Source organism: Amblyraja radiata, chromosome 34 (genome assembly GCF_010909765.2).
Source record: "Amblyraja radiata isolate CabotCenter1 chromosome 34, sAmbRad1.1.pri, whole genome shotgun sequence".
Lineage (NCBI taxonomy): Eukaryota > Metazoa > Chordata > Chondrichthyes > Rajiformes > Rajidae > Amblyraja > Amblyraja radiata.
In genome coordinates, this window is record NC_045989.1 from 10,286,991 (window position 1) to 10,863,706 (window position 576,716).

Here is a 576,716-nt window from a genome sequence, read left to right on the forward strand (position 1 = left end):
AGAAAACAGAACATTAAAGAAAACAGGACATAAAAAAAGTACAGGTAGACACAGAATGCTGGAGTAACTCAGAGGGACAGGCAGCATCCCTGGAGAGAAGGAATGGGTGACGTTTCGGGTCGAGACCCTTCTTCTGACACCTTCGTCACCCATCACTCCAGAGATGCTGCCTGTCTCGCTGAGTTACTCCAGCATTTTGTGTCTACCTTTGATTTAAACCAGCATCTGCAGTTATCTCCTACACATAGAAAAGTAAAGCACAGGTATAGGCTTTTTGATCCACAATGTCCCTGCCAAACATGATGCCAAGATAAACTAGTCTCACCTGCCTGTACGTACGTGATCCATATCCCTCCATTTCCTGCATGTCCATGTGTCTATCTCAAACCCTCTTAAAGACCACCATCGTATCTGCCTCCACCCCCACCCCTGGCAGCACGTTCCAGGTACCCACCAACCTCTGTGTAAAACACCTGCCCCACACATCTCCTTTATATTGTACAGGGTCTTGGTGAGACCACACCTGGAGTATTGCGTACAGTTTTGGTCTCCTAATCTGAGGAAAGACATTCTTGCCATAGAGGGAGTACAGAGAAGGTTCACCAGACTGATTCCTGGGATGTCAGGACTTTCATATGAAGAAAGACTGGATAGACTCGGCTTGTACTCGCTAGAATTTAGAAGATTGAGGGGGGATCTTATAGAAACTTACAAAATTCTTAAGGAGTTGGACAGGCTAGATGCAGGAAGATTGTTCCCGATGTTGGGGAAGTCCAGAACAAGGGGTCACAGTTTAAGGATAAGGGGGAAATCTTTTAGGACCGAGATGAGGAAAACATTTTTTACACAGAGAGTGGTGAATCTCTGGAATTCTCTGCCACAGAAGGTAGTCGAGGCCAGTTAATTGGCTATATTTAAGAGGGAGTTAGATGTCGCCCTTGTGGCTAAAGGGATCGGGGGTATGGAGAGAAGGCAGGTACAGGATACTGAGTTGGATGATCAGCCATGATCATATTGAATGGCGGTGCAGGCTCGAAGGGCCGAATGACCTACTCCTGCACCTATTTTCTATGTTTCTATATCTCTATCAGGTCTCCCCTCAACCTCTGATGCTCCAAAGAAAACAATCCAAGTCTGCCCAAGCTCTCATTGTAGCAAATACCCTCTAATTCAAGTGGCATTTTGGTAAGCATTTTCTAAAGTATCTGAAGTGGATATTGCTTTTTCTATAATGAGCAGTCAGCAAATTGGAAAAGAACCTCACTTTTAAAAAATGTTTCTATGGATGTACGGAAACTTAATTATTTCTTCTATGTAAAGCACTTTGGTTTCAACGCAAGTTGATTTAAACGTGCTATATAAATAAATTTACTTACTTACTTACTTACTTACTTTGGCATAGTGTGAAATGAACCATATAATGCAGGTAGATAAAAATGCTGGAGAAACTCAACGGGTGAGGCAGCATCTATGGAGAGAAGGAACGGGTGATGTTTCGGGTCTCGACCCGAAACATCACCTATTCTTTCTCTCCATAGATGCTGCCTCACCCGCTGAGTTTCTCCAGCATTTTTATCTACCTTCGATTTTTCCAGAATCTGCAGTTCCTTCTTAAACATATAACATAGACATAGAAACATAGAAAATAGGTGCAGGAGTAGGCCATTCGGCCCTTCGAGCCTGCACCGCCATTCAATATGATCATGGCTGATCATCCAACTCAGTATCCCATCCCTGCCTTCTCTCCATACCCCCTGATCCCTTTAGCCACAAGGGCCACATCTAACTATAACGCAGGCCTTTCTTTCCGTGCTATCTCGCTGAGAGAGGGAAGAAAAGTCCTTGACCTGGGTCACACTCTTATGCCATGAGTCAGGAAGAGAATGTTTGGATTTGACATGAACAGCCTGGAAAAAGTCTCCTTTCCTGGTGATAAGAATGTTTCCTGAGGAAATGCGGAGAAAAGAACGGAACGACCAGAGGTTCTTGTGCCTTTGCGCTCAGGAGTAACTAGTGCCAGCGACAGAGGAAGAAGCAGAGGAGATAAAAAGGCAAAAAAAAAAAAATCTTCACCGTGTTTCTTGCATCCATGTTAGTTACTACCTCTGCACTTCACAGAAAATAAACTCCAGTGTAGATCCACCATGATAATCTGGCAGTGAAACAGTTAAGTTATCAGGCGTAAACTGCAGATACCAGCATCTGTATTCCCTTGAACTTCGAAGATGAAAGGGTGATCTAATTGAAGTGTTTAGGGCGATATAAATAAGATCTGCTGCTTTGATCAGGGCCCCAGTTTCCCGATGTGCAATGTAATCTGAATTTTCTGGCCAGCCAGATCAAATGGGTTAAAACAACATTGATCAGAAAATTCAAGGGTTTATTTTTGAAAGATTCCCTTCTCAGCCCTTGCGTGGAACCCGTGGATTTTCTGCTTTCCAGATCGTCCCATGTTATTCTCCACAGTGTGGTTGAGTGGGAGGATTTCATGTTGGAGTCTTTGCTGGTTCAAAGTGTTTACTTTGATAGACTGTGCTAAATTAAAGTGGATTTTAAAATGCCCTGGTTCAGCTACGCAACATATTCTGGACACATTCTCATAAAATTCATCAAACATGGAATTACTCATATCATGCTTCCCCTGAGACAGATATACGCGATATCTCACGCTAATATGCACTTACAATCAGGGACTGTATACAAGGTGGAGTTTATAGCAATCTTCATTGCAAGCATTGCTATTTACCATCTGACAATGTCACACTCTGCCAAGCTAAACTGACCAAATTAATGTGTAGTTACCAATTGCAATTCCCTGCATCTCTTGGCTGGAAGAATGATTTCCTTCATTCTTAGTCATTCCCGCATTGTTTAAAGTCTTTATCATGAGGGCACTAGGTTTTTAACTGAACCATGGAGTCAGTGGTGCAGATGAAGACCATTTGGCCCATCGTGCCTATACTAGTTCCTAGAATTCTATTTATTTATTTAATTCTTTATTTCGAACAGAATAAAAGAATAAAAAAGTGTGAAACAGCATACAAAAAACAAAACAAGAATATTTATAAAGTATCATAAACAATATCTATAAATAAATGAAATCGTATGTGTCCAAAAAGGAGCAGGAAGAAGCCAAAGCTTATTAATTCCCACCCCTTATTCAACTGCTTATAATTATCTTATACAAATTTAGCAGCTATATGTACAGCATATGTACACCAAATTATTTACATTTATACACTAATCAAATATTTACAAAGCCATACAAAAAAAAGAGAGAATAAAAGAAAAAAGAAAAGAAAAAACCCTCATATACTATCTCATTAATCCTTTTCAGCGACAGACCTGGTAAAAATTTGCATTGTATGTGCGGCGTTCTTTTTTGTATTGCTGAACCTGTCTGCACCAATCTCTCAAGTGGGACATTTCAGATCATAACAACCAGTGTTTGCTCCAGTTGTCTCTTTGCCAATCATACTGGCTGTTGGCCCCACTGGCCTCAGTAACGTTCCACTATCTTTCACTCTCTCCGATTTCCAATGTTGAGCTTTGCCCGCACTCGCTTATTGCCCAACTGGCCAATTGCATTCTGCATTATTTTAGTTTTAGCATTGGAGATGCAGCATGCAAACTAGCCCTTCCATCCACCAAGTCCACACCGACCGCCAATCACACGTTCGCACTAGTTCAATGTTATTCCACTTTCTCAACTGCTCCTTAAGTTACAGAGGTCAATTAACCATGATGTGGGAGGAAACCAGAGCAGCCGGAGGAAACCCATGAAATCACAAGGAGAACATGCAAACTCCACAAAGACAGCACCCAAGGTCAGAATTGAATCTGGAACTGGTGTCATGAGGCAGCAGCTCTACCACTGTGTAGACCATTAGATGGGACAACAGATGGCACAATGGGCTAAGTGTTCGGCTGGCGACCGGAAGGTAGCCGGTTCGAATCCCGCTTGGAGTGCATACTGTCGTTGTGTCCTTGGGCAAGACACTTCACCCACCTTTGCCTGTGTGTGAATGTGTGTGAATGTGTGTGAATGTGTGTGAGTGATTGGTGGTGGTCGGAGGGGCCGTAGGCGCAGATTGGCAGCCACGCTTCCGTCAGTCTGCCCCAGGGCAGCTGTGGCTACAGAAGTAGCTTACCACCACCGAGTGTGACTGAGGAGTGAATGAATAATGCGATGTAAAGCGCCTTGAGTATTAGAAAGGCGCTATATAAATCCCATCCATTATTATTATTATTATTAGATGCAACTACATCCTTCAGTATAGAGCTACAAAATGGAAACAGGCCCTTCAGCACACCAAGTCCACACAGACATCGACCACGTGTTAACACTAGTTCCATGTTATCCTACAAACTCATCCACTCCCTACACACTAGCAGCAATTATTTTTTTTTTTTTACAGAAGCCATTTAACCGACAACTCCACAGTTCTTTGGGATGTGGGAGAAAACCGGAGCACCTGGAGAAAACCCGTGCGGTCAGAGGGAGGACATGCAAATTCCACCTGGACAGCACCCGAGTCAGGATCAAACCTGGATCTCTGGTGTTTAAGAAGGAACTGCGGATGCTGGAAAATCGAAGGTACACAAAAAAGCTGGAGAAACTCAGTGGGTGCAGCAGCATCTATGGAGCGAAGAAAATAGGCAACGTTTCGGGCTTCGGCCCGAAACGTTGCCTATTTCCTTCGCTCCATAGATGCTGCTGCACCCGCTGAGTTTCTCCAGCTTTTTTGTGTACCATGGATCTCTGGTGTTAGGGTTACCAGCTGCACCACTCTGCCACCTTAAATCAACTTGCTAACATGTTGAATTATCCTTTCGTTAAGCCTTACTTTACTACTGATACAATGAACCAAAAGCTGCTGTCTAAGCAATCAAAATTAATTTTAGTTTGGATTCGACCCAAAATTTTGACATCAAACTTTTTCCCCACCCATAGGCACCTTGACCTTCTAAGTTCCTCCAGCAGATTGTTTATTATTCCAGATTCCTGCATCTGCAGTCTTGTGTCTTAAAACAGTCATTAAAAAGTTCCCGAATTGAACGATGTTGCAGACAGCCTCGAATGCTGTTCCTTCACGAGCCTTCAGTGGGAATCCTAATGGGTCTGTCCCACTTGCCCATTTTTTAGGCAATTGCCGGCCGCTGTCACAGTCGTAGCAGGTCGCTGAAAAACCGGCGACAACCTACGTCACCCTGGCGACAACCTACGACAGCTCCTACGTCAGGAGAGGTCAGGCTATGCTCATTGGCATCGAGCCCACAGTCGCCGAAATAATTTCAACATGATGCATCATGATGAATAGGAATGAGACATTAAATCAAGAAACAGTTTGCTCTCTGAGATAAATGTGGAAGATCCCCTGTAATAATTCTGGAGGAAGGCCAGTGCTCCACAAAAACGTTCATATCCACAGAACTCCATGAAGTGCTTTACTGCCAAAGAGGAGTTTTGTCAGTATTGTCTGTGTACAATGTAAGAAACAACACAGCAAGGAGGTACAGCTGTGAGCAGAGCTATCCTTCTGAGAAATGCCTTGAGTTCTTTTACATCCGTTTGTACTTAAAGCCAATAAATTCTGAATTGATTCAGTTCACTAGCGCATTAAGCTTGCACAAATAAACAAGAGCATGTTGACCAACCCACAGCCTGGGGCCCTCGGTCTAAAAATGACTATTTGCTGTGAAACAAGTAGTGTACCATCGAAATGTCTTAGTCTGAAGAAGGGTCCTGACCCAAAACGTCACCTATGCATGTTCTCCAGTGATGATGCCTGACCGGCTGAGTTACTCCAACACTTGTGCCCTTTTTTAATGACATTTCTCCTTTTGACATTTCGGACTGAGACATTAGCAGCTGAGAGGGGAATGCCTTAGAAAGTGTTGAAATACTAATGCCACCAGGGATGATCTCTTGCCCATGGAGGTCACTCCTCCCTCCAACACCAGATGGAAACGCAGAGCAGAAGAGTTGAAGTTTTCTTCTGAGATAACTTGTTCAGGAGGAACAGCAGCAGTGGCACAGCTGCTGCCTTACAGCACCAGAGACCCAGGTTCCATCCTGACTACGGGAGCTGTCAATACAGAGTTTGTACATTCTCCCCGTGACCGCGTGGGTTTCCTCCAGGGGCTCCGGTTTCCTCCCACACTCCAAAGACGTACAGGTTTGTAGGTTAATTGGCTTCGATAAAAATTGTAAATTGTTCCTAGTGTGTGGGATAGTGCTGGGGTGGAAGATTGCAACCTTCACGTGTTCCGCCCTGTTTCGACTAATGCAATCAACTCGACGTGCACAAACGGAAGGTCAAATAGAACAAGTTGTCCTTCAACTTTAGGCTGTGCACTCCACACGAAAGAAGAAGAAGAAGAAGGATAGTGCTAATGCACGGGGTGGCTGTTGGTGGCGTGGACTCAGTGGGCCAAAGGGCCTGTTTCCACGCTATATCTCTAAACAACCTTTTTTATATGCAGCAATGGATTCCATATACCTCCTGTGCAATGCCAGGGAAAGGACTCTGAAAGTCAATCGGATCAGATGGACCGAGTAGCTCACCATGCCTAGGATCACATGAGGCGGCTCATATTCACAATGCAAGAGGGGTGGGAGATTGCAACCTTCACGTGGTCCACCCTGTTTCGACCAATGCAATCAACCCGGCGTGCACAATCAAATAAGATTAAATAGAACAAGTTGTCCTACAACTCTAGGCTGGGCACGCCATACGCAAGAAGAAGAACAGTGCAAGGTAATTGAATGAAAAGCCTACCCCTGCTTCCATCTTCACTGACACTCCCAATCTGGCCATCCACTTACAACATTGTCGATTTTCTATTTCAGATTTCCAGGGCAGTGGTTTGGTTTCTATTCACCCATGTAGTGACTTCTCAAAACTTGGGAAAATGCAAAAGAGGGAAATATAAAGGCACGGACTGGATTGACCATTGAAATAACTGCTTTAATCCCCTCTGATCAGGCTATTTGGGGCATTTAAGACAGGTGGAGTACTACGAAGCTAACACCAAGGAAAACAATACACAGATAAATGCAAAATCAAAAAAACCATAGACCTGTTTTCCACTCTTCTCTCCTGAAAGTCCCCGTGGTTGATTGAGTGATTATCTGACACTTGCTGTCCATGCTCCCGTACTCTGCCAGTTTTCCACGATCCATCTCTGTGTTATCTTTCGATCTGACGATTTCAATGCACTTGTATCCAGAGAGAGAAACAGAGCTAACATTTCTGACTGATGCGTTTTTAAATCAAACACTCATTCTGTCATCCAAATCTTACTCCTTGCTTCTGTGCTTCCACTGTCCCACATACAATGACATTGACCGGTTCTTCAATAGTACGGGTGACAGGGATTATGGGGAGAAGGCAGGAGAATGGGGGTTGAGAGGGAGAGACAGATGGAGCTGCTTACAGAATGGTGCAGATCTCACAACCTCACTCTCAATGTGGAAAAAACGAAGGAAATGGTGATTGATTTCAGGAGGGTTGGAAAACAACATCATACTCCGCTGCATATCGATGGAGCTGCTGTGGAGAGGGTCAGCAGTGTGAAGTTCCAAGGACTCCACCTAGCGGATGACCTGACCTCTACGACCAACACCACAGCAGTGATCAAAAGAGCTCAGCAGCGGCTCCCCCCCCCTCCGGAGACTAAGGAAAGCAGGTCTCCCCACTGCTCATCTAAGAACCTTCTACAGGGGCGCCATCGAAAGCATACTGACCTACGGCATCACTTCCTGGTTTGGGAGCTGCAAGGCTCATGAACAATATCAACTCAACAGGATAGTGAAGACCGCCAGCAGGATTATTGGTGCCCCACTCCCTTTCCTGTTGGAGATATACAAGAAGCGGAGCATCGGTAGAGCCATCTCCATCATCCAGGACCCCTACCACCCATCACACCACATCTTCTCTATTCTGCCATCTGGGAAGAGGTACAGGAGCATCAGCTGCAAAACCAGCAGGATGCTCCTCAGCTTCTTCCCACAGGCAATAAGACTGATTAACGGACTGTGTCCCCTCCCCAAATATCGTTCACAAACACATGCAACCTCGTCCATACTTTGAAGCCACTGTCGGTCGGAATGTCTGCTTTTATTTTTTATTCTATTGTAAATTTTAGGCCTACTTTTTGTTTTAAACATGGTAATTTTAATTTGTTTTTAAAGCCCTTTGTATTTATCCTTTTTTTATTAACTACACTGAATGGAAACTGATCGAGTAACGTTTTTTCATTTCCTCCGTGTATGCAAGTACTCAGTGAAAATGATATTAAATAAATACTGAAATACTGAGATCAGCTATGATTGAATGGCAGAGTAGACTAGAAATGCCAATTGGCCAAATTCTGCTCCTATAACTTATGAACATGAATTTACTTCTCTCTTTACTAACATCCCTCCTCTCAATCAAACCCTCAGATTTAAAATTCTCTTCCTTGATTTAAAGTAATGCCCCTGTCCCACTTAGGAAACCTGAACGGAAACCTCGGGAGACTTTGCGCCCCACCCAAGGTTTCCGTGCAGTTCCCGGAGGTTGCAGGTGGTTGCCAGAGGTTGCAGGTAGTGGAAGCAGGTAGGGAGACCGACAAAAACCTCCGGGAACCGCACGGAAACCTTGTGTGGGGCGCAAAGTCTCCCGAGGATTCCGTTCAGGTTTCCTAAATGGGACAGGGGCATTACTCTGTGTCCTCCTTCCTAACCATACAACCTTCCAGTTCTCAACGATCCCCAAATCTGGGTTCTTGTTCCCTCTCTCCACCATTAGCAGCCTTCAGCTGTTGTGAAACTCCACTCTCTGCCACTCTTTCTTCCTTTGAGATGCTCGTCAAAACAAAGTCTTTGACCAAATATCTTTGGTTTACTGTTCTAGCATCTCCTTGTATTGTTCAATGTCAAACGTTGCCCGATTACTCTCCTGCGATACACCTCCTAATGTTTCACTTCACTAAAACTACAAGGTAAATAGAAGTAATAGGGAGGTGTGAACAAAAATGCATTTACAAAGGGAGAGGTCATGCTTTGTAAATCACTGCTTATCAAAGGGGAATTGGGTTGGAGCTTAAGAGAAAATATTTACCGGTGTCTAGACTAGTTTGTTCTAAACCGACTGGTTTGTTCTAAACAAACTGATCTCAATGGGCAACAAAAACTCTTCTATAATTCTGTTCTGCTGTTGTTAGATGTGGTTGTCAATTAATGCTTTAAATGCAAACGGTTGAAAATGCTTGAGTCTTATCTTTAGCACTCAGATGCTGGGCTCCACAAAGATGTAGATGTTCATGAAGCTTCCTCCTCCAATTAACTGTTTAATTGTCCACCACCAGCACCATTCACAACTGGATGTGGTTGGACTGCCATTGTAAGTGTTGAATATGGCCTCATTGACTGAAATTAACTACTTACTTCAGGTTGTCCTGGGATTGTGATCTAGATGTTACTTGCAGCTAAAGGGAGGATAAGACTCCAAGAACATCACCAACCTCAACAATGGTGAGTCCACACGCAAGTGCCGCAGGAAAGGCTGGACCATTCACATCCACGTTCAGACCAAAGTGCCAAATAGTTGATGCATCTCGACTTCCAACTGAGATCCCCACCATCACAGAAGTCAGGCTCCAATTCAATTTAGGATGCAAAATGCTGCTGTAACTCAATGGGTCAGGCAGCATCTCTGGAGAACATGTATAGGTGATGTTTCAGGTCAGGACCTGAAGACTCCCACCTGAATTGTCACCTGTCCATGTTCTCCAGTAAAGCTGCCTGACCCGCTGAGGTACTCCAGCACTTTGTGTCCTTTTTTGGTAGACCAGCATCTGCAATTCCTTGTTTCTCCAATTCAAATCACTGCACAAGACATCAGGAAGCAGTTGAGAGCGTTGGAGACAACAAAGATTGTGAGACCCCAACAACATCCTAGCTATAGTATTGAAGACATGCACACCAGGACTAGCTGTGCCTCGAGCTAAGCTGTTCCAGTGCAGTACAACACTGGCATCTACCCAACACCAAGAGTATTCCATTCACTAAGCGCAGAACAAAACCAATCCAGCTAATTACATTCCACCAGTTGACTCTAAACATCAGCAAAACTCTCAGAAGCTTTGTCAACAGTGCTTTCAAATGTGACTTATTCACCATTAACCTATTCATAGAAGCTCAATTGGGTTTCAGCAGATCCACTCAGCTCCTCACCACAGCCTTGGGTCAAACCTGGGGGGGTGGGGGTGGGTTGATGGCAGATGGTTGAACAAAGATCTAAGCCAGATGACTATCGCAGCCCAACTCGCCTGAAAACACTGCGATGGCTGGAATCATACGTTGTACTCAAAGGAGATGGTTGTGGTTGTCAGAAACCACCCATCTCCAGGGTGGCACGGTGGCACAGGGGTAGAGTTGCTGCCTTACAGCGACAGAGACCCGGGTTCGAACCTGACTGCAGGTGCTTGTCTGTACGGAGTTTGTACGTTCTCCTCGTGAACTGCTTGGGTTTGCTATATTTAAGAGGGAGTTAGATGTGGCCCTTGTGGCTAAAGGGATCAGGGGGTATGGAGAGAAGGCAGGTACTGGATACTGAGTGGGATGGTCAGCCATGATCATATTGAATGGCGGTGCAGGTTCGAAGGGCCGAATGGCCTACTCCTGCACCTATTTTCTATGTTTCTATCTCAGCTCCAGTACATTACTGAAGAAGTTCTCTGGATCAGTGTCCAAGACCCAATCATCATCAGCTTTTTCACAACATCTTTCCTTCTTCTGTAGGGTCAGACATAAGGATGTTTGTTGACAATTGAACAATGCTCATATCTATTTGTAATAACTCGGCAAATGAAGCAGCTAATACCTACATGCGATAAAACCTGGACAATGTTCGGACATGGGCAGATAAATGACAAGTGTCATTTGCACCACAGAAGCAGCAGGCAATCACTACATCAACAAGAGTTCAGCTACTTATCCTCAACATTTATTTATTACTACCCATCATCAATCAAATCAGCCATCATCAATATCCTGCCGATCACCATTGACCATAACACAACTGAGGCAGCCACATAATTGAGAGCAAGTTAGAGGCTGTGTACCCCATGGTGAGTGATTCACCTCCTGACACCCCAAGCACTTTCCAGCATCCACAGATAAATGGCTCGCCTCTTTGTCCAGTCTTTTGGATGGACATAAAAGACACCAAACGTTATTTCGAAGAAAATCAAGGGAGTTATTTGTTATTTGTGGGAGCTTGCTGTGCACAAAATGGCTTCTGCTATTCGCGACTGCACTTCTTTGACTTAGGTTTAGATTTAAGTTTATTATTGTCACATGTACTGAGGCACAACGAGTTTTGCATGCTATCCAAACAGATTAGATATACCATGCATTGATACAATCAGTTCAAACTCAAGTACAATACAGTCTACCTTCGTTATTATGGACCACTTTATAATGGATTTTGGTTATGGGAGAGTTGTCCATCTGTGGGGCGACACAGTGGCACAGCTGACAGGTCCAGTTTCCGTGCTGTATCTCTAAACTAAGCCTATGTCCTTGCTGTATCTCTAAACTAAGCTAAATGTGAGAACATGACTTTATTGAATCGAGCTTCTCATCCATTTCTGTACGAGCGCTGGTGTTGAGGATGATCGGCTTTCTTCCAAAAACACCCCTTTGATTACACGGTTATAGCAGACAATCGCCAATAGCGGACTCCATTGCCCCACCTAAGTTCCAAGGTCTGTACCAGCAAGGGTTTACTGTAGATACAATAAAGGGGAAGATACAGAGTGCAGAATATACTTCTCAGCATTGTAGTGCATCAGTTCGCTAGACAAAACCCCATGTCCTCAATGTGTTAGAGGTGTATCGGGTGTAAAGCATTGGTTTATAGTTTATGATCTGGGGCCGTGCAAGGCGCCATTGAAATGCAAGTGGCTCCTTTCAGCCAATTAAATATTTTTTGAAATATTGAGGTCAGGTCTGGGATCTCCTTATTCACCACAGTGCTCTGCCATGTTTAATCATACTCTCTGCAGCTGTGCTATCGTGAACGCCCACTCCCAAACCAGCCGGTTTCTTCGAGCAGGGGCTTCTTAATTGGATATTCTGTTGATTGAAAGCAAGGAAAGAGAGCCGGTACAGAACCCAATAAATCTTCCAGACACTAAACAGTTCCATCTGCTCCCAGCAGCTTTTTGATGTAACCAGGGCCAGCCACTTGAAGCAGCCTCTGGCTACTTCATGACAGCTTTGAGGATAAAATGGAATCAGGTAAACAAACAGAGCAAGGGCCTTTACATCAAATACAAGACCCCAAGGAGACAGTGACCTTCATGAGGGAATCTTTTCAACTGGAGCACTTCTTGAGGATATGCATGTGACACACTATCAGTGTGGCTATTTTTACCATCAGGACAAAATGCAAAGAACATTTGCTTGTCTAGCGTGTTAGGTAAATAACTTTTGAAATAGAAAGTAATCTCCTCATTCTTCCCTGCTGTTATCAGACTCTTACTCTCATAAACTAAGGATGTGTTCCTGATCTGCCAACCTACCTCAATGTGGCCCTTACACTTTTTTTTTTAATCTGCACTTTCTCCGTAGCAGTAATGCTTTATTCTGCCCTTTGTTTCTCGTCCCTTTGTACACTACTTGTTGTACTGCAAGCATAATATGATTTGACTGGATAGCCCGCAAACAACGTTTTTCACTGTTTCTCAGTACAGGTGATAATAATAATCCCTACACTGCGGGTCTTCCCAGTGTTCATATGAAGGACTTTCCTCAGAATTCCCAGTGCATGACGATTAAACAAGATGTCGACCATTCAGTGCATTAGTTCTCATGGATGTGGTTGATTTAGTTCAGTATAGAGATACAGCGTGGAAACAGGCATTTGGTCCACAAAGTCTGCGCTGACCAGCGATCCGCATACACTAGCACTATCCTGCACACTAGGAACAATTTACAGTTTTTACCGATTAATCTACTAATCTGTACGTCTTTGGAGTGTGGGAAGAAACTTGAGATCCCGATGAAAACCCATGCAGTGACAGGGAGAACGTACAAACTCTGTACGGACAGCGCCCGTGGCCAGGATCAAACCTGGGTCTCTGGCTCTGCACCACTGTGTCACCTTAAAGTTAAGGGGAAAGAGCATGTAGCACCTCTCCATCTTTCTAATTCCCTGATAATCATTGAGATAATTCAGAATGGAAGCTTTGTTGTAATTTTGCCAGGTATCGCAGACAAATTATACACAGGAAAATCCTACAGGTAACACAGAACACACAGCCAAATGAGCTGTGGCTTTTGTTTGAATGAGAGATGCCATGATCTTCGTGGGGAAGGATCATGGAATCCACATGAAGATCCTCAGAGACTCACATTTAGACTTTAGAGATTCAGCACAGAACCAGACCCCTCGGCCCACCATGTTCACGCTGACCAGCCATCACCCCGTGCACTAGCACTAACCTATTTACAACTCACTGAAGCTAATTAACTTACAAACCTGCACGTCTTTGGAATGTAGGAGGGAACCCAGAGAACCCGGAGAAAACCCACACAGTCACAGGGAGAACATATAAACTCAATACAGACAGCTGCTGTAGTCAGGATCAAACCCAGGTCTCTGGTGCTGTAAGGCAGCAACTCTATCACTGCGCCACTGATCCAATTACAAGCTCTTCAGAAAGATAGAACCGCTCATCTCTCCAGACCCCTAAATGCCCTTGATTAACACCATTCAGTAGAAACTTTAGAAGTAAGAAACTGCAGAAGCCTGTTTACAAATAAGGACACAAAGTGCTGGAGTAACTCAACGGGTCAGCCAGGATCCCTGGAGAACACGGTTAGGTAACGTTTCGAGTCTGGACTCTTCTTCAGACTAAACCTTCTTCACTCTGAGGAAGGGTCCTGACCCGAAACGTCACCTATCCATGTTCTTCAGCGATCCTGTCTGACCCGTTGAGTTACTCCAGCACTCCTTGTCCTTCATTGCCCTTTTGTCTCAATGGGATTTTTGAGATGAGGGTTCCATATTTCCACGATATTTACATGAGGCATTGGTTCCGAACGTCTGCCTCAGAAAGGCAGCCGGCATCATCAAAGACCCACAACACCCTGGCCACGCTCTCATTTCACTCCTGTCATTGGAAAGAAAGTACAGGAGTCTGAAAACGGTGTTCTCCACGTTCAGGAACAGCTTCTTCCTGACAACAAACCAGGCTCTTGACCACTGCCATCACCAACTAAACTACGAACAACAAACTGTCTTGGTTGCACTAGGGACATCGGTTTGAATATTTGCGTTTTATTTTTCGTGAATATTTGGGTTTTATTTATATTTTTGTTTATTACATTATCTATGAATGATGCGTTTACACACCTGTTATGCTGCTACAAGTAAGAGTTTCACCGTTCTGTTTTGTTACATATGACAACGAAACATTCTTGATCTTGTTCAGTCTGGTGCGTAACTTTAAAGTTCTGCATCTTTCATCTGACAGCACTCTCCCGATCAAATCTTTTAATCATCTTGAACTTTTGATAAAATCACCCATTCCCCTTCTATTCTAAAGGTTTACAAGTCCAATGTATGTAACCTCTCCACACAATTTAACCCTTTCATCTCCATGTACATTGCAGGTTCAGTGCAGGGTGTTGGGGAGTTAACTGAGCTGATGTGAGGGAGGCAGTTGTCAGAAAGGGTTAGAATCCCTTTCAGTGGCATCATTAAAAAGGCAGGGTGTGGGAAATTAAACGGGTTCCTCCCCAAACCTTTAACAGAGGCTTTTGATTTCCGCAGATCAAACCAAGGCAGGCTGACCCGCTGTGACTCGTTCAATCATTGTGGCTATTCAGCATGTCCCTCAATAGCTCAACAAGCCAAGGGTAAGAGGGCAGCAATCCCACTGCAGGAAGCCAGTCAGGGGTCAAATATCTTCACAGCACTGCTTCCGTTTCACAGCAACTTTCAGCTTGGCCTGGAGCCTCACAATAACTGGGGGAGAGTGTTCAATGAGATACCATGGAGTGGGGGGATGGAGGGAGGGAGGGAGGGAGGGGGAGGGTTGAGAGGGGAAGAGGGTACGCACAAACTGTGAGAGAGATGGGGGAGAGAGTGAGAAATCATGGAAGAGAGAGAATGAGAGATGGAGACAAAGGGAGATAAAGAGAGAAAGCATGGGAGAGAAGGAGAGAATCAGATACATTAAAGGAGATGGAGAGGGGGGCGAGAGAGAGAGGGGGAGAGAGAGAGAAAGGGGGTGAGAGGGAGAGAGAGAGAGAGGGGGAGAGGGAGAGAGAGACAGAGAGAGAGAGAAGTGAGAGAAGAGCGAAAGCTTGGGGGTGGAAAGAGGGGGGGGGGGAAGTTGTTTGACTCACTCTCTCTGAAAACCCACCCCCCCGCGAGCGAGGAGAGAGAGAGTGTGTGTATGGGACAGAAGAGAATGCGAGACTGAAAGAGAGAGAGGGCAAGTAAGGAAATGAGCAAAGTTTGCTGTAGAGGGAAAGTATTTGAGCAAATGTGAGTGACGTGAAGACATTGATCAACTGAAAGGACAATAGAAACAAAAACAGAAGAAGCTAGAGTAGGAGAGAGGGGCGGTGCGTGGGGAGTGACAGGGACTCTGGGGTGGTGTGTGGTGGAGGGGGCGGGGGAGGGAGGATTATCTGCCTGGTGTCATCCCTGATGTTGCTGTGAATCTTGGGCTGAGACACGGTGACATGTCTATGCTGGTAAATGCTGGGAGCTGCCAGCACACCTGGCAGCATCAGTGGCAGGCAGGCAGGCAGGCCGGAGGGGCGATGGCTGGGACCTGGAACCTTGGGCAGTGGTGGCTTCAGCAGATCAAGGACAGGATGTCAATCAGGATCGGTTTCCCACGTGGTACTGGCTGACCCGTTGGCCTGTTGGACCGGGTAGAGCCGCCTCTGACTGCTTCAAACCAGTTCCTCCCAGGATTCAGGGACAATGGAAGTTCGGCAACACCCTGTGAATGTGAAAACCGTCAAGGACTCTGGTTAACCCTTCCCCTGCACCAGGTTTGCAAACCCATCAGAGGGGCAGAAACCAGCTGAAGATGCAGCGCTGACGAAATGGATTCGGAGAGATTCTCAAACCAAAACACAAAGTGTTGGATTTACTCAGCGGGTCAGGCAGCACCTGTGGAGGTAATAGGCAGACGACATTTGCTTCAGGACCCTTCACACTCTGAAGAAGGGTCCCAACGTGAAGCATTACTGATCCGTCCCCTCCACAGATGCTGCCTGACCTGCTGAGTTACTCCAGCACGTTGAGCATTGGTCTAATTTCCAGCATTTACAGTCTCTTGTGTCTCAAGATTCAAAAGCTGTCGTTTGGACAATGAGGAGCCAGCCTATAATTGGTGGATGGATGCGAGGGAGGGGGAGGGGGGAGAGAATGGTGGTAGTTTGTGTCAATGGGGGGGGGGGGATACAATGGCCATTGATAAAACCAAATATAGGCAATGGCGAATTGAAGGGCTGTTTTAAGGGCCCGTCCCACTGTACGAGGTAATTCAAGAGTTCTCCCGAGTTTTCCCCTAATTAGAATTCGGAGAATGTCCATAGGGGGTCCGGAGGAGTTTGTGGATGCCTCGTAGCGGCTCGTACGAGTAAAAAGTTACAATTTCTTTCATCACGAGTATTTTTTTCACTCGTGGACATTTTTCACAGTGTTGAAAAAACGTCACGAGTTTACCGGATTTCCCGAGTGCCTACCGTTACTCGTACGGGCCGCTACAAGACATCCACAAGCTCCTACGGACCCGCTACGGACATTCTCCAAGTTTTGAATCAGGGGAAAACTCGGGAGAACTCTTGAATCACCTCATACAGTGGAACAGGCCCTTAACACATCGACATCAATAAGAATGTCTTCCCTTAGGAAAGGGAGGCCATTCAGCCCCTCATATCTATGTTGGCTCCACTGAAGCAATTCCATGAGTCCATTGCCCTTCTACTTAATTCTATCCCCTCCAACTTATCATCTCTGACTCGTTCCCGTAAAGTCCCATTCTTGTCAATAGTTCAATCATTGCATTATTGCCCCATATATCCAGATACAGTGGAATGCATCGTCTTGTGTACAGTCCAGTAAAATCATACTGTACATATGCACACTCGTACATGAGTAAAAGATTGAAAAAATTGCGATGTAAAAAAACTAGTAGATATCTTCTGAGACCGTACACAAAGTGTTGTCATTTTTCAGGCGCCATCCCGCAGCTTTCAAATATCAAAGTTTTTAAAAAGGTTGAGTCTTACCTTGGCCAGTAATCTGCACAAGGTGCAATACTGAAGCTAATTTACCGACCCGAAACATTGAGAATGTGCAAACTCCTCACAGACAGCAGCCGAGATCAGGATCGAACCCGAGTTCCTTTAACAGCAGCATGAGCTGTTGTGCCCACACTCTGTCAGCAGAAGGTGGCAGGGGTCTTAATGCAGTGAAACATCCCAAAGAGGTTCACAGGAGTGTTGGGGAACAGGAGGAAATGAGATTGATGTTTTAAGGAGGAGCCATGAGGAAGATAGAGAGGTGGGGGAATGGCAAGGTGCTGCTCAGCTAATGAAGTACCTGTACCTGCAAAATAAAGAAAGAAAGAACTGCAGATGCTCGTTTACAAAAACAAGCATTTTGTGTCCACCTCTCACACTATCATGGACTTGTACTCTAATTGTGTGTTTGCACTGATGTCTTGTTTTTTTCCAGTCATTTTCTATTCATTGTCTTGTAGAATTTATATCTGATTTATGTTTTTGGGTATTGCCTGCGCCTTTGATGCTGCTGCAAACAAGGTTTTCAATGCATCTGTAGCTCAACTGTATTTGTGCATGTTACAATATACTGGATGGACTGTGAGTCCAGGCCCTGGGGAGGGGCACTGGTTGTGAGCTGAACAACCTTTTGATGATGGATGCTACTGTGGTGTCTTTCTTTACATGAGCGCCACCTGGTGGGATGTCATCAGCTCCTCTGCCTCTGCTCATGACCAGCTGTGGTTATTACAGATCTTGTTAAATCAAAATGTTGTTGGATTTTCCCCAGGCACCGCTCATTATTAGATTTGTTATTGGCTGTCCCCTGAGATATTTCTCTCTCTCTCTCTCTCTCTCTCTCTCTCTCTCTCTCTCTCTCTCTCTCTCTCTCTGTCTCTCTCTGTCTCTCTCTGTCTCTCTCTGTCTCTCTCTGTCTCTCTCTGTCTCTCTCTGTCTCTCTCTGTCTCTCTCTGTCTCTCTCTGTCTCTCTCTGTCTCTCTCTGTCTCTGTCTGTCCGTGAAATGCACAGTTTAAAGATTATTAACTTATCTAATCATTCCCTTGTCTGGCCATCCTATCCCCCCTGGTTAAATCCCTCCCTACCTATGTTCTAGATACCTCACATGTTCTTCGTCTACTCCAGGACTTCCATTTTCTAGGCCCCCATTCCTGCATCTTCACCACGGATGTCCAGTCACTCTACACCTCCATCCCCCACCAGAAGGGTCTCAAAGCCCTCTGTTTCTTCCTCGACCGCAGAACCAACCAATCTTCGTCCTTACCCTTAATAACTTTTCCTCCCATTTCCTCCAAGTACAGGGCGTAGCTATGGGCACACGCATGGGCCCCAGCTACGCCTGCCTCTTTGTAGGATACGTCGAACAATCCTTGTTCGAGGCGTACCGTGGCCCATCCCCGACCTCTACCTCCGCTACATCGACGACTGCATTGGTGCTACCTCCTGCACACCCACACAATTCACTGACTTCATCCATTTCACCACTAACTTCTATCCAGCACTCAAATACACCTGAACCATTTCCGACATTTCCCTATCATTTCTTGACCTCACTATCTCCATCACAGGTGACAGACTACTGACCGACATCCACTATAAATCCACTGACTCCCATGGCTATCTGGACTCCACTTCTTCCCACCCTGCTTCCTGTAATGACTCCATCCCCTACTCCCAACTCCTCTGTCTACGCCGCATCTGCACCCAGGATGAGGTGTTCCACACCAGTGAGATGTCTTCATTCTTCAGGGAACGGGGGTTCCCCTCTTCTACTATAGATGAGGCTCACACTAGGGTCTCCTCTATACCCCGTAACTCTGCTCTCACTCCCCATCCCCCCACTCATAACAAGGGCAGAGCCCCCCTTGTCCTCACCTTCCATCCTACCAGCCGTCACATACAACAAATAATCCTCCGACATTTTCGCCACCTCCAACATGATCCCAGAGATCGCACCCTCCGTAACTCCCTGGTCAATTCCCCCCTTCCCTCCCAAACCACCCCCTCGCCGGGCACTTTCCCTTGCAACCACAGGAAACGCTACACTTGTCGCTTTACCTCCCCCCTTGACTCCATTCAAGGACCCAAGCAGTCTTTCCAGGTGCGGCAGAGGTTCACCTGCACCTCCTCCAACCTCATCTATTGCATCCGCTGCTCTAGATGTCAGCTGCTCTACATCGGTGAGACCAAGCGTAGGCTTGGCGATCGCTTCGCCCAACACCTCCGCTCAGTTCGCACTAACCAACCAGATCTCCCGGTGGCCCAGCACTTCAACTCCCCCTCCCATTCCGAATCCGACCTTTCTGTCCTGGACCTCCTCCATGGCCAGAGTGAGGACCACCGTAACTGGAGGAACAGCACCTCATATTTCGCTTGGGCAGTTTGCACCCCAGCGGTATGAACATTGACTTCTCTAATTTCAGGTAGTCCCTACTTTCTCCTCCCCGTCTCAGCTCTCCCTGAGCCTACTGTCACCACTTCTTCCTTTCTTCTTCCCGCCCGCCCACCCAACACATCAGTCTGAAGAAGGGTCTCGACCCGAAACGTTGCCTATTTCCTTCGCTCCATAGACGCTGCCTCACCCGCTGAGTTTCTCCAGCATTTTTGTCTACCCTTGTCTGGCTTGGTGAGCTTAGAGGCAGTATGTGGTGAGTCACACAGATGCCAGCTCCAATTCCCAGTCTGTGCAGAGTGGGCTGACCACTATAGACCACTATAGACCAAAACTAAACTGCAATCCCCATTAACTAGCGGGAGGGGAAAATAATATAATAGAATGCCAATAAAAACAGCTGGTAATATTCAAGACTATTTGAAATCCAAAAGTCAACATTTTGTAAACAATGACCTACGCCTCTTCTCTTCCCCCCCCCCCCCCCCCCCCCCCCCCCCCCCCCCCCCCCCCAATCAGTCTGAGGGGTCCCAACCCCAAACATCGCCTTTCCATGTTCTCCAGGGATGCTGCCTGACCCGTTGAGTTACTCCAGCACTTTGTGTCTCCTCTTGAAAACTAGCATCTGCAGCTCCTCGCCTCTACATTTTGTAAACGATACATTCTGAAATTTGAAAGAACATTTGGTTTGCAATATGAGTGAAATATGTAACAGGGGAAATTTCCATTCCACATGCAGGTATCTCTGGGTACAGAATGATACATTACCACAGTTGTGGATTAGCAAGCCATTAAAACCCGCGGTTCATGCAACAAAGTCTCATATTTGGAGGGTATTTTACAGCAAGCATAACATCTGAAATTCTCATCAGTTTCCTGACTTTCCAGCATACATTGCTGAAGCTGAGAATCCACAGAGGATCTGAGAGAAACACAGCAACATCTGGATCTCCATGTGTAATTGCACATCTGTGTACTCCAGAGGTTGCTGTCAGTTCCATGGTGTGATGACATTTTCACCACCATTACAACCACAGACTCAAGGCCATTAAACTACCAATAAGCCCACAAAAATGTTGATGAAAGAATCGGGCTTTATCCCCGGAGAGTGAGAATTGAAAAACAACATTCCTTGTAAAGAATTCTGGTTAGACCACACTTTAGGTGCTACGAAGAGTTTGAGAAAAAAGAGCAGAGGACAGTAGAGTCTATGAAAAGGGTCTTCATCCCACAATGTCTGAACATACAATGTAGAACGTGGGACATAGAACAGTACGTCAGAGGAACGGGCCCTTCGGCCTATAATGTTTGTGTCGAACATGATGCCTAGTTGAACTGATCTCATATGCACGTGCGTGATCCATATCCTTCTCTTCCCTGTGTTTAAGAAGAAACTGCAGATGCTGGAAAATCAAAGGTACACAAAAATGCTGGAGAAACTCAGCAGGTGCAGCAGCATCTATGGAGTGAAGGAAATAGGCAATGTTTCGTCCCGAAACTGCTGCACCCGCTGAGTTTCTCCGGCATTTTTGCGTACCTTCCTTCTATTCCCTGCACTGCCCTGTAACTTTCTAAAAGCCTCTAAAACGCCACTATCGTATCTGCCTCCACCACCAACCCTGGCTGTGCGTTCCAGGTCCATGCTACTCTCTGTGTAGAAACACCACACTTCCCCGTTCAACTTTCCCCTTCTCAACTTATAGCTATGCCCTCTAGTGTTAAGCCCCCGTCCCACTTTCACGACCTAATTGGCGACCTCTGCAGAGTTTGCCCTTGACTCGTACTCGCAGCATGGTCGCCACGAGGTCGTAGGAGGTCTTGGTAACTCGTCCTCATGCTCGTGAGTGGTCTCCGCGTACTCGTGGCCTCATGTAGGTCGCGGCGTTTTTTCCAGCCTGATAAAAAATGTCCACGAATAAAGAAAAGGTCGGCATGGAAAAAATTGATACTTTTTATTCGTAGGTAGGTCGTTGGTAGGTCATAGTAGGTCGTGATGGTAGTCATAGGTAGTGGGCGCCGTCTGTGTATGGCTGCCTGCCCGCAGTCCGTCTCTACTCCTTTTTTATTTTATTTTATTTTAAGTCCTGTTAAAAAATGTTAGTGGAGGTCTTCTATGTGGGGGGGTGGGGGTGGGGAAGGGGGAAACTTTATTTCTTAGTCCCCTACCTGGTCGGAGAGGCAGCATTCCTCCAAGCTGCTTCTTCACCCCGTCCTCACGGCCTACCATCGAGAATGGAGCGGCGTTTTCCTGTCGGGACCGGCCGGGACTACAGCTTCGGCGGCGGTGGTGCAGCGCTGGGATACAACAGGGAGCGGGCGATGCCTTACCGGGTCGCCGTGCGGTAAGCTCCGGAACGCTGTGGCTGTTGATCCCAACATCGCGGAGCTGGGGCTGCGGGCGTCCGGCCGCGGGCGGCGCTGGATTTGGAGCGCCGCAGAGCCATGGTTCGAGTTCGCCGGGGTCGGAGCTACAACCGGCGCGGCCTGAGGACTACGAGTGCCCCGGTCCCCAGGGAGGAGGCAGCCGCTCCAGACTTCTCCAAGCCGCTGAGGAATGTTTCACCCGACGCCGAAGTTACATCTTCACGGCAAGAGGGCTCTGAAAATCATCGGACTGGCTGCAAGGCCACAAATGGGCCCCGACCTCGGGTGTCTCACAGAGGAAGAGGACTTAACTTTCTGGTGCCTTTCCCCACAGTGGAAAGTTTTGATTCTGCTGTGGGGGGACGTTTGTGTTGAACTCTAAAATGTGTTGTGTCCATTTTTTTTTTTTTTTAACCTTTTTCTATGGTTTGTAATGGAACTTATTATTTAATTTATGTAAAGCACTTTGCTGTTATGTTGTCTGTTTATGATGTCTTGTTTATTCTTCTGTACAGCACTTTGGTCAACATTGGTTGTTTTAAAGTGCTTAACAAATAAAGTTGGATTGGATTGGATTGGATAGGTAGTCATAGATAGTCGTAAGTTGGTAACTGGCCCGAGAAAAAAATGCAGACATGACATCATTTTATCATGTGATCATTTTCCACTCGTAGCTAGTCGTAGTTGGTCTTAGGTGTGGAAGACTGAGATCGAGGGGGGTCGTAAGAGGTCGCAGACATAGTCCTAGGAGGTCGTAAGAGGTCTTTTACTTCAGCGAGTCAACACGATCTTGACATTTTTTTCAACTGGTCTAGGGTCGTCGAAACTCGTGGATTAGTTCGTCCAAGTGGGACAGGCCCTTTAGACATTTCCACCTGGGGGGGGGGTTCTGACTATTTATCCTATCTATGTCTCTGCTGTTAACTTGGTGGTTAAAGTTGTTGAGTGAATGCTAAAGGGGGAGAAATAAATAACGAAGATTGTAACAGGATGTAGAATTTGGAAGTAACAGGAAAAACTGCACAACTTTGCAGACTTTCCTTCTACCTAGAAAAGAGATGATTAACTGGAGGTCTTAAAAGGGTTTTGATACGGTAAATAACGAGAATCATAATGAGCGATAGTCACTAGCAAATCAAAGGGAACTCAATTACATCTTCTGTACTCTGGTGAAGATGATAATTTAGTTTAGTCTAGAGATACAGGGTGGAAACAGGCCCTTCGGCCCATCAGGTCCACGCCGACCAGTGATCCCCGCACGCTAACACTATCCTATACAAACTAGGGACAATTTACATTTTTACCAAGGCAATTAACCTACAAACCTATGCGTCTGGACTGTGGGAGGAAATCGGAGCACCGGAGAAAACACACACAGGTCACGGGGAGAACGTACAAATTCCGCACCCATAGTCAGGATCGAACCTGGGTCTCTGGCGCTGTAAGGCAGTAGGCCTACCTCTACGCCACCGTACAGCCCTGGCATTCACCATCAGTCATGAGTGGAACTCAGTATCGCAGTGAATATTTCAAGCTATTGGCATTGATACTTTCAATCAACATCACCGACCTTAACCACCAGGCCATCGATGTTGCTGCGATTTTAGGTTCCAGTATTGACGTCAGCAAGTGCAGGAAGGTTGTTTTACACTGGCAAGGCCACCATTCATTGCCAGATAACTGCGTGACGTGCTGGGTCAGCTTCGAGAGTAATTAGGAGTTGACTGCGTCACTCTGGATCTGCCAGGGTGGATGATGACAGTAGATTTTCTTCCCCCTGAGGACAACAGTGAAACAGATGAGTATTTAATCAACGATCGAGCAGCTTCATGGTCACCATTAGTGGGAATGGCTTTTTAAGTTCCTGATTTGAACAACTGAATTTAAATTCACCAGCTGTCGCAAGCGATTTCCAACCCATTACGCCACAACCTCTGTCCAGGCCTGTGCATTGAGGTCCAATAACAGAACTGTGAAATGAGACAAACAGAAAATACTGGGTGTACACAGCATGTCCGGCTGCATCTGCGGGAAGAGAGTCAGAGTCAATGTTTCAGATCGAAGACCCTTCCTCGAGACCTGTTGTGTATTCCAGCATTTCAGAGCATAGAACATGGAAGAGTAGAACACTGGAACAGATCCTTTATCCCACAAGGTCCGTGCAAACATGATGCCAAGTTAAATTCTCCTTTACCTGCAGGTGATCTATATCCCTCCATATCCATGTGCCTTAAAGCCTCTTAAACACCACTCAGCCTCCACACCACCCCTGGCAACGTGTTCCAGGCACCCACCAGTCTCTGTGTAAAGGTATTTTCCCCGCGCACTTCTGTCCGTCAGCCCTCTAGTCTATGACATCTCCAGCTTGGGGAAAAGGACTCTGACTGCATATTCTATCTATGCCTCTTGATTTATTCACTTCTATCAGTTCTCCCCTCAACCACCAACATACCAGAAAAAACAATCAAAGTTTGTTCAACCTCTCCGCATAGCTAATTTCTGATTTTAGGTTAGACTTCCATCATCAGCAGTTTTTATTTTAATCTACACTCTTCATAACCATTATGCTACCATCATTAACCATGGTTAAGTCTGGCAGAATAAATAGTTGGGTCAACAGAATGGTGCAGATAGTAGAGTTGCTGCCTCACAGCTCCAGAGATCCAGGTTCAATGCTGATCTCCAGTGCTGTCTACGTGGAGTTTGCATGTTCACCCAGTGACCACGTGGATTTCCCTGGGCCCTTCGGTTTCCTCCCATGTCCCAATGGAGCACAGGTTAGTAGCTTAATTGGCTGATGTTAATTGGTCCAAGTATGTAGTTGATTGGGAAAATCAGAGAGGCATTGATGGGAATGTAAGGAGAATAAAATGGGAATTATGTAGGAATGGGCGCCTGATATTTAATGTGGACTCTGTGGGCCAAAGCATCCGTTTCCAAGTCTCTTCTCCAGCACCAATAATTAGTTTGTTTACAGTGTACATAATAAGCTACGTCCAAAATGTTCCACAGGGTTTATATCAAACAAAATTTGGCAAGGGTACGCGAGGAAACATTGGCACCGCTGTTGGCAGGGAATGAAACTTACGGGATGCCAATGTAACTGTACCTGGGATCAAACAATGGGTAATACTGATCAGGTACGATGAAGTGGCAGGGAGAGGTTGCTGGTGGGAGGTGTAAACAAAAGCTCAGGCCATTCTGGCTGAAAGCTGTTTCTGAGCTGTAAAGTCCATATAGTTCAACAGGTAACCTTGTAAACAAATCACATGTCATTACTCTTCTTATGAAAGATGAGAGGTTAAGAATGAGAATGAGGAACATGCCTTCTGGCCCTTTGAACCAGCTCTGCCATCCATCTTTGACCTCAGCATCATTTTCCTACACTACCTTCATCTGCAGTCTGAAGAGGGGTCTGAACCCGAAATGTCACCCATTCCTTCTCTCCAGAGATGCTGCCTATAACACTATTAAATGTATGGATGGTGAGAATGTCTGAGGAGTTTTTGCACAATTTTTGTTTTGTGTAAATTTTTTATTCTGAAAAAAGTTTACTTTTGGGAAAAAATGTCTTCAATGAGGCCACCTCTCATTCTTTTCCACTGGAGAAGACTCAAATCGCTGCTCAAAACGCAAGCCTTTCCAAGAAACGGTGGATGGATCTTCATTACATTCCCCGACCATTCTGTAGAGAATACCTCACATGAATTAGGCAAGACAAGATTCCAAAGACACAGATTCTGTCCCAGGCAAACCTGCTCATCATCAACACATTGCTGAAAGAATCGCAGGTTTAGTTCAGTTTAGAGATACAGTGTGGAAACTGACCCTTGGACCCACCGAATCCACACCGACCAGCGGTCACCTTTACACTAGTTCTATCCTACACACTAGGGATAATGTACAGAAGCCAACCACATTGTGTCACCACAAACTAGATATCGTAGTCTTACTCAAGAATGGGTGGCAAACAACAACAGAGGCCAAAACTGTACACAATAGTCTCACCAAAGCCCTATAGAAATCCAGTGAGATGTCTTTACTCCTCTGCTCAAAGCCTCTCATATTCAAGACCAAAATACCACTTGCCTTGCCGATTATCTGCCGCATCTGTATTTTAGTTTGTGAGCAAGGGCACCTGGGGCCTTTGAACATCAACATCATCATTCTGACATCCAGTAAAAATACTCATGTTTCGTACACTCTCTTCTCCTTTAGACTTTAAAAATACAGTGCGGAAACAGGCCCTTCGGCCCACCGAGTCCGTGCTGACCAGTGATCATCCAGTACACTAGCACTATCCTACGCAACTATGGATAATTTACAATTTTACCAAAGCCAATTAACCTACAAACCTGTACGTCTTTGGAGTGTGTGAGGAAACCGGAGCACCCGGAGAAAACCCGCGTGGTCATAGGGAGAACGTACTAACTCCGTGCAGACGGTCAGCATGGAACCGGGGCATCTGGAGCTGTAAGGCTGCAACTACTGCTGTGTTACTGTGCCTTCCCAAAATAAGTTTCTTAAGTTCTTCTGGTGAAGAGTGTTAATACATTTCTTTGTGATTCAGCAGCAATAGTCACTTCACCTACACCCACATTATACACAATAAACCATAATTAATCATTCTTAGCAATAAAGAAATCTTACTATGTTGATCAATCCAAATAAAGTTGTAGTTTGGCAAACCACTGTTTTAAATTAACAACATTGGTTTGTTACAGGTGTCCCCAACATCACCTATTTAAAATAGCCAGACCTCTACCAATGGTGCTCGACATGCTGAGTTCCTCCAGGAGATTGCTTGTTGCTCCAGATTCCAGCATCTACAGTCTATTGTCTATCACCTACTAAAATATCTGTGGAAACAAGGAATTGCAGATGCTGGTTTACAAAAAAAGACACAAAGTGCTGGAGTAACTCAGCGGCTCTGGCAGCATCACTGGAGAACATGGATAAGTGACATTTTGGGTTGAATCCCTTCTTCAGACCCAACCCAAAATGTCCCTTATCCATGTTCTCCAGGGATGCTGCATAACCTGCTGAGTAACTCCAGCACTTTGTGCCCTAATGAAAATATCTGCTCAACTTTGAGCCTGGGTTTGGCACTTCCTTCCCTGTCCACTAGGTGGTGGTATTGCACAGGGAGAGCGCTCTTCCAATTTGATCATATCTGGGCACCAGACCAAAACTTCTCCTCTTAATCACTTCCCCTAACTTAATCACTTAGCCATTAACAAAGGTTCTTACTGTCAATTTTCATCAATGTGCATTCTGTTCAAAGGAATGTAACAATCACTTTCTTTGCATTGGAGATAAACAGGAGTAATTTTCATTTACATAGCACATTTAATGGAGTTTCACAGGGACATTATCAAGCAACTATTGATGCCGAACCACAAAGGAATGAATTAAGGGCCTGTCCCACTTGCCCGTCATTTACACGACAGGCCGGTAGTGACGGACGAACGATAGTCGCGCGACAGTCGCACGCGTCATCATGCGCCCGTACACTCGTCTGGAGCGCGTGACGTCATTTGAAGATAGACACAAAATGCAAGAGTAACTCAGCGGGACCGGCAGCATCTCTGGAGAGAAAGAATGGATGATGTTTCGGGTCGAGACACTTCTTCAGTCTGAAGAAGGGTCTCGACCCGAAACGTCACCCATTGCTTCTCTCCAGAGATGCTGCCGGTCCCGCTGAGTTACTCCTGTATTTTGTGTCTATCTCCAATCATCTTGGCCCCGCTCTGGGAGTAGGAGTGGGGGCGGATCAGGATCCACAACGGCCGTGAGCCCCAGGCCGAGCTCGGCGGTCGTTTGCCTGCTTCTGCTGCTGTTGGAGGTGAGACGTTACGTCTTGGGACTGTCCCACTTTGGCCGTCAGTTACGCGACAGGCGAGTGGCGCGCGAAGATTTAGTGCAGGACGAAGTCCACACTCCTCCACGCCACTCCATGCGCCCGACCCATGCTACCCACGCGCTGCCCACATGCTGCCAGGTCGCACAAATGACAGCCAAGTGGGACAGGCCCTTTAGTGCTGATGTCCAGAAGAACTTCAGTTTGGCACTGGTATTTCGGTAGCTGAAGGCACTGCAGACAATGGTGGGATTGATCTAAATCAGACATAGAGATATACAGCATGGAAACAGGCCCTTTGGCCCACCAAGTCCATGCCGGCCATCGAGCATACACTATTCCCATATTAATCCCATTTTATTCTCCCCACATTTCCATCAAACTGCCCCACCTCCCAAATTCAACCACCTAACTTACACACTTGGGGCAATTTACAGTGGAGCATTTACACAATCGATCTGCACTGTTGTGGGATAAGTGAGAAGCTGCTGGAGCTTCTCAGGATTGATAATCTTGACTTTCACTGGAACAGAAGAATTGGCAGCAGGGTAGGCCATTCGGCCCCCCTTTGTCCTGCTGTACTATTCAACAAGATCATGGCTGATCTCAAAGCCATTTTATCAGCCCTATCCCCACATCCCTTGATTCTTCTGATAAGCAAAGATTAATGCTGTCTGCATTATAAGAAATTAATGACTGATGCTCCATAACCTTCTGGGGTGGAGAATTCCAAGATTCACCAGCAAGCCGCTCACCACCATTTTCTCAAAGGGAATTTTCCAGGACCTCCCATATTGAAGCAACGACCAAGAAAAAGACCGATGCCTCTGTTTAGAAAGTTCAGTATGTCCCCAACAACTCTCACCAACTTCTACAGATGCGCCGTGGAAAGCATTTTATCAAGACGCATCATAGTTTGGTTTGGGAACAGCTTCGTCCAAGGCCGCAAGAAATTGCAGCTAATTGTGGACCCTGCCCAGACCATCACACAAACCAACATCCCTTCCATTGGCTCCATTTACACCACACGCTGCTTGGCAAGGCCAGCAGCATAATCAAGGATGAGTCACACCCTGGCCGCTCCCTCTTCTCCCCTCTCTCATTGGTCGCCCAATTATAGGAAGGATGTCAACAAAATAGAGAGAGTACAGAGGAGATTTACTAGAATGTTGCCTGGGTTTCCACAACTAAGTTACAGAGATAGGTTGAATAAGTTAGGTCTTTATTCTCTGGAGCGCAGAAGGTTAAGGGGGGACTTGATAGAGGTCTTTAAAATGATGAGAGGGATAGACAGAGTTGATGTGATCAAGCATTTCCCTTTGAGAATAGGGAAGATTCAAACAAGAGGACATGACTTCAGAATTAAGAGACAGAAGTTTAGGGGTAACATGAGGGGGAACTTCTTTACTCAGAGAGTGGTAGCGGTGTGGAATGAGCTTCCAGTGGAAGTGGTGGCGGCAGGTTCGTTGGTATCATTTAAAAATAAATTGGATAGGCATATGGATGAGAAGAGAATGGAGGGTTATGGTATGAGTGCAGGCAGGTGGGACTAAGGGAAAAAAGTTGTTCGGCACGGACTTGTAGGGCCGAGATGGCCTGTTTCCGTGCTGTAATTGTTATATGGTTATATGGTTATTGGGCAAACGGTATAGAAGTGTGAAAACACACACCTCCAGATTCAGGGACAGTTTCTTTCCAGCTGTTATCAGTCAGCTGAACCATCCTACCACAACCAGAGAGCAGTGCTCAACTACTATCTGCCTCATTGGTGACCCCCAGATTATCTTTGATCGGACTATACAGGTTTTAGTAAACGTTATTCCGTTATCATGTATCCGTGCACTGTAAATGGCTCGATTGTAATCATCTTTTGTTGCTTTTTCGCTGACTGGATAGCACACAACAAAAGCTTTTCTCTACCTCGGTATACATGACAATAAACTAAATAAAAACTAAACTAAATCAGCTAATATTCCAAACGATTCACAGATTCCCAGAAGCAAATACATTTAAAAAGACACATCTAAAGGTTAGGTAACCTCAGAGACCCATGAAATGCTGGTGGATCACACGGAAGTTTTGCCCAGTCTGATAGCATCCACTGGCAAGATGGCAGGTTGTACCCAAGAAAAGATCCAGAGACCATGACCAAGAATCAATTAATGGCTGGTGACAGTAGCCAGTCCTCCTGCCGCAGCAGCTCCTCTGTCTTATCCTAGCATAGCAGCTTCAGCCATGACATGGTGATGGTGGCTTGAGAAGATCACCAAAGGAAGGCATGCTTGGGGATGGAACGAATATTTGTGTCCAACCTGCCTACTGCACTCTTCCTCTGACTGCGAGGAGCTGGGACATGGTTCAACACAGGGAGTCATGGCAGGTGCACTAGTTGCATGGCAAGGTTAATGGGCAGGGACTGGTCGGATGGAGTAGATTACGGAAAAATGCAAGGTCACCCCACTGTTGTAGAAAAAAATAAAAAGGCAGAGTATTTTCTAAATGGTGAGAATTGAAAGGTGTTGGTGTGCAGATGATCCTGGGAGTCCTTGTACACAAATCATTGACAGTCATTTGGTGTGGAATACACCCATTAGCCCAACATGCCAATTAACAAAGTAATTGTATGTTATTGCAAGAAGACTTGGGTGCTGAAGTAGAGATATCATGTTCCAAATGCAGAGATCCATGGTGAGCCCACACTTGGAATATTGTTTCCCGATCTGACCTCCCTACAGAAGGGGAGTGATGGGGAGTCGGCAGCAAAGATTCACCACGTAAATTCGTGCAATGGGGGGTGGAGAGGGGCGGGCAGTGGGTGGTTGTCAGAGGAGCACAAATTTAGCTAATAGGCCCTGTACTCCCAATCCAATCCAATCCAACTTTATTTGTTAAGCACTTTAAAACAACCAATGTTGACCAAAGTGCTGTACAGAAGAATAAACAAGACATCATAAACAGACAACATAACATAACAGCTCACATAAGGCGCAAAAATTACATATGAAATACAACAATAAATTAAAAGACATAAAACATGAGTAAAAATAATAGCCACGCAATAAAAGCAATCAAAATAAGAAATTAAATCAAGTAAATAAAGTCGACATCTTACTGGGTATCAAAGGCCACGGAGAAGAGATGGGTTTTAAGAAGTGATTTAAAAACAGACAGAGAAGAGGCCTGTTTAATGTGGAGAGGCAGATCGTTCCATAATTTGGGAGCCGACACAGCAAAGGCACGGCCCTCTCTGAGCTTCCGCTTAGTTTTAGGCCCACTCAGGAGCAGCTGATTATCTGACCTGAGAGAGCGGGCGGGTGTATAAGGTAAGGGTGTAGAAGCTCAGATAGGTAGGGCGGGGCAAGACCATTCAGGGATTTAAAAGCAAATAAAAGAATTTTAAAATGGATCCTAAACTGAATAGGCAACCAGTGGAGTGAGGCTAAAATGTGCGAAATGTGTTCATGTTTACGTGTGCCAGTTAAAAGACGTACAGCTGCATTCTGTACCATCTGGAGACGGGCGATGGAGGACCCACTAACCTCCACATACAGTGCATTGCAGTAATCCAGCCAAGTGGGAACAAAGGCGTGGATTACCGTCTCAAAGTGCTGCCTTGACAGAATTGGCTTTATTTTGGCCAGCTGCCTCAAATGGAAAAAGCTTGATTTAACAACAGCCTTGATCTGACTGTCAAATTTAAGCTCAGGGTCCACTTTAACCCCTAGGTTTGTGATGCTTGGTTTGATATACTGGGCCAGGGAGCCCAGATCTACAGGGGGGGCCCCAGTGGTGCCGTCTTTTTATCATTAAATTTAAAAAAGTTCAGAGCCATCCAGGCCTTTATGTCGTTGAGACACTCAAGTAACAGTCCGACAGAGTGTTCATCCTTCTTTTTAAGAGGCACATAAATCTGACTGTCGTCTGCATAAAAGTGGAATGAAATTCCGTGCTTCCTAAGTATGGAACCAAGTGGGAGCAAATAGAGAGAAAAGAGGAGAGGGCCAAGAACTGAGCCCTGTGGGACCCCACACGAGAGAGGAGCAGAGGATGATACAGAGTCCCCAAGGCTGACACAGAAAGTTCGATCAGCCAGGTACGACCTGAACCACTCTAGTGCTATGCCCCTGATACCCACCCACTGCTTCAAACGTGAGATCAATATTTCATGATCCACTGTGTCAAAAGCAGCAGTCAAATCTAAAAGCACAAGGGTAACACAGTCACCACGGTCAGTAGCTAAAAAAATATCATTAAAAACTCTTTAAAAGGCTGATTCGGTGCTGTGCAGGGATTTAAAACCGGATTGGAAAACTTCTAAAATATTATGTTCTTCCAAAAAGGCCATTAATTGACTGTGCACGATCTTCTCCAGGATTTTTGATAGAAAAGGCAGTTTGGAGATAGGCCTGAAGTTTCCAAGAACTGCAGGGTCAAGAGCAGGTTTTTTAATCAGGGGATGTACTACTGCATGTTTAAAATTTTCAGGGACAACACCTGAGGACAGACTGCTATTAATGACTGCAATAACAGATTGTCCTTAACTCCCTGGGGTTAAGAATGAGGGGCGGTCTCATTGAAAATTCTCACAGGAGTTGAGCTTGTGTAATGTACATAGCGGGTACGTAGGGGCTCGTACGAGTATAAAGTAACCATTTTTTTCATCACGAGTATTTTTTTACTCACAGTGTTGAAAAAACGTCACGAGTTTACCGGATTACCCGAGTACCTACCGTTACTCGTAAGAGCCGCTACGTGACATCCACGAGCTCCTACGTACATTACACGAGCTCGAATCAGGGGAGAACTCGGGAGAACTCTTAAAATACCTCATACAGTGGGACAGGCCCTTTAAGATATTACGGTAATCTTAACAGTAATGTTAAGTGATTCTTCAACATCATGGTGTGTGTGTTGAAATCTCATAGAAATGGGCAGCCCACGGCTGAAGCATCCCCCAGTGTGAGATCTGATAAAGGTTAATTTTCTTCTTCTTGTTTTATTGTTTTTATTTATTTCTAATTCTCTGCCCTCATCTCCTGAAGACTTGGAGGGCTCTGGCAGCCCCAGACATTGCTCCCCAAGAACCACTTTCAGTATATCACCCAATTAGCCATTCTTGATCACAATATAAAGAGGACTACAGTTAGTGCCATTAATGACTGGGGCAAAAGGCAGGTTCCATTAGTGAACATGTACCCAAGGAGGGGGGGGGGAATAAGGTGTGGGAGATGATTGGAGGATTTGATGAGGAAGTTAGAGACTTTAACCCATATGGTGGGGAGAATGAGAGAGAGCCCAGACCAAGTGATTCATAACTTGAGAACCTGCAGATGCCAGTTTGCACAAAATGACAAAGTGCTGGAGTAACGCATCGGGTCAGGCAGCATCTCTGGAGAAAAGGGATAGGTGACGTTCTGGGTTAAGGTCCTTCTTCAGACTCAGAGACTGTGGAAAGGGAAACGAGAAATATAAACTGTGATATTTAACAAATGAATGAAAGATATGCAAAACGTAACGATGATCAAGGAAAGGTGGAGCCCACAATGGTCCATTGTTGGCTGTGGGCCAGGTGTTAATGAGTTATACAGACAGAGAAACTCAACAAGATGACAGTGAAACTAGTACGATGACTAGGTGCTGTTCCTCCAATTTGCGTGTGGCCTCACTCTGACAATGGGGGAGGCCCAGGACAGAAAGGTCAGTGTGGGAATGGGAAGGGGAGTTGAAGTGTTTGGCATCCAGCTGTTCACATACGCCAAGGTGGACTGAACGAAGGTGTGCAGCGAAACAGTCACCCAGTCAGCCCTTGGTCTCACCGATATACAAGAGTCCACGTTTCACGACGGGACCAGCTGATTGACACCAGCCACAACAGACACCAGAATCATAACTTCAAAATGCAGTCAATGAGCACTCTGCCAATACACTGCCATGGTCAAATGCCAAACACCAGGGCCAGTCACTTGCTCTGGTGTCTGGTTTTGCAACCCGAGTGTCTCTCTAACTTTGAGAGCAGAATTTCAGGATCAATATTGGGGTTACTGCCCATGCATCCTCTTTGAAATAGTCTCATAGGATACTTAAAAGCAGAACATTTCTTCAATTTGAAATGTGTTTATTTTCTGCTTCCACAGATGCTGCCTGACCTGCTGAGTGTTTCGGAATTCCAGCATCTATAGTATTTTTTTTATTTCCGAGTTTACTTTTGCCCACTTGAGATTGATACAAATACATCGATAGATTCTCCTGAACACATCATCAGTGATGTAACCTGGGGTCATTGGGTGTTTCGGGTCTTTCAACATCAGACACCCTCGCCCAGGCGACCCAGCCGTGGTTGATCAGACCACGACTTGGGTTCAGGTGGCATTCGCTCCTCCCCATGGACCTCCTCTCCTGATCCAGAATAATTATGACATCGGTTCAACCTCTCAACTAAAACATTACAAGACACTGCCACATCGCCTTGATACCTCATTGGTACTAAAGTCTCTGGAGTAGGACTTGCATCCAGTGCAAATATTATTACATCAAATTGCCCACGTCACTAGTGCCATTCATTCTGTTTCAGGTGAGGGCAAACACTAGGGTGGCACAGTGACACAGCAGATAAAGCTACTGTCTCCCAGCACCAGAGACCTGGGTTCAATCCCGACCTCAATGCAAAGTATGCATGTTCTCCCCATGACCGCATGGGTTTCCTCCAGATTCTCTACTTTTCTCCCACATCCCAAAGACGTGCTGCTTTGTGGGATAACTGGCCTCTGGAGAAATTGTTCAAAATATGTCGGGAGTTAGAAATAAAGTGGGATAACACAGAACTAGTGTGAATGGGTGATTCACTAGTGTGATGGTCGGCATGGATTCAGTGGGCCGAAGGGCCAGGTTCCATGTTGAATCTGAAAACCACACTAAACATGCATCAATCACCCTTGAAATGCTAAATACGTTCCAAATGATCTTCCCAAGCGACCTCTTTCAGTGTAAGCAAGAAAAAGCAATGGTTACAATGCTGTGCATTATAAGGAGCTACGTGTACAATCATTAAATAGTAATTGGGCTTATAGCTTACATTTATTTATTGATCTGCTTATTTCATCTAATAGGTGAGGAGCCCAGCAAAGACAGAATGTCTGCACAGACTAACTCATGTAAAATACTGTGAGGCTAAAGGCACATTCACCGAGTTGTACGCACAATTAAATAATTATTACTTTTTATAATTTTGATTTGTGATCACAGAGTTGCTGTAAATCAGGCGCTTTATTTGCTCATCCATTAAGTAAAAATGTTTTGAAATTAATGATGGGATGAATGATGCTGAAAGTGGAGGCAGCAGCTCTGGGATTGTTTCCTTAGCCAGCCTCGACCACTCTATGAGGGCTCAGACAGGGGGAACTTAAAAGCAAGGGTTGATTTTGGATGCAGCGCCATTAGTGTCACAACTGGAAGGTCTAAAGCCCGAGGCGGAAGTGAGCCCTTTATCTCATTACCCGTGGGTAAGATTACAGCTAGATACAGTCATCTGTTGCAACATTCCAAGTGAAATGGCTGATGGGTCCAATGATACTTCCCACCAGGTGCTGTGAGAGCAGAAGGATCAGGAGTAGGACTTTAGAGACACAGGCCCTTCGGCCCAACAGGTCCAAGCTGACCAGTGCATCATCCTGTACACCAGCACTATCCTCCATACTGGGGACAAGTACAGTAAATATCCTACAGACTGTTTGTACGGAGCATGTACGTTGTCCCTGTGACTGCATGGTTTTTCCAGGTGCTCCGGTTTCCCCCCCAAACTCCAAAGATATACAGGTTTGTAGGTTAATTGGCTTCGGTAAAATATATATATTTTTAATTGTAAATTGTCCCTAGTGTGTAGGTTAGTGCTAGTGTAGAGGGTGATCACTGCTTGGCACAGACTGGGTGGGCTGTAAGGCCTGTTTCCACACTGTATCTCTAAAGACCAATCTCATCCGAGATCTGAGTGTGCAGCACTGCCTCAAAACCACATCTGAGTACTCGCCTGGAATTTTCAAGAGTCAAGAGTGTTTAATTGTCATAGGCATTTCTGACTTGCGGCAGCTCTGCCGGCCCATCAATGCAATAACATGCATATAAATATACAATAATTAATAATGCAACAAATTAATAATCAGTAATACTATGCAACCAGACTGTAATATTGCAAAACTAAAGTCTGTAGTGCAACTAAAACAATATCCACACTAGATCATAGTTGCTGAGGTTGTCAGTGCAGAGGCCACAAGGCAGGGATCGTCATAAAATTACACACTGGTTTTCTGTAACAAGTCTGAGAATAACTGCGATTCTCCACCAGAAAATTAAGGGTAGGGGTTAATAAAAACCTTCAGGGCAAGAACTGGTAAGTGAGATTTACAATTTACAGAGGCCAATTAACCTACAAACCTGCATGTTTTTGGGGACGTGGGAGGAAACTGGAGCACCCGGAGAAAATCACTGGGTCACAGGTAGAACAGGCAAACTCCACACAGACAGCACCGGAGGTCAGTATCGAACCTGGATTGGTTTGGTGGGCATGAATGCGGTTGGCCGAGGGGCCTGTTTCTGTGCTGTAACTCTACGATCCTGTGGCTACATAGCTCTATGACACTCCGACTCGAGGAATAAGGGTGGCACAGCTGGTAGAGCTGACGTTTCACAGCACAAGGGTCCCTGGTTCGTTCCTGATCTCAGGTGCTGTCTGCGTGGAAATAAAAACATTCTCCCTGCGACCCTGTGACCACATGGGTTTTCTCCGGGTGCTCCAGTTTCCCCAAAAAGGTGTGAGTTTGTAGGTTAATTGCCTCTGCATATTGCCCCTAGTGTGCAGGAACTGGATGAGAGAGTGGGATAACATAGAACTAGTGTGAACGGGTGATTGATGACTGGCAGGGATGCAGTGGGTTGAAGGGCCTGTTTCTATGCTGTACCTCTAGAACTCGAGATGACTCAGTCTCATATGTTCTAATCAACCTGATAAAATGCTCGAAATGAACTTGGGGCTTTTACAATATAAGCTGGCCATCATCTAATCATGCCCTTGACTTACCTGGTTCTCTCTTCCTTTCATCTATTTTAATTGATAGCCAAAAAATTGCTACTCCCTGCTGAAAGCTTTTCACTGTGACAATAAACTAAACTAAAAATGAAGTGTACAGTCCTAGTCAGTTCTGTGATTAGCCACTAGAGGGAGTGTTTAGTAGGGTTCCTTGCATTGAAGACCTTTCTGTTACATTTTCTTCCCACTCCTTGTCAGGCAATAACAGACTTGTCAAAGGCAAAAAAATTGTCGAATGCTGCACAATATTTATCAGGTAATATTTGCACTGTGCATCGTCCTGTCAAAGCTCAAATCCATTCAGCCAAAGAGAGAAGCTGTTTTTCCGATCAGTAGCCGGAAGAACTTTCTCACCCTGACACTGTGTTGCCTTTTAGGAAATCAATCAGCTGCAGATGCTGAAAATCTGAAATAAAAACAGAAAATGCTGTAAATACTAGGCAGGTCAGGCAGCAACTGTGGAAGGGGGAAAACAAATTAACAGCGTAATTCAATCTATCGGTATATGCAAACTGTGTTTCTCTATCTCCAGATGCTGCCTGTCAGGCAGCATCTGGAGATAGAGAAATGCAGTTTGCAGCATTTCTAGCATGGAAACTAAATGTGTCCAGGAGAGAGGGGGAGAGAGAGGGAGAGAGAGGGAGAGGGAGGGAGAGGAGGAAGGAGGGAGGGGGAGGGGGAGGGAGAGGGAGGGAGAGAGAGGGAGGGGGAGGAGGGGGGAGGGGGCGGGAGGGCGAGGGAGGGGGAGGGAGGGGGAGGGAGAGGGAGGGGGAGGGAGGGGGAGGGAGGGGGAGGGAGGGGGGGAGAGAGGGGGAGAGAGGGGGAGAGAGGGGGAGAGAGGGGGAGAGAGGGGGAGAGAGGGGGAGACAGACAGAAAAACAGACAGGCAGGCAGCTCCAGATAACTGCAGTTAAATAAATTGAGAGAGAGAATGAAACAGGCACAGACAAATTGAATAAGATGGTCAGACAGACAAAGACAAAGTAACCAGAGTGTCTGGCACAGGGAGAGAGAGAGAGAGAGATCAGCAGGAAAAGCACATGGACTGGAGATGAGCGAGTGGCTGAGGTGGAGGCCTTCTTCACCAGTATCCAGTTTGTCTGTGGCCTGTTCTTGCTCAGCATCGATCTGCTTGCTGAACAGGCAGAGGCAGGTTGTCCTTTCACCTTGGGGAGCCAGCATTCAATGCACACAAGATGAAATTCTCACTTGCTGATTGCTTTGAGGGTCTTGGGTGAAATGAGTTTGGGGAAATCTCAATCAAAGTGCAGGAGGCCCCAGGAAAGCAAGACAAAGAGAACTTGCCCTTCCTATTCACGACGTGACCGATGCAAAGAAAAATTGCGAAAGCATTATTATTTAAAATAAAGAAATGTCACCACATTGAACTGCTCCAGTTTCCTATTTGTTTGGGTCAGGACAGTTTCTAAAGCAGGGGAAATGGTTTGTCAGCACTGTGAAATGTCACAATTTGTGCAAATACAATATTAATATTAAATTTCCTGTCACAAGGTGATAAAGGAATGAATATCTGGATATCTGTACTCCTCCCTGTAGCCTTGAATATTCAATGTTATTCACGACAGAAGGAACATTAAACAAATAATTATCCACTACTTATACATCTTACATCAAGTATTACAATACTTGATTGTGGGAGATTGCAACCTTCACGTGGTCCAACGTGTTTCAACTAATGCAATCAACCTGACGTGCACAAACACGATCAAATAGAACAAGTTGACCTAGAACTTTAAGCTGTGCACGCCACATGCAAGAAGATGATACTTGATTGTGATCCTGTAAAGTCTCTTTGACTGGGTAGAACGCAAACAAAAGCTTTTCACTGTACCTCCAGTACACCTGACACTAATAATCAACTAAACTGCTTGCTATGCCAGGCAACACAGGGACCAAATGATATCAATCCCCCTACAATCACCACCATGGCTATGCTGATAGATGTGTGAAGCAATGGATTTGCTGAAATTGACCTCAGTTCCTCTAGGAGGCAGGGAGAGGAGATTAGAAATCATTAAATAATCATTGGCCACTGATAAATCCACCAGGAAATTCAGGAGCAACTTCTTTTGCTGGGGAATGGTGAGAATGTGAAGCTTGTTCACCCAGGGAGAGAGCAGTGTAGCCATAAAATAGTGTGGTGCAGTAAAACACAGTAAGGAGCATTACTAAACTAAATCTAACTGAAATCAAGATTGGAGAACTAGAATTCGGTAAATGCTGCGTCTTTATTCAAGGGCAGCAGGAGAAAGCCAGGTATCCACAGGATGGCGAGTCTTAGATCAGAGGTGGGGAAGTTATTGGGAGGGATTGTGAAAAATAGGATGAATTGGCAAGGACTAATTAGGGAATAGTCATGCGCATGAGAAATCATATCATGCATTTTTTTGACTTGAGTTTTTTGAGGAGGTGATTAAGAGGACTGACAAGAGCAGGATTGTTGGCTACATGGACTTTTACAAGGCATTTAATAATGTTATGAAGTTCAGAAATGCCACCAGCCTCATATATTTACATGGATGAGAAAGATCAGAAAACTAATTTTTCGTAATCATTTTTATTTTGAGATAAATGCAGCTGTATTCATTGTGTGGGAACAGTGTGTAAGATAATGTGTCTCACTTTTACTGTCCTGAAACTAATATTCATGATATTATTCAGTTTACTTAACACTTTTGTCAATTGTAGTGGCTTACAACATTAAACAGACCATTCAGCCCAACCAGTGCGACTGTAATCTAATGGCCCTTCCATTGCAGTGACTGGACCCTCGATGCTGTGTTGTTTTACTCAAATGGTAAGATATAGCCTCTCAGTAAATCCTGGCTGCCATGACTGGCTTCATTGCATTGCTTTTTATCATTTCCCTTGGGCAATTTTGACTTTGTGAATCCAAGGTTTATATATTGGATGCTATTTATTTAGTAGCTGTCTCTTATCTCTTAAGGCTACAAATGTCACAGTCCTTGGGGGTCTTTCCGAATGTTGATTCTGCCACCACCATTCAGCAGTTACCATTACCAGCCCATTGAAGGATCAGAGAGCCGTGACTAGAGAAGATCTGGTCCTGGCTCAGAAAGTTGCAGGTTCCAAGACCTACAATTTGACTAATAATGAGGCTGACATGCCCATACACTATTTAGCTTAGAGATACAACGCCGGAGACAGGCCCTTCAGCCCATCGAGCCCACATGTTAACACTACCCTATACACACTAGGGACAATTTACATTGATATCAAGCCAGTTAACCTACAAACCTGTACGTCTTTGGAGTGTGGGTGGGCTCTGAAAATCTCGGCGAAAACCCTGACCCACGGGGTGAACGCACAAACTCCATACAGACAGCATCCGTAGTCGGGAACGAACCCGGGTCTCTGGCGCTGCAACCAATGCAGAGCAGCAACATTACTGCTGTGCCACCCTTGAGGGAGGGCTGCCCTGACAGAGATGCTACCTTTTGGATGAAGCATCAAACAAAGTCCCTAGCTCTGTTCACCTGCTATGCACTAACAAATCTTTATTTCCCCAATAATAGGTTCCTAAATCAGAATCAAACTGATGGCATTACACTCAACTCCCCTATGTGGTTTGATATTTATGTCAGAATCACACAACATTCATGGCACAGAAAGGGACCATCCAGCTATCTGTGCCGATCAAAGAAAAGCTTCCCAGCCGATCCCCACTTCCAGCCTCGGCTCTCAGATTTCCAGGTTCACATCCAAGCAGAAGTGTAGAAAGTGTAACGAGTCTAGAATGGAACTGCAGATGCTGGTTTATACAAAAATTAGGCACAAAGTGCTGGAGTAATTCAGCAGATCAGGCAGCATCTCTGGAGAAGGATGGGCGACGTTTCAGGTCGAGACCCTTATTTCAGTCTGAAGAAGGTCATAGTTTCATAATTTCATAGAGTCAAATAAATCTCTCCTCAGTCTCCATTGTTTCATAGGAACCAACCTCAGCCACTTTTTCCCCCATAACTGACATTTCCCAGTCCTAGCAACTGTTGTGCATCTCCTCTGTACCATCGCTTACATCCTTCCTGCCGGTCAGTTGTGTATCGTTGATGATACGTTAATCAGTACTTTACATTCCATTTAATCTGTAGCCCAGCTAATGGTGTAGACAGCTCTGTTGTCCGTTGGTGTCCCATATTGAGACCATGATCCCGGTTTCTAGACACCCCAGCCAAGGCAAACACACCTACTGCAGCAAACAGGTCAAACCCTGCAAGAATGTGTAGATTTAAGCGAGATCACCCTCATTCTTCTCAACTCAACTGTATATGAACCATCTGCTTCAGTCTCTGCAGATGACAAACCCACCATCCCTGGAGTCAGTCTCGGGAACCTCACTGCATTCTCTTTACTGGAGCTATATCCTTGTAACAGGACCAAATTTGTACACAATATTTTCCAGTTGTGGTGTCACCAGGACTATGCTGCAAATGAACATTAAAGGGGCTGTCCCACTTGGGCAACCTAATCCGTGAGTTCGCCCTCAACTCATACTCGCAGCATGGTCGACACGAGGTCGTAGGAGGTCTTTGTAACTCTCCTTCATGCTCGAGAGTGGTCCCCGTGTACTCGAGGCCTCAGCTAAGTCGTGGCGTATTTTTCAACATGTTGAAAAATGCCCACGAGTAAAAGGTCGCCAAGGGAAAGAAAAGAAAAAAAACAAAAAAAAAACAATACTTTTTGTACTCGTAGGTTTAGGCGTAGTAGGTCGGCATGTTAGTCATAGGTAATCGAGAGTAGTCGAAGGTAGTTGTAAATAGTCTTCATCATCGTTGAAGGGAGGTCGAAGGAGGTCGTCTTCAATCTCCACTATTCGGTGTCCAATTTTCCCGAAGTTAGTCGTAGCCAGTCTTCAACACAGTCGAAGGAGGTCTTCAACATGACATTTTTCCCTAAACTCACCAAGTGGGACAGCCCCTTAACTTTCAATGACCTGTGTGGAACAATAGCCAGGTCCCACTGAACACCAACATTTTACAAACTCTTACTATTTAAAAGTGAATCTGCATTTTCATTTCTTCGTTATCTCATATTTTCCACCTTCTATCCCACCCATCACATTGATTTGACTTGTCTATATATACCCAAGGCACTATGCATCCTTCATGCAGTCCACACTGCAGCCCATAATCAGCAAACTTGCACATATTGTCCCTGATCCCTCAAAATCATTGCTAAAGATTGGACATCAGGGGACCCATCGATAACCACCGATACACCATTAGCACCAAAGATCCTATAGCGGATCTCTGCTATAAGATCTTTGATTAGCACAGCCTCGCAAACAGACGACGACATTTTTTTGCAACCCTTTGTATTTTTTGTTCATTAACAGATCCTCAATCCACATTAGCACCTTGTATCCAGTGTCATGTACTCTTGTTATTTAATAATCTCTCGTGTGGAACTTTATTGAAGTTTTCTGCAAGTTCAAATACACCACAGCAAGTAGAATCCCTTTGAGGTCGTTGATTACAACTTTAACTCATAATCAAATTATTCTGTTTAAGAATGAGCTGCAGATGCTGGAAAATCGAAGGGTCACAAAAAAAGCTGGAGAAACTCAGCGGGTGCAGCAGCATCTATCAAATTATTCTATTTGTTTTTAATTCACCACCTCACCGACATCTGGCTTTTACGGACCTTACTCCATCAACCCTCGGTTCCTCCACAGTTCGCAATATCCTCATTGTACATGGCCTTGCTGCACATTGCCAAATGCATTCCTTTACACTTCTCTAGACTGCGTACCATTTGCCACTGTTCTACCCAGCGACGAGTTCATCGATATCCTCCTTACACAGTCGAGAATGGGTTTGTTTTTCGCATCATCTGCTGTAGGCTCACGTTTAATGAAGGGTTCTCAGGTCACAGCCAGGAAAGGACCCCATGTAGAAAACATGCGCACCCCTGCTGAAGTTGCAGACAGTTTGGAGAAAGAGAACACCTTCCACCCGTCATCACCCCTCACCACCATTACAAAGTGACGACAGGTCATTGAGCCAAAACATTAGCTCTCTCCACAGATATTGCACAGCCTGCTGAGAGCTTCCTGTGTTTTCTCAGTCAATGCATGGATGGTTTCATTGCTACCAGCTTTATATATCTATATTATTTTTAAAATAAGACAAGTTCTCATACTGCCAGTGAAGGATTGCCTCCTGCTCTGTGGCTTGCCAATCTAGTCACATAATCAACAGCACCCCCCCCCTCCCACTCATAAACCCTCAGCTCAATATATTGCATAGAGCGACTTCCATCTGGGTCCAACTCACTGGTCTGGTCATCTGGTATCCTCACTGTTACATCGCAATTACCAGTTTAAAACCAGAATCTTTGCTATATACAGACCAAGTTCCAGCTGGTACATCTTATTTGATTCATTCATTCACTGGATTTTACCAACATCTACTGTGGATGTTAGCAACAGTTATTGGACATTTATTGTCCATCCCCATTTATCCCTCAGTTAGGAATCAGCCACATTGGTTGGTCTGAAGTGACATGGGCGACTTTCTTCAGGGGCACAAGGGGAGTTTTAAGACGACCCGATGGTTTCATGAACACCACCAGTGAAACAATAATTTTCCTCGAACTCTACGAATAATTTAACTACTTGAATTTAAACTTCCTCACTATCAGAGTGAGATTCAGACTCCTGTATCTATAGCAGTGGATCAGATCTGCGACTGGTAATTCAGTAATTTGGCCACCAATTTACTGGACCCATGGATGTAATCACCCCCCGAGCTCTGGTCGGAAGTGGCGGCACTGCCTTGCAGCTGCGGCTCGCCTGCAGTCCGTTTGTCTTTTCTTTTTTTGTTTTCTTTTGTCCATTTGTTACAGTTTATTTAGGTTTATTTAGTTGTGTATGTGTGGGGGGGTGGGTGTAACATGTTTTTTGACTCTTCCTTCGGGGGGAGGGATGCGATCTTTCTTGCCGTGTCCTCCGCCTCCGTGTCCGTCTGCGCTGAGGCCTATCGCGGAGCTGGCGGCCTCCAACTGCGACTGACCTCGAGGCTGTGGAGGCAGAGCCAGGACTTACCAACGCGAGGCTGGCCGACTTCGGGGCTGTGGTTGCGTTGCAACCCAACTTTGAAGTCTCGGAGGTTCGGCCGCGGGCCAGTGGACGACATCGTCGGGAGCTCACAGGCCACAGGTTGGTGACCTGTTTTTCTGGAGCTCCCGCAACTACAGCTGCGTCCGCTGGACTGGAGGGCGGCAGCTTCGGCAGCTTCGACCGCCCCGGGCCGCGGAGTTTGAACCGGCCCGTTTGCGGAGCACGGATTCAGCCGCGGGACTTGCTTACCATCACCCGGTGGGGTCACAACATCGGATGCCTGGATTGCTTCAGCGCAGAGGGAGAGCGAGGAGGGAAGAGACAATGACTTTGGGACTTTAAACTGTGTTGAGTGTTTATTTTGTTATTTATTCTATGTTATGACTGCAGGCTAAACCATTTTGTTGCACTGAAAAGTGCAATGACAATAAAATTGAATCCAATCCTTCTAATGAAGTTACTAGAAATTCATATCACAAATGTATTTATTCCCATTTAATAATCAAATAGATATGTGATCAAAGCAAGATAGAGGAGATTGTAGTCGGCTTCAGGAAGCAAAGCAGCACACATACTCATGTTTGCATTGATGCCGCCAAAGTAGAGATGGTTGATTGCTTCATGTTCTAGGCAATAAATATCACCAGCAATTTGTCCTGGAGCAGTCACAGTGAAGCAATGGTCAAGAAAGGACACCGATGCCTCTACTTCCTTAGAAGGCCGAGGGAGTTCGGCAAGTCCCCAACAACCCTCACCAACTTCTACAGAAGCACCATAGAAAGTATTCTATCAGGATGGTTTGGGAACAGCTGAATCAAAGACTGTGAGGAACTGCAGAGTCGTGAATGCACCCCAATCCATCACGCAAACCGACTGCCCTTCCATTGACTCCATCTGCACTTCACACTGCCTCAGGAAGGCCACCAGCATTAACAAGGACCAGTCTCATCCTGGTCACTCCCTCCTCTCCCCTCAGGCTAGAGGTACAGAAGTCTGAAGTTGCATACCTTCAGATTCAGGGACAGTTTCTTCCCAGCTGTTATCAGGCACTGAACTGTCCTCTCACCAACTAGAGAGCGGTCAAGACCGGATCTATCACACTGGAGACCACCAATCTTCTATCTTCTATCAGACTTTACCTTGCACTAAATGTTATACCCTTTATCCTGAATCTGTACGTTGTGGACAGCTTGATTCTAATCATGTTTAGTCTATTGGCTGACTGGTTAGCACACAGCAAAAAATCTTCTCACTCCACGCATAACAATAATAAGCTAAACTAATTAAAAAAGTAACGTTTTAGTGGCACTGTTGTCCCCACTAATATCGCCTTCCTACATTAAAGATAAGGCATTAAATGCATCGAATGCTCAGCACCATGTCAGGCAACATCCATGGAGGGATTAATAAGGGGTTAGCATTCAGAACAATTTCTCTTTATCATAATCAGACCCACAAATTCTTATATCAGAACACGCAAATTGGCAAGTCCAGCCCCAGAACCAATAGAACCTACATTGCTGTTTAAGAAGGAAGTGCAGATGCTGGAAAATCGAGGGTAGACAAAAATGTTGGATAAACTCAGCGGGTGCAGCAGCATCTATGGAGCGAAGGAAATAGGCAACGTTTTGGGCAGAAACCCTTCTTCAGACTGATGCGAGGGTGGTGGGGGTGAGGGTGACCATCAAAACCAATGTAAAATAACACCTTCATTTCCAATCAAACAGAAATCCAAATCTGTGATCACCAACCAACCGAGGTTTGAACAGCACAAAAGATCTTAAACAATTGCATCCATTTTCCCCACCCCCAATCCCTTATTAACAATAATGCTAATTTCTGAAAGATTGTGTTTTTTTCTACCATACAGCCAGGAAGTTCATTGCACCCACTGCAGGCCAAAAACACTTGCATTGCTGTGGTACAACTCACTATTGACAATGACCAAATGCAATTGTGTCAATTGAGTATATGTGAAGTTCGATTACTGTTGTAAGCATCAAATATATAGCAGTCAAGGATGCGCATACAATCCCTCAAATAGTAATGTGATTGTGAGCAGGTAATCTGTCTGAAGAAGGGTTCCGATCTAAAACATCATCTATTCTTTCTCTCCAGAGATGCTGCCTAATCCATTGAATTACTCCAGCATTTTGTCTCTATCCTCAGTATAAACCAGCATCTGCAGTCCTTCCAACACATTATGTCTGCTTTAGTGAAGTTGAGAGAAGGGTAGGATTGGCCAGGATGACAGGGATAGATCCTGCGTCTTCCAAATTTTGCTATGAAATCTCATCAAGTGCAGCACTCCCTCAGAACTATGATGGAATTTTAGCACGCTTGTGCTCAAGTCACTCAAATAGAACCAGAATTCAGAATCTACTGACATGAAGATTGAGGTTTGGGTGGGGAGTGCCCACACTGAAGCACCACCTAATATCTGAAAAATCAATCTTCATAAAGGTAATATACTTTGAACAATCCCCTTGCATCAGACTGGGGTAATGCAGCAACCTGCACTGAGAGAAGGAGAGCACAACCACTTCATTCCTTGGGATTCAAACCACTAACCAGTTCATCCACCACATCATATATCTCTGACATATACTTTCTGCTTAGGCCCCCTTTGGTCATGGCTGACCATGGGTGTCTCCAGGGTGCTATTCCCTACATGGAGGACGCCTGTGTGTGACTTTGTTTAACATGGGGAGACTGGTGCACAGACAGCCACCCCACAGTCCTTGACAGATCTGGGTCAGGATCCAGTGGCATGGAGTCCAAGACGACCGGAGACCCTTTTCTGCTGCAGCCTTCATCCACCTTCCCAGCCGTTGTGACGCTCCACTAAGGTCAACCATCGTCTTCCGCCTGTTCCACAGTTGAGGTCACCAACAGGACCCCACCTGCCTTATACTACCTGGAAAGCTCTAAACCACCTCCGCACTGGAGTGGGACATTGCGGACTCAACATGAAGAAGTGGGGCTTCTCAGACTCTGATAAATGCAACTGTGGAGAGGTAATAATAATGGATGGGATTTATATAGCGCCTTTCTAATACTCAAGGCGCTTAATGTACAGGTACAAGGTACAGACAATGGTCCACCTACAGACTTGCGGCAGAGAGGCATGCACTGTGGGCAATCTCCGCAGAGGCACAGATGTGGCACTGGCTATGGCAAAGCGATGGCAGAACGCCATCTGACACATGTGTGAACGAACGAACCGTTGAGGTCTTGGTTGGATTGCTCTTTGTCAGAGACCTTCCTCTCGACCTTATCGCCATGGGTGGCCCTACCAGGAGCATAGCTCCAGCCGGCATCGCTCTCCGGATCTCAGGACCACACAAGCTTCCCCACCACGACAAGGTGACAATCCACGGAGGTGACAATCCCGTGAGTTGACAATCCACAGACCACATATACACCCTCATTAAAATTAGGTTACTCAATTGTCCAACTATCCACTTCTTCATAAAGTGACCAATTTAATTTAAATCCCACTTTATTCTTCTCAGATATCCTATGCTCTCTCCCAGTTTATTACAGTTGTCTTCCAAGGCATTTTACATTCAGCATTGACTATTTCCAAACTACCTCCAGTCTAAGGAACTGGGACCCAAAACATCATCTGCCCATTCCCTCCACTGATGCTGCCTGACCCAGAGTTAACCCAGCATTGTCTTGTCCAATATTCTAGCATTTGCAGTTCCTTGCAACTCCTGCATACTTCACCGCTTTGGCATTGTAAGTGGTTTTGCACAGCTGTGTAGAGTTCTCTGGCTGAACTACAAGGTCATATCATATACAAATGTAACATCTAATTGAAATTAATGTGGTCAGGGATATGAGTCACGGCTTGGATACTCCACCATACACTCACATGCACAGAGACCAATTCCTGCTCCCATAACAGAATGACTCCAAACTAGTCCACAGCCACCACGGGTTATATCGTCTCAGCCACCCAATTAATCATTTTCAAATGGTTCCATTCTCTCATCCTTCATTAAAAGTCAACACAAAACCAAAATAAAACATTAAGAGGAAAGTATTGTCAAAAAAAGGATGCCTTAGGAGGCACAATAACAGAGGCAGGAGAGAAGCAGAACAAGTAGAGTAGACCCAAGCACAGAGAGAGCACAAGAGTCAGGAATAAAGTCCAAAGGGCTTGACTAGAGTAGTGGTCAAGTTAACAGGTAACATAGTCAAAATAAATTAAAAAGCCACAGGATTAAAAAATCCAGGTCAAGATCAGGTCAAAACCACAATTAAAGATAAACAAGAACAACATGAACACACTCAAGGCAAGGACAAGCATCAGAGCTTAAACAGGGAACTCAATAGGTAACCCAAATGATAATGACTCACAGGTGAAAATACTTCAACATTATTGAACACTAAAACCACAATCTATGCTGCCCTCAGTGGCCAACATGGGATCAGCAGGCTCCGTGACACAGAGAATTGGAGAGGAGGCACGGGTGTGGGAATGGGAAATGGGCAAGTTTCTCCCAGGTGTTTGGAATGTCCTCACCTACCAGATCCATCAGCTTGATTCATCTCACTCCCCAAATGCACACCACATGATCCAATCAAGGCTTCTCTCTCTTTAATCCCACAGTAAACCCCTGAACCCTTACATGTCCCATGTCTTTGCAAGCCGTACTTGAGAGAGGCCATTCAATCAATCAATCTACCTCATTCCCACGGAGACAATGACTATCTGCCTCGCCTAAACTAAACTGTTTATCTAAACTAAACTGAGCCCAGCAACCTTCTTTCCAGGTATTAATCACAGTTTTTTAAAATCTTTTCATATACCAATGATAGCTAAATGTATTTTTCTCCCTATTTATTTATCTAAATAATTTGACCACCTCTGGTTCTTGTTGTTATTACACGGCACCCAATCAAATGAATGACATTCCCCATTGGAACAACAATTATTTTGTCTAGAATAACTCGTTGATGCAAATTGCTTAAACGTATTACTATGTTTTCACATCAGATATGAATATTGTTACATTCAGATGGTTATTCCTGTTCTAGAACGGTGAACTTCACCAATCTGTGCTGAGTCAGTTGATCTTAATCGCAACAGTTCATCTGCTACTTCTTCTATGTAGTTTTTTTTGGCGGTTGGCAAACAACTTTTTAGTGCATTACCGCCACCAACTGGTATGGAGTGTGGATCAAATAACATTATAACTTATATACTAATAACCTATATCTTTCCGAAAAAATTGGTTACCCTGAGAAAAAGCAATAGGATTTGATAGCACTTATATGAATTCTTTTGTAAAATATCTATTAAATCAAATTGTACTTTTTCTTTTCTGAATCGTTCACTCATTTGTCTTCTTTCTTCCTCATACCTCTCACAATGTACAATGACATGCTCTATTGTCTCTTCTTGCCCACAGTATTCACATCTACCTGTATTATGCTTGCCTATTATAAAAAGTGTACTGTTCAGACCAGTGTGTCCAAATCTGATTCTTGAAATTACTGTCTCCTCTTTTCTGTTTTTTTCCTGCACATCTCATTTCTCCCACTTTCCTCTGGACTCTGTAGAACCACCGTCCTTTCCGCTCTTCCTCCCATTGCTTTTGCCATCTTTCCTTCAGTCTTTGCTTAATAATGTCTTTGATTTCAGTTTTACCTATGTTAATACTTAAAAATCAATCTTACTTCTTTTTGTTACCTCTTTTGCTACCTTATCTGCCATTTCGTTTCCTCTAATGCCAATGTGTGCTGGTACCCATAAAAATATGACTGTAAGCCCCATCATTTGAATTCTGAATAGTGTTTGTTGTATTTCAATCAAAATGTCTGGTCTACTGTCTGAATGGCTGTGCTGTAAACTCTTTATTACTAAACTTGAATCTGAACAAATAACTGTCCTTAAAGGCCTGGTATCCTCGACCCACTGTACCGCTAACAATATTGCAATCATTTCACCTGTGTATACTGAGACTTCATTATTGATCCTCTTCCCTACTTTGATGTGAAATTCTGGTACAATAAATGCTATTCCTACTTTATCTACTGAATCTTTTGATGCATCTGTATAAATTTGGACAAAGCTGTAGTATCTGTCAATGTATTCCTGTATGATGAATGAATTATACATACGTTGTTTATCCTTGTTTTTCTGTTCTAATATCGCAGCAGTTCAGAACATCACAGCTGCTTTTCAATGCTCTGAGCTTATTGAGTGTAATCATTAATCAGGAATTCAGTCCAATCAGTCATGGTGAAAAATGTGCCTGTGTGTGTGTGTGGAGTGAACGAGTGTCCATGTGATCATTTCCCATTGCCAATAGCCTGACGCTGAAGAGGTGGTGTCGGAGTTTACAGCCATTCGTGAAACTATTCGGCAGGAGTTTAGTTCTTTCAGGAGCGGTGGAAAGAAGTTGGAACAAAAATAAAACGGAAATTTGCTAGTTTGATATTCCCAGCAAGCAACAATTGAACTGAAGCATAGGGTGAGAATCTTTGGCAACCACTGTTAACAACTAACTCCAGCCCAGAAACAGCAATTGCATGCAAGTGCTTAGGATTCTTTCATCAACAGCACTGAAATTCATCTGCTTGTTGGCAGCGAAATGATTCACATCCTTGGCTAGTGCGACAGTTGAACCCAATGTATCAGACTGCCTGGCCACAGCATCACTGTGCAGATGATTATAAATGGGGTGATCTTGAAGACAGTGCATTTTATACCAAATTTTTAAAAGTTCATGAGCTAATCTTTCATAAGATTATTTCATAGACCAAGAGTTTTTGAATTAAATTGAAAGATGCAGCAGATAAACAATCCCCGTGGCCCATTGGATCCACGCCGACCATCAATCACCCCATTCACACTATATTCTCCCACTTTCACATTCACTCCCTACACACTAGGGGCAGTTTATGGAGGCCAATTACCCTACAAATCCGTACAGCTTTGGTTTGTGGGAGGAAACCGGAACACCCCGGGGAAACCAACACGGTAACAGGGAGAACATGCGAACTCCACACAGACATAACCCGAGATTAGGATAATCGAACCCAGCTCTCTGGAACTGCGTGCTAGCAGCTCCACCAGCTGTGTCACAGTGCCATCCTTAAAACTTTCCTGTGGTTTGATTTTCCAGAAACAGATTGAGTTGCATGTAATTTAGAAATTACAATCTCATTGTACTCTCAAAAATGCTTGCCGACCAATGGATTAAATATAACTGTACTCATTGTGTAGTGGGCAGCCAATTCATGGATAGTGCAGTAGCACGTACCCAATGGAATGCGAGCCAGGCTACACCTGTTGGAGAAGGAGGGGGTTCAGAAATAACTTATCCCTATTGCGATTTTGAATGCCACCCGGCCACTTGAAGAGTGGGAAAAGGCTCTCGCTAATTTTGGAAACTCGACGTTCAAGAGATGAACAGACGCACAATTCACCAAGTACCACAGGTAAACTCAACGCATACTCAGTGTGTGAAGGAATTCCAGTCTCACAAGGATTAGTCTCTCGGAAACATTACAAAGAATCACTGTGCTCTGTGCGAAATTGTGTGAAAGGGCACTTTTTTTCCCTACTTTCATATTTCCAAATCGATACAAAAGAGGGAAATTGCCAAAACCAAACATATGGATTATAAATGAACCGCTGCTCCAGCAGTGCGTGCAACCCGGGTGATTTATTTCAGGGGGCGGGGTGGCTGTGAAGAATTTCACAGTGGATTGGGAAACTGCAATTGGTTTTCTTTCAACATCTGACATGCCTGCCAACTATCGCCAGTCCGTGTATACCAGACACACACATTCACTCACACACGCACATATTCACTCACACACACACATTTCGCTCATATAAACACCGATTCACTAACACACACGCACATTCATTCATTAATATACACAACACACACACATTCACTCATTCCCATACGCGCACACACACTCATGCGCACACGTTCGCTCATATTCATTATCACACGTGTACAGATTAACACACTAATATGGTCACACAATCACTCACGCACCCGCACCAGCACCTGCACTTCCTAGCCTCTACTTCTCTTTCTCTCTCTCTCTGTCTCACACGCACACGTCTGAAATAGTTCCCGACTCCACATTTATTTTGAACTCCTGATGAGTTCCCCATTCCACGGCGGCCGAGACTATTGTTTGATGCTACTTTGGGGGCCTTTGTACTTTCCCTTGTTTTATTTCCGCTGGAGTTGATTTCAAGTTTGTTTCCCTGTTGCCCGCAGCAGGGAACATAGTGGTCCTACAAGGGGACAAGATACACACAGAGCATGATTACTGGAAAGTATTTAATTACCCAGTCCTTTATCATAGAATATCTCAATTTCAATCTTAAATTATCCCTGGATATTTAGTCGTGTAAGAAAGTCTATTTGGCAAGTATGTCTGCCAACGTTCAGAAGCAAGTGACACAAGATGATATTCCAAATACCCTCCTTCATTATTTTACACATAAATAAATCGTTGGGTGGATTTCTGGAGGGTTTTATGTGTCGGTAATCTCTTGGAATTTAGGACTTTACTTCAATCAAAAATATGGAATAAGGATCGGATGGACTTTGAGAGATTTATGGCGGCACAAGGAACTGTAGATGCTGAGTTTCTCCAGCACTTTTGTCTACCTTCGATTTTCCAGCATCTGCAGTTCCTTCTTAAACACTGTAGATGTGATGTGTGGAACTCTTTTCAAACTGAACTTTGCCCCTCAAAGAATGGGGTCAGCCCTTTGAGTTGACTCCTCAACTTTGATCGAATATAAATCCAATAGCAGATGTGTATTCTCGCCGAGATTTTCGATACGATGTCTATACTAATTTATGTGTGTTTGATGCTGTTGGTACATTTTCAGTACTTCGAAATTAACTTCAGAGGAACAGGATTTTGTCGCTACAGATCGGAAACGCTACAGCAAGGATTGACTAATGTGGTGATTGTTAACGAAACGACCAACCTCTTTCCTGTACATTTTAGAAAAGGGAAAGACCCGACCGAGGAAACTTTTAGAGGCAATTTACCATGTCATTACACATGGCACAGTGAAATATAATCGTTACCAGAGTCAGTCAACGGCGGCGTTATTCCGTATGAAAGTGTGGGCAGGGGATAGGTCCGTTTTAAACCAGTGTTGATCTTGTAATGCTTAATACGTTAAATCCTATCCTCGGGTGAGAGCGTGTAAAGAACAGGAAATATAGGCACCAGGGAAACGCATATTGTAAACTGTTACTGTGATTGATGACCGGTATCAGAAACCTCGAAACTAATCACCCCCTCCCCCCTTACCTACTCTCTCGGTCCTTGGAACCAGATCAAAACTCCGCTCACCATCTAAACTCTTCCAAACTCTTTGACACCTCTCGGACGAGAACGAAACCTCAACCACGTTCACTCACATCCTCCTGAACGCCCCTCCCTCCCGAGGCTCGGAACTCTGTCTAAACTTTTCTATTCCCAAGGCAACGATTTCTCGGCCACGGAAACCAATACAAAAAATAATACCCGGAGCCAAAGAAACGGTTTAAGGCCGGCTTTATTTTAAGAACAAAATCACTTAACATTTTCCAAACGGAATCTTTGTACACTGAATTACCTCTTAAAGTGCTGTTGTAATAACATCGATAATATACAAAGATAGTTTTGTTTACTCCTCGATCTCGGGTTGAGAAACGCAAATAAATAATAAATAAATCAATAAATTACAACCATTAAATACTTTACGAATGAAATCACATTACATAAAGATAAATTGCACGTAACCACTTATTTGTTTTATGAGCAATATTTTTTTTTTTAAATAAGTGGACATTGAAAGCCAAACAGGTAGGGTGTGTGATATGACTCTGAGGTCATCGATTCATTCTTGATATAGAAAATTTCGTGCCCGGACACCTTGGATAGATATTCACATCGGCCATCGACAAGTACAGATATCCCCCTCACCTCTCCCGGGTGCCGGCGCTGTGCACCCCTTAAGCTTCTCTGTTTGCACCTTTATATTAAAAACTTCTTTATTATATACAGTACTAAGGATATTATTTTTATAACACCGCTTGTGTCGTGGTGTGAAAGGCTGCTTGGTCACTGCGGAAGCAGGGGCGATTTGAAGGAGCAGTTTCCTGTGCAATGTCTTGGGGTCAGCATTTTACAAGAGAAATGGTGAAGAGCGTCGTGCGCTTCTGGTGCAGAGAGGTGGAGAGGGAACAGAAAAAACAAAAGTTAGAAACTGACAAGGTTTGCAGTCTGAAGAAGGGTCTCCACCCGAAACGTCACCCGTTCCATCTATCCAGAGATGCTGCCTGTCCCGCTGAGTTACTCCAGCATTTTGTGGCTGTCTACGTTTTGTAACATCTGTCTTGTGAGCCTTGATCTGAATCACATCCTAAATATGTGCTAAATATTGTCTTTAATACCACGCCTGATTCCACCCGGTAGACGGTTCTGTCCATTCTACCTGTACATGTTACCTCTGGGCGAAGCCTCAATTGCCTAACTCTTCCCCTCTAACTCTGCCTAAAAGAGTGAGTGTTTGGCCAATCGCGTTACCAGAGTTCTGGTTCAATTGCTTCAAGCGCCAACATCGCTACATGAGAAAAAAAAATCATCTCGTTGCCTTTCATTAAATATATAAAAGTACGCTGTTGTCGCGAATACCTTTTCCTCCAAAAGTTATTATTGTTCCCGAGCCAACATTTTAATTCACTCCCTATTACATTCGCGTCCCTCTCACTTTCCAGTCGCGCCTGCCTTGTGTTGTCTATTCTTCGTCTTTAATATATTTTCGTCTCTCCTAGATCCTCATTCTCTCTTCCACCTGGGCCCCTTTCGTTTGGAATAAGCATTGTCTATGCCACCTCGCCCCTCCGTCTCTAACCGGAGATGATTAGGAATGGAGACACCCTTACCTTTCAGTTTCTGTTGAATGGCGTACCGCGCCTTTCTTTCTTGGTCCAGCTCATTACAGAGGGTGTCTGTCAAAACCAAATGATTCCGTCACTGAGAAAAGCAGCAGAACATAAACTAAAGGGAACTCCAGCCAGTCTCAATGTCAATTAAAGAATTAAAAAAAAAACAGCCACAGCTTGTGTTTCTTTTTAATCTCTCCTTGCAAACTCAAATGAGTTCTGGCTGAGCAGTCAAAACTCACGCGCTATTTAGATTTATCCGTGAAGCAGCCAAATGCTCCCAGTCCATTGAGGTGAATTGCGCTGCAAGGCACACCAGTTGAAAATTAAACCAAAGTTAGGCACTACTTCACAGGTAATTTTACGCCTCGGTTTTTAATTTAGACAGCTTGAAATTGCAGTGGAAGAAAAAATTCAATCATTTATTTGTAATGATGCCTTGGAGCCGTTTGAACATGTAGGAGCTGCACAGATTACCGAGAAGGGAAGGACGCTGCCGCGGTAACACAGCAAAAGGTCAGTGCTACTGCAATTGAAATTATTGGAAAATAATTCCACCACAAATGTTCTTAATGCACTGGGTGAGATGCTTACTAGAGACTGCGCAATTCACTGCTATAAACGCCGGCACGTAGTGCCATTTACCTCGAACGATCTGGAGTTGTTGAACCATCTCTTCTCGGTAGGCCAATTCCCTCTTCATTTGATCCTGAAAACTGTCTGTAGAAAAGTAGGGCAGAATTCAAGTTAATATTTGTTGACATACTTTTAGTGCCATCCAGAATAGACCGACTTCCAAAAAAAAAATCCTCTTCGTTTTTGTTCCACTGGGTTCAATCCCAATTAACTATTTTGTTTTCCCCTGCAACTGACACCAACGCCCTTCCTTTACCCAATAACTGTCCTATTTTAGGACTTTACATGAACGCAGTTGAATTTCTGACTGATGAAGACAATATGTTTGTATCATAGCAGCGTTCAGGCAGTTTCCCTTGTATGGAAATGTTTTAAAATGTTGTATGTAGCTCGTTAGCACTTGCACTGATGTAGAGCACTTTCGTCAACGAGATTTGTTTTTAAATGTGCTCTAGAAATAAAATTGACTTGACTTGACTTAAAAGAATAATACAGGTGTTTTAAGAAGTTGGAATCATTGCTGGATGATCCGCAAGGACATGCGAGATAGCTTGAACAAATGGTTTCAAATCATATGATCCCCAGAGATAACTTTCTCCCCCAGAAGAGCTTCACACTAACTTACCTTTCAGACTCTGAAATTCGCGCTCTAATTTCTTCCTAAGATCCATTTGTTCCAAGAGTAGTTTTTGAAGTTCCTCTGAAACAAGAACACGAGGGGGTGATAACTCTTCAAGGATCTCCAAATGTGCGAGGGTTGGATAAAAGTGTTGGAGTAACTCAGCGGGTCAGGCAGCATCTCTGGAGAGAAGGGGTGGGCGACGTTTCGGGTCGAGACCCTCAGACTGAAAGCGCGAGAGTTAGGGTCACTGAACAGCCCGGTATATGTCACTAAGATGCACAGGGCGAGGGGGGAATGGATGTTTTTGGCCGGTTGGCTCGGAAGTCATTCGGGAGGGGTGTTGCCGCTGATTAAAGCCCCGCCACCAACTTTAAAACAGGTCCTGACTTGGCTTATTGAGGGTTAAATGCGCTTTGGTTCACATTGACGCCATGGTCAGCGATTAGCCGAATAGATGGGAGTTGCCACATACACTGACTGGTCAACTATTCACCAAGACCCTGCGCATTTTTCCATCCTCACCCTTTAGGTAAAATAACAGTAACGCGTTTAAAAAAAAATCGAAATCAATTTGTATTATGATTTATTAATGAAAATAATTTAAACAAAACTGCAGCCGCTGCACATCTGAAATAAAAACAGGTCATGCTGTAATTCTGATGAGACGCCTTCAACCTGAACGTTAACTGTTTCTTTAACCACAGATGCTGTCAGACCCGATGGGTTTTACCGGCATTTTCTGTTTAGTTTATTATTATCCAACGTATTTTAATTCGCGGGTCAGTACTCCTTGTGACACTTGAGAAATTTAAACCAAATGGCACTGCTCAAAATTCTCAGCATCAAGCGAACGCTTCGAGTATCGATGTACAGGCGGCCGACTCGGGACAGCTAATATGTTCCAATCTAACTGGTATGTGGAAATGTGTAACTTTGTAAACATCTCATGTACAGAAAATGACAACCCATTCATTTCTGCTTCAGTTTGCATTGCAAATAAAAAGTCCGAGGACAGCTGGACAAAATGTGACCATCCCCCCCCCCCCCCCCCCCCCCCCCCACACACACACACACACACACACACACACACACACACACACACACAAAACTCGAGGCTGTGTGAAACTGGGACAGTACCACAATTAACTACATTTGAATTTTATAAATCCAGTCTGCGTCTGCGAATAAATAAAACCAGCGCTTGGACCTTTCAGTGCAGGCTCTATAAAGCGTCAGGGGATTTGATTGTTATTTTAAAGCGTCATTAAAACTCCTGGCTCAACTTTAAATGATGGGAATTTTTGAATCGTTCAAATTAATATAAAATATGACCAATGATTTCAGGAGAATGAAAGTGATGAAGATCATGGTTGGCTTCCCTGCGCATGTGATTGCGAGGAAGTACGTTTGTAATTTGATGAAAGAATCCTAACCCAGAGTGACCTGGACAACATCTACTCGAAGTTTCTGCCCCCAAGCAGTAGATGTATTAAAAACAAAGAAAGTCACAAACGCACACCTTTGCCCATATTTTCGATGTCTTTTTCCACCAGTTGTGTTGGCGGGCTCTCCAGTGTAATGCCATCTTCACCTGGATAGGGAGGAGCAGACACAGAGATGAACTCAATCACAATGTATCTGTTTATATCTAACCATACTTTATTAGCTACCTGCTCAAAGACAGCCTTGTTTCCCCGAGTCCGTTAATTGAATGGAGTGCAAGCCATTACATCACACGCCATCTGAGCCCGCTTGTGTTTCAGAATGAGAATGCTCTCAATGAATGTCTCAAATTAAATTGACCAAAGAAAATATGGAACACATTGGATTTCCCGCCTAAAAGATACACCTGGGGAATAATCTACTGACAAACTCACGAGAATTGCACCGATACTTGTTATGTATAAGATAATTGGTATAAATATTGGTGCAACTAACACTTAAGTTCATAATAAGTTCATAAAACATTGGCGGCCATTCGGCCCAGCGAGTCTGCTCCGCCATTCGATCATGACTGATCTATATTTCTCTCTCTCTATCCCATTCTCCCGCTTTCTCCCCGTAACCTTCGACGCACTTACTCATCAAAACTGACATTTCTATCTTTACATTTTAATGTTAAATGCCAAATGCGAGCTTTAGTGAAGAGTTGTTGCAACTTGAACCGAGGGCTGTAATTCCTGCTGGTGAACCTGCTGGTCGCAGGCCGACACACTCACCCCGCTCAATACTGCCAGAGGTTTCCTGCGAGACGCTCCCCTGGTCCTGAAACGATTTCCTCGACTCCGAGTCCTCCGCCGAGCACTGATTGTCTTCCTTGACTTGCTCTTGGAATAGAACAAACCGATTTTCAGAGAGAGAGAGAGACAGCAACCCGGGACTCTGATTCTAAATACAAATCTGGCAGCAGTGGGCCGGATCAAGGCACCCCCATTATAGGCTGGCATTATCAAAGGAGCTCGCTTTCACACTCAATGCGCTAAATCGAGCCTCGGCCATATAGGCAAACCTCGTCTTCTCTATCAACACGGTTCCTGTTTACTTGCCATATCCCAGTTTTAATTACAAATTTAAAATATGAATGCGTTTACGTGAAAATGAACACTTGTTGAATGACATAGTATACGGTAGACCACTTCGCCCATCGCTCATGTGGCGACTATTTGACAGAACACTAATCAGTTCCATCCCTGGGCCCTGAGTTTCAAACAAAACATGTTTAGCTCGCATATTTGGGATCCGCTTCCGCCCCTGCCCCAGTGCATTCCAAATGTGTTGCTTCTGCGACCACAGTTAAACCTCCAGCCAATAGTTGTCTTTAAAAACTCAAAGTGCTGGAGGAATCATCAGCCCGCCCCGCGTAAACTTTCCTATCACATTCACAGACGAGGAGTTGAGTCTACAGTTCAGGTGGGTTTCGCTCTTGGGCCTGGAGCTGGAACCAGGCCACGAGTAATGGCAGCGAGTTGGAGGGGGGGGGGGGGGGTATGGATGGGACTTGGGGGAGTGGTTTACCGGCGGCGTCTGCACTGCAGATGTAAACGGGCGCGAGAGCCACCGTGGCAGGAGTCTTCACACTGTGCACATCCTGGTCGTGCGAAAATACCTGAAACAGACAAACATTGAGAAGCAAGCTCCAAGGGGTTAGTTACTGCAACGCGCGAATCACCCAAAGCTCTTGGTTCACATTCTCTCTCTCTGTGTCACCTGGGATCATTTCCACCAATTTGTCGCTCCGAGCCCACCCTCCCCACAAAATCCTCGGGATTAAATAAAAAACTTCGAACCTGCAGTTGGCATTATACTCCATTTGCGTGCATACATGCAATTATTGAATACTTGAAAGAAAATAACACAAATTACAAAGCAACCCAACAAAACATTGACGATTTCGCTCTCTCAATTTCAGCCGAATTAAACAGGCCTCATAATCGAGTTAATTACATTCTATTCAATGTGACTGGATGCTAATTCTAAAGTGTCAGCGGGCAAACCCCATGCGCCGTTGGCTCCATGTTTAGGATACTACAAGACTGCTAATGCATTGTAAATATTTGGGTTATGTGTATCATTTAACCACGGTGCTTAGTTTTATCTCTACAAACTGAATCTTATAACTCGACATGGCTTTTTTGTTTAAATAACGGAACTCGTAATTCAGGTAGAAAAAGCTACCTCGTGGTCTTCCTCTTCTATACTCTGTTCGTCGTGTCTCGATTCTTCAGATCCTTGCTCAGTGTAAGGTGTAGCCAGGGGCTCTGGGTGGGACATTTCGTGAGCGGGTTCTGGGTTGCTGGGGGTTTCTTGGAGTGGGATAGTTGGCGAGGCTTCATCCTCCGGACATCGGTTCGACTCCACGTCCACCTCCGGCTCCTCTCCGTCGCTCTCCATGTCGGGGGAGGCCGACCTGTAGCTCGAGGTCTCGCTCATAAAATCCGGCGACATGTAGCCGTGCCTGGCGCCGTTGTACACTTCCCTGTTGCCGTAGAGCTTGGCGATGCTCTCCGCGTCCTTCACCACCGGCCGGAAGGCTGAGATGTAGCTGAGTTTACGTGGAGTCAGAGACACCGCTTCTATGGTCCTGGCCTCGTCTCCCGACCTCTCCTCCTCATTCCTGGAGTGGGTACTCGAACACCGCTCGCTGTCCGCCAGGCTGTCCTTGGGGGTGTTGCTGCTTCGGTCACTTTGCTCCGACGCGTCCATTTCATTCTGCCGACCGTTCGGGTTGTCGGCGACTTTGGCTTGAGCTTGTGGATAGGGGGGCACTGGGAGAGTGCCGGCCGCCGGCCAAAACATGGGAAAGGAAGGGTAGACAGCGTCCTTGTTGCCCGACCAGAACATGCCAGGGAGGCCGGCCTGCGTCTTGTCTCCGACCACGTTGGCTTCGTCTTTCTTCTGACACAGCCCAAAGGTCGGGAATCCGTAGGGATGCGGGAACATGGGAGGAGGGATCTTCTGCAATATCCCGAACCCCTTGCTGGGCACCGGGATGACGGGGTAACTCCTCACGTTGTTCCCCAGGCTGAGACCTCGCCCTTCGTCCTCGCATCTCATGGCTTTGTGAGGGATGTCCGAGCTTCTGGGCGGCATGGAGTTGGGTCCGTGCGCCTTCAGAGCCGAGGAGCCTCCGGATCCGTGGTTGGGGAGGGTCCGTTTGCGACTGCCTCCATTAAACATGGCCTTGACATCCTCCCATGCATGTGCCAAGTAATCACTCGGTATTTTGTCGGATAGTTTGAGGTGTCTCCGCCAGGAGTTGAAGTTAGCGGCGTCTGGCTGGGTATATTTAGCATCCGGGATTCTGTGAGAATGGAAGATGAATTTATTTGGAGAAAAGTACATATTGCAATAACTGCATTTAATGCACTTGGCGCGAGAGCTGTTATACCTCGCTGGGATGAAGTTACCACGAGAACCCCAGGCGCACGCGTGGGATACATCGAATGCAAAGTTCTCGGGGAGTTTGGGGGGTGAGTGCTCGCCTAGAAAAGACTTGCAGAGCCGTTCCGCCTCCCGTTTGGTGATCATGCCGCATCTTCTGGAGGAGATGGGCATGGCTCCGGCTCGGCGCAAGATCTCCAGCTGGACTGGGGTGCACTGGACACAAGTGATCCCCAGGGCCACCCTCCTGTTGTGGATCTCGTTGTAGCTGTAGTTTTTCAGCAGCGTGTTGGAGATCTGGGCCAGACACAGTCTCTCCTGGCCGTCAATCACCAAAGACACAATGGGCAGCCCGTACAGGACCGCCTCGCCCACAGAGTTGGTCTTCAGGTTGCTGGAACCGGGGTGGTCAGGCTGGGTGTAAGGCTGAAGTTCCTGCTTTGAGGTTGGGGAAGAGGCGGTGTCGTTCACTGCTGACAACTGGCTAGAAATCTTCTCCATTCCGGAGTATCTGCGGAGAGGAGGCAAATGAAATGCGCCAACATTCTATACAAATATATATATTTTTTCTTCAAAAAAAAATGATTTCCCGAAAATTAACCATGCTACGAAAATGCACAAAATTTCGCGACGCGGAGCCTGTATCAGTGCAGACAATTCGTGACCAACAATTAAAATGATTCATCATGCAGCGAGATAATTGAGAGAAATATTTCCCATATAAATAAAGGGGCTTCTCGTTTATAAATATCTAGCACCCTGTCTCTGCTTAAATGGCCATTATGTAAAGACCCACCACAAGCGGATATATATATATATTTAGAAAATGCAATTTATTTCAAATAACTGCAATCATCCCCAAATTTACAACGTTTAAAAAAATGGTGATCGCTCGTTTGTTTTTACTGGGACTCAAATCCTCCTCAAATGGGAGCAAGATGACCCGTAAATGGAAAACATGATCCAATGTTAATCATTTATTTGATAATTAAAAAATATAAATAAGTAGCATCTCCAGGCGCTAAGACAGCGATATAACGTTTATACATCCCAGTAATTGCAAAAATGATTGGTGCCAGACCCTATACATACAAAACTAATATGCTTGCACAAAAAGGACCGCAATTTTCATTTTTGTTTTAATCCGAGTTGCTTTTATTTATTATCGGTTCCATTCCTACCTGCACGGGGGGTAACTTCGGAATTGAAGAAGAGCCGTGTTTTGGAGGACAGGGTTATTCTGTGATGTAGAGAAGAGAAACTGTATTTGCAGCTGAACTGACTCTTTCAATATTTTAAAAGCAAGATGTGTGTTTTTTTTTTTTTTTAAAGATCTCTTAAAATAAACTTAGTTCGCTTCCGATGCGGTGCAATCCGTGAGAGCCATCATCTTGCCAAAAGGTATTTAATCCAGAAACGGCAAGCGAAAGGATGAACGACGAGGTTTAAGTACCCCAGCGATTTTACAATAACGATTGATACGCTCAATTAGTATTTACATCACACCGCTAGCCCGGATCAGATAAGTGAATGGGTTTAAATCGGGGAAGCTTCCTACATTATAGATCACAACTACTGTTTGGGAAAGCTCCTGTTTGGTGGGGAAAATAAAATCAACCCTGAGTACACACAAGGAACGTAACTTTAAACGTGAAGCGTTAGAACCGTATCCTGGGCCAGGCAAGTAAAATAGGCTTATTTAAACAGACCGGAACATTAGGTGTAATTATAACGTAGACACCAGTAATGCACTTTAGGAAGATAGCATCGTGAATAAAGCCGTTCTCATCTCTCTGTCTCTCTCTCTCTCACACACACACACACACACACACACACACACACACACACACACACACACACACACACACACACACACACACACACACACACACACACACACACACACACACACACACACACACACACACACGCGAAATAATCAAAAATTTTAAAAAAGGAATTAACTTTACCCGATATGTGTGTTCAATCCGAACGCAAGGTAGTCTTCCAATATTGCGATGATAAAAGTTGTTGCGGGGAAGACATGAGGCGGCGATGTTTCTATCCACTGCCCGTTCCTTTATCCGTTCCGAAGCGGCCAGGGGACTGTGGAACTCCTGTCCCGCAGTGTGTAATCCCTACACCCCTTGTTCTTCTCTCTCCCTCTCTCCCTCTCTCTCTCTCTCTCTCTAGGAAGGGGGTGGGGTGGGCGGCTTACTTCAAGGAAGGTCTCGCAAATCCATGTCCCAAAATTGTCCCTTCTCCTCAACGCAACAGAACAACCACATGGTAACTCAATGGGTGCGATGCTGATCTTTAGTTGAATAGGTTTACATCGATCAAGTGACAGCTAAAATAATACGAAGACACACCCACTTAGCGCCAGCATATTTACATTAACTGTTTGTCTACGGGACGCTCCTGAACGTCAATCATTATTTTCTGTCAATCAACTGATGTCTCATCCACTTACACCTTGAGCAGGTCAGAGAGCGAGAAAATGAGGCGAAATCTGTAAGCTCTGATACTTAGAGGTAAGCGCATCTTTTTATGAAGCTTGTGGTGGGAAAGGAGGGAGGTGGGATAATGTTAGTGGTATTTTGCGTTCTTCTACCTTGTTTATTTCGGAAGACCCCAAATACATCTCATCAGCGACCATTCACAGCTTTTATTTACAAACGTTTCGACAGGGCGAGAAGGAATACCGTGTAATTGCGCGAGAAATATCCCGCGATCGCTCAACCGCTTAGCTGATTTTTTTCTTAAGTGTTTCAAATTAAAAGGAGAAAGATCCACGCACACACTTGCACCGTGTACTCGGTGTGTTTCAAATGGGTTGAAATTAACACATCGATTGAAGGAAGAGAGGAGAGAGAGAGAGAGAGAGAGAGAGAGAGAGAGAGATATATAGATAGGATACGTCAGAGAGAGCTCAGAGAGAGAGAGCTCTCTCTCTCTCTCTCTCTCTCATCTCTCTCCTCTCTCCTCTCTCTCTCGCTCTCTCTCCGCTCTTCTCTACTCTCTCTCTACCTCTCTCTCTCTCTCTCTCTCTCTATCTCTCTCTCTCTCTCTCTCTGCTCCTCTCCTCTCTTCTCTCTTCTCGTCCTCTCTCTCTCTCTCTCTCTTCCTCTCTCTCTCCCTCGCTACCTCTCTCTCGTCTTCTCTCTCTCATCTCTCTTTCCCTCTCTCTCTTGATCTCTCTCTCCTCTCGCTCTCTCGTCTCCCTCTCTCTCCTCTCCTCTCTCTCTCTTTCTCCTCTCTCTCTCTCTCTCTCTCTCCCCTCTCTCTCTTTCTTCTCCGTCGCTCATTCCCTTTCATCTGGAGCCTCTGGTAAGAGGGCCCTCGTTGGAAAGTGGTGGTAACCAATTAATGTTATACAAAAGGCACCATGAAATTCATCCCATTTGTATCTGTTAATAATGCTACACGAGATAATTACGAACCAGGAAAATCAGAATGTAGTGATTATTTTCCAACACACTGGGCGTTTAGAGGGACCTCGAGGGGCCGGCCGCATGCACAGTTCGTTGAGTTGTGCCTCGAGGCAAACTTTTTAAAGGGAGCCTTCCTTTGTTGGGTCTTGATGAGGCAGCTTTTATTGAGCATCCACGTTTACAGAATCGCCTTTAATTAAATCTAATGTCACCAGAATAAAATTCCGTGCAGCGGCAAGCGAGAGCAACAAAAACTGAGGTGAAGCAGGGGCGATAAAAAAACTTAAAGAGGAAAATCGGCCGCTAAAGTTTGCGCGCAGCCGTGCGGATTGTAAGTCCTGCATTTAAAATTACTGTAACTTAGTTCTTTAGCGGAAAATGATGGTTTGTGTCCGTTTCTTTAATGTGGCTTGAAACGTCAGTCTGTAGACGTGTGGTGCTGCTCTGTGTACATAAACACTGATATATTTGTGCAATATTCTGCGGTAAGCGGTGGAACGGAATGCCGACTCTATTAACTATTTATAACCTGATCAATAACCATCATTTAGCCCTGCTGCGGACATAACTGCGCTATCAATGATTCCCGACTTGCATCATCTTCAATATATTTTTTTCTCAATTATTTTTTTCTAAAATGATTAGCCATTTGAAGATAGTTCCACTTGTGTCCCGTGTACAGAAGTGTACAATAAACGCTGTCCGGTGTAAACGTGGCTTGCTGCATATACTTGTTTATGAAATGTATATACAGTCACTGGCACATAGTTTGTGTGGGAGAGTTGCGTCCAAACAAGACCACACGTCCGATTGTCAAGTTGATCATTCATAAAATTGCAATTTTGGTAAAATAACTGTTACAGGCTTATAGTTCAATAAAAATAGAAATAGTTCAACAATAGCTCATAATATATAGACACACAGTCTGCTTCAGTGTGAATTAACTTCTATCACCTATTTGGTCATTATATCGAAGGGTCTAGGTTTCCAAATTCTTCTTGGTAAGTAAGTATCTCTATATCTCTCTCTCTGTCTCTCTCTGTCTCTCTTTTTCCATCTTTCTCGCTATCTATCTATCTATCTATCTATCTATCTATCTATCTATCTATCTATCTATCTATCTATCTATCTATCTATCTATCTATCTATCTATCTATCTATCTATCTATCTATCTATCTATCTATCGCCTTTGTCTTTGTTTTTGCAACATGACGCCGTTTACTGCTCTTAATGGACACGTTAATTAAACTGTAATTAATCATACTGTCTGGATTCAAATTTGAACAGTTACACTAATCAAACAGAACTTAATAACGCCCAGGAAACTGCCCCGAGCTATTACTTCTGTTAAGCAGACTTGTGTTGAACTAAAGAAAGGTTTGGCAGCGGTTCTTCTCGCCATATGTGTTTTAAACCGCTTCTAAACAGGAGAATTTCGCGAGAAGGGAATTTGCAAATTTCCACTAAAACGCAATCCCACGTTTCATCAGGAACGTTGACAATTGTCGGTTTGTCGAAATGCAAACTAAAAGGCATTTAACTCTCTTTTTTGTAAAGTATTATTTGTTTAACTGACATCGTGCATTTGATACTCTCTCGGGGAACTGCAGCCAATGTAAAATTTATGAAGCAGAGACTCATCGACGTAAACCTGATATTGTATTTCGTTTCAGCTTTCAGGAGCGTCGACGTTAGCTCTTTCTCTCAGCGCTCCTCAATAATTAGAATGTTATTCGGTAATTATTCGCTTCCATTTAATTATTCAGAGGTCAGACCGAGTGTATCATTGCGCCCAACTCATCCGAGCTTCGATCGCCCAGCGAAAAGGCCCTAGTCTCTGAACAACCCTTGTAAACACAGCAACAACACCTGGCTTGTCACTTAGGTTGTGGGTTAGCTTGCGATTTTTATATAGATACACAGACACACACACAATATTCAATCGTTATACAATTCACTACACGACAAGCAATAATGAACGGTTCCATACAGAGTTGAAGGCACGAGGACAGTGAGTAAACCAAAATATTCCCGCAATGAAGATAATTACAACGCGCCCGCCAATGTAAGCGCACACACGCACACATGCTCTCAACTCAAACTCAGTGACGTTCATTGCATTTCATACGAGGTTACACTTTTACAAGTAACAGTCATCTCGTGCTTAGATATCAGTCCCAATAAATGTGCCCAGGCTGCCTGTAAAACTACCTCACCTGTTTAAGACTTAACAATCTAAAGTTCCATCTTTCTCGAAAGTGTTCGATGCAGAATACGGCGGGTGTCAAAATCCTTTCATTTAAATCATGTATTTTTTTTTAAATAATCCTTTCAACGTATACAAAAAAGGTGATACGTTCCGCAATAGACAGGTGTAAATAAATGCATCAATAACTGAGTCTTGTTTAATGTAAGGAACATACGTCGTTACAAACCCCCATTATTCAGTTCTGGAACATTTAAAACATCATTTGAATGGACTTGGTTACGCGGGCCCCATCTGTCACTAACCTCGTCTCATCTCAGTCAATGAGCTTTTCCCTTTTGTGAACCCTTTCCCTTTTATCAATCCATAAGTCAATCGAAATTCGTCCCCAAAGTTGTTTTGTTAAGAAACGTGACACCGCGGCGGGCGGGCGGAAGGGGGGACACAAGGGCCCGTTGCAGAGTTGAAGTGAGTGCAGAACGCGTGGAAACCAGAGCATGCAATTGGCGGGACTAGAGATAAAAACAACTCCACTCCTGCACACAGCTCACACCAGCCTCTGAAAGGAAAGCCTACTTCGCCGGTCCTTGCCCTTAGATCTGTAAAACTGGGTGGAACATTTCCTTAATCATTTGTCCATTAGTCAATGTTAATTGCAATACAGGCTAGTTGTCAGTGCCCCTACACATGACACGTAACAATCGATAAATATCATTGGGTACTTCAGGTAAAATTAAAATGCATTTAGTGCATGTTAAATCTGATTTTTAAAACCATTATATCACTCCTGTGAACTAGGGGGTCATTCAACGGATTTTTCGCACACTGGCTTTTACCGCTCACTTCAATTCACAAACACAGGCAGACCCTCATATACAAGCGCGCATAGATATATATATACATGTGTGTGTGTGTAAGTAAACCAGCGTCTTTAAGTCTCTCGCACTAAATCCCCGTACCAGGACTAGGCGGAAAGTTAGTTAGTTGTGTGTGACAGAGGCATGTGCTGCGTTAAAGACTAGCCCCTGAATGAAACCCCTTTTTGTTTAATGTTTGCCTTTGTGAATTCACCACAACGTTTATTGTTGCAACACTGAAATGGGAATTAGAATATTTTGGGGGGCAGTAATATAGATATTTTAGACGCCGTGCTGTCTGTGGGAATTGCCAATCTTCAAGCGGGAATCCCGGCAAGAGTGAACAAAATGTATATTTGAATAACTGTCAAGGATCTCGTACGTAAACTTGAAAGAAGCGAAAACATTACTGAATGGAGAAATGTGATTTGTGGTTTAACAATTCACAAGCGACAACTGCGTGAGATCTTAATAATTTCCTTTACAATTAGTTAAGCATATGTTCTGAATTGGAAATGAAATACAGGTTTTGTAACCCTACCTGGGGTTTTGTGCGGTATCAGACACAAAGCCTTTCATTTGACTGGCGCCGTCCACTCTGGCAGGGCGTCCCAACGCCATATACAGCCAATGGAGTGCTTTCCAAATGTAATCACTCATTAGGTTAGGGGAACTAAATCTAACGCGGATTTAAATTGGAGCGGGCGCGGGGGAGATGTTGCAAGATCTTGCCAGGGCTGGAAATGGTCACAATTAGGAAAAATCCATAGCAATTGTTTTCTTTGGAATAGGGGAGCTTGCGGAGAGCTTTAATTGAGATATACAAACATGTGAGGCGCCGAGATAGAGCAAATAGGATAGACTCGTTTCTTTTAGCAGAGATTTAATGGAAAAAGGGCAGCATAAATGTAAAGTAGTTTCAGGAAGGATTCAAGAGACGAGAAAAATAGATTCACCCAGAGTGTGGCGGATGTTAGGATCAGATCTCCGGCCTGGCGAGGGTGCCGAGAGAGAAACCCTCACACATTCTGAACATAATTGAATGTTCAGTTGAAGAGCCGGGGCCCGCTTGTGACAGTCCCAGTGCTGGGTGTGGTATTTGACGGGGAAGATATTTTTAAGTAGTGTAAAATGCCAAATGCATCTTCAATTTCCTTGGTATCCCGTGATTTCTAAATTCGGTCCCGATCACATCAAGCCTGGTTTTTGTTTTAAAACAAAAAACAGAAAATGTTCCTTTCAAACTATTTTTTTTTTAAATGAACAAACTCCAAATTTGAAACGCAATGTTTATAAGTTTCCCAAACTACTATTTGATGAGAAGCTACAATGGGGAAATGTCAGGATGATGACACCTTCATCAACAGAGAATACATCATTTCCATCCACCTTGAGTCACCCGTAGCGTTTGTCAGCTTTCAATCCGCCTTCGTGTGTTTGATGTATTTCTGCAGGGAGAGGTGAATGAGGAATCTTGTAGATAAAGGATGAATGAAGTTGAGGGGACTCGAGGACTAGAAACACCAGGGTGGGTCAGGGTGAGTCGTGTGCCCTGTAACTTACAAGTGCGAGTCTGTCAACTTCAAGGGGATTGGGAACGGAATTGTGGCTGAAATCTTAATGGAGTTACTCCTCGCTGCGTTTGTGGAAGGGGTTCCCCATCCCGTTTAATAAACGCCCAGTACGCAGTATTTGCCATCAAGATTTATGCCGCAGCTTCCACGAGCCTCACCGTTAGTTATAAGGATTGACCCCAGGGTAATTATTAAGTATATGTTATTAAGACCTATTTTTACAAAACGGGGCGCTGATAATTTAACTGCGCGAATTGCAAAGTGATCTATTCACCTATACCCGCATGATGGCGTTTCAGATCTCGGCAAAGGCCTAATGTCCAAAGTACCCAGCACAATATCCCCTCAGTAACTCTCCGTGCGAATCATTCGCCTGTAATTCTCCAGACACGAAACATAAGGAGCATTATCCTAAACATGCGTTGTCATATAAATACATCTGCCTTCCAGTGAGAGAGAGTCTGTCCCAATAATAATTCATCTGAAAGGAGTGCGGTCTTTTTGCCTCGACAGTTAAGCAGCATAGAGTGAGTTGCATTTTAATGACTGTCCCAGCAACTTATACCGTTGGCAAATAATTTGTGACATATTAATTCAGAGGGATGGTGAAAAGTAAAGTGTCTGGGCCAGATTTGGATAGAAACAAATGACCCCCCTGTTTTAACCTTTGAAGCATGTGGGGGCATCTTTGTGGAGAGCGGGAGAATCCACATGGGTATTGGGTGGACGTTGGGAGGGGGGGGGGCTATCCTTGTTGTAGGGAGGGTGTGTGAGAAACGGGGGGTGGGGGGGGGGGGGAGAGGTGATGTAATCACATCCCACTCCCCCCCCCCCAACATTATTTATAGTTCAAAGCGTTTTGTGGTCAAGACGTTTTTGAATTGTAATTAAAGCCAGAAGCGTGGCAACCAAATTGCGCACAGGAAGACCTCAGAAACATCAGAACGGTGGTGATTAAGGAAGCTGTTTAAAAAAAATAAATGATGTCGGTAAAATAGATGAATATTGAACTCAAAAGGAGCAATTGGATGGTGCAACGCTCCCTCTGCACTGTATATTCCCATGTCCCTCCATGCCCCTTTCTTGGAGCCTGTCTGAATCACACCGGGCACCTGTCCCGGATTGATGGCATGTGTAAGAAAAGTCAGCCTCTGGCGAGGACCATTCCGAGTCTAATAGTTAGGTTTACTGCGCATTTAGTTATCCGTAATTATAAGAACCTCAAATCCTTTAATGCTTTTGGAGCGTAGTCTCACAGATAACTGTCTATAAATCGAGTCAATTTGTCGAGCGCCAATGTGAATGACTTAATCAAGATAATAACTATGTTTTAATAACGCATGCAATATTTGTTTCCATTCTAGAATGAAGCTGCAAGCCTATTAAATGCACGTTACATTTAGGTAATTTTAGGAACAGCATCAAGACCCGGATTTTCTCCAATTAGACCCGTCTCACTCCCCTTTGGAGTTTGTGATACATATGTGCGTTTATCCAAGTCTGACTGTGACTTTTGTTTTTGCTCTGCGTGTGATGGTGATTTTTAAAATAAGATTGGAGTGCTAATATTCCAAAGATCATTCTCAGGGAGAAGTTCCTGATTGTTCTCAGAGAATGACATGAAATCAGGTTGTCATTTTGTTCTGAAACTTGTGTAAAGTGCGTCACTTTCTTCACCAAACGCGTTTTAAACTAGGAACCCACAAACTACTCAGCGTGGAAGAGCAATTAGGGAATTCAGCGCCGTCTTTACCTGCAGTAAGGGACCGTTCAATCTACAGTCAGGCCGTTTGTAACTAAAGTGACATTGCAAGTTTGTCTTGAAACAAGCCATCGCGCTAATATTGTTCAGGCTCTCTTCAACACCCCGTGAACACTTGAGATTCGGATTGATCAGAATGAAGCGATTCCCAGCGAGGCGTCTTTGCATTTGTGGATATTCCACTAACTCGGTCTCCCCATTGAAGACGTGGTTTGCCAGCAACGAATCATCTGGGAACTCACAATCGCTCCTCGAACTCCCCAGATCACAATTTCTCCGACCACTTTTTCACCCAAAATGATAGGTACACTTGAAATTGCAGAGTTATTTCCATCAAACCTCGGCCGTGAGAGTCTAATCTGTTTGAATGGAAGTCAACATGCCGGTCTGGGGATCTTAGAGTTAAAGGGGATTAGAGAGGATATTTTAAAACTTAGTATTTAAATATGTTCATGAACATCATCAACTCAAACACTTAGAAAGCGCTCAAAAGGGAACTGCAGATGCTGGAATATCGAAGGTACACAAAATTGCTGGGGAAACTCAGCGGGTGCAGCAGCATCTATGGAGCGAAGGAAATAAGGGTTGATAAGGGAAATAAGTCTGAAGAAGGGTTTCGGCCCGAAACGTCGCCTATTTCCTTCGCTCCATAGATGCTGCTGCACCCGCTGAGTTTCCCCAGCAATTTTGTGTAACTTAGAAAGCGCTCCCTGATGCAGATATGGGGCGAGGCTGGAACTTTCTGCTATTCATTTTAATACCCCAGAATCACATTGGAGGTGATTGTCAAAATTATCCACGTATGTTCTCAACGTTATTGAAATGATGCACGACTACTTGTCAGTTGTGAACTTAACTCGTAAAATGTTAGAAGGAGCTGTCTAGTTCGCAGCGAATATTTTTTTAAAGTACATAACCCCGCGTGATTTTATTTTATAATTTGACGTTGAAAGAAAATACCGACATAGTCGTTTTAGCTCGGGTTAAGGTATCAGCGGCTTGTGGCATGGCGTGGAACAGGTGCATGTCCTAGGTTTTTAAGAAGGAACTGCAGATGCTGGAAAATCGAAGGTACACAAAAATGCTGGAGTTGCCTATTTCCTTCGCTCCATAGATGCTGCTGCACCCGCTGAGTTTCTCCAGCATTTTTGTGTACCACGTCCTAGGTTTGTTGTCTATGGATTTGGGAAGGTCGTTTTAGTTGGAGGTGATTTCAGATTGTACACTATCAGTCCGATCAGTTGGCGAGTTTTAAAACTGTACTCGTGAGCTTTCTGTCTCACCTGCACACACGTGCGCTCACACTCGCCGGCCGTGTGGACGGACTCAAGTGTGCCAATAAACCTGGCCGCATCTTACACACCCACTTGACACACTTTACACACTTGCACTCCCGCACCAGCATTCACTGGAATGTATATCTCCACAATATTTTCCATGCCAGTAATGCACGCCTTAATAATGCCCCTGTCCCACTTAGGAAACCTGAACGGAAACCTCTGGAGACTTTGCGCCCCACCCAAGGTTTCCGTGTGGTTCCCGGAGGTTTTCGTCAGTCTCCCTACCTGCTTCCACTACTTGCTACCTCCGGCAACCACCTGCAACTTCCGGGAACCGCACGGAAACCTTGGGTGGGGCGCAAAGTCTCCAGAGGCTTCCGTTCAGGTGTCCTAAGTGGGACAGGGGCTTAACTTTCTGAACGCCCACTCCTCTCTGCTCCACCCACGCACACTCAACCCATTGTCACAAGCTGGGAAGTCACAAGCGGCCACCAGCTCACGCTTCCTTGCACTCTCGGCGCCTCCGTCCCACTTTTCATTCACATGTTCCAGAAGTCAATTAACAGTCGGACAATCAACTCATCAACACCCGGGCCCTGATATTACCATAAAAAAAAACAATTTCTACTAACTTTTTATTTGAATGAGTTGTTAATTGTGCAAGATTAGAAGAATTATAGGCATGGATTTACGATGGGCGGGGGGGGGGGGGGGGGGGGGGGGAGGGGACGGAAACGCGCTCTCCATCAAATATCTTTAAAATCAAGGACTTCCAAGTAGTAAAAACAATATTTGCCAATCAATCACCCTAAGATATTAGCCCGGATAATAAACGTGGCTGCGTTTAAGTATATGCATAAATATGTAGTATTTACAGGGTCGATATTTACGGTCAATATATATTATATATGGAGAGAGGGCAGTGATTATGTTGAAGAATTGTAGTGTGTTTAGGTCGATGTGTATACTTTATTTTCTGAGCAGTTTTTGTGTAGAGACTTCATGCGGACAGCGAGCGGGGTATGTGTGTGGGTCTGACTTGGTAAGTGTGTGTGTGTGTGTGTGTGTGTGTGTGTGTGTGTGTGTGTGTGTGTGTGTGTGTGTGTGTGTGTGTGTGCGTGTGTGTGTAAGTGTAAGTGTGTGTGTGTGTGTGTGTGTTAGTGTCTGTGTGTGTGCGTGTGTGTTAGTGTAAGTGTGTGTGTGTGTGTTAGTGTCTGTGTGTGTGTTAGTGTAAGTGTGTGTGTGCGTGTGTGTTAGTGTAAGTGTGTGTGTTAGTGTCTGTGTGTGTGTGTGAGAGAGAGAGAGAGAGAGAGAGAGAGAGAGATGGAGAGAGAGAGAGAGAGAGAGAGGTGGGGGGGAGAGAGTGTGTGTGTGTGAGAGAGAGTGTGTGTGTATGTGAAAGAGAGAGAGTATGTGTGTGTGTGTGTGTGAGAGAGAGAGAGAGAGAGAGTGTGTGTGTGTGTGTGTGTGCGGGGTCACAGGTTAAATAACACCCCATCCCTCAAGGAGTCTGTGGTCTTTTGTTCCAGTGCCCAGTGTCCATCCCGCCAGCGGGCGCTGGGGCCTCTCCCTTTAAGGGTAGTTGGCTTGTTGGCCGGGGTAAGGAGAGGGCCGTGTGTGCGTGGGGCTGCAGACACTCAGCACTCTCTCCCCACCTCGCTCCCCCCCCCCCTCCCCACTTCCTGCCCGCCAGCTATAGGCGGCACGTTTACTTTTGAAGCAGACTGGCGAATTATATTTCGGTTAAAACTTACAAAGCCGTGTCATATAAAAAAACAACTCTCCTTTCCTGGAGGGCTCTTGGCGAAGATTGCAACATAAATCACCGCGGTTTAATTCAGTGGAAGTTTAATAAACGCTGCTATTCAAAATGAATGTTCTCCATTTAACCGTTGTATCAGCAGCAAATAAAACATGACCCCAATAAATTTAATTTTAGAGGCAAATCAATTCACTGTTGTATCGATTGCGCGATCCCATACATTAGATCACCCCTCTCTCTCCCTCCCTCTCTCTCGACGCCTCTATCTCTCTCTCTCTCTCTCTCTCTCTTCGATTACAGTCTTATTAAGGGGAAAGATTACTCGAAGAGAACGGGAGTCTACTGAAAATTAAACGTTGACATTTTAATTACTGTCTATTGATAAAAGAATCCCTTTAATGGCTGTTTACATGCCTGGTACAGCTTGGATGACCCGATCCGCTAATGAAGTTGGATAGGTTTGCAAAGGTCAGCCGCTGGCAAATAGGCTGGATAGATTGTGAAATGGCAACTAAATGAGGTGTAGGGGAGAGGGTGGGGGTGGGAATGGAGGGGGGGTGGGGGTGGGGGTGGGGGCCGAGAGGGTGGGGGATGTGGTGAAACAGGTGCGATTCACACCCCGGTCAATATTCGCGAGGACTTCCATGTGAGTTGTGTTAAATGGAGTTTGATAAGAAGGAGTTAAATTTTGCATTGCAACTTTGCGATTAGATTTTCTTCACAGACTTAATAGAAGGTTGTGACACATTTGCATTCGTTAGCAAGGGCGGAGGTGCACACCTAACTATCTGAAGGGACTGAGCCATATTCAACTCGAAATACATTGAGACGCTGGTGTGGTGGCCTCTTCACTCGCCGCTCCTGTGACCAGATGCCGGGGTCTGATGGATAGCAGGGACGTGAAGCAAGAAGGGTCAAGGTTCCCCGCCGTCCTTGTAATACAGACACGACAACCTTACCCAGAGAGACTTCCCATACCATTGGTCATCACTGTTTGAAGATAGCTGCCCTTAATAGACTTATTAATAATGTTCCATAAAGCTATTATCTCCTTAGGGTGCGTTCCCCCGATCTTGCAACATGCTCATGGGTCGAAGTTTCCATTACTTCTCGCGAAATGAGTTCATTCATGTTATTCCGCCTTTAAATCTACCTACTATGATTTTCTTTTTTAATCAATTACGCCGCTGTTTAGGGCAACTGGGTTGGCAAAATGAAATTTAACTAATCGATAGACACAAGTTTTATCGACCGCGTTAGACATCAGCTCTTTTCGGCGCTTTAACAATCTGGCCTGAGCAACACGCCGCTGCCAGCAGCATCAATGGACCTGCCGACTGTGTCGAGCAGCGATGGGCGGACAGTGAGCCGGGACCCAATCGCAGTTTAGATAATAAAATTAAATTCCCTCAAATCTTTCTCCGCTCGAAATACACAGATTTCCCATCTTGTTTTCCCTAAACTAAACGCGACTCTGGGATTTGGTTCCCGGTTTACAAAGAATAGAGGGGAACATCAGTAATTGCAAAACTTTTCCAAGTCTGGCCTCTATAGCAGTGGGGTTTTTTTAGAGAGGGGTTTATTGAGCAAGGTCGGCACCTTCCTGTAAAAGGTTTTTTTTTTCTTCAGGAGCTGTTAAAATAATGAGTTTGCATCTTTCACTAAAGTATCATCAGCTCAATTCACTTTGGCAAAGATGCCACATGCTCACCCTCCCTCCGCGCTAACATCCAACTGAAGCATTCCCGGTCAATACTTAATGTTGCTCATTCTCATCTCATCTCATCCTCATCTCAACCCTCCGTTATTAACAAGTTCCTCTTCTTGTATCTTCAGAACACAGAGGACAGACAGAGAGAGACACGCGCAACTATCACAGTCAGGATAAACGGGAAACTCACCCGGACCGCTCACTATCTACTGTTTTGAGATGGGGTTGACACAAATTCTGGGCTGGAGTTTGTCGCGTCGTGGACTCCAGGAGGTAGTCGTGTTGTTTCACGCTCTATCCAGAGCTTCGGTTGGAGATAGGAAGATCCCTTCCCTGTAACTCTGTGAAATAAATCATGAATTGTACAGCGACTGAGTGAGCGAGTGAGTGAGAATTGAAATGAATCACAGCATCTCCTGCTGGGGTTGTAAAGTGATTTCCATTGATCAGATTTGTAAACTTAAACCGGGCAGATCTAAAATTATTAAGCAGAATTGAAACCATTTTCTTGCACGAAATGGGTCTAATTTCTTTTTTTTTTTAAAGCATTTTTGCGTGCATTTATTCATAAATGAAATATCGGACTCTGTACTAAACAGGTGGACAGTTGATATGGTCCTAATGTGTAACATCTAAGAGGGGAAAGTGGCAAAAATATAGGATGAAAATAAAAGGAGCTAAATTCTGGAATGGACAGACTGACTTGCAAAAACGCTGGCAAGATAAAGTTTGCAATTTAAGACAGCATGTAAACTTTTAAGGGTAGCATCACCCTGGCAGGGCAGCTGAGTAGATAAGGAAGGATGAAGTGATCGAATAATGTTTCTGTCCAATCATCTTTACCAGCTTTGGAGTTTAGAATTTGTCCCCATTTAATTCTTGTACATCAATCTGCCAATGAAAACCCCACTTAAACCCCCCATCACATGCCAGGCTTTGTCCTGACCCCACTGCGTTCCCAGCTTCAAACCTCCCCTCCGACCCCATTTACAATCAATCTGAAGAAGGGTCCTGACCTGCGACATCCTCCGCACACTTCCTCCACAGGTGCTGCCTGACCCGCTGAGTAACTCCAGCACCTGTGTGTTTTTATTGTAAACCAGCACCTCAAGTTCCTTGTATCTCCATTTACAGTTATAATTGCTGTATCCTGCAGAGATCATCATGGTTTTGCACAAAGTTCACATGTCCTCCTTGAGTTTGTAGTATTTTATGCTGTGAATGCTCTTTAATGAGACAAACTCTGCAATTGAACAGTGCGTAAGCGATGGAGTTGCCATTTGAATCTTTTGAAGTTTAACAGATGACAAAAAGAGAACACTGGGTATCCAGACGTTTTGTGGGTGAATTGGCCATGATGGCAACATAACACGCAAAACCATGGTGCTTTCTCCTCTAAATCAGGATGTTGGGGGTTCAAATCCTACAATGGAGATTTGATCACAAACGTCTAGGCAGTGCTGTGCTGTTTTTCAGTTCAAACCGTGTCTGGAGGAGTGTGGAAAACAATATTCCCTGAAGTTATATTTCAGAGAAGTGAGATGGCCCAGGGCCCTGGTCAATGCTTGTTCCTCAGCCTAACGTTCCGACGATGGGCCATCTGGCTAAAGCCATCAGACTCATTGTGAAAGCTTGCTGTGTACAAAGAGGCTGCTGCATTTCAACGATGACTGCACATCACAGAATATTAATTGCTGCATGCTTTGTGGTGTCCTCAGGTCATTAAAGCTGTGCAGAAAAGCAACGCTTCTTTTGTCTATTAAACCATGAATGGGTTGGGCTGAAGGGCCTATTTCCGTTCTGTACACTGTATTCTGACAAAGAAGTCTCATGTCCAATCTGCCATATTGTAGGATGTTAGTAACAATTTAACTATAATCCTACCTCCGCTCCCCATTCTCCCGAACAACCCCCTTTATCCTCCTCCCCTCTCTTTCTCCCCACCCCCCCCCCCCCCCCCCCCCCCCCCCCCCCCCCCCCCCCCCCCCCCCCCCCCCCCCCCAATGCCATAGTTGGACACGCCTATCTCTCTCATTCCCCCTCCTTATCCTCATTCCTTCCTCTGGCTTCTCATTTTGTATCTCTTCTTCCACCTGTCTCACACCTCTTGCTTTTATCTCTGGCCTTTGTTCCAGCTCTCTACCCATCAAAATCAAATCCCTTGCCTGTGTCCACCTATCACCTGCCACGTTTTGTTGTGCCTCTCCTCCTCACTGCCACCTTTCTTCACTCCCCCTACAGTTAGTCTGAAGAAGGGTCCCGAGCCGAAAGGAGGGTCCCGGGGTGAAGAAGTGTCCCGGGTCCTGATCTATGTTCCCCAGAGATGCTGCCTGACTCACTGAATTACTCCAGTACTTTTTTGTCCTTTTGTGTAAACCCAGCATCTGCAGTTCCTTGTTTCTAAACAATGTTAGAGTTGTCCTCAATGTCCTGGGCTTGAAAGCACCGGGCTAAGCAACCACTCCGTCAGTGTCTTCTGCTGAGAGGTAAAAAGAACAACTCGGGTTTGGTCCTCATGTTTATCACAATCAAATAGCCTGTTGATGCTCACTTTCTAGACTGCTGCATGAAGACTGGGAGAGATTTGCCAGTGTCCATAAGTCTAGAAGCACAACAAGGGTTTGGGGCCACAGAAGAGGAAGTGGAACAGTCGAAGGATAGTGGGGGTGAAGGTGAAGAATTAAGCGCAGACTCTTCAAACATATAATGGAAATTGCAGGCAGTGATATTTAACCACACTTAAGCATTAACTGAGTGACTAATTGCATCCTACAATTAAAGCTCCCGTAAACCACATGCAGCAGTACCTTGAGAGTGAGGTTGCTTTCAATATTTACAGTTAAATTGTTTTCATGGGACGATTATCAACATGCAGAGAAAGTTTACGTTAATTGCAGTTGATGTTTTCATAATGTAGATCTCAGCAAACCCTAAGCTTTCACCTATTAGCTAAAGGTTGTAAATGTTTAATGACAATAGATGCTGGCCCACAGTATTCATCTATCGTTGCTGTTCATTAATAGCAAGTGTCACAGGCAAAAGAGACTAAAATGCTCGGAAGTGATTTTCCAATTAGTCTTTAATTATTAATAATCTTACATCACTGAAACTCACATTTCTAGCAATTTGGCAAAGGGAGTGCTGTTAATTTAAGATCCATCCCACTAGATATCCCTGTAAGTAGATGGACAGTCGAAGTGCTTCTGTTAAATGTGAAAAGCTTTTATTTCTAATGGTCATTGCTTTACTATTTGGCCAGTTTATTTCCCCTGCTTTGATCTCTCCCCGCCCCCCTTTGCTGGAGTTTTTCAACGTCACTTAACCTTCAGTGTACAATTTCTAAGTGGCCTGTCTTCAGCCACGGAGAAGGCCCAGTTTGTATAGGCAGGCTATTCCACAGCAGAAGCTTCACCATCCACTTCTTGGACCCGCAAGAGAACATCTTCGCAATCTATATTTAAGAGGGAGTTAGATGTGGCCCTTGTGGCTAAAGGGATCAGGGGGTATGGAGAGAAGGCAGGTATGGGATACTGAGTTGGATGAACAGCCATGATCATATTGAATGGTGGTGCAGGCTCGAAGGGCCGAATGGCCTACTCCTGCACCTATTTTCTATGTTTCTATGTTTCTATCTTTAATTCTGGAAGAAGGCAAGAGAATGGGGTTGAGAGGGAAAAATAGGATCAGCTGGAATGAAATGGAGGAGCAGACTTGATGGGCCAAAAGGCCCAATTCTGCCAATTGTCTTATGATAATAAGTACAGTGGAAACAAATATTCATATGCAATGGTTAATTTGAAGTTTATTGGAACGTTGAATCTATATAGATTATTTTCAACTCATTACAAACCTTGCACATGATTTAGAAACTGGTACATGAGTCTGAAGAACGGTCTCAACCCGAAACGTCGCCTGCCCATTCTTCCGCAGATGCTGCCAGACCCATTGAGTTCCTCCAGCACTTTGTGTTATGCTCGTTTCCAGCATCTGCAGTTCCATGTGTCTCTATCATCACCCATCACTTGGCTAAGGCATGGTAAATAGAGATAGAGACAAAATGCTGGAGTAACTCAGCGGGACAGGCAGCATCTATGGAGAGAAGGAATGGGTGATGTTTCGGGCCGAGATTCTTCTGCAGACTGAGAGTCAGGGGAGAGTGAGACCAGAGATATGGAAGGGTATGGTCTGAAAATGACAGATCAAAGCGTATGAGGGAAAACAAGGGTTACTTGAAGTTAGATAAAATCAATATTCATACTGCTAGGTTGTAAGCTGGAGGAAGTCCACGACAGACAGGTCAGTGTGGGAGAAAGGTTTAGCAATCTGGAGATCACATAGACTGCGCGGAGGTGTTCAGCAAAATGATTGCCGAGCCTGCGCTTGGTCTCTCTGATATATTGGAGTTGACGCCAGGAACAGCGGATACAGTACATTAGGTTGGATGAGGTACAAGTGAACCTCTGTCACACCTGAAAGGACTGTCGGGGTGCTTGGTCCCAGTCGAGGGAGGTGGTATAGGAACAGGTGTTGCATCTCCTACAGTAGCAGGGAAGGTACCTGGGGAGGGGATGGTTTGGGTGGGAAGGGATGAGTGAACCTGGGAGTTGCGGAGGGAACTGTCTCTGCGGATAGCGGAAAGGGGTGGAGATGGGATGATGTGGCTAGTGGTGGGATCCCGTTGGCGGTGGCGAAAATGCCGGAGGATTACGTGGGAATATCCCCAGCCTGCCTCTCTCCCGACTTTCTGTCGGAAGAAGGGTCTCGGCCAGAAATGTCTCCCATTCCTCCTCTCCAGAGATGCTGTCTGACCCGCTGAGTTACTCCAGCATTTTGTGTCTATCTTCGGTGTAAATCAGCATCTGCAGTTCCTACCTACACCATAGTAAATAGAAATCAAGCAAGAGATGTCTGTGCTATAGTGGGAGAGGAGCAACAGCGACCTTCTGGACTGGACAACAAATTAAATTGATTTTTAAAAAAAGTATATTTTATAAAATCCAGAGACCTTTGTCCAAGGTCTTTGAAGCCAATAATGAAGTGACTACATTGCAGGAACTTTGATGCTGATATTAATTTGGGAAGTAAAAGTAGTTAACATGCTGCCTTTAAAAGTAGCCAGCCTCTATTGTCACATTGCTACATCATTATACAGCTCTCAGCTCTCACATCATCTCTTGTGACAATAGGTACTGGACCTTAGCTGTCAATGATTTCCAATTGCATTTAATGTTATATCATGGGATGCCCACTGCAGGTTAAGTTTCATTTTAGAACAAGCACGAGGTATCTGTGGCCTAAGGCTGGAGTGAGTATGACAGTGAGTATCTTGAAATGGAAGCGGTCTAATGCTCTCTGGGCATTTCCGTGATGTAAGTAAAACACAGATGACTGCTTTTGAAGGCAGCTGAATATTGCCTAAAGGCTTGCAGAAGTGTCTGTGAGTGTGTTACAGGGCCCGAAGCTAGAGGTAGAGGGGGAACTAATTGTACACTCTTGGCAGCCCGCACTGTAACTCAGTATTCAGTCTGAATAATTAGAATTGGAAATCAAGAGAGTCCACAATCACCACAAATACCATCCACAATAACAGGAGAAGAGGTTGCCTGGGATTGCCACTTAATGAAGCTGTGGAACTGGTCATGTACCATTCTAGAATGTGCATGATCACCCGTGTCTTTTGAAATGGACATGCATCTTGATTCCCAACTTCATTGATCAGAATTGGATTTCAATTATTCAGTTGCAAATGTTCTTGCTGATCATATACTGTATATCATTATTGGTTTGGACTGGTTATCCAATCTTCACTGTAGAGTCCTCCAACTGGAGAATGATGCTGGATGTTAATGGTCATGTTGGGTTTGAGTATCTGACCTATGATCAGCCTGCGATATAGGAGGCAATGACGTCAAACTCAAATTCAAGGCCCACTGGCTCCGATTTTCACGACATAAATGCTACAGCTATTGATTTAGATCACAGCGTGAATTATTATCAGCCTTCCCTTGTTTATCATCTGCCTTCCCATTCGCCAAAATGTTGGTTGTTGCCATAATGACATCATATATCTAGTCTTCACGTGAAGTGGTGGACTGATGATGTACCGTGTCACAGCTAAACCTAATCCACCTCTCCAAATAAACTGCAGATGCTGGTTTATACCAAACATAGGCACACAATGCTGGTATACTCAGCAGGTCAGGCTGAATCTCTGGAGAAACTGGGTGGGTGATGTTTCGCATCGGGAACCTTCTTCCCTTCATGGGCCTACTTTTTGGCAGTGATGAGTAGATGATAGACAATAGACAATAGACAATAGGTGCAGGAGTAGGCCATTCGGCCCTTCGAGCCAGCACCGCCATTCAATGTGATCATGGCTGATCATCCCCAATCAGTACCCCGTTCCTGCCTTCTCCCCATATCCCTTGACTCCGCTATTTTTAAGAGCCCTATCTAGCTCTCTCTTTAAAGCATCCAGAGAACCTGCCTCCACCGCCCTCTGAGGCAGAGAATTCCACAGACTCACCACTCTCTGTGAGAAAAAGTGTTTCCTCGTCTCCGTTCTAAATGGCTTATCCCTTATTCTTAAACTGTGTGGGCCCTGGTTCTGGACTCCCCCAACATCGGGAACATGTTTCATGCCTCTAGCGTGTCCAAGCCCTTAACAATCTGACCAGTAGGTGATTCCTAACCCTTCCCCATCTCACCCTTTCTCCATTTTGACTGACCCATTTCCCAATCTATCTAACTCAGAAATAATGTTCTCGACACATAAAGTTTCCAGAATGACCTTGTTGAAAACGTTAGCGAGTGTTTGAAATGTTTGGCAATTTTCATCTCATTATATTAAACTAATGGGGAATGAAGGGTTTTGTTTGAAATGAAGTAAATATGTAAAGAGGTTTTTCAACTGGAAAAAAGAGAGGTAGAGAGAGATCACAGATTTCAAGTAACTGGCTAAATAACTAGAGGGGACTTTGCAGTGATTTGTTCTGGAGTACTTGAAAGAAAGATCTACATGTCTGTGTGAGAGAGGATTTGTTATAAGAAGAGATTGGACAAACTTGGCTAGTTTTCCCCAGAGCATCTGATGGGGAGACCTGATAGGAATTTATAAAAATGACAAGAGATTTAGACAATCATATTAAAACATAAAATGCTGGAGGAACTCGGTGGGTTGGGCACATTTTGTGGGAGGGACAGGATAGGTAAGATTTTGGGTTGGGACCCTTCTTCAAGCTACAGTTCCTTGTATCCGTGAACAGTCAGTTTGTTTTACCGCAGATGGAAATGTCAAATACTAGAAGGCATATTCTTAATGTGAGAGGGGGAAATGTTTAAAAGGGATGTGTGGGGCAATTTTTTTACATGGTGAGTGGTAGAAGCCTGGAATCTGTAGCCAGGGGTGGTACTGGAGGCAGAGTAGCATTCAAGAGGCTTTTGGAGAAGCACATGGATTTGCAGGATCACCTGCAGGCAGAGGAGATTAGTTTGTATTGGCATCATGTTTAGCACAGACATTGTGGGCCGAAGGGCCTGTTGCTGTGCTGTACTGATCTATGTTCTAGCAAAGAATACAGAGTACAGCACCATGCCAAGCCGACCCCATGAGGAAGAATGACACAGCTAATGGCGGGAAATGTGGTCCAACCACTGATGAAATATGCATTATTTCCCCTTGAGTCGTTCCTCGTGTAGACATCCCATTGGAGCAAAGAATGGCACAATCAGCAAACATGAGAGCATAAAAAACAGAAGCAGAGGGAGGCCACTCAGCCCCACCCTCCTCAACCATCCCCACCCCATGTACTTGCTGGAAGGAAATCTACCCTGTGAGAATTAAGGATGCAACAATGCCGATGTTTCAAAAGAAGACACAAAGTGCTGGAGTAGCTCTGGGTGGCACCATGGCACAGCTACCGGTCGAGTTGCTGCCTTACAGCAAAAATGCAGCGCCGGAGACCCGGGTTCGATCCCGACTACAGGCCCTATCTGTACAGAGTTTGTACGTTCTCCCCGTGACCTGCATGGGTTTTCTCTGAGATCTTCGGTTTCCTCCCACATTCCAAAGATGTACAGGTTTGTAGGTTAATTGGCTTGATAAATGTAAAAATTGCCCAGTATAAATTGTCCAACTTCCAGTATTGTCTCTGGTGGACTCTCCGGAGCTGATGACCACAAGGTACAAGGTACAAGACCCGGGTTTGATCCTGATTATGTTCAGAGTTTGTATGTTCTCCCTGTATACATTCCTTGCATGTAATCGATGGGAGGTCATTGCATTTCACATTCGGATCAGCTCTTGCATGTTCCACCACTCACCTACACATGAGGAGCAGTTTACAGTGCAAGGCAAATTGACATTCTATTGGGATGTGGGACCAAAATACAGCACCTGGAGAAAACCCATGTGGTCACAGGGGAAGAGTGCAAACTCCACGCAGAATTGAACACGAGTTATTCTCGCTATGAGGCGGCAGTCTACTAATTGTGCCACCAATTTAAACAAAGTGTTCACCTGACCTTTGTTGTTTACTGCGGATGTTTACTGCAAGTCCAATCCACACCAATTGTACTGGGGCCACAAGGAACTGCAGATGTTGCAATCTTGAAGATAACACAAGGTGCTGGAGGAACTCAGCGAGTCAGTCAGCATCTGTGGAGGGAATGATAACAATGTTTCACGTTTACTCCCTCTACAGGTATTGCCTGACCCGTTCATTGTGCTGGGGGATAAGTGGAGGCTAATCGGCCAGGTACAATTTCTAACCATATTTCAGCTCCTGCCAGGAACGAAACGCCTCGGCTTCACTCTCTGCACTCAATCTGCTTTCACAAGGTGGTAGAAGGTGGCTAATATTCATGGCATTTCCAAATAAGAAGTGAGAAATGGGGAAACAGGTGCAGCAGTCACTTAGGAATCAGATGTACAGAGGAGTCCTGCAGGAGGCACTGAGGGAGCGAGGCTTTACCTCTGGGACCACATCAAACATAGCAAGAAGCAGCAGAATGGTTGGAGGCAAGGGAGTGCGGTAGGATGTCAGAAACAAAATTAAACAAGGTCAGGATGACAAAGTACCACATTCACAGACATGTGACACAAGTCCTTCACACCGCCAGAGGATAAAGTGATAGAACTTTCTTTCCCACGGACCCTTTCGAGACAAGTCAAGGCTTCAAAATTAATGAGTGCTTCTTTTTCTGGTGAATTATTTTTATGAGCGTTGAATATCAATCCCAGGATGTGGCTGCTACGAAGCATTGCAAAGCACGGAAATGCACAAAGCCCATCGGTCACTGTGTTTGCATTCCACGAACGCTTGTGAGTCGACTGATCGCTCAGTGCCCTACTTAGCCAGCTTTAAGTACATCGATGCGAATGATTAAAGATGAAAGTTCGTGCGTTCATAAATAACACTGCTATATTTAAGTAGGTGATTCAACAAGACTACCTAAAGTGGGACGTGATTGGCTTGACTTTCCAGGGCTGGGAATTAATTTGAAGAGCAAGCTTTTCTGATAACCCAGAAGGGAATTACATTGCTCAGTGAGATGTTGACCCACATATATAGATACATACAAAGTTAATAGACACCAAGATATTAATTGATCTTTCATGACCACCCTGCACTCATGACATTATCGAGACATGCAGCACAAAACCAGGTCGTTCTGCCCATCCTTTCTGTCCAGATCTTCTGGTACCCATCTCTGCTAATCACATTCAGAGGTCTTCTATTCCTTGGCCATTCAAGGACCTCGTCCAGATACTTCTCAAATGTTGTGAGAATGTCTGCCTCCACCACCCTCTCAAGTTGGGTCTCCTCCCTTAACATTTTCGGAGAGTGGCAGATGTAAAAAAAACAAACAGAAAAGGAAATCCCAGGGAAAATTTGGGGAAAAAGGCTCACCCGAGAATTCCTCTTCTCTGCTTCGGCCCAAATGAGAACCAGTTCAGTAGATTGCACTGATAGACACATCACGATGCCTCAGTCAAGAACCATTTTAGATTTTAGTTAAACATAGAAAATCTCAGGTTCAGCTTTTAGCGTGTGCTGAAGTGCGTGCGTTAATAGATGGCTTGGCACAATGATGTAATCCTGTAGAAGGTACATCAGTACCTCACTGAATACTCAAACAAACAATGTTAGATGTACAGTTGTGCTTTATGCAGTATCTATATAGAAAGTAGAAAGTATCCTGACTGGCTGCATCCTAAACAAGGCACACTACTGCCTTTACTCTAACAAAGACTCTAACAAACATCTACAGATGTGCTGCAGGGAGTATCCTGACTGCATCGTTCAGCAATTCCAATACACACAGGAACACAAGATGCTGCAGACAGTGATGAACTCAGCCCTCCCCACAAGCAAAAATATCTCGGTGAGGCGCTACCTCAAGAAAGCAGTATCCATCATCAAGGATCTGGACCATCTGGCCCATGTCAGCTTCTTGTCGCTACTGTTGGGCAGGAGGCATAAAAGCCTGAAATATCACACGACCAGATTCAGGAACAGCTGCAACTTCTTGAACCCCTACCTGCTCAACCTTGACAATGGAACACTATGAACCACCACTTGCACTCCTATGGACTTGTTTAAAATCTAATTGTGTTTTTTGCAGAAATGTCTTGTTATTTTTGCCCAACCTTATTTATTTTTACTGATTTACAGAATTTGTGTGCAATTTATGTATAGTTTATGTTGTTATGTTTCGTCTGAGCTCATGTGCCTGAGATGCTGCTGCAAGCAGGATTTTCATTGTACCTGAACCTTACCATACTTGGACAATAAACTTCACTTGAATTAATGTATCTCAACTGTTGAGGTTCTCAGTTACCTTCAATGTTACAGAAGGATCAGTTGAGTAGGTAACAGACTACTGACCCACATCTACTACAAACCCACTGACTCCCATGGCTATCTGGATTACACTTTTTCCCACCCTGCTTCCTAGTAAGGACTCTATCCTCTACTCCCAATTCCTCCATCTACGCCGCATCTGCACCCAGGATGAGGCATTCCAAACCAGGGCATTGGAGATGTCCTCATTCTTTAGGGAACGGGGGCTCTCCTCTTCGACTCTAGATGAGGCTCTCACCAGGGTCTCCTCTATATCCCGTAGCTTCGCTCTCACTCCCCATCCCCCCACTCATAACAAGGACAGAGTCCCCTTCCACCCTACCAGCCGTCACATACAACATATTATCCTCCGACATTTTCACCACCTCCAACGGGATCCCATCACTGGCCACATCTTCCCATCTCCTCCCCTTTCTGCTTTCCGCAGAGATCGCTCCCTCCGTAACTCCCTGGTTAATTCGTCCCTTCCCACCCATACCACCCCCTCCCCTGGTACTTTCCCTTGCAACCGCAGGAAACGCTACACTTGTCGCTTTACCTCTCCCTTTGACTCCATCCAAGGACCCAAGCAGTCTTTCCAGGTGAGGCAGAGGTTCACCTGCACCTCCTCCAACCTCATCTACTGCATTCGCTGTTCCAGGTGTCAGCTGCTCTACATCGGCGAGACCAAGCATAGGCATGGAGATCGCTTCATCCAACAGCTCTGCTCAGTTCGCAATAACCAACCTGATCTCCCGGTGGCTCAGCACTTCAACTCCCTCTCCTATTCCGAATCCGACCTTTCTGTCCTGGGCCTACTCCATGGCCAGAGTGAGTCCCACCGCAAATTGGAGGTGCAGCGCTTCATATTTCGCTTGGGTAGTTTACATTGATAGTTTACATTGGGTATGAACATTGACTTCTCCAATTTCAGGTAGTCCTTGCTTTCTCCCTCCTTCCCCTCCCCTTCCCAGCTCTCCCACAGCCCACTGTCTCCGCCTCTTCCTTTCTTTCCCCTCCCCCCGACATCAGTCTGAAGAAGGGTCTCGACCCGAAACGTCGCCTATTCCTTCGCTCCATAGATGCTGCCTTACCCGCTGAGTTTCTCCAGCATTTTTGTCTTCCTTCGAAGGATCAGTTGAGATCACAACTCAATGCAAAACACGTGCATACCACCATAGAATTCAGATTTGGCAAGGAGAACATTTGATTTTGATAAGTTATTTAACCGGCTCAGTTCACTTTGGTCTGTGGGTGCCATAGTAGGGGTGTTACATCTAAAGAGCTTTCGGCACCTGGAGTGGGGCAGGGAAAAAATAAAGTCTATCTAGATTGCATGGGTCCATTCAAATCAGCAGGTGCGATGGGCAGCCGATGATAACAGAAGATGTACAACAAACATTATTTTTGACTTTGCACTACCATTGTCTATATATTTGTCTGTTTGTTTTATATGTGTATATATATATATATATATATATATATATATATATATATATATATATATATATATATATATATGTATATATATATATATATATATATGTATAGAATAGAATAGAATAGAATAGTTTCTTTATTGTCATTGTAACATGAACCATGTACAACAAAATTGTAAAATGTCAGCCAGTCAGTGCACCATTCAAACATTTCTAAAAAGCTAATGATACATACAAGGTAAAATATTTAAAAAAAGATAAACTAAAATAAATATCATAAAAATAGCACGCATAAACACCCAGCCCCACATCCTTCTGTCGATTTCACAGTCTCTTAGTATGTATCGCCCCTGCGTTCCTTGGCGGCTACATTTAGTGCCTTTATAGCAGTGGGGTAAAAACTGTTTTTAAGTCTGTTTGTCCTTGTCCTTGTAGATCTGTACCGTCTGCCTGACGGTAACAGTTCAAACAGGGAGTGTCCGGGGTGGGAAATGTCCTTTATAATACTCTGGGATTTTTTGATGCAGCGGGAACTGTGTAAGTCCTCCAAGGTAAGGAGAGGGCAGCCGACAATCCTCTGGGCGTTGTCAATGGCCCTCTGGAGCGCTTTCCTCTGAGCCGCTGTGCAGCTGGTGTACCATACGCATACACAGTATGTTAGGATGCTCTCAATGGAGCACCGATAAAAGGACAGCAGCAGTCTCTGAGTGATGTTATTCTTCCTGAGCACCCTCAGGAAGTGCAGCCTCTGCTGGACCTTTTTCAGCAGCGCAGAGGTGTTCACGCTCCACGTCAGGTCCTCCTCAATATGGATTCCCAGGAAGCGGAAATCCGCCACCCTCTCCACACAGTCCCCTCTGATAATTAATGGTACCATGTCCGTTTTATTCTTTCTGAAGTCTATTATTATTTCCTTTGTCTTTAAGGTGTTGAGGAGCAGGTTATTTTCTCCACACCACACTGTCAGCTGCTCCACCTCATCCCGGTAGGCGTACTCGTCCCCCCCGGAGATGAGTCCCACCACCGTAGTGTCATCCGCAAATTTGACAATGGTGTTGCTGTGGTGGGCGGGGGTGCAGTCATGTGTGTAGATGGTGTAGAGCAGGGGGCTCAGCACGCAGCCCTGTGGAGAGCCGGTACTGAGGCTGAGGGCCGTGGATGTGTGATGGCCCACTCTGACTCTCTGGCTGCGACCCGACAGGAAGCTATTTATCCACATGCAGGTGGAGTGTGGAAGTCCCAAGTCCCCCAGTTTGTCCACCAGTTTGTGGGGAAGGATGGTATTAAAGGCAGAGCTGTAGTCCACAAAGAGCATCCGCACGTAGCTCCCCCGCTGCTCCAGGTGGGACAGTGCAGCATGGAGAGCTGTGGCTACAGCGTCCTCTGTAGATCTATTCGCTCTGTACGCAAACTGGTGGGGGTCAAAGCTTCGGGGCAGGAGTGATGTGATGTGACCCTGGACCAGTTTTCCAAAACACTTCATCACCACTGGTGTGAGTGCGACTGGCCGGCAGTCGTTGAGGCTGGAAATGTGGGGTTTTTTGGGCAAGGGGACTATGGTTGCGGACTTCAGACAGGGTGGAACAGTGGACTGGGCCAGAGACTGGTTGAAAATCCTCGTACAGACTCCAGCCAGCTGGTCAGCGCAGTCCTTCAGCACGCATCCAGAGACGCCGTCGGGTCCAGTAGCCTTCCTTGGATTGATGGCCCGCAGCGTGCGCCTCACCTCATGCTCCTCTATCTTGAGGGTTAGGCTGCTGTGGACCATGTGGTGTGATGTGGCTGTCTCGGGTGGCTCCACTTCAAAGCGAGCAAAGAAGAGGTTCAGCTCCTCTGCCAACGAGGCGTCACCTACCAGCAGCTCCAAGGTTGGTCTTGTAGTTGGTGAGATACTGGATCCCCTGCCACACCTGCCTGCTGTTGTTACTGTCCAGGTGGTCCTCTATCTTCCTCCTGTAGTCTGATTTGGCCTCTCTGATGCCTCTCTTCAGGTTAGCTCGGGCCGTGCTGTATAAAGCCCTATCGCCAGACCTAAAAGCGGTGTTCCTCTCTTTTAACAGAGGACCCTAATATATATACATATATGTATATATGTATATATATATGTATATATGTATATATATATATATATATGTGTGCGTGTGTGTGTGTGTATATATATATATATATATATATTTATTATATATATATATATATATTATAATAAAACACTCTTGACACGAGATAGAAACAGGATCCTTCACACGACAACTTCATAAAAAGCAGCAACCATGTTCTTTAAAACTGGAAAACAGGAAGGAACATTCTATTGTTGCCTCATTCCCCACCATTTTTATTCGGGTAATTGATTCTCTGTGTGGCCAGCCATCATTGATTTGTGTGCACTTCGTGCGACCAGCTTTGACTGGATGTTGTACCTTTTGCACAGTGTATTGAAGCTGGAAGTTGGATGGTACCTTCAGAAATAATCTCTCCACAATTCTCCTCCCACTCATGCTATCCCAAGGACAAACCTGGGACAGCTTTGCAGCTCTATAGTTAATCAAACATTGCCTCCTTCTAATATAGCTACAAGTTTAATGACTTCTTACAAAAATGTGCAGCAATGAACCATTTTCACCAGATAATATAAATATAGAATGGACATCTTTTTAATTAAAGGTTATTAATAGCAAACTATTTTGGTCACCTTTGTGGTTTGCCTTTAAGGGGTGGAAATGGGTTAGTGTAGGATTTGTGATAATCGATTGCATGATGGACTCGATGGGTTGAAGTGCCTGTTACTATGTGATGTGACCATGCGGTGCATTCAGAAAGTATTCAGACCCCTTCACTTTTTCCACATTTTGTTACATTACAGCCTCATTCTAAAATGGATTAAATTCATTTTTTTTAATCATCAATCTACACACAATACCCCATAATAAAAAAGTGAAAACAGGTGTCTAGAAATGTTTGCAAAGTAATTTAAAAAAAACTGAAATATCTCATTTACATAAGTATTCAGACCCTTTACTCAGTACTTTGTTGAGGCACATTTGGCAGCGATTACAGCCTCAAGTCTTCTTGGGTATGACGCTACAAGCTTGGCACATCTGTATTTGGGTAATTTCTCCCATTCTTCTCTGCAGATCCTCTCAAATTCTGTCAAGTTGGATGGGGAGCGTCGATGCACAGCTATTTTCAGGTCCCTCCAGAGATATTCGATCGGGTTCAAGTCCGGGCTCTGGCTGGGCCAATCAAGGACATTCACAGACTTGTCACAAAGCCACTCCTGGCTGTGTGCTTAGGGTAATTGCCCTGTTGGAATGTGAACCTCCGCCCCAGTCTGAGGCCCAGAACGCTCTGGAGCAGGTTTTCATCAAGGATCTCTCTATACTTTACTGCATTCATCTTTCCCACAATACTGACTAGTCTCCCAGTTCCTGCCACTGAAAACATCCCCACAGCATGATGCTGCTGCCACCATGCTTCACCATAGGTATGGTATTGGCCAGGTGATGGTTTCCTCCAGACATGACTCTTGGCATTCAGGCCAAAGAGTTCAATCTTGGTTTCATCATAGAGAATATTGTTTCCCCTGGTCTGTCCTTTAGGTGCCTTTTGGCAAACTCCAAGCAGGCTGTCATGTGCCTTTTACTGAGGAGTGGCTTCTGTCTGGCCACTCTACCATAAAGGCCTGATTGGTGGAGTGCTGCAGATAGAATTGTCCTACTGGAAGGTTCTCCCATCTCCACAGAGGAACTCTGGAGCTCTGTCAGAGTGACCATCGGGTTCTTCGTCACCTCCCTGACCAAGGCCCTTCTCCCCCGATTGCTCAGTTTGGCCGAGTGGCCAGCTCTAGGAAGAGTCCTGGTGGTTCCAAAGTTCTTCCACTTAAGAATGACGGAGGCCACAGTGCTCTTCAGGACCTGCAATGCTGCAGGAATTGTTTTAAACCCTTCCCCAGATCTGTGTCTCGACACAATCCTGTCTCGGAGGCCTAAGGATCATTCCTTCGTCTTCATGGCTTGTTTTTTTGCTCTGACATGCACTGTCAACTGTGGGACCTTATATAGACAGCTGTGTGCCTTTCCAAATAATGTCTAATCAATTTAATTTACCACTGGTGGACTTCAATCAAGTTGTAGAAACATTCAAGGATAATCAATGGAAACAGGATGATCCTAAGCTCAATTTTGAGTGTCATAGCAAAGGGTCTGAATACTTATAAAAATGTGATATTTCAGTTATTTATTTTTAATTGCTTTGCAAAAATCTCGAAACATTTGTTTTCGCTTCTTCATTCTGGGGTAGTGTGTCTTCTTATCGAGTTCACATACAAGATTAGAAATTGTTCAGCCAGAGCTGAACACACTTCTCAACATCTGCACACAATGGTGTCTGTCTTGTCGCATCTTGTGCGTGGTGGTGGAAAGATTGGTGAAAGCAGGGTCGCGACGTGAACGCTCCTTCCTTGACCCCGGGGGTATTGTGTATAGAGTGATGATAAAAAAAATGAAATTAATCCATTTTAAAATAAGGCTGTAACGTAACAAAATGTGGAAAAAGTGAAGGGGTCTGAATACTTTCTGAATGCACTGTAATGCCCCTGTCCCACTTAGGAAACCTGAACGGAAACCTCTGGAGACTTTGCGCCCCACCCAAGGTTTCCGTGAGGTTCCTGGAGGTTTTTGTCAGTCTCCCTACCTGCTTCCACTACCTGCAACCTCCGGCAACCACCTGCAACTTCCGGGAACCGCACGGAAACCTTGGGTGGGGCGCAAAGTCTCCAGAGGTTTACGTTCAGGTTTCCTAAGTGGGACAGGGCAGACACTCTACTAAGTTAGAGCAGTTAAAACAAAAGATTTTTCCAAGTTTTTGGATATTTCAAATCCAGTCAAGGGCACGTTGAATTAACAGAGATAGAGGCCACGGGAATGACTGTGCTTAAAGCGGTCTTGAGATATATAGGTCTTAGTCGCTGCCTAACACTAACAACCACTTAAGAAAGTGTTGCACTGTCCCCGGCTTTAACCAGTACCTGTTATGTGATGCACCATCAGTGATCAGATGACAAAGTTTCACTGTGATTAGCAAACTCTCATACAGAATTGTAGAGTTGCACAGTGAACAAACAGGCTCTTTCTGCTGGCATTGTTCTGTGCCGACCAACCGTGATGCCTGTCTACCCCAATACCATTCACCTACAGTAGACCCACATCCCTCTACATCTGTTTAAATACCTTTAAACATTTCTAATTGTAGCTGCCCCCAACCCATATGACTCCCTTCAGTCTCAATTTTACGATAATTATTGTTCCCGCGACATGATATTTGAAAGAGGCATTTAGGCGAAGCATGGAAAAATATTGTCCGTATGCGGGAAGATGGTATAAGTGTAGATGGACAATAAAAGTCAGCATGGATCTCATGGGCTGAAGGGCCTGTGCTCCATGACTCACTGCCCCCCCTAACCCCCCACCCCACTAGACTTGTAAAATGGCATTGCATCTTTACAACCTCTTCTATAACCCAGCATGTTCCTTATCTAGGCCTCTCCCTTGTGGGGGATACAAAATGTGAAGATAATACAGATAATGAATGTCTGGCCTTTGGTAGTTGTATTGTTTTAACCATAAATGTTTATACTGATGTATACAATGGTTGCATAAAAACGATTATATTAAAAACAATACATTTTTAAAGCTTATCGCTCACAACACCGTACTAACCGCCGCATCAAAAATAATATGGATCAAGGGAAATATTCAGTCCTACAATTGTAACTGAGGAACGTACATTGGGATGATTAAAAATAACTTAGAAAATTGACTCGGGCTGATTCAACCCTTTATCACACTAAATGCGACAGCACTTTATTAGCAGGCTGTGAAACCATACGAAATCATTCAAAGATCCACTAATTTCCACTCAGACCACATTACTGTCTGCACAGCAGTAAATAGCATTATCTTTCTGTTGGAGATTTCCAGTTAGATACACTGTGATCTATTGCATAAAAACACCATTACACCAGAACAGTTATTAGGGAGAATATTAACATTCTTGAAGTTTAATTTAAAATGAATACCCTGTGTGGCCCCTATGGGTTGGTGCAATGACTTACTGTGTTACTGAGTGAACATAAAGTAGGTTGGATTAAAAAAAACTACCATAGCTTTGACTTCATCCTTTCAGAATATTTATCCCGTGTCTTCCTATAATTGTGGCTAGTTGTTCTATTACTCCAACGTACCTGGTGATTCATTTGAGCTGCAGGTCATACATTTATCGGTAAAACTATGTTCTTCATGACCCACCTGTCCAATAGTTCTGATGTTTGGTTTATTATGAAACCAAAGTGCTAATTTGCCTCTCATGGATTTAAGAGATCCTCAAGAGTCAAGAGTCAAGAGTGTTTTATTGTCATATGTCCCAGATATTACAATGAAATCATTACTTGCAGCAGCATAACAGAATATGTAAACATAGTACATTGTAAATAATATAATAAACGAGAAATAAATTCAGTGTGTGTATATATACACATACTCACACACACACACACACACACACACACACACACACACACACACACACACACACACACACACACACACACACACACACACACACACACACACACACACACACACACACACACACACACACACACTTATATCTATATACTAGACCAAGTGCAGACCCGTTGGGTCTGTTTCCCCAACGCGCGTTTGCGGGGGAGTGGGGGGGGGGGGGGGGGGGGCTGGGGCTGCGGCAATATACACGTGTGTGTGTGTATATATGTGTGTAGGAAAGAACTGCAGATGCTGGTTTAAATCGAAGGTAGACACAAATGCTGGAGTAACTCAGTGGGTCAGGCAGCATCTCTGGAGAGAAGAAATGGGTGATGTTTCGGGTCGAGACTGAAGAGGGGTCTCGACCCGAAACTTCACCCATTCCTTCTCACCAGAGATGCTGCCTGACCCGCTGAGTTACTCCAGCATTTTGTGTCTACCTTATATGTATATATATATTGTTTGTTTGTTATTGTTTGTTTTTTATGTGTATATGTGTATATATGTGTGTATATATATTATATATATATATACATATACACACACTCACATACGTACACATAAAAAACAAACAATAGTAGTGCAATAATAACAATAATAGTCTATATAGTACACAGCTTATTGGAGGTTGTAGTGTTTAATAGCCCGATGGCTGTAGGGAAGAAGCTGTTCCTGAACCTTTGCCACCTTTTGAAAACAGAGGAAGGGAATTCCCCCTGCATGCCAAATCCAATACTGTACCACTAAGAAGTGAATTAAACTGTTACTCGACCTCCACAGGTTACGAACATCTGACTTACGAACATAAGTGTAGCAGGAACATACGATTGGGAGAGCGGTGGGTTAGATTCACCGACTGCTAGGGGTCTGCAGGTATCTTGTGTCCTGTGGGAACGTTACAACTTGGAAAGAAATCTGAATGGTTGGGATGAACACTCTGGTTTAACTGCATGTTTCCTTGGCTAGCTTATGTTTTCATTTAAATAAAAAAACACACAAAGTGTCTCAGCGGGTCAGGCAGCATCTCTGGAGAACATGGATAGGTGATGTTTCGGGTTGGGGCCCTTCTTCAGACTGACCCTTCTGCAAAAGTCAGCTAGAATGTGGTCCTGACCTCCCACCTACATTATTGGAAACTTCTGAACTTTTTTTAATGGGACCTTATCGGAACTTCAATGTTACATCTTTGCACTAAATGTTGTATCATTGCACTGTGGATGGCTTTATTTTATTCGTGTTTAGTATTTTTTTGACTGGATAACATGCCAACAAAGGCTTTTCCCTGTACCTCGGTACACGTGACAATAATAAACAAACAAACAAGTGTCCCAATCGAAAACATCACCTATCCCTGTTCTCCAGAGAAGCTGCCTGACCCGCTGAGTTACTCCAGCACTTTGTGTCTTTTTCCATTTAAAATTATTGCTGGCTGATTGCATTTCCGATGCAAACTATTCGGGCTCTGAAAAATCCTGTCATAAACTGGGAAGGACCTGCACCACATTGTTAAAAGGGAAAGCAAAATACTGCAGATGATGGTGATCTGGATCCAATTCAGATGGAACTTTCATTGACCTGCAATGTTAATGTCCATTCTTCCTCTCCTCAGATGCTGCCTGGCCCATTGAACATTTTCAGCATTGTTTCAGCTGGCAGTTTTGTCTTCATGCAGGTAGACAAAAATGCTGGAGAAACTCAGCGGGTGAGGCAGCATCTATGGAGCGAAGGAAATAGGCAGCGTTTCGACCCGAAACTTTGCCTATTTCCTTCACTCCGTAGATGCTGCCTCACCCGCTGAGTTTGTCTTCATGCAGTGTTGTTTTTCACTTGGTATCCCTAATTACCACAGAAGTATTCAATTGACTGTGGTGTGATTATGGATATCCGGAATTCATGAAAGATGGTGTGATATTCCAAGTCCCTTTTCAATTTTGTCATGTTTTATAATGTATTAGAGAAAATATTCCCAGATATTTATTTCTTGGACTGAAAAGTGCTTGATTATAAGCTCTTTGTAAGAACGCATTGACAGTCCGCTAATTAGACCGATCAGTCAGAAAGCGTGTAGACACGTGTGGGGCATCAGACTGAGTTTCTGGCAGGGCAAGCAGTTTCTCCTATAAATTTCCAGCACCACTTCAAAAGCTACTTCACCATAAAGCGCTCTGGGACATTCGGAGGTCATGAAAGATGCTATTTAAACACAAATCTTTTTTTTTTTTTTTCCTGAAGGACACAATGGCCAGTTTTTTAAACAACAATTTAGCAGCTTTTACTGTTCTTCCTAGGAGCAGCAACAATTTAACAGATTTATTGAATTCAATTTCATAACTTGCCATGCTGGATTCGAACTCCTGACCTCCCAATTGCTGGTCCAGTTTCATAACTGCTGCACCATCACGCCCCTACCATCAGCCACTGATAGGCCTTCTCCCTTTCATTGCAGAGCAGGATTATTACTCCCCTCAGTAATCCTGCATCTTGAACTACCCAGAGTCCCAGTACAATGCATGTCGCTACTTCTGAAATCACAGCAATTTACGGATCTTGGGGAAATCCTTGACTAAGTGACTCATTAAGTGAAAGTCAACCTCGTCTCAGTGGGGCAAGGGAGAAACCGGGAAGGGGTTTGCGGAGAGTAGGAGGGGAAGAGGGGAGGAGTGAAATGAACAGAGAGGAAAAAGAGAGAGTGGCAGACAGAGAGACAGAGGGATTATTGGAGAGGGAGAGACAAGAGACGCACTAACATAAACACACAAACACCAACTTAAACAAACATGTAGAGACAGAGAGACAGACACACACACACACACACACACACACACACACACACACACACACACACACACACACACACACACACACACACACACACACACACACACACACACACACACACACACACACACACACACACACACTTCAGGTAACCTGCACGTCTTTGGGATGTGCGAGAGAAACAGATCACATGGAGGAAAGTCATACAAAGCGGTCACATGGGGAACGTACAAATTTCACATGGTTAGCATTGGAGGTAAAACAATAACTATGTTTTGCTCTCCACATAGCTGCCTACCCTACTGAGCATTTCGATATTTTTCTGTTTTATTTCCATCGCTGTGTAACTCCTCCTCCTCCTTTGTTGAATTGGGCGACTGTTCTGAATTTTTTCTTCAATTGCTTTTAAAACTTCCAACACAACCAAAGATGTTTCCCATCCCGCTCCTCATATTTGAACAAGGACAGTTTATGTAACAGCAAAGCACAGTGCCTGCTTAGTCACTCTGTTGATAATTCCAGGATCCTTCCACGGTTAGTTCTTCCGGATTAATGCCCCCTCACTGTGTGCCATTGAGCAAAATTCTAACTGCTTTCCAAACAACTACCCAAGCTTGGCCTGCACCTTATATTATCAGCCACCCAAGGTATCAACTTGCCGAGATCAGCAGGGCAGAATGGCACAGAATCAGGAACACAGTGCTGGAATTTACACGTTCTCCCTGTGACCACATGGTTTCCCCTGGATACTTTCTCAAAGACGTGAGAGTTGCTTTGTTGACTGGCCACTGTAACTTGCCCTTCGTTTTTAGCTGAGCGGTAGAATCACAGGGGGGGAAGTGTTAATGGTCTTTGGTGGTACAACGGGAAGAGGGTTAAAGGGTAGGAACTGCACATCCTCCGACTGAATAGGAAAGGGTGTCGGTATTGGTGAAGAAGGAAGAGTGAACAGGGGCATCCAAGGGGAATGGGGTGGAAAAGGAAAATGTGTCTGGTACTGGCATCCAGTTGGCTGGGTCAGAAAGTGTGGAGAGTCAAAGGATAAAGAACAAATGTCATAGAGTCATACAGTCATAGTTATAGTTATAGTCACAGTATGAAAACAGGCCCTTCGGCCCAACTTGCCCATGCCAACTAAGATGCCCCATCTACACTTGTCCCATCTGTCCTCTTTTGGCCCATATTCCTCTAAACATTTCCGATCCATTTCCCTGTCCAAATGTCTTTAAATGGCGTTGTAATACCTGCCTCAATGACTTCCTCTGGCAGTTTGTTCGTCAAGTCAAGTCAAGTCAAGGGAGTTTATTGTCATGTGTCCCAGATAGGACAATTAAATTATTGCCTGCTGCACCACAACAGAATATTGTAGGCATAAATACAGATCAGATCAGTGTGACCATATACCATGGAATATATATATATATATATATATATACACATACATATATATATACATACATAAATAAACAGATAAAAAGTGCAATAGGCTGTTATAGTTCAGAGTTTGTTTGAAGTTGTGTTCCATATCCCCATCACCCCCTGTGTGAAAAAGTTGCCCCTCAGGTTTCTATAAATCATTCAACTCTCGCCTTATATATACGCTAGCTCCGAATTTCATTACTCTGGGTAAAAGATTGTGCATTCTGCCTAATATTTCCCCCCTTCATGATATTATACACATTTATACAATCACCCCTCAGCCTTCTGCACCTCAAGGAATAAATTCCTGACCTGCCCCACGTCTCTTTATAGGCCCTCAAGTCCTGGTAACATCCCCGTAAATCTTCTTTGCACTCCTTCCAGATTTATAACTTCCTAGAGCAAGGTGACCAAAAATTAGCACATTATACAGCTGTCTTGTACAACTGTAACATGTAACATCCCAACTCTTCTTCAGATCCTTTTATCACAAATTTGGTGTTTTTCAACCCATACCACTATATGGTTAAATTAGTAGGAGCGATTCCTTAGTGATTTATTTCACTCTTTCTATTTTTGCTTTATGATTCATGGTAGTTTCTGGTTTCTTGAAAATATATATATTTGCATCACTGAAGGCTGACAGCTGGAGAACTGATGATGAGATATGACACAGTGAACCTCTCATTCGATCCTATTGACCTGAGGATAACAGCATCATTTTACCATTCACTAACATCAGGAGAGATGTGTAAAAAGACAAGTGAGAGGAAATAATAGTTTGCGAAGGAACTGTAAATGGGGAATATAAAGCAAAACTCTTGTTAAAGGATCAGGCTGCACTCGTTTTGAAGCATGAGCTATAAATTTCATCCCAAAAGAATCCATAAAAGCCAGCGCTTCCTCTTGGGGTGTACCTTCGCAGCTCCACACAACTACATCTGTCACAACTCGCAAGAAATGGTAAAATGATAAATATAAAAGGATAAAAACTCCGCCTAAAGAGATTCCTTCCTTCAAGGAAATAAATTTGTCACACTTTAGTCTGGTTCTGTTTGGCAATAGCTCAGCATTGTCATTCATCGTGCTGTTAGCTGCCAGCAAGCAGGCTCTGACACATGGTGCGATTAAGGCAAAGTTAAGTCTATAACTTCTAGTCTGCAACCTTTGTGCTTCCAGTCATGACTGATAGTATTTGCGATATGATTTCAGCTGTTGTATCCCTCTGGCTGGCACTCGCATGGTCTGCATTCTAAAATGACCAGAAACACTTCAACACACGCCTGCATTAACTAGCGGCAGTCATTCTGTCAAACTGAATTTCCAAAAGATTCAACACTTTTTCTGTCTGTACTACAAGGAGAAGCAAATATTATTTAAAGAAAATGGGTGGCACAGTGGTGTAGCTGATGGAGCTGCTGCCTGCCAGCACCAGAAACTGAGTGGAGTTTGTACATTCTTCCTGTAACACTCTGTGTGCTCTGGTTTCCTCCCACATCTCCAAGACGTGCGGGTGTTTTGGGTTTATTGGCCTCTGTAAATTGCCCCTAATATGTGCTCTAGTGGATGAGAAAGTGGGATAACAGAGGACCAGTGTGAACATGCGATTGATGGTCAGCGTGGATTAGGTGAGCCGAAGGGCCTGTTTCCATGCTGTATTACTGGACTATTTCTAGTCTCTCTCTCTCTGGTGTATGGATCCATATATAATTTCCAACAATAAAATAGTTGGCCAATCGTGTACTTAATGGATTGAGCAAGGAACGTTTGTGACTCGGACATTCTAGACAGACACAGACACTTACACAAACACAGACATGTACACGCACTGTGTCACACACACAACACATACACTGGCACACTTAGACACACACATACTTACACAAAGACAAACATAGACACATACTCAAGCACGCAGCGCACACACACACACATGCTGGCACACTTAGACACACACTTACTCAAACACAAACATGTACACACACTGACACATACAACACATACGCTGGCACACTTAGACACACACACTTACATAAACACAAACATACACACACACTTAGACACACGCATACTCAAGCACGCAGCACACACACACAGGCTGGCACACTTAGACACACACTTACACAAACATACACATACACTAGACACAAGCTTACACGCGCACACAAGCACGCGCACACACACACATTTTGTATCTATATTTCCCTAGAAGCTGTGTTATTCTAATCAATATTCCCTGTGTATGAAACACCAGTAAATCTGGGACCCCACTGTCCAGAGATCGGCTGCTACATTTCTCTGCATGGCAGCACTGTTTACAGTGCAATAGTACTTTATCACATGGGTTGCCACAAAGTCATAAAATGTGCGGTATAAATGCAAATTCTTTCCTTTCTTCGAGAGAGAGTCGCAGCCCTTCAAAAAGGGGAGGGGGGGGGGGGTGAGTAAGTGTTGCTTAATCAAATGTGAATCTGACCTGTCCGCCTCAGTCATTTACAGTTGATGTTCCCGAAAAGCGATTAGATTTGGGAAACTTGAACACTTTCTTTCAGGAACTTTCCTTTCTCTTGCTAAGGCCACATTGTTGTCCTGTCCAAGATCAACAATTTACTCTGGAAATGAATTCCAGGAATTTAGGATACCTATAGGCTACAGATAATGCCTTTAGTCCCAAGACAGGTTAGAGTTCAGCTGCTACATTCTTGGTTTCCTCAACTTTCTGCATGAGCGAGGAACTAGTCTGTGCATTCTATACCTACTTGTGCATGATATGATTCATATAATTTAATGATGACATGTATATAAATGATTTAGATGAAGGCACCAAAGTATGTTTCTTCCTACTCCAGCTTTTTGCGTTTATATTGTTGATAAAAATGTTATGAAGAGAGGAAAAACGTGGTGGACCCCATATCTGAGGAAGGATGTGCTGGCCAAGGAGAGGGTCCAGAGGAGGTTGACGAGAATGATCTCAGGGATGATTGAGTTAATGTCGGAGGAGCTTTTGGCCTGCACTCACGAGTTTAGAAGGATGGGGGAAGATCTCATTGAAACCTATCAAATAATGAAAAGCCTGGATAGAGTGGATGTGGAGAGAATGTTTCCAGTGGTGGCAACGTCAAGGACTAAATGGCACAGCCTCAGAAGAAATGGATGTACCTTTAGAAAGGAGATAAGGCGAAATTTATTTAGCCCTCTGGGGTTAAAGAAAATCATCTCAGTGATGAATCTGTGGAATTCATTGCCACAGACGGGTGTGGAGATCAAGTCATAGGGAATTTCTAAAATGGAGATTGACGGGTTCTTGATTAGTAAGGTGTCAAAGGTTACAGTGGACAACAGGTGCAGGAGTAGGCCCAACGGCCTAGTGCATGGTTGAGAGGGGAAAATAGAATGGCAGAGTATACTGGATGGGCTGAATGGCCTAATTCGGCTCCTATGTCCTATGAATTTATGAAGAGGTCAAACAGAATCTAGAAAGTGATAAAGATTGGTTAACTGAGTAAGCATCGGTCTGTCAAATGGAGTACAATGTGGGAAATATAAATTTGTGTACATTGGCAGGAAAAGCAAAGAAAAAGCATGATATTGAAATGGTAGAAATGATGGGGGTCTGAGGTTAAGGGAGATTTGAGGGTTTTAATGCAATGTTTAATAGTATGCAGAATAAGCAATTAATTGGGAAATTTAAAAGAATATTTTGCAAAGGGAATTGAGTGTTAGAAAAGGGAGGTAATGCCTCAGTTAAACGGAGCATTGCTGAGACAAGCTCCTGGACATGGTATCTGGAACCGGTCTCCTCATTCAAGAAGAATGCTAACACACTGAAAGCAGGTTTAGAGCAGGCTTACACAGATTATGTATTGTGGATTGTTTACAAACAAAGATCGAGCAGGCTTGGCTTGTATCTGTTGGAGATCAGAGGAGCGAGAGGGGATGATCGAAACACACAGATCCTGATGGAGACACAAGAGGCCGCAGATGCTGGAGTCTGGAACTCAATGGGCCAGGCAGCATCTGTAGAGGCCAAGGGAAAGTTGAGATTGCGGGTCAGGACCCTCCATCAGGACTTGACTTGATGTGATGTCGGGAGCACATTCATCATGTATTGTCTTTCCGCTGACTGATTAGCATGAAACAAAAGCTTTTCACTGTACCTCGGTACACGTGACAATAAACGAAACTAAACATTTAGTCTGGTGGGAGAATCTTAAACTAAGAGTCATTGTTTTAAAATAAGGGGTTATCCATTTAAAACAGAGGTGAGATTAAAGTCTCTCTCACACATTGTCCTAAATCAGTGGAATTATTTTCTTCAAAGGGGGGGGTGGAAGCTGAGTATAACATGAGTTGTCTCAGTCAGCTCTTTACCACTATTGGTACACAGTTTCCATGGCTGCCTACAATGTTAGGTAGCCACACTCGATGTTGCCCTGTGCACTTCATTTGTCTTAATCTCACCAGAATGTGCTTTCATTGTGGCAATTATTTATTTTTTATCCACTCAGCTCAAACTTTAAGAAATGACATTACATCAAACATACCTTTTGACCTCAGATAGTTGGCGATCAGTACAGACTCAATAGGCCAAAGGGCCTGTTTCCGTTCTGTATGACTCTATACTCTTCTTCATGTCTTCAAATCGAGCATCTATCAAGTTAGTCAGATCCAGTAAAGAAAAGCTCAGAATCAGAACTGAGGTAGTTATGGAAAAATAAGTGTACTTTGTGGTTCTTAGCCCATTTAGCAAGTCTACACTCACACAAGTGGGAGACAGGAACCATAGGAGTAGTATGTGGAACCAAGAAAGAATTGTCTGTAATTGGTGGCAAATGTTGAAGTGTCCATCAAATAATCTATTCTGGAGATTAATCATGTCTGGATGGTAACCCACATGATCACAAAGCTGCGGGCAAGTTAGATCCAGCACGGACATCAGGAAATGAGGAAGCAAATTGCTTCAAGGCTGTCCCTAAATGTAATCAGATCCAGAACCAAACTGCTCAAACCGTGATTCAACATATAACATTCTTTAGGGATTGGACAGGCTAGATGCAGGAAAAATGTTCCCGATGTTGGAACCAGGGGTCACAGTATGGGGGTAGGCCATTTAGGACAGAGATGAGGAAAAACGTTTTCACCTAGAGAGTTGTGAATCTGTGGAATTCTCTGCCACAGAAGGCAGTGGAGGCCAATTCACTGAATGTTTTCAAGAGTTAGATACAGCTCTTAGGGAAAAGGGATATGGGGAGAAAGCGGGAACGGGGTACTGATTTTGGATGATCAGCCATGATCATATTGAATGGCGGTGCTGGCTCGAAGGACCGAATGGCCTACTCCTGCACCTATTTTCTATGTTTCTATGTTTCTAACACCAAAACCTTTTGATGTAGTCTTTGGAGAACTCGGTTACTGGAATAAATTTATACTTGTTCATTATGTGTATATTTTGATTTAAAGTGCAAATGGGAGTGTAAATACCATAATATCTTTCCCTTTGAAATTAGGAGAGCAATGGAAAGTATTCTTAAGCCTACAAATACCGTTTTCTATGTATAAGATCTATTTTGATTGAACAGAAGGCACTGGGCCTGTTTTGTAACAATATCACAGTCTGTTTACACGAGCAGCTTAAAGTCTCAATATGTGTATTTTTCAAGAATTCCGCCCAATAAATAAACCATTATCCATACGGTTGGGTACTTGCTGCGTTTCAATACATTTGTGAAACATTGCTTGCGGTCAGAAGTTTCACATCTCTGTAAAGCCACACTGATGGAGGGCGGGATGAAGAGGTGAGGTTGGGTTGGGAGAGGGTGGGAATGGGAATGGGGAGGTGAAAGAATAACTAAAAACACACTGTGCTTCTGTGTATGCATGCATGTGTGGCTGTGCATGTGCAAGTGTGTGCATACATGTGTGTATGTGTGCTTGTGAGTGTATATATGCATGTGTATATATGCAGGTACACAAAAATGCTGGAGAAACTCAGCGGGTGCAGCAGCATCTATGGAATGAAGGAAATAGGCAACGTTTCGGGCCGAAACCCTTCCTCAGACTGTATATATGTATGTGTGTGACTACCTGTGTATGTGCCCGCAATGCATTTAACAGTGCTAGTTGGGCGCTCTCTCCACTCAACATGGCCTAAGATTTGTTGCTTTAATAATAACTGCCCTCTCCTAACAAGCCACAAGCTGAGAGTGATGTCATCATAAATTTGACAGCAAGGCATAAAAGAAACATTACAGTTGTGGTCTGTGACCCGCACAACCTTGCCTGTAACATTTGGTTGCTATGTCATCAAACTTGGAAAGGGGGGGGGGGGGGTTGGGGAAGGACTAAAACAAATCTCTCTACACTTTCACAACTGTGATTCTCCATGTGAGGCAATTTAGACTTGTGTTTGAAGGAATTTTGTTGATAGCAAAGTTATAAGATCGCCCAATCATCCCTGATTATAGAACTGTGGTGAGGAATGACGCTGCAATTAAAATATCAGATCAAGGCAGGAAAATAGCATTAAAATTATGCAAGAATAGATTGAAAGAGCTCCACTCTATTGTAACCATGCCCGATCTTGTTCACACATTACAATAGAAATTAATGGCTAGGAAATTATGATTATCAGTTGAAGACTGCAAAATTACTGCATGTAAACAGTGATTGTAGAATGCTTAATTAAATGTGAAATAATGAAACTTTCTCCCAGATAAGCAGATAATGTGACTTAAAACAGGCAACGCTGTAAGTGGATGATACAGCAGCAATATGGTCATTCAGAAGGAAAATATAACGAGTAAAAAGTGCTTCATAAACACTTTCTGTAGAATTCTTAATGATTTACACATGGATTTCTCCATTCGGGGAGGCCAAACCGGGGGTTATTTTGATCTTATCTCACAGCCATAAGCAAGAAATGCATTGAGAATAGGGGTTCACTTGCAAAAAGTTATATGAATAGAATTTTATTCTTCAATGAGACAAATATATGCAACTTGACCTAGAAATAATTTGAAATTAAATGTATAATTCACAACTTAAACAAAGTATTAAAAAAAATACATACCTTTTCAAACTGCTCTAAGTGTTTAAAAAAAATTAGAAGTTTACATATATTTAAATTCAGCTTTCTCTGAAAGCTCTTGGAAATGTTGCTGTGAATTTATAACACAGAAACAAATTATTTACATTTTAGAGATACTGCGCAGAAACAGGCCCTTTGGCCCACCGAATCCACGCCGACCAACGACCACCCATACACTAGCACTATCCGACACACTAGGGACAATATACACAAGCCAATTAACCTACAAACCTGTAAGTCTTTGGAGTGTAGGAGGAAGCCAGAGAACCTGGAGAAAACCCACGTGGTAACAGGAAGAACTACAAACTCCGTACAAACAGCACCCGGAGTCAAGATCGAACCTGGGTCTCTGGCCTGTAAGACAGCAACTCTACTGCTGCACCACTGTGCCATCCTAAACTTGGTGCAACAGATTTCAACTAATGCTGATGTCTGCATTAATCTTCTCACACCGAAGTCATCTTATTAACATACCTTCTATTCATTTATCCCCATGTATTTATGAAGCTTCTATACATCCCAATCTCTCAATATACGTAATAGCACATTCCACATTACCACTATCATAGAGATGTTTCTCCTAAATTCTATACTGAATTAGTTAATGACACATAGTTTTGGCACTTGGTTTCGGATTGCCCCTCTTATCCCCACCACCATGTCACACACTATCACCTTATTGAATGGAGAACCTGCCTGATAAGAGTCTCTATAGCAATCAGGGAGGCAGTAATAAAAAGGAACTGCAGATGCTGGCCTAGACTAGATATTCACCTATCTATTTTCTCCAGAGATGCTGCCTGACCTGCAGGGTTCCACCAGCATTTTGTGTCTATCCTGGGCAGTAAAACAGCATGGTGGTGCAGCACTAGAGTTGCCATGTTCCACCGCCAGAGACCTGGTTCAATCCTGCTTATGGGTGCTGTCTGTACGGAGTTTGTATGTTCTCCCCGTGACCTTCGTGGGTTTTCTCCGGGATCTCCGGATTCCTCCCACACTCCGAAGACGTACATGTTTATAGGGTAATCGACTTGGTATAATTTTAAATTGTCCCTAGTGTTTGTGGGTTAGTGCAAGTGTGCAGGGATCGCAGGTCGGTGTGGACTCGATGGGCCTGTTTCCGCGCTGTATCTAAACTAAACTAAACACTTAAACCTACCCATTTCTTGACTGTGGAGTTTAAATCAGCCTCTGATCAAGTCATTCAAATCAAGAACTTGTCACTTCCTACTGTGGTCTGTGCTCAGTTTACCAGGGGATGGGGAATGCATTTTATATTGCAGTAATGATAATCTAATGATAATCAAAAACTATTAACTGGGAAGGGGCAAAATCTAATTTTAGGACATGGAATAAGTGAATTTAGAAAGACTTGCATTTTCTCACCTGGTATTTTGGACTGATTAATGCTAACACTCTGATATAAGTATTTAAATAGTTAATGCAACAAGAACATTTATAAAGACCTTGGAAAGAAGAAAACATGGTTTCACCAAGATGACACAATGCAAAAAGGGTTAATTAGCAGGCCAGAGAGATGGAATATTGTTGTATTTCTCTGAGTTTCAAAGGTTGAGCAGTAATCTAATTATGATATTTAAAATGATGAATAGATTCAATAAGGTAGTTAACAGATAAACTCTTTCACTGCTTGGGAATAAGGAACATGGTCTTAAAGCTACAACGAAATTATTTCAATATGAAGTTAGGAAGCACTTTAATGATGAAGGTGTGATGATTGTCTCTCCCAGAATAGTCTGTGATTGATTTTGTTGGATAAACAAAGGAACTATGAAACCTGTCGGCTATGGCTTTCAAGACGTGAGATTAACTATTCTCGTTCAAAGGAAATGTACGTCAGGTGAAATGCGCAATTGGTGGCAGATTTGACAATATGCAATTTACAGTATCACGGAAAGTCAAAATTTACTTCATTTCCTTTCATTTTGTCATCTGAATATTTGAACCTTGTGATATGTGAATGGTAAATATTTTATGAGATCTGTTTATAGGTTTCCAGAAGACAGTGGAGGCAAGGGACACACTTGATACCATGATGATACTCTGAAAAACACCTAGTGCAAAGGAATTCAACAATCAGGAGAGGCTGAAGGGCCATGTGCTCAGTTTGGCCATGTACCGGGATGTTTTCAATTGCAAAAAAAAGACACTAAGTGCTGGAGTAATTCAGTGGGTCAGACCGCATCTCTGGAGTACAAAAACAGACACAAAGTGCTGGAGCAACTCAATATTGCATTCAATTAGCAAAAATATCAATTATCCAATTATTTCAGTATTTACTGTCATGTTTTCTTTTGTGTTTAAATATTTACGGTATAATATTGTGCAAATGAGATCCAAAGCAAAATTCTTCTCATACAATAAAATCACATTGTGGTTTTGGTAGAATGTAGAAACAAGGAACTGCAGATGCTGGTTGATAAAATAGGATACAGAGAGCTGGGGTCATTCAGCGGATCAGGCAACATCTCAGGAGAACATGGGTAGGTGATGTTTCAGACATCTGCTGAGCTACTCCAACATTCTGTGTCTTCTTGTGGTTTTGGCATTTGGGCACATTGAGGCATATTAATGAAAGTCATAGAGAGTTATTATGCATGGAAACAGACCATGTCGATCAAGTTGATTATCTGAACTAATCCCCATATACCTATGTTTGGCCCATATCCCTATGAAGCTTTTATACCCATGTACCTGTCCAAATGTATTTTAAATGCTGTAATTGTACCTGCCTCAATAGTGTACTCTGGCATCTTTCCACATATCCATTGCCCTCTGTGTGAAAAAGGTGCCCCTCGGGTCCTCTTTAAATCTCACCCTAAATCTCCAATTTTAGACTTTCCTCCCCTGGAAAACGATAGTGACTATTGATCTTATCCAGGGCCCTCATTATTTTATACACCTCTATAAGATCAGCGCTCAGCGCTCAGCTTAAGGGAAAAAATACCCTATCTATCCAGTCTTTCCATTTAACTCATGTCCGCCAGTCCCGAGTGAATCTTTTCTGCATCCTTTCCAGAATGAAATCCTTCTTATATCTGGGTGACCAGAATATGAACACAATTCTCCAAGTATGGTCTCATGACATCTCAACTCTTGTATTTAATGTTCTGACTGATGAAGGAAAGAGTGCCAAACTTCTCCAACACCAGGTCTACCCGTGTCACTATTTTCAGGGAACTATGTTCTTGTACACCTGGGTCTCTGTTCTACAAAACTCTCCAGGGCCCTGTCATTTTTTGTGTAAGCCCTTCCCTGGTTTTAATGACCAAAAATGCAAAACTGCATTTGTCCAAGTTAAATTCTATTTGTCATTCCTTGACCCACCTGCCCAGTTCATCTAGATCTTATTGGAATCTTCGATAATCTTATTTAGTGTCCACAATAAAGCAAAGCATACCATGGAGATAAATGGGCAGTGAGCAGAATCTCACCCGCTTCTATATTACCAGTTATATACATTTAGAATATTCTTAGAAATTCATCTGCAAGGTGATTATCCTTTGAGATAAATACCAAACCACGGTACATGGTGGCCACTGGTAATGGGCATTTTTGATTTAAAATATAGAAATTTACCTATGGTGGGGGAGTGCAGTTATGATAGTGGCATTTAAGAGAGTTTTGGATAAGGACATGGATATGCAGGGGATGGAAAGATATGGATTATGTGCAGGCAGATAAGAGTTGGTTTAGGCATCGTGTTTGGCATACACATTGTGGGCTGAATGGCCTGTTCTTGGGCTGTACATTTTTATGTTCTTTGAATCTATAATAAGTGAAATTGTCTAAGTAGCTTGTATGGAATCTGCAATTTGGAATTGGCCAAATGGATCAATAATGGTGTTTAATCTTCAGACAAGTCTTTCCCCACTTTTCCTAACTTCCCCCACTACTTTGCTTTCCCTTCACACCTCAGGCTTGCATCAAGATGACCTTTAAATGCACTAATACATTTTAGTTTAACCACTTAGTTCAGTACGTTTGTAAACTGTGATTGAACAAACTCTATCTAAATCTTGTTAATCAGAGAGAGGGAATGCCGGGCCTACCTGAAGTGAGAGAAATCAATATTCATACCACTGGGCTGTTTCTGCCTGCTCCGGTCCGTGGGACAGGAGCAGGAAGAAACAATGGGTCTGGCAGGGCAGTTGTGTTTGTGGATTTTGGGGTGAAGGTAAAAACGGGCTGTGCGGGGGTAGGAAATTATAAGGTTGGAGGTTGTGGAAGGCAGACAGCCAGAAGTGATGAAATCAGTAATGGTGTTTGAGATTAAGGCCTGGTGCTCGTCTGTGGGACCATGGTCCAAGGATAAGTAGGAGGTGTCTGAGATTTGTCGCCTGGTCTCAGACTGATAGAGGTCAGCGAGCCAGACTGCCATGGCATCTCCCTTGTCAGTGGGTTTGATTATAATGTCAGGGATGCTGCAGAGTGAGCGGATGCCTGTACCTTCAGAGGGGGTGAGGTTGGAGTATGTAGGGGAGTTGAAAAGTTGAGACAGTTGATGTCACACAGACAGTAAGAAATAACGGGGTCTAGAGAGGGTAGAAGGCCGTTCTTGGGAGTCCAAGAGGCGGAAGATGGGAGAATGGGTCATCACTGGGTGGTGAGGACTCCTTCCCATAGAAAAAGGCGTGGAGGCGACGGAAGAAAAGCTCTACGTCGTGGCGGACCCGGAACTTGTTGAAGTGGGTCAGAGGGGAACGAAGGTGAGGCCTATGTGAAGGACAGACTGTTCCTTATCAGAAAGGGGGAGGTCAGGGGGGATGGTGAGAGGAGGGGGGCGTGAGGACTATTGTATGGGTGGGGTGTGGTCGGGGAAACCTGGTTAAAAGAGGGGGAAGGGGAAGACCCATCACTACTCAGGTTCCCTGTGGGGGGGGGGGGGAGTAAAGGAAGAGTAAAGGAAGAGGCGGAGACCGTAGGCTTGGGGGAAGAGCTGGGAAAGGGAGGGGAAGGAGGGAGAAAGCAAGGACTACCTGAAATTGGAGAAGGCAATGCTCATACCGCTGGGGTGTAAACTACCCAAGTGAAATATGAGGTGCTGTTCCTCCAATTTGCGCTGGGCCTCACTCTGGCAATGGCAGAGGCCCAGGACAGAAATAAATATTCCTTCTCTCCATAGATGCTGCCTCACCCGCTGAGTTTCTCCAGCATTTTTGTCTACCTTCGATGTTTCCAGCATAGGCAGTTCTTTCTTAAATATTACTGTAATTAATTCTGTTTTCAAGAAAAAAGTGCTCGCTTGCTAAATATTCCCTGATAGCTTCACCACTTGATTGTGGTGCAAATTTGTTTTATCTTTAAATCCTTTTTGCATTGTTACCCATGCTCAAATTCCTTTTATGTGGCGTAGAGGGTTGAATTGTATACAGTACTCTGTGAACTAATATATTATTCACTGCTGAAGAGAAGCAATCAACACCGAAAGCCTGCCATTTGATGACAGGAACAGGAGTACACCACATGGTCACTTGAGCTTACTCTTCCATTTAATAGGATTATGGCTGATCTGGTAGTAGCCATCATCTGATGATGTAAAATCTTAGGGTCCTGCAATCAGTATCACGCTTTTTGTATCATTTTGTGCCTCTACTATTAAAGCAATGAGAAAATGTCAATGTTCAAATGGTCTTCAGAAAAAAATCATATATATATATCAGCAATTTGTCTGTAAATTCTAAATTACTCTCCCTTATCCTCTGGTAGCTTGTTCAAATGGCATTTCTTGTGGGGTGTTAGTTGTTGCATATGGAATGTTAGTAATTTGTTTGATCATCATTGACATCCATTTCTAATACTAGCCAGGGTCAACCTGAAGCCATTCACAGGTGCAGTAAAAGCTTGGTTATCTGCATGTGCCAGGTATGATATGTGCTTTTTGAGTGACACGGTGGTATAGCTGGTAGGGCCTCTACCTTGCCGCACCAGAGACCCTGGTTCAATCCTGGGCATGGACGCTGTCTGCATGTGGTTTGCACGTTTTCCCTGTGATTGCATGGGTTTCCGCTTGGTGCTCCAGTTTCCAACCACATTCCCAAGTCGTGCAGTTTGGTAATTATCAGCCACTGTCAATTGACCTCTATTGTGTAATTGAATGGTAGAATCTGGAAAAGTTGATAATAAAAAGATAGGATTAACGTAGGATTAGTATAGATGGGAGTATTATGGAGTGCGCAAACTTGGTAGGTTGATGGGCCAGTTTCTGTGCTATATCTTTGTATGACTCTCTCTAGGGTTTTGAAAGACCTTAAATGCATTTCCTTTCTTCATAGTCTTGCCATGGCCTCCTCTTCTCAGATATGACCCTGGGTCACGTGCTGCCAAGTTATTTTACGAGGAACAGATCCTGTCCAAACCACACTGATACCTACAATGGGTGGGTTGTCTTATGAGGAAACGTTAGGTTAGGGGTTAGTTTTGTGTAGGCTGGAATTGAGAAGAGCGAGTGGGAGCTGGATTGGCACATGCAGGAACCTGGCGAGTTTAGATGGGTGAAAGAGGGGCTGTTTCTTCTTGTGGGCGGATCTAGAACAAGGCCACATCATGATTTCTAGCCATGTATCTTATTACATCCAATATCCAATGTAGGTTTCCTTCAGCCTTACACAGACTAATAGTAAAACTCCTAGGTGTAAAGCATTAAAGATTTCACATGCCATTCAAGCCTAGTATAGGTTACAGCTCCAGTTCCCACTGCCACTTACACTACGTACACAGCTTCAAAGAATACATGCACCAGGTGCAAAACTTCTCCCAGTGGTTACATTTTAAATGTTTTGACTCTTTAAACTTTTTAATTAATTGCAGGTGAGTCTAAAGTGTTCAAGACGATCAAGGGACCTCCCCAAGGCACTTTTTACGCCCGGTTTCACACTGTATTGGATTTAAACTCTCCGTGCTTTCAGGGTCTGGCTCTCGATTCACATTACGAATTTAGCATTGGTTCAAAAGAGAGACTGTTTTGCATTAGTGCTAAAATTAAAATGTACTTAGTTACAGCTGCAAAGAAATCACATCCCTATAGCACAATGCAATCAAATAAACTGGGATGGTGATTAATTTCTCTTTTTAAACTTAGTTTTCCTGTGCTTGCTCAGACTAATCACACTGTGTAAAAAGAAAAAAAAACTTTTGTGTCTGTGTCTGGCAAAAGCTTTATTTTATGTATGTAGATGTATAAAGTGGTGACATGAACTATCATTCGCCTGGCAAAAATGATAAGGTTCTTCTTCTTATCAAAACAATAGAGTGTGCCTAATTACATTGAATAGTCCTTTCGTAAAGCCAACTTTCGTGTAGAATTAAGAATAGGAAGCGGAATTGAGTTCAATTATTTCATCATGATTGCACGTGTTAGGTTCTTAGCTGCTGAAGACCAGAACAGCTGTATTAACTGTGCAATAAACCGAAAGGGTCACTCAACAGTGGATGTTAACTAATTATTAAGATGTGCATAAGAAACTAAAAAAAAAACACATCGCAAATCGAGAAATGTAGTGGTTCAGTCACATGTACAAAGTGATTGCTCTGCACTCTAGAACTCCCATTGCAATTTAGGATGAGGAGCTCTTAGTTGTTGCAGAACAATGGATAACCTCTTGCCTCACAATGAAGAACAATGCCAAAGTGGAAGAAATCATGGCATCAGAGATACCTCTGAAAAGTAATTGAACTGATAGCACTGCCCTCTTAATCTCCAAAAATGGGATTACCCTGAGGGCAGATCGGTTTCTTTGCAGAATTTAACACTGCTTTAAAGGGAAGTATTTTTTGATACCCAATAATGTAGTGCAGCATGGTGGCACAGTGATGGAGTTTGTACATTCGCCCTTAGACCTCCGGGTGCTTGGTTTCCACCCACATGCCAAAGACCGGCAGGTTTGTCGGTTAATTGGCCTGTGTAAATTGCTTCTTGTGTGAAGGGAATGAATGTGAAAGTGGGATAACATTGAATTAGTGTGAATGGATGATCATTGGTCGGCGTGGACTCAGTCGGACAAAGAGCCTGATCCAAGCTGTATCTCTAAAACTAAACATTCACTCATCTTCAAATGTCTGTAAGACTGAATATGATCTTTCAATCCCAAACAAATTATTTGAAAGTGTCCAGTATGCTAATATATTCAATTTATTCACTGAAATGACCCAATGCCATGCATAATGAAAACACGCATAATAATCACATTAGATTTGACAGTGGGTCACTCACAATCATATGGAGCTGGCATTTTCTGAGATGGGGCAGAGCAGATATCCCCTAGCAATGCACACAAAGACACTAATGGAGGCTGTTTCTGGATCATTTTCACCTGGGATGCAAATTATGCTGTGGGATATAATCATCTAAACATGTAATTCTTGTGGTCATTTCATGAGATTAAAATTAAAGATTTCAGATTAAAATATAGTAACATATCACCTTTGCCAAGATCAAGAGCATGTCAGATAAGTATCTGAATATTCCATTGCAGGAGCATTGCCTATTTGGAGACTGGGGATACTGTGCTGTTTACATATTGTCCAGTATCACCTGTTCAAATTTTATGAATTTGAACATTTGACAAGCCTATCTCTTGTACTTGTGGATACAATCTGAACAGTTTATCAAGATCATAAGGGGTATGCAACTGAAATGTAACTTGACAATAACACATTAAATCTTTATATGTAGCCTTGAAGTTTCTTGCTAAATATATAACATGCTGTCAAGGATTTATTATTGGGCAAATACTATCAATATGTTGCAATGATAATATCACATTACAACTTTGAACTAAAGTGTATCTTAAAATGTAGTGTAAAGACAACCTGTTTCTATACTTGCATTATGCAGTGTGTGAAAGATAGACACAAACTGCTGGAGCCCTTCAATAAGATGCCAGACAGCGGGTCAGGCAGCATCTCAGGAGAAAATGGATGGGTAACGTTTTGGTCTGTAGTGTTGAAGTCTCTACTCCCTTCTGGTTTCCATAAGGGACAAACATCTTTTTACTTGATGTTTAAGAAGGAACTGCAGATGCTGGAAAATTGAAGGTAGACAAAAATGCTGGAGAAACTCAGCGTGTGAGACAGCATCTATGGAGCGAAGGATATAGGCAACGTTTCGGGTCTGAAGAAGGGTTTCAACCCGAAATCTTGCCTATTTCCTTCGCTCCATTGATGCTGCCTCACCCGTTGAGTTTCTCCAGCATTTTTGTCTACCATCTATTTACTTGATTTCACTTGGATCGTAAAGTAGAAAGGGATGCATGCACACAATTGCTGAGGTCATTTTAGACAGTGGTCATCACAAGACTCATGAGCATTGGGGAACCCATTTGGAGTGATGCACAGTGGGACCATCATTCTAGCTCGAGTTGAGCTAGCCAAGAGGCTCTCACTCAAGAAGAAAATCAAGTGTTGAATGGAGAATAATGTTTATCATTATTTGGAAGCAAAGTGATCACCCAATTTCTTGCAGCAGGGGTGCAGGGCCAAATAAAAGGAACCCAGGAAAACACCTTGAATATGTTCCTTTCATAAAAAACGCCTTCCACCTAAACATAGACAGAAACGTGCCAAGAGACTAAATCTCAATCTTGCACATCAGCCATTATTTAGTAGACTGCTATTATAGTAACACTCATAGAGATGCTCCAGTAACTAGTTTGAGTCCGAATATAAGATCTCATTTCCAATGTTCCAATCTTGGTTCACTTAATGATCTTAGATCTTAGTTCCTAGAAATATAGATGATCATGGTAATTACTTAAGATGCTAACCTTGTAAATTTTACTTCCAGTAAGTATGATCAAGCTGTGAGATTTACATTTCATTACCATAAGTTTTATCTAGGTCTGATTGAAACACATACTACATGTTGCCTTTATAGTGGAAACTGGTTTCACTGGAAGTGAGCTTGGTGGTTTGGGAACAAGCCACGAAGGAGGAGATAGCTATGCTTACTCTTTCGTGTAATACTAAATAAATATTGCAAGGATGGAGGTGCTATCTTTTGAATGATTGATTAAATAGACGTATTTGCCAGTGCAGGTGCATATTTAACAAATCTATGAAGAGTTTTTGTAGATTCTAACTAGCAGAATAGACAAGGGTGAACTTGTTGATGTGGTGTGTTTGCGCATTCAGAAGTCCTTCAATAAGATGCCAGACAAGAAATAATTAAACAAAATTTGACTGTACATACCAGAGACAAATATTCTTACCTAGATTGAGAATTGATTAATGGGCATAAAACAATGAGTAGAAATTAATGGATCAGATTTGTTTTGGGAGGCTTTGTTTTGCTTTGGCTGCTTGCAATCTAAGTCAATGACTTGGACCATGGAATCTAGTGAAGGGTATCCAGGTTTGCGCATGTTGCAAATCTGGTTGAGGAGGATGCAGAGAAACATCAGCACTGTAAAGAAAGATGAAGGGAATGGCAGAAGGTGTGGCCATTGGAATATAATGTGGACAAATGTGCAGACATGTATTTTGATAAAGAGAAACTGGATTATTTTCTAATAGGTGAGAGTGATGGTGTTCAGAACGAACTGGACTTCCTTGTACACAGATTGCAAGAAGTTAGGCTTACAAAGATATAAATGTTCAGCAGAGCAGGCAGCTATGTGTAAACAGAAACAAGAGTTAACATTTCTGATTATGAATAGAAATGGTTGCTAAAAAAATCAACCACCTGATGTGCTGCAATAAATGCGAATTTGCTTGTTCAAAGGGGTTGCATTCAAAGCAAGCAAACGCAAAGATGAAAATGTCACAAATGAACATGGAGATAGTTTTCTTTCTTTTTGATTTACCATGGAGCCATTCTGGCCAACGCATCACAAATCCCTTTATGTAAAAGCACATTACTGGGTGTTTAAAATTTTATTTAAACTTTGGAAAATCAACAGAAAATGTTCACTACTGAATAAAATAAGCAACTTCAGAAGAAAAATGTATAATGTGTGACTGCACAGAATAATCTGATGACGAAGTGCAATGCACAGCAAAATGATAGTGATACACCGACTGATTTCATCAATATAAAACTGTACAGTATGTGCATATTTTATCTAAAATCCACATTGTAAAAATCATACATCATAATTGCATACCATAGTTTTGGATGCGTTATAAATTGTATCATATTATTTAAAATAAATGTCAAAAGTAAACACATTTAAGGCCCAATATGTTGGCATTCAAAATGCTTTGAAGCAATTGCAAGAAATATGCGAGCATCCAAATTTCTAACTGTTGCCCAACGTTGGAGAGTGAGAGATGCTTGTCTTGTTTTCCATATCAGCATAACATCAGGTCCAATAAATGGATCACTCGCTCAAACAGCAATATTATCAGTCTAATAAGAGCAGGCAGAATGTGTCTGAATTTACAAAGGACAAACAGGCACACATGAACGGTGCAGTGAATTAGATGTGAAACTCCTGGGCTCTGCTGGTTGAAATGCGAGGACCCCCTGTGATCTAACCCTTCTCACGGACTATCTATAGATCATGTCATGATGGCAGTAATTGAGACCACCTGCCAAGTCAGAGGACAGTTACAGATGTCGTCTGCTCAGACGAGAGATAATGTAAGGCATGCTGTGGTCATGCAACACTCTGCCACATTGATTTGGCAATACTGGAGAAGGGGGGGGGGGGGGGGAAATAAAATGGCTTGCTCTGTTGAGATTTTATTGTCTTGACAATATTCTTTTGTCTAACGCCACTGGTGTTGAGGTTGGTTACTGGATCCCCTGTTGTGAGCGCCTTTCTTCAAGCATCCTGCAGACCCACATGGAAACCACCTCAGCGTTCTTGTCATTGTAGTGCACAACAAATGGATGAACCTGCAAAGAAAGGTTGTGGAAAAAAAATTAAATAGAATATAACAAAGCTGATTTTACTTTGCAAGTGAAGCAAAATACATTGAAGAATAAAACCAATAACTATTGGGATTCAATTATGTTTCTCAGGTTTTTCCGCTTGGACATTCTCTTTCAGAAGTGACCACAGAAGGAAGCATGCACACAGGCATTCCCTGTAGTGTAACATCCTGATTCAGCAATGTGCACCCCTGGCATGAAGCCTTGTTTGACAGGAGTACGGGTCCCAGAACAGCTCTCTAATATTAAGGGACCTATCTGCGACCTAGCTCACATTAAGTGTAGATCCACAGCAGGAACACATCGTTGCTGAAATTACCTGCTATTACACACTACAGAAACTTTTACTTACATTTCCTGACTCAAAGGATTCAAGCTTTTTGCACACTGTTGTGTTGAATGGTCGTACGTGGAGAAGTAAACACTGTTGCACGCAGCTGAACCTAAAGTGGTTGTAACGTGCTGTGTTTAAATAAAGTGGTCAAAGAGGAGTCACCTGGACGGTGGGAAGCTGGAGTTAAGAAGATGCCTATTTGTACTTGTTAAACAAGGAGAGTAGGTTTGAGGAAGCTTTTCAAAGAACACCCAGGATTAGACAGGAGCCTGTCCAAAAGATCTAATCAATCTGCAGCTCCCTATTTCAGGTGTTACTTTATGGCTAGGTTCAGCAAAGAGATAACTCCTTAAATGATGATGAAGCCATGAGAAATTTGGGATGAAAAATTGTTCTATTCACTAAATTTTACTAAATAATCTCAAGCAATCTTTATTTTGTCAGTACTAGAGAAATTCCTTTAACCACTTGGCACACAGGAAACCACTTGGCTGTAAAATAACACCCTGTCTAGAGCGACAAAAATAGAATTGCAGTGTAACTTTTCTCAATTTTATGAATAGGATTGGGCTCAAAAATCACTAACGAGCGAGGGAATGAACCTCTGATGGATTAAAAAATGCACAAAGTTAAATTTCCACTAACAAATCATTTATTTGTGATTTTGCAAAAGTGAACAGTATTCCACTGCTAGAAATTAGGCCCAACTGGCTCTACATGCATGGGAATCATTCCACATGTCAGAACAGATGTCTCCAGATATTGTGGGTCACCAGCTAGCTATCAAACATTCTCGCTGTTTTTCCACTTCTAATACAGCAGGGAGACAGGGCAACCAGTATTACAACAGAGATCAAATAGCGCCATCTTCCCATCTTGTTCTATACTATGAGAAAGAGTTATGCTTGAAAATAACTTAAATGACTTTACCAAATCATGTCTTCCAATTTAGTTAAACATGACCTGCCATTTCTATTAGACGTAGGTACACCCATATTGCTATTCTTGTTTTGCTGGCTATGACTCAAAACAGTAATTAGTCTGCTCCTGATCGCGAGGCGAAGCTTCCATTGTCTACTTTGACTTTCTCTAATGGTCCACCCATGATTACAAGCCGCTGATTGGGAAAGGCCATAAAAAATTACCCCTCTTTTACCTGTAACATTGTCACATTCCTTTTGGTAAATTTTGGTAAATGCTCCCTAAATTATGCATCTCTTTGAACACATTTCCTGCAATATTAATTCTTCATTTTATATTTAGGTGGAATACTTTGAAATGTTCCCGAGATATTAATAGATAATTCCAAGACTTTCCATTTCTTAACAGCTCTAGCTTTAGAAAAACAAAGGTACAGGATTAGTTTTGCTATGAACTATACATCAGATGAAATCAGCAAAACTATTTCAGGTTCATAATGGAACTTGCTCTCTGGACTCAAAGCTTCCAATACTTTGGGAATGGAGTGTCAAGGAAATATCAATCCATTGCATTATTAAAAAGAGGTCCAGGATGAACTGGCATTCTGATGCTTATCATGTACACATTCCAAGCATATTTTACAGAATCCTTATACCCAAAAGAAATAACTTGAAAACATGCATAACCCTCCCCCTCTCACACAATTTACCCACCCCTTCTTTCCCCCACTTTCCCTTCCCTGGGACTCACATGGACTCGCACCCATTTCTCCCCTCCCCCTACATTCCTTCCTCTCGCTTCACAATTTGCAACTTTTCAATCCCTTTGCCTCACACCTTCTAGTCTTTTCATCTCTGGTCTTTGTCCAACTATCTACCTGTCAAAAAACCCTCCTCGCCTGTGTCAATCTAATCCCTGCCTGGCCTTTTCATGCCCTTCCTCTCTTCCTGCTTTCTTCAATCCGCCCCCCCCCCCCCCCACTCCTTCCACCCCTAATAATCAGCCAGCAAACGGTCTCGTCCCGAAAATTTAGTTATCTATGTTCCCCTGAGATGCTGCCTGACCCGCTGAGTTAATCCAGCACTTTGTGTCTTCTGCATGGGATGTTGCTATTTTAGCAAATTTAGATTTCAATTTTTTTTCCACCAAATATGCCAATTTATAAATTTTGATTCATGTTGGGGTAACACAGAACAGCATCTGTTATCTTTTAACAAAATGAATTCACAGTAATGCATGGTGTACGGTGAACTATTTATAATCTTTCATACTGAGCAGCACATTCAGAATCTCACTGAGTGCCAGTTTAATTGAATCATTAAACAACCAGCACGTAAAGTGGTACAAATACTGGATAAGATGGCACAGATTTACCGTATTCTTGATGACCTTTCTCATACAATCTACTGCTACCCGAGTTGGAATCAGTAACTACTACACTAACCAAGGAGACCATTTGTTGCACAGCCAGGCCAGGTAGTGCCACTTTTAGCATACCTATTTTTTGGATTTGATCCATTATTGTTTGGACGAGGACATACTGTGAGGTGGAGTTGAAACAACACATTCCTTAAATTGCAGTTTCTAAAGTAGACAGTGATAGTTTAATTACTGCCGTCACGCACAGTGTGTTGGATTCAAACCTGCATCAATACACTCTTCATATACTCAAAGATCCACTCAAAACACGGATTGAGACAAATGTTGTAAATACAATTAATATAGGTTTTTTTGTGGATGAATAATATTAACAAATTAAGAAGTACTAATGCCAATTAAATGAAAGAAGAAAACAATTAAGAGGTTACCACAGAATAAGGAAACAAAAGACAAACAAAAATATACTTAAAGTGGGCTGCTGGAGGGCTACCAATGAATGACTCCACAGGAAATGAAACTGCTTAGCAATTGAAACCAGGAAACTTCCAGGACTGCTGTGCACACCGGGTGGTACTTAAGTTTCTTGACTTTGAAATTTCTTGATTGGCATTCAGTTTAAAAAGTTGGTGACCATTACTCCCTATGATGCCACTCAGTGACAGGTTTGCTGGTTGAGTTCAACTCAACTGCTTCCCACTGAGTATACAAACCTGTAATGGCCAGTCTCCATAGAGAAGGAAAATTAAAACTTTAAACGTCGCCCAGATAAGTCAGCTTTTTGAAGCGAATGTTTTTAATCTCACCTCAATAGGGGGAGCAGGGCAGACGGTACATAATGAGAGTAATTGTCCCTTAATTTACCTTCAATTTATACGGTAATGCAGACAGCCGCAAGATAAAACAATTAGTTCTTTTCTTGCAATTACAGTAACTGTACTGAGTAACTCTGATATCAAGAGCAGCCGTTTTCTATGCATAATAACCCACAGAGTGAATGCAAATATTTCAACACCTGCACTAAACAAGAATACAAATCTTATCTTGGATTTTCCAATCATGATAGCGCTCTTTAAAACCACGGTCAAAAATGTAGCAATTATGTCCGCTGATGCTTGTGAGAAATTTGACTAGTTTCTTCAAACCCTGGAGGAGTTGGTCTGCAGAAGAAACCTCTAAGAGGTCTCAGCTGAAGACTGTGGGTAAATGCAAATCAGTTAGGTTTGATAGCGTGAGAACCCTGGCACTAGTCGCAAAATTAAATTGCTTTAATTCTCTCCAGTGGTGCAGAGCCTCAGCCGAGGAATGAAAAGCATGAAGTAAATACAACTAAATAGTACAAGCTGACCTTTTCTTCAAATCTTGGTTTAGCGAGCATGCTTACAAGTGAGTAAACTTGACTCTTAATATGGATCATTATACAACAATATTCATAAAAGGTTATGTGGGAAACAAAACGAGCAAGTTAACCCATGCAGCAAAGCTCAGTAATTGTTACTTAGAACAGCAATCCTGAACAAGAAGCTGAACGAGCTGTGACTTAATGTACGACCACCAATTTGCTCTCTCTCACTTCCTCGAGTCTCTCTTTTTTGTGCAACTCCATTTCCAGATACTCATTTCTGCTTCCAAATCTTCTATCCCTCATAACATACTGAAGTACAAACTGTTTTTAAACAAGGCACACAGGGACTCGGGGACGGTCATTGAAATTTACATGCCCCAGTAGCTTCTGTGTCATTTAAACCTTCCATAAATGCTGATAAGCATGCAACAGCTGGTAGAATTTCATACAATGTCATTCATACAATGATGTGATATTAAATATTTCAGGCTCAGCATTTTCTAATTTATGGTATTTGACACAAAACACCATAGTAGATACATCCAAAATGATATACGACATAACATGAATGTGAATCTATTTGAGCTTCAGGAAAACATCTGAAAATCAGGTGAATTTGGTTAAAAAAAAAAAAATGTTCTGATGCTCCATGGACATGCACTCGCTGAATGAGAAGAGGTCATCAGGAAGAGGCAGAGTCAATGGACTGGAAAGCAGGCCACGGCGTGAGTGCCAGCCCGACTAATTTTCTGTGTCAACTTTGAAAATTAGGTAAACAGTGACAAACCAGCCTCTTAAAATCAACTTGTCAGTTCTCATTTTGTTGAGAAAGGGTAATCTTCAGCTACTGGCAGCCCACAGTGTTTTCTAATAGAGGTTAAACTTCAAGGCTAACAGCACCCTATCTGGGCAATTCAGATATTTAAAAAGCTGGGTGGCCGGGGACAAACATGTAATAGATCTTCTGAAAATAATGCTGAGATATTTATACCTGTTTTACGCTGATTTTGACTATTTTCTCGTTTGAACAATTGTGAAATGAAAATATCGCCGTAAACTACACTGTACACACATACTGTATATAACTCAGGTCTGGTAGGAATGGCCCTGAACTGAATGAGCTATATTTTAAAGCCATGTCCCTCAACCACTTCAATTCCTCTGCATGGATTTGTACTCCAGAAAGCATACAAATAAAGTGACATACATTGAAATATCTGGGTCAGGACAAGGTTACACTACACAAATAAGGAAGAGAAGGCAAGCATCGATTGCCATTACATTCTATGCTCTGAGCCAGCCAATGTTTCTCATAAATTTGATGGTGACCTCCAGTTTTCTCATCCTCTATAAATTCCTCAAATTCTTTCCCTTCATAGTAAAAATTATTTTCTTTTGATCATGGTTTTGCTGCATTGAAGGTATTGACTCATGTTCAGTGTAATTCAAATGGCCATTCTCAAATAAAAATGTAGTCCTGCCTGATTGCATGAAACAGCATTGGGACTGCACAGGTAACTCTTTTGACTAAGTCCGTGTGCATGATTCTTTCCCTCCTCAGCTAACGACTAAGGATAATTATAGTGCTTGGTAGAAAAAAGGAATTGCAGAAGCTGGTTTACAAAAAAAAGACACAAAGTGCTGGAGTCACTCAGCAGGTCAAGCAGCATCTGTGGAGAACATGGATAGGTGACGTTTCCTGTCGGGATCCTGGAGCACTCCCCACTTAGCACCAAGTGGGAATCAACACTGGAAGGGCTGCATGGCTCAATACCTCTGGCTCGAAATTTGATTGCGTTGAACTGTTGATTTCAGTGCAATATGATTGAAATGTATGTAAAAAAGATTATTGTCTATTTTTAGGCTATTCTGAATTAACCTGGAAATTCATTGAGGCATTTCTCACAATCCAGATAGATGTCACTCCTCAATCAGCGCTCCCTCTGGAACTTTGCACGGATATTAGACTATGTTGTCCCAGCACAGCAAATGGTCTCATTTGGATATGTTAACCTAGTGAGCTCAGTGCTGCATGAAAAAACTCCCCCATCTCCAAATTATGTAGCTCCTCCCCCAATCTTCCCAAGGGACCAAACCCTCAGCCCCCTTCAGGTTTAGGTTTCTTATTCTCACTTGCACAGTGAAGTGCAGTGAAAAACTTTGTTTTGCATACTATCCAAACAAATCAGATATCCCATTTTTAAAAAATACAATCAAATCAAACTCAAGCGCAGGGAGAGCATTCAGAGTGCAGAACATAATTCTCAGCATTGTAATGTATCAGTATCACAGACAAAGTCCAATGTCGACCAAATTGTCCATACCACCACTTTATTGATCACTTACATCAACCACCAACATCTAACCCCTTCTCCCACAGCAGACTTATTTTCCAACACCCCTCCACTGACCAATCCTCTCAACCTTGATTGGGTCTGATGACTCATAGGGTCTGCACCTCCACCCCTTCCCCAACCTCACCACCAGCTGGAAGAATCGGTCTCCATCCCAGCCGCCATTTTTATGTTCCGGTGAAAGTTCAATGGACATTCAGTGGCAACCTCAGGAGTTGCAGAGGTTTGTAGCAGCAGTAAAGCCACACCATTAAAAGACGTGGATGGAATGATCAATGAATACATCTATTGTTACACCACTAGAATATCAAGGCATACATCTTTATCCTACTTTGCCAAGGCTGGGAAGATGTCAAGGAGCTATCCTTCTTAGGTTAATTCTATATGGTGGAATTAGAAACTGATTTTGATTGATGTGTCTGTAATGTTCACAGACTACAATGAAACAACAACAAAAAAGGCTGCTTTAATAAATGAAAGTAAAAAAGCAAATTTCTGGTTTAGTTTCAATTTAGTATTCAAAATATTGATCATCAGTGAGTGATGGTAAGATACCACCTTTGGTCCTTCGTCACATGATGGCTAGTCTTGACAGTGTAATGAACTCATTGGCTGAAAAGATTGTACTGTACATTACTCTTGAGCGCAATCATTGCTGCATGGCCACTGTTTCATCTGGACAATGCACCATCCAGAGCTCATGAAGAAACTTTAAAGAGATTAACATCTGTATTTTTCCACTTTGAGGGGGTACCAGTATACGATTTTGGAGCATGATCTGTGAAATTGATATTATATTAAATATTATAAAATCCTTTTGTCAATGATTAATGGCATTTTAAATTAGTCAGATCAGAGAACTATTCCACATTTGCTGTGAAGGACTATAAGGAACCGTATGTTGTGGGATTGGCAGGAACATGAAGGAACATGAAGAAAAACATTTGTTTGGCTAACATTCAAATATTAGGGTGGATTCCTTCAAAAAACACAAAGTTCAATTAATTCCACTAAAGATTTAACTCTCAAATCCCAACATATTGCTGACATCAGCTAGAAGATCAATAGAAAATTGCCGTTCAACCCATAATTGGTTTAGCAGAAAACAAATGCTGGAGGATCTCAACGAGTCAGATAGCATCCGTGGATGGAAATGGACAGATGTTGTTTTTGAAGGTTTCCAGCATTTCCTTCCACAGATGCTGCCTGACCCATTGAATTCCTCCAACACTTTATTTTTTGTTCAATATTCCAGCATTTGCAGTCTCTTACGTCTCCATACCTGCTTTACTTAATCAATCTACTTTTTATACCTCAAAATTATGTTAGCATGTTTGCATGAAATAAAGAAGTTAATGTGGGAGAGAATAATATTATGACCCTGTTAAATAGTTGTAGTATACATGTTTGCAGTGTAACTTTAAAACTGTGGAGAAAATGGTAGGATTTTAGAGTAGGTTGTGAATTCTAATTGAGGTATCTACAAAATTCCTTGAGAAATGAACATTCTTTACTGGTTATCTAGTCAGTGTGGGTCTGCCTCTCCAACAGATAGTACACATTGAATATATGGGAATGTAGAAACAAAGAACTGCAGATGCTGGTTAATACATAATAGGACACAAAGTGCTGGAGTAATTCAGCAGGTCAGGCAGCATCTCTGAAGAACATAGATAGGTGATGTTTTGGGTCAGGGCCCTTCTTCAGACTCCTTCTTGAATATTAGTGTGTTTTGTGGTGTTCCTCCATGAGCAGCATCACAGCCAGTCTCGTCCTCTCTCACTAAGCATGAGCAAGTTACAAATGGCCACAGCATATTCACCTTATTCAGGAGTATACTGGAAACAGATAGGCAGGGTCTTCACTGGTAAATGTGACAGATCTTGATCTAACATGTACCCAAGATAGAGAAAGGAAGAAAAGTAATATGAAATTGTATTAGTAATTATATTGCAATGATCAGTTGAAATCTTTTAGGCTGTTCCTTTATTTATAAATTATGTCTCAATGTTTTTTTTTACAGAAATCTTTCACAGAAATGGAGGGTGTAAATATATGAACTGTCAGCCTAACGTATTTCACCAATGAATTCAGAAAAGAGATGTCTATGATATTGTAATTTTGAAAAATATGGCCATCTCCAGTAATTTATCTCTGAGGTAGTAGCTATGCTGTGACAATGCCACAAAGGTATCCATGAAATTTAACGTTGGCACATGAAGTTGCTGCACTTTAGTTGACTTGAAAAATGGAATGCCCTACAAAGGAAAAACCTGTGGTGTACTTGTGGTACATAGAGTCGTGCAGAATGGAAACAGGCCTTTCGGCCCAACTTGCCCCATCTATACTAGTCCCACTGACCCGTGTTTGGCCCATATGCATCTAAACCTTTCCTATCCATGCACCTGCCCATGAATTATAAATGGACGTTTCGGGTCGAGACCCTTCTTCAGATGTCTCACCCGAAACATCACCCATTCCTTCTCTCCACAGATGCTGCCTGTCCCGCTGAGTTACTCCAGCATTTTGTGTCTATCTTCGTGCATTTTGAGCTGAATTAATCTGGGATGAAATACTGATGATATTAGTTGTGCTACCTATTCAGTTAAGTAGCAAAAGTGCTTTGAGAGTGTGCATTATTTGCATCATTGCAACACAATATGTGATTTGTCTAACTATATAAGTCTTGTATGCAACACAGTTTCAAACTATGGAAGAAGGAAACAATTGTAAATTAACTTCAGAAAGAAAATAAAATTCACAAACATTGTGTTGAATTCTTCTGATTGTATCTGGAATTTTACATTGCTCTCTAATTGGAGTTAATATAATTATTTAGATCTGCCTAATTTTACTTTCCTACAATGGTCTTAAAGGGCCAAGCCTGGTTGAATATGGTTCCAGCTCAGTGGATAAACAGAAACAATTTTGCGGCAGACAATATCAAGGGAGACCTTGTAATATTCCATAAAAAGTCCAGTGACCACAATATTAGGTATGCTCATTCTGAAAATTAATTTCAATAATTCTCCCTGTGGATTTAATCCAGATACAACTGCAAGCAATTCATCTTCAGAATTAATGTTAGTTTATTTACTTTATTTCAAAATTATACCATTAAATTGGGAGTAGGATGAAAACAAAGTCTATTTATGTGGTTTCCTTAATCTGGTAAAGCAACCTAAGACGGTGATAATTACCACCAAAAATGAAAGATGGTGCACATATCAAGGTCTTCTCCCCAAACTAATATTTATGCCAAAGCAATTACTGGTAAAGGGAAAACCTGATCATACACGTTAGATTTTTTCTTTTAATCATATTTCATTAACATGTTTAAATGGAAGACTTAATTTAGGTGCTGAGAATTTAATAGCATATTCACACTGTTAGTACTGGTGTGACACCAGCACAGTTTACGATCATGTATTTCTACTCTCCTTTCAATAACATTGCCTTGAGGCATGAAGATTTGTTGTACCACAATTCTACTCAAGTGCGCAGATGTATAAGGTGATTGGGGTCTGATGCTTACTGGCTGTATTCACACTGTGGCCATTGCATGGTGGCAGTCGTGTGAGATATAGGTGCTCTAACTGCAAGAATGAATCCTAAGATTGCTGTTCATTTGCTGTGCAAATTCCATCTTGAAAACTGTGCTCCCATGAGACCTTGCCTTAAAACTAGTTATCTGGGAGAAGAGAAAGGGAATGTAGTTTGCTTACTGAAAAGGTATTGTTACATTTATGAAGTCTATTAAAAAAATCACCTTTGTATTGAGGTATGAATTTTTATGAAGATAGCAAGGATAATTTCTAGACTATCCCTATAGATGTGTACAAATATAGGCTTAAATAAAAGTGATAAATAATACCATTAGACTTAGTTTTAGATCATTATCTCATTTAATTTAATATTTAAATCAATGTTCTCATTTCATTTAATATACCCCACTGCATAGAACAAGCGTTGAAGTACATCAGCGTCATGATACTCTCCGCAAGTATAACAATAAAATTACTTGACTGGGGATATTATAGCAATTCTTAATTGGTCTCAGCCAGTAATAGTTTTTCACTAAAATTAATATAAGCAATTTTAAATAACTCTACTTATGATTATAACTTTGAAAATTAAAAGGAGTCCAAAGCAATTACAGAGTACTTTTGGGCAAGACCTCATTAGGGGAAGTAACACGGATATTGCAGTAGAATTTATAAAAGACAGATTTAGGGTTATTTTGCTGAAAACAAATGTACATCCTCAAAAACTGCATTGACATTTTAACAATAGGTCATTGTTAAAGAGATGCCCACCTACATTTGCATGTTAATTATTTCATCTTGAAGCTGATGTGGGTCAGGAAAAAACTGTACCGATATAAAAGCCATTAGCCTGACACTTTCTCTGGCTTCAATAAAGCACACAGGCAACTTAAACCGTTAAAAAGGTGTTAAACAAGTTTACTGGTTCAACTACATCACCAATTAAGTACCTTGTTAATTAATCCCCTGTTCAATAGTAAGAGAAATTATTTTCCGTCGCATTCATTGACACAGACATGTATTTGAATGAAAGACAGATTTCACAGTTCGTCTAATCTTTTTTTATTATTGATTATATGCTTAGAATTTGTGCAGAAGAGCCTGAATGGCTTGGTTGGCGAGTGAGCACATAAGCACATTTATGAAGTCCACGTTGCAAGGGAAAAATTAATATTAGCGACCAGCGCAATCTGCCTGGGTCTAAGTTGATTGAAATGAATTGAAATTCTTGTCAAACTCATTTGAACACAAGAGTGCTACATGGACTGCCTTAAGATAGTTAACCTACTATGTCGAGCAGGAAAATTACCAAAGGAGTCTCAATGAAATATTTAATCTCTCAGTTGGCACAGGGGTTTGACCAGCTAAACAAGACAACAATCGATTTTTTTGGTTCCTACGAATCAATTCTGAAAATGATTAAAGCATCTGTTTTGGTATGAATTTGTTTACTCGATCAGCTTCCTCCCTAATTGCGGTTGTTTATCTCTGAGCATCCCTGAGGCCATAATCTCCATCTCACTAATACTTAACACTCAATTCACATCTAAAGCGCTTTCTAATTCTCAACAGGTTTTCATTTGAGGGGATGGCCTCTTCAAATTATTGAAGCCAAACATTTTTTTAGTCCATGAGCAGCTAGGCACAATCAGCACTAGCGGACAGTGACAATGAAGGTGCTAAAAGGCTTTCATCGAATGACTGCTGCTCTGTCAAAGATTTAGTGTAGAGACACAGAGAGAAAGTGAAGGTGTCAAATAAAAAGTGAAAGGTAAATTGAGAAAAGGCTTCATTGGAGGAAAATATATGTTTTAGAGCTTGGGCAACAGGGTAAGGAAAATAACTGCAGTCTCCTAAATATGAAGTCCAGAAACAGGGTCTATCCGCTCCTACACATGCTGCCTGACTCACTTTACTCACTTTACTCCAGCACTTTGTATTTTGAATTTAGGGAATAAGGTGGATTTAGTGAGAGCACAATTGAGAGCACATGAAACACAAGGAATCATGGTTTGCCAGTATTTCAGAAACATGGCTTAAAGTGTGGAATTATAGAAGATTTTCAAATGAGAAAAGGGATTATGAAAAATACTGATCACAATAGTTGTTTAAAAAAATACAGAAGATAGACACAAAAAGCCGGAGAAACTCAGTGGGACAGGCAGCATCTCTGGAGAGAAGGAATGGGTGACGTTTTGGGTCCAGACCCTTCCTCAGACAACAGTACAAAAAAACAGTACAGTAGTAGGATAAAGAAAGGTTGATTGCAGCAGAGGTAAATAGTAAGCTGGTTCAGTATACAGGTAAGAAAATAGCTGATGCAATCAGTATAAATGGATTATATTACCAATATTAAAAATACAACTGCGCTTTTATCTCTGATTGAAGCCACACAGTTGAACTGAAGAACAAAGATGGGCAATTACACTGATGGGACATCAGTAGACATCAAAACATTTGCAGACTGAGGGGATAGAAGAATAAATATGCTGCAGTTTTCTAATGTGAGAATTAACAGGGCATTAGCATTAGGGGATTTCAGCCACCTTAATATTAACCATGAGGCATAATCCTATAAAAATACGGAGGGCATTGAATACGTTCCTTCGCCAACATTTAGCAAAACCTGCAAGCCGGGAGATGATTTTGGATATTGTTAGGGATTGATGCTGAGCAGGTGGAAAGCTATTGGTGGGACAGCATTTCGGTGACAGCAATCACAATTCAGATAGGTCTAGAACAGGTATTAAAAAATAAACCAGGATAAACCAGGAGTAAAATGTCCTATTTGAGGGAGTGCCAAATTTACAAGGGTGGAATAGAAATCAGCAAAAGTGGGTTGAAACTGCTGATGGAAACAAAACACAAAGGTGGAAGTATAAACCTTTGTCACCTTTGAAAACTACTTGGAAAAGTACTTGATGTTGCTCAAATCACATTGGGCAGAATCTTTGGCGGTAGCCATCATAATTCAGTTGCAATTATGTAAAGGAAAAGACAAAAGTTCTTAAGTTGGGGGAAAAAATTACTAAGAGGTCTGATTTGGAGAAAAGACAGGGTAAAAACACAAACAGGTCACTGGTCAGAGCGGACTTGGTGGGCTGAAGGGCCTGTTTCAGCGCTGTATCTCTAAAGTCTAAAATACATCTAAGGTAATCTACACTGATGCCTCAAGAAAGAAATCATCATAATCAAGGGCATTGTTCTCTATGGTCTTTCCTTCTTTTCCCCTCTCTTGTTGGGTAGAAGGTACAAAAGTTCAAAAGCACAAACCGCCAGACTCAGAAACAGTTTCTTCCTCTCTGCTATCAGATTACTGACCGGTTAGGGGGTAGCTCCGATCTTCCAACCTACTTTTATTGTGGATGCAACATTTTTCCTCTGTAACGGCAACACTACAATGTAGTGAGAGTATATTCTGCACTGTGGTATCTTTCTCGTTACATTATCTGTAATGGCTTGGGTTGTACTTAGTATGGTATGTTCTGATTTAGCTGGTTAGGACATAAACAAAAGGGTTTCACTGCACCTTGGTATACATGACAATTATAAACCAATGCAATGCCAAAGCCGAATAGCTTTTTCAGTTGGTGAGGGTACGATGGGTTAAATGTTCATTCGCTGCTCTAAATTTCCCAGATTCAATGATTTATTTCAAACATAAAAGACATTTAAAAACCCACAGCACCACCCCAAAGGTAAAGTATGTTTTTACCCTCCTTTCTTGATGGCCTAACCCACCCAAAGGAAAATCAAACCGTACAACAAACAGAGAAAAAACACCTCTTTTGGAAGTATAATTTTGAAAGTGCAAGATGTAATTTGGCACAATATGTTTTTAATAACACTAAAATGTCCCTGGATAAGATTAAAAACATATGGAAGAGAAAGTCTATAATAAAAATGACACCATGCTTGAAAAATGAAGTGTTGCCACATTCCTTCTTAACAAATTCATCCCCAAATGATCACCAAGTCTTAAAAGGTTACAATCTCAAGCTTAAATGCTAGATTTAAGAGCAGGGATTAGTTATTTTGTAACCTCTCTCACAAAAATGATGGCATGCAGATTGCAATTTTCAACTGTTACAGCTTAAGTGGACTTTAATCAAGTAAAGATCTTTTTTTGGTATCTGTTTCCCCCCCTCCCCCCCTTTCAGTATTCATTGTCGCTTGTCGTGCAACAGTTTTAAAGACATTAACAGCCTGCGAGAATCACAACTTTTTAACGTTTATGTTGGAATTGTGTTGGCTGTATCTGTCTAGGGGAGAGAACATAACTAATCCGGATCTCACTTGATATCCTAGGTATACTTCTCCCCGAAGGTCAATGGTTGCAATTAGAAGCAGAGTCACTGCCTGATTTATCCAGTCTAGTCTACAAATAATTGAGGCAAAGTGTTGTTCAATTGGGATCAGTTAACTTGAACACAGACCAGATGTCAAACCAGGGAAATCTTGAACGGTATAGTTCAGATTACATTGGGTTGTCTACCCTAAACTCATTTGAAAGCGTTATCACCATAGTAAACCTATCAAATTGTCAAAACTATCTCAAATCATCTTCTTCAAGTTTAGAAACAGGAAATTATGCTTAATACTAAAAAAATATGGGCCAAAAAACTAAAATGGGCCAAAAAACAGAATCAGCTTAGGCTCAAGCTAGGTATTCTTATATTATAACAATTTTATTGTAATATATGCAAATTACGCCGGACTTGTGCAAATATCAGGGAATGCAAAATGTATTTGGTGGCATGCAATTTGCATTCCAGAATGATTTGAAGAAGTAGAAGGCAATGATTCGATTTGTGCGTAGGCCTTGACAATTACATGCTAAGTGGTTCTTCTGCAGTATAGAATGAAGAATTTGGAGCCAACTTAGTTTTGAAAAATGCTACTAAAATTAGAGAAATTAATCGAACTTCAGTTTGCAACTTTTAAAAAACATCTTTCAAAACTTCAGGATGTTCCCAAAGTGCATCACATTAGATAGTTTTGAAATGTAATCAGTTGTAATGCAATGAACTATCAGCTTTTTATTTAATCACAGCAAGATCTTGCAACAGTCTAGATAAGTGGTCAGGCAGTCAATTTCTCTGCAACATTGGCTGAAGTGATCAATATTGATCAGGAATTGAGAGAACTCTCCTGCTGGTTCATAAATGAAATAAAGGGATTTAAGTGGAGGGGCAGGCAGAGTCCAGTTTTACATCTCATCTACATGGCAGCACCATTAGCATTGATGCACTATCTCAGTTTTGTAAGTAGTCTTTAACTTTGAGGAGCCGAATTAAAATGTTGATGGAATTATTGTTTTTTAATATAATTTTAGTGAAATTGTGAAGAGAGAATATGTGATTTAAAAGTCCAATTTAGGTCATGTGGATTGGTGGAAGGGATCAGAGGGTGGTAGAGTATGGTTGTTATTCAGATTGGAAGCTCCTGCACAATAGGGAATGGTGCAGTATGTCCACTAGGGGCGCCGCATTGAAGGCAGCCTCTGCCTTCAGTTTGTGTGTTTTTTTCTATCTTTAAAAAAAAAATTGTTTGTCTTAAAAGTGTGTTTTGGAGTTTCTTTACTTTTTCTATGTGGGGGAGGGGTGTAGGGTAAGGAGGAAACCACTTCCCAGTCGCTTCCTGGTGAGGACGCGACTATTCTCCGAGTAGCGTCCTCGCCCCCCTCCTCGCGGCCTACCAACTGGATTGGCGCGGCCTTTCCTGCCGGGGACCGGACCAAAGCTTCAGCAGCGGAGTCGCAGCACTGGATTCACCGCGGAGCTCAGCGATGCCTACCTGGATCGCTATTTGAAGCTCCGGAGTGCTGGGCCCGCTGTTCCAACATCATGGAGCTGAGGTTTGAAGAGCTGACCTCGACATCATGGAGTCCCTGGGACCCTTTGCCGAGGGCCCACAGCGTGAATCACCGCCCAGCGCGGCCTGTGGACTCCGGGAGCCGCAGACTCTGGTAGGAAGTGGCCGATTCGGAGGTCCAAGCCGTGGAGGTTGTTCTCCTGTTTCGACGTCGGAGTTCCATCATCCCGGTGAGCGGGCCTGAACATCGGGCCACCCGTAGCGGCGATTGCGGAGGGCTAGGGAGGCCCCGACCATGGGTGAACATTAAGAACAACAGAGGAAGAGGACTGACTTTGGTGCCTTACCTCACAGTGGGAAACTTTGATTCTGCTGTGTGGGGATGTTTCATGTTGCTCTCTATCGTGTGTTGTGTTCTTTATTTTATTGTATGGCTGTATGGTGAACACACATTTGACTGTGCCAACTGGCACATGTGACATATAAATGTATCTTGTATCTTGCTGATCTGTGATAACGATTTGGAAGAAGATGTGCTTGGCATGGTTAGTACGTTTGCGATGACACAGATTTTGTGATGCAGTTATTGGTGAAGAAGGTTTACAACAGGATCTCGATGAACTGGGGAAATGGGCCAAGGAATGGAGATTGAATATAACTCGGACAAGTACGAGGTATTGCTTTTGGTATGTTAAATCAGAGCAGGACTTGCATAGTAAATGGCAGAGCCCTGGAATATTATAGAACAGAGAGACCTAGGATTACAGATACATCGTTCCCTGAAACTGGAAACACAGGTAGATAGGTTGCCTTCATTGGTCATGGCATCGAGTACATGAATTGGGACATCATGTTGCAACTGTATAATTTGTTGGTGAGATCAAATTTGGTGTATTGTGCAAAGTTCCAGTCGCCCATCTGTAGGAAGGATGTCATTAGCTGGAAACGGTGCAAAAGAAATTCACAAGGATGTCATTAGGACTGGAGGACTGAGTTACGAAGAGAGTCTGAATAGGTGGGATGTGTTTTCCCCTAGAGTATAGGAGGCTGAGGGACACCCTTATAGAGGTTTATTAAATGATGAGGGGCTTTGACAAAGTGGATGGTGACTGTGCTTTTCCCAGGGTAGGGGAGTTTAGGACTGGAGGACATGGATTTAAGATGAGCGAAGAAAAAGGGGCCTGACAAACGAGTTTTTCACGTGAAGGGTGGTGGGTATATGCATTGAGATACCCAAGGAGGCAGTGGAGACGGGTATAATTACAATGTTTAAGACATTTTAATGGGTACATGGTTTGTAAGGACATTGGGGGATATGGGTCAAACATAGGGCCGGCTTGGAAAGACACCTCAATCAGCATGGACCGAAGGGCCTCGTTCCATGCTGTGTCTCTCGGAGTGTGCGACTTAAAGAAAATTGACCTTTTACTTATCCAAGAACAATATAATTTATTTGCCCAAAGCTGGAGGGCATAATTATCCTTCTTTAACAAAAATTACATCCTCGCATGCAGATCAGTGAAATAAAGGTCTAATTGCATGAAACAATAAAGTTAATCTTCACATCAACAAAGAAGACATGTAATGTTTCTTTACTAAAGTGTTAAAGCTTGAAACTTAGTCCAAATTATTTCTTAGAAGGAATCTGACACTAAGTCCACAGAGGGACAGATTCCACTGTCTTGTTTTGCTAGTACAAGATCATAGATTTCATTACTGACTAGTGTTGCATCAGGTAAAGTCAATATTGCTACAATGACAGATGTAACTCTCATGTGTTTTGGATTAATTTGGATATGAAAGAAGTGAGAAAAAAACATGTCAGTCTGGTTTACGTGACTGATCTCTGTCCAGGCACAAACTATGGTCAGTATAGCTTCAAACTCAGCTATGATTTCTTGGTTTGACTGCCAGCATCAGTGGCCAGATTGATCTTTAAATGGATACCCAAGAATGAACTATTATTTTCAGGGCGGTAAGGGGAGAAAGCTGCTGGAAAACAGATGGCTAAATATGAAGCAGGACCCCTAAAACCATAGTTCTGTACAAGAGTATGAATGCACAGTGTTCAGCTGAATGTCCTCAGCAGAAAAATCAATTATAAAATGGATTATATTTCTGATAACACAGAACAAATATAGAACATAGAACAGTACAGCACAAGAACAGGTCCTTTGGCCAAGAATATCTGTGCTGAACATGATGCCAAAACCATCACTTATCAACCTGCACATAACCCATATTCCTCCATTCCCTGCACATCCATATGCCTATCCAGATGTTTTTTTAAATGCCACAAACATATCTGCTTCAACCATCACCCACTGGCACTGCCAAGTGAGTTCCAGGCACTCACCATCCTGTGTGCAACAAAACATGCCCCATGCATATCCTTTAAACTTTGCTCCTCTCACCTTAAAGCTATGCCCTCCAGTATTTGATTTTTACATTCGGGGAAAATTCAGATTCAGATTCAGATTCAGATTCAGATTCTGACTGTCTACCTTATCTATACCTCCCATAATTTTACATACTTCTATCAGGTCTGCCTGCAACCTCACGTGTTCCAGAGAAAACAATCCAAGTCTGTATATAATAGCAGAAAGAAAATGTGGTTAACTCTTAAGCACTCTTTAGCAAATAATCACTGAGCTTCACTGTGGAATTTATGAGTCTCTAGCATAGTTACTACGACTCATCATGGACCGTCAGACAATTGGTCGAGCAGCACCTTATTGGCGGGAAAGGAAATGTCGGCGATTCAGGTCTGCGACGCAGGGTTTTGACTAGAAATGTCAACAATTCTTATCCCCCCCCCCCCCCCCCCACAGGTTCTGCGTGACATGCTGTGTTCCTCCAATAGATTGTATATCCCAAAATCCAGCCTCTGTGGTTTCTTTATGTTTTCATCGTGGACTGTTCAATATTTGCAGGAAAAAATTCTTAGATTCTAAAAATGTTGCGTCTGATCAAATGGGATGTTCCTATTCATAGATAACAGCAGAATCGGCATATTTATTTCATGTCTCTGCCAGGAAGTCATTTTGAGATGTAGAATCTCCTGCCATTTCAATCCACAAGTTTATAACTTGAAATAACGATCCAACCTCAGCCCTATTATTTTCAAGAAACAATCCATGTTTCATCTGACAGGGATTGAGAATAAACAGAATGCTATGGAGCCTTGATTTATTGTAATCTTGAAATACAGCCTAGTAGGTTAAACACAAGGGATACTGTCCTTTAAAAAAAGACAAAGTCCAGAATTGTAGCTTAAGCCTCAAGGCAAAAATGAACGTCAATTATTGGAACCAAGGACCGAGACTGGGATTACAGTTCTGGTAAAGATTAGGTTTAGGTTTAAATCGGCCAAAAGGGAAATAGGTGGTGCAAAGGTACCTGACCAAAATGAAGTACTCCAACTCAGAGAAAATGATAAGTTGCTCTAAACATATAGGAGCAAGTGCCAATGTTGAAAATGTACTGGAGTTTGTGGCCTGGTACATGGAACTGAACGGATCACTTTTCTAATGATTTTTATTGACATATAAAATAGTTGGGAAATTATAAAATCTATTTACATTGAATAAGAAATGTTGTGTTCATTCCTTCAGAAAGACCAGGAGCCACAATTTAATACAAAACATTTATAAATCTACTCCATTTCAAATAATTGATTCTATTGCCCAACCTTTGCATTCTAACTTCACGATGATGATGATCTAAATATTTGTAAGGAGGTGACCAACAATGACATTTGGCTGGATATAAGGCTGGTTTACAACAAAAAAAAAATGCTACGGATGAGATATTTATTTTACAAGAATCAGGTATAGGAACCCTGCATGATTCTTTCCCTCCCCAGCTTGGGACTAAGGATAATTATCATGCTTGGTAGAAACAAGGAACTGGAAATGCTTGTTTACAAAATAAAAATACACAAAGTGCTGGAGTAACTCAGTGGGTCAGGCAACATCTCTGGAGAACATGTATTTGTGATGTTTTGGGTCTGGACCCTTCTTCAGAATAAATTCCCCTTTTTTGGCACATCTGAGACCGGAATAAATGTTTAAATTGGAATCCTTTGTCTATTAAAGAACTCACAGAACAAAAATTGCTAGCACACTAGGCCTGAGAAGCAAAATAGGTACAAACTTTACCAAATATTACTAGGGCTTGATGATCTATATAATGGCAGCTGTTTATTTTTTCATCTTAAGGGGCTAGTAGTTTTCATCTTTCATATTTGAAAGAGCAATCATGGGATATTTTCCCTGTCCTTTTCCCGTGCCCTTCTAATTTTTTCTCTACAAGTTTTCACCATCACCTCATTGGCTGTGATCTCTATTCCTCCTCAGCCCGATAGCACTGACATGAAACCCACCACATGCTCATTTCAATCCCCCTCTTCCTGGGTTCTAAACAAATAGTTTCACTTTCTAACCCTTCGGAGGAAAGGTGACAACACCTCCTCCAGAATAATTCCCAACATCAGAGCCCCGCAAGGATGTGTTCTCAGTCGCCAACTATACTCCTTATACACTCTTGACTGCATGGCCAAATTCACCCTAACTCCATGAACAAATTTGCAGATGACACCCCTGTGGTGGGCCAGATCACAAACAATAGAGGGATGGAGTACAGCAAGGAGGTAGATAACTCAATAGCATGGTGTCAGTACAATAATCTCTCCCTCAATGTCAGCAAGACGAAGGAGCTCAGATTCAGATTCAATTTTAATTGTCATTGTCAGTGTACAGTACAGAGACAACGAAATGCATTTAGCATCTCCCTGGAAGAGCGACATAGCTAGTTATCGACTTCAAGAAACATGATGGAGCACATGCTCCAATCAGCATCAATGTTGATGAAGTGAAAATGGCTGAGAGCTTCATGTTCCTTGACGTAATTATTACCAACAATCTGTCATGGACCCACTCTATTGATGTATCAGCCAAGAAGGTACACTAGGCTCTACTTCCTGAGGAGACTGAGGAAATTCGGCATGTCTCCAATGACTCTTATTAGTTCAACAGACGCAGCACAGGATGGATACCATCACAGCTTGTTTTGAGAATCACTCGGCCCAATTACACAGAATTGTAGTTGTGGCCGAGTCCATCACACAGACTGGACTTCCCACCATTGACACCATCTACACTTCACACTGCTCAGAATAGCAGCCAACATAATTAAAGTATTTTCCCACCCCACATTCTTTTTTCTCCCTGCTCCCTGAATGGCTTCTGAATGGTCCTTCCTTATGACCGGGTACTGTCTGATTCACCTCTATCCCATTGTGGACATTGGACTTCGTCTGTAGAACTGATGAGCTACGATGCTGAGAACTATATATTTATATCGTCCCTTTCGTCTATGTATTGTATTTGAGATTGACTTGATTTATGTAAGGTATATCTAATCTCTTTGTTCAGCATGCAAATCGGTACACGTGACAATAATCAACCAAAATCTAAACCTAATTCACAATGTGGCGACACAAATGGTCTTTCCTATCCAATATTCCTGCTAACAGACACTGAAAATACTAAAGATATGCACAAAAAGCTGGAGTAACTCAGCGGGACAGGCATCATCTCTGGAGAGAAGGAATGGGTGACGTTTCGGAGGGAGACCCTTCTTCAAAGGTCTCGACCCGAAACGTCACCCATTCCTTCTCTCCAGAGATGCTGTCTGTCCCACTGAGTTACTGCAGCTTTTTGTGTCTATCTTCGGTTTAAACCAGCATCTGCAGTTGCTTCTTACACACTGAAAATACTAAAAGCAGATACTTTAAAAGTAGTTTGTGGATGCAACACTGCAATGGTATTGTGACTATAGGTGGTGTTAAGAAACACATTACGTGACCCATTGAATACAGTGTTATGCTTCCATGCAGTCACCAGGCGCATTCACTTTATTGCACGTCAAAGCTGTTTACTCAAGCAAACTAAAGCAATGACCTCTTAATTGATGATTTTTACAGCTGCCCTGTAGCCATTCTGATAATCCATGTAGTGAATTGGACTTTATAAATCTTTATGTTCTGGCCCTGTCCTTGATTCTAGTGCAAAGTGTGATACTAGCACCACTACTGTTATCCATCCTGCCCTCAGGGTAAGTAAATCTATCCTGCTGAATCTTTCTCACCCCAAACCTGTGATCCTTGGCCAACAAATGCTTTTCCTGTACAGTCTGACCAACATTGAATGGGACCATACACATAAAAGCAATAAATTGGCCCTGTTTCATTAACCCTCCAAAGGGCAAGAAAGTCACTTGTTTATTTCCCTATAAAAGCATACCGGCAACATTCATTCCACCAGTGTAGGCCTCATTAGTGAAATGAAATTGTAACTTTATACTATCTGCTACTTTTTTGTTTTTGCCACTAGCTTTGGAAATTAATTACTTCAGAATTCGCTTTATGAAAGTTGAAACACAATTTACCATTTTTTTCAAATGAATATTTCAATGTGTTTACATAGCTATGTTTGCAGATGGGTTCCCACCTCACTGTTAGTATGATTGAAGCCAACCATTAGTTCTTCCAACACACTATGGATCGAGTCATTGCTGGTGGATAAGAAGCAAGATCATAAATAGATAGAAGCATCGAATATCTAAACGTGACCAAAGGGAGATACGTGGTGACAAGGATTTACTTCTCCCCCCCCAAACTGAACTCAATTACCTGAAAATTGCTAATTCTCAATTTTGCAATCAACAGTATTAACCCTGACAGTTTTCACTTAAAGCCTGCATATTATGGTGGTAAATATAATTAGATAGTCATTTCAATTCTGGTGCCTAGATACAAATACAGTTCTGACACAGATCGCAAACTCTGTTTGAACTTACAAATGCATTTGAGCAAATTTAATCTCAGGACACGTCTCCACAGTTTTCCTGCCCTCAACACTGTTCAGTGATGCATCCATTTTTGCACGTGATTCATAAAGTAAACCAAATTGAAATATCAAATCTTTTATCTTTAAAGGATGTTGACTGATGCTTTATAATCTTTGCATTTTCTGTTTTGGGTAGACTCAATCAAGCTCCGAGAGATAAACTGGTAAACGTACTCATATCAAGCCAGAGCCTGTCAGAAAGGGAAAAGACCAATGCACAGAGCGCTCTTCCGAGACTGAGGCTGAAACACGTTGGATGGGGTCTCATACCAACATAGACCACGTCATGCATTCATCCTATGTGATATTCTTGGAAACAGCTTTTCCAATCATCCATTTTCCCTGGTTCCCATAGCACTGTAATTGATTCCCTTTTAACGTGCTACTTAATACTTCTCTCACCATCCATTCAGGAAGTGGACCCTAGGTCACAACAATAATAAATGTTTCTTTGTGTCATATCAATGCCTAACACCTTAAATCTGTTTCCCTAAGATGTCAACACATTCTCACTGGGAAACAGTTCATAACTTATTCGATAAAAACTTTGCAAAACATCAAACGCTCTTTAATGAGTGATCCCAGATTTTAGAGAAATCCATAGAAATCCTTTTATTCCTCATGCCATTGTAATGGAGGAGCATGCTTTACATTATTGTTTTGCTATAGTTGGTCAGTGATTGGATGTGAACCATTCCCCAATATAACCATCTCACACATAAAGTGTGACAAATTTCCTTGAAGATCCTAAATTAAAGTTGCAATTACAAGTTAGTATAGGTACTAACAAGTGCTGTGCATTGATATTCACTAAGGAGAAGCTCATAAAGGATAATGAGATCAGTATGGGGTAGGCTTGGACATTTTGAGACCAAGAAGGTAGTGGTGTTAGGTATCTTGACGGACATAAGGAGAGTAAGTCTCCAAGCCCTGATGGATCTAGGCCAGGCTATTGAGAGGGGCAAGAGGGGAAATTTCTGAAGCATTGACAAAGACCTTTGCATTCCCTCCAGTCACAGTAAAGGTCCCGGAGGTCTGGAGAGTAGCTAAGTTAATTCTTCGTTTAAGAAGGGCAACAGGGATAATGCAGGAAATTATAGGCTGGTGAGCATCACATCAGTGGTAGTGAAGCTATTGGAAAGGATTCTTGAGAAGGAACTGCAGATGCTGGTTTAAACCGAAGATAACACACAAGAAGCTGGAGTAACTCAGCGGGGCAGGCAGTATCTCGGGAGAGAAGGAATAGGTGACATTTTGGGTCAAGACCCTTCTTCAGACTGGTTAGGGATAAGGGAAACAAGAGGTACAGACGATGATGTAGAGAGATAAAGAATAATGAATGAAAGATATGCAAAAAAGTAACAATGATAAAGGAAACAGACCATTGTTAGCTGTTCGTTGGATGAAAACGAGAAGCCAGGGGTAGAGAGAGAGGGAATGCCGGGGCTACCTGAAGTTAGAGAAATCAATCTTCATACCACTGGGCTGTAAGCTGCCCAAGCAAATCATGAGATGCTGTTGCTCCAATTTACATTTAGCCTCACTCTGACAATGGAGGAGACCTACAACAGAAAGGTCTGTGTGGGAATGGAAAGGAGAATTAAACTGCTTAGCAACTGGGAGATCAGGTTGATGTACATAGGGGTCTTGGCATCCAGGTCATTAGCCCCCCTAGTAGCAACATTGGAAATTCAGCATGTCTGTCATGAGTCTTGCCAATTTGTATACATTCACCATAGAAAGCATCCTATTCTGATGCATCATAGCTTTAGGATGGCAGCAGCTCTGCCCAACCACAAGAAATTACAGAGAGTTGTGAACACAGCCCAGTCCATCAAACAAACCAGCATTCTCCACCCAATAACTCCATCTCTACTTCACGATGCCTTGGGAAAACAACCAACATAATCAAGGACCACTCACACCCCGACAATTCTCTCAGTTCTCCACTCCTGTTGGGCAGAAGATATAAAAGTTTGAAACCTTCTTCTCTGCTATTATCAGACTCTTGATTGAGCCTCTCATATGCTGGGGATACATTCCTGACCTTCTAATCTACCTTATCTACCTTGTACTTTTTTTATCTGCATTTCTCTGGAGCAGTAACACTATATTCTGCACTTCGTGTATTTTCGCTTTTGTATTACCTGTTGTACTCACGTATGGTAGTTTTGCCTGAGCGCACAAAACTAAAGGATTTTCACTGTATGTCGCATGACGATAATAAACAAATACCAATACACGTTGAATAGTAAAGAAAGGTATGTTTGCATTAATTGCCCAAGGCATTGAGTTTAACAGTCAGGAAGTCTTGTGCCAGCTTCTAAAATTTTAGTTAGGCTGCATTTGGAGTAGTGTGTAGTTCTTGTTGTTCCATTATAAGAAGGACGTGGAAGATTTGGAGAGGGTGCAGAAGAGATTTACCAGGCTGCTACCTGGATTAGAGGAATTTAGCTATAAGGAGAGCTTAGACAAATGGGTAGTTTTCTCTGGAGGGTGAGGGGAGAATATAATTATGAGAGACATAGATATGGTAGAGAGTCAGAATCTTTTTACAAATCATGAAAATGTCAAATAGGCAGCATAGCTTTAAGGTGAGAGGGCTACATTTTTAAGATGTATGGATACGTTTTTTTTTAAACACAGAAAGTGGTAGGTGCTTAGAAAGGTCTGTGTTTATGGATGCAGGGACAATAGTGGCTTTTAAGAGGCTTTTAAATAAGCATGTGAACATGCAGAGAATGGAGGGATATGGATCATGTGCAGGAATTAGTTTATTTTGGCATCATGTTTCATTTTGCACATATATCAGGGAAAAGATAGTTTCATCAAATGCATGTAATTCATACTAATTCTTCAGCCAATAAAGATCGGAATAGTTCAGATGATGCATTAAATGTGCCAATTCTCATAAAACATATTCACATGTTTTTTAAGGAGCATAGTTTACTTTTGGGCCATTATTTAGGATAAGCAAATTAATATATTAATAGTAAACCAACCCTCAATCCACAAACCAACCTCATCCAGCTGTGGTTTCTTACATTTACATACAGATAGACTGGTCTATGTTTTTAATATGAATGCAGTGAGTATTCTGCTGCAGCACAACTGCACCCAGCAGAATAGGAATTGAATCAGCGTGAGATAATCAAATGTCTGTGATAAAGTATTAGCCGACACATTGATCCAAACATAAGATGTAGGCTTTCCCTGTGACCTAATTCTGTTTTGTGCACAGATTCATTAAATAGCAGTCAGTTTCTGAGAGCTTTTAGAAAATACAATAAAAATACCTGAGTGTCTGATGTATTGAGTTCAGAATGAATATTTATGTGCAAGTCACCAAGTACACGATAGTTTAGCTGATGAAGATCTGCGATTTGGTGGAATTCAAGACAGGATGGGATGTGGAGATGGTGCCAATTGAAAAACGATATTAAAGGCTAGTGAGCAGTCAAATGTATATATTAGGGAGACACAAGGAACTGCAGATGCTGGAATCTCGAGCAAAACACAAATGTGCTGGAGGAAGGCAGTGGGTCCGGCAGCTTTTGTGGAAGGAATAGACAGACAACATTTCAGGTCAGACCCATATGCGGATGTGGCCTGAAACACCATCTGTTCATTTCCACCACAGATGCTGTCTGACCCGCTGAGTTTCTCCTGCACATTGTATTCTACCTGTATATCTTACCATGATTTTCCGCTGTGTGTGAAGAACGGCAACAATTAAAATGCTGTGAAATTACTTGTATACTTTGAAGTGACATCACCAGCCTGTTGAAGCCATATTTACATGAAGTGAAAAATATGTATATCTGTACAAAAATAACTCTTTTGCAGGTTATAGATCCTTGGGTACAAGCAGTCTTCCATGTCCTTTACTGAGTGATCATATTAGAGCCCAGATAACAAGTGTGGTGTGGATATTTAATTGCAGAGAGCATCACATCGCTCTGTATTAACTGGCAGAGATGACTCGGGTGCAATTAGGAGTGAGAATCCCTTTCACTGCCCCGACATATTGAAAGGCACAGAGGCCAAACATAGTATTCTTACAACCAGCCAAGCTGACAGCAGGGTAATTCAAAGCAAGCCATTTGAAACCTCCTGGTCTGTTTGGGTCAGTGAACTTATTACTGGACCTTTGGGAGAGGCGTTTTGCATTATTTGTATCCAGTCTACATCTTCATTCAACTATATGAAGAATGTTAAACTTCAAAATCACACAATTCTAATAATAACACTTCTAATCTTTAGCAAATGCTTTCCTGAAATGTTGTAGTGAGTAGCCATGGCGCTAAACTAACAAACTAAAATGTTTGCAATCCTTTCCGAGGGAGTTGTGAACTCAATTCAGTAAATTTGTTCAAACAAAGAAAATTATGTCTCTCAAAACCCAACTGATTAACTAATACCTTAGGAAGAGACCCATCATGCTAGCTAATCTATTCCAGATGTGATGCTTGTTTCTCGATGGAACTAATTCTCAATACCCTCTGAAGAGGCCTATGAAATCCTCAACAGTTCACGCAATTGATGGATGAGATGATAACCCGTCACTTTTCTGCATCAATAAGGCAAAATTTGTCCACATCCCAAGAAAAAAAAAACGAAGTTTATAAATTGAAGTTATTGGCTCAGATCAGACCTCAACAAAGTCAGAAACTACCTGTAAACTGCACCCATTGAAATCGGTTTTAAAGTTCTCCACCACAATGTGGCTTCCATTTGTTGTTAAATATGGTGTTTTTTATAGCCTATTTAAGCCTATGCCGCTTCCAAAATTTCAAGCTCTAATGGTAACCTTCTCCCCTGAAGGCAAAGTACCAAATTCAGATTAATTATCAGCTCCCACTGAAGAACAAACGTGCTTGAATTGTATGACAATAGTGGGTTTTCGGGGATTGGTTTAATCTATTTCAGAGGTGTAAAAAATGCTTCCAAGTTTCATTTCACCAAATGAACAAAATTGCTTAGCACTTATGAGGTCTGATTTATATTTATGCTCCATCTCCCGTTGTAAAGACTGCATCTATGCTGAAAAAGGGGGCTTTACTGCAGAAATGTAATTAACAAACTCACAGAATGTTGCCACTTAAGATGGTCAGAACTAGTTGTTTTTGAATTATAATGGCTGCCTGCCGCTTGATTACAAAGAATGACTTTAAAACAAAAGTGCTTAATACAATAGCAGCTTCAGCTGCCCCAGTGAAGAAACAGTATAAATGAGTCTAACAAAATAACAACAGGAGATAAAGTGAGGAGAGGCACAGTATAATTATTATTTACTAGTTCTGTTGGATGCCACAGATATTCTTAACAGCTTGTTCATTGTCAAATCAACAAACAGTGCTGAATAAATGACCTATTGGGAATTATTCTCTGGCTGCTTTCCTCCCCCTTGCTAGATGTCATTTACAATCAGTGAACGCTGTTTCAAAGCTGACAGCAGCTCCCTGAAAGCCCTCCAGACTCCAAATCTTTAACAGCTACTCTTGAATCTATCTTCAAAATGAACAGCTTATAAAAACGTGGAGTTCTTTGCTTTGTAAAATTTTCTTTTCGATTTAGAAATCTCATAGGATCCTAATAGAAAGATGCTTGTCAAATCCTGTGAAATATTTAGATTTTACATGGTGTTAGAAGACAGCACCATGGCACAGCTACTGGCTCAAAGTGCCGGAAAACCAGGTTCAATCCTGAGCTCAGTGTTGTTTGTGTGGAGTTTGCATGTTCTCCCTGTAAATGTGTGGGTTTTGTCTGGGTGCTCTAGTTTCCATCTACATCCCAAAAATGTGAGAATTGAGAAGTTAATTAGTGACTGTAAATTGTCTTAGGGTGTTGATAAGATCATAAGGAGAATTTAAAAAAAGGATGAATGTAGGAATAGTGACCAATGTCAGCATGGACTGAATGTAGGAATAGTGACCAATGTCAGCATGGACTCAGTGGAATGAGTCAGGAAGAGTCTGCTTCCATGCTGCATCTCTCTAAGACCATATGAATACTCATGGAAAAAGTGCACTCGTTATGTTGTAGTTATTAAAAGGCTCTACGAAAAGCTTATTTTTTGAATAGATTTCACAAGCAGATGACACTAATTCCTCAAAACACTCAAAAAAATATTGTATTCATTCACACACTTGTGAATTTTGTGTTCAAATTCCTGAGAGAATGAAGGACAGCATTCTGGTTATTTGTGGGCAGAGTTATTGTATTTGAATGACTATGCATTCAGTGGTATTTGATAGAGTGTAAATCTGTGACCCTGTAGTTTAATCAAAAATCAAGACCAATGAGTAAACTCCAAAAACTAGGATGAATGGCCAATTCCCGAAGAAATGTCAACTTTGTCACCCTGCAGTCCTGGTGTGCTGCATGCAGCTCCTTTACCCATGTCAACCTGGAAGACCCTCAACAGATTACGAGTGGAGCAGGGGAGGTGCAAAGCACTTATGAAAGCATGGAACTACCAGGCAGAAGACACATGCAGCTGTGGAACAGTACAGACAATGTCCCACCTACTGGAGTGTGACGACGCCCCCCAGTGCAGCCCCCAGGACCTGGCTGAACCGACCCGACCAGCTGTGACCTGCGCCAGATACTGGCAGAACGACATCTGAGATTGCAACGGACTCGAAGAAGAAGAAGAAGACCCATGTCACAGGGAACATTTCATATACTTGCCACAAAAATGAACAGTGCAGAGTGCAACTTTGGTTGCCTGTGTTATATATAACCTTTTGAATCAAATTGTAGAAAAGGCACTGAAAATGCTGTTAATGTTATTTTTAAGGCAACGTTCTGTGCTTTTTATTTTTTTAAGTTTTTAAAAATGATTTTCAAACATTTCAGTGAAGATTGCTATATATTTTTAAACAACTGAATGTACTAGATGGATTGGATTGAATTTATGATTATAAATGCTTTGATTTGTTTTTGACTTGAGGCAGAACAGATTTGCATGCAGCTGCAATTCAAAAAATAAAACATTATTCTTGCTCTAGCTAACATTTTACTATTAACAAAGATTATGGATCCTGGATAGAGGCCAGGTAAACAAAAAGTGAAGAAACCAAAAAGTAATCAAAAAGCATAGGCACAACATGCAAAGGCATAATGGCAACAAACTTTTCAAGATGTGCTGTGCAATATATTCTAGATTGGAAAATGGCCAGACATCTTTCTGAATGAACAGAATGAATAATGGACGAAGGCTCAGAAATGTATCAGGTACACCAGACTAGACTTTACCAGCACCTTCCAACTATTGTTATAAAGACAGCCACAGTAGTGACCAAAAGAATTAGCTCCACAAATCTTGGGGCAGCAATTACCTACATGCAGAAGTTTTTGGTGTTGAATTACTGTCATGCTTACTGCTGCAGTTAAAATTACTCCTTCCATGCACCATAGTAAAGCAGTAGCAAACATTGCCATGGTGGTGAGGGAAATGACAGAGGAAGAGGAACTCAGCATTCGCCAGTGTGTTTGGCATTCCCCATGCCCCATGATTTACTGGCCCAATCATCTCCTATTCTACGAGAAGCTGCAACCCACTGTGGACAGTGGGTTGATAAGGGGCTAGCGATCAGTGCCTGCACATCAGTTATTAAAAACAAAGTTGCAATTATTGAAGAGAGCACTAGGAAATACTGAAGGCCAGGATTAAACCAGTTACTGGAGCAGCAAGGCAGCAGTGTTAACAGGTGCAACACTGTGCCATCCGGTGTTTTGCTCAACTGCTGGTACTAGTCAGAAACATTAAAGTCCTTTGTGCTGCAGTGGCCATAATTAGTCCTCGATGTGGAAGCTATGTTAGAGAGATACAGAACTAAATAATCAAAAGCCAGTTAGAAGACAAACTTAATCAGATGTCACAGCATGTCACTGTTTAAGTACTTCTTGGGCAAATGATAATCAAATCGCTAAATTCAAATATTTACTTTACTTGAAGGTGAAATAAATGAATTCAAGCACAATAGGATATGGCAATAATAATTTTGAACCAGGAAAATAAAGGCTGGAATAGGATCTTACCTGTATCATACCATAGAGCTTCCTTTCATTTTACTCTTTTATCCTACGACAAAACAACCCTTTTGTTCTCTCCTCCATTTTACAAGCTTTCTCTGCATCGTAACACTGGCTAGATTGCTACCCTTTGCACTTATAGATGGAAGTCACAGTACCCTCCATAATGTTTGGGACAAAGACCCATCATTTATTTATTTGCTTCTGTATTCCACAATTTGAGATTTGCAATAGAATAAATCACATGTGGTTAAAGCGTACATTGTCAGATTTTATTAAAGGCTATTTTGATACATTTTGGTTTCACCGTGTAGAAATTACGAATAAATAAATGATGGGTCTTTGTCCCAAACATTATGAAGGGCACTGTATTTGAAAAGGGAGAGACTTGTTGGATCTAATGCTCACAAACAAGAAGTCTGAGCTTTCTTTAAAGACTTCCGCACACTCTCATTGTGTTGAGATGAAACTGAGCTCTTTTCTGGCTTGTGGAAACATAATTCAACATTTCGGATCAAACTGTCAACAGTACAACTGTAAAAACTCCAAAGTAATGCCTAATTTTGTTCACATGTCCCAAGTGAAAAGTAACATTCCATCAAATGTTTGAATACCTTAATATCTTTCTCCACCTGAACTTAGGTATACTTTTGCACTACTCAGATTTACACTACAATCTTGCACTATTTGGCTATTTTGCACTCATTGCTGTACTTACCATCACTGTTTGTACACATTTATTCTGTAAGATTCATATGAACAAGGAGTTTCTTTGCACCCCGGTGTATATGACAATAATCTAAACTTGGGTGTTGGCCTTTGGTGAAATCTTCCATTACACATTTAGCTGAAAAGCACCACCTATTCCTTCTTTCCTGAGAGTTGGCTCACAGGTAGTAACGCATCTCCCCATTCCGGCATTTAGTGTGGCAGCCATATTAATTGGAACTCACCTTTCCTTTGGGGTGGGGGAGGGAAAATAGAGTAGTGTGTGGAACAAAAAAAAATACCAGCCAGTAGGTAGCGTTTGGTAGGAGATCATGAAGTACATGTTTGACAAGGGATCAGACAGAAATGCCTGGTAGGTGAATGCGTGGGAAAAAGTGAGTACATCCATCAGGATTGAGAATGGGAGACTGCCAAATGGAAGGGATTGATTACAGCAAGGCTTGGGCATACGGCAGAGTAGATACCTCGTGCCTGCAAATTTAAGTAAGTGCAATCAATTGTACCCTACAAAGAAGCAAAGTCATATACTCTTTGTGCCTGCTGGTTTCTAGCAAGAGAAAATTACTCAATAACTTCAGTATCTTTCCTTGAGATTCATGTATCTTCAGCGTCTGCTTGGAGAGAACTAGATGTACATAAGTGCATTGCCAATCACTTCAACAGTCATTGGCATGTCTTTCCTTGCCCAGAGGTAACATATAATGCTTCAAATCAGTAAAAATGTACTCAAAGGAGGACATTTGTCTTACATTTTGCATCATGTTTCAGGTAGGAAAATGTATGTAAAGTATGAATACATGGAGTTAGATTATTTAATGAGTTTTCAAATAAAATTTTGAATCCTGAGAGGATTTGATAGTAAGCTAATATTAATCTAAGCTTCTCTTAGGTCAATGAAATGTGACAATGTTACATGTACATAAAATTAAATGATGCAAGTGTGACTTACCATGAGTTCTTCCGGGGCAGGCCTTTCAGTCGGTAACTTCCTCATGCTATGGTAAATAAATACAACCATTATTTTACAATCCACGTGAGTTATCAATGACATTCACAATTTTAAAGAAAAATAAAGTTTATCAACATGGTTTTTGGATATATGTAAAATGTAACTCAAATCTCTTCTGTAAATATCTTGTTGAGATGCACCTTTGGTATCCAGGGATACCATTTAATTATCTCAACTCAAAACCAGAATTAAAGTTGCTGCTTCTTCACCCATTAATTTACAAAATGTAATTGTCACAGTTATCACTAGTGACGTTTTTCACTTTCATACCAACCAACCAATGATCTTTGGCATTTTGTTCCAAAACAAACAGACACCACTTGATCAAAACACAAATTTGGTTGTCATCTGTGGTGGGAATGGAAAGATGACACTTCAGATGAAGAAAGGTCCCAACCCGAAACATCATGTGTCCATTTTTCCGCAGATGCTGCCTGACCCACTGAGTTCCTCAACGTTTTGCTAAGAACTCCAGCATATGCAGTTCCATGCATCTCCTCTGAAAATGCTAGATGCTGTCTACAATGGAAAAGTAGCTCCTTTGTACTGCATCACCTTCAGGAGTACTGAAGCATCTCTTAACAAATTATGAAGAGATTAAACACATAACATGCATTTAAAATTCTACCTATTTAGCTCCCTCATGCAGTGCATAAATTCGTATCAAAGCATCTTTATAAATAGCTGCAGGATGGATAGGCAACCGTCAGTGTATCTTCATAACCAGCTCCAGGAGGTACACAAGAAGGCCAACATAATTTTGTCTTTTATTTTTATATTCTTTCTTGAAATCAATTGGTTATGATGGGGAACTGAAATGCTTGGCAAACTTCTATGATCTTGAACTTTATTATTTTTGCTACACTACGATTTTGTTTAATTATTTTCTGGAACAAGTAAGGAGAGCATGTGTCGAATCAGTTAATGGAATGTCTCAATGATGGATGGCTTAAAAAAAAGACCATTTCCAAGTTTTCTTCTACAAAGGCGCGTTTTGTTTTAAAGTCTCTGAATTATTATAAACATGAGTATTCTCAATGGCTTGGGTGGTCTTACAGAATGGCTCTACTTTGATCGTAGGATTGTGCTGTTAGCTGACTAATGATAAGGGTGGGCATGTGTTTCTGTGCTCCATGTTAGAACACAAATGAGAGCAGAACAATTTGTCAAGACTCAGTTTCCAGACTCATATGGAGGATTCACAGAAAGCTTTTGGCCACCCACAGCAAGATTGAAACTTCCAGAGAAAATTGTAAGGGAGGGAAAAGCATACAGTTAAAAAAAAATTAGGGTGGTGACCGCAGAAACCAGGACAGTCAATTCCCAATCTTCCACTCGACCCTGTTGCGGCCCTTGCTTCTTTTTTATCTGCAATTTAGTTATAGCTGTAACATTATGCTCGGCACTCTTTTTATTTTCTTCTTTGCATTACCTGATGTACTCATTTATGTATGATTTGCCTGCATGGCGCACAAAAGAACATTTTTCACTGTATCTCGGTAGCTATGACAATAATAAAAAAGTAACCGCTGAATTGGTACAAAATTTAGAGATTTTTTTAAGACGTGAATAGGTTGCTCAATTGTAAGCTTGATGAAAATCCAACATATTTCCCCTCAGTCGTCAATTTGTTTATATGAAAAACTAATTTGGGATAAAGAGACATATATTGGCCAGAAGCAACACTTACTTATAAAAAACCTCTTCAATGCACAATTCTGATAATTTGACAGATCCCTGCACTCTTTCAGTGTGGCATTTGGCTAGCCACCAGGTTTGAAATAATAATCTTCCATATTGTAATCTCAGATTCCCCTCCGCATCCAACCCCCTACCCATTCACTTATACCCCTCCAGCCTCATGGCCAAGATCATTAATTCATCAACAGGCAAGACAAAAAATAATTTAATACAATCTTTCTCCTTATTGATTAAGAAGGGAGATGAGAAGCACCACATTTTTATTACTAAAGAAGGGTCCTGACCTGAAATGTCACCTATTCATGTTCTGCAGAGATTCAGGTGACCCACTGAGTTACTTTGTGTTCTTCAGTGTTTATGAGAAACATTTTCCTATCTGTAGAGTATAGAGTCATACATCATGGAAACAGGCCCTTCGGCCCAACTTGCCCACACTCACCATTTGGTCCCAGCTATACTAGTCCCACTGCCTGCTTTTGGCCCATATCCCTCCAAACCCATGCTATCTATGTATCTATCTAACTGTTTCTTAAATGTTGCAATAGTCCCTGCCTCTTATTTACCCCTCAGATTCCTATGAAATATTTTCCCCTTCAACAAACCTATGTCCTCTGGTCCTCGATTCCCCTACTCTGGACAAGAGACTTTGTGAATCTACCCGATCTATTCCTCTCATGATTTTTTACACCTCTATAAGATCACCCATCTTCCTGCATTCCAAGGAATAGTCCCAGTACTCAACCTCTCCCTATAGCTCAGTTCCTCAAGTCCTGGCAACATCCTCATAAACCTTCTCTGGACCCTTACCAGCTTGAAAACATCTTTCCTATAACATGGTGTCCAGAACTGAACACAATACTCTAAATGTGGCCTCATCAACATCTTACATTATTGCAACATGTCCTCCCAACTTGTACACTCAAAACTCTGACTTATGAAGGCCAATGTGCCACCCTATCTAACTGTGACTCCACCTTCAAGGAACTATGTACATGCACTCCTAGGTCCCTCCGCTCTATAACACTCCCAAAAGCCCTACCACTGTGTAGCTCCTGCCCATGTTAGACTTCCCAAAATGCAACACCTCACATTTCTCTGTATTAAATTCCATCAACCATTCCTCAGCCCACCTGGCCAACCGATCAAGATCCTGCTGCAATTCGTCACTACCATCTTCACTATCTGCATTATCACCCACTTTTGTATCATCTGCAATCTTGCCATGTACATTCTCATCCAAATAATTAATATAGATGACAAACAGTAACGGGCCCAGCACCGAACCTTGAGGCACACCACACAGGCCTCCAGTCTGAGAAGCAACCTTCCACATCACCATCTGGTTCCTTCCATGAAGCCAATTTTCTATGTTGCAGTTCTAGTCTGATGGTATATTGCAAATAGAACCCATTTTCTTCCCCCAAACACCCCTGTTGAAGATTGATATTGCTGTAAGTTTATTATATGTGAACCGAGATACAATGAAAAAGCTGGTTTTGCGTGCCATTCAGGCAAATTATACCAGTCATCAGTACATCAGGTAGCGCAAAAGAGAAAATAAAGAGTGCAAAGATGATTCAACAGATGCCAGCTGGACTCTAGAACATATCTTAATGGTCAATTCTTCACACACAAACACATGCTGGTGGGCTAATTGACCATGGGGACAAGGCAGAGGAGGCCATCTTCATCTTATGTTTACACAACCACATTTAGAGAGAGGTCAGTGTAAGGCAATTAGAACTAGGAATCCAAGCACCATTTTGTTTCCCTCTTCCTTAGCCTGGGGACACAGGAACCAACTGTCATGCTCTCACTGCTGCCCCTGTCAAGATCACCACATTATGATCAATCCTGAAAGTTGAGTCTATATGGCACAGTCAACACTGGATGGGGTATATATCCATGTAGACTTGGAGAGGGAAGTTATCTCTTTAAAAAAAAGTGAATTATGTCCTTTGAAAACAGAACAGTGAAATAATAGATCTGGATGGGAATTAAATAACTTTGTATTTGCTAGCACAACTAAATCAATAATTCCAGTATTACATTGCATAATTTCTGAAAGAATGGCAAAATACCGCAGCCATCCCAAGAGGTTTAAGGAAAACACAGTTCTATTTCTACAATTCCTGAATACTCTCGTTGCCCATCCAAACGCTTCAAAAATTAGATATGCAATATATTGGAATGTTTTCTGTGCATTGCTAAACAATTCCAAAATTTTCTTTTAATGTTATAAAAAATAACATTTACTTAAATTATAACATTTTAGTTTGGAGACACAGGCAAAAAGATGACAGCTGTGATATCACTATTACTACCATCTGCTTTAATTACATTTATTTCATGTACTTGCTCTTTACGAGAGGGCTGGGAGGTGTAAAAGAACAGACTATCTGGGCTTGTTTCTCAATACTGTATTTGTTTATTTTTTAAATCTGATGGGAAATGGATAATATCTGTAGTCACTTAGCAGAAAATAACTGAACGATTAAAAATCTAAATTACGCACAAAAATCCCTTCAGCCAAACTGTACACTATTTGGTAAAAAAATCAATCAAAAGTTTATTTTTTCAACATAACATGTTTTAATGCACTTATGATACACGGGCTATTTTCTATAAAGTGCAACTGTCATTTGAGGCAGTGTATTCCCACAACATCTTATGCTAATAAAGGATGACACTCGAAAAATTAACAGACTCGAGTACTAAACAAGAAGCATAGTTATAAACCATTAACTATCGCAGAGGACAATTTGCTGTCTCCATAAACAAACATATGCACCTCTGGAATAATGCACCCATTAGCAAGCAATTCAAGCTGTCTAAAGACTTGCTTGGTAACAGTCCTAATCTATGATTCCAAAGTAGCTGCTTCTCCAGGGAAAACAAAGCTATTACCCACCATCATTTAGATTTCAGCATGACATCTGTGAACATTTCACACCAGTTACCCCTTCTTCCTCTTTGTAAAACTTTTATGTGACATCTGATAATTTCAGAAGCTGCTCCATGTTACAATGTTATATGACCTTCCATGTAATAATATTCACGGAATTTAAGCAACAGCATTCATTTTCTTTTCTACTATCCATCTGCTCACGGCCCATAGTCCCTCCCAGTCTATGGAAAGGAGCAGGAATACCATAAGGTCTCCTGGAGTCTGAGAGCTAATGGAATGTATCATTTACACTGAGGGGATGGCATGTTTGCAAACTGAGCTTACCACTGAGTGATGAAATGTACAAATGACTCAGAAAACTCTCCAACCGGAAGGACTGGTGGATCCTGGGAAGTAGCAAGACAAAGAATATATATATATGAAAGAGCAAAGGAGGGCGATAAAGAATTATTAAACGTAAAAATTGTTATTTGACATGCAATTTTTCTGATTAATTAAATTATCCATCTTTTATCCCAACCTCAATATCTTAAATGTTGGTCAATTTTTCTTTTAAACGTCTCTAGCTTTGTTCCTCTAAGTAATTATTGTTAGAAAATAATCAGTTCTTATTTCATATAATCGTCAAAATTTAATTATTTTGTTATTTAAATTTAGAAGCATTTGCTTTAAATTTCTTCAAGTGGAATTAAAAAAATTAAATTAAAATACACATCAATCATAGGAATTGAAATGATCTGTCCAAAAGAGCGAGGATATTTAAAAAAAACTTTACACATAACTTCAGAGTTTTAATACTTAATTGGGACTAGTACCAATCATTAATGTGCATCATGTTTTTCAGAATATTGGAAATACCTCGCAAATAATCAATTTTTGGCACACAAATGGTTTACTGCATAAACTCAGGAAACAATAAAAAAGATTACCATTACAATTATCAGTAAACAGTTATTGCAGCAGCAATTGGAAGGCAGCAAGCTGATTGCAGTTCCCAGTACATATCAAAACCCCTCAGATGCAATTCCTTTGCAATTTCAAAAAGAGTCAAATCTTACAGAATTATGCGCAGAAATTTCTTAAAATTAAGATCTGCGGGAGTTTAATGGCTGCCTTATCAAATCTGCAATTGCTAAAGAAGAGGCGAATATAAAAGGCAGCTGGAAGTGACTGCATTTTCATCTGTTCTCATTTTTCCATTAAAAATACCTTTTGGCTGCATTCTCCGTGACATCCCTGTTAAAACTACCTTGCAAAGTATGATACATGCACCTATTTAAATTAACAAAGAGATGACTTATTTTAATCTCACAGTGCTTTGGACTGCTTCAGCCATTTGGATGAGCAATATATCATTACATACAACCTTTCAATGCTTCAGGCAAAACTCAATGTGTGTAGCATTTGGTTGGAGCCAAACAATTTCTCTACTATATAACTGTGTCAAATGCATGCATGTATTCATTACGGCAAAAAATGAAAAAGAAAAGTATGCAGGATGGTGGGGGGGGGGGGGGGGGGGGGGGGGGTGGAAGGGTTCAGGAAGCTTTTAAGTGATGAGAAAAAGAGAAAGAACACCTCTGCAATTTGCCTGCTTTATTATCAATGGCAGCAAATAGATACAATCAGAGCTTCAAATGTGATTAGTAAATATACATGTAATTGCCGTAGCCAATTACAACTTCAAATTATCAGAAAAATGAGATCAGTAATTACAAGGGAGAAAATTAAGTAGATCTCTCATCTGAGCTTTCTCCCATTTATACAAGAGGCTGCTGGAAATACTATCCAATCAGATAAGTAAATTAAGGGGAGACAGAGGTATGGCAAGTTAGTGAATAAGAGTTCATTTGGCTATGAGGATCATAGTGGCAATTTTTAAAGCATGTTATAATCTTATACTAGGAATCACATTTGGAACAGGGAACACCGCCAACAGTTTGACTGAGGTCACAATGCCAATGCCTTCTACTTCTCGGACTGTATTTGTAGCCCCTGAAATTATGATTATTTTTTTAATGATTAGGTTATTTAATTGTTTCCATTACTAGAGGCGAACAATCATGGACTCGGGTCGAACAAGTAATAGCAGCTGCCAGAATTAATCAAAAGAGTATAAAAATGGCCAATTAATATTTTTATTGATAATTTTTGATGCATGTGTAGTTTCAGTAGGTACGGATTTTTAGAAACTTTTAAGCAGGTAGGTCAGGATTATTACTATTATCTATTATTTCATATGTGCACTTATTATACCGGGGGGGGGGGGGGTGTGAAGCAAATTGTTAATTTTTAACTCATTTGTTCTTCAAAATAAACAGAAATAATTTGAGACACAAGAATCTGCATATTCTGGAGTCTGCAGCTAAAAAACTAATCAGCACATAGAAGTAAGGGAAAAAAGATTTGGACTGCTTATATTTAAAGGTAAAAGAAAAATAATAGGATATTTACAGAATTTAGCAGTACTTTGCAATTTAATATCATTCAGAAAAATATCTAGCATAATACACAGAACACTGTAATTGTAAGCTTGGGTTAAGTGAAAGCCTGCCAGTGAATCAAAGGACTGTATCTTGACCAAATGTTTCCCTGAACATAAATTTAAGCACAACTTTAAACATGTCTTGTTTAACTTAAGATTTTAGGACAGTGGTTATTGCGAGTCAGCTCCCAATGTTTAAACTACAAAAAATATAGTGATTTTATCCTTTCAACAGACTGCTCTGTAACCTATTACTTGTATAGAGGAACGATTCAGTAGTGTAAACACCAGGAAGAAGCTCATGAACAATGATCCTCTTAAATCCCAATTAAATCAAGGGCAATATAAAAGCAGTTAGTACGAGTGAAGCTTGAGGAGTTAATGACTGGCATGGACCCCATTACTGAGGCATTAATTAAAATTCATCATTTGTTATTTTATTTACATACAAAGATTATTTTAAAAGGCATTTCTAAAAATCAGCATTCCTTACTGATAAACCAGTAGGTATGAAAGGAATCGCTGAACGCAAAAAATGAATACTGTAGCTATAAAAGAATCCTTCATTTATTTAGTGCCTTATTATTGCACAGAGAATGTCCCAAAGTGCGTAAAATACAATGAATTGCTTTGAAATTAACTATGTAGATGCATCCAATAACCATTTAAACACAACACATTGTAAATAATAATAAGATTGAAACTGAAAGAAATGTTTAACATCAACACAAGTAATGGATTTGGATTCAACAGACACACAACCTATCCATTCAATCCAACAAGGCTTTTTATCACTAGCATCATAGAACAAAATTACTGCTGCTATCCAATGATCAGTCAAGCAATAGTTTGACAAGTCAAATTCAGAAAATCATATTTTTCAATGTCCTGGATTCATCCATCCTCTGAGTATGACCTGTTTCACTGGTAAGATAAACCTTTCAGTGGTGTGACACAGTGTTATGGTCAAAGGGGAGTGGTATTGGGAGCCCTCTACATTAAATCACAAGGCATAAGGCCTTAGGTCAGGACACTTTCTTTTGTTTGCACCTACATCTGATGAATCACCATAGTCCACGCTGACCTTGATATGGAAGAACCACCGAGGGCACAACATTTTGAGTGACGACTTATATGTCTAGCACCAAGAGTGATTTGATGAACAACTTCTAAATTATGTGAATCACTGTCAGAGTGGGCTTAAGGCAGGTGGGAGAGAACCAACACCAGAGAAAAATATTCTATTGATCTGGTTATTAATCTATTTATGTTTGTGCTATGAAGAACCATTGCTTAGTTCATTTGGAGACCAAGTATTGTCTTCAAGCTATGATCACCTTTTATTGTGCTATGTGACACTTCCACCATTATAACTAAGAATCAGAACAATTCCAACTGTTCAATATTGGGTTTCCATGAAGTGCTTAGACCTTCAAATGCAGTAGACTTGTATCCAAGCACAAATTATATATTTATGGTGCAGCATACCCTTCCCCTGTTTCACCTGCATTAATCCTTCAAGTCAATTATCTTTCAATGAGAAATATAGAACGTGTAAGGAGCAGCCACATGTCACATCTGTCTGAAAATGAGTGGCGATCCGTGGAGAGTGCGAAAATGGAATACATATACATAATATAGCAAAAGCAGATAAACCCAAGTGATCATACAAGCAATAGGTTAGTGCCCTCAAGCGGTGATAATCCACCAACAGGCAGGACACATATCGCTCAAGTTAAATCCTGCCAGTACTTCAATATAGCCTTTGCCCAAATCAGGGCAATGATAGTAATCTTGAGGGTAGTCACAAAATGCTGGAGTAACTCAGCGGGACAGGCAGCATCTCTGGAGAGAAGGAATGAATGACGTTTCGGGTCAAGACCCTTCTTCAGACTGATAGTGATCTTGACATTGGGCAGTGTATGACCAAAATTGGCATCAAAGATCCCTGTTACAACTGAAGCAGTTGCAGATCGTAGAACAACTCTCTACTGGCTGAATCTGCACCTAGCATATGGGGAACGGTTGCGGAGGTCAATTCAGTTGTAAGCATTTCTGCACAGGTTCCTCAGGGCAAAATACCAATTTTGACGGTTCTCAGTTGCTTAATCAATGGCCTTTCATTCATTGTCACCAGAAGTGGACTTTCACTGATGAATCAACAAGCTTCAATACTATCTGTAACTATTCAGATAACCAAACAGTACCTACCCACATACAATAAGGATGGAGAACATTCAGGGATGGAATAAGCGGAAATTAAATTTCACTCCACTGTAATGCCAGAATGGATGAAATTCCAGGCAATGATCAACTCCATTATGTAGTTGCCTAACCATCCTTCATTGACTTTCAACAATATTCTCATTGCCAAATTCATCAACATAAGTGGAAACATGACTGCACCAGTCACGTAAATGTGGCTCAACAAGAGATCATTCTTCAATGAGTGACTTACCTCATGAATCTACAAAGTCCTGCTACCCATTACAAAGCGTAAATCAGGAGTATGATGGAATATTATCGATATGCTTAGATGAGTGCTGCTGCATTAACACTCCCAAAGCTAGGCTGCATCTAGTACAAGAAAGACTACTCCAATACTAACCATCCACCAACCTATATAATAATTTTCTCCATCATCGGTGTGCTGTGGCTGCAGTAATTTGCAAACTACACTGCAGCAACACCTCCTTAGCCTGCAACCTCTATTACTTACAAGGGCAAGGGAATCGAGCATGCGGGAATACCATCACTTCCATGTTGCCTAATCAGTCATGTCTGATTTGGAAATCTTTTGCCCTTCATCAATGCTGGGTCGAAGTCCAAGAATGTCTGATGCAGAAACACTGAGGAGTACGTTCAACACAGACTACATCATTTTAAGAAGTTACTATCATTTTGGATTGAACAATGTATGTAGACCTTTTCAGTGACACCAATATCTTCCGTGTGTGAATAAAGCAAACAACAAGAAAATATTTATTTCTCATTTGAGAAAAGAATGTTGATCTGGACTAAGCTCTTATTTTTCTTCTGGGTCAGAAGAACAGACATTGATGGCCATGTTTAATGGCACAGCCCAAGGAACAACACAACTGACAATGCAGTTACTCTCAGTACTTTACAGAAGTGTGGGGCACAGCTTAATCTACTCATGTCTTGCAGTGGAGTTTGAACCCATAACCTTTCAATCCTGAGATGTCAATGTGGCCAATCTGATAAAGTCTTCATTCGCACAATTGAAGGAATCAATAAATTTACTGATGTCCAAGACAATAATGTTATGAGTAGAACTTTTGTACATAACAATTTATTTATCTGAAATGTCTTTCTTTGCTGCTTATTTTACACAGATTAAAGCATAGAGAGAAGGCACTGAGAATTATATTCCCAGGCATCAATTCAATACCAATATATTTTATTAAGAGTTCATGTATTATTAGTTTGCTTTATTTTTGATCTACAATAGACGAGGGGTACAAATTATTTCCCACAATTTGATGACAATATGACAGGCACATCCTAAACAAATAATTGGTTTATCAAGCAATAAATTATATTATTTATTGAAGATAATTCTGAGTATGAACCTGGGAAAAACGGGATTCAGGAGATTTAAAAATAGTATGTTGGAGAATTGTTAGGCTATAAGAGGAAATATATTTCTTCACACATGGTTAAGCCCACGTGAGCATGGTGCCAAAAAGTCACACTTGAATAAGGCCACTGATGTTGAATTGTCACACGATTAATAGCCTCCATGTATTTTTTTTATTTTGAACAAAATGCACACAGAGGATGCAAACATTGTTCCCTTTCTCAGAGCACAAACCCCACATTACCGAAAGCTTCAATTTGCAGTGGCTTAAGCAAGTACTTGGTCAGCTTAAATTTAGGTGGCCTACTGAATTCTACATATGCAGCTAGGGTACAGGGAAGGGCAATGAAAAAAAATACTTTGAGTGATGCCTTTGCCATGTGAGTAATGAACAGTTCATGGAGGTCAACCCATTACAACTGAAACAGTTTAATTATTAATTACCTGCAATCTATGAGCTAAAGGACAAGTTCAGTATGTTTAGTGTGTGGTAACACCAACTGGACTCTCTCTTGGCATTTGGTTATTAGCACATGTCAGCAAAGTGCTCAGGCATAAAGAAAAAGGCACAGAAGCAACAAACACACTTAATGTGTATACCGAGAGAGACCACAGGAAAAGGCTGGGGGGAGGAGGTGGTAAAAAAAAAATCTCCCTGATGATCTCTTATAGCCTGTGTGCAAATTTTGTTATTTTACAGTGTAATCAATATTCTATTGCCTCAGGGTGAGCACAGTTGCAGTTTGTGAAAAATCTGGATAAAAATAATCAAACAATCAAGAATCTAGGGCCTCAGTGGTCATAAAGAGGCAAAGGGAGGAGGGAGATGGGGCTAAGCAAAAAAAAATCTCATCACGTTTGTGTCGGAACCCCTCCCCCCCTCAAAAAAAGATAGAAATTCATTAATATAAGCTATTTATTAACACAAAATGTCAGTTTGAGAACAGTGGAGCTCCGTCACCGTTTAGGGGCTATCTCTGGTCTCTTGTCAATTATAAGCTGAGGGAGCACAGCAGTACTCATTCATACTGCTGAAATAACTAAGGCAAGGCAGCATGAAACTGTCACAATACCTGTCACACCAAAGGGACCCGATTCAGAGGGAAAAAAAACCCTTGAAATTAGTCAACGTTTCTCTGTCCTCTTCCCCCCCCCCCCCCCCCCCCCCGCCCCCTCAGTCTCAAGCTTTTTTATTGCTTTCATAAAATACCACGGCAAATAATCAAGCATGACCACTGACATCCTCTAGATTGAGTTTTAGAGCCATTAAATGAGCTGTGCCTCTTGGGAAGTCTCCTGCTCAGGTTAGTCTAAAGGTAATTATTCAGCAATTCGAGCCATGGCTCTACCTAGTTCCTGTACAGTGCCTGAATGGTGTACAAGGATAAGGTCAAGCTTGAGCTCTGCACAAGACTGGCCTGGCTAGGTCTGTTGACTAAGGGGTTGTGCTGGGTGGCAGGGCTTAAGAGACTATTCTGAGCAAAGAGCTTCATTAAGGAAAAATGTGTATATTATATAAATAAAATTTTCCAGGCCATTAAGAATGACTTTAGACGAGAAAGCACATAAGACGGTGACTCACCTCATCAACGATGCACTGCAATAACTGTAGTGGCTGCAAAGGCAAGGTAGGGGGAGGGGGTTAAATAGAGAGAAGTATTAGGCTACATGCAGTCTTTTACAGTACACTGAGAAAATCATTAATGCAGTAAAATGTTGCAAGATTAATCAACAGCATGAAAGTCTTATAAAAACATTGACACCCTAGATGTTCTATTATTTCTAATGATACCTAATCTACTACAGGCACTTTAGTGCTTGTTGTAACAAAAATGCAATTTACTAAGTTTAAAGTAAAGCACTCAAGCATGCAAAAAGGCAGCCAGCAGGAAAAAAAAGTGAATTTTTTTTCTCTGCAAACTCATAAAACCTTACCATTAAAGATCCCTGGTTTTTCTGAATCTGAAAGGCAATATGTAATTAGCATGTCATAATCAAAATGACTCACTTGGACACATTACGATCACTGAGAGAAAATTATTGCATAGCTGGTGGCAATTTGTGGGCATGTGTTAACACCATTTACATAATGAAAATACACAAATGTTAATAGCTATTCTTCTCATTTATAGGGGAAAGTCAGCAGAATGTTAATTTTGCAAAACACTTTTTAGTACCCTCCAGGTTATACAAGTGAGAGAGAAAGAATGCATAATACAGTTACAGTGCTGTTTACACCCCATCCGATATAAATAACATTCTCTGGTTCTGGTACAAATCCAAGATTAAATGCTGCATTTGCTTCCCTGGAATTCAAATCTAATTTGTCTCAGATTAAAAGATGTCTCAAAACACAAAATGTACCAGTTATTTGATACCCACTGAACACAAGCACAAATTGCAAATAAATTGACCAATCTTCTCCCTCCCAACATGGACAGAATTTTCAAAGCAGAATTTAAAAAAAAAAATGTATAATTAGAATCTTCACATACATTCTTCCCCAATGAATTGGTTGAATTCCAAACTATGTCAGTTCCTACTGAATACTAGGGAAATTATTATTATTTTTTTGTGGATGACATTTTCTGCTTACCAAGGCAAGGGATGTCTGCACTGGGGAGTGGATTTTCCTATTTCAGGTATGCAGTGTATGCATCAAATATCCTCTGGCCCAGCATGGAAAAGCCTGCTTTGTGCTACCCAACAACATATCCAATACTGAATCCAGTAAAGCTCTTGTGTTTAAGAAGGAACTGCAGATGCTGGAAAATCGAAGGTAGACAAAAGTGCTGGAGAAACTCAGCGGGTGAGGCAGCATCTATGGAGCGAAGGAAATAGGCAACGTTGCCTATTTCCTTCGCTCCATAGATGCTGCTGCACCCGCTGAGTTTCTCCAGCATTTTTGTCTACTAGTAAAGCTCTTGCTATTACAGGAGTGTAATGCATCTGGTTTTTGGAATCCTGACTGGACTACTATGATAGACCTGACAACATTTGGTTCTGACCTCTGTGATTTGAATCCAGAGTTATATTTAGTGGAGGAAATGTGGTCCCCAATGGCAGAGATGCCAAGGCAAGATGTCTTCTTGGTCTCAGTCTGTCATAAACCTACAATTGTGTGGCAGCTGCTTCACCTAACAGAAAAAAGGTACTGAGCAGAACCATCTAGGAACCAAAGGTCCCTTCAAGGCGAAGCACCAATCTATTTTTAAGTTTTCCAGTTTAATGCACTGCATTGGATGCTCTCAATATGCCTCCTTCTGCACTGGATATACCCAGTAGGTGGCTGCTTTGCAGAGCACCAGTCAGTCCACAAGGACGATTCTGAGCTTGAATTGCCTATCACCTTAACAGTCCATTTAGACTTCACTGCTGTTGGTCTTTAATATGAAGTTCCAATTAAGTGCAGTGCAAGCCTTGGAATAGCACCTCGGCTTCTGACTAATCAGACCATAGCCTTCACAACTCAACAATGAATTCAACCATTTCAATTTAAATAACCAGCCTTTTCAGTTTGTGTTAGTTCTGAGCCCAAGGTTTAGAAGTTGAAACAAGGGACTGCAGATGTTGGAATAACTCAGTGCTGAGTTACTGGAGTGCTGGAGCAACTCGGCAAGTCAGGTGGCATCTCTGGAGAACATGGGTTGGTGACGTTTTGAATTGGGACCCTTCTTCAGACTAGATCAGACTGATAAAACGCTATCAACTCAATTTATCTATCTTCATTCATTATGCTGCTGAGTATATTTGCAGCATTTTATTTTATTTCAGATTTCCAGGAACTGCAGTGTTTTGTACCACAGTGCCGGTAAACCCATCCAACTTTCTCATTCATCTCCTTCTATTTATCTAGCTTCCAGTAATATCAGTTACAAGTCTTCATCGCACTCCCTCACCTGGCACCACTACCACTTCCTGGTCTAACTCAATATCACAGACATTCCTTTGTTCCCTTTACCACTTCCACTTGTCTGCATTAAAACACATTTGATTACTAACTTTTCTAGGTCTGCTTATTGGCTTTTCTTGCTCGGGTACAAGAGTAATTAAATCTTACTGAAAACATGCAAGGCCTACAAGTGATGGCACCTGGAATATTTTATACAGTCTGTTTTCCCTAATTAAAGAATTATGTATTTACAATAAGATCATAAGACATAGGAGCAGAAGTAGGCTATTCGGTCCATTGAGTCAGTTCTGTCATTCGATCATGACCTATTTTTCCCTCCCAACCCTATCCTTCTGCCTTCTCCCTGTAACCTTTGACTCCCTTACTAATCACCAACCTATCAATCTCTGCTTTAACAATATCCAACGTCTCAGCCTCCACAGCTATCTGTGGCAATGCGTTCCACAGATTCACCACCGTCTGACTAAATAAATTCTTTCTCAGCTCCATTCTGAAGGTATGTCATTGTAATAGTATTTTACTAGATAAGTAGAGTGCAACAAAAAATACTATAATGTCTCTAGGGTTAGGGGTGTGAGGGGAAGAGAAGAAAAGAGATTAAAAAGTACACTAGACCCAAACTCTCTCTGCTCAGCAAAGAATATTCTGGTGGTAGAGGGAGTGCAGCAAATGTTCACTAGATTGACTCCTGAAATGGCGAGTTTGTTACATGAATAGAGATTAAGCGCATTGTGCCTAAACTCTTGAGTTCAGAAGAATAAGAGGTGATCTTGAATCATACAAAATAATTATGCAGTGTTGAAGCAGGGAAGATGCTTCCACTGGCTGGACGTCTTCAACCATGGATCACACTCAAAGCAAAGTGGTAGTTGTTCAAGACAGCAAAGAAAAGCAACTTCACTCAGAGGGCAGTGAGACTTTTCGAATTGTCTATCCGAATGGGAAGTAGAACTTAGTTTTTTTTTTTTAAAGGCAGAGATTAATAGATTTTTGGATTTTAACAGAATCAAGTAATATGCAGTTAGCACACTTAAGTGGTGCTGAGGCAAAGATCAGCCATGATCTAACTCTATGATGGTGCAGGCATGAGATGGCTGAATGCCTACTCCTGTTTCTTATGGTTTATTCTGTCCTCATGGTCTTTAATATGTAATAGGATCCATATTGAAGTTTGTCTGATTGATTTCATATTGCACTTTTCCAACCAACAGGTGATTTCTCTGTCTCCATCACAGAGGACAGATCATTGACTGACATCTACTATAATCCAACTGAATCCCTGTTATCGGAACTACACTTCCTTCCACCCTACCTCTTGCAAAGATGCTATTCTCTACTCTCAATTCCTGTTTCCACTCCATCTGCATTTCAGATGAGGAGTTCCCTTCTAGGACATCTGAGATGTCCTCTTTCTTTAGTAAATGTGTTTTCCCCCTTGCTGTCGTACATGGATCACTCACCCGGGTCTCCACTATTTCCCATATTTCTGTTCTCGGTCCCCCTCCCCTCAGACAGAACAAGGAGAGTTCCCCTGGTCCTCACATTTCACCCCTTCAGCCTCCATTTGCAAGACATCATCCTTTGATATTTCCATCACCTCCAACGTGATCTTACCATCAGTCATATCTTCCCATCTCCACACGTTTCTGCCCTCTGCAGCTTGCGCTCCCTCTGCAACTCCTTGATTCACTCCCCGGCTAAACTACCCCACCCAGGTACTTTCCCCCTGCAACTCATCTCTATACCTCCTCTTTTCCTCCACCCAGGAACCCCAGCAGTCCTTCCAGGTGAGACATTTAACTCTTCTAATCTCAATCACTGTATCCAGCGTTCTCGATGTGGCCTCCTGTACATTGGTGAGACCAAGCTCAGTCTGCCAAGGCCTACTCCACCTGCCGGTTGCTAACCATTTTTCCTCCCTTTCTCATACCAATCCAGACCTTTCTGCCCTGCGATTCCTCCACTGCCAGCGTGAGGCCACATACAAATCGGAGAAACAGCACTTCAGGTTTGGCTTAGGTTGTTTATAATCCAACAGTATGAACATTGAATTATCCAAATTTAGGTAGCCTCTAACAACCTCCCACACTCTCTCACCCCTTTCTCCCCACACCCCCTTTATATCCCCCTCCCCTGTGCCATACCTGGACTCTCATCTACTTCTCCCTTCCTTCTCCCCCACCTACATTCCTTCTACTGGCTTCACAATTCGTAACTCTTCAATCGTTTTGTCTCACACCTTCTGTTTAGTTTAAAGATATAGTGTGGAAATAGGCCCTTCAGCTCACCGAGTCTGCGCCGACCAACAATCACCCATACACTAGTTCTATCCTACACACTGCTTACAGAAGTAAGGGGCAACTTACAGAAACCAATTAACATACAAACCTGCTTCTCTTTGTAAAGTGGGAGGAAACTGAAGCACCCAGAGAAAACCCACACGTTTACAGGGAAAACAAACGCTGTACAGACAGCACCCGCAGTCATCTGCCTTTCAAAAAACCTCCTCTCATGTGTTCAGCTATTACCTTCCACACATTGTCCTGCCCCCCATCTCTTCCTGTTCTCTTCTCCCCCCCCCCCCCCCCCCCCACCCCCACAATCAGTCTGAAGAATCCATACCCAAAACGTCATCGATCCATGTTCTCCAGAGATGCTGTCTGTCCAGCATTTTTGGTTTGTAAACCAGCACCTTGTTCCTTGTTTCTACAGGTGGAAATTTTTATCATAGTAGGTTCACTAGATTTAAATTTATGTCCATAGGATAATAATAATAATAATGGATGGGATTTATATAGCGCCTTTCTAATACTCAAGGCGCTTTACATCGCATTATTCATTCACTCCTCAGTCACACTCGGTGGTGGTAAGCTACTTCTGTAGCCACAGCTGCCCTGGGGCAGACTGACGGAAGCGTGGCTGCCATTCTGCGCCTACGGCCCCTCCGACCACCACCAATCACTCACACACATTCACACACAGGCAAAGGTGGGTGAAGTGTCTTGCCCAAGGACACAACGACAGTATGCACTCCAAGCGGGATTCGAACCGGCTACCTTCCGGTCGCCAGCCGAACACTTAGCCCATTGTGCCATCTGTCGTCCCAAAAAGATGAAAGGACATTGATTAAACAAAATCTTCATCACCTAATGGTTTTTCATAAAAAGGTTATATTGCTGCCAACCAATACACAAATCAAATATATATCAATATGTCTGTAATGTCATCTTTCTGTATGAAAATACTTAAATAAATGCCATGATAGGGGATTTACTCAGCACCTATTTCTCCAATCCCAAAGCACAGTGATAATTAAAAATTGTCAAATTACAACTGTAATGTGGTATAATTATTTTTCATGACATTATGTAATAACACAATGCATAATGCCAATCTCTTCAATCTGACAACGTTGAAAGACTATAATTGATTCCTTCTAATAATTAAGTACAGCTGTAGAGTTTTACTTTTCGCTCCCCCTCTTCCTTTTCAAGTTCAGAAGAGAGTTGCTAGTCGGAAATATTAGATATCAGCTCTCTTTTACATAACCTTCCTTTAAAATTGAATTCCCTTTGAATTTTCACTAATATTTCAGAAAAGCTGTATTAACCAGGTCAGGAGAAGTTGTGTCCCAGCCTGACCTATGCAAACTGCAACTTATCACAACTCCAATTTATTATAACTGTACATGTTCTATTTAAACATTGCTGGATGTTTAAATTGATCCAGACTAATATTTTATGTACAGGGTGTAACCAGCATGCTGTGGTCCAAGTTTCTTTACACATAACTCCTTCATTCTGACATGCTGATTGTACCCCCTCCTCCCCCAGCATAACTGATGTGCCCTTCAATAAAAATAGGGTACTATTGAGTATATGACCAATATGACCAATGTCCAGAGATGCTGTCTGACCCACTGAGTTACTCCCGCACTTTATGTTTTCTTATGGACCTGTCTGTTAATTATCATGCTGTTAATAATGTCTGTTAATAATCTCCACAGTTGTTTTATAGAACAGAACTATAAATGTGTGCAGGAATCATGGGGAGCATACTATCCCTCTCATTGCACAAAAAAGGTGTTAATTGAAGGATGTGCAGTTTAAAAGAGGCCCACTATCATCATATTCACACTTTCAAATTGAACCAGTAAATCTTTGGTACACACAGCATGATTACTTTACCTTTTGAAATTGCGATTAATTTTAATTGTAGATTTGAAGTAACTACCAATTTCACATTTATACTGGTGCAAGAATTCGCTATAGCAATTTATCCGATTGTAATTGCAACCCATTGGAAGGATGCGTGGCTGTTTCGTTAGCTGTGACTTGAGAACTTCCACCAGTGTCTCACCTGCAACATGTATGCAAATAGGTCGTGCTGCAAAGATGTTATGACATCATCCTTCAACACTTCAACCAAAATGCGGGAAATAACTTTTCTCCGCAACTTAGCTTATTTCAAAATTCAGTAACAGACTATAATGGTAGGTGAAACAATTCATGTTAATTCACTATCCAGTAATATCATTAATAGGAATACAGGTGGGAATTTAAGCTTATTACTAATATAATTAAGATATAAAATGTCCAAAAAGAGGGCAAAAAACAGATTATCACTATAAATATAAAAAACAAATCACTAAAAGAGAAAACCCAAGTCTAGTGAGAAAGAAGTCCAATCCTTTAAGAAGTTCTTTGCAAGACAGCTATCCAATAATTCAGCAAGGTTTAGCAGTTATTTGATGAAAATGAACCTTGGCAAACATGGCTTAAGAAGCCTAACTGATTGTGGAACATTTGATTTTTGTGGGTCTGTAAACGTCTGGGGGTACAGATCAGTGAATCACACTCTACCTAGTTGCTGGATTTACTCCCAGTTACGGTGAGAACTGCTGAGTGGATTTTTTTAAATCATTATTAGCTTGATTTTAAGAAGTCCTTAAATAATCGGCTCTGGAGGAATATTAACGTCAGCCTAAGTCTCATTTATTAGCCACGTGTCTGACCCATCAGCCACAGATACTGTCTGGCTTAAGAAAGGGAAATAACAAGGCAATAGACAATAGGTGCAGGAGTAGGCCATTCGGCTCTTCGAGCCAGCACCGCCATTCAATGTGATCATGGCTGATCATCCCCAATCAGCACCCCATTCCTGCCTTCTCCCCATATCCCCTGATTCCGCTATCTTTAAGAGCCCTATCTAGCCCTCTCTTGAAAGTATCCAGAGAACCGGCCTCCACCGCCCTCTGAGGCAGAGAATTCCACAGACTCACAACTCTTTGTGAGAAAAAGTGTTTCCTCGTCTCTGTTCTAAATGGCTTGCCCCTTATTCTTAAACTGTGGCCCCTGGTTCTGGACTCCCCCAACATCGGGAACATGTTTCCTGCCTCTAGCGTGTCCAAACCCTTAACAATCTTATGTTTCAATCCTTCTAAACTCCAGAGTGTACAAGCCCAGCCGCTCCATTCCCTCAGCATATGACAGTCCCGCCATCCCGGGAATTAACCTTGTAAACCTACGCTGTACTCTCTCAATAGCAAAAATGTCCTTCCTCAAATTAGGGGACCAAAACTGCACACAATACTCCAAGTGTGGTCTCACTAGGGCCCTGTACAACTGCAGGAGGACCTCTTTGCTCCTATACTCGACTCCTCTTGTTATAAAGGCCAACATGCCATTCGCTTTCTTCATTGCATGCTTACTTTCATAGACTGATGAACAAGGACCCCCAGATCCCGTTGTACTTCCCTTTTTCCCCAACTTGACGCCATTTAGATAGTAATCTGCCTTCCTGTTTTTGATACCAAAGTGGATAACCTCACATTTATCTACATTAAACTTCATCTGCATGCATCTGCCCATTCCCCCAACCTGTCCAAGTCACTCTGCATTCTCATAGCACCCTCATCACAGTTCACACTGCCACCCAGCTTTGTGTCATCTGCAAATTTGCTAATGTTACTTTGAATCCCTTCATCCAAATCATTGATGTATATTGTTAATAGCTGCGGTCCCAGCACCGAGCCTTGCGGTACCCCACTAGTCACTGCCTGCCATTCTGAAAGGGACCCGTTAATCCCTACTCTTTGTTTCCTGTCTGTCAACCAATTTTCTATCCATGTCAGCACTCTACCCCCAATACCATGTGCCCTAATTTTGCCCACTAATCTCCTATGTGGGACCTTATCAAATGCCCTCTGAAAGTCCAGGTACACTACATCCACTGGCTCTCCCTTGTCCATTTTCCTAGTTACATCCTCAAAAAAATTCCAGAAGATTAGTCAAGCATGATTTCCCCTTCGTAAATCCATGCTGACTCGGACCGATCCTGTTACTGCTATCTAAATGTGCGGCTATTTCATCTTTTATAATTGACTCCAGCATCTTCCCCACCACCGATGTCAGGCTAACTGGTCTATAATTCCCTGTTTTCTCTCTCCCGCCTTTCTTAAAAAGTGGGATAACATTAGCTACCCTCCAATCCACAGGAACTGATCCTGAGACTATAGAACATTGGAAAATTATCACCAATGCATCCACAATTTCTAAAGCCACCTCCTTAAGTACCCTGGGATGCAGACCATCAGGCCCTGGGGATTTATCAGCCTTCAGTCCCATCAGTCTACCCAACACCATTTCCTGCCTAATGTGGATTTCCTTCAGTTCCTCCGTCACCCCAGATCCTCTGGCCACTACTATATCAGGAAGATTGTTTGTGTCCTCCTTAGTGAAGACGGATCCAAAGTAGCTGTTCAACCCATTTCCTTGTTCCCCATAATAAATTCACCTTTTTCGGTCTTCAAGGGTCCAACTTTGGTCTTAACTAATTTTTTCCTCTTCACATACCTAAAGAAGCTTTTCCTATCCTCCTTTATATTCTTGGCCAGCTTACCTTCGTACCTCATCTTTTCTCCCCGTATTGTCTTTTTAGTTATCTTCTGTTGCTCTTTAAACATTACCCAATCCTCTTGCTTCCCGCTCATCTTTGCTACGTTGTAGTTCTTCTCTTTTATTTTTATACTGTCCCTGACGTCCCTTGTCAGCCACGGTCGCCCCTTACTCCCCTTGGAATCTTTCTTCCTCCTAGGAATGAACTAATCGTGCACCTTCTGTATTATTCCTAGAAATACCTGCCATTGTTGTTCCACTGTCATCCCTGCTAGGGTTTCTTTCCAGTCAACCTTGGCCAGCTCCTCCCTCATGGCCCCATAGTCCCCTTTATTCAACTGTAACACTGACACCTCCGATCTACCCTTCTTCCTCTCCAATTGTAGATTAAACCTGATCATATTATGGTCACTACCTCCTAATGGCTCATTAACCTCAAGTTCCTTTATCAAATCCGGTTCATTATATAACACTAAATCCAGAATTGCCTTCTCCCTGGTAGGTTCCAATACAAGCTGCTCTAAGAATCCATCACGTAGCACTCTTCAGAGTCCCTTTCTTGGGGTCCAGTACCAACCTGATTTTCCCAGTCTACCTGCATGTTGAAATCTCCCATAACAACAAGGCAGGATACACATGAAACATGAATGTGTTAAATTTCTTGGAAATTACATACAATAGTTTTATTTTATAAAAGTATTGTTTCAGCTAACCATCATCACTTTAGCACTCTGATTAAGAACTGATTAAGCTATTGAGGTAGAACTTCATTTATTGCATGCGTGAATGCAGGGCAAGTGATGCAGTTGTTCAGATCCTAACAAGGCACAACCTCTGATAAAGTGATGGCAATTACAATGCTAATTTTGTTCTAAACTTTTGGGCTCATATTAAATTAAAATACAGAATTAGCAAATGTATGGATTGGCAAACAATCATAACCCTTTTATGATTTCTTCCTCAAAACAATCTCATTTCCAGGAAATAAAACAATTTGATACACACTCCTGCTTCAGAATTTTGTAAGCCTTTCTGCAGTGGGACAAAAGAGTTGAAATTAAACAGGATTGTTTCAGTTTATAACATTCTTAAACATGAAAATAATTAGTTATGTTTAGAAAGACAGTTTAATTTGCACCTGTTAGTACATGCAAAATTGAGTGTCACAGAAATCACATCTCCAAGCCCTTAAGAATGATCACACTTTATATACTGACTTGGATGGAGTTAATGGAGCAGTTCAAGTTATTTTTAAACCTGTGTGTGATGGATGTGCCAATATTGCACTTGAGTTTTAATTTATCCTTGTTGAGTAAGTATTTAAGTAACCTGTTCATTTTACAGATATAGTGGGTGAATTAGGTTCAAATTCGAATTTCCAATTTGGTTAAAGTATTTTTCTATTTGTGTTGGTGACTAAACCTATACCCAGAAAATAAAGAGCACAATGAGTGCACCACGTTTAACTTTGCCAAAATATCACTTTTTTATTAAAGTGATATTTTCATGTTTTCTCTAAAGTTAGTAAAATTATTTAATCTCTCATTACCAAAATCTGTATTCCTGAGTATTCCCATAATAATTTGACCCATTTTGTTATTCATTCTTTCCAACTGAATCTCTTGATATCATTAATTCCCCCACTAATTTCAATGTCTTCTGTCAAATGAGCAACCCAAAACAACAGGCAGATAAGGAGCAAATATTCAGAAGTGCCCAGAGCATCACACTTGGTCACTGAAAACAAAGATGGCAGCAGAGGGACAATACAGGAAGCTTGTTGATAGCATTAAAAAAGCAAAGCCGCATTTGGATAAACCTACCACATCATTCAGAACTTCGCCAGGTCTTAGTACCTGTCAGTTTAAGTGCAAAAATGATAATCAGAACTAAAAATACTATTCTGTGTATGGAATACACAGTATAGTATTAAAATATCACAGAACTTAATATCTATAAATATAAATTCATATACATGTCTTTAAGGTCGCTTTAAAACCACAAAATGTAAATTAATTATTATTTTTCTTTTATTTACCATGTACATAATAGAGTATTAAAAGAAAATGTAGTTATATAGCACCAAGCTCTTTCAGCATCTCAAAGTGTGTCATGACCACTGTGGGCATAAATTTCTCCAAAGCCATCTGATTTCAACTGGAAAGAAGTTGAAATCACCTGTGTATTTTTTGATTATTTATTGTAAGCAACAGTAAGGAAATATGAACAATGATTCTGTGGTAATAGACTAGACATGTGAATATAAAAAACTAATGATCAATTATGAACTATCATCCTCTGCAAGGAGTCAGTCAGCATCATGTGAGAAGATGGGCTGATGTTTTTATGGAGTCATTTTATCAGAAAGCCAACAGACATGATAAAAACATTTTTCGCTCTAAAATGATAACACATCATTTCTCCCTGCAATTGCTGATGGGTCAACTGTATATTTCCAACATTTTCACACAATTCCAGTGTTTGCAGTTTTGATTTTTTAATCATTCATCTTGTTTTCAATGAATAGTGTCTGCGGATTGAGCACCTTGCCAGTTTTCCCGTGGCGTTTCACCATTTAATCAAAGCCTCTGGTTAAGGAGAAGGAAGAAAAAAAGATGACATTCACTATCAGATATTTTCTATTTCAGTTGCCATGGCAATGCTTTTTGATGGAAAGTGGCGATGCAGACTTTCCACCGTTTCCTTTTACATGATTATCAAGAGCACAATCAGAGTAGTAAAATAGATTCACCTACGTGAAACGTAACTTACAGAAGAAGCCAGCTATAGCCTTCATCTCTCACTTCCACACTGGAATTATGACTTGCCCTAAAGCTCTTCTCAAAGAGATTTACTAGTGACCCAGGTCAGGCCTTCCCATATCAGTTGACAAATTTTTATCTCTAATATTTTTATCACCTAGTGAAAATTCAGTGCTTTTCAAACTGTTATCTGGCTGTTTGCTGAAAGAGCAGATATTAAAGTGCACTTTAATTATTGGTTATATGTAAGATTTTAACATATTAGCAGCTAAATATCACAGCACATCCGAAGGAGGTTTTGTAGAAAAATAAACAAAATAATTTTAAATATGATTAAGATGGTGCTTTGCAAATCTGTACCATTCTTGAGCTAGACTAGCACTCAGGAAATATGACATGGAACATAGTCATATAGTCATACAGGCTCTTTGTATGTGTAACATACAATGCCAAGACCATTCCATATCTACCTACACATAACCCATAGCCCTCCATTCTCTGCATATCCATATGCCTATCCAAATGTCTTTTAAATCCCACTAATGTATCTGCTTCACCACCAGCAGTGCATTGTAGGCATTCACCACCCTGTCTAAAATAATTGCTCCACATATCTCCCTTAAACTTTGCCCTGCTCACTTTAAAGCTATGAAATAGATTCAATTTTACAAATTAATCCGGTCGATCTTACTTGGTTTCCATCTCATTATGCAAAGGAGAATCAGATGAAAAAGACCAATTCAGGTTGTTTGATCATGGAGCAGCAAGGGTAAAATATGTGCTCCAGATTGATGGGAAGCAGAGGTCTAACACAAGATGCAGGGATTAATGCCAAATAAAAAACATCATGGTTGCTTTATTTTTGATCCCTGCCTTATTTTGATTGATTAATTGAAAGATACAGCATGGAAACACGTCTTTCGGCTCATTGACTCCACGCTGATCATTGATCACCCATTTATACTAGTTCTGTGTTATCCTAGACTTATCCACTCTTTACACACTAGGGACAATTTACAGAAGCCAATTAACTTATAAACACGTACATCTTTGGGATGTTAGGGGGGGGAGGGACCAGAGCACCCGGAGGAAACTCCGGTCACAGGGAAAACATGCAAACTCCACACATATAGCACACAAGATCAGGATTGAACCCGGGTCTCTGGTATTGTGAGACAGCATCTCTACCAGCTGCGCCAATGTTGTGCACTATAGTGAGCTTTATTTTCTATTAGGGAAATTTAGTTGAAAACCTGTTTCTGGTAACTTATTTTCTCCCAATCATTGATTAGATAGATTAGATTAGATATAATTAGATTAGATTAGATTAGATATAATTTATTGCCACACAGCCAGGCTGGTGGAAATTTGGGTTGTCTGCAGCGATACAATAAGATTGATAACTTATTTCAATTATTTGCCTTATTTACAGTGCTATGTTATTTTGTTGTGACCTGCACTTCCTGGATCCAATCCGAAATCAAGGCCATGGCCCAAGAGGAAATATGTGGTTTCAGAGGGTGAGCAAAAAAAATTGACATATGTTTGCAGTGTGCTGTCCAAAAACCTTAAGAAATCCATGTGAAGTGAAAGGACGAAAGTGGTGAATAAAACATAATAAATACAATGGACAATTAACTTGGTTGGGTCAATGCAAATTAGCTTCTCTAAATGAATGCTATTATTATCATTGGCAGACCAGAATTAATTCAATCAAAGTTTTTCAAATTTCACCCACAATTATTGTTGAACACAACAATCTTCTTTATGATTTAGTTTAGTTTAGAGATATAGCACAGAAACAGGCCCTTTGTCCCACCGAGTCCATGCTGACCATTATTCACTCATTCACACTAATTCTATATTATCCAATTTATGCATCCAGTCCCTACACACTGAGCAATTTTGCAGTGGCCAATTAACTTACAAACCCGCACATGAATGTGGGAGGAAACTGGAGTATCCAGAGGAAATCCACATGGTCACAGGGAAAAGATGCAAAACTCCACACAGACAGCACCCGAGGTTAGGATGGAACCCGGGTCTGTGGCAACAGCTCTACAGGTGCACAACCTTTTATCCGAAAGCCTTGGGACCAGACACTTTTCGTAATTCGGAAATTTTCGGCTTTCGGAATGGAAGGTTTTTTGCGTAGATTTTAACGTCTGGCTCAGTGGTAGAGTGCTCGGCTCATATCCGCAAGGTCGCGAGTTTGCGCCTCGATCCCGGCAGTTACTCGATCGCGAGTTTGAGTCTTCAATGTAGTTTTTTCTTGCAGAATAGGAGAGAATAGGGAGGGTTAGGCTGGAATAATTCTCTGCGAGATGATCTTAGTGCGGGAGACAAGTGTAGGAGAGGTGTACTGACTGTGTGGGCAGAACTTTGGAAGTGATTGCCCACCATTCTCAAAAGCCGCTGTCCCTGGGATAGCAGGGGGCGATCAAACAGCACAATACCCCCCTCGCCCTCCAACTCCAGAGGAATCCGCTCCCCGATGGGCCGCTACGGCGACAAGTGGCAGTTCGCCCACAGCCCGAGCTGCGCCACCCCAAGAACAAGACGTACCTTGCACACCATCAGCTTCTGCCCCTACGGGGAGCATGTTCCTCTGGAGTTGGAGCGGGGCTGGGCTGGAGTTGCTGATCTGGGATCTCCGTGCTTGCAGTGGGCCTGGGGGTCGCTGTCCCGATGAGGGGGCGCAGCTCGGGCTGTGGGCGAACTGCCACTTGTCGCCGTAGCGGCCCATTGGGGAGCGGCTTCTGGTGGTCCTGACGTCTCCGGCCAGTTTGCAGTTTTCCTCTGGAGTTGGAACGGGGCTGGGCTGCTGTTGGCTGTGGGTCTCTGGGATCTCCGTGCTTGCAGTGGGCCTGGGGGTCGGTGTCCCGTTGGTCCTGACGTCTCCGGTGACTGGCACTGACCTGCTGGCATCACCGACGTGAAGACAGTGCAAAGCCCCCGCGCCGGTGCAATGGGCGGGGAGCTGGAGAGGGGAGGGAAGGGGTCACACACATGGCCGGGAAGCAGAGGGGTGTAGGTGGGGTGAAACTGAAGGGAGCGACAATCTGCTGCTGCCTGCCCGCTGAGTTAAAAAGTTCCCACGCAAGACTCACGATACACTGTGTATCGTGAGTCTACCGTGGGAACTTTTTAACTCAGCGGGCAGGCAGCAGCAGATTGTCAATTATTAACCCTCCCGCGCAATATACCCTCACCTTCTCTTTTATGAATGGGGATTTAGTTCCCCTTTCTTCGAGGACCGACCGGAGGTTCCGCTGTCACCTCTGCGGGCCGCCCTCGGTGAACGTCTTCAAGGACCTTTCTTCAAGGACTGAAAAAATGTCCGCTATTCGGAGCTTTTCGTTATTTGGAATTTCGGATAAAAGGTTGTGCACCTGTACCAGCTGCCACTGATAAATTGCAGCTCCGATAGAAATTGTAAATAATTAAAAAACATAGGAAAGATGACAAAGAAGTGGAATCTGAATTGGAAATAAAGATTTTAGAATCGGTTGTCGTGAATATTTATATATTTCAGGAATAGGACCACTTGTTAAGCATGACTCAGATATTTTAAATGTTTCCTGTCCCTTAAGAGCATCCGAACTAAAATTAAAAAATGGTTTGCCCCAGGTACAAAATACTGTAGTTATGCTGACATACTCACAATTCATGGGTTAAAATCCTATTGCAAAGGTGGCCCAAAGCTTTAAAGAATTGCAGGCTGGAGGATGGGCTTCACAGTTCACTTTACAACATACACCCATCTGGGTCAGCAAGTTAAAAGGGTGGGACGTGAAGGGGCATGAAGGGTACAGGAGAAAATGCAGGAAGAGTAATGGTTTTATCTAAAGGGAAAATATAAATTAAAAAGGGAGTCTGAACAACATCCCGAGTGCCGGTAACTTATGCTGTTTTCTCTGTTGTGGAATGCAGAATGTGGAAGCACTCGATGGATTGAAAGATAGCTAAAGAATAAGCCATAGAAAATACAAATCATCCTTAGAAAATGATTTGTATTCATAATTACTATGAACTTATTTCACTAGATAAAACCAACTGTTTTATTTACTGCTAGTTCAGGAGAAAAAGCCAAATCAGTTCAAAATGGTTGTCCATTAAAACTATGCAAAGGAGGTTTGGAGTATCTGCCAGTACTTCTGTAGAAATGCTCTCAAGTGTCCTTTAATCATGTCAAATAAGTGCATCCAGACACTGATTAGTTAACTATAGACTTGTATGGACTGAAAACATCAATATGCTGCAGAGCTCTCTTGGGATGAAACATATATGACACAAAATAACTCAATGGTAAATAAAACCCTTTTTAAAAGAAATCTGTGGAAAAATTAAATGCAAAGCAAACCTAAATAAATTAATTTGGAATTTACAGTTCTAAACCTCATCTGTTTCTTCATTCAGAATATTAAATCAAATGAAGCAACAAAGTGGGCATTTCCATTCAGAAATCACCCAAGGGTGTAGTCAAATATTGGTTGAACTACACTTTCTCCTCCATAGTGTCAAACAAAAATCATTAACACAAGGTCCATATTTTGTTTCAGATGCAATATTAGCACTAGGTTAGTGTGTTTACTTAGCTACTCCTCTAACAATGGATCTAATGCTCTGCTTTCATACAAGCAAACAAGAGAAAGGGATATCCTTCTGAACTTTCTCCCGTCTCTGTGTCATTGTAAATGCTTCTCTTCCTCTGTGCATCTAAACTCCATTGCGATCAAAGGCTTTTTGAACTGTTTTGATTTCTCTGGCTCATTCTACTTTAGCATCTCATTAGCCCCGACAGAGAAACCCGAACAACTTTACAGACTGGGATACCTCAAAAAATACATATCTATGTAGGAAGAGGGGTATGAAGTCTGGAGAAGGGTTCTGACCCAAAACATCACCTATCCACGTTCTCCAGAGAAACTACCTGACCCGCTGAGTTACTCCTGCACTCTGTGTCCTCTTCATTAAACATTTCAGTTAATGTGGAAAAGAGTTTATATGTTGAATGCATTATTTTATCAAACGCTAGAGCAAGGTAAGTTCTGTTACTAATAGGTCCTATTATCAGCTGTAGCCCAATTTCAAAGCCACTAAAAACAATGAAATGAAATGACTGGTGATCCGGTTCAAAAGCCAATCACTTGCATCCTCCCTGGAATCTAGACTTTTTTTTTTAAAGGTGAGGGAAGCAGCAAATGTCACAGCCCATTCCAAGTCATGCTAGAGCAATTAGCATCGTGGCTGAAAACAGTGTGAACATTTGGCCCTACATAACTATGTGTTACTGTGGTTGATGAGGAAGATGACCCAAACTTCATATACTAGTACAGAACATCTCAACATTGTATAGAGCAAGGCAAAGTAATTAATAGAGCTAATTATTTCATCTGTTTATATTATAGAAATTCAATCAGTGCCTATTAATTCTGCAGTTGCAGGTGCCTCACAAATTAAAACCATTTATGTCAGGAGTACTGATTATTGGACAAAATGCACTCTTGGTACAATAATTAAAAAACAGTTCTTTCACTTCAAGTAGATAATACGAACCAAAACAAAATTCTTGTTTTGTTGGGTGACTAACATCAGTATCACAGTTCCCAAGAAAGCCCAAGATTAATTCAAACTAAGATTTGAGTTTCTGTTTTACATCCTGTCTGATGTGCACAATTATTTGATCTGTAAATAAAATGTTATGCACCTCTGTTATCTCAAGTGTTTGCCTCTCAAAGAAAGTAAATACAATTTTCAGCTCCACATGAATTTTACAGTGGGAAATGGATTAAATTTGTTGGTGTCACACTTCATTTTCATTTGTCACCTGACTCCAAAGAGTTTATGAATGGAGTTCAATGTTGGACGATGCTTCAAGGACTTAAATAAGGCAAATCGGGATATCTAGAAATCTGCTGCTATTTACATGGCAATTAATCGAGTGATTCTGGGCCCATAGATAAGCAATTATATAGCCTAGAAATTATGATCCTCGAGAAACAAAATTAGACTTTAATTCTTGATTCATCTTCTTTTATTTCAACTGATAATTTTAAGTATAAAAGGACATAATGCATTTTTGATGTGCAGTGAAACTCACAAAAGTTTCCTGATTTGAAAAGCAGTGAATTAGTGAGGTTTTCTAGAATTTATTGGAATGGCATTAAATTGTTAATCCTTTGTGCCTCAGTTCCCAGCCTTTATATTAGTACTATAAAATTTCAACGATATATTTCTCAGAAATTATTTTCGAAACTTTGTGGTTCCTTTGTGTAATATTAACCATTTTGGTAGGATATAATATGTTTACAGACAAGCTGCAATTGGCTGGGATTGTACATTTTAAATAAACTGTAGGGTCTGTAACATTCTAATGCTCTATAATTGCACCTGGATTAACCAGCTTCCCTTGTGAAATGCATCTGCATTTAAATATTCATGCTATTTGTCAATATTGTGATACAATAAATTAGTTAAGCAAAAATTATAATTAAATATGCAATTCATTCATCCTGAAGTAAATACTTAAATAAAGATTCATTTTAAATTCTTGAAGGTATCAATTTAAAGTGTGTTTTAGCATTTGTAAGTGCAGCTTCTAAGTCAGCCAAGCATTTTAATTCTTGATGATAGGTTGTCCAAGGCAAATGGTGTCAATAATATGGATTTTGCACAAAAGAAAAGAAAGAAATGGTACTTGCTGCTTCAGGAATTGTCCTGCATTGACTCCAATTAGTACTTGACATCTATTCAGCAAACTTCTACTTTTCATTAAATTAAGATCACATAAAGACCAAAAACATTGTTAAGTAGTAACAGAGGGGAAAAACCTCCCAGAGGCTGATGTCAGTTTTTAAACACAAATTCCAGTTATTTTATTCCTATTGACATGAAAACAGGAAAACACAAGTTATATATTGTATTCAAAACAGAGCAGTTGCTTAAAATAACTTGGAGAATGAAAGTGTGCTATCAATCAAAACAGCATCTGCCGGCGGTTGTATAAACAGAAGATCAAATAAGATGTCTTCAAGGATTTTCAGTGTGAACCGTAAAAAACTTCATTAACTTCTGACAAAGAATGCAAATTAATCACAACATGGGGTGAAATGAAATTAAAGACTCTTTTCTAATCAATGACAAAGCAGGATGAAATATTCCAAGCCTCTTAATGTGAGGGATGTTTACAGTGTATCCGGGGAAGCCAAACTGTAAGGTTTGAGTACAGTTCCACCTATGGCGGCTATTTAGACCCCCCAGAGCTATCTGCTTACAAGGAGTACATACATAGCACTGATACACAAACACACTAATCATCCAAATCTCAGGTGCATCCAATTTGTTATTCACACTCTCAGTGCCAACAAAAAAAAATGCCTGGTGCAGACAGATGCACCAGGAACCTTAACTGACAGTTTGGCCTCCGGAAGTGCGATCACTACAGCAAAATCTAGTACAGCCTCCAGGTGAAATGTCTGGAGCTCCATATGGAGCAGGGAAAATTAACAACAAGATGAAAATCACTATTGCAGCAGGGAGTCTGAATTTAAAAAAAATGAAATTTAAAGATGAAGAAAGAGAAGTAATAAATTAATGGGGTGTGAAAACATTCAAAGCTTTACAATACCAGGGGCACTATTTGCACAGAAGTTATTTTTACTTCGGGTCATTCCAATGTAATTTATTAACCCGCGTGCTTTCACAGTCTAAGCGAAGTCAGTCATTTTTTGCCGCTTTCCTTTTTTTGGGGGAAAAGGGAGCAAGATTTCTTATACTTGCACCAGTAGATCTAGTACATCATACATGAAATATATAATCAATCAAACACTTGGTTAGTATGCACACTTGCTACAATCAGTTGAGAAGCTGTATAATGTGCATCCTTCGCAATCCTCGGCAATCCTTCGCGACGGGCACAAGAATTGGTATTAATGTCATTATTTTTTAACTTTGGGGAAGGGGTGACAAAAAGAAAATATTAGTAAAAGCTGCAAATTGGATTTGATTATTCAATAACCATGTTTGTAACACATAGACATAATCTAACCATGCATATATTTGTATAATGTAATATAATTCATATTAGCATAATAATAACAGCTAATGGATGCTCAAAGCATGTAGGCCGACAACACTTTAAATCAGACAAGCCAGAGGCTGTTAATTCTACACAGATAACGGCCTGGGGAAAGCGAAAAGGGGGCTGGGAGGAGAAAAAGGGGCAAAATGGTTCCCAAAACACTGGAAAGACAGCACATTTCAATTTAACATTGTAGCTTTATTTTTATGTGGCACAAACTTTCAAGATTGCTCTCTTGCACCTTCATACATAGGGATGAATGTCACGGTGGCAAAAGCCAGTAATGAACAATCTTACCTGAGGATATGGAAACCTCCCAAGAGCAAGCTGCAAAAGGAAATAATATTTGTCTAGTTATGGATCTGCATGTGGGGCAGAGCCTCAATGTAAAACAAGAGCTTGAGTTTGAGCATTAAAAAACAAATCAAATTAGCAATTCACAATTGTAATTTTAAAAAAAGCTTCCAAAATGTTAATGTTTTAAAAAGTCATTTATGCACAGGTCTAATATTGGATTTAATTTTAATCATGGATAAATTCTTATACTGATCTATTTTAAAAGAGAACACAGAGGATAGTGTGTAATCTTCTAAGAAATAGCCTGCAGATATTTCACTGTACTAAATGTGCTTCAGATTTAATGAAGCTCTAATGTCCTTCTTAATTTTCCCTGTTTCAGTATCACCAGGGGTTGAAAGAGACTGTATCTCCAGAAGGATGCGGCCCTGATGAAAATTATCAACCACCGTTCCGCTTCTGAGTCCAAATCACAGCTTTCACAGACACATGAATACATTTTGTTTCCAGTGCTTCATCGGAACAATGCTTCTTTTATCCGTTTCTGGGTAAAGAAAAGGCATCCTATAATATTATTAAAGTATAGGATGCTACATACCATTTTCTGGAATGTGAATAGCTAACTGGAGTGCATTATAGGAAATGGGAAGAATTGCTTCAGGAAAAAAAATACCTTATTGCTGAATATACTGTACAAGTAATAAGAAATGAGTGACGTTTTTTTAAATGTTGTGGATGAAAACACTCCATGTTAAATTTAAACAAATTAGTCGACTAAAGTGTGGTCATTAATGTTTGGCAATTCTGGAAATTCAAACCCGTACATTGTCACTGGATTATCAAGGCAGAAAAATGTTTATACATTTTTTGTAGCTTTTACATCTCTCAGGACAGACTTGCACTGCATGGGTCACTCTGAAATCACAACATAGTGCCCTCCATAATGTTTGGGACAAAGAACCATCGTTTATTTATTGGCCTCTGTACTCCACAATTTGAGATTTGTAATAGAAAAAAATCACATGTGGTTAAAGTGCACATTGTCAGATTTTAATAAAGGCCATTTTTATATATTTCTGTTTCACCATGTAGAAATTACAGCAGTGTTTCTACATAATCCCCCCCATTTCAGGGCACCATAATGTTTGGGAAACAGTAATGTCATGTAAATGAAAGTAGTCATGTTTAGTGTTTTGTTGCATACCCATTGCATTCAATGATTGCTTGACGTCTGCGATTCATGGACATCACCAGTTGCTGGGTGTCTTCTCTGGTAATGCTCTGCCAGGCCAGTGTTGCAGCTATCTTTAGCTAATGCTTGTTTTGGGGGTTCATCCCCTTCAGTTTTCTCTTCAGCATATAAAAGGCATTCTCAATTGGGTTCAGATCGGGTGATTGAAGGCCACTCAAGAATTTTTAGCTTTGAAAAACTTCTTTGCTGCTTTAGCAGTATGTTTGGGATCACTGTCTTGCTGTAAAATGAAACGCCGGCCAATGAGTTTTGAGGCATTTGTTTGAACTAGAATAGATAGGATGTGTCGATACACTCAGAATTCATTATGATACTATCATCAGCAGTTGTATCATCAATGACGATAAGTGAGCCAGTACCTTCAGCAGCCATACATGCCCAGGCCATAACACCCCCACCACCGTGTTTCACAAATGAGGTGGCATGCTTTGGATCATGGGCAGTTCCTTCTCTCCTCCATACTTTGCTCTTGCCACCACTCTGACATGTTTATCTTCATCTCATCTGTCCACAAGACCTTTTTCCAGAACTGTGGTTGATCTTTAAAGTACTTCTTGGCAAACAGTAACCTGGCTATCCTATTTTTGCGGATAACCAGTGGTTTGCATCTTGCAGTGTAGCCTCTGTATTTCTGTTCATTAAGTCTTCTGCGGACAGTGGTCATTGACAAATCCACACCTAACTCCTGAAGAGTGTTTCTGATCTGTCGGACAGGTGTTTGGGGATTTTTCTTTATTATAGAGAGAATTCCTCTGTCATCAGCTGTGGAGGTATTCCTTGGCATGCCAGTCCCTTTGCGATTAGTAAGCTCACCAGTGCTCTCGTTCTTCTTAATTCTGTTCCAAACAGTTGATTTTGGTAAGCCTCAGATTTGGCTGATGTCTCTAACAGTTTTATTCTTGTTTCTTAGTCTCATAATGGCTTTTTTGACTTTCCTTGGCATAACTTTGGTTCTCATGTAGATAAACAGCAATAAATGTTTCCAAAGGTGATGGAAAGACTGGAGGAAAGACTAGGTGCTGAGAGCTCTCTTATACCTGCATTAAGGAGGCATTTAAACACCTGAGCAATTACAAAAACCTGCGAAACCATGTGTCCCAAACATTATGGTGCCCTGAAATGAGAGTACTATGTATAAACACAGCTGTAATTTCTACATGGTGAAACCAAAATGTATAAAAATACCCTATAATAAAATCTGACAATGTGCACTTTAACCTCATGTGATTTTTTCTATTACAAATCTCAAATTGTGGAGTACAGAAGCAAATAAATAAATGATGGGTCTTTGTCCCAAACATTATGGAGGGCACTGTAAGACTATAAGACATAGGAACAGAATTAGGCCATTCAGCCCATTGATTTATTCCATCAATCTATCATTGCTGATCTAGTTTTCCCTCTCAACCCCATTCTTCGTTCTACCCGTAACTTTTGACACCCTTAGTAATCAAGAACCTAGTAATCAGCTTTAAAAATACCCAATGTATTGGCCTCCATAGCCATCTGTGGCAATGCATTCCACAGATTCATCACCCTCTTGCTAAAGAAATTCCATCCATCTCCATTCTAAAGGTACATCCTTTTATCCTGAGGCTGTGCCTTCTGGTCCTAGACTCTCCCATTACTGGAAGTATCCTTTCCATGTTTACTCCATCTAGGCCTTTCATGTGCATTCTTATGATTTTGAAAGCTTACATTTGATCTGAAATAGAATCATTAGGTGCACAGTCATCAACATGCAATGGAGGTAAATGGAGAATTATGGTTGTGACGCATATCTTACAATTCTTTGCATTCACTTATTTACTTCTTGAAGATATCCCTCGCACATGGATATACACTGGATCTACTGTTTCTCAGCTATTTTATCCATATCTGAGCACATCGGGTGATGCAAAGGTTTTGGGATAAGAAACAAGCCAAATAACAATCGGGATTCCTTCCCCACTCAACCCAAAATGTTTTTGTTTTAGAGATACAACATGGATACAGGCCCTTTGGCTTACCGAGTCCATGTTGGTCACACTAGTTCTACGTTCTCCAACTTTCACATCCAATCACTACACATTAGGGGCAATGTACAGAGGCCAATTAACCTACAAACCCACACGCCTTTGGGATGTTGGAAGAAACCAGAGTATCCAGAGGAAACCCATGCGGCCACATGGAGAACGAATAAACTACACACAAACAGCTCCCAAGGTCAGGATCAAACCTGTGTCTGTGGCGCAGTGAAGCGGCAGGTCTACCAGCTGCGCCATTGTTTCCCCCCAAGGCATATTCTCAAGATATTGTACAAGGTGCTCTAGAAAAGTTCTAAAAGCCTGATAAAATGTTTCACCAATCTTCATTTCCTTCTCGTTATGTGCATCAGCCATCCAAAATCAAACATTTTTGTCTGAGATTACTGAATTTATTACAAAGATACTTAAATTAATCCCAGGGTTTTGTTAATGTTTCTGTTTTTCCAGCTACGACAAATATATAAGAGGTGTATTTGATTTATTCTCCTGATAACACCTCTTTCAGGAGGAAAGGTCTTTTGAGCTCCATTTCGTCAATTTTTCATGTCCAAAGCTAAAAGAGTGTTGCAGGCTATTCAGCTGGCTTGCAAACTGGGTACATTGTACACCATTGAATACCCACAATGCTGTATACATGCAATCTTGTATTAATGTGTACTACTGATCAACTCTTCACATCATTAGTTATTGCATCTAGTTTTATAATGGAAATTGCCATGTTAAACTATCACAATGTAATTATACATGCATTTAAGTAGAGGCAATGCAACCCAACACATTCAGGTGCATGCAAGTACAGTACAATAAGTTAAAAAGAGCAATTTTCATTGTATCTGTAGATTAATGAAATTATGCTGTAAGTATATTAAATATATACGTATAACATTAAAGTTAATTTCAAGTGTCTTCATCTAGGTATCTACTACTTCCCAACACTGATACACTGAGACCGCAAAGATAGTCTTGATTCTCCATATACAATGCCATAGGAAACCAATTTGTAAAAATGAAAATGAAATGCCCAACATTCATTTACAATCAATTTCATTCATATTTTTGAGCCACAGATATGGAGCAGATGGACTTGTAATTGCTCTGAGCTTCTAACTACTATGAGGAAGGCCACTGAAAGATTTTTCCAAATGACGTCAGGAATTACGGTGTCAACCTGAGCTCATTTTCACTCCTACATTACAACCCTTCAAGAAACAAGGGTGTGTCAAGAGTGTTTATTTGTCAAATGCACTGGACACGAACCAGAACAATAAAAATGTACTTGCTACAGCTTTATGGGCACAGTAAATGAACCAACAGAAAAATAAACATACAATACATTATCAGTTATTCTAAGTAAACTAGACCAATGATAATTTAAAAAAATTCAATCTTATTCCAGGATTTGAATAAATCATTAAACAGCCAGGAAAATAGCATTTTGGATGAAATAATAAAACTTAATTTTATCCGCTGTTTCTCAGGCATCACTATCTGAAGGAGATCCTCCAATGTCCTGACTATCTTTTAACCCTCAACAAAAAAAAAATAATCAATTACTCTCAATTATTTGTGGGACCTTGATTTGCATTGTGCATTTGCTGACAAACATGAATGATAACATTTAATAAAAATATATTGGTTGTGATGGCAAATAAAAGTTGAGCATCTAGTGTACATCTGTCACACTCGAGCCATCACACTTTGTTACAGATGTAAAACAATCTATAAAAAGAAAAGCAGTTATTAACCTGAGGCCTGCAATTTACAACTGCTCTTTAATTGACCTCACCAATTCACAGAGCTGTGGCCTTAAAGGCACAGCACAGGTTAACAGATCAGCAACACACATGTATTCCAGCAGATGAACATTGACATAGGAGTTTTGCAAGTATTACATAAAATTAAACTTGGTTCTGATGTCTGGCTCCACAATGTAACTTGATAATTAGTGTGTTATTGTGGAATAGTAATATTTTTAAATTGGCAACATAACAGAAGATATACAATTATCTGAAGAACAAAATTTGCAAATGACTTCAATATTGAAAACTTTTATGAAATAGCCACAAGCTATTTCAAAAAAATAATAATAGTAAAAATAACCTAGATGTTAATTTTTTTAAATTGTAATTTATTGTGTTCGTACAAACAATGTTGTTAGTACTGGGACATTGAATACTTTCATTACAAACTTTCTAAGTAATAATTAAGTTCAGGTACAGCTATGTGAAGGTAATCTATAAAGACACCGTTTCAAAAATGTCTCGGCTCCAGTAGGAAAAGTGCACTGATAACTAGACCAGATAATATTATTCCATCATCAAAGTCAACAATCTAAGCTTGAGTAAAATTTCCAATTTAATATTTATGTCAAATATAACCCACCTCAATAACTATTGTAGATTTTAATATAGTAATTTATACGTTCCATGTATATATATCAGTCCAATGAAAATAAGTATTTAAATAATTTGTTCAACTCTCAGTCAAGCAAACATATCATATTTAATAGTTCAGAAGAGAGATGTGTTAATTAATCCTGAATAAATTCCCTTATCTTCTGAAAGATTGGCAAAATTCAAATAGATTTAAATGCTTCAATTTCTCTAAAGTGAAAACAAGATGCTTTTGATGTTATGCTGAGAATAAAAGGTCATGGCATAGCCTAGAAAATGCAGAGCCAACTTGAAGTGTTGCTTCAATTATAAGGATTTACAAGGGAAGGACAAGAATTCATAAGAATTTAATTTAACATTTAGCAGCTAGTTCACTGCTGCATAGCACTTAAGAGCAGAGCCTTTAAAAGGTTGTGACAGTGGCATCAATTTTTAATGTACATCAGTTATTGGATGATAACCTGTGGAATCTTCACACTATCAATCAGTACAAGTGCAAGTAAAAAAACAAAGTGACTTATCTACTTTCTGTCTGCAATCACAGAAGGAACTGTTTCACTACTGCCTTAACATAGCTGGGAAGAAATGTGTCTAAGAGATACCTTTCTTAGAGATACCTTTTGTGCTATTAAAATGACTTTGTGATTGAATTAACTATGCAGCTACTCTAAAAAGCAAATGCTTTTGCACTGTAATTAAAAGTATATCTACCATCTCTTCCTTCACCAGATGCCGTTCAGTATTTTATTCGGAATAAGGAAAGAAAAATGCTTCTCATGTAGCATAACTGTATAAACTGAGATTGCAGCTGAGCCTAATAGAACAGAGGTCTCAACCTCTAAATTGTATGTATCTAAACTAACACTTATTATTGTTCGCATGAAGCTGAGCTCTAAGCTGCAACTAGTATAGGGTTCCATCCCAGTGCAGCATGCAGATAAATCATTCTGGAATATTACTTCAGCAAAGTTTAGCCACAACTGGAGCATATGTGCTTCCGAGCCACTGAAGCAAGTGACCATAAAATACACTAATTACTGGAAGTTATGGTCAGTGAGTGATTGATAGCCCTCTGCGAGGCAACTTCCTCATTTCTGGTCCTATGACAGGGCTCATCCGGCACATGGCAATTATTAATTCATGACCCTCCCCTAAGGCACAAGTACCTTTACTCTTCTCATTCCCCTACATCCAATGTTACTGCAAACTGCAATTAACGGCAGATCACAATTTCATCTGTGTTTTGGCACCTCTGGAAGATGGTGCACCATTGAACTATTTTGAATGTTTGGCATATATCCCTGGCTTTATTGTAATGTATCATTTTGAGGCTTATTGCTGCCAACTTAATTTTTACACAGGTTTTATTTTGCGATTTTTAACCTTTTGATCTACATAAGGTTGGCACTTGTAAAAGAGGCTTGACAGTTATTTTGTTTATTGCTGCCCCTAAATGTTAATGTGGATGGCCTCTAGTCGAACAGCTGCTGTTAATACCATGGCCATAGCTATGTATTACAGGCATCTGCTACACTGTGAGATTGAGCTGCCAGGAGAATTTTAACCCTTTCTGGAGCAATGATTAGTTACACTTTTGTCAAAACCACAAGGATCATATTTTAACTAAAAATCTGATAATTTTTGTTTCTGTTTGCTTGGAAAAAAAGGCAAGCTGTTATTATTAAATTATCAAAAATGTGTGATTTCAGACAGAGTAGCAGTACAATTATAAATGGCATCAGTATCCTTATGGGCAAGGTACCAGAGAATGTAAATACCCACAGCATCTCATCTACTAAAATGTGAACATATTTTAAAGGCAATTACTCTTCTATTTTCAGCTGTAATTAGGAGGTAACTTATCATAATGTGATCAGCTTAAATGGGAGATGGCATAAATCCCTGACACAGTTATGTGTTTGAAGAACTTAATTTAGCATTGTGAAAGCAATGCTGTACCTTTCCTGAAAGGGACCAAGTGCTTGTACTAACTATAATGATGGAACATGTAAGCTTCATTCTGGAATGGGGGCAAACTTTTGAGTTCATTAAATGTACTGTATTGGTTATTGCCTTGAGGTTTAATTAACTCTCTGTCCCCTATTTCTCACAGAACGTTTGCATTTGTGCACTATATATAGCCAGAACCAACTTAGAAGATGATTAAAAATCCATGGTATTAAAAGGACCAATCCTTTACAAAATATTCTACTTGATTTATTAATTTTTTTTGTTAAAAAACAGATACTTAATGTCCCTGCTCCCCAGAGTAATTAAATTTTTTTCTGAAAAAGCAATTTTGAAAAAGCTTTAGATCATGATTCTACCTCAGTCTAATTGGACCTGTGGGCAGGTAGGTGAAAACATGCAGTTGTGCAGAAGATGAATAGGCCACTTGGTCCAACACTTTATAGATCTGTTTCATTATTGAAATAACAATATTCTCTAAAAGACAGAATCCCTGCCCCTTCCATAGATAATCTCAGTAATGACATGACTGTCCATATTCCCAAGTTACATTCTGGACAAATATCATGCATAGTAATATGGACCCTGGCATTTTATGGTTGGAATTGTGGTCTGCAACCATTTCCATCTTACCTGGTTGGTGATTCATGCTGCAATTAGCTCTAAGTAATTCTAGTTCGTTTTTAGCCTAGTTTAGAGATAGATCATGGAAACAGACCATTCGCTCCACTGAGTCAGAACATCGATCACCTATTCATACACTTGTTCTACACACTTCCTACACCCTAGGGGCAATTTACAGGGGCCAATTAACCTACAACCCTGCACATCTTTGACACATGGATGGAAACCAGAGCAGTTGGATGAAACCCATACAGTCACAGTGAGAATGTGCAAACTCCACAAAGACAGCACTCGAGGTCAGGATCGAACCCGGGTCTCTGGGGCTGTGAGGCAGCAGCTCTACAAGCTGTACCACTGTGCCACCCAATCCTAGTTATGAGCAACATAGGAACACCTGTTCCAAAAAGATAAAGCTGCACACTTCTTACCCAATATTTATATCCAAAAATGTGACTGACTATACAAGAGAACCAATTTGTTACATTTGAAGTGCTTTGTAAAATTAAGTGGTTGTTAAAAGTCCAAACTGAATAATGTTTAGTTTAAAGGTGAAGAATTTCTACAAGGTATAATTTTTCAAACATTCTTTGCACTATGTTGGAAAGGATCAATTGCAAGCTGGTGGCGGACTGTGTTGGGGATGCAAATCAGCATGCAATAAAGATAAGTTATATTACAGGGAAGTATCTGTTCTACATGCAAATACTGCATTAAAATATGGCTTCTGTTTATAATGATTACGACAGAGATCCCGCGAGAAACACAGCTGGCATGTTAAAGCTGTTTCCTCATATCTCCGCTGTTTGATATTTTTTAATTCCCTTTCTAAAAAGTAAAACTTAATTTTGGTTAAAACATTAAAAAAACAATAAAACTATCGACAAACCGCAAGTGTGGCTTCAGCCACATACTCTAATATTAATTTAAATGTTGTGGCATATGCACTGCACGGAATATTTGCCATCTTACAATAATAAAGCAATCCAATTGGTGAAAAGACACAAACAAGGACTGCTATTTGTTTAAATATTTTACTAATCAATGTACAAAAGGTTTCATTTATGCAATTATGACTATTACTGATCTTAAATCACTGATCAGATTTAAATTTGCCACATCTGGATTCACAATTTACCATATTGGCTACCATATTGATCAGCACTGGCCTAAAGTTCATTTGGGCACACTTGCACTCACAACCATGTGGGCTAATAATGAAGTGTTTCATTTTACATTGTATTCAAATGCAATCTAGGTTTAAGAAAATTATGTTATAAATACGTAATAATTTCTGTAAGTTTATCTTGGCATCATTTGCAAATTAGTGACGAATTATCAATTATAGCCAGATGGTACGTGCGAGGAGCTTCATGAAATCTTCAGAGTTTTTACTGAAGTATAACTAAAAATATTCATGGGAAAAGCAGCTGGGAATGCGACACAATTGATGGATTTACTGTAATTGTAGGAATAAAGTTCAGCACAAATCTCTGTGTAGACAACAGATTTAGCATTACTTGGAGAATTTCACGTGGTCTACAGCTTTCAATATACCGCCTGGTGAACCTCAGAATTAACAGATTTAGAGGTCTGTGTCAGTAAGTGAATACTGGAAAAGGGACTGAATTATGCATGTTGTATTTGAATTTGATATACTGAACAAATGATTTACTATGCTGTTATATTGCAGGTACATATTTGGGATACTCGTGCACGTTTCTTCGTTTCCTCTGTGTATGCGAGTACCTGTACTCAGTGAAAACGATATTAAAGAAATACTGAATACTCTTGATCTTCGCATTAGTCTATGGTCAAGCAAGGGTCCAAATCTCTGTTTTGACACAAATGCATAAGCATGCAGAGTTTTAAACTTTTGCATTTTAACATAAATCAAATTTCACATTAGCAAAATGTTGAAAGTGAACTTTTATACATTATAACATTTTAAGCATTTTTAAGTAGCTAACAAATAACTGACATGTCTATGCAGATACTGCAGCTCCTTGAAATCTAAAACATTGTGAATCCATCTCCTTGAGGTTCTTGTGCTTTGCTAGAATTCAATCTAGCTGATTTAATTTCCTCGTTACTTTATTTATTCATGTTGATACAAAGATGATTAATTTAATTTTGTTGCAAACTCTTTCTCAAAATCCCATGTAAAGTCATTGTGGCATACAGAGTGGAATCAGGCCCTTCGGCCATGCTGACTAAAACTACCCTTCTAACCTAGTCCCATTTGCCTGCATTTGGCCCTTATCCCTTCAAACCTAGCCTAAGTCTGAAGAAGGGTTCCGACGTGAAACAACATCTATCCATGTTCTCCAGGGATGCAGCCTGATCTGCTGAGTTACTCCATGCACATGTCCAAATATCTTTGAAATGTTGTTATTATATCTGCCTCAACTACTTCCTCTGGCATCTCATGCCATGTACCCACCACTCACTGTGTGAAAAAGTAGCACCTTAGCTTCCTGTTAAATCCCATCTCACCTTAAACCTATGCCCTCTACTTCCTGATTTCCTTACCCTGGGAGAAAGACTCTGTGCATTCACCCTGTTTATGTCTGTTATGATTTTATACATTTCTATAAGATCACTACTCAGCCTCTTGCACTCCAGGAATAAAGTTCTAGCCTGCCCAGCGGCTCCCTGTAACCCAGGCCCTCAAGTCCCGGCAACATCCTCGTAAATCTTCTCTGCATCCTTTGCATCTTAACAACATAACTCACCCAATGATACAAGTATTTGTGACTGAAGTGAGGCCCAGTATCATATTACAAATACTGGTACCAATAAATGTACTGAATGTTCAGTGCAGATGTCTTGGGTATATTGTTTCATTAAATCTCTATTTTGCATGTTATTGTTACCGTAATCATTTGCCCCTTCTTTGGCTCAAAAGGAACAAGTTCTTTGTTTTGAATTGGTTTTCAAAAATATATTTTGTTAATATGGTGGTTAGAATTTAAGCATGCTATAGAAATATTTTTTGATTCAGCCAACAGGATTTCAGCTTTTCTTTTTTGCTGTGCTTTGTTATTGACCAGAGGTTTTATCTTTAAACAAAAAGGACATTTTATTTGCTTTAAGTTAACAATTTCTTTAAAGACATATACATTAAATTGATTAGAATAATTTATGACTTTTGCCAGCAAGAGGCAGAAAAGGTTTCAAACCCAGTTCACAGAAATGAATTAAAAAAACGATTAATGTACTCATTGAGGACAGTAGGATTGGTCAACGTTATTGTAAGTGCAATACATTAGGAGTACGAAGGAATGCTTCGTCATTTTGGTACCTGTAAAGTGATTGAAATGCTTTTCACAAGTAATTTGAAAATACCATTTGCAATGTAGAAAGTTTAGCGATATCCTAGCCCAGAGTAACACAAAACATGCTATTCGTTTTTTTCCAGCAATATCGCCACAACTGAATGACTGAGAACCTCTCGAAGAGTCATAGAGTCATACAGCGTGGAAACAGGCCCTTCGGCCCAACTTGTCCACATCAACCAACATGTGCTATCTACACTGGTCTCACCTGCCTGCATTTGGTCCATATCCCTTGAAACCTGTCCTATTCATGTACCTGTCTACATGATTCTTAAACATTGCGAAAGTACCTGCCTCAACAACTTCCTCCGGCAGCGTGTTTCATACACCCACCACGCTGTGTGAAAATGTTACCCCTCAGGTTCTTTTTAAACCTTTCCTCCTTCACCCTAAACTTATGTCCTTTGGTCCTTTTCTTATAATCCTTTAATATTAATTTATTAAATAACAATGAAGGGCCACATACCCATTAAAAAGCAGAAAATAACGTCCTTTGTTTTAAATTAGTTTTAGCAGTAAGACTAACCTTTCAACAGAGAGCATACTTCCTCATAAGGCATAAAGCAGTATAGCCACAGATTTAGTTCATCTCAAAACCCCTGGAATGATGCAAGAAAAAAAAAATCCAGTTCCAAATGCTATTTAGTGAATCTTACTGGAAAGTGTGTCTATATGTATATATATTAATATCAAACATAGAAACATAGAAACATAGAAATTAGGTGCAGGAGTAGGCCATTCGGCCCTTCGAGCCTGCACCGCCATTCAATATGATCATGGTTGATCATCCAACTCAGTATCCCGTACCTGCCTTCTCTCCATACCCTCTGATCCCCTTAGCCACAAGGGCCACATCTAACTCCCTCTTAAATATAGCCAATGAACTGGCCTCGACTACCCTCTGTGGCAGGGAGTTCCAGAGATTCACCACTCTCTGTGTGAAAAAAGTTCTTCTCATCTCGGTTTTAAAGGATTTCCCCCTTATCCTTAAGCTGTGACCCCTTGTCCTGGACTTCCCCAACATCGGGAGCAATCTTCCTGCATCTAGCCTGTCCAACCCCTTAAGAATTTTGTAAGTTTCTATAAGATCCCCTCTCAATCTCCTAAATTCTAGAGAGTATAAACCAAGTCTATCCAGTCTTTCTTCATAAGACAGTCCTGACATCCCAGGAATCAGTCTGGTGAACCTTCTCTGCACTCCCTCTATGGCAATAATGTCCTTCATCAGATTTGGAGACCAAAACTGTACGTAATACTCCAGGTGTGGTCTCACCAAGACCCTGTACAACTGCAGTAGAACCTCCCTGCTCCTATACTCAAATCCTTTTGCTATGAAAGCTAACATACCATTCGCTTTCTTCACTGCCTGCTGCACCTGCATGCCCACTTTCAATGACTGGTGTACCATGACACCCAGGTCTCGCTGCATCTCCCCTTTTCCTAGTCGGCCACCATTTAGATAATAGTCTGCTTTCCTGTTTTTGCCACCAAAATGGATAACCTCACATTTATCCACATTATACTGCATCTGCCAAACATTTGCCCACTCACCCAGCCTATCCAAGTCACCTTGCAGTCTCCTAGCATCCTCCTCACAGCTAACACTGCCCCCCAGCTTAGTGTCATCCGCAAACTTGGAGATATTGCCTTCAATTCCCTCATCCAGATCATTAATATATATTGTAAATAGCTGGGGTCCCAGCACTGAGCCTTGCGGTACCCCACTAGTCACTGCCTGCCATTGTGAAAAGGACCCGTTTACTCCTACTCTTTGCTTCCTGTTTGCCAGCCAGTTCTCTATCCACATCAATACTGAACCCCCAATGCCGTGTGCTTTAAGTTTGTAAACTAATCTCTTATGTGGGACCTTGTCGAAAGCCTTCTGGAAGTCCAGATACACCACATCCACTGGTTCTCCCCTATCCACGCTACTAGTTACATCCTCGAAAAATTCTATAAGATTCGTCAGACATGATTTACCTTTTGTAAATCCATGCTGACTTTGTCCAATGATTTCACCACTTTCCAAATGTGCTGCTATCCCATCTTTAATAACTGACTCTAGCAGTTTCCCCACTACCGATGTTAGACTAACTGGTCTGTAATTCCCCGTTTTCTCTCTCCCTCCCTTCTTAAAAAGTGGGGTTACGTTTGCTACCCGCCAATCCTCAGGAACTACTCCAGAATCTAAAGAGTTTTGAAAGATTATTACTAATGCATCCACTATTTCTGGAGCTACTTCCTTAAGTACTCTGGGATGCAGCCTATCTGGCCCTGGGGATTTATCAGCCTTTAATCCATTTAATTTACCCAACACCACTTCCCGGCTAACCTGGATTTCACTCAATTCCTCCAACTCCTTTGACCCGCGGTCCCCTGCTATTTCCGGCAGATTATTTATGTCTTCCTTAGTGAAGACGGAACCAAAGTAGTTATTCAATTGGTCCGCCATATCCTTGTTCCCCATGATCAACTCACCCGTTTCTGACTGCAAGGGACCTACATTTGTTTTAACTAATCTCTTTCTTTTCACATATCTTCTTTCTTTTCACATACAATACTGTACTGCAGATGCACTAAAGCCGAAACAAAATAGAATATCCTGGAAATATTCAGCAAGTTAGGCAGTAGGGAGAGAAAAAGTTACTGTTAAATGTAGATGACCTTTTATTCTGATAACAGTTGGATCAGGCTATGTTGTGATGGAATTAGCAGTCAAATAGTATGTCAGCATACATCATGTATGCTATAGGAAGTATGTCATTAAGCTAGAAAGCGTGCAGAGATTTTTGAGGATGTAGTCAGGAGGGTCAGAGCTATAGGGAGAGGTTCGGCAGGCTAGGATTCCTTGGAGCGCAGGAAGCTGAGGGGTGATCTTATAGAGGTGTATAAAATCATGAGGAGAATAGATAGGGTGAATGTACAGAGTCTTTTACCCAGAGTAGGGGGGCATTTTGGTCTGCATGGGCAAGTTGGCCCGAAGGGCCTGTTTCCATTGCTGTATGACTCTGTGTGTCTATGTCAGCTCAGAAGTAAAGAATGGGTATTTGGTGAAGCCTTCCGAGTTGCGGGTGCACAACAAGTATCATTGCCTACTGCGAAGGGCAAATGAAAAGGTCAAAAACAGAAAAAGGACCTTTTTAAAACATTAGTGGTAACATGTTTTCTTTAGACAAGTTGTGAAACTGTATACACAGATACTCATGTTATGCATATTCTGCAAATTAATATTATTAATTAGAGAGGAACAAACAATCTGATTTTGGAATTTGCCTTATTCTTGGAAACATTTTCTAAAATGAATCATTTGTGCACTCTGCTTTCAATTGTCACACTTCAACTGGTAGCAGCTGACATAAATGAATTGACACTAACACGGTGTGTCTATTATCTCTCTACTTCAATTGTTGGAGCTACTTTGATGGCAGTGACCTTGTCAGTCTTTTTTGCCTGTTACTCACCTATCTCAAGACAATTTTTCCTGCTGAAACCTTTGTCCTTGCCTACTCTACTCACTGTATCACTCAAACTGCTTCAATAAAAAAAAACATCATGTTGAAGGGGCCCTCTGAGGAACAACTGACATGCCAATTAACAAAATACAACAAAGCCAAATTGTTCTGTGCACCTTACTCCGGAGACAATGACTTGTGACAAAAATTAAGGGGCACAGAATGAAAAAGGACTGTAAAGATAGAAGAGGCACAGGAGAGATTTACTGTCATATCTGATACTTTCAGTTAAATCAACTACATTATTTGAATTTCTTTAGAAAAAAAAAATTAAACCAATCTTTGCATTACAGACTGGGAATAGATGGGAGAAATAAAAGCAGGAAAAAAAACAATGGACAAGAGAAACTATTAAGTAAGTAGCATCCTCCGTTGTCACAAGAACTGAAATTACTGCTTGTAATAGGGAGGAACATACACTTAGGAGCCAACACCCAGAGCTGCTGACAGGAAAATGGTCTTTACCTTGTGGTTACATATCTCGGGAAATCATAGATTGTGCGCAGGCAATTCAATGAAGTTAGGCATTCTATTAAGCAGTGTAAACTTTTACTGCATGGGCACCACATTTCTCAGTCCACTACTATAATAATCACCATATTTCAAATAAAATGTTAATGCCAGCAATAAATGGTATGAACATTTTTGTACCAGTTTCATCTAAACAACGTCATTATTATTTTGGAGTAATTCTGCGGGACAGGCAACACCTCTGGAGAGATGGGCAAAGTTGCGGGTCGAGACTTCTTCAGACTCAAAACGAAATGTCGCCCATTCCTTCTCTCCAGAGATGCTGCCTGTCCCGCTGAGTTAATCCAGTATTTTGTGTCTACCTTCGATTTAAACCAGCATCTGCAGTTCTTTCCTACACATCATCATTATTTTATCCTTTCTTAAGCTAATTGCATACTGTACAGTAGATTTCCAGTTATTATATACATATTTAAGCTTCTTAATTTTCTCCTAAAGCTGGTTGTGTCCAGTGAAATTATGCACTGGATGTGGCTACATAGGTTTGACACACTAAGGATTAGTTATTGGTACTTAGATGTCGGACACTGGCAAAAGGAACAATTTGATGTAATTGAGGGAATCAAACTAAAATGGTTTTAGGACAACATTAAAACGGATTGATTGAAGTAATTTTTTTCTAGATTGGTTTACTGGCTCCAATAAATCAAATAAATCTGCTGGCAAAAGTAACTTAAACATATTATGGATCCCAGTGGATTATGTTTACACTTCCTCTCTGGGACATCTTTAAGCATGTACCTGTGAGGATGAGAGATAAGGATGGCAAGATTTGGGATGAGATGGTAAATTCAGTGAAAAACAAAAAGGAAGCACATGTAAAAATTAGGAAGCTGAAATCAGACAATTTCTTGGAAGCAGGAAAAAAACTTAAATAATAAATTAGGGGAGCTACAAAGAGGCCAGAAATTGTCCTTGAAAGATAAGATTAAGGAGAATCTTAAAGTATTAAATATGTACAGTGCCTTCCATAATGTTTGGGACAAAGACTCATCATTTATTTTTTTGCCTCTGTACTCTACAATTTGATATTTATAATTTTTTTTAAAAATCACATGTGGTTAACGTGCACATTGTCAGATTTTATTAAAGGGTATTTGTATACATTTTGGTTTCACCATGTAGAAATTACAGCAGTGTTTATACATAATCCCGCCATTTCAGGGCACCATAATGTTTGGGACACATGGCTTCACAGGCGTTTGTAATTGCTCAGGAGTGTTTAATTGCCTCCTTAATGCAGGTATAAGAGAGCTCTCAGCACCTAGTCTTTCCTCCTGTCTTTCCATCGTCTTTGGAAACTTTAATTGCTGTTTATCAACATGAGGACCAAAGTTGAGCCAATGAAAGTCAAAGAGCCATTATGAGACTGAGAAACAAGAATAAAACTGTTGGAGACATCAGCCAAACTTTAGGCTTACCTAAATCAACTGTTTGAAACATCATTAACAAGCAAGAGAGCACTGGTGAGCTTACTAATCGCAAAGGGACTGGCAGGCCAAGGAAGACCTCCACAGCTGATGACAGAAGAATTATCTCTATAATAAGAAAAAACCCCAAACACCTGTCCGACAGATCAGAAACACTCTTCAGGAGTCAGGTGTGGATTTGTCAATGACCATTGTCCACAGAAGACTTAATGGAAAGAAATACAGAGGCTACACTGCAAGATGCAAACCACTGGTTAGCCGCAAAAATAGGATGGCCGAGTTTGCCAAGAAGTACTTAAAAGAGCAACCACTGTTCTGGAAAAAGGTCTTGTGGACAGATGAGATGAAGATTAACTTATATCGGAGTGATGGCAAGAGCAATGTATAGAGGAGAGAAGGAACTGCCCAAGATCCAAAGCATACCACCTCATCTGTGAAACACAGTGGTGGGGGTGTTATGGCCTCCACACTCAGCAAAATCAATAACCCCACTCTCACCATCGACGGCACCACTGTCTCCCCATCTCCCCAGGCCCGCAACCTTGGCGTGATCTTTGATTCCACCCTCTCCCTTGAGCCTCACATCCGCCATGTCATTAAAACCTCCTTCTTTCATCTCCGCAACATCGCCAAACTCAGACCCTCTCTCACACCGCCTGCTGCTGAAAGACTCATCCATGCCTTCATCTCCTCCCGACTGGACTATTGCAACTCACTTCTCTTGGGAATCAGCTCCACCTACATAAACCGACTCCAACTGGTCCAGAACGCAGCCGCCCGACTCATCACCCACACCAAATCCTGGCATCACGTCACTCCAGTCCTCAAAAAACTTCACTGGCTTCCCATCTCCCACCGGATCACCTACAAAATCCTGGTCCTCACCTACAAAGCCCTCCACCATCTGCCCCCCCCATATCTCACTGACCTCCTCTCCCCCTACCAACCCTCACGGTCCCTCAGATCCACATCAGCCGGTCTCCTCTCCATCCACAAGTCCAACCTCCGCAGTTTTGGGGACAGAGCCTTCTCCAGGGCAGCTCCCAGGCTCTGGAACTCCCTCCCCCAACTGATCCGCAATTCCGTGTCCCTCACAATCTTCCAGTCCCGCCTCAAGACCCATCTCTTCACCTCTGCCTATCCTTAGCCCCACGTCCCCGTCCCTTTTCATCTGTGCATTAATTGCCTCATACTGTGTTTTGTATTGAATTCTGTCTTTACTTTGTGTACTAGTCATGTCTCTACTATTTATTTCATTCCCCTTACATGTTTTTCCTCTACATGCTCAATTTTTGTAAGGTGTCCTTGAGACTCTTGAAAGGCGCCCATAAATAAAATGTATTATTATTATTATTATGTATGGCTGCTGAAGGTACTGGCTCACTTATCTTCATCGATGATACAACTGCTAATGGTAGTAGCATAATGAATTATGAAGTGTATAGACACATCCTATCTGCACAAGTTCAAACAAATGCCTCAAAACGCAATGGCTGGCGGTTCATTCTACAGCAAGACAATGATCCCAAACATACTGCTGAAGCAACAAAGGAGTTTTTCAAAGCTAAAATTGGTCAATTCTTGAGTGGCCAAGTCAATCACCCGATCTGAACCCCATTGAGCATGCCTTTTGTATGCTGAAGAGAAAACTGAAGGGAACAAGCCCCCAAAACAAGCATAAGCTAAAGATGGCTGCAATACTGGCCTGGCAGAGCATCACCAGAGAAGACACCCAGCAACTGGTGATGTCCATGAATCGCAGACTTCAAGCATTCATTGCACGCAAAGGATATGCAAGAAAATACTAAACATGACTACTTTCATTTACATGACATGGCTGTGTCCCAAACATTACTGTGCTCTGAAATGGGTGGAATATGTATAAACACTGCTGTAATTTCTACATGGTGAAACCAAAATGCATGAAAATACCCTTTAATAAAATCTGACAATGTGCACTTTAACCACATGCAATTCTTTCTATTACAAATCTCAAATTGTGGAGTACAGAGGCAAATAAATAAATTATGGGTCTTTGTCCCAAGCATTATGGAGGGACTGTATATTAGGAGCAAGAAGGTAGATAAGAATAAGAAAAATCTCCCTAAGGTTGTGGATGACAGAAATAGTGGTAGAATTGTGGATAGTGAGGAAGGTTCTCAAAGGATACAACAGTATATAGATCATTTGGAAAAAAAGATGGAGAAATGGGAGATGGAGGTTAATTCCGACAAGGATGAGGTGATTCATTTTGGGAGGTCAAATGTAAGGGGAAAGAATAGTAAACGACAGGACCCTTGGGAGCATTGATGTACAGAGGATTATTGGATACCAGTCCACAACTCTATGAAACACAAGTAGATAGAGTGGCAAAAAGGGCATTCAGTTTGTTTGTCTTTGTTGGTTCAAGCATTGGGTATAAATGCGGCAATACGTGTTGCAAATGTAAAAAACTGATTTGGCCACGTGTGTAGCACTGTGTACAGTTCTGGTGCCACACTACAGGAAGAATGTGGAGACTCTGGACAGGGAGCAGAAGGGGTTTATCAGGTTGTTGCCTCGGATTGGAGTGTATTAGGTTAAAGGCTGGACAAATTGTGATAGTTTTTTCTAGAGTGTCAATGGCTGAGGGGCAAACTGATAAAGGTTTATAAAATTATGAGAGGGATCTTTCTCCAAGGGTGGAAATGTAAAATTCTCAAGGGCATAGGTTTAAGGCGAGCGGGGGAAAGTTATAAAGAGATGTGTGAGAAAAGGTTACACAAAGAGTGGTAAGTTTCTGGAACACACCGTCAGGGGAGGTGGTAGAAGATATGATAGCAACAATTAAGAGGCATTTCGGCAGATATGGGAATATGAGGCAAGTTGATACAATAGTATCTGCATTGTCAAATTATCTGCATTTGTCAATTTATTCTGAAAACATTGTAAAATTTGAAAAATAACAGAAGAATAATAATTTGAGTTGTCTTTAATGAGTAATCTGATAGCTAATATGCACACACTGTGATTTTTAAGTATCCACTTTTTGCTGAAGTATTTCCAGATAATTTTTGTCCATCCTAGGAGATACTGAGGGGAGGGTATATGAAAAGGTTGTCAGGTGTAGTGTGATTGACCCCGTGGATATGGACTTTCATAACATTTAAATAAAATTACAGAGAACAATATTGCCGATCTAATTAACTGGATAGTAGCTGCATGCAAATGAAAGTTGCAGATGGAGAGAAATCAGGATTTCCATTTGGAATGATGGGGAGTATTAAATCAAGTCAAGAGAGTTTATTGTCATGTGTCCCAGATAGGACAATGAAATTCTTGCTTGCCGCAGCACAACAGAATATTGTAGGCATAAATACAGATCAGATCGGTGTGTCCATATGCCATAGAATATATATATACACACACACATAAATAAACAGATAAAGTGCAACAGGCTGTTATAGTTCAGAGTTTGTTTGAAGTTGTGTTTAATTGTCTGATGGCTGTGGGGAAGAAGCTGTTCCTGAACCTGGATGTTGCAGATTTCAGGCTCCTGTACCTTCTACCTGATGGCAGCGGAGAGATGAGTGTGTGGCCAGGATGTTGGGGGTCCTTGATGATGCTGGCAGACTTTTTGAGGCAGCTACTGCGATAGATCCCCTCGATGGTAGGGAGGTCAGAGCTGATGATGAACTGGGCAATGTTTCCAACTTTTTGCAGCCTTTTCCGCTCCTGGACGCTCAGGTGTGCTGTACCAAACCACGATGCAACCGGTCAGCATGCTCTTTACTGTGCACCTGTAGAAGTTCGAGAGAGTCCTCCTTGACGTACCGACTCTCCGTAATCTTCTCAGGAAATAGAGGCGCTGATGTGTTTTCTTTATGATTGCATCAGTGTTCTGGGACCAGGAGATCGCCCCCTATCTCTTTGTGTTGCCACTTTCAGAGACTGTGGACTTGCAACCCAAGATCCCTCTGTGCATCAAAACTCTAAATGGTCTTGCTATTTATTGTACCATTATCTTACATTTGTCCTCCTAGAATGCATTACCTCACGCTTGTCTGTCTCAAACTCCATCTACACCCAATTTCCAAATTATGTATATCCTGCTGTTTCTTTTGACAACCTTCCTCACTCTTCACAATTCTACCAATGGGGATTTACCTTTTCCCTAACTATCCTCTTGCTCTTAATTTAAGTATGACATTTCTCAAGATTCTCTATGAAATGATATTGGCATTAAAACTATTTCAGCCTTAGATATATATTAACAACCATGGCCTTGAGAAGGATTCCAAAGATTACAAGCAACATTTTCAAAAAAGTAGCCAACAGCAAGGAAGATACTAGCAGCTTTCAGGAGGATATGGACAAGAATGGTAAAACATGACTGATAAAAATTAATTAAGGGAAGTGAGAATTAGTAAGGGAAAATAAACTATATGATGCCTTTCTAAAGAGATGCAGAAACAAAGAACTAGAAGTGCATGTCCGCAAAGCTCTGAGGGTGATGTTTAATGGAAAAGTAGTATTTTGATCACGTAATTAAGGAAAAATAAATTCCAGTGATTAGATTGATATCCACAACACTATCGAGTAAAACCATTTTCATATGAATTGCCATGATCTGGAATAGTGATACTGTGAATGAGACAAATACAATGGCAACTTTAAAAAAAATATATAATTTTGGAATGAGGATTTTCTGGCAACCATCACTTATTTATCATCCCCAAACTGAGTGACTTATTGCGCATTTCAGAAAGAAGTCAAAGTCAGCTTTGCAGCAAGTTAGCAAGTGGACTAGACTGAGTCAGGACGATAGATTTCCTTCATTAAAGATCCAGAAAATATATATTTTTAATCCAATTGTCATATGTCTTTATTTTCAGATTTACTAAACCGAATTTAAATTTGTTGCAGGATTTGAATTATTAATTCAGGCCAATGGATTATAAAGAGCACAATGCTTCTGACCGCTTAGAAAGGAGTTCACCGGCTAACAAAACAATATAAATATGGCCTCATAAAAGCCGTACTACATTTTATCACCTCCTTATTTAAGAGCGGCATTGTTTCCATAAATCCCAATGTTTTATTTACTTTTAAATACTGCAACACAAGTTCTAATGGCCTATTTATTGATCAAAATCTTACAGTATCTCTCTTGCTTTTTTCAAAGGTCAAGTACATTACCATTTCATCAACAATCACAGTACCTCTGCTGAATATCAGAACTTTCCTGCTCCCCACACTGAACTCCATCTGTCATTACCCCCTTCTTCTAGCACCCACCCCATGTATCTCGCCCCTCCTTTTCCTTGTGCCCCATCGGGTCACACCTATTTCTCCCCTCCCCTTTTCCATCCACATTCCTTCCTCTGACTTCATAATTTGCAACTCTTCAATCCTTTTGTTTCACACCTGTTTTTTAATTTGACAGTCTATTTTGTAAACCAGCATCTACAGTTCCTTGTTTCTCCATCTGCCATCACTGTCCAAAACCTTTCCAATATAAATATAAGTCTGCTTGGATTATTGCAAACAAATTTTTGGCCACATCACTCAACTTGTTAATGGTGCATAAAGCTATATGTGTTTTAAGGTATTTCCAGATTTGCACATGTAACTGTCTATGATTTTGTGCCCCAATTTCATTACACATTTGGGATGTCTTGGAATATCCAAAGAACACAGACTCATTGAAGATTAGGTTAGTTTATTGCAAAATAATTGCAGATTTCTATAAAAATTTCAAGATGGATAGACTTCTGGTCAATATTAATTCAAGAGGTATAAACTGAAACTTAAGTGATATAGAGGAAATCAAAACTGCATTGTTTTTATTCATTTCTAATCATTGTTGTTGACTGAAGAGTGCTATATTATTTCAGTTGAATTACAGTATTGCAGAACTCAAGGGACAACATTATGGGGTTTTGTTCTAAAATCTAAGGCAGGCATTCCTCATAATATAGAAAAGATACCAAATGGTATACCTGCTAATACCTCAAAATTTAAACTGTAGACATGCAGTAGTGAATGGCTAGGCTGAATTATTTCAATATAATAAAAACAATAGGCCATTTAATATAACACTAAAATTACAATATATCCAAAACATAAACCAAAATTTACATCAGAAAGCATATTCAGCCTCTATAATACAGCATTGTTTCAAGTTTGAGCACATATGTGGAAATTATAATTTGTTAATAAGGGCTTGCCTTAGGTTCATAAACAGGCACTTACCATTAATTAGTATTTTAAATAAATGCTTCCTTTAATGTGATTTATGAAGGCACGAAACGTGCTAAAAACAGCCACGGAAGGTGAACTTCTGGCTATTATTTGCCTCAGAACTGTAATCAATCTATTAGCCTGACGTACTGTAATTGCCTGATTTAATTTCAGAAGAATATGAATTTCAGTACCAGTGGACATAAATGTACAAAACAAAATTAAATGGTGTAACTCAATAGAATAAATAACACTGAATTGCAGTTACTTAGCTCTTTATCGAATCCTATTCGGGCATCTAAACTACTATGTTTTGTTAGTTGAATGGAACAGTATCACAGAATTACCATGTGCATTGATACAAATACATCGATAGATGCTCCTGAACACATCATCAGTGATGTAACCTAGGGTCATTGGGTGTTTCGGGTCTTTCAACATCAGACACCCTCACCCAGGCGACCCAGCCGTGGTTGATCAGACCATGACTTGTGTTCAGGTGGCATTCGCTCCTCCCCATGGACCTCCTCTCCTGATCCAGAGCCATCTTGATGCCTTCTCCGCTGCCTCTGTGGTGTTCTTGATGGCCCTTCTCCTTGCCACTCCGTTGATGCCCAGTGCATTCAAGGCTTTGTAGAGCGATTGCCCTGCAAAACCTCTGCTGCCAACCTCGATGGGCATACACCTTGCCTTCCAGCCCAGCTTACGGCAGTCTATGACCAGCTCTTCATACTTGGCCATCTTCCTCTCGTGGGCCTCCTCCAGACGGTCCTCCCACGGCACTGTCAGTTCCAACAAGACGATGTTTTTGGTCACCTCTGAGACCAGGAGGATATCTGGCCTCAGGGTGGTCGTGGCAATGTGCTGTGGAAACTTCAGCTGTTTCACCAGGTCTACGGAAAGCTGCCACTCCTGCGCAGTCGCCAGGATTCCTGACTGATTCCTGGCTGCTGTGGTTCTTGGCAGCTGCACTCCGGCCTTCACGAAGGTGATCATCTGGGTGGTGGGGCGTTCTCGTTTGCAGCTGCTGATTCCCATGCTGATGGCTTCTGCAATGGGTTTGAGAACCTGGTCGTGACGCCATCTAAACTACTATGTTTTGTCAGTTGAATGGAACAGTATCACAGAATTACCATGTGCAATATACAGCGTAAGTATGCACTAGAAATCAGTGAAGTGAAGTAGTATTCTTTTAACTGAAAGGTTTAATGCCTTACAATAAATTAAAACCTTAGAAACAAGTAAACTCGAGATACTCCTGAGATACCTGACATTTAAGCCGATCAGTTCCTGTAAAGGCTTTAAAAGATTGGCGAACATTACTAATAATGCAAAATCCATGGGAAATTTTCATGCAATTTGTTTATTTCCCCTTAAGATTAACACTATACACTGGCTGTAACCTGCATTGCAAATGCAAGCAAATATTTTTTCAAGTCTGAATGCTTAATTCAGACCAAATTAAGAAAATAATCCTCTCTGCTTCGAAACTAAACAATACCGTTTGCAAACATGTTTGACGCGAAAGTTCAGATCCAGTTTTTATATCTGGGCTGTCACCAAGATTATTTATTTCCATTTCCATGCAAACTGTCTTAGTTCATTTGCTGCTGACACCACAATCATCCATGCCTTTGTTACCTTTAGTCATCCAATTCCAAAATACTAATTTCCACAATTATATGATCATTCAAAACTCTGTTGCCTGACTTGACTCTGTTGCCAAATCTTGATGCCATGCTTGTTGCTGACTTCTCATACATCGATTCCAAAATGTTGATTTTCAAATGCTTTTATGGTCTTACACCTCCATTACTCAAATGATCTCCAACAAAATATTTGCATTCGTCCTATTCTGGCCTCTTGTTCTTATGTGATTATAATTGTTCTATTATTGGTACCTGAGATTCAGTTACCAGTAATAGCTACCAAATCAAACTCCTTTACACCTACAAACCTCTTTTTCCATCATGAAGATATACCTTTGACCAAGGTTTTGGTAATCTTCCTCATTATTCAGTTTTCCTCGAGCTTTAATTTATTGTTCAATATTGATTCTGCAGAGCTCTTTGGGACTTAGTTAAGCCAAAAGGTATGCAAAAATAAAAGAACAACAGATCTGTATTTATATAGCATCTCACCACATTTCACAAGGAATCCCAAAATAACAAATCTTCTGAATCCTACACTGCAAGAATTCTGAATGTTTAGTGTGTCCAGATTCCCATTCTTGGATTGGAATCAGAAATCAAAAGATTCTGGAATAATAATCAATCTACTGAAGGAACTCAGTGGATTGAGCAGCATCTGTGGGTAAAAAGGAATGGTCCATCAGGACCTGATGTTTGATATCAACACAAAACATTGAGCATTCCTTTCTAATCACAGATGCTGCTCAAACTGTTGAGTTCCTGCAACATATTCTTTGTTCTAGATTCCCGCATCCACAGTATCCTATGTCTCCAAAAGATTGTGGTCTTGTCCACAGCTTAAGTGCAGAGAAAAATTAACAATTTTCTATATTATTCACTCTACCTACTGGAGGTGGATCAAAATCAGAGAACTAACCTGGGCTGAGATCAGACACTTACTGGTAGGCTGGGAACCTTCGCATTCTCCCTAGAAGACTTTGTCATGTAAGAGGGAACAGTTCTACAATACACTCTAGCTCCCTGTGATTTACCCAAGTAAATCATGTCTATTTACAGCCTCCTTTCCATGCTGTCCTCAAGCCAAGATTCTAATTGTGCAATTTAAAGACAGAATGGAAAAAGGAGCCAATAAAGAGAGTAGAACATTCTTGTTCTTAGATGTACCAGATAAACAGATGTTTCACTAACCTCCATAAAAGATATTCCAAAACTCCACACATCTGAATGTATTCCGTACTGTTCTCCCGCTATCCTTTCTGGCTGTAAACAAATATAAGAGCTGTTTAAGGGCTACATGTCTGAACCATGATCAAAAAACCCAACTGCATTGATTTCATTTTAAGTATTTTCATTTCACTTAAATATATAAATCCTCCTATTTAGTAAATTAAACATTACCACCCATATTGTGTTTGCTTCATGAGAAGAAGCGAAGGGACTGCACACTTGCAGCCTTCACCAAAGTTGTTCTAATGCCAAGCTCTCAGAGGCAGACGAAATAATCCATTTGATTTTTACTCTGACTCTCAGGAGGAACCACAAATCTGTGTCCCATTATGGTGCAGATGCAGCAACGTTAAAGCTTTAATGAGGAATTTACACATCATTTACATCATTCAGTTAATACCGCCACTTTAAATTCTTAAATGTAGTTTATCTATGAAAGTAAATATGGAACAAAATATAATATAAATTTTGCTAGTAGAGATCTTAAAACTAGTGAATTACAACAGGTTCCAATCACTACTTTTTCAAAATTGCTGTAATAATTAGCATGTTACTAGAGGTGGACTGATGACAGTATGAATCATCGGATTGTGATATGATCAGTGGTTCATTAATGGTTCGTCTGGTCTGCTGGAATCTGACTTGCTGAAAAGGAAAAATCTTTAAAACAGCCACAGAAGACTCTCAGGTTTCTAGGTGATGAGCCAAAATCAAACATCAGTTTCAAGCATTGGCAAAGAATAGGTTGAAATACAAAGTTTTAATTTTTCTTTCTATATAAAGCAGATCGTTTTTAATTGCATCAAGGAAATAAAAGCATTCCTATGCCTTTTCAAGCACTAATCTGGCCACTGAATGTTTATTGTTTGCTAAGTAATACATCAGAAACATCCAAGTAATAGAATAGAATGCCTGGGCAATGATAAAAAAAAATCAAATTAAATCTGCTGTTTTACAAGAAGGATGAGAAAATATGCAACCAGTTGTAATTATAGATTCTCCCACTACAGAGTACCTTCAAAACCTAATTTACATTAACCTTCAGGTTATATGATTAAATAAAGCAGTTTTTCCCATTCAATTACACAGCGATAATTGGCTATAATCAACAGTAATGAAGGGCAAAAGGCTAACCCAATAAATGCAAAACTACATTTTAAGTTCTTTGGAAGTATTAAAAAAAAACTCGGCAATCAATTGTTAAATGGAAGAGTTAGGGGTTCTAACATCTTCAATTATCCTTCAATTTTCTTGTGCATAACATATGTATGAGGAAAGGCTGCAATTCTATCGTTAGTCAGTGCTGTGATAAGGGATTTTCCACTTCAAACCCAGCGTGAATTTGGCTGATTCTATTCTCCCTCAATCCCTTAATTTTGAATCCAGATCAGATCACAGTTCACCTGCTTGATTTTACGATTTAGATTAGGAAGTGCTTATATACACAATATTATTAGCTTTGGAGTTGTTACAGATAGAAATAAGAAAAAAATTAAATGTGAATGAGCTTAAAAGTCGGAGACTCATTCAGCATGGAAACAGGTTCTTCGGCCCAACGGGTCTGTGCTGGCCATCAAGCCAATAACACGGGTAGACAAAAATACTGGAGAAACTAAGCAGGTGAGGCAGCATCTATGGAGCGAAGGAAATAGGCAACGTTTCGGATCGAGACCCTTCTTCAAACTGATGTGAGCGTGGGGGGGGGGGGGGGGGGGGGGGAAGAAGAAAGGATGATGCGGAGGCAGTGGGCTGAGGGAGTGCTGGGAAGGAGAGCAGAAAGCCGGGACTACCTGAAATTAGAGAAGTCAATGTTCATACCGCTGGGGTGTAAACTGCCCAAGCAAAATATGAGGTACTGCTCCTCCAATTTACGGTGGGCCTCACTCTGGCCATGGAGGCGGCCCAGGATAGAAAGGTCAGATTCAGAATGGGAGGGGGAGTTGAAGTCATATATAACACTGATCCTATAGTTCTCCCATTGTTATTCTCCCCGCATTTCTATTAACCTACCAAAGCTCACATCTTTGGGATGTGGGAAGTTACCACAGCACCTAGGGGAAACCCACGTGGTCAAAGGGAGAATGTACAAAGAAAACCAGAGGTCAGCATTGGAATTAACATTCTACTAACTAAATAGAAAAAGGTTTATGATAAATCTCATGTTTATTATATAGCAGGACACCAATAAAAATACAGAGAGTTCAGGGGAGAATTGAAAATTAAATTACAGTCATAGAGAATAGATCATAGAGCCAATCTTTTCTAAACATATGAATATAAAAAGGATAGTCCAATACAGAATTGTATTTGCAGTCACCTGTATCTATCCACCCCATGTTCCTTTGCCTTACCCGCCAGGCCTCTCGCGTTAATAAGTGCAATTTAAATCAAGTCCTTCCTCACTCCTGCCATGCTCATGCCTATTTTGTCCACTGAACTTTCTTTCATCACCATCAATACTGATTTCCTGTGTCTCACCCACCTCTGTCCTGCATAGGTTCCTGTCCCCTGCCAATCTGAAACCATTTGAAACCACCCGTTTAGCACTAGCGAAGTTGCCTGCTAGGGCACTGGTTCACCTCCAGTTCAGATGCAATCCATACCATTTATACAGGTCACCTCTGCCCCAGAAGAGATCCCAATTTTCCAGAAATTTGAATCCCTGCCCCCTGCACCAACTCCTCAGCCACACATTAATTTTTCCTATCTTCCAGTTCGGACCCTCACTAGCACGTGGCACTGGAAGTAATCCAGAGATCACTACTCTGGAGATCCTGCTTGTTAACCTTTTACCTAACTCACTATACTCATTTTGCAGTACCTCATTCCTTTTCCTTCGCAGCCTCGCCTTTGAAAATGCAAATGCAGTTGCTCCGAGACATCCTGGACCTTGGGATGCAACACGCCATCCTGGAGTTTCGACTACTGCCGCCTATACTCTCCTGTCTGTGCCCCTAACTAAAGAGTCAACCAATCACTATGGCTCTGTTGGCATTACCCTTCCCTGCTGTGTCTCAGAGCGAGGCTCAGTGCCACAGCCATGCTGCTCAACCCTGATGTGTCATTCACCTCCCCCACAGCATGCAACTTCCTTATTTAAATAAGGGTCATATATGTTTCGGAGTAATTTCACAAAGGTTCACTGGGCTGATTCCTGGCATGAAGACGTTCCCTTCTGAGGAAAGCTTGAACAGGCAAGACGAATGAAGTCTTATAAGAATAAATCTTGTTCAAACATTTTTAGAAGGCCTGAGAGGAGAGGTACTAAGGCAATGCATTAGCCTCCAATGCATATATGGAATGCCTCCAATGTACATTTAAATAAGAGACGTGGGTGCTGGGGGGGGGGGGGGGGGGGGGGGGGGTGGTGACACATTACGGTTGAACAATTGTACCAGTAAGGTAATGCTTACCCTTGAGGCAGAATGCAGATCCAGTTTCAGAAGAGAATGCCCATTAATGACTGAGATGAGAGAATTGTTCTCTCAGAGAGTCATAGAGCTAAGGAATCCTCCACATCAGAGAGCCATGGAGGCTGAAATACTGAAGAATCAGACAAGACAGATTTTTGGTTTGCAGAGGAATCAAGGGTAATGGCAAGCAGATAAGAAATTTAAGGCAAGGTTGAGATCAGATCAATTCTGATCTTAATGGATAGCAGAGCTGGCGCTTTTTTAATTCTCACATTTTGTACAATAATTCAAGATGTCTTACCATCATTTTCAATTGGGAATGGGCGATAACTGTCAAACATTCCACTTACGCCCACACTCTGAGATTATGAATACAATTCATTGAATTACATTATCCGTTACAGGTTACATTGGGATACACATCAGTACCATTCATTTATATGAAAGCAGTATCAGCTATCAAGGTCCTGTTCTAGAATTTAAAAAAAATCATTTTCAAAATGATTTGAGAATTAAGGGACAGAAGTTTAGGGGTAACATGAGGGGGAACTTCTTTACTCAGAGAGTGGTAGCTGTGTGGAATGAGCTTCCAGTGGAGGTGGTGGAGGCAGGTTTGATTTTATCATTTAAAAATAAATTGGATAGTTATATGGACGGGAAAGGAATGGAGGGTTATGGTCTGAGTGCAGGTAGATGGGACTAGGGGAGAATAAGTGTTCGGCACGGACTAGAAGGGCCGAGATGGCCTGTTACCGTGCTGTAATTGTTATATGGTTAAAATCTGAATGCTAGAACCACTTGCAGCCCTGTCACCAGCCATCTCTTGACCTGCCCAAGTAGTGCACAAGATTACCCCGTGTCCACCTGCAGTCTTTCTGTTCTTTCTGGGGATACATTTGTATTAGTGGCCTCCTTCCCAAATAATAAGTGAGGTTGGAAATATGTCCTTCAGGGATTTCAAGTACACGATTCATATCTCCTCTAATGAAGGGTACAGCATAACGCCTAAAACATGGTGACTCTCCAGTACTGGCTCAGTGTGCTCAACTATCTTACACTCTTATATTTAATACGATTGTGCCTATTGTCTACAAGGCAGAGTCCTACCGACTGCGAAGGGCGGTGAAGGACGCAAAGAGAAGATACAGAGACAAGATGGAGTTACAGATGGAGCAGCAGGACACCAGAAGCCTGTGGCAGGGGCTACGGATTGTAACCAACTACCGGAGCACCCCTCCCTCATCCGCAAGTACCGGCACCTCCCTAGCTGATGACCTGAACCCCTTTTACGCTCGTTTCGAGAGGGGCAACACCACCCCAGGTCTGACGACTATCGACAATACCGCCAGCGGGCTGGCTACCGAAGCTGAAGGGATTAATGTGCACACATTCTCGCTGTCCGAGCACGACGTGAGGAGGGCTCTGACTCGGGTGAACACGAGAAAAGCTGCAGGCCCCGATGGCATCTCGGGGCGAGTACTCGTCCTGTGCTACGCAGCTAGCTCCAGTGCTCACTACATTATTCAATCTCTCCCTGGACAAGTCCATGGTCCCTGCCTGCTTAAAAAAATCCATCATTGTACCGGTACCAAAAAATACCTCCCCAGCCTGTCTGAATGACTACCGTCCGGTGGCCCTTACCTCGGTAGTCATGAAATGCTTTGAGAGGCTGGTGAAGAAACACATCTGCGCCTTCCTCCCTCGGAACATGGACCCGTTGCAGTTTGCATACCGTCCGAACAGATCCACGGACGATGCGGTTTCCCAGGTCTTGCACACCGCTCTCTCCCATCTGGACAGCCAGAAGGGGGGCTACGTGAGGATGCTGTTCATAGACTACAGTTCAGCCTTCAACACGATAGTCCCCACCAGGCTGGCCGGGAAGCTAATGGAATTGGGGCTCAACACCTCCCTGTGTGCCTGGGTCCTGGACTTTCTCACCGCCAGGCCCCAGGTAGTCAAGATGGGAGGGAATACATCGAAGTCCCTCATCCTGAGCACAGAATCGCCCCAGGGTTGCGTCCTCAGCCCCCTATTGTACTCCCTGTACACACATGACTGTGTGGCTAGGTTCAGCTCCAACTCAATAATTAAGTTTGCTGATGACACTGTGGTGGTGGGCCTGATCTCAGACAATGACGAGAGGCCTACCGGGAGGAGGTGGCTGGTCTAGCACTCTGGTGCCAGGATAACAGCCTCCTCTTGAACATCAAAAAAACGAAGGAGCTGATCATGGACTTTAGGAGGGCACATCATCCGAGGACGTACACTCCATTGAGGATAAATGGGGATCCTGTGGATAGGGTGAACTGTTTTAAATATCTGGGAGTCCACATCTCCGAGGATATGACATGGGCATCACACGCCTCAGCACTCGTGAGAAAGGCAAGGCAGCGCCTTTACCACCTCAGGCAATTGAGGAAATTCAGAGTGTCTCCGAGGATCCTCCAGTGCTTCTACGCAGCGGCGGTGGAAAGCATCTTGTCCGGGAACATTACCATCTGGTTTGGGAATTGCTCTGCCAAGGACAAGAAGGCTCTGCAGAGAGTAGTGCGTTCGGCCGAACGCACTATGGGAACTTTACTTGCCCCCCTGCAGGAACTATACATCAGGAGGTGCAACTCCAGAGCCAACACTATCATGAGAGACCCCTTCCATCCCTGCAACGGACTGTTCCAGCTGCTACGGTCAGGCAAACGCCTCCGTTGCCATGCGGTGAGAACGGAGAGGTTGAGAAGGAGTTTCTTCCCAGAGGCTATTCGGACTGTAAACGCCTATCTCACCAGGGACTAACTCTACTGAACGTTTTTCCTTCCATTATTTATTATGTAAAAGAATATGTGTGTTATGATTGTGTTTATAGTTTGTTTGGTTGTTTGTCTTTTTGAACAAATGTCCGCGAGCATTGCCACTTTCATTTCACTGCACATCTCATATGTGTATGTGACAAATAAACTTGACTTGACTTGACTTGACTTGATTATATAGTGGGATTGAAATTGCATGCAAAAAAATAATTTCACTGCAAATAGGTACACATGACAATAAATTACCATTGAACCACTTTTGCAGACATTTAACAGTATTTATTCTCAAACTTAATTTTGCCCATATTTATAATGTAAATATGTTTGTATCAGTAAAATCTTTGGGATAATATACATTTTAAATAAAGTGCACTTTTGCATGATGTAAATGCTTCGATGTCAGTTCAAAATCAAGCAAGCACCACTCTTGGGGTCTATGATGACTATAAATAAGACTGTATATAAGCCTTATGTACAGGTCAACTACGTACACAGATTTACAGATTTCAATGTAAGTAAATGTTGTCTCTAATTAAAATATAATTGATGTGTTTTTGGGTGTGATAATATAAAAATAAACATTGGTTGAACTTGTTTGATACAACACGGTCTGACAAATTTCAAAGAAAAGCAGGGTAATTTGATTAATGGGCAAAGGCATCTTTAAGCTGGATTTTCATGAGCTATTCTTCACTCAAAGCAGAAAATAAATTCCATCCAATTAAGACACTGTTGCAAAAGCCATTGTACAAAAAGAGACTTATGTGTTTGAAGTAAGCTTTACAGACTTGCCCAGCTGTGCTTTTTTCCTTTAATAAACAATATTAGGATTAGATTGTTAGAAAGACTATATTAGTACTTGCAGAAATAGGCAGGACAGAAAAATATCACTTGATAAACATGCCATTGCGTAACACCTCCTTCTTGTCTAATTAAACTTACTAAAAGATTAAGTCCCCATCTAAGTGATAAATTAATATTTGGTGTTGGTTGCTCCATCATTTCAATGCTGTAACATGATTCTCTATATTGAGCTGAAAAATAGCTTTGTTTTTTTATAGAGAGAGAGTTTTTTCTTGAACACCATCCTTTTTCAGATTGCTAGCTGAATACAATTTGTTTTTCATTTTAAATGTCCTCTCCACCCATGAAGTTAACCCACTCCCAAATATCCAATATTTATCTCTGTGCCCACAGCTAGTTAATTGTGGGGAGATGTGACAATTGTGGTCCAAAATATACCCTCCAAATAGACAGTGGTTGCTGGCTAGCCATCAGGATTAGAGAGATATAACTGATTTTTCATTCTGTATATAAGGGTCAATTGTTGTACCCCTGCTGAGAGGTCAATACAGCCTGGAGACCGAATATTGAAATCTTCCTGTAAATAAAGATCTTTGGCACCAGATAAACGCGCTGAGCCATGGGAAAGAGCCTGAGATGCTCAGAAAAATGAAACTGTTAAATCACATGGTTCTTAATATGCTCTAAGCAGTCTGTCTGTAGTTTCCCCACAATAAACTGCACACTGCATGTTTTGCCATCTTGGATGCAGAACATTGTGGGTAATATAACCATATAATAACCATATAACAATTACAGCACAGAAACAGGCCATCTCGGCCCTACAAGTCCGTGCCGAACAACTTTTTTCCCTTAGTCCCACCTGCCTGCACTCATACCATAACCCTCCATTCCCTTCTCATAAGCCTATCCAATTTATTTAAAAATGATACCAACGAACCTGCCTCCACCACTTCCACTGGAAGCTCATTCCACACCGCTACCACTCTCTGAGTAAAGAAGTTCCCCCTCATGTTACCCCTAAACTTCTGTCCCTTAATTCTGAAGTCATGTCCTCTTGTTTGAATCTTCCCTTTTCTCAAAGGGAAAAGCTGATCCACATCAACTCTGTCTATCCCTCTCATCATTTTAAAGACCTCTATCATGTCCCTCCTTAACCTTCTGCGCTCCAGAGAATAAAGACCTAACTTATTCAACCTTTCTCTGTAACTTAGTTGTTGAAACCCAGGCAACATTCTAATGGAAGAGACTGAAAATTAATTAATTGAAAACGCACGTTAAAGCACAGATCGTCAAAGTCTCATAAGCTTTGAAAAACAAAGTTTATTTCAAGATATGCCAGCCCTTCCTTGTTCAAAGACTCCTGCAGCCTTCATGAATATATATTGGTATATTATTTTTCACTTTGATTTATGGAGTTATACTATTCAGATTTACTTAGAAATTTAACATTCCAAAAATTAACTCATAATATATGCATATATGTCATCAAAAGTTGATACAATTATTTTCTAGTATATAAAAAGGCAACAAAGTAATTTACAAGACTTCAGAAATTTGACTCGTCTGGTCATTTTGTGGCCAGATGCTGCAATTACACTACAACAGCTGGAAAAGGAAAATTAAGAGGTAAGTGTTGACGCAAAAACTTAGATTCAGAAAGGTTATATAGAATGGAAACAGGCCCTTCTTTCCAACTCATCCATGCCGACCAAGTTGCCTACCTGAGCTAGAATTAGTGGGCATTTGCGAATTTTTGAGAATTATTGTACCTGTCTCAATGCCTTTTAAATGTAGCCTCACCCATTCCGTTTTCCACCCACAAAACAAAATTATAATTAAAGATTAGAGAAGAACATTTTTAAAGGGATCTGAGCGGCAACTTTCTGGCGCCTCATTCCGCATACCCACTATCCTCTGAAAAAGTTGCCCCTCAGGTTCCCTTTAAAATGTTCCCCTCTCAAATATAATTATGATTTAGTTTTGAGGGTGTAAAACATAATAACTTTGGAAAAATAAGCAAACTTACATTACATTGGTAAATGATATGTACGTACACAAAATTATGATAACAGATAGAATTTGTGGATGTGTATATACACACTATACAAAACATTTAATAAGAGAAAGAGAAGTGGTAATAACAGTATGGTTTTGATTTGAATATATGGGAATAAGACACATTTCAAAACAGCACGGTTGTCTCTTTCCTAACACCATAAATAAGAATGAAACATCTGGGTGCCCAATCTGTAGGTTGAAGCAAGACAGACATCTGCGAGAGCAAACACGATTCCTACTCAGTCTGAACAAGGATGGAGGCTGAGGATGTATAATTCTTGTAAAATAATGATTTATTTGTTATTAATCTCTCTATTGTATTCCTTTCCTGGGTCACTGGTTAGCAAATTTAAAAGTGTTACAAGTGCACAAGGAAGCTGACAAATTTGCAGATAAAAAAACAGATTTCATCAGCAACTGCATTATCTTCAATGTTCCCATCTCGAGCAATGAAAGCTATAGAAGCACAGTAGAATCAGGAAAAATACACAACCTGTATTTTCAAAATGTGGATGCCCACACAGCATGTCTCTGCAAATTAGTTATGTATTTAGCACAGGCTGATTGCATTCTTTCCCGCACTTATATATGACTATTAAATTTCACTTGTAAAAGTAGCATACAGAGTTAGAAAATAAATTGAAACAATGTATTCTGTGATTGCCTTAAGAAATACAATACTGTCCAATTTATACGGGCATTATTGGGAAAGACTTTGTTCTGTAACACTTGTAACATCAGTGGATTTACTCACCGCCATATATGCATTTGTTCCCACGTATGTTTTTGCTATCGAATTCACCAGCTGCAAGAGAAAAGTGAAATGTAGTTATGGTCTAGATAGGAATTATCAATGATGAATATTTGCATCCTTATGTCAAGTCTGAAATAGGGATATGATGAATAAAAGGTGACAGGCGCAGTCACATATACAGGATACAAACTCCTTGCTCATGCTTGATCTGATCCCACAGAATCCTCATGGGGTCCAGAGTTAACGTGAGGACATTCCACGCCCATTCTCTCCTGATCAGATCTCATTAGGCTCCCACCCCTAACAAACCTGCTCATACCCACGATTGTGACGGAAGAGCTGCATCATTGAAAAGGTGTGGTATAATGAATAGGACAATAGTCAAGGCTGTTGTTCTATGTCCTTGTGAGATTGCTCTCCCAATTTTGGCACAAATCTGGGTGAATCAACCAGTTAGATGTCCTCTTGTCTGCTTTCGTTTTCTATTTTTTGTGTTCTGATACAATTGAGTGTCTCGCAGCCATTTCAGAGAAAAGTCAAGAACCGAAATTGATGTTGAGTCACTGGCAGGATAGACTGGGCAAGGTCAACACATTTCATTCCCTAAAGGACATCTGAAAACCACATGAGTTTTTATGGCAATCTATCTAATCCTTCTATGGTCACCATCACCAATACAAGCCTTTTATTTAAGATTTAGTTAATTAAATGAACTTAAGATTGTCAGCAGCCATGCTGAGATGTGAACTCAAATTTCTAGGTCATTACTCCATACTTATGGATCACAACTACAGTAACATCATAAGCATACACTGTAACCTTACTCTTGTAACCCACTGCGCTTTAAACTTGTCTTAAGCAGAAAATGATATTGGGGCAGAGATGAGGAGAGGTATCCAGGAACATGATGATATTTGAGCCAACTGTAATAACTGCTTAACCATTGAGGTTTGTGGATTGGGAACTAGACAAGATGAAACTAACATAAGCATACTAGAAACAACACGAAATGCTGGAGTGATTCAGCGGGTCAGGCAACATCTCTGGAAATGCTGTCAGTTACTGAGTTACTCCAGCAATTTGTGTCATTTTTTAGTTCCTATAGTATGCCTATAGAAACGAGTTCTAAGAGTTTACAAGTTCCTTGTTTCTATAGGCATACTAGAGTTAAGCGAGTATTGAAAGAAGTGCAAAAAAGTAATTAAGGAGGAAGGATTAGATTTGTAGAGAGAGTAAGAGAGAACAAAGACACAGGAACACAAAAGAGAAAAGTAAAAACATTAAAAATTGAAAAATCTCTAAGGAAGATTTACTCCATCCATGATACTACCTTCTCTGATAAGTTATTAATTAGGATTACTTTAAACAAGTATTGCTCAGTGGAAACCAAAATATTCTATGGCAAGCATAGTGCATCCTTAAAATGTAAATACTTTGAGTACTTACAATAAAATAAGTGTTTTGAGTGGGTGAGCTGCCAATATCATGGGGCTAATAGCAGAGTGACATAAATCACCCAAAGCTAGCTGTAGACCTGCTCAATTTCTGCACAATTTACATCTCTTAGTTATTTTGTCAGCAAATTCAGGACAAAGGTGCTGGAAGCATGCAAGTTCAAGGAAAAGTTTGTGATGGAAATCATACAGTTACCAAAATGAAACCTGGATTAGAGGATATTCACTACAGGTAGAGGTTGGACAGACTTGAATTGTTTTCTCTGGAATGGCAGATGTTGCAGGGAGACTCGATAGAAGTCTATAAAAATGTGAGAGGAATAAAGTCAGAACCTTTCTCCCCAAAATGGAAAAATCAAATACTAGAGGGCATATTTTTAAGGTGAGAGGGGAAAGGTTTAAAGGAGATGTGCAGGGCAAGTTTCTTTTTACACGGTGGTTGGCGTGTGCCTGGATCACGCTGCCCAGGGTGGTGGTTGATGCAAATGCAAGAGTGGCATTTAGACACTTTTGGATAGGCATATAGATACACAGGGAAAGGAAGGGTATGGATTATGTGCAGGCAGATAAGAGATGGTCGGCATCATGTCCAGCACAGACAATGTGGGCCAAGGGGCTTCCTCTGCTATACTGTTGAGATTTGCATTAGTTGAAATTTGTGCAAAATGGTGTTTGAAAAGTTGGCCCCTCCTGGTCATGTTCCTAATACAGGACTGGTGAAGGTGAGCCTAGCCGTTTGCTGAGTGTGAACAGTTAAAGCTGAGGCCTCCCATCCGGGGGGCGCTACAGGTCTCTGCTTTGCCGGACCAGCAGGTCCAGGAACAGCTTCTTCCCTGCGGCTGTTACACTACTCAACACTCTATCCCGGTGATTGCCAATCACCCCCCCCCCCCCCCGGACACTCCTCCCACCAGGAAAAAAATACTATGACTGTTTGCACGTAAATAGATTTATTTATTGCTCATATTTATGTCGCTCTTCTAGGGAGATGCTAACTGCATTTCGTTGTCTTTGTACTGTACACTGCACAATGACAATAAAGTTGAATCGGAATCGGAATCACAGGAGCAAGGCATACAGCAGTGCACATCATAGAAGTCCCTTCACACACTCCGTTTCATGTATTTGTCCACGACAACACTGGTAGACTTCTGAACATCCCATCTTCACAAAGAGGATGTACTCTATCATGTTACGTGGTATTACACATGTGCTACTTGGGATAGTTTCAGAACAGATCCGACAGCTCGCTTGAGGTGCCTTGATCCATCAGCTTTAGCAGTTGACCATCACAATCAGTTGCCTCATGGCTCAGTGCGTTCCTCACTCCACCATTACCATTAAGCCAGGAGCTTGTTAGGAGCAGTAAATAGAAAAACTGAAGGTGATGGAAAACCAGAATAAAAACAGAACATATTCAATCTAAATATTAATTCTGTTTGTCTTTCTGCAGACACTGGTTGATCAGTCGGACGTTGTCACAACATATAAAAATTATGAGTTGTCAACCTTGTGAAGCTGCAATGCAGGTCTACCAATGATAACGGCGATTTCACAATAAACAGTGGATTAGACCCGTACAATCCTTTCACATCTTGATACTAATGGTAGTGGACAATGAAACCGTTGGAGGAGGACCCTCCAACAATATCCTCATTCTCAAAGAAGGCAGAGGTCAGCATTTGAGCGGTAACGAAGAGGCTGAAGTATTACAACCAAATTAAGCCAGACGCTTCAAAGAAATGATCCATCTCAGTTTTCTCTTAAGGTCCCCACCATCACAATTCGATTCAATGAAAGCCACGTGATATCAAACAAATGACTGAGTGCATTGGATACAACCAAGGCTATGGGATCAGAAAACATCTCTGTAGTACTGAAGAACCACACTCCAGAACTAGTTGCACCTCTACCCTAGCTGCTCAATAATGGCTACAACAGGAAACGTTGTCTATCCGTAGGCCATAAACAAGACTAATCGAAAATGTCGAATTAGGATTTCCAGATCAGCATCTTTACAGGTTTTTAACTTTCATCTGGGTCTCAGGGAACTAAAGGGAAATGTAAACAACCTTCCTCTACATCTGCCTTCAAAATCAATACCTAATGAAACAGATAACTGCAATCAATCAACAGCTGGAGGCTTGGTGTTACATGTTTCACACAGTGGCATGGAAATCACCAGAGCACCAAAGTATTTTGCCAGTCATCGTTGACAAGTAAAAGCCATGAATCTCTACCAAACTGATAGAAAATCTTCCCATAAATTAGATGACACAGCCTGTAGCTGTAGCACAATGTTTAAACACTAAAATTATGTTATATATTTTCCTGAAATATTTGAAAATTGGTGGAATACGTGAAAGCAGAAATAACTCCATGACCTTCAATTCAGCGTGGCTATAAAAAAAACTTCTTTCACCCCGTTACAAAAGCAGGAACCGCTTATAACAAAGTCAGTTTTCTGAATATCTCAGTCTGAACAAATGTTTCCGTCACAGGGGACCAGCATACTAGCATGACACGAGATGTCTGCTTATACATTGACAAAATGGAGAACATAAAATGCACTGGGGAGAATAGACTTTGACAACTTTTAATATACCACTGACCTTCTATTTCTTCAAAATCTTTGACTGAGTAAAAAGGGCGACTGCAATTCAAATCAACACCAAAGCAAGCTCACAGGTCACCACCACAACTGTCTCAAGGGCCAAAAATGGAAATTAATTAAATTTTGTGCATCGCCTTGTAAATGCCCGCCACTATTGTTGATTTCCACATTAATTTTTATTGCAGGCCTCCACAGTTCCCCAGACACGGCATGCGCTCTGCCCTTCCTATTGTCTGGCTAAACATTTCATATCAAATACGCATTTCAATGAACTGTTCTATTTTTAAATAGTAATTACAATATCAGCAATTTTTTCTGTCATTAAACAATGAACAATCATACACTGATGAAGGAAAGTCACTCAGAGATTAAATGTGAATAAATCTCTCCCCGAGCTGGGTGCCTCTGTTGTGGATCTCTTTGACTTGTGGCCAGGTGATTTGAATAAAGATGTCCCCCTGAGCGTACCTGGGTGCTCACTCCAAAATCGCACAGCTTGACCTGTCCTCGTGTGTTCACCAGCATATTAGAGGGTTTGACATCTGCAAAGGGACAAAAATAGGAGGCAGAAACAATCCCTTATAAAAGCACCTCAGAATTTAATGATTCTGTAATTACAGCTATGACTCAGTAATGCAGAGGATGAAAGCAACACAAAGGCTATATAGATTGAAGCGACAAGCTTTGCACCTGCTGCACACATGTACAATGCCCCTGAATAACAAGTATCAGAAAAGGTTTTTCAAATCAGCGAATATTTTCATTACAGCATTTAGTCACAAAATAAAACTGTATCATTTAATTAATATCATAAGATTGTTGATGTCACAAAAAAGATCTATCCTGCATCATTTAAAAAAACGTACATTACATTACTGTTAATGATTTATCAAAGAGCTCTGCTGGAGGTCCTTACCTCTATTTTGGCAGCATCTCTCTCCTGCAAGGCATCGGTTCAACCACAGTATAATGCAGGAGGGAGCTGTCAATTCTGAGCTAGGAACTTTCAACAGAGCTCTAGAAGCAAAAGTAACCAATAAGCCTTTAAAACATTTCAGCTTCATTAATATCAATTGTGAACTTTGCTCTGAAGTTTATTTGAAGAGTTGCAGCTAATATAATCAGCAGGAAGTGGCTTGAACTCTTGTTACTAAATTCAATACTATGAGGCAACTGGAATAAACAGACAAAGTCATTAATCCCAGGTGCTTCAATTTCAACTCTGCATGTTAATTTATCTCTTTCATATAAGGGTAACTTTAAGCTGATTCTTCTGATGTAGTAACCATTGCTAAGAGTTCAACAAAAATATCGAACAACAGAAACAAACAAAAGGATGCTCAAGCTAATGGTAACTCTTTGTAGCCTGTTATTTTTAGCAAGGATTCTGCAACAGGCAGCTAATGAGTGACAGGCGGGTTGGGTTCCCTTTTCACAGACATCCATCGGTGGATTTTGCCCATAGGTTCGAAAATTCACAAAAATCACTTGACATGGTCATCATACCTGCATATTATTGTAACGAATAACACCCAGACTGGTAGGAAAGAACAATTATTAAAAATGGAGAGAGGGGAAGCTAGTAAGATGTATGTATGTACATACTGCCGTATAGAGGTATGTACCTACATTGTACTTGTTAGTTTAATATTATGGAAGCTCGCTTACATTAGGTGTTCGTAACCCAGGGACGGCCTGCATAGTGAAACTCATGCTTTAGAATTATCTCTGCTAACTTTAAAAAGCAAACAAGTTAATTTCACCACCTCATGATTTACAGAGATATAATTTTTAATTCTGAAATCTGAAATCCAAGTTACTCAAATGCATGAGAAACCAACGGCAAAGGGAAATTCAATTAGAACAAAATCACTGAAAATACGACTTCTGAAACAAGAGTTTGAGGTGCCTTCCACCTAGAGCTGTAAGCACCTGTGGAGTTCTCCTCCCTCCTTTCCCATAATATTCCAGTAAATAGATGTCCTGGGCAATGCAGTATTTTGATATGCCAAAGTGTGACTGATCTTACAATGAGAGCGCATGTCCACCAACTGATCTTTTGGTTGGGTGAAAAAGAATAAAGCAGGAGTGGGATGTATAATGTGTATGTAAGTCTAGGGAGCAAGATAAGATTCTGGTTACCATAAATGTCAAGAGCAGTCCTCAGACCACACTAAAACTGTTCACGGATGTACACCTATCAATTATGCAAGATGATTTCATTCATCGGCTATTTTATCCAGATTTTCACCCACTGGTTTTTCTGGAGTTACTGACACAGAGAATTATGGCAGAGAATTAATTATATGATGGGATCTGGTGGGTCTTTTGACTGATGTAATCTCACCATGCAAAAGCACTGGTAATTTACTGGAATAAAAGGCATGAACTTCCTGGAGCCAACAGCATTGGGTGATTTTCCAAGGCCTTTGTCGAAATTATCTCATCACCAATAAGATGTACTGGTTTTGTTTGGGCTTAGGTCAGCATTTCTTGACGTTAGTGCGGCTAAGACCTAATATGGATATAATGCCTAATCGCCACAGCTGAGGTGCAGTTGCTCTGTTGATGTAACAGGATATTTGAGAAACAGCGCCATCACTGTCCATTTTTAGAATAAAAGTTGCAATCGTCTATTTGTTTATCCCCGTCTTTGCAGAGAATCTGCTAGAACTGATGAACCTATCAAGATTATTTTATAGGATGCTATATTTCCTGCTAAATAGTTTGATAATTAATTTGATATTTTACCTACTACTTCACTGCATTAAATTATAGGAACACAGTAGCTTACTCAGCAAAAATCTGAAATCCAAGTTACTCAAATGCATGAGAAACCAACGGCAAAGGGAAATTCAATTAGAACAAAATCATTGAAAATACGACTTCTGAAACAAGAGTTTGAGGTGCCTTCCACCTAGAGCTGTAAGCACCTGTGGAGTAATATATCCTCTATATGTCAGACAGGAGAAAGACCTGAAAAGTGAATTTAACAGAAGCAACAGTACTTCTGTTAAATTCTGTTATTTGCACTTTATCAGTTTATTTATCCATGTGTGTATATATTTATATTATGGTATATGGACACACTTATCTGTTTTATAGTAAATGCCTACTATGTTCTGTGTGCTGAAGCAAAGCAAGAATTTCATTGTCCTATACAGGGACACATGACAATAAACTCACTTGAACTTGAACTTGCCCTTTGACTTTAAGGTATTTGAAACTTAGAAAACAAAGAAATATCTCATCATCCCTGGCATGTGAATACAAGAATGCATAGCCTCACATGCAATGGGATTACATTTGAATTTGATGCTAACCATATTCAGTTTTAAGTTAAGAGAGTGGAAGTAAATCAAGTATAGCACTTTGCGTCCTTTTGTGTAATAACCAGCATCTACAGTTCCTTGTTTTTTACAAATATTAATACATAGTAAAAGGAAATAAAGAATCTTACACACAAATATTTTTATAGAGATTCAGCACCCAAGTATGAATCAGCTGTGGTTTTAAAAGCTTGTAAATATAGCTGGCGCCAGTTGATGGAGAAATGGCTAATGTGGCGGATTAGATCAATACTGATGGGCTTGGATTAATGGGAATGATCTGATAAATGAGGTAAGTTCCTTTCCACCAAAGTGTCTCAATTAATAGGCTTCAAATCAAAATGATGTTTTGAAATAAAGCCTGTATATACAGTTATAGTCATACAACAAGAAGTGGCCCATCAGCCACCTTATTGCCCTCTGCACTAGTCCCATTTATCCATATTAGGCAAAGCAGAGACAATATTACTGGAACTGACATTTCTCTGAACAGCCAAAAAGGAGTTTGAAATGGGTAAATATTCCTGGTTATTCCTGACTGATGTGTGACAGATAATTGTAGGATTAGGATCATTTGTGATATCTGTTAGTTAGTCCGCTGCCATTCGCTATCAAGGTTTGCATCTAAAATATATTATTGGCTTATTCAACGCTTCATGAACTGAGCGAGTCATTGGCCTCGAAGGATGAGTGTATAGCAACAAAGAATCAGGTCTTTGGCCAACTACATGTCTGACTATGAAACACAGTTTTATTCTCCTCATACTCCCATCAATTTCACTCAGATTCTGCCACTCACCTACACACTAGGAGATATTACAATTGCCAATCAACTTACCGAGCTTCAGTTCTTTTGGATGTGGAAAGACAACTGGCACAGCTAAGGAAACTTGTCTGGCCACAGGTAGACCGTGCAAAGTCCACACAGTCAGCACCAGAAGTCAGGATTGAACCTGGCTCACAGGAGCTGTGAGGCACCACCACTAACATTTTTATTAAAACATTATCTTTTCATGCCACAGTCCAATTCCATTATTATAACTGCTGAATACAAATGAGCTACTGCGACAAAAACTGATTTAGCTATGCATTTAGTTATTTACAATAGCTCCAAGCAAAGGTATTTAAGATTGTTCACATCAGTGAGTTGAAAACCCAATTTTGTATTTATCCGCCATCCGAATTATTTTGAGCTACCAGATTAATTGATAATCAGAGGGAAATAAATAATATTTTTCTTTTAAAAGGCTTAACAAAAAGTATTACCCACCACGGTGCAAAATCTTTAGGCTCCACAGATAGGTAAGGCCTTTCACAACCTGGCAAATGAAGAAAAGAAAAAACATTACAATTTACCCAGCCACCCTTCACAATCTAGAATTAAAGGAACACAAATTCTACAGTATCTGCAGAAAAAGCTGTAGAGATTCAGTTAGATTCAGAAGAGTCGGGTAAAGCTAATAATTCAGGTTCATATTATAACAATAAATGCCAACACTTGCAGTAATTATCAAAATATAGTAATTATACACCTGTTTGTTCAGGATTTATCTTTTCTACCTTGTATTATTACTGAAATTTTGGAAACGAATAAATATTTGGGTTTTTTCATAATTCTAGATCCAAAATTATAACAAAACTTCTCTCAATTCACAGAAGGTGAACCGAGAAGTGAGCAAATTAAATCTATCTCGTCCGTAAAGCAGGATCTTCTTAATTCATTTTTTCTGATGTTAAACTAACATATAAAATAACACATCAACTCTTGAAAGGCTGGCATTTGATATACTGAGTCTTTGACTTATTCAGACTACATCAGTAGCAGTTTTTTTGCATAGCATCAAAAACAAAGTAAGCTGCCATGAATGCATAATGCTATTCATCTTTGCCAAAATTTGTTACATTGCTTTTCTAGACACATAAGGTTGATGGGTTTTGAGAAAAGCTGATGCCCACTCAGAGTTGATGAGGTCTGTTGCTGTGTCACTCTATTTACGTTCCAATGCCATTCAAGATAATCACACCCATGTCTGTGCTCTGAAACGCTGGGGATTTGTTTTAACAAAATGGTCTAAATGGCTGGGTGTATTTTGATTAAGCCAGACCCTACTGAATAAACAGCAACTGTATACAGCCAACACAGCAAATGTTATGACACATTCTGGAAGGGTTAAGCAACGTCCAATTCATGTAGGTTAAAACAAGCTTGACCTGACAAGACTCTAGTGATGCAGTACACAATACTGCTTGGCCTTTAATGTTATACCTGAAGCTGAAGCATGCAGATTGTGCTTGTGTTTTTATACATTTTGTCTCAGGTGTTTAGAAACAGCATTTTCTCTAAATTGAATTTTCTAATATAAATTATAAGTAGTAACAACCATTTATTACCTTTTTTACTTTGAAGGGAACATGCCAAAAATAGCTGAGCAATATGTGTGCTCAGCTAACTTCAAACTTTAATTTCATAACATTATTCAAATCTGTTTTCAATTCTTTCCCTGCTTTATGACAGATATATTGTATCAATGTGAAAATCCTTCAAATTCAAGATTACTTGTATAAAGTGTGGTGTGCACGAACTCCTAAAAACGTCCAATGAAAGAATAATCAGTGATTGCATGCTCTTACCCCAAGTATTTGTCCTTGGATTTTTTGTTTGCATTGTAAGGAAGTCTAAGGAGCATTAGAAGATGAACAAGCTCAGAGAAGAAAGCAGGTAGGAAAGGCAGAGATGAGGAGCTTATGAGAGGGAGCACTTTGTATATATTAAATGTAACTGAACATAAATTAAAATGTTATATAAAGGGGTCATGGCCTCAGAAAAGCATAGAATATAGAACAGTACGGTGCAGGAGCAGGCCCTTCAGCCCACAATGTCTGTACTGAACAAGTTAAACTGATCTCATCTTCCTGCAGGTGATTCATATCTCTCCATTCCTCAATATCCATGTGCCTATCTCGAAGCCTCTTAAACACCACTATCGTATCTACCTCCAACATCACTCTCAACAGCATGTTTCAGACACCCACCACTCTCTGTGTAAAAAATGTGCTCCTCACATCTCCTTTAGTTTACTTTAATTTAATTCATTGTCACGTGTACTGAGGTACTCTGAAAAGCCTTTGTTGCATGCTAACCAGTCCGTGGAAAGACTACACATGATTACAATCGAGCCATCCACAATGAACAGATACATGATAAAGGGAATAACATTTTGTGCACGATAAAGTCCAGTAAAGTCTGATTAAAGATAGTTCGAGGGTCTCTAATAAGATAGTAGCTCAGGACTGCTCTTTAGTTGTTGATAGGATGATTCAGTTGCCTGATAACAGCTGGGAAGAAACAGGCCCTGAATCTGGAGGTGCATGGTTTATGTACCTCTTACGTGATGGTGAGGGGAGAAGAGGGGTGAGACTGGTTCTTGATTATTCCGGTGGCCTTGCCGAAGCAGCATGAAGTGTAAATGGAGTGAATGGAAGGGAGGTTGGTTTGTGTGATGGTCTGGGCTGTATCCACGATTTTCTGTGATTTCTTGCAGTCTTGGATGGAGCTGTTCCCAAACCATCTGTGATGCTTCCTGATCAAATGCTTTCTATGATGCATCAGTAGAAGTTAGTGAGAGTTTTTGGGGACATGCCGAACATTCTAAGTCATCTAAGGAAGCAAGCCTTTAATCTTTATCCCTCTGATCTTAAAGCTCGGCCCTCTTGTCTTTAACATTTCCACCCTAGGAAAAAGGTTCTGACTGTCTACCCTATCAATGCCTCCCACAAATCTATATACTTCTATCAGGTTTCCCCTCATTCTCTTACACTCAAGAGAAAGCAATCCAAGTTTGTCCAACCTCTCCTTACAGCTAATAGCCTCTATTCCAGGCAACTTTCTGGAAAACCTCTTCAGCACAGAAAGGACGTATATGCCTGATGAAAGATTATCTTGAGAGATAACTATTTAATTTGAGTGAGATAACACACATGGAGTCAAACCAAATGTGGCATGGAAATCTGCCATGATCTAAGCGAACAACAGAATAGACTCAAGGGGCAGGCGTAGCCCATCCCTAGGGTTGGAGAACAAGGGAATGCACAAGTCATCCATTTGCCTTTTTAAAGTCACACGTTATTGTCAAACATTATCTATTTTCATATTTTTTATGTGAATTGCAAAATGTACAATTTTGGAGATAGTTTTGCGGCGATCATAATGAGGCCGTGACTAGTTCCCAGAATGTGGGAACTCCTCACGACCATGAAGGCGACTCCCCGGCAACCACCCGCGAACATGTGCATAGTCTCCTGCAGTCGCCTAAAATGTCGTCTAAGTCGGAATGTTGAATATTAGCGGCGACCAGAATGAAGCCGCCATGGAGAGTAGCGAGAATTCTCATGCCGTAGGTGGGTCGCCAGGAGGTCCTAGTGGGTTGCCAGGAGGTAGAAGGTTCTCGTAGGTTGTAGCCGGTGCTGACCGTTGAATTTCATTGGGGAAAAAAAATGTAAGCAGTAGTTTTCAGAACCAAGGATAATCGACCGGTAATGTTAAATGTCCGCCGAGCTTCACAGCCATGTATCTCTGGCTGCACTCTGACAGTCGCCGTTCCAACTGCCGGTTTTTCAGGTTTTTCTCCTGAAAAATCGCCTAAGTGGGACAGGCCCATTAATGTTCTGTGCAACATGGGTTGTGGTAATGAAAGATTTAAAAAAAACTGAAGCTCTACAGTGTCACTGCTGGTGGAGTATGTAATTGCAAGGGCAATTTTCATTAAAACCTGAACACATAATGTGCTGTGGGTAAAATGTTCACTTAGTGGCTATAGTGTAGGCAAACATCATCTTCACTTTCTCAATAACTCAACTGGATTTCAAAAATAAAATTTGCAACCAATTTCTAAATGCAGCAGAGCTAAGGAGGTCAATGTATTTCAATATTTATTCAAAATATTGAATGCAAAGCTTTAAAAAAAAATAACAAATATCAATTTTCCGCAGTTACCTTTGATCCTTAATAAAGTTGCTTAAAATAGTAGTGGGTATTTTTATGTATTTGAAAAAAAGCAATGTAAACTATTAAAGAGCAATATCAACAGTGGACTGTTACAAACAGCGTTCATTGATACATACAATATAACTTGATTCATGTTGGACATTTGGACAGGTACATGGATAGGAAAGGTTTATAGGGATATGGGCCAAATGTGGGCAGGTGGGACAAGTGTAGATGGGCCATCTTGGTTGGCATGGGCAAGTTGGGCTGAAGGGCTTGTTTCCATGCTGTTATAACTGTTTGGAGAGACAAGTGACTGACCTATGGGAAAAGGCCTTGTTTACATAATAACCTTTTCTTGAACAAAACTTCAACTGTTCTGTTTAAAAAATAAAATTCCATGATGCAATCTCGGGATAATTTAACATTATAAATTAGAATATATAATTATAATTTGTTTAGATCTATTAGGCAAAAGGAACCCACCAGAAGCTGTCTGATGTTCACACCATAATGGCCAAATACTAGTTTAGAAGGTGTTTCATAAACCACCATGCTTTTGAACACTGTTTTTGAAATTCTACTGAATGGTGTAAAATAAGAAAATATTTTAGAGCTGAACTAAATGGATAGTTTAGTTGTCTCTACCAGACAGTAGCAAAGTCTACAAAAGTATCAGTTAAAAAGTGTTATATTGGATGATATGTTTCATGGACACTGGGGAATTTATGAACTTACTTTGTTTGCCTCGGTGGTCAGAGGAGAATTTGCCAAGTTCCTTGCTCTCCTGAACTGATATTATAAAAATTTGTTTCTCTACTTCTCTCGAGAGATTATATGCCTGCTGGTATTGGGAGTTAAAGGGATAATGATGTCTAATTGCAAAATGACTGCATAAGACAAGCACGGTGGACCAGCTACTTTGCTCTTGTCCGTCATATTTACATTCAATTGCACATCACATTGGTGTTACGTTCTTGCATAAAGTATATTTCTGCAGTCCTTTGTGACGTGCTGTGAAAAATGGAGCTGGAACTGCAGAACAGACTGTGTATACCATGATAAATGTAATTCTGCAATGCAAAGCAGATGGAAATTTACTGACATTTATTAATAAATTCCCCAAACAGAACACTTGAAATAGAATGCAATGGGAAAAGATTGGAACATTTCTTGGTATGTTCTAAAATAGCTGCCTAGCTATTGTCTGTGGTGTTTATCTATATCTAGCTATGTCTGAGGTAGCTGTCTAAAATAAACAAAATAGGCAACTAAATGGAAATCGTACAATTCAGATCAAAAATGAAAAAAACTTGGTGTATGTTGCATCTTTCATAACCCCCTATTCCCCAAAGCATTATAGTCAATGAAGCAGTTTGAAAAAGTAGGCATCAAAGTATTCACGTGTTAAAAACCTTGCCAAAAACACGTGGTTTAAAAGTAAAATTTTTCTCCGTATTAAAGTACATTGAATTTATAGGGTTAAAGGAGAATTAATTGTAATATTTAATCATGGGAAAGTTTATAAAAGTCAAGTGACCATGACTAAGACTTTATTTTATTCCCCTAACACTGTAACTAAATTTAAGCAATAGTTATCTCCAATCCCTCCTCCTTTCTCAGTATTAAATACTTCCAATGCATTAGTGGAATAATGTATGATAGGTTTAATTGATCAAATATTTTCAAAACTAGTATATCCATCTTTCCAAACAATTCCTATGCCAAATTATTTTGTAGAGGCACACAAAAATGTGTACTCTTCACATGGAACAACAAAAGATTTTTCAGCATGGAAACATTCCTTTGAGCCAAATAGTAAGTGTGGGTGTTAATACTCCACAAGTTAAGTTGACTCCTGTCTACGTATTCTTTGCTTTACAGCACATTTTTCTATTTCACAATCTCTCATGCATTTGTTAGTTTTTCTTTTGTAAGTGAGTGCCAAACCCATTTACCTCAACCATTTCCTGTAGTAGGAAATTAGTTTACAACCCCTCTGACAAGACATATTTATCCTTATTTCCCTAATGGATTTATTAGTATTTACCAATGTATTTATCTCCCTGATAATGTATTTCTCTCCAGAATTTAGATTCTCCCAGAACTGAAAATCTATATTACTAAAACTCTGTTCTTGACCGGTTTTGGCTTTCTGTGCTGCGGTTTCCGAGAGAACGCCGCCACCTACGGCCGTCATTTTTGGCCACCTCGCTCAGAGCCCCCCTCCGCCGCATGTGTGCCGAGGATTTTTCCCTGTCGATGAAAATTGACAGAGATATTAATGTTTTCACAACATTCCCCATTCTCTCTGCTGCCCCTGCTGGAGGGAGGGGGAAGGACTATAAAACCAGGAAGTGGTGTGCCTCAATCAGTCTCTGCAAGTGGTGTGCCTCAATCAGTCTCTGCAAGTGGTGTGCCTCAATCAGAGCTTTGAATGACACTGACAAATGTCTACAGCACTGTGAGTACCCTTAATTTGGTTTGAAAATGAAAATATGGGTAGAGGTAAAAAAGCACTGCCTGCAAATGGTTGTTTGGGTTTGGGTTTGGGTTGAAGTAAAAAGGCACTCTCTCTCCCCCCCCCCCCCTCCCTCTCCCCTCCCCCCCCCCCCTCCTCTCTCTCCCCCCCTCCCTCTCCTCTCCCCCCCCTCCCTCTCCTCTCTCCCCCCCTCCTCTCCTCTCTCCCCCCCCCTCCCTCTCCTCTCTCCCCCCCTCCTCTCTCCTCCCCCTCCCTCTCCTCACCCCCTCCCTCTCCCTCTCCCCCCCTCCCTCTCCTCTCTCCCCCCCTCCCTCTCCTCTCTCCCCCCCCCTCTCCTCTCTCCTCTCTCCCCCCCTCCTCCTCTCTCCTCCCTCTCCTCTCTCCCCCCCCCTCCCTCTCCTCTCTCCCCCCCCTCCCTCTCCTCTCTCCCCCCCCTCCCTCTCCTCTCTCCCCCCTCCCTCTCCTCTCCTCGCCCCCTCCCTCTCCCTCCCCCCCCCCCCTCTCCTCTCTCCCCCCCCTCCCTCTCCTCTCTCCCCCCCTCCCTCTCCTCTCTCCCCCCCTCCCTCTCCTCTCTCCCCCCCTCCCTCTCCTCCCCCTCCCCCCCCTCTCCTCTCCCCTCCTCCCTCTCCTCTCCCCCCTCCCTCTCCTCTCCCCCTCCCTCTCCTCTCCCCCCCTCCCTCTCCTCTCCCCCCTCCCTCTCCTCCCCCCCCTCCCTCCCCTCTCCTCCCCCCCCTCTCCCCCCCCCTCTCTCTCTCCCCCCTCCTCCCCTCTATTAGCGTGAGTGCGGGGGGGGGGTAGTTAGTGTGTGATGCTGCATGCCGCCTCCCCCCCCCACAACCGCACGTTGGGGGAACAGACCCAACGGGTCTGCACTTGGTCTAGTATTCTCTACATTTCCCCAATCAAAATTTTATAAGACAAGCTTTTTTCCCCCTTTTTCTATCCCAAATGTATTAATAACCTTTCGGACGCCAGTCTCTTATTGTACCGATTTTGCAATCTTTCTTTTGTTAAAAAAAATGAGGTAGAATAGTTATTTTATACTTCAGGCATTACACTGCGAGTTTATGCTGCTCATCCTATTCCTTCCCCTCATTTTCCTTTGTTATGTATGTGTCTATAGAACAGTTTATGTACAAAATTCCATGATAAATGAATTTTGCAATTCCTGTTTACCCATGCAATGATATTTTTTAAATGTATTTTCTAAGTTTCTTGTGTCTATTATGTCTTTTCCCTCAAATTTAACATTTTCCAATGTTTAGTTCTTTGACGTATCACTGTAGATCTGATCTTACTGTATTGGGATCAATGATACAAAGATGTTCTCCTACTCTTCTTACAGGATAAGTGATTCTTCATAGACTTCCTAAATCTTTGAGCAACAAATCATGGTCCAAGTATGCAAATTAGCAGAAAATTAGATATGTTTTTAGCCCAAAAAAACGATGAAAGGTTTGAATAGGTAGCCAGAGAATTAAAGATAACTCCTCTTCTGGTGTCACAGATTTTTTAAATACATGAATATTTAAAGTTTATAGATTTGTGTGAGAAAATAAAATCCACCATTCTAACATTTTCTAATTACATAAAGGGGAATAGTATTGTTAAAACACTCCTATTACTATAATTAATACAACAAAAAGTGATCAGTGAAAATGCTCCTGCTTGTTTAGGAAATATTGTATCTGCACTAAATGTTATTTACTAAATATGTAACTTGAACAAACATTGTTTTATTTGATTACTTCAAATTATCAGTTTTTGTTGTAATAATAGTGAGGTTACTAAGTAAAATACAAAATGCAGGAGAAACTTGGCAGGACAGGCAGCATTTGTGGAGGGTTTAGATAGGTGACGTTTCAGATCGGGATGGTTCAGACTGAAGAAGGGTCTTGACCTGAAACATTCCCTATTCATTCCCTGCCTGAGCTGCTGAGTTAAGGGCCTGTCCCACTTTCACGACCAAATTCACGACCTTTTTTACTCGTGGACATTTTTCATCATGCTCGAAAAATGCCCCGACCTACTTGATGTCACGAGTACCTACGACTAGCATCACGGCCTGCTATGACCTACCTACGACCTCCTACGACCATGCTGCGAGTACGAGTCAAGGGCAAACTCGGCAGAGGTCGTGAAAGTGGGACAGGCCCTTTACGGAGTTTGTGTTTTGCTCAAGATTCTTGCATCTGCAGTTCCTTGTATTTCCAATGGTTATTACTGCATTGAAATAACAATTCGAAGAATAGGGTGTAAAGTGAAGCACATAAAATTAAATAGAATAAATATACCATTCTGTCCCATTTTGAGCACAGTCTTCTAATGTCTTGAGTTCTTTAGGGCTTACAGCTCACATAGATGAACAGTGAGTCTATAAAACTGTCCAAAGATGTCAATAAAGAACAAACATGTCAAAACAAGTAACACCTTAAAAAAACATTTACCCGAAAATATTTCATGTGTGTGCTGAGTTGGTAATTGTTAGTCACTAAGAGAGAACAAGTAAGATGCACTGATGCTCGAACTTTTGTTTGTCGACTCAATAATCAATATGTATATTTAAATACTTCCATTTTGGCTTTGCAAATATATGATCTCATAAAATTATACATTAAATTACTGCAGTAACAAGCAAATCATGACCAATTTACTGACAAAAGCCAATTTTCAAAGGGAAGCTCCGTTGCCTTGGGCAGTTTCCAAAGATAATTACAGGACTTTGTGAAAATGAAGGTCTGTGAATTAGAATGAACTGAGACTAATAGCTGTCGATGTTTGATCACTTGGATTTAAATTAATTGTCACTACAAGGGATAATGAATGTCAGAATAAGACTGCCAATGTGGAAAAAATGCAACCTATAATTAAGTGCTCTAAATTGCAGAGCTTTTCCCCGATCCTTAAAATGATCACATCTATTCTTATTAAAAAAATAAAACAATAAAATGCTAGATGAAAGAAAAACCACCACCAGAATACCAAATCTTTTAGATTTTAGTTTTCAGCCAACTGGCTGTTAGAAATTGATTTCACTTTCCAAATTGTAAATAAAAAGCACTCTCAAAATAATAGTTTTAAATATTTTACAAACGCTCTTTATTTCAAACAATTTTATGAAAGTTGTACTCTAGTGATGCAAAAATAATCTGAAAGAAGCATAGTAAATGATTTAGGAAAAGGCAGGTCATTGTTTTGCTATTTTAAGTTCTCTTTCCCTGAGTAAGACTTTGGTAGTCTTGATTAGGGGTCATTGATGATGCGATGATGCAATGATACAATTTATTTGTTGTCATTTGAACCTCATTGTGGTTCAAACGAAATTTGGTTTCTGCAGTCCTACAAACAAGAAAAAGAACCAATACACAACATAATTTACACAAACATCCATCACAGTGAATCTCCTCCTCACTGTGATGGAAGGGAAAGTCTTATCTCTCCCCTGCTCTCCCCATTCTCCTCCCGATGTCAAAGTCAAATCCCCCGGCGGGCGCTAGCAAGTCTCGCGGCCATTAAAGCCACGCCGGGCGATGTAAGGCCCCACTCCAGGTCATTTTCAACCCCGCAACTCAGGCAGGAGAAGTTGCCGTTGCGGAAGCTCCGAAAAGCGGTCTCCCACCAGGGACCCGCAAGCTCCCGATGTCACCGTCCACCGGGCCAACGGCTGGAGCCTCCGAATCTCCGGGGTTGGGCCGTAGAAGAAGTAATAGTTAGAGATGCTCATAAATATTAGTTTTCTAAAACAGTATCCCTTTTCAATGATCATCTGGGTGCTAATGCAACCAACCAGCAAACATTGGTGTGATCAGACAGACTGAAAAGCAAGATGAAGAGTAAGAAGAGACTGTGATAAGGCTTCAATAATGCCGGAAACTAAAGCTGAATCCAGAATTATTTCAAGTGGCTTTGTTTTCAAAAATGAAAATTATTTTAGGCCAAGAACTAAAGATAGCATGAAGCCTATCATGGCATTGTCTGCTTCAACCTGCAGTAAGAATAGCAAAGTAATTCCCCAATATAAATGCTGCAGAACTACGGTTAGTTTGCACTCCACTATGAGGGGTCTAGTGACAGGATGCAGTTGAGAAATCACCAGCAAAGAGTAGCCACAAATATTGCATACTGGCACTTCGGAAGCGGAAGCCAGCTGTATACCTTGAAACTACCATCACCCATTTGAAATGGTTTAGAAGTTGAACACCACTATTAAACCACATTCCAGGACCCAACTTGTACACCTCTTGTGCATTCTTCAAAGGCCTTGAGACCCTTCTTAAGTGTGTCTTTTGAGAAATGCATCATCGCTTTAACAGAAAATCATGTACGACTTATCTATCTATACTATTAAAAGTCTCGACTTGTTTGTCTGTCTGGCTGTGATCTCAGGAGCTACGCCAAAACGGTACACAATAGCGCAAAATGTTTTGTAGAATCTTACTCAGTTTTTATCGTGGTCGTTCGTATCAAGTTTCTTCACATTTGATGTTATTTTTCACATTTAAATTATTGATATTTTTAGGTTTAAAAAAGCCACCGTTAACAAAATTTTTACTGTTAAAATCCTTGCTGCACCAGCTTCCAACAGACTTCGATACAAAGTTGCAATAGAGGAACACTCTGTGCTTCCACCAAATTTTCACCTGAATGGGATATCACAGTCCTCCACCTGACATTTGCACCAATGTTGCCATCATACAACATTTACTCCAGCTCCTGACAGGACAGGAGGGGGAGGGTGAATTGGTATTGCAATTGGGGAAGTACAATTGGAATTTTTTTTAAAGTCCAGTGCTAGGGGATGCAGGGGAGTGCTGGAATCTTACGTTCGGTAACAGGTTGAGTTGGAGGACCACCCTCCCGTGGGGGCTACGGGTTAGTGGTGCAATATTGCGTTGGGGAACGGGTTGTATTGGGGGACCAGGCCTCCCGTGTGACAGGGACCCAACAGGGTCCCAGTTGGTCTAGTATATTATTAAAAGTCTTGACTTGTTTGTCTGTCTGTGATCTCAAGGAGCTACGCCAAAACAGTACACAAGAGCCAAATATTTTGCAGAATCTTACTCAGCTTTTTCCCGTCGTCGGTCTAATCAAGTTTCCTTCAGATTTGATGTTATATTTCACAAGTTATTGATATTTCAAGGTTTAAAAAAAAGCCAACTTTAACAAGATTTTTACTGTTAAAATCCTTGCTGCACCAGCTTCCAACAGACTTCGATACAAAGTTGCAATACAGGAAAACTCTGTGCTTCCACCAAGTTTTCACCTGAATGGGATATCAGTCATTCATTCGACTTTTGCAACAATGTTGTCATCATACAACACTTACTCCAGCTCCTGGCAGCAGGTGCTTCAACATATGTGGATTATTAAAAACATGCTTGCAGTTAAAGTTAATATGCCTCTTTTAATGGTACATTAAAGGCCAAATACAGTAGAAATTAATCTTAACCAGTACATAGGAAAAGGTGTTTGGATCCCATGACTTTTTAATGCTGAAGTCGTTTTTTAAAACATAGGAACAGAAAGTCTGCAACGTGACATTCATTTGGTGAAGCAGACTGAAAAGATTGACTTGCATTTGCATAGCATCTTTCATGGAAGTCCCAAAGCTTTAATTACTAATGAAATAATTTTAACCTGACTTTTAATTTAAGCAACATAACCTCCATAGGAAGCGAGTCTGAGACTTATAGTAGGCGACAGGATCTTCAACCAGCTAAGCACTATCACATAGTAGACAACTGGGAGTGGGAATTTGCAGAATGGCAAATCACAAGCACAAAAATAAATGTCCTAACTCCCTGAAATGCAGAATCCCTTGAGTGCATTTCACCTTGTAAAGCCAACCAATGAAAGATTATACTACTATGTGGTGTTTAGGCTCTAATAATAAGTCACACTTACAGCTGCTCTTATGGCTTCCTTTGCAAATGAAGAGTTCAGGTACGGGCAGAAAAGGTTTTTAAAAACAAACTCTATTAGGATGTCCCCAACCAGCCCAGAATTATAGAAGTGTTACATCTAATTACTTTTACAAGACTTACCTGTAATCTTTAGCCAGTTAACCGTGTCTACAATTCCAAACATCCCCCAGGCTATGATAATATGCAAATTGCAATTTGTGTCTGTCACCCAAGATTCTTCTGGGTGTGTATAAAGATAACATATATACGAAATAAATAACTTAATCATTTCTGGTATCATGATCATATTCCTGAATTCAGTTTATTCAAAGTAAAATCTGCGTATTTTTCAAGGTATGTCGACATAAAATTAAAAAAATATTTAAACTTACTGCAACAGAGATTCTGCCCAGTACGTGCTCAGGGATCTTTCTATATACATCCAAAGAGCCTCCTAAAGAAAATAATAACAAAGGGGAAAATATGTTAAATGAAGATTATTCCAATCAACTGTAAATTTCTTCATTAAATTGCTTTTGTATTCGTGACTAAGTGAAATACTGGAGAACTCTATCTGGTTCAAGGTCAAGTACAACAGCCAATTACTTAAGGCTAAGGGATATTTTAAAAAACGACTATTTCCAATTTTAGATAATCAGTAATTAGGTCTTATGCTTCTAATCAAATACCAGCTAACTGACATTTAAACAACAGAACTGACATTTTTGAAATATTTGTTTAAATGTAGTCATACTATTAAGAAATCACTGCTATACCATCATTTTTCTTGAATAAAGGCACACCGAACACATAGGCTTGTTGCCAATCAACTTAGTCGTAATGGGCTACTGCAAAAGCACTCTTGTGTTTGATGAGATAGAACATTTCCACCAATAGAGGAATAAGTATGATAAAAGTGATCCATTAGGAAAGCAATTCCAAAGACAGTGTGGGAAAAAAAATTATACTCCAGAACATACACCAAAGGGATTAAAAAAAACCCAGCTAGATGGACTCTTCTCCTTCTTCTTGCGTATGGCGTGCACAGCCTAACGTTGTAGGACAACTTGTTCTATTTGATCTTATTTGATTGTGCACGCCGGGTTGATTGCATTTGTCGAAACAGGGCGGACCACGTGAAGATTGCAATCTTCCACCCCTAGCTTGGTGGACAACCAACCTATTATCCGAGGAGGAAATTAATACATTATCATTAAAGAGGATACTGGTAGGGCAGTATCTTTTGAAGATGAAACCATGCTCAAATAAGCATCAATATCTGTGGAAAATCTAGTTTGATTACAACTCCAGTTTGGGAGGTAGCCCTAAGGAGCTATACCTGAAGATTGTGGCATCATCTGACAAATCATATGTCCAGCATTGGCCACTGCCTATGGAGTCATGCTCTAGGACTCCATAGAATTCTACTCTGGACCCCAGTATGCCCATGGTACCTTAAATCACAAAAGAAGTCAATGCCTCTGAAACAATATTCCCAGCGTAGGCTGTGCTTCTAAAATCATAACCCCAGTATGGATCCTGCGCCTGAAACTGCACTCCCAGTGTGGGAGTGGAGCCATATCCCCAGCATCATTGGTGCTACTGAAACCATAACCATTCACAGTGCCACTGGGTCCACACTCGCACTTACATTAAATCAATGCCTCACTGCAGGACAAAATGACCTAAATGACGCGTAAGAAAAAAGTACCATTTATCTTTCTAGATGCCCAAAAATATAAACAACCAATGGATAAGTCCCAATTATTTAACTGTTTTGCATGTTATTTAGCTGTCTATCCTGAGCATAACACCTACAGGTATTCAATGAATATTGTTTAGATTTTGTACACCCAATGCAGAAATCCCACAACCCTAACTAACCTATCAGCTTTGAATCCATTACAATCATGAAACCTTTTCTCAAGGCTCACACGAATCCTTTAAGCTATATTCCAAATTGAAATGTTGCCTATTTGCCATCCAAGTAGGTTTCAGCTAATAGTTCAAGTGGCATCAAATCTAGCTATATTCACTGATAAGCTGCAGGGCTGCTGCGGATTTAAGTGTGGCAGATTATTGTTGAAAAAGTGAAAAAGCATTTTTAGTAGCACATTGCAATACACGAATCTGTGGTTAGATTATTTTTCTCCGTAGCATTCCAATCCATTTGTGTCCTCGTTTTTTCTAGTTTTCATTTACATACCCTGACAGAAAGGAACATATGAATGCTGCTAGATTTTCACATGCCCAAGAGCTTACAACATAAGCATGAAACACCCATGTTCATTCGAGGCTATATAAATATTCTGACGTTTAAAATAATCCTCAAACTCACCATCCATGAATTCTGTACATATTGATATTCTGTTTTCCACGAAAAATGCGCCATAAAATCCTATTATATATGACGAGTCACACTGCAATCATTTAAGTGAAAAAAAGGACATTTTACTGAATAATCGTACAATTTGAACAATTCAAAAACAAAGTTAAAATTAGCAGTCTGGTGCTGCAAAATTACCTTATAAAGAATTTCTAATTCAGACATAATTTGTTTTTGAAGCTCCAGTGTAATGTCTAAGGGAATAACCTGGAAGAAAATTACATGTTAGTCATAAGGTAACTTTCTAAAAATTGTGACTTTAAAATATTAACTTAGAAATCTGGTTTAAATGTAGTCATACTATTATGAAATGGTGGACTCGGTGACTGTTGCAGCTTCATTCTTTCACCCCTTTCATTCATGGGCCTTCCAGCTCAAGCTTCAGTCGACCTTTGGTACTATTGAGAGTATTTCCATATTTAAACATGTCTTTCCTGGAACTGAGACTGGGTCTGGAAGTTCAGTAAGAGAGAGGATTGGGATCTGTTGACTGAGCATTCTGCCCTGGAGTCAAAATTGTGAGTAAGATAAATAATTGAGGGATTAGTTAGAGAATCGGGTACCTGACTGATAGACTGGGAATAGGAAATTGGGCGAGTGGATTGCGAGTGGATTGCGGGTGGTGGGCGACAGCCTGACTGAAAGACCGGGACAGGATGAGGTGTATCACTGAAAGATTGGGTTCATCCTGTGATGAAGGGAACAATAAGCAGATATTGGATTCAAGGGTCTGGAATCTTGGTGTATTGATGAAATTGGGAGCCAAGTAAAATATCAAGAGGCACATGGGGTCGGTGATTGGGCCTGAAGAGCCAAGGGCAAGATTGTGACCAAAGATCTATAGCATCTTTGATTGTGACCTTGTATTGCCTTGGTGTGATCCCAATTTGGCATTGTATTTGTGCTAATTTCAAGAATGGTTAACAATAATCAGTCTCAAGTCAAGGGTCTAATTTGTCCACTCAATGGGGAACACCGTCACCTTGTATGATAATTAGAGCACAAGGATGAATCACTCTGAAAATGCTCTATTATACAACCCATTTAAAAACATAATTATTCGATTGAAATTCCCGGCCAATATACCATACTGTAGATAAATGTAGATTTGTATTACTTTATTGTTGTCATGTGTACCAAGATACATTGAAAGCTTTGTTTATGTTATCCAGTCAAATCAGATTATGCATGGGTACAATGAAGCTAAACACAAATGCAACAGGAAGTGCAACGAGAAAAGTGCTAGAGTGCAGAATACCGTATTACAATATTATACTGTGACAGACAAAGTGCAGATCAAAAGATGTACAGGGTTCACAATGAGATAATTGGAAAATCAGTACTACACCCTTAACTTATGGGAAAACTATTCAGTAGTCTGATAACAGGGCAGAAGCTGTTCATGAATCTGTCAGTTCATGCTTTTAAGCTTTTGAATATTCTGCCTGACAGGAGACAGGAGAAGAGGATATGACCAGTGAAAATGTCCCTGATATGCTTCTATTATTTATGCACATACTGGTATCAATTACATGTTTTAAAATTTAGCAATCATAGCAATTGTGTAGGAGGCCAAAGCTGTAGAGAGAATTGATCTACTGAAGTAACCCACGAGTCAATGGTTTAAGAGACATTTAAGAGTGAGATAAGGATAGAATGGCATGAATTGTGAAGCAAGAGGAAGGAATATAGGTGGAAGAGGATGAGGGGCAGAAATGAGTGTGCAGCCTTATCTCCTTATGGCACACCTTTGTCCTGCAAATCAACCCCTCCCACCTCACCTCTATCCACCTGTCACTTGCCAGGCTTTGTCTCGTCCCCCCCCTCGATTCTCGCTTTCTCCCATTGGTATAATTAGTCTAAAAAAGAGTGCCAACACTAAACATCACCCATCCATGTGCTCCAGAGATGCTGCCTGACCTGCTGAATTACTCCAGCACGTTGTGAGTTTTTTGTCAACCCGCATCTGCAGTTCCTTGTGTCTACAAGTTTCAGACAGATCAAAGTACATCTTTTACTGAGTTGATGATCTTTCAGCAGCAGTCAATATTTGTTTTGGTTCGTGTCCCTAGAAATAGCCCATGGATCATTAAATCCTGTTTCACTGCTGCTCAGAGATCAAGGATCATGATATCCTCTTCCAGATTTCTTGGAAAATGCAAAGTCCACGAGGAGGTGGATGATCGGCCCACATGCACTGCAGCACTCTCAAAGGCAGTGCGCAGTGGAAGTGCGACATCAGCAGGCATTGATGTGGAGAGCCACTCTCGAAAATGGGCAGGTGAAGTCTTTGAGCTTCTTTCTGAATTCTGGGTGATGAGACATTCTGCAGTGATTTTGACCGTCAGCTCAAGAAGCTATCCAACAGAATTCACTGCTTTTGTTTATTATGTAACAAAGGGAAATAAGATTTGGATGAGGTGGTAGCGCAATAGAAAAGTCTGTAAGAATCACAGATTATGCCACAGCAAGGAACTATTTTGTCCTTTAAGTTCATGTTGACTTTTCGCACAGCAAATCTGTCTCATTCTTCTGCTTTTTCCTCATACCCCTGAAATTGATTTTCCTTTAAGTGTCTAGGCTTGATGAATCTTCAGCAATAACATAGGAAGAGGGTTCCAGATCATTACCACTCTCTGCATAGCAAAATATTCATCACACGTCCCATGTACATTTTGCCCATCAATTTAAATCTGTTTCCCTCAATATTTGAGCCTTCCACTAATGGGACAGCTTAGATTTACTTTATTGAACTCAATCATAATCTTATTCAGCCCTATCAAGTCTCCTCTCAGTCTTCTCTGCACCAAGGAAAATACCAACCGCTTTTCCAGTGTCTGAGACCAGGTTTGATCCTGGCCTCGGGTCTTGGCTGTGTGGAGTCTGTGCATTCTCCCTGTGACTACTTGGGTTTCCTCCCACTTGCCAAAGATGCATGAGTTGGTAGGTAAATTAAGTCTGTAAATTTCCTTTAGTATGTAGGTGAGTGATAGAATCTTGAGGATATCGAGACTATGGGGAAAAGGGGATTAATGAAGGATTAGTGGAAATGGTTGGTTGATGGTGCACATGGACTAGATGGGCTGAAGGGCTTGTTTATGTTCTATGTCTCACTAACTAATTTACGGGAAAAAGAGATGATTAAAATGCAAGTTTGTCTGGTTCAAGTGAAATGTTGCTCATCAGAAAATAATTTGTAATTAAAACAGAAATTAACAGAGGCCAATTCACTGGATGTTTTCAAGAGAGTTAGATAAAGCTCTTAGGGCTAACGGAATCAAGGGATATGGGGAGAGAGCAGTAATAGGGTACTGATTTTGAATGATCAGCCATGATCATGTTAAATGGTTCGAATGGCTGAATGGCCTACTCCTGCACCTATTTTCTATGTGTCTAAAGCTTAAAACATAAAAATTCATTGGAGCTAAAGAAATTCTGAGGCAAACAGCATATAACTGGTTAACTTGACACACAAAAGCCTTCATTTTTTATTTTTTTTTAAATGGTGGGGGACATATTTGAGATCATGTGACAACCCATTTTTTACCTCGCTGTAGGGGGATTTATAAAAAGCAGCTCCAAATTGACTAGTAACTGCAATATCCTGCTGCCAAGGAAAATTTAAAACCACATACTTGTGAATCAATAGTCATTCGCCAACAAAATTCAACTCAGGGTCTCCCGGTGAAAAAAAACATGGAATCATTCACCTCCACACATCCCAATGTCCCTCAATTAATCGGAATAGCGTTTAAGGCTGAGAGTGGAGTACCTGAGTAAATTTTCTCAGATTACCAATACACCTCCAGGACAAACAAGGATGAGTTGTCAAGTTAAATACAAGCAGTCAACTGACTGAATTATAATTTACTCTTTGAGCTCAACTTAAATTAGTGCAAGGCTATTAAAATATACAGTATAAATAAGGCAATTCATCACTGGCTGACATGGATGACTTCGCCTATTTGTAGGAGCAGCACACATTCCACTTAAGGGAAGGAGAGTGCAGAATCACAGGTCAAATTAAGCTACTATTCCAGTTTAATTTACTTATATAATCCCTAGATGATACTATTGTCTTCATATGCACTTTTGCAGCATCTGAAATGCATGATTATGATACAAATGATTAATCAAATTACATATTAAAAGCTGCCCTGTGCCCAATAGTGGTCAAAGCAAGTTACTAGAGGATAGTAAATACAGCATACTATTCATGTGTAAAATAAAATTATTCAAGGAATTTTGAGAAGATTTCATTTTACCCGCTTTCCTTTAAAGATCATCATAGATTTTAAATTAATTCTTTTGGATGAGGCATCATAACAGTCTTATGCATAGTTTCTACTCACCACCATAAACACCCACTTTTACACAATACCAAAGTTTTAAAATGAATGCTGAAATTTATATATGAAATAAATAATGAATCAAATATGCCTATTTAAGTGAAGGTGAAATGATTGGTTATATAGTTTAGTTATCTGAAGAAGGGTCTCGATCCGAAACCTAACCCATTCCTTCTCTCCAGAGATGCTGCCTGAGTTACTCCAGCATTTTGTGTTTTGTATTTTGAGCAGGATTAACAGTTATAAAAATATGTATGAGAAATTTACTGAAGTTAGGCATTTTACAGAAGTAAAAGTTCACTCTAATGATAAAATGGAAGGCAATTTGTTCTTAACCTCCCCCATTCTTGCTATGTACATAATGTTGATTACCCCTTTCCTTCAGGTTAGTTTAATTATACAGCGCGAAAACAGGCCCTTTGGCCCACCGAGTCCCCACCGACCAGCAATCCCTGCACATTAACGCTATCCTGCACACACTAGGGACAATTTACTCTTATACCAAGCCAATGAACCTGGAGTGTGGGAGGAAACTGAAGATCTCTGAAAAAACCCACACGGTCACGGTGAGAACATACAAAATTCGTACAGACAGCACCTGTAGTCGGGATCAAACTCGGGTCTCCGGCGCTGCGAGGCAGCAACTCTACTGCTGTGCTGCCTTACCGCCCATTAGTGTACAAATGTTTACTTAACTGAAAAGATATTTTTTTAGTCTTGGTTCGTGCTTAGTCCTATTTCATATTGATTTTTGCTTTATTAATAAGAGCTAGATTATGATTTTAATAGACTTTACAATTAATTCATTATCGTCTCAACTTTAAGTTTTCATTTACAAAGGCAATTGCAGATTTTTCATTAAAAAAACAAGTTAATCAACAATAAATTTGAGCCTATATTTTTTAAACAGTGGATAACAATTTTACCAGAATGCTGTCTGGTTTAGTGGGTTTCAGCTACAGAGAAGTTGGATAGACTTGAATTGTTTTCTCTGGAACATCGGGGGATGAGGGGAGACATGATAGAAGTAAATAAAGTTATGAGGCGTAGATAGGATACAGTCAGAACCTTATTCCCAGGGGGGAAATGTCCAACATTAGAAGGCTTAGCTATAAAGTGACATGGGGAACATTTAATAAAAATGTGTGGGGCAGGTTTTTTTCACACAGAAAGTAGCGGGGGCCTGGAACGCATTGCAAGGATTGGTGGTGGAGGCAGATAGTGACGTTTAAGAGGCTTTAAGATAGTAACACGGATGTGCAGGGAATAGAGTGATATGAATCATGTATAGGCAGATGAGGTCAGTTTAACTTGGCATCATGTTCGGCACAAACATTGTGGGTCAAAGGGCCCGTGTCTGCGCCATACTGTTCTATGTTCTATTTTGTGTTCTAAGTCTAAAGTAATTTTTGGGGGATTGTATAGAAACTGCAAACAAAATATATATCCCATAGAAGGCAGATTTTTTTTAAATGGCATTTATATAATGGCTTTTTGATAATGTCTTTTCACTATCTCATAACTTTGCAAACCATTTCAAAGTCTAGAATTTAATCTTGAATTGAACATAAGAAGAACTACAAATTAGAAGTAGAAGGATATACATCCCCATGAGTTTGCACCATCTTTCAACAGCAACCTGTCCCTCATATCCCTGGATCTCCTTAGTGAATGAAACTATCAATTATATCTTTCAATATATGGAACAACAGATTGACACTGCACTCATCGGGAAAAACTATAGATCTAAAATTGTAAAGAAAATTGACATCATCTCAACACAGAATAGCCAACTTCTTGCCCTGAGACAATATATCCTGGTTCGAGAGTCTCAAACACAAGAAAACACTCCATCGGCATCCAGCTATCTCCAGACCTTGCAGAACCACTGATATTAAAGATAAAATCCTCATCACTTTTCCACTTAGCTTCAACAGCCCCATGAAGTCAGTTCCAAGATACTATAACAACATTTAAAATACATTTGGACACAGGTACATGGATAGAAAAGGTTTAGAGGGGTATGGACCAAATGTGGGCAGGTGGGACTAGTGTAGATGGGGCATCTTGGCAGACATGGGCAAATTGTGCCTATTTTCATTCTGTATGACTATGACTCTGCCAAGACGTACTCAAAATAAATTTTGGTTCCTGAACTAGAGAATCTCTTAGTCGCATCTTCATGCAATAATAAAAGCAAAATACACAGATGATGGAAACATGAAATAAAACTTGTAACTCCTCAAAGTGGCCAGCAGGTTAGGTAGCAAGAAAAGTAAAATCTTGCATATCAAAGACCAATTGAACTCCTTGTGTTTTAGACATATCACGCACAATTTCTCGCTGCCTGCAGTTGTGATTACATTGTTTTATACTTTTTGTAGCAAATGAGCAGACATTCAAATAAGTCCTGACCAATAAATAGCCATTTACTTCTGATTCATACGTATCTTCTGAGATCTGTTTTAGCAACTGTCTATTTAAATCAGTATTCATCAGAGAACTTTTAAAGTAAGGACATTGAGAAAAGCACTCAATTTCAACATCCTTGTATACAAAGACCTATTAAGATACTTATCTGAACTTTAAATATGTATCTGTATTTTCTATGTCAATGCGTTGCATTCAAAATTTTGTTTGCTGCAGTGTGCATATGTAATCAGCTGTTTTCTTTCAACAATCTAATTAATGTCAGGGACAGAGACAGCTGTTATTAACCCATCCATACAATATGGGGACCAGGGAGACCCGTTCTTTGTATCAACTTGGATCTATTCCTATCTTGAATTTGTAAACAAGAAATTATTGCACTGTTTCATAATATTTTGTTATTAATCTCCGGTGCATCCTTTCTTAAATAAAAAAAAATATATATAGGCTGTACAATAAAATTAAGGAAAAATAACAATTAAAACTTTTTATTGGAAAAAAATGTGACAAAATTATTTTTAAGATCCCCTGCTGTTGGGAGTTTCAATGGAGAAGAAACAGTGCCCACATATTTGTTCATGTAACCAGCTTGAGTGATTTAATCACATATACAGGATACTTCTCCTACAATGGTATTTCTTACTATAGGTTTGCAACCTTGCTCTTATATTTTAAAATATTTTTGGTGCCAATGTTTTACTTTGAAAACAAATTCTAATAACTTGTTTAGCCCTCACAATGCGCTGAGAAGAGAAGACAGAATAAAGATATTGCATCCGTACATCCACAAACCAGTTGGATTTTGCATCGATATGGTATATCTCATGACCACTTTTTACGGTGCAGCCTATAAATTTCCTGATTTATTTCATTCAATTGGTTATGGTGGAAATCCCACGTATAATCTTTGAATTACTAAAACCAATGCCATAATATATTACTTAAAGCCACACCAATCACAAAATTCCAATCAATCAATCAATCAATCAATCAATCAATCAATCAATGCCAATTTAGTTGATCTCATTTGGGATAGTGATTGGCTTCAACATTCCTCTCACATTTCAAAGTAAATAGAAACTGCTTAATATGTGTACTTAAAAAACCTCGTACTTCTTAAAAGTAATGAATAGTTTTCACCTTACCTTAACGGCTAATATTTTTCCACTTGGAACATGGTAAGCTCTGTGTGAAATTCAAATAAATTCACTGATTAATCCAAAAATCAAACACGCAAGAAAAATTACATAAAATAAATAAATAGTACCTTATTTAAGTATGCACATTTACAACAAAAATATATTTTTATATACATCCAAAGGAGGTTTACAGGAATGATCCAATGAATGAGTAGGTTAACATATGATGAGTGCTTGACAGCACTGGGCCTCTACTTGCTGGAGTTTAGAAGGATGATGGGGAAACCTCACTGAAACTTACCAAAAAACGAAATGCCTGGATAGTGGATGGGGAGAGGATGTTTCCACTAATGGGAGAATTTAGGACCAGAGGTCATAGCCTCAGAATTAAAGGACGTTCCATTAGGAAGATGAGGAGGAATTTCTTTAGTCAGAGGGTGGTGAATCTGTAGAATTCATTGCCATAGGAGGCTGTGGAGGGCGTCGAGGGATATTTTTAATGCAGAGATAGATTCTTGATTAGTACGGGTGTCAGGGGTTACGGGGAGAAGGCAGGGGAATGGGATTGAGGAAAAGATGAATCAGCCATGATTGAATGGCGGAATAGACCTGATGGGCCGAATGGCCTAAATCTGCTCCTATCGCGCATGAACCTATGAACTTATGAGATATCTCAATGGTGGTCAAACCAATGAACAAAAATGGAAATGAATGAACATCAAAGATTCCAGAATGTGGAAATCTGAAAGAAAACAACAAAAAAAGAATGCTGGGGAAAGAGAAACATTTAGGATTTCAGGTCCAGACTCCTCATTGGAACTGAGACCCTTCTTGTTTTCTTCTCCGTTTTCTTCATTTACTGGTTCTGATGAAGAGTTTCAGACCTGAATTATTAACAGTTTCTCCTTCCATACATGTTACCCGAGCTGCTGAGTAATTCCAGCATTTTCTGATTTTGGCTATGGCGACTGGAAATAATTGTTCGCAGAACCTGGGACTGGGTTTTATGATCTGGAAGGCTTCTGAATAGCATGAGCTTATTTGTCCCGATAAATGTTAATCCTGATGAATCTTCCAGACTTTTATAAGTAAGCTAATGTTTTTCCCTTCCACTAATGGGTCAACTGTTACAGCAGGGAGTCGGAGAAAAAAAACATACATTTGCTGCAATATTGTTTGTTCCAGCTGAAGACAGCTTACCCAATTATTCCTATCAATAACGGGAGAATAGAAACTAGGGACCGAATGTGTGGGATGGAAGAACAGGAACCGTGGCCCCAGTGTGCAGGATGGAAGAACAAGAACTGGGGTCCCAGTGTGTGGGATGGAAGAACAAAAACTGGGCTCCCAGTGTGTGGGATGGGAGAACAGGAACAGGGGCACCAGAGTGTGGGATGGGAGAACAGGATCCAGTTCCCCGGAGAAACATGGTAAACATCACCTGGTGTGCCAAATGGCAAACCACTGGGATTTCCAATGGTTACAGAGTGGATTATTGGAGTTCTTCTGTCCTCACCATTAAAAGTCTATGGGCCTGTGTTGCTGATGCACAGCTTTAAAAGACCTTAACAATGGGAAATCTTACCATTTAATTAGGATATATTCGCTTAAATATGGGCGTACATAAATATCATCTGCTATTACTTTAAGGAATATATTGCTCTCTTCCTCCCATAACAAAATACATTCTCAGCTCTGATTGTTTCAATATTTCATCCTTAACTGCACAATTGCATATTAGATATAATTAAAGGGTAACAAGTCCTTATGCAGCCACTTTCAAGTAATAGTATTCAAGGATTGGACACGCTAGATGCAGGAAACATGTCCCCAATGTTGGGGGAGTCCAGAACCAAGGGCCACAGTTAAAGAATAAGGGGTAGGCCATTTAAAACTGAGATGAGGAAAAACTTTTTCATACAGAATTGTGAATTTGTGGAATTCTCTGCCACAGAAGACAATGGAGGCCGATTCACTGGATGCATTTAAAAGAGAGTTTATCTAACTCTTAGGGCTAGCGGAAACAAGGGATATGGGGAGAAGGCAGGAACGGGGTACTGATTGTGGATGATCAGCCGTGATCACATTGAATGGCGGTGCTGGCTCGAAATGCCGAATGGCCTACTCTTGCATCTATTGTCCATGTATCTATGTAATTACAACCATCACAAGATAAATGTTGATCGAGTTAAATAACTACCCTCTGCTATTTAACTTGGTTTTAGGGCGGCACGGCCGCGCAGCAGGAGAGCTGCTGCCTTACAACGCCAGAGACCCAGGTTCGATCCTGTCTGCATGGAGTTTGTACGATCTCCCCGTGACCGTGTGGGTTTTTCCCCAGGTGCTCCGGTTTCCTCCCACACGCCAAGGACGTACAGGTTCATAGGTTAATTGGTTTGGTAAAGATTGTGAATTGTCCCTTGTGTGAATGATTGTGTAAGGGTGCAGACTCAGTGGGATGAAGGGCCTGTTTCCGTGGTGTATCTCTAAACTAAACTAACCACATTATAATGGATATCCATGTAACATAAAAGTCCCATTGGACAAAATCAGTGTCCTTGTCTGACATTGTCGCTAGCACTTTCTGGAGAAACACAACTGCTGTTTTAAAAACTTCATGCGAGTATGTAATTATATGAAGTTATAGAAATACAAGAAAACATAATGCATGTGGATATGGATGATGGCAGCAGGGTTGATCCTTTATAATGAATTACAAAAATAAGGCATGGCAATAAATCATAAAGCTTACACACATATATATGTACTGTGCATTCAGAAAGTATTCATACCCCTTCACTTTTTCCACATTTTGTTACGTTACAGCCTTATTTTAAAATGGATTAAACTCATTTTTTTATCATCAATCTACACACAATACCCCAGAATGAAGAAGCAAAAACAGGTGTTCAGAGAGGTTTGCAAAGTAATTAAAAATAAATAACTGAAATATCACATTTACATAAGTATTCAGATCCTTTGCTATGACACTCAAAATTGAGCTTAGGATCATCCTATTTCTATTGATTATCCTTGAGATGTTTCCACAACTTGATTGGAGCCCACCAGTGGTAAATTAAATTGATTGGACATGATTTGGAAAGGCACACACCTGTCTATATAAGGTCCCACAGTTGACAGTGCATGTCAGAGCAAAAACCAAGCCATGAAGACGAAGTAATTGTCCGTAGACCTCCGAGACAGGATTGTGTCGAGACACAGATTGGGGGAAGGGTATAAAACAATTCCTGCAGCATTGCAGGTCCTGAAGAGCACTGTGGCCTCCGTCATTATTAAATGGAAGAACTTTGGAACCACCAGGACTCTTCATAGAGCTGGCCACCCGGCCAAACTGAGCAATCGGGGGAGAAAGGCTTTGGTCAGGGAGGTGACCAAGAACCCGATGGTCACTCTGACAGAGCTCCAGAGTTCCTCTGTGGAGATGGGAGAACCTTCCAGAAGGACAACCATATCTGCAGCACTCCACCAATCAATCCTTTATGGTAGTGGCCAGACGGAAGCCACTCCTCAGTAAAAGGCACATGATAGCCCGCTTGGAGTTTGCCAAAGGGCACCTAAAGGACTCAAGACCATTAGAAACAAGATTCTCTGGTCTGATAAAACCAAGATTGAACACTTTAGCCTGAATGCTATGCGTCACGTCTGGAGGAAACCAAGCATTGCTCATCACGGTGAAGCATGGCGGTGGCAGCATCTTGCTGTGGGGATGTTTTTCAGCGGGAGGAACTGGGAGACTAGTCAGGATCTAGCGAAAGATGAACAGAGCAAAGTACAGAAATCCTTGATGAAACCCTGCTCCAGAGCGTTCTGGACCTCTGGTTCAATTTCCAACAGGACAACGGAGGTTCAACTTCCAACAGGACAACGACCCTAAGCACACAGCCAAGACAACGCAGGAGTAGCTTCGTGACAAGTTTGTGAATGTCCTTGAGTGGTCCAGCCAGAGCCCGGACTTGAAACTGATCGAACATCTCTGGAGGGACCTGAAAACAGCTGTGCATCGATGCTCCCCATCCAACCTGACAGAGCTTGAGAGGATCTGCAGAATGGGAGAAATTACCCAAATACAGGTGTGCCAAGCTTGTAGCGTCATACCCAAGAAGACTTGAGGTTGTAATTGCTGCCAAAGGTGCCTCAACAAAGTACTGAGTAAAGGGTCTGAATACTTATGTAAATGTGATATTTCAGTTATTTCTTTTAGAACATAGAAATTAGGTGCAGGAGTAGGCCATTCGGCCCTTCGAGCCTGCACCGCCATTCAATATGATCATGGCTGATCATCCAACTCAGTATCCCGTACCTGCCTTCTCTCCATACCCTCTGATCCCCTTAGCCACAAGGGCCACATCTAACTCCCTCTTAAATATAGCCAATGAACTGGCCTCGACTACCCTCTGTGGCAGGGAGTTCCAGAGATTCACCACTCTCTGTGTGAAAAAAGTTCTTCTCATCTCGGTTTTAAAGGATTTCCCCCTTATCCTTAAGCTGTGACCCCTTGTCCTGGACTTCCCCAATTCTTTGCAAAAATTTCTAAACACCGGTTTTCGCTTTTTTATTATGGGGTATTGTGTGAAGATTGATGATAAAAAATGAATTTATTCCAATTTAGAATAAGGCTGTAATGTAACAAAATGTGGAAAAAGTGAAGAGGTTTGAATACTTTCTGAATGCACTGTAGTTACACCATCAACTGAAAAAACAGCCAGAACAGAAGCAAATTATGTTTATAATTTTTTCAACAGATAACACCAAGTGGGTGGGAGACCCAGGCTATGTATTTGATTACCTTGTATATCACAGAACCATTAGTCCTTACTCCTAAACAAATTAAACCCACTAAAGACTAATGATGAACTTTAAAACTTAATGCATAATCATAAAAAGTTTTCCAATGGTGTGACACTTAAACCACCACATAGAAATTGCAAAAATAAAAATTTTAATAATGCCTCAAGTCTCCCTTGACCTATAAAAAAATAACCTGTGACATTTCTAGATTCCATATAGCATTCTTCTGGGCAAAAGCCACTTCGGGACAAATCCCAAATTAAAGCCATGTTGCCAGAGTTTTCGAACCATGGCCCTATAATATCCTTCTGAAACACAACTTTCTCTCCCCACAGCCAATTTATTATTTTATAAGCATGTAAGGCGACTTGTAGCGCACCATGTTATTCAAAGTCTCTACAAAGTATTCTGGTTGAACTATATTCATTGTGACCCCAGATGGCACAGGTAAATGGGCAGTTTCACTGCTCCTTGCAGGCACTGCAATTTCAGAAGTAATCTCCTGGAGAAATTAAGGACCTTAAAAGGTATTTTTCCCGTTCTGGAATATTTTCAATCCTGAAACATAAGTGTGAATGAACAGTTTCCTTACCCATGATGCCAGCTTCTCAGAAATCAGACAATTTTAAAGAATGGTCAAATTGGTATAAATCCTTACTCAATTAAAGAACAGAATCCCTGTGTACCATATCTATTCACTTCTATTATAGCGAACTGATCAGGCTGTTTTATGTCATAACCCACTTACTGAATTCCCCAAACACCAAACCACTTCCTATTCCCCTAATAAAGCCCATTTGAGGTCATAAATGTTTCTAGAGCCTATTTATACTAGTGCCTGCAGCTGTTCTGCTTCAAATTGCTCCAGGTCCTGGCCAGATTAACTTTAAAGGGTCATAATGTAAAACATGCTGATGACAAAGCATTCTGCAGTATTCATACTATTTCTACTTCAGGTCCACTTGTCGGTTTACACTGGGGATACTAATCTTAAAACAGCTTTGCCTTAGATGAGAAGGGTGAATTTTAATACCAGATTTATATCCATGCAGTTTAATTCTGATTAAATTTAGGACAGATTTATACCAATACAAAGTCTCCAGTGTAAATGGAGACTCTAGGTTAAATCACCTCAATTTGCTCGTTTAACATATAAAAGCATCTAAAAGCTTTTAACACCTAGTATAGGTGTGAAATTCCCCATCTATCTTTTAGCATATTAGCTTTGAACAGATATGACCAGTGAACTAAATCATTTAATTCCACCAAATGTCTTCAGCAATATTTCCATAACCTTATCTATACCTTTCCATCATTAAGTTTCTTACATTTATATTTTCTGGTTTATTCTTTCCTGATGCTGAAAAAAATAATGACTTAAACATGAAGGTAGACATAAAATGCTGGAGTAACTTAGCGGGACAGGCAGCATCGACTTAAACCTTTTCCCTCCACAGATGCTGCTCGACCAGCCGAGTTCTTCCAGCATTCTCCTTATTATTACAGATTCCGGAATCTGCCATCTCTTTTGTTATCATATTGTTTCCGTTTCATTTTCAATTAAACATGCAAAATAGACCTTTCTGACTTTAAAAAATCTGAATCTAACCAGACTCAGCAAGCGACTGCAACATTCTTCTACAACTTTAATGTTCATGTTTTACTTTGTCACCTCTAACTTTTAATTATTCAATTGCTTGTCCATTTATCTTATACACAAATTTATCAAATTTGCACAATGTCCAAAATAAAATTCCACTCATTTCCCACAGTCAGTATTTATCCCCCAATCCTGCCAGGTATCTCACTCTACTTCTGTCCTCTCATCATCTTCTCTTATGAGACAATTCCTCAGCGTTAAGAATGACTGATCTTCACCGTGCTCTTGTTGGGTCCCATGTTGCTAATGAGGCCATTGTGGGAATCATAGTGAGAATCCACAGGAAAAGTCAGTCAGTTAGACATTGATATAGGGGAGTCCAGTCGGCGGTTTATCAGTGACTTGCTACGACTATGACAAACGCCGGGAAAAAAAAAAAATCGCCTGAGTGGAACAGGCCCATTAATCACAACAATTGCATCTGATTCCACCATCTCTGGCAGCATTTTCCAGATATCAAACGCTCTTTAAAAAAAATTTCCCCTTAGATTCCCTTTAAATCTCCTTCTTCTCCACCTTAATCCATGCTCTCTTGTTTTTGATATCCCTACAAAAGATTGACTATTCACCCTATGCCACACCTGGTGCCTATGGGCGACACGTTGGAGTAGTGGTAGAGTTGCTGCCTTACAGCACCAGGAAGCAGGGTTTGATCCTAACTATGGGTGCTCTCTGTATGGAGTTTTGTACATTTTTCCCGGGATCCCGTAGGTTTGTTCCGGAAGCAGACACAAAATGCTGGAGTAACTCAGCGGGAATTCCAGGAGCTTGGCTTCTCTGAATTGTCAATGAGTGTGTAAGATGATGCTAGTGTACGGGGTGTTTGCTGGTCGGCACGGACTTGGTGGGTCGAAGGGCCTGTTTCCACGCTGCATTTCTAAAGCCGATGTCTAGTGTTCATTATGGCCAGTAAGGAAACCTTCCTGACCTCTGATTAACACAATTTTCTCAATCACCACCAGCAAAAAAAAGTCAATGCTTATTTTTCACACTGTTATTTGTGGATGCTGTCATTGTACAACATGAATATTATACATATTCTCCCCAATAATATTGGTGAATAGTTATTGCAATTTATTGTACTCCTCTGAATATTTGAGATATGATGTTGCAAAATTAGTTTTCTTAATAATAAATATTGTGTATTGGTAGAACTTGTTGGATCAACAGAGGTCACAATGAGATTATCTGGGCTCACATTAAAATCTCATTCACATTGTCATTCTTAGGACAGTCTGTATTCCATACCTCTTTTGTTGTAGAAAAAGTAATGGAAACATACAGAAAGCAAAATATGTATCTACATTTTTAACAACATATGTTAAATGAGTGTTTCATACTATATTTTATTTTCATAGGTGCCGCAGTTCCATTTATCCATGATTATCCTTTTAAATAAATTGGCAAGGGATAATATACATATACAGTTTTTTTCATGCTTAAAAGTTTTGAACATCAATAACATAAATAAGAAATTGCATCCTATTCTGTAAGTAAAGATAAACCTACAGTAAGTAAGAAGTCATTACCAGCAGATCACTAGTAGATAAGTAAATGCTCTGAACTTGTATACTTCATTCTGGCAGTTTTAAATGCTCTTCCAATGTATGATCTCAACAGGTTAATTAGTATGTCAGTTACTTGACAAGAAAGATGATCTTCCTGAAATAACAATGGGTTACTGTTACTAACTGAACAATATCAGAATACTTGATGATTTAATTATGATGCACATTAATTCATCCATGAAGACTTGGTTTGAGTTTCCAATGAAGGTACTGGCTTGCTCTGCATTTATAAAACATTGTCTTCCAGTTTACCATGTCAAATTAGCAATTAATTCTCATTTGCAGAGATACATCACAAACTTGTCTAAGGATGAGCGCGCTCACACTTTCTTCAGCCATATGTGAGACTTACTGAAATACAAGTAATTCTCCTCCTCCATATTGATCTCGGGTGCTCAATTGTCTGCACTATCAACACATTTCAGCACTTTGGTTACAAAGTGATTAATGTATTTTTGTACAAAGATACGATTCCACTGGAATATAATCTTACACTGGTGGTGGGTTAATTAATAAGTTGGAATTAGTGAGCAGCTATTCTAACATTTTCTCTTAATGATGAACTCCATACTTACCCACCCAATAATAGTATCTGGAGATGGCTAGGAACTTACTTACCTTCTAGCCGCAAATACGGAAAACTTGAGAATCTGAAAGGCACAGCATTCAACTTGTTTTCTTTCACACCAAGTCACTAGCTAATAATATATTCATGTGCATAAGGTCAAAAGATTTCCAAAGTAATTTGTTCCAGACCTATTCAACACTTGATTATTTTTTTGGAGTTCGTATTGCCTCAGTACATATCTCCTTACAAGATAATATGTATACAAGAGCACTCACATCTCCAAAGGATGCATGTCAGACTTAATGATGATTAAATTAGTTTATCGTAATTCGCATGTTACCATTTATAATTTCAATTTCTGGGGTATTATACGAAATATAGTTATCTCAAGGTAAAGCTCTACTTTGCAAATTTAAATTTCTTCTTTAAATATCTCCATGCTCTTTACTGGTCTATCTTGTCATCTGCCCAAAAGTGTTTACAACACTGTTATCTGAGGAGAGAGACATGTAGCGAGTCAACCGGCATCTTACAACTGGTATAATAGAATTGACATAGTAGTGATCCTTCGACTCAACTCCAACCGCAACAGGAAAATTAACCACTGCAACGAAGGTCCGAAGAAGGGTTCCAACCCGAAACATCATCTTTCCATTTCCTTTCCACATGCTGCCTGACCGACCGAGTCATTCCTGCACTTTGTATGTTTCGCTCAAGATTACAGCATCTGCAGTTTCTTGCGTCCTTACGAATAAAACACTTAATTCGTACTAAGTTATACTTATTTTGTATTTCAGCATTCATTAAGTAAATTGAGTTAATTTCAAATAAAAATCTGAATGACAAAAGAAAAACAGCAAAAGCTGATTTAAGAGTAGAGATAAAAAGAATGTGTATTTACTTCTGGTGCTTTTGTCACTCATACAAATTATATTTATTATTATGCTTTGAATGTGTCTTTTTTATGCTTCTACATTTAATTATTTGCAACAGGCAGATTTAGCCTGCCCTCTTATCTTTGTTTACTTTGAATTCAGCAGATCAGTCTTTCATCTCACATTATTAAAATTACACCAATCCCTTTCAAATGTAAACCCAATGAAACCAGTTGATAACAACCATCAATGGCATTCACTTTCACCTGTCTCCCTACGTAAATCTGAATTTGGTTCAGTTATGAACCAGGCTTTACGCTATTCCTCAACATTATCTTTAAATAATTGAGCTAAACTTATACCTTCTAATTTCAAGTTTACAGAAGTATCACATCCTTTCCCATCTGCACTTTCTCAATTTATTATGATATTCTATTTGCAATTTTGTACCATAATTATTTGCAACAAGAGAAGCTTTTACTTGATCTTTTGATCCTGCATCTGTGAAAACCACCAACTCGGCTTCCTTCCAGTAAATACTCTCCTATGAATTATTTTTTTAATTTCAAAATTAGTGACTTTCGCTCGGTGCCTTCTAAAGAAAGCGATGAAAGGAAATGACTTGAATTTATATTTCACCTGATTATGACGTAACAAAACACTTTGCAATGGGCGACCTTTGATGTGACACTACAGTTGCTCTGATTATCGTTTAACCCATTGGCACATCACAGGATTACACAAGTAACAAATAGAATGAGGAAATGGTGAATTCATTATAGGTGATGTTGGTTGAGGGCACAAGGGGTTATCAGGCCACTGATTCCTGTCTGCACCTCCTAAATCGTGCAGCAGATCACTCAGCTTCTCCCAATCAGGCAGACAAAATTCATATGGAAAATGGCACTCAACATCCATGCCATACTTGACTCTGACCTCAACTGTTGAGACTAAATCATGGTAAAAATGCAATAAATTAGACCAACTGACCTATGCTGGTATTACTTTATGAAACAAGGATAGGGCCAACAATCATCCACTCAACAGCAAAAATGGTTGTTGTGCCTGGGGTTATGATGGATATGGAGCAAGTATCCTCAAGAAATTCCACATTAATGATTCAACAACTGTAAAAATGTAAAATAATTTACAAATGATCAAAAAGAAATTGAAGGCATCATCCAAGACATAATCGATATGTATCGTGAACTGCTACCATTATAAGCTTCTGAACCACTGCTGTCAAGGAGCTTGATGGGAAATGTATACCAGATGGATAATTAAAATGTAGAAATGACTGCATATAATTACTACTGATGAATAATTAATTACATTGTTTTACTTCATTAGTTATGCATATAACCCTTTACCTGTGATCAGCATTAAATATAGAATGAGATAGCAGGGAGTGATTACCAGGCTGTAACCTAATCAAGGTTGCTCATCTAACGGGATAAATCGCAAGAGTGAAACTTGAGCAGTTTATGAACATTCACCTGAATCTACAGATTAGATTACAGCTATGAAATCACTCCCTTGTATCTAATATTGTACATCAAGAAGCCTTTAACTCCAGTGCCTTCCAGTGACTGTGAGGAGTTGCAGAAAAATTATCATGTATTACAGAGTCAATAGCTACTACTTACGTGATCCATTCTTGTTCATGGAGTGTCAGTGCAATAGTATTTAGAAATACATTAAGGATTTAGATATAACCAAAGTAGTAATTTCGTAATCTCCAGAAAAACATCTAAAATCTCTAAAAATAAGAAAAATTCTCCCTGTGCTTGGCATGTCGTGTCATATTTGCACAGAGTGTAACCTCTGGAGTAGGTAACAAGATAATTGAGCAGAAGGTAACTAAACTGAGGCTAAAGGTAAAGAGAGAACATAGCAAAAAAAAAGAAAGTATTGCCACAAAACTATTATCTTCAGGATATTTTGTGAATCAAAGAACAATGAGACAGAACAAAATAAACAGTACCACAGAGTTACCAAACAAAACTGTAATGGTTTCAAGCTGCATGAAAAATCACATAACCTAATTAAATGTCACTCCTGCATTTCTTCACATATTAAAGCTGATGTGCTTTAAAAGTCTGGCATTACCTTAACACCAAAATTTAAATGTATTTTTTATAGAAATATGTCTATCTAGGAGCTACATAAGCTACATTATGCGCAACGTGGAAGAAGCATACTGAAAACAACCAACTTATTTTTTGAATTAGAGCGAAGATTTTTGAATTCTTGGTTTTAATGACATGCCAGAGCTCTCCCAGTAGCTTGACAAAATGTTAAATTGAGGAGCTGAGACATGTTAAATATTCTCTTAATTGCTTATGTTGGTTAATCTCTTTGGCAACATTAATTCCAAACTCACAACGGATGCATTTAGTTATTCACTTCCGAGGCAAAGGCCTAGCTTCTGCTGGGAGAAGCTGTCAGTTTAGCACTGAATGTCCTGCATTTCTCACCTAAATAGTGGTAAATTTTGGATCTTCCTGTTCAAATGCAGAAGCCCTGAGCTTACTGGCCTAGATCAGCCAGCCTTTTCGCACTGTGCTTTGTTGCCAGACTCCAGGTAGAGTCCAGAGTCCATAGGTGAAGCAGGAACTCACTGAGATTTCCTTGTGTTTACACTGGGGAATCTGCTCTTGGATCCTGTGCCAAGTAGGACAAATGTGTAGTATCACAACTGTTAGTTCAAAATAAATGAACATAATGATTTTTTTTGGGGGGGGGGGGGGAATTCTTAAGACTGATCAATCTGAATAAAGGTCCTGATCTGAAATGGCGCCTATCCATGTTCTCCCTGTTCTGACCTGCTGAGTTACTCCAACATTTTTGTCTTTCCCTGGTAAACTGGCATCTGTTTTTCCTTGTTTCTACTTCTGGCATGAAAAGGTGATGAAGAAAGTTATTGAATTTAAAAAGGTATCTGGATGAGCATCTGAAAAGGTGAACATTACAATGAACCAACAGGTAGAAAAAAAGAGCGACTTAAACAGGTCAGTTATTGGCAGGCATGGACAGAATGGATTTATTCCCTAAACTTCCACTACATGGTTCCAAGTTTGGGAGAATTGATGGTTAGACTATGTCTGTAACATCTGGGCCACTAAGTTCAGCTGTTATAGAAATCTGCTGGTGTCAACCCCTACAGGGCTACAAAGCCATTGTGATATTTAAAATGTTTTGCCTTTTACATGAAGCTGCAGTATCATTTAAAATAAAGAACGGTGCTTGTTGTTTGCCTTACTATTGACTTGACAGGTAACTTGGGCCAATATTCCTTTGAAAGGACACCATCATTTAAATATAACTATGCTTTGCCTGTTTAAACATTAAATTGTCATTCACCTCTGAGACCTATTTTAATCTACATTGGACTTCTGAAGTGGACTGTATAGATCCTCCTGCACATAAGAAAATCTCTTTCCTAAAATTTTGATTGCATGTATAAAAGCATTTCCATCTATTTCTTAACAAGCATGGTTAAACAACAAAATAAAAAATATACAAAAATAAATCAGCACATGTCTATTTGAAAGGGAAATAGAAAATTATCAAGCTAAGCTTCATTATTGGGGCAGCAATACAATGACTTTACTATATTAGATCAGACTGCAGGGTGCTTGATTTTGACAATGTGCTTGAAACCCCAGATACTGTTTATTAGCAAAAATATCACTCAATAATCTGAAGGAAGTATAAAAAATGCAACAGAAGTAAAAGAATAACTCTTCAGCAAAACATCACATATTAGGTTCATTAATAGAACTGAGACCATGCATATATTACACATAGGGTTCTAACAGCCAGAAGGAAAAACTTCAGTCAATTGGCTTGGCCTAGATTCAAAGCTAGAAATGAGAGCACAGTGCTAACTCAGTACATTCATCAGTACCCATTAAAGAATATATCAATTTAATGCCTTCTATCTAAACTGTTTATGGTTTATGGTGCTTCATTGCACATTATTAGAATGTGGGCACAAGATATTTAAATCCCTTTATTGTTACTGAAAAATATATTTTTTTCAATCCCAAAATTAACATTTAAAAATACATATTTGTAAATAGGGAATTGGATACATACACAACCAAGAACGTTAACATTTCAATGTCAAACCGTGCAAAAAGACCCTGGCTATAAAATACTGTCCATGTTATCTTTTCACTCACGAACAATTGATGCTTGAATTTTATATGGACAAATAAATTATAAAACAGGGTGAAATGTATCACTTCTATAAACGCAGGGCCTTAATCAAGCTATAACTGAATATTTGTACATTTGACAAAACTGAACACAAAAACAATCTTGTTCCAGAAAAAAATATCTTTATATCTATTTCCTATTTTTTTTTAAGCCTTCATTTTCTTTCTCATTAATACGAGTCGTTAATGCTGCAACAAGTTAAGAGGATGGTGTGCAAAACAGAAAAACAACAGCATGTGTTAGGCCCTCTGCCGGAAAGTAACCAGCTTTGACTTCAAGTGCCGACTGGTGGATTAAAATTGGTTTCATCAACTCAGTAACTATAAAACAACAAAATCTGAAACAAAATAGAAAAGGCTGAAAATGTTCAGTAGGTAGTATGATGAAACTTTGTTTCTCTATCCACAAATACTGTCTGAATATTTTCAACATTTGTTTTTACTTTAATAACCCAGACTAGTGGATATTTCCAGTAATACTTTATTTTCATTGTGTTAGACTTTATTTCAATTGTTAAACCTTCCATAACCTAATGGGCTGTCAGGACTCTCAGTCTAAGCTCCAATACAAAAAAAAACAGGTGCTATTGTGCTAACAAAGAGCCTAGTCTCCTTGGAATAGCACATCTGTGGTGCAAATCCCTCCAGCAAAGGGAAAGATTAATGAAGGGGCGGCACAGTGGAGTTGCCAAAGACCCGGGTTCAATCTTGATTATGGGTGCTGCCTGTATGAAGTTTGTACGTTCTCCCTGTGACCACGTGTGTCTTCTCCAGGTGTTCCAGTTTCCTCCCACACTCCAAAACCATACAGGTTTGTAGGTTAATTGGCTTCTGTAAATTGTTCCTAGTGTGTAGGATAGAACTTGTGTACTAGTCGGCGAGGACTCGGTGGGCCAAAGGGCTTGTTTCCACCCTGTATTTCGAAACTGAACTAAAAATGAAACAGAGGTTTGCATGTATCTCCTCCAATCTTGCTTATTGTATTTGATGCTCTCGTTGTGGCCTCCTCCACATCGGCGAGACCAAGCGTAAACCAAGCAACCGTTTTGCTGAACACTTGCGCTCTGCCCACTAGGGCCAGCAAGACCTCTTGGTTGCTAGCTATTCCAGTTCCCCTTCCCATACCGACCCGTCTGTCCTCAGCTTCCTCCACTGCCAGAGTGGTATTAGATTTGGTTATTTGGTCATGTGGAACTGCATCTCATGCGTAGCCTATAACCCAATGGTTGGAAAATGGAATTCTCCAAAATCAGGTAAACTTTCCCCATCTTTTACATCCACTCAACTCTCCTCACCCCTGTATACCTTTCTTTCCACTCCTCCAACACTGTCACCTACTTCCTATCCCCTCTTCCATCTGCTTATCACTCACCGCTCCCTACTCTGGGGGCCGTTTTCTTCCCTCCAGTTTCCTTCTATCCACCATCCCTCTGGTTATGCATTTCACTAGCCCCCCCCCCCCTTCCTTCTTTTATTCTCAGGTTCCATTGATCACCTCCAGTCCTGGATACCATCTCTACCCTTCTCTTCCCTTCCCGACTCATCTGTCAATCAACACCTACTTACCTGGATTGACCTATCACTTGCCAGCAGTTGACCCACCTCTTCCCTGCACCGGTTTCTATCAGTTTCCTCCCCTCTACTCCATCAGTCTGAAGAAGGGTCCCCACCAGAAATGTAGTCTGTTCATTTCCCTCCACAGAAGCTACCTGACCCACTGCGTTCCTCCACCAGTTTGATTTTCATACACAAGTTATAATTTAAATTCTTTATGAGCATACAATAGAGAATGCTGCAACCAAAATGCAAAGATAAAGGTTTCAATTTTTTAAAGTTTACACAAAGTGTACGTTTAGAAAGCAAACATTAAATTGAATTGCAAAATTAAACTTGAATACTATTAGATAAGTTATCATCTGGTGACTTAATTAACAGTTACTAAATCATACAATTATAATCCTGAAATAAGAAATTGTAATTATGTTGGAAGAATGGACACAATTATATAAGTAAACAACTTGTAAGTTAATTAAACCTGGGATTTTCAGAAATCAGTTTTGGTTTAAGATTGTTTTGTACTCATCGAGGAGATTGAAGAGTCATCAATTTTTACTTTCAATCATTTCAGATTAAAGTAAAACTCCCTTTAGACTTTCTCATCAATAATGCTGTAAATTCAATAACCAGGAGATTTTTTATTTGTCACAACGATCTTTCTTGCGGTCTCCCTGAGCAATAAATGCCATCAATTCAGGGGTAATTGGTAACAAATGAAAGCAAGTTTACGTTACTAAAGATAAAACTTAACTAGATCCCATTAGAGCTACTGACTTTAGCAGAAGTGGCTGAGAGGGATGCGGTAGAGAAACCATGGAAGAGGGGCAAGACAAGGGTGCGGAGGGGGAATGGTGCATTTAGGCCAAGTAGGGAGCGACCATGGTTAAGGGAGAGAAGAGAGTGAGGGAGAGAAGAGAGTGAGGGAGAGAAGAGAGGGGGTAGAGAAGAGGGGGTAGAGAAGTGGGGGTAGAGAAGTGGGGGGAGAGAAGTGGAGGGAGAGAATGGGGGGAGAGAGAAGGGGGGGAGAGAAGAAGGGGGAGCAGGGGGAGAGAAAGAGAGGGGGGGAGAAGAGAGGGGGGGGAGAAGAGAGGGGGGGAGAAGAGAGGGGGGGGAGAAGAGAGAGGGGGGGGAGAAGAAGAAGGGGGGGAGAAGAGGGGGGGGAGAAGAGAGGGGGGAGAGAGAGGGGGGGGAGAAGAGGAGGGGGGGGAGAGAGAGGGGGGGAGAAGAGAGGGGGGGAGAAGAGAGGGGGGGAGGAGAGCAGGGGGGGAAGAAGAGGGGGGGAGAAAGAGAGGGGGGGGTGAGAAGAGAGGGGGGGGGAGAAGAGAGGGGGGGGAGAGAAGAGAGGGGGGGGAAGAGAGGGGGGGAGAAAGAGAGGGGGGGAGAAGAGAGGGGGGGGAGAAGAAGAGAGGGGGGGAAGAAGAGAGGGGGGGAGGAGACAAGAGAGGGGGGGAGAAGAGAGGGGGGGGAGAAGAGAGGGGGAGGAAGAAGAGAGGGGGGGGAGAAGAGAGGGGGGGAGAGAGAGGGGGGGGGAGAAGAGAGGGGGGGGAGAAGAGAGGGGGGGGAGAGAGAGGGGGGGAGAAGAGAGGGGGGGGAGAGAGAGGGGGGGAGAAGAGAGGGGGGGAGAAGAGAGGGGGGGGAGAGAGGGGGGGGAGAAAGAGGGGGGGGAGAAGAGAGGGGGGGAGAAGAGAGGGGGGGAGAGAGAAGGGGGGGGGAGAAGAGAGGGGGGGGAGAAGAGAGGGGGGGGAGAGAGGGGGGGGGAGAAGAGAGGGGGGGGAGAAGAGAGGGGGGGAGAGGAGGGGAAGAGAGGGGGGGAGAAGAGGGGGGGAGAAGAGGGGGGGGGAGAAGAGGGGGGGGGGAGAAGAGGGGGGGGGGAGAAGAGGGGGGGGGGAGAAGAAGAGGGGGGGGGAGAAGAGGGGGGGGGGAGAAGAGGGGGGGGGGGAGAAGAGAGGGGGGGGAGAAGAGGGGGGGGAGAAGAGAGGGGGGGAGAAGAGAGGGGGGGAGAAGAGAGGGGGGGAGAAGAGAGGGGGGGGAGAGGAGAGGGGGGGCGAGAAGAGAGGGGGGGGAGAAGAGAGGGGGGGGAGAAGAGAGGGGCGGAGAAGGAGGGGGGGGAGAAGAGAGGGGGGGGAGAAGGGAGGGGGGGGAGAACAGGGGGGAGAAGACGAGGGGGGGGGAGAAGAGAGGGGGGGGAGAGAGAGGGGGGGGAGAAGAGAGGGGGGGGAGAAGAGAGGGGGAGAAGAGAGGGGGGGGAGAAGAGAGGGGGGGAGAAGAGGGGGGGAGAAGAGAGGGGGGGGGGGGAGAAGAGGGGGGGGAGGAGAGAGGGGGGGGAGAAGAGGGGGGGGAGAAGAGAGGGGGGGGAGAAGACGAGGGGGGGAGAAGAGAGGGGGGGAGCAAGAGAGGGGGGGGAGAAGAGAGGAGGGGGGAGAAGAGAGGGGGGGAGAAGAGAGGGGGGGAGAAGAGAGGGGGGGGGAGAGAAGAGAGGGGGAGAGATGGGGAGAGAAGAGAGGGAGAGAATGCGGGGGGGGGGGGGGGAGCGAGGAGGGATTGAATCGGGTTTGAATGTCCATGGTAAGAATGAGGCAGTAAATTGGAAGTTGTTTAAAAACACGCAATGTTTTAATGTTGAGGCTGGAAGCATGCGAAGAACCAGACAGATGATGTGGAATGGAAAGTATAAACCTTCCGAGGTATATAATGGACAAACCACATGGGCCATAGATACTAACAGAAATAGCAATTTTGAAAATCTCTTAATAATCTTCTCAAATTCCTTCAGTATTTTGAACAGAAAAACCCTGATTGCTTCAATATGTTCACATGAGTTCTTAATCCTTTATTTCATTCTGCTAAAACTCCTCTTACTCCCTCTAAAATGTTTACATTTATCCAAAAGAGTGTGGCTAAGACCGGTATTTAAGAAACATTCTCCAAAAATTTGTATATTTTGTCCTTTCTTTCCCCTCATAATTCAGTCAAGCATCCCATTTATTTTTTTCCAAAATGGTCTCATCACATTTATCAAACCACTTCGAAACATTCGGTAACTTTGAGATCAGCATCTCAGTAAATTAATTATCATCCCTATCTTCCAGATTCAGGATTTCAGTTAATTAATTATGTTTCCTATCCTCCAGATTTATGTGATATAAAAATTATATAGAACAACCAAGAGTAGGGTATAACTTCAAATCTGTTTCCAGTAGTCATATATGTGTCATTTGTAGATACCATGGACTTAATATGACATAATGCTGACTTGCCATCACTGGCACAGAGACAGCTGGAAAACTGAATTAAAAGCTACAAAGAAATAAACCATGTAATTAAAAAGATAACAGATATTGCACTATGAAGGGAGTTCAAGGCTGATATCTATTCTCAGGGCTCAGATGGTTATGAAATGCTGCAGTTTTGTGCTTCTGATTTAGGATATCTGAACCCTTTCATTAGATTACAACCTTATATCTCACTATGAAGTATCCATTGTCTATATATCTCACTAGGGGAAAAAAAGGTCACCACTCTTGACAGGTCCTCTTCTAATATATTAGATAGTGAGAGCAACACAATCTCAGCAGACAAGAAAATGGAAGGCAAAACTAAATGCTGGAGATCTGAAAAATGTCTGAAAAAGCAAAGCTAGACAGCCAACATCTCAAAGAGAACGATTCCACTGGAAAGAAATAAGAGCAGCAAATGGTAGAGAAAGCAGTAGGTCATCTAAATACTGCAAAAGGTGATCGCTACAGTGCTAAGAACTCCATTCTGCTTTAATGTTGCTGTATTACTTTTATTCCTGATGCAATTTTGAGCTTTAAAGTGATGAGCTTTCAATGAAGTATTATCAATTTACTTAACAGTGAAAATATCACAGCATTCATGAAATTAAATAAAACATTGTGCGTGAATCTGTACTATTTTTCTTGGACAATTGTTATAGATTACGTAGAATCACAAATCACTTGCAGCGCGTTCTTGTTTAGCAACAAACTTTCAAGAAGCCAGTTTCAAGTGACTGGAGTTCAGAGTTATGCAATCCTTAAAAGGGTCATTTATTTGCTTTTCATAACCTAAAAGCAAATGATCAAAAAACAAACCACAAAAACTGAGATGAAGTAATATTCCTCAAATGTTGACACTTCAGGACATTCTTGTTTATAGACAATAGACAATAGGTGCAGGAGTAGGCCATTCGGCCCTTCGAGCCAGCACTACCGTTCAATGTGATCATAGCTTATCATCCCTAATCAGGACCCCGTTCCTGCCTTCTCCCCATATCCCCTGACTCCGCTATCTTTAAGAGCCCTATTTTGCGCTATCTTGAAAGTATCCAGAGAACCGGCCTCCACCGCCCTCTGAGGCAGAGAATTACACAGACTCACAACTCTCAGTGTGAAGAACTGTTTCCTCGTCTCTGTTCTAAATGGCTTACCCCTTAAGTGCCTGTCCCACTTGGGTGACCTAATCCGTGAGTTCTGGCGAGTTTGCCCTCGATTCATACTCGCAGCATGGTTGACACGAGGTCATAGGAGGTCTTCGTAACTCTCCTTCATGCTCGAGAGTGGGCTCCGCGTACTCGAGGCCTCAGCTAGGTCGCGGCGTCTAGGTCAGACAACCATCTGAGGTACTCTCCCTGGCTTTATCAGTTATCAAAGCTGTAAAACCTTAAGCAATGTTAGAATTAAATTGTGCAAGAGATTTAAATAAATATATTAAGTTAAAACAGCTATTCTTTGTTCCACACAGTATCTATCTATCTATCAGTCTGAAGAAGGGTTTTGGCCCAAAACATTGCCTATTTCCTTCGCTCCATAGATGCTGCTGCACCCGCTGAGTTTCTCCAGCACATCCATCCATCCATCTATCTAAGCGGTACCCGTTGGATCCGTGTCACACGGGAGGCCTGGTCCCCCAACGCAATCCGTTCCCCCAACGCAATATTCCACCACTCACCCATAGCCCCCAACTGCGCAGGCGGGAGAATTCCCGCAGCCCCCAGCACGCCACCCCGTCCTCGGCAACGGAGGCGGCTGGACCGCGCCGCCGCCCGCCCCCAATCCCGCCCGAACCGGCCCCCAGCCAGCCCGACCCCAGCGGCACATCCCGCCGGAAACGACGCGCACCGCCAAACCCACCTCCGAGCACTCGATCCCCAGCCGCACGACAACTAGCCGCCACATCCTCCCAACGCCACACGGCCCGCCGCTCTTCTAGGCCCCCACGCGCCGAATCAGCCTACCGGTCTGCCCATCCTCCACTCACCCATTCCCCCTCCTTCACCCATCCTTTCCCCTACCCTCAGTCACTCCCACCATAACTCCTCTCCCCTCCATACCCCTCTCCTCTCCCTTTATCCCACTTCCTCCACCGCACTCCCTCCTCACCTCCTCAGGATCTAGAGGTTGCTGTTCCTCTACCTTGCGTGCCCCGGAGGAGCATCAGCCATCAGGCTCCGGCTTCAGGATCCCCGGCAGGCGGGCCGCGCCGGCAGGAAGGTGGGCCGCGCCGGCAGGAAGGTGGGCCGCGCCGGCAGGAAGGTGGGCCGCGCCGGCAGGGAGGCGGGTTGCGGCCGGTGACTGACAGCAGAGCAGTCAGAGCAGACTGACTGCAGCGATGGTGTAGGAAGTGGCGTTGCTGTCCCGGCCGTGACTGACATGAGAGGAGACCAATCTACGCATGCGCAGTTTTAAAGATTTTTAAACCCCAATAACAAATATACCACCGATAGGAACAAAACTTGGTGCATTTGCAGCACAGGACAACGGTGAGTAAGGTGGCGAAAAATCGTAGTGCTATCGCGTACCGTTTTTGCGCAAATGTAAAAACAACGCAAACCGGAAGATAACAAGATGAGAGTTTTAGTTATGTATAGATAAGACTGAATGCTATTTGGTTTAAATGTAATTCAAAGAAAGCATTTTCAACAAAGACCCTCCTAGTCTTGCACTTTGGTGTGACATTACATAATGCAATCATATTAAATAAAAACAGATGATGCAAGCTATATTTTTGAATCCTTATTTCTGGGCCTCGAAGCTATTTCCCTTAACCAGAAGAATTAATTTCTCTGTCTATTTATTTACATAGGGAGTTTATCTTTAGTGCAAATGGGAAAATTGGATAATTTGTTGTTTAAATATTTAAAGAAGAAAAATTTTAAGCTTCAATAGCCTGGCAAACTGCCCAAACATCTAAACAAACAGTAAAAACCCACTGTAAATAACATTTCTTTTAAACATCAGCTAAATGCACACTTCAATACTGCTTTACAAAGTCTTCTGCAAAATTACTGTAACTAACAAGCAGAAATTTATCAGCTTCAGCTAAAATCAATTGCTTAAATCAATTCTAACACTGCTAGTGTGTAAGAGGCCCACTGGCAATTTAGGTAAATTACACCATGTAAATGCTTTTGCCTTAATTGAACAGTTTTATCAAGCAGGCTCTGAATGCTGTCCACACAGTGAACGCTGAATCTGTCTAAGTCTAAACATAAACACATTCTATATCTGGATGGAAAGGTTTTGTTTAAACTAGTCACTTGAAAGCTTCACAACTGATTAAAATGCTGCTAAAATAGTTCCATTAATGGTCAGATATATAAACAGATGGAATAAGTCCCATGAAAATTGAAAATAAATATAAATCAGCCCCAACTAACATAGTCATCTCATCATCTTCTTTTAAATTAAAATGTCTTGAAACTTGTCATTTAAATTTAATGTACTCTTAACGGATATTGTACTTTTGTTCTGGACTTATACAACATTTCATCAGTGGCATTTTAATAAAATTGCAGATGGCAAAATTTGAAGCAAAAACAGAAATTCTGGAAGAACACATCCAGTTCAAGCAGTTTCTTTGGAAATTTCCACCAGCTCCAATGTGTTTCCACCATCAGTCACCCATCCCCTTCCCTTTCTGTATTTTACAGGGGCCTGGCGCCTTGCTTCATGCTTCTGTTCCCACTCACCACTCCCCTTCCCATGACACTCCCCCATGTAACCGGAGGTGATCCAACATCTGTCAGTTCACCTCTTCCCTTCCCGTCATCGAGGGACCCAAACAATCATTCCAGCTGAAGCAGAGATTCACTTGTACGAATTCTAATCAAGTCTATTGCATTCATTGTATGCAATGTGGCCTCTGCTGCAAAGGAGAAAACTACTGTTATTTGGGTGCTTGCTTCAAAGAGCATTTGTATTCAGTCTAAAGGGGTGATCCTGAGCTTTCTGATGCATATCGCTTTATACTATTCAATTCCATTCCCTTTCTAACCTGTCTGAGTCCTCTACCAATGTCATGCTTTTGTCCCTTTCCTGCCCCCTGCAAAAAAAGGTGTTAACATTACTGGGCATAACATTAGCAATATTGAATACTCACAATATATTAAGAGTTCTGTATCGTTTTCGTTTTATTACGAATAAAGTTTATTTTAGGTACTGGTATTTTTTTTAAATGTTTCTATTTCCACAGATGCTGTTTGGCTGACTGAGTTATTCCTTCTGTTCTTGTTTCATCAGTGGTCTGGACAGTACCGACATCTCAGTGAGTAAACACACTACCATAACTAGCAGCTCTAAGCCAAAAACACATATTCTTAAGGCATAAAACCCTAATGAGAATCAAAACACTAGAACCTAGAACAGTACAGTAACCTGTGACTGGACCATGAATAGTGGAGAAAAAATGGTGAATTAAATATAATCTTAGCCGTCAACTCTTAGGGATCAATTATGGGAAAATTGTCTGGATGTGTGTCTTGTGATAAATATTGCACAAAAGGACCACAATTCTTGTATACCAGTAGCTGCCTTTAGTGGCAAGTACTCAGAAAACTTCTTTGTTGTATCTCAGTGATTCTTGCCTGATGATTAGCACTTTAACCCCAGTGTCTAAATTTATAAAACTGTTTCAGAGTCAGAAATATTCTTGACATCTACTCAGTCAATCGTGACAAAATGATAGAAGAGAATAGAAACAATGAACTGCAGATGCTGGTTTACAAAAAAAGCACACAAATTGATGGAGTAACTCCAGGTAGCATCATAAGATCAGGTGATAGGAACAGAATTAGGCCATTCAGCCCATCTAGTCCACTCCGCTATTCAATCATGGCTGATCTATCTCTCCCTCTCAACCTCACTCTCTTGCCTTCTCCCCATAACCTCTGACACCCATACTAATGGGCGTGGGTGGGCGGCGCGACTCTTGTCAGCAGCGGCCTCTGCAGTCCGTCTGTCTTTTTATTGTTTTCTGTCTTGTTTCTATGTAGTTTTTATTGTTTTTTTTGTCGGGGTATGTGTGGGGGGGTGGGGTGGGGTGGGGGAACTTTAAGGTCTTTCCCCTGCACGGGAGACACGACCTTTTCTTTGTCGGGTCTCCGTTGTCGTTGGGGCTGCAACGTGGAGCGGCCTCCAACAGGAATGACCTGGGGCTCCAGTCGCGGAGCTGCGGATTTACTCACCATCACGGAGCTGGCCGAGTCCGGAGCGGGTGTAGCTGTGGTGGAGCGCTGCTGTGACCCGACACCCGGAGATTCGGAAGCTCCTACCGCAGGTCTGTGGACAGTAATACCGGGAGCCCGCGGGTCCCTGGTGGGAGACCGCTCTTCGGGGCTTCCGCAACGGCGACTTCTCCCGCCCGAGTTGCGGGGTTGAAGATTACCTGGAGCGGGGCCTATATCACCGCCCCGCGCGGCTTGGAATGGCCGCGGGACTTTGTGAGCGCCCGCCGGGGCTCCAACACAAGACCCGGTGCGTGGCCTTGCATCACCCGGCGTGGCTTTAATGGCTGCGGGACATTTAACATCGCCCGCCGGGGGCTTTGACTCTGTCTTTGACTCTGACATGGGGGGGAGAGGGGAGTGCAGGGGAGAGATATGTTTAAGTTTTGCCTTCCATCACATTGAGGAGGACTCACTGTGATGGATGTTTATGTGAATTGAATTGTGTTGGTGTGTGTCTTGGTTCTTTTTTTGTATGGCTGCAGAAACCAAATTTCGTTTGAACCTCATGTGAGGTTCAAATGACAAATAAAAGGTATTGTATTATTGTATTGTATTGTATTGTATTGTAATCAAGAATCTATCTATCTCTGCCTTAAATATTTCCACTGACTTTGCCTAGACTGTGTGCCTGGGGGGCTGGTGGAGGAAGCAAGGATTTAGATTTATAGACTACTGGGATCTCTTCTGGGGTAGGGATGACCTGTACAAAAGGGAAGGATTACACCTTAACTGGAGGGGGACCAACATTCTGGCAGGCAGATTTTGCTAGTGCTACACGTGTGGGTTTAAACTAAATAGTGGGGGGGAGGGGTTGACAAATTGGGAGTATAAAGATGGAGTTAAAGGGGAAGTGAGTACAGGTAAAGTTATAAAAGGCTCCCGAATTAATGGGAAGGAAAGTTCGAGAAGGGATAAGAGGGTAAGGTCAGAGCCAATAATGACCGGTGTGAGAGGGGAGGTGAATACCGAAGTTAAAGTGTTGTATATGAATGCACGAAGTATATGAAATAAAGTGGATGAGCTTGAGGCTCAGTTAGAAATTGGCAAGTATGATGTTGTGGGAATTACTGAGACATGGCTATAAGGGGACCAGGGCTGGGAACTGAATATTCAAGTATGTCCTATCAAAAAGACAAACAGGTGGGCAGAGGGCGAGAGGTAGCTCTGTTGGTGAGGAATGAAATTCAGGCCCTTGAGAGGGGTGACATAGAATCAGGAGATGTCGACTCAGTATAGATAGAACTGAGGGTAAAAAGACCATAGTGAGAGTTATCTACAGGCCCCCAAACAGTAGCCTGGAAATAGGGTGCAAGTTGAATCAAGAGTTAAAATTGGCATGTCGTAGAGGTAATGCTACAGATGTTATGGGAGATTTCAACATGCAAGTGGACTGGGAAAATCAGGTTGGTATTGGACCCCAAGAAAGGGAGTTTGTGGAGTGCCTCCGTGATGGATTCTTAGAGCAGCTTGTACTGGAGCCTACTAGGGAGAAGGCAATTCTGGATTTAATGTTGTGTAATGAACCTGAATTGATAAGGGAACTCGAGGTAAATGAGCCATTAGGAGATAGGTTTGATATGATAAGTTTTAATCTACAATTTGAGAGGGAGAAGGGAAAATCGGTAGTGTCAGTATTACAATTGAACAAAGGGGGCTATGGAGCCATGAGGGAGGAGCTTGCCAAAGTTGACTGGAAAGATACCCTAGCAGGGATGACAGTGGAACAACAATAGCAGGTACTTCTGGGAATAATTCAGTTCATTCCAAAGAGGAAGAAAGATTCCAAGGGGAGTAAGGAGTGACCGTGGCTGACAAGGGAAGTCAAGGACAGTATAAAAATACATAGCAAAGATGAGCGGGAAGCCAGAGGATTGGGAAACTTTTAAAGAGCAACAGGAGATAATCAAAAAGGCAATACTGGGAGAAAAGATGAGATATGAAGGTAAGCTAGCCAAGAATATAAAGGAGGATAGTAAAAGCTTCATTTAGGTTTGTGAAGAGGAAAAAATTAGTTAAGACCAAAGTTGGACCCTTGAAGACTGAAACAGGAGAATTTATTATGGGGAACAAGAAAATGGCAGACGGGTTGAACAGGTACTGTGGATCCGTCTTCTTTAAGGAATAAACAAACAATCTTCCTGATGCACTAGTGGCCAGAGGATCTCGGGTGACGGAGGAACTGAAGGAAATTCACATTCGACAGGAAATGGTGTTGGGTAGACTGATGGGACTGAAGGCTGACAAATCCCCAGGGCCTGATGATCTGTATCCCAGGGTACTTAAGGAAGTGGCTCTAGAAATTGTGGATGCATTGGTGATCATTTTCCAATGTTCTATAGATTCAGGATCATCAGTTCCTGCGGATTGGAAGGTGTCAAATGTTATCCCACTTTTTAAGAAAGGCAGGAGAGAGAAAACAGGAAATTATAGACCAGTTTGCCTGACATCGGTGGTGGGGAAGATGCTGGAGTCAATTATAAAAGATGAAATAGCGGCACATTTGGATAGCAGTAATAGGATAGGTCCGAGTCAGCATGGATATACGAAGGGGAAATCATGCTTGATTAATCTTCTGGAATTTTTTGAGGATGTAACTAGGAAAATGGACAAGGGAGAGCCAGTGGATGTAGTGTAGAGGAGATTAGTGGGCAGAATTAGAGCACACGGTATTGGGGGTAGGGTACTGACATGGATGGAAAATTGGTTGGCAGACAGGAAACAAAAAGTAGGGACTAATGGGTCACATTCAGAATGTCAGGCAGTGACTAGTGGGGTACAGCAAAGCTCAGTGCTGGGACCGCAGTTGCATACAATATACATTCATGATTTAGAATAAGGGATTAAAAGTAACATTAGCAATCTGCATGTTCTCCTTGTGACCGCGTGGGTTTCCTCAAGATGCCAGGCGTTATGGGGAAAAGGCTGGATCAGCCATGATAGTTCAGCCATGATTGAATGGCAGAGTCATTCGGTCATTTGATGGGCCGAATGACCTAATTCTGCTCCTATCCCGCCACTTGTGAACTTATGCTCCAGTTTTTCCCCACATCCCAACGATATGTTGGTTGTAGGTGAATTGACCTCATAAAAAAAATTACTCCCCGTGTATAGGGAGTGGATGAGAAAGTGGGATAACATAGAACTAGTGAGGATGGGTGATCGATGGTCGGCATGGTCCAGGTGACCCAATGAGACAACTGGCTTTGGGGCGGACAATTATTTAGCATATGGAAATTATATAATATTTTTGCAATCCAATAACTCAAGGTCAGGATGCTATTTTGAAAATTTTCTGATTTGGATTATGAATTATCTATTTGAATGATGGAATCTAATTTCTAGACATATTATAATAATTCTTAATTATTTCTTGTAACTCTTCAAACCTTTGGTCTCACACCTTGTCTTTTCAAATATTTCCTTTGTCCACCATATGCCTAACAACCTCACCCCCCTTACCCATACACAATTAGCGTGAAGGGTCCTGACCTGAAACATGACTGAACCGTGTTCTCCAGAGATGCTGTCTGACCCACTGAGTTACTCTAGCACTGTGCCTTTTTTTTTTTTTTATATATATACCAGCATCTGCAATCTGAAATCTGCAATTCCTTGTTTCTGTAGAAAGATTAACATTAGTGCTCCAAATGTTCTTTGGTTTTGAGATTATCCTTCACATTCCATGAAAATTAATTCCTGATGGCATTTAATGATGTGCTTTAAAATTATTTGACCACCTCGCATTAAAATTCCAATATTTTACCATAACTACACCAGGGGCATTGAATATAAGAGCCAATAAGTCATGTTGTAGCTTTATAAAACTTTGGTTGGGCCAAATGTGGAGCATTTGGAGTGTGTAGTTTGGTTGTCCCAATGAAGCTTGTGGACGTTTTGTAGAGGGTGCAGAAGAGGTTTAAAAGAATACCGTCTGTATTATAAAGCATTAGCTTTGAGGACAACTTAGATAAACTTGGATAGTTTTTTTCGGCGGCATCGGAGATTGAGGGGATTTGGAAAGGCAAGGACTGATTAAAGATAGTCAGTGAGGCTTTGTGCATGGGAAATAGAATTTATCAAGACCTCTGACAAGGTATTACATTGTAATATGTGATGCCTATGCGATCTGGTCTGGAAGATTAGATGATAGAGAATCCTGATCAAGCTAGGCAGTTGGATACAAAATTGGTTTGAAGGTAGAGAATTGGTTTGAGACAGGTGGTGGAGCGGAGGATTGGTTTTCAGACTGTTGGTCCTTATTTATATTAACTATTTTGGATATGAATGTAGATGGGAAGATTGGTAACTTGCCAAATTGCACTAAAATTAATGGTATAGTGGACAGTAAAGAAGGTTATCTACAATTATAATAGGATCTTAATAAACTGGGTCAATGACAGACAGAATTTAATTCAGGTAATGCGAGGTCTTGCATGTAGGCAGGACAGGACTTGTACAATGAATGGTAATGACCAAGGGAGAATTGTAGAACAATGGGACCTAGCGTTGGAAGTAAATTCCATGGAAGTAGCAAGACAGGTTAGACAGGGTGGCTAAGAAGGCTTTTGGCACACTCGCTCTTCATCACACAGGGTACTGAGCACAGGAGTTGAAACATCAAGTTATAACTATATGATATTGTACTGTGTAAAGTGCACAGTTCTAGAAGCCCCTCTGTTGGAAGGATGGTATTCAACTGAAAAGGATGTAAAAAAAGATTTACTGGGATATTCCTGGGTCTGGAGGATTTGAGTTAGAGAGAGGGGTGATCGAGATTTATAAAATCATAAGGGGATTAGATAAGGTGAATAGTTGCAGTCTCGCCAACAGGATAGAGGAGTCTAAAACCAGAGGGCATAGATTTAAGATGAGCAGAGAAAGATTTAAAAAAGATCTCAAAGGCAACCTTTTCACATAGAGGGTCCTGCATACATCGACCCATCGACCAAAGTGCCAGAGGAAGTGGGAGAGTTGGGTACAATTATGACATTTAAAAGACACCTGAACAGGTACATGGATAGGAAAGATTGGGAGGATGCAGGCCATGTGCAGGCAAGTAGGACTAGTTTGTTTCGGCAATTTATTTTGGCGTGGCCTACTTGGGCCAAATAGCCTGTTGCCATGCTGCAAAACTTTATAATTCAAATAAAATAATTTCACAATGGAAATCTTTGCCTTACACCATATCCTTTTGTCTAAACAGTGATTGAAGGAAATAGTAACTAAAAATCTTTGTAATAACATGGTCTAATTTTGGAAATATATTAGTTAGGCATAAAAATAAAAAATTTTGCTGAAAATAATTACATAGTGGTACAATTTTATATATATATATTAATAATTTTTCAGAAATCTAGTGTTTAAAATAATAGCTATGAACGCAAAACTCCATTCATATTATATGCTAACAGTTATTAACTAGAGTTACATTTTGCAATGTCCAGACTTTTGGGCTCCTCTACGGATATAAATCCTTCTGAGTATTTCAACATACCATCTAGATAATGTAACGGGTCATGCTTGATAAACCTAAACATTTGAAGACAGTTGAAATAAATATAGTTCTATAAATCAAAAAATATTAAATATACATCTATTTAAAAATCAGATTTCAGAGATACAAAACTAATCAACATTTATACAATAAAAATAAATAAAAATAAACCTTCACTATATTTAGTTTATCCAGGGCCTCAGCTCTGCATAACTGAGCTCTGCCCCTGTACTCAATGCTTAGTGCAATGGACAAGTGTGGAAGGAAGCAATGCACTGGGCAAAAAGAGGACCTGACCCACTGACAATGGGCAAGTGCATGCATTGATATATCGTTGGGGGGCCTTTCTAAAATGGTACCACGACCTTTATTGAATAAAATTGAAGTTTCAAAGAAAGGAAATCTTGTTGAATTTCTACTGGCTTTTGATAAGACCTCATTTACAGTAGTGTGGGTCTGAGGAAGGGTCCCGATTTGTAATGTCACCTATCCATGTTTTTCAGAGATGCTGCCTGACCCACTGAGTTATTCCAGCATACTGTGTCATTTTGTGTAAACCAGCATCTTCAGTTCCTTGTTTCTAATGTGTGTATTTTAGTTTAGAGAGGAAGTAATGTATAGAAATGTTAGTCCCCTTGAAGGTTGAAGGCACTGCTTGATCCTGGACCTGCTACGAATTTCATTGGTGCTTGGATCCCAATGTCTTGAACCCTACGGAAAGAGAATTGAGATTTTCTATATTTGAAAATATGCCATGTGTGACTAAAGAAGGGTCTCGACCCGAAACGTCACCCATTCCATCTCTCCAGAGATGCTGCCTGTCCTGCTGAGTAACTCCAGCATTTTGTGTCTACCATGTGTGACTTAGGTGGATCTGGAAGCTGTGGAAGAGGTGGGAACAATTAAGGTACTGGAGGAATGAAAGCTGGTAGTCTCAGGTTAAGAACAGGGACTAGAATAAGGGCAGAGATCAAGTAACTGACCAGGTATGAGTGAGGATGGGTTGTGTAGTATTGGTTAAAGGAGGCACTCAGTTAAATGGCTCTGGCTCTGCCACCATCAGGGGTCAGGTCTCCGTCACGCTGGTTTTGCATCCATTTTATTTAATGGAGAAACTGGTGGAACATCTTACAATAAAATACGTTTGTAGATACAGGTCCTAGCACACTGAGGAAAGGTAAGAAAGCTTGGAGTGATGCGAGTGGACAGAGGATTAAAATTTGCAAATTATATTTATTGGTGCATTGAAGCTTGTGTTTTGTGTCTCCTGGTCTTTAACTGTGGCGTAAATTTCCTAGACATTCAATACACCATTGCCATTACTACATCATTTGTATCTCGTTAAAATATATCCAATATCAAAAAAAAAATAAGTAATTGGATATTTAAAAGTTTTCGAGATTATATTTCAAAGTCCTTTCATTTTCATTGGGACCATACTTGAAGGCTGCTTCTGGGATTTTTTCAGTGTTTCTCTACTTAATCACAAGCCATGATACAAGTGATTTGTTCCCCCTTTCGATGCAAAGTGCCTCGCTTTTGCTCTCTACTGCTGCTCCACTACAAAGTGCTATGATAAAGGGCATAAACAGCAAGCCTGCTGAGTTTTAAGAGTATTACTGCACCAGCTCATTGTGCGTCACCCGCTTCCCTTGTTTATTTTTCACAAGAAAAGGTATTGATGGATATTAGAGAAAATATAGTCATTAAAAAAACTGTATTATGCAGCCGTTTACATATATAAGCCTTTCAACTGCAACATGAATACATTTGCACAACTGCTAATGTCTGGCAAGAACATATCATATTCAAGTGCGCAATTTACATCCAAAACAAGAAAGTGATTAAAACTACCTGCAAACTGGTTGTACTCAAATGCAGAAGATATTTGCAGGACAAGGTTTTAAGGAAGACAGTAAGTAGAAATTTTGAGAAACCCGATTGTTCTTTATTTCCCCACCACATCCTTTGTTATTTGCTCTAATAAGCTAAAACAAGCAAGGAAAAACCTGAAAATATTACACACCTACACTATTACCTACAGAAAACAAAAGCATATCTAGTTGATGCAATAAGATTTTACTCACTACCATATACAAGATGAATTGCTGTTGTGGACCGATTGTAACTGTACTCAATTGAGTGAAAAGCTATTTGCGCAACATAATGGGCATCTGGGAGGACGATTACATGAAGTGTTGAGACAAGAATCTCAGTTTTCGGTTAGTCTGGAAATCGTATTCACTAACAGTATGAAAGCTTGCCGGCTTGGTAAGCCACAGCTCATTCCTGCCATCTCCATCCCCAACATTTATTTTAAAATGCTTTGTCAATTAGCAGTTGGAGTTTGTGAACTGCCATCCGGGTATGTGAGGAGTGTGATCGCTTTCAAATTAAAGAGAAACAACAAAGTAATTCAACCCACTGCAATAAAATTTAAGTGGTTGTAAAAATAAATGGGTTGTTTTTTTTATGTACAAGTGCAAACCAGAGTAGACAGTCTCCCTTTAAGCCAAGGTTAGTGCAAGCAGTGATCAATACCTCAATCTCAATAAACTATTTCAATAATAGTTGATTCAGGTGGAAACAGGAGTTGAAATTTCTGTTCATCGACCTATGTCACCTTGTCATGTTTGCTGAACACTGATAATACATCATAGCTGTAATGGAAATGACTAAGTGTAAAGTGTACACAGAAAGGCACCCACAGAATCGCTTTCATTCTTCAACATCAAATCAATATGATATGCATGCCTTCAGCCAAAACCATATGATGGATGCTAGGAGGACATTAAAAAACCCTTTACCAACATTTCTCAATGCATTCCGTGGTAATAGGTAGAGGCAGATACTCACTTGTACACTGTCCCTCCATTGCCATGACCGAGGATATCTCGATACTGAATGTCCTGTTCATTCATCTAAAAGAAGGGAAGGTGGAAAAAAAACTAGTAATGTCAGGCAAGCGTATAGAAATGTCAAGGAAAAGTAACTCAAGGCCATAAACAACAAGCATCCAGGTCATTTCAAGTTCAGCAGCAAGTGGGAAAAGATCAATACAACATTTGCTGTTCAATTTATAAAAGACAATACCAAGGGACGAAGTGATGGAAAGTTTAATGACAATTTGTTTGCCTGGGTCATTTCATTAATGTTTGATAAAAGATGTCAAAACTGAATGATATAACATGGTTTAGGTGGGTCAGCGTGAGGAACCTAAATGGCGGACCGGGGTTTGGGGGAGAAGAGAAAGGAAGCTGACTGGCATCGCTTAAACCCCAAGGGCAAAACAAAGGCAAAAATGAGAATTCGGTATAAAATCATGCCATTCTGCCTCAAAACTGAAACAATTTAATTTAGCTGAGAGTGGCTTTGGTCTTCATTACAAACAAGTAGGAATGCAGCCATCCTTCAAAGTGTATGTCAGTGCTGTCAAAGTCTGTAGCGTTCAATGCCAGTCACATAGAAACAAGAGACAGGTGCTGCAGAAGTGTTAATGTCAAAGACTTCAATTGTCAACTTGGTTAGAGAGTTAAGAAATAACCTCTATAGCATTTTGTCATTCTGTTTAAAGAATATAGAAATTAAGTTTATTTATCCCCCTCTATTTTCCCCACATCTTTGTTCCCCTTCATAACATCAATTAAAGTATTTCTGGTAAAGAAGGCAGCAGAACTTGCCTCTCTCTGATTTTCAACGTTTAGTGCTAATGCATCCTTAACTAATAAATGGGCAATTTAATCAAATTCAAGGAAAACTACTCACGAATGTCAAACTCCTCCCATTTATCAGTGGAAATGTCAAGAGCTTTGGGACACCAGTGCAAAGGCTGAATTCCCAAACTTACTGGCATCCTCGCCCCTGTTTTCCTGACTACACTTTGACTTGGACCCACTCAGTAGATCCAGCAGCAGAATTACAAGCTTGCTGGAACTGCCCAGGAGTTACAGTGGGGATTCTGCTTTCTAGGCTTATTGCAGAAACAAGCCTCTTCATCTCAATTGAGAAGAAGAACTGTTGGGGGGGGAGGGTAAATATTAGTGAATTCGCATTTTTTGCATAAATTGACAGACACAAAATGCTGTAGTAATTCAATAGGTCAGGCAGCAGCTCTGGAGGATATGGACAGGTGACATTTTGGGGCACGACCATTCTTCACTCTGATTGGGGTGGGGGGAAGAGAAGAAAGCTGCAAGAGGGAAGTTTTTTAAAATAAATTGTTTAGTTAATATTTTAACTGCTTCTGTGTTTATTTTATTTAAACATATTATTTATTTTTGATTCATTATTAATAGTTTAAAAAATCTATTACAATGTCTGGGAAATTTAGAAGCAATTGACTGATCTTACACAAAGCCCGGGTTAGCTGACAGGATTATGCAGTCATTACTTGGGCGAAGTTTGTTCTGGTCCACCCTTGTGATGGCATACTTCACACTCAGCTCCACCACTCCTTGCCATTTAACACTAGGCAGCAAAGATGACATTGGCAGATCCAAAAGAGCAAGTTCATACTTCTTCCTACATCAGCAGAGAGTGTAAACCAACCACTTCTGGCTTAACACTTGCAATTATGGCTAAATAGTTGATCAGTGGTCATAGCAACGTGAAAGGTAAGCCACTACACAAATAATCCCGATCAACAAAATAATAATATATTATTTTTTAAAAGGTTTTACAGTCATCTACATCTATAAACTTCAATCCGTTCAAATATCTGCTGTCCTTAGCCTTCAATGCTCCAACCTATCCATATTCTCCAGGGATTCTACCTGACCTGTTGAGTTACTCCAGCACTTCGTGTCCTTTTGTGTAAACCAGCATCTGCACTTTCTTGTTTGTACTTAAAACTCAAGCTTCCACCAACATATCCCCACACTCCACAAACAAATTTTCTTCCTTAAACATCCAAAGTGCATTGGGATTTATGTTCCTATATTAGAGGCTTTGAATAATGCAAACTGAATTTTGTGTATTGTGTTATACATACAACACTTTCTATATTTATTTCCAATTTCTACCATTCATATTTTTGTTATTATCTGTAACATTTTTTTTAATTTGCCATTGTGTTTGGCGGTGAGCTTGTATGGTAGCTAATCAGCTCAGCCCAACTTACACTCACCATCTAGTACTCCCAACAGGTTTTCACTGATTATTATTATTATTTCTGCAAGAGTTTGCAGTACTTTAAACCATTCAATTGATTTGTCACTGGGATGTTCAAATAGCCTGGCACTTTGATGCAAGCATAGACCACTTGAACAATCTAAGCAGTGAAATTCCAACTTTCCTAATATTCAGTGAAACCTTTCAATCTATCTATATAATTAAAAGTCTCATCTTGACCACTTCCTGTCTGCGCTGTATGTTGATTTTAGAAAAAATGCTACCCTGTATCGTTGCACTTTTTGGCCATCTTACTCACAGTCCTCCTCCGCTGAGCCAGCCCCGAGGATTTTTCCCATCGATGAAAAATAAAAAAAGTTATGAGTGATTAAAAAACCTTGAGATCAGCTGATTGGACCTCTCGCCTGTCAATCACCGTGATGAAGGCAACGCCCCTTCCGTGTGTGTGTGTGTGTGTGTGTGTGTGTGTGTGTGTGTGTGTGTGTGTGTGAGAGTCTGTGTGTGTGTGTGTGTGTGTGAGACTGAGTGAGTGTGAGTGTGAGACTGTGTGAGTGTGTTATGTGCGAGTGTGAGTGCATGTGTGTTAGTGTATGTGTGGGTATGTGCGTGTATGTGTGGGTATGTGCGTGTGTGTGTGTGTGTGAGTGCGTGTGTGTGAGTGCGTGTGTGTGAGTGCGTGCGTGTGAGTGCGTGCGTGTGAGTGCGTGCGTGCGAGTGCGTGCGAGTGCGTGCGTGTGAGCGTGCGTGTATTGGAATTGGTGGAGAGGTGGAATATTGCGTTGGGGACCAGCCCTCCCGTGTGAAGCTGGGCCCACAGTCTAATTTCCTTTAAACTTGCTTGCACAATAACAACTTTTCACATGTGTGTTTGTTAAATTAATTTGCTAGTTCTTTTTTCAATGGTAGCCCAGCATCTCAGGCAGGTACAGAATATTGTTCACTGTAAGAGTTTGGTAAAACAATATTTAATATTTTCATACGGTAGTCATTTCAAAAGCGAAAAGCTCTCAGCATTACAAGATTGCAACTTCCCACAATTTAGACTTTTCATAGAGTATTTTGAACTACAGGACAGGACAGTAGGTATAAGTCATGACCTCCTAATTTGTCATTTATCGCAGAAGGAATATGAGGTGATTAATGAATAATTGCACAAAAAGAATATTGGGAGAATAAAAGCCCTACTTGGGTTAAATGTAATTTTTCCATAAATTACTAGTAATACATTTAGTGAATTTGGTGGCCACACACTCAGTAAAAGTCATATTAATTAAGTACAAATAAATCTACAGCTATGGTGTCAAACAACAGAGTGGATGAGGTCAACAACAAAAAATAACAAACAAGTAAACAATACATGTTGTGAAAACCATGTATTTATAACAATGTAATACCATGTATTTATAACAATACTATTTTAACCTAAGACTGAATCTCAAGACAATTCTCGCAAATTATTCAAGCTCGGGAGACATTTTCAAAGCATTATTTGAACTCCCAATTAAATCCCCGCCTACTAATTACCCACCCTGGTATTGGTTTTCTCCAATGACCTTAAAGGAAAATAGATTTTACAATTTTGGGAGGGAAATTAGTAAATTATAACATTAAAGATAGAAAATCTGTGCATAAAATTGCCAAAGCAAAACAACATTTTTACAGGCCAATTTAATATATTCTTTACATAGCAGGTTTATCACAATTAGTTTATTAAACAACCAATTAAATATTACAACATTTACCAATATTTGCTTCCAAGTCAATCTAATTTATGCTGTAGTAAATGGAACTCCATTTTCAACTTCAGAATCAAATTCTTTTGTTTTTAGTGTCAATATATCATTCAAAAACATACAAAAGTTCTTATAAAACAATCCCAACAATTTTAGTAATTATAGTAACTATTTCTAAAATATCACAGGCAATGGAGGATGTGTAGAAATAATATTTTATATTATACCAAGTAATTTAAAAAAACATATGGGCAAATGCTTCCTATGAACTAGTGACACTTTATCAATACTGGAATCAATGGTTGGCATTACCAGTGAGTGACAGATATGAAATAAATATTTATATCACATAACCCGTGTCAATGAAACACAGCAAAAAGCTATTTTCAACCTGTCAATAGCTGATTTTCCCAATGACAAGCAGGAGAATCATAATTTTAACTTTTTTTAACATCTAATATGAAGTCAATATTGAACTGTCACTGGTAATTTTGTTAAACTACCAGACAGCACATTTTTAATGCTTGGTTATATTATGTCCTGAATTGTACTGAATTGATTCTGTGGCAAACAAACAAGATTGGAGCACTGCCACTACTATCAAATGTCAAGGGGACATCCCTCCATTAGGCTACTCTGTTACAGGTGATATCAAGGGACAAGCGTAAAGAGCAAGCTGGTAATTGTCTGCTTGACACACTCAACTTGAACAACTTGATTCATGAAATGCCAAAAAGGCTTAGTCTGTTCCCTTCACAGAGAATGAATACGCATCCAAGATGATTAACTTTTTATCCTAAAAAGTGTGAAAGGAATGTGAACAGCAGTTAGGAAATCAATAAGCATCTTTCATTTGCAGTGACACAGATGTCTCAGTCAATATAACTTAATAAGCAAGCGTGATCACATTGGACAGATGCCCTCCCTCCTCAAAGGTCTCTTAAAAAGCTTCATCTTTCCACACTACCTTAAAAGCACCATTAAAATCTATTTACTGGGACCAATTTAAATGCGCAAATCAACAGTAAGTTACATGTAAGCAATTATTAAAATCGTAACAGAGATTTCCAAAGCTCCTGTTAAAAACTTTAAAATAATTGAATGGTCCATTAGATCATGGACGCAGTGCTAGAGCTTTACTGACCACTTCGGGTAGCCACCGGCATTGGGCATTGTCACTTCAGAATATGGACGAGTAGTAATTTATTCAATGCAAAATCAAAGAAAATTTCTAGTTTTATACTTCAGTGCTTATATTCTATGATGATATGCTTATATACTTTTATGATGTGCAATTTCCCCTAGCCCTGTGACTGACCTGATATTATATTGTCAGAAAATTGGCAGCTCAATGTCTACTTTCAGATTAAGGTAAAGCATTTGATCGGCAGCAACATACTGCCATCCAAACCACAGAATACTGAACAATTGCAATATTATACACATTGTTCACATAAAGATTTGTTGCTTTTTTGCATTTCTTTCATTCATTTGTTCCATATCCCTCTACATCACCATCTTTATCTCTCGTTTCCCTTTCCCCTGACTCTCAGTCATAAGAAGGGTCTCGACCCGAATCGTCACCCATTCCTTCTCTCCAGAGATGCTGCCTGTCCCGCTGAGTTACTCCAGCTTTTTGTGTCTATTTTCTTTAATTTTACTCCACCTACTAATGGGGTTAGATGAAAAAGATTGGATAGAATAGAAACTGAAAGTCTATGAGTTCTTGAAAATAGATTATTCTTGGTCAAATCCTATGTAATTTGGTCCATTTTTAAATGTTTAATTACATAACCAAAGAAAATAAGCACAATATAAATGACATGATATGCTGCAGTTAGTGCCATTGCCTCACAAATTCAGGAATCTGGGTTCAATCCTGACTTTAAGTCCTGTCTGTGCAGAGTCTGATGTTCACCCTGTGACCACATAGGTTTCCCCTGGGTGGTTTGTCCCGCATCCCAAAGCTAGCATGTTAATCAGCTATTATAAATTACCACTTGGTACAGGTAAGTGGCAGAAGAATAAAGAAGAATTGATGGGCATACGTGAGAGTGAATAAGTTGCAGGATGATAGGAAAATAAGGGTAGGAGGAATGGGACTATGGGATTTTGCAGCTGGCAGCTGGCACAGACCAGCACATAAGTTAGATGTCAAGCATCAAATACTTTTGGAAATCAAAACCTGAGGGTTACTGGCAAATGCCTCGCACAGGCTAGTGTGCATGTACCTCTGTACGCGTAGATATACACAGAGATGCACACACAACCTAAAAGATAAAAATGAATATCACCATAATAAAGAATAACCATCTTTTTTTTGCTGCCAGAAGATGCATGTTTGTGTGTGTGTGTGTGTGTGTTTAGAACATAAGGAGCAAGAGTAGGCTCTTTCATTCAGCCAGCTTTCATTCAGTAAAGCCATTGCAATCTTGGCCGCAGCACCAATTCCCCATTTCCCTTTGTAGTTCAATGTCTGTTAGTCTCTACATTGAATATATTCAATGACTCCTCCTGAACCAAAGATTCATAATCATCTATGACAAGAACTTCTCCATGTGCAAGCCCTAATTCTGAATCCATGCCCCATATATAAGATCACCTCTTATAGAATAGAATAAAATAGAATGCCTCTTATTGTCATTCAAACAGCTTGGTTTGAACAAAATTACATTTCTACCGTCTTAACATTACAAAAAAAACCAAGACCCACACTTAACACAATTTACACAATCATCCATCACAGTGAATCTCCAACACCTACTCACTGTGATGGATGGCAAAAGTCTTATCTCTTCCATTTGTTCTTCTCCCGCGATCCAGCAGTCCAACTGCAATGTCGAGGCGACTGGGGCTCCCGATGTTAAAGCCTACGGCGGGCGATGGCAATTCCCGCGGCCGTTTAAGCTGCACCAGGCGATGTTAGGCCCCAGCTCCGAGCCCTTTAAACCCCGCGATTCCGCCGGAGAAGTTGCCGTTGCAGGAGCTCTAAAAAGCGGTCTCCCACCAGGGACCTGTGAGCTCCCGATGTTCCTGTCCACCAGGCCTGCGGCCGGAGCCTCCAAAGCTCCGATGTTGGGTCGCAGCCGCCCGCTACCACAACTCTTCCCGTTCCGAAGTCGGCCAGCTCCGCGATGGCGAGTCCGCAGGCTCCGCGACTGGAGCCCTCAGGTTGGTTCCGGCTGGAGGCCGCCGCCGGCTCCACGATGTTAAGCCCAACGACATCGGAGACCCGACAGGGAAAAAGTTAGGGTCCCCGTACAGGGAAGAGATTAAACGGTTTCCCCATCCCCCCCACCCATACACAGCTAGAAAATAATAAAAACTAGAATAAAAAACATACATTTAACGAGACAAAAATTTAAAAAAGACAGACGGACTGCAGTCGCGCCGCTGCCATTAGGCGCCGCCACACTCTCACCTATATATTGTTTCAATAAGATCACTTATTGTTTCACACTCCAATGACCATGGGATCAATCCCTTCATCGCAGGAATCAATCCAGTGAACCTTCTCACCAATGACTCCCATTAAAGGATATTCTGCCTTAAAAAAAATGTACATAGGACTCCAGGTGCAATCTCACCAGCACTCAATAAAACTGAATCAATACTCCCTACTTTTACCTCGCAACATTCCAAACCATGTCAATATTTTATAGTCTTGTTGATTACAACCAATATATTTACTATTTTGTGCAGCCACTTCCTGAAATCAGGGGTTTTGGGGCCAAGGATGTGTTGCCCTTTAGTCCAAATAGTTTGCCACATACTTTTTTTTTCTCGTGTCTAAATTTCTTCCCTCCATTAAGCCTCTTGATTGGGATATTTTTACAGTGACAAATAATTTAATCTAGAGTCATAGAGTCTTACAGCATGGAAACAGGCTCTTCTGCCCAGCTTTCCCATCGTGACCATATAGATGGTTCATCTGTACTAGTCCCACCTACATGAGTTTGGTCCATACTCTAAACCTTTCCTATCCGTGGATCTGTCCAAATGTGTTTTAAATGTTGGTGGAGTATAACTGTGCATAAAAGAAAGGGGAGTTATAGCATAATGGTGAAACCACTGGATTATTGATACAGGATTATTGATACAGGCACACAAATTGGAATCTCACCTCAACTGAGGAATTTACATTTGAGTAGTAAAATAGGGATATACGGAAAAGGATAGTCTTGGGAACAGGAACCATGGAAGTACCAGACTACTGTAAAACTCATCTGGTTTACTAATGTCCTTCAGGGAATTAAATTTTCCTTTCATATACAAACATCCCGTATACAATTTTCCTTTCGTATACAAACATTTGACTAGAGACTCTTCGAAATGCATAACTCATAATTGCCTCTTCAGTTCCGGGTCAATTAGGGAAGATGATGAAGGCTGGCATTGCTAGCATAGCGCACGTCCCATGAACACACAAGTAGGGAACAATAGTATGGTGGCTATAAAAATGGAACAATGCTAATTAATCTATCATCTGATGTGAGAAATAATTTGGTTTATTAATTTCCATCTGAAAAGAAAATCTGCCATCCTTTCTTGATCTAACCTATATGTGATTCCAAACTCTACAGTGCAGTCAATGCTTAATTGCTTCTTGACTTTAAGGGAAATTAGAAGGGAACATTAAATGCAGGCATTAGCATCAATGTTCATAACACGTGGACAAAAATATATTTTAACAATTATTAATAATTTGCACAACAGAATAAGCCAAAAACCAGCATGGAACGTTTAAGGGCTGAGAGAAAAAGTTGAAAGTGAAAGAAAACAGAATATTAACAGCTGAATGGATAAAGGGATTGGCAGATAGAAAGTAGAATGTATACTAAATCTCGTTGCACTGACGTGCAATGACAATAAAAGATATTATTATTATTATTATTATTAGAAACAAAACTGATGGAATGGAGAACAATCTGATGCTTACAAGTAACCCAGATCTACAATAGAGTGACCATAAACTAAACTCAACTCAATCCAAGATATTCTGTAAAAGATATCACCACCATAAGGGGGATCTATGTATTTATTCCACATAAAGAAATAGAACATAAAGCAAACAAATACTGTTCTATGGGGGTTAGCTTAGAATGGAGGCTGAAATATCAAAATATGTAACTTCTGCCTCTGTGTACGCAGATATGATGGTGAAGAGTTAAAAGGTGAGAACATTGGGTTCTGGTGGTGGTTCATATACATTTCTGGTGGTGCCACTGAAGTGCAAGGTTAGAAGCAAGAAATGGGAGTTGCATTTACTACAGCATAAAATTATCATTGGCTAGGAATAAAGGAGGATGTTTCATAAATTCACTAGTGCTCCGGTTTAACAGAATTACATTGAGGGAGATTATTTGTAGTGGAGCAAGCTCAAAGTGCTAATGTCCTACTTCTATTTGTTAGAAGCATTCATCAAAGTAATTTCAATCAACTAATGATTCCATTAAAATAGTAATTTTATACATATTTGTTGACATATTCCTAAACACTCATTTGGATGATAAAAATGCAGAAAAGTTTGAGATATTTTCAGTTTGAGAAGATTATTCAACTTTTAATGTTGTAACAATACTAATACTAGCTTGATCGGCATCTTATCATTCACACTCCTCATAAATTCCATCTAAAACTTTGCCAAGTGTATTCTGAACTATCACCCATCATCTAAATGCACACCGACCTAAAATGAAACCTAATCAAGCAATATCATATTGCTCTTCTCATCAGAACTGCCCCCTCCATCGACTCTTTTAAGTCTAGACTTAAAACGTATTTCTACTCACAAGCGTTTCTTGAGACCTCTGAGGGAGCGCTGTATGTATTTATGTATGTATTGTTAGATCTATGTGCCACTGTATGTAGCACCTTAGTACCTACTTTGGTCAACGAGAGTTATTTTTAAATGTGCTATAGAAATAAAATTGACTTGACGACATTCCATTTTGTAATCATTCCATTATTGTTTATACCTTATCAAAAATTTACATTGTAAACTAAAGAATGTAAGTCATCAAGAACAGAGAGGAGAGATACTTGGTTTTGGTTCATGAAAGCAGTGCTGGAGTTGAAATTTATGGAAGGTGGCGGGTGGGAATTTAGCCAAGACATGAATTGACTTTGGATAATGGTTTTGGTGGTTCATGGGCTAAACACAAATCTGTAGGTTTCAACATGCTTCACAAGCACACTATTATTTACAGTATATTAGTGGGAAATTACACATCTATTAAACATAATGTGATTTTATTTACGTGCAGCTTCCAACACTCACCTGCCCATTTGCCAGTATTTTCTTAAGTTCAGCAGATGACTTCTTCAAGCTAAAGCAATGCAGTTATGAAAAGGTCATATTGATTGTACTTCACATGTAAATTATACAACTTTGTGTAATGAAAAATGAACCATCTCTCAAAATGTATTGTTAACATTAGTGCTCCCTCCACAATAGTCTAAATAGAAATAAATAAATGGACTGTAATTACAATGGAGCTATTACCTTTTGCTATTATAACACAATGAACCGAAAGGAACCCTTGAAATATGAAGCTTTGTTTCACAAGGTAAAAGACTTCCACAGGTAATAAGCTATAATTACTGCTTTGCAAATGTTCTGGATGTATAAATTAATCATACATTATTAGGCAGACTGCAATTCCTTCAAATATTTCAAAATATATACTGGATTTAAAAATATTAAGTTTATGTATGAAATTTTAGCCTCCAGCTACCAATCCCTATTTAGCACTTAATATGCTTAGAAATTCAATTAAAAAATTGCAGTGATATTTTTTTCATGTGGGCTGCTCAGCTAGTTTGATGACACCACAGTTACTAGGCATCAGTGATATCATTGAATAGATATCTAACAGTAACCAAGTCAGAAAAGGGGGAAATGTATGTCACATAGATTGCTATATTTTCGTGGGGGGCTCCAAGATTAGTGGTGGGTGCAGTTGCTTCAACTGACTGTGAAGTTGTGCCAATTATTATACCAGACATGACCATGAGTTGATCCGCAGAAATATATCCTGACAATGATTATCACTGAGGCTTAATTCCCCTAATGTGGGCAAGATGCCAATCGAGCGAAACATATGCATGGATTTACATTCCAATGTAAAGAGGGAAGAAGAGAAAAATCAAATAGAAAGAAAAACACAATTATCAATCTTGATGCAAATTTATTAAATAATTTGCACTTTAGTAATTTGAGTTTGAAACTAATCTAAATATTAATGTCAATACCATCAACATATCTTGAAATTGAGAAAATAGAATAGCAAATTTTAGATATTTTTATGAGTAATAGTTAAGAGATGACAGTAGCAATGATAAATATTAATTCCAATATAATTTTCTTTTTATAATTGTATTTCCCTCATTTTTGTCAAGAATTCCCAGCAGAGACACTTCTCAAATTATACAGTGTAACAATTTTGAATCTAGTTTCACTTGTTATCATGCAGCGATCATATCTCATAAGCCATTTTTGATTCTGCTCTTGACTCTTACCTATTGTTCGAAAGGCCTTCTGTGACTGCTGGGCAGCTATTATTAGAGGACCCTGCCCGTGTATTTACCTGCAGGCAGATAAGGAGTTTTTATCAGTCATTCATGGGCTGAGGACAGCAGTCTAATTAACCTGTAATTTACCATAGATTTCTCATTTCCATCCGGAGGTTAATTGGCTTGTTGCTAGGTAGGCGGATGGTTGCGTGATCTCTATTCGCACATGACGTTAGCATACTAAATCACTAAGTCTTTACAGAAAAAAGAAAAATCAATACTTAATGCTACTATGTAATGATGAATATCACTATACAAAACGTGCTTAAAAATGCATCTGCTTTTCATTATAAGGGCATTTTTATTCTGAGGTTTTGCAGAACACTCCAGTTGTATTTATAGATTTCTTCTTATTCTAATGTAGATCATAAGCTTTACCCAGTCCGCCAAAGCCTACGGGATCTCTCAGTTGATAATGACTAGAGCCAGGATGTTTAGGCGCTAAAAATCTCTGAAGTAGGCAGGCAAAAAGGCAAAATAAAATTACGAAAAAGGCACGAAAAAGGCATTTATTGACAAAAAAAGGCATTAAAAGGCACGTATTTCCACCACCAAAATATGGTTAAAAATGATAATTATAAAGGTATACTACATTATTGCCTGGTTGCACATAACTACTAGTATTTTTTTCAAATTATTTGGTGTTAAACTATGCTGTCTGTCAGACAGAATATGCTTCAGTTGTGAAAAACTTATTTCTACCCCAGCTGAGGTCACTGGTGCATTCCTGAAACAAGCTATAAACTCTACATTCATGTTGATATCTTGTGCATTACAACTACCTATGTGAAATTTAGCTATGTTTTGTACTTCATGATCTTTGTTAGCTAAAATCGCCCTCATATTTTCCTTGTATGTCTTTACCAACATCGCCTGGAACTTTAAGTACAAAGTACAGCAAGTGAAGACGTAAACAACTGAGCAATAGTTGAGCTGTTAGTTCTCCAATACTTCCGATGTCAACAAATACTCCTTTGATGGTTGACCTGCCTCCAGTGTACCAATGACCACATTGGCAACATTTCTCCCCACAGCATCGATTGTCTCGTCTATTGAGATCCATATTTTGTTGCATGCAACTTCATCTCTAATTTTCTGCACAACAATGTTGAAGTTGCTATCAACATAATTTTTCTGTAATGATGACTCGCTCGGTATATGTTCCTCTGTGTATTTCTCTAAAAAACCTCTGAGAGATTTGTTTTCCAATTTCCACCGTGGAATTCCAGCATCAATAAATGCTTTGCACAGGTCACATGAAAACTCAGATTTGGGACTGGAGCCAGTAGTAAATGTTGTGAGGAGACAAGCTTCTCAGTAGTAAATGTTGTGAGGAGACAAGCTCCCGCTTTCAGTTTCTCTGCCGCCCGACTTGTGTTTAGCTGTCTGTACATGCTGGGAGACAAAATATTTCTTCTCATGATTCACTGCTTTCTCACATGCTTTGCAAAACAGCACACAGTTGTCTGTAGAGAATATATCACTCCCGTACACTCTCACCAAATTGTTCAGTTTTATTACAAGGTTTTCACTTGACTTTAGGCATTTTGACGTTTGCAGGGGTAGATCCCACAGGAATGGGGATGCAGACCTCTACAGGCAGGCCAAGTACAAGCTGAGAAGAGGAATCAGAGCTGCCAAGGAAAGATACTCTGAGAAGTTGAGGAACAAGTTCTCAGCAAATGACTTCTTCAGTGCAGAAGGGCTTGCAAGTAATCACAAGCTACAAGGGGAAAAAACCTCGCTCCTTGGACAATCGTCAGCTGACCAACGACCTGAACGAGTTCTACTGCAGTTTTGATAAGCAGAAACTTGGGGAGGGGGTGTGTGGTACCCCCACACCCCCTCCCCAACCAACACTTCACACCTACTCACAGCCTGACTCCAGTTTGAAAAGGCTAGATCCTTCCCCACCTACACCTCCCCAATCACCACTTCACACCTACTTAAAGCATGACTCCAGTCTGCAAAGACTGGACCCTTTCCCACGCACCCTTTTCCAATCACCACTTAACACCTACTTCCAGCCGAGTTTCGCCCCGGTAGTCTAAATTTTCTTGTAAGTTATGTTAAAATGGCAAAAAAGGCTGATTTAGGCACTCAACCGCAAAAAAGGCATTATCTATCTGAAATCATCAAAAAAGGCATGAAAAGGCACTTATGGCATTTATGGCAAAATCCTGGCTCTAATAATGACTTTAACTCTTCTTCCCATTCCCACACCTTACATTTTTGTCCTGGGCTTCATTCATTGCCAGAGTCGGGCCACATGCAAACTGGAGGAACAAAACCTCATATTCCCCTTGGGTAGCTTACAACCCATTGGTATGAATATTTAATTCTCCAATTTTAGGTAACTACTGAACCTTCCCAAGACAGACACAACATGCTAGAGTAACTGAGGGAGACAGGCAGCATCTCTGGAGAGAAGGAATGGGTGAAGTTTTGGGTTGAGACCCTTCTTCAGACTCATCACCCATTCCTTCTCTTCAGAGATGCTGCCTGTCCCGCTAAGTTACTCCAGCATTTTGTGTCTATCTTTGGTTTAAACCAACATCTGCAGTTCCTTCCCACTCTCCCGTCATCCCGCCTAACACCCCACTCCCCTCCTCCCATGTGCCCAACCTGGACTCTCACATATTTATTCCCTACCCCTCCCCTTTCATCTACATTCCTTCCTCTAGATTCACAATGCGCAAATCTTCAATCCTTTCATCTCTTCTGTCTTATCTCTGGCCTTTGTCCACCATCTGTCTATCAAAAACCCTCCTCACCTATATCCACCTAATACCTGGTAGGCTTTGTCCTGCCCATGCTCTCTTCCAGCTTTCTAACTTCCCCCCCCCGGGAAAAAGGTTCTGACTGTCCACTCCATCTATGCTTCTCATAATTTTATATGCCACTATTAAGTGTCCCTTCAACCTCCGTCGTTCCAGAGAACAATCCAAGTCAATTCAACCTGTCTAGCCGAAACCCTCTGATCCAGGCAGCATTTTGGTAAACCTACTCTGCAACCTCTCCAAAGTCTCCACACATCTTTCCTGTAATCGGGCGACCAGAACACCGCGTAATACTCCAAATGCGGTCTAACCAAAGTCCTATAGAGGTGCATCAAGACGTCCTGATTCGTAGTCAATGCCCCAAGCAATGAAGGCAAGCATATCATATGCCTCTTTACCACGCTAACTACTTGTGCTGCCACCTTTAGTGAGCTATGAACTTGGACTCCAATATGTTTCTGCACATAAATGCTGTTAAGGGTCTTGCCATTAACTGTATACTCTCTCCTTACATTCCACCTCCCAAGTGCAACATCTCGCACTTGTTCGGGTTAAACTCCATCTGCCATTTTATGCCCATTTCTACAGCTAATTTATATCCTGCTGTATCATCCGACAGCATTCCTCATTGTCTGCCACTCCTCCAATTTTAATGTCATCAAACAACTTACTCACCAGCCCATCTACATTAAGTCTAGGTTCCTTGTTTCTACATTTCTACATGGATTTATTGGTGAGATGACCCTGCAAGCAATTGCAAATTTTGAGGAATTATGAAGAACTGTGACCACCATGATGTCATTTCCAGCTTCATCCTCCTGTACCTTGAAGAAATGGCATTTATTTTTAAGGCTAAATTATGAATTCTCCACATCTCCAATACATAAGAAATAGCAGGATAAAGCCGTTAAGCTCCTAGTGCCTGTTCTGTAATTCAATAAGAACATGGGTAATCTTTGAGTTTAGCACTACTTTCCTACACTAGTAAACTATTGATGATTGATCAAACAGTGCATTTGCTATTTCCATCAACACTGACTTCAAGACCTTGGGTGATGTACAGCACCAGGTCCTGGGGATTTACACCCAGTTGGCTCTGATAGGCAAACCACATAATATATATATTATATTATTATTTATATATTACAAAAACTCTCATCTTGTTCGTTTGTATGTATGCGTGCGTGTGCACGATATTCCTGGAACTGGAATAAGATAGCGCTACAATTTTTGGCCCATCTTACTCACCATTGTCCTGGTATGTAAAATAAATGTTTTGTTTGAATTTATGATATATTTTACAAGTTATTGACATTTTAAACTTTACAATAATCACTTTTCAAACCACTTTTCCACTTGCCCTGCCCGTCAGCAGCGTTCAACGTCACAATGACATCACAATGGGATCCTGAACCTCATTTACATTAAAAATCGCGATTTTCAAAAAAAATCCGTTTGAATCAAATTCTTCCGTTTTCATTCATAATTATGTCACCGTGGGATCCCGAATCTTATTCACATTTTTTTTTTCAAATCTTGTTTTAAAACTCAGTTTTAATCAAATTCTTCCGTTTTCATTAACAGCTAATATTGTGTTTAGGTTATTTTAAAGAAAATCATGATTTTCAATTTGGGGGGAGGGGGGAATTGAGATAGGGAGGGAAGGTTTCAATTTAAAAAAGCATCGCAATTTTCATTGTGGGGGTGGGATAGGGGGAAGTTTCATTATTAAAAAAACATTGTGATTTTCATTGTGGGGGGTGGGATAGGGGGAGGTGAGGCGTGGGGGAGCAGGGGGATATAGGGTGAGGAGGGGGTAGGATGCAGGGAGATGAGGGGGGTAGGGAGGGCAGAGGGAGAGGAAAGTGGGGAGGTGAAGAAGGAGGGTGGGGGAGGAGTGGGGGGGATGTAGAGGGAGAGGAGGGCAGTGGGGGAGGTGAGGAGGGAGAGTGGAGGAGTGGGATGGGGGGAGGTAAGGAGTGTGGGAGCATGGAGATAGAGGGAGAGGAGGGAGTGATTGAGGGTAGCGGAAAGGAGAGGGAGGGAGGTGAGGAGATGGGAAAGAATTAGGAAAGAAGAGGGGTGGGAGTGCTGGGGATAAGGGAGAATGGAAGAGAATGGGGTTAGGAAGAGGGATGGCGAGACACAGTTGGGGGAGGATTGCCGTGACTCGCGTCACAACGGGGATCTCTGGCGTCACAAAGGGAACCCCTCAGCCGCCCCTGCGCAGTTGGGGGCCATGAGTCAGTGGTGGAATATTTTGTTGGGGGACGGAGCCCAACAGGCCCGCACTTGGTCTAGTACGCGCTAAAGTCTTTAATTCCCATTACAGATCTCAACACCCATCCATTGTGAATATTGGGGAATAGGGAATCTGTGTAGAACTCACAATAATGGTACACCAGTGTTTAGTTTCATTTTAGAGATACAGCATGGATACATGCCCTCCCAACCATCCATCACTCGTTCACAGTAGGTCTATGTTATCCTACTTTTGCATGCCCTCCCTACATACTCGAGTAATTTACAGAGGTCAATTAACCTACAAACCTGCATGTCTTTGGGATGCGAGAGGAAACTGGAGGGAACCCACGTGGTCATATTGAGGATATGCAAAGACAGCACCCGAGGTCAAGATTGAACCCTGGTCTCTGGCTAAGTGAGGCAGCACCACAATGCTACTCATGTTTGCCTTTCCATATGGTATGTACAGCATTCTATTTTTATTTGTAAATGAGTGCACAGAATTCACAGAAACGCAATACAGAAATGATGAATACGATCAGGAAAACAGATCTGAAGAAGGGTCTCGACCAGAAAGGTCAACCATTCCTTCTCTCCAGTGATTCTGCCTGTCCCGTTGAGTTAGTCCAGCATTTTGTGTGTAACTCGGGAAAACAGAAACACAGACATACAATATCTAAACATATTTTAAAAGTACAAATAATTAAACTTATAATCAATTAACTTAGTCAGATTTAAACTTTTCCCTCAAGGTCATTCATATTTATACGGCACAGATGCTGCTGTTTCTTCTTAAGCAGTCTCTTGGGTGCTTCCACTCAGTCTGTGGGTTCAGATGTGGCTAATGAGGCCAACATGGGTCCCGCAGAGTTTGCATAGGTGGGGTGGATGGTTAATTTGGGAGGTGCTGCATTCCTTAGATCATTTACACTTTGCTTCTGTGTGCCCTTGATGAATGGTTCTCCATGTCATCCCAAACGCTCCTCGCCATTCTTAGTGGTCATGGCCCATGGTCTATTGAATCAGAAGAAATATTATCCTTTCCCCAAGGAGGCTTTAAGAATATCTCTAAATCAATTCCTTCGTCTACTTGGCATGAGACTCCCTTGCCATGATTGGGCCTAGAAAATGTACTGTTGAGAATTTGAATGACAGTCATTCAGCCCAAAAACAGGACCTTGGGCCCAACTGGTCCATTTCAACTAAGATGCCCTATCTACACTAATCGCACATGCCCGCATTTTGGCCCATATCCCTCTGAACCTTTCCTATCTATAATTTGGAAATACGAATTATGTGGTCTGGTCTTGGAGCCATCTTGGTGTAATTCCAGCTTCAATTCAGCGATATCATTCAACTTTAAAGCAACAAAGATTATTTTATTTTATTTTATTCAAATTAGTTACAACATGGGCACCACAGAGCCATAAATATTAGTGTTTTCTACAAAGTGAAAGGCAGAGGGCAAGGACAGGATAATAACTTTTTAAAAATTCTGCAAAGGCAAACTAATTTAAATGTGTGGCCTCATAAGAGACTTATTTACTTTTGTAATAATTGCAGAGAATGTTGGAAATACTCAGACTAACCAGCATCTGAAAAGAGAACATGTTGGTTATATCACTTCAGGTGTCCATGCTCAACCAGATGAAAATGTTGAACATTTGCAATCTTTTATTGCAATTTCCATTTATTTCAATAATGTTCCTCCCCTTGCTGCTGGTGATGAATTTTACTGGAAAGCTCTGGAGATTTTCCATTTGCAGAAGCAGTTAAAATAAGTCCAATTCTGATATGAATATCAGTTGGAAAAATCTGGATAAATGAATGAAAAAAATCCCAGGAAACAGACTGTACAATGTACAGTTTGATCAAAGCAACAACACAAAACTAGATAAAGGAATGACAGATGACAATTCAAATAATTTATTAGAATTATCTGAAAATAGAAAAAATATCTGGCTTTTAAAGTAAAATCCTTTTAAATACTTTTTTTGTTATTGACATCTGTCAAACTGTTGTTTATGTTAATCTGCATTGTGTAATTGTTTATGTACAGATTAAACTACAATACAACAATGGAGATGGGCCCAGAAATCCTTGTGATGTTGCCAATGCAAAAGAGGCAAAACAGTTTGTGGATTTTATGTTTTTGTCTTAAAAATACATTAGTCTAGTTATAACTGTATGGTAACTTCTATCATATTGTATAGTTTTGTTTAGTAAAGCCTAAACAGATTTTCCCCAACCAATTCAGCAACCGTTTTGCCCAGCCACAGCCGCGTTAATTTTGGTGAAACAATACAAATTTGATGCTGAGGTATTTGTTAAATCCAGCAAATTATTTGATTGACCAGCGTCATCCTTCAGTGAGCTCTTCGACAGAAGAGGCCCCAAAAGCTCCTGTAGATCATAACCTCCAATCACCATGAAGACATCTTAAATGTATATTTGGAATTCCCTGGTGTAACTCTGTGTCTGCATTTTTAAAACTTAGTTAAAAGGTCATCAACCTGAAAAATAACTGTTTCTCCATGTTCTTCCGGTGCTGCACATGTTATTTGTTTGAATTAGTCCATGGTTTTTTGTTTTTATTTCAAGACTTCCAATTAATGCAAACTTGTCATCCCTCTTAGTATCTTTCTTCCTAATTTGGTATCTTTTGTCAAAAGCAGTTCAAGCTGTAAGGTATATAAATACAGGAACTGGAGATACCGGTTTCGAAAAGAAGACACAAGTGCTGGAGTAACAGTGGGTCAGGCGGCATCTCAGAAAACATGGATAGGTGATATTTCGGGTAGGACACCTACCTCAGACTGACTGAATCCAAAACATCACATATCTATGTTCTCCATAAATGCTGCCTGACCCGTTGAATTACTCCAGCACGTTGTGTCCTCTAGTGAGGTGTATAACATTTGATGCAAAAAATTATATTGTTCAATATTGTATATTGAAAACAAGGCCACATTGTCTCATAGTGAATAGATGGGGGGGGAAATAAGACATCATGTCAATTCAATCTAATTAATTCACATACATTTACTATCCAATCATGCTGAATTGTCCACTCAACATTTGACCCAGTTGTATACATTAACTAAAGAATGAGGAACAAAACAAAATATTCAGATATCTGTTCTCACCTAAATACACCAGACTGGCTTAAATGTGGCTCTAGGTACTCTTTCTTCAACACAGGGAAGGTATAAGAGCAGAGAGCAATCTATTTAATACAGATCACATTACAGCTGTAACAAGGTGTCTACACCAATTGTCCACATACACTAAGAATAATCACTGAATAGTTACTAGGAGTGGGAATAATATTACCATTACATGTGGAAGGACAATTAGGACAATTTAACATTGTTAAAAATTAATGTTTTAAATTGACTAGGAAAAGAAAATATTCTATTTTATCATAATTTTGATATTGCTTTTTTTTTTTCATAAGTATAAATAGTAACACAACCACGGGGTTATCTTCCTCCCTATTGTTCCCTCAACATTCCAGTATTCCAAGTACATCACAAAAGCAACAGGTAATGAAGAATTCAGTAAAAAAAATGCTTGAAAGCTGAGAAATAATTTTATTTCCTTTGGAGCTCTGGAAGTTTGTATAATGAGTATAATTTCTTAATCATATCACTTTCTGTCCCTCATTAAAATGTACATTACAAAAATTTAACCACCTTTTAATATAAAAAATTAAAAGCGATAACCTATTTTGTAACACTAATTGCTTCAATGGAAATAAGACAAGAATTCACAGCTGTGTGATTAAATCATGGGAAATATTCCCTACTTTGTATAACAAGAGACCCCCTGCTTGTCAGAGTTTGAAGAGCCAAGGTTTTCAGATGACATTTCAATAACTGGAACACAGCATTACAAATCCATTCCCAACTTTACTGAAACAATTATTGAAATTATTACCTTCAGGCCATGTATGTTCCGTTTCCCAGGTGGCTTGCAGGCTGAAACAGTAATTGACTAAATTGCAGAACAAATCAGGGCCATTTACAAATTTGTTAAAAATGAATCATTTGAAAGAAATGAGCCTGACACCAAAATTAGCAGCTGAAAATGATGGAAAAGGAGCTTAAAAGCCAGAGTAGGGAATTTTATTTTAAAGAAAATGATCCCATTTTGCACTTCAATATTAAAATATTGATAGTGTGTGTGTGTGTGTGTGTGTATATACACACATACACACACACACACATATATACACACACACACACACATATATATATATATACAAATATATATATATAAATATATTATATACAAATATATATATATAAATATATATATAATATGGAATAACATGCACAAATCAAAACTACAAATATAAGTATAGGCACAATGATTCTGTCCATTTCAATGTTCATTTGTTAATCATTTGAATTATCCACAAAATAGATTAACCCTATCACATACACTTATCACAAAAAAACTATTGCGAGAATAAACTATAAATTACAAAGGTGATATTAAAAATACTGTTAAAAGAAAAATAATTTGTTATATAGTTAATCTATCAAATAGAAGAATACACAACATGCAGTAAAGAGTTCAACAAAATGCCATTGAGAATTTTGATCGGAACGGGTGCTGAATGTCATGTTAGTGCTGAGTTTTATTTTAAAAGTTACTTTAAATGAAGTTCTAATGGTCTAGCATATGAGAGTACAATGGGAGGTGATGTGATGGGTAGTACGAGAAGGAAAGGCTTGATATAACTGAATACAATGTTAAACCAACTGAAGTATCAGTGGAATGTACTCATTAACTGAAGGAACAATTGCAAACAAAATTGCAACAAACATTTATTTCAGCTGCCATTAATTTTTCCCTAATTCTGCTCAATTCAATGTCTTTTCTGAGGCAATTACATTTAAACGACCATTAGGAAACATAAATAAAAGCACAAACATCAGTAAAGTTCATTATTCTCAATATAAAACCTAAGCAACAATGTTTGAAAATAATTCAAACAATATTTATTTAGCCAAAAATATTGATCGGAATGTATTTGTCCCCACTGAATTTTTTTGATAAAAGATAGATACATCTATAGTTTGATCTCGTTTCAGAAATACAGTGTCACAAATAACATGTTAAAGGCCTTGTCAATCTTGATTGATCATCTCACCAAGACAAATCCCCCCCCCCCCCCCAATTTCTCTCAAATGAATATGTGCCTCACCCTAGTGGCAGAGCAAGTGACATGCCCAATAAAAATGCAGTGATTTTCAGATTATAGTTATTTTGTTAGACCGTTGTCCTTTTTTGATTTGTTTTCAGATAATCCTCCACTTAACCTACAGTCTATGCTGTTTTCTCATCTCAGCCAAATCAAGAAGCAAGGGTTGATTACTTGCTTCAGTAAGCCTCAGTACCTAACTAAAAGGAAAATAAATCGTAAATTATTTTCTTAAATTCTTAAACTATGGCTTAAATTACTTTAAAATATCATTACTTAGGTTTCTGTCTACTAAGATTCATTTCCATCCCTTGTCATTATCCAAATGCTCCGGTTGGAAACCTACAAGTGAGATAAGGATACTGTTTTGATGAGCGAATTGATATTTCCAGCTCGGCAAGGTGCACACAAAAATATATTTGAATGAGCAATAAAGAAGCTTGGAATGGTGTAGTATAATTGAGAGATTGTTTACACACTCTATTGGTAGAAATATTCCAAAATCAATTTGTTGCAAAAATAGGTATTTTAGAAATATTTCTGTAAAGGTTTTCATGCATTTGCATCTCATATACTACAAGGTAAGCACACAACTTGGTCAGTATTTCAAATGTAGCTCTGGCAACTGAAAGCACATAAAAGGGCTTTGAATTTAGAAAAAAAAGTTAATTTGCATGATCAATTCTCAGAAGTTTTATTTAATCATTACATTATATAGATATATTGAGGAGAGAATAAAAAATTGCAAAAGTTTAAAACACAAAGTATGAGAACTTGCATGAATGTATATTTCTGAGTTTTGAAAAGTGATTCCATTCAAGATATTTATATGCTTCAGGAATTTGATTAGAAAGATAACAATTAACTTTTTTTCTTTTGCAAGGATGTCTAGGACTACGAGGCATGATCATAAAGTCAGAGTTGGATCATGCAGAATTACTTTATAATAGAGCTATGGCTGGAATTCTCTTCTGAAAAAGGGTGTGTTTGCCAAACCAACTGGAGCTTTAAAGATCTTTTACTAAGATATTTAACAGTCTCTTACTTCTTTCTTCGTAAGAGCAAAAAGATTCAGACATTCTTTCAGCAGGTCAGTTAGTAGTATTGGCTTGCTTTCAATTTAAGTCATTTAGGTACTTGAATGAACCATAAATCTCACATGTACATTAGCAAACACAAATTGGCACGGAATCACTTTAGGATATATTAGGGCAGGTGCACATGCAGCAAGTTTTAAAGCATATGTTAAAGCAGGGAAAATAATAGAGATGGAGTTGCAGAGATTTTAAATGACTTCTTGCATACAGAGAATACAATGAGGAAGAATAGTTAGATATGTGCAGGGATAATCACATCTGGAGACTAGAGAAGGTATGTATGTGGGTTCAGCAGCAGAGAGGCTGAGTTGGGAGGTGGAGTTTGAGGCAGTTGGTTGATGGCACTGGTGTTAGGCAATTAAAATAATTAAATCATTTGACTTTAGTTCTGGTTGAGTCAAAAATGACACCATGAACAATCTAGACCAGTTTCAGACAATGCTAGGGAAATGCCTGGAATCAGTCAAGTTTGTGCTGGGAACTGTAGAGAATGGTTTTGGATTTTCCTAATGTTTAGTTGTACGGCATTACAAGACTCTGACCCCTTATGAATGGGATATTAATGTATGTACTGTATACACTGGGAATATCCAGACTGTTGCAGGAAAATATGATTAGGAGGCACAAGAGACTGCAGATGCTGGAATCAGGAATGAAAAATTAAAATGCAGCAGGTCAAGTGCTTGCATAAACATTAATTACATGGTTAAATATCAAAATATGTGGACCCAGAGAACTCAGTGGGTCAAGCAGCATCTGTGGAGGCAGAGGGATGGTTGATGTTACATATTAAGATCATGGTTTTAAGTAGTCAGGTGACCTTGAAAAATTAACTTTTCCTGTCAAGACACAAATAAACAAAGCAGATGTAGGCACATCCACAACGTCCTCCTATGCAACTAAGTCTGACTGCATTAGCTAATCTACCTAATCAAATATCATAAATGAGAGATGTTGCAGAATACCTCTACACCTCAGGGTGGGGTATTTCAGAAAATAAATTTAAAGTATTTATAATTTAATCTAAGCACATCTTTTCGTTGTAATGATAGATAATGTTAATTACCATAGTTAATCAAAATATTCAGGTGTACATATTTATAGACCTTAATTGCCAGGAAATCATTGTAATCTTATTGGTGTCACTATGAATTGTTGATTTATTCCAAAATGGCAATGTCTTTTGTATTATAATGGACAACTGTGAGTGGCTACAATAGCTTCTGTCACATCAAAGAGTTCAGATGACGTGGAAGCGAAGAAAGCAATTTAGATGAGTCAGAAAGACAAAAATTAAAGCATTTCTCATTCCTACATATCTGTATGTAGGATCATATATCTACATATCAGAAACAAAATTGTAAAATTTGCTGTCTTATTCCTTTGCTGTCAATGATCAATTTTGTGCAAATAACAAAATATTCAAATATGGACAAGTGCTTGCATAAAAATTAAGGATTGATAACATGGGTTAATTATACTCAGCCAATGACATCTCCTTTTACTCATTCTAAAGATTCAGATACAAAGTCTGCCGTCTTACCTCGTGGATATATCTGCAATGGTTCAATCATCTGCCCATTAACTTCTTGTTCTCTCACAGTAGCATAATACTAGGAAAGAAAACACAAATATATAGAACCACACAAAAAGTTTAAAGAGATAATTTAGCCTTTCTCACATAATACAAGTAAACGTTTTCAGGTATACACCATTCATTTCCACGTATACGCCATTTGTAAATAGTGTAGAAAACATATATGGTTCTTAATCACAGTGGCTGTTGTCACTCGTACTAACTGAAAATTTGGTCTTTTTTTTGAAGTAATGAGGAAATGAAGAGAAGTAAGTTTAGTTTAGAGACACATGGGGCATCGAAACATGCCCTTCGGCCCACTGACCATCAATTACCCGTTCACACTAGTTCTATGTAACATTGAATCCTCACATTTTGAGTAGCTAACTTACAACAAATCCCCCTTCCCCCCTCCACCACTTTTGCCCTCTTTCTTCCCTGTGCCCCACCTGGAGATGCACCAATTTCTCCCTTCCTCTTCTACCTATATTCCTTCTCCTGGTTTCAGATTTCTACCTTTATCTACCTTTTTTGTCTTTTCCTCTCTGGCCTTTGTCCAGCCATCAGCCAATCAAGCCAACCATCAGCCAATCTTGACTTTTTACGTGGCTGGTTCAGTTACACTCTCCCACATTTCCGCATAATCCTGAAATGTTCTTCTCATTTAAGTATTTATGCAGTTCAATTTTGAGTTACATCCTTGAAAGGCAAAAGCATTCCAAATCCTAATCACTTGTCCCATGTGTGTAAATATGCATGCGCTAGAGGTAATATATTATGTAATGATATATGATAACTTTGTTACGGTTTATTTCTTCAATGTGATGTCTTTTTTTTTACTGTTTACTTATCTACTCGTGGTACTGACACTTTCTTAGGGAACAATTCCAAGAGCATAAGTTGTCTTTTGGAGATCAGGCAAAATTGGTAATCCAAATATTGATAGGTTGTTGGACTGTTAATCACCATTGTTGAGCCTAATTCTATTTTTACACTACAGAAGCATTGGTAACACTTTTCATGAATATCAATCAATATCAGTTTACAATGTCAACTATTTTACAAAATTGCTGCCATCAGCTATATAGGACGGAACAGCAAACTTTAATCTAATGATTCACACTGATTATAGTGCTTTAGTATCAAAATAAATTTAAAAAAAGGAAAATATAAAGGCAATATGCTTTAATGTTTCAATACAATTTTTGTATGAACTTAAATTGCTCCCATTATAGTCACCATATATACTTCTCTTACTATACACTATCTCAACGTAGTCTCTCAGACCTAATAGGTTTAAGAAGGACAATGTTTGTATTGCATTATGCCTATTTTTCCTTTGTCCAACTAGCACTACAAAAATGATTTTTAGCCCTTCTAAAAACATTGAATATTTGATGACAACCATATAACAAAATAGATACATGACATTTTATTCCTTGTCTGACTGCTTAAAAGATCGGTATGAAGATAAACCACTTCAATTAGAGGGACAACAGTCAACAAACTATAATCATTATTTCAAGTCAAATCAAGAGAGTTATTGTCATATGTCCTGAAACGGAACAATGAAATGTTTACTTGCCCAGCACAACAGATATGCAAACATATTACTCGGTAAATGTGTCTGGTAAAATTATGTTTTTGTACTAATGCATTGATTTTTAGAGTCTTCTTTCTTTGTTAATATAATATATAATTTACTGACAGTTAATGTATATTTTTGTATACTATGAGAGTCTACGTGTCTGTGATGCTGCTGCAAGCATGATTTGTATCGGTACCCCACCCTCCTGATTCATGACAATTCAACCTGAATGTATCAGTTACCAATAATCTAATAACTAGACATATTTCATAGGAATTGACATTTAGGTAAGTGGACTTGGCCCAGACTAAATGCACCAGCCAAGCCAAGAGGTCAAATAGAAGATGCCCCTGGCCTCTCCCCTCAGGTTATTGTGGAACTACCCCCAGGAGTCAAGAGAATCAAGATTGTTTAATTGTTGTATTTATTGGGAACCAAACAATAAAAATCTTGCTTTCTGCAGGCACATCAATGCAACAATACACCAAATCAATACAATAATCAATATTTCAATAAACTATTAGTTATACGAGTTACCAGACTGTAACAGTGCAAGCGAAAGTACAAGGTGCAACCTAAAATAAAATCCATGTAGTTCATTGTTGAGGTAAGGTGGAGGTTAGGGTTGTACAGTGTGATTCAAGAGCCAAGATGGTTGAAGCTATTCTTGAGCCTGGAGGTAACGGTTCTCAGGCTTCAATATCTTCTTCCCAATGGTAGCAGTAAGATGCAAGTGTGACCATGGAGGTGTGTGTTTTTGATGATTTGAGCTGCCTTCTTAAGAGGCAGCACTTCCTATGATAGGGAGGTTAGTGGCCATGATGAACCAGGCAATGTGCACCATTTTCTGTAATCTCCTTCACTCTTGGGTAATTCACTTTATACCGCCAATCAGTATGGTCAATAGCAAATCCAGGGAGAGTGGAGGTCAGATGCTGGTGCAGAAGTCTCGTATTCACCAACCCATGCCTTCCTATCGGCCGTGTTTTTTTTTTTGTTTTTTTTTAAAGAGACACACAGTGGAAACAGGCTCTTTCATCCACCGAGTCCGCATCAACCAACAATCACCCATACACTAATTCTATCCTACGTACGAGGGACAATTTACAGGAACCAACTAACCTACAAACCTGCACGTCTTTGGAATGTAGAAGGAAACCTGAGCATCCAGAGAAAATCCACACGGTCACAGGGAGAAAGTACAAACTCCGTAGACAGAAAAAAAAATCCTTCAAAGAATACAGTGATGATTTTTATTTACTATTTAATTTGAGATGTGAAGAAACCACTTTGGTGCCAATTTGGAAGCACATACAAGCCATACAATTTTAAAACAGCAGATGTCCTCATCAGTTGGGTTGGAATGATAATCAACAAACTAGATTTGCAAATGCAAGTTATGAAAGGACAGAGATTCCAAGCTGTAGAAACACCACAAGATTAAAACACAGTTGAGGAGATAATGAGCTAAATGATCTCATGCTGTCACCAAATTTGAATTCTTAAAGCTTTCAGATTACAAATGTGAGGAGACTCTTGGGAGTTCCATATTTGCAAAGTCCTAGAAAGTAATACATTTTAAATAGGAGCCAAATCCTGATTTCAGAGTCAGAAGGCAGGGAATCCAGATGAAAAGCTTTATAAAACCATGATGGTTATTCATGAAAATATTAGAATCATACTTTAATATCCAATGAACCTAAATCATAAAGTAACCAGAATAATGAACAGTGAATAGAATTACGTTATTTAATAGAACATTTACTTAATTTGATTTTCCTAACTTGCCTCTCATTTAGCAACTACCTTTGATTGCTCAAATAGCTAATAATAATTTCCTTTTCTTTCTCTTGCATGTCTGGGTATCAACAGAATTTGGGAACGTAAAGCCAACTTTAAAATAATACACTAAGGAAAACAATTTCAAAAGCTTTTATTACCCTTGCAAAAAATAATTGGTGCTGTCTGTTACTCAAATGGTCAAGACAAGTAGGTTTTAAGGGTAACAGTTTTATGGATCGACCTTTGCGAGCAGTAATAAATGTTAACAAGTAGTCTCGAAAAACAGTTCAAAATAAAGTCTTGCCAAAATACAATGACATTTCTAAACATAGTAATTTTCACAGAAAATATGATGCCAGTGGCTATTTTGAGCTTCGTTCATGTATTTTTAATAGGAAATTTGCCGGTTATCGATCTGCGGCTTGTACTGTCTGCCTAAGGCAGCTATACTACTTGCAAGCAACTTTCCAATCAGCAGCTGTCAAAAATCACACGATTTACAGGCATGTTGCCCCTCTCTTTATTTGCTTAATGTCACTGAAGAACATTTATGCAAGTCACTAAACAGCAGGCATACTTTTTAACACTGTAACCCCTCACTTGATACCAACCATCTTGTCCGTACGTAAAGCGAGAGAAGGATGTATTGTCATTTAACCATTGCTGCCATGCAGATATCACTTCACAAACTGCTCAGCAGCTACCGAGTTGTACCACATATAAACAAGGAATGAAAATTTTAAGTCCGCTCTTATAACATTGAATTCAAGGTGGTTCGGCCTCTAAGGACAGAACATCCCAAGTTTAATGAGTGCTCAAATTGCTGGTTGAAATTAGGGTACCAATGGTTCTCGCCGACCAAAGAGTACCTGAAGATCCCAATTTTCTACACAGTCCTTAATCGGGAGTGCATATCCACTTATCCAACTTGCTGAAAGCAAGTTTCCAAAAATAAAAATCCAGAGTTCAATCAGCAAAAATTGTTGGATTCACTAGCTATGAAACAAAAGCAGCTGCTTGCCTTTCTGAAGCTTAATCATGCAAAGCCTAAATTATATAGACATATTTGCATACATGGATACTTGAACCTAGGATATTGTACTTGACACACAAGCAGCTTTTTACAATGGCTGTCACCCAAGTCTGAGACAGCTGCATGGTGGACATCTACCTTCAGCAAGATGGATTAATCTAGGCAGGCAACTTGAAATATGCCAGCCATTTTGACATTTGAGATATCCATGGCCAACAGTGCATACCAGACTTTCTCATCAACAACTGCTACGTCCATATGCTCATGTGAGCTTTGGCAAAGAGGCATGCTGTTATGGGGGTGAATTCAACTCCAGGGTATCCAGCAACAGGTTGGAACCCTTCCTTGTTTCTTATACCAATGACTTAAGATTCCCATTGTAACTGGAGAGTACAGAGGGATTCTAGTTTAATTCACACAAATTAACTAATAAGGAAAGGTTTTAAGTCATATGAATGCCATTGTACTTGGAAGAAAGGCATTATAATGACAAATAATGTGTAAGAAGTAAGAGAATTTTGCATTACAATCATCCTTTGTCAGGATGTAGGACTTTTTGTGCTATGTATTGCACAGGTTAGATATGCAAGACGGTAAACATATTCGGTCAATAATACATCTTTAATGTACCAGTGTGAATTTTACATTCCCCACATTGATTACACGTGGAGTCTCAAAATGATTTTGTTAATTAGAATGAAATCAATGATATTTTTAGCTTAGTCACTTACTACTGAAATCTGAATTGCAGTTGTCCAAATTCATTTCACCTCGAACCCTACAAAAAGCAGAGGAGTTATTTTCATTCAAACCATATTGAGGAGGTGATTTACTGCACAAATCACATTCCCCTCAAACTTCTATTTCCAACAAACTATTTCCAAAGGTTCCACGTAAAGTTCCATTTAAATCAAAACAAGATTTGAATCAAAGAAAAATCTATTTGGATGCAAAGATTTTTTTAGGCATGTTACTTGCCTGGGAAGAATAATTTTAAGCATGCTATTTGGATGGGAAGAATTATTTCAGGAATAGTGATGAGTTTATAACAGTGAAATCTAAGTGGCTGTATTCTTCTTTGAATTATTTCATGGATTTGAGAGAATTTCAAGTTTCTTAATTCATAGCAAGTGCTATATTCAGCATGCTCGTACTGTATGTTTTAATAATGCTGCTTTTTCTTACCCATCCACTAGATTGTCTTGAATAGCATTAGCATCACATTATAATATAAGATCATTCACTAATGCAAATTGCTGGCATCCTGCTGTTAAAAACAACTTTCGCAAATCTTGCAGCACTTTTACTGCTTTTCAATTATGGAACTTAATTCCAAACCACATAAAATTATCTCCAAATCTGCAAAATGTTTAAGGAAAACTCTTTACAACCACAACATAATACACTCAAGAGTGCACAACACTGAATGCTCATTTATGAGCTATATTTGATCTACGTCTGCATTTTCAACAATCCTTTCATCAGTTCAAATTTGGTTTGCTATTGCCAACAGTACTGATTTTGCATTACATAGCCAATGTAGCACCACATATAAATAAATTAAAATTTATAAAACATTGGAATGAATACTGACTTCTGACAACCAATTTATTTCCCAGACAGTTAGACACAGAAAAATTAAGCAGCACTGAACAGCAACGCAGGACCAGATGTCTAATCTGCAAGGCATTATTTTCCATTACATAGCATTGCTGAATCTCAATGTCATTCAATGTTTGAGCTGCAGTGATCCATTATCTGCAACTAAATTTATATCCTTCCAAAAAAAGCACCCTAAAAAGACATCCGTATAGTGAAGCTTTTTGGAAGTACTTTGGTCTGCTTATTTCCCTTGAGAGTGCAGTCTCTCGCGGGAGTTTAGTTCCATTGTCACAGACTCCCACCATCCATGACCATTGTTCATGTGTGGTTATTTTACTGCATGTGATATTATATTCAAGACTGACTCTCCCATACTACACTTTTCCTTCGGGACTGATGAGTAGCAATTACAAAGTAGGCGCCCTACTTATTGACATTTACCTTAGCTAGGTTGCCGATGCAAACTCCAGTATTATGATTGCTATCATTGGCAGAAATCAGCTAATGCAGCAGAAAGACATATCAAAAATGACTTTCAATATAGTGCTACTCTGGCCAATGCTTCATCCAAATCTCAAAGCCACATCACTTATGATGTTACGACCAAATGTTATGAGGTTATGACCGAACCCTTATGCTTGGTCGACCAGGGCATGCTGGATCTTCCAGTTGCTAACCATTTTTAACTCCCCTTCCCATTCCTACACTGACCTTCCTGTCCTGGAACTTCCCCATTGCCAGAGTGAGGACATACGCAAACTGGAGGAACAGCACCCCATATTCTGCTTAGGTAGCTTACTGCCCAATGGTATGAACACTGAATTATCCAATTTTAGGTAACAACCCATTCCCCTCCTCCCTTTTGCCCCCCTCTTCCCGGTGCCCCACCCAGGTGCGCACCCATTTCTCCCACTATCCCGCCCATCTTTCTTCTTCCCCGTCCCTTTCCACCTATATCCTTCCTCTGGCTTCATAAATGAATTGAATCGAATACTTCATTTTCACGTGACAAGTTACAGTGAAATTCGTTGCCTGCAAACCCAAGGTAGGCAAATAGTCGCCACGTAAAGGGCATTTACAAAATTACAAAGTATCCTGTGCCAGATCCTCCTTTGTCCCCCCATCTCCTCTCCCCCCCCCCCCCCCCCAGGGGCCACAGTTTAGTAATAAGGGGTAGGCCATTTAGACCGAAGATGAGGAAAAACGTTTTCACCCATAGAGTTGTGAATCTGTGGAATTCTCTGAGAAGGCAGTGGAGGCAAATTCTCTGGATGCTTTCAAGGGGGAGTTAGATAGAGCTCTTAAAGATAGGGGAGTCAAGGGATATGTAGAGAAGGCAGGAATGGGGTACTGATTGTGGATGATCAGCCATGATTACAGTGAATGGCAGTGCTGGCTCAAAGGGCCGAATGGCCTGCTCCTGCACCTATTGTCTATTCTGTCTGCAGATCATTATTCTCATAAGACTAGCTTCAGGCCCCATCTTCAATTTTTCCCAGCAAATATAGCGAAGTGACCATCTGCTCTGTGTTGCTTGTACAGAGCAATGCCATTTTAAACTGATCACTTTTTGAAAGATGAATCTGTTAGCCACTATCATTTACTTTACAGTATTTAAACATCTTCATTCTTTATTAATGTGTGTTAATGTTTATAGAATATTATTGGGAACACATATTTATTTCTGGAATGGATCGGGTACAAAAGAAAGACTCTTTGTGATATCTCTGTTTCTTTGTTATCTGTTGGAAGTCCATTCCCTTATCTCTTGCAGATAATGAGAATGTGGTGTGTAGAAAAATCAATGGAGGCAATTTCCTTGGCAAATTCATGTTCCTGAAAATCAATTATCTTTTTAGTTTTCACTGATATACGAGTCAGAATTGGGCAACTCTTCTGGCCACTCTACAATGAATTTCAATCAAACTAAGTACCTTGTGGTAAATATTTTTACTTATTCATTCGCAGATATGGATATCCTTGACAACACCAATATCTGATGTCCATCCCAATCTGCTTCTGAATTAAGGAGGCTGTTGAACGTTAATCGCACTAGTGCACCTGGACTCACATAGAGGCTGGGCAAGGATGGCCAAATTCCATCCCAAAATATTAATGGTAAACCAAATGGGATTTTACGATAATCCAGATGTTTTGCAATTAGAGACTAAACTTTTAAAAAAAACTATTGGAGAAACAGCGTCTGTGGAGAGAGATGGAGAGATGCCATTTTGGATCAGGATACTTCTCTAGACGTTGAAAATGCTGAAGAAGGATTTTAACCCAAAACGTGATCCTTTTCCCTTCACAGGTAGAGTCATAGAATCTTACAACGTGGAAACAGCCCCTTCGGCAGCCAACAGGCCCCACGCCAGCCAACATGTCCCATCTACACTAGTCCCGCCTGGCCACATTTGGCCCATATCCCTCTAAACCTGTCCTATCCATGTACCTGCCTAAATGTTTCTTAAATGTTGCGATAGTACCTGCCTCACCTACCTCCTCCGGTAGCTCGTCCCATACACCTACCTCCCTTTGTGTGAAAAGGTTACTCCTCAGGTTCCTACCAAATCTTTCCCCCCTCACCTTAAACCTACATCCTCTGGTTCTTGATTCCTCCTCTCTGGGCAAGAGACTCTGTGCATCTACCCAATCTATTCCTCTCATGATTTTGTACACCTCTATAAGATACTGCCGGACCTACTGAGTTCCTCTCTTACTGATTTTTGCTCAGATTCCAGCATCTACAGTTTCTTCTGCCTATTTTCTTTGTAATTCTAGATTTATTTAATGACTTGTATTTAACCATTCAAGTGCCTTGGTAGGATTCCCTCATGCCTCTGGATCATAGGTCTAGAACTCTGACAACATCAAGCAATTTAACCACTGCTTTAGCTTACCCATGTAATGTAATTAAAGCACAATATTGACAATTTTCTTTTACAGGACCAGTTAGATGTAGAAATCAACAATGTGCAATTCAGTCTCGCCTTCCAAAAGCTGGGAAGTAAAATATTTCATTAACTTGAAACTAATGAAAGGGAGTTAAGTATTAGTACTTCGATGATAGTTACCTGTTCAACCTGCCAGAACAAAAAACTCATGGCAGTAATTTTTAATGGCATTAAGACTTAATTAAAGTAAAAACTCTAATTTGCTGCAATCTTTTCACTACCTCAATGCTTCCGATTTTAATTAATTAGAGATTTATTTTAAAAGGTAGAAAATACTCTGTTTTATTTTCATTGTTTTGTTATAACATCTTTAGGTTTTTTTTAAATTTTGCTTCTTTACATGATGTGCAATTGAATTAACTATTTACCCTCCCACAAAATGTGTAAGTCTTGAGTTTTCAAGCTGATTGGTTATACAGATGCAGTTTTTTTATCTTTTCAAGCAGATCTCAGATATCCTGCACACAATCACAAGAGCCTACAGAAATGACAAGAGCCTACAGAAGTAAAACACAAAGTGTTGGAGGAACTCGACAGGTCAGGCAGCATGTGTGCAGGGAATGGACAGGTGGTGTTTCAGATCGGGACCCTTCTTCAGTCTGAATTGTTCATTATTTTTGCCTAAAAAATCCAGTGTGATCTTTTTTTAAATACTGAAGGAAACAAATGAGAATTTAACAAATCCACTGTTACATTTACACCTGTGAAATATGTATAGAGTTATGGTGCTTTCTTATTGTCCAAGTGGAGTAAGTCACAACTTCAGAATCTGATTTAATCATTCTCTCCTCACTATCAATACTCAGCCTGCATTATGCAGGGTCCCTGATGCAGACACCACAGGGGAGCTCCAACACGGAGACCACAGGGGAGCTCTGATGCGGAAACCGGGAACGTCAGTGAAATTGAAGAATTGGTTACGTAAGTGTGAGTTTACATAAGTCGCCTATTACGTACGTTAGGGAGTGCCTATACTATGTTTAGGGCTCCTCTACATTGGAAAAACTAAACACAGATTGGGTGGCTGCTTTGCAGAGCATCTGCTTTACCTCCTCAGGGACAACCCAGAGTTTTCTGTTTAGTATATTTAGTTTCAAAATACAGCATGGAAACAGGGTCTTCGGCCCACCAAGTCCATGTCGACAATCAATCACCTGTTCACACCAGTTCTATGTTATCTCACTTTCTCATCCACTCATTACACACAAGGGGCAATTTATAGAGGCCAATCCGTTGCTTGCCTCTATAATTCTTCATCCCACTCTGACATATACATCGGCAATGTTAAAACGATGCCTAATGTGAAACAACATCCTAACTTCCAACTGGGAACATTATGAACCTTCCGATCCCAAAATGTACTTTCTCTGTTTCAGAACTGGACAGCTCAGCTGAAGGTCACGCATGTGTAATAGTGGCTCAGTTTCTTTCTCTGCCTTAGCACACCCTGAGCTGTTGGGCACTTCCTTCAGCTCTACAGTTCACAGCTTTTACATACTCATGATTATGTTTTCTTTCTCCAACTGCCCAAGTTAAGCCATCAACTGAATAACTGCACTGTATTAGAGAAATTCACATTTTTCTATACATCTCCCAATCTCTCTGTAACTTAAAACTTGTGTGTTTCCTCGCTTTCCCATCTCTAATGAAGGACCAATGACCTGAAACCTTTTTATTTACACAAAAATTGTCTGACCTATCATTTTTTGTTTTGCAACAGCAGAATTTCCCTCCCATTTTCACCTACCATCAACATTGCTAATTGGGAACACATCTTGTTTTAGGTGTAACTCTATCTGTTATTTCATTACCTGTAGTGATCCTGATCTATGTATGTATATCAAGTATGGCCAACCACGCAAGATAAGATAAAAGAGTAATCCTACACAGAATTGCACCCAAGTTCCAAAATGAAATATTTTCTTTTTTGGCTTTCATTTTCTTGAAGGGATCATCGAAACTCCTACGTCGGGATGGATCGGAACACACACTTGGAGTTCCCGAATCGGCCACTTTCTTACCGGAGACCGCAGCTTCACGATGTTATAGGCTGCACTCCGGCAGTCGGAGCTCTTCTTCAGCAATCCCCGGCAAGGGATCAACTCGCTCTGCGATGTAAAGTCCACGTCGCACCCGCAGCTAGAAGCTCCGCAGACCGAGGCTTCGGGATGTTATAGTCCGCAGGCCGGCGGTCGGAGCACTTCTTCTGGCGATCCACGGCACGGGATCTCCCCGCTCCGTGATGTTAAAGTCTCGCTGCACCCGCTGCTGAAGCTCTGGGCCGGTCTCCGAAAAAGACCGCACCAAACAAAGTTGTTAGGCCGCGAGGGGGGCAAAGATGCAACTAAGAGAAAAGTCGCATCTCCGTCGAGGTAAGTGACTGAAAACGGTTTTGCCCTATTCCCCCCGCCCCCCACCACAACCCCCCACACTAAAACATACATTTCGACATACTAAAAAACAAAAGTCAAAAGGACGGACACGCTGCTGGCGAGGCTGCCGCTCGCGGTGCCACCCGATGTCCGCACCGACCAGTGATCCCCGCACACTCAAAGCAATTTTTGAACTTTCCAATAAGTTGTTCAATAATATAGGTGAACAGAACAGTGACCCGAAAAGATCACTATAATGTGCAAAAATCTTGAATAGTGGAAACTGGTTTGTGGTAGCAAAATATTCATTTTATTCACTAATTTCCACCACATAACAACAGAAAAAGAACCAGGACTACATAGGGAATGAATCAACGCCTGGGGAAATGTTCCCCTTTAAATGAGTGTTCCCATTAACAGGGTGTGCCATTAACTGTCGCGTACTGGATATTAATCAAAAGACAATGCAGCAGAAAAATGTGACTGATGGACTGTAAAGACATTAAGGATGCTGAATTCAAGGCCTGAAATACTATAATATTTTGATACTCATTATCAAACAATAGTGCCAGCTGCCGTTAATTTCATTATTTCCCTTTTAAGTGCTTGAATAAAACACTTGTTTAACGTTAAATAGTCTTGCCCTGCTAAAACTTAAACAAACAAAGACCCCAAGATGATTAAAGTGATACTACACCTTTATGTGATTGCATTACATTTCTGTGATCATTTTCAGTCTGTATGAAATGAACGGACAAAGGACATTTAAGTTTACAACTTTCATCTTCACTAAATCAAAATAAACATCTGGCACATAGCTACCAGGAATTCTTCTGAAAATGTAATGATGCTTTTGGTCTTTACTTTTCCAATTATTGTGAGGCCGAACGCAAGATCCAGCAGACCACGGCTTGGGAAACCTCCGAGCCGACTCGTGCCTGTCCCCCGAAGACCAGAAATAGGAAGATTGGAGCTGGCAACATTGACGGACACAACCACCGAGGAACGAGGACAGTAAGAGAAGAGAGAAGGAACTGTGATCTGACCTACCACACCCTCGAGTTTGGCTGCGAGAAGCACCCCAAGGCACAAAGTTGGATGGGCGAGGAGAAAGATGTTCGCAGGTCAACCCGTACGTCCAAGGGAAGCTGACGGCTGGAGGCCTGCAACAGCCTGGGGCTTGCCTGGAATGGGCACTGCTCATAACACCAAGAGCAGGTACTGGACTTTGAAAATGGTGCTTAAACATGGTGCCTCTTGCATACCAGATTTGTACACTATTTCTGCACAATTTGCAAATTGGAGATGTGCTTAGGTGGCTTAGGTGGCAATACTCTACTGGTCTGTTTGTAAGAAAATAATTTCACTGTGTATTTGCACTTCGCACATGTGATAATAAAAGCCCCATTGAGCCATTGAACCAGATCACTGATTTATGGTGGACAAATGTCTTTTACAAATGTCTCGCAATTCAATAACTCTCGCCCGTCATTTACTGTAAATGTCCTGACCTGATTTAACTTCCCAAACTGTATCATTTTGCACTTATCTCAGTTAAAGTCCATCTGCCATTCCATTGCCACTTTCCCAGTTGATATAGATCCTGTTTTAACCTGAGACAACTTTCCTCACGGACCACTAAACAATTTTTGTGTAATCTTCACATTTACTATCATGCCACATGTTTCTCTTCAAAATCATTTACATTGATAACAAACAATAATGGACCCAGCACCTATCCCTGCAGCACACCAGGTCTCCAATCTGAAAAATAACCGTCCACTATCACAGTCTTCCTACTACTATCACTTCACAACAATACTGAATATTACGCTGCCAGTATTGTCCATCCCTCAATAATGTTTCCACAGTAATTATAATATCACATAATTCAATCCAAGATTCAATAAACTTGAACATTATATCTTCGGCATACAGAACATTTAGAAATACAAGTAGAAAGAAGAGTCAAACTCACACTCATGAAGTTGAGACACAAATTTACCAAATTTACAGTATGGTCATTGATCGTGAAGTGAAGATCTGGAGTTAATACTTGTAGCATTATGTTTTTACAATGTCCTGAACCTCTGCAAGATCACCAATTTTTGAAAGAAACTAAAAGAACAGGAAAAGACAGCCACATACCCATGCTGCCCAAATCATCATGATCAAACACCTCCTACCAACCTTTAGCTTTGTTGTAAGAGATATTGTCCCATTTGTGTAGTTTCTTTCATACCATGGTGTAATACCTCAGAATATGTTAAGAGACCAGTTAGGTAATTCCAAACTGCAGCAATGGAAAACATAGGCTCGCTCATTTCAATTGGTTGAAAAGGTAGTACTTATTCCACAATAACATTCTTCTATCTTTTAAAATGAATTAAAAAGTGAGGAAGATACAGAAAACTCAAAGTTGATGATGTACCTTCAAGTCTGGAGAGATGACAGATTTAAGAACGAGCAGAGGTCCTTGATGTGAAAAGTGTGAAAAATATACATCTTCTAGATGCGCTGGGATGCATCCTCAGGGATGTGACCTGGGGTCATCAGGTGTTTCAGGTCTCACATCAGACACCCTCGCCCAGACGACCCAGCCGGGGTTGATCAGGCCCCGACTTGCGTTGCAGCAGCATCCGCCCACGGATCAGCCATCTTAATAACTACTCTGCAGGGGTTGGGAGATTCTAGAGGGTGGAGGGACTGGGCTCTGTGGGGCGAGTCCTGGCCGGGCTCCTCCTGTGTCTCACCAGGTTCAAGGCCTGTGCGCTGCACCTCTTTATCCTTCTCCGAGCATTTCATTCTCGCCTGATGGATTTTTAGGCCACGGTGGTTCATTAGGCCTTTCCGTAGCTTTATTCGGTGTCTTTCTCACAAAAGACACAGACTGGGGTGCTAACCCAGCCTGTCCCAGGTGCTGTCTTTCCGTGCCGTCAACTGTCTCTCCAGTAGTTTCCCCTGATTAGTCTACTTCTGAACACAATTTCAGATTTAAGCAGAATAAATAAATGAATGAACAATACTTTGTCACATGTGACAAGTCAGTGATATTCTTTGTTTTGCATATCCGAGTCTCCACATAAAGGGCACCAACAAAGTTACAAAGTATCCTACGCCACCCCCTTTATCACTCGCCAGCCTTTGTCCCACCCCCAATTTTCTCCATCCTCCCCCACTACAATCAGTCTGAAGAAGGCGCCCGAGCCAAAACTTCACCCATCCATGTTCTCTAGAGATACTGCCTCATCCACCGAGTTATTTCTGCACTTATTTTATTAATGGAGTTTGATTATATTTTGTTTACTTGACCTTTTTGGCATTTTACTTGGGATTTTAATCGCCATTTATATGGAGGCCCAAAATATGGGCTTCTTTGCACTTCCACTTTCTCAATTTTTTCCATTTAGAAGATACTCTGTTCTGTCCTTATTGCAGTCTAAAGTGGGTAATCTTGTATTTGCTGACATTAAATGCAATTTGCCAGTTTTTTCCCTTTCACTTTCCCTATGGCTATCCCTGTCATTTACTTTACTGGGCAGCAATAAAGCTCACACCAAGTCTGCGACATCATTATTTTTTCCACAGATGGGAACTGAGTGCAGTTATGACAGTAGTGGGAGAGTCTAAGAACAGAGGGCACAGCCTCAGAATAAAAGGAAATATGTTTAGAATGGAGATGAGGAGGAATTTTATTATCCAGATGGTGGTGAATCTGTGGAGTTCATTAGCATAGACGGTGGTGGAGACCAAGTCATTGGGTATTGTGGAGATTGATAGATTCTTGATTAGTAAGGATGTCAGAGTGTACGGGGAGAAGGCAGGAGAATGGGGTTGAGAGGGATAAAGATTAGCTGTGATCAAATGGCAGAGCATACTCAATGGGCCAAATGGCTTAATTCTGCTTCTATGACTTATGAAGTGGGGCGAAGAGGAATTTTAAGCTAGAGTACTTTAGATCTTCACTGATATAACATTCAGGGAAAGTTCGTTACTTCTGTAGCATGGCTTACTGAATGAGACTTCAGAACAACATACAAATATCTTGCAAGAAAATATATTGCAAGAAAGACAATTTATAATAAACGTTTAGTAGATTTTCTAAATTACAACAGTGACTACACATTTAAAGTTTTTCATTGGTCATGAAGTGCTTTTGCCATTCCAAACCTGCTGAGGGCACTTTAGAAATGTAAGTTCATTATTATGAGTCAGTATAATCGTGAGATTTGATTACAGAGTTGAAGTAACTCCTTGGGATTGATTCTAATTCAAATTGTTTTATGTGTGTGTTTTGATTCTGATTTGGTCAATTAACATGCCAGTGAGCACCATATTTTGGCTCTGTGATGATCTTCCCACAGAGGATGTATGATTACACTGTCATTACTGCAAGCTTAAAAACAAAATAACTTGCAACCGATTTTCAGCACAATCCTGATCCAACATGTATGAAATGACCACAGTAGAACAGTAACCAGAGTATTTGCAGAGTAATCAAATATACTGCAATATTACTTTAATCTGCTATTTGATTAGAATAAGTACACTTGCATGAAAAGAAACAAATAGATCTCAGCTCAACACAGTGAAATCTATCCATCAACTCCGAGACCCATATTTCTTCTTTACCGCCTGCACAAAATGATTGCCGACTATCAGCATGTCCCCATCAGAGAAATAATGGGCTCGAGTATCCTATAAGGAATACAAGCTATTAAAATAATTCATAATGCGTTTATCACAAGACTGGAGTACTCACTGTCCATTGCTCTGGGAATACCAGAGCACTGCTCAATGATGTAGATGAAGAACAAAGCCCTACAATAAGCAAGATGAGAATCAGCTGATCCATAAAAAAGGAATAGGCCAGAGAAATCAAGAAAACATTATTCATCTAAAAGCTGCATCCAATTTATTAAGTAGTCTTTAGCAAAGATGCCTGTGATTTACGGTGACAGGACAGGTTAGGTGTAGGTCTAAGGAGGTTACCAGCAGCTTGACACAAGCGTAAGCTAGTGATTGATACATTATAGACAGTATAAAGAAGATTTTTCTTTCCAATTATGAGAGCCCGATGAAGGGCCAAGGCCTAAAGTGGGATGCAGCATTTGGCTTGAAAATACTCTCACAGTGAAAAATTCTTATCAACAAGTTTGACCTTTAAAAAAAAAAAAAATTAGATAGGCATATGGATATGCAGGAATGGAGGGATAAGAATTATGTGCAGGTAGATGAGAGATGGTTTTGGCATCATGTTCGGTATGGACATTGTGGACTGAAGGTAGACACAAAATGCTGGAGTAACTCAGCAGATCAGGCAGCATCTCTGGAGAGAAAGAATGGGTGACGTTTTGGGTCGAGATCCTTCTTCAGACTTAAGGGCCTGTTCAAGTTCAAGTTCAAGTTAGTTTATTGTCATGTGTCCCTGTATAGGACAATGAAATTCTTGCTTTGCTTAAGCACACAGAAAATAGTAGGCATTTACTACAAAACAGATAAATGTGTCCATATACCATGATATAAATATATACACACATGAATAAATAAACTGATAGTGCAAATAACAGAAAGTGGTTGGTAATAATCAGAGTTTTGTCCGAGCCAGGTTTAATAGCCTGATGGCTGAGGGGAAGTAACTATTCCTGAACCTGGTTGTTGCAGTCTTCAGGCTCCTGTACCTTCTACCTGAAGGTAGCAGGGAGATGAGTGTGTGGCCCGGATGGTGTGGGTCTTTCATGATACTGCCAGCCTTTTTGAGGCAGCGACTGCGATAGATCCCCTCGATGGAAGGAAGGTCAGAGCCGATGATGGACTGGGCAGTGTTTACTACTTTTTGTAGTCTTTTCCTTTCCAGGGCGCTCAAATTGCCGAACCAAGCCACGATGCAACCGGTCAGCATGCTCTCGACTGTGCACCTGTAGAAATGAGAGAGAGTCTTCCTTGACAATCCGACTCTCCGTAATCTTCTCAGGAAGTAGAGGCGCTGATGTGCTTTTTTGATGATTGCATTAGTGTTCTCAGACCAGGAAAGATCTTCAGAGATGTGCACGCCCAGGAATTTGAAGCTCTTGACCCTTTCAACCATCGACCCGTTGATATAAATGGGGCTGTGGGTCCCCCTCCTACTCCTTCCAAAGTCCACAATCAGTTCCTTGGTTTTGCTGGTGTTGAGGGCCAGGTTATTGCGCTGGCACCATATGGACAGTTGCTCGATCTCTCTTCTGTACTCTGACTCATCCCCATCAGTGATACGCCCCACAATAGTGGTGTCGTCAGCGAACTTGATGATGGAGTTCGCACTGTGGTTCGCTACGCAGTCATGGGTATAGAGTGAGTACAGCAGGGGGCTGAGCACGCAGCCTTGAGGTGCTCCCGTGCTGATTGTTATTGAGGCTGACACATTTCCACCAATACGAACAGACTGTGGTCTGTGGACGAGGAAGTCGAGGATCCAGTTGCAGAGGGATGCGCAGAGACCCAGTTCTGCGAGTTTGGTAACCAGTTTGGAGGGGATGATTGTGTTAAATGCCGAGCTGTAATCAATGAATAACAGCCTGACATATGAGTTTTTGTTGTCCAAGTGGTCCAGTGCGGAGTGGAGGGCCAGCGAGATCGCATCCACCGTTGATCTGTTGTGGCGGTACGCGAACTGCAGTGGGTCCAGGTTTTTGTCGATGTAGGAGTTGATTTGCTCCATGATCAACCTCTCAAAGCACTTCATCACCACCGCCGTTAGTGCCACTGGTCGATAGTCATTGAGGCATGTCACCTTACTCTTCTTGGGCACCGGTATAATTGATGCCCTTTTAAAGCAGGTGGGGACCTCAGACCTCAGAAGTGAGAGATTGAAAATGTCCGTAAAAACTCCCGCCAGTTGGTCCGCACAGGTTTTTAGAACACGGCCGGGTATACCATCAGGACCAGGTGCTTTTCGGGGGTGCTGTACAGTTCTATATTCTATGTTCTTTCACAGAGGTCTTAATGGTAGCAGGTTAGCCAACAGCATTATACTTACTCTTGCACATAGAACTCTTATATTTTATACATGACAAGTTACGAAGAATGCAAACTGATATTGTTGCAAAAAGGGAAAAGAACCATGTCATATTTGGATGAAGAGTGAAAGTAATTCTAAATCTCCTTTCTCATCAGCAAACAAGGTGAAATAAAGCGTCTGGACTGTGAAGGAAATGTGAATTAGAGCGAGATAACCTCAATGACATGTTGAGCTCTGAAAGACAAACAGATTGAGAGGCACCCTGGAGAGAGTGTAAGAAAAAAGGAGGAAGGCAACAGAGAAAGAGCAACACCAAGGAAGCAGAGAGCGTGAACGATAAGAGAGTGAGTGTTCTGGAATGCAGATAAAATGCAAGTGGCACACTGGGAAGAGTGTCCCAAAGCAGGTGGGAGAGCAAACAAACATGCTCCCACTATTGCCTTGAGATAATGAGCAAAAGAGAAAGGGAAGACAACAGTCAGAGTAACAACAGTAATGGCAAAGTGGGATAGTGAAATGTCAGAAAGTACGGGACTTAGTAACAGTCAGAGGAGAGGAAGACGAGGTTAGGCAGTGGGCATGAAAATTAAGATGAAATAGTGGTGGGGAAAATGAAAATATTCAACGTAGTATTTTAACATTAGGCTTTGAAGCAGAATTTGCATATGGTGAGAGTAGACTAGTAAAAACATTTAAAGGATATTTTTAGGATATACTTGGAACTGCATGTACTAGAATGTGGAAAAGTGCTGGAGTGTGGAGGGAATGGATAGGTGATGTTTAGGGCTGCGACCCTTCTTCAGGCTGATTGTAGTAGGGAGGTAGAACAAGACAAAAAAAGCCTGCAAGATTGATACAGGTGAGGGAGTTTTGATTTGCAAACAGATGGAGGAAGGCTAGAGATGAGAAGGGAAATGGATGGAGAGAGAGGTTATGGGATGGGTGACGGGGTGGAGAAATGTGTTTTTTAAGTTTGTCTCATTGTATAACTTGGGCACATCTCAACAAATAAATTTTGGGAATGATAAACTTGCCTTTCAGCACCTAATATCATTATAATTTTCGGCCAAATATAAAAGTACAGCAAAATCAAGGTTCCATTTATTCTGCTACAGGAATGAAGACAAACCCTCAACTATGCAACAGAATCGATGCTCTTTGTAACATCCTACACCAATGATCTTCATGCCCGTGTCAGAACTTAATGAACTGTTCTGGTAGTCATTATCAGTTTGAATGAGTTAGCTCTAACTTTATTTAATTGGTTGGCTCACAAGAGAGAAAGGCTTGCAACTCTTCTCTTGGTATTCCAACACGACAAATGGAAATGAAAAAACAATATGCTTACCCGCTACACCATCCATTTAAAATAGTACCATTGTTTAAATAACTGTAAAATGAGAAGGGAAATTACTATTCCATTATCACTGAAGCAATCTCCTACCCTCCCTTGCCGCAAAGTTACATCAGTCAATGTTGCCTTTAACAGTTTCGGCAAGCAGGAAATTATAGCAAGTCTCTAAACAATACTGCTATCGAAATTAAATCCAATTTTATATTGTGCTAGTGCTGCTAGCTCCTAATTAACAGGTTTTTCAGTTGTAATAAAGTAAACTTGCTACATTAGTTGAAGCAAATGGCTGAGGAGATCCAGTTTTGTCTGAGTTTTAGTGCTTTTTATGCCAATTGTAGTTTGCAGAACTCCTAACTGCACAAAACCCCAGATTAATCATGACACGATCACTAAGCACAATATAAAGGTGTCTTAAATAACACTGCCAGAACTGCTGCAGTTAGATTGGAATTGATGACTAGAATTCAAAAATATTCATTCATCATATCCTCTATGACTCTATACCCAATTTTCTCTTTGCATTTTCTAACCTTGGGACAGATCTGATTTTAAATCTATTATTTATATTAGCTCAACATTTTATGCAAAATCGGTTGCTTGACTTTAAGGATTCAGAATTGAAGATGGCAAAGAGTTAAATTGTGAAGTGGGGAGAAAAGTTATGAACAAAAATTGTGAAATCATAACTCTCAGCTGGGGGTTCAAACAAAATATTCAATTTGTCAGTAATTTCCAATCTGTGCGCTATATTTTAAGTCATTTATGAATGCATTCATCAATGGCAAATCCCGCTTTCATTGTCGTTTCTTAATTGCCCTAAAGAAATATTTCAATGCACAATTTTGACCAAATGCCATTAATTTTTGCCAGGAGTTTAATCTAATTTTAAAATACCACACTGTCAAGTTATTACCTTTTATTCCACAGTGCAACATAGACTAATTTTATAATAGTCTTTTAGGGGTTAAAGCCATCTCTTGTGGAAAGTGTTATTTAAAAAAGCCCAGGGGCTCATTTTTAATGAGCTGTAACTATTAAGTAATGCATAAAGGATACTAAAATTTATGGTGCATATAGCTATTATATAATGGAAAAAATCATTAAAAACTATTTTTCTTAATGTTCATGATGATCTGATCAGTAACTATGGAACTACTTCTAGAAATGTTAACAAAGCACTTTGTCCATTTTATCTTGAGAATTATCTTAGACCTCCTCTTGCATCTGGCCACTGCAATGGACACACAAATATTTCACCTGTCTACAGAATTGTCATCACCGTTATGTGTTCATTGGATATAGGATTGATGACAAGATTTATCATTTATTGCTCATCCCTTATGTCCTTAAGGTGGTGGTGAGTCATCTTTGTGAATTCCCATGTGATGAAGCTACTACACTGCACAAAGAGTTCCAGGATTTGGTTCAGTGATCAAGAAAAAACAATCAATATTACAAGCCACAATCATGAAAATTATTTTTAGAGATGGCCCTCCTTGCGTTACAATTGAGAACATATATGCAGCTTCTGAAAATTCTAGCATTTACTGGCTTATCTGCATAAGAATAGTGACCACAGCTTTAAGATGACCTCACAACATCGATGACAATTATTTGGATTTTAACAAAATGTAATATTTGCCATGTTAAGGTAAGAATGTTAAAACTAATACTTTTCTATATCTGTACAAATTTTTTTGAATAAACTGTTTTAGTTTAGATTTATCAGTTTACAAAAATGGCAAAATTGCAGTAAATATTTCTTTTTTTCATTGATCAAAGGTTGTTTTGACATAAAGCCCACTAATACTTACGGATTAGGTGCTATTAGTCTTAAGAACATTAAGCTATCACAGATATGCCAGGATAGTGATTTCAAATGGCATGACAGTGGTAGAAAGCATATCCATTATCGCAATTCCTGACAAAACGATTTACCAATTTAAAAGAAGCCAGAGGTAAACAATTGGCAGCAGAAAGAAAGGATACAAACTGCTGAAGTAACTCAGCGGGTCAGGTAGCAGCCCTGGAAAACACTTTTTTGTAAACATGCAAAGAAACATGCCTGGTTTCTAAATAATTGGCAGAATATTTTAAATACACGTTCATGAAAAGTACAAGCATAATCATTGGTACGTTATATTATTGTTTTCTTTGTTTCACAGGCAGTTCCTGGGATCAAATATGACTTGGAGTCATAGAGCCATACAGCATGGAGATAGTCTCTTTGGCCCAACTTTCCCATGCGACCAAGATACCTCATCTACATTAGTCCTGCCAGGCTGCGTTGGCCCATATCTCTCTAAACTTGCTGTCACTTCATTTCTTTAGGTTCGGATATAGCTGAGGAAGACCCGCAAACAAAGCCATAGAGTAGATGGTGCCTGAGGGGATTAGCAGAAGAGTAAACGGTTTATTTCCTCCAGTTTTGACAGTGGGCTTCTGTAAGTTCCTGATGAATGGACTCGGCCTTCTCAAATGCTTATGCTATTCTATTTTGTGCAGTGATAAGACAGGGATTGCAACAAATTAGTGGGAATATTATACGTTTGCAAGAAAGCTTTATGTTTTATGCTTACAAAATGCGTAACCAACCCATGGAGCTCACCTAATGGAAATACGGCCTCTGTTGTGTCTATTGACTGTCGAGGATGCTGACTGGTTTATTTATCCTGCCAACAGATTCTGAGGACTTTATCAAGAGGGTGTTGATGTTTGACATTCATATTCAGCTTTAGTATTCATATAGTGGCTCATAATCATATGACATTGACCAACATTGGAAACATTATTTTATTATTTTCCCTCCACTTGCACTGAATGTGGTGTGTGGGTTATTTGGGTGGCAGAAAGAATAAAATAACAGTACTACACACAGGAAAAAAGTAGACACATAGCAAACTATTCATGGAAAACTAAAAAAAAAAATGGTTGATGAATTAAACAGATATTTTAGCTTGCCTTTGATTCAGAAGACATGCAATGACAGTAAGGAATGCAACGACAGTAAGGAATGCAATGACAGTAAGGAATGCAATGACAGTAAGGAATTTTAAGTAACTGATTGACATTAGAAATGGAGAAAGAAAAAGGACTGTAACTAGGGAAAACTTTTGGAACTAACAGTCAATATCCAAGGGTTCTAAAACAAGGTACAATGGTGGGATGTTGGCGCAGTGGTAGAGTTGCTATCTTACAGCACCAGTGACCTGGGCTTAATCCGGACTATAGTAATAATTTTGGCTCAAGTTAGCCATGCCTCATGCCAAAGATGACAAATGGAAAACTGCACAGGTAAATTCTATTTGCATTAAAAAAGGATTAATGAAATGGGCGCCAACCCGAGGCATGGTGCCCGCCCACCTCATTGTGACATCATAAGTCGAAGCTGGTTGAAGGATCCGTGTGTGAAAGGCAGTTAAAAAGGCCAATTTACTTTTTTATTAAATTTTATTCACCAATAATGTGAAATATAGGATCAAATCTTAAGTGAACCTGATCACTGCGTGGAGGGGAAAAATGTGAGTCAGAATATGTAAAAATGTAAGGGCTATCGCGCAGCATTTTGGCAAAAATACAAAAACACATACAAGATGAGACTTTTATAGGTATAGAGATATCCTGATCACTAACGTTCAGTTTGGATTCTGCCAGGAACTCATCTTCAGATCAGGCTTTGTTTCAAAGTCCAGAGACGAAATAAATGAGACTGCTCAACTTCAAGGCACCATTTGATCCTATTGACCAGAAATATTAACAATTTCTTCTGCATAGATGATGCCTGACCCCTTGAGTATTTGCAGATTTTTTTTGTTTTATTTCATTGATCTCAAGGTGGAGAATAACGATCAAGAGGCAAGTTCAAATCCTATTGCACCCACTGGGAAACGCAAATCCAGTTCATTAAATAATGTGATGTAAAAGCTAGTACTGAAAGTGTGAACTAATCAAGATTTGAAACTGCTTTATTGAAACTTATCTACTTTTCAGTTGTGGTGTTTTAGAAATAAATCCTAGTTATTTACCTTGCATGGTTTTATAATGCCACGCTCGTCTTCATGGTGATTTGGCAATTTGTACTTCCAGATCCCTTTGCTATCCAATCCTTACTTTTTAAGTAAAATGTTAATTTGCAAACCCTTATCATTATCACTAAAGTATAATAGCTAGTGCAGAAACTTATTGGCTAATTACATGTCCTAAGTTCATTGACAATGGGTAAACCAAAGAATCATTTTTATTTTTACGTTTTTTTAAATATTTAAATGATTTCATTCTAACTTTTGTTGTGACTGTTAAATAACTAACAATGGTGCTGTGTTAAATGTTTAAGTTTAAAAAAAAAAATCAAGAATGCTGTGCTGAAGTGGATAACTCACACCAAGATTAAATTATTTTCTCCTTCTAAATGGTCAGGAACGTTCTGTCTTTGCTTTATTACAGAAAGAAACACAAATATATATTTTGTACAAATAGATTTATTTTGGCTATTGCCCTGTGTAGTATTTTGGTGGCAAAAGACACCAATAGTCTTGACATCAATTTCATGCAGAATATCTTAAAGTTAATCTTTTGATCTGGTAGCATCCAACAAAGCTAGGGTTCAACAAATACAATTTTAAAAGCTAGATAAAATATCGTTATTGTCAAGCCATGGCAGCAGAACATCTCCATGGCTGAGATCTTCAAATTTTAAATGGGCATCTCTTCTTCCATTACAACAGTGAAACAAGAATTATTTCAGTAAATCTCCATGCCTACAATCCTGATTCTAGGAAATCCTAGCATTCTCCAGGTGAGAGCAATCTGTCAACAAAGCCAATTTGTGTGTATTGAAAGCTATTATCAATATGCAAGAAATTAGAGAATTAAAAGAGAAAGATGGCTTCAGGCAGTATTTTGTGATCCAGAGGCTGATAATTTTTTCTGTCTGCCAAAGAAGATACTTAAATCTAACATATAGTAAATTTGAGAAATTATGATGAAGAAATAAATTAGCTTTGGTAATTTCAAAAAAAAGGACAAGATTTGTTAGGACTAATAAATCTACGTTTCCAAAATTTAGATTTTCAGATATTATGTGTAGTGTGTTGAATTATTGTATATTACAGATAATAAAAACTTTGATAAAACAAGGCATCACTGCCTTCAAGGCCCATGCCACGCTGGTTTGTTTGCAACATTACTAATGACTAGGTATGACACAGCTCACTCTTTTGACATTCCATATTACGAATGTTAATGCGAAACCCATTCCCTATTGTCATTTCTTTTGGTAACTATTACATTGAATAACATCGCACATCTATAATTATGTCACATTGTAAATCTAGTAATGTATCTGAATTTGTGTTACTGAACAATCCATAAAAACTATTACATCTATCCAATCTAAGGTCTAGTGATATTTTAAATGCATGAGAAGTACAAAGCTATTGCTGGACTTTGCTAACAGTGTAAAACTATAATGACGAGTAATCTAAGATACTGAGACTATTCCATTGTACCAGCAAAGGTAAACAGATTAATAAAAATGTTATAAATTATGTATGACTTTCACAGTGCATACAAGTAGATTGATTCCCAAACTAAAGGAAACAATGCTAAATAGCACCCATGTAAAACAGTAAGATTGAAAGTTAATGCACCCAGGAAGGTATTGAGGTAAAGAATACTTCTTCATTAACAGTGTAAAAAGAGTCTAATACATTATTCTAAAAAATAGGTCAATATTTGAAATGAAAATGCAGAGCTGTGGGAAATGCTTTTTTTCCTGCTGTGCAGTGGCTTAAGAGATTGTGTACCATGAACTGAAATTAAACATTGATACCTTTTATACTACAAACCACTTGAATCTTGTTCAGAAATTATCATTGGCTCTTGATAAAGACATAGTACATAATAATCTAATGATATTCCAGCTTTTGTTCTTATAGTAAACCGGAATGTCTTGGCAGCACTGGAGTAGCTAAAAGAGTTTCAATCCTGACAGCTATCCCAGTCTTTTCTGTTGGAAAATGTAACTGGAAACAAGGTTGTGGGCAATTGTCATACATTCCACAGTGTAATAGTCCAGTTGCATTCACAGCCTGAATTCTTGCAAATATGGGAAATTGCTTCATGGTTCATTTACGAGTACTCTTTTCAAACGTTGTACAGGAACAAGAAAACAATTAGTGCTTTTGCTTCACAGCTCCAGTGACCCAGGTTTGGTCCTAACTTCAGGTGTTGGCTGTGTTGAGTTTGAATTTTCTCCATGCAATCATACAGGTTTTTCCTCATGTCCCACAGAAACTGGTAGGTTAAATAGTTATTAGTAGGTAAAATACCACGTGTGCAGATGAGTGACAAGAAAATCAAAGGGAGCTGATGAACATGAGAGACAATAGGTTACAGGGAAATAAGGGGGGGGATGGATTTCTCTGCTAAGAGATAGAAGAGACTCAATGGGCTGAATGGATTCCATCTGCGTTATAATCTATATATATCTTCTATATTACTAAAAGTCTGTTCTTGACCGGTTTTGGCCATCTGTGCTGCGATTTCCGAGAGAACGCCGCCACCTACAGCCGTCATTTTTGGCCACCTTGCTCAGAGCACCCCTCCGCCGTATGTGTGCCGAGGATTTTTCCCGTCGATGAAAAATGACAGAGATATTAATGATTTTACAAAATTCCCCATTCTCTCTGCTGCCCCTGCTGGCGGCAGGGGGGAGGGACTATAAAACCAGGAATTGGTGTGCCTCAATCAGTGTCTGCAAGCTGGAGGGTCACGTTTCTCTGAGCTGTGAATAACACTGAACATATGTCTACTCAAATGTAAGTGTCCTTAGTGGTTCTAAAACGCTTGCAGAATGTGTCTATTGGTTTTAAAATGTTTGCAAAAAGTGTTTATTGGTTCTAAAATGTTTGCAAAAAGTGTCTCTTTGATTCTACAATGCTTGCAGAATGTGTCTTTTTTGGTTCTAAAATGTTTTTTTTAGGTTCTCCCCCTCTCCTCTCTCCACCCCCCCCCCCTCTCCTCTCTCCACCCCCCCCCCCTCTCCTCTCTCCACCCCCCCCCTCTCCTCTCTCCACCCCCCCCTCTCCTCTCCCACCCCCCCCCTCTCCCTCTCTCCCCCCCCCCTCTCCTCTCTCTCCCCCCTCTCCTCTCTCTCCCCCCTCTCCTCTCTCCCCCCCTCGTCCTCTCATCCCCCCCCTCTCCTCTCTCCCCCCCTCTCCTCTCCCCCCCCCCCTCCTCTCCCCCCCCCTCCTCTCCCCCCCCCCTCTCCTCTCCCCCCCCCCCCTCTCCTCTCCCCCCCCCTCTCCTCTCCTCTCCCCCCCCCTCTCCTCTCCCCCCCTTCTCCTCTCTCTCCCCCCCTTCTCCTCTCTCCCCCCCCTTCTCCTCTCTCCCCCCCCTTCTCCTCTCTCCCCCCCCTTCTCCTCTCTCCCCCCCCTTCTCCTCTCTCCCCCCCCTTCTCCTCTCCCCCCCCCTCTCCTCTCTCCCCCCCTCTCCTCTCTCCCCCCCTCTCCTCTCTCCCCGCCCTCTCCTCTCCCCCCCCCTCTCCTCTCTCCCCGCCCTCTCCTCTCTCCCCCCGCTCCTCTCTCCCCCCTCCTCTCTCCCCCCCCCTCTCTCCTCTCTCCCCCCCCTCCCTCTCCTCTCTCCACCCCCCCTCTCCTCTCTCCACCCCCCCTCTCCTCTCTCCACCCCCCTCTCCTCTCTCCACCCCCCCTCTCCTCTCTCCCCCCCCCCTCTCCTCTCCCCCCCCCTCTCCTCTTTCCACACCCCCCCTCCCTCTCCTCTCCTCCCCCCCTCCCTCTCCTCTGCACCCCTTCCCTCTCCTCGCCTCTCCTCCTCTGCTCTCCCCCCCCTTTCCTCTCCCCCCCTCTCCTCTCTCCCCTCTCCTCTCTCCTCGCGCTCTCTCCCCCCCTCTCCCTCTCTCCCCCCCCCTCTCCTCCCCCCTCTCCTCTCCTCCCCCCCCTCATCCTCTCCCCCCCTCTCCTCTTCCCCCCCCTCTCCTCTTTCCCCCCCTCTCCTCTTTCCCCCCCCCCTCTTCCTCTTCCCCCCCCCCTCTCCTCTCCCCCCCCCCCTCTCCTCTCCCCCCCCCCTCTCTCTGTCTCTGCCCCTTCTCTCTCTGCCCTCACTCTCTGCTCTCACCTCTCTGCCATCACTCTCTGCTCTCTACCCCCACCCCCCCCCCCCTCTCGAGGTGTGACTGCAAGTTGGGGGCTATGCGTCAGTAGATAGGGTGTTTATGGGGTAAAAGGAGCAAATTAATAATATTAATATAATATCAAGGGGGGTAATTAGCGTGAGTGCTGGGGGGGGGGGGAGTTAGTGTGTGTGACGCTGCATGCCGCCTCCCCCCCCACAACCGCACGTTGGGGGAACAGACCCAACGGGTCTGCACTTGGTCTAGTAGGTACTATGCATATAATGTCTTAGAATATAGATATATAATTTGAATTAGCCTATTAATTAACGATAATAATTTTCCTTGCTTGCGGAAACAAAATCAAAAACACCTATTCAGACTGTACTTCAACCAAAGCAATTGTTTTAAGCCTAATATTTGGAGGAAAACAATTAATGAACGAAGACTGAAACAAATATTCTAAATTAGACCACATGTTTAGCAGGGTAACAATAACATTGAGCAAAACACAAAATGCTGGAGGAACACAGCAGGTCTGGCAGCATCTGTGGAGGGAATGGACAGTCGGGACCATTCTTTAGACATTGTACAGGGAAGTGAAAGATGGAAAAGAGAGGTTAGTGATAGGCGGATACACTTAACCTTTATATCTATGAAGATTAAAGCAAAAAAATCACTTTTGCCCTCGATAAAGTTTGGGACAAAGATCCATCATTCATTTATTTGCCTCTGTACTCCACAATTTGAGATTTGTCATACAAAAAAAAATAATAATATGTGGTTAAAGTGCACATTGTCAGATTTTAATAAGGCCATTTGTATACATTTTGGTTTCAACATGTAGAAAATTACAGCAGTGTTTATACATAGTCCCCTGATTTCAGGGCACTATAATGTTTGGGACACAGCAATGTCATGTAAGTCTCAATCCAGCGCTAAATGCAGCTCAACTCTGCCTGTCTCGCCAGGTTAACCTACAGCCCTGCCTGGACTGACGGGACACCAGCGCAGCTTCTCTGCGCTGGCTGTACACCTGGGCCATATTTCCCGCAAGTCCAGGCAGGGCTGTAGGTTAACCTGGCGGGGCAGGCAGAGTTGAGCTGGGTTTAGCACTGCTTCTCTGCGCTGGGGGCACAGCTCCCGTCTGTCTCCCGACTTCTCTGGCCAACCCCGGGCGGGGGGGGAGGGGGGGGGGGGGGGCACTCGGGTGGGGGCGGGACAATGCCGGAGAGCTGGGATCGATCCTGGCTGCGGATGAGGCGCAGGTCTGTGCCGAGAGTGTTTTGGCACGTCTCCTTCCTCCAATCACCGCGCTGAATTATCATGTCCCGCCCCCATTGCCTGCTGACCGACGTCTCTCGTCCAAACGGCGCCCTCGATCAGCAGTCTCACCCCCACTGTCTCGCGGAAAGCGGAGATTTCACCGAGTTTTAAAATCCGGATTACAAAAAAATGGGGGGCGGGGAGACTGCTCCCACCTCTCAAAACAGGGGGGGCGTGTCCCACCTGTCCCCCCCCCCCCAGGATTTCCGCCCCTGCTTTGCATGCAATGACAGCTTGAAGGCTGCGATTCATGGACATCACCAGTTGCTGGATGTCTTCTCTGGTACTGCTCTGCCAAGCCTATATTGCAGCCATCTTTAGCTTATGCTTGTTTTGGCGGCTAGTCCCCTTCAGCTTTCTCCTCATGCTCAATTGGGTCCAGATCAGGTGATTGATGGCCACTCAAGAATTGCCAATTTTTTGGCTTTGAAACACTCTTTTGTTGCTTGAGCAGTATGTTTGGGATCATTGGCTTGTTGTAGAAAGAACTGCCAGCCAATGAGTTTTGAGGCATTTGTTTGAACTTGAGCAGATAGGATGTGTCTATACACTTCAGAATTCATTATGCTACTACCATCAGCAGTTGTATCATCAATGAAGATAAGTGGGCCAGTACCTTCAGCAGCCATACATGCCCAGGCCATAACACCCCAACCACCGTGTTTCACAGATAAGGTGGTAAGCTTTGGATCTTGGGTAGTTCCTTCTCTCTTCCATACTTTGCTCTTGCCATCACTCTGATATAAATTAATCTTAGTCTCATCTGTACACAAGACCTTTTACCAGAACTGTGGTTGCTCTTTTAATTACTTCTTGCAAACTGTAACCCGACCATCCTATTTTTGCGGCTAACCAGTGGTTTGCATCTTGCAGTGTGGCCTCTGTATTTCTGTTCAAGAAGTCTTCTGCGGACATTGGTCATTGACAAATCCACACCTCCTGAAGAGTGTTTCTGATCTGTCGGACAGGTGTTTGAGTTTTTTACTTTATTATAGAGAGAATTCTTCTGTTATCAGCAGTGGAGGTCTTCCTTGGCCTGTCAGTCTCTTTGCGATTAGTAAGCTTACCAGTGCTCTCTTTCTTCTTAATTATGTTGCAAACAGTTGATTTTGTTAAGCCTAAGGATTGGCTGATGTCTCTAACAGTTTTATTCTTGTTTCTCAGTCTCATAATGGCTTCTTTGACTTTCATTGGCATAACTTTGGTCCTCATGTTGATAAACAGCAATAAAAGTTTCCAAAGGTGATGGAGAGACTGGATGAGAAACCAGGTGCTGAGAGCTCTCTTATTCCTGCATTGAGGAGACAATTAAACACACCTGAGCAATTACAAACGCCTGTGAAGCCATGTGTCTGAAACATTATGGTGCCCTGAATTGGGGGGGGGGGGGGGAACTATGTATAAGCTGTAATTTCCACATGGCGAAAGCATAATGTATAAAAATACGCTTATATATAATCTGACAATATGCACTTTAACCACACACAATTTTTTTCTATTACAAATCTCAAATTGTGGAGTACAGAGGCAAATGAATAAATGATGGGTCTTTGTCCCAAACATTATGGAGGGCACTGCACTTCATAAAAGTTCATTGAATCATTGTACTTATAAATAACAAATCTAAAATTTGACAGATTCTCAAGATGGAAATACCACTTAGTTTGGAGGCAGTACAAAATTCATAAATGTACCTACATATGATAACATGGCTTTCATTTCTTCATCACTGCGCACTGTGATTCGATCCCCATCTTCATCTTCATCTTAAAAAAAAAACAAAATACAATTATGATTTAGTTGGACAATGCAACATATTAAATAGAGCAATGGAGTGCAAAACAGATAACAATACAATACAATAAAATAAAGAACACAACACACAATAGAGTTCAACATAAAACATCCCACACAGCAGAATCAAAAGTTTCCCACTGTGAGGGAAGGCACCAAAGTCAGTCTCTCCCTCGATGTTCACCCGTGGTCGGGGCCTCCGGAGCCCTCCGCAGTCGCCGCTACGGGCAGCCCGCCGCTCAGGCCCGCTCGCCGGGATGTTGGAACTCCGACGTTGGGACTGGAGGCCAACCTCAGCGGGCTTGAACCTCCGAATCAGCCGCTTCCCACCGGAGTCCGCGGCTCACGACGTCCCCAGGCTCCGCCGGGCGGAGATTCACACTGGCGGCCTTCGGCAAAGGGCCCCAGGGACTCTGCGATGCTGTAGTCAGCGCCGCCTGCTCTGGGTCCTTCGGTGCAGCGCCCCTAGTGGAACCGATGACTAAAGAAATTCCTCCTCATCTCCTTCCTAAAGGAACATCCTTTAATTCTGAGGCTATGACGTCTGATCCTAGACTCTCCTACTCAGCAGGTTAGGCAGCATCTCTGGAGAACATGTACAAGTCATGTTTTGGGTTAAGACCCTTCTTCAGACTGATTATTATAGGAAGAAAGCAGGAAAAGATGTATGGTTGGGACATAGCAATTGATATCAGTGAGAGGGTTTTTTTTTGTTTGGCAAATGGGTGGACAAAAGCCAGAGATGAAAAGACAAAAAAGCTGTGAGATAAGGCGTGCAATGTGAAGCCAGATAAATGGATGGAGGTAGCGGTGAAAAGGGATGGGGAAAAGAGGAAAAGGGGAATAGGACAGTGGAAGATAAGAAATGAGGGGGGTGTAGGGTGGGGGGGGGGGGGGGGAATTGTTTGTTGGTTAGTTACCTAAAAATTAGAGGTCAATATTACAAGTCATATATTGTTGAGCTGTGAGCTACCCAAAGGGAATACGAGTGTTATTCTTCCAGCTTGCACGTGGCCATGCTCTGCAAAGGAGGAGGCCCAGGAGAGGTTGGAATGGGAGGGGAATGAAATAGATTAGCAACCAGGAGATCCAGCAAGCTCTGGCAAACCAGGCGCATGTGTTCGGTAAAAACAGTCACCTAAACGAAGGAAGAAGTTGCTGTTCCAAGAAAATAGGCCTGAAAATTCTGTACGAACCACAGCAATTTTTATGCAGCTTGCAGCATTTTATTTGTAACCATGAGGAAGTTCGGACTTTACTATTAATCTAAGCACACTCTGATGTGGTGCCAAACAGTAGAGAGTGGACTTCCTGCAGTTACTCAGCTGTTCTAATAGGGAATGTGGCACCATTGAGCCGAGTTTGATATAGGTATGTCAACTTAATCAAAGCAGAATGGTGATTACATAATTTACAATTTAATTTATTTAAATGCTTTTAATTGTTTTTCAGTATTTTCCAGGATTTATGTATTTTAACTTCATTTTAAAAATATTTAATTCTTTTTTAAAAAGTTGTTAAATTTCATTGAAGAAGTTGTCCTCAGGAGATTAGTTTAAGCGAGCATTTAGTAGATAGCTAAGCAGCAAGCATGAGTAAAAATCACAAATCTGTGACAAAAAAAACATGTTACAGGATAAATAGGGTGTTACAATCGACTTTGCTGTGAAGATAATATTTGAATAAAGATAGGTTTGCATTTATTTAAATATTCAAGCTTCTCCTTTCATGCCTGCCTCGCACCCGATGCAATAATTCAAACGTCCGAATCTAGACTTAAAGTTTCCTCCAAATAGTGAATTTGATAGTCACCAGGTGCCGAAAAATGCAGAAACTCTAATCCTCAAACTTTCAAACTTGCATTGAAATAATTTACTGCACCAATCAACAATTGACTACAGGCCAAGCCAAATATTATAACTCTAGATAATAAAACTTTCATCCATGTACATTTCTCCAAATTAATATTCATTTTAAGCACACAAAATGCATGGTTAATAAAATGTAGATACTAACAAATAGGTCTCTGTTAATTGGACATTGTATTTAATATAGAACAAATCAATGAAAAAAAACTTACACTCAAATGCTGTTGTCGTCGTGTCTGGTAACACTTGACCAATAACATCCTAAAAACAAGGAATAAAAGTAATCAATCTACAAGAAACCCGAGGGATACATTGACATAATTGTACGTAGGTTTCTGCATTGCTTTCTGGAACTTAACATTCTTCATTAGCATTTTTTTGATTGAAAGGTACAGCATAGAAACAGGCTCTTTGGCCCACCGAAACCATACCAACCATCAAAATTTGGTAATGACACTTTTCAAAAACAGAAAGCAATAAACAGAGTTCATGACAGTCAGCTTCTGAACTTCTGAAAGCTTCAAGTGCACACTTTCAGCAAGTAAACCTATGTTCCAATATTTAGTCAGTTTTCCCATATTAAAAATATTTCTTTGGTCTCTCTCCCTCTCTCTCTCAAAGACAACGCTTTTGAGCAAATTATGGCTGCAAATTGTGACACATAATTTAAAACAAATTGAAGAACTTTTTAGTTCTTCTGAACAACATCAACACTGTTTAACCGATACAATATGATCAACAACTAAAACAAAGCCATGCTGTTTTTATTTCCTCCTCCCTTTTACCATTGATTTAAATCTCAACAAAGATAAATAATACAAGAAAATTATTAAAAATTTGACAGTGACTGCTGCATAATGGTTTATCATTACAGTTCTGGGACTTCTCCCAATTGGGGCTCAGCTGCCCTAAGATGTCATATCACATTCAGGGTTAATTCCATTTGCTAACATATTGGACAACAGCTGAGCACCCTGCAGAATCATGCCTCAGGACTTCAATACAACCGAAAACTAGAATATCAACATACTGCTAACTTGGTGGAGCATACAATTTACCAGGGTGACACACAAAAAGATAGCAATGGATCCCAAAGTTATAATCTTTATGCAAAACATTATGCAAAACATGATATCTTAAAAGCCAATAGACATAACATACTATTCAATTATGCTGCAGTAATTCCCTCCCAAAATATTTTTCTCAATATCCTCATTTGAAGAAAGTGCTGATTAACAAACCAATCTTCTAACTAGACTCTGCCTTCACCAGCAATGAGAAGGTTCTGCTTTGTACTGTATTTACACAAGTAATCAAAAATATAATAGCATCAAAACAAAGTGTGCATATGCGTGTGCATGCAGTGCTTGCTCTTTCTCACACACGCACAAAATAACAATGTTTTTATACCAAAAATAAACTTCATTCAGAATTTAAAATGCATACAGAATTAAAAGTGTAAAAAAAAAGTTTCAAACATTCTCATTGTCAATACATTTAGTTGCGTCATATTCAGTAGTGTTAACAGCCATCTTTAGACAAATACCCTTGCCACTCAAGTGGCCCCCTGGGGTGATATCCCTTCCCTTCTTTGTGGGGAGTCCCCACCAGACTCGGGCCCTCAATGTTCAGCAGTGCAACGACCCTAGACAGTGGTCCTCCTTCACAGAGCCTTGGCATTGACTGCACCAAGCTTCAGTGCATACCTCCTCATCTCCTCCTGCAGTTTGGAATGGGCCGGTCTACAACATTCCCTGATGGACATCCCATGCTGGGAGACCAACAGGTTTTGGGCAGATCAAAGAGCGTCTTTTAACAAGTTGATGATCCAGCAGCACTTGATGATTGTCTCCAAAATGTCTTTGCGAACAGCTCGTAAATCAGTGTTACGGGGCTGTTCGGGATGAAACGCAACATGAACATTTGCATCATTTTTCAGACCCTCTTCACAAATCCACACTCTGCAAAGAGGCAGGCAATCATCTCTCTGTGGCATGCTACTCTAGGGGCGGCTGCGTCAGTGGTAAGATTCCGACGGTAAAGGAAGGATCTGACTGGGAGGGCCCATCTTATCACTAGCCAAGCGAGATTTTATTTTATTGCTTGCTGGTGAGTTCAGGCGATGGGGCATTTTCCCAGACAAACTGGGCATTCTGCTGAGGGAACCACACCACAGGATCTACTGAGCTTGTCCGGGAGATTTTCTGTGCTGAACCCTGCCTAATAGACTTGTGATCGAACGTATTGGTCTGGAAGAACTTTTCCAGCGTACAGGCGGTGCTGCAGTGTTCAGCTGACTGGCACATTGCATGGCAGAGTTGCCAGCAATCCACTGTAAAACTGGGGACAGGTAATGACACTTGGTATCCACGTTCTTGGCTCAACACACAGCCTGATGCAGCCACACACAAAGGTAGCCATCAGGATGAGGGCAACATTTGGCACGTTTTTGCATCCATTGTCCATGAATGTGCATCGTGACCAGGAAGAAGGCTCAGGTGATCGGCAAGACAGAGGAGCAGGGGACAGGCCAAGCACAGCTGCCCCAAGAGCATCCCACGTGGGCCAATTAACCTGCAAACTTGCAGGTCTTCGGGATGTGGGAGGAAACTGGAGCACCCAGAGGAAACCCACGCGATCACGGGGAGAATGTGTAAACATCACACAGACAGTACCCGAGGTCAGGATTGAGCCTAAGTCTCTGGCACTGAGACAGCTGGTCTACCAGCTGCATCTCACCGGAAGAGATTTATGGTTAATACACCGAGATTATGAGAAAAGTCATATTTTGATTCATTGCAAATCAACAAGAAGAAAGGGAAAACAGACTGGACACAATGGGAAGGAGTTTGGGATGGACTGATGTGTTCTCTGAATCTTCATTTTTTTTAAATAATACCTTTGATGAAGCCTCTGTTGATCATATTTTCTCATTTCCATTTGACAATGTAAAGAGAAACGGTTGCTAATGCAAATAAGAGCAGGAGGTTTTACAAATAACCATTTTTTCCCATTCATTAAATATACGGCAATCAATTCAATATGCTCGACCATGTGTTTATCCATCTTGAACCCAGGAAAGATAAAACACATCTTAATGATGAGAAACTTAGAACTGCAAGAGAGCAGAGAAATTTTGGAAACCAAATACACAAATCGTTAAAAGCCAGCAGACCAGGTACAAAAAGCAATTAAAAAGCTAATGGAATATTGGCTTTTATCACAATACAAATGTGAGGAAATTACGCTTCATTGCAGGGATCTGTACAGTGTATGGCACAGTGGTAGAGCCCATTTCCTGCTGTATCTCTAAAATTAAAATCTTAGTCGAGTACTGTGTTTAGTCTTGGGGATCACATTCCAGGTGAGCTATACTAGCCTTAAAGTACATACATTGCAGACACATTCATTAGAATGACACTGGAGTTCAGAGGCTTGTGTTGGTGTTGGGTTTAATTCTTAGGTATAGTTAAGTAGGAAGGTAGACTTTGGAAACATACTAAACCTAACTGCCAAATTCTAATTTTGTTATTCAATGTTCGTTGAGTCTGCCTAGTCTTATCTGAGAGTGTAAGATCACCAACTGTATAACCTGCAGGCTAAAATGTATACTATTAAATCACTTTGAATGTACGCTACCCAAAAGTATGACGACATACTTGACAAAAACAAGAAATTCAACAGTTCATCAGTCTTGGCATGTCCACTCCATTAGAACATTAAGAACCAGAGCTAGAGATGACGTAAGGATAAATTGAGTATTATCTTAAGAAATCATAGATACGATAGTAGGAAAACTGATAGGGAACCATCAGTTAGAAGAACTTAAGTTTGGATTATCACCAAACACGTGGGATAGATGAGGTGGACATCCATCCACAAGTAATACTTGTGTGGAAACACCACCATCAGTTTATTGTCGATAATTCTTTGCATATGTATATTATGTGTAAAAAATATCATTGTTTCCTAAGAATCCAAATGACTCCAATTGAAGATTTTTCCTTGCATGTTCACATTGATCAAATAAATACTTGTTAAGTGTGATTCTCAAGGTTCTAAATGGAACTTATTTAAACTCTTAAAAGGATCTGAAAGATCCTTCATATTCACCCCATTTCTCCAGCTGTAGAATTATCAAAGAGATAATAAAATTATAGCTCAGTCACTCCGCAACAAAATTAAAAGTCGCCTATTCACAAATAAGATAGTGGATATGTAGAAGTAATGAAGGCTAAAAGTACTTCAGCCTATGGCATAATGCCTATCTATACTACTCCCCCCATGTGTTTGTCCAAATATCTCTTAAATGTTGTAACTGTTCCTGAGAGACTGCAGAAGAGTCACAAGAATCACAAACTTAAACCCACATTCCACAAAGGCGATAAATTCCAATCCATAGCTACAATGCAATGCAAACAATTTCCTTCTAACAGTGCCACAGCTGGCAGAGATGCTGTCTCACAGCAATAGAGAGCTGAGATTGATCCTGACTTCAGGTGCTGTTTGTGTGGAGTTTGCATGTTCTCCTTGCGACCATGTGAGTTTCCTCCCAAATCCCCAAAATGTGTGGGCTTGATTAATTAACTTATGCAAAATTGCCCCCAAGGAGTGGATGAGAAAGTGGAATAACATAGAATCAGTGTGAACAGATGACCAATGTTGGTGTGGACAGTCTCCATGTCCCTCTGATCATATGTCTATTGGGAGCGGTCACATACTCAACTACAGTGCATTTTAATAAATAAATAAAATTTGCTTAGAAAATGGAAGAGAGATTGGATCAGGGAGAATTCAAGGAAGATGTGTAGCAAACTCAAAGATGTAGGATAGAAATTATCACAGAGATACAATGAGATCTATATAAATAAAGTGCAAGATGTTTATTCTATTAAAAAGGATTTTATTTAATAAACTGAGGATAAATAAAAAAGGCCTCATGATTAAAATTGAACCATATGATAAGCTAGAATGCTGAAGATTAAAGAACATTGTTAAACGAGAAATTAAAACAGGTGAGAAAGAATAGGCCACATTTACAAAAAAAGTAAAAAGAAGCAAAATATTTCCACAAATACCAATAAAAACAAAAATAACTTAAAGAAAGATGGGGCTTTTGAGAATAAAAGATTATCAATATGTTAATGATGATCAAAAATATCAGCAAACGATAGATACATCACTCTTTAATTAAGAGGTGCGTAGTTGAGCAAGACAATGCAATTACAAAGCTTATAATACATTGATAGTGCTTCTGACATTTGTAGAATCATGAGTATATTGGAATAAAAAACAAACAAACTGCTGGAGTAACTCAGCTGGTCACGTAACATCTTCCCCCTAGTCGTAACAGGGACAGATTCCCCCGCGTCCTTACCTTTCACCCCATCAGCCATCGCATACAACACATAATCCAACATTTTCGCCATCTCCAACGGGTCACATCTTCTCATCTCCACCCTTTTAGCCTTCCGCAGAGACCTTTCCCTCCACAACTCCCTACTTAACTCAACCCTTCCCACCCAAACCATCCCCTCCCCGACCGCGAGGTGCAACACCTGTCCCTATACCTCCTCTCGACTCTGTCCAGGGACCCCAACAGTCCTTTCAGGTTAGACAGAGGCTCACTTACATCTCCTCCAACCTCATCTACTGTATCCGTTGTTCAAGATGTGGACTCTTATACATCGGCGGGACAAAACGTAGACTAGGCGATCGTTTAGTTGAACTCTTTCAATGAGTCAGCCTAGACTTAGCTGATGTCACAATTTCCTGACTAGTCTGAAGAAGGCTCTTGATCCGAAACGTCACCCATTCATTCTCTCCAAAGATGCTGCCTGTCTCCTGCTGAGTTACTCCAGCATTTTATGTCTATCTATGGCGAACATGGATGTGACATTTCAGGAAGGGACCCTTCTTCAGAAAATTGTGGTTGGGAGAGCAGAAATGGGTGCTGGTCCGAATGGGGCACAAGGAAGGAAAGTGGGTGAGGAAGGTCTTTAGGGTAGATAAATTGGTGAATTAAATTTTCATACCATTGGGTTGTAAGCTACACAAGCAGAATACGAGGTGCTGTTTCTCCAGTTTGCATGTGGCCTCACTCTGGCAATGGACAAGGCCCAGAACAGAAAGATTAATATGGGAAGGAGTGTTAAAATGGTTAGCAACCGGGAGATCCAGTAGACCTTTGCGGACCGAGTGCAAGTGTTCAGTCGCCAAGTCTACACTTGACTTTGCTGATATAAAGGCCACTTTGGGAACACTGGATGCAGTAGATGAGGTTAGAGGATGTTAGTGTAGATGTTAGTGTAGATGAGGTTAGTGTATGTCTAGAAGGACTGATGGGGTTCCTGGATGAATACGAGGGAGGAGGGGTAGGGTGGTGCGCAAAAATGGGTGAATCAAGTATATGCAGAGGGAACGGTCTCTGCGGAAGGTGGAAAGGGGTGGAGATTGGAAGATCTGGTCGGTGGTGAGATCACGTTGAAGGTGACAGAAATGCCAAAGAATTATGTCGTGTATGCGGAGGTTGGTGGGTAAACGGTAAGGACCACGGAAACTCTATCTTTGTTCTGGCGGGGGTGGGGGGGGGGGATAGCGTTAACATAACTGGGAGGAGATATAGTACTTATAACTGTAGGAATTAGTGGGATTGTAGTAGGTCAGTCAATAGCCTGTCCCCTGTCTGACAGAGAAATCAAGAAAAGGGTGAGGTGTCAGGGATAGCCTAAGCGAATTTGAGGGCAAGGTGGAAGGTCGCAGTGCAATGGCATAGCAGTTGAGCTACTGCTGAGCAGCGACAGACACTTGGGTTCGATCCTGACTATGTGTACTTGTCTGTACGGTGATTGTGCGTTCTCTCCGTGACCTGCGTGGGTTTTCACCGAAATCTTTGGTTTCCTCCCACACTCCAAAGACGTACAACTTTGTTAGTTAATTGGCTTAGTATAAATGTAAAATTGTCCCCAGTGTGTGTAGGGTAGTGTTAATGTGCGGAGATTGCTGGTCAGTGCGGTCTCGGTGGGCCGAAGGGCCCGTTTCCACACTGTAACTCTAAATTAAACTAATCCTGCATGGGTGCAGGAGTCAGCCACGATGCTGTCATCGATGTAGTGGAGAAAGATGGTGCCAGTGTACTTTTGGAACAGTCAGCTATTCTGATGTACGACTAGATCCAAGGCAATCATAAATTAGTCTCATTGAGCTTTTGCTATCAGGTTTTAACCCCACATCAGTAAAAGGATTTCTCTCGCCAGGATGTGCTACCAAACCTGAATGAGATTTTCACCTGAGATTTTTAATAAAAGCAGCTTTGCTGGAGCCAATATTATTCTTGAAACTATTTAAAGAGCCAATACTTTCAGAGCATTTTATTTTAAATAAAATATTCATATTTTAATAGCTATTCTGAGAATTGGTTTCTTGTGGTAATACATTATTTCTGGATTTATGCATTTAGAAAAACAAATTAGTTTTGAACCCAAAAAAGGAAATTATTTTTTATTGGTATTGTCCAAATTTGATTTTTTAATCGCACGAGTTAAACTGCATGTACTGTTGTATCACAACATGAGGGTCCCGTTTCAATCGAGAGATTGAGTACTGTCGGTGTGGAATTTGCATGCTCACAGTATCTGCTTGAGTGTCCCCCAGATGCTCCACTTCTTCTCACATGACAAAGATATGCTGGTTTGTAGACTAATTAGTTGTTGTAGATTGTCCCTTGTCCAGGTGATATCTAGGAGGATCAGGTGTTGGTAGGCATGTGAGATACAAAAGGTTAGTGGGAAATAAATGTAGGAATGAGATTGGTGGGATTGCTTTGAAATTTAGCATTGACTTAATTGGCTGAATGGCCCAATTCATGAGACATTTGAAATATTACATACTGTAAAACGTAAATCAAAATAATTTTGATAAAAAGCATAATAAAGTCAGCTGTTATTATTACTCAAGAGGTCAGGCTAGTGGATAAAATGATAGTGCTAATGCTTAAGATTTATGATCAATATATTGGTAAATTAAAAAAATCTTCCAGCAAAGGTCACTGGGGAGACTTTAAACTAGAATGGTTGGGGCGAGGGACCCAAATAGAGAAAGCTAGTAGACAGAATGGGAGGCAGGAAGCAGAAAAGGGAAGCACTCGGACACAAGAGGAGAAAGAAAAAAAAGGAAATAAACAGAGAAGAAGAGACAGGGGGTTTCTTAAATGTGCATATTTTAATGCTAGGAGCATTGTAAGAAAGGTGGATGAGCTTAGAGTCTGGATAGACACCTGGAAGTATGATGTTGTGGCGATCAGTGAAACATGGTTGCAGGAGGGCTGTGATTGGAAACTAAATATTCCAGGATTTCGTTGCTTCAGGTGTGATAGAATTGGAGGGGCAAGAGGTGGAGGTGTTGCATTGCTAGTCAGGGAAGATATTACAGCAGTGCTTTGGCGGGATAGATTGGAGGGCTCATCTAGGGAGGCTATTTGGGTGGAACTGAGAAGTGGGAAAGGTGTAGCAACACTTATAGGGGTGTATTATAGACTGCCAAATGGGGAACGAGAATTGGAAGAGCAAATATGTAAGGAGATAGCAGATATTAGTAGTAAGCACAAGGTAGTGATTGTGGGAGATTTCAACTTTCCACACATAGACTGGGAAACACATTCTGTAAATGGGCTGGATGGTTTGGAGTTTGTAAAATGTGTGCAGGATAATTTTTTGCAGCAATACATAGAGGTACCTACTAGAGGAGGGGCAGTGCTGGACCTCCTGTTAGGAAATGAGACGGGACAGGTGGCGGAGGTATGCGTTGGGGAGCACTTTGGGTCCAGTGATCACAATACCATTAGTTTCAATATAATTATGGAGAAGGTCGGAACTGGACCTAGGGTTGAGATTTTTGATTGGAGAAAGGCTAACTTTGATGAGATGCGAGATGATTTAAAAGGAGTGGACTGGGACATTTTGTTTTATGGGAAAGATGTAGAAGAGAAATGGTGGACATTTAAAGGGGAAATTTTAAGAGTACAGAATCTTTATGTTCCTGTTCGGTTGAAAGGAAACAGTAAAAATTGGAAAGAGCCCTGGTTTTCAAGGGAAATTGGACATCTTGTTCGGAAAAAGAGGGAGATCTACAATAATTATAGGCAGCATGAAGTAAATGAGGTGCTTGTGGAGTATAAGGAATGTAAAAAGAATCTTAAGAAAGAAATTAGAAAAGCTAAAAGAAGATATGAGGTTGCTTTGGCAAGTAAGGTGAAAGTAAATCCAAAGGGTTTCTACAGCTATATTAATAGCAAAAGGATAACGAGGGATAAAATTGGTCCATTGGAGAAACAGAGTGGGCAGCTATCTGCAGAGCCAAAAGAGATGGGGGAGATATTGAACAATTTCTTTTCTTCGGTATTCACCAAGGAGAAGGATATTGAATTATGTGAGGTAAGGGAAACGAGTAGAGTAGTTATAGATACTATGAGTTTCAAAGTAAAAGAAGTACTGACACTTTTGAAAAATATAAAAGTGAATAAGTCTCCAGGTCCTGACAGGATATTCCCTAGGACATTGAGGGAAGTTAGTGTAGAAATAGCCGGGGCTATGACAGAAATATTTCAAATGTCATTAGAAACGGGAATAGTCCCCGAGGATTGGCGTACTGCGCATGTTGTTCCATTGTTTAAAAATGGTTCTAAGAGTAAACCTAGCAATTATAGACCTGTTAGTTTGACTTCAGTGGTGGGCAAATTAATGGAAAAGATAATTAGAGATACTATATATAAGCATCTGGATAAACAGGGTCTGATTAGGAACAGTCAACATGGATTTGTGCCTGGAAGGTCATGTTTGACTAATCTTCTTGAATTTTTTGAAGAGGTTACTAGGGAAATTGACGAGGGTAAAGCAGTGGATGTTGTCTATATGGACTTTAGTAAGGCCTTTGACAAGGTTCCTCATGGAAGGTTGGTTAAGAAGGTTAAACTGTTGGGTATAAATGCAGGAATAGCAAGATGGATTCAGCAGTGGCTGAATGGGAGAAGCCAGAGGGTAATGGTGGATGGCTGTTTGTCGGGTTGGAGGCAGGTGACTAGTGGGGTGCCTCAGGGATCTGTGTTGGGTCCTTTGTTGTTTGTCATGTACATCAATGATCTGGATGAAGGGGTGGTAAATTGGATTAGTAAGTATGCAGATACCAAGATAGGGGGTGTTGTGGATAATGAAGAGGATTTCCAAAGTCTACAGAGTGATTTAGGCCATTTGGAAAAATGGGCTGAAAGATGGCAGATGGAGTTTAATGCTGATAAATGTGAGGTGTTACACCTTGGCAGGACAAATCAAAATAGGACGTACATGATAAATGGTAGGGAATTGAAGAATACAGTTGAACAGAGGGATCTGGGAATAACTGTGCATAGTTCCTTGAAGGTGGAATCTCATATAGATAGGGTGGTAAAGAAAGCTTTTGGTATGCTAGCCTTTATAAATCAGAGCATTGAGTATAGAAGCTGGGACGTAATGTTAAAATTGTACAAGGCATTGGTGAGACCAAATCTGAAGTATGGTGTACAATTTTGGTCGCCCAATTATAGGAAGGATGTCAACAAAATAGAGAGAGTACAGAGGAGATTTACTAGAATGTTGCCTGGGTTTCAACAACTAAGTTACAGAGATAGGTTGAATAAGTTAGGTCTTTATTCTCTGGAGCGCAGAAGGTTAAGGGGGGGACTTGATAGAGGTCTTTAAAATGATGAGAGGGATAGACAGAGTTGATGTGATCAAGCTTTTCCCTTTGAGAATAGGGAAGATTCAAACAAGAGGACATGACTTCAGAATTAAGGGACAGAGGTTTAGGGGTAACATGAGGGGGAACTTCTTTACTCAGAGAGTGGTAGCGGTGTGGAATGAGCTTCCAGTGGAAGTGGTGGCGACAGGTTCGTTGGTATCATTTAAAAATAAATTGGATAGGCATATGGATGAGAAGGGAATGGAGGGTTATGGTATGAGTGCAGGCAGGTGGGACTAAGGGAAAAAAGTTGTTCGGCACGGACTTGTAGGGCCGAGATGGCCTGTTTCCGTGCTGTAATTGTTATATGGTTTATATGGTTATAGGCAGAGCAAAAAGCTGCTGTACCCATGGGGAGCAATGGAAATAAATCTCAATATAGAAATTAGAGCATATTAATAATAAATCATAGACCAGCAGTCCTCCACTCCCCATCAAAGTGCAGCGGTCCTCCACTCCACATCAGGGGCCAATGGTCCTCCGCTCCCTGGGGTGGAGGGTACGACACCAAGGAGTCCCATGCAACCTGTTTCTCTCCCGGTTCACAAACTCGCTACCAGCCTGCAACCTTTGCAGACTGGACGAGTCTGTGTTCCACGTCTACATGGAGTGTGTGAGGTTGCAGCCCCTGTTCCAACATCTAAAGGGGTTGCTCCTGGCCTTCTGGCTGCACTTCACACCGACCATCCTCATCTTTGGACACCCTGTGCGTAGGGGAGAGGGTAGAGCTGAAGATGTCTTGGTTGGTACACAAAAATGCTGGAGAAACTCAGCGGGTGCAGCAGCATCTATGGAGCGAAGGAGATAGGCAACGTTTCGGGCCGAAACCCTTCTTCAGGTTGGGTTGCTCCTAGACCTGGCCAAGCTGGTCATCCACGAGTCGTGGCGCCATGCGGAAGAGGGTTCCGCCCGAGGCCCTTTTCCGGGGTTACGTCCGTGCCTGGATGGTAATAGAGAGGGACTAAGCGCTGACCACGGGCACCTTGGGGGATTTCCGGGACCGTTTGGTGCCGTGGGGTGGGGGAGGAATGAATCCTCAATAAGAATTGTATTATAGTATTTGAAAATGTAGAGTCTTAGATAAACTGGTGATTTGGTATTATGGTGGTGGGCGTGTTACAACGGCCTTGGTTTGTAAATATTATTTTGTATCAATTATTTATGATATATTAATAAAAAGGGCCAGTGGTCCATCGCACAGTATCAAGCGTCAGCGGTCCTCCACTCCCTATCAGGGGTCAGTGGTACACTGCTCCCCATCAAGGACCAGCGGTCCATCACTCCCCCCCCAGCAGGAGCCAACAGCAGCTCCCATCATCAAGGGGCCTGCAATTCACTACCCACCATCAGGGGCCAGCAGTTCACTGCTCCTCCCACCAAGGACCAGTGATCCTCCACTCCCCGTCAAGGACCAGCAGTTCACTGCTCCCCCCACCATCAGGGGCCAACAGTTCACCGCTCCCCAACAAGGGCCAGCGGTCCCCCACTCCCCCAACAGGGATCAACAATTAACCATTCCTCAACAGGGGTCAGAAGCTCACCGCCTACCATCAGGAACCAGCGGTCCACCACCCACAATCATGGGCGAGACGTTCAACGCTGCCCAACAGGGGACAGCAGGAGCCAGAAGGTCCAACGCTGCCCAACAGGGGACAGCAGGAGCCAGAAGGTCCAACGCTCCCCGCATCAGGAGGCAGTGTCCTCCACTCCCCATCAGAGAGACCAGCAGTTCACTGCACCCCCTGTCAGGGACCAGTGGTCCTCCACCCACAATCATGGGTCAGCAGTCCAGCTCCCACCATCAGAGACCAGTGGTCCTCCACTTCCCAGTAGGGGCCAATGGTCCACCACTCCACCCCAGCAGGAGCCGGTGGTCACTCCCTCTCCTACCCCCACCTACCAGCACGTCTCTGAAGAGGAGCTGGGAGCCGGGCGGGATGCTCCAGTCCAGGTCGCCGCTCGCCACCTTGATGCGGATGACGAGCTGCAGCTGCGTCTTGGGCTCCATCTCACGGGGCACGAGCATCGCTAGCGCGCGGCCTCATCCTCCGCGACCAACGGCCGGGCCCTCAGCGACCAACGGCCGGGCCCTCGCGCTGCCTCCTCTCCCTCTCGCGCCGCTGTCCCGTCCCGTCCCGTCCCGTCCCGCGGCTGTCGTCAGCGCTTCCAACAACGCAATGTCTGATTCTGATCAGCTGCGGCCGGTTTAATTTGTGCTTCTGCCGCTCTTATTCCCACCGATACCGTCCCTCCAGCTTGTAAATAAAAGGGAATGTCAGTCTATAACCACACCGGAACCAAAAATGAGGGCAAGCGGAGATCACTCGGATACGTAATAGGAAACACGGCCTCCAGCTCGGCGGCCATCTTTGTTGTTCTGACTGAAGGTAGAGGTTGCCAACTCTGCAGGAGGATTCAGGTATTATGATGGACACTGTCTGTTTCATTTACTAGGAAGTTAACCCCAAGGTTGATACATAAACATATTTGAAACTTCTCGTAAGTGGAGTTCATAAATTGTTCACTAAGTGATGGCAGAAAACTTCAGACATCTGACTAAAGTTGGCAACCATCGTGAAGGATGGATGTCCTTACTTAAGAGTTTGCATGGGATCTTGAAATGGTTTTTATTAAATGTAATAATAATTTATTTTAACACCTCATGGGGCAGAGGAAACATGAATTTTATCTCCCCCCATTTACCAGTGTGGACCAGGGTGAAGGTATCTAAAGCAGGCGTCCTGGAGAAAGAAGGTATGATGGATGGATACTTTTTCCTGTAGTTTATGTGTGACTGGGTATAAAGTAAATTTAAAAAAGACTTATTTTCTCTGAGTGACTTTAATATTATACATTTTAAGGGCTTATTTCTAAATAACTGATGGCGAGTAGGAAGCTTGCAAATTAATAAGAGTGCAGGGGCAATGTGTTCCTGTTAGGGTGAATTTAGGAAACCCTGGTTAATGAGAGATATTGAGACTGGTCAGAGAAAAGAAGGAGACGTACATCAGATTTAGAGAGACAGGATCAAGTGAATCTGTATATGAGTGTGTAGGAATACACTTAAGAAGGCAATCAGGAGGGCTAAAAGGACGTGAAATAGAGCTGACAGGCAAGGTTATGGGAGGAAGCTTTAGAGATGGGAGCTGCCAGGATTTGGATAAGCATGGAGTGATGAAAAATATTCGGCATGGGTTTGTACATGGAAAATCATGTTTCGCAAATATGATAGATTTTTTTGAAACGGTTACCAAGAGAAGCAGTACCAATATGGACTTTAGCACGGCCTTTAACAGGTCTGGCATGGTAGGCTAGTTAGGAAGGTCAGAATGCATTGAATGCAAGGTGAACTAGACAATTGGATTCAAAATTAGCTTGGAGGAAGGAGTTAGAGGGCCGTTCTGGAGGGTTGTTTTTCTGATTGGAGGCCTGCGACTAGTGTGCTTCAGGGGTTTGTGCCGAGGCCACTGCTGTTTGTTATATGCATTAAAAACTTGGATGACAACATAGTTAACATTGGTAGTAAATGTACAGATGACACGAAAATTGGTGGCATAATAGACAGTGAGAAAGGATTTCCAAGTTTACAACAGTGTCTAGATTAGTTGGGAAGTTCAGCCGAGAAATGGAAAATAAAATCGGACTCTGACAAGTATGAGGTGTTGCACTTTGGTATGTCAAACCAGGGGGGGGGGGGGGGGGGTTGTGGGTGGTTACATAAAATTGGAAAATTCCATGTTCATACTATTAGTAGCAATGTCACAAAATTTTGAGATTTTAAAAATCAAGTCTGTAATTTATCCCATCAGATAAAGCATAAAAATAAGTTTAATTTGACATCTAATTCACTTTCATATCTCAAGTATTTAAAAAGTTATGGCCATTTTCATACTCGGAAATGAGCATCTTGTTCCCTATTGATTTTCTATGGACATAACAAAAAGTTGTGATCGTGAACAGTCAAAAGCCCATAACTTTCTTAAAAATTAAGAGAACTGAATGAAATTTTCAGTTATCATAGATTGAAGCATTCTGAAACAAATATAAAATAATCTTACTTGGATGACCTGAAATTATAGCATATAATTAGTTAGTTACCTAATTGTAGCTAATTTCAGACTTCAATTACTAGATCTAAACATCTATCCATTTCTTAATAAATGATTAACATTTTTAAATAGCCTAAATGTCCAAATAATATTCACAAATAATTCACAATAAAACATGATTTTTAAATCTCATTTACATTAATTTATAGGCCAAATGGAAGGAATTCAGTGTTCAATTGCTGTAAATAAATGCCCATTTAAATCAGCTTTCCAGTGGGTCCCTGTGGAACGCGCTGGTTTAGAACGTTCACATTGCGGTAGATTTGTGCCTCAAATGCCGAGAAAAATACTGCACGATATAATGGGCCCAAATTGAGCTACTCGCAATATTAAATTTTGTATAAAAGGATCTTTAGAAGCCCTTTTGAATGTAAAAATATACAACCTACCTTCTGCTATTTTCTTTATGAGACCCTGCGGTTGCTGACGGTCGCGGGTTTAAAGATTGATTTTTAAACTACTATAACTATTATTCAAGGCCTTTAAACCTAATAATAGCTTTTGCGACGGGGTCTATCAGCGATTTTTCGTTAATAATTAACTAGGCTGAACATTTTCGATTGGAACAGCTTAGAGAAAATCGCGTTTTAAACCCGCCCCCTCTAAACGGCGCCAAAATCGCGCACAACCTCAGCGGCAGATATTCAGCGACGCTTCAGGTAGGCTTTGCAACATACCTACTATTAGGTTGTAAGAGACACAAGCGGAATATGAGATGTTGTACTTGTGCAGTTTGTGTGTGGCCTCACCCTGGCAGTGGAGGAAGCCCAGGACGGAAAGCTCAGTTAGGGAAGGGGAGTTAAAATAGGTGCAGGGAGCGCAAGTCTTCTGACTGCAGAATTTGCATTCTTCCATCCTGTCACACCTTTTGTCTTTTCATCTCATCTTTCATCTTCCATGCTGTAAAATTCTATGATTATGTATATTTGTTGCCCAAAATTCTTGATTTCTTATATACTCAGCAGTTGAGTATTCATACCATGTCAACGTAGAGAATTCTAAATGTTTATAACTCTGTCTACAAGTAAATTTCGCCAATCAGTCCAAAAGTGCTGAAACCCCAGCACCTGGTTCCTGACCATCCATTTCGAGAACATATCTCTGCATCTCCGTTTCAGTTTGTTTAGTTTATTGTCACGTGTACAAGGTACAGTGAAAAACTTTTGTTGCGTGCTATCCAGTCAGCAGTAAGCATGATTACAATCAAAGCTTTACAATGTATTACAGTACAAGGGAATAACTGTTCTTGTTGGCCCTTGTCCGAATCATGTATATCTCAATGAGATTACCTCTTCCAAATGCCAGTGACGAGAGACCCAATCTTAATCAGTCTGTCCCCATAGGACAGCCCCACCACCTCAGGAACCAATCTCATGAATCAAAGCAGCAACCAATTTTGTGACCAAGGTTCAGTGCCACTGGGCAAGTGTATCCTTTTGATACTGCAAAAAAGATTTCACCAAAGAACATAGTCTCAGCATGACTTCGTACTTTTGTACTCGAGCCCTTTTGCAATAAAACCCAATGCACCATTTGCTTTCTTAATTGCTTGCTGTAGTTCAACATTTACCTGCAGCATCTCATCAACATGTACTCGGTACACCAATGTTTATTAGTTTCTTGCTGTTTTTCAGTTCTTCCTGATCTCACATTTCCCTACATCTGTGCCAACCATGCCCATCTACTTAATCTGTGTTTCTTTGCAAATTCATTGTATCCTCTTCAGTTTATTCCCAACTAGCTTCATATAATTTGCAAAAGTACTTGGTCTTCTCATTTATGCATGCACACATTGTTGTTATTTTAAAACCCAGATTGTTGTTTTTGCCAGGATGCCAGTCCTGGTCTGATTTAAATGGTATATAAAATACTTATCCCAATAGAACAATTTTTATGTTAATGTTTATACTAATCTGCTGAACCCTTAGAATTTTAAACATTTGATATTTTATGTTTTCTAACAATTAAAGTCAATCATCCAGCTTCATTTCTCAGTACCTTCCAATGGCCCTTTAAATGTTCTATTTTTTCATTTAAAAAAAAGGATTTTAGGCCATTTTCTGATGGGTGGGAAGGAATCCAAATTACAATATTCCTTTTGCTTAAAAATAAAGTCATAATCACTTTGTTTTTAGCGATTATCCTCAATCTGTTTACTCATTGCTGACTCTTAAACCTATAGTGTAGGAAGGAAATGCAGATGGTGATTTAAATCAAAGATAGACACAAAATACTGGAGTATCTCAGCGGGACAAGCAGAATGGGTGATGTTTCAGGTTGAGACCCTTCTTCATACTGATGTTAGGGGAGTGGGAGGTACATAGATAAGGAAGTGGATAGATCAGGAAGTGTAAGGTGTGAAAACGGGTCAAAGGGATTGGAGATCAAGGAAAATGTAGAAAATATTATTATTAGTTGGGAGAAGGTAACAACAAAGCAAACAGATAAAATGTAGTCGGGGACAGTATGACTGGTTGGAGAACTGGGAAGAGGGAGGGGATGGAGAAAGGGAAAGCAAGGATTACTTGAAGTTAGAGAAATCATTGGTCATACTGCTGGTGTGAAAGCTGCCCAAGCAAAATATGAGGTGCTGTTCCTCCAATGTGTGCTGGGCCTCACTCTGACTATGTAGGAGATCCAGGACAGAAAGGTCAGTGTGGGAATGGGAGGGGGAGTAAAATGTTTAGCGACTGGGAGATCAGGTAGGTTTAGGCGGACTAAGCGGAGTGGTTAAGCGAAACGATCGATGAGCCTGCACTTGACCTCACCGATATACAGGAATAAACACCTGGATCAGCAGATACAATAGATGAGGTTGGAGGAGGTGCAAGTGAACTTCTGCTTCGCCCGAAAAGACTGTCTGGGTCCTCGAACGGAGTTGAGAGGGGATATATAGGGACAGGTGTTGCATCTCCTGTGATTGCAGGGGAAAGTACCTGGGGATATGTGGTTTGGGTGGGAAGGGACAAGTTGACCAGGGAGTTGCGGAGGGAACGGTCTCTGCGGAAAGCAGAAAGGGCTGGAGATGGGAAGATGTGGCTAGTGGTGGGATCCCGTTGGAGGTGGCGAAAATGTTGTAGGATTATGTGCTGTTTGCAACGGCTGATGGGGTAGAAGTTGAGGACAAGGGGGCCCTGTTATGAATGGGAGGGAGGGGGAGCTAGAGCGGAACTGTGGGAAATCGAGGAGACCCTAGTTAGGGCCTCATCTATACTGGAAGAGGGGAGCCCACGCTCCCTAATAAATGAGGACATCTCCGATGACCTGGTATGGAACACCTCATCTTGGGCACAGATGCGGCGTAGACGGTGGAATTAGGAGTAGGGGATAGAGTATTTACAGGAAGCAGGGTGGGAAGAGTAGTCGAGATAGCTGTGGGAGTTAGTGGGTTTATAGTAGATGTCAGTTGATAATTTGTCTCCGGTGATGGAGACAGTGAGATCAAGGAGACCTATAGATTGACCTTTGATTGACTGATAGAAACTTTTCAAAGTAATTCATATCAAATCATTTATTCAACTGCAGCAGGAGTGTTGTTCCTCAGATTCAAACTGATTTGTCAGTGGCGTGAATAAACTTTCAACACTTGATATATGGACATTGATAAAAAATAGCTTTGGATGATCCAGACACTGTAACTCAAATCGCGTTGAAACGTGTATTAGTATGGAATTTGGTTTATTTATTATGCTCTATTTGTACACCAGTATAAAAGATCCAAAGTTTAAAACTTCAAAAGGGTGGGAAATGGCTTTTTGCTTCTTAACCGCTGCGGGTAAAATGTACTGATTAATTCTGGTGGAATACTGATCTAGTGGCGCTATGGTTGCCAATGACTGCCATATGTGCAATGTTCTTCAATCTCGGTACAGTAATGAACTCTTTTGTTTATAGCATCAACACTTTTTTTAAAACATGTGAGGGCAATTGATAAAGCATTTTGGACTAAAACATGTCACTCTACAAGTGTGGATGTTGCCAGTGGGTATAATACTGTAGCTAGTGCAGCGGTTGATTTAAATTGTACGCGACTTCATCAATATTCACTAAGATATTTGTGTTATTACAGAGGTGACAAGTTAAAGAATGTATTTGACAGTGTTATTTGCTGTGACAAAAATGCAATTCAAATCATTATAACGGTTTCTCATAACTTTTTTCTTATTTCTTGCAATTGGATTTAGAAACATAGAAATTAGGTGCAGGAGTAGGCCATTCGGCCCTTCGAGCCTGCACCGCCATTCAATATGATCATGGCTGATCATCCAACTCAGTATCCTGTACCTGCCTTCTCTCCATACCCTCTGATCCCCTTAGCCACAAGGGCCACATCTAACTCCCTCTTAAATATAGCCAATGAACTGGCCTCGACTACCCTCTGTGGCAGAGAGTTCCAGAGATTCACCACTCTCTGTGTGAAAAAAGTTCTTCTCATCTCGGTTTTAAAGGATTTCCCCCTTATCCTTAAGCTGTGACCCCTTGTCCTGGACTTCCCCAACATCGGGAGCAATCTTCCTGCATCTAGCCTGTCCAACCCCTTAAGAATTTTGTAAGTTTCTATAAGATCCCCTCTCAATCTCCTAAATTCTAGAGAGTGTAAACCAAGTCTATCCAGTCTTTCTTCATAAGACAGTCCTGACATCCCAGGAATCAGTCTGGTGAACCTTCTCTGCACTCCCTCCATGGCAATAATGTCCTTCCTCAGATTTGGAGACCAAAACTGTACGCAATACTCCAGGTGTGGTCTCACCAAGACCCTGTACAACTGCAGTAGAACCTCCCTGCTCCTATACTCAAATCCTTTTGCTATGAAAGCTAACATACCATTCGCTTTCTTCACTGCCTGCTGCACCTGCATGCCTACTTTCAATGACTGGTGTACCATGACACCCAGGTCTCGCTGCATCTCCCCTTTTCCTAGTTGGCCACCATTTAGATAATAGTCTGCTTTCCTGTTTTTGCCACCAAAATGGATAACCTCACATTTATCCACATTATACTGCATCAGCCAAACATTTGCCCACTCACCCAGCCTATCCAAGTCACCTTGCAGTCTCCTAGCATCCTCCTCACAGCTAACCCTGCCCCCCAGCTTAGTGTCATCCGCAAACTTGGAGATATTGCCTTCAATTCCCTCATCCAGATCATTAATATATATTGTAAATAGCTGGGGTCCCAGCACTGAGCCTTGCGGTACCCCACTAGTCACTGCCTGCCATTGTGAAAAGGACCCGTTTACTCGTACTCTTTGCTTCCTGTTTGCCAGGCAGTTCTCTATCCACATCAATACTGAACCCCCAATGCCGTGTGCTTTAAGTTTGTATACTAATCTCTTATGTGGGACCTTGTCGAAAGCCTTCTGGAAGTCCAGATACACCACATCCACTGGTTCTCCCCTATCCATGCCACTAGTTACATCCTTGAAGAATTCTATAAGATTCGTCAGACATGATTTACCTTTTGTAAATCCATGCTGACTTTGTACAATGATTTCACCACTTTCCAAATGTGCTGTTATCCCATCTTTAATAACTGACTCTAGCAGTTTCCCCACTACCGATGTTAGACTAACTGGTCTGTGATTCCCCGTTTTCTCTCTCCCTCCCTTCTTAAAACGTGGGGTTACGTTTGCTACCCGCCAATCCTCAGGAACTACTCCAGAATCTAAAGAGTTTTGAAAGATTATTACTAATGCATCCACTATTTCTGGAGCTACTTCCTTAAGTACTCTGGGATGCAGCCTATCTGGCCCTGGGGATTTATCGGCCTTTAATCCATTCAATTTACCCAACACCACTTCCCGGCTAACCTGGATTTCACTCAATTCCTCCAACTCCTTTGACCCACGGTCCCCTGCTATTTCCGGCAGATTATTTATGTCTTCCTTAGTGAAGACGGAACCAAAGTAGTTATTCAATTGGTCCGCCATATCCTTGTTCCCCATGATCAACTCACCTGTTTCTGACTGCAAGGGACCTACATTTGTTTTAACTAATCTCTTTCTTTTTACATATCTATATAAACGTTTGCAGTCAGTTTTTATGTTCCCTGCCAGTTTTCTTTCATAATCTATTTTTCCTTTCCTAATTAAGCCCTTTGTCCTCCTCTGCTGGTCTCTGAATTTCTCCCATGCTTTTTCTGGCTAATTTGTACGCATCATCCTTCGCTTTGATACTATCCCTGATTTCCCTTGTTATCCACGGATGCACTACCTTCCCTGATTTATTCTTTTGCCAAACTGGGATGAACAATTTTTGTAGGTCATCCATGCAGTCTTTAAATGTCTTCCATTGCATATCCACCGTCAACCCTTTTAGAATTAATTGCCAGTCAATCTTGGCCAATTCAAGTCTCATACCGTCAAAGTTACCTTTCTTTAAGTTCAGAACCATTGTTTCTGAATTAACAATGTCACTCTCCATCCTAATGAAGAACTCAACCATATTATGGTCACTCTTGCCCAAGGGGGCACGTACAACAAGACTGCTAACTAACCCTTCCTCATTACTCAATACCCAGTCTAAAATAGCCTGCTCTCTCGTTGGTTCCTCTACATGTTGATTTAGATAACTATCCCACATACATTCCAAGAAATCCTCTTCCTCAGCACCCCTGCCAATTTGATTCACCCAATCTATATGTAGATTGAAGTCACCCATTATAACTGTTTTGCCTTTGTCGCACGCATTTCTAATTTCCTGTTTGATACCATCTCCAACTTCACTACTACTGTTAGGTGGCCTGTACACAACGCCCACCAGCGTTTTCTGCCCCTTAGTGTTTCGCAGCTCTACCCATACCGATTCCACATCCTCCAAACTAATGTCCTTCCTTTCCATTGCGTTAATCTCCTCTCTAATCAGCAACGCTACCCCACCTCCTTTTCCTTTCTCTCTATCCATCCTGAATATTGAATATCCCTGGATGTTCAGCTCCCAGCCTTGGTCACCCTGGAGCCATGTCTCCGTGATCCCAACTATATCATAGTCATTAATAGCTATCTGCACATTCAACTCATCCACCTTATTACGAATGCTCCTTGCATTGAGACACAAAGCCTTCAGGCTTGTTTTTACAACATTCTTACCCCTTATATAATTATGTTGAAAAGTGGCCCTTTCTGATTTTTGCCCTGGATTTGTCTGCCTGCCACATTTCACTTTGCTACCTATTGCTTCTACCCTCATTTTACACCCCTCTGTCTCTACGCTCACACATTTAAGAAACCCTTTCCCTTTAACTCCATCCTCCACTATCCCATTCGACACCCCACCCCCCTTATTCAGTTTAAAACCACCCGTGTAGCAGTGGCAAACCTGCCTGCCAGAATGCTGGTCCCCCACCTGTTAAGATGCAATCCGTCCCTTTTGTACAGTTCCCCCTTACCCCAAAACAGATCCCAGTGATCTAAGAATCTAAATCCCTGCCCCGTGCACCAGTTCCTCAGCCACACGTTCAGGTCCCGTATCTCCCTGTTCCTGCTCTCGCCAGCACGAGGAACTGGAAGCAAACCGGAGATAACAACCCTGGAGGTCCTGCTCTTCAGCATTTTTCCGAGCTCTCTAAAGTCACGCTGCAGAATATTCATCCCCTTCTTTCCGACATCGTTTGTGCCGACATGCACTACCACTTCCGGATGTTCACCTTCGCCCTTGAGGATTTTCTGCACTCTGTCCATGACATCCTGGATCCTGGCATCAGGAAGGCAGTACACCATCCTCGCATCCCGTCTGTTGCCGCAGAAACCCCTGTCCGTACCTCTCACAATGGAGTCTCCCACTACAATGGCGTTGCCTGCCTTGGGCCTTTTTGGTTTTGGCTCAACAGCCCTATTCGCATCACAAGCCAGTCCGTCGCCCAGTGTAAACACCTCTTCTGTCCCGACAGCTTCTAAGTGGGTGAACTTCCGGTGGCGCTATGGAGTAGGAGAGACTCGCGCCAACTAGCTCCGTGAAAAATCCGAAAAAACGGGAGGAAAAGACAGATCCTACCTGCAGAAACCGGGACCGATTGTTTTGAACTAAGCCCGTGACGTCATCAGGCGCGCGACACCGGCAGTATGTCGACTCAACATACTCCCCCCCACAAGGCAAAAAACGGCAAGACTAAAGAGGTAGGCCCAACTGAAGCCTCGGCCTCAGGTTTAACAGCATCCCGAGAAGACATCTCAAAGAAGAAGAAAAAGACTGAGATGGAAGAATTAAAAACGTTCCTTAAGGAGGAACTTAAAAATCTTAGACAGGACTTTAAAGAGGATCTAGCATCTTTTAAAAAAGAAATGAAAGACCAAATTAAAGAAGATGTTACAGAGATTGTACACGAAGTCCTTGAAGACTGGAAATTAGATATGGAAAGAAATATGACTCAAAATGTTGAAGAAGTAAATGAAAAACTGAATAAGATGGAATCCAGATTTGATTCTAAACTTGAACCTATTCTCCTGACATTAGACCAACACTACAAGATTGTAAAAGAACTTGAGGAACTTGCTGAGACAAGCACCGCAACTACAAAACAACTCATCACTGAGAACCAACGCCTATCAAAGTTATTGTATCAAATAACTGAAAAATGTACAGACTTGGAGGGACGACAGAGGCGTCAGAATTTAAGAATCGTGGGCATCCAGGAAGGCAGAGAGGGGACTCGTGACCCCCGTGAATTTGCTGCAGAAGTACTGAAAACAATTTTGAACCTGGATCAGGCGCCATTACTTGCCCGAGCGCACAGAGTGGGTCGCCCAAAGGTGGGCGACCGACCAAGAATAATGATAGTAAAGGTCCAATATGACCATGTATTGGATGACATGATGAGGAAAATTGGTAAAAGCAGAAATCTTGTATATGAGGGAGACATGATTAGCGTATTCAGAGATTACCCCGTGGAAGTTGCTAAGAAAAGAGCGCTGTTCACAGAAACAAGAAGAATACTGAAGAACATAAAGAATCTGAGATATGGACTGTTATACCCCGCAACACTGAGAGTCAGTTACGAGAAGAAGGAATACTTCTTCATCAAGCACACGGAAGCATTTGAATTTGCCAAGAAAGTCGAAGACAAGATCAAAGATTGAAAAATATTCAACTCTTAACACCTACTCGGACACTGCTATCTCGCAGAGAAGATATGGAACTCTAAACTTTAAACTATTATATTTAAGAGTTGCCTAATTTTCGCAATAAGAATTGGGTATATTTCCTACAACGGATATATATAAAACTAACATCCTAGTACTAACCTCTAACAACTATTAATAATCAAGAATATTAACTAACACTAACTAATGATAACAAGATTATTTAGATTATTTAAGAATTAATTAAAAGTATGAAATACAAGTAAAGTATGATTCAGGTATTTTATAATGAGAAATGTCTGATGGCCCTTGCCCTGATGTTTTCGTTTTTGATTACTCTTTGATAGATGTTTAGATTATACAAAACTAATATCTCAATTTGAGACTACTAATTATACCATTAATGGAATATAATCAATATTTCTTTCCCCCCCACAAATTGTATGCATCGAATTGGAAACTTTCCTTTCAAGGAAAGCACGGAGCTAGTATTTTTATAAACCAAAAGCTACGGAAGTCCATAGATGCTTAGCCACATTAGGGTGGCTATCACTAACTGCACTAATTGTAGTTGTAGTTGCTTTTCTTTTTTACTTTCCACACTTTACTAACCCTATTAGCTATCACCTTTTTTTATCTTATATCACATTATATTTTGTATTTGGAATGGAATTGCATATTTTATTTAAGGAGATACGTTCGGATGGAAAACAGACGTGACCTAAAATTCATCTACCTGAAGTTCAAGTATAAGGTAGGGTTGAGTGTGCTGAATCATCTGCTCTACCACTTAATCACAAGATGCAAGACATGAATATAAAAATTGGGGGTGAGGGAATTAAATTCTGTAGTTGGAATGTTAAGGGAATTAATGAACCTATCAAGAGAGGCAAAGTGTTAGCACATTTAAAATCATTGAAAACAGATATAATATTTCTCCAGGAGACACATCTTAAAAAGGAAGCACAACATAGACTGAAAGCAAAATGGATTGCTAAAGCGTACCATTCTTCATTCTCACATAAATCAAGAGGTGTTGCAATATTAATTCGTAAAGGTATACCCTTTAAACATATATCAACGATAGAAGACATTGAAGGCAGATATATTATAATATAGGGGAGTTATACTTAAAAAAGGTGACTCTCCTCAATGTGTATGGACCAAATTTTGATAGCCCTCTGTTTTTTAAGAGAATTCTTAACAATATCCCGGAAGGCACACAACAAAACTTAATAATTGGTGGAGATTTAAATTGTACATTGGATGCTTGTTTGGACAGATCATCAACTCAAAGAAAACTAAAATCTCGATCAAGTGAATTTTTAAATTCATACATTAATACCACTAATATTAAGGACGTTTGGAGAATTGAAAATCCATCGGGCCGAGAATATTCATTTTACTCACCAGTACATAAAACTTACTCAAGGATAGATTATTTTTTGGTAGATTCAAAACTTATCCCATTCACCTATAACTCACAATATCACAACATCATAATCTCAGACCATGCCCCATTAACATTTATGATCAAAGTAAACGGAATGGCAGAGACACAGTCACAATGGAGATTTAATCCCCAAATCTTAAAAGATAAGTCATGTAATGAATATCTAGTAAAACAGATTAAAATGTTTTTTGAGGCTAACGATAGCCCTGAAATCTCTGCCTCGCTTCTTTGGGAAACATTTAAAGCATTTGTACGAGGAGCATTAATTTCTTCCCAATCATTTTTTAATAAAGAGAATAGGGCCAAACAAAAGAAACTGGAAATGGAAATAAAGCAATTAGACACAGAAAATGCAGCAGCACCATCCACGATAAAACACAATAAAATTGCAGTATTGAAATATAAATTAAACAAGATTTATTCAGACCAAGTTATAAAACTTTATCAACATACAAAACAATTAAATTTTGAATTTGGTGACAAACCACAAAAACTATTAGCGCGTCAACTTCGCAAATTGGACGGGGAAAAAACAATATACAAAATTAGAACAGATAAGGGAGAAACATTAACATTGCCTAAAGATATTAATGATAGATTTCTACAATACTATCAAAAATTGTATTCATCTAAAATAACAGAACAATCAACGGGAATGGAAACATTTTTACAGAATTGTAAGTATGCGGGTCTAGATCAGAAAGAGAGAGAATTGCTAGGGGCTGAAATTACGATAAAAGACATTGAAGAATCAATAAAGTCCTTAAAAAACGGAAAGTCGGCAGGACCCGATGGTCTAAATTCGGAATTTTATAAAAAAATTTATGACTTGCTTTCCCCACGCCTACAGACAATGTACGAATATGCTTATACTCAACAGAAACTCCCAGAAACTCTAAATGAATCAACAATCATACTTGTACCAAAAACGGACAAGGATCTTGAAGACCCAGGTTCATACAGAGCTATAGCCCTCTTAAATACTGATCAGAAAAGATTAACTAAGATTCTATCTAATAGATTGAGCTTAGTGATCAGTAAATTAATACATCCTGACCAAACAGGGTTTATCCCCAAACGGTATTCATTTTTTAATCTGAGAAGATTATTTAATATTATATACTCCAATAGAATCCCCAACGCAGAGCTAGCAATTATCTCGTTAGATGCTGAAAAAGCATTTGACCAGGTAGAATGGCCATATTTATTTTCGGTGATGGAAAAATTTCAACTAGGAGAGAAGTACTGTACATGGGTTAAATTGTTATATTCTAACCCAACAGCTAGAATATTAACAAACAAAATGTTATCAACTAAATTTAATCTCTCTAGAGGCTGTAGACAAGGATGCTCACTATCACCACTATTATTTGCTCTTGCAATCGAACCCCTAGCAGAAAGCGTTAGAAACCATCCAGGAATATTTGGATACAATACTAGAGACACAAGGAATAAAATCTCCTTATATGCAGATGATATATTAATATATATTACAAAATTAGAAACTAGTATTCCAAACCTATTAAATCTAATAACTCAATTTGGTCAGTTTTCGGGATATAGAATCAATTGGAATAAAAGCGAAATCATGCCAATAACAAAATTCAATTTACATACAATACAACAATCCCCTTTTAAAATAGTTAAAGATAAATTTAAATACTTAGGAATCTGGGTAACTAAGACATATACCTCTTTATTTAAACTAAATTTCCCACCCTTACTGAATAAACTACATAAGAATATTCAATACTGGAAAACACTCCCCATTTCAATGCTTGGGAGAATTAATGCTATAAAAATGATTTTTTACCGCAACTACTGTACCTACTTCAATTAATTCCGATATATATCCCAAAAACTTTTTGCAAAAAAGTCGACTCCATTGTTACAAGTTTTGTCTGGGATTATAAGAATCATAGAATAAGTAAAAAACATTTATGTAAATCAAAGATAAATGGAGGTCTGGCTTTGCCAAATTTCTTATTTTATTTTTGGGCAGTCCATATTAAAAACATGAATTTTTGGCTGGAAGAAATGGACCAACAACCAGATTGGCTAATGATGGAAAAGGAAGACTGTATACCTTTTGAAATTGGACCGATCATATTTGCCCCCACAAAACAGCACAAAAAAACCTATAAAGAAAACCCCATAATACATAGTGGAATACGAATTTGGAAACAAATAAAAAAAGATTTAAAATTGAATAATATACCACTCTGCCTTCCCATTGTAAATAATCCTTTGTTCAAATCATCCTTTATGGACAAAGGTTTCACACAATGGAAAAATCATGGAATCAAAAATATAGGACATCTTTATGGGAAAGGTACTTTTCTTTCATTTCAAGAGTTACAACTGAATTATGGATTGCACTCAAATAATTTTTTCAGATATCTACAAATTAGAGATTATGTTAAATCTAATACACAAGTTTACAGGAATAGGAAATCAGAAATTCTTGATGAATGTCTGAACAAGCATCCTAATACTGAAAAACTAATAGCTTATATTTATAACACCCTACTAAATAACGAGGTACCACCGACCGAACTACATAGATACAAATGGGAAATTGAAATAGGTCATCCTATCACAAAAGATATGTGGGACGAAAGTTTACAACAAATACATCAATGTTCATTAAATGCCAGACATATTTTAATACAATTCAAGGTCTTACATAGACTACACTTCTCTAAAATAAAACTAAATAGAATCTTCCCACAAATCTCTCCTATTTGTGATAAATGTCTACATTTAGAGGCTAATTTAACACATACTTTTGCAAACTGTATAAAACTTAAACATTTCTGGACAGATATTTTTGAAATAACTTCAAAAGTTATTAATACAAAACTGGACCCAGACACAAAATTAATAATACTTGGAATATCAGAACAAAGCTTAACACTCACAACAAACCAAAGAAACTTCCTCAATTACAGTATAATAACCGGAAAAAAATTAATATTAAAATTTTGGAAAGGCCCTACAACCCCCACAATCAAAATGTGGATTACGGAAATGTCGGAGACCCTATACTTAGAAAGAATTAGACTTGTCTTAATGGACAAACAAGATCTTTTCCATAAAATTTGGGCTCCATTCATTAACTATCTGAAGGGATAGACTGGCACAGCACGAGGACCCAGCTGAAACTTGAACTCAGGAACAGATGAAAAACTATACTCTATACTTTATAACCTACGAACCTATCTCCATTGATGTATCACAGGTAACCCATTCCACCTCCCTTGTTTTTCTGTTGTGTTTTTTTTTTGCTTTCTTTTTTATTTGTAACTTTCTACCCTCTCTTTTTCTCGCTTTCTATAAAAAATAAAAATACTAGAAGCAGAAGTAATTGATAATGGAAAATTTTAATAATGTATGACTGATGTATATGAAAAGTTTTTTTTTTCTACTATAATATGTAACTACATTGTATAATATGTCTACTTCTAATAAATAAATAAATAAATAATAAATAAAAAAAGATGCAATCCGTCCCTTTTGTACAGTTCCCCCTTACCCCAAAACAGATCCCAGTGATCTAAGAATCTAAATCCCTGCCCCGTGCACCAGTTCCTCAGCCACACGTTCAGGTCCCGTATCTCCCTGTTCCTGCTCTCGCCAGCACGAGGAACTGGAAGCAAACCGGAGATAACAACCCTGGAGGTCCTGCTCTTCAGCATTTTTCCGAGCTCTCTAAAGTCACGCTGCAGAATATTCATCCCCTTCTTTCCGACATCGTTTGTGCCGACATGCACTACCACTTCCGGATGTTCACCTTCGCCCTTGAGGATTTTCTGCACTCTGTCCATGACATCCTGGATCCTGGCATCAGGAAGGCAGTACACCATCCTCGCATCCCGTCTGTTGCCGCAGAAACCCCTGTCCGTACCTCTCACAATGGAGTCTCCCACTACAATGGCATTGCCTGCCTTAGGCCTTTTTGGTTTTGGCTCAACAGCCCTATTCGCATCACAAGCCAGTCCGTCGCCCAGTGTAAACACCTCTTCTGTCCCGACAGCTTCTAAGTGGGTGAACCTGTTCACAAGAGGTACAACACCCGGGGACGTTGGCATTCCATGCTTCCCTCCCGTTCTCACTGTCTCCCACCTTCTCTCTTCCAGTACCTTAGGTGTAACAATCGTACTGTAGGACTTGTCGAGGAACGATTCCGTTTCTCGGACGAACCGGAGGTCATCCACTTGCTTCTCCAGTTCCCCAACACGGCCCTTCAGGAGCTCTACCTGGATGCACTTCTCGCATTTGTAGCAGCCAGAGGCACTAGTGGTGTCCTTGACCTCCCACATACTGCAAGCATCGCACTGAATCAGCTTGCCTGACATTTCCTTCTTTCGTCTCCTCTCCTCAGCCGAAGACTCTTGAGCCAAAGACTCACACTTTTCTCACAAGGCCGCTCACTCACTGCCACTCGCTTAGAGCAGTCTTGCTTAAATTGACTGATAAATTGCCTGATTTACCTATTTACAAACCAAATTCCTCAGTTTTCAACTGTTTTCCCAGCACCGACTCACTTCTCTCCTCCCACTTGGGCTAGAGCCAATCAGTCGTATCTCTTGCTGCTGTTGCTCCCAAAACTACAGCAGTTCTGAGTCAAGTCTGCCTGTCCTTGGCCTCTACTTTAACTGTTTTCACTTCTCTCCTCCCACTTGGGCTAGAGCCAATCAGTCGTATCTCTAACTAATCTCCTGCTGCTGTTGCTCCCAAAGCTACAGCAGTTCTAAGTCAAGTCTGCCTGTCCTTGGCCTCTACTTTAACTGTTTTCACTTCTCTCCTCCCACTTGGGCTAGAGCCAATCAGTCGTATCTCTTGCTAAGCTCCTGCTGCTGTTGCTCCCAAACCTACAGCAGTTGGGAGCAGTAAAATTCATTTACTGATTATTATTAGTTGTCCTTATTGGGGAAACTTTGAAATATTTGTACAATCACTCATTGTATTAGATTTTCTATTCAAATAATAAAAAAAGAAGCACTGTATTCATTCACAATAATTTATATGCTATATTGAAAAGTAGGATTTCTAAACTTAGGACACTGGTTTATATTGTATGTTACCCTTAATTGTAAGGTGCTAATAGCCTTCTTCAAAATATTTTTGCTTTGCCTTGATTTTTTTCAAAAAGTGGGTTCTTTATTCAGGTTCTTTGCTATTTGTCATTTCTTTGCTTAAACATACTAATCCCTTTGGCTTCCTTCCTGACGACTTTTTTTCTAGTTACACCTATTTCATCTTGGGCTAAATTATTTCTTGTGATTAGTCCCAAGCCTTGTTAATTGTATCCTAGTCCTAGATTTCTGAAGCATTTTAAACCTGCCATATGAAATTTGGCAATTAATCATGTGTATAATATCTTGTGTAATCTTCAGTCTCCAGTTAATAGTTTCTGATCTTTGGCATTGCATTTTCACTGCTTTTCCACCTTATCTTCAGAGAAGGGGAAAAAGAATGCACACATGTCAATTTGTGTGTTGGTGGTGTGTATCTTTCATGTCTTCTCGTGTGTGTTTGGTGTGGAGGAGTGAGTCATGCGTATAAATGCTGCCACCTTGGTTGTCCCTGTCTGTGATTTCAAATGTTTCCAAGTGATGGGTGGCACAGTGGTGCAGCTGGTAGAGCCATTGTTTCACAGTTCCAATTACCTGGTTTTGATCCCGACCTCTCACAGTGTCCGTGGGCAGAATTCGCACATTCTCCCTGTGACCATATTTCCCTTGAGCGCTCCAGTTTCCTCCCACATTTTACACATGCAGGGTGGTAGGTTAATTACCCGCTGTAAATTGTGCCTAATTTGCAGTCAATATGGGGTGAAATGAATATGGGAATTAAAACTAGATCAGTTGACATTCAGCAGAGACTGCTCCTAAACTCGTTTTATATGGTCCTGCATACTGTATATCCTCTGAGTTCTGCATTATGCCTCTAAAATGTAGAATTTTGCATTGGATACATTAGCTGAGACCTAACCAATGATTTTTACATGTTTACCAAGATTGGTATCTGGGAGAAATTTGGATTTTCAGCTCTTATCTGCAGCTATCAATCTGTCATCCAAGCATTTACTTTACATCTTGGAACACATTTCTGAGCCCATTATTTATTGCCTATTTAATTATTCTTGAGCAGATGGTGATGGACCACCACCAGCCTTGTGTTGAAGGTACCTGCAATATGCTTCTGGGTAGGAATTCTGGAACTTGGGTCCAACAGTGAAGAAAGAATGGCTCAGTATTTCCAAGTTAGGATGGTGTTTGATATGAATGTGATTTTCCCAGTTTCTGCCACACTTGTCCTTGGGTAGTAGAGATCTTTGGACTTGGGAGGTGCTGTTAAATAAATCTTGGTGGGTTACACAATGGCCACAGTGCACGGATACATATTAGTTACAGTGCTGTAGTGATGAGTGAGTGAAAATTTAGAGTGCCGAATAGGACTGCCAGTCAAGGTGACAGCTTTGTCCTAGATGGTGTTGGAACTACAATCAAATAGGCACGTGAAGAACATTCTATCATTCTTGACTTTTTAATTTGTAGATGGTAGAAGCATTCTGGCCAGTTGAGTGGTGAATTACATGCTGTAAGATCCATATATTTGGTTGTAGGCATTTTGAAGGGTCTTCCTTCATATTAACTAGGAAACTAATAAAACAAATTTTCATTTAGTGCTTTGTCGAACCATATTTTGAATGAAATCCTTGAGGCTAGCACAGAAAAGAGTCTAGAATTAAATGCATCTGAGTTGAGTTTTAATCCCAGGTTCCACAAAAGAAAGAAATGTGCCAGAGAATATTCAGCTGTCATTAATAAAGCCTGATAAAGACATTGCAATATTGTTGTTTTCTCTCCCCTTTGCTCCCAGGAAGAAATAAAAGTGAAAAACTCTCACAAGGAGCAATTTACATAACAATTACAACCAAAGACTAATCACTAGGAATCTTAGTGTTTCTTTTTAAATTACTTCACTATTGGAACTATTCTGTGCAATTTGCATTTTAGTTGGAGCTGGTAATATTAATGATTGTTTTAAACAGGCACTGCTTATCTAAGCTGTTCCCTTGCTCTTTTTTGAAGTATTGAGAAACTTAATTCTTTCCTGAATGTATTTGCATTTACACTATTGCCTTAATGCCACTGTGTAGCAAAAGCCACTTTATACATAAATTGGTTGAGAATGAATTCGCTGCAAGGTATGAATTCTCAGTATAATTCTCTGTAACTCTGTTGGAATTGCTTCAGAATCCTTGAAGAAACGCTGAACATTTTTTTTTTTTTTTTTTTCTGTGCTTCAGTCACACTTTAACAAATGTTTGGTAGACACCCAGGAGGATCTTGCAGAGATTCACCACTATATTGTCAATGCATCCTTATGCAATTTAGTCAATTCGCCAAATTTTGTTTTTGAGGGTGATAGGAAGCTAGTACCCATATTTCCTTTGTGAATGTTATTCATTTTGAAAGCTCTGTGAATACATATTTTCAAGGTTTCAAGATCAGTTTATTGTCACATGTACCAATTAAGGTACAGTGAAATTTGAGTACTTTTGAAGTACTAAGATCAGATTGGATCCCTGTTTTATTTTGCACTGATCTCTCGGGCTGCATTTGGAATGAAATGCTGCATTTGCTTTGTGTAGGACAAAACTCAGTACAAGTAATCCCTATTCTGGATAGTTGTACTTAGGGCACAAATAACTGCATAGATTGGTATAAATCCTTGAATATTTAGAATGTTGTTTTGGGCCTGATACAACAAACTTAAAAACTCTGCTTGGAACCATCCATAGTTTCCAATTAAAAAGTATTTTCTTTACAACATGCAACACCTTCCTGAGATCGTTTTTAGGGCCTTTCTGTCAACCCAACCAGTTTGATTTGTACTCTGTTCATCTACCTAATTAATAGGTCTACTAACGAAGCTAACAGGATGTACTATCTTGGCACAGGAATAGGCCATAACGATCTCAGATAAATATGCGCTCTTGTATTTGACATTTCCACCTTGGAGGGGAGGAGGGGTGGGAGTGGAGAGACCGTGACTAAATACTTATCCATGCCTCTCTTAATTTTATAAACTTCTAGTTTGTCCAACATGTTCTATAAGCTAGCTGTATCTTTGCCATCCTCACAGTAATTTGGTAACCAGAACTGCACACAACACTCCAAATGTGACCTAACTGAAATTTTAAACAGCTGCACCATGACTTGCCAATGTTAATATACTCATTGCCCTGACTGATAATGGCAGGTAATCAGCATGCTTTCTTCACCATCCTGTCTACTTGTATAGCAGCTTTCAGGGAGCAGTGGTCTCACTGGACCAGATAGGCTTCTGCAACAAGCTGATTGTTTAATGAAGACCATTACTGATACTAGCTTTTAATTCCACCTTAATTACTTGAATTTAATTTCTCCAGTCCTTGGTGCGATTCCAACTCTTGTCAATGCTCAATACAGCAGAATGTTAATCAGTGACTAAACCACTTTGCTACAATTCCCCTAACTTTAAAATGATACCCTCTTATGCTGGATTGCACTTTGGCTGAAATAACTATTTGAATTTTGGAATGATTTTAAATATCTCAATCAGATCACCCTTTAATCTTCCTTCATGCATCTGCATTTCTTGGGTCTCTATATTCCTTATTTTTAGTTTCGTGGGGAAAAAGTATTATGTTTGGTCTATTTAATAGTTTTTAATGATCTATGCATACAAAATAAAATCCTTTATCCTATTGCTATTCATTTACCATTAATAAACTACTTTGAAAAGCAGAAGAAACTGCAGATACTTGAAACCTGAAATAAATATGAATGCCAGAAATACTTGGGTCGGGTCATAATTTCAGACATCCAGCGTTTCCATTTTCTATCAGAACTGGCCAGTTTTTCCTTCCTCTGCAGATGCTACTTGATCTCCTGAGCATTTCCAGTGTTTGCTGTGTTTTATATTCAGCATTGTTTAATTTCTCCCCTCAGTTCTCATTCATCTCCATTTTATTCCATTACCACGCATACTAGCTCTGATTAAAAAGTCCTCATCAACTTCTTGTAGCCAGCGCCTTTACCACTTGCCATTGTCTTGATCCCCACCCTTTAAGATGCATTCCTTTGCTCTCTGAACCACACACCCTTCTCCACAACTTAAAATGTTTGAGTTTTAACTTAACCTGGTTCTGATGAAAAATAATAAATCTAAAATGGGAACTTATAAAATGTCTGATTTATTTAGCATCTATCCAAAGTGAATGACTTAATTCTCCACCACCCTCCCATTTACCAGTGAATACTATCCGGCATAGAATGTAGAACAGTACAGCTCACAAACAGGTCTTACGTTGCTCATCGTGCCAAATTAAATGAATCCCTCTTGCCTGCACATGTTACATATCCCTCCATTCCCTGCACTTTCATGTGCCTTTCTAAAAGTCTTTTAAATACCACTATCATATTTGCTTTCAACACCACCCCTGGCAGCATGTTCCTGGCACTTTCTATTCTGTGTAACAAAAACATGCATGTCTACTTTAATCTGTCCTGCTCTTATTTTACAGCTATACCCTCTAATACTTGACATTTCCACCCTGGGCAAAATGATTCTGACTGTCAACCCTAACTATGCCTCTCATAATTTTATAAACTTCCATCAGGTCCCCCCTCAACCTTCGCTTCGCATAAAACAATCCAAGTTTATCCAATCTCGCTTTATATTTAATGGCCTCTAATCCAGGCAGCATCCTGATTAATTTCTACCAAGAGGGTGCAGAGAGTGATGGACCAGGCCTTGTTCCATTATGGATACAAGCTTACCCACAGATGAAAGAATCTACATGTGGCATTGGCTCAAGAAGGCAGCATCAAGCATCAAGGATCCACACCACTGCTGCTTTCAGAGAGAGTACAGAGGCCTGGTGTCCTACAACAGCTGGTTCAGGAAAAGTTTTTTTTTTTTCTACAATTATAGGGTTATTGAACTGACTCGTACAACCCTTATCCTATCTCAGCAACAGAACTCTACCAATATTACCGAGTAGTATCGTACTACAATGCTCTTATCTTATCTAATTATGTTTTGGACGGATGTCTTGTACTTGTTTTCTGCATAGTTTTTCTTTCTTGTTCCTGTCTTGCAGAATTTAAGTAATTTGTAAATTATGTATAATTTATCTTTGTGTGTCATGTGAGTTTGTATGCCTATGATACTGCTGCAAGCAAGATTTTCATTGTAACTGAACTTGTGCCTATGACAATAAACTCAACTCCATGTGAAAGAACGGAAGAGTGTGGCTAATTGGTTGTCTCTACCAAAGAACCAGCGCCATCGTGATGGGCATTGTCCTTCTAGGATGCATCATTCCATGACTTTAATAAATGCAACGTCGTTTCTGCATCTTTATTGCGGAATTAACTAGTGATAACTAAAATGCATTACGTATAGCTAGTATGCTGCAAGGAACTACATAACATTTGATACAAACAATGAGATTCAGTTATCTTCAATGAAACATTCAGAATATGTAATTTGTAATACCTTATTTACCATACATTCACTGAAATGCTAAGAACACAATTCCCAGCCTTCATTTCAAATGCTTTAGGAAAATGCCTCAAATATGAATTATGTTGCTCTGCTTTTAACAGTGCTGCTTTGACAGCATACTATTTGTTTTTATTCAGTTTGGGACTTTAACTGTGCTCCCTTTTATCCTTCTCTGTCTTGCAAACACATTTTTAAAGATGCAAAAGTTACATGGCATAATGCTGTCGGTTCACAGTTACGGGATAAACTTCGCTGGTTTCGGGCAACAGCAGCTTTGATTTACACTCAGTTTAAAGTTTTGCAAAGTGCACTTGTCACCTATGCAGAACTTGTAAGTATGGATGTACTTTTAAACCCAGAGCTGACATCATCTTGATGTTAGTTCGTGATTTATATTGTCTTTTTTTCCCCCTTTTTAAATACGTTGCTGTTCTGTTACAAGGAGCCTTGACCTTGCAACCAAATTCCTCAAGAATAAAACATTTTGATTGATGAGTCTGTGTAGTGGATACTGAAACCTGCTTGAGTTTGGGGAAGGTTATTTCCTTTGAGGTTTGGAATTACTTTGCAACATAATGCTGTTTTCAATATTTTGTGATATTTGTAGTTCTTTCAGCCCCGGACTATTTGAACACTGTCGCCAGACTGTATTACCACAACCAAACTAAGACACAATTAATGTATGTTCTATAATTGCCCCATTCTCTGTATACATGTGTCTGACTTTTAACTCATTTAGCCAATTAGTCCAGTAATTTGATCTACCAAAAAAAGTGTGTGGTCTAACTGGATTAGCTAATTTACTGAGGTAATTTTCTCAAGGTTAAGTATATTGAATATATAACACAGATTTGTTTCAGTTAACGAAGCTTTAGGACTAGCAATATAGTTTTGTTTGGTACACCTGTCAAAACTGAATGTTATTGTCTATTGTTATCTGGAGACATAAAAAGACATTTAAAAAAAAAAAAAAAAAAAAAAAAATTCGTCCTGTCTTAAATGGCAAGTTCTCCATTCTTTTGGACCATTTCTCAAATTATTTTTCCGGAGGACACTTGTCAAGTGTAGAGTTCGAATTGTTCCAACCCCAATCTCTGACCTCATGCAAGATAACTCTTCATTATAACTCTCCCTTGAAAATTTAAGTTCACTATTGTACAACAAGAGACACCATAATAGTGAAAGGCCTGGATAGAATGAATGTGGCGAGGATGTTTTTACTAGTGGGAGTCTAAGACGTACCTTTAGAATGGCGATAAGAAGGAATTTCTTTCATCATGTGAATCTGTAGAATTCATTGCCACTGATGGCTGTAAGGACCAAGTCAATGGATATTTTTAAGGCAGAGATTGACAATTCTTGATTGCTAAGGGTGTAAGGGTTGTGGGGCAAAGGCAAGAAAATGATTTTGAGAGGCGAGTAGACTTGATGGGCCGAATGGCCTTATTCTGCCCCAAGAATTGGTAATCAAACCTAGTTCTGATATTATTTGTGAAACTTCATGTCAATCAACTGTGAATGGGAATACTACTGGATCTATACGGGGTAATGTTACTGTGTCCAGACTGCTTACCAATGGAAAAGCTTCATTATAAGCATAACAAGAGCACGAAGGAAGTAGATTTCTTCTGTTCCATCTCATCTGTCCCACATATTCAGATACCTACAACACTACAACATATACATTCCATATTGCATGCAAAACAACAATGTATTGGGGGGAAACAAAATCAGATTTTAAAAGAAAATGGTAAGGAGTTCTCATTAAATTCACAGACCACAAGCTTCTCTTTGGGAGGGGAAAAAACAGCTTCTGACATTTAACGTATAGTTGATAGAAACATAAAATTGTAATTACCAATCCTTGTCAACCAATAGTTTTGTGTTCTACATAACATCCATTCAAGAAGGAAATTGCCATTGGATTTAATGAAGATGCATTGATGTTGCTTTGAAAACATTGTCATTTAAAATATTTTAAAATATGTGCATCCCTGCAAATATTAGAAAAATAATAGAAAGAAAATCTGATCATTCAACACGAAAGGTTTTAAGAAATTATTTAAATGATAAGACTATTGCTTTTGTTTTAATCATTTACTGAAAAACTACATAATTAAAATTACAAATGTTCTATTTAAAAATGACAGAAATAAAATGCATCCCACGATAAGTATTAATTCTGTGATTAGTGATTCATGAGGTACTTATGCATTGTAAAGCATAAATTATTTAGGAAGAAAAATCACATTAATTTTTATTGTTACTCAGATATTTATAGGGGTGGCAGAAACAATTATATAACCCCTGAAGCATTTAAATTCAAGTCCAATCATTAGCAGAGGCCAAACCAATTTTGTTTGGTGCACTGGCCTAACCTGCTGTGTCTTGGTGTTTCACATTTTTCTCAGATTTTTCTGTATGAAAGATATCTTGTAGGACATTGTCATGGACGCATCTTTTTCACAGATTTATGCTTCTAAGTAAGACAAAATACTTTGGGCACCAAAGATGAAAATATCAGCAAAGAAAACCATTGCATATTTCAACAACTTTAATTATCTGTTTCAACACGTAATGAACATTGTTTATTAATGTAATTGAACAGGACACTAAGCTCTATGAATATTAATGCTGGGCCTGATTTTTCAGTATATTGACGGAATGGGTTGAGTATAGTCCAAGTGTCATGTTAATCCATTCTATTTTAAAACATTCCATTAGTGAGCAAATGCAGAATTGTATTTGACTCTACGGCCAGGTGGACCATGAAAGTCATAGGCTTGATCCGTGAACTGTTCTGTTGGCTGATCACCACAAGGGCAGACAGGAACATAAACTGTTTCCTTGTCCCCTGGACTTGGGTGATAAATGCTGATGCATTGTACACTGGATTCCCACTGCCCTCACCCAAGTGACTCTTTTCATGTATAAGCTCTTGTCAGCATTGGAGAGCTATGGAGGCGTCACATTTAACCCACTATTCTCGACTGACATTTGCATGTGTTTTCTGTTTAAAGAATAATTACAGCCTAAAATGGATTATTTGGCAAAGTAGTTATTTCATGTTCTTCACCAACTTTCTCTACTCTCCATCATCTAAGCCAAAAACATATTCTTCCAAACCCTTCCATCTCGAGGATCTATCCTGCTTACTCGTAAGCATGTCAGTGCTATTCACCTTATACACTCCATTCACTGTGGCAGAGTTTGGAATTCCATGGACTTTGCAGATAAAAACGTTTCTGCTAAATTTATTTTTGAGATAGAAATCGGAATTAGGAACTCTACAGACAAGTTTAACCTAACCAGTGGGGGAAAATACTGGAATCAGCAGCAAAGTACTCTGAAATCAGTGGAGAGTAATATTTGATAAAATGTAGCTCTCACAATCCTAGTTGTTTCCTGCCCAGCATGTTAAGTTAAAAATTTCCCCTGTTATATCTTACTTACCCACTCACTCACTCACTTTTTATTACAGACTCAAGGTCCAGATAAAAGACAAGACATTACATAGAATGAATGACATAGAAAAGCACAATAAATTTCATACAAAAGCACAATTCATGGTTTTAAGATCAAGAATTAAAATAAATCAGTGACCTACAACAAGACAACTATACCAATTCCCCCTTGTCTGACACCATTGCTAACCCCAAATGGGGCTGAGACCCTATTGCCTCATTTTATTTGCATAGTCTAGTGGGCATACCAGTAAGCCAGAATTCTCACAATGTATATAGGCACCCCTCTTTGACTCAATTTAACAAACAACTTTCTATGATTAACATGTTCAAAGGCTTTGGAAGCATCAATAAAGCACATAAGAATTTATGAGTTTTTACCTCTATATTTGTTTACAATTTTCTTTAAGGCATATATACATCAGTGTCATGTTTAGCTTTAAAACCAAACTGGTTATCTGTAGAGTTAACAAACTCATTTAATCTATCCAGCAGAATTCTTTCTAGGACTTTTGATAGTATGCTGGCTAAAGCTATGGGCCTGTAATTATTTAGACTGCCTACATTACCAGCTTTGTCCTTAATGACTGGCACTAACAGAACAGACAACATTGAGTCTGGTAACAAGCCATGAATCATAAAGCCAGTAAAACAAATAGCAAGGAGAGGAGCTAACCTCATACTGGCATATTTAAGATGTTGAGCAGAAATATGATCTAAAGGGCCTGTCCCACTTGGGTGTTATTTGCGCATCATTTACGCGACATCATTTACGCGTCACAATGCACATGTGATGCGCGTATGGTGCCTGGTGACGTGGGCAGTTGCGCGCGGCGCCCCAGGATTTTGGGATGTACAAATCTTTGTGCGCCATCTGTGTGACGCGCAAATGATGCCCAAGTGGGACAGGCCCTTAAACCACTTGCTTTGTTGTCGGACAGCTTGTTCATAGCTTGATACACCTCATGTGACATAATCACCATTGAATCATTACTCTCAATATTGTCCACCCTATACAAATCACTTTGGACACAGTTGAATATAGTACTATAATGCTGTCGCCATAACTCCGCGATATTAGCTGTTCTGGGGATTCCATCTACAGTGCATGGTAGAGATGTTTAGCAGTCATTAAGAACTCTTGCTTCTTTCCAAAAATCAGTAGCATTGTTACTAAGCAGCGTCTTAGCCATGGAATCGGCCCTCGTGGCTTAAATAAATCCATTGATTTAATGGTTTTATATTCTTGACTCTGAATCAAAAGCTCCCAGGTACAAGCCCGTTAGTGGACCTAAAGTAATGGGCACATCATCTGCTAATGTGTTGCATTTACAGGATACCCAGCTGTATCAGAACAAGAGTTTAGAGAGACAGTATGGAAACAGGCCCTTCAACCCACTGAGTCCACACCGACTATCAATTATCCATTCACACTTATTCCATGTTATCCCACTTTTTCATCCAGTCCCTATACACTTGGGATAATTTACAGAGGCCAATTAACCCACAAGCCCACACATCTTTGCGATGTGGAAGGAGACTGGAGGAAGCCCACATGGTCACTGGGAGAACGTGAAAACCACAGACAGCACCTGAGGTCAGGATCTACCAGCTGTGCTACTGCGCTGTCCCTAACGGCACAATTGAGAGAAAAGCAGGAAACCTCAACCAATACACTGGACAACATTGGTTGTCAGCATTACAGTAATGTATCAAATTATCATTTGAGATGAAAACAAAGATTATTATGGATAATCAGCAAGCCATGCATTATCTATGTATTTAAAACTGATTTGAAATTGACAACCCTTTTTCACTTTACTTTTCCACTGTATGTTTTTTCTCTCTACTGCCCTCATTTAACTTCCTCAGTTTACAGACCTTCAGATAGATCAACCACAATTAACATTTCATTTTCCTCAACAATACTTTAGTGATACTTGGATAACCTCGGTCTCTACCTTAGCACAGGCATTTCCTTTGTTCTATTCAATTCTTCCCCTCTCTGCAACTTAAACATTACTTATTTAATCATAGCTCCAGTTCTGATGAAAGATCATCAACCATAAATGTTTCTTCCTTCCATGGATGCTGCCTGGCCTGTTGAGTATCTACAGCACTCACTGTTTTTTGTTACAGATTTCTAGCATGAGCAATATTTTAGTTATCAAAAGATTATTTAATTGAATCACTTAATGCAAATTGACTGCCAGGTTTGTCTACACACTTTGAAACTGGCTATGAAAAGCTAATTCTATACCCTTTCTCCATGTAAGCATTGTGTAGGAGGCAGATCATTTGGTGTTCTTATTTAAAGCAGATTTTATAACTGAGTTTTGGCAAATGCAGGATAGTCTGCAATTTTCTTTGTCATTTGGGAATTGTTAACCTCTTTTTATTTCCTTCTTTATTGTTCACTGTGCACAGTCTCAATTTTATTATGTACACAAATCTATAATAAATTTTGCAGAAAATTATCTCAGGCTAACAATAAATAATATTGGTTCTTGGCTAGTTATTACAACATTCATCTATTGCCTGATTCCGTTCTGAAATGTTAAAAGTATTGCCCATGTCTCGATGAGCCAGAAAAATAAATAAGCTCAAATGACTCCATTTAATTATTAACCTTATTATTGTGACTGGGACTTGGGGAAGTCTCTCATGCAACAAGATCAGAAAATATAAAGCAGAAATATAGTGATTAAGGTCCCTGTTCTATCGATTGTCTAGCTTAAGTAATTTTTCATTACTTACATAAGATTTAATCAGGAATAGTATTTAAAGATCTCTGCTTGGCACAAGTCATTAGCATGTAATTGAACTCAGAAGAAAGACTGTTAAACCTATGTTGATTACCACCTTATCTTTGAAAGGCAATTTAGACTTTCAATCAGAGCGACAGGTTTGATTGTGTAGCCCTTATTGGACATTGATCTCTTGGCAAACCGCAGTTACATTTTCCGTTAATTTACAGTTACATGATTTCAACTCCGATACCCAATACAGTTGACCCAGGCAATGTGTAATACTAAGCAGCTGTTTAGTTTAAGGTTCTGTAGCAATCATGACTATTAAACTAGAGAGCACAGAAGGCCGGCTGTAACCTGATCATCCGGGACAGTTTAGGATTAAACGCCTTGAGATAATTTTTCCACATTAAATATGTTGTTTAAATACAAATTCTAATTAAAGTTTAGACCCCTTCAACACCATAGGATCACATGGATTCTGAGTGCATAGTAACATCATTCAAGACGTTCTTGTGATTTTAAAAGACATTATTATTAATAAAACTTGGAAACTGGCAACTATTTCTGATATTAAAAAATATACCTTTTCAAAATGGTCGTCTTGAAGCAAATGAAACTCAAGGACTTAACAGGGTAAATAAAGAGAGGATATTTCTCGTGGTTGAAATGTCTATAATCTTGCAAAATAAGAGGTTGGTGATTCAGGACAGAGAGGGGATGACATTTCTCAGTTCTGAAGGTAGTAAATCTTTAGAACTTGCTGCTCAGTATGACCTTGGAGATTCAGTTGTTGGGTATATTCAAGAATAGAATTTAGATATAAGAGATTCAAGGAATGTGGGAATAATACTAGAATGTGTGCTGAGCTGAAATATCAACCATGATCTTATTGAATGCTAGAGTAGATATGAAGGGCTGATTGGCCTTCTTGTTTGCTTTTTAAATATATGTGCATCACAGCAAGGAATTGCGTAAGTTTTGAGTCCTCGCTTTTACTTCACACTGAGATTTGAGCCCATAATTTAGGCTAACAATACAATGCAAAGTCAGAGGTGTTGTATTTTGGATAATACATTGATGTACACGGACCCAGCAATCCATGAGCTTTTGCCCATGACTATCAAGTTGCTGTCACGTCTGGTCCTGTCATCACCCTGTGTTTGCCTTAATACTGTGGAACTAGTATAAGTTATTCAGAGGCCAAGCCTTTTGCAAAATTACATTTTGGCTGATTTTTGTCTCAACAATTACCAGCTTTAATTCCATAACTTTTCATTTCCATGTCTAATAAGAATGTTTAATACATTCAGTTGACCCTAATTCACAGCTTGTTCAAGAAAACATTCAATATTTGCTCTGTTCTTCATTCACCAAATCAATTCCTCGACTAATGGCATGGCTAGAATTAGCTGACCACATAGGAATAGTCAAATCTGAGACTCCTTGGATCCATATAAAGGAGCCATACTGGACATGGCTTTAACTACATCCATTGAAGGAACAGCAATCAAGCTTATCCTGAAACAACCCAAATCATAAATTGCATGAAAATGTATTAAGCCATTCTGACACTTCATTCAAAGGATATTTAACGCTGACAACCAAAGACTTATTATCAGTGTCTTGGAAATGCAATCCAGCACAAACTTACTTCCATCATCTCGTATAGCTCACTCCAGTTTCAGTGTTGTGAAATTAGTTGTGACTGAATACTAGAGAGTAAAGAAGCAATGAATATAGGATATCTCACCAATGATACTGTGTTCCCAGTATTCCTTCGTGAATATAATGATCCTATAATTCAGGTTCACTGGGACTAGAACAAAAAAAAGTCTCAAGTTGCCGTGCTTTATATCCATCGATTTACTGTGGCTGAATCCCCATCCTTCAATATTTTACTAATTTTCTTCAAAATAGGACATGCACATTTGAGATTGGCTAACTGACCACAGAAATGTGGTCAAACCTGAAGCCTTTGTGGTCTATGCCATTATCACCACTGAGGAAGTAAACCAGTGAATTCTTGCATTGTAGTTTCTATAGAAAGAGTAGTTAATGGAGATATTTATGGAAATATACCATATAATATTATTTTTAATGAAAAAAATATACATTAAAAGTACAAGAAAAATGACCCAATGCCAAAATGGAATATCATACCTGTAAGCTTACAGATATCAAGGAAAATATTCTGTCACTGTAGGAAGGAACTGCAAATGCTGGTTTAAATCGAAGATAGTCACAAAATGCTGGAGAAACTCAGCGGGAAAGGCAGCATCTCTGGGGAGAAGAAATGGGTGACGTTTCGGGTCGAGACCCTTCTTCTGACTTTAGACAGAGTCTGAAGAAGGGTCTCGGCCTGAAACAGCATCCATTCCTTCTCTCCGAAGATGCTGCCTGTCCCGCTGAGTTTCTCCAGCATTTTGTGTCTATCCTCGATTTAAAATATTCTGTCATTTGACTTGAGAAAACTCCACATTTTTCTGATGTGTAAGTACTTCATTATTGGTTTGTAAATTAAAAGGGAATATATTTCCTGAACAGAGCACAGGTCCATGCTATGGGAAGTCTTATGTTTTGCAAGAAAGCTGACCCTTCCCAAGAATTCGGGATGGGAAATGGGCAGTCAAATATCTTGTTGCAACTTAGGTAACATCGGTCGTTCTCCATAGCATTGCTCAAGGTGAGACACTTTTGAAGCATGGTTTTAAACAGAAAGACTCAGTAACACTGATTTCTCCTCTCAGAAGTAGCTGAAATGGTGAGTGGTGCAAAGCACCTCAGTGGCTAAAGGGACAATGATTTGGTTCTACAAATCTGGTTATACAAAAAACTGCTGGTGAACACAAGGATTCAAAGTAATACATTCTCTTCCAGTTATGATCAAGTTTCCTCAAACTAGCTGTCTCTTAATGCTGATGACAAAAATACATTTGTCAATCTAGAAGCATTTTGTGTTGAAGAGAACCACCAATCTTAACGGGTGAACCTGTTGCTATTTTTAGAAACAGTAAAAAAAAAATTCATGGAGAGAAAATAGTCCATGTTAGTTCAATTAAAGTGTCAGCCTGATGGGATGCGGTCATAGTTTATATGTAAGAAATACTGTGGAGACTTGAGTTGTGCTCTCAATTACATCAGACAGGTGGTGAGCAGGTTAGTTTTCAGACACTTACGTTATGTTGTTGGAACAGACACGAGGCTCCCATGATGACAAGCTTTACGTCTTTCCAACAGGTGACTGTTGGAAACTACAATTATGTTTTGTTAAACTGCTTAGCAGGATGGTTTACACATCACTCAATGACTTTGAGTTGGGGTAAAAATGGTGCTGATTCCTCCATCACAAATGTACTGTTCCACAGAAGTAAATAAAATGGGATTGAAGCAGACACAGATCCCATTTTCAGCCTATTGCTCCATTTGCAAGATCAAAAAGGTTTTTAGTGCAATCTGCTGAGAGGTGGCGGTTGGGAGAAGTCCTTAAAATGCATTCCCCAGCGTTTCTGATAGTCCACTCCAAATCCCATTAAAGTTACAAAGAATATCACAAAATTGCATTCTCCTTCTACTGCAAAAAATTATTTGACTCTTCATAATCTGGAGTTTAAAAAAAATCATATTCTTGCTCGTGTGGAACTTTGATACAATCTCAGAACATTCTGACTAGTTAAAATGCCACATGGAACCTGAAGCATTTCTGTTGCATGTATAGGGTCCAGACTTTCCAGTTAAGAGTTATAGCATGTCCATATAGTCATTCATCCTGTGAAGCTGCTTGGGGAGCCCCCTGTAAATAGTAGCAGGTACTGTCAATACTCCTCAAACATCAGTAAAAGATGGACATAAAATCTTATCTTATTTAATAAAATCAAAGAAAATTTACAATACAGAAGGACACTCAAGATGCAACTTTTCTTCATGTACTGCTCCCAATTTATCCTGTCTTCCTGTTTATTTAAGCCCTCTTAGTTTAATGCATAATTTATTCAAAATTTATATCCACATAACCTCTTGTTTTGGAAAAAAAACAGTTGCTCCAATTTACTTGGTTGTAATTTTGCAATCTTCGTAACATCCTTAAGTTTCAGCACCCTTTCCATTGTAATTGCAATCTTTTCTATAATTTGGCTACAAAACCGTGTGTAATATTCAAGTGGTGGTCAATTAGTACCGTCTGCAGTTCTATCGTAACTTTCCTGCCTTTATATTCTGGGGACACAGGAAATTGCTGAAGTTGGAACCTTAAGCAAGAAAACAAAGTACTGGAGGAACTCAGCAGATCAGGTAGCATCTGTGAAGGGAATAAACAGGTGACGTTTTAGTTGGGGAGTCTGGTTTTACATTCTATATTCTATTCTATCGCCTCAAGACAAAGTACAACATTCTGTATGGCTTTTAAGCGCCATTTGACCTGTTATCTTTAAGGACCTTTGTCCATACACCCCCAAGATTCCTTTGTTCATCTACATAACTGTATTCTTCCATTTATTCGCCTACCTTTAGTACATTCAAAAAAAATCCTGAAATAATTAAAATTCTCATCTTTTAAGGCAAAGACCTTCAGTTTAAAGGCTTGGATAGAGTGGATGTTGAGAGAATATTTCCACTAGTGAGATAGTCTAGGAGCGGAGGTCATAGCCTCAGAATTAAAGGACGGTCTGTTAGGAAGGAGATGAGGAGGAATGTCTTTAGTCAGAGGGTGGCGAATCTGTGGAATTCTTTGCCACAGATGGCTTTGGGGGCCGTCAATGGATATTTTTAAGGCAGAGATAGATAGATTCTTGATTAGTACGGGTGTCAGGGGTTATGGGGAGAAGGCAGGAGAATGGGATTAGGAGGAAGAGATAGACCAGCCATGGTTGAATGGTGGAGTAGACTTGATGGGCTGAATGGCCTAATTCCGCTCCTATTTCTTATGACCTTAAAGAAAATTTCCTGACAGATTTTTTAAATTCCCATATTTTTATCTCCTTTATTGCAACACCACCAAATGCTGGAACTGATGCTTTTGCTTTTCAGTACTGTCTTTACTATTATGGAAGTCAGGGAATCAGTCATACAGTGTGAAAATGGGCCTTTGGTCAATCAAGTCCATACTGGCAAAATCTTATTAAAATGTTCCACTCTTTAAGCTGCTTCTTTGCTAGAAAGCCCTTTCGGCATCACAGTCTACATTAGGTTTGTGATTAATCATACTTGCAAAAAAACGGAAAATGTATTCCTACTGCTGAATATAGTGGCGATTTCAGATTTAATTCACTCTAATCTCAACCTTGAATGCATCAGTGAGCACAAAGTACAATTAATATTTCCGCTTGATGTAACTTTATCAGAACTGAATAAGAGAGAAAGGTAGTTTTGAATTGCACAGAGGGTGTGAGAGGCAGGCAAAGGGAGTATCTCCAAGTGGGTTTGGCCATTGTTGCGATGTGCATAAGGTAGAGATCTCCTTATTGACAGATTACTGTGGACCGTTGGAGAATGCTGACAATATGATATTGAACCTATGAAATAGTCATTTGGAGAGAGGGAGAGGCAGAACACAAATAAAGGAGTTGGAAAATAAGATCTACCCAGCAGATCAGGCAGTGCTAATGGTGAAAGAAAAACTCAGTTAATCTTGCAGGTTAAAGAAGAATGGTCATTTATAATAGAGAGAGCAAGTTATCTTAAGTTTATGATTCCACATTGAGTCTAGAAGATTGCACCATGCCTGAGATAATGTGCTGTTCCTTATTGGGCCTCATTGTGTCAGTACAAGAGATCACAGATAGATCTGAGTGGGAATGGAATGCAGAAGTAGACTGGCAGGCAACAAGAAGCATGTTCAACTCCCCTGAATTGTAACTCAGAATATGATGGTGCCTCCATCAGCATTTAGTCTCCATGCTCTCCAATTAGGTCCTTCCTTGATATTACTCCGAGTTCTAATCTTCATAAATCTGTTCCGCATAGCAATATTTATAATGGATTGACTGAACATTATTAGAAAAAGTTGTGATTATGGGAATAATTTATGATTCATTGTATGTATTCATTATAATTCATCAGGTAGCTCTTTCATAAGCTTTCATTTTATGCATGTTTTATCAAAAGTTAAATTAAAGGACAGCCTGGATCTCATAATTTTCACATTATAGAAAGCACTGTTAGGTGGGAACACTTTGCTTTCCCAATGGCGATTCTAATATATTTTTTTAATTAACTCTACATTTACTTCTGTATTAGTAGAGGAGTGATATGTGTTCAGGCATAAATTCCCAGAAATAACTGACACAACTTTCTAGAAACAATAACTGTTCAATTATTTTTCTTTAATTTTGCACTTTTTCTTTTTATTAATTTTTGTGATGAATTCCTTCCCTTGACCTCTACGTAAATCATGTTGTGTTGTATAAGATTCTCTGATCATTAGTATTTTGTTATTTTGCCATTGCAGTGAGTGGTCTTGTACAGGTAGATATTTTGAATGACTCCATCTGCCATTATCCACTTTTGATGCCTGCATCACTTTCCAGCAGTCATGTACCAGGCAAGCACGTTATCTGCTCTAACTTGTGGTGAGTTCTCAGCATTTGGATAGTTACACAGATGGAAAAGATTTAGAGGGATATGGGCCAAACGCAAAAAAATGGGATTAGTTCAAGTAGAAATCTTCGTTGGCAAGAATGAGATATGGTCAATGGGCATGTTTCCATGTAGTATAACTGTATGACATTTTACTATTGTAAAATTGCTGAGGAGATGATATGTTTTCTTCTCTTAAAAAAATTAAAATTGAATAATTTTGATCAGAATTGATTTTGGGCCACTATTCTTCAATACGCCATTGGCTAAATGTGACACCATGTGGATTTCCTGCAACTGTGTTCCCACCCTTGTCTTGAAATTCATATTGGTTTATTATCATCACATGCACAGAGATACAGTGGAAAAGCTTTGTTTCATGTGCTATTGAGACATATCATGTCATACGCAAGTACCTCTGGTAGTGCAAAAGAGAAAATAAACGGAGTGCAGGATAGTGTTATAGCTACAGAGAAAGCGCAGATTTTTTTTTTAAATGTGCAAGAACTGCCACAAGGTAGATTGAAAGATAAGGAATGTATTCCTAGCATATGAGAAGACCATTCAAGAGTCTGATAATTGCTGGAAAAGAAGCTGTTGTTGAAGCCGGATGTACGTGTTTTCATGTTTTTGTATCTCCTGCCTGACAGGAGAAAAGAGTGAATTACCACGGTGTGTGTGTGGTGTCTGATTATGTTGGCTGCTTTCCCAAGTCAGTGGGAAGTACATAGAAAATAGGTGCAGGAGGAGGCCATTTGGCCCTTCGAACCTGCACCACCATTCATTTTGATCATCGCTGATCTTCCACAATCAGTAACCCGTGCCTGCCTTCTCCCCATATCCTTTGATTCCGCTAGCCCCTAGAACTCTATCTAACTCTTTTAAATTCATCCAGTGAATTGGCTCTACTGCCTTCTGTGGCAGAGAATTACACTAATTCACAACTGCGTGAAAGTTTTTTCTCATCTCAGTTTTAAATGGCCTCCCCTTTATTCTTAGACTGTGACCCCTGGTTCTGGACGCTCCCATTATTGGGAACATTTTTCCTGCATCCAGCTTGTCCAGTCCTTTTATAATTTTATACGTTTCTATAAGTTCTCCTCTCATCCTTCTAAATTCCAGTGAATATAAGCCCACTCTTTCCAATCTTTCCTCATATGACAGTCCTGCCATCCTGGGGATTAACCTCATGAACCTACGCTGCACTGCCTCAATAGCAAGGATGTCTTTCCTCAAATTAGAAGACCAAAACAGCACACAATACTACAGATGTCTCACCAGGGCCCTGTACAACTGCAGAAGGACCTCTTTACTCCTATACAGATGGATTTGAATGGGGATGCGGCTGATTTGCAAGATTGACTGGGCTGTGTTAGCCACTTCCTGAAATTTCTTGTAGTCTTGGGCAGAGCAGTTATCATACCAAGCGGTGATGCATTCTGATAGGATGTTTTCTATGGTGTATCTGTAGAAATTGGTAAAAGTTATAGAAACATGCCAAATTTCCATAATCTTGTGGAGCTGTGTGTGGGAAATTATAGACTTAAGTTGTCTGACAAGGGGCCCTGGTTATGCTCTCATTCACACTACATGCTTACAACATAGTACTGGTTTGGAGCTAATCTTTGTGATTTTCTCTTTGTTATGCTCTCTGCCCCCAGAATCTTTCTTGCCCTCAAATCACCAGGATCCACGCTAAGGAATTACCAAGCCACATAATATGAACATAGGAAAATATTGTGTAGAAATGTGATCACCCTGCTTCACTTCCAGCATGTTATGATTTACCTTACCTGATTGAAACTTGTTGACAATCATCTCCAGGTCATATTGTTACCTCCTAAATATTCTAATGGGCATAATTCTCTTGAGTCCCACACCAAAACTACAATACCCAGCCCTGATTCCAGCCTCAGCCTCAACCTAGGCCCCAACCTTGCCCGACATCTGCCAGCCCTCTTTACCACAATTCATCCTTCCCATCAACTACCTCTTTCAAAACACTTGCATCTGGGCACATTTTCAAAATCAAAAATGTGTGATAATATCAGGTTTGCAGCTGCAGACCATGACCAAAACAGTCATTAGGCTACAGCCTTCCATGCAATTGGGTGCAGTGGTATCCCTTGGCCCCTGAGCCTTCGAATAGATACCAGAAATACAATCCGCCCCTTGACATTATACGTATACTTACTCTATCATGGGTTTATTTAATCTCCCAAGTGTTCCAGATCAACAATGATAAACCTAAAGAGGATTATGACCCCACGCCCCACTCCACCCAAAGGCATTTGAGCATAAATGTCAGGATACCTGTTGCATTAGGGCAAATAAATTGAATAATAATATTCAAAACAAGGCCAGAGCCACAGGGATCTTCGCTAATGACTGAAGTGAGTTATTATCATGAAAAGTGATTATAGAAGCATTTATTTATAAAATAATTAAAAGTATTGTATCAAGTGCACTTGTGTAGATTATGAGGAAATGTACATTCCTTTCATATAGTCATCCTTCCTCAATGAAATACTGCAAAATATCTAACATATTTCAAAAGCCCTGATTGGCTGTTGTTTATGACCATAATCAATCATTTTAAGTTCAATGACACTGTCTCAAATATAAATGAACAAGAAGAAAGCTTCAATGAACAATCCACAAAGCTATTACGGTTGGAAAGGTACTAATCGAACACAGACCAGCAGCGTACACGACAGGAGCCAAGCACTATGAGTGAGCTTTCGCACTTCTTTTTAAATTAGAAAAGCTTATAACATTTATAAGATGATTGAGGACATACCCGTTATGCCTTTAGAAGCTCGTTAGCAATTTGCAAAGGTCTATCATCTCTTCTGAAGTCCAAAGGCTGAATTTTATATATTTTTTAGGATCGGATACTGTCTTTTTTAAACAATAGTAGAATTGAAGAACTGAAATTTTATTTTGGTAATACTGTTGTTGTCAGAGCAAAAGCAGGAAAGAATTCCTGCTTCACAATGTAACATTAGATCTTTCATGTTCTCCTGAGACGTTTATTTAACGTTGAACAAGATAGCATCTCCAACAATGCAGCACTCTCTATAGTACCACAGATGGTATTGGCTTATTATTAACACGTGCACCCCAATACAGTGGCCTAGATTTTATGCTGTTGAAAGTTAAACCCATAGACCTCTGACATAGTCCTTGGTGTTACTATCTGAGCCACAGCTGGTACTGCTCAATAATGGGTCGTAACGGATCGCATTTCACAAGCCAACCAACATTTTCCAATGGAAAATGACTACCCGTACAAGGTAGAGATTGAAGAGGATTTACATCAAGCACGTGCAATAGATGTATGAATCACAGCAAACAAAAATCAGAACCCTCTGCAGACAAAATGATAAATCTGAGAGTAGAATTACAGCACAAATGAGCAAAGCCTTAAATATATAACGTGCTTCATTATGTCAAACTTATAATCAGAATGCACTCGCAGATTTAGGAAATCAACCATATCACAGAGCACAGTATAGATCTGTATTTCTTAGCTGTCAGGTTCTGGTTAGTGATGCTGTTCTGTCTTCTTCCAATTTTGCATTGTCTTGCCGGCAATTAACTTCCAGGGCCACCTGAGACTGCACTGCTCACATTAAAGCAATCCTCTTTATCATTGCCACTCTTTCTTTTAAACATCCAACAATAGATGGGAAGTGAACCTTAATGAAGGGGGCTCTCAATACTAATCCCCTGAATGATATGATTATATTCCAACCCCTGACCTCTGCCAGCCTCTAGTCCATCCTTCACAGTGATCAACGCTAGGGGTGTGCAAGGTCTATTGACTTTCATGTAATACAAGAAATTATTTTGGTTGCTTAATTGTTACACAGTGGAAGTGTTAGGCAAGAAATCAAGCTTGGTTTTTAGTGCTGCAAGCAGCAGAGAATTGTTTAAATCAATACAGTAGTTTGTCAGACCCATTCTCAAAGGAGACTGCCCATCACAGCGTGGTCAGGAGGCCCCATTGTCTGTCTTTATTGAATAACAGATAAGCAAAGTCAGCAGTGCACATTATCAGAAATCAAACGAGTGCGCTGACAAGAGATTCAGCCTTTCAGTGAAAGGCTATATTCACTGTCTGGTAATTAAAAAACATTTTATCAGTTTGTACTCAAGATGGGAACTCCCTGAAAGAGTCTCTGACAAGGCTAAATACCAATGAATGAACATTATGGTACTCGGAAATGAGCATTTACACTTCTAAAAGTAGTGAATTCAATTGTGTACTGTGTTTAAAATCTGCCATTTAAAAAAAAAAACATTGAATTTTGTTCACCTATGATTTCAGGTTCGTAAAAGTGATAAAACTCTCAACATCTTAAATCACATCATTTTCAAAGAATTATTTTAAGTACTGAAGATTATACCATTGTCATATGTATTACCTAATGCCAAGAGCAGGTATAACCTGAGTTCTGATATCAGTTGCTAGCTTGGTCAGCTGACAGAGGAATTTTCAGGACAGTATGACTCTTTATTTTTTTCAAATAATGTCATCCTCAATAAGAACCACTGATGTGTAATCAGTAATAGCCAGATTTTGACTTGTGCTTTAAATTCATAATAACTTGTAAATATGTAGCCCTATTGACATATCAAAATATTTTATATTTCACAGCATTATCAAATGAATCACAGAGAGTGATTAGGTACATAGGAAGCTTGGTCAAAGTGGTAGGTTTTAAAGAAGCATCTGAGAGATGGAAAAGAGATTGGGAAGAACAGTGGGCTTTGGTTGTTGAAGGCATGGCTGGCACTGGTAAGACAATTTAAAATAGTGATAATTGAAACGCATTGCTCAACTGGGAGCCAATGAAGGTTATCAAGCACAGGATGATGGAAAAGTGGAGCTGTAACTTATGTCACAGAGAGCAGTTTTGGATGAGTCTGTTTTTGAACTATATAAAGGAAATTAAGAAGGATCTTATCCCGAACCATCCTTTTCTCCGGAGATGTTGTCTGACCCGCTGAGTTACTCCAGCTTTTTGTGTTTATCTTCAGCCGAGAATGTGGTGCAGTAGTTCAAACTGTAGGTAAAGGAGGCTTGGATGAGGGGATCAACTGACCAGGAGGTGGAATCAAATAATGTTGCAGAGAATGTGACAACACCACTATGATGACACCTTCCTGGGAGATTGTATAATAGTTGTGAACAGTCTAGTTCGGGTCCAGCTGGATGCTCAACAGAGGCATTGGAGGATGATGGTGTGGTCCAGTGTTGGCTACTATAGATGTGCTCAGACTGATGAGGTAGATTATGTGTTTTTATAACTTGATGTCATTTGTTTTACTATGGGGGATATTCCGGTTATGTGGCGAGGGCTTGATTAAGGAATTCAGATGAGCTATTTTAGGAGAGATGACATGTGTACAATAATGGCTCAATAATGGCCAAAGACTCAAGAGTGTCTTCAGTCAAGAGTGTTTTATTATCATGTCCCAGATAGAACAATTAAATTCTTACTTGGAGCAGCATAACTGAATATGTAAACATAGTAAACATAGTGTGTATATATACACACACACGCGCGCACACAGACAAACAATTCTGGTGTTTTTTAATTCAATGTATTATATTTATTATTTGCTCTTTGAGCTTCATATGAACTAGAAATTTCATTGTACCCTGGTGTATGTGACAGTAAGGTAATCTGAATCTGAAAATCTTTTGTAAAAGGTTAAATTGAAGGGACAGGAAAGAAAGGCTTAAAATATGGAACAGTATAGTTGTTTGCAAACTTGCAACATAAAGTTGTCGATACACATGAAATAGTAATCTCACTGACGCCACAGGGTGCCTCGTGAGAAATGAATTTAGTTTTGCATCTGAGCAGATTGTTATCACTACAGTTTATAGGTGTGATGGAGTTAATTTCAGATTACCCAAAACATTCAAAAGAAGAAAGATTCATCCTTCCAAACATCCAGCACTTTAGAATGTATATTTATATTAAAGACCAGGCTGTACACCATTAGCACTGACAAAAATAAGCGTCCAACAAAGGGCATTTATGCCTTTATTCTGAAAAATAGTTTATTTTTTTCAATTATTGCACGAACTCTGAAGTCAAGACCAGTTGCATGCAGGATGATATTCAGTGTTTGGCTCTTATATCTTCCTGGTAGAGAAAATAGATGTTCACAGGGCCAGAACTGGTGTGAATAATCTCAGTGACACTGACAAAAAACCATGCACCGATCCCATAGGCCAAACACGGGATACCTGTAGAGTTTCCAGTAGAAGAGTGGAGGGAAAATAGAATAGGTTACATGGCATACTGAACAGACTGAGGCTTGTATCATTCTTATTAAGTAAAATGCTATTATAGTTCTCTTCTGAAACTGGTTAATTATTAGCTGGTCCTCCAGATTTGAGGCTCTACATCCAAACCTTTCCTTGACAGCCTTTTATTATTTAAGAAAGGTAACAAGAACAAGCCAGGGAACTACAAGTCAGTGGTGGGAAAGTTGCTGGAGGGGATTCTTGAAGAAAGTATCTACCAGCATTTGGCTGTGCAGTGAATGGTTAGAGAAAGTCCACATGGCTTGGAAAATCATGACTCCGATGATTTTTCTTTGAAAAGGTCACCAAGAAGATTGATCCTCTTCAAAAGGACAGTGGGCATGGTCTATATAGACTTTAGTGAGGCCTTTGACTAAGTCCTACATGGAAGGTTCAATCAAATGAAATTTAGGTGAGCTAGCCAATTTGATTCAAAATTGGTTTGGAGCAAGCAGTCGAAAGGTGGTTGTGGAATGTTTCTTTTCTGATTTGGACTGTGACCAGTGGTGTGCCACGGGTCAGTGCTGAGTCCACTGTTTGTTTTCGATGTTGACGACTTGAATGACGATGTAGATAACGGAGGGATTCGTGTGAGGGTCAGATATTAGCAAAAAATAAGTATGGGATCTGCTGTTGGTAAATGAGGGGCAATGGTGGATGTGCAATCAGGGACACAAACATCACTACCAAGGGTTTTGATAATTAAGGTTGGTGTGTCCAGAATTCGAAAGAGATCAGTTTGAGTGATAGAGTGTGATTGAGAGAACAGGGTGGTAAATGGTTGGTCAAGGTTGGGAGTGGCAAGGCTTGAAGTGGAGCAGGTATACTTAAACTAGGTTCTCAGCTCCATGCTCAGACCTGCTCGGGGAGGTTCACTTTAAATTATACTTTAGTGAAGCAAGCAATATTGTTAAAATTTGGTTTGGTTTTCTAGCTTCCCTGTTCTCTACTTTCTGAATGCTCTCCTAAAAATAAAAACCTCAACTTTGCCATTTCTTTTCAAAACTTTCAATAGACAATAGGTGCAGGAGTAGGCCCTTCGAGCCAGCACCGCCATTCAATGTGATCATGGCTGATCATCCACAATCAGTACCCCGTTCCTGCCTTCTCCCCATATTCCCTGACTCCGCTATCTTTAAGAGCCCTAACAAGCTTTCTCTTGAAAGTATCCAGAGAACCGGCCTCCACCGCCCTCTGTGGCAGAAAATTCCACAGGCTCACAACTCTCTGTGTGAAAAAGTGTTTCCTCATCTCCATTCTAAATGCCTTGCCCCTTATTCTTAAACTGTGGCCCCTGGTTCTGGACTCCCCCAACATCGGGTACATGTTTCCTGCCTCTAGTGTGTCCAAACCCTTAATAATCTTGTATGTTTCAATAAGATCTCGCCTCATCCTTCTAAATTCCAGAGTATACAAGCCCAGCCACTCCATTCTCTCAGCATTTGACAGTCCCGCCAACCCGGGAATTAACCTTGTGAATCTACGATGCACTCCCTCAATAGCAAGAATGTCCTTCCTCAAATTAGGGGACCAAAACTGCACACAATACTCCAGGTGTGGTCTCACTAGGGCCCTGTACAACTGCAGAAGGACCTCTTTGCTCCTATACTCAACTCCTCTTGTTATGAAGGCCAACATGCCAATCGCTTTCTTCATTGCCTGCTGTACCTGCATTGACTGATGAACAAGGACCCCAGATCCCTTTGTACTTCCCTTTTTCCCAACTTGACACCATTTAGATAATAATCTGCCTTCCTGTTTTTGCTACCAAAGTGGATAACCTCACATTTATCCACATTAAACTGCATCTGCCCACTCACCCAACCTTCCAAAGTCACCCTGCATTCTCACAGCATCCTCCTCACAGTTCACACTGCCACCCAGCTTTGTGTCATCTACAAATTTGCTTATGTTCAAAGCTCAAACTTCTTAATTTTCTCTTCTAAGGTAGAATAATCTTTCACCAACAAATGCAGTTTGTATCACTGTCATAATAAATGTTTCATCTAAGTGCCACAGAGCATTCAGTCCTTGGATAACTCACCTAGATTAATAACTTTCAATGCAGTGAAAAACGTATTCTGTGGTTCCAGGTTGTATGTGGGTGCCTTGGAGCAGTGGTACTTGATATACGGGAAGCATCCTGTCCTCAGCACATGATAATTGGTTCCTTTAACATTCCAGTTAAAATGTGAGAGTCCAAACTGATCATTTTCCACAGAACTGTATTTAACAAAGTACGATGTCCAATGTGGGAAATTTCTCTGAAGTAAATGTTGTGTTAGAACATCAGATGCTTTGGGTTTTGTAATATTGGAACCAAATGGGTGAAGAATTATCTTAAGTAGGCCTCCATGAATCTTCTTCATTACCACAGCCATTGCTGTGAAAAAAAGGTTTCAGTTAGTGTGCCATCAAGAGAGCATAAGAGTCTTACAGTGTGGAAACGGGCCCTTCGGCCCAACTTGCCCACACCGGCCAACATGTCCCATCTACACGAGTCCCACGTGCCTGCATATGGCTCGTATCCCTCTAAACCTGTTCTATCCATGTACCTGTCTCAATATTTCTTAAACATCGCGATAGTACCTGCCTCAACTAACTCGTCCGGCAGCTCGTTTCACACACCTACCACCCTTTGCATAAAAAAAGTCACCCCTCATGTTCCTATTAGATCTTTCCCCCCTCACCTTAAACCTATGTCCTCTGGTTCTCGATTCCCTTACTCTGGGCGTCTACCCGATCCATTATCCATTGTTATTTGGAAAAATGGATCGTAGGTTTGAAAGAGATTGTGCACTGGAAAATATTAGAAACTAATGGGCACTTAGATTGTTAAACTGGAGAATTATAGAGGAATATGAAATATGTGGTTCCTCCAGCGCTTTGTGTTTTGCACAAGATTCCAGCATCTGCAATCTTTTGTATCTACATATTGGACACTCTGCTTGCAAAGAATCAGCAGCCACACACTTCAAATACTGGCAGTTCTTTGGATATAGTTAAAGGTGCCATAAGAGACTAGGCAGAAGACCACTCGGCCAATCACGCCTATGACAGCTCTTATGATTATGTAACTTTTACAAATGCTTTCCCCTTTAATGGTCGGCGTATTGCAAACTTCTCTAATTTTATGATTTTCAATATTTAGAAAAGAGGGTAATTTTAACGTTTTAAAATTATTTATAGTAACAATAATCGTTTACACTTGAACTAACACTAGGGTGTTCCTGGCGCTGCCCCAGCCCCGCAGCCCCTTTACCTGCTGCCTCCTCCTTCACCGCAGGACTTCGGCTCACAGCAACTCGCAGTGTTTGAAAGACAATCCCTCTTGACAGTCCCGACTCCGGCCGGTCGCCCGGCATCTGCCTCCTGTGGGGGGAATCCCCGCCGCGGGCAGGCCCGTTACCATGGCATTCCCGTCCCCTCCATCCTCGTCTCCCTACAACCGCAGCTCCCCGTACGTTAGTTCCGCTGTCTGTTGGTTCCTACTGCAGCCCTTCCTCATTGTGGACAAACATCAATACCATTTAAAGTCACTGGAGCAAATATGCTCCTGGGTTGAATTAATATTTCATTTTGAAAAAATATATAGATTTTTTTGGGGAGGAAGAAAACCGAAATCAAAATGCGGAAAATTAACAGTTCTTGGTGAAAATTACTCAGCTTTTCAAAAGCTGTTGATTTTTGCCATTAAACTGTTTCAAACTCTAGCAGTTTTATGATTTTATATTAGCAAATGCTTTATGGTTTTAATATTTGGCCAAGGAGTGAAGAATGATGGTCATCATAGCCAGAAAAATAGAAACATAAGCACTGGAGGAACTCAGCCGATCAGGAGCCACTGGAGAACATGGATAGGTGATGTTTCAGATTAGGACCCTTTTTCAGACTGATTGTGGGTCGAGAGGATGAGAGCTAATGGACAGGAGGGGCAGGACGAAGCCTGGCAAGTAATATGTGGATTCAGGTGAGGGAAGAATACCTGTGGAGGGGATGGTGGGATGAATTAACCAAGGGGTAGCAGAGGATGCGGTCTCTAACAGAAAAAAGGGGTCGGGATGGAAAGATGTGACTGGTGATAGGATCACATTGGGGATGACAGAAATGTTTCGGGGTGACGTGCTGGATGTGAAGGTTGGTGGGGTGTAAGGTAAGGACCAGGCGACCTTGTTTCATCTGGAGGGAGGATGAGCAAGACCAGAACTAAGGGATACAGGCAATGTGGGTGAGGGATCCACCAATGACAGCAGATGGAAACCACGTTTACTTAAAAATAAAAGGACATCTCGGATGTCATAGAATGGAAAACCTCATTTTGGGAGCATACGTGGCACGAATGGATAAATTGAGAGTAGGGGATAGCGTCTGCAAGAGGTAGGGTGGAAGCAAGTGCAATCCAGATAACTGGGAGTCGGTAGGTTTGTAGTAAACGTCATTCAATGGTCTTTCCCCTGTGATGGAGTCAGAGAGATTAAGAAAGGGGGGAAAGGTGTCCAAGATAGTCCAGGGCAAGTTGAGGGCAATGTTAATAAAATATCAATGCGTTCTGCACTGATGCAATCATTGACGTAAGGGAGAAAGAGTTAGGGGATTATGCCCGTGTACATTTGGAACAAGGACCGTTTGACTTATCCAACAAAAAGGCTGGCATACCTGAGGCCGACACAAGTGTCCATGGCTACATCTTTAACTTAGAGAAAGTGAGAGGAATCAAAAGAGAAGTTGTTGAAGTATTTTTCATTAACATCAGCATCTGCAGTTCCTTGTTTCGTCATCTTAGGCATTTTGGATCAAAGGGCCTGTTTCTTTGCTCTATGACTCCCAAGGTCATAGAGCAAGTGTCAAACTAAGATGCACTCTGTTCAGAGAGAACAGGTAAACGTTTCAGTTTATTTATTTTTGTAAATAATTGTGTTTTACACCCACAAAATTAAGTCAGAATTAAAAGTGAGAGGGGAAAAATCTAAAGTAATTCCGAGGGGCAATCTTTTCGCAAAGAGGATAGTGGGGATGTTTAATGACCTACCAGATGTGGTGTCAGAGGCAACATTTAAAACGCATTTAGACAGGTACAGGGATAGGAAATGGGTATGGGCCAAATGCAGACAACTGCACCTGGCTCAGGTAGGCAACTCGGGTGGCACGGCTGAGTTAGGCCCTAGAGCTTGTTTGCTTCTGCAGAATTTTATGAACCCAAGTCTCAAATTTGGATTCCAGAGAGGGGGGGAGAGCAAATCTTTACAACACCATTGGACATTGACACACTAATCCTTTGGATTTCCTCAGCATAATGAACTGTCTAGATAAAGATGAACAAACTGCTGGAGGAACTCAGTGGCTCAGGCAGCATTTGTGGAGAAAATTTAATAGGCGACATTTTGGATTGGGACTCTTCCTGGGACTGATGCAGTAAATGGGAGTCAACTGGTAAAATGATGCGAGTAGAAGGGGTGGAGCAAGAGCTATCAAATGATAGGTGGATCCAGTCAAGGGGGGTCAATAGGCAGATGAGTCGTGTGGGGAAGAAAAGGGTGGGGATAATTACCAAAAGTGGAAAAGAGAAGTTGGACCTTTCTCATAGTAACTATTTTAAGTCGAGTACCAGTAAAATATTGTTTTCAAGATTTGCAGTTGAGGTTGAAACTAGATGTACATTCTAGATTAAGTTGGCAGTACTAATGATGATTAGGAGTATTCTCATATGTAAAAGATAAATTATAACTGAATACTTGAACTCGGTGATCCTTTTCCACTTTATGACATCTTTGTGTGTCTTGCAATCTAGTATTAAGCTGACACAATCTGCTAGCACCCGCAAATAAATTGTTGATCCCTTGCATTTTGAGGCAAATATCTCTTTGGATTTCAATAAATATAAAATCAGTCATAACCTTCCATGTATATAGCACTTTTCACAATCTTAGATCATGACATTTGGTGAAACAATGATGATGAAAAAGTATCATTGCCTTGTGTAGAAACATGGAGACAATCAAATTGTGCACAGCAAGGTTCCACAAACAACAAATACATGAATGAATGAATGAATACTTTATTGTTACAGTGATATTCGTTGCTAAGGTATGCAAATCGTCGACACATAAAAGGCGCTGACAAAAGTTAAAGTATCCCCCTCCAGGTCCACCTTTGTTCCTCTCCTCTTCTCCCCCCCCCACCCCCCCGCGGTCCCCCCCACACCGGGTCCTCCTTTGTTTTTCCCCCTCATTAGTTTTAATGATGTTGTTCGAAGGAAAACATAACAGCCATAACATTTGGGAGCTCCCCTCTGCTACGATTCAAGTACAGACACTGGATATTTTAATTTACTTTATAGGGCTTTGGTTTAACTGGCACCTAAAACGAAGACATTGGAAGATTAATTTACTTTAAACTTTTTTGTTCATTAATTTTATATATTTTATGAAGTGTCTGTTCTCTCCCAGTAGATTGTAGGAATCCAGTGCGATGTCAGGATAGGCTTTTAGGGAGAATGGAGACAGGATTACTGGAGATCATGTGATAAAACTTCCAATGAACACCTTTTACTCAATCTGGAAACACAAGACCTAAGCAAACCTGGTAGTGCTGGTGATTGTAAGCTACAGAAATCATTGCAGAGGATAATTTCATTTTGTAAATGTGCTATTAAAGCAATATGACTGAAGTCACTGAATTCTTAAGTACATTTAGTTCTTTTGCAAAATTGATGTAATCTCAAACCATGATTGAAATTGAAATAATATTTCTAATTGAGAAAAATACAAAAAGGTCAGTTTGCTAAAAAAATAATACTAACTTTGATTTTTTTTTAACATAAATCACATTTTTATTATTAGTCTTTGCAGCGTGGTTACCTATGCTCAAGACCATGGCTACTAATTGAAAGTCCTAGGAGCTCAAGACAGAATTGCCATGGAGGAACATACAATAAAGTTCAGGTAATTATAATGGTTCGTTTAGGGAAAAGGGTTCATTTGCTGACTGAACCACTCAGTAATTTGTTGTATCAGGGAACTCTGTTCATCTGAATTGCTGCATAATGCTGAACATTATAACAATCTCTGCAAGCTTTCCCCCCGGCTCTCAGTCAGTACTGAGTTGGACATCCGAACTTTGAAACTACTTGTCAGATGCAGCAATTCATGGTGACTTTGCAGAAAATATTTGCTCTGTACTTTCGTCCAATGCAAAGTAAATAGCACAAATAGAGACAAGTGTTAAACATAGTGTAAGATGATGCGTTTGCACGCGTTCAGTAGTATCTCACTGTACTTTTTATTGGGCTAGTATAAATTCTGTACAACGCTGAACAGTTCTGAGAGTGAAAATATACTTTTTCAAATGTCAAGATTTTTTTAACATTAGGAACCTGAGTGGAACCAGTTATTGCCATTGTCGATCATTTGGATATGTCTGCCATTTGTTAACAAAAGCTTCTGGTGTAACATGATAATACTATTAGGGCACTAGTCAGGACAATGTCATCAACCCTTGTGATTTTTTTTAAAGTATGCCTCTTTTAATGCAGATCAACTAATGAATACATTTGGTGGTAATAAGACATAAAACTAAATGATAATATTGCTCATGGTCTCCACAGAATGTTCCAGTTCTTTTCGTGCCCTTGAGGAGTGGCTCTTGTGGGACTTAGAGGAAAGTCTAATAATTACTACAATAATAAAAAGGTGGGGGGTAGCCTGCCAGGAAGAAGAAATTAGTCCCCCCAAAAAAAGGTGAAATTGGACATTAGTGTTCTGTATAAGATACATAAGCATTTTATATTGTTGTCATGGTCCTTTAGACTTGAAATATTGGTGGCCATGGCAGGGTTGTGGATTCCACAATCAACAATAACACCAAGGTCACGTTGTCAAACTGAACAATTGGAGATACTACACAACGGTCCAAACAGGATCAGCTGTGCTTCTCTCCTGTTATAATTACATGAATAATACCATGATACAGAGGAAGGGAGTTATTGTGTAATATGGTAATTGGCTGACTAGTTCTAAGGTTTGGAAAAGGTTGTGATCATGGATATTGTAATCAGGTGAATAATTAATATGGTGAAAGACGTCTATTGTAAAATATGTTAATGAGATAGATGGAATATATTCAGGCCAAGTGATTGTCTTGTATTTGGTGAAATGAGTATTGTATCTTCTCTCAAGTTATGTTAATTCTCTAATATGGTTTTCCTAAGAACAGAATCTCAGCGAGATCAGCAGAGGTGCGGTCAATTAACCCCTGCAGAAAAGGAGTGGCGATTCATACACCAAGATCAATTAATTGGCAGGGAACTGTGACTCCTCTCCACTAAGCTATGTTGCCTTTCCAAAACAGTCGATTTCAATAGTTGATATTCAACAATAGATGAGTGTATTTAAGGAGGAAACTGGATGGGTCGTGATATGGGAAGATTTTGCTGAAATTGTGTGATTTATAGCACAAAGGCTCTTTCTGGTTGTTTAACTTTTGCCAACAATTATCTCAGGTGTGGTATTAAAGCCCTACAATTAATTTTAGTGCCTGAAATGTTAACTATTTCCAAGCCATGACTATTGACTGAAGACCAGATTTGGACTGATCTGTGATATTGAATAAATTTGACAGCACAAATTACTCTGAACAGGCTGGTTTGGTCCTGACTGCAGGCACAGGAGAAGTCATAGCGTGGAATATTTTTGCCTGTCTTTATATCGCACTAAAGCAGCACAGAAACAATAGTGGTAATGCTCATTAAAATTTGTCAATGAACTTTGGACAGAATGCTACAGGACAGAAAACCACTTTAATAATGTTCCAGATATTCAATGATTTTTGACTGGATTTAAGCATCTGTTACTGGATGGTATTATCCTGGGATGTGGGGAGGAATGGGAAAACAAAGAAAGAAGAATCTGAGTTTACAATAGTTCCTATTTACAGCAGAACACATTATGTTTATCTCATCTATAACATTTTAGTTGCCATTTTTGAATAAGTTTTAATCAGTTCCAACAATATCCTGATTGGAAAACAGATTCCACAGGACATTTCTTTTGCTTGCATGGACAAAGCTGAAACATTGAAACACATGCAGACTCTTTTTTAGATCGCTTACAATAACACAGGATTCCAGCGAGATAGAATTGGAGCTCAAGTAGTTCACTGTTAAATATCTGTAGTTGCTCAGAATTAGGTTCTTCATATCATAAGCTCTGATGGAAGGATGGAATTGCCTTCTTGGGACTTGTTCGCTATTGTAACTCCAAGGATTGTTTCAATATCTTGAATCGCTGCCTGTAAAATAAGCATGTTAAGTTAGACACATAAATGCTGGAGTAACTTGGTTAGGCAGCATGCCTGGATTACATGGATAAGTGACCCTTTTGGGTCAGGATCCTTCTTCAGACTGATTGCAGGGTCGTGACCCTTTTGGGTCAGGATCCTTCTTCAGACTGATTGCAGGGTGGGCAGGGAAGAAAGCTGGAAGAGAGGAGGGTAAGACTGAGCATGACCAGTAATAGGTGAACACAAGGAGCGGTGCAGCGGTAGAGTTGCTGCCTTATAGTCCTTACAGTGCGGAGACTCAGGTTCAATCCCGACTACGGGTGCTGTCTGTACAGAGTTTATACGTTCTCCCCGTGACCTCGTGAGTTTTCTCCGAGATCTTCGGTTTCCTCCCACACTCCAGGTATGTAGGTTAATTGGATTGGTCTAATTGTAAATTGTCCTACTAGGGTGTGTAGGATAGTGTTAATGTGCGAGGATCGCTCGGTGGGCCGAAGGGCCTGTTTCCGCGCTGTATCTCTAAACTAAACTAGCATTTTATTTTGATAGGCAGATTGTTGAACAAAGACAAGAAAGACATGAAAAAAAGACAGGTGTGAGCCCAAAAGGATAAAGAGTTGTGGATTGTCAAACTTGAGGATAGAAAAGTTGTGAATTGTGATGCCAGTGGAGGGGAAGGGGACAAACTTGTGCGAGGTCAACAAGGGTTCAAATTGGGGGAGTGGTGGGGAAAAAGGAAAGGGGAGGGGGAGTCTTGGGGGTGAGGGAAGGGAGCTGTTTGTGGGTTAGTTACATAAAATTGGACAATTCAATGTTCGTACCGTTGGATTGTATGCTATGCAAGCAGAATATGAGATGTTCCTCCAGTTTGCGTATGGTCTCACTCTGGCAATGGAGAATGCCTAGGAGAGAAAGGTCAGTATGGGGATGGGAAGGGGTTAAAATGGTCAGCAACATGGAGATCTTGTTGGATTGGCGGACCAAGAGCAAGTGTTTGACAAAGCAGTCGCAGAATCCAGTCGTGGTCTCACTGATGTACAGGAGGTCACTTCTGCAACACTGGATGCAGATGAGGTTACTGGAGGTGCACATGAACTTCTGTCTCACCTGGGAGGACAGCTGGGGTCCCTGGATGGAGATGAGGTATAGGGACAAATGTTACATCTCCTGCAGTTGCAGGGGGAAGTACCTGGGGAGAGGGAATGGATGAGTCAACCAAGGAGTTGCGGAGGGAGCAGTCTCTGTGGAAGTCGAAAAGGGATCAGGATGGAAAGATGTGACTGGTGGTGGGATCACGTTGGAGGTGACAACAAATGTCGGAAGATGATGTGGAGGCTGGTTGGGTGAAAGGTGAGGACCAGGGGAACAATCTTTTTCTGTCTGGGGAGGGGGGGGTGAGCAAGAGCAAAACTATGGGACAAAGAGTAGACGCAGAGCTGCATTCTGTTCATGAGACAAGGAACTGTAGATTCTTGCAAATGTTTGTCACCTACTCACTTACTGTAACATTTTGTTACAGGTGTATTATTTGCTGCAATCAAGCAGAGAAAGCACAAGGAGGATAGAAACAAAGAATGGCAGTTTACAAGAAGGCGCTTTCCTGTGCAAACAGTAATCACTTGGATATCCATTTGCCCTAAAGAATCTGCAGCACCAGATACCAAAAGCTATCATTTCTTATGCTTCAACATCTGAAGATCAACACCCTGAGAAATGGTCATGGAGAACAACAAATTGTATTTGTAAAACAAACATCAATCATAAATAAAGTTTTCCATGTAGTTGCAAATACTAATTAAGTGTGGTTCTTCTGTAAAATAGCAATCTTGGATGGTGTATCCTATGTATGGATATCGGGTGACAATACCTGATAGTGTAATGGGCCTGTCCCACTTAGGCGACTGCAGGAGATTATGCAGTCGCTACATCTGTCTGGGGGGGGGGGTGTGGGGGTGGGGGGGGGGGGTGTGTGGGGGGGGTGTGTGTGTGGGGTGGGGGGAGGGGGGTGTGCGTGCGCGTGTTTCTCTCTGACAGTCACCGTTCCGGGGTCAGGCGAATGCCGGCAACTTGACAGTCGTGGCAGTTGCCTGAAAAATCGCCTAAGTGGGACAGGCCCATAAGGGTGCTGTCTATATTGCTATAACCCCCATGTTTGTGCCTTGTTAAATGGATAGGGATTTTAAAGGAATTGGGATTAATTGACAATGAAAGTATTATACAGATACCTAATACATTCTTATAAAACATATATGAATAGGAACAGGGAAAGAAATTTTAATAATAGTGTACGAAAAAATAAAAAAACTCTTATTGCTGATCTGGTAAATTGGATTGCAGGAACTAAGTGGCGAATTATTATTCTTCCTAGACAGTCCTTCAGATTAGAGGATGACTTACTGTAACTCCACACCATGTTCATGCTTTATGAGATGGCTGATGAAGTTAATGTGAAAGCCATTAATTTTGCCGTGGGTGGGGCAGGGGTGTCTGGCAGGCTAGGTGGTGGTTTGGTGGGCGGTGCATGTTCTCTGCTATACCATATGCTTGTGATAAATGGACTCAAGTTCTCTGTGCCTTCCCAATTCGCGATTTTGGTAGGCATGTTACACATTTCAGTGGGGCTTTGAGAATGTCTGTCAGATAGCCTCTTGCTTATCATCCTGGGCAATAAACATAACATAGAGAAGATATGATGCTTTACATCAATTATTAGCTTGGCCATAGCTGGAGTACCTTGTGTAGTTCTGGTTGCCATTTTGTAGGAAGGATGTAATTGGAGAGGGTACAGAGGAGATTCACCAGGATGGTGCCTGGGATACTGCATTTCAACCATGATAAAAGATTAAATTTGTTGAGAAAAAAAGTGAACTGTAGATGCTGATTTATACCAAAGATAGACACAAAATGCTGGTGTAACTCAGCAGGTCAGTTAGAATCTCTGGAGAAAATTGATTAGTGATGTTTAGGGTCAGGACGCTTCTTCAGACTGGTCTGAAGTAGGGTCGCAGCACGAAACGTCACCTTTCCATTTTCTCCAGATACAGTGGCTTGCAAAAGTATTCATACCCCTTGAACTTTTCCACATTTTGTCACGTTACAACCACAAACGTAAATGTATTTTATTGGGATTTTATGTAATAGACTAACACAAAGTGGTGCATAATTGTGAAGTGGAAGGAAAATGATACATGGTTTTCAATTTTTTTTACAAATAAAAAACTGAAAAGTGTGGCGTGCAAAAGTATTCAGCCCCCCTGAGTCAATACTTTGTAGAAACACCTTTCGCTGCAATTACAGCTGCAAGTCTTTTGGGTATGTCTCTACCAGCTTTGCACATCTAGAGACTGAAATTTTTGCCCATTCTTCTTTGCAAAATAGCTCAAACTCAGTCAGATTGGATGGAGAGCGTCTGTGAACAGCAATTTTCAAGTCTTGCCAGAGATTCTCAATTGGATTTAGGTCTGGACTTTGACTGGGCCATTCTAACACATGAATATGCTTTGATCTGTAGCTCTGGCTGTATGTTTAGGGTCGTTGTCCTGCTGGAAGGTGAACCTCCGCCCCAGTCTCAAGTCTTTTACAGACTCTAACAGGTTTTCTTCCAAGATTGCCCTGTATTTGGCTCCATCCATCTTCCCATCAACTATGACCAGCTTCCCTGTCCGTGCTGAAGAAAAGCATCCCCACAGCATGATGCTGCCACCACCATGTTTCACAGTGGGGATGGTGTGTTCAGGGTGATGTGCAGTGTTAGTTTTCTGCCACACATAGCGTTTTGCATTTAGGCCAAAAACTTCAATTTTGGTCTCATCTGACCAGAGCACCTTCCTCCACATGTTTGCTGTGTCCCGCACATGGCTTGTGGCAAACTGCAAACGGGACTTCTTATGGCTTTTTTTCAACAATGGCTTTCTTCTTGCCACTCTTCCATAAAGGCCCGATTTGTGGAGTGCACGACTAATAGTTGTCCTGTGGACAGATTCTCCCACCAGAGCTGTGGATCTCTGCAGCTCCTCCAGAGTTACCATAGGCCGCTTACTTGGCTGCTTCTCTGATCAATGCTCTCCTTGCCCGAACTGTCAGTTTAGGTGGACGACCATGTCTTGGTAGGTTTGCAGTTGTGCCATACTCTTTCCATTTTTGGATGATGGATTGAACAGTGCTCCGTGAGATGTTCAAAGCTTGGGATATTTTTTTATAACCTAACCCTGCTTTAAACTTCCCCACAACTTTATCCCTGACCTGTCTGGTGTGTTCCTTGGGTTTCATGATGCTGTTTGTTCACTAATGTTCTCTAACAAACCTCTGAGGCCTTCACAGAACAGCTGTATTTATACTGAGATTAGATTACACACAAGTGGACTCTATTTACTAATTAGGTGATTTCTGAAGGCAATTGGTTGCACTGGATTTTATTTAGGGGTATCAGAGTAAAGGGGGCTGAATACTTTTGCACGCCACACTTTTCAGTTTTTTATTTGTAAAAATATTTGAAAACCATGTATCATTTTCCTTCCACTTCACAATTATGCGCCACTTTGTGTTGGTCTAGCACATAAAATCCCAATAAAATACATTTACGTTTGTGGTTGTAACGTGACAAAATGTGGAAAAGTTTAAGGGGTATGAATACTTTTGCAAGCCACTGTATGCTGCCTGACCCACTGAGTTACTCCAGCATTTTTTGTCTATCTTTTTAAATAGGTTGGATTTGGTTCCTTTGTAATGGAAGAAGCCGAAGGAGAATCTGATTGAGATGCATAAAATTATGAGCAGCTGGATAGGATAATTAATGGCATTTTTCTCCTTAATGGGGGTGTCAATAACCAGAGAGCACAGGTTAAGGCAAGGGCAAGAAGATTTGGAGAACATCGAGGAAGACATTTTTTCCTCTAATATGGTGGACACCTAAAATGCACCGCTGAGGGGGTGGTAGAAAGATAGACTCTCACAACATTTAAGTATTTAAATGGTTACCTGCATATAGCTGCTCCCAGTCCACATTTGCCTAGTCGCCTTGTTGTACTGAAATCAGACTTTGCCCTAATCTTTAAGGACTTCTTCACAACCTTAAAACCATATGATTATGACAGCTGGAATGTTCTCCCACTAACACTTCCTTAAGTTTAGTTTTAATTTAGTTTAGAAATACAGCGAGGGAACACCTTTCTGCACCGACCAATGATCCGCATACACTAGCACTGGCCTAAACACACTAGGGATAATTTATAATTATACCAAGCCAATTAGCCTACTAACCTGTACCTCTTTGGAGAGTGAGAGGAAACCGGAGCTCCCAGAGAAAACCCATGTCACGGGGAGAATGTACAAACTCCATACAGACAGCACCCTTAATCAGGATCGAACTCTGGTCTCTGGTGCTGTAAAGCAGCAACTCCACCACTATGCTGCCCTAGGTTGCTCAGCTACATACCTGAGGGTTATCACTATTTCACTCTATCCCAAGTAGCACCATCTTTGTTTTGGCCCTCAAGAATTCTGCTGTATCCTAGCTTTTCACTAAGGCAAACCAAGTGTTCGGGACGACAGATGGCACAATGGGCTAAGTGTTCGGCTGGCAACCGGAAGGTAGCCGGTTCGAATCCCGCTTGGAGTGCATACTGTCGTTGTGTCCTTGGGCAAGACACTTCACCCACCTTTGCCTGTGTGTGAATGTGTGTGAGTGACTGGTGGTGGTCGGAGGGGCCGTAGGCGCAGATTGGCAGCCACGCTTCCGTCAGTCTGCCCCAGGGCAGCTGTGGCTACAGAAGTAGCTTACCACCACCGAGTGTGACTGAGGAGTGAATGAATAATGCGATGTAAAGAGCCTTGAGTATTAGAAAGACGCTATATAAATCCCATCCATTATTATTATTATTATTAAAGGGAAAATTAAGGAGTCAAAACTCCCCTACTATGATTACCTGGTTAATTTACAGTTCTGCCATTTGCCTACTCTAACTCGTGCACATTGCCTGTGCAATCAAATTAATCAACCCCACTGTTTTTATATATAAGCTCCACCCATATGTCCTCGTTTGGAGAACTGCCTCAGACACCCCTCCTTAACACAGTAATTGACTCCTTAATTAATATTGTAATGTCACCTCTTTTTATTTGCAACCATCATGTACTGCCTGAAGTATTTATATGCTAGAATGTTAATTTGCCAGACCTGCCCTGCATTCAACTACCTCTCCATTAAAGCATCAACATTATATGCCCAAACATTAAATACTGCTACCAGTTCATCAGCTTTACCTGTAAGATGCCTTGCATTAAAATATATAAAATGTAGCCTTGCATTCCTCCTCTGTGTCCGGAGACTGGATTTTCCTTCTTCATTTGCCTAATATTTGTTATGATCATCTTTAAGAATAGATACAAATTCAACTGGGGTAACTGGAGAGGTCTCACTGACATCTGTCACAGGATCCTCCTCTCCTGCCTCCTCCAAGGGTAGAAGACCTGATCACTATATCTTGTCCAGAGGTACAATGGACATGATCTTCACTACATGATCACTCCAAGAGTTCTGCACGGAGCAGCATCAACCATTATGCACTGCCTTTCTTGACCTTGCCAATCAAGAAGGACCATTGACTATCCTTCTGAAATCTAATGCTGCTGAAATTTATCTCCATTTTACATTCGGTTCATAATAGCATGTAATCTGCAATTTTAACTAAGGTGTAGAGTTATGATTGTCGACTAAATCTTGAGTGACAACGTGTTTCCAATCACTGTGCAATCTTAAAACATTTCTATGTTAATAAACTGTATAAAAATTAAGAGGAAAACATGTTAATTAATGCCTCACCTGAAAATTGTTCTCCCACTGCACATTAGGTGCTGTTATTTCCTGATGAATGACAGAGAGATTACGAGCAAAGGTCAGTAGAGCCCCCTGGAGATCTTCCCCGATTGTTCTGTTAATGATATACAAACAAATGAGTTTACTAATGATTCCCTTTACATGCTTAAAAACAATCACAGTCTCATTTCGGGGAAATGCTGATGGAATTTAATGAGCATTTTCATTCTCGCGGGGCACAAATCTTCTGGGAAATATGAAAGATGAGGTACTATTTTTACATGTCAACTGAAGGATTTGTGCAATAAATATACTTTATTAATCATACACCATTGAAAAGCAATAGGTTAAATCAACTAGATACCAAAATGGAACCAAAACTCCCACGCAGTTAGGAAAAGTCTCTAATGTTCTTCCAAAACAAGCACTGAATCCCCAACATGCAAACGACTTAAGTGAATTGAATTATTGCTGAGTAAAGCTTGATACTTGAATGGAAATGTGTATGGATATGGGGTGAGGGGGTGTTCAAATGGTAAACTTACACCATCCCTAGGCGATCCCTCTTGTTTCCTTCATGTAGTATAAAAACTGTTCCTTGTCTTTCCTATTAAAACAGAGTAAGTACCACATATTAGATCTCATTGGGATGATGCATGCTATGAAAATCCCTTGAGGTTATTCCCTCCTCCTGAGAATATTCTTTCAATGTTTTTACTTGATAACTATTAAAAAGCAGAGATTTGCTGCAAAGTAATTCCCTTCGCAGCAAAGTAGCTTTGAAAATAAGTTTCTGCATGCTATTCCACCATGGAGGGCAGCACAACTGAGCCTTACCATCTCCCAACAGCTTGTGTAGGGACATTCTCTGCCAGCTTTAGCCATTGTAGAAAATGTCCCCAACCTTCGGGTACTGGTTGAACAAGGACTAATGAAGGTTAATGACTAAACTCTGGACTGAAGGACATGATGTATTGAGTTATACTCTTTATTTATGTATGGACAAGTGTTGGAGAAGTCCAAGGAAGGCTTTTTCTCATTGCCTCAGGGAGCTCCTAGTAGCAATAATGTTAACTTTGGAAGGTAACCCTTCAGTGTAGGTAGTTTAGCACATCAATGGTGCAGAATGTAAACAGGTATAGTAAAAACCGACCATTACATTTAAAAATATATTATCTAGAAAAACTGAGATTCTTCTCATAAAGCAGAACACATTAAAACATTTCAAACAAAAATTGGCAACCTTAGATGCAAGTATATGATAAGCTTAGATACAAAAAGCTGGACTAATTCAGCGGGACAGGCAGCATCTCTGGAAAGATGCAATGGGTGACCTTTCGGGTCGAGACTCTTCTTCAGACTAGTTAGGGATAAGGGAAACAAGAGGCAGGCGATGATGTAGAGAGTTAAAGAACAATGAATGAAAGATATGCAAATAAATAATGATGATAAAGGAAACAGGCCATTGCTAGCAGTTTGTTGGGTGACAACGAGAAGTTGGTGAAACTTGGGTGGGGAGGGATAGAGAGAGGGAATGCCGGGGTTATTTGAAGTTAGAGAAATCAATATTTATACCACTGGGCTGTAAGCTGCCCAAGCAAAATATGAGATGCTGTTCCTCCAATTTGCATTTAGCCTTGCTCTGACAATGGAGGAGACCTAGGACAGAAAGGTCTGTGTGGGAATGGGAAGGAGAATTAAAGTGTCCGGCAACCGGAAGATCAGGTAGGTTCAGGCAAGCTGAGCGAAGGTGTTCAACGAAACAATCGCCCAGTCTACATTTGGTCTCGCCGATGTTTAAGAGTCCACATTTTGAATAACAGATACAGTAGATGAGGTTGGAGAAGGTGCAAGTGAATCTCTGCCTAACCTGAAAGGATTTTCGGGGTCCCTGGACAGAATCGAGGGAGGATGCAACAACCCTCCCTATACCTTTAGGGACAGGTGTTGCATCTTCTGCGGTTGCAGGGGAAGGTACCTGTGGAGGGGGTGGTTTGATGGGAAAGGATAAGTTAACCAGGGAGTTGCAGAGGGAACGGTCTCTGTCAAAGTCAAAGTCGATTTTGTTCGTAACATGCACCCGAAGGTGCAGTGAAATGAATTTGCCAGCAGCGATACACTTAAAAAGAACACACAATACACAATAGAATTTAACACAAACATCCACCAGAGCATTCTTCACTGTGGTGGAAGGCAACAAAGTTCAGTCAGTCCTCCTCCTTTGTTCATCCGTGGTCGGGGCCATAAACCCTCCGTAGTCGCCGCTACGGACGGCCCGATGTACAGGCCTTCTCTCGGGACTGTCAAACACACTCCGCGGCTTGGAGTGCCCGAATCAGCACTTGCCTACTGGAGACCGCGGCTTCAGGATGTTATAGGCCGCAGGCCGGCGGTCGGAGCTCTTCTCCGGCGATCTCCAGCAAGGGATCCCAGGCTCCAGATGGTAAGTCCACGCCACGGCCGGGGCTAGAAGCTCCGCAGACCACAGCCCCATGATGCCAAAGTCACCAGGCCAGCGATCGGAGCACTCCTCTCTGGTGACCCCCGGCAAGGATTCACCCGCTCTGTGATGGAAAAGTCCACGCAGCGCCCGCTGCTGAAACTACGGGCGCGACTTCAGGAAAGGCCGCTCCAATCCATGCTGTTAGGCCACGAGGGAGGCGACATGGAAAAAGTTGCCTCTCCTGCCTTCCCCCCCACCACCCCTCACACAAGACACACCAAGAGACACCTAAACTAACATTTAGACGCACAAAAACCCCCCAAAAAAGTAGAAATAACGAACACGCTGCTGGCAGGGCAGCCGACTCTCAGCGCCCCAACCGACCGGAAGGCGAAAAGGGGTGGAGTTGGGAAGATGTGACTAATGTTGGGATCCCGTTGAAGGTGGCGAACATTTCAGAGGATTATGTGTTGTATGTGGCAGCTGATGAGGCTGAAAGATAAGGACTAGGGGGAACTCTGTCTATGCGATGGCTGATGGGGTGCGAGGTTAGGTAAATGGTACCTGGTAAAAGGTAAATGGGGTGAAGAAGCTTGGTTTCTTCACTCCCATCCATCTCTTGGTAAGTTACACTTGTTGAACTCAGCAACCCCAATGGAGATTAGAATTACAGTGTCATACGGAAAGTTAATAGATCATTCAGCCCAAGTCAAGATGCCCCATCTGCTAGTCCCATTTCCCCCATGCTGAGCCCATAAATCCCTCCAAACCTTTCCTGTTCATATACCTGTATAAATATTTTTTACTGTACCTGCCTCAACTATTTGCTCTAGTGATTGAAATGGGAAACCTCTGTACAGATAAATAATGACGGTTGTGACAAAGTTAATATAATAATCATAGGGAACTTAATCACCTTGGCAATAAAATGAATAGTCTTGAGGTTAAGTTCATGTGAAGTAGACAAGAAAGAGAGGTAACTTAACAAAAAGCATTGTGTACCCCAACAGGGAACATACATTTCTAGATCTGGTGAGGCAGGATTAATTAATAATTTCTTCATAATGGATCATCGGAGGAAAGGTGATGGCAATAAAATAGTATTTCATAATCAGTCCGAGAGTGACACATTTAAAGAAAATAAATTAGAGTCCTAAGGTTAAATAAAGACAATCACATAGGTACAGAGGGCTAATGTCAAGAGCTGGGTAAAGTAATTGAGAAATAAGACAGAAGCAATGGCATATATTTTAAATAAATATTTCCTAATTCTCCATGAATATATACTTCATCCAGAAACACTGAGAATCGTAATCCATTTAAATTTAACTAAAGTAATTAGCAGGCTTATGGTTTGTGAGGATTTGGAAAACCTATAAAAGATACAGCATGTTAATTGCTTTAAAATAAGACTGAGAAAGAGGGAATGTATGTAAAGTAGCACAAAAATAGAAAACAAAAAGGTAAGAACCGCCATGTGAATGTAAAGAGGAAATGAATATTAAGAGTTAAACAAATATATTGCAAATTATCTTTATTATTCGAAAACAAAAAATATAACAAAAATTGTAGATATCCTGGACTGAAACAAATTTGATGGTACCAAAAGTTGTTGTTGCCGCTGTATGAATTAAGTAGTTGTCAACGTTCAAATTTTTGATATTCTGCAGGGGTTTCATTGGATCGGAAAACAATAAATGGAACAATATTATTTAAGAAAAAAAGAGAGGAAGAGGGACTTGCAAGCCAGTTAACATAACTTCAGTTATTGGGAAAATGCTGTAATCCATTATTAATGAATTTTAAACAAGGCATAAGAGGACCAGGCATGGTTTTATTACAGGGATATTGTTTTATAAATCTGAGAAAATAACTATCGGGATAGATAAAAAGAAGCAAACGGATGTGGTGTATTAAGATTTCCAAAAGGCCTGTTACTGCAGTCAAAGTTAGTGTTCGGAAACTCTACCCTGTAAGATATTGTTTTATCGAAACTGTAAATAAATCAAGTTGACTAAAACGGGTATTAGTGATAATTTAAAAAAAGCTGTATTTGTGAGATCTCCTCCAACAGTTTATTCAATGAATAAATCATTCATATGGGAAAGTACAGTATAATCTCTGCTTCAATATGCGAGCTTCGCCTGGTCTGAGCCAGGGCAATGGCAGCAGAGTTGTTGCCTCCAGAGCCCCAGGTTATAGAGGTGTCTCATAGCTATAATCTGGCCCTTGTTATTGGCAATGCACGTGATATGAACTGTGGCTTAGATTAAGACTGAGTTTGGTGGGTACTAATTACACTTCACCTCTCCAGTAAGAAACAATGCCCACAAACTCAGGCAAGAATGACTGTGTTTTAGTGAGGAACTGGAAGATGTCCAGGCACCTGGAATCTAAGGCTGTTGTGTACAAGAGGGAGGGAAATTCCTTCAACAAAAGCATATACATTGGTGTTTTAAGATAATTTCATTTTGAATTTGGGGAGAAAGAAGTCAAAGACTAGAAGGAATAGTTTTAAGGTCTGAAGGGAAAAGTTTTAAGGAGATGTGCCGGGCAAGTTTTATTTTTACACAGAGAGTAGTGAGTGTCAAATAAAATGCTGCCGTTGGTGGTAGTGGAACAGATAAAATAGTGAAATTTAAGAAGCTTTTAGATAGGTGCATGGATATGCAGAGAATGGAGACATATAAATCATGTAAAGGCCGATTAGTTTAACTTGGCATCATGTTTGGCAGAGATTGTGGGCCGAAGGGCCTGTTCCTGTACTATACTGTTCAATGTTGTAAGCTATTTGCTGCTTTTAGAAATTGGCATGACTAAATAGGATTTCCAAATGTATATAATAACACATATTCTCTGAGTCTATATAAACCTGTTTATATAATTTAGAAAAAAACCTTGCGACGAACTGATTTGTTTAATAGAATAAAACCATGGTTATAATGATGTCAGAGAAGACCACCTATAGTGCTTACTAGCGTGGCAAACCTTGTGAGACAAGAAAAACTTCAATACCTTAATATCAAAACCAATCCCGTGAGCTTTAAAAATCTTGAAGAGTACACCGTAGTGGACCATGGATAAATTGCCATGTTTCAACTGTGTGCTTAACACTCCGTAACGTTTCACGAAAGGAAGTTGCTGAAAGGCAAATAATATCTAGTACAGATATGTATATATTATCTTGAAACCCTACTGTGGCCTATTAAGCTTAAATGAGGAACTCAGATAAGTGCATCTGTCGATCAAATATTTTGGTTGATATGATTTCATTAAAGTATGACACAAGCCTTTTTAATACATTTATTAAAAACAAAGCTCAGTAAAACTCATGGAAGACTAGGGCGACAACCCATTTGCTGGAGGAACTCAGCGTGTCAAGCAGGGATGGAAATGGACAGTCAACGTTTTGGGCCGGGACACCTCATCAGCATTGAAAGGGTAGAGGGGAAATACTGTAGCCAGAATATAAAGAGGGGGAGGCATGCTGGCAAGTGATAGATGGATCTAGGTGAGGAAGGGCTGATTGGTACATGGAGTCAGGTCAAGTGGGAGAGGAAACGTTGGAGATGGTGACAGAGGCACGGAGAAGATAGGTGGAGATAACAAAAGGGCTGCAGATGGCGGAATCTGACAGGAAAGAAACGTGAAACATGCAACCAAATAAGGGCAGGTGAAGTATTTAGATGATGAACAAGTGCGCGGGGGAAGAAAAATAAACTGCCTAATAGGGGTTGGCAGGTGGGGTTGATAATCAGTTTATATGAGAGAACTTGGGTAGGCTAGAAGGCCAGAGAAAGGGGCAAAGGAGAAGTGGATTACTTGAAACTGGAGAATTCAATGTTCACGCCATCAGGTTATAAACTGCTCGTTCTCTAATCTGTGTTTGGCAACACCCTGGCAAAGGAGGAGGCTAAGGATGGATTGTTTGATGCAGGATTGGGAAGAAGATTTATAATGTGTTGCAACCACAAACTCGTAATGTCCATTGTGGACAGAGCGCAAGTGCTTGGCACAGCGCACATGGAGTCTGCATTTGGTCTCACTGATGTCCAGGGTCAGGGCAAGGAGCGTGAATTACCATGATTGGTTCTTTAAAGCGGAGCTGTGAGGACAGACCTACTGGTACCCATCTTCTGGAAACTGATCCCAGGATACTGTCCCCCATGGCAAGTCAGTCGGGAGAGGGAACCTCAAAGGCATAAGGCTGTTCTAGTTAAATAAACTAACCTAACTTCTGAATCATACTTGGGTAAAGGATTTGTATTGTTTGTCCAATTCCATTGTAGAAATATGTGCTGGAAGATCCCATCATACAAGTGGCAGGTGAACCAAATGACAGTATCTGCTCTTTCCCTTGCTTCCTGTGCCTAAGTACTGTTAATCTATTTTGTAGCCTCACATGAGTTCAATCTCCCCAGAATTTCTGGCTCATTGGTGAATATTTAAATTTTCTTTCAGTTATGCTGCATCAGAATTGCTCTTTTTTGAAGAACCAACTTATAATTCATATCTACAAAAATTTAATAATAATAAAAATTAATAATTGAACATCAAGGGAAATGACAGGAAATGTATGACACACCTGTGGGATGTTCCTCCTGGCTGATGTCATGGGGAGAAAATGGATACACCATTATTTTCACATTCAAAATTTGATATTAAATTTCTTTTTAAAGTTAATTATGGATTGTGCTGGTATGATATGCAGAAGTAATTCAAGGGGAAGTGTAATAAAAGTTATTTAAAACAAATGATAATGAGAAAAAAAACATAAAATCATGATATTTTCAAAATTGTGGCAACATAATACATATAAAGAGAGTTGGGGGTGAATTATTTAGGACCAGGCTGTACATAGAGGAGATTTGGTGTAAGAAATACCAAATTGCTAATGGCATTTCAGGATCTTTTGTTAAATTTGATGGAATTATAAATCACGTCTACTTATGAAGAGTAACCGGGGAATATCTGGTATGGTTAAACCGTGAACCTTCTCCATCCCATCGTGAATTAGTTTGTCCTTAGCCAGGGCCACAGAGTGGGCAGTAGGATTGGCCTTAATATTCTTGGGCAGGGACGGGTAAAGCCAGCCAGAGTGTTAGCCAGTGAATTCTTACCCGGGGAGGTTCTGTATACTAAGCACAGATATGGGCTGCGCAATAACATGTCCACAGACATACTGTATTTCTGTGCTTGTATAAACAGAATGGCCACTAAAGCATACTGTAGCCAGCTCGGGTTATTGCCAATCCAGCCACACGCCCGAGACTGAGAGAAGTCAACCAGTTTCAGAAAGTGAGAGAGAAAAATAGAGGGTAAAGAAAGGAAATGGAACTTGATGTCATTCTGTTACTGACCCACCTCACTGAGACGATCAAGAAGTGAAGAACCAAAGCAGTTAATGTCAAAACATCTTTTGTAATTAAAGGTTGCTTTACTGTTTGAATATACTTGCTCGGAGTGGCCAGCAGTCTAATATCGAGATGGCAGTGTGGAAGCTAGGAAAACGTGCTTCTCCTACTTGGTGTTAAACATCTCATTGAAAATTAATCATGTTTATAATATTCATAGATTTAATAACACTCATTGATCATATCATTAACTGTAAAAGGAGAAACTTACAAAATCTGTTGTGTGTACTATGGGACTGCAACTAAATTAATGTTTGACAGAATAATACAAGCAGCAGTTTAACAACCGTAAACTTGAATATCATTGCAATAATGGAGTACTATTGTTTAACATTTGGCAGTTGATGAGGTGCTCATTATAACAATGATGTATGCATACGCATGCATAATGAATTGCATCATGAATTATTTATGTGTTGATTATTTAGCTGCATTTATGTGGATGGTAATGTATTGCAAATATAATGAATGTTTAGCTTTATAGATATTGCATGTTTAGCTTTATAGATATTGCATGTTTTTTTTCCACAGTTAGGGTGCGTGGCTTTTTCAGTATTAATTCTGAATGCTTTCAGGCAATTTTGTTCCTGATAAGGTATCCAATGCAGTGGTTTCTCACGCAAGCATTAATTAATTACTATATTCTGTTTTTAACCCCGCTGACATCCAAAAGTATGTAAGTGCTCTGTAATGACTTCTAATTAATTTCTGATTGTAATGAGAGGAACAGTTATGAAATTATTTTATGGTTGAGGTGCTTCAAATTTCTAATTTGATTGCTTGGTGTAAAATGTGCACACTTACAGTTTGCGTTTGCACCTCTTTTGCCACTTCGTGCCTGCGAAGTCTCCTTTTTTGCTCTATTAGCTTTGGAGGCACTTCAAAGGTGTTGGCTTCACAGGCCAGATTCCCATGAGAAATGAAGAGCATCAGTTGTGTCATGGCCAGCTGGTTACTGTAGGCCAGGTCTAAGTCTGTAGCCCAGACCTGGAAGAAAAATATGAAAGATCGACATTTATCAAGTACCTTCCACAACCTAATGCCACACAGCACTACACAACTAATGAAATATCTTTGAAGAGCATTCACTGTTTTTATTCAGGAAACATGTCTACTCATCTGCATTCATTGAGCTGTGAAGAAACACCTCTATCCATGTGAAAGCATCTCTGACAGTTATATTTCCTCTGCATGTCAATGGAGCATTGAATGATTGATTGAATTGATTGAAAGATACAGCAATAAAACAGGCCTTTCAGTTGACCCAGTCCACACTGACCACCAAACATCCGTTCACACTTGTACGATGTTATCCCACTTTTGATGCATTCACTAAACACCAAGTCCAATTTACAGAAGCCTTTTAACCAAGAAACCTGCACGTCTTTGTGATGAGGGAGGAAACCAGAGCACCCGAAGGAAACCCATGGAGACACGGGCAGAATGTACAAATTCCACACAGACAGCACCCGAGGTCTGGTACTGTGAGGCAGTGGGTCTATCAGCTGCCCCAAAGATTATGTTAAAGAAAACATCTGAATTTGGTGCTCTAATATCACAAGATGAATATGAACTCACAACAGTCTGATTCAGAGGAATGAACCAGAGCTGATGCCAAGCGAACAATCACACTCCATCAGTTGTAAGTGTAATAAGTATAAATGGTTTTGAGTTAAAATATGATACTGTGCTTCAGAGCATAGAACATTGAACATAAGCACAAGCCCTTTGCCCCACCAGGTATAACCAACATGATGCCAGTCTAACTACCATCTACCTGCACATGGTCGATAGCCCATCTATTTCCTGCCTGTTCTTATGACTATATAAATGGCTCTTAAATGTGCTATCCAATGTCTTCTGCCACCAAATCTGGCAGTATGTTCCAGGCACTTACACTCTCTGTGTAAAAAAATGAGCCTTGCACTTCTCCCTTAAACTGTAGACAGTCTCAAAATAGTGAAGTATAGGCCAGATGATCCCAATATTGAATTAACTGGTCTCTTCCAAAGCAGCAACTAGATCCAACAAAGCCAGCCCAAATGAGTGATCCACCTATCAGATTACTACCAGAACTACCTACTGGAAAGTACAAGGTGTACCCAACACCCTCATCCTGACGGCCACCTTCATGTGTGGCTGCATCAGGCTGTGTGTAAAGCCAAAGTACTTGGGTCGCGACCTTCTACAGTTTTACCTGTCCCTGGCATTGTGACCTGTATAACCTGGTCCATCTTTGAACCCCAGATGAACGGGAAGACAACCTGGATGATCACCGAGGCACAGGAGTGAGGGACGGGCCACACCTGCGCCAAGTACAGCAGCGCCAAGATCACCAATCACCCGATGACCACATTTCCCCCCATTATTAAGAGGGAATGCTGCTTCCACAGACTTAATTTTTTTTCCAACCGTTGCTAATCACTCCAGCCTATTCTTGTCACGGGCCTCATCAATTATCAATTATCGATTATGAATTGATTGAATATTCTGTTCCTGCCAACCCCCTGTGCCCACCTCTCCCCTCTCTCTTCAGTTTCCTCGGTTTCATTGTGGAATGTGATGCTGAAGACTTTCTGTGGCTGGATAATCTTGGGTGCAAATAATGACAGCTCTCAGAATGATGCACTAAAGAAAGCACGTATCTATAGAATAGTTCCAAAATACTAGCCATCAACCTCTTGAAAGGTAGAAGGGCACATGTCATTATGATCATGCAGTATAGGTACCAGTGAGATAACTTGTACTAAGAATCCTTACATCATCTGTGCTACAAATGCTACAATTAGTCACAATGTCCCTGTCTTGTGTGAGGGAAAACCGCACTGATTTCTATTAATCGACCAATGCATGTGTGGACATGTAACATTGGGCAAGGACATGAGGTGATTTTCAACATGACGGACTTGCCTCGAGACATTCATTGTCAGGAAAGGAGCAATGAGAAAGGAAATAAATAGATGGTATTTGGCAAGGGTGAGAAGTCCGGTCACTTTGTCCATTCTGAATGATCGTTCTCCCTGTGCTGTGTTCTCTAGAATTCACAGACAGTTTGACCAGCTGATTTGAAGTTAACTCACATGCAGGACAATGGATCTCTCTAATTTGTAACATTCCTATCACTGCCCAATCCACAAGAGGGCCATTTCCTGTCGTACTTTCGACTGAGCAGAAACTGTACATGCACTAGAGTAATTCCTGCTGGGCATATTTACAAAAACGTAACCAGTAAACATGCTGCTTTGAGCAATCACATTCTCCCAGCCCGGCCTTCCATAACAGACCCAGTGGTGGCTGACTTCGGTGAGCATAGAATGGTAAATGACATCATTATAAGGATATTAAGAGGTCAAAGAAACAAGACCATCTGTTAAAACGGGACTAATTTCCAAGTAATATTTTAGTAGCAGTTCCTCCTTTCCTACGGAGAAATAAATTATAATTGATAACATCCTGAATAAATACTGCATGCTACCACTGTTGGCCGCAGTGATGCCATTTTTCAACTTAAGTGCTTGGTGCCAGAAACAAAACACAAATTCATTACTAAATAGCTGCTTTTGGTTCATATTCGCAATACTTTATCTCCTGATCTTCGCTCGCCATTGAATGCTGTGCATGTAATAAATATAAGTCCTGTGTTCATTGGAAAATACATTCACCGAGATCTAAATGCAAAAATACTACTTTCCAGAATTCACAATTAAAATATGCGCCAAGATAATAAAACAATAACTTTTGCCTATAATCACATGGATCTTTCTTATTTCCAAAGATGCTTCTATTGGGTTTTAAGGATCAAAGTCTTTGGAATGTGGCTCTGCTGGTTATGAGTTGAGTGACCAAAAAAAGATTTTCCAGATCAGTTGGCTGATCTGGCCGGTAATCTCAAAGGTGCATGCAGCTTTTCTTAACCTTTCTGTGACAAAGAGGAAAACCGGACGAGTTCTGCACATTTGCCCGTCAAATAATCAATCCTGAAAGTATGGATAGTGAATGAATTCGCTGCGATGCTTCCCATGGTTCAACAGTCCAAGATCATTTGTGGTCACAAAACCTTGGGCAAAGTAGTTGATAGCATCCAGTCCCTGTGGAACAGCAATGAGCGAATGAGTGCCTTCAGGAAAAGAGGAGGGGCTATGAAGCATACTGGCTTTGGAATACATCGCAAGATTGAACTGCAGAAACACTTTAATCCTCATTATACTAATGGCATTTTCAGGATATTTACAAATAGTTTAATTTACTATTTTCTGTAAGAAGGCGAGAGCCAATGAACCATATTTGGTTCATTTTGTCCTTATGTAGAAAAGAAAGAAACTTATTTCATAAAAATACTGTGGAATTTTAGTTGAAGGAAAAGTACTAGCAATTAGTTAGGTATAGGACTAGTCCTGAAATAGTTAGGTATAGGACTAGTTGGGTATAGGATTAGTTAGGTATAGGACTAGCCCCTGAGGTTGTGGACCTTTCACTCCGAATCCAGGTTCAAATTCAGTCCTATTTAGCAGATGAAATCACTGTCTTAAATTCAGTTTGATTCATGTTTTCTCAGTAAAACAAGTGTGTTTCAATTTTATGCACAAACTCCGTACAGACAGCACCCGTAGTCAGGATCGAACCAGGGTTCTCTGGCGCTATAAGGGAGTGACTCTATTGCTGCGCCACCATGCCGCCCTAGTCTAGAACAAAGTTATAATATGCTATACTGAAGCAATTTTGAGGCAGAATAAGGAGAGTTTTATGCTGCTCGAGACCAGGTGCAAAAAATGAAAATAACTTCTCTGGCAGAAAAACATCACAGTAGATGTGTTAACAGATCCTTAGTTTTTTTTAAATTCTGTATAATGGAAGAAATAGAAACTAACATTTACAATTAAAACCTCAAATCCACCTTTTCATATAATTTCCAGATGCTTAAACCCCTTTATTTTTAAGAATCTACCAACCTCCATCCTGAGTTGACTTGCCTTTCACACTTTTGTCACCCTTTGAGTTCAAGGATATTACCGCATCCTATTTCTTTTTTCTACAAATAACTGCAAATTTTTGGCATTTTAGGTAGAGGGAATATCCTCCAGGCATCTACCTTGTGAAGCATTTTAATTTTATATGTTGCGAGAAATCACCTCTCATTCTTCTACATCTAAAGAACATGGACCCAATCTACTCACGCTCAATACAGTAAAATTCCTTCCACCCACTCCCCCTTCGCCCACCCTACCATCCTCCACTGTGACAAACACCAAATGAACCTTTGTTGTACCATTTAGAAAACAAATATATCCTTTTTAGGATGGGAACACAAAAGTCCACACAAGATTCCAGTGTGATATATTAATATCCTATCCACAAGCTTGCAGTTACTATTCCAGATAAAAAATTGAGTGGAGAGATCAAACTCATCATATCAGTCATGGGTTTTGTTTGCAGGGAAGCTCACATGGGCCTGAGGTGGTTTTGATCATTGGCCGGCCGGTGTGTTTATCCCCTACAACCACTCACCTCCTCTCCCTTCCATGCGAGTCATTTCTGAGATTTGTGTACATATCCCTCAATACTCACATCTATTTCTATCTTTCCTAGCAAGTTAGAAAACCACATTTCTCCACATTCTACTCCATCTGCTACGTTCCTGCGTCTTTATAAAATCTGTCTGTCTCTCTACCACATTTTTATACCTTCCTCACAGCTGACCTTCCCACCAATCTGAGTGACTTAGCAAACAGATACTTTTCATTTGAGCCCCTCAAGTTATTGATATAACTGTAATCAGTGGAGGCCCATGAAATGCAATTTACAGTTTTTCTCTAGTTATGTCAGTTACTCAATTATTACTACTCTATTTTCTGTTGTTTAACTTGATCTCAATCAATGCTAATCTATTACCCTGAAGCACAAGGCTTAATATTAAATATTGACCTCAAGCAGCAATTTTCAAAAATATTGCTCAAGATTGAAAAAATACTATGTCCATTTCCTCCCCCCACCCCCAGCCCATCTCTAGTCTGTTTCCCACACGCAACACAAACGGCCATTCCCCTTTCATAAATCCACACAAACTCTTCACGCCTCGTGATTATGTCTATTAAAACATAATTCCATCATTTCTCCAACCAAGATCTGTGTCGCAGTCATTCCATTCTGGAATATTCGTGTTACAATATTTGCTGCCCTTTTATTCAGAGGGACCATTCCAAAATATGGGGAATTCCATTGGATGGAAATCAACCAGAGACATCCACCATTTCTGTAACCATCTCTTTGAAAACATAAGACATAGAATAGTACGCCCCCCCCCCCCCCCCCCCCCCCCCCCCCCACCCTCCGTTCAATCCATGGGCATTGTCAGCTTTATAGTCCCATTACTTTCTTCAGTGGTATTAATTAATTTTTCCGATGAGCTGATTCTCTCCAGGTTCTCCGTTCCACACTATTTTCCAAATGGGATCTATATCCTCCATTGTTAAGGCTCATGCAAAATAATTTATTTAATATCTATGTCAATTCCCAATTCCCCGTTCTAATTCCTGCAAAGGGGCATTTGATGATCATCTTTCGATACTATAATAATAATAATAATAATACATTTTATTTATGGGCGCCTTTCAAGAGTCTCAAGGACACTAGGTCCTTTGTCTCTTATTCTCTCAAGTTCTGTTTTCCCTTTTTGTCAATTTCTGGTTCATTGTTTGATGTATTCTACAATTTGTACAATTCTCTGGTCCATTCTCTTTGGCAGCTGGTTCATCTTACCTCCTCTCCTCAAGGTGCAGCCTCTATTGCCAATTGTCCTCCTTTGCTATCATATCCGAGTGTCCGTTCTTTCTGTCATGATTGAAACAGTGAGCAGCCACAAGAGTGTCGTTACAGGCAAATCCTGAGGCTATAACTCAGCTATATCCTTATACATACACAGGATGCAATTTACTGTGGAGACCAAAGCTGATTTTCCTCTTCATCTTGATCCTATTGTTAATTACATCTTGTTCAAATGTAAGATTGGCACCCCATCAACCACCCTAAACATTAATTCCCTCCATCACAGAGGTTGCAGTCTGTAACAGTATGTAACACCAGCACGTCTACTCTGACAGCCCTTCCCAAACCTGCAACCTGTACCACCAAGAAATACAAAGGATGCAAGAGCATGGGAGCACATCTGCCTGCCGTTCTCCTCCAATTCATATACTACTCTAATATAGAAATATATCGCTGGTCTTCATCCTCGTTTGATCCACGTCCCAGAACATCCATCAGCAATGCGGGACTACCTTCATCGCAAAAGCAGTTTGTCTGCCTTCTCAAGGGCAATTATGGATGGGCAATAAACACTGGCCTCAGATCCTTAAAAATGAACAATTAAAGAAGGAGTACTGTAAAAGCAGTGAGCCTAATTGGGAATATTTTCTGCATGTGAGATACCTCTGTAAACATTATTATCCTGTTTCTATTGTCAAACTAATAATGGACGTTGTATATTGGCCATATTTTGGGTTAAATTAAGAAACTTATTTATCCTCGTGATGGTACGGTTTGAGTTTATTGGATAATCTGATAGTTCCCTTGGCATTCTAGCATATTCCAAATGATAAGAAGCCTGTCATTTTTTTAAAGTTCCTCTAATATTGTCGCTATAAAAATAAATCCAGTAAGTGCTCTTACAAAACTGGTTCTGAACACACTTTTATAACTGAATTTTTGTCCACAGAGTTCTTAGAAGCATGTCATTCTGCTCCTTACACCCCCAGCATCACTAACCACCCCCCAACCCCTCCCCACCCATCTCCTCGTGTTGTGCTGGGTGCAAATCCACCTGCAACTTCGCAGTACAATAAATTTTAGCTATCAGGAAAGATAAAGCAAGGCATTTCTCTGGAAAGTAAAAGGCTGATTTACACACCGACTCTGCTACATACAATAGTTTTTTTTTTTTTTTTTTTTTTTTTTTTTTTTTTTTAAATGTCCACAGCATTACTAATAAAGATTTAATGGAAAAAAAACAGAATTCTTCAAACTACCCACGGGCAATGTATGCAACTCAATTCATCCCCCAAGTAAATACTAGAAAGTACCCTGCCTGAATTGACTTCCTCCTTCTCAGCTGAATGTTCATCTGAGACCCTGCTGAACTTTTCATGACATAGGAGAAGAGAGCACCACAAGGAATAGTAAAGGTGAATAGCACTGATGCCTTTAAGGAGAAGTTGGTAAACCCAAAAGGATGAAAGAAATAGGTTGTATGAAGCACAGAAGGCGTGCATGCAGCAGAAGCACCGACTTCAATCAATTGGGTGAAATGATGTGTTCTCTGTGTCAAATAATAATGTAATTAAAATTCAACAGATTTTTCATACGAGGTTCTTTATTGTCTGCACCAGTGAAAGAAATGATCATTTCTACCCAGCCTTCCACTTACCCTTTACTCATCCCCAACCTCAACATTTCTATAACTCTCAGGATCCACAGAGCAATTTGCCCACTCCAGCACGCAGCCTGGGCATCATTGTCAGAAGCAACAAAGGCCACTGATATATGATCCAGAATCATACCTGTTGGTATTGTCTGTGCTTTCACTGGAGCCGCAGTCTAGCAGCTGGGACTCACTATTAATTTGCCCTGTCCAACAGTATTGTGAGGGGAAGCATATGTGACACATCTCCCTCCTTTAAAAGGATACATTTAGCAACAAGTAAGAACATATAAATAGCTCTGAAGTGACAAATGTACTCGTTCAAAGAAATAAGCGCCTTCTGTTAGATTTATATATTATACAGTATATATGGATTAATTTTAGTTTCCATTAATTGTTCAATCATTCTGCCTCTCTTCCGTGGCATATTTAAAAATAACGGCTTAGTTATATTGTCAGCTTAGTTGATTGGCAAGATAGAGCAGACCGTAGAAAGTTAGATACATACAGTATTCTACATTCTTGTTCAATTAGCTTTAAGCAAATGGATGCATGACACCTTGTATTAATTGCATGCTTCTCAATTAATATTGCAAAAGTCTCTGATAAGCACAAACAATAAATTAATAGAAAGGACATCAACCAGAAGATGGCTAATACAGTGGTACAGCTGCTGCCTCTCACCACAGAGACCCAGGTTTGATCCTGACCTCGAGTGTTGTCTGTGTAGAGTCTGCCATTCTCCTCGTGACCACGTGGGTTTCCCTTGGGTCCTCTGCTTTTCTCCCTCATCAAACTTTGTAGGTTAAAGGGCGTCTATAAATTGCCCTGCATGTGTGTAAGGTGTAGATGAGAAAAATGGGATCATGTGATCAATGGTTGATGTGGACCGAAGGGTCTGTTTCCATGCTGCATTTCTAAATTTAATGAATTAAACTGCTTCCTATTTCAAGGTAGACTTTTCTAACACCTTTCTGCAGGTGATGCGACCCACTGGCCTCTGAAGCAAACCTGGGACTTGCAATGTAATTGAAATGGAGTAGAAATTACAAATAAAAAATGTAGGCTCCTACTTGACATACAGAGCACATTTAACAAATACACAATGTCCCTAATAATTCATAGGACAAATAGAGGCAAAGCAACAGTAGGAGCAGTGGTGACTGCTGGAAGCATGTTTAGGAAGGTTAGGAACGTTTTTATTAATCTTTTGAAGGTGAAAAAGAAATAATACCATCAAAGATTTTGGGCAGAGCTGTAGTGAAGAGTAATGAATGGCTCTCAGCCCTCCCTCCATTGACTCCATTTATACTTCACGATGCCGGACATTCCTACTTTTAGTGTAGTTTTCATATAGAGATACAGCGCGGAAATAGGCCCTTCGGCCTACACCGACCAAGGATCCCCGCACATTAACACTATCCGCCACACATTAGGGACAATTTACACTTATACCAAATCTACATACCTGTATGTCTTTGGAGCGTGGGAGGGAACCGAAGATCTCGGAGAAAACCCACGCGGTCATGAGGAGAACGTACAAACTCCGTACCGACAGCACCCGTAGTCCGGATCGAACCTGGGTCTCCGGCGCTGCAAGCCCTGTAAGGCAGCAACTCTACCACTGTGCTACCATGGCTGCCAGAGGCGTTCTTCTCCCCTCTCACATCATAGCAAGCAATAAAAAAGCTTTTCACTGTATCTCTGTACACGTGACAATAAACTAAACTAAAACATAATCAGTATTCAAGAGAATACAATGTTAGCCAGAGTCAATGGCTAAGAATATAGGAAGAAACGTAGTCTGCGGAAATCACAGACAGAATGAGGCAAGAAAAGACATTACAAATTGAAGATGGATTCCTAATCTATCGCCTTGGGCGGTTGATGAGCAGGGCAGAGATCCCATGAAAATGAGTCAGAAAAGGACTCAAAAGGAAAATGAGTCAGAAAAGTCTGAAGAAGGGTTTCGGCCCGAAACGGTGCCTATTTCCTTCGCTCCATAGATGCTGCTGCTGCTGCACCTGCTGTGTTTCTCCAGCACTTTTGTCTACATCAGAAAAGGACTGCTGTCTTTATATGGCATTTTATACATGAAAATTATGTAAGATGGAATTTGAGCTGAAAGAGGCATTGGAAGAATAGAATCTGGATCACAATTCCATTGGGGGTGAACGAGGTAAAACAGAAGCGGACAATGACAGAGAATTGGAAGTAAGTAGTATTGGTGTGGATAAAGTATAAAACATGCTCAACTACAGGCTAAACAAATCTGTGTTATGCAACATCCAGTTGATCTTAGAGAGGACAATGAAGTGAGCATTTGCAGAGGCAGGGTCATTAGTAAATTCAATAATCAAATGCATGTTCATTCAAAAGTCTTGTTATGAATAAAAACAAATATTCTAATTATCAAATAGCTACATCAATCTGAACAAACTCATTCCATGAGATTACTGGGTAAAGCCCCACTCTTCCATTATTAGGAAAATAAGCTTAAAGAAAATTAATTATAGTAATTACCCCCAAGCACAAATTTGATAATGTCACAGGTCATGTGGATGACTATTGCAGGGTAATTATCAGTAGATTAGTCGGCAACAGAAAGCCTAAAATGGTTTTCAAAATATGATACATTTTCACTGATATGGGAATTGGTATCAAGTAGGCCAGAGACTCTCAAACAACATTTAAAGAATGAATGGGCAACAGGCTACCTCTGGCAAACATGGGTTGCGTTAATAGTTGAGGTAAAGATTGCATCCCAACTTAAGTAACAGAGCAGGCTGGAGAGATCTGAGCCTGGGTCTGCTATTTTTTTTCCCAATCAGTTATTAAAACAACACCCTGTACAAATGCGCATTTGTACAGCGTCTTTAATATAGCCAAACATGCACAGTGAAAAATGTGATCACTCACAAACTGAAATAAAACTCCCCATCAAATCCTTCCACCATCCACCTCTACATCTGCTGCTGCCTCCAGCCCAACAAGCTTTCATAACTCTACACCCTCTCAGTTCCAACTTCTTGTGCATTCCTGTCTTTAAACAGTGCACCATCAAAGGTGATGCCTTCAAATATCAGTGTTCCAAGATCTAGAATAAAAGGTTAGAAATCAAACATTTTGAGTAGCAGAAAAGAGGGAGAGATGTGCGGTGGAGCAAATTAGGAAATGTCTGTAGTAGAATGGAGACCAAGAGAAATGGTATTGATGCCACTAAGAGAGAGAGTTATGAAAGCTTGTAATCACAGCTGATCTGACTGGAGAAGACATAGCTAGGAGATGGATGAGGACAGATGGGAAAAAAAACCCTCAGGAATCTTAGGATATGAAACACTACAGCTGCTGGAAATCAGGAATAAAAGGAAGTGCTGGAAGCGTTCAGCAGGTCAAGTAATGTCTATGCAGAGATGCTGCTGATAGATCATCAACATTTCAGGTAGTGGTGTTCCACAATTTTGATCCCTTGGGAAAGAATGAGTTGGAGAGGGAAGTGGTCAGATCAGACACGCTCTCGAAAACCCACTTAGCTGAAATTGTTAGATTCTGTATTGAGTCCTGAGATCATGTGCTTAGTTAGAAGGTAAATCTTGGTTTTGAACTTACATTGAGTGTTTTTGGGACAGTACAAGATACTAGAGTAGAAGTAGAGAGATCAGAGTTGGAGTAGCATGGACATGCTACTCAGGTGCCAGGCAACTGGAAAGTCCAGGACCTTGCAGAGTAAACACATGTGTTCTGCAAAGCAGTCTAATTGTCACCCAAACTGTATTTGGTTTCTCCAATGTCGACAAGACCATATCTTGAGCACTGAGTGAAGTACACTAGATTAAATTTGTCTCTCTGCAGACGTTACCTGATTACCAGAGAATTTCCAGCACTTTATCTTTTATTTCAGATTCCCTACATCTGCAGCCTTTAGCTTTCCTAAGTAGTGGGATGCCCTCTCTATATCTCTCTGCTTCTTTACCTCACATTTCCCTTCAAGGCAATCCTTAAAACCACCCGATTGCCAAACTATTAGTTATCTGTCTCTGATTTCTATGTCTTATTGTCTAATACGATAACAATTCTGGTGAATCACTGTGCATGTTTGGCTATATTAAAGATGCTGTACAAATGCACATTTGTACAGGGTGTTGTTTTAATAACTGATTGGAAAAAAAAATAGCAGACCCAGGCTCAGATTGCTTCAACTAATTTATTTTTGAAACCTTGAATCGTCAGTCAGCTGAAACAGGACTGATTACATCATTTCCTGCTCCAACTCATTCTTTCCCAGGGGATTAACACTGTGGAATTCTGTTTCTCTGTTGGTTGGCTCTTCCTCCTTGAAGTAGCATATTTTTATAACTAACCTAACTATTTCAAATTTGGTGATGTCCCTATACTGAAGATGTTGACCTTTCACTGCAATTTCTCTTAAAATGCTTTTCATATATCTAGACTACCAGGGATTCCAAAGAGTTAGAACTGTGGAGTAGTGCAGATAATCTTCGTGACTATCCCAAGAAAACATTTCAAAATTGCAACCTCAGAGGATATAAAACTAAATCTGGAAACTGCTGGGTTTTTTATCAGTATTAGTGCCTATGCAAGAATGAACAGATATGAAGTAAAGGGTAAATGGGATTTATGCTCCCATTATCTGGAACAAATTTGAACATGTTCAATTAAGCTATAGTTTGGGTTATGGCTTTCACATTGAACCTCACATAAACTAAGCCCAATCCACAATTACACATCGATGATAGACACAAAGTGCTGGAGTAACTCAGCAGGTCAGGCAGCATCTCTGGAGAAAAAGGATGAGTGACGTTTTGGGTCGGGACCTTTCTTCAGACTGAAAGCAGAGGGGAGGGAACTGGAGGTAAGAAAAGCCCAGAACAAATACTGAGTTACTCCAGCACTTTGCGTCTATCTTCGGTAAAAACCAGCATCTGCGGTTCCTTTCACTACAATTACAAATCATTGGCTGATCAAAATGTTATGCCATTTTATCTGTATTTTGTTCATAATCCATGCATGGCCCACTCAATCTGCTATAAGTGTGGTCATTGCCAGCAGTAATTTTGCTGACATACTTGGTCTTTCCTACCTCAGAGCAGTCACAACATTTAGGTGAGACTTAAGTCCTTCTGTGCTAGAATATTTGACCTAGGTTGTTTAAGTTCTATCCAGCACACGGTTTGTCCACCACCTCGCTGGAATGGATTAGCACCGACTGCAAATCTCTGATCGACTAGGATATGAGAAATTGTTTTGGGAGAATCCCGAGGCAGTACATTCACATTAAACAAAAGAGAAGAAATTTGGTGTGCATTAACTTTTGATCTGGTAAATCAATCAGTGTAATCTTAAAGCTACATGATAGTCAAAGGAGAGAGGTATTTTGAGGTTGGGCACAATGCTAGATTGTTTTATTCAGGATCACCTGCAATGTTTTCATGGGAAATGAAGAAGAGTCCATGTCTCCAGTGCAGGGCATCACTGAAACTGAACACATCAAAAGCAGAGAGCATGGATTTTTCCTCATCTTTTACAGTATGTCACTGATCAGTTGTGATTTCACTGATTGACGTACAGGCTCAAGGGCTATGACAGTTCCTGTGCTGTATATCCTAATGTCTCCTAAATGCAATTAAAGAATAAAACATTTATGATTTCATGAGGGATATTAATTAGGGTAAACCTTCTAATGTGTTCTTATGATGTTAGAGCATCAGCTTCACAGACAAGGTAAGTAAGAATGTGAGGTTTTAAATGATAGCAAGGATAATCTGAGGAGCTCTACATTTCTTACTGTCTCCGCAGTAACAGGATAGGGTGAGCATTCGTTCAATTAGCTCCAACTTCAGCAATATGAAAGCATGGGTAAATAACGGTGGACATAGTGCGAGGGGGAGTCAAGAGAGGAGAAATAATCAGAATACTTCAAATAAAGCAGATGAAAAACAAGGAACAAATTAGTTGGATATGTAATGCACAGTTTGCTTTATTTTGGAGGTTATTTCAGAAAGTTTAGTATAGCATTTATGAAAAATGGGGAGAAGGATTTTATTTTAAAGATTTGTGTAGAAGTGTGAAAAAGTCTAATTTTCTAGACCAATGTTGCAAAGACTGTCTTGTTGCAAGACCCATGGAGACTGCCACCTACTGGCAAATCAGCTGACCACACAAGAACAGAAACTTCACCGCTGAATTAAACAAACACAATCCAGAACTACTTTTGCATGAATGCATTTCGGCTATCTTGTCTCAGAATCGTTAAGACATTACTTCAGTAAAGACTATGCAAAACCACTTATGTTTTCAATTACAAATTATAGTTACAGCATAATGATATTTAATTATGTTATTAAGCTCTATGAATTCTCTCTGTTGTTACTTACCGCTGTACTGTATCCAATGTAGATATCCAAGAGCAGGTTACACATATGACAACGTATTAATGCATTCAAAGATCAAATACTAATTCCAAATTCTTCGTGAACTATATGTCAAAGATATCTCTTTCTGGGTCATGACTTTCCTTACATTGTGGGAAACACTCAGTTACCTTCACACCCAAGAAAAATAAATCTTAAAAATACTTCAGTCGTCTGTTCAACAGCTGAGCGCATTCAGCTATGATTATTTATTGAAGGGTTGTTTTCATGAATGGATGGGGAGGGGGATCCAAGCTGATTAAGGCACAATTATCACCAGTATTCCTGCTTCCTTATTCTGTGCAGAATCTGTACATTTAGACACTAGTCCCACCTAGGAAGAGCATTCTGCACATTTTAGCAAGTCCCTCGGTTATTAGTTATTTCACTTGGACCATCTCTGACACTACCCTCCCCTTTCTTGATCTCCCCATCTCCATCACGGGAGATAGACTTCCAACTGGTGTCTATTAAAAACCCACTGACTCCCACAACTATCTCGACTACACTTCTTCTCACCCTGCTCCCTGCAAAGACTTTATCCCCTACTCCCAATTCCTCAGTCTACGCCGCATCTGCGCCCAAGATGAGGCGTTTCATTCCAGGACATCCGAGATGTCCTCACTCCTATGGGAACGAGGGTTCCCCAATTCCATCATAGATGAGGCCCTCACACGTGTCTCCTCGGAACCCCGCAGCTCCGCCCTTGCTCCCCCTCCCCTTAGTCGCACCAGGGACAGAGTCCCCCGAGCCCTTACCTTTCACCCCATCATCCGTCACACATTTTCGCCACCTCCAACGGGATATCTCCACCCTTTTCCGCCTTCTGTAGAGAGATGCAACACCTGTCCCCCCTATACCTCCTCCCTCGACTCTGTCCAGGGACCCCGATAGTCCTTTCAGGTTAGGCAGAGGTTCATTTGCGCCTCCTCCAACCTCATCTACTGTATCCGTTGTTCAAGATGTGGACTCTTATACATCGGCGAGACCAAACATAGACTGGGCAATTGTTTCGCTGAACACCTTCACTCAGTCCGCCTGGATCTACCTGATCTCCCGGTTGCCAATAACTTTAATTCCCCTTCCCATTCCTACACTGACCTAGCAAACAGCTAACAATGGCCTGTTTCCTTTATCATCATTACTTTTTGGCATATCTTTCATTCATTTGTTCTACTGTATATCTCTCTACATCACTGTCTATATCTCTTGTTTCCCTTGCCCCTGACTAGTCTGAAGAAGGGTCTCGACCCAAAACGTCACCCATTCCTTCTCTCCACAGATGCTGCCTGTCCTGCTGAGTTACTCCAGCATTTTGTGTCCATCCTCGGTTATTGGAAGTAGAATTACCCATTGCGTGGTTTAAAATATTCCATGCAAACCGTATGAATTTTAAACTATTTTTAAGCATCTGAATGTTTGGTCATTGTGTAAGTTCGATGTAACAGTTTAAATTGTGTTTCCTTATGTTATGTGAAGAAACCGAATTGAAGAACCAAGTCTCAGAGTGTAGGACAATTTTCAACGGTTACATAAATTGGAGAGAGATGGGAAATATCAACTGGTAATGATCTGGAGATGTCAAACATGACTTAAAGATACTGGTTGTGAGGGGAAGGAAAGATTTCAGGGAGGGCACAAGCTATCTATAGCACAGAACAAATTTATAACCATTTTGTGTTCTTCCTTGATTCTATCAGGTCTGCTGGTGTTCATGCTCTATATGAATCCCCTCTCATTTCCCTTCTGCTCACTCTATCAACAAATCCTTCTATACTTTATTCCCTTGTACACACATTCATTTTTCCTTGCACCCCTCCCCTTCCAGCTACATTCTTTCCTCCACCTTCACCATTTGGAATTGTTCAATTATTTTGTCTCAAACCTACTGTGCTTTCATCTCTGGCTTATTCCATCATCTTCCTATCAAAACTCCCCTGCCCCTGTCTTTATCAACCTGGTACCTGTCGTGTTTTGTTCTGCCTCTCCTCTCTTCCAGCTTTCTTCCCCACCCCACCCGTACACTATATTCAGTCTGAAGGGCCCCAACCCAAAACATCACCTATCCATATTCTCCAGAGATGCTGCCTGGCCTGCTGAGTTACTCCAGCACTTTGTGTCTGCTGTTGTAAACCAGCATCTGCAGCTCCTTGTATCTCCCTTCTGTACTTCATCGACCTCCTTTTGAATATATCCATGCCATTTGCCTCAATTATTCCAAATGCAAGAGTGATTTCATAATCATAACCATAACCATACTTTATTAGCCAAGTATGTTTTGCAACAAACGAGGAATTTGTTTTGCCACAGTCATACTAATAAAAAGCAACAGACCACACAAAATACATTTTAACACAAACATCCACCACAGTGACTCCTCCACATTCCTCAAGGTGATGGAAGGCAAAAAAAAAATGTAATCTCTTCCCTTCATTGTTCTCCCGTGGTCGGGGGCTTCGAGCCTTCCATTGACGGTACGATCTTGACTCCCGTAGCCAGTGGCAGGCCCTCCGCGTCGGGGCGATCAGCTGCTGCATCGGGGGTGGATGTCAGCTCCCCGCGTCGCCGATCAGACCCCGGGTCGGGGCTAGTCTAAAGCTGCGACTTTGGAGCTCCCGACTTGGTCTCTCCCCAAGACTGCAAGCTCATTGATGTTAAAGTCCGCAGGCCGCGGTTGGAGTGTCGATCCCAGGCAAGGAATCGGCTCCGGTGGTAAATCCATGCCCCGTGGTGGGGCTCAAAGTCAGTCACGAGCGAGGCCTCCAGTTCCACGATGTTAGGCTGCAGAGCGACCGGAGATACGACCCGGAAAACAATCGCATCTCCGGCAAAGTAAGAAATTGAAAATGTGCAGAGGCCAAAATTGAAGGAGGCAATTATAGTCCCCTAGTTGCTACCTCAACCAACACCATCTTACCTACTCACTTTTACCTCAAAACTATGTTTCAACCAAATCCCACTCGCCTGTGGTCACCTATTACCCTCCAAGCTTTGCACTGCCCCTCCATGCTTTCCTCCCCCATCCCCTACAGTCTGCAGAATGCTCCCAACGCAAAAGGTCACCTATCCATGTTTTCCAAGGAACTATCTGACCTGTAGTTACTTCAGCACTTTGTGTCTTTTGTTTCAACTAAAGACCCTTTTCTCCTTCCTTTCAGACATCTAAAATCACAGACCAACAGATCTTGAATTCTCGCACTGCTCTGGTTTTTTCCCCCAATTTATTCTGTTGCAATATTTCCTCTCAGCCTTACTACTTGACTCATGTTCACCAAAGTTTTCTGCTCTTCCCCTCTCTGATTCGGAAGGTTGCCCTCAACTTGCGAGATGAAGAAGTGTGTACAGAATTCCCTCGTAGATTTATTGCTGCCTGGTTTGATGTTGAATTGTTTGGTTAAGCTTTTATTTCCAAAGTTAGCTTTCAACATGTTCAAGGTATCTGCTAAACACCCAGCTGGTGGCCCATTAAGTAAAACTATCTTGGGAATTGCTGATGTTAAACCAAACAAACCAGCAAGGTTGGAGACTGAATCATGTCCTGCTCCTTTGGGATAATTCTCAACATTGCTACCAGGTTGATGGCCACTACAGTTAATTGATCGCTTTTTATAGAGCTCGGGCAATTAATGATTCCATTTACTGGAGTTGTATGGTTAGATTACACTCCAGTTATTGAAATTGAAATTCCTCCCCCCTTATAAACCCAATTCACTTTCCCTGCACCTTGACTTAATATTGGACCCTTTATCATGGTGAAACATCCCAGTGGGCTTCTACAGGATGATTAACCCGATAGCAAATGACATAAGACATCAGAGGAAATGTTCAAATATTTTAAGCAAACATTTTGAGGAACATCTTAAAAAGAGAGTGAGGTAGAGGTGTTTAGAGCGGAATTTCCAGAGACTATGGTTAAAGCAATGGCTACCAGCATGAAGTGAATTATAGAGTGCAGGCAGCCACATCTGATGAAGTTAATCATGACACCATAATTGCTATCTTGGCAATCTGCATCTTACTCAGCATTGGAATCAGCACCTGGCTCATGCTCATATATTTTTGGATCTTCATCATTGGGGATGCTTGTAATAAGTTTCAGAATAGATATCTTTGGATAAGTGAAATTGAAGTCCAACAAATTAAGTCTTGTTCATTAATGGTCTGCTGTGCTGCTGCAAGTAAGAATTTCATTGTTCCATTTTGGGACATATGCCAATCAAACACTCTTGATTTGTCTCTTGGAATGTATTACATTCAATATATACCAAGACCATTTAAACAATCAGTCTGAAGAAGGGTTTCGGTCCGAAACGTTGACTATTTCCTTCGCTCCATAGATGCTGCTGCACCAGCTGAGTTCCTCCAGCGCTTTTGTCTACCTTCGATTTTCCAGCATCTGCAGTTCCTTCTTAAACAATAAGACCACCCCTTCAGATATTTTAAAATAAATGGTAATAAGGACACTATAGAGAGTGGTATGATTCATACATTTGTGTCTCAGATTGGAGTGGAGCTGCTGTATGGAATGCAATAGCTCAACACCAACAGCTGACAAGTCTGTTCTCAGCAAGAACCAACATCAAACCTTGGAAAAACTGTGTAATCATTCTCACTTATCCATTACTTTATATTTAATTAGAACAAGTTTTTTTGAGGGGAGCGGATGGAGGAAAATAAGTTTGATTGCATTCAGTTAAATTGTTCTTCTGGATCAAGAGACACCATAATAATTATATGCCTATTACAATGAATCTTTCAATGAGTATTGAGCTACTTTATCGAAGTCAAATATAAATTTAGGTAGAGGTACAATTTAATTAATTAAAATAATACTTAGGACATGATATGAGTGTGCATCCCCACATGGCAAAAGCTAACCTTTTCAGTTTGTAATTAGTCCACTGACCTGAGAAGATGGATTAGCTCATTTAGCGAATTTTATAGCTGATATGCTCGCAAAGCTTCATGTTATTTTTTTTTGTAATTTTTTTTAAATTGTCACCTAGGGAACCAGATCTTTATTAGTCAGTCTGATATATGAACCTCAATTTGTGTCCACCTCACCTGCTGCTCCATTGTGTGTGGATGTATGAAGGTCACCAGGTCAATCGAGAAGAAACCTATCATTCCTCGGCATTTGCAGGCCTCAGCGATCTTTACACACATCGAGTGCAGGTTGCTCGGATCCACAGAGCACTGTGGTACGGTGGTGCCCCAGCATTCCAAGGGACTCGTGGAATGGATCTGGTCCCCGCAAGATACCATTGATATTTCCCCTGTTGGCTCTATCAGCATGTCCACGGTGAGGTTAGTAACACTGTCTGACGGTGGATATGCCTCCACCACGCCACCTTAGAAAAAGGATAGAACAATAATTGTTCAAACTACTTCTATGGTCTATACTGTTTCTAATTGTCAACTCAAAGTTACAAACGAATGAAATATGCAAGGTTACTAATGCATTAATTAAGATATATATGATTTTACAAATATACACTAGATCCTACAAAACATCCCAGTTTGTAATCAGAAATTATTTAAGACATTTCTCTTTTATAAAGCCAACTACTACAAATATTAGTGTACAGTATGTTAATCATCCACTTTGAAATTGTTTGGTCGTATAATATTACCATTCTGCTTAATCAATTAAAAGAGACCAGAAACTTTTCCCTGGTCAATTCGTCCATTCCCACCCAAACCACCCCCTCCCCTGGTACTTTCCCTTGCAACCGCAGGAAATGCTACACTTGTCGCTTTACCTCCCTCCTCGACTCCATCCAAGGACCCAAGCAGTCTTTCCAGGCGAGGCAGAGGTTCACCTGCACCTCCTCCAACCTCATCTTTTGCATCCGCTGTTCCAGGTGTCAACTGTTCGACATCGGTGAGACCAAGCGCAGGCTTGGCGATTGCTTCGCCCAACCCCTCCGCTCAGTTCACAATGGCCAACCTGATCTCCTGGTGGCTCAGCACTTCAACTCCCCCTCCCATTCCAAATCCGACCTTTCTGTCCTGGGCCTCCCACATGGCCAGAGTGAGTCTCACCACAAATTGGAGGAGCAGCACTTCATATTTAAGCTTGGGTAGTTTACACCCCAGTGTTATGAACATTGACTTCTCCAATTTCAAGTGGTCCTTGCTTTCTCCTTCCTTCCCCTCTCCTTCCCAGCTCTCCCACAGCCTACTGTCCCCGCCTCTTCCTTTCTTTTTCCCGCTCCCCCTCCCACTTCAGTCTGAAGAACGGTCTCGACCCGAAACGTCGCCTATTCCTTTGCTCCAGAGATGCTGCCTCACCCGTTGAGTTGCTCCAGCATTTTCGTCTACCAGAAATGTAATATAGATCAGGTAACTGTAACTGTTAATAGATTTCTTCAAATGAAGCACATCAGATCCAATGATTTCAGAATACTACTCTAACATTTAGCTGAACGGCTGCTATTTAATCCAATGCCCTGTCAACTACCTATCAACCAAGAATTTAAAAAAACAGGTAATTATCATTATCAAAACTAATAATTATGAGAGATTTTCCTATTTTAGTTTACTAATCCAACTTGTAGCTTCTTTTCTACTGCAAGCACAAATTCTTGTTGGTGTGGGCATTAATGGATCACCCAGTTACCAGGCACCCAGTTACCAGACCATTCCTAGAATGCAAACATTTCCATAGCCATGTCTCACCCAGTTACCAGGCATTATGTGCACATTTTCTAGCACCGGTTACATGATTGTGATCAGGGTTGGCATTTCGGGGTGAATTTCTTTCACTTTGCTTTGGCACCGATTTTAATGGACACCCCTGCTAGTATGAGGTGTCGCAGGGTAGACCGAACAAACCTACAACCTCCAGAAAGGCTTCATACCAGAGCAAGCACACAAAGCTCATCCCTATCTATGCTGAATGCTATTCCTTATCCAAGTGATAGAACTCATTTTACTCAAATCACAAGAGCAGAATTTTGCTTGATTACTAAGAGAATCTGAATGATATTGTGTACTTAACTTTATATAACACTGGAGAAAACATTTAAATATTGCTGTTATTAATACAACGTATTTTCTTAAATTTTAAGCTGCAATATTGCCATTTTAATAATTATTAACAGGCTCTCAGGAGCATTATTCCGAATAGAAATTGCATGACATTAGAATTGAGTTGCTAACCGAGATCAAATTCTGATGAAATTCAATATCCATCATAGAAAAGATGCAACAAATCTGCACTGGAGAATAGATTACCAGTTTTTAATGTGGTTTTCATCTCTGCGTGTTATCATTTACAAATAAAATGAAAAGCAGCCAAGCAAACACACCCACAATTCACGTTCCGGTATACTTGCTCCAAGCTGAATTAAAGAGTTTCTAAACATGAAAAATATTGCAGCAGCGAGAACACAACGCAACAGACAGAAAACATTTCTAATAATGATGAGCAAACACTTTAGATTTGAATTTTTATGGTCTCTCTTCAGATCTCTTCCTCCAATTTTTCAAAATTGGACAAGGAGCCGTTTTATGCTAAAATGGAGTTGTCAAGTTACTTTCCATCATTTAAACAGAGAATAATGGATACCTGGCAATGAGATAAAGGCTGTAATCGAATTAAGGGACTCCAGATGGTCCACGTATGGAATAGTGGATACCTGGGAGCGATTACGAGGTTGTAATGTAATTGAGGGGTTCAAATGGTTTATTTATGTGGCCTTTTCCTTGGCGGTGTTCCATCAGAAGCACCTGTGTGCTACTCCTGCCACTAATGTTACTCTGTAGTGCAAGCAGCACAAATCCTGTTGCTCAGGTGCTTTTGGCCCAAACGTTTACGAGATAGTTCGTCTTTACAGCATCTTAATCTTTTAAACGAGCAGCACATTTAAGAACAAAGCAGTGTTTCCAGATTGTTATATCTGTTCATGCAGACGTTTACAGCTTGCCTGAACATTTTAGATTTCATGAATATTTTGGCCATTCCTTTTAGGCCTTTGTTGTTGGGCTTGAAGGGCTGTGTCAGTAAAAACATCTGACTCCTTGTTTCCTTTCAAAAGGAGAAGTAAATCAAAAAAAAAAAATTGCAGCTGCTGCAAATCTGAAACAACATCAGAAAATGCTGGAAACACTCAGCAGGTCAGGCAATATTGTGGAAAGAGAAACAAGGGTAACATTTCATTCAAACTGTTCCTTGACCCAAAACATTAACTCTTTCTCTTTCCAGCAATTTCACCCCAACACACAGTGTTTGCAGCACTTTTTGCTTTTATTCTTTACACCAGGAACTGATTCGACACAAATGATTTCAAGTGCAATCTGAGCTGATCAAATCATCCAAATACAAAATGGAACTTTCATTGTTTCTTTCTGATTAGATGCTGCCTGATTTCCAGCATTTTCCATTTTCATTCCAGATGGAATATACATGGGACATGACCCATTCTCTACTTGGGCAGCAAGGATGTAGAGTAGGGAGTACAGCCATCTGAGCAATGAACATTGTAGACATAAAGATGCTGGATGATTTGATTATTTTTAGGGATCAAGCAGTATTTTTACAAAGGTACACAAAAATGCTGGAGAAACTCAGCGGGTGCAGCAGCATCTATGGAGCGAAGGAAATAGGTAACGATTCGGGCCGAAACCCTTCTTCAGGATTTTTCACAATACTTTTCCCCAGGAGGTTAAAGGTTAGTATTAGCTGCAATTCAAACATTGTGTTCATATGTTATAATGATAGGTAATAATTTCTAGACTTTAATGCAATAACTAGAATGTACAAGTAAAGAAGATTGTAGTCAGTCAATATTAACTGTGGACAAAATGCAATTTTTCTTTTTATATGCTTTACTATGTTTTATAACTCTGTAGTGAGTTTAATTCAAGGATTTGATTGCTCGATAAATCAATCTTCTAAAAATATTAGGAAAAATAAATACAGTGACCTTTCCTTCCTATATCTTACAAATGCTGCAAGAGAGACAAATCAAGTTGAAATGCAACAGCTCCTTATGATTTAACAGAATTATCCTGCTTATAGCTGAACCTAGCAGACCAGACAACAAAAGGTTTGGTCCACAGCCTGTTCCAAGCTTGCTCTCAGACTAGACAGATGTAGAAAGTTTAAGAAAGAACTGCAGATGCTGGGATAAAAAATCGAAGGTAGACAAAAATGTTGGAGAAACTCAGCGGTTGAGGTAGCATCTGTGGAGTGAAGGAATAGGTGGCTTTTCGGGTCGAGACCCTTCTTCAGACTGATGTGGATGTGGAGGTGGGGCGGGAGGAGGAAAGGAAGAGGTGGAGACAGTAGGCTGTGGGAGAGCTGGGAAGGGGAGGGGAAGGAGGGAGAAAGCAAGGACTACCTGAAGTTGGAGAAGTCAATGTTCATACCGCTGGGGTGTAAACTGCCCAAGCGAAATATGAGGTGCTGCTCCTCCAATTTACGCTGGGCCTCACTCTGCCCATGGAGGAGGCCCAGGACAGAAAGGTCGGATTCGGAATGGGAGAGGAGTTGAAGTACTGAGCCACCGGGAGAACAGGTTGGTTAGTTGCGAACCGAGTGGAGGTGTTGGGCAAAGCGATCGCCAAGCCTACGCTTGGTCTCACCGATGTAGAACAGCTGACACCTAGAGCAGTGGATGCAATAGATGAGGTTGGAGGAGGTGCAGGTGAACCACTGCCTCACCTGGAAAGACTGCTTGGGTCCTTGGATGGAGTCAAGGGGGGAGGTTAAGCGACAAGTGTAGCATTTACTGCGGTTGCAGGGGAAAGTACCAGGGGAGGGGGTGGTTTGGGTGGGAAGGGACGAATTGACCAGGGAGTTACAGAGGGAGCGGTCTCTGCAGAAAGCCGAAAGGGGAGGAGATGGGAAGATGTGGCCAGTGGTGGGATAATGTGGCCAGATATAGAAATCAGTTTGGCTTCCCCCTACTGCCAGGAATCTTTCCAGGAGAAACAGGTGCTTGGGTCTAATGTCAAGACAGAATTGGATTAGAACCAGCGAGTATGGGCACAGGCCCTTCGGCACAATTCGTCCATGCCAACCAAGATGCCAATCTATGCTAGCTCCACTTGCCCTCATTGACCATATCCCCTACACGCGTTCTTATTGATGTACAGTATCTGCCCAAGGATTCAGTTGTGAAACTACTATGCATGGGAAGCGGTTAACAATTATTCTGTGGACACATCAGTGATTTTTCATTGTGCCTGTACCTCACCATACTTGTGCATAACGCATGCATTGAAGATCCTCAGACTACCACTAATCGGGCTTTACTGGACTTTTTCTTGCACTTTATCCTGTATCTGTACATGGCTCAATTGTAATCATGTATACTCTTTCCACTGACTGGATAGCACGCAACAAAAAGCTTTTTCACTGTACACATGACAATAAACAAAACTAAACAAACTAAATTAAACTCAACTCGAATTAACCTGATCCACAGGAACCAGTCTTCAGCAGTGTTTATGTATTCTGAAGAGGGAAGGTAGAGAAGGATTGGGGAAAGAAAACGATTCTACTTTTGTTGAATACTGTATGATCAAATTAATGCTAACAGCCGACCAGTAATATCAGGTACTTGTAGAAATCTGTGTTTCTGATTTCTAAAGTTCCTAATCATAACATTGATCAGACATGTTCTTGAAATGCTTCAATCCTTCTGGTAACCATACTCCCACAAATGTTGTGGGGATTTAGACCCGGTTACAATTGTAAGAAGGATAATATATTTGTAGAGGGTGGCGTTTGCATGTACTTGAAGTCCTTATTCCTTCTTGGTGGCAGGAATTACGGCTTCAAAATCCCGTCGTCAGTGCAACATCAAAGCAACATTGATGGGGTGCTATAAAATTAGAGATAATGCCTTTTGGATGAGACATTAAACTAGACTCTGCCTATTCAGGTAGGATATCGCAGGGCATAAATGAACAATTGCCTAACCTGCAGCACCAAAACTGATTAGCTGGGTTCACTTTAATTTGTGCAGCTCGCTGTGTGCGAACTCGCTGACCTATTTGTGTTACCGCTGCAACCAATCTTGGAATCAAATTGATTGAAAAATAAAAAACAGGATTTCCAATGTTATAATAGTGCATCGTCGAAATAAGAAAATATACCTTGACAGAGGAACATTTTTAAGAACTTTTCCCACGTCGGGAATATTTCCTGATTAACTGGTTGTGCATGCTCTGCCAAAACTCCAGGCAATTCCTTGGCCATCTTTATCTCAGCAGGTTCCTGCATAACAAATCAAACATAAACATTAGCAGAGATTACATTCTGTTTTAAAATGGAAACTGGAAAATCAACAGTCACATGGGTCACACAAGTAAAGATGGCAGCTGTTTGTTTACCCGTGCTAATATAACTTGTGTTTCTAAAAAACAAAAGGAACTGCAGATGTTGGTTTATATTTGAAAAAAACACAAAATGCTGGAGTGACTCAGCAGGTCAGGCAGCTTTTCTGACGGACAGGGTTCGGCGATGTCTCAGGTCAGGACCCTTCTTCGGATCTAGATCTTATTCAATCAATGGAGCTGTCCCTATCCCCTGCACCAATATCTTTAGCTCTCAAGAGCTATGTGATCTCAAGTGGTCAACCTTCATAGGTGTGCTAGTTAACCAAAAAGGCATGAGAGCCAAGCTGTTATTGACCATATATAATGATTCCCTGTCTGTGCCTCAAGCAGAAATGCTGGACATTGTTGGGACAGGAGTCATAGTCAATGTTCCAGCTGGAGCCAAAGGTTGCACAGCCATATCTAATCCTGTCTAGTCGTTAACTAAAGTACAGATCTGGTCAGTTCCACACCGCGTGGTAGATTTAGCCACCGAGTCCTCAGGAAAATTACTGCTGGCTTTTAATTGTGTCTTGTGGTTTCAAGTTTTTTTCTCATTTATTATTACAGTCATGGCATGCTGTTTTCTATTGATTGCACCTGCTGAGTGTGTGATGACAGCAAAGGAAGTCATTTAACATTCATTCATACAAAGAGTTTAAGTTCATCATGTAGCTGATGCTCCATTTCAGTGGTGACAGTTCATGGACTGTTGAATATGACACCATTTGGAGTTGATATTAAATCATCTGACACTCTAGAACAATCTGAAGAATGGGTTTATCCCAGGAACTTGGCGAAGATGCTCCCCTTATCCTTCATCATGAGAGAGTGTGAGAGAGTGTGAGTGAGAGAGTGTGTGAGTGAGGGAGTGTGAGTGAGGGAGTGGGGGTGAGGGAGTGTGAGTGAGGCCGTGTGAGTGAGGGAGTGTGAGTGAGGGAGTGTGAGTGAGGGAGTGTGAGTGAGGGAGTGGGGGTGAGTGAGGGAGTGGGGGTGAGTGAGGGAGTGGGGGTGAGTGAGGGAGTGGGGGTGAGTGAGGGAGTGGGGGTGAGTGAGGGAGTGGGGGTGAGGGAGTGTGTGAGTGAGGGAGTGGGGGTGAGGGAGTGAGAGAGTGTGTGAGTGAGAGAGTGTGTGAGTGAGGGAGTGGGGGAGTGGGGGTGAGGGAGTGTGTGAGTGAGAGAGTGTGTGAGTGAGGGAGTGGGAGTGAGAGAGTGTGTGAGTGAGGGAGTGGGAGTGAGAGAGTGTGTGAGTGAGGGAGTGGGGGTGAGGGAGTGGGAGTGAGAGAGTGTGTGAGTGAGGGAGTGAGGGAGTGAGGGAGTGGGAGTGAGAGTGAGAGTGAGAGTGAGAGTGGGAGTGGGAGTGGGAGTGGGAGTGAGTGGGAGTGTGAATGGGAGTGTGAATGGGAGTGTGAGTGGGAGTGCCATACACGAGTACATCAAGTCATGCAAAGGAGACAAATTGTTAATAATTTTTATGCTGAGGAACATGAAGCTCTTGACCAATCTCACTTTGGCACCATTGATGTCGATTGGGGCATGTACATCACCCTCTATCTCCTTCCTACACTCCATCTCATCATTATTCATGATCTGGCCCACTATGAATATAACAATACTACAGATATTACAATAAAATACTACATCTATGGGAAGAGTTTGCAGTTTCCACAATGGCCTCATGAGATATCTCAAAACAAGAGTGGTAATCACCTTTAATCCTGACAGAACTCCTTAGAAAATATGAGAGTTTTTCCTCTGCCACCCTTTCAAGCACTAAGAGCCAGACCACTGCAATTCACTGATTGAAATATGCTCCCCTATCTGCCTTTTACAGCCCTTGGAAGAAGTATTGTCGAGCAGAGGGACCTAAGAGTCCAAGGACATAGTTCCCTGAAAATTGCATCAAAACGTAGATAGGATGGTACAGATTTTTTTTTGACACACTGGCCTTCGGCAGTTCTATGTTTAGAGGTTGGGATGTTATTTTACAGTTGCACAGGATGTTGGCGAGGTCGCATTTGGAGTATTGGGTTCTATTTTCGTTACCCTGCTCGAGGAAGCTGGAAAGACTGCAGAGAAGATCTACGAGAATGGTGCCTGGACTGGAGGGCCTGAGCAGTTGATCAGGCTAGGACCATGTGCCTTGGAGCACCAGAGCTGAGGGGTGATCTTATAGTGGTGTATAAAATCATGAGGGGAATACAAAGGATGAATGCACAGAATCTTTATTCCCCGGGGTAGATGTAAGAACTAATGGGCATAGGCATAAGGTGAGCGAGGAAAGAGGGACTACCTTTATGATCCCTCTCCTAAGAGGTCCTACCTATATACACTATCTAGGCCCTGCCTAACATTATATATCACAATTAAATCTCCCCTCAGCCGCCTCCACTCCAAAGAAAACAACCCAAACTTATCCAATCTTTGGTCATGGCTACAATTTTCATGTCCAAACAATACCTTCATAAAGCTCAACTCCATCCTCTTCAGTGGAATTACATCTTTGTTGGTCTGGTCACCTTTTTACTATGTTTTGTACAACATTGTACTATTTCTTTATGAATGTCCATACAGGCATAGAATCACATAGGACCGAAACAGGCCATTCAGACTAGCATGTCCATGATGGCCATTGCACTTATTTAGACTGATCCCATTTACCCCTTTCTGGTCCATTGCCTCTGGAGTCATAAAGGCCACGTTACCTTTTCTGCATCAAAGGTATTAAATAAACTTAAATTGTTAGTGTGCCTGCATTCAATATTATAAATAAATACTGGTTATTCTTCTGCACAGCAGTGCTGATCAAGTAATATATCAGTTCAAATTAATACTGCAATGCTGTCATAACTCGATGGGCAAAGGTGGGTATTGAAATAAGACCTCAAAATCTACCATTAATGCCCAGTTTCAGTTTAGTTTAAATTCAGAGATACAGAGTGGAAATATGCCCTTCGGCCACAGTCTGCACTGACCAGCGATCCCTGTATTCTACAGACTTAGGGACAAATTACAATTTGCATAAACCAAATTAACCTACAAACCTGGAGTCTTCAGAGTGTGGGAGAAAACCGGAATACCCGGGGGAAACCCACGTGGTCACAGGGAGAACGTACAAATTCCATACAGACAGCTCCAGTGGTCAGCATCAAACCCGGGTCTCTGGAGTTAAGGCAGCCACTCTACCGCTGTTTGGACCAGACCTCACCACAGCCTCGGACCAAACATGAACTGAATTCAAGACGGAGATGAGAGTGATTGCCCTGAATATTTAGTATTGACCAAGTGTGGCATTAAGGTCTGGTAAAACTGAAGTTAACAGGCTACAAGGTAAAAACACTCCAGTGGTTGTAATCATACAAAGAAAGATGGTTTAGGTCAGTTTAGAGATATGGCACTGAAACAGGCCCTTCAGCCCACTGAGTCTGCACTGACCAACAATCACCTATACACTAGTTCTATCCTACACACTAGTGACAACTGAGAGAAGCCAATTAATGTACAAACCTGCACGTCTTTGGAATGTGGAGGAAACCGGAGCAAACCCACGTGATCACAGGGAGAACATACCAACTCCATACTGACAGCACCCATACTCAGGATTAAACCCAGCTGCTTCATTAATCATTGTCTTTCTATCATAAGGTCAGAAATGATAATGTCTGTTGATAGTTACAAAGTTCAATTCCATTCATAATTCCTCACCAAATAGAACAACCATACCTGAATGCAGAAAGACCTGGACAACAAAGGTTGGTAGGACTTGAGTAACAACAAGATATGACAATAGATATCGGCAACAAGAGAAAATTGAACCACCTGCCCTTGATATTCAATGGCATTACCATTTCTGAGAAACACCCCACCTCAATATTCTGGGTATCACCATTGACCAAAAACTTAACTGGATTAGCTATGTAAATATCAGGTTAATGAGAGTGTTTCTGAGGCTGGTTATACTCTGGTGACTAACTCACTTCTGAACTCCTTTCCACAAACTACAAGATACAAGTCAAGAGCATGAGGACTCTCCACATGAGGACTGTTCCAACAACACTCAAGAAGCTCATGCCATCCAGGACCCAGCAGATGATTTGATTGCCACCCCATCTACCATCTTAAACATGTATTACCACCGAGCCTAAAATCTCTCGCTCTCTATGCAGCCGCACTGAAAGAGCACCTTCACCACAAACGGTTCAAGAGCTCGCCACCATTTTTTTCAAGCTCATTCTTTCTTTGGAAATTAATACAGATGCAAATAATCCAAGGCACTTTAAAGATTATTAATTGTCTTATTATATTTTAAGGTTATTCTGGAATAGTTAGGCAGCAAACCCGAGGACTCTGCAGACTTATCTTCAGGCTTTTTGTAGCTCAGCCATGAAGCCACCTGGACTCCCATTGAACCAAATTGTTCATTCTCAAGTAGGACCACGACTTAGACTGAGGGGCTTGAAAGTTCCTTCCATAGGTGTGTCAGGAAGCTGTAGCATTCAATGGTTCTGCATTTCTGAATTTCTCTTTTCCTGTTAAGATTCCTCCATTCAAGCTTCCTCATGTGAGCAAGCACCACCTTTTGGTCTGCCAAATAGTTTGATACAATGCTTATTATTCCAAGTAGTGTGTGTCACTATTGAAGCTCTTCAGGGAGGTTCTTGGGGTGGGAGATTGCAATCTTCACGTGGTCTGCCCTGTTTCGACGAATGCAATCAATCTGGTGTGCACAATGAAATAAGATCAAATAGAACAAGTTGTCCTACAACTGTGCATGCCATTTGCAAGGAGAAGAAGGGAGGTTCTTAGAGAGTCTTTGAATCTCTTTTTCTGTCCAACACATGACCAATTGTCCTCAGTCAGCTCACCATTAAGTAGCTGCTTTGGTGACCTGTCATAAGATATTCTTCTGATATGTCTCGCCCACCTGATCTGTGATTCTTCCTGTAATGTGTAGATGTTGAGGTTTGTCTGATACAGAATCACCTATCTGAAATCTTGTCTTGCCACTTGATCACAGCATGGATTGGGAACAGTTCCATCCAAGAATGCAAGAAATTGTGGACGTAGCCCGGATCACATAAACCAACCTCTCTTCCATTGGCTCCAACTACACTTCATACTGCTTCGGCAAGGCCACCAGCATAATCAAGGACGAGTCGCATCCCAGCCACTCACTCATCGCCCCATTCCCATCAGGCAAAAGGTACAGAAATGTGAATACGCAAACCTCCAGATTCACGGACAGTTTCTTCCCAGCTGTTATCAGGCGACTGAACCATCCTATCACTAACTGGAGAGCGGTACTGAACTGCCATCTACTTCATTGGAGACCATCGGACTATCTTTAATCGGACTTTACCTTGCAATAAAAGTAACTGTACACTCTGGACAGCTTGATAGTAATCATGTATAGTCTTTTCACTGGCTGGCTAGCAGGCAACAAAAAGCTTTTCACTGTACCTCGGTACACGTGACAATAATAAACTAAATTAAACAAAACGGTCATGTGGAAACGGTTAAGGTTTTTGGCATGTCTGCTGTACACTGCCCTATCTCGTTAGCAAAGAGTGACGTGGGTATGACAATAGCACAATACACCTTCAGTTTGATCTTTAGGCTGAGTCCTTATTGTTCCCCCAAAATACAGACTAGTATAAAGACCACACTTGTAACTGGACAGGAAGGTCCAAGCTGCAGTTGTCCATCTGCTTAATAATGGTGTAGAAGATGCCGCAACAATTGTAGAGTTTTGTTTCCCTCTTGCACAATCTTGTCACCCAATTGTTTATGTTGGAAGTTGAAGTAATTTAGTATGCACATTTTAAGCATTTGTGCGAGAACAGTGGTGATCATAAATTTCTACCCTGTAGTTTTAAATTACCATTTTAAGTTACCAGCAACTGGAATTATAGCATGCTGCACCAATATTGCTTGGGTTTAATACAATTTAAATGAGATCTTTAATGCTTTATTTCTTTTAAATTCTCTGAATTAAAAAAGCAGCACACTGCATAAATGACATACATTTACCTATTTGGATCTCTGCCCAGACTGAAATCCTTTACTCTCCGTTTTATTCTCTAATTTCCTGAAGTGCTGACTGTCTTTTATGTTCTACAGCGCCAACTGACAGAAGTGTGCTGGTCGGAGTGAATTCACATTATCTGGTCTGTTAGAACAGGACCCCAGATTATTTGCAAGTGGTGTAATCACAACACCATAATGCCTTCTGCATAAAATCAGCTATCATCTGTCTTGGTATAGAAGTGGGCCATTCAGCCCTTTCAACCTGTTCCACCATTTAATTCAAACACGATTGATCTGTACCTTAACATCATCTATCTATCATGGTTATCTAACCCTTAATACCTTTTCTATCAAAAAGCTATCAATCTCAGTTTTGAAATTTCAAGTTGACTCTCAGGCACAAGGAGCATGTTTCGAATATCTATCATTCTATAATTGAAGATGTACTTCCCGTCATCTGCATAACCAGCCAAGCTGAAAATATAATGTTATATTGCCAGGTTCAGAAATGCCCTATCACAGGAAATACTTCATTTATCGATTATCCTACAGAAAATTAACTGGATCAGCCACATAATTACTAGGGCTACAAAAGCAGGTCGCAGAATAAATCCTGCAATGTTATAACCTATTGTTCACTGCTTTTCACCATTGGTAAGACATGTCAGGTATATGATGAAATATCCTCTTCTTGCCCGAACGAATGCAGGGTCAACATCACTCATGAAGCTCAACACCATCCGGGACAAAACAGCTTGTTGGATTAACATCCCATTCACCATCTTAAACATCCACTCACTTCACTAGAGATGCATTGCAGTTACCCTTCCACATCTAGAATTTCCATCACCAAGCAGGAGATTGTCACCAACTCCAGCTTTCCTTCTAAATCACCTAAAATCCTAATCAGGAAATTCATCTTAGTCCTTCATACTCATCAGGTCTAAATCCTGGTATTCTCTAAGGAACAGCATTGACAAATTACCAAACCTAAGAACTGCAACAGTTCCAGGTGGTGTTTCTTCATCACCTCCTCAAAGATAGTTAGGGACAGGCAAGAAATGTTGGCCGTGCCAAGGTTAATGAACAATAGTTAATTCCTACCAACGTAAGCACCTCAATAAAATTACTCATTTGTCAGAAGAAGGGTTCTGACCAGAAACGTCACCTATCCATGTTGGCCCGCTGAGCTACTCCAGCACTGGGTGTCTTCTACTCATTGGTCATCTGTACTCAAGGGAATGGAAGCCTCGTCTGTGAAACTCATCCTCAATTTTATCCATCTCCAGATGTTGATCTTAAATGGTTACAGTTGGCAAACAGTTGTATTACTCTGTTCTCCACTGTTGAGAGGCTAATACATATTACAGTTTTAATGTTCTAAATAATGTTAAACCTTGCTCACGGTGTGGATCACGTTCATTTAAAGCAAAATTAAATTCCATTGCAAACACTCAGGGATCCCTTTCCCCATGTTGGTGTTTGAGATCCCGCTAGCTCAAAAGCAGGGACTTTCCTGATGTTAGAACCCAGGATCAAGGCCACATGGCTATGCAGCCCATGCTGAGAGTTTTGTGGCTGGATAATATGCCATATTTCTTCACAATTCATTGTTTAATCTTCTTGATGAAAAAGTGCAATGAATTTAGAATTAATCTGATGGAAGCATTGGTTCTGTGATTAAATATATTACTCTGTTCTCTCATCTCCCCAATTCATCTGTTGCCTATTATTCGGGTTCTATGAAAATGAGATTCAGCATCCAAAATATAAATTGTATATTTTAAAAATTGAGAAAAGTTCAATTATCACTGTTTGATCTCACAGAACAGAAGTACATATGGCACAATCTCCTTGTAAAAGGAATCACTATGTTAGCATATTACTATACAAATGCCTCATTTTTTGTCTTCCACTGTTAATGGAAAATGTTTTGTAAAATATTTGTTGCGTCTATTGAACCCATCTGAGACAATTTCCTCTTATATCTAATGACCCATCACGCTTATGTGAAATGCAATTCGATGTGGCTTCAGCATGCATTAAGTGGAATTGAGAGCAGCATACAGACTCTGTGTCCACATGGTATTATCTGCTCACTCTTCCTTGAGAGGCTGCATCGCTCATTATCCAGACTTCAACTCAGTTCCACAGAAAGGCTTAGGCCTGTTTAAAACTGAAGAGCCTTTTTCTTTTATAACATAATAGGGACACATATGTTATGCTGGAACAAATAAGCAGAAACTAGCTGCTTTAAATGCCTGGCACAGGACTCAGAAGCTCTTCTTCCACTCTTCTGTTCAGCTACATTTTCTTTTTCTTAAATACCACATGGGGTCCACTTTCTTCTTTTCTTTGGGATTAATTACCCTTCAAGCTGAGACCAATTACTCCCAATAATTAAACTATACACATGTAGTTTTGCAAGAGGGTAACCAAAAAAAGCACATGACAACATTATTTTAAAATTATTTCTGTGACCCTTTCCCCCCCCCCCCCCCCCATGTTCTGCGAGGCAAGGTTCCATGGTCACTCGCTGCCCTCTTGAATATGTCCCGTGGCCGTTCTCCATGGCTGATGTTGGTGAATGTCAGTCGGCAGCTGACCATGAAGGGCGTCACAATTGGGCTGGATTCTTTTCTTCAACTAACATCCGCGCATCTAAACTTGTCAGCAGAGGTTAGTGCCGAGTGGCGTACATTGACCACATTTTCTCCCTTTCTCACCCAAAGGTGCTTAATACAATTGTCATCGTGGCCAAACTCACCTAACTCAGTGCAGACTAGTAATCATATCCGAGACTTCCTGGCATGAATGCTTTAGTCATTATCAAGGAGTTTTTTTTTGTATATAAAACCCAAGCGCATTTCAAACAGCACAGAATGTCATCTAAATTTGCCATATTAACAGGTTTACGAGGTGCAATTAATTAGGCATTATCATAGTCAAAAATCTTGAATATTTCGTACATAGCACTCTAATAAAGCTGTCATTGTGATACAAGACAAAATTAAATAAAAAAATCATGTCACTTCATTTTCGAGCGTACGTTACGAAACAACTGATTTCGTTTTCTGGTCACATATTCCAATTAGTTTGTACTGTAAACTTCTACCAGCTTAAGACTGAATAAAGATTTTCCCCAGCCCATCTTTCTTGATCTACAATGTTTTGTTCCCATACTGAGAGGCTGCAAGTTACATTATATTGCTGCAACTTTAACACTTCAAGATGTTCCTGCAAACTTATTTTACTTGCTATCAGAGCATTAACTTCCAAGTGTACCTAGCCAACAATGTATTTGGTTTTTCCCATTGTCTTCATTTTAGCCACTGTTCAGATCTTCCCAATTGATTTGAAATACCTTGAGAATAAATTAAGAGTTCGAGCGGTCCTTACAAATGTGACAATTACATCCTGAAGTTTAACTAAATAGTCCTACAAGTTTCAAATTTAACTGCTGAAAAATAGACCAATGCTTTTTGGTTCTGGTATATTCAGAATTGCATATAGGCAAAAATTGCACAAGGACAGCAATACATAAAAGAGCTGGTTTATAAAGTAATTCGCCAAGGCAGATGTTTTGTTTTGTTACTGCATTACATGGAAAGGAAAGGGCAGAGGGAAAGTTATACTAAATTTCCAGAGCTTCAGCTAATGGTCGATGAGATGAAGAATTATTTTGTGCTACGCAGTTCTTTGCATCACAGAAAGCAGTGAAATTTGTCTCATATTACAAAGAATAGCCAGATGAAAATTATTGTTACAGAAGGCTGCATGATAACTGTGACAGGAAAATAAAGGTGAATTCTCAAACTATGTATAAACAAGAAATACACCACAAATCTTTTTCCCCCAACAAGCTGGACTATTAATTTTATTCTCCCTAACATGCACACCAATTTCAATCAAAACAGCTATCGAGTGACCAGAACAGAGGCTTTTGCACCGATACTTTAGCAGTTGATAGGAAATGCCTCGGAACAGCCGAGGGATACATTTTCCATCTGTTTATTTTTCTTAACCATTGCAGCAAAGAACTCAGTGGATTACAGTGAATGATAAGGAACTCGTCCAAGGAGAATGGTATGCAGATCTTTTAAACTAACTAAAGTTAAGTCAAATTAAATATATGTAATTGTTTTTTTGCATGTGTTTGATTATTTTTAAATATATACATTTTAAAAAAAAACTTCTTATGTGATTTTGACAAGGGTGGGGCCTTGCCAGCTGTTGAAGCCTTTCTGGGATCACAGCTGGCCAAGTGTTCAGAGAGGCCGTACACCAGAGGAAGCAGCGTGATTCCAGATCTAACTAATAAGATGCATTATAAACACATGCCGATATAATTACCATGAGGAAGTTACAGTAAGGAGATGCAACAATTACTACATTGTGAAGAGCTACACTTATTGTAAATACATGCATTAAACGTGACAACATGCAGAAATATGCTATCATATGAAAAAGGAAAAATAAATGGTCATCTTTGGGCATGACCCTTCAATGGAACTGGCATACAGAGTTGACATAAACCAAAGGGTGAAAATACTGTCTGGCCAGGTTCTAAAAGGTTACCTTGCAAGCATCTCTTGTGCAATCAGACCTTCTTACTGGTTCAAGGCAGTCTGCAGTAACAGTGTTGTTCTTGCACAACATGGATATTTATGGGAATTGTTCCATACGGTTTTACGATATGCTTCTTTACTATGGTATTCACATTGTGCTATGAAAAAAACAGCATTTCACCAGCAAATGTTATCAGCCACCATTTTCAGCGTAGGCGTTCGAACATTTCGATATAGATGTGGAATACGAGCCATTTTTTTTTTTTTACTGTTCTTTTCTTAATACGGCATATTTTAGAACATTCCACCCTGCAGGGAAGGACCCCTATTGCTCCACCATATTGAAGTGTGTGCCTGATGAAATTTTATAGGATAGGCTTACAAGATCAGACCTGATTACACATCTAAAGATGCAGATGCCTTTTAAAAAAAAAAAAAAATCAAAGCACAAAATATCTCTCTGAAATAACAACAGATAATGCAAACCTTCACCGTTGTTGAAAATAAAATGAAATCCCAGTGCTATAATGTATAGCAAAATTGAGAAGATACAGTCATGTCATTGTGGTAATTGGTCGAATCGTGGCACCAATGTTAACATGCCGAAATTCTCAACGTGATAGTCACAGGAAACCGACGATGTACCCGCATGGTTTACAGGTGTGGCAAAATTTAGGAAGGAAAATGCGAGTGTTTTTTTTTAATCTGATGGTGCAGCAGTTAAGATGCTCATTTCACATTATTGTAGGTTGGTGCCTGAGGGGCTTGTCTGATAATTGAATTCACCAGGGAAACAGATGATCAATTTTATCAGCTCTCAGCTTGGCTGCTTGGTGGGGCACCCCGTGGAGTCACAGAGACCTGGGGGGATAAGTTGTGGGGATGGGGGGTGGAGTGGTGAGGGGGTTATATCTCAAAGAATACTAATACGGGATTTCTTACAGTGCAGCAGACATGCCTCCTTCTGGCTTAATTTGGTATATACAGTGCAAAGGTCTGTGCATCCATTTGGTGCTGCATTTCTGTTAGACCTGTACCTGTAGGCAGACCCGACTAATGGGGGTTCTAGTGCTTATCACTATCAATTCCCCATCATATGAAAACGTAGTCCCTTCTGCACCGAGAGGTGTGAATGCCTGGGCTGCCATTCTCTCTCTGCCCTTCTGTAGGAACAATCCACAGTGTGCTGGGCAATATCTTCCTGTACATTTTATACCTGCTGAATTCTTAGAATGGTTTCCTTTCTGCAGTACCATTGCAAATCCTAACCATATACTGAAAGAACAAGTGTTTGTGCTTTTGCTTAGACGATGTATTTTATTCTTGAAGTGACAAAAATGCAAATATGACTTAAAAGCAGCTTTGCAAGAGTGCGGGAGCAGCGTTTCAGTCGTGCCACTGGTGATTAGAGATGTGTACCTGCAGTGAGTTCCATGATACCAGTACTTTTTGTATGCTGGTATAATATCTATTCACTATAAAAGAGACTTAGAGAGAACAAGACAAGTTTCATATATTGCGATACCACTCTCATAAACAGGCGAAAAAAAAGTGTTCCATAGACAGATCAGGGAGTGTATGCATTCCAGCTTAACTCAGCCATCTTGAAATTGTGCTTATTACCAGCATCAGATATAGTGCTACAAGGTCAATCCTCAATTTCAGACCAAAACACCTGAGTTTTCTTCTCCCCGCAGTCTTTGCACATATCTCAATTTTTTAATTATACACAAAGATCAACTACTCTCCAATAAATCCTTGATCTCAAGGTTTCCCTTCTTTATGCAAACATGCCAATACAAATATGTTACATATGAGGTAATTATCATGGTTTCCAAATGTTCCCTGCCAGTTATTGTGTTTCAGGTATATTGCAAGACAATAATGAAAATAGCAAACAAACATTAACATGAGATTCAGCAACTAAATCCAAAATATAGGATTGGTGTGTAAAGGCCTATTTTGTCTTGGTCTAAAATTAGTCTCATCTGAAACAGACACATTTCTCCCTCAAAAACAAAAACAGAAAATGCTGGAAACACACAGCAGGTCAGGCAGCATCTGTGGAAGAAGAAACGGCTAATGTTTCAGATCTGGGAGCTAGGGGGTCCCTATCCCACGTCTATTTGTATCAGCTCTCCGGCATCTGCAGGTTTTGATTCGCATTCCCCCCTCAATTACCCCTCACAGCAGGGGTAATTCTGCAATTATGCATTTGTCAGAAGAGGTCAAAGTCATAGATAAAGCCGCGGTATTAGCCTGAAAAATGGATCAAACGTCCAGTTTTTATACTCTATTTAGCAACAATGTATTCACTGATAAAATCACTAAGATATAGTTGCTCTCTCAGGTTTATCTTTAGTTAAGTTAAGCTATCATTCTAAAACCTATTATTTCATTCAAATTATTGATTAGAAATCAGACTTCATGTGTTGCTTTTTAGATAAGCATTAAGAGAACAGTATAAATTGCTTGGGGAGTCTCAAATTACAGAACTATGCGGTCTTAAAAATTCAAGCTCAAATGGATTTTCCCCAATTTATCTTTTACACTTTTTTTTTATTAATACCTCCATCCATATTAATCTAGCCTTTTCAATTCTTTACATGAAAAAAAACCTTCTTTGGTTATTTTCATAGACTATGGTTGGTTGCCTGGAATTGTCTACTTATTCTTGTCTATTTGTCTTTGTTTGTAGAATTATATTGTGTGGAGTTTAATAGAGTATATAAAGTATTTTTCATGTTGTCAATAAATGTAGTCAAGAGTTGTGATTTGAATTGGCAGAATTTTAATTGCAATGAAATGGCATCATAAAATTAAGTGCGAAAACCAAGCAAGTGTGGGCTTTTTGTTCAATCTCTATTGTTCATCAAACAGACTCTGCGTTGTTCTATATTGCTAGGTGTTTAACCAATAAAGAATGATAGTTTTACACGAATTACATCATAAGCATGCAGGAAGCCTGCTTTACACAAAATGATTTTTATATTACAGAGATTCTTCCATTTTGCTGTTCCTGGAGTTTCATATTTTTGCTCATTGTCAGGCACATTAATCCTGGAGATTCTAATTTAAATGAGGTGAAATTGAATATCAAAACAAAATCTTGCGTTTTGTGAGCTGTTAGATTTGGAATTAGTGTTGCAAACATTTGGAAAATGGTTGTGTCAACGGTTCACTGTGAGAGTTAGACACTAAATAAAGCGAAGGTAGAGCAGTGGCTCGTGTAGGACACAGAGATACTAAGGAATAGGAAGAGTGGAACATGCTCTGTCTTTCAGTAAGATCTGATCTGTAGGTCTCAACACTCTCCACTCTCAGAATTCACAATTTCCCTGCAGTTCAAAAACATACCCCAAATTTGTACTCAGCATCTGTAGCTTTCAGAGACAACTCTCAGAGGAGTCAATTCCCCATCAGTATGATATATGACTTGTTAACTTGAGATCATGTTCCCTGATCAAAATATCTCATCAAGGTAAATAATCTGATAGCACCCACTCAGGAAGCTCCAAGCATCTTAAGGATTTCCATGAGTTGACTGAGCTATTTCAAACGTAGGAAGAGGTGCAGTGAAAGGAGAAAGAGAGTAAAGGGCATTATTGACAGATGAAAGCAAAACTAATGCAGAAGAGAGAAAAATGAAGCATGCAAGTGGGGATGGAAGGGAGGGAGCCATGATGCGATGCATTTCTCTTTCCCTAACATTCTTTACCTGTAAAAGACACCTGTACATATATGGGACTTCCATTCACAACATACCACCCATCAAACGAAAAAGACAGAATTAAATAATACATAAAAGAGATAAGTTAATAAGAAACAAAAAGCAGGATGGACAAAGAAAAATGTGTTCAGAGCAAGTATGATGGAAGAAGGAGTGCACTCCCCAATTTACCAGATCATATACATTTTATAGGAACGCAACCAGTTATTTATTGAAACCTTATAATACACTATTCATTGTCTATATTTCTTGTAACATGTTAATGTCATCCTTAGTGCCCTTAGTTCTACATCCTACCATCTCTACCTTCAACTTGCCTGCTCTTCACTCTGTTAATTTTTGGCCTTCACCCCCGACCCTGTGTTATGTTCCTCGACACACATCCTATGGTAAAGTCAGCTTAAAAGGAATTTTAGCCGAGTTAATAGAAATATGTAGGAATATATCCCTGTCTAGAGCCATGAGCTACCAGTTGGACGATGACACGTTGGCCTGGCTCGCCTCAACGGAGCGGCAGGTCCAAAAGACATACGACAGAAGAAGAAGAAGCTACCAGTTTCTTGCAACTATAACTACCAATATTTGGAAAATTAAATAAATTACTAACACTGGGATCCTAGCCTGTTGCAAATCTTGCAAAGCCTGGATAGAGTGGATGTGGGGAGTATGGTTCCACTAGTGGAATAGTCTTTGACTGTAGTTTTTGAGGGCTGTTGTTGTACACAAATAGGCTGACAATAGACAATATACAATTGTCTATTGTCTATTGTCAGCAAATTTGCTGTGTTTACTAGTTTATAAAAGTGAATAGTCTAAGAATAAAAGGACGTACCTTTAGAAAAGAGATATGGAGGAATTTCTTTCGTCAGACGGTGGTGAATCTATGGAATTCATTGACACAGACAGCTGTGAAGGCCAAGTCAATGGATATTTTTAAGGCAGAGATTGACAGATTCCTGAATAGTATGGATGGTAGTGATTATTGGGAGAAGGCAGGAGAATGGGGTTGAGAGTGAAATATTGATCAGCCATGATTGAATAGACTTGATGGACCAAATGCTCCTATAACTTATGAACTTATGGATATGGGAGGGTTCAGAGAGTGGTCATAAAAGTTTTACAAATTTTATTCTGATCTCCCACCAAAAGTTTTTCTAGACCCCAATTACTGCATCTTACCCGGCATTTAAGATTCTATGGCTGAATATCAAACTTTGACCCCAACTGTAAACCACATTATACAAGGACCCAAATGCATTTTTGCAAATGTTCCAGAAGATGAAAATAAAGTAAAAATGGCACAGGGTTTATTACTTAGAAGGGAGAAACTACAAAGTGCTCTAGTTTTGGGGGAATTTCACCGTCGTCAGTAATTGACAAAACAGTTTAAATGTTAGATGATATTTTAAAGCAAGTGAGCTCCAATCATCAAAGCATATTTCCTCCCCCTATTTCTATCACATTTTTTGGTTGCCATATACCCAGTGGGTGAGGATCAGGTTTTTGTGTCAGAAGGATGTGGGTTAAAGTTACTGGACTTTAAAGCACTGCAATGACTGAAGAAGGGTCTCGACCCAAAACATTGCCCATTTCCTTCGCTCCATAGATGCTGCCTCGCCCGCTGAGTTTCTCCAGCATGTTTGTCTACCTTCGATTTTCCAGCATCTGCAGTTCCTTCTTAAGCACTGACAAAGATGCTGTCTTTTAGATGAGATGATACACTGTGATGTTGGCTGCCAACTCAGTAGTATGTGAATGATCTTTCAGGACTATGCAGGAGGGAGGCAGGGTAGGGGCATCCTTGGCATCTGAGCCAATATATAGCCATCCACATTATTAAAGCAGATTAGCTCATCACTACCATGGTGCCGTTTTTGAGGGTTGTTGCTGTACACAAATTGGCTGCTGTGTTTCCTAGTTTATAAAAGTGACTGCACTTCAAATTGCATTGATAGAGTTTTAGAACATCTTGGAGATTTTGTGAAGCGTTGTTGATTATTTTGTAAAGAAACATCTGATCATCCAAACTCCCAATTTGCTTTAAACGTTCAATTAAAAATCTTGAAAAACAGGGAGCCAAAGTTCTTGGAGGAGATAACGAGCCTAGTTGCATGGTGTCAAAAGTGCAAATGAAAGAAGGGCTAATTGTCTTCAGGAAGCATGGTGGAGTACACGTCTCAGTCTGTATCAATGATGCTGAAATGGAGTTAGCTGAGAACTTCAGGTTTCTAGATGTAATATCACAATCTGTTCTGGTCCAACTACATTGGCTCGAAGTCCAAGAAAGCACTCCAATGTCTCCAGTTCATAAGAAGGCTATTTATAATGTTTGCAATGACTCTTATAGGCAATAGGTGCAGGAGTAGGCCATTCGGCCCTTCGAGCCAGCCATCATAATCATGGACTACTCATGCCCTGGTCATTCTCTCTTTACCCTTCTCCAGACAGGCAAAAGATACAAGAACATGAAAATACATTCAACGTGATCATGGCTGATCATCCCCAATCAGTACCCCGTTCCTGCCTTCTCCCCATATCCCCTGACTCTGCTATCTTTAAGAGCCCTATCTAGCTCTCTCTTGAAAGTATCCAGAGAACCGGCCTCCACCGTCCTCTGAGGCAGAGAATTCCACAGACTCACAACTCTCTGTGTGAAAAAGTGTTTCCTCATCTCCGTTCTAAATGGCTCACCCCTTTTTCCTCAAACTTTGGCCCCAGGTTCTGGACTCCCCCAACATCGGTAACATGTTTCCTGCCTCTAGCATGTCAAAACCCTTAATAATCTTATATATTTCAATAATCCTTCTAAATTCCAGAGTATACAAGCCCAGCCGTTCCATTCTCTCTGCATATGACAGTCCCGCCATCCCAGGAATTAACCTTGTAAACCTACCGTGTACTCCCTCAATAGCAAGAATGTCCTTCCTCAAATTAGGGGACCAAAACTGCACACAATACTCCAGAACTTGCTAAGTTCTACAGATGCACCATTGAAAGCATTCTATCTGGATGAATCATAACATGCAGTAGCAACTGCACTGCCCCAAAAAATTCAGAGTTGGGAATGCAGCTCAGTCAATTGCACAATCCAGCCTCCTCCCCATCAATTCCATCTTTACTTCGTGCTGCCTCAGGAAAACAGCCATCATAATCATGGACTACTCACGCCCTGGTCATTCTCTCTTTACCCTTCTCCAGACAGGCAAAAGATACAAGAACATGAAAATACATTCCATCAGATTCAATCACAGCTTCTTCTCTGCTGTTATCAGACTCTTGAACAGACCTCTCGTATGCAGGGGATGAATTTCCCCATCTTCCAATCTACCTCGTTACAGCCCTTGCACTTTTTAAAAGTTGCATGTCTCTGTTCCTGTAACACTATATTCTGTGTTTATTTTCTGTTTTGCACCATCTGATGTTTACATGTATGGTATGATTTGCCTGGATAGCACGCAAAACAATGTTTTCATTGTATCTCGGTACATTTAAGCAAGTTTATTGGCTGAGTATTCACATACAAGGAATTTGCCTTGGTGCTCCGCCCACAAGTAACAACATGACATACAGTGACAGTTATGAATGACTCAGTAAACACTAAACATTAATAATAAAACATTAATGATAAAACACCATTGGTGAAGCATGTGAACCAACAAAATACCAGATCAAAGGGAGGCTACAGATTTTTGGCTGTTGAGTATGGCAACTACTCGTGGATAAAAACTGTTTTTATGTCTGGCTGTGGCAGCTTTCACAGTCCAGAGTCGCCATCCAGAGGGAAGTGATTCAAATAGTTTGTGGCCAGGGTAAGAGGGGTCAGAGATGATCTTGCCCGCTCGCTTCCTGGCCCTTGCAGTGTACAGTTCATCAATGGAGGGAAGGTTGCAGCCAATAACCTTCTCTGCTGATTGGACGATTCGCTGCAGCCTCCAGGTATCGTGCTTGGTGGCTGAGCCAAACCAGACCATGATGGAGAAGGTGAGAATAGACTCTACGATGGCCGTGTAGAATTGGACCATCATTGCCTGTGGCAGATTGTGCTTTCTCAGCTGCTGTAGGAAGTACATCCTCTGTTGGGCCTTTTTGATTGTGGAGTCGATGGTAGCCCCCCACTTAAGGTCCTTGGAGATGATGGTTCCCAGGAACTTAAAAAAACTCCACAGATGTGACTGTGGTGTTGTTGATGGTGAGTGGGGTGAGCTCTCCTAAAGTCTACAATCAATTCCACTGCCTTAAGAGCATTGAGCTCTAGGTTGAGGTAGGGATCACAGCATAATTGGAAGTAAAAATAGATGAATATTTCAAACAGGAAGGATTTGGGGGAAAAGGGTTTATGCAAGTTCTAGATCGTTTTGAGGAAAGATTCAATAAACCTCTTCCTTACATTTAGGTACACAATTCAATTATAACATCAAGATAATCACAAACTTACCAATTGGTTACAGACTGCTGATGCAATAATTTGGTGAAATATTTAGGTGAAAGGGCAGCAAAGGGTAATGTCTCATGAAAACAGTTTTCTGTTGGGTTTTAGGTTGAGGTGCAAATTTAAAATCAGCAACACACATGTATTTTTGTTGCAGTAATCTTTGAAAAATAAATAGATATTGTCACAAGGTAAATATTTTATTCCCAACTGCCGTGCATAAATACCCAGGCCCCGCCACATTAGATATTGAAACCATAGTGCATGTACCTGCATCCATTTACTCTTCAGCCATATAGTAGGACCAACTTTCTTAAATTCCATTAGAGTTTGATGATAACATGCGAGGTGAGTAACATCAAAGTATGCAGTACCTCGTCCACCAAACTCAGTGTCCACTTTGAAGAGCCAACGTTTAATTTCCAGGTTTTCAATAATAAGCTGAATAAGGACTTCACGCATCTGAAAAAAAATAGAATTTTCTCAAGATAAGGTGCAGTGTAAGTTATTAAATTCCTATTTATGACCAATATTTTAATCAACTGATTTTAATAGGTCAGAAACAACATTTTATATCAGGTTGTGGTTATTCACCAAATTAAATAAAATTCCTAATTTCCTTGTATTTGAAGAGAACCTGTAGGTGGCAAATATATTCACTGTGTACCTGCCATCTTCCATTGTCTTTAGCAAGCTCATTCATAATTCTGCTGTCCATTTTCTAACTTGTGCCTAGTCTAGCTGCTCGTGATCTATCATGATTCCATAGACTTCTTAAGCCACCTCTTACTAGCCATTTAGCTGAGATAAGAGATAGAGAGCACAGTGAGAGAGAGAGCGGGAGAGGTGGAGAGAGCGAGAGAGAAATATGCGGGCAGAGCGAGCGAGAGAGCGCGAGAGAGCGCGAGAGAGAGAGAGAGAGAGAGAGAGAGAGCGCGAGAGAGAGAGCGAGAGAGAGGCATAGATAGACATTGCCACTGTTCAGCATCAAAGCAGTGCGGCTTGGGTGAGGGCCAGAAAGCCACGGAGAACATGTAATGTAAACAAAATGAATCAACATTTTAAGACGTCTGAACTTGTCCATGTTGAAAGCTATTGGTTCCCACAATTTGGAAATTTCAGTGCACCCAAAAATATTATCAGAAAGAACTACATAGAGAAATTATGCCAGGAAATGACAAGAAGAACATTTATTACAGGAAAAGCAAGAATGTTGGTGGCAAATAAATGAATTAAATATAAAAAATAACAGTAAGAAATTTAAAATTGAGATGTTGACAGACTGAGAACTAATATAGGAATTAAAATGGGTGACAAATATGAGTTTAACTAAAAGAACAAACAGCGAGTGGAAGAGACAGACTGTTTTTTGGCCTGAACACTCAAAAATGATATTTCAAAGTAATGACTATAAAGAAATGTTTGGACATATTATAAATAATTTGCCATTACAAATATACTCAGATTGGTTGCAATGTAAAATCGACAAAAGATGCTTTATTCAAAAGTACAGCATGAGGAAATTCTTCATTCTCTAACTCCAGACTGTAACAATAAATATTACTCCAATATGTTTTTCTTGTACAACCAACATATTTTTGAATTAATCCCAGAGGAAGAGTACATATGTGAATATTCAGAAATTTCCAGTAAACTCATTCGGTGATATAATTTTGGGGAAGATGCTTGCCACATTTAAACATAAATGTAGTGAGGCCTGGGGGGCAAAAAGACTAGTCACCTTATTTGTTTTACAAAAAAAGTAACATGGAAAATATAGAATAGTTGTTCATCTTCATTTTTCTCTGTTCAAGAATGCGTAGCTGCAGGGATATATTGACCAACTCTGCAATCAAAATGTGCTTAAACACACAAAACAAAGATTTACTCTGCAGGATGTCTGTCTAAATATTGGCCTGTATGCTGAAACTGGACAAGCAAGTCTATTGCTGTGATTTTTCGTCATGAAAATGATCCTCTTTCTTGGTAAACTAATTTATACTAGATCCTCTGGAGATTAAAAGGAAGCTTCGATGATGGAGAATGCATTTGAAAAAATTGATAATATGGGGAAAAAAACATAGCACTTCAGTCAGGTCCAAATGAAAGAATCCAATCAAAACATTTAACCTTTCCTTCACTTCCAGATATTGATTTGACTAGTGATTCCAACTCCTGTATTTTCTGCTCTTATTTCCCAGGAAGGTCTTTCTCCACAGGTACACTTATACCAGAGGTACCAGTTATAGCTGCAAAGCAAAATGTAATGTTGTGGCCCTTATCTATTGAGTTTCACTCATCTATGAATCTCAATCCCAGTGTTGACAGAAAAATACACTATAATCACATCTAAATTGCAAATTCCTGCAAGGAAACGTGCTGAGTCACAAAGAAAATGTTCCTCAGAATGCTGAAATGGAAGGGGTGGGGAAAATGTGTCAGGTGGAAGAATCATATTGGAGATAGGGAAAGCTATGGATGATACCACTCTCAAATGTTGAGGATAGTGGATACTTACCAAGGTCAAAGGGAACCTTCTCATGGCTCTCAGTGTGAAGAGAAAAACTGTAGGAGATCAAGGAGTTATGGTTGAAAGCCTTCTTAATCATGGTAGAGGGAATACTAGGGGGAAAGAAGGAAAACATCTCAAAGGGGCATTAGCATGGAAAATCATTGGAGCAGAGACTGTGGATGAATGGAATGGAGTTCTAACAGGAAACAGAATGGAAATGTAGTCAAGAATGCTGGGAGTTGGTGGGCTGAAAATGGATATTGGCAGCTAAACTATGTTTGGATGGAGATGAACATGTCAAGAAACAGAAGAAAAGTCAGATATTGACCATGTGAATGTAAAAGCAGAAATATGCAGCAAAAGTAATGAGATGTTTAAGTTGTACACTAATGCAGAAAACTGTGTTAATATAGTCATCAACAGAAGTAGAAAAATGTGGAGGACACCTGAATACGACTGAAATAAGGATTAGTCCATGTCTTCTACGAACAGCTAGGCGTTCCTTGGGCCTATGAGATTTCCCATAGCTACACCTTGTAAAAATAAATTCAGCAAAGCGCTGAAGACTGGTTCAGCATCTCTTCAATGAAGATATGAGCGGCCCTCAGACCATCCTGGGGGTGGTGGTGGTGGTGGGGGGGGGGGGGGGGGGGGGTGGAGGTAATGGATGGGGAAAATGAGGGTAGGTGAAACTGAACATCCAGGAGCAGTTGACAATGTAGTTTGGTCGCTGTTGAACTGTTGGATCCACGTAGCACTGTAATACAATAGAACTTTATAATAGCAACATGCCCTCTTAAAAAACAGGTGCCAGTGACCATTGACTTTCATCCAGGGATTGGCAGTGTGCAACCTCTAGACTTTTACTCCAGGTGAGGGCTGTCCTCTACATTGAAACAGAAAACCCTCTTTATAATTCCCACACTCTGACACAAGAATGTGTGGATTACTAAAATTGTTTGTTTTTTTCATAATGAGTAATGGGGCAACACAAAAAAGAGTATTGAGGATCTAACACATTGGCAATTGAAATAGTATGGCCTGACAAATACAATTCAAGGCCCTTGGGGAGCAGAATAATGTGTTCAAAGTAAATTGCTTGCTGAGGCAGGATGAGGTGAAATTCTCCATATCAGCACAGACATTGTGGACTGAAGGTCCTGTTCCTCTGTTACATTGTTCTATACTATTTGGTAACTTTGACCTACTGCTGATGGTGAGGCAGTGAGCCAACAATATTCCCAAAATTGCCAAAGGTTAGCATGTAAAAATGACATGAACTATGCATTCAAAATATGCTCATATATGAAAACAAAGTAACATAAAAACATGTGGGATATGATGGAATGCATTGAATGTAATGCAAGAATATAATGGTAACATACCTGCTGACGTCTGTATATATCATATTCTCCAGGTGGCATTGGCACAGATGCACTTGTAAAAATTCTTTTACTTCCAGACTTGGTACTGTACAAATGGGCCACTTCCGGCTCTGGGCCCAGGATTGGTACATTTAGCATATCTGCAACAGCTAAGTCATCCTGGTGAAGCAATCCACCAACGATGTATGCAGGCTTGCCTTCAATAAGATTTTTTATTCGCTTTATTGCCTGGGGACTGTATTTCAGATGAGTGGCCAGGCACAAGTGGTGGGTCTGTGAATAGTGACATTACTCTTGTTAGATTGTATCCTTTTCTACTCCCAAGGCCTAATTTATTATGCTGTACACAACAAATACATTATTAATAGTAGACTAGGTTGTGACCAGAGCTATAGTTTAGCAGTTTAAATTGATAAAAGCCACCAGTGTGGAGACTCACAACGGTTCCATAATCCTTCACATTTTTAGTGCATCGTAAATGGGTTCCTTGGGAATTCAACTAATTACTACACATCTGTATTTATTTGATCCACGTGGAATTACCCTTCTGTCGCATGAAAAGATGCTGGCAGCCTTCAATAACAGTGATTTATCTAAAAGACAGTTGTGGCACAGTTTAAGACTAAAGCTTGGAAAAAATCAATACAAATAACTAACAAAAAATGCATCAGCCGGATTGCAGTGACATTAAAAAAAAACACACACACACACACACACACACACACACATACATATACCCACTTACTGGTTACCTGTCTGTAACATATTTCTGTTCACAATAAGTGCTGTGCCATGCACCATTAATTAATTTTTTCAATAAATTCTCCCAAATATTTTGTGAGGAGATTGTGCATAATATTTGTTAAAGAGAAAATGGCTGCTTGTTCGAAGGTTGCAGGTAAGGGTGCCTGATCTGATGCTACAGGGAGCATTTAATTTCAGTTTAAATTCTGAAATTCATGTTGTGTTAGCCAAGCAACATTTGATGAATTACAAATTACTCAGCATTCCAGCATCAGTGAGAAGAGAAGGCTTCATAAAAACCTCAGGTAGAGTTTCCAGCTCTTAATTTGTAACGCGTATCACTGTTTGGCAAAGAGTTTGTGTGAGCACAAGCTGGGGCCTAAACGTGATTCCCTCTCCAGCTCAACAGCTTATTAACATTCATTGTCTCAGACCACACATGAAGAACCATCATTTAGGGCAAGACACTGATTGTTCATCAACTGTTACAAAACAGTGAGAATGAACAAAGCAAATGGGTCAAACCAAGGTCCTGCTGGTCTGCATGGTTTAATACTAGAGCCAGCAGTGCCTTTGCCTACCTAATCTACAAGGGAAATAAACATAAAATACATGCAACAAACTCATTTGTGCTAATTTCGCTGTAATTACATAGTGCAGGAGACATACATTGTGAATTTAAAATGAAGGGGCAGACTCTGTGAACATACCAGGGCAAAATCATATTATCAAAGGAAAGGGAGTACCGCAGCAAGCCACCAAGAAAGTGGGAGACTCTGGTGCTGACTGTCAAATTATAGGCCATTGACCTCTGGAGATTGCTGACTGGGGAGGCAGAGATTGCAGGTGGGAGTCAGAGGAGGGACAGGGGAAAACAAAACACTGCTCAATACAAGCGCCACAAATAATTTTCAGCTGTTCTGACTTTGCACCTAAAACAATAAGTTTTATTTTTCCTTTATCTTCTAGAGTTTCTATAACTTTGTGTTTTTCCCATGAGGGGCACCACACTATTGGCAGCCTCGCCAACAGTCTGTGTTTTTTCGTCTTTTTTGTCATTTTTAGTGTATTTTAAAAGTTTGTGTAAATGTTCTCTGGTTTGTTTTATGTGGGGGGAGGGGGTCGGAGGAAACTTTTTTTCAATCTCTTACCCTGCCGGAGATGCGATTGTTTTCCGGGTCGTATCTCCGGTCGCTCTGCGGCCTAACAGCATGGAGCTGGAGGCCTTGCTCGGGACTGACTTTGAGCCCCCCCTCCCCCGCGGGATGCAGACTTACCACCGGAGCCTGGGATCGCTCCAACAGCGGTCTGCTGACTTTACCATCGAGAGCTCGCAGTCTCGGGTAGAGACTGTCGGGTTGGGAGCTCCAATGACGCAGAAGATTCGACAAGCCCCACCCCGGGGTCCGATCACCGGCGCGGGGGAGCTGAGATCCCCCCTGGTGCAAGAGCTTGATCGCCCCGGCACGGAGGGCCTGACCACCGGCTACCAGAGTAAGATCATCCTGGCAACGGAAGGCTCGAGGCCCCGCAACGTGGGAGAACAAAGAAGGGAAGAGATTGAACTTTTTTTCGCCTTCCATCACATTGAGGAATGTGGAGGAGTCACTGTGGTGGATGTTTATGTTAAAATGTATTTTGTGTGTTCTGTTTATTTGTATGACTGACTTGGTAAATGAAATTCCTCATATGTTGCAAAACATACTTGGCTAATAAAGTATAATTGTATTGTATTATATTGTATTGTAAAGGATATCTAAAGTGATAATTTAAATGATTTTGTACCCTTTCTGAGTACTTTTAATTTGCACTTTGTAATGTCATGTTCAGCAAGGGGAGGGCAAGTCTTAGGGCAGGACCTGGTTTTAATCAACCTGGAGTCCTGCGAGTTGCAAATGGTCACATGTCCCAGTCTCAAGCAACCCCTACATCAATTTGTAAGTCACAAAATGAATAAGTCTACACATATATAAACTCTTATCTTCCTGCGGGGAGATCACCACCTGCAGGTTCATCTCCAAGTCATACACTATCCTGACTTGGAAATTTATTGATGGTCCTTCAAGGTTCCCATCTCTAAATTGTTTAACTCCCTATCTAACTTCAATTTGGAAGCAGTCTCAAAATGGTTCAAGCAATTAGTGATAGGCAATAAATGCTGGCCTTGTCAATAAACATGGAGAAAGCAGATAATTAATAAATAAATGGAAAAGACAATTCTAAGATGCAATGTTGAACATAATAAACCTGTTCCTCCATTCAATAGATCATGGTTGATGTGATTAATTTCACTTCATGATCTTTGTTTCTTTTCTCATTTTTCTTCCACATACCTTGATATTCACCTCCCCCACACCCTGCCATAAAATAGTTTACAGTTACTGGAGAAACATACAGTAAAATGTACTGGAGAAACATACAGTAAAATGTATTGTTGCCTCTGGTGTGATGACCTTGAGACGATTTGTCATGTCCACCATCGCCTCAGGTTTTCCTGATTTGACACTTTCTTGTAGCCCAAGCAGTTTCATGTAGTACTGGGTCACATCCTCACCAATCCACAGGGGGCAAATATAGATAACATCTACATTGTCATCTAGAAAGAAAGAAAAAATATATACCACAGACTGTTTTCATGTGGAACAAATTGATTATCAATCATTCTTCACCACAAAAAAGAAAAAAACCTACTTTATAAATCACAATGAAGTTCCCTACAGTTTTAAGGCAGGTTCCAATGGGTTAAAATAGTTTCTTGACTGAGCTTCCAATGCTACCTAGGAACAGTTGCTCGCTGTGAGATAAGAAAAAGTTTCACTCTCATAGGCTGCAGAAGAGTTGGGTTGTATTTAGTATTTTGGGTGGTAAATAACTTCTAATACTGTGCACAGTTAACATGAGGAGGTATCTTCTATGGTTACCTTTAGCCTGCCTTAGGTTGACTTACACCAACACTATCCCACACACTAGGGGACACGTTTTCTATCTCCTTCTTCTACTCCATCCCTTCATTGTTTGTGTCTGGGCCCACCATAGTGGTGTCATCTCCAAACTTGCAGATGATGTTAGAGCCAAATTTGACTGTACAGTCATGAGTGTATGGGGAGTATAGTAGATGACTGAGAACACATACTTGCAGGGCACTGGTGTTGGGAATTGCAGTCAAATTTGATTTGTTGTAAGATGGTCACAATTAAGGAGTTTGAGATATTCTGCCACGACCACTTTTCCTAGATGCCAACGTTGAATTTATGAATTTGCCGCTGAGATTCCTCCCTGCTGAGTTTTGAAACTTCAGCAGGGATACCGCCTCAGTGTTATAGTTGTATGTTTAACAGGTTGGCTGTCCAGAGTGGCAGCAAAATTGTTGTGAAATGCAGTCAGAAGTGCTGAAATAGAGTACAAAGTTGTGACCAAAGATACCCTCAATGTCTTCCTTCGAGCTGCCGCACCTTTGTCCTTGAAAAGCTCACCTCAGTTTTTGTCTCTTAATGGAGTCAGGTCATAGTCTCATCATTGTCTTCTCAAGAGCAATAAGTGATGATCTCGTCAGCAACAGCCAGATAATGAATTTGAGAATGAAATAATGAATAACTGGAAAATAGGGCATACCCCTATATTGTCGCAACCCTACCATGCCACAAATAGGGGCACTGTAGCATCAGGAGGGGTAGTTACACTCTTACATCTTTGCATAAACGAGTTCAATTACAAAAATGGACATAAGAATTCATAATAAAATTGTTCCCATTGGTGGAAAGGTTGAGAATCAAAGGATACATATATTATCAAGACGCTATGGAAAACTGTTCTTTGCACTGCAAGTATTTATGATCGATGATTTACTGCCTTAAAGGGTAGTAGCAGTCAATTATATTGTGGTTTTCAAAAAGGAATTGAATAACTACTTGGAGAAAAAGAGAATGTCCAGGGCTATGGGAAAAGAGGTTGTGAATGATATTAACTGGGTAGCTCTTACAAACACACAGCATAGATTCCATTCATCTCCTTTAGTGCTATAGTGATTTCATGGTTTTATGAAATTGTGCAGAATAAAAGAGATTAAAGTTGCCTACACACCTCCAGTTTTTGTCAACCCTCTAATCTTGCTTCAGCTGATTCCGTATTTGGTTTCAACTTCCTTCATACACTACCATGCAAACTTATTAATGTGTACGTATCAAGACCTGGTTTATGCTCAAAGAAAAATACGTAGTAAACTTCCGAGTTTAGAAGTGCTAGATCTGTGGGGCCCCTTGCTTCATTTTATGGAAGCCAGGCTTATTTTAACCAAAATACTATGATAACAGTTATTTATTATTTATCTCTTTATTAGAACAGGATACACTACCTCTACTTATATCAAATAAATTACACATTATTATACCCTAATGAAAACGACTTAATTTAAAAATTAGACAACACATTTAGACATTAGATTAATCATTAGACTAGAAGCCGAAACTGTCAGAAAGGTGTTTGAAATAATTACTTTTCCTTTGGAACTGCTTTCCTTGGGAAATCTTGCTATCAAGAGGTTAATTCTTAACTTCCCCTTTCAAGCTTCATCCTCTGCTTCTGCAGTCTCCTCAATTCAAGTGACAGGTTAATCTGTTGCAGGAACTTTATTTCCAATCCATCACTCCGTTGCGATTCTCTCCTCGCATTTGTTATTGTTATCAGCAGCACTAATCTCATTCCTATTCATACGAGTGTGTATTTTTCTGAAAATGAAAATCCTCACATGGAAAGTGTATTTTTTTCAAAAAAAAAGTAATTTAATTCCGAGGGACAACATCCCAAGTCCAACTATACTTTTTTTTTAAATCTCTTTTGGTGCTTTTGCACGGTTAATGCAGGTCACTGCAATCGGCACATAATGAAAAGGACCGAGTTTTGAACCAGGGAATCAATTTGTGCATTGTGGTTGTTTGAAGACAAATTCATTTTCTACTAACAGCTCTGGAATGAGATTTTTTTTTCTCTTTAAAACCTGAACAATTTTACATTCTGAATTGTTAGTGCATAAGGTATTTTTGGAAGAAATTAAAAATCACAGGCCTCTGTTGCTTTGCCATCTTTAACTTATAATGTCATTTCATGCCACTTAATATTAGCTGGATGGCTTTTGGTATGTTTCAAGTCAAATTTGCCAGTTTTGCAGAAATAGAAGTGCTATCAGCTTCACGTGATGAAGGGCATACTTTTAATTCTTCAAGGAAATCAATGGACTGCCATCCAAACATTAATCATTGCATGCAGGCCCGATCAGACTGTGCTCCTGCCCAAATGCAACACATGTACATACTTTACAGCAGCAATCACTGGTAAATAATCAAAGTAAGGATCGTATATTGGCTTTTCTCATTCCTGAAGCCAATCCTGCTGCCTGGTGGAGATCTTCGCAGAGATTAGACCAACTTTATTCTGGCTATGGTTCTCTCATCTTAGGGCAGGGGAAGTCGTCAGTGAAAATTGTATAGCTGCGTCACCCAAAGTTATTTCCAAACACCACCTAGTGGGCGGTTAAATCAGAGTTTTAAGAATAGGGCTGCCTGCCTCTATTCTGTATTGAGTATACAGGAGTCAAAAGAAGATGGAGAAGAAAAAGAACAGACGACAAGTGGGAGGTAAATGTAAAAAATCATTGAAAGAGGCATATAACCATATAACCATATGCTCTGTGTATGCAGCATGAAACACTCTGCTGATGTTTATTAATAAAAATTACATGTTAAATAGTAAAACCCAAATATCTCAGATTTGATTAGATTATTTCCATATACACCAGGGTGTAATGAAATTCCTTGTTCATGTGAAGATTAGAATAAACAGTATACACACAGTGTTATGATAATACAATTAATATTACAGTATAAAGAGCACTTGGCCTGTGACACTTGCTACACCCATTTCTGGTAGGAAGACTATCCAGAGAAAAGAAAGGAAAGCTAAAGGAAAGAGAAAAAAATAAAATAATAAATTAAAATGAATAACTTCAATTTACATCCTCTGGATATCTTAAAGCAATTTACAGCTCATCAAATATTTTCGTCATTAATGCAATGCAGGATATGAGGTGACATCTTCTATTTGTATAGACAAAAATGCTGGAGAAACTCAGCGGGTGAGGCAGCATCTATGGAGCGAAGGAAATAGGCGACGTTTCGGGTTGAGACCCTTCTTCAGACAGATGTGAGGGCGGGGCGGGGGGGGGGTAGGAAAAAAGGAAGAGGCGGAGACAATGGGCTGAGGGAGAGCTGGGAAGGGGAGGAGAAAGCAGGGACGACCTGAAATTGGAGAAGTAAATGTTCATACCGCTGGGTATGCTCATCACTAGGACGCCCAAGCGAAACATGAGGTGCTGCTCCTCCAATTTACGGTAGGCCTCACTCTGGCCATGGAGGAGGCCCAGGACAGCACCTCATATTTCACTTGGGCAGTTTACACCCCAGCGGTATGAACATACCTTCAATTTTCCAGCATCTGCAGTTCCTTCTTAAACATCTTCCATTTATATAGTGCCTTTGAGGTGGCAAAAATTGTTCCAGGGCTCTTCATAGCAGATTTACCCAACCAAACAAGAAAATAATTGAACCACATAGCAAATGTTCAGTCAAAGATTGACCAAATAATTGGTCAAACAGGTGGATGTTAAGTAATATTTTAAAGGGGGAAGAAAAGGTGGTGAGGCAGAGAAGTTCTAGGATAGAAACCAGATCTTATGCCAGTACATTTAAAATTCAGGGTTTAACAGAATACTAGGATCAAAGGCATACAGTAACGTCTAGGAATTTAGGGTAGTTGATTAAGAGAGAGGAACAGGCAAGACCAGGAATGAGATTTGAGACGGTAAGAAAGAGAAAGTGAAGGAGAGAAAGCATGGCAGTGATGGTAAAGTCGGTTTTTGCATGAGTTAGGATTCAGCAGCTGTTTAGATAGCCTAAATTACAGAAAGGTGACTGGTCAAAGAGTTTTAGAATAAGCATGGTTGAGGGTTTCCCCAGCACAGTTGTGCTAAGATGGAATCTGGTGGTGTTATGGCGACAGAGGAGTTGGATAATGATAAAAAGAATGAAAAATAGCCAGTCCTAGTGATGAGCATGGAAACTGTAGAGACAAAGTTTGTGATGTTGGCCACAGGCAATGGCTTTGATCTTTCCATTATTTAATTGAAGGAAGTTTGTGATCACTGGATATAAAAGAAGCATTCTCAAAATTTAGACAGTGGACAAGTGATGTGGTCATGAAATAACACTGAATATTGTCATGTCTGAAGAAGGGTTTTGGCCCGAAATGTTGCCTTTTTCCTTCGCTCCATAGATGCTGCTGCACCCGCTGAGTTTCTCCAGCTTTTTTGTGTACCTTCTGAATATTATCAGTCTGCATGTTAAAATGTATCCTACATTTTCAGATATTGCTGCCAGTTACCAGCAATTGTGCATGGGAAATGAGAGGAGCCCCCAAGCATATATTCTTGGAAGTTACCAGAGTTTAACAATACGAGTGTGAGAACAGAATTCGATATTGGTGACTACCTGTCTACAAGTAGATTCATGTAAGAAATGCTTGTCCTTCTTACAGTTGGGAGTTCTGGCAATGAACAGAGTATGACACTTGGTCTCATGTTAAATGTTTTTATCAAATTTAAAATTCTAATTTATCAATGTTCTATAGATTCTGGATCAGTTCCTTTGGATTGGAGGGTAGCTAATGTTATCCCACTTTTCAAGAAAGGAGTTGGAGAGGAAGCAGGGAATTATAGACCAATTAGCCTAACATTGGTGGTGGGGAAAATGCTGGAGTCGATTATCAAAGATGTAATAGGGGCCTATTTGGATAGCAGCATGGATTTACGAAGGGTTCAAGTTCAAGTTACATTTATTGTCACATGCACCAATTGGTACAGTGAGATTCGAGGTACTATACAGCCGTATGAATGAAAATAAAGAACACAATACACGACAGAGTTTAACATAAACATCCCCACACAGCGGAATCAATGTTCCCACTGTGAGGGAAGGCAATAAAGTTCAGTCATCTTCCTCATTGTTCACCCATGGTCGATGCTTGACAAATCATGCTTGACAAACCTTCTGGAATTCTTTGAGGATGTAACAAGTAAAATGGACAAGTGAGAGCCAGTGGATGTAGTGTACCTGGACTTCAAGAAAGCCTTTGATAAGGTCCCACACAGGAGATTAGTGGGCAAAATTAAAGTACATGGTATTGGGGGTAGGTTATTGACATGGATAGAAAATTGGTTGGCAGACAGGAAACAAAGAGTAGGGATTAACGGGTCACTTTCAGAATGGCAGGCAGTGACTAGTGGGGTACCGCAATGCTCGGTGCTGGGACCGCAGCTATTTACAATATACATTAATGATTTAATTGAAGGAATTAAAAGTAACATTAGCAAATTTGCAGATGACACAAAGCTGGTTGGCAGTGTGAACTGTGAAGAGGATGCAATGAGGATGCAGAGTAACTTGGACAGGTTGGGTAAGTGGGCAGATGCATAGCAGGTGCAGTATAATGTGGATAAATGTGAGGTTATTCACTTTGGAGGCAAAAACAGGAAGGCAGATTATTACCTGAATAGTGTCAGGTTAGGAAAATGGGAAGTACCACGAGACCTGGGTGTCCTTGTTATCAGTCACTGAAAGTAGGCATGCAGGTACAGCAGGCAGTGAAGAAAGCTAATGGCATGTTGGCCTTCATAACGAGAGGAGATGAGTATAGGAGCAAAGTGGTCCTTCTGCAGTTGTACAGGGCCCATGTGAGACCACACCTGGAGTATTGTGTGCAGTTTTGGTCTTCTAATTTGAGGAAGGACATTCTTGCTATTGAGGGAGTGCAGCATAGGTTCACGAGGTTAATTCCCGGGATGGCGGGACTGTCATGATGAAAGAATGGAGCAACTGGGCTTGTATTCACTAGAATTCAGAAGAATGAGAGGGGATCTTATAGAAACATAAAATTATTAAGGGATTGGACAGGGTAGTTTCAGGATTTTCACCCCCGATGTTGGAGGAGTCCTGAACCAGGGACCACAATTTAAGAATAAGGGGGAGGCCATTTAGAACTGAGACTAGACTAAGAGGGACCTGTTGGGTCCCTGTCACAGGGGAGGCCTGATACCCCCATGTAACCCGTTCCCCCAACGCAATATTGTACCACTCACACATAGCCTCCAACTGCGCAGGTGCGGCTCATTTCCCCTCATCCCCAGCACTCTCGCCACCCTCCTCTTCACCCTCCTTCTTTCCCCATTCCTCACTCCCTCTCCCCAACCCTCACTCCCTCTCCTCTACCCTCACTCCCTCCCTCCATAACTCATCTCCCCTCCCCATCCCTTCCTATCCCTCTATCCCCCACCCCTCACCTCCCCATCCCCCCCACTATCCCTCCTCACATCCCCCACTCCCCCCTCCTCTCCCTCTATTCCCCCTCCTCCCCCACTCTCCCTCCTCCCTCTTCTTTCTCCCTCCTTCTACCCTCCCCAATCCCTCCCTCACCTCTCCCCTACCCTCAGTCACTCCCTCCCTCCTATCCCCCCCCTCCTCTCCCTCTATCCCCCCCCCTCCTCTCCCTCTATCCCCCTCCTCCCCCATTCTCCCTCCTCACCTCCCCCACTCGCCTCCCCGGGATCTTGAGGTAGCCACTCCTCTGACCGGAGGTTGCCTTGACCAGAGGCCGCGCTGGGCAGAGGTGGGCGCCGACAGTGACTGACAGTGGATGCAGCCAATCAGTGCGGTGATAGTGCAGGAAGGGGCCTCGCCGTCCCGGCGGTGACTGACAGGAGATGAGACCAATCTGCGCTTGTGCAGTTTTTTATGATTTTTAAACCTTAATAACTTAAAATATACTACTGATCGGAACAAAACTTGTTGCACTTGCAGCACAGTTGAATGGTGAGTAAGGTGGCGAAATATCGTAGTGTTATCGTGTGCTGTTTTTGTGCAAATGTAAAAACAATGCAAACCGGAAAATAACAAGATGAGAGTTTTAGTTATATAATAGATAGATAGATGAGGAAAAACTTTTTCACACAGAGAGTGATGAAATTGTGGAATTCTCTGCCTCGGGAGGCAGTGGAGGCCGATTCACTGGATGCATTCAAAAGAGAGTTAGATAGAGCTCTTAGCGCTAGCGGAATCAAGGGGTATGGGGAGAAGGCTACTGATTGTGGATGATCAGCCATGATCACATTGAATGGCGGTGCTAGGTCGAAGGGCCTAATGGCCTACTCCTGCATCTATTGTCTATGTATCTATGTATATTAACTAAATTAATTTCATATTAGAAAGATTATCATGGATATATCTGCAGCTGTGCGGAATGGTGTGCCACATACCAATTCAGAAACACACAAACAAAGTGAAAGAGTCCATTAAGAACATTTCTCTATAGTCTCTGCCTTTTGCCAATTTTCCACATTAACTACATTATTATAGTTTACAACAATATTTAACAATCATAATCACATGACGATACAACCACTTGCACGTGCGTGAAGCATCAACTGAACTGGGACATCAAATTTTTTTTTAAACTGCTCTGAACACAAAATTTACAGGATCTGCACCCAAAATATTAACCTGTTTTTAGTCTCAGATGTTGATGGATTTTCTGTCCGTTTCTTATCGTTATGCTGTATCTATTTCCAGATTTCAGCAATTTTTCATCCCTTGGGAAAGTTGAAGTTTACAGATCTCTTTGCTGTGACATTAACAAAGCATATCAAAGTGCAGACAACAACACTGCTTAGTCGGAGGAAGGCCCAGGGAGTGGGGGAGTCACAGCAGTAATGTTACCTTGTCCTTGAGCGTACCAGTAATTAGTCAAAACTACCTTTATGAACACTGGGCAATGACTGCACTCACCCTTGATCTCACATAACCTTCCCATCTGTAGATTCTGCTGAGTATCTATATCAGGCACTGTAGATCGCAGCCATCGAGCATACCCTCGGAAATAAAAAAAACTGGCATAAAAATAGGCAATGATGTTTGTTCAATCTAAACACTCTTTATTCCCCAAATTAATAAAATGTAATTAATTTGCTGGGCTTCTGCTAATTTACTCCAAGCAGCAGATTATTTAAACACAGAGCCCACTATTCAGCTTCTTAATTATTTAGCACGGCACAGCATTCCTTTTGTCAGCATTAGAACCCCCTTGCCTTAAGTGCAAATAAAGATTCCCATCTGACAGTAATTAGAACTAAATAATTCCAGACAATGTAGCTTATCATTTTGACTGCACATTTGATTAAGCCCAACATATAGCAAGATTCCCCATTTATTGATTTAACACGACAACAAGCGTGAGCCCAGACTCTCGTATCATTAAAGACAGATAGAAAGCATTATCTGCTATTTCAGCATAGCCCTTCAGCTTCCATTTCATACAAATGAAAGTGAATTACAGCAAATCACCTCTCATCCGAACAGGGCTGGCGTAATGACTTTATTTGCTTAATCCTGAAATTAAATGCTGTTTTGAGCAAGGCCGTGTGTTATTACTCTCATCATCTGAAGAACATCTTCCTACCGAGACCAATTTGAAACAAAACAAGGGGGCTTCCTGAACTCAATCAAGGACCTGTAATGTGGTGGGTAATAGAGGTTGTGGATGAATCTGCAGGCAAAAAAAAGTGCAATACCTAATGATGGGATGTGGATAATAGTTCTCCTGGAGGCCTTGATGCAATTCCAGTTGGCTGCCAGATGCTAGGAATCAAGAAGAGCATTGATCAGTGACAGAAGCTGTAATAGATTCATCAAGTTAAACTTCAGCTGCTCCACTTTAGTCAGTCAGACCAAGCCAGGCATAAATTATATTAATTGATTTAATTACATACTTAAAACATCTTCCCCAATTAATTTAATTAGCACTACATGATGCACTAGTAGTATTCCAAGCAGAGAGATTGTAGAGTGTGCTTTGCTTAATTAATGGAATATGAATTAAAAAGAAACTAAACATAAGTGAAGTAAGCATTAATTAACACACTTGTCTGCAAAAAGTAAATACAGTACTATAAAGTACTGAGTGTGCTGTAGTTGGAGAATGAGCATTTTAAACAAATTCAGAATGCTCTTTGTTGACTGCAGGTGGGAAACTTTTAAGATTGATTTTCCCGACAATGTAAACGTACAGAGCAAAAGTGGTGAAAAGACAGAGTCATTCATTTTTTCAGGCAGAAAAAAAAAAAATATCAGTGACAGACTTTGCAGCCTCAACGGCTGCATCTCTGATGATGGATGAAATATGATTCACAGACAAGAGCATAGAAAGGCAATGTGGGAACAGCTTTACAGGAGCACTCAGGCAGAGATATTTGGAGAGTGAGGGCTGGCAGAACAGCTGGCAGCTCCACACACCTTGGCCCTGCTGCGAAAATTCTCCAGGTGTCTCTGACGTGACTGCTTTAGGGTCTTCTTCACCCGGGACATTTGAGCATGCATGAGCCAGGAGATGGCAATAACACCTGCTGCCCACTTCTGGCGAAGGGATGCGAGGTACTTGGTCCTGCCTAGGTACTGCCTCCAGATAGCTTGGATTTTTGTGGCTGCTATTACCATGCCATCTGGCCCCTTGTACTGCTGGCCTGGACGCATGACAATGTCTTCTACCAAGTCTTTATTTTTCAATGCAGGAAGCAGTTGCTCCCAGGTGGGCTGTGAATCAAGATCAAAGATAACTGAAATCTTTGCCAACTTCTCGCCTTCTACTATGGCAACTGGCACATCATATTTTCTTAGCTTCATCGCAAGATATTCCAGGAAGGTAAAGATGTGTCTCCAGTATAACTGGTACCGTTGTTTGAAAGCCTGGAAATCTGGAGCCGTGTAATCTATTGTGCCGCTGAAAATGGTAACGTAGTAAGCTCGTGGAAATTTATGAGGTTGGTGAAGCGGCACCACTTGAAACTCCTGTAAGAAGAAATGTTGCAATCACTTCCAGATATGAACTCTGTGGTGGAATTATCACCAAAGTAAACTATTACATTATCATATACCATAAACCCGTCAAATTTTCCATTGATTAATCGAATCTGTTCACCATCACACAGATAGTTTGTAACCAAATCAGCTTAAAAAAAACTAAACAATTTAAAATAAAGTTGGTTGGAGATGAATGGTGTTAATTTGTGCAGTGAACATAAAACAGGGCAACAAAAGAACAGGCCCTTCTGCCCACAATGTCTATGCCGTACAGGATGCCCAGACCATCATTTATCTACCTGCACATAACCCATATCACTCCATTCCCTACATATCCATGTGCATATCCATATGTCTTTTAATGTATCAACTTAAACCCACCACCCACCAGCACAAACAAGACACCCACCACCCACTCTGTAAAACACTTGTCCCAGATATCTCCTTTCAACCTTTCCCCTCTCACAATCCACAAAAAGACGTGAATGGCAGATCCATGTCCCCACATCAATTATCTGCTTTTCTGGTCATGTGTCAGGATTTCGAGTTGGACAAAATTGCACTTGAATTATTGTATTACTGCAGATTCCCTTTATGTTTTAATTTGTGTTTATTCCCTTTTCTCAGTGAACACAGGTAGGTAATGCCCCTTCTGAAATAAGTACTATTTGTGTCCATCTTGTTCAGGGTGTTGGTGTAGGTTACAAAAGAATAAACATTATTTTACTTGATGGACTTGGGAAAGATTAAGTGATTGCGCGAAAAAAGAGAGACAAGAAGATGACAGATTGAAATGCATGACAAACAATGTCCTCTAAGTCTCTGGTTTCAAATCTGGTTCAAGCTCACTGGCTGTAAGTTATCTCCCTGTTGTGTGCAAAGAGAAAGCTAGGTATGGTGCTACGACGAGATCTAGACTCCAGAGGCTGAGATAAAAATAAAGAACTCTGGAAATGCTTAGAAGATCAGTTAGCATGTATGGAGAGAAAGAAAGAATAAATATTCTAGACTGATGGCCTCTATTTATTTCTCTACACACAATGCCTGACCTGCTGAGTATTTAGAACATTCTGCTTTTATTCCAGATATCCAGCATCTGCAGGTTTTTGAATCCAGAGGTTAAATGATTTACTCTTTTAATGCAATGCTTTAAAGAAGCATTAAGCTGCCCACCATTGGGAGATCACAATGGCTGAGGTGAGAAATTGACACTGATGCAATAAGATTATTTTACAATGGACTGGATTGGAGTGAGCTTTGTTCTATGATCCATGAAGTTGCTGTATCAAAATGATTTTTTTAAAGACTGGTGACAAATTGGATGAAATTCACTATTTACTGATGAACAAAAATTTCCCTTTCTTCCCTGCTGTTAATGACTTGCTAGCAAAATTGCAATTTCAAACTTACACGTTTCAAAGTCAAACATTGGCATTCATGAGTCATCGGTTAAAAAAAGATAACAGACCTTTTCTCATTAATGGATTCTACCAAAGCAAACAACTGTTCCAATTCCTCATCACTGCAATCTTTCACGTTGATAAGCACAATGATTATCAGCAGTATACCTGCATTTATAAATATATTTGGGAATCGCAAAATTATGGTGGAAAAGATAAACCATATCCATCATTTGCCACTTTGAATGTGATCTTGATATCAAGATGATTTTTTAGCATTAAAAATTAATATCCAGTGGTTTATCAGAAAGGTATTGAAATGATACAAAATGACAAATTATACAAAAGATGGTTGGCGGCGCGACCAACGTCGCAGCGGCCTCTGCAGTCCGTCTGTCTTTTTTTTATTTTATTGTCCTGTTGAGGGTATAGTTTGTGGTGGGTTTTTGACTGTGTATGTGTGGGGGGCGGGGGGTGGGTGGGGGAAACTTTTAGATCTCTTCCCTGGATGGGGACCCGACCTTTTCCCTGTCGGGTCTCCGTTGCCGTTGGGGCCTAGCACCGTGAAGCGGCCTCCAACCGGAACGACAGCTCAAGTCACGGAGCCTGCGGGGCTGCAGACCTACCATCGTGGATCTGGCCAGCTTCGGAGCGTGGAGAGCTGCGGTGGCGCGCTGCTGCGATCCGACTCCAGTGGATGGTGACACCGGGAGCTCGCGGGTCCCCGGTGGGTGACCGCTTTGCGGGGCACCGGCAACGGCGACTTCTCCTGCTCGAATTGCGGGGTTGAGAGTGACCTGGAGCGGGGCCTTACATCGCCCAGCGCGGCTTTAAATGGCCGCGGACTTGCTAGCGCCCGCCGGGGGCTCCAACATCAAGACCCGGGGCAGGGCCTTACATTGCCCGGCGCGGCTTTAAGCGGCTGTGGGACTTGCTAGCGCCCGCCGGGGGCTTTGACTTTGACTTCGGGAGAGGAATGGAGAGCAGAGGAGAGACAAGACTTTGCCTTCCATCACAGTGAGGAGGAGATTCACTGTGATGGATGTTTGTGTGAATTGTGTTGGTGTGTGTCTTGGTTCTTTTCTTGTATGACTGCAGAAACCAAATTTCGTTTGAACTTCATGTGAGGTTCAAATGACAAATAAACGGTATTGTATATTGTATTGTATCATAGAAAATGCAACTTTACCCAAATATACTGGTGGAATAAACCCCCAATAATTGGTAGCCAAGCAATTGGGCTTCTCCCAGATCTCCTCGTTTTAACCCGAGTGCGTGCTATATTGATTACGTACATCAAACCTCTGCCAATTGTACTCCCTTCCACTCTAATATCCATCACTCTTCCCGCAATACACTTTACAGTGTATAATTCATATTATATAGCAGTCTAGAGAAGGGTCTTGACCCGAAACATCACCTATTCCTTTTCTCCAGAGATGCTGTCTGACCTGCTGAATTACTCCAGCTTTTTGTGTCTATCTTTGATTTAAACCAGCATTTACAGTTCTTTCCTGCAAAAAATTCTGCAAACATTGATTGCCTTTTTTTTACCCGTTTACTTTCGATAAGTGGGATTGTAAAATGTCGATCAGGCATGAACAATGAATAGAATAATAGGAAACTGCAGATTTATTCCAAAGATAGACACAAATACCTGGACTAACCTGGAGTAACTCACCGGGTCAGGCAGCATCTCTGGAAAAAAAGTAATGGCGAAGTTTTGGGATTTGGGTCGGGAGCTTTGTTCAGTCCCGAGTCAAAACCCAAAATGTTATCTATCCATTTTCCTCAGAGATGCTGCCTGACTTGCTGAGTTACTCCAGCATTTTGTGTCTTTCTATGAACAAGAATGGTTCCCAACCAAGTCACCATGAAGTACAAAGAAACCCTGCTTTCTACATGGCCGCTGAGCTGTTTGCAAATGCAACTCTGGATCCATGCCTTTCTTTTCTATTCATATGAGGAAACCAATGCACATCCTCACTTAGTGTTTGATGTAAAATTAAGAAATCACTGTCTGGAAGATAGGAAGAGGATCAGGCCATTTAGCATCTTTAGTGTGTTCCATTAGTATCATAGTCAGACAGCACAGAAACAGGTCCTTCACTCATAATGTTTACCAGCATTTGGTCCATAGCCTGCTCTTCGACAAAGCTGCAGTGTTTGCAAATGCTATCTACACAGCATCAGTAACGATGTGAATTTCAACTTTTTAAGCAGTATTTAGTTAGAATTTATTCCAAAATTAATTGCATTGTGAAGGCCATGTCAGCATATTCTGCAGAAGAACAAGTCTTTTTGACAGTACTAATCCTATTTTTAAAAAATGCTGAAGATGCTAAGCCTTGTTAAATGATGTGTAACTGTATTTTTGATGCCATACTGTGCTAATTACTGTTGTGCAACCTCTCTGTTCCTGAAAAAAATTAATTATGCAAATCATTGTATCACAATAATGGTTTAAAAATTCTATGATTTTAAATTGTTTTACGGTAAATGATAGTTCACCTTCTTAATTCCATGACCCAATCTTTATTTTAACTTCAGAAAACTACTAAAAAGTAAATTATAATCTGAGCTTTTTACTTCATGGTTTGCCGTTTCAAATTCTTCAACTGGGCTTGCCAACTTTATGACTAAGGATACCAAAGATTCAAAGTCACTTATGAAATATAAATGCTGTGCATCTCACTAAATTCTTGTGGTATGATTTTCTTGAGATAATGAGTGCTGTTCCTTTGCTACAAAATATGAGGCAACAAGAAGAATATTAAAAAAATATTTATATGAGAAGAATAATTGATTGATTTGTGCGTATAGTGACATTGAGAAAGTGTTTGCCCTTCTTTCAGGATATTTAATTTGCAGTGGCAAAATCCCAATAAGCACCTTGGTTTAATAAAAACGGAAGATGCAGGGATACTCAGCAAGTCGGGCAACAATTGTTGATAGAAACAGAGTTAACATTTCAGGTCGATAACCATTCCGCATCCTGTTAAATATCCGCAGCACTTTCAGATTTTTAGCATTTGCAGCATTTGATTTTTTTTACCTTTTCAGTAACTTGATTTTATGACTCATGAAGAATTATTTGGGAAAGTTTTGTATTATATTGTTTCTGAATGAATTGGAAATTGTCTACTGATTTTGGAGACAAGTTTAATGTTGGTGAATGACACAAGCCTTGTTAGGTTAGTTTCTCCATGTTCTGCAATTAATATGGTTGAATGACAATGTCACAACCAATGCTAATATTACTCTGAGAGTTGCCTTGAGGAAGATGGGGCAGTGACTACCTATGGCAAATCAAGCTCCTGTGTGATATTTCATCTAACGTCTGGTGAATACACTATCTGAAAAGGCAGGAGAAGCAGATTCACTAAAACTTGAAAACAATTGGATAAATACTTGAAAGGAAGCAATTACAAAATATGGGTAAACCAAGAAGTGGGATTCACTTAATAAATTCAGCAAAAGGGGTGAATAACTTACTTTTGCTGAAAAGTTCACCGTCCTCAGATTTTGTGGTGCAAAAATGGATTACACAGTCCATGCACTATACCATGACAAAATGTAACCACAAATAAATTATGGTAGTAAAGTCATAATTGATAACATGACAGCTATTGGCTTTCCAACTTCCCGTAATTTTGAATTGTGATATTCCAGGAATCACCATTCAATTGTAGAATTTGCATTAAGTAATTTGAAAGTGCTCTCTAAACATACAACATTCTGAAATCATGCTTCCTTAATGTGCTTTCAATCACCCATGCCATCAACCCCCCACTTGTATCTTTCTTGTAAACGTTTCTAAAAACCTTCCTACTTATTGATTTACAGTAAACTTTCTCCACAGTGCAAAGTATATAGTAAATTTAAAAAAAAAGTTTCAAATGCAATGATTAAATCTAGCTTATAGGTCTAAGGTTTGTTTGACTATGTTTTTTTAGCCTTAGAGCAAAGTTTTATAAGGGCAGAAATAATGATGTTGGTATAATTACATATCTTTTCCTTTAAATAATAATAACCATTTTACTGTTTTACTTATGGTTACTATGTGCTAGAGAGCAGGAAACTGAAACATCAACTCCTTCAATTAGTAATTAATTTTTAAACATCACTCACAGTATGCTTTATAAAGTACAAGGAAAACCCATTAAACCCATTAGTCAGCAATTCACTAGTTAATATGATGATATATTTCACATGAGAAAGCCTTCTATGTCGATGGAAGACACTTCTCCCTTGCACTACTCCAGTTAAGGATCACTTTGACAATAAGAACACCTATGTCAGGATGACCACAGTTTAGCCTTTAACGCTATAATACCGAATAAACTAATCTCTCCAAGCCTGGATCATGGCCCTAGGGGCTTCTGGATTTCCTGACTGGCAGACATCAGTCAATTAATATTGGTCAGAACATTTCCTCCACCCTGACCTCAATACTGGTGCTCCTCAGAGTTGTGTACTCTGCTCCCTGCTCTACTCCCTGTGCACCCATGATTGTACATCAATCTTTAAGTTCACTGATGATACTGCAGTTTTTGGTGGGATCAATGACAATGATGAGACAATGTACAGGAAAGAGATTGGCAACTGTGTCATAGTTGTAGAACAATTACCTGGCCCTTAACTCCAGCAAATGAACGAGTTGGCTATCGACCTGGGAAAGCGGGGGTGGGGGGTTGGATGAGGCAGGGTGGTGAACACAACCATGCCCTCACCAATTGAGTTGCTGTAGAGATGATCAACAGCTTCAAGTTCCATGGCATCTGTATCACCAGCAACCTAACCTAGTTCCCTTCACATTGATGTGATGATCAATAATACACATCAGCGTATTTACTGTCTTAGATGTCTGAGATTCGGACATGCCTATGAGCAGGCACGGAAATCACTCTCAAAACATGGGAAGGACACACGCGAGGCTTCTGCCGTGGGCCCTGTGGACGGTAACATCGGGAGCTGACCTGGTTGGTCACCAACTCCGAACTCCAGCAACAGCAGCTTCGTCCGCCCCGAATCGTTGGGCTTCAATCGACCCGTTCGCGGGGGCTTCAACATCGGGAGCCTCGATCGCCTCGACGAAGCAATTTGACCGTGACCTGCCACGCCAGGCGATGATAAGCCCTGCGAACGGGCCGATTCAAGATCCTCCAGGATGTCTCCCTCGTCCAATCACTCGCTCTATCCTCAGTCCCACCCCCCTACGTCCGCCTCTGACTGACACCTCCTTCCTCCAATGATCGCGCTGAATCATCATGGATCCCCCCCCCACACTGCCTGCTGACTGACGTCCCTCTCTTCCAATCGGCGCCTGTCCCCCCCTGTCCCCCCCCCCCCCCCCCTGTCCCCCCCTGTCCCCCCCCCCCCCCCCCCGGGATTTCCAACCCGGCCTATGAGGAGTTTCTTGAACTTCCTCAAATGCATTTGCAGTGTTCTGACAGGATGCATCTAAGCTTTGAAAGGTAATTTCTGTGCTCCTGGTCTCAACCTGCAGAGAGTGGTGCACATAGCCCAGTCCATCGCAGGCTTGCCACTTCCTCCCATCCAGTCTATCTTAATAATGCATTGCATCAGGAAGATTGGAAGTATTGTCAAGGATGACTGCCACCTTGGCCATTCCCTTTTCTCTCTTCTACCTTCTGGGAGAATATATAGGAGCTTGAAAACCCAGCTGTCTATACTTCTTTACACCTCCCTCCACCCCCCCACCCCCACCTGCTGTCAGACTCCTGAACCAATCACATCTTTCACACTTCATTCCTGGAGGTGCTGCCACACACTCTTCCCCAAAACTCTAGGTCATGTGATTATTCTGTTGTTGCACTTTATTATTTTTTCACACTATTTCAGTTTCATCTATGGACAAGGAACTTTGTTGCACCCTTCTCTATATGATAATAAACTAATCTAACTAGTCTCATCTCATCCACATGAATAAGAGGCAATTTATTAAATGACTCAAATGTGTTCTCCACACACAAAAAAGGTGTTCTTTCACATCACTATCAACGTAGCATGCCATATATCAACTATAACTAATACTTTATACCAAATTGCATTCACAGCTTTTGGAGGCATAAGAGCTTTTTCTAGAAACACACAACATAAAATAGTTTTGTCTTCCTCTGATTCTTACATCAGTTCACACTTTATTCATCCTCTCAAGACCTTGGCAAAATAGACCAGCAACAGAGCACTAGAAATAGTAAATTTGGAGGCAATAATATTAATGAATCAAGTGAACATTTAAATGTTGTGATCCATACATTGATCTGTGTAGCATTATGCATTGTTCTCAGCACTAACCATCATATGATAAACTTTTTTCTTTGAAGTGTAGAAAATGTTTATGACCATTACTGTATGGAATTGTGCCAGACATTTAACAGTCACAAACAACCCATGCATATGAATCAACCTTCACATCAGATGCATATCAAATCATTGGCAGGGAATTAATCTATGTTGATCTAGTAATAGTTGTCACAGGGCACTGCTGGAGGAACCAGCTTTTAGTAATGTGATATTGATACTTTGGACTGGATTCAACTTGGGTAATCTGAAATGCCTACCTTCTCATCTTTCGCTGCACTTTCTTCACTACTCACTGAGGTATCAACTGATCTCATCCCCTGATCCCCTCCATTCTCTGACCCCCAGATTCAATATGGTTTGATCAGTCTCCAACTACTCACCCAACTAAATCCTGGATCCAGCATTGATCCATGGCATGCAAAAGAAAATGAGCATTGACTATATTTGCAGCAACAAACCAATGATCCTGAAGAGCATCTTTTGTGGTATACATCCATTTCTAGGCTGATCTGTCTTATAGTCAATGATTTGATCTAAATGCTACAGAAAACTGTAATAATATTGGTAAGAAACATTCACGTGCATGACTATAATTCAATCTCAGGGTTCTCATGATTGCATGTACTGAAATACATCAGTTGCTTATGCCAGATGTTGTCATCACAATATTACTGAGTCTGAAGAAGGCTTTCGACCTGAAACGTTGCCTATTTCCTTCGCTCCATAGATGCTGCCTCACCTGCTGAGTTTCTCCAGCATTTTTGTCTACCCACAGTATTACTCTACATGGATTGACCACACAATGCTTTCCTCCAATCCCATTTCATCTCCCTGACCATTATTACTGAAACGTCTCCTAAATAAGGTAATTCACTCAAGGTCAACTGATTATTTTAAAGAAAACCTTGGAGCTTTATATGATGGGAAGAGAAATTGTAGTTTACATGGTGCTGCAACATTTTCATGATAGTGGAGCGTGATAGCAAGCAAAGAAGTCCATAAGAAGTGGTCAAAGATTATAGATAATCTCTATAATTGGAATGGTTTACATAGGCTGAAAGGCTTTTCCTTGTTCACATTCCTGTATTCGAATGATCTAATTGAGGACTATGGCATGTAAACAGAATCCCAGGGGAAATTACAAAACTATGTGTTATATGTTTGCATGAACTGACAATCTTTTTGTCACAGTCACCCACTTCTGCTCAGTAATGCAATTTTATTCACAAAGGCGAACAATTTCTTTCACCTGATTAATCAAAACCATTTTCTTAAGTTTCAATCAATGTTAACCCAATATCCTGCAAAGCGCCCTTTACAGTCGACAGGAAGGCTCATGGTAAGGATCCCTACCCTAGGATATTGAAGTACAATGTGGTGTCTTGATTGTGATCAACACTGCAAAGACACTTTTAAACTATCTTATTATTCTACCTTTTCATACCTTTGGCTCATGAAAGTCGTATGGCACTATTTCTTTATCAAGCAGACGTTGAGCTGCATTGTAGTCCTTCATTGACGATGTGGTCATGACGGAAGGTGCAGGAGTAACAGTGCCCCTGTTGAGTGGTGGTTTGGAAGCCAACCTGTCTAGAGGTTTCGGTTCTTCAGGACCGGACTCACTAATCACTATGTAGTATGATTTTTGAGGGTAAGAACCTGGAAACCAGTAACAGCAATTTCATTTTAGAAGATTTTATATTATTTATACTGATTACAAACAATAATTTAAAAGTAAAAAACATTTTGGCAAATTTTCTGATCATAAGCGGGACCTTGTTTCAGCCAGACATGTGATTCTGTAACATTTCACTAAGGTTAGGATTTTAATAAGGGGGGGTGTGTGTGTGTGTGTGTGTGTGTGTGTGTGTGTGTGTGTGTGTGTGTGTTAAAATGTTAACATATTCCAGTAGAGATTTATCCTGTGAAATCAAACATTGCATTATTTCTCAAGTTATTTATGAAAATGTTCAAAAATCTCTAAAAACTGTGAAAAAAACAACTGTCTTTCGCCTATTCCCTGTGCTTAGCCCTGCTCGCAACATTGTTGCTATCCAAGTACACTGAGATCTGCTAGCTAGCAAGTGCAAATGCATTTATTTTTGAAGATGCTATTGGGAATTTTTTTTCAACTCTAGTGCTGGGGAAGGCTCATGAGCTATGATCTTTGCTGAGGAGTGCTCGAATCTTACCTTCGGCAATGGGTTGAGTTGGAGGACCACGCCTCCCGTGGAGCAGGGGGAGCAGACTTGGTCTAGTGTTAGTATAATTTTGAAGTTTGCAAATTTTATTTATATTATAAAACTTCAGACACATATATCGAGCTGAAGTAAGGCCCTTGAATTTTAAATCTTGAAAAACTTACGCTAATGATGGTATCGCGTGCATTGTTAATTTTAATTGCTCCACCATTTAGAGGTCATACTTAGCTGCGTTGGCACTAAACTATAATTCCTTCCCTAAATCTTTCTAGATTTCTATGTCTATCTCCTCCTCATCTCTCTTGGTCCACCCACAATGTATGTGGCTCAAGGTCAAACCTTGATTGATAACATCCATGTCATGCCTTGCAACATTTTATTCTCTCATGGCATCCCTGATAGCCTTATGGATTATACTTGGCCTTCTTGTACAAAAAGGGGCATCCCTCTTGTCCAAGCATCGGATCAGGATTTTAGCAGAGAGTCAATCTCCCTGTTTATCTGGTTTCTGGTTAGGATTGACCCTAATTATCTTTCACAGAACGCAGTCGTCAATCTTCTTGATTAGTCGGGTGACAACTGCATTTAATTTAGTACCACTGGCAGTCTGCTCCATGCAGGTTGCCAATGGTATTTACCTGTAAAACAGTGTCTACATTTGCAAAAAAAGTAATTGTTCACGAAGCTGTTTGCCAGAAATCCTGTAACTACAGGAAAAAGTACTTTTAATAGTTCATGAAATTACATGATTTCAGATTCTAATTATTGAGACTCTATTTTCCTCTGAGAGTTGTTTAAGGGGAAGGTTGAAAGAGTAAACATTCTCAATCCTTATCCTGTGGTACAATGACTCAGGTTAGCATTGCCACCAGCCACACTGAAACCAAAGCCCAAAGGAATACAGTGCACCAGTAAACTAGTTTTTTTTTTAACATCACTACCCAATTAATTTTTAATGTATAGCCTAAACAGAATAGTTACAAAGACCTATTGGATGATGATTTATACCTTACTTGTGACACTGACCTTAACTCATCCATGACTTTCCCTCTCATGAGCCAGGTTACTTATAGGACATGCATCATATTTTGCAGTTCCTCATAATGTAGCCACTGTTTACTGCTGCAAAATGCTATATCATACCAATGAATTGTGCACTACATATCATCTATATTCCTGCATTTCTTTACATTCTTTCTTTGCCTAACAACTAATGTCAATAAAATTATGTTCTTTTTAATAAGAAGAATGATTTCAACAAAGGCAGCTTCCTTTCAATACTTTGCTTGTGGTTTCTATGTGCGTGAACCCAGACAGTGAATCTTGACAGTTCAACACAGCTGGATATTACAAATCAGGCAAACAGTTTTCTTCCATCGTACATGTATACATACATACACACTTACACATATGTATATAAAATCACTTAGGGGAGGGAATTTAGAAACAGTCAGGAGTAATCCAGAGGCCCCAAAGTTAACATTATGGTCTCAAATGTTTTTGTGAACAAGAGCAATTAACTCTGCATCAACTCAAATGGCACCTCGGACTTTAAAAACCGTGCAATGGTTCTAGTTGTACACCATACATATTTTAGTTTAACTTTAGATGAAAAAACGAAGATTATTATTTATTTTTTTACCATATATTTCTGGAGGTGGCTTTTTGTATTTCTCTTGGCAGTCATGCATAATAGCCAGTTTGTGTTGGATAGGAGATGGGGCAAGGGTCAACTCAGATCCTTGAGGAATGAGACCACGTTCTGTCAAACTGAGAATACCTAGAAGGGAAGAAAATATTATTGAAGATAAGTGCGAATATTGCAGGATGACTCTATTAGAAAACAGTATGTTGTAGATGTAGTGAATTGGATAGTGCTGTGAAGTAGATTCTGGGCCTCACCTCCTTAATATAGGTACAGGTCAATCCAGATTAATTGGCCTGAATTTGAACATGGCCTGTTCAAGATGCTAAGGTGTAATTAAAATGATTCCACCAGTAGCTGGTAAAAGGCCACACGTCCAATTAATGAGGAATGGGGGCCAGGCTTTTCTGGCAGGGTGAAGAGGGTCAAAACATAAACGACAACATTCTTCAATGCTTAACAGTTCATCACAAAATAATGGTTCTTCAAAAGCGCAATAAAAAAGCTTATAAAATCACATTACGTAGCTATCCTAAGTTTCCTCATTGTATTTAGGCCAACTTTTCAGAAGATCGTAAATCACTCAATCTTGGTTTGGAAAGAACAAGCTCAGAAACTGATGCCAAGTACACATTATAAGGATGGGTTTTTGAGCCATAATGTGAGGGAACTGGGACAGGATTAGGACAGCAAATGTGCCAGCTTGGAAGAGGGCATAATTATGTTTGAGCCCTGCTCTAGGGGACTCAATTGTTGCTATTGCATATCATACTACTAAAGAAGGCTGAATGAACCACACTAAGAATTGCTAGGTCCACTGAACTGTCTGCTGGTGGATGTGCACCAATGACAGAGTCCTCCAGCTCCACCTCAGACCTGGCCATAACATCCTGCAACATTACTCACCTTTTCTTGCATCTTTTTCAGACACAAATGGAGGAAGGAGAGATGGATCTTGACGATGGGCTGGAGGCAAAACAGCGATTGGGGAAATTGTCGTGCCTTTAGCAAGTTTTTGTGAAGGTATCTGTGGGAAAGAAAGTATGAATTATTAATTTTTCCATTTTATGAGATAGTAACTAAACTTTTTAAATAAAATTTCATGTGAATATTACCCACAAATCAGCCAAAAATCATTAGCTCATTTGGAAGGCTTTCTATTTGTAATTGCTAATAATGTGAAAATACACATAATATTTTTAGTTTCTTCAGTTCAACTCTGGCCACTCCAATAATGAGATATGCACCCCATCAGAATGATAACTATGTACATGATAGCTTTATATTAATGAAGCTCAGACATATCCAAGAATCACCCATGTACACTATTGCTCTTTCGCACCTTTCTGTTTATGGTCTGCCTGTTTAGAAGATAATGAAAGAGCCATAATGTATTTTACTCTTGCTTTCTTCTTGGTACACAATACAAATAAGGTAAGGAAGGGTGTGTTATTATGAGGTGCAGTTATATTAGTACGCACATGGAAAATGTAATGGAATGAAATTAGAATGATCGGTCTTATCGGTTCAGCTTTCTTTTAATTTACTTGAACATGGCAACTGCTGATTTAAAATATTTCATTTAACAGGTACAGAAAAATGAACCACTCTCTGCAATAATCCTTTGCAGTACAGGAGGATATAGTTGTCCAGTTCTGTGGGTATGACGTTGGAGATGACAATGCATATTATAAAAAGATTACCAGTAAACATCAAGACACATGTACCTAATTAAACTTTTTGAGTAGAGACTGTACCCCATCCTCTATTTCAAGCACTTTTAACACCATACAGATCTTAGAAATGTTGCTCAGGATTTTGAATGAAAAGTATTATTTTGAAATATAGTGACTCATAATATGCAAGAAAAATGAGCAATCACAGCAAATCTGTAAAATAAATGATTGCTGCATATGTCTGCCACCTTTTTCTCTGGAGACTGGAAAAAAATTAAACACCGAGTAAGAAATAACAATGCTTCAAAATAGAGGACAATACCATAGGGGACAAATATGGACACTAGAATTCAAATCAGCAAACAGTTACCATTTCATTACTCATTTGCAGGAATTGTGACTGGCTTGATGATGTGGCATAAATTGTCGACAGAATATTCTTGATGCAGAACTTTATTGAAATTTCAGGTGCTGTTGTGTGAAAAAATTTTTTAAAGCAGAGATAGCATAAAGCGAATGAGAGTGAAAAAAAAAAGAAGATATGTGCTGGCTGTTATTGTTGAAAATGTCAGTTCCAGGCAGAAGTCCAGCTTGCACCAGTCAGAAAGTATGGACCTATCTTATTGTAATTCATAGCTGGACCTCTGTCGTGCCCACAGACAGCTGTAAACCAACAGCCCATAGCATCCCAATCAGGCACCATGATACCTAAGAATGCTGAAACATACTAGAACACTATTACTGCATCCATGCAGCACGTTTCTTTTGCACCCTGCGTGGCTGAATGACAGACTTGTCTTATATTCCAGATGACAAGCGCTGGATAAAAACTTAAACAAATGGTGACCTTTAGAAAGATTAATTTGTTTACCAACAAATGTTCTTCTGTCATAAAAGATGGGGTGACCTTCACTTCCCAATGCCTGGTTGAGAGTATACTGATTGTAGTCATCTGTTCCTTAGCTCTGTCTTGGCAACTATCTCCAATTTTTGTTATGACACTGTATTAATTTGTGTATTTCTTGTAAAGATTTTCTGAATGCAATTGTTGAATTACTGTAGTGCAACCAAAATCTAATGGATTAGACATATGCCAAGTCTCGTACAAGATAAAGAATCTATAAATATTGACTGTAATTTTTATTATGAAATACCAAAAATTAAAATGTATAGAGCTAAGATATATTTATGTACAATGGCTACTGGTAAATAATAATACAAGCATTTGTATTTGGGCATATATTAATAGTTCTCTTCAGATGGCGATTTTACTATTCAATACCATTTTTCATCGCTTCATTTTAAATGCATACTAAGACTTTTAGTACAAGCATCTCAAAAAAAACTAAATATATTCTGGACAGTTAGAGTGAAATTGCTGAATAATGTCTGCTTATAGACCAGTCAAATGTTTTTAATGGAGTTTAAATAGTCATAGAACAAGGGAAATTGCAGCTCTACAAATCACAACTTTTAAATGTGATAAAAAGGAACTGCAGACACCAGTTTATAACCAAAGGTAGACACAAAATCTTTCCCAACCTTTAAAGTTGCTCTTTAAGATAAGGGTGTGTGTGAAAAATAAATAATTCTTAAGTGAAAAGACTTCAATCATCCTGTTGTAAAATTTTACCAATTTGGCCACTTCAAACAATTTATCAATTCCGATTGAACCACTAGCATTACAATAACTACTGAATAGGATATAAACAGTGCAGAAGTCAAACAAGAGGCAACAATATCAGGATAAAAACTCTCACTGTTCCAGTTTTGTTAAGCTTCCCTAATAAAGTATTATTTTACTGCACATTATTGCTTGCATCAGTCTCTGAGGCTGCTTAACAATCGTCTGCCTACTAATGTCATGGTTTGTTTTTTGCAGAGCACCACTAGCCAAGCTTCAGGTAATATTGTACATTGGGGAACATTTTCCTTTCTTTCCTCAAAGAGTGCATAATTATATTTTTGGTGGTGTTTAATAATCAAAATTGTGCATGTCCTGATTTTACTGTGACTGAATTTGCGCAACATGAATTTGCTAATGGGAACAACAAGAAAAAAGTATCAATTACGATATACCTGTAATAATCTCATTTCACATTTCTCAAGCAGCTGATGAGCTACTTATCTAGTATAAAAGTTAAAAACCCAGTTAGTCAGGCTGTGCATTAATAATATTCATTCACAAAAAATATTTACAAATGATTACACAAAATATTTCCTAAATTGGGTTTAATAATTTAGACATACACTGAGGTCATGTTGTTTTGCTTACATGACAACTGAAATCTGAATCAGCCTTTTAAATATTGTCAGGCTGAAACAAAGTGAGATCATGTTTCAGATTAGCACAATTGTGCCTTAACATTGAGATAAAAGACCAAAGTAGTAACAAATGTCTTTGAAGGTTTTCATAGTTTTAGTTAGACATTAACATTTTTTAATGAAAAAAAAGAAATGAATCACGGTTTCAAATTCAGGCTGTACAAATTCAGGCTGGTTTACATTGGAAGTGAAGCATATGCTGTGGAATATTTAATTGTTGGTACTTACAGCCAAAACTTTACAGCTATGTATCCACAGTGAACAGTTTTTCAAAGGATGTAGAGAAAAGGAAGAATTAATAAAATTGCTAGGATGCAAAGAAAACATTCCTAAAACTGAAATATTCAGTGGTATCACCGGCTGCTGTTATTTTAAGCTACAAGGCACAGCAGGAGGCAGCACGGATTGTACGGATACAGGTACCTACAAATAGTAAGCCTTTCAATGGTATAGTGACCATAATAGGAAAAGATTTTCCCTGAAGTCACAGCATCAAAGTACTCACCAGGTCTTTTCTTCTAACCACAGAAAAAAAAACAAGCGTTGAGAAATTCTATTGCACTGTAATTGACACCCTTGGTGGCGTATCATTAACTGTTTCAATTTTGGATGAGATGTTGAAAATTTTAGTAATCACAAAAAGTGAATTTTGAAGCATGCTCAATTGAAAGGGGGATAGATGGGCTGGTAGCAGGCGATACGCTGGTAGCAGGCGATACACTGGCACCTGGAGCCAGTTATGTGACCTCAGTAGATCTGTGGGGGGGCGTTCCATTTGTGGCCTTTGTTTCTAGGAAGGAAGGGATCAGAAGGAAGATCTTCTGGGTGTTGAGCTGGGTTCAGAACAAAAGAAGACGGTGGAGTGGGGTGGGGAGGGGATGATGGTACTTTTTGGTAGGGCTGTCTCCCTTAAGCGGCCTTTTCACGGGGCGACTTGACGCAAGAGTTAACCGGAGTTTAACATCGTGGGGACCTCGTGCGATAACAGTACGGCATTCGTGGACCACCGTGGACCACCGTAGCGCTAACGGCAGGTAGTCGTGTAACTTGGTCACTCGGGAGAAAATTCAAGAAAGTTTGAATTTCTCCAAGAGTGACTTGTACACTTGTGGTTGAGTATTGCAACATTATATGAACGTAGTGGCCAGTGCGATATCCGTAATAACTCTTGCGGGTACCGTGGGAACTCCTGCGAACGGTGAACCCGGAAGCTGGACAGAGGGGACAGAAGGTGAGTAAAAATTATCTTCTGTGGGATTGAATTTAAAAAATAAATAAAAATAAAGATTTGCATCCGCATATGGTCATCAACTTATTCATGAATTATGTTAATGAGATTCAAGAAAATAACTATAATCTTTAAAAGGGACTTTAAAAGGGACTTTACTGAAAGGTTACGCATTTTTATGGTCCGTGAGAAATTTTTCACATGTACTTCTTTGAGAGATACAGGTCGGAGTCCTCGGGTCCAGGGGTCCGGAACGCTACCAATCAATGTTGTACAGAGACCCGTGTAAGGAATGAACTGCACATGCTGGTTTAAACCGAAGACAGACACAAAAAGCTGGAGTAACTCAGCGAGTCAAGCAGCATCTCTGGAGAAAAAAAGCTGATGTTTCGGGACGAGACACATCTTCAGACTCAATTCCGATTAGGCTGTCTGAAGAAGGGCTCCGATTCGAATCGTCACCTATTCTTTTTCTCCAGAGATGCTGCCTGACCCGCTGACTTACTCCAGCTTTTTATGTTTTTCTTCCCAGATCTGACTTACCTGCTGAGTTACACCAACATTTTGTGTCCTTCTGTGCGTATTAACCAGCATTAACCAGCGTCTGCAGTTCCTTTAGACATTACCTAACTTCAGATTTTAGAGATATAGCGCGTGGGAACTCCTGCGAACAGTAAACCCGGAAGCTGGACAGAGGGGACAGAAGGTGAGTAAAAATATCGACAAGGGAACATGTGTCCTTCGAGGACGTCCCACCTAATTGTCATTGTTGGATAATCTTTTTAACAGGGACACTTGCAGAGATGGCTCCCAGAAAATCTCAAAGAAAGGGGGTAAAGCGTGTCAGAGATGTTTTTGCCATGTTGCGCTATTCAGTTTCTATATTGTTTCAGTTTCTATATCTATATTGTTGCTCTATTCAGTTTCCCAGGGGGTCGGGACGGGACTGGAGTTGGGTGGGAAAGGTGGGGGAGTCGAGGGAGAGGAGGGGGAGACAGATGGGGGTGTCTTCATTTACTGGCGGCGGGTGTCTGTCACTGAAACAGGCAGGTGAGATTTCACATCCACCTTGTGTGTGCCTCTCTCTCTCTCTCCCTCCCTCTTACACAGGCTGAGAGACTCTGCCTCTGTGAGTGTACGTCTCTTTCTCCCCCTCTCCCACACACAGTAAGACCGAGGTACTGTGCTCAGTCCATCTGTGTCTCCCACATACACAGTAAAATATGTCTCCAAATGAGCCAATTCAACCAAGGGAGGATATATATAGTGTGTGAAAAAAAAAGTTACATCATTTGTGTCACGTGTAGTTCACGATGTTCATTCAAGATTTAACGCGAAAGCTCGGGAAACGGACAAGTCACTCGCACAAATAACAGAAATGCCGAGTACCGTGGGAACTCTTTATCTACCCCCGTTATATCGTGCGAGACTCGTGCTGGACCACGACCTCTTCACTCTGGTGACATCTTGCGTCAACTCGCCCCGTGAAAAGGCCCCATTAAGTTAGAAGGTGTTTTCAACATAAAATGTGTGGGATCCTAAACCCAATTCTATTAATATGCAGTGAGGAATAATGATGGCCACGACCCACAAATTTGCTTAATCTGCCCCTCAATATTCCACTGTATGAGAAATTTCTGTATCAGGTATATGAAGAATGCTTTCAACCAACATGCAACTGATGCAGATATCAGATTAGTACAAGGATGAAGAGGAACCAGTTGGATTTCCAGGGTGCCGTGATTCAAAACAGAAATGGCCCCAAATGCAAGGTAAAAAAAAATATTTTTAAACATGTGGCATTGATAAAAAAAGAGACTTGTTTTATACAACTGAACTTCTAGGCCAAGTTGTCCGCAGTGTGTGCAGCGCACAAAAGATTAAAACAGCTGTAACCATTAACATCTGTTTTCCATCAGTAGTGTAGGTACTGAAACCTGACAATATACAAAAAGTGACATGAATGTGGAGACACTGGAGACAGCAGCAATCACTGCTGATGGAAATGTTTGTTGAAGACAAATGATGGGTGGAAGATTTTTGTTATAGCTGCCCCTTCTCAATCATCAGAAGATGTTGTGGTTTGAGCATTCTTCATCAAAGAATACTAATATTCTTGGAACTTCATGTGTGTCCCCTTTGCTTCATATTCACGAATTAGGGATAGATTTGCAATTTTCTAACGATCAGGAAATACCAGCAGAGAGTACTTCACAGATAGTCCCATACATATTAGCTTCCTCATCAAAAATGTAATACTCAGTTACGAACATCTTTAAAATCAGAATCCATCATCAAAGATTCCGAGACTTTATGAAGCTCACTGTTTCACATTAGGTGGGTTTATATCACTCGATCTTGCCACAGTCACTAAAAGCAATGCCTCAGAAAGTTCCAGGACCTTAACAGCAGAAGGGAAGAGCATTTCTGGAACTGATCAATGCCAGTGATAGTTTAAATGCGACTGGTGGTAAATACTGAACCATATTTACAAATGGTTTGGCAAAACAAGAAATCGATTATATTTCAATTGTAACAAGATTCACATCATAACCTACATATTGGCAACTAAATGGACTCTGGAAGCAGAGACTTATTTGAACAAAGGTGTTGAATGCCCAATGTCAAATTAGCCAGCCAAGTTAGTTAAAAGATAAACTGGATGGTAGATAATGGGTATCTAATATGTTATATGTTTTAATAACCCCATTTCAGAACTATTCATATTGCAAACCTGACAAACTTTGGCAGGTTAGTGGACATAGCTCAGTTATAGTAAAGCCAACAGAACAAACACTGTCACATATTTGGGGTGTTCGTCTATTAATGTTTGTTGTGACAATCTCTGCCTCAATGATAGTTCACTTATACAGTATTGTTAGTCTTTTATCTTATGTGCAAGCACTCCCTTCCTTTATACGGTATTATATATCAGGCAGTGATGCTCTGGGACTTAAAACTCTTTACATTAATCACCTTTGTTAGTATTCTGGTGATGCCCCCTTTCTTTCTGTTGACTAGCACCAATCAAAGCAGCAGTTTAGGATTTATGTTCTATATACATCTTTTTGTAATATACTGTATTTGCTTGCAATCGCTTCCACTGACCTTTAATAAGTCATTTGTAATCCTCAACACATCCTTAACAAGGCCAATCGCTCATGCCTCCTTGATAAGTGATAAATCGATCAGTTAATATGTTAGGGTATTTTACTTCTTTTGACCATAGCACAGACATATTTAAACTATGCCAGCACTTATTTGCTGAAAACAGCTGGTTGTTGTAGTTGAGAGGAAAGAAATGCCCTTTTTAATGAGGACATTTTAAAAAAGGGTAGATGGGGCAATTTCTTCAGTCACTCCAGGGCATTTTTCCTATTGGCACAATCCAATACATTTGGACGAAGTTCCTCTGGGCGTATTTTAACATCCACATCAACCCATTTGTATTAAAATGTCAGAGCCCAAGATTCACAAATTAAATATCTCATAGGAGTAGCCCCTATCTGATAATATTCTCATCCGAATTACATGGAAATACAGTGCAAGAATTTCTGCTCATAATATATTTCTTTTTCAAAGTTCCAACCTAAAGCAGCCTTAAGAATGCGTATAAAAATAATGCTCATGAAATAAACGCCATATTTCTTCCGCCCTCACCTTAATGTACACCTTTTCAGTGGTTGTGCTTTACACGCTGAGTTATGTAACCTTCAAAACTAAGTTTCAGCTCAATATGACTTTTTGGTGCAGTCGGCCAAATAGAGAAATGTGAAGGTGTAAAGGTATTGTAGATTTTCTAATTACTAAAACTCACATAATCTTATTTTACAGTCCAATTTTTCATTTATTGAGCTGCATGCATTCAGTTGCCAAAGTTTCATTCAGTTGCCAAGAATCTGTCAAGTAACAGCCTGAAAACCGAGTGACTTTCATCTGTGTTGCAGATGCCGTCATTAAACTAAAATTTCTCCATGGTTTTGTTGAAATCCAGCCCAAAATAATTGGCATATTTTTCTACAATAGAACAGTCAGTGCTTTTATTCCAAAAAAACACTTTCCCCGTATATTACAGAATAGAAAAATATATTTATCCCCACCCACTAATTCTGTTCAAAGATTCACGTACAATTTTAATGCTGTACACCCCATGTCAGGGTTTTCTCTATAGTTACGCAGGGCACAGCACACAGAAAAATGTGGCTGCATAGTTCTGGAGAGGTTAGGAACAGTAGTAGAGAAAAAAACAAGTTCTATTTTTTGCTATTAGAAAACGTGTCATACAATCTACAGACAAAAATGAAAGATTTTTGCGCTTTCTCAATTTCCCTACTAAACATGCAATAGTACTGTGAACAATAATAATGAACCTATAACCAGTCCATTCAGTGCTTGACTTGTTTCAAGAACAATATCCTATTTTCCTGCTCTCCTACTTCCCAAAGGCACAAGGTTTTGCAGGCCCTAGTGTGTAGGGAGTGGATGTGAATGTGGAATAACATTGAACGAGTGTGGATGTGTGATTGATGGTCAGCATGGTCTAGGAGGGCAAAAAGGTCTGTGTCTCTAAACCAAATATATCCCATGAAACTGTCTTCTCCTTCAAGCACATCCTAATAAGTTTTGTCCAATTGAATCTGTACACACTACCCAATCAGACAGTGATTTCCAATCACAACTGTGCATTTTGCAAAACTACTTTGTCTTATTCTGCCCTTTGGTCCATGGCAAATCATTTTAAATAGCAATCTTCTAGTTATGAATCATTCAGCTATTGCAGGCGGTAATTACTTTGTTTTGTGTGATCCCTAATTCTTCTTTGGTCTAATGAATATGTAGGAATGGCATTTAGCCCTTGGATATGTTTCATCATTCACTGACATGATTGCTGATCTATGTAGGTATGTTACAAAACTTACCTTCAGCGGCGCTGCAGTTCTGTCACTGGCCGTGTGCGCGACTTTGGCGCCTTTGAGGGGGGGGGGGGGGGCGGGGTTAAAATACAGTTTTTCTCCTGCCTGTCCTGGATATATTTTCTCGGGGTGCTAGCTAATGCTGAAGAATTGTTCCGACGGCCATTCTGTGAATTTTTTTTTTTTTTTTTTTCAGAGCTGGAGTAAAATAAAAATCCACTTCTAATGCCGTCAACACCGATAACCGGGACGGATTTCAGGTACGGGACAGCTAAAGGAAAGCCGTTTATTTTACATATAAACGTGCTTTTTAGGATTAGCTTAATCCAAATTTTACGTTGCGAAAAGGTGATTTAGGCCCCATACGAACCGGCAGTATTTTTCCTGCCGATATGGGGTTTAAATTCACCGCAACTGCAACGTTCCAATCGATCGCGTTCCACAAAATCTCACTCGCAAGATGATTTAAATGGCCATTAATTTACAGGAATTAAACACTAAATTCCTTCCATTTGGCCTATAAATTCATGACGAGATTTAAAAATATTGTTATATTGTGAATTCTTGTGTGAATGTTATTTGGACTCTTAGGCTATTTAAAAATGTTAACCTTTTCTTAAGAAATGGATAGGTGTTTAGATCTAGTAATTGAGTTTTGTAATGTGCTACAATTAGGTAACTAACTAATTATATGCTTTAATTTCAGGTCATCCAAGTAAGTTTCATATTTGTTTCAGAATGCTTCAATCCATAATAACTGAAAATTTCTTTCAGTTCTCTTAATTTTTAAGAAAGTTATGGGCTTTTGACTGTTCTCGATCACTTTTGTGTTAAGTCAATGGAAAAGCAATAGGGAACAAGATGCTAATTTCCGAGTATGAACATTTTTTTAATGCTGAAGATATGATAGTGAATTAGGTGTCAAATTAAACTTCTGTTTATGCTTTATCTGATGGGATAAATTGCAAACTTGATTTTCAAAATCTCAAAAATTTGTAACATTGCTAATCTATGGCCTAAACTTAAAAAACAAATCTTTACCTCCTTTCCCTCGTCCAACCAGCTTCCCCAGCTAATTTAATTGTGACTCCTCATCACTGGATTCATCACCATTTTAGTAAATCACCTCTGCATCATCTCCAAAGCTTACACATTCTTCCTCAAAGCAGATTCACATACTGTACACTAGACTGTGGCTATGTTTCCTATAGGTTGGCATATCTTCCTCTTTTGAACTTTAAAGCCTGGTGGCAGGAGGACAGTAATCTGAACTGCCTATTCCTGCATTATATTACTTATATTTGTAAAAAGGAATCAAACAAGATACAGGTATGCACACGGAGCTGTAATGCTGAGCAAATTGATCTAGCAAGATAGTTATTTCCTTAAAACAATGCACCTTCCATAAATACATCTTCATTCGCCTGCTGTTAATGCAGGTCTTCATATTTATGATTAACTCTAATCATAAAAAAGTGAATGCATTGACAAAATTTAAAAGGTACATTTATACTGTGTGAGAGTGTCAGGTAAGATACAGACTAAAATAAAATACAGATTTATACTGCATCTTATCCTGTTCTCAAAAAATCCTCATAGTACTTCACATATAATAAATTACATTCAAACTCAATAGCTGTCACTCACACTGTGCAGAACAATAATTTACAAGTTTGACTGAAATGATCAATTATTTCATTTTTTGTGGCATAGACTAAATAAATCTTCAATCATAATTCTTTTGTGGAGACAGCATTGAAGTGTTGGACTAAATAGACTCTTCCTAGATTCAACATATTTCTATGGTCTGAATGGAATTGGTCTATAGGACATTAGGAGAGCTTACTGCTCAGCTTCAACAACAATGCAGGACCTTTATCACCCTCAATAGCACACTGATTATGATTTATTTTCCAAGCGCATTGATTTCTAGTGTCCAGACAGAAGCTGGAAAACTGAACACTAACGCTCAATATAGTATCCGAGCTAGAACTACCCAACTCCGCAAAAGTTTAGCAACTTTCACTGCAATGTGAAATCATTCAAAGGTTTCTGAATCGAACATATGCAGAACATAAATTTCACGCACTAGCTGGTGCTTGTGCTCATTTAGATTGAACATACATTCCTCTGTTACAGAGTTGGTCGTTTTAACAGTTTGTTCAGTTTTTTAGGAATTCAAGAGAGAAAAAAAAAAACAGCCTCAGAAATAAACTAATTATAATTCAATAATTGGTATCATCCCATCACAGTCAAATATAAAAATCTTACAATAAATGGAATTCTGTACTTACTTCAGGCAATGCGTTTCTAATAATAGGAAACTGAAGCCCATAGTTTTCATTGATAAGACTCCTATTCTTTGGGTGGGTTGGATCACGCAAAATTTTCACATCCATGGCCATTTTATGCTATTAAAAATACATGGAATTAGTTTATTGAAATGTACTTATGCATGCTGTTGCTTTAAATGATCTAATAATAGTATGAAAAGGCAAGTTACAGCAGACTGAGGTTTCTTCATGAGGTTTTCAATCCTTTTCTACTCTGCAATATGCTAATCTTCTCTTTATGTTCACTCAATAATGTATAAACCCGTAAATCTAATGTCCCAGATTCAGGTCCCAATGTCCTAGGCCAAGTACATTACCATCTGCCATCACACAGCCAAGTCACCACCCCATTCTACTCCAACCCACAACCTCTTCCCCGCACACCATCCATTATCACCAGGGAGAGGCAAAGATGTGGTAAAATAACCACGGGAAACTTCCTCAGTGACTCTTCCTTCCAGGAAAGCAGGAAAGCATAGCAAGTGAAGGACACAGTCTTAAATATCTATTGAAATTTTAAAAGCAGTAACGTATAATTTGCATTCCACATGATTTGCATTATTTTGACTTCCCTAGCCTATCTGACTGATGGGTATTTAGGATCAGGAATTACCTATTTTGATAGGCACAAAATGCTGGAGTAACTCAGCGGGTCAGGCAGCATCTCTGGAGAAAATGGATGTGATGTTTTAGGGCAGGACCCTTCTTCAGACTCATTGTGGTAAGAAGGTCGGGAAAAAAAGTGGAAGCGATAACGCAAAAGACAACAGATTACCTCAGGCAAGGAGGTTCGTTGATAGGCCTATTGTTGAATAGAGGCAGGTGTGAGCTCAAGGAGGTTACATAGTTGCAAACTGTGGAGCTGGTTTACAGACCTTTAGTGGAGGAAGGGGGATAAAAGGGAGGGGAGGTGGCAGGGAGGTGTTTGTATAAGTTACCTAAAATTAGAGAATTCAACGTTCATATCGTTGGGTTGTAAGCTACCCAAGCAACGTATCAGGTGCAGTTCCTCCAATTTGCATGTGGCCTCCCTGTGGCAATGGAAGAGGCCCGGATTGAAAGATTAGCATGGGAATGGGAAGGGGAGTTAAAGTGGTTATCAAGCAGGAGATCTAGTTGGCCTTGGAGGATCGACCATAAGTGTTCAGCAAAACAGTCGCCAAATCTACACTTGGTCTTGACAATGTACAGAAGCCCACATCGGGAATACCGGATGTAGAAGATGAGGTCAGAGGAAGTGCATATGAACCTCTGTCGCAGCTGGAAGGACTGCTGTGGTCCTTGGATGGAGTCGAGAGAACAGGTATACGGACAGGTGTTACATCTCACTTTTCCCCCTCAGTCTCTACATCGAACACATCATCTTCCAACATTGCCGTCACCTCCAACGCGATTCCACTCACTAATCACATCTTCCCATCTCCACCCCTTTCCGTCTTCCGCAGAGATCCGAGTTACTTTAGCGTTTTGTGTCCATCTTTGGTACAAACCAGCATTTACAGTTGCTCTTTATTACCTATTTTGATCCTCAATTGGGTTACAGTTGATAAGTATTGCAACTCTAGCCACCCACTATGGTTCTATAACCCCTAATAACAAAAAAAACGATCAATTTCAGTTTTTAGATTTTCAAATGATAGTCGAGAGTCTATGGACATGGACCAAATCTTAATCTTTCATTGTCTTAAAAAAATTCCTGATTAGCTACAGAGAATAATCGCAACATTCTTAATGCTCTTTCCTGACTTCAAATAGATCTACTTGCCCTGTTATATACGGCCACATTTGAAGTTGCTTAAACTTTACTCAATGAGGCCTAATAAAGGTTTACACAAGAATGCCATGGTATTCCTTATATTGCACTCAGCTACCCAAGCAATACAATCCAATATTCTATTTGCTTTGGCAATAGTTTCACATTGCTGGTCCTGATCCTTCAGGTATTATTGTACTCTAATTCCCTGTTTATTCACCTCACTCAACAACCTTCATGATATAAATATGCATGGCATTTACACTACACATGTGCACAATGTATTTCAATGCATTGACATTGAAGGCATCCGTTGATGGTGACCCATTCACCAGCCTATGTAGCTTTGTTTGAAATATTTTTTCGATCTGCCAATGGCAGCCACATGTGGTAACTAAAACATACTTGTTCATTGTCTCCCTCCAGAACATTGCTAAGTGTAACAACTTCAATGCCAACCCTTCTGGGATCACACTGCTTACTGATCCTGAGGATAGTATTGATTGCAACCTCCGATCTGCCTATTAATTCCTAATCCAACCCAAAAATGGTCTGCAAATCTTCTGACCTGCTCGATGTTATATTACACCTTGTTAAAATCAAATTTGTCCTCTTCATTAAATAAAATCTTTGAGGCGCTAAGTTCATTTTCCATACGTTACATTAAAAATCTTAAGTAACCCCTTCACTGTAAATGTAGAAATACAGTGTATCGAAGGACAACTTTGAAGAGATGTTGTACTATCCTTGTGGGAGGAGGTATGGAACCTGAAGGTTAACAAAGGCATGGAACTGGGGAAGAGGAAGTATTAGCAAAAAGAAAAAGAAATGAGGCCTATCAGTACACACATATACCTAAACATCTCCACCACAATGAGCAGCGAATTACAGTACACTAATCTATCACATCCAACCTTCCTTCGATGAATGTATAAGGAATCAAATTGTGCCATACATGACTGCACAGACCTGTATTTACAGTACAATAAGGTAGCATGATTACATTTTCACTCCAACCTTGTTTCAGATGTGTCTTATGAAATAAACTAATAGCTTGAAGGCAAAAATATGACTCGTTTTCTATTCCTGCCAAATGATGTAATTTCGTGCTGGTAAAACAACCTAAAGCCTTTTAGAGTCTGTGAACACTAACATATGCTAATAAGCTATAAATGACTGGTTCAGATGGGAAATTCAATTTTTCTTATTGCATTTTCAAGTACGTAAGTAGCTAAAACTGTGCAGTAATATGTAGATGCGTAGGTTTGATGTTTAATACAATTGGGCAAAATCAGTCACTTTAATATAGATTCTGCTCATCCGAGGTTTCAGAAATATCTTTTAACAGCTTTTTCCATGTAGAAATGAGCAATTAATGTTATTGTTGGTCTTCATAGTGCATAGATATAAATATAATGGTGCTACAGCTAAAATTAATGTAAATTGGTTCAGCCTGCATAGAAGGAGTGACTTTGCCTCTTCTGCAAAGCAACATGGTATGTTTAGTTTATTTTCTTCTCATAAAAATGCCACGGCGCATCAGCAATTCTTCGGTATCTGACCCAATTTACATGGTGGCATTGCTGGGATAATCTATCATGGAAAATCCCACCCAAACTTAATTCTGCACTCATCCAATGTTAACTGCATTGTATCCTACTACCATATGGATTTAGATCAACACAAACAAAGAATTAATTGAGAATAGTTCTGATTTGATAGAATAATGTATGTTTTATTGACAGCATAGGTGAGACAAAAGGAAAGCAAAATTATCCATGATTTCTTTTCATTTAGCCTGCTTGGACAATGCAGGTGTGCTGACCCTTGAATAAAGTAGCTACCTTGGCTAACACAAACATGATAATGAGTTGGAAGAGTATTTCAAAATTTCATAAATGGTAAGTGCCTGCAAAAAATTAATGCAGGTATTTAATTTTTACTTATGATATGACCAGAATTGTCAAGTCCTTTGTAATTTGTGGGAACACAAGGGACTGCAGATGTTGGAATTCTGAGCACAAAACAGATTGCTGGAATAAATCAGCAGATCAGGCAGCATACGTGGAGGGGAAATGGACAGATGTGTTTCGGTTCTTGACCCCTCTCCAAACTGATAGAGTGGATGCGAGATAGCTGGTTGAAAGAGGTGTGGGGAAGGGGTGGGAATGAGCTTGGAGTGAAATTTTTAAAAGGAAAGTGGAATCAGAAGGAGGGATGGTGGATAGACAGGGAAAGGGGAGTGTACGGAAAATAATCAATAAAGAGGAGTCTGACATACTGTAGGTGTCCTTGTTACCTAGATGGTCCAGCAATCAGTGTAGGACCAGGGAGATGACCCTGTTCCTACTGGACCTGGTGATCATGGCAGACTGTCTGGGAGGTTGGAGTTGATGTGCACTGTGATCAGCATCAATGCACCTCATGATGGTGGATTGCAGAGCCACTAATAGGTAGTCATTAAGGCATGCTACCTTGGCACTGGGGTCATCATGGTCTTCTTAAAGCATTGAGAAGCTCAGATTCGAGTAGGGAGAAGTAGATGATGTCCACAAATACTCCACCAGGGTTCGAAGGACATGGCCAAGGATTCCATGTAGGCCAGTAGCTTTCACTCTCAGGAAAGCTGATCTGACATCTGCAACGTTGACCCTAGGTACAGGTTTTACGAAGCAGCTGCGTGAGTAGTCTGACCTTCTGTTTAAAACATGTATAGAATGTGTTGTGCCAACAATTCTGCACAACTTCACTTTGTAGCCCTTTACAGCATACAAGCCTTGCTGGGTAGATGACAAGGAAAGTTTGGAGTAGTTTATCTGAAATTGGAGAATTCAATCTTTAGGTTGTAGGCTATACAAGCAGAATATGAGCTGTTGTTCTTCCTTTTGTATGTTGCCTTTCTCTGGCAATGGAAGATGCAGAGAACAGTCAGATTGATATGGGAATAGGAAAGGGTACTGAAGTGGCTTGCAATATAGAAAATAGGTGCAGGAGGAGGCCATTCGGCCCTTCGAGCCAGCACCACCATTCATTGTGATCGTGGCTGATCGTCCCCAATCAATAACCGGGAGCTCCAGCTGGCCCTGCGCAAATAGCGATTTTAGAGTCCACTTCATTTGAATATCCTGATAAACTGTAGCTGGGTTTTTATATTCTGACTAATCAGAGAGTGGTTCAGCTCTTGGTTTATGGAATCTAGTGGAGCACTGTTTTCAAGACCACATCCATATCTTAACATTTAATCTAAGTTATTTACATCTGTGAATCCTGTTCCTCTTATTTGGTTGAAATAAATGGCCTATATAAATAATCTGGGGAGAATGTAAAAATGGGATTAATGGGGCTGTCCCACTTAGGCGACCTAATTGGCAGGTTTAGAATAGTTTTAAAAAATGACATGTTGAAGACCTCCTTCGACTATGTAGAAGACCTCCTTCGACTATGTTGAAGACCAGCTTCGACTAGCTATGACTAGCTACGGCTAACTTCGGGAAAATTGGACACCGAATAGTGGAGATTGAAGACGACCTCCTTCGATCTCCTTTGACCTCCCTTCAACTATGATGAAGATTATCTACGACTACCTTCGACTACCTTTGACTACCCTCGATTACCTACGACTAACGTGGCGACCTACTATGACCTACTACGACTAAACCTACGAGTAAAAAAAGTATCGATTTTTTCCCATGGCAACCTTCGATTACTCGCAAGCATTTTTTAACATTTTGAAAAAAAGGCCACGATCTAGCTGAGGCCTTGAGTACGCGGAGACCACTCTTGAGCATGAAGGAGAGTTACGATGACCTCCTACGACCTTGTGTCGACCATGCTGCGAGTATGAGTCAAGGGCAAACTCGACAGAACTTGGGGTTTAGGTCGCCCAAGTGGGACAGGCCCTTAATGTAGGGTTAGTGTAAATGGGTGGCGATGGTCAGCGGGGACTTTAGAGCCTGTTTCCGAGCTATAACTCTATTCTTTGCAAATCTTATAAATCCTGAACAAGTGAGCTCCAGATTTATGCTCCTCTGAAGAATAAATTATCAGCACACTGAGCCATTCTGGTTTATTAAAATTCGGCAGACTGGGCATTATTGCTCAGACATCTCCACTCCATTCTTTCCCAAGCCTCATTTTCATTCCATGTTGCAACATTGGGCATAATATTCTCCTGGAAATCTAAACAAGTTATTGTTCAAAGACATAATAGTTTCACCTGTTCTGTATTACTGTGCCCCAGAAATATTCCTCACCAATCTACCCGCTCTTATTATTGTCTTGTAGCATTATTCTTGAAGCTTTAGAGATTTTTGCATTCGAATATAGTCATCTCCATCTTTCTCCATCAAATTATGTATACCTTTTCAGCATTTAAACACAAAAACTGCTATGGCTCTTAAAATGACTCCATCCTGAAAAAAAATATGTAACTCTATGGGTATTTTTAATACATTTTTATTAAAATTAAACAAAGCATCTGATACCTGAATTCCGGGTGAGGTATGTTGAGGTGCATTTCCCAACCGAGGTCCTTGATACTTTTTACGCAAAGATGGATAAGACTCGTGTTTCTTTATTATTTTGCTATTGGCTGGAATCGTACTAAATCAAACAAATTAATAAAAACATTAACTCCTTGGAGGTTTTGGAGACAAAAAAAAGTTTTTATATAAACAAGCACATTATGTTCAATGGAATTTTTCAAACTAAGAGTTTAATTAGCACAATGAATGATTATATTCTTTGGGTGACACAATGCTTCCTTACAGTCCCAGAGACTCAGATGCGATCCTAACTATGGACGCTGTCTATACGGAGTCTGTATGTTCTCCCTGTCGCCGCTGGGCGTTCCGGCTTCCTCCCACACTCCAAAGATGTGCAGGTTTCTAAGTTAATTGGCTTCTGTAAATCCCTAGTGTATAGGATGGAACTATTGTACTATCGATAGAGAAAGATAATCTGTCATCAGAATTGGAAAAGTAAGAAAACAATCATGTTTTATTTGCAGCAAAAGGAGGATGTTGGAAGAGAAAGAAGAGTCTGGGGGAGTAGCGAGTTTTTCATTTAAGGTACTGTACATCTTACAATAGTAACAAAATATCAGTAATTCAGTTCACAAGGTGGTCCTCTGCTCTGGCACTTGTTCCATTACTGTCTCTCCTGCACACATGGGAATGGTTGATTTTCATTGTGTGTCAGATAGGGAAACCTACATTTCGATGTCTCTCCGCAGGGAATTTCAAATATGAGTTTTACTTCTTGATATTTTTCCACAATAAAATGTAGGAATTACTTTCAATATGTCCTGGTTCCATAAGACTTAACATTCCATCCTAGTGATCAAATAATAACAAATTGAGTTGGCACTTACAATATGCACTATATTACTCACTCGGCTAAACTGTGACCAGCTGGCAAATCTTTGTATTCTACAGCAGGAAGGGTCAACACTTGTCTATTGATCGAATTCAAATATTCTGCTGCTTGTCTCTGTAATAAAATTCATTCTCATCAGGATATGGTGATTGAACAACCCTGCACGTGCTTGCATTAGGACAAACACTATTTTGGCTTGAAATGACCACTGAGAGATTTGAATAATTCATGTTGTCAAAAATACCATATGCATATTTCCTTTAATATAAATGCAGAGCTGGAAAAACAGTAAGGTGAAGATCCACTTTTCCTTCCAACTTCATAAGTCATCAGTGGACTGAAACAGGGAAGGGATTGCTTATGGATTTGTCGGTTTTGAGTGTTGCCATATTGGATCCTTCAAAAGCTTTGGGGAATAAAAAAATAGGACAACAATTATGAAAATCTTGCCAAGAACGTCAATCAAACTTTGTGGGTGCATATATAAGAGTGCACTGGAATTTCTGGGCACATATATGCATTAAAGGCATAGGTTTAGTTTAGGAGGTAGTGCATTTCTTTGACAGTTTATATTGGGCTTTGGTGTGCTTCCGATAAAAGGTTCTGGATTCTCCATGGCATCCTGAATGTCCTTCCCAGTTTTCATAGTATCAAGGATTAAAGGGTCAAATAATTTGGGGAGAATATTACATTTATTTCCCAAGGTGGCCTTGAGGACATCCTTAAATTGCCTCTTCTGTTCACCATGAAGACAATGAAGCAATAATCACATTCCTCACTGAAAATGTTTTTAAAGTACAAGTAAAAGTAGCATTGAAGTTGCTGATATTAAAACTCTTAAGAGTTCTCAATGTAAAATAATAAGGTATCATGCTTCACAAAAACAATAATAACAGTAACAACTTAATGTGCAATGGGGATCCAAATGATATGACAATTGACACAATTTCTATGATTATGTTTTCGAGAAAAACATATTTAAACCATAGCATTACTGTATAAATTATAAATTAATTATTATTGTGCATGCATGGCAAGCAATGAGCAAAACATATTTATTGTTTGATATTTTTGAAATCTCTCTCTTCTATCCTGCAGGTGCTGACCAAAGCTGACGGATGTTTCCCCAAGAAAACAGCGTTTTTTCAATGGGGTGCTTATTCTACCAATAGAGCGACCTCTCAGGATTAAACCTGTGATGCAATGTAAAAAACACTTGTTTTTCAATCTGTTCAAATACATTTACACAATCACTAGCCATGACATTTGGAACTTTCCTCTGGTTAGAGTGGTTTAATCCCACAGTCTGGCACAATAATTATAATATACACTTCATTTTCCTACCTTGCACTAAATATTCATTTAAAAAATGTTTAAACTAATTTAGTTGATAAAGTGGTAACAAATCAACCATTTGAAGAAGATTGATCTTTGGGAAAATAAATAAATGTTATTTTTATGGACCAACAACGAACAAAACCATTTTAACAGGATAACATCAGTTTTCAGGTCTGAAATTATCAGACAAATCTCCAGGAAAATTCATCTTTATCCTGTGTATATCAAACATCTTTAGGGACCTCTCAACTCTCTACACCAGATCAGTTTTCTTACCTGGTTTGTTCATGTCCATTAATGACAAGACTAATTTCTTGCCACACCAGCAGGGGGAGGTGGTTGTCCCATCTGCTTGTCCCTGGACAAGTTTCCCAAACTGAAGGCATCGTGTGGAACTAATACTTGGCTTCTTGCCGCTTTTGAAAGGATGCATTGCACTTTTTAAAAAAACTAATAAAATCATTTTAATACAGTAGGTGCCAAGTCCTGTCTGGAAGTACCTCATTCAAAAGAAAAATTAAATTGACAAAAAGGAATGGTTCCACTTATTTATTCTATTTTTCCATTTATTTTCACTTCCCTTTTTCTTTTCCAGCCAACTAATTCTACATATTCATAAATGAATACACTACAGAGGGAGGCTGTCAATCCTTAAAGAGTTTGTTAAAAGCGCAATCCAGTTAGTCCTTTCCTTGGTTATTTCCCCAATTCCTGCAATTTTCCTTTCCTACAAGTATTCATCAAAATCCCTTATGAAAGCTAATATTCAGCCAGTTTCCACCACCGTATCACACAGCACATTCCAAACCCCAACCACTCACCATATAAAAAAGTTTTCCTCATGTTGCCTCTGGTTTTTTGCCAATCACCTTAAATTTGTGCACGCTGGTTATCGACCCACCCGCAACTGAAAGCTCTTTACTTATTTTGTGAAAACCTTAGTAACCCTGAATGTCTGGATTAAATCTCATTAACATTCATGCTTTAAGAAGAACAACTTATATTAATTTAGTGGGACAGGTAACATCTATGGGAAGAGAAACATAGGTTAATGACCTTTCACTAGAAATGTAAAATCAGTTTCTCTCTCCACATATGCTGTCTGATTTACTTAATAGTTCTGGCATTTTGTACTTTTAATCCATCATGTATAGTGATTTGCTTTTGTGTTTTTATTTAATATTCTAGTTGATTTACATTGATCAATTATTGTTTTACTATTACTATTATTTAAGGTGGGAGGGGCAAGACTTAATATGAGCCTGAGGGGTAACTTTTTTCCACTCAGAGAGTGATGTGTGTATGGAACGAGCTACCGGAGAAGGCAGTCGAGGCAGGGACTATAACATCTTGGTCGGCATGGACAAGTTGGGCCAAAGGGTCTGTTTCTGTGCTGTACGGCTCTACGCCTTTGTTATTTATTAATCAGTAGATACACATTGAATTCCACTGACCTTCAGCCCAATTTCAGTTCTGTGTATGGCTGTTTCAAGTGACTGAATATCCAATGTCTTTCCATCAGTTTGTATTGTTATTTGTGAGAGATTCTCCTTCAGTTCCTTAAGATCTTCTTGAACCTAAAGAGAAAAAAGAACAAGCAATCATCAAAATAAATATTATTATCTCTTTCCTTATCTGATGCCCATTTATCTCCTTTTCATCCAGACCCATATGACAGTCCCGCCATCCCGGTAATTAACCTTGTAAACCTACGCTGCACTCCCTCAATAGCAAAAATGTCCTTCCTCAAACTAGGGGACCAAAACTGCACACAATACTCCAGGTGTGGTCTCACTAGGGCCCTACACAACTGCAGAAGGACCTCTTTGCTCCTATACTCAACTCCTTTTGTTATGAAGGCCAACATGCCATTCGCTTTCTTCACTGCCTGCTGTACCTGTATGCTTACTTTCATTGACTGATGAACAAGGACCCCCCAGATCCTGTTGTACTCCCCCTTTTCCCAACTTGATACCATTTAGATAATAATCTGCCTTCCAGTTTTTGCTACCAAAGTGGATAACCTCACATTTATCCACATTAAACTGCATCTGCCATGCATCTGCCCACTCACCCAACCCGTTCAAGTCACCTGCATTCTCATAGCAAATAGGCTCTGAACAATAACAGTCTATTATTATTATTGCAGTATATCTGTTCATTTATTGTGTATCTATGGTCTATGATCTATAGACACACTGAACTTTTATCTTCCTTTTTGTATTATGTTTTCATATTCTGTTGTGCTGCAGCATGTAAGAATTTCATTGTCCTATCTGGGACACAAGACAATAAAGCTCTCTTGACTCTTGACTCATAATTCCTTTAGAGCTTTTCAATGGCTAGCCAACCGCAATGTTTAAAGATATATATACAATTTGTTCCAATCACCATATCACCATTGGTCTTTTCCAATGGATCATTACCCTCCCACACCACCTATTAAATATTTGTCAAATGTCCTTTTAAAAAGGCATTATTCTAGTTGACAAAATAAACAAATTTATGAAGCATCTTTAATGTTGTGACAATTCCAAAGGCACCAACTAGAACCGTTATCGAGGAAAACATGAGAATGAATCACATAAATACTAGTCTAGAGTTTTGAATGGGGAGGGGAGGGGAGTGGGGGGGGGGGATAAAAGAGAAAGATTCATAAGGGCATTATACCTACATTTTAGTCTTGGCACAGTTGCCAGTGCTGGAGCAACTATATTAAGGACTGATCAGTGGGACACCTTACATCCAAGCCTTGTGTAGAATATAGAGAAATAAAAGGACTACTGAAGGGTTTGAAATGGGATGATGTGTTTAAGTCAAGGCGTTGCTTAAATAGAAGCCAGAGAATAGGGCGAGTGCAAGGCTGAATGGCAGTCAGTGGGAGCTGGGATACAGGTGGGGAGGGCTTGGGAAAGTTCAGCCAAGAAAGACCAAAGCCAGGTTGTACTGGGACATAGACAGTGGTGGGGGGGGGGGGGGGCGAGGAGTTGGGAAAGTTCAGCCGAGAGAGACTGGCCAGGTTACACTGGGATATAGATTCACGGAATTGCAGATAATGGTTTACAAAAAAAAGGCACAAAGTGCTGGAGTAACTAAGCGTGTCATGCGACAAAGTGCTGGAGAAACACAGCTGATCACTCCAGCACCTTTTGCGTTGTTTTCAGGTTGTGCCAGGACATGGGCAGTGGGGGTTTGGGAAGACACGGCCGAGAGAGACCAACCAGGTTGTGCAGCGTCTGGTGCAGAGAGAAGCTGGACGGACTGGCGACCACAGGAACCACCCCCAGAGTGCTGAAGATGTACAAGTACCTGGACCAGGATTTGCCCCACGTCGGTGCGGGCTTTAGTAGCGTGTTTAGCCATGTTTGGGGGGCGCAGCCTCCCGCTGCTCTCACCACCTATCCATCTTTACCCTCAGTCCAGCTGCGTCCCCATAGCAACCGAACACAACCTCAGCCACCGGGCAAAATAGGGTGGGGGGGGACGATCTCTCACGCTCTCGGTTATCAGCACACATTTCACACCTGGACCCCACATCCCACGCATGTATTTTATTAACGTGAAATATTTAAGCAGAAAACCTCTGCGATTCATTCAAACGTCTCTTGCGTAACGTACAAAGTGCCTGAAATATTTGTCCACCCCCCAGCAGCAGAGTGGTGCATTCCTCCCTCAGAGTTCGCCAAGAAGGAAATAATGAATGGTGGCGCAAGGACCTACAAATGCTGGAAATAAAGACATCGGTTAAAGAGTGTGTTTTAAAAGATTGCGGTCATGTTTATTTAAGGTGATGGTTTTGGCTGCGAAACACATAAAGACTGCGTTTGGGGCCGTTGCTAAGCCGGAGCCCGGGCTGACCCGGCGTTGCCAGGGTGAGAGGGCAAAGATGGAGGCTCCGAGCGTCCTGCTGGTGAGCTGCTGCCCGGCTTTCGTGGAGGAGACGCTGGTGAGAGGTAAGCGAGCGACGGGTCGGCGACTGGATCTTGAGTATGTTCCTCGCCTGGTCCGGGTAATTACATTTAGCGACTACAGCATGCCTCCCCGCGAGTTCCAGGGAACTGGAGGCCTGAAAACATCGGAGGAGGCCATTAGGCCCTTCGTGTCTGTCTATGCTTTCTCATAGTAGAGCCATCCTATTTTCTCCGGAGGGCTGCAAATTGTTTAGTAATTGTAACATTATTCATAAATGTTATAGTATCCAGCTTCTATCTGGAAACTCCCAGCTAATGGCGTATTTTTAAAATATGAGCCAGCGCCAATCGGGAAATTATTGTAGGTACACAAAATTGCTGGGGAAACTCAGCGGGTGCAGCAGCATCTATGGAGCGAAGGAAATAGGCGACGTTTCGGGCCGAAACCCTTCTTCAGATTATTGTAATCGGTTTTTTTTCATTTATGAGACGTCTACGTTGCTGGCCAAGCCAGCATTTATTGTCCATCCTTAATTGCCCCCTTTTCTGGCTCTACCACTTTAAAAGCCAGGTAAGAGGTTTCTCCTCTGTCCCACGAGTTATTTTCCCTCCATTCCCTTTTGAAGTTTCTGACTCGTATGGTTTCCATCACCCTTACGCACAAAAAGTCTGTACCACTGTCCAAAAAACAGTGCTGTCATCTGCTCTGTGGCTTTCATACTTCGCTTTAATTCTGAGTCATTGGCCCTTTAAGCAAGCCCTGGAAAGTGTTGCAGAACAGAGAGATCTTGGAGTATAGGTGCATTGTTCCTCCAAAGTAGTGAGTCAGGTGAAAACTGCTGAAGAAAGTATTTGGCTCCCTTGCTTTCATTGAGAAGGGAGGGCCACAGGGCCTGTTTCCATGCTGAGTAGCTCCATAACTCTAAGCACTGATGGGAATGGTTTCCTCCTATTCATCCATTGTAGACCAGTCATTGTTATGTACATCTAAATTAAATCTCACAATATTTGCCCTCAGAAGAACAACTTTATTTTCAGTTTAGCATTTTGGATGATAGTGTTACAATATTCTGGTTATTTTGTTTTTGCTCCTTCTTGGTGACCAGGTTGATGAAGCATTCTAGTTGTGGCCTAACCAGTGCTTTGGAAAGATTCAATATCAACTCCATACTTTTATAGTCTATATGATTCTTTGTGCTTTACTAACCACTTTGTTAATGTACCATGCCACTTTCATGGATTTATGCACATTTGCGCTGACGTCCTCTGCTCTTGCACCTATTTAAAACTATTATTTAGTCTATACTGACATTACTCATTCTTTCTAGAAAACATTCTGATACAATGCTAAATTGTGGATCAATCTGCCCTCCTGGGAACATATGCAACTTGTTTTGTGAAGAAGACCAGTGTTACACCAGGGTTGCCCTGGCTACTATATATCCCTCATCATCATTGAAACAGATGATGACACAGTGATGACTAACTACAAGTTACTGATCCAGTAACTATAAGTAGGTTGTTTATTAATGTTTAGAGACCTGGACTATTGATCCAGGGATGGGAATTCAAATACAAATAGGATCTTTTTCTAGATCTTTAGATCTTCAACTAAATTAAAAAGCTAATATCAGTAAAAGTGGTCACAAACCATTGGATTGCTGCAACAATAATAATTAGTTTGCTAATTAAGTGGGGAAGATGCTGGAGTCGATTATTAAAGATGTTATAGCAGCGCATGTGGAAAGCAGTGACAGTATCGGTCAAAGTCAGCATAGATTTATGAAGGGGATAGCATCTGGGAAAAAATGGCGGCGGCGGGAGATTCAAATTAACAACGGTCCCTTACCGCGAATCGGCTTCAACTGCTTCAATTGCCGACTGCGGTTTATTTCCATCCCGGACGAGGTCTTGACCTACCACCTGACGTGGGACCACTGGAGGATCGCTCCGGTTGCGGTGGTCTGTGGTGTTTTTTTTGGCCGTTTTCGGCCGTTGAACGATCGTCCCCCTGCGGCCTATATTGCTAGCTGCTAGTCGCCAGAACCGCTAGAATCACTGCACGCTGCCCGGAGAGGACGCTGGCGTTGACTGTTCGCCGCTTCTCCGCCCGCTGTTCCCCCCCCCCCCCTTGTCTGTTACCTACCTGTTACCTACCTGCCTGTCTGTTCCCTGCCTGTCTGTTCCCTCCTGTGCCTGTGCACCATCGATGCTGGATGCTGGGCACCTCCTGTGCCTGTGCATCATTGACGCTGGACACCTCCCTGCACCAGTGAGGGAGCTGGAACCTCTCTGCAACCGCACCGCTGGACAACATCTCTACACCTGCACTGCTGGACAACCTCTCTGCACCTGCACTGCTGGATACTCTCTGCACCCTCATCGCTGGACAACCTCTCTACACCTGCACTGCTGGACAACCTCTCTGCACCTGCACTGCTGGATACTCTCTGCACCCTCATCGCTGGACTACCTCTACACCTGCTCTGCTGGACAACCTATCTGCTCCCTCAATGCTGGACACCTCGCTGCATCTGCACTGCTGGTCAACCTCTTTGCTCCCTCACTGCTCGACACCTCGCTGCACCCGCTCTGCTGGACAACCTCTCTGCTCCCTCACCGCTGGATACTCTCTCCATCTGCACCTGCACCGCTGGACACCTCTCTGCACCCTCACCATCATGCTCAAATATTCAACTCTACAAATGACTGGTTTCTTCAACAACCACATCCCATCCTGCATCCAAGTCATTAAACAGCTTAGACTTCTACGTCGACCCCATTTCATCCACAGAGGCTCTCGGCGCAAGCTTGTTTACTTCAACCACGGACATTCCATTCCATCCATCTGCTCACTACCACGCTCTACCCCCCCCCCCCCCTCAACTGCGTCACCCCACACCCCAGCTGACCGCACGCACTGTCAACCGGGACAACCTCAGATCTCTCCAGCCTGCCCCCATCCCTCCACCCTCTCATAATGCCAACTTTGCCCTCCTCAACACCAGGTCGCTCAACAACAAAGCCCTTGCCCTCCATGAACTAATCCTTGACAACACTCTGGACTTCCTTCTGCTCACTGAGACCTGGCAACAACCCAATGTCTTCTTCTCCCTCAATCAAGCATCTCCACCTGGATTTAATTACATTTCCAAACCCCGCCCCTCCCGCCATGGAGGTGGCCTCGCTGTTATTTTCAACCAGAATTTTCGGATCACTGAACTCGCCTTCACCCCCAGTAGCATCATTTGAATTCCTCGCCTTCAAAACCCTTTCCTCCATGACAGTCATCCTCATTTACCGGCCACCTAAACCAAACCCCTCCTTCCTATCTGACTTCACTGAACTCCTCACACTTGCCTCATCCCTCTCCCCACATCTGCTGCTACTTGGTGACTTAAATATTCACATGGACTCCCCCACCTGCAAGCTCGCATCTGAATTAGCCTTTTTACTTGACAACTTCTCTCTCACTCAGCACGTCACCTTTCCCACCCATGACAAAGGTCACATCCTTGACCTGGTCTGCTCCACAAATCAACCGGTACTCGACCTCCATCCATGCCTCTTCCCCTTCTCTGATCATAAGCTTATACGGTTCACCATCCCTTCTCGCCCCCGCTTCCTCCGGGAAATCACCTTCCGTAATCTAAAATCCATTGATCCCCTCCATCTCTCTGACCTCCTCTCCACCACTCTCCCCCTGGACTCAGCCCCCATCTCACCTGATGATCTCACAAACCATCTCAACTCCACCTTGTCTACCTCCCTTAACACTATGGCCCCCCTCAAAACAAGAACCGTAACTTTCAACACATCTTCACCCTGGTACACACCTGCACTTCGTAAACTGAAACAGACTGGTCGCCGACTTGAACGACTCGCAAAGAAATCATCTCTCACAGTCCACCTTGAAGCTTACAAACTCCACCTCACTGATTACAAAGATGCCCTCATTGCTGCAAAATCTGCCTACCTCTCCTCCATATTCACTGATCCCTGCCTAAACCACAGAACCCTCTTCTCCACAGTGGGCAACCTCCTCAAGCCTCGAGCAAACACTCGCCATACCTCTACTCCGGATCTCTGCAACTCATTCCTCCACTTTTTCGCTGATAAAATCAGCACCATCTATCAATCTTTATCCCCTGTACCCGACTCCCCAGCATCTACTCCACCACCTACCAAGGCCCCTCCTTTCAACATCTCCACTGACCTCATTACCCCTCCTCCACACTGCTTCCTCTCCCAGTTTGACCTGGTCACCCCTATTGAAATCTCCAAACTCATCAGCTCTTCCAAACCCACTACCTGCTCCCTCGACCCTCTCCCCACTCCCCTGCTGAAGTCCTGCCTCCCCGTTCTCTGCCCCTACCTCACTAATCTCTTCAACTCCTCATTGTCCCCTGCGCTTTCAAAACTGCTGCTGTCACACCAATCCTAAAGAAACCTGGTCTTGATCCCTCCTCTCTCATTAACTATCGCCCAATCTCAAACCTCCCCTTTCTTTCAAAAACCCTGGAGCTTATCGTTGCGTCGCAACTTCATTCCCACCTCCTTGCGTATAACCTACTTGAACCCCTCCAATCTGGCTTTCGCCCCCTCCATAGCACAGAAACTGCTCTCCTCAAAGTCCTCAACGACCTCCTCACCTCTGCTGACACTGGTTCCCTCAATATCCTCATCCTCCTCGACCTGAGCGCAGCCTTCGATACATTGAACCACACCATCCTGCTCACCAGACTCAAAGACCTCGGCATTGAAGGCTCTGCACTCAGCTGGCTCCGTTCCTACCTTTCCAACAGATCCCACTTCATCTCTCTCCACAACCACACCTCTGCTACAGCCACAGTCACTCAAGGCGTTCCCCAAGGCTCCGTACTCGGCCCCCTCCTCTTCATCATCTACATCCTCCCCCTTGGTCAGATACTCCGCCACTTCAATCTGGACTTCAACTGTTACGCCGATGACACCCAGATCTACCTCGGCACCAAATCCCCCCACAACCCCCCCCCCCCCTCTCCCATATCAACTCCTGTTTGTCAGCTATAAAAACCTGGATGCAACATAACTTCCTCAAACTCAACAGCGATAAGACAGAATTCCTCCTCATAGGCTCCAAAGCTACACTCAGCAAAATCAATAACCCCACTCTCACCATCGACGGCACCACTGTCTCCCCATCTCCCAAGGCCCACAACCTTGGCGTGATCTTTGATTCCACCCTCTCCCTTGAGCCTCACATCCGCCATGTCATTAAAACCTCCTTCTTTCATCTCCACAACATCGCCAAACTCAGACTCTCTCTCACACCTCCCGCTGCTGAAAGACTCATCCATGCCTTCATCTCCTCCCGACTGGACTATTGCAACTCACTTCTCCTTGGCATCAGCTCCACCTACATCAACCGACTCCAACTGGTCCAGAACGCAGCCACCCGACTCATCACCCACACCAAATCCTGGCATCACATCATTCCAGTCCTCAAACAACTTCACTGGCATCCCATCTCCCACCTACAAAATCCTGATCCTCACCTACAAAGCCCTCCACCATCTGGCCCCCCCATATCTCACTGACCTCCTCTCCCCCTACCAACCCTCACGGTCCCTCAGATCCACATCAGCCGGTCTCCTCTCCATCCACAAGTCCAACCTCCCGCAGTTTTGGGGACAGAGCCTTCTCCAGGGCAGCTCCCAGGCTCTGGAACTCCCTCCCCCAACTGATCCGCAATTCCGTGTCCCTCACCATCTTCCAGTCCCGCCTCAAGACCCATCTCTTCACTTCTGACTATCCTTAGCCCCACGTCCCCCTCCCTTTTCATCTGTGCATTAATTGCCTCATATTGTGTTTTGAATTGTATTCTGTCTTTACTTTGTGTACTAGTCATGTCTCTACTATTTATTTCATTCCCCTTACATGTTTTTCCTCTACCTGCTAAATTTTTGTAAGGTGTCCTTGAGACTCTTGAAAGGTGCCCATAAATAAAATGTGTTATTATTATCATGCTAATCTTTTGGAATTTTTTGAGGTAGAAGTAGAATTGATAAGGGAGAGCCAGTGGATGTGGTATATCTGGACTTTAAAAAGCCTTTGACAAGGTTCCACACAACAAATCAGTGTGCAAAATTAGAGCATGTGGTATTGGGGGTAGGGTATTGACATGGATAGAGAACTGGTTGGCAGACAGGAGGAAAAGAGTGGGAATTAACGTGTCCTTTTCAGAATGGCAGGCAGTGACTAGTGGGGTGCCGCAAGGCTCGGTGCTGGGACCCCAGTTGTTTACAATATATATAACAATTTAGATGAGAGAATTAAACGTAACATCTCTAAGTTTGCGGATGACACAACACTGGGTGGCAGTGTGAGCTGCAAGGAGGATGCTATGAGGCTGCAGGGTGACTTGGATAGGTTGAGTCAATGGGAAGAAGCATGGCAGATGCAGTATAATGTGGATAAATGTGAGGTTATCCACTTTGGTGGCAAGAACAGGAAGGCAGATTATTTTCAGAATGGTGTGAGATTAGGAGAAGGGGAGGTGCAACGAGACCTGGGTGTGCTTGTGCATCAGTCACTGAAAGTAAGCATGCAGGTACAGTAGGCATTGCGAGAGGCCTTCATTGCGAGAGGATTTGAGTTTAGGAGCAAGGAGGTCCTACTGCAGTTGTACAGGTCCCTGGTGAGACTGCACCTGGAGTATTGTGTGCAATTTTGGTCTCCTAACTAATTTGAGGAAAGAGCTTATTGCTATTGAGGGAGTGCAGCGTAGGCTCACCAGGTTAATTCCTGGGATGGCGGGACTGACATGAGGAAACAGGGCTCTCACTTAACTTTTTTTCTCTGTTTCCAGCCGGGCAACCAAGGCAGCTTTTTAGGTTGCCAAATGACAGTTTAGGTGGTCATTTAAGACGGCTTGTATGACGCGTGCGATAATGTGCTCGGACGAAGTGCATAATTACCATTCGGGATTATGCTCAATGAAGCATTCACATATTATTTCTGCTTCAAATAAAGTCACAAACTAAACATATTCACCAATCAAGACATGATATATACCACAATGACATGCAGCAAAATTATAATACAGTATCTCAACTCTTTTTACACATTGTAACGAATGCAATTTCTATTATTTCTTTCCACTTCCAAACAAAAATGTGGCTGGATTATTCAGCGTATGATCAACCTCGGTGAGACCAAGCGCAGGCTTGGCGATCGCTTCGCACAACACCTCCATTCAGTTCGCAATAACCAACCTGATCTCCCGGTGGCTCAGCACTTCAACTCCCCCTCCCATTCCGAATCCGACCTTTCTGTCCTGGGCCTCCTCCATGGCTAGACTGAGGCCCACCTCAAATTGGAGGAACAGCACCTCATATTTCGCTTGGGTAGTTTACATCCCAGCGGCATGAACATTGGCTTCTCCAATTTCAGGTAGTCCTTGCTTTCTCCTTCCTCCCCCTCCCCATTCCCAGCTCTCCCGCAGCCTACTGTCTCCACCTCTTCCTTTCTTTTTCCCCCCCCCCCCCCCCCCCGACATCAGTCTGAAGAAGGGTCTCGACCCGAAACGTTGCCTATTCCTTTGCTCCAGGAAACCAAGAAACAAGTTACTCCAGGGAGTTACTCCAGCTCCAGGGAATGATTCTGTGTTGGTTTTCAGCGGTCGCGGCGAGGTGGCGACCGGACAGCAATGGCAGCCAGATCTCCCACAATACAAAGGGAGGGAGAAAGTGCCCATCGGCGACCAGTTGCAGTGGCAGTGCACCTGTGCAGGGCAGCCGATGATGTGCTGGACGTGGTTATGCGCATGTGCAGAGGGAAGGATGTACAGGCTGATAGTGCGCATGTACAAGGCGGCAGGCCATGCCAGCGGATGAGGAGCGGCCGGACACGGATGGCGGGCGGAGACGGAGAGTGACAGAGAAAGAGAGATAGAGAGGGAGGCTCAGTCAGAGTTGAACGGCAGGTGCTTGCGTAGCTGGGCAAAATGGCACGGCTTTTAGGTTGCCCGGCGGGACTTTAGGTGGCCATTGGTACCCGGGCAACCGTTAATTTCGAACACCGCTGAAAGAATGGGTCGGCTGTGCTTGTATTTGCTAGAATTTAGAAGGATCAGAGGGGATTTTATAGAAACATAAATTATTAAGGGATTGGACAGGGTAGATGCAGGAAAAATGTTCCCGATGTTGGGGGTCCAGAATCAGGGGTCACAGTTTAAGAATAAGGGGTAGGACAATTAGGACTGAGATGAGGAAATACTTTTTCACCCAGAGAGTTGAGAATTTGTGAAATTTTCTGCCATATTAGGCAGTGGAGGCCAATTCACTGGATGTTTTCAAGAGAGAGTTAGATTTAGCTCTTGGGGCTAAGGGAATCAAGGGATATGGGGAATATAAGGGAATCTCCTTTAAATCTCGTTCCTCTCACCTTTAACCTATGCCCTCTTGTTTTTGATGCCCCCTATCATGAGGAAAACATATTCTATCTACCCTGTCTGTGCCTCCATTTAATTTAACTGTAACAGGTTACCCCCTCAACCTATTTCAGTCCACGGGAAAGAAACCGGCCTTTCCATTCTCTCCCTTTGACTAAAGTTCTTCAATGATGATTGAAATGCAATCTCACATGTCCCATTATTATTGTCATCGACTGTATTGAAACTTGTGTATTCTTGTAAGATTTACTGCTGATTCTTTAACTTTTTCTTATTAAAATCAGTGGTTTACAGTAAATCAGTAATCTTATTACAAAACCTGCACAGGGTAAAATCGGTTATCTTTAATTCCCAATAGCATGGTTTATACATGCGAGCTGTTTTCTTGAGAGCTCTACTAAAGTCTTGTGTCATCAAATAAAGGTCAGCCTTGGTAAAATTAATGGCAAGTTGGTGTTGGTTTAGTGCTGACATTGGTCTTGACACATGCTGCTATAAATTGGAGACAGTCACTTTTTTCCATCTATGTGATTGAGGTTCTGTTTATTTCCCTACCTTGAAGTCCTCCACAGCCTTGCTTGATGTTATTAAAATGATTGTTTCCTACTATTTGCCCATGGTTTATTTGCCATCTTTTGTGCCTGGCTTTGAAATGTTGACATGTGATAATCAGCATTCTTTAGGCTTACTGACAGCAAAGGAATCTATTTATGAAAGTGGAATAAACCAGTATCCATTTCATCAATACTTGTTTCTTTTCTCGCTCAATGCTTCTGGCCGAAATATATCCATTTTGTTTTGCCCTGCAGATACCAGGCATCATCTGATATTTCTTTTATCCATGAATCGTATGTAATTTTATGCCTCAATAGAAAGCATCTATTTGTTGTTTGAACAATATTCACCAAAGTGTAAAACAAGCAGCAATTATGCTTGATTTCACAGTTCTTGCATTGAATCATACAGATAGATTATTTTCACTCCATCTACTGTTGAAAGCACTTGGATTCAAGGCCATCCTCCACCATGGTTCTGGTATCATAGTTATGCAACACAGAAACAGGCCCTTCACTGCAACTCATCCATGCTGACCATGATGCCTCATCTAGGCTAGTCCCATTTGGCCCATATCCTTCTAAGCCTTTCCTAGCCATGTCGCTATCCAAGTGTTTTTAAATGTTATAAACTTGCCTCAACTGCTTTTGTTTTACTAGTTATAAAATATATACATGAGGGGGGGTGTGAATGAATGAAAAGCATGCAATCATTCAACTGAAGATAGACAAGCAGGCTGGAGAAACTCAGCGGGTGAGGCAGCATTCACGGAGCGAAGGAAATAGGCGACGTTTCGGGTCGAGACCCTTCTTCATTCAACTGGTGAATTCCCCCCCCCCCCCCCATGAAATTAATTAATTAATTAATTTGTTCCATGGGATAAATTGCCAGTTGGGTGATTGCATGCTTTTTTATTGCAGTCATGTTAGAGTCAGCATGCTTCGTTGATTATTGGTAAGTATGCGATGGCTGGGTGATTGGAGGCAGTGATCATGTCAGAGATCCAGGAACATTTCAGGACAGACTTGGAGTACCATTTGAAACCAGGATGTAAAAGTTGGAATAGAATGGAATACTTTAAAGTTGCGTTCTCACTACTGATTGTAGGCAAATGTTTGCAATAGATAATTGTGAATAGTTAGAAATAAGATAGGCTAGGCTTTGTTCTCCTTCATGAATATCCAAAGAATGGTTACTTGAATTAGTTCTTTGCATCCAGCTTGATGCCTTTTACAAAACCTGCCTACTTCAATAATTGAGAAAAAAAATGCCTGACAAATTTGGATGCAGTTATCAGGTTTGAACTTGATTTTGCCTTATGTAAATCTCTAAGCAAATTCGTATAATTATGTGAACCATTCTGAATGCAATAAAATTATTATTGTAGTAAAACAAGCCAGTGCTGCTGTGAAAATGTTTAGAGTGATAAATTACAATCGTGAAGTAAAACTAAATTGGACTAAAAATGAAATGCCTGAGTGCTTTTGTAAATTAGGCCCAGCCAAGTGAAACATGATAGGCATTATTTTGTTTTTATTTAAAATCTGTTACACGGTTTGGCTTGGGTTGCAAAGGTATGTCAAGCCAAAGTTAGCCTTAGTCAATGTTTCACCTAATTTGATGCAACTTCAGTTGGCTTTAAGTATGAAAACTGGTTGTCAAGTTGCTATTGCAGAGTACTGTGAATAAAGTATAACCTAAACTTAAGGGAATTGGTCCTCATAATGAAATACATTTACTAGCTTAGGAGAAAAAAATCAATAAAATGTGCCCTTGCGCAACGTGTTGTTGGGTGCCAAAGTACTATTTAGATGAATTCATAAAACGTTTGCGAGCTCTATGTCAATCTTCAATTTATTTGTATACACGTGTAAGACATTCTGCATGCAGTAAATCTCATCAACCAGATTTAAGCGGAAATGCTAGTTAATCTTTGTTTTTGACAATGCCTATTGTTAGTCCTGTTCCCACAAAGGTTCCTGCTCTTTTCCTGATATCTTTCTGGAAGCTACATAATAGAGACATGGTTTATATTCTTCTCCAGAAGAGCAAATTCCCTGGGACTGATGTTTTATATAAATAATGTTATACCCTAGTGAGATTTGGACTCAGAGATTAGAGTTAATCTAATCAGGAGCCCAGTATTACATTTTCAGTGTTCTTGTTGGGCACATTCAGTAAACAAATGTTGTTGATTTTTTTTTTCCCCCACTAAGTGATAGTGTTATACTGGCTGAATACTAGAGGCAGCTCTGCAGAAGGATTCCCAGGGATGACAAGAGTGTACTGCTGGAATTGGACAGTTAAGTAGCTTTTTAGGCTGCACCTTAGCTTAGATTGGCACAGTTTGTTTGAACTGATTTGGTGAAGGAATAATTTGAAATGGGGTTAAAAGACGTTGTGAGGTAAATTTCCATACTGGGAAATTAATATATTCAGCAATGCATCTAGCACAAAAACGTGACACTATCTTTTCTGATTTTGTATTTGAAACATTTTTCTGACATTAAGTAATTTCCACTTTAAGGGATTCCTTGCCAAAAACTATATGTGTAAGCAAGAACTGCAGATGCTGGTATAAATCGAAGGTAGACACAAAATGCCGGAGTAGCTCAGCGGGTTCTATGGAGAGAAGTTTCGGGTCTCGACCCGAAACGTCGCCCATTCCTTCTCTCCAGAGATGCTGCCTCACCCGCTGAGTTACTCCAGCATTTTGTGTCTACCTTGCCAAAAACTGCACTGTGCAACTGCTGACTGTTTATTTAAATACAGTTAGACTTAATGACCTTGAGAGAACAAAAGTATTTTAGCAGAATTGTCATGTGGTATGATACCTTTGATTTTTGCATTCCATAATTTGCCCAGGGCATCACCATGGGAATACTGGTTTTCATTTAAAATTTATTGCTGAAAACAAAACGGAAAGGAAGATCATCTTAAAGAGTTCTGTTGGAAAATTGATTTTGGTTCTTTGATGTCCTCGCATTGTAATAGGTTCCTACTTATGAAGATTATATGCTGCACATTATTGGTTCATGAATGAAATTATAAACACAGGGAGGGAGAAACTGTTAATATTTTGAATTGATAGTCTTTCATTAGTATTAGGAAAAATAAAAAATAATGAGTTATGCTGCAGAGGATTGGGGAGAGGAAAAGTGGTAGAAACAAAAGGAATATCTGACAGGAGGTAGAGACCAAGGAGACTGAGCTTTGCAAGTCATGGTGATGGCTGAGAGTAGATAAAAAATGTTAATTGCAGGTGATCTGCCTAATACTAAATGAGAATAACGAAAAATTAATTAAGACAGTGAAAAACAAATAAAATGCTGAAACTAAATTGTTGAATACAATGGTTGCTAGAAATCTGAAATGATAAAATATGCTGAAGATACCCAGGACGGGGAAAGATTGAGTTAATGTTCCTGGTTATTAACCTTTCCTTTGAATCATTGGGAGGTGTCAGAATGAGAACTGATGGAGAACTAAATGACAAGCAACTGGATTCTCAGTCACCTGAATGAGTGAGTAAGTGATGATGCTCAGTTGATTTAAAGTGCAAAGCAACTAGCATTTTTTTTTTTTTAACAAATAAATGCATTTATTCCTTGAGAAATGTGAATGATAGTAACTAGAACATTTTCCAGCCAGTGTAAGCGCTGACTGTGCCAAAGTAAAACTTCTATAAAGCTCACCTACATACTTTAAAAACAAAATACATTAGGCTCTTTCTGCTGCCACTTGAGATTGAGGATGAGGTGTTTCCACTACAGGCAAAATGCTTGTACGTGATTTATTTGAATGTGGGGTGACTAATGCAGACAACAGCCACATTGTTGTGACAGTGCTAGATTGTGGTCCAATGGCAAGGAATGGAGACCAGATACAGCTGTATATTTCAAGTCCAGTTCACCTGAATAACCAGACTGGCGCTGTATGTTATCTGTATTGTTCTGTTTAAGTTCCACAAGGTGGCTATGGAGTCTCATGGATTTCCATTGCATTTGATATACAGCATCTTGCCATGCTTTGAAGTAAAATTTAGGTAGTTTAACAAATTATGTGCCTAAATGAGATTACTCATTTAGAAAAAGTGCATTGATGGAATTTCTCAATTTTTAATTAATTTTGAAAAGTGTTGGTTAGTTCTTGATGGCCAAAACTATTTTTGCTGTCAACAAAAATCTATTACGTTTGGCAAAAACATGTGGCAAAGGCATTGCTAAGCTGTGTGGTGGAAATGTGTCAAAAATATTGAATAGTCGCTTCAACACCATCTTAATATGAAAATATATATTAAAATGTTTGTGTTGAGGTGAACTTGAAAAACCAATGATACCATTCAAATAGAGTTATGCAATCATCCCTCAAGCAACCCCATTAAATTGGATCAACCCCTCACTCATGCCCTTGTTGACATCTAGCCACAATTTATTAACTCAACTGGAGGGAATCTGTTCAATTATAAATATGTGCCTTTCTATGCAAAAGTGTGGATGGCATTGTTTACCTCCACCTTAATGCCTTCAGTTGTGGTTTGCTACGTGAAATTAAATAACATATTTTGTGGAATAGGGATGGGCAGGTAGTGGAAGTGTCAGTGGAGAAATCCATTGCGAGCAATGATCACAATTCAGTAAGCTTTCAGGTAGTCATGGAAAAGGATAAAGTTGAACCTAGAGTTAAGGTTGAACCTAGATTGAAGAAGGTTTTACTTCAACTGTATAAGGTAGAACTGGTGACACTACATTGAGAGCAGCTGCTGGAAGGAAATATAATATCTGATGTGTGTTTAAAAGCAAAATAGTAAGAGTTCAGGAGAAATGAGAGACTGGAGATGCTGGAAGCAGAAGACTAGGAGATGGCAAATGTCATATTCAAGAAAAGTGGCAATAATAAACTGGGAAACAAGCTAATATGCCTTGTGTCAGCAGCAGTGAAACTTAGAAAACATTCTTAGGGATATGATTTATGATTATTTTGAAAAGAGGGGATTAATCAGGGGTTTGTGCATGGAAAATATTGCCTTGCAAATCTGGGTTTATTGAGGTGGTGTCTATGAAAGTTATTAAAGGCAAGGCGACATGGTATACATACATTTGCAAGGATTTGACCAAGTTCGTGCATTGTAGGCTGATCCAGAAAATTAAGACAATGGGATCAAAGACGTTTTGGCACACTGGATCCAAAATTGTTTTGTTGATAGAAGGAAGAGGTAAGTGGAGGAGGGTTGTTTCACTGACCAGACGTTTGATAGCAGTGGTGTACTGCGGGGATCGGTGTGGTACCTTTGCTTTTTCGTTAAACATAACATGTTTTGGATGAGAATATCTGTAGTCAGATAAGCAAGCGTTCTGATGACATGAAGATTGGTGATATTGTGGCAGTGAGGATGGTTACCTGAGGACCCTGAGGAATTCAGCTGGAAAGTTGAATGGAATGGTAGCAGATGGACTTTAATCCATGCAAGTTATAGGTAATGCATTTTTTGTCGTCTAAGGAAGGATGTGTATAGTAACCTTGATGTACAGAGCTTCTCGGGATCCTTGGCAGCGTTGACGTACAGAGGAATCTTGGGGTGACAATTCATGGCTCCTTAAATGGTGATACAGGTGGATAGAGTAGTGAGGAAGACATTCAGCTTGCTTATTTTCATAGGCAAGTTTAAGAATTGAGTATAAAAGTTGGGACATCATGTTGCAGTTGTATAAGAAAATGTTTCACAATCAGTTGTAACGCTGGGTGCAGTTCTGGTCAGCATACTTTAGAAAAGATCTGGTATCTTTAGAAGAAGCACATAACATGTTGCTCTGGGCTTTAGTTTCATGGGGAGATTGGATAAACTGGGATTGTTCCCATTGGAGTGCAGGGGGGCTGTAGGGTGCCCTTACTGAGATTTATAACATTGAGGGCGTAGATAGAATAGATAGTCAGTCTTTTGCCAAGGGTGAGGACTTGTAAAACTAGAGGACATGGGTTTAAGTTTCACGGGAAATATTTAAAGTTGCGAGTTGAGCAGCAATATTAACCCAGATTTTTTTTATGGCACCATTCAATCAGATTATCAACCACCATCCTCTGACTCATCAATACGTGTAATTCATCCAACAATGGTGGTGTAATCGGCGAAATCCAAGAAGGCATTGGAACTGTCTGGCTACACAGTCATAGATATAGAGTGTGTAGAGTAGGGGAATGAGCACACAGCACACAGCCCTGAGGTGCTCCTGTGCTGATGATTATTGAGGAAGTAGTGCTGTTGCCAATTCGTCTTGTTTGTGGTGTGTCATTGAGAAAGTTGAAGATCCAGTTGCATATGGATGAGCAGAAACCCTGTTCTCCAAGTTCGGGTAATAAGTTTGTAGGGGATGATAGTATTGAACACTGAGCTGTAGTTGATTAACAACAGCCTGATGTACGTCTTATTGTCCAAGTGATGTAGTGCAGACTGCAGAGCCAGCAAAATCACATCCCCTGTGGACCTATTGTAGCAGTAGGCAAATTGTAGTGGGTCCAGGTTCTTGCTAAGTAGGAGTTGAAATGCGCATTAACTAACCACTCGAAGCATTTCATCACCATGTACATTAGTGCCACAGGTTGGTTGTTGTTATTGGAGCATGTCATCCTGCTCTTCTTGGATATGAACCAAATGTGATTAAATGGGATTAGCGTAGATGGGCAAAAAGGTCATTGTGGGCAAAGCAGGCCATAAACTTGAAATATGAGTATTCTGTTGGATGCAAAGGTGCTGTTCTTCTAGTTTGATCCTTGAAATTGGAGAATTCAATATTCATGTGGTCGTGAAATTTATATCTGCAAGACTGAGCATGGACTAGCTGACCATTTTGCTCATCAACCTTGTCTATTGCATTTGGTGCTCCCAATGTGGCTTCCTGTACATTGGCGAAACCAAATGTAGACTAGACAACCATTTCACTGAACACTTGTGCTCTGTCTGCTATGACCTGTTGATGCTCCCAGTTGCTAGCCATTTTAACTCCCCTTCCCATTTCCAAACCAACCTTTCTGTCTTTGCCCTCCTCCACTGGCGGAGTAAGGCCACAAGAAAACTGGAAGGACAGCACCTTGCGTAGTCTATAACCGATTGGCACGAACATTGATTTCTCGACTTTCAAGTGATGCTCCCCAACCCCCTTCTCCTCTTCCATGCCCCCTCCACCCCTGGTAGTCACCAGCTCACCAAACTTTCCCTCACCCTACCCTTCTTTTCTAGCTCTCCCACTACTATCAGTCTGAAAAAGGGTCCTAACACGTAATGTCATCTGTCCATCTCCCTCCACAGATGCTGCCCGACATGCTGACTTCCTCCAGCACCTTGTTTTTTGCTCAATTTGAGTGTACTTGTCCAAAATAACCTATAGGTATATAGTACAACAAATGTGATGTGGTTGGGATAGTTGTAAAATTCCATTCTTTTTTTAATTTGCAGCCACTGTTTTCTTTTCATTTTGGGGCTGAATTGTAATTGCTTTGGTAATATTTTTTTTACTGCCTCATTAACAAACCACAGAGGAAACATTAACTTTCAGTTTTAGTTTTAAATTAGCAAACATAATTGGGTATCTAGTATGTGTTGGACTGGGTAATACTGCTTACTCAGTAGAATCCAGATGGCTACCTAAAGCGGTGATTTTCAAACTTTCTGCATAACCAACCTTTTCCAAATATTGACATTGTCGAACTTCCAAAAGATCATTTAGGCTTCACAAAGGAAGAGAAATCTTTGCCCACAGCTGTTCAAATTTCACTTCAGTGCTTAGTGATCACTTTGATGCCTTTGGTTGAGACCCTTGTAATGCAGTCTGACCTTTGAAGATAGCTTTGTCAGGAAATAGTGATTTATTTTGCATTATTTCAAATTTGTTTGCAATGGGTTTTATTGTGCGGTGTGGAGGGTGGGTGGTGAGTTGGCATGTTAAGAAGGTCAGGAGGTAAAGAGGAAACTCTGCCACTAACATACTCGGGCTGTCCCCTTTTTCCACTGCTTTTCTCTATCACATTATCTGCCTCTCTCACCATCTGTCACCATCTGCCACTTTTGTATTTTGCTGCTGGAAATGGCCTTTTACTGACTGTACAAGAGTGAATGTAGTTTCTTGTATTTACATGCTGCTAATGATTGCATTAAAACACCCCTCAAGCAAAATTAAAACCCATACTGCTATACATTTTTCTTACAACTCTACCACGTGAGAATTCCCAGATGCAGAGCAATTTTATCCTCCTGTACTGCTGTGTCCAGTAATAATTGTTGCAGTTTTTTTTGTTTTTTTTAAATTCTCTATTTTTGTAAGATTTTCTCTTTTTGGTTTTGGCATTTGTAAAATAAATTATGTTTTTCTGGACTGACCTTTGCTTCATGTTATGGAGTTTCACAGGTGTATATAATGTTGAAATCAACTTTCCCACTATTTTACCTGTATCATTAGGCGCGCATATTATGCCATCCAGGAATTCTGGTAGCCTTCTCAGTGTGTGTTACACCAGGACTGGCCTAGGCACATAATTTAAAAAAAAAAACATAGGTCTGAATAGAATCCCTAGTCATTGGATGTTGCATTATTAGTGTTCACTAGCCTTGGTTTAGCTATTCCAGTTGAGTTCCCTAGACAACTTGTGTGTTGCATTATCAGGGTTTTAAAATGCTCACTGGTCACGATTTAGCTATTCCAACTGCACAGTTTATTCAAAAGCATCAATGCTCCGTCAAACGATTATGGCTATGGGGGGGGGAGAGATTACAACCTTCATGTGGTCGACCCTGTTTCGACTAATGCAATCAACCTGACGTGCACAAACAAAAGATCAAATAGAACAAGTTGACCCACATCTTTAGGCTGTGCACGCCATATGCAAGAAGAAGAAGAAGTTGGCTATGGGAAGAAAGCAAGAGAATGGGGTTAGGTGGAAAAGATAGATCAGCCATGGTTGAATGGCAGAGTAAACTTGATCGGCCAAATGGCCTAATTCTGCTCCTGTCACTTATGATAACACTGATGCAGAATATTAGCTGCAAATGCTTCCAAAAGATTTCCAATTTTTATACCCACCTAAGAAAGGGCTGAGCGCTCTACTCATTATTCAGGTCACAGGTGCAGGGCTCTAGAATCTATCCTCTGGCATCTAAGGTATCCTAGCCAAACTGCCGAACATGGTTTTGCACACGTGTAGTCATCCATTATTACCAGAGAGACCAAAAGTAGATTTGACTTGTGAAGGGTTATTTTACAAAATGGATCCCTATGGTAGCAGTCTAGAAATACTTTAAAAAAAAAAAAAATAGAATGGCTTCAAGGTACAGCAGAATTTTGTTTTATTTCATTCTCTACTGTTGACGTAGTATTAACAATGGAGCTGATCTTGGAATCAATGAAATTGTATTACGATGGGTGAAACGTATGCTGCCTTTATTAAGTATTATTTTTTAAACCTTATTTACATTTACAAGGCTGTTCTGTAAATTGGTGTACTTTCTAATTTCCAAAAGCCTGTATCACCTGCAAAAAAAAAGTATCGCTAATTTATTTGCTCAAAAATTTGAATTGCCCAATACAGTAAACTCTCATTATAACAGACCATATTGCCGATTGTCCGTTTTAATTGAGTACGGTATTATTGCACATAGTTGAAACAAAGAACTGCAGATGATGGTTAATAAACAAAAGAGACACAAAATACTGAATGAATGAATGAATACATTTATTGTCATTGCACAATACTGTGCAACGAAATTCCATTACATCTCCTCCGGTTAAAAAAATACAAACACGACAACCATTGACACATATGTACACTTATTAGTAAAATAATAAATAAGTATTTAAAAAGAATTAAAAAGAATTTGGCGGCATTTCTTGGAATTACATTTTGCTTCCCCAGTGTTCTCTGTTGGAATTAAGCTCTTTTATCGCACATGGGTAGAAACAATTTTTTAGTCTACCGGTGTGAGCCTTCAGAGACCTGAATCGCCTCCCAGAGGGCAGCAGAGTGAAAAGGTGGTTGGCAGGGTGGGATGTGTCCTGCTTGATATTTGTGGCCCGGCGCAAGCATCGGGCCCTATATATATCATCCAAGGAGGGCAGTTGAGCGTTTGTAATGCTCTGTGCAGTTTTTATAATTCCCTGCAGCGCCCTCCTCTCAGCCACAGTACAGCTAGCAAACCACACCAGGATTCCATAGGAGAGGATACTTTCCACGGCGCATCGGTAGAAGGACAGCAGCAGCGGCTGTGAGACGTTTGCTCTCCGCAGAGACCTCAGGAAATACAGCCGCTGATGTGACTTCTTCACGAGAGTGACGGTGTTCATTTGCCATTTGAGGTCCTGGGAGATGTTTATTTCCAGGAACTTAAAGCCAGTGACTCTCTCCACCATGTCTCCTTTGATGTATAAGGGAGCAGGTTCCTCTCTCCTCTTCCTCCTGAAGTCAACGACCAGTTCTTTTGTCTTTGATGGGTTGAGTACCAGGTTGTTTTTGGTACACCAGACAGTCAGTTTTTGGACTTCATCCCTGTAGGCAGACTCGTCGTTGTTGTTTATCAGTCCCACCACAGTCGTGTCGTCCACAAACTTGATGATCCTGTTTGTACTGTGTGTTGGTATACAGTCATAAGTGTATATTGTATACAAGATGGGACTCGGCACACAACCTTGTGGCGCTCCTGTGCTGAGCGTCAGGACTGGGGAGTAATTGGACCCCATCCTGACAGTCTATGGAGTCTCTGGAGTAACTCAATGGTTCAGGCAGCATTGCTGGAGAACATGGATAGGTGACGTCAGGACCCTTCCTCAGACTGATTCAGTCCGCTGAGTTACTCCAGCACTTTGTGTCGTTTTACCTTAAAACCTGGCGCCGACGCTACTGGTCTGCACCAGCGTGCCCTTCTTCACCCACCCACCATCTAACATCAAGACGCATTGATTGACTAACTCGTGGACATTTTTGGGGACTGGAATTGAGAGACTAATTTCTTGTCAGATAAAACTGTGCTTCATTTCTATCCAACCTTCAAACAAATTCCTCGTATTGTTGGAAATATTGTGTAGGTGAGGCATTCAATTAGCAACTCTCCATATACAATAAACCCTCGTTATAATGAACCATGGGGGAGGGGGATGGGGGAGTGGTGTCCATTATTGCTGATTGTCCGCTATAACCGATTAATGTATTATTGTACGCAGTTAAAACAAACAACTGCAAATTATGATTACTACGCATAAGGAAACAAAGTGCTGGAGTAACTTAGAAGGTCAGGGAGCATTTCTGAAGAATATCGGGACCCTTCTGCAGACTAATTCAATCTGCTGAGTTACTCCAGCACTCTGTGCTGTTTCACCTTGAAACTAGGCACAGATGGTGCTAGTCCACACCAGTGCACTCCCTCTCACCAGCTACCATCAGTCCGCCACCAACAACAAAATGCACTCGGCCACTGTGGGGCCCCACTCCTCCCACCCAGCACCATCCCCACCCTCCCTCCCTCCCGCGCCAGCTGGCACCCCCACCCTCTTCCCCACAGCTGCCGACACCCTCCAAGGTGGAGTATGTTGGCGATTCCGGGGAGACGGAGGAGGAGATGGTGGTGGAGGGTGGAAGGAGAGGCCAAGTGGGATGAACGGTGGGAGAAGGAGGAGATGGCGGCAATGGAGCAGGGAGCGGTTAAAGTGACGGGCTGAAAACAAGAAGCAGTATCCGGTGAGGGAGCCTCAAAGTGACCTAGTGTCCCGCAGGCTGCAGCAGCCCGAAGAAAGCACTGTCCCCAGGGGCTGTAATGTGAGGCACAACAACAACAATGCTAACCGGATTGCGCAATGGGTGATAAAGGGCTCGCTAGTGCCCCTTGCGAACCAGGAGTAGTGTCGGAAGCCGCGGCTGGAGAGGCCATGCGAGCTGGTTGCTATAACTGAAATCCGTTATAAAGGAGTCTGTTAAAACGAGGGTTTACTGTATATGATATTAGTTATGTAACTATTATTGGGCAATCCAGTAATATTCTGATTACATTCTTGGCAAGTCCTTTCCATTAGGGATTGTGTTAATCATTGTCTTTTTCCCTTCTGTCCTTTCCCCTGTTGTGTATCCGATTCAACTTGATTCTTATCAGTAAATAATTAACTTAACATTTTTGATGTCCTGATTTTAGATATTATTGGAACAGATGACATTCCAGAATACACTGGCCCCAGGAATGTGGTCCGATTCTACCCATGGACTATAGATAACAAGTATTACACTGCTAGTGTGCAGCTATGTGTGGTGCCTGACAAATTCGAACTGACAAAGGAGATTGCAGACTCGGTAGAGGCCTTCGTGATTTACTTTGACAGCACAACTGTAAGGAAAATCCTTTTCTTGTTATATCTATATATATGTTATATCTTTATTACCTCTGATGGTATCCTGTCCTGTGTGTCCTGAGTACTGTTGCTTGTGTCCTGAGTACTGCATAGGGATCAGGGAGCAGTTGACGCAGAGCCAAATCAAAACGACTGTAGTCACAACTTCTTGATTCCTACTCTGTAATGCAAGTGTAAGCATCTCCATTTTCATTTGACCACTTTCAGTAAAAAATTGGCAGGTGTAAAGAACTGATAAATTAAACTCAAACTGTACAAATTAGTTCTGACTAAATCACCCATGTTTAAAGTAAACTTAAATCTTAGACCACAGTTAGGCTCATTCCCAATACTGTGTTTAGCGATTGCTTACTTAAGATGTAATGAGTGCCAGTATTATAATCTGGCATTTATACACTTGGGCAAATTTAGTGAAGTTACTCTGTTTATATTGGTGAGCAGCTAAATTAAACACTGATGTTTTTCAAAACGTCCACATTCATGTGTGCACGTTATTATTTCACTTGCCTGTGCTAGTTTTTTTTCCACCTTATTTTCGCAAATGTTCTCCTGACTTCTCCGGGAAGCATTGACTCTTTAGTAGCAAGTGGTTTCTCAGATGTTCAATATCCAACTAGTGAATCTCAATCACATTTGAGCAGGTATTTTCACTGAAGGAAGAAGCTACAAAGTCCAATGCGGTGCTCTTATCTGTTTATACGTGGACTTTTAGGATAGGGGATTGCTGGATACATGTATCCATGCCCAGGAAAGCAAAGTTATAACTCCCTTTCTATTTCTTTTGTCAAAATTGTCTAATTCACTAGGTGGGATTCCTGGTACCACCTAGCCTTGTTAACTGAAGCAGCTGAGCAATCTGGTGAGCCCCGTTAGCACTAATGTCTGATTGCTCTTAAAACCAAAGATCTTATAGCTATAAGATCTTTGCTTAAAACCAAGAATAAAAGGAATTGAGTCCAGAATCAGAATTTAGAATCGGGTCCAGCTGTAAGTCATATTCTTAATTGTCTATATCAATTTTCTGTACCTGACAGGTAATTGGTTCTTTTTCTACACGAGTTTGTTTTCGATCACAATAAACTCTCTTCTTCCTCTCAATGATAATCAATTGGTATTGGTTTGTTATCTGCACAACATCATTCTGTGGTTGCTACTCCATGTATGTTCATTTTACAATTTCTCTGTTTTAATCTTTGACATTATTTTTGAAATTAAATTGTACTTTTTTTCTTCATCAGAATACTGGCCTTGATGAGGTATCCACTTGGCTTCCTCTAACTCAGGAATGGTCCCCTGAAGTTTTGATTCTGGTGTGTGACAGAGTTTCAGACAATGGTATTTTGCTTAGTTTCTACTTTTGATATGACTTGTAAATCTGGTATTTTTAGATGGTAATTTGTACCACATCTGCCTCCACATGGAGAGCTGGAGCTTGTTACAAGGATATGGTTGCTCAAGAGATAATTTAGAGCCTATTTAAAAAGTCAATTTAGCGAGTAAAATGCATTATACTACTTGGTACTGGATCAGTTGGGAAGGGCGATCCAAAGCTTTAAAATGTTTTAATCCAAGACTGTAGAGACTCCTCTCCCAAATTCTGGTGCTACTTATTCCTAAATGAGTTCAGCCTCCCTTGAGATATGAGTAACTTCAAATATAGGCTTGTCACCTTTCGCCAATCACTGGCTGGACTTCTATGAAGGAATACTAATTGAGGCAGTTACTGGAACACTGCTGTTGCTCATCAAACCCAACTCAGCAGGATTTGGCATCATAAACAAGGTAAATTATGGAAACGAGTTAAACCTTTTCCTTGTGTTTCTAACACATATGACATAATGTGATTTGAACATCGTGCTTGGGCTTCATTTTGGGATGTCGCCTGTGTCTAAAGAGGATACAAACATCTCTGTCAAAGCTCCAGTAATCTCTACTCTTCTCCCTCTCAATAACGAGCCATCAGGCCCTGTGGACCTTCTCCACCGTAATGTTGTTAGAAAGACCCAAATCTTTCGCCTCCGTGATATCACCAACCCTGTTCTTTTTCCATCTACCTGCATATCTATTTCTCAATATCGCTGGCTAATGGGAGGTCTATAGTTTAGTGATTGTACATTTCCTATTCCTGAGTTCTCCCCATTCTGCCTCACTAGATAAGCCTTCCAGGAGATCCACCCTAAGTGTAGTGACATTTTCCCTGATCTGTTGTGTAATCTCCTGACATTACTTTCTTTCACTTTTGAAACATCTGAACCCTGTGATGTTGAGCAGCCAGTCCCCTCTATCAACCAAGTTTCTGTATTAGCTGCAGCATTGTAGTTCCTAATCCATGCACCATGAGTATAATGAATCGTGTTGCACAGTCAAGATTTTGCATTATTTGATCATGCTTTCTCTTTTAGGGGTGAGCAGACAAGTGGCACAGCAATGGTGCATTAAATATGGGTTTGAATTGGTGGAACTCGATCCAGAAGACTTGCCAGATGAAGAAGGTTTGTTTGCAAATCAGAATTGCTATTACTGAATGTCAGGTGTTAAAGTGAATGAGAACTACTCTTTAAATGATACATTAAATTGTTACTAATATAAATTCAATGGATCAGTCTGAAAACGTTACCTCTTTGCTGTATTTTTTTTGGTCGATCTCTTCCCATCAGAAGATAATAACCTTGCTCGTAGTAATTCAGTGTCTTATGCTGGTGTACTTTTTTGACCATGGAGAACATCATGGTTGGGCCTCTTTCTTTGGAATGGCATAAGTTTTATTTTGTATTTAGCAATCCAAGAACATATCAGATGTCTCCTCATGTTTTTTGCCCTAGAGGAGTTGAGCCAAGCTCTGAAAAATTATTTGCTGACATAACTAATTTTGGCTGATTTAGCCATGCAAATGGGTTGTTTATTTAAAAAAAAAAAAAAAAGCTTGACCTTTGCAAAAAGATAGTATTAACAATCTTATTGGCTATGATGAAGGGACCGAGTACTATAGATTCAAAGTGCAGATGATGCAAAAATAGGTGAGAAGGTGTGATTATCCTTGTGAGAAGGCATAATAGGTAATAAAGAGAAATGTGCAGTTATTCACTTGGGTAATACGTTAAATGGCATGAGAGTATTAGATATTGATGTTAGGAGAGATCTAGATGTCCTGGTACAAGGAACTCAAAAGTTAACATGGTGGCCCAAATGGTGACAAGTATGAAAGTTTATTGCAAGAGGGAGTGGGTAAAATAGTAAGGAAGTCTTGTCACCAGTATACGAAGCTTCAGTAAAACAGTTCTTGACCGTTCATGGTCTCTTAAGAATTTTGCTCCTTTGGAGAAGCAGGGAAAGTTTGCTAATTGATTCATGGGGTGAAGGTGTTGACTTGAGGAAAGATTAAGTGGATAGAGTTAAGAGGAATGAGAAATTATCTTATTGTAACACATAGGATTCTGAAGGGGACATTATAAATGGATGTGAGAATGGGGATGTCGGCTCCAGGAACTGCCTAGCTAATTTTGCTTCTTGCTCCTCCTATTTCTTGCATTCAAATGTACTGATGTTATGGGTATTAGGTACATTTATGTTTCTAGTACGTATAAAATGATATTTGTTTTTTAAAGAGACTTTGCATGGCTTTTATTGCTTCCAACCTTAGTGCAAAGTGGGCTGCAAGGCAATGATCCATCACTGATTTTTGATGCATCTTAAGCACTATGTGAAAAAAGTGGCTGAAGAGGTTGAAGATCTACCAACCTTCTTACTTGAGAAGTATATCTAGTATACCAACAGGAAAAGGAGCATGAGAGAGGAGATAATTTATTTTTAAATCAAAACATTTGTGACAATAATGAAAAATCTATGATGCATTGCATCAACACAAGAAAAGTTCATGCTCTCTATGGGTAAATGCTGTGCCCTAGTGCATATCTTAGCCTTCCTTGCATAAAAAGTGTTTTGCATTTGTGTGTTGTGAATTCCTATTTGAAAACTGTTTTTGTGGATATTTTCAGTTGATTTGTATTTACTATATTTTCGCATTTTCCTATTGTTAGATATATTAAATATTCAGATGTATTAATGTCCATACAGATGACTTCCCTGAATCCACTGGTGTAACGAGAATTATTCAGGCATTGAATGCAAATGTGTGGTCAAATGTTGAGATGAAAACAGGTACGAAATGAGATATTTTCTAAAGTTTATGATGAGTTTTGTTGAGCACCTATGGAAAGCGAAACTTAACATTTCAGGTTGAAGACCATTAATAAGAACACGGGCAGTTTTCTATTTTCTTTTCAATTTAATCTTGGATGATAAAACTTGGATTATAGTCAGCATTTTCAGTTATCCACTATTTGATTTGACTTTTCCTGCACCAACAAGTATCACATTAATATTTCACACAGTAATATGTTAGTTAACTGGGATAATACGGTATGTCATGAGTATTTTCCCACTGTCTTTATCACATTCATTTAGCATGATAATATTTAAAAATCCCCTTTTCCATGCTGCCTAAATTTAGAATAGTTGTATCTGCACCTCTGATTGCATTCCCCATTCAAAGGGTGAATTAAAGGTGAATTTGTAAATGCATGTTTTTTTTTTCCAAACTTAGACGACGGAAGAACCACTGGATTTATAGAGTTGTGACGCATTTCATTGAAATCAGTTTAATGTTTAACTTTGAGGGACACATCCTCAGAAATAACTGATCTAACCATTTTGATTAATCAGATGACTGATCGGATAATGATGCCATTTCTAGTATTATTGTGGGGAATTAGTAGGCTCAAGCCAACAGCCGTTGATTGGCTCAAGACAATTATAATTATGAGCTAAATTTGATCATTTAATTTTTTGATGGAACACAAAACAATCGCGTCTTTTTTTTTTCTTAGATCGGCCACAGGATTTTGGCCTTCTCAGTAGCCTAACTGGAGTGCTTGAAAACTGTGGAACTGAAGCAGAAACACAGGAAGTAAGTGATTGTCTAATTAAGAACTGATGCCTAGATATGAGCAGGGGAACAGGCCCTTCAACCAACAATGTCTCTGTTGAAAATGATACCAAATTAAACTAATTTCCTTTGCCTGTATATGATCCATATCCCTCCATATCTATATGCTGATCTTAAAGCCTCATTAATGCCACTATAGTATCTACTTCCACCGCCACCTCTGGCAGCATGTTTCCAGCACGTCACTCTTTGTATTAAAAAAAAAACTTGTCCCATGTCACTTTTATCCTTGTTCCCTTTCACCTCAAATCTATGCCCTCCAGTCTTTGACATTTCCACCCTATGCCTCTCATAATTTTACAGTGCCCTCCATAATGTTTGGGACAAAGACCCATCATTTATTTATTTGCCTCTGTACTCCACAATTTAAGATGTGTAATAGGAAAAAAATCACATGTGGTTAAAGTGCACATTGCCAGATTTTAATAAAGGCCATTTTTATACACCTTGTAGAAATTACAGCAGTGTTTATACATAGTCCCCCCCCCCCCCCATTTTAGGGAACCATCATGTTTGGGACGCAGCAATGTCATGTAAATGAAAGTAGTCATGTTTGTTGCATATCCTTAGGTTATATTGCAAAACTGTTAGGTTATATTGCAAAATAGTACTATTTTTATTCTGCTAATTAATATTTGTAAGTATTCTATAGGTCATTGAAGTGTTAAGCCATTAAATCTCTAGGAGACTAACTTCCATTCCCAGTCAATCATGATGCAGCCAACCTCATTTGAAATTGACCTTCGAAGTCCTGGATTATGGAAGAGAATGTTAAGCTAACAGAAAGCCTTTAACTTGCTGCTGTGGTTTTTTCATTGACATGGGTCAAAATCATATTGCATCAACTAGAATGGTCCTTGCTTTTGCATTATTAGGATGTTAGTATACAGGTTGTGTACGATATCCTAATAAACTGATGTATGTGTGATGATCCGAAACTTATGAAAACCAGTGTTGAAGTGTAATTGTGTATATGGTTATGCCATTAATAAATGAATGAAAATTATTGAACTAAAGAATGGTTAGAATATTAGAAGTGGAATTGAATAACTTGGATGACTTTTTAATTATATGACAAACATAGGCATGATTGGAAATGAAAAATATTCTGATGGGCTGGGTAAAACATTGTGTGGAACCTAAATGCAGATACAGACCTGTTTGGCTGAATAGCGTGTTTCTTTGCTGTTCGCTGTTTGATTAAGTATGACTTTCTATCGTCAAATACTGATGCTCAGTATTAATGATGTATTGTATGACAAACAGTATTTTACATGCATACTTCTGGATGAACCATTCAACACTATTTTGTCTTAAACAGTACCACAGCCTTGCAGAGCCTGACGTTGAACCACTTGCTGAGAACACCAACAGAGTGGCACCTCTTCAGACAGACAGTGTTATAGGTATGAAATGTCAAATCTCAATTCCCTGGGGTACTGTTTTTCTTAATCATCATCTGACTAATGTTCTGAATGCTTGTTTTGACTAACAGATCCAATGTTACATTTGGATATCCAAGAACTTGCTACTCTCACTACAGGTGAAGTTGACTGTGAAAACTTTGAGCGTTTGTTTGAAAAGCTCAAGCAAATGAAAGGTGGGTTTTGTACTGAAATTAATCTTACTGGGATCTGCCTCATCTCATCCTGGGATAAACAGAATGCTCTCAGTAGCTATGTTCCTTGAGCAGGAATTTGGAATGTGTGTGTGTGAGACGAAATATTTAAATACGTATATTTTTATATATGTGCTTTTGATTTGAACAATGGCGCAGTGGTAGAGTTGCTGCCTTACGATGCTTGCATCACCGGTGTCCCGGGTTCGATCCTGACTACGGGTGCTATCTGTACGGAGTTTATAAGTTATCCCTGTGACCGCTTGGGTTTTCTCTTGAGAGCTTTGGTTTCCTCCCACACTCCAAAGACGTACAGGTTTGTAGGTTAATTGGCTTGATATAAGTTTCAATTGTCCCTAGTGTTCGTAGGATAGTGTTAATGTGCGGGGATTGCTGGTCGGTGCGGACTCGGTGGGTTGTATCTGTAAACTAAACTAAATTAATTGAATGACACTATTTCTTATTTGGTTGAAATCATTGTTTCTACCTAATACATGAAGATTTAGTGCTCGTTCCCGGGTGCTTTTTGGAGAAAGTGTTTGGAAGAGGAGTGGAAGAATTGTGGCTTAAGTGTGCATTGCTGACATATGACTAATGGTCTGGGAATCCTTCCAGCTCATTGTGTAACATGAGTAACTCTTTGTTTTTAAATTGACAGACAAAGCAGCAACATTACCACATGAACAAAGAAAACTCCACGCAGAAAAAGTGAGTAATTATTTTTTTTTAATTTAGGCAAAACTCCAGGTGTTTGTACAAGGTAGCAGCTCTCCTGTGATATTGCTCATGAGTCAGTTAGGAAATCCATTGCCTGAGGGATTGTGACTAAATTATGACTAAATAATTATACACTGCAAACAAAATGTAATACTGGATATTTGGGCTGTGGGAAGTTGTCTTGAAACTCACTTGTATACATCCCACTGCTGTCCACTTCCTGCAACCTAACTTTTTCTTGAGTTCAATGTTGTGTTCTTGAGTTGTAATTATCTTGCTTTCTTGAAAATAATTCATTGACTACATCACGTTGGTTTGAGGCAGAGGTTGCTCATCACTTTCACATTTTTACTAACTTTCACCTCAATGCTGTAATTTATCTTCAATTTCTTCAGTCCATTCGCCCTCTTGTTCCAGTGGGTGCATTTTGTTATGTTACTTCATTGTGGCCCTGTGTATTCTTTAAGATATTTTATCGGGTTATCATTGAATCTTCTCCTTTCTAGCAAAGATATTAATCTTTCCATGGAATTAAGTGTTAGTGGCTTAATGATTTTTAATGTATTACATTTTAGCATCTGGGCATTGCTGGCAAGGCCATCATTTATGGCCCATCTCTAATTGCCCTTCAAGAGTGGTGTTGGGCTGCTGCCTTGTAGAGCTACAATCTGTCTCATTAATGTATTCCCACAGTGCTGGGGGCGGCAGAGAGGGAGATTTCTGAGTTTATGTGCAGTGACAATAAAGGAACAGTGACATATTTCAAAATCAGGATGGTCTGCATCTTGGAAGGGAAGCTGCAGGTGGTGGTGCACCAATGCACCTGCTGCCCTTGCAAATGGAGAAATTGGAAGTTAGGAGATGATGTTGGAATGGCCGAGGCCAATGGCTGTAGTGTATTTTGTAGTTACTGAGCACCGGCTATGGAGGGAATGGATGTTTCAGTCGGTTAGTGGGGCGCAAATCAAGCTATACTTATATTCTGCAAAGATAAAGAGATTAAAACTTCCATGAACATTGCAAGTGTTGTCTTCAATGATATTAAGCAATTCTTATTGTTTTAAGAATTAATTATTTAGTGGTATATTAGTTAAAGTCGTGGTTAAATTATCCAGGCCTTATCAATTGTACCCAGTTCTGACACCCAAGTAAAAGAGATAACATAACAAAATAAGTATTTAAAAAAATTTACTTGAAAGTAGTAACGTTATCATGGTGATCCACCATAACAACCTGGCAATATAGATTTTTATCCAAGATCATTTGTTGCAGAACAGATGAACCGTTTAGCCAAACTTGCCAAAAAATATTACTGACTGATGCTAACACAGGAATAGATTTATTTCAAAGTATATTGTTCAATTTTCTTCTCATTTATATGTAACCCTTTTTAACTCTGCTTCCTTCAAATTGCTGTCATGCATTCATCTTGTGCTCAGTGAAGATGAGTAGTTTGCAGATTATAAAAGTGATTTGTTTGCTATTCACAAATATAGTCCTATTTTGTTTGGCAGGTTGCTAAAGCTTTTTGGATGGCTATTGGAGGAGACAGAGAAGAGATTGAGGAACTCTCTGATGAAGAGAATAATTAAAAGCTGGACCATTTTGCGGCTTTGCAGATGAAAGATGTTTATGTGTCCGCCAAAGTGCTGCCTTTGAAGGACATTTCATTCACAGTGTTACTGGGCCAAGACTTTTTATGCAACTTCAGTGCCAACACTGTGGCTCCTCCAGTGAATGTTTTGAATTGTGAATGATAAAATATGGATCTTTTGTGTTTCCCGGTCATATTTTAGACTAAACATCTGACTGAAGTAGTCTTCTATGGGAAGAAATATTGTGTACCTACACCCACTCTTTTCTAAGCGACACATTATTTTAATGTTCTAGACATTAGTTATATGAAGTGGCACCCCAGTTAGATAGCATCTTCTGTCCACAATAGTACTGTGGCAAATCTACTTGGCTCTTCTAATTCAGTTCCCTCTGGGTAGATAACCACAGAACAGACCTTCCCCTTGTGATGTGGTAAGCTGTCAGCTTTCATGGGAATGGACATTATGGTGATGGAAATGAGGACTATGTATTGTTCAAGTGCAAAAGTGTGTTTGTGTTTTCTGCTACCGTGTTTATTTGGGAGTCTTGCATAGAACCATGTTACTGATGACATGGGAATGTTTATTGCTGATGCCAGCTGTCTAAGTATGGAAAATATTCAATTTCTCAAGAGCTATCTTTCTCATCAGCTCTTACCATGATGAGAAAGATAATTCATCAAACCAAATAACATACAAATTAATGGTCTATTGGAATTAAACAAGAAAACATTTAACAGAATGTTAATCTAATCAAAAAACGTAACCTTTATTGTCTGGTATAGGAATTAAATAAACTATGCATGTGATCCTGTTTTGAGAATTATTTTCAACATGCACCCTGGATAAGGAGAAAATTGAATTCTCAGCTCTTGTTTGCAAACACTCAAATGGTAAGCATCATGTGGCCCGAATTCTGAATACCCCAGCTGATTGCTTTCAGCAAAAGTCTAGTTGGCCTATATTGACTTCACATTTAATGACTTGTTTAAAACTCTCATCTGAAATTCTCCACACTCTCGCCCTTCCCATTTAACCCCATTTCAACAATACACACAATAAACCTTTGTAATTCTGTTATCTACATAAATTCATAAGTAATGTAGTTCATTATCTCAAAAACTTTGGGATTCTTGAGCAATGTAATGCAATTTCACGAATGGAAAACTTTGTCCTTTAAAGTGGCTTGGTGTACTATTTTAAAACGGATTAATATAATGGGGAATTTTATATTGTCTTCTGAACAAAGAACATTGAGAGATGTTTTGAGATGATGGATAAATGATTTGAACTAACACCTTATTGCTCCTGATTAATTTTCCTTCATTTGTGTTTGGTGAGGAGTAAGGAACAAGTTAACCAAACTCCCAATTCTGAGCACAATCTAGCAAAGGCTTGACTACCTTGATGTGCAAGTGAAAAACCACAACTTGGTCATATGGGCTCGGCATTCACTGTTTAAACTTGCATTTGAAGACGAGTTGGTTCTGTAATGCATCATGTGAAGCATCATACTGCTGATCCCTGGAAGAATACAAGTGCATGCTTCAGGGTAAGAAACTTGTAAGTAGTCTCCACCCTTCAAAGACAGTAATTTCAGTAAATCATCAGTTTAGTAAAACAATTGCCATTGGCATGATAAAATTAACTTTAATAATATTTGAAACATTTATATAAACGAAGAACTTTTGGCCATTTCCAAACACTTTAAAATAGAGTAAAAAAACACTAAAGTACAAGAAAGCACCTTTTTTTAGTTAAAATGTTAGTTATACAGCATTTTCTGCTGGAACTAAATAGCTTAATGCTCCTTGGAGAGAAACAAGGTACCCTACAGAACTTGATAAAATGTTCATGCAGGTTACAGGGTAGTCAATCTAAACAGCATCCATGTCCCAGCCGAGAGCAAGCAGTACAGGTATTCCACTGGCTTTAGTTTTACAGGCCAATCATGAGTGAAAGTATGTCTTGAGAACTTGTATTTCATTAAATAGGAAAGAAAACATCACCATGGGTCGGCTTTATTTTGACTATTCCACTGTTGTAAGCATCACAGATGCTGCTGTGGAGAGCTACTTAAGGCCATGGTGCACTGCACTGCTTGCTTGTGAGAGGATTGCCATTTTTCTGACAAGACCAAAAGTTGGACTTGAATGCTTGTTTAAATGCTGATAACTATAAAAACTTCAAAGCGTTGCTTTAATCTATTGACAAAAAATGATTCCCTTTTTATTAATACTTCTGAACTGGTATGGTACATTGTCTTTCACAAACCTTGGGAGAGATCATTTTCTGATGTTATGAAAAATGTTTGAGGTGGAATGCTCATCCAGTTTCACTACTTTGCCGCTTGACTCGGATCAAGAATGGCAGCATACCTTAAATTTGCCCGTAGACAATTAACAATGTATGATAAGAATGAAATATGCAATGATTAGCTAATTTAGTAATATCCTTTTTTGAGAGCATAGATGAGCAGCTGGACTGGGGCTAGATAACCAGTAGTTCAATCTGCAGTATACAAAAGTGCTACTCAATGCTTATCTCTTGCTGGAGGTAAAGATGTTAACATTTCAATGTGCAATATGCATTTCTTCAGTCACAGCTTGGACTAATTCTGCAAGAGATTTTTTTTGTATTTGACTGGGGGGGGGGGGGGGGAGGGTAAGTACAGAACAGCTACCAGTTCTTTTCACTATGCATTTCTTTTAAAATAAATCTCTGCCATGGTTTTCAACTCTTGACTGTATGCAAGGTGAAGCCAGCAACTGCTCCTGTGCACTGTAGGTGGTAATTTAACGCTGCATTGTAAATCAAATTCCACTGTAACTTAATTGGTGCATGTGGCAATAAATGTGGCAGTATGGTCAACACAGACATTGTGGGCTTTAGGGCCTGTTCTTGTGCTGTACTTTGTATGTTATAAAGTTAGGATAGACACTTCTGTACAAGTAGTATGTGCTCATCATTGCTTTGCCCGGGTTGGCACTCACTTTTTAAAACCTGCTACTAGATTTTGATATCAACAAACAGGCTTCAGGAAAGGAAATTAGGTTTCACTCCATCTAGGTTTTTTTTTAATGGATCTCGTGTAACTTAAGCCTCAGTGAACCAGGTGTGTAACAATTTCCCTCAACAAAGTGCAGTGGCAGAGTTGCTGCCTTACAGCGCCAGAGACCCGGGTTTGATTCCAACCACGGGTGCTGTCTATAGAAAGTTTATACTTTCTCCCTGTGACTGCGTGGGTTTTTCTGCGGTTTCCTTCCACATTCCAAAGAAGTGCAGGTTTGCAGGTTAATTGGCTTCTGTAAACTGCCTCGTGTAGGATGTAGAACTGGGATAACATGGAACTAGTGTACAGGTGATCGTTGGTTGGCACTGACTCACTGGGCTAATCGGCTGTATCTCCAAACTAAATATGCTTCGTGGGTTTGGATCGCCAGTAAGATACATGTATAGCTGTGGTTGAAATGTAAGACAAACCTGCATTATGAATTTGTTTGAGATTTTTAAATGATTGAAGGCTAGAGATGAAATTGGCGTAAGTTTAACCATTCAGCTCATTATGGAACTAGTCATCATCTTGGTAAATGTGCTCTCCATAATTGTTTCTCCAGTTTGTAGACGAGAATTCCTATGACACTAATTCCAGGAAATCCTGACCAGATTATTCTAACATTGTTCCCACATGTAATTTAAAAAATATAAACGTTGTACAAGAGTGCTATTTTAAAAGTATACACAAAGGTCAGTTATTACAATCTTCTACCTAAAACTGAACATAACCATGCTTTAAATTTTCCTCCAGAAGTGTTATCAGCTGCTATAGGAAACCACATGGAAATGTCTGTGACCAGGATCAAGCAAGTTTGTGAATAGGTGTGGAATTGAGACCAGCTGTTCTTACCCCAAGCATGTTTGTAAGGAGATGTGGAATTGAGAGCAGCTGTTTTTCCACCACCCCCAGAGATGGTGGGGAGGGTTACCCAAAGGCATCACCATTGGTGCTTACCACACAGCATAGCTCCAGTCCTCGGAGCAGCCTCAACATGGGCTTGACTTATCGGCTTGTATGAGAAGCATGACATTCTCCATCAAATGATCAGCAATGGATGTTCTTCATAGGCTTGCTTTACTATCTCGTGTCTGCCATAGTGCTGTTGTTTTGAGATGAAGGAATGCTCTAATGAAAGGTAAGAGCAGCTCAGTCTGCATGTTTAACATGTACACCTCTCAAACCTAAATGTGTTCTGCATGTTTAATCATTGCTAAATGTAACATGCATTGAAAAATATACAAATTTCCTCAAGCAGCTATGGTGATAATGATCACTCATTCTGCTTTTGCATTAATTGGGGAACAATGGCTCAGCAACTTGGTCTAAGCAGCCCTTAGTTTAAACATCTCATCCAAGGGAGGCATCGCTGTGGCATTTACCTACAGCAACCACACAAGTACTATATGGGGATTCATCGTAGCTTTGTTGTTAATTTAGATTGTAACAGTCAAGGTATTCCAGGTAGGTAACTTTATCTTTTCTAACATCATAGCGCTGGAGTAACTAAGTGGGTCAGGCAACATCTGTGGAGGGAATGGGCAGGTGATGTTTCGGGTCAGGACTCTTCAGAGTCTGAGTTCCTCCATGACTGTGTTTTGTTCAAGATTCCAGCATCTGCAGTTTCTTGTGTGTCTCTCTCTTGATCTTTTACAACTCTGGCTTGCACATTGACTTGGAATTAACATATATTAATCAGTGATTTGGTTTCCATTGTAAAAAAAGTCCCATCCCATTTACTTTCCAGTCCAAAAAAAACGTTTTTTTCAATTTCAAATTACCCTGCAATTGAAATAGCAGCTGAGAGAGAAAGAAATATTTCACATCCACCCTCCCACTATGATATAACCAATTGAGGGGATAAAGAACATATCCAATTGGCAAAAAAAATCAGTACTGAGGAACTCAAATGTGTGGGGAAATGTCCCTGTCCCTATCCAATGCAGTAGGACACTCTAATATAGTACATTTATGAAAATATACACTAAATAGTTAAAAGCAACTGAGCACATCACAAAAGGCAAACACCATGCAAATAAAGGAAATAAAAGGGGTTTATAGGAAGCATTGAAAGAATTCCAAAATGGGTAGAGTGGAAAATGTAAAGAATTTGATTTGAGATAAACTGATCAAACAATCAACCAACTTCAACCTCCAGGCTGAAGTTAGGCAAATATCATTAGTATTTCCCATGTGTAATTGGCACTTGCTGATCCCTGCACAGCACACATAAAATGAGGTTGTGATGATGAAATGCTTCCCATATGTTCATGTATTTCACACACATGAAGAAGTGACACTTGGTCGAGATACTGGAATTCTGAGGAAGTGATATTAATTATCTAATGTTGCCAAGAATTGCCACTTCCCCATGGCATTTCCTTAGTGTACTAGCGTAGAAATAGTTAAGTTGAGGTTTATACAGTAATGGGAATAAATCAAATAGTTGGAGGTGGCTCCAGCAATTGGTCAAAGGCTTGGGTTACTAAGCATTTTTTACATACAGGTTGTGTTGAAATTTATATTGAAATTGCCTTCAATTGTAATCTATTTTTCCCTTTATCTCAAACCTGTCATTCTTTCTTACCTCCAATAGCTTTCTGAGACCCAAGCTTGAATCCACTCGCTTTGACTTTCCATTATTTTATATATATCTTGCCAGTGAAATCTTTTAAGCCTGCATGTTCTTAGTTTAATTCATAAATATTAATTCACAAATATAACAGTATCATTGCAGGTAGATGTAAATATCCTGAACACAGCAATTGGAGACAAAAGATAAAATGGCACATGAAATAGAGAAAAACAATTCATCTGGTCAGTCATGGACCAAGGTGCAGTCATCTTTCTTCATTATTTTGCAAATTCTCTCACTGCTACATGCAGTAACTGTGCCAACTAGTTTAAACCTTTCAATAAGTGCTTACCTCATACTTAAGGGCCTGTCCCACTGACATGACTGGGTGACGCCTGTATGGTCAGGAGTAGTCGTACCTTTTTCTGGTCGCCGCTGGATTTTCACTATTTGAACATTTTCGGCAACCTGCTGCGACTATGACGGGTGTCGGCAGTCGCCGAAAAAAATCGCGTAAGTGAGACAGGCCCTTTAGTGATTTACAAAGCTCTGCAGATTCCAGGCTACATTGATACAGGAAACAGTTTTAATTAGCGATTTCAGCTCTTGTTAAATTGTGATCAGCTGCAGAACTGCTGGATGCAATAGTTAATAGCAATAGTTAATAATCTACAAGAGATGGGCTATTATAATTTTAAAGATACGTTGCTTAAATTGAGCCATGACCAGCACATTCATTACAAAATAGGAGACAGGTTTGAAACGGAAAATGCACTAAATATAGTTTAGATGTAGTATATTTGCCCTTAATATTAACCTGTTTTGTTGGCTTCAGATTTTGACAGACATGTACCAGTGTTCATTCTATTTAAAATCAGAAGGGAAAAAATGCATTGTTGTTCCAGCATTACTTTGTGAACATTCACGTAGGACATAGCAAGGGTGATAAATTCAGTGATGAGAATGGAGGGGAAAAAAATCATTATCTAGACCACCTTTTAGTTCCAGTTCAGCTAATTGTTCTTCCATAAAATTGATCTGTTATCAAGGAAAACACCACAGCACTGATACAATGTTTATCCACACAGGGTAAATCAAGAGCAATACTTTACTACTTTAAATTGTTACAGTTCAGCCAAAGTCTCAATGTGTCCAGCAATAGAAACATAGCTTGTGTTGGAAATTTAAATTGGACCCCTTCACAAAAAAAAACTAACAACGCTGTTACTGTAAAGGCAGCAAGTTAAGAAACTAGGGTAAATAAATGCTCCCTTTATTATACAATTGCTGGGGTACAGTTCCACAGATACCAGCTGCATTCAGTACCTTGCCCAAGATGTGGGAGTTGTAGAAAATGGTGTCACAGGCCCTCGGGGCAAGGGAGGGCATAATTTAAAATGGGCTTAACTACCCTAGTATTAGCCACATTCACACTTCTACAACTCTGATTTATATAGCGCCTATATCTAGAAAAAAATACAATGGCGTTTCTTAGCGTTCTCAATGTAGATCTATTGTTCAAAAAGAACAGCTCCTAGCTATGATAACCAAGTGCTTGTAATCTGTTTCAACTCTGACTAGAAAAGAGTGTAAAGAGCAGGAGGGGTAGCGTGCAAATTGACCATCCCTTATACTTGTGGAAATAATAGTAGGAAGGAAACATTGACAATAGAAATCACAGCTCCCTGCACACCGATTGTTGAGAACGTCTTGTCATCCTCCAACAGTTTGTGACGTGATACAGGAGTGTGGCAGAAGGACCACTTAGAGTTCAAAACCACCACATATTGCAAGAAAACTGTGGAAGGACCTTTTAGCTTCCCACTTGAGTGAAACAAAGTTCTCCGAGTGCCATGGTCTTTGCCGTTTCAGGCTTGACCATCAAAATATTCGTGAGGCCTCTAGAAGAATAGAAACTGGTGAGCAAGTTCTGTACAACTAGAATTAATAGTCGTTGCTTGGAAATAGGACATGGCAAAGTCAAATAATATAAAATGGCCAGGCTTGTACTGGGAAGAACAATTTGCCATTGTTCAAATGAGAGATCCTTTCCCTCCACGAGAAAATGAGATTGAAAATTGATGTTGTCCTTTTTGCATTTGCCCTTGCAATTTTTTTCTCAACAGCAATGCCACGGAAAGTGCTGAAAGTTATGGTGGGGAAGTGGCAATGATGGTACCTGATATTGATGCAGAGGAAATTACCAGTTCTGGGCACCATGCAGCAACTGTTGTTTCATTTTTCTATAAATTATCTGCTACAGCCAGGCCCATAAAATTTGGCAGCTGTCTTCCCTGAGCTGAAACCAATCTTCTATGACATGCTTGAACAGCGAATGGTCGGTGATCCCATTTGGGTGAGGACTTTGTCCAGCCACTGTAGAGGTCCATTCAGATGAAGCTCAATCCAGCAGGGGGTACTGGTCACTGTCTGGCGTCTATGGAAATAAAGACAGGTCAGAATGATATATACAGGAAGAAATCCTAATGTGGACCTTATTACCACCCCTCCCACACCATTCCCAACCTGAAACAATACATTACGCTGCCACTGTTCATTACATTTTATATCTATGATGCATCATTCCCAGTAAGGACAATAAATACATTGATAGCATCTCATTCAATGAGAAGTCACTTTCATTAAAAATATAAAAGTGAAATTTGTATTGGTTCCCCGCCTAGACCCGACCATACGGGTCGGGATAAGATATCAAGAAAACTAGGCCTCAGGCTTGTATCAGTTGCCGTTTTACCTTGGTAGAATCATGCTTGGGTCAGGTTTTCAATGCATTGCCAAAGAGATCGCTATTTTAAATATGCATAACTACCAGGAGGACAACATTTAAGATATTTTGGCTTTGTACAAAGTGCATGTACAGAGATACTAGGTCTCAAACAGGTGGATTTCACAGACCACAGTTGTATTCCCTGAAATTTGAAATGATGAAAGGATAATTTGAGTTGCGTTTTCAAAATATGAAGTGCAGTTAGGATTTTTTGTTTTTTAATTGGTCAGAAAATTGAGGACTATGTGGCATTGACTAAAAACTGAAGTCAAGTCTTTCTGGATTGCAGTTAGGAAGCATTGCTAAGCACACACAAACTGGAAATTGATGATCTCATTCAATAGTAGACCATGGTCCTGTAAACCACATTAACTACAAACTAAGGAGCAGCAATACAAATGAACACTATGTCAAGGCAAAAGGGAGCTGTGAAACAGGGTCAATATCAGTGGTTATTGTGGAATAAGAGCACGGTGCATGCCATTCCAGACACAGCAACATGGCTGACAGTCCAACACCAACAGTCTCTCCGGATCAGAGCCATATAGAGCTTCACAATAAATGCCACATCCCACCAATGAAACTTGTTTCTTCACAGAATGAGACATTTCTACAGACTAAAGTTATGCACTTATTGGAACGTGGAGAGCTCGGCACGTTGTACTGAGCTTTGCACCGTTTCTATGTAATCCTCAGCCAACAAATAGTGTAATGAAAAGTCTTTCAAAGGAAGTGGTGGATACATTTAAAGGATGGGGAAATGGAGGCTGGAAGTGGTCACAGATGGTGCTTCGGGCAATGGCTGTTTTTTTTTTAGTATAAAAAGAGGGTTAGTGTTATATTTTAAACAAGAGTCTCACTGGATAAATTGATTTATATTTTCTTTAAGAGGAAGCAAAAAACTCAAGTACAAAAAATGAAACTCAAAAAGACAGATGCTGGAAATCTGAAATGAAAACAAAATGCTGTAAAGCACGTGGCATGTTAGGCAGCATCTGTGGAAAGAAGTAGAATGTTAGCCCCTCGGACAGACCCATTTTAATTTTTCCAGCAATTTCTACAGAAATTAAACATTTAATCTGAAATAGAATGACTTGCATCTCTACAACACATTTAGCATCCATTTCAGACTATTTCGTAAGCAGCATAAGGATAATGATCAATTGCTCTGGTTTAGGCAATGTTGCTGGATGGATTAAATATTGGGCAACTCACTGGGGATAACTAACGTTCCTGCTCTCACAAGTACTGCAACAGAATCATTTGAACTAAGGTGTCATTAGTGCTCTCGTGTGAATGTAATGTCTCAGTTAGAGACTGAAACACTGTTCACACAGCAGCCTTTCAGCACTGCACTCAGTCTTGATTTTGGTGTCCTGGAGTGGGACTTGAACTCTCAGCCTGTTTACACAGGAATGAGAATGCTACCAATAGAGTCAAAAGCTTTGTTTGAAAGGATGGTAGAACTAGGTCAGCTCTCTTTTCAGTAAGTGCCCAAGGTTGTCACAGGACTAGCACGCCACCCGCTGAGGAGTATTTATCTATTTCTTGATAATTAATGGTCCTCTCTTCTTACTGACTCAATCACAATCCCCTCCCACCTTCTCAGCCTTAACTTATATTGTTCACGAGTGGCTTGAGGGCAGCATTGATTTTTTTCCCCCCTGTCTGTATATGTGTTTCTGCGTGCGTTTAGCATCTGGATGTGATTATCTAGCTGGACGGGAGCCAAAATTTTGGAGTTTTGGCTGATACTTGCATGTGGGAAGAACCAGCAAAGCCTTTAAACATCTGGTGGATCTGGAGGGTGGTGGAGCTTCTAATCAGAGGCAGATCAGTGCTGCTGCTGTCCCTCCTGCCTGCTAAATGCAAATGTGCAAAAGAAGATATATCTTGAATTACCAAGATAATTTCGAGACTTTGCCATTCAAGATTTGCACAGTGCAATTCAGCAGAAGCATTCCCCTTTATCTCAAAAGACTGCATTAATTTTGAAGAAGGGTGAGAAACTTTGCATCTTACAATGTAACTGAGCAGCTTGGCAGCCCTCTCACATGCACACTGTTTTCCATTAGGTCAATGTTCTGATCAATTTACTTTAACAACTATTTATATAGCACCATTAGTACAGCATGATGTTCCTTCGTAAAAATGTGTTCAAACAAAATTAAACTATCTTAAGGAGATATTAGAACACATGACCAAAACGGTAAATTTTAAGTGAAGAACGAGGTAGGGGCCAGGAAGATTTATGGAGGGAATTCTTTGTACTTTACTCTTCTGTATTGATTTAGTAGTTTTGGACACATTCTGTATAATACCAATGCAATGTTATTTATTCACACCAATGAATCGAGTGAGTTGGTATTGGTACAGTCGATGCAGCAGTCACTAACACAACAGGAATGCAACACTAGCTGTAGAAAGTCTGTTAATCACATTAGAGCCCACGTGCAGGGCCAACTGCTACAGGCCCAATGAGCATAAATTCCATGAAATAATCACACACAGTTCAGGTAGCCATCTGAGCAGTGAGCTAGCTCCCTGAAGAGGGATCTGGCAGACTCTGGAGAGTGATCACGCCACCTACTTTAGTGATTGAGCACTTTGTGCTTCCATTGTGTCAATGTGACCACTAACACATAATGTACCACACTGCCAGATATTAGCAGCCATGTGGATTGGGCGTCAAACAATGAAACTATACCTGTACTCTGCTCCCCAGCCTTTGACAAAGCTCATTCGAATCGTGCACATCCGTGTCAGTTGGTATACTGCTTCGAAGCCTTGGTTCACTGACTGAGCCAGCAGAGCTGCAAACTCCTGGTTATTGAAGATCTTCAGGTTGCATCCTGTTAAGGAAGTGAACAAATCAGCTGCTAAAAAAAAACTGAAAAATTCAACCCTCTCCCTACAAAGTTCTCCCATTTTCAGCTCCTTAATCTATATCTATCCATTTAAATTGTCCAAAATGCTTGATCCAGTTACACAATTCTTCTTTATAATCTTCACTGAAATGCAGACTCAGGAACAGGAGTTCCTTAATCAACATCAAAACCATAAAAGCTGTCTTACGTTCACATTTGGAAGTATCCATTGGTGAGTATCAGAAACCAGAAAGCCAAATTGTTATGGAGTGAATGTCATCACAGATTCAAGAGATGTGTTCAGTCCTTGAATTTTTGTGCTGATTATTCAACCTTGTTAGTCAAGGATTGGCTCCTTTGGTCTCTCAGTGGTGGCACCTTTCTCAAAGAACACAGGTCACATTGGGACCTGGTGCAATAAGCCTCACTGAAAGTTGAAAGGAACATCTCAGGTCATAATACTGTGCAAGAAATGAAAGGGGAGTGGGAAATATTTCAGACAGAAAGAACTCGTCTTTCTCCTATACCTCACCGCACCACTTCTATTCCTCTCCCACCCAGTCCCTATCCGTTCACAGCTTTCCTTCCCACAATGTGCCAAGAGCCTGCAAAGTCTATGCAGTTACCTGGTGGAATCTTGCAAACGGTTGCAGGGTGCCATCCATAGCGCTGGTTGCAGTTTGGACTCTGAACAAAGATGGCGCTATCACTTAGGCATTCAGCAAAGACCTCTCCCCCAATGTAGTATAGCCTGACTCCCCTGCCTGGAATGGATAGGATACAGGGGTGTCACCAGTCAAAATCACTACCAAATTAAAGACAGGACTTTTACAACATTGCTCCATACAAAACAGTGTCCATATAAGAACCCGGAGTTATTAAAACATCACACGATTTACCCATTCAGTATACAACAGAGAACATTGAGATTGAAGCATTTGAAAGGCACAAAAATGTGAATAAGATAATGCAAAAACACTTTATCTGCAAGTGTAAAAATAAACTATAAATCATTATACACCCTCATGAAACATGCCCTCACCAGCAGACACAACATCACTGACCAGAGCAAGCTCAATGCAACAAACCAGAATAGACATAGAAACATAGAAAATAGGTGCAGGAGTAGGCCATTCAGACCTTCGAGCCTGCACCGCCATTCGATATGATCATGGCTGATCATCCAACTCAGTATCCCATCCCTGCCTTCTCTCCATACCCCCTGATCCCTTTAGCCACAAGGGCTACATCTAACTCCCTCTTAAATATAGCCAATGAACTGGCCTCAACTACCTTCTGTGGCAGAGAATTCCACAGATTCACCACTCTCTGTGTAAAAAATGATTTTCTCATCTCGGTCCTAAAAGACTTCCCTCTTATCCTTAAACGGTGACCCCTAGTTCTGGACTTTCCCAACATCGGGAATAATCTTCCTGCATCTAGCCTGTCCAACCCCTTAAGGATCTTGAAACTGACCTTCAATGTGTACAATTTATACATTTGAAACAGGCTCAGCATCTCAGTGCTTGTTGGAAGTCTGCCGAACAGCCTACACTTTGTAATGCACAACACCTACAGAGAGGTACCTAACGTATGGACTATAGTAACATTTACGTGAGTGATACTGCCAGACTTGCATCTAGTAGAAATATCAACCATCTTCAAGACCTGTCTGAAGAAGGGCCTCGACCCGAAACGTCACCTATTTATTTTCTCCAGAAAAGCTGCCTGACCTGCTGAGTTACTCCAGCATTTTGTGTCTATTCTTCAGTGTAAACCAGCATCTGCAGTTCCTTCTTACATATCTTCAGGACGTAACTTAGAGTGACAATGCTTGCACAATCATGCCAACTTCCATGCAAAATATGTTAAAAGACTGATCAATTATCAGATAGCTGTCATTCCCTATGGCTGAGACTGTCACATATCAAAGGAATAAACCTTGGTTCAAAACTCTCATGGCTGACGAGTGCGTCATTTCCAGTAAAAGTACACTCAGTGAGGAAGCATCTTCAATATACCTTTGCCACATGAACATATAGGATGAAATAGAGGCATAATGGTTTTGTTACTGTTTCAGCAACCCAGAGGCCAAAAGTAAGGTTTGGATACACAAATTCAAATCCCACCACAATCCCAGAAGCAATTTCCAATTAAATATATCTGAAATCAGTAATTGCAATCATGCAACTACTGGACTGTTGTGAAAACCCACCTGGTACGTTATTCCCTTTAGGGAAATATACAGCTTGAGGATAAATAAGGATGGACAATAAATGCTGGCCTTGCCAATGACATCCATATCCCATGATTAAGAAAAAATGTGCACCGGCATCTTTTAGTTACATCCTGCTACAGTATAGCATTGCAAAGTAAGAGACACTTCAATAATTCTCTCCTCCCCAGCCATGTCAACATACCAGAGGTTCAGCAAAAATATTTCATCCCAGAATGTCTCCATATAACACTGGTATCAGTTTAAACTGAAGCACGAGGAAGTGTCTGTCAAATACTTGAAAGAATCTTTTCTTTTTAAATCAGAAAGAGATAGGTCAAAGTAATTCAGTTTATCCAAATAACACATCAACAATTAGATAGTCGAGGCTTGTATTTACCCAGTTGATTTGGTTTTTGGTAACCTTGGTTACCGAAGGAGGAACACTGGCCAGAACACCAATTATAGGGGATTTAGTTTGTTGCTCATTCCAGGGATGTATGTGCACATTGGTGGCAAGGCTGGCATCCACTGCCCATCTTGGTTGCTGTTTAACGCCGTAGTGCACCGTGGTAAATCATTGCAAGCAATCTGATCCGGTTGAGAGATTTGCTAGGCTACTTCAGAGGGTAGTTAAGGATTAATGGAAGATATTAAAATGATCTTGCATTTATATAAAGCTAGTGCCTCAGAGGCAATGTCACATTGATCAGTGAGTAGCTTTCAAAGTATGTTTTCAAGGATTAGAGAAGTGGCTTCTGGGGCTGGGGGGGAATTGGTACTGAGGTGATGGAAACTAGGAATGATTAAGGTTGTTAAAGTAATCAAGAGGAGCGAGGACATAAGAATCTTAATTCTCATGTAGTGTATGTTGATTAATGAGTAAAATGGTGATATTTTGCAGCTCAGGATTGAGTCACTAAATTTAGAATCAGCTGGGAGATGGAGATCAACCAGGAAAGCACTGGAATAAACCATTATTTATCAGGCAAATAACATCAACTTGAAGAACAGGAATTACAACAATCAGCAAGCCCATTACCAATGTGCCTTCTTGTCAGCTCCACTGCCGCGTTACGGTTCACATTTGAGAGCAACCCCAAGCAGAAGCGTTCAGAGTTGGATGGATCAGTGAAGCCATCCACAGTGAGAGAGGGCTGCGAGGCATGAAAGGTCTCCCCCACTCGCTGGTTCAGTTCATAGTAAGCTATCGAGCACCAGAACGCTGGCTCACAGTAAGTGACGGGCTGCAGGTCTGAAAAAGGAAAAGCAGAACATAAAAATCCGTGCAACAAATCTGTCCATTAGCAAAACGTGACACAAAGTGCATCATTCTACACTGTATGACGGCCTCTCCCAAGCATCGATATTTCCAATGCCCTATCCACCATACCCCTCCCTCCATCTCTGTAACTTGAACAACCTTTATCTCTCTTACTGACCAATGGACTGACAAAATGTTAACACTGTTCTTCTCTTCACAGATGCTGCCTGGCCCTCTGAGTGCTTCCCGCATTTTTTGTTCTGTTTCAGATTTCCAACATCTACCTTTTCATTTTCCAAATTTGCCATTTTGAGCAATGCTATCCTTCCACATACCAGTTAAAACCTAATTTTTTTCTCGGCTGTAGCAGAATGGATCACCTTTCACCTCAGAATTAGAAGATAATGGTTTCAAATCTCATTTGGAAAACTCAAGTATGAAGTCTCGGCTGGCACTCCAGCAAGAGAGGGAATGTTGGTCCCTCAGAGGTGCCGTTAAACCCAGGTTCTGGCATGGATGAGCTCATGGCACTGTTTGAAGCAGGGAGTTCTCCCCAATGCCCTGACCAACACTTAACCTTCCCACAGCGTGACTGTATACAATTATCTGATTATCACATTACTATTTCTGAGAATTTGGTCTACTTAAACACTGCTGATTCCTTCCCCCCCCCCCCCCCCCCCCCATTACAAATCTTCATCAGTTGTAAAGCACTTTGGAAAACACTGAGAAACAGGAGATTTGGTGTCGTGGAAATAAAGGTATTTTATTGAATCAGAGTTATGCAGCGCGGAAACAAGCCCTTCCGCCAAACTTGCCCAGGCCAACCAAGATGCCCCATCGATGCTAGTCCCCCCTACTTGTGTTTGCCCCTTATTCTTCTAATCCTTTCCTATCCATGTACCTGTCCAAATGTCTTTTAAATGTTGTTATAGTACCTGCCTCAACTATCTCCTCTGGCAGCTTGTTCCATGTACCTACCACCCTCTGCGCGAAAAAGTTGCCTCTCAGGTTCCTATTAAATCTTTCCCCTCTCACCTTAAATCTATGTACTCTGGTTGTGGACTCCCTTGCTCTGAGTTAAAAGCTCTGTGCATTCACCCTATCTATTCCCCTCATGCTTTTACACACCTTAGATCACCCCTCAGCTTCCGTCACTCCAAGGAGGAAAGTTCTAGCCTGGCCAAACTCTCCCTATAGCTCAGGACATTATCCTTGCAAATCTTCCCTGCACTCTTTCCAGCTCATGTTGTTGTTTTGGGGTTTTGGATGCGAGGGAGGGGTACGTACGTAAGCTAAAAAGTTTGAAGTTTCAATGCCTCACCTTCTACATTCATATTGCAGTGACGTTTCAGCCCAGCAAATTTGCATTGCTCTATGCACCCACATGGTAACCTAGTGAAATCTTCCTATACACTCATTGATGACCTTTCTTAGTCCAAAGATTCTCAGATCACATTATTTACTGGACTCTCCTGGAACAATAGTTTCAGAAAATGCCAACGTTTCAGACCTCTTGTTCTCTTCATTTCTTTGATTGTCTTTTCATGTCTGCTCTTACTGCAAATGATCAGCAATTAACCTTTTGGAACTCAGGCCTCTCACCTCCTCATCAGCTGCACAGATAGAGGTTCATTCAAAAGGTTTTAAATGCACAGGCCAATTTGAGCATGTTACTAATATCCCAGGTGCATCACTGAAATCACTGACAAGGTTATCTGTTTTAGTGAGGTTAACTACGGGCTAAATATTGACTGGGGCATTGGAAGAACTCTCCTGTTTTCTGCACAATATTGCCTTAAGTTCTTTTCGAAGAAAGCTGATGCGATCTCAGATTATTGTCTCACCTGAAAGATGATACAGTAAAACTGATAATCCGCTGTCTGACTATTTGGAAATCTCGATGTTTCAACGTCTGGCTTAGCAGTTGATGCTATCTGCCCTCACTCTGAACTCACCGCGACCCTGGTTCCCCCGCTCCCTCTCAACCTGCTCTGTTTAATGAAAAACGTGACACTGGAAAATTTGTACCACATAACATTAAATTAGGTTGGGTTATTAAAGTCCTAAGCATGCAAGAGTTGAGTTGTACTGTAACTCCCTCCATGGTAAGTGTAACCCAGGCACGTGCCATCAGGGTAGGCAAGGTAGGCAGTGCCTACCCTGACTAAAATTATAAAATGGTCATTATTTTATATATATTAAATATATATAAAACATATATTAAAATGGTCATAAATAGTAACGGCACGGGAGAATTATGCTTCTTGCATGCTTAGGCATAATTCTCCCGTGCCTTTCATCCGCAGTACATTTAACACGCGGAGGTATGTGCTACTCACATGCCGTCGACGATGTTTCAAGCCATCAGTGGCAACGGTCCGTAAAGGCAGCTGAAATTCTGCCTTTACACCGTGGACTGCGTGCATGTGCTGCGCTGCGCACTGCGCAAGCACACCAGCCTACTGCGCATGTGCAAGTTTCTTGGCGGGTTTTTCAAAGATGGATAGTGATTACCTGAGGAGTTTCTCGAAGCAAACTTACGAGGAAAAGACCAAAATATTTGAAAATGGCAGACCAACGCCGGAACTTAAAGAACTTCAACAGCGCAAAGGAACAAGAATAATTAGAACATTTAAAACAGCTTAGTACAACAGGAAACAGAGAGAAGAATAGATTTTGTGTACAAATAATATGGGAAGTTAAATTTCTTTGAGCTATATGCTTTTAAATACTTTATTAAGATATTGAAGACAAATTACATGATAAAAGTCGAGAGAACAATTTGTGCAATCGCGGTTTCCAAGTTTTTTTTAAAAGCCGACTGACAGCTCGATTAATAATAATAATTAATAAAGAATAATCTGCGCATGAGCGGTTTTCAAGATTTTTAAAAGCCACTGCCTACCCAGACTAATTACTCAGGGCACGTGCCTGGTGTAACCCCATAATTGGTAACAACCTAGAAAAACAATACTGTATTAATTCCAAATCCTATAGCCTCGCTGCCCACATATTACTATCAAACATTATATTCTTGCTTTTGTATTCTTTATCTCAACCAAACCTTCTGCTTGCCTTATCCTCTTGCGTTGTCTGCACACCAAGGACCCTTTGCTCCTCCTCTCCATTTCTATTTTAATCACTGAGCCCATTCTTCCATACCACTTCCAGGTGTTCTCTTCCATATTACTTAACAATCTTAGTAAGAACAAATAAAAGTGATTTAATACTTGGGATCATTCAAGGTAGGCACACGGGCGTTCATTGGGCTTGTCCACAGTAGAACTCCAAGGTGCTGAAAATGACACTGAATGGGGTCTCCTCGCCACTAATTACTTTCCACCAGTGGCCCTGCTGAGCAAAGCCATCACCAGGTGTGTTACACAGGGACAGCACTGATTCCCAATGACATGGTCAGCTGGTCCCAGACAAGAGTGTTCTACTAATAGCCGAGTGTCTCTCTATACAGAGTAGCTCTGTGCAATGTGACATCACATTGCATTCACGGGTAGCCTAGATATTAAAAGCGGCCACAGTCCCGCTCACACCAGTGACAAGAGTTCTACAGTAAAATCAATGGAAAAAGACTACAGCAGCAAGGTATTTTTATAAAGTTCAGTGCTGAACTTATGGTCAGACTGTCGACATGATTTGCAGGCTTCTCCCATACATTCTCATGCACGCGCTCTCTCTCTCATTCACAGACACACAAACACACTGAATACACAATTGAGTTTGAACAGCTGCTACCCATTTTTGCTGCTCTGACAGCTGTTCTTGCTGGGAGAATTCAATCTCTCAGAAAAGAGCGATCCTCGTTTTAGAATAAAAGCTGTAATTCCAGAACAATAGTCTGCCGCTTAATCTCTCTCCCTTTCTCAAGACTAACTCTCACGGAGGTACAACTACACAGCCAAATGCTATCTGCCCCGTGTGACTCGTGGAGACTGGTGTTGGGGGTAATGTGCACACACACACACACACAACATTCTTGTTCACTTGTACACTCACGCACCCTACATCAACTTGCTCACACGGGTCAGTAATCAGGAACAGAAACCTTAACTGCTTTTGATACGAGTCACCAGTTTCAAGACAGAAGGGTTGAAGTTCTAAAGATGGGGGCTAGGTCAGAAGATATGGCTCTAATTTTGAGCCGCAATCTCAAATTAAGACGTATCGTAGTGTGGTGAAGAGTGTTGCCTGTGTATGAGAATTCAGATCTCACTCACTCGCTCGTTCACTGATGGGGTGCAGTGTTCCTGCCTGGTCTCATTAAATCAGCTTCCTGCCACATTTCCTGTTTATCTTTTAAACTTGCACTTCGTTCAGCTTTTGCAGTGATCCACGTTCAATGAGTATTTTGTGTTCCTAACCCTCCTCTCCTGCTGGCGTTCAATCCTTGCTGGCTCCGCAGGGGCTTTAGTGAACGTTCCTTATTTGCCCTCAGGGTATTAAAGGAATATTACTTACCTTGGCAGGGTCATGAGTGTTCAGCTCAGTCCACTCATTGTCCACTTTAGACCCACTCCTTGGAGTAGTGAGAATGAAGGTATACAAAAGTGCTGGAGAAACTCAGCAGGTGTGGTAGCATCTATGGAGCGAAGGAAATAGGCAAAGTTTCGGGCCAAAACCCTTCTTTCATGTGTGAAGAAGGGTTTCGGCCCGAAACGTTGCCTATTTCCTTCGCTCCATAGATGCTGCCGCACCCGCTGAGTTTCTCCAGCACTTTTGTGTTCGATTTTCTACCTTCGATTTTCCTTCGATTTACCATCATCTGCAGTTCCTTCTTGAACAGTAGTAAGAATGAGCTGGAACCTGGGGAATTCATTCTCATTGCACCTTCCGTAAGAAGGGCAGTGAATCAAGTTGCAACTACCTGTTGATCATCTGAAGAAGGGTTTCGGCCCATTTCCTTCGCTCCATAGATGCTGCCGCACCCGCTGAGATTCTCCATCACTTTTGACTACCTGTCTTAAGGCCACTTATGACAAGCCTTACGAATGACTATTTATTTTCAGAATATAACATAGCTAACCACCCCATTAGCTTTGAGAGCCTAACGGTGAGCAAGTTTCTTGAAATACTGTCAAAAGTACGGTTGTGTGGGAGAGCTCCAATTGACAATGCAAGTTAAGAAAATGACCACACCAGTACCAAAATAGGCCCTTTGGACCACCTTGTCCACACTAATCATCAAACACCCATTTACAATAATCCCATTCTTCCCATCAATTCTAACTCTCAGATTCCACCACTCACCTACACACAAGGAACAATTGTGACCAATGAACGTCCCAACCAGAACCTTCATTGGGATGTGAGCCAAGTACTTCAGTTCACCTGGTACATTTATCCGATTCGGTGACAGACAGTGAGTGGACCTGGGAGATTTGCAAGTGATGGAAGGAAACATGGTACAAGTGGTCATAGGAATTGGTCCTTCCAGTCAGGTATGCTTGTCTTCTCCCCCGCCAGTAAGATACACAGATCAACTGTCAAGCTCACCCCCACAGACACCCACCCACCCACCCAGGAAAGGACCCACCACCTCCAGCATTGACCAGAGGGACAAAGACAGGGTGGTCTAAAAAGGAATGAGAATTAAAAAGGAGATGCACGCTATTTCAAATGGCAACGCGCCAATGCTTTGACAGCTGGTTAACTAGGCCTCCGCTTTATTGCCAGTGTAAATTGCAACCACAAATGTGGTAAATGTTCAACTTGACAGATTTTATTACAAAGAGCGACAGTTGGCCAGGAGTGACTTGCAGAGCAGAGGCGAGCAGCAAAGACGCAAAATGGCAATTCTGACAGTTTGTGTTAGAGATCAGAACATTTCCTGGGGTCCTAAACCCATTTGCCTCCCAATCCCACACCGACAACTTCAGGCTGATCGGAGGAGACTGGTGACTCATTTGCCAGTGTTTACATTTCACTGGTAATCGCACTGAATCATCTCATCCCTTATGCCTTAAAATGGAAGGAGGATGGAGTGATGGACTTTCAATGTTTGCAGCTTTCTCTACAATTCATCATTCAGTCCCAACCAGCTGACACCCACTGTACCCCCCAACTTCTCCCTGCACCCGAGTGCCTCGCCACACTTCACAACTACAACATCTTCACTCCTGGAATCGTCCACCTAAGCTGTGGATGTTCTGTCACAGAGTGTCACACATTCAAGGTTGAGATAGATAGATTTTGTGACTCTAAAGGAACCATTAGATTGGGAATCAGGTGGGCAATTATTGATTGAAGTACAAAATCAACCATAAGAAGGATGGCACACAGTGGCGCAGCGGTACAGTTGCTGCCTCACAGTGCCAGAGACCTGGGTTCCACCCCGACTGCAGGTCATGTCTGTTTTGTACTGTAAAGATGTACAGTTATATTGGTTAATTGGCTTTGGTAAAATTGTAAATTGAATCTAGTATGCAGAATAGTGCAAGTGTATGGGGTGCTCACTGGTCGGCACAAACAAGGTGGGCCGAAGGGCCTGTTTCCACACTGTATCTCTCAAGTCTAAAGTAAAGTTTAAAGAGGGCTGCGCAGCCACAGGGTGACTCCACTATTATTTGCCACAGGGACGGCACAGTGGCGCAGCGGTAGAGTTGCTGCCTTGCAACGCCGGAGACCCGGGTTCGATCCCAACTACGGGTGCTGTCTGTACGGAGTTTGTACGTTCGCCCCGTGACCACTTGGGTTTTCTCCAAGATCTTTGGTTTCCTCCCACGCTTCAAAGACGTGCAGGTGTGTAGGTTAATTGGCTTAGTGTAAGTGTAAATTGTCACTAGTGTGTGTAGGATAGTGTTAATGTGCGGGAACCTCTGGTCGGTACAGACTCGGTGGACCGAAGGGCCCGTTTCTGCGCTGTATCTCTAAACTAAACTAAACCGCAGAAATTGTCAAGGCTATTGCTTCAGCCTCAGAATTCACAGCTGTAAAGTCTTTACAGACGCTTTGAGTCATAGCATGTATACATCCAAAGAGATAAGAGTTTATTTACAAATTGCATGACAACACACTTAAACTTGGTTCGATGTTGGGTCTGAATAGCTCAGACAGTCTGTGGCTTCGCTATGATGCAAGTGAGCATACGACTCTCCTAACCAATCAGGACCACTGTTGGAACTCACACACACTGACAGATAACAATGCTCCTGCTTAAAACCTACTGTAAAAGATAATTTCAGTTTGCTCTGGATGTTTTGTTTATATTCCAGAAAACACAATGAACCTTGTTGATTTGTAGCAGATCAGTTCTCAGATTCTATCCCTGGATTATAGATTTAAGAACACCATTAACTAGCGGCTCCTGCAGCCCACCACCATCCAGTGCCACCTTCTGGAATGTGATCCTGACATCATTGGGTGGGTGATTAAACAAAAATCTACTGCCCAAACCTAACATAAATCAAAATCCAAACAAGCTCGATGATGACTGATAAGACATATTGTCTCCCTTTTATGTTTTCACCGTTCCTGTCCCTTCCCCATCCCTGAATTTCCCCGTGGTCTTATAATTCCCAGATCCCTGCACTGCTCCAAATCTGATCTCCTGCTCACCTCTGTGGCCGCACCTTCAGTTGTCTTTCTAAGTTTTGAAATTCTGCTCCCAAACCACTTCACTGCCTTTTCTTTCCCCTTCAAACCTCAATTTTTGAAGTCCACCAATGGGATGTTTTAGTTTAGTTGCTCTGACGAATGTGCACCTTTAACTAAAGTGTCCATTTAAGTAGACCGAGTGTATGCATCTCCTGGAAGCCACAGTTCACAGTCTTTGAGCCCTGCCCAGCAGCTGTTGTCGCTGTACAGAGCTGCCCACGTCTGCCCGACCAGCCACTGTTGCTGGAATGTTAAACAACAGTCTCTTGTTCACTGTGGGACAGTGTGCTCCAGTAGCACTGAGTCAGGCAAACAAAGCTAAACCATGGGCCGACTGCCAATGTAAACTTTGTGACCTGGGGGTGAACTTCCATCACCAGCGGTGCTCACTCAAATCTGATCACTTGAAAAACGGCAGCTCTCAATATTACATGGGCTACTCCCCGACCTGCTCAGCAAAATGTCAACCGGTGCCAGCCATCTCCAACCTCTGGTAAACAAGCTACTTACAAGGAAAGCAATGATTTATAGTGTAAAAAAGGCACCAGAAAAGAGAGAAAAAAGAGAAAATGAGGCGAAAGGGTGGATGAAAGAGAGACAAACAGATTTATTTTCCAATTTGAATTTCCCGATTCTCAGTGTAACCCAAAAATAACCTGGTAGTTCAGCAAAGGCATTTTCCTATTTGGGTACATTTGCACTGCGGGATAGATGACTTCAGGTTGGGGTGCTTCCATTTATCTTCATCCCTGTCCTGAAGTAACTACTGCATTAAATGTGGCCTGTACCTGCCATAGTTGCTCAGAAGGTATTTGCTGGGGAAACTCAGCGGGTGCAACAGCATCTATGGAGCGAAGGAAATAGGCGACGTTTCGGGCCGAAACCCTTCTTCAGACTCTTCAGACTATTTCCTTCGCTCCATAGATGCTGTTGCACCCGCTGAGTTTCCCCAGCAATTGTGTGTACCTTCTATATTCCAGCATCTGCAGTTCCCTTTTGAACAACATAGTTGCTCAGAATATGGAATTAGAAAACAAAAGCTGAAAGGCCACTATTTCCCACTCAATAAGACCATAGTTGGTTGTGCACTTTGTCCAGATCCCCTGGTTCCCTCAGTCTAAAAATCTACCCATCTCAGCTCTAAATGAATTAAGTAACAGAGCCTTCCTATTTCCCCCAAGCTAAGGGAGATTCCATAACGCACTATATCTATAAACTCTAAACATACAACAAGGTAAATGCCAATCTGCAATCATTGCATTTGTGGTTCTGTGGACTCACCCAAGTTGCTGTGTGTTGGTGATAAGGGGTTTGGTGACAGGTCAGCCGCAGACCCTAAACAGAGTCAGAAAAGCAACAATGTAAAGGTCCAGGAACAATTCACAACATATTTCATATCAACAGAAGAAAGGTATATCTGCAGTGGTGTCTGTACTTAATGATTAACATTTTACGTATCTCTACTGTTAATTCTAAAATGGCAATAATCAGACAGAACCAAATAGTGCAATATCCAAACTTCTGAGTCCAAGAATCTCCATAATTCCCCTGGAGAATGCAAAAATTAAACAATAATTTACATGACACTGCTGGTGACAAAATCCAGGAAAATAGCTGGTGACAAAATCCAGGAAAATAAATCAGGAGAGGTTTAACAGAATATTTCAATTCAAGTATCAACCCGTGTTTCCTATTTCTCATACGAGATTTTCATTATTATTTGTGTAATTATGAGGAATAGGAAATACAGGCTGATAACTTAATTGAAGTGAGTATGCCATTGATTGGTTGGATATGTCAAGCAATGGTGAGACTGCAAAGAAGAATGGTTGAAGGCACGGGTCATGTGATGTTACCCCCATTTTATTCCAAAGACGAAGGGGAAAAAATGGAGATGTAAAAATTGCCACTTGGGATCATCATACGACAAGACAGCATGATGGGAAATAGTGACCCTTCACCTGTGTCTGTGCAAGGGACATCATTGTCCCTCGCCACACTAACATTCTCCGCTTCTCCAATTCAGCAAGAATTTATGGATCATGCCTGCAATAGCACTGCTTGGAAGACGTTCATCCTTAAACATGGCTCAAGGTGTTCAGGGACAGACTAACCGTTTTCTCCTGAAATTGCTCTACGATGTTTGCACAGCCCTTACCTGTGTCCATGCTGTGGTTCATCTGATGGTCACTGGTTTCTCCATCTTCACTTATGTAACCTGGCGGGGGAGTTTCTAGGGAGAAGAAAAAGGATATCATTATTAAACCACTGTTCATGTTCTGATGAGGTTAGATGTTGCATCAGTTTGGAGGTTTCATTTGCAGGCTCCAGAGTGAAGGGTAAAAAAGGTAGAGATCTTGTTACGTTTGATCTTGTTTTCTAAAGTTGGACCATGCCCCCCTGAATGTCTTGTTATTATTTACCAATTGCTTTCAACAATTGGTCCTGTGCCAACATTACTTTGGTTTAGTTTAGAGACACAGCATGGGAATGGGCTTGAGGCCCACCCGTTCATACTAGTTCTTTGTTATCCCACTTTCTCATCCACTCCTAATACGCTGGGAGCATTTTACGGAGGCCATTTGACGTACACTACCGCACGTCTTTGGGATGTGGGAGGAAACTGGAGCCCCCGGAGTAAACCTGGGCAGTCACAGGGAGAACGTGCAAACTCTGCGCTGACAGCACCCGAGAATCGAGATTGAACCTGAATCTCAGGCGCTGAGATGGCAGCTTTACCAGCTGCGTCACGAAACATTTTTGAGGCAAATAACTGAATTCCAGAGATGAAGTGGGGGTGCTTGACATCAAGGCTGCAATTTATCGAGTATGGCATCAAGGAACTCTGGCTAAACTGGCATCATTGGCCACAGGAGGGAATCCTTCTGCTGATTGGAATCATACCCAGCACAAAGCAAGGTTGTGGTGGTGGTTGAAGGCCAATCATCAGCCACAGGTCATCTTTGCAGGAAGAGGTAGTATGTAGTACTCTAAACCCAACCTTCTTCAGCTACTTTATTAGTGACTGCCTTCAATCGCAAGATCACAAGTAGGGATATTCGCTGTCAATTGCACAATGTTCAACAACATTGACGACACCTCAGATAATGAAACATGTTCTAACTAAATGTAGCAAGACCTGGACAATATCCACGCCTCGGCTGATAGATAGCAAGTAATAGTCACAACACACAAGTGCAGGCAATGACTATCCAACAAGAGAAAATCCAGCTACCCCCCCCCCCCCCTGACAATAAATGACATTACCATCAATAAATCCCCACCATCAATATTCTGAGGGTTACCATTGATGATAAACTAGAGTACCAATATACACGACGTGGCTATAAGAGCAGGAATCCTATGGAGTAACTCACTTCCTATGTCCATAAAGTCTGTCCACCACCTACAAGGCTCATCAGGAGACTGATGAAACACTCTCCACTTGTCTCGATGGGTGTAGCTTCAATGACACTCAAGGAGCTCAGCACACTGACAGAGCAGCTCACTTGATGGCCACCACTATCCACAACCACTCACTCCACCGATTGACCAACAAGATATAAACCTGGAGGGCAACCATTTCTACTCAGAATGTGGTGGGTATATGGAATGTGCTGCCAGAGGACATGAAGCAGTAACTATAACAGTATTTAAAAGACACTGGACAAGTGCATGGATAGGAAAGGTTTAGCGGGATATGGGCCAAACACGGGTAAATGGGACTAGCTTAGAAGGGAGATCTTGGTCATTATGGATGAGTTGGGCCTATGGACCTTTATCCTTGCAACATAACTCTACAACGATCTGTTATCCATCCTAAAAAGAACACAAAGTACTGGAGAAACTCAGCAGGTCAGGCAGCATCCCTGGAGATCATGGATAGGTGATGCTTCAGGTCAGGACACTTCTTCCAGGGACGTTGCATGACCCACTGAATTACTCCAACTTGTTTTGTAAATCAACAAATGCAGTTCCTGGTTTCTACGTTATCCATTCGAAACTGATTGGCTTGCTGGGTCATTTAAGTTAAGAATCACATACCCTAGGATTGGAATCAAACACACAGGGATAGCTAAGGATGGCACCTTAATTTTTAATGAAAAGATTTACACCAGCAGGTATTTTAAGAACTGGATATCTATGGTTACAATGACTGCATCCAGTTTCTGTAATTCTACATTTTCTTAATTGAATATAATCTGCACTTTGATCCACACCAATGAAGTATCAGAGAGGAAACATTGGTCGAAGTTGATGCATTTCGGCTGCAACCAACTCGAGTGACGAAAAGTCAAATGGCCCCACAACTGTGATCATTCACCGACTTTTGAAACCAAGAGATGGAAACTTGATAAAGGGCTTTACAAATTGCAGTCTTACATCAGGCTTATTGCGTGAGTACACAGCGGTTCTCGTGTGTTAAAATCTGATAACCAACACAGTGAGCTTCTTTCAAACTCTTTTGGAATGTAACGTCAGTTGCTCTACTCTATTTATATACATTTCGCAGGTTTTTTTTCTCCTTTTTCCAGTGAAATTATTTTCATCTCCGGCACTGCAAATAGCAGAAAAAGTGATGTCCCGGAATGTAGTTTGGTACCTGGTGTGTAGTTGCACTGTGGTTCGATGCCCGCTGGGAAGTTTGTGTTCTCTGGGATGGAATGTGTGTAGTCTTCCAGGGGTGGTAATTCAGCAGGCATATCTGTGTGTCTTGGCACGAGAACAGGAGGTAAAACTGTAAAACAAAACACACACACACACACAACGAATAGAAAGGACTTGAGATTATTTTCATTTAAGGCCAATGGAACAGCTCTCTATTTAAAGCTTCTTTTTCCGACCTGAATCTTCCAATACCCACTGGATGCCACTTTGGCAAGCGGGTGGCAGTCTCACCCGAGTCACAACATTTTGGTTTTGGGCTCCTTGCTGGAATTTCAATAACGTTGACTATACTAGGGCTGCATTGATTAAAAATATTGTCCACTGGCAGAAGAATTAAACCAGGGTCTTTGACACTCTGTTCACAGGGCTGATTAAGATTCCACGTCACTACTGAACAGCCAGCAGGGAGCTTGCCTGCCGTCCACACCAACTAAACAAATGAACAGTCACTCATTTCACTGCTGTGGGACTCTGCTGTGGACAGACCCCCCCTGTGCACTGTGTCACAAATTACCGCACTTGAACATAACGGGAGATTTGGGAGGCACAAGGGAACCCCTACCCAAATTCAATATCTCTTCTTGAAAGACAAGAAAGCAGGAAGTCAGCATTAAACACAAGCAAACTCCACATCACAGGAGGTTCCATCGCTGGAAAACAGTTCGTATTGCATTTTTCCATAACGTGAATCTGCATCATCAGCGCATGCATCGGTAAAATAAATACATTTTGTATTTATATCTTTATTTGTGTTTTAACAAGCAAGTTGCACGAGAGCGAGTTTTATTCCATTATCTTAAAATTTGTGGGTCATGATTTATGAATTATGCATGGGGGATTTCAGTAACCCAAACAATCGTAATGCTGGGGAAGGGGGTGGATGTAGTTACCTACATTCAGCAGGTTAGTCTGCGTCTGTGGAGGGAGAATTGAGTGAATGTTTCAACCCTCTGACCCTCAGGAAAAGGTTTCATGTGGAACTTAGTTCCTTTCTCACTTTTCCCAGTTCTGATGAAGGGCCATAGACCTGAAACACCAGTCGCTTTTCTCCCCCATAGATGCTGTCTGCCCCGCAGAGCATTTCCAGCATCATCCCCATTTATTTATTTCCTGCTCAGTAGCTCAGTCTGAGCAGTAGTAAGGGGAAAAAGGTGACTTGTCCCCGTCACACGCCTGACTCGAGCGGCAAGGGCTTCTTCTCCACCTCAAACACAAGCTTCGGGTGCTGGGACAAAGACCTCCATAAACCGCACGCATTTGTGCATGGCCAGAATAAACCTGAATCTCAGATCAGCAGCATGAAGCGATTTCAGGAAGTATTTACGAGTGGACACAGCAATTGGGAGGAGGAAATTTGTGATTGTCCTCAGAGACTGGTTCCCATGACAATGTCAACATGGCAGGGATGAGTTTCAGCAAAGATGCCCCATCAATTCTCATCAACTGTTCACAGGTCTAATGCAAGCAACCATTTGGTAAGGGTATCACCCAAATGGCCAAGAACCTTCCAGTAACAGTGGCCAGGGTGGAGGAATTTTGCTGTGTGAACCAATCTGGGTATATTAAGGATGTTCTTAAGGATTATCATTGAAGTTTCTTCCTACTCCCTCTAATGGATTGAATCCGGGGCCCAGGCAGCTCTCAAGAGCAGTGACTGGGCACCACTGTTAAATCCATGCAGGCTCATGTGGAAAACAGACCTTCAGTTCTTAGCGTCATAGAGTGATACATTGTGGAAACAGGCCCTTTGCTCCAACTTACCCACAGTGGCCAACATGTCCCAGCTACACTAGTCCCACCTGTGCACGTTTGATCCATATCCCTCCAAACCTGTCATATCCATGTACCTTGTTCAAAAGGGAACTGCAGATGCTGGAATATCGAAGGTACACAAAATTGCTGGGGAAACTCAGCGGGTGCAGCAGCATCTATGGAGCGAAGGAAATAGGCGACGTTTCGGGCCGAAACCCTTCTTCAGACAGATAAAAGCCGTCTGAAGAAGGGTTTCGGCCCGAAACGTCGCCTATTTCCTTCGCTCCATAGATGCTGCTGCACCTGCT

At 40.9% G+C, this 576,716-nt stretch overlaps 6 protein-coding genes and 1 long non-coding RNA gene across 17 annotated transcripts in view; 2 read left to right on the top strand and 5 right to left on the bottom strand.

The window, feature by feature from the left end:
* Window positions 1–53,668: 53,668 nt before the first annotated feature.
* Window positions 53,669–63,274, bottom strand: skor1 (SKI family transcriptional corepressor 1). 4 transcript variants are annotated; one of them, XM_033050035.1, is made up of 11 exons: window positions 63,168–63,258; window positions 62,379–62,437; window positions 61,205–61,708; window positions 59,992–61,117; window positions 59,332–59,422; window positions 58,536–58,643; window positions 57,836–57,907; window positions 56,320–56,394; window positions 55,704–55,778; window positions 55,059–55,124; window positions 53,669–54,332 (listed from the first exon to the last, which is right to left on the bottom strand). In XM_033050035.1, exons 3-11 carry the CDS (start codon window positions 61,696–61,698, stop codon window positions 54,235–54,237), a joined length of 2,205 nt encoding a protein of 734 aa, XP_032905926.1. In that variant the 5' UTR covers window positions 61,699–61,708; window positions 62,379–62,437; window positions 63,168–63,258; the 3' UTR covers window positions 53,669–54,234. The 4 variants fall into 4 exon arrangements, with proteins under 4 accessions (XP_032905926.1, XP_032905925.1, XP_032905922.1 ...); XM_033050034.1 differs by having other exon boundaries at window positions 53,669–54,329; window positions 59,992–61,708; XM_033050031.1 differs by having other exon boundaries at window positions 59,992–61,708.
* Window positions 63,275–63,652: 378 nt separating this feature from the next.
* On the top strand, window positions 63,653–183,843 carry LOC116991429. Of its 2 annotated transcripts, XR_004416793.1 has the most exons (4): window positions 63,653–63,731; window positions 166,733–166,802; window positions 175,885–175,972; window positions 183,215–183,843. It is a non-coding gene; the product is annotated as an uncharacterized LOC116991429 (long non-coding RNA). The 2 variants fall into 2 exon arrangements; XR_004416792.1 differs by lacking the exon at window positions 63,653–63,731 and having other exon boundaries at window positions 166,682–166,802.
* Window positions 116,786–352,187, bottom strand: map2k5 (mitogen-activated protein kinase kinase 5). Of its 4 annotated transcripts, XM_033050036.1 has the most exons (23): window positions 351,996–352,187; window positions 339,538–339,586; window positions 337,362–337,429; window positions 306,489–306,558; window positions 302,576–302,616; window positions 293,559–293,626; window positions 292,318–292,366; window positions 282,031–282,095; window positions 249,921–249,960; window positions 242,135–242,203; window positions 241,949–242,030; window positions 240,003–240,064; window positions 227,512–227,560; window positions 223,381–223,454; window positions 218,845–218,895; window positions 208,967–209,038; window positions 182,833–182,862; window positions 173,514–173,546; window positions 162,817–162,843; window positions 162,464–162,496; window positions 155,120–155,181; window positions 150,127–150,172; window positions 116,786–117,771 (listed from the first exon to the last, which is right to left on the bottom strand). In XM_033050036.1, exons 1-23 carry the CDS (start codon window positions 352,119–352,121, stop codon window positions 117,667–117,669), a joined length of 1,371 nt encoding a protein of 456 aa, XP_032905927.1. In that variant the 5' UTR covers window positions 352,122–352,187; the 3' UTR covers window positions 116,786–117,666. The 4 variants fall into 4 exon arrangements, with proteins under 4 accessions (XP_032905927.1, XP_032905928.1, XP_032905930.1 ...); XM_033050037.1 differs by lacking the exon at window positions 173,514–173,546; XM_033050039.1 differs by lacking the exon at window positions 155,120–155,181.
* Window positions 352,188–394,132: 41,945 nt separating this feature from the next.
* c34h15orf61 (chromosome 34 C15orf61 homolog) lies at window positions 394,133–397,867 on the bottom strand. The gene is made up of 3 exons (XM_033050044.1): window positions 397,677–397,867; window positions 396,459–396,797; window positions 394,133–394,354 (listed from the first exon to the last, which is right to left on the bottom strand). Exons 1-3 carry the CDS (start codon window positions 397,777–397,779, stop codon window positions 394,227–394,229), a joined length of 570 nt encoding a protein of 189 aa, XP_032905935.1. The 5' UTR covers window positions 397,780–397,867; the 3' UTR covers window positions 394,133–394,226.
* A 3,767-nt stretch (window positions 397,868–401,634) lies between these two features.
* On the bottom strand, window positions 401,635–516,851 carry iqch (IQ motif containing H). 3 transcript variants are annotated; one of them, XM_033050028.1, is made up of 21 exons: window positions 516,711–516,851; window positions 514,856–514,978; window positions 512,080–512,177; window positions 511,172–511,289; window positions 504,896–505,012; window positions 493,366–493,486; window positions 492,457–492,594; window positions 490,058–490,272; window positions 480,320–480,871; window positions 479,599–479,665; window positions 478,817–478,900; window positions 470,351–470,526; window positions 467,187–467,459; window positions 463,560–463,751; window positions 444,315–444,435; window positions 438,270–438,556; window positions 419,166–419,348; window positions 415,963–416,088; window positions 411,050–411,111; window positions 410,511–410,619; window positions 401,635–403,699 (listed from the first exon to the last, which is right to left on the bottom strand). In XM_033050028.1, exons 1-21 carry the CDS (start codon window positions 516,762–516,764, stop codon window positions 403,604–403,606), a joined length of 3,312 nt encoding a protein of 1,103 aa, XP_032905919.1. In that variant the 5' UTR covers window positions 516,765–516,851; the 3' UTR covers window positions 401,635–403,603. The 3 variants fall into 3 exon arrangements, with proteins under 3 accessions (XP_032905919.1, XP_032905920.1, XP_032905921.1); XM_033050029.1 differs by lacking the exon at window positions 415,963–416,088 and having other exon boundaries at window positions 516,711–516,827; XM_033050030.1 differs by lacking the exons at window positions 512,080–512,177; window positions 516,711–516,851 and having other exon boundaries at window positions 514,856–514,963.
* A 216-nt stretch (window positions 516,852–517,067) lies between these two features.
* Window positions 517,068–548,794, top strand: aagab (alpha and gamma adaptin binding protein). Its single transcript, XM_033050043.1, has 10 exons — window positions 517,068–517,354; window positions 538,465–538,655; window positions 539,917–540,013; window positions 541,081–541,170; window positions 542,753–542,836; window positions 543,565–543,644; window positions 545,005–545,089; window positions 545,179–545,283; window positions 545,960–546,009; window positions 547,533–548,794. The coding sequence occupies exons 1-10, from the start codon at window positions 517,192–517,194 to the stop codon at window positions 547,608–547,610; spliced, it is 1,023 nt and encodes a 340-aa protein (XP_032905934.1). The 5' UTR covers window positions 517,068–517,191; the 3' UTR covers window positions 547,611–548,794.
* A 2,639-nt stretch (window positions 548,795–551,433) lies between these two features.
* smad3 (SMAD family member 3) overlaps window positions 551,434–576,716 on the bottom strand; it is an 82,679-nt gene continuing 57,396 nt past the window's right edge. For both annotated transcript variants that reach the window (XM_033050040.1, XM_033050041.1), the window contains exons 3-9: window positions 574,592–574,726; window positions 572,147–572,221; window positions 571,270–571,323; window positions 562,156–562,368; window positions 559,525–559,662; window positions 558,739–558,883; window positions 551,434–555,680 (exon numbers count right to left, since the gene is read on the bottom strand). In XM_033050040.1, coding sequence (XP_032905931.1) covers window positions 555,557–555,680; window positions 558,739–558,883; window positions 559,525–559,662; window positions 562,156–562,368; window positions 571,270–571,323; window positions 572,147–572,221; window positions 574,592–574,726 — 884 coding nt within the window. In that variant the 3' untranslated portion in view covers window positions 551,434–555,556. The remainder of the gene's footprint in view (window positions 555,681–558,738; window positions 558,884–559,524; window positions 559,663–562,155; window positions 562,369–571,269; window positions 571,324–572,146; window positions 572,222–574,591; window positions 574,727–576,716) is intronic.

Bases quoted from the DNA above. Each gene is read 5' to 3' on its own strand.
- skor1 (XM_033050033.1), bottom strand. From the start codon at position 61,698: ATGGAGAAGATTTCTAGCCAGTTGTCAGCAGTGAACGACACCGCCTCT. The intron at 58,644-59,331 runs GTAAACCACTCC...TTCTATTCCAAG, and splicing joins CTGCAGTGCAGACGCCGCCG to AGCAAGTCAAGGAAGACAAT. The intron at 54,333-55,058 runs GTAAGGGTGTCT...TCTCTGCACCAG, and splicing joins CATTCAACAGAAACTGAAAG to AAGCGCACGACGCTCTTCAC.
- aagab (XM_033050043.1), top strand. From the start codon at position 517,192: ATGGTTTTGGCTGCGAAACACATAAAGACTGCGTTTGGGGCCGTTGCT. The intron at 543,645-545,004 runs GTAAGTGATTGT...TGTCTTAAACAG, and splicing joins CTGAAGCAGAAACACAGGAA to TACCACAGCCTTGCAGAGCC. The intron at 546,010-547,532 runs GTGAGTAATTAT...TTTGTTTGGCAG, and splicing joins GAAAACTCCACGCAGAAAAA to GTTGCTAAAGCTTTTTGGAT.
- iqch (XM_033050028.1), bottom strand. From the start codon at position 516,764: ATGGCTAAACACGCTACTAAAGCCCGCACCGACGTGGGGCAAATCCTG. The intron at 479,666-480,319 runs GTGTGTGGAGCT...CTTGATTCCTAG, and splicing joins ATTTTCGCAGCAGGGCCAAG to CATCTGGCAGCCAACTGGAA. The intron at 444,436-463,559 runs GTACATGCACTA...TTTGTTATGCAG, and splicing joins TGAAGAGTAAATGGATGCAG to GAACCTGCTGAGATAAAGAT.
- map2k5 (XM_033050036.1), bottom strand. From the start codon at position 352,121: ATGCTCGTGCCCCGTGAGATGGAGCCCAAGACGCAGCTGCAGCTCGTC. The intron at 162,497-162,816 runs GTAAGGTTTTAT...TTGCCTTTGCAG, and splicing joins AAAACCAGGGATCTTTAATG to CCACTACAGTTATTGCAGTG. The intron at 117,772-150,126 runs GTAAGTCACACT...CTTTCTTTGCAG, and splicing joins CTGCCCCGGAAGAACTCATG to GTTCATCCATTTGTTGTGCA.
- c34h15orf61 (XM_033050044.1), bottom strand. From the start codon at position 397,779: ATGCCGGGCGACCGGCCGGAGTCGGGACTGTCAAGAGGGATTGTCTTT. The intron at 396,798-397,676 runs GTAAAGGGGCTG...TTTTTTTCACAG, and splicing joins GGTGAAGGAGGAGGCAGCAG to CAATGGCTGTGGTAATGAAG. The intron at 394,355-396,458 runs GTGAGTTATCCA...GAAACTCTACAG, and splicing joins ATTGAAAGTTATTAATCTAG to GTATCCCGTGTTTGGCCTAT.